Genomic DNA, 576,716 nt, shown 5'->3' on the forward strand with positions numbered 1-576,716 from the left:
CTCTGTGAAGAAGATTGCTATTTTAGGGGATACCTATAGAATCCGTTGTCATTATAATTTAAGTGGCACCACATTGGTTAAGAAATAATCAATGACATACAAAACGACGAGTTGCCATACACATAACAGCAACCACAAATTCAGCAGCATTTATTAAGCACATGTTATGTCCCCAACTTGTCCTCAGCAGAGAACTGGGGTGCTATGAGAGCGGAGTGCTATAAACCTTGTCAGATATAATCATGTGTACACTGATTTTGTTATAAGGGAGGGATCTTCAGAGGGAAGAGGATATATCAGAAAGCAATTATAATATTTTAGGCATCAGTAAAACTTAAAAATGTGTATGTTTATATAAATAAAATATAAATTGTATCAATAAACTACCCTCAGTAGGATTCGACAGAAATAGCATTGTAGTCAGGTAGAGCAACTACTGAAAGTAACTGGTTAGTACCAGTTTTCAAGAAAATTAATGTAAACCAAAACTCACATAAAAATTACACAAAATAACACACATTCTTTATCATTTGCCCACAGGGAGCTTATTATCTGGTAAAAGTCACAAAATACACACTCATGAAACAAGTAGAGCATAAGAAGACACATAATTCTATAGTGCAGAAAACTGGGGGAGGAAAGAAAGGTTTTATAGAACACAGAAATCATCATGTTTTGATATCACCGGGGAAAATTCACAGGAGTGTTGGATCTAGAGTTGAGTTTCCATGAATAGCTAGGATAAGTGTAGGTAGAGAAGAGTGAAGGAAAATAGCATGGCCAAAGGTATGGAGGCTAAAATGAGCATTATTTATTAGGAGTATCTCTGTTTGAGGGAGGTACCATACAAATGGTACAAAATGATGGGAGAAAAGGAGGAGGTTTGCATTAGGGAATGCATAGTAAGAGGGGAAAAAGTTGGATATGAAAAGTTATGCCAGACTCTTAATGACTCTAAATGCTGGTTTGAGGAGTTCAGCCACAGCTGAACTGATAATAGATAAGTGTATGTTGGTTTGGTGTGTTCATTTTTTTTTTGTTTGGCAGCCTGGCATTGCAGAGAGAAGGCCAGCTTGGAGCAAGGAAGACCTGGGCTCAAATCTCAAGCACAGACCAGACCACAGAAAGCCTTTCTTGATCTGCTCTGTTGCATGTTCTCTCCTCCATCTGAGATTAGTTGGCATATAGTTTACAGTTACTTATTTTTGTACATGGAGTTCCTAGCCTCTTTTTAGAATGTAAGCTCTCCCCACAGTGCCTGCAAGGCTCCCAGTAGCTACTTAAAAAATGCTTGTTAAATGGAATTGCATCTGTACAATGAAGAGAAAACAGGAGGACAAATAAGAGAAAACAACAAAAAATCCACCCAGATGGCTCAATAAAATCTACAATAACATATGCATGTTCATGCATAACAAGGAGTCAGCAGTATGTGGTCTGACAAAAGGGCCTGCCATACATAAGACTCTCAATTACTTTTTTTCTTGGCCAAGGAACTCAGAGATATAAGAGAAATACTTTATCACCTCACCTTCAAGTCTGAAAATCTCTGACTTTCATAAAGCACAGTTTAAGTGCCCCCTCTCCAATCCATCTTCCAAATCTAGTCACTTTCACTGGCTGTATCCTCTACACCTGGAACTCTCACTCTCCTCATGTCTACCTTCTGTTGTCCAATCAGTTCGGTTGAGTCTGACTTTCCATGACCCCATTTGGGGTTTGCTTAGCAAAGTACTAGAGTGGTTTCCATTTCCTTCTCCAGCTCTTTTTACAGATGAGGAAACTGAAGCAGAGTTAAGTGACTTGCACAGGGTCACACAACTAGTAAGTGTCTGAGGCTGGATTATACAATTCCGGTCTTCCTGACTTCTATTCACTGTGCCACATAGCTGCCCCTATCTACCTCCTAGCTTTCTTCAAATCTCAGTAAAAACTCACATTCTACAGAAGTCTTTTCTGATTCCCCATAGTTCTGGTGTTGTCCCTCCATTGATTATCTCCAATTTGTCACATATATCTTGTTTGAACATATCTATTTGCATATTCTCTCCTATCAGATCATGAGCTTCTTGAGAACAGGGACTTCCTTTTGTCTTTCTATCTCCAGTGCCTGGCACATAGTAAGTGCTTAATAAATGCTTGTTGACTGATTTCCTCCCTCACCTTGTTCAATCGTTAATGTTCTCTCCCTCCTGAAATTACTTTGTGAAATATATATGTGTGTGTGTATGTGTATATATTTATATGTATGTGTGTATGTATATTTTTATATATGTTATAGTGTGTGTCACATACGTACACATACACACACTTATCCGTGTACGTGTTATATTCTCCCCCATCCCAGTAGATTAAAAGTTCTTTGCGGGCCATAACTATTTTTTAAAATCTTTTTATCTCTAGACCCTCATGTAATTCCTTGCACATAGGAAGCACTTAATCAAATTTGTTGAAAAAGTAGCCTGTCCTCTTTTAGCCATAAATTGTAGACCTATTGCATTTATGTAAATATCTCAGTCAAGCATGAAGTTAACATTTTTCTCTAGGGATTATTCCTCCGAAACAACACACATCCCAATCAAGACACATTTGGACAAAAATAATCTTACTACATTTAGTCAGAAGACCAGGGCTTGAATTTCAGCTTGACTATTTACTACCCGTGTGACTTTGGGCAGGTCACCTCCAGTCTTGGGTCTCAGATTCCTTGATTGTAAAATGAACAATCAACAATATGATCTGTAAATTCCCTCTGAGCCCCAAAATGAACAGTCCTCGTGAAGAAAGTGATGGGGGGGAGAGGAGAGAGAGGGACATAGAGGAGAAAGGAGAGGGAGAGAGAGAGAGGAAGAGAGAGAGAGAGAGAGAGAGAGAGAGAGAGAGAGAGAGAGAGAGAGAGAGAGAGGGAGAGGGAGAGGGAGAGAGAGAGAGAGAGAATGAGAATGAATAAAAACAAGTCCCTGGAAAAAAATTACTTTTACCTAGAACTTACTTTTTAAAACAATGATTTTTTTCCAACAAAAACAGCCTATAGCCAAGGCCCAACATAGAATGTGATTTGACTGAATAACATCTAGTAGGGGTTGAGTTAAAGGAGAATTCATAGGACCTTATATTATCTGCAATTTATCAGATAAAAATTGGCAGAGTTGTATGTTTACTCCACTCCTTTTGGCTCTTCTCACTACTGTTCCACCATTTCTCACTTTGTCACAGAGTTGTGTACATGAACCACTTGTTCATTATACTTCTGGTAAAGAACAAAGACCATCTCCATTTTAAATGTTGCCTAGGCAGTTAGGTAGCCCAGTCGGTAAAGCACTAGGCCTGGAGTAAGCAAGACTTGAGTTTAAATCCCAACTCAGACACTTAACATCTGTGACCCTTGGCAAATCACTTAACCTCCACTTGCCTCAGTTTCCTCAGCTGTAAAGTGGGAGTAATAATAGCACCTACCTCCCCAGGTTGTTGTAAGGATCAAATGAGACAGTATCTATGAAGTGATTAGTATAGTGCCTGGCACACAGTAGGTGCTTAATAAATGCTTGTTCTCTTCCCTTCTTTTTCCTTTCCTCCATCCAAAATGGATAGCATGTATTAGATTTTACAAAGCATTTTCACATTTACATTATATCACTGGTGTTATAGGGGCAGGGACTGTCTTTTCCCTTTCGTATCTCTAGCACTTAGCACAGTGCCTGGCACATAGTAGGCCCTTAATAAATGTTTATTGATAGGCTTATTATGGCCAGGAGTCAATGAGGTGCAATGGAATGAGCCCTGGACTAAGGTACTTGGAGAGATGGCAGCAGTATATCATTTGCTCTCTTTGACAGATGAGGAAACAGAGAGGTATTAAGTTACTTTCACAAGGTTATATAGTGAGTCAATTACAAAATTAGAAGCAGATGCTATTTCAGGACACTTCCCATTGCACTCCACCAGTTTTCAGGATACCAGTCAACAGAAGTCATCCAACTCTTAAAGCATACCAAGGTCAATGTTGAGTCCAAGGATCTCAACATCCTGCTGCTGCTGGGTTATCATCTTCGGGCACCATGCCTGCACCTTATGTCGCTCCTCAGGAATCACATACCTCCTCAACAGGGCCTCCCAAGAATACTGGTGAGTTCTATCTAAATCAGATGAGCATACAGTAGGTCCAGAATGGCAATCTTGCTAAAGAACACGTGGTTAGAGATCATAAACTGACCAACTGTGGTTCCAAGAGCTGAGAGGAGGTTAGTGTGGGGCAATACTCAGAATGCTCAAAGCGGTCTGTGATCTCAGTGATTTAGATGTTCCCTCAAAAAATGCTAATAATTACAGAAACCCTATGATAGAGATACTATAGGTATTACTGTACCCATTCTGTGGATGAGAAACTGTGGCTCAGGTAGGCCAAGTAATTTACCTGTATCCACATAAAATACACATGCACAGACCACAGTTAATCTGGCACAGGGGATACATTTCAGCAAATCATGGGACAAGATGAGAGACAACTCCATGCCATAATAAGTAGGCAGAGGTCCATCCTTGGAATCATAAATGCTTAGGGTAGAGTCCTGCTTCTGACACATACTAGCTGTATGACCCACAGGCAGCTCACTACTACATCTCTCAAGCTTCTCAGGCAACTCAGTAAAGCCATAATTTGTAGTCAAATTGCTAATCTTCATGAATGGGAAAAAGTTTCTACACCAGCAAGTCCCCACATGGATAAATGATGAAAGGATGAAAAAAAAAAGGAGGTGGGGGAGAAATGAAGAAAGAAAAGACATATCCACAAAATAAAAATCCAGCTAATTCATTTTCTAAGTTGATTTTTTATCTTGACTCTTCAATAAGAAGCCTGGATTACTTCTTATGATCTGTAATAATATTTCCCTTCCAGATTAGCAGGTCTATCAAACAATTCATCATGTTCTTTGCACATCTAATGGCCCGGTAATACTACCATAATCCCAAATCCTTTATTACTTCTTTCTCAGCTAGAGTTTTAAATTGTTTCACTTCTTGTCAGAATATTTCAGTGTATTTTGCTCTCTCCTCCCTAAGTACATCACTTCTTGTCATCATTTAACAGAGCCAGGGATTATATTTACAAGGTATTACCACTCCCGTTAACTTTTCGTGGCCTTTCTGCATTACAACGCTCAGCCAATGACTTTCCACAGAGGCTCCCCTGCAGTAACCCAGCAAAGTCCCAAGGTCACCAAGCCTCACATCTTACTTACATACAATTTTTAAATCTGCAAGTACCTCCAGTTCTTACTACACAACCAGAGAGGATTCCAGAGCAACAATCAGCCCAGCGCTGAAGAAACAAACCATTCTTGCTGCACCCACCTCCCATTATAAGGTGACTTCATCCTAAGGAGGGATGATTTTTAAAAGTGACATGCCTGAAATGGTATTTGATTTTAGTTATATCATTTGAGGAAGATTTTTTAAGACTTCAGTAGCCCAGTAAAAAAAAAGCAGCTAGAATCCTGTATTGGGCAACTGGGTGGCACAGTAAATAGAAGGCTGGCCCTGGAATCAGGAAGATTTCTTCATTGAAAAACTGTCTGTTCATCTTTTCACCATTTATCAATTGGGAAATGATTCACATTATTATAAATTTGACAAAGTTCTCTATGCATTTGAGATATGAGACCTTTATGTGAGAAACTGTCTATAAAATGTTTTCCCAATTTTCTGCTTTATTTTGCTATTTCCCAATTACATTTTTAACATTATTAAATTTTTAAAATTTAATTTATGTTTTCATTACATTTTAAGTTCCAAACTGTCTCCCTTCCTCTCTCCCCAGCCCACGCTAGAAAAGGCCACCATTGGACACAGATATAGATACAGGAATAGGTATAGATATAGATATGCAAAATCATACCATGCATACTTCTACTTTATCAGTTTTTTTCTCCAGAGATGGGTAGCATCTTCCTTCACAGGTCCTTTGTAGTTAATTTCAGTATTTATAATATTCAGAATAATTTAGTCATTCACAGTCTTCAAACAATATTGTTATTACTGTACACCATATTCTCTTGGTTCTGTTCATTTCATTCTTCATTATTTCATGCAAGACTTTCCATCTTTTTCAAAACTCAGCCTGCTCATCATTTCTTATAGTACATTAGTATTCCATCACAGTTATCACAACTTGTTCAGCCATTCCCCAATTGATGGGCATCCCCTCAATTTCCAGTTCTTTGCCACCACAAAGAGTGCTGCTATAAATATCTTAGAACATATAGGTTCTTTTCCTTTTTCCCTAATCACCTTGGGAAACAGACCTATTAGTAGTATTGCTGGGTCAAAGGATATATGTAGTTTTATAACTCTTTGGACATAATTCCAGATTGTTTTTCAAAATGGTTCGATCAGTTCACAATTCCACTAACAGTGTATTAGTGTCCCAATTTTTCCACACCCCCTCCAACATTTGCATTTCCCCCTTCTATCATTTCAGCCAATCTGATAGGTATGAGATATCTTAAAGTTGTTTTAATTTGTGCTTCTGTAATCAACAATGATTTAGAGCATTTTCATATGACTATATATAGCTTTGATTTCTTCACTGAAAAACTGCCTGTTCATCTTTTGACTATTTACCAACTGGGAAATGATTCACAGTCTTATAATTTGACAACGTTCTCTATGAATTTGAGATATGAGACCTTTATCAGAGAAACTGTCTATAAAATGTTTTCCCAATTTTCTGCTTTCCTTTTAATCTTGGCTAAATTGTTTTTATTTATATAAAACCTTTTTAATTTAATATAATCAAAATTATCTATTTTATATATTACAATGCTTTCTATCTCTTATTTACTCATAAATAAATTCTTCTCCTATCCATAAGTCTGATAGATAATGTGTTCCATGTTCTAATTTTCTTGATATCTCCCTTTATATCTAGGTCATGTATCCATTTTGACCTTATCTTAGTGTATTCTTATCCCAAAAGCTTAAATCTTTACATATGTCAAACACAATGTTACTATAACCATTTATTACTGTATGCTATATATCTACACTATTCCACTGAATATTTCTTAGCCAGTAGTTGACAATTTTGAGAATTACTGCCTTATGATATACTTTAAGATCTGGTACTGCTAAACCTCCTTCCTTTACATTTTTTTTATTAATTCCTTTGATATTCTTGACCTTTTGTTCTCCCAAATGAATTCTGTCTTTTTTTTCTAGCTGAATAAAATAATTTTTTGGTATTTTAATTGGGATGGCATTGAATAGGTAGATTAGGTAAAATTGTCATTTTTATTATATTGGCTCTGCCCACCCGTAAACAATATTTCTCCAATTATTTAAATCTGACTTTATTTGTATAAAAAGTGTTTAATAATTACATTCATGTAGTTCCTGGGTTTGTCTGAGAGGTATATGCTCAGGTATCTCACGCTACCTATGGTTATTTTAAACGGTATATCTCTTACTTTCTTTTTCTTGTAGGGTTTTGTTGGAGCTAATAGAAATGCTGATGATTTATGTGGGTTAATTTTATATCCTGCTACTTTGCTAAAATTATCGATTGTTTTAACTAGTTTTTTAGTTGGATCTCTAGGATTTTCCAAGTATATCATCATATCGTCTGCAAAAAGGGACAGTTTTATTACCTTATCCAATTATATTTTAATCTGCTTCTGGCACACTAGAGAGTTTGCCTGATTCCAGGAGTTTTGAGGGCCCCATGAAAGCGGCTGGTGGAAAATTTGACATCTCTGGTGTAAACTTCAAAGCCCTATATTAATGCCATTTATTATTATTTTCATCCAAAGCCACAAGCACTTTTAAAGTGCCTATTACTATTACAAAGTACTGTGATACTTCTAGGGCTGTATCCCAAACAGATCATACAAATGGGGAAAGGACCTACATATACAAAAATATTTATAGCAGCTCTTTTTGTGGTGTCAAAAAATTGGAAATTGAGAGGATGCCCATCAATTGGGGAATGGCTGAACAAGTTGGGGGAAATGAATGTAACGGAATACTACTGTGCTCTAAGAAATGATGAGCTGGCAGACTTCAGAAAAACCTGGAAAGATTTGTATGATCTGATGCTGAGTGAAGTGAGCAGAACCAGATGAACATTGTACAGAGTAACAGCCATGTTTTATGCGATGACTAATATTGATAGACTTAGCCCTTCTCAGCAATGCAAGGATCTAAGACATCTCCAAAGGACTCATGATGGAAAATGCTGTCCACATCCAAAGAAAGAACTATGGATTTTAATGCAGATCGAAGTATACTATTTGCAATTTTTTTCCCTTCTGTTATGTTTCCTCTTTCTGGTGGTTCCTCCTATGGGTTTTAATTCTTACTTACAACATCACTAATGTAAAAATATGTTTAATAGGAATGTATATGTATAGCCTATATCAGATTGCATGCTGTCTTAGGGAGGGAGGGGGAGGAAAATTTAAAACTCAAAAGCTTATGGAAGTGATTGTTGATAAATCAAAATAAATTAATTAAAAAAAACAAAGTATTGTGCTAGGTATTGGGGATACAATTCCAAAATTGGAAAAACAATTCCTGCCCCCCAGGACTTTGTGGTCTTACAACATGGAACAGCATTGCTCAGGGTTTGCTACTGTCTGGCTATGTGACATTAGACAAGTAACTTAATTACATACACAATGTTACAAATCAACAACCTGAGAACAAAAGTGATGATCTGTCCATGTTTCATACTACTACTGGCCTATAACCTCCTGAAAGGCTGATGATGGCCTATACTGTTCCTAGTATAGAAGATATTTAACTAAGGTTTGCTGCCTTGTTGTAGTGTCCCTATGAACAGGTTGATTCGGGAAAGTCTTTTGGAAATATATACCAAAAGTTAATAAACCATGTGTGCCTTTCAACCCAGGGAAACCACTTCTAGGCCTATACTTCAAATAGATTTTTTAAAAAAACAGCCCATATACACAAAAAATATTAGTAGCAGTTCATTTTGCAGTAGCCAACACCCAGAAACTAAGGGGATTTCCGTCAATTGAGGAACGGCTGAACAAATTTTGGTATACACATAATGAAATAACTATTGTGCCGTAAGAAATGTTTCAGAGAAACCCAGGAAGGCTTACGAGCTGAAGAGTAATGTTAAGTAGAACCAGGAAAACAATCTACTTGCATTAACAACAATAATGTAAAGACAGACAACTCTGAAATACTTACCCACATCCTGAAAGAGAAGTGATGGACTCAAGATGTAAATTAAGCCATACATTTTTGGACATGGCTAATGTGGGGATTCATTTTGTTTGCCTAGGTACATTTGTGACAAGGGGTTTGTTTTCCTTTTTTTCCTCTCACTGAGAGTAGGGAGTAGAACGAGGGAAATGGGAGGAAGAGAAAATAAATGTTTTTCAAATAAATCAAAAAACATGTTTTTAAAGGAAGAATTTTTTTAAATAAATGGGTTGGACTAATATCATCTCCATGGTCTCTTCCTATTTTAAAATTCCACGAATTTACCTATCTGAGGTGACAGGATCTACAAGGGCAATCAATGATCTTCAGGGTGGGTGTTGGCCAGGGCTCTTGCACATAGAATGTCACAGATTCCGGTAATGGAATTTTATTTAGTTACTTTCAGATGCTACTGACAATCATACTGACAGGTAGAGAACATAGGCTGTCTTATTCTGTCTGCCTGCACTAGTGAGTTCTCAGGGCTGTCTTGACTGGCATTGTTTATGGAGAAGAGTCAGCATGCCAAAAAGGGAATCTGGCACCTATAAAGGCTCAAAGAGAAAACATTCAAAAGATAACTCACTCACACAACCAGTGATGTTCGCACATGGTACAAAACACTCAGTGTACAAGAAATAAATACACTGTCTTCCTTGAAGCAATATTTTAAAACTGAAAGCTATTTTGAAGACTACTACTAGGAACAAAACCCAGGCTCCCTGGGTGCAAATAAACACACCTGACAATAAAAGAGCAATAAAACTTTTGTCACTGGAGACACCGCTAAAGGCTTCTTGACAAAAGTCAGCTTAGAAAAGCGTGGGTCCACTATTATGGAAACATGCAGATCATGTTTAGCCAAGCACATTTTCTCATGGATGAACAAGAGGAAAAGTAGTGTTAAGAGTAGCCTGAATGGAGCCATGATAAATGTGACTCACCCCTAGGAAAATGATCTTCAATACCTCCTGTTATCAGGACTGTATGCCTAGACAGTTTCCCATAGATTCAAATGTTCTAGATTGCATTAAATTGCAATAGATTTGCATGAAAATGCAAGATTAAATTTGCATGTGCAAATTTGCGTTAAAATGTTAAATCAAAATTGTATATATTGCATTAAAATGCAATAGATTCACTTCAAATGCAACTTTAGTGCCTACTTACACTAGGGGAGACAGGTGGTACACAGAACTTTTTTCCATGGTTAGAGGGTAAAAGAATAGTGTCAGGCACCAAAGCAGACCAGAAACACAGGATGTAATCACAAAAATGAACACTGAAGGAATAATTTTGAATAGTGGAATTTGGCAAGAATCCACAGTCCCTTTCTTCCAGAGGAAGAATGTGGTCATGGTTTTGTTAGCTTTCACACTAATAATAGGCTAATATCCTGAACACATATCTCAGCAACCCAGGAATATAAAACATTTTATTTCTATTAATTCTAAATCACAACCAGCACAGAGGACAGCAGAGGCCTACATATGTTCAAGGTAAAGTTTGAAAATGGGACCCCTGGTAACTTTCTACCAAAGGCTTAGAGCCTTCCCTGAGAAACATGCAACTTGGCTAAAATTGACTAAAATAAAATAAATACCTCCTTGCCTTGGAGAGTGGAAATTCCTAGAACTAAAAACATGCACATTTATATAAGTAATAAAAAGCATACCTAACCACACAGAGACTGCAGAGAGAAATGAGAAGCCCAGGACAGAGTCATAAGGGCCACTCACAGTAACGGGGCATGATATTGAAGAAGACTGAGGAGCAGCAGTCAGAGAACCAAGAAAGAGTAGTGTTATGAACACCCAGAAAGAAAGCTATATCCAGAAGGGAAGGATGATTAATCAATCAATTATTAAACATTTACTACATGACTACTCTGTGTCAAAAACTGTGCCAAGCGCTGGAGATACAAATAAAATTTTAAAAAGGAGTCCCTGCCCTCAAGGAGCTTATAATTTAATAGAATGGCCATATAGCATCAAATCAATATAGTATCTTATATCTTACATATACATCAAATTAATATACTATCCCATAGTATCAAATATAATGGTCAGTAGTATCAAATACTGCTGGGAAGTCAAAGAAGAATAAGGATTGAGAAAAGGCCTTCAGATTTGGCAATTAAGAGATCACCTGTAATCAGGGGTAGAACAGTTTCAGTTGAATAATAAAGTCCAAAACCAGTAAGTGAGAGGAGGAAAGAATTAAAAAAGTATACTGTACTCCCTTCACTGCAGAAGTGGGGGGCTATGGGTATGCAATAATACATGTCAGATATATTCACTGTGTTGGTTGGTTGGTTTTGCTGAACTACTTTTTTTTTCTTTTTAAATCTTTTTAAAATCTTTATGACGGATGAATCACTGGGGAGGAGAAGGAACAGGATATAGTTACAAATGAATGTGCTATAAAATAAATGTGTATTAAGAAATAATGATACATTAATGTATTAATTTAATTAATTTGGTAAATAAAATTAATATGATATAAAAACAAAAAAAAAGATGAAGAAGGGGGAAGGAGAGAATTCAGAACTCAAAATAAAAGTGAATTTTAAAATGGGAATGAAAATTAATTTTTATAAGAAAGTGCATGGTTTAGAACAGTAGTATAGAGCATAGTTTCAAATAGAAATAGGACCATAAGCTGTACATAAGGATCCCTGTGCCAGGAGCTGTATTTGGCCAGTGTTTGATACCTCTGGTTTAGAATACACAGGCCTCTATGATAAACCATAAGCCCCAATGACAAACCATGACTCCAGATATAAACCAAGCTAGCCCCCTCCAGATAAGAAGGGTGTTTAGACCCAAGACATAGAATAACAAATACATTTCTGGACATTGCCAAGGTGTAGGGGTTTGGTTTTGTTTTTTTGCTTGACTGCTTGTTCATTCAGTGTTTCACTAAGTCTTACTTTTTTTCAATTAACAAAAACTGATTTTCTTTTCAAACCCTCCTCCATCCAGGGGAAAAAAAATCTTTTAACAAATGTGCTTAACCATGCAAAAATAAATTCCCATACTGGCCATGTACAAAACATAAGTCTCTTTCTGCACCCTGAGTCCATCACTTGTCTTGCAGGAAGTGGACAACATGTTTCATCAGTCCTATTGAGTCATAGATGGCCATTGTGTTCATCAGAGTCCTTACAGCTTTCAAAGTTGTTTGTTTTTAGCATTGTTGTTGTATAAATTATTCTCCTGGTTCTACTCGCTTCACTCTTCATCAGTGCATACAAATCGGGTTGTCTGAAACGATTTTTGCTGTTGTTCAGTTGTTTCAGTCGTGTCTGACTTTGTGACCCTATTTTGGGTTTTCTTGGCAAAGATACTACAGTGGTTTGGCATTTTCTTCTCCAGCTTATTTTACAGATGAGGAAACTGAGGCAAACAGGGTAAAGTGCCTTGACCAGAGTCACATAGCTACTAAGTGTCTACGGCCAGATTTGAATTCAGAAAGATGAGTCTTCCTGACTTGAGGCCTAGCACTCTATCCACTGTACCACCCTACTTTTGATCATTTCTTATAGCACAGTAATATTCCACTACATCCATACACCATAATTTGTTCAGCCATTTCTTAATTGATGGGTACCCCTTTTGTTTCCAGTTCTTTGGTACTATTTTTTAAAAACTGCTATGTTTTTGTATATATGATTCCTCTTTCTTTGATCATTTTGGGGCATAGGCCTAGCAGAAACATTGCTGGGTTAAAGAGTTAGTTTAGCACAGTTTAGTAATCTTTGGGGCATAGTTCCAAACATTTCCAGAAAGGCTGGACCAACTCACAGCTCCAGAAAGGGTATAACCATGCTTATTTGTTAAAGGCATAAAGTTTTTCTTTTCTTTAGTCAGGGAAGGGGAGGGGAGTGAAATCAGGAAAGCAGAGAGGAGGTAGAGAAAGTATTACCAAAAATAAAAAGAAGAAAATAAACAAAAAAGGGTCATTGAAGCATTTTTTAAATGTTCAAAAGAGGACAGAAAGAAATTCAGAGGAAAACACAGCTGAACAGTAACATGCTGAATTTAGCATATTTTTTTAAAGCCAAAGAGACATAATAGACACTCTTGGTTTCACTTAATATCACTTTCTGTTCTACTTTGGATATTTTTTGTTTTTGTTTTTTAATCACAATAACCAACCACAATTCCGGATGACTCATTATGAAATGTTTCCCACCTCCTGACAGAAAGGTGATAGATTCAGGGCAAAGACTGAAACATACAGTTTTGGACAATGTGAGAATTTGGGGGTTCTGACTACTTACGTATATTTGTTAAAAATGATTTTGTTTTTCTTTCTTTTTCCTTTTCAATGGGAGAAAGTAGGAATTGAAAAATTAACATTTAACAAAATTAACAATTAACAAAAACTAACAACAAAATTGAAAGTTTTTTTAGAAATGTTCTTACTAAACTGAATTCATTAAACTCAGAATAAAATTTTTTTTAAAAAAATGAAAAAGTAAGCTTGAGCATTCAGTTTAGAATGCATAATTATCACTTAATTCACTTACTCAAATTAAGGGTGGGCCTACAAGTTGCAACAGCAAAAAAAGGAATTGAGAAGGAGATCAGAATTCTAGCCCCTGTCCTGGCAGTCACTAGTTGTGTGACTAGTTTTACCTCTGCTTCCATAGGATCTGGTATTATGCCTGGCATATAGAAGCACTTTCATAAATGCTTGGTGATTGATCTTGAAGGAGACACTCAAAGTCTCTGGCCTCAATCCCCTCACATGTAGATGATGTCTAAAGTTCCTCAGGAAAGGGAGAGGATACGGAATGGTATATATGCTGTCACAGAAGATCTCTGTGTCCCTTAGCTTTGCTTAACTTTTTTCTCTGTTACAACTAAGAACTCATGGGGGGGGGGAGAATAAGGACAATATTATAAAAAGACTGGTATAAAACTGCATCCATAAAACTTCAAAAAGTAAAGTCCCTGATGGCTCTAAAATTCTGCACTTCTATGAGTCTACTTTATTCTACTCAATTCTAGTCAAATGCACCCATGAATTTATTAATGATTTATTAATTCATATTACACACTAAATTCATGAGTTCTCTGTCTCATCAATAAATTTATCAGTATTTCCCTTAAGGTAAAGGTGTATTTCATTTTCAAATGAGCTAATTACATGAAAATCAAATTTACCAAACAGATAAATTATTCACATCACAAAAGGATTCACCTCAGGTTTATTCTATGTACAGAAATTCACAAATGCGATTATTCAATTAACACATAACTTTTCAGAAACATGCTTACTATCTAAAATTATTTATATCTTAGTTCCCCCTGGTTCAATTATAGTGCTTCTATTTCAATCAAAGTAAATTAAAGAAATGCTACAAATATAGAGGCATATGCTGGTATAAATATACTTAACAATGATAAAACACAATGATAGAGGAAGAGTACAGGTGTTTCATGTTTCACTAATACTGTTTCCATGCCTAGAATTTCCAGAAGCACACTGATTTCCATTAGTGTGCTACTGTCCCCAGAAGCCAATGAAATATCCCAGAAATTTTAATATGTCAGCAAAACAGAAGCTGCAATAAAATTCTGTGTCAGGTAAAACTTAACCAAGAGACTATAAGAGAAAACGGACTACCCTCCCTTCTTTGCAGAGGTGGGGAAATAAGGGTGTGAAACATTGTATATACTATCAAATGTGTCTGGTGGTTAGTGTTGGTGGAATGCTTTTTTTCTTCTCTTTTAAAATCTTTCTTACAAGAGATGTCTTGGGGTATAAGGGAGAGAGAAGAGAGATATCATGGGAAAGCAAGGTGATGTAAGAAAAATTCAAAAAACTTTTCAAAGGCTCCAAGTGTCAAGGATGGAAAATGTCAGGCAGAAGAAACATTGTAATTACCAAAATGCAGCTGTCCTGTAATGTGTCAATGGCTATGTATGAATACGTTGGCATATAGCATTTGCATGTGCTTATTCATCAGAATGTACCTGGTGTAGGTGACCAGGGCCAACCAGAATATTTCTAATTTTAAAGACAATGAAAACCCCATTACTTGCGAACAGAAAAGCTTAGTGGCAACAAAGCCAAGCTGTCTCCCAATTTTCAGGACAGCAGTACTACAGGTTGTTTTCTTAGTATCAAGGACTTAGAGCTGCAAGGGGGTCATCCTAAGGGTTGAGTCCAACCCCCTCATTTTAATATAAGGAAACTGAGGCCCAGTGAAGTAAAATCACCTACTGAAAGTCAAATAGTAAGTGGCAAAGCTGGGATTTGAATCTAATACCCTTTCAACTGGACCAAGCCTGCCATCTTCCTTCAATGCACATATGGATTCTAACTAGCTTTCCACATTAGCTAATTATGTGACCTGAGCAAGTCACCACCTCTCTGAATCTCAATTTCTGCACTTGTTACAATGGAGTTAGACTACATAATCTCCAAAGTCTTTCTAAACCCTAAAACGTCATCTGGCAACACCAACTGGCAAGACGGGTGGGTGGTTCTAGAAAACAAGAGCAAATACTTGAATTAAGTGTCAGTATGTAGAGATACATGCATATCAGATGTCATTATTCTACACTAGTAAACAATTCATACTTATATATCACCTTAAGATCTACAAAGTACTGCCCTCACAAAAATACTATGAACTGGATATTGTAAATATTATTATACCCATTTGTCAGGTGAGGAAACTTCAGCTGTGTTGTGTATAAGGCGGCAGCTCATTAAGGGTACCACCATGCTCCTTTCTCAATGTGGTACTTTTCTTTTGTAACCAGATACTTGGATAACTGGACAATTGGAGAGCTTTGTAAGAAGACAGCTTCAGTAATAGAAGCTATGAAGCACTTCAAATGCCCATATAAGGATCTAATTGTGGTCTTTTCCCAGTGAATTTATTTACCAGCTCTGGAGACAGCTTTTGTATTCTGCTTTTGTATTCAAGATACCTGCTGTGTGTATATTTTTAAACCACACCTTTAGGGCAACAATTTTACTCTGAGCCTGGGTCTGAACAATACTAAAACTGACTGGAAAAAAATGTAGTCAACTTTTCTTTTTTCTCTTAAAAAAAACTGCTGTAGCGAATATTCTAAGAAATAAACATGGGAAAACATAAGAATTAATACAGAATACAGAAAGCAGAACTATAAATATATAATTCAATCCAATCCAAAAATCACTGATTAAGCACTTAACTAGAGACTGTTCTAGATGCTAGGGATACAAGACTACTATAATATAAACAAAAACAATATTAAAATGGAGGTGAGTTAAAAACAAGCACAATGGCCATGCATAGTGGCACACACTGATAATCCCTGTTATTGGGTAAGTTGAACCTGAAGGATCAGCCAATCAGGTTACCAAGTCTGGTACCAGTGCGGCGAGTAGTTGGGAGCAAGAAATAATCAGGCTGCTTAAGGAAAAATAAACCAGCCCAAGTTGGAAAGAGAGCAGGTTAAAACTTGTGTGTCAATGACTAATGTTGATAGACACAGCCCTTCTCAACAATTCAAGGATTTAAGACATCTCCAAAAGTCTCATGATGGAAAATGCTGTCCACATTCAGATAGACAACTATGGAGTTTGAATGCGGATTGAAGCATACTATTTGCTCTTTTTTTTTCTTCTATTTTGTTTTGTTTCCTCCTTCTTGTGGTTTCTCCTATTAGTTCTAATTCTTCCTTACAACATGACTAATGTAAAAATATGTTTAGTAGGAATGTATATGTAGAGCTTATGTCAGATTGCATGCCATCTCGAAGAGGGAGTTGGGGAGGGAAGGGGAGAAATATTTAAAACTGAAAAGCTGATGAAAATGATTGTTGATAACTCAAAATAAATTAATAAAAAAAATTTAATTAAAAAAAACTTATGTGTCATTGTGTGTCAATGGAATTGGGCCTGTGAGTGGCCAGTGAATATTCACCTTGGGTGAGATAGAGAAATCCAGGCCCATAAATAAATAGATAGATAGACTGACAGATGCAATGACCAATCTTTGGCTCAGGGAACAGATGATGGAAGACTCTTTTTCACTCTTAGTAGAGGGATGGGAGACTACCAATGCAGAATTTTGCATATCCTGTAGCAAAGTCTTTGTGTTGATCACTCTTTCCTGTTCCTGATTCTAAATCTTTCAACATAACCTCAGAAAACATAAATCAACTAAAATACATGAGAATTCAATAGATTAGTTTGTAACAGTGCCATGAGTGACAATCAATAAACAAGCATTTAATAAGCACCTACTATGTGCCAGGCACTGTGTGAGCCTCTCAAACATATAGAGTAAACATACACACACACACACACACACACACACACACACACAGACTAAAGCTGGAATTAGGTAAACTGTGTAAAGAGATATTTTTAAGAAATTCCAGAAGAAAAGCAGTCAAGTATGGAGGGATCACTTAACCTAGAGTCAGAAAGACCTGGGTTTGAATTCTGTCATGAAACAGGACATAGTTGTGCGACCATGGGCCAGGTAATCTAACAGTTATAGCCTCGGGGCACTATGTACCTAGTGGTACGGTGGATAGAACACCAACCCTGGGGTCAAGAAGACATCAATTCAAATCCAGCCTCAGACACTAGATGTGTGATCCTGGGCAAGTCACTTAACTTCAACTGCCTCCCCATCCCTCACCCCCCAGAAAGTTATAGCCTAGCATTCTCCCAGGGAAATAGAGGTCCATTGAGCATTACTTCCCTGACAAGACACAATGCTTCTTTCAGAATTATTATGTTTGGGGTCAGCTAGATGGCGCAGTGGATAAAACACCAGCCCTGAAGTCAAGAGGACCTGAGTTCAAATCCAGCCTCAGACCAAACACTTGACACTTATGAGCTGTGTGACCCTGGGCAAGTCACTTAACCCCAATTGCCTATTAAAAAAAAAGAATTATTATGTTTGACCCTTGTATACATATATTTAAATATGAGTCCTAAAATCTTTCTAGGACAAGGATAAAGGGAAGAAAATGGAAAATCTCATAAAAATGTTTTTCCTTTTTTAAGAAAATGTAAAATTAATTGGAGCTGGGAGTGGAAAAAGTCTTGAAAAATAAAACTTTGGAAGGATGCTAAAAGAGTAGCAATATGGTACATGGGACAGAACAGCCAGCCCCAGGTTCAGGATCTTTTAGGTCTACATTTCATACATACTGGTTGTGTTACCATGAGAAAGCCACTTAACTTCCAGGCAGCTGTCTAAGATTGTAACTTATATAGGAATTGCTGCCTTGCATCAGTGGAAGGAATTGACCTACAAACAAGGTTGTGTGCTATAAATATTTAATAATCAGATTCCCCTTCCCCCAAGGTACACACCCACTTTTAAGTGTAATCTGTATTATTAACATTTTCTCCACCACTTTTCACTCTAGATAATCAACCAAACAATAAACCAAGCTGTGATTTATAGGATTTGCCCACTTCCAATAAAAACTTAACAACCAGGTCTCCCAAGCCAGTACTAGCTTACTCCAGCACATCCCTATCATGTCCTCATGTAATTATAAGCACAACAACAAGCTCTACAACCTTGGACAAGTCACTTGACTTGAGTCTGTTTCTTTTCTTACACAGTGGTACAGTGGAAATAGCTGACATTTATATAACAGTTTAAAATTCACAAAGCACTTTTTGTGTACACCGTCTCATTTAATCTTCACAACTGCAGCATACTAGTAAGCATTTAACAACCTTCTCTCCAGAGTTTGTATGAACTGGCACACCCCTGCTCACAACCATCTGTAGGTATTATGGGTAATATTATTCCCATTTATAGATGAAGACTGATTCTCAGGGAGATGAAACTATCTGGCCATGGTGACACAACCATTGTCTGTCTGTCTGTCTCTGTCTCTCTCTCTCTCTTTCACACATATATACACACACACACACATATCATTGCAATCTGGATTTCCAGGGTTCTGCTGATTCCAAACGTCCCACACACCACACTACTTGTATAACTTATCTCAGTAGGGGGTGTTCTTAGGACAGTTCATTGTAAGCTGTGTGCTATAGAAATGTGGGGTGTTATCATTATCATTATTATTATTATAATTAATCCAGATAAGACAGTGCGTTTAGTAAATAAAGGATCATCCTCAAGTCAGGAAGACCTGAGATTTCATATTCCATTTCTGACACATACAGGTTACGTAACCATTTAGATGCGTCTTAACTTCTCAGTGCCCCAGATAACTCTCTCATACTATAACTTACAGAGGAATTGCTAACCACATTGGTAGAGAGAATTTCCATATCCTAAATCCCCTACATAGATGAAATCACATTACAATGAAAGATGTGTGTGCAAGTTATAATACAATCACTGATCGGACTGTGCCAAATTCCATGGGATTCAAAAACTTCACAGCCACATTAATATACGCTGAAAAAAATGAGCCTTAAAAATACTGACCCTATCCCAGGCATAGAGTGCCCAGCCTGGAGTCAGGAAGACTCCTCATTTTGAGTTCAAATCCAGATTCAGATACTTAACAGTTGTGTGACCCTGCACAAGTCACTTAACCTTGTTTGCCTCAGTTCCTTATCTGTAAAATAAGTTGGAGAAGGAACAGCAAAGCATACTAGCATCTCTGCCAAAAAAGAACCCAAATGGGGTCACAAAGAATCAGACAAGACTGAAATGACTGAACAATGACGTGGTCTTATCTGCTCAGGGAAGATATGATGAAAAGTTACCTTGCCCAGTAGTCTTCCAATATAACTTCACATAGTCACTAATATTTTGGTGGGAGATAAGACTGAAAATCTATCTTTCAGAGCACCTTGCCTAGGAAAATCCAGCTTTGAATTACAAAGTTAAGGAAAGAATTTAAATCATCTTAATCTTTTCAGGAAGAGGATGGATTTTTATGAAGCTATTTTCTATTTTCTTTTGGTCAGAGGCTCCTAAATAGGTAAGAAAGTTCAAAAGCCTTATCTAGACATTAGAGATTTTGTAGGATTAAAAGCTAAAAGGAACTTTAGAAATAATCTAGTTCAATCTCCCAATGTTACAGATAAGGAAAGAGGCCTGGAAAAAAGAATATATTTGCCTTAGGGCACACAGTAAATAGCAGAGCCAAGATTTGAACCCAGATCTTCTGACTCCAAATCCAGGGCTATATACTATATACCACCCTACTTGAATTATCTTGGTACTCCCTTATCTGCATAAATATCACATTCCCTCAATAGAAATCAAGCTCTTTCAAAACGAGTTTCATTTTTGTCTATCTCCAGTGCCCAGCCTCATGCCATATACACAGTAATAGGAGCCCAATCAATGCTTGTTAAATTGCATTACTGTTTTCCTGAGCCCTCTCTCTACTTCTGATTAATTAATAGCTTACGCATTAAACCACTGGTGTCAGTTTATTTGCTCCTTCTGAATACTAGGCAGTGGGGTAGAGTGATTCAGAGGATCTGAGTATGGATTCTGCCTCACACTTTTACTGACTTGCATGATCAGAGGCAAGTCCCTTAATCCCCAGGAGCTTCAGATTTCTTATCTATAAAATGGGGATAATCATAATACCTATCTCCCAGGGTTGTTGTTAGATCAAATTTTCATTTAATATCTGTAAAGTACTTTACCAACCAGAAAGTGTCATATAAATTGTCAGCATTATCATTAGGCAACAGATGACACCTAAGGTCTGCATTTCCCAATCTCCCTTATATGGACCATTTGTGCCCAACCTATGGTAGATTCTCCTATTGGTCTGATGAGCCACAGTCAGACTCTCTGTACATTGACTTCAACATAGTGAAGTCGTTTTGACCCTCTTTGAAAATGAAGGACAACCACCCTCAATCCCCCTTAATTCTAGTGCTTTCCCTCTGCTGATTAATTCTAAACTACCCTGGATATATCTTCTTTGTACATATATCTTCTTTGCATGTTGTCTCCCCATCAGACTGGGAGCTCCTTGAGAGCAGCACCTCACCTTTCTTTGTAATGTACAGTACCTGGCACATAATAGCTGCTTAATAAATGTTTACTGACTGACTAACTGATCCTATGAAGAGCAGAATGCTTCTAGCACCAGGTCTTCAACCAGACCTCAGGAAAAATTTCCAAGGGAAAGACTGCTTAATGACTTCAGAAATCTAGGACAACACCAGAGAACATATGAACTTTAAAGGGAGCAAGAGTAATCCCCTGCCCTGATATGTCCTTTAAATCAGAAGGATCACTCCATGCATTCCCCAATACCCTAGAATCCCAAAAACCCAAACCGCCCCAGTTTGCACAGCCTCTCACAAGCAAGCATCCCGCCCTTTTCCCAGGACTGAAAATATGAATTAAAACTCCAAAAGATGAATACGGACAAGAGCCTTCTAAGGAGGAAGATTTCTTTTAGGGCCATGGTTTGGCCTTCCCCAATCCCCCAGGAAATTAACTGTAATTCACTGCTGGAAGGATCAGAGCTGTGAAAGGTCTAAATCATATGCACTGTGGTGAAGAGAAAAGTGGATTAAATCAGACATTTGCCAGCCCCTGGAGGACCCAGGCAAGTCACATGGTGTGATGTTGCATTGTACACAAAACTGTACATATATTAAATTTTGTTTGTCTCAACAAAAAAGAAACAGAATCACCTGTAAAATGAGAATGGATTTAAAGTGCTTTGCAAACCTTAAAAGCAATCAATGTCAGCCACTATTCAGAGTTGGAGGACCTGAGCTTCCATGCACATCTACTGCTAACTTCTGGCCTGGCCTGGAGCATGCCACTGGACCTCGGTCCTCATTTGTTAAATGATGGGTTTGGAGCACATGACCTCTCAGGTCCCTTTCAGCTTTAAATTGGTGATATTATACTTCTGTGCTAAGCATTATTTTTTTTAATATAAATTTATGTATTTTTAGTTTTCAACATTTACCTCCACAAGCTTTTGAGTTCCAAGTTTTCACCCCATCTTGCCCCTCCCCCCACCCCAAGATGGCATGCATTCTGAATACCCCTTCCCCTAGTCTGCCCTCTCTTCTATCTCTCCCCCCTTCTGTTATCCCCTTCCCCTTCTATTTTCCTGTAGGGCAGGACAGACTTCTGTACCCCATTTCCTGTATTTCTTTTCTCCCAGTTGCATGTGAAAACATTTTTTTTAAACATGTGTTTTTAAAACTTTGGTTCCAAATTTTCTCCTTCCTCCCTCCCCCCCCCCTCATTGAAAAGGCAAGCAACTCAATATAGGTTATACATGTGCAGTTATGCAAAACACTTCCATAGTAGACATGTTGTAAAAACTAACTCTATTTCCCTTAATCCTATCCTGTCCCCTCATTTATTCTATTCTTTCTTTTGACCCTGTCCCTCCTCAGAAGTATTTACTTCTGATTACCCCCTTTCCCAATCTGCCCTCCTCTCTACCATCTCCCTGCTCTCTTGTTCCCTTCCCCCCCCATTTTCCTGTAGGGTAAGACAGATTTCCATACCCAATTGAGTGTGTATGTTATTCCCTCCTTAAGCCAAATCCTATGAGAATAAGATTCACTCATTCCTCTCACCTTCCCCTTTCCCCTCACTGCAAGAGCCTTTTCTTTTCTGTTTTTTGGGGAAATAATTTACCCCATTCTACCTCTCCATTTCTTCTTCTCCGAGTATAATCCTCTCTTATCCCTTAATTTTATTCTCCAGATATGATTCCTTACTCTTCAACTCACCCTGTGCCCTCTATCTATCTATCTATACATACATATAATTTTTTTCCTCAACTACCCTAATACTGACAAAGGTCTCATGAGTTATAAATATCTTTCCATGCAGGAATGTAAACAGTTCAATCTTAATAAGTCTCTTATGATTTCTCTTTCCTGTTTACCTCTTCATGTTCCACTTGAGTCTTGTATTTGAAAGTCAAATTTTCTATTCAGCTCTGGTCTTTTCATCAAGAATGCTTGAAAGTCCTCTATTTCACTGAATGACCATTTTTTCCCCTGAAGGATTATACTCAGTTTTGCTGGGTAGGTGATTCTTGGTTGTAATCCTATCTCCTTTGCCCTCCAGAATATTATATTCCATGCCCTGCGGTCCTTTAATGTAGAAGCTGCTAAATCTTGTGTTATCCTGATTGTGTTTCCACAGTACTTGAATTGTTTCTTTCTGGCTGCTTGCAATATTTTCTCCTTGACCTGGGAACTCTGGAATTTGGCTACAATATTCCTAGGAGTTTTCCTTTGGGGATCTCTTTCAGGAGGAGATCTGTGGATTCTTTCAATTTCTATTTTGCCCTCTGGTTCTAATATATCAGGGCAGTTTTCCTTGATAATTTCTTGAAAGATGATGTCTAGGCTCTTTTTTGATCATGGCTTTCAGATAGTCCAATAATTTTTAAATTCTCTCTCCTGGATCTATTTTCCAGGTCAGTTGTTTTTACAATGAGATATTTCACATTGTTTTAATTTTTCATTCTTTTGGATTTGTTTTACAGTGTCTTGATTTCTCATAAAGTCACTAGCTTCCAATTGCTCTATTCTAATTTTTAAGGAAGTATCTTCTTCAGTAATCTTTTGGACTTCCTTTTCCATTTGGCTATTTTTTCTCTTTAGGGCATTCTTCTCCTCATTGGCTTTTTGTCATTTGGGTTAGGCTATTTTTTTAAGGTGTTATTTTCTTCAGTATTTTTTTGAGTCTCCTCTAGCAAGCTGTTGACTTGTTTTTCATGATTTCCTTGCATCACTCTCATTTCTCTTCCCAGTTTTTCCTCTACTTCTCTTACTTGCTTTTCAAAATCCCTTTTGAGCTCTTCCAAGGCCTGGGACTGATTCATATTTTTCTTGGAGACTTTGGATGTAGGAGCTTTGATTTTGTTGTCTTCTTCTACTTGTATGTTTTGATCTTCTTTGTCATCAAAGTAAGATAATATAGTCTGACTCTTTTTGCACTGCTTGCTCATGATCCCAGCCAATTACTTGAGTTTTAAACTCTCTGTTAAGGTAAAAGTCTGCTTCCGATGTGGAGAATGTACTGTCCCAAGCTTCAGGGGTTTTATAGCTGTTTTCAGAGATACTTCTAGGGACCTGCAAATTTTCAGTTCTTGTAAGGTGGTATGATAAGGGGCAAGGTGTTTACTCCCTTCCTGGCCTGTGCTCTGGTCTATTAGTAACCACAAGCACTCCCTTCTGCCCTGGAACTGTGAGAAAGGTTTTCTCTCCACAGCCACTACAAGCTCCACCACACCAGTGCTCCTCCTCATCTCAGGACTGCCGCCCAGAACTGTGACCCAGATCCAACCAAGGGCAAAGCAAGAGATTCCTGCCTCAGCACTGGCAAATAGATTCCTGCAATCCCCCCTCTGATCAGCCACTTGATTCCCCCTCAGTCTGTGGGCCGGAAGCTCAGGACACAGCTACCACCCCCAGGCCCACGCTCTGCACTCTGGAACTGGCTCTGAGATCTAGCTCCTCTCTCACCACAGAAACAGACTTTTCCCACTGACCTTCTAAGTTGTCTTTGACATTCATGGGTTGAGAAGTGTGGAAACCACCACAGCTGCCCATGATTCAGTCCTCTGAGACCTGCTCCAGGTCAGCCGCAGCCTATGCCACCACGCCACACTGAGCTCCTCTCACCGCCTGGCGCAATATACCTTTCCTATCAATCATCCAGATTATCTTGGGCTTGAAATTTGCTTCACTCCGTCTTTTTGTGGGTTCTGCTGCTTTAGAATTTGTTTAGAGCCATTTTTTTATAAGTATTTGGAGGGGTCTGGGTGAGAGCTGAAGCAAGTTATTGCTTTCACTCTGCCATCTTGGCTCCGCCTCTCCTGTGTCAATATTATACTTCTAACTGGTCTCTTGAATCTGAAGCCACACAGGCTTCATAAATGAAAAGGACCTTTCAATACCTCCCTTATTTTACAGATGAGAAAATTAAGGGCTGGAGTCATTTTTCCAAGTGATTTTCAAGTAGTAGGAAGTGGCCTAGCTGGCCCAGACCAGCTGTGTTGTTATTCATTGCTGTTGTCCAGTGGTTTCAGATGCGTCCAACTCTTTGCGACCCCATTTGGGGTTTTCTTAGCAAAGATACTACAATGGTTTGCCATTTCCTTCACCAGTTCATTTTACAGATGGGGAAACCGGCAAACAGGGTGAAGTGACATGCCCAGGGTTACCCACCTAGTAGTGTCTGAAGCCACATTTGAACTCAGATCTTCCTAACTCCAGTCCTGGCACTTCATTCACTGCACCACCTAGCTCCCAGAGCAGTTGTAAGCCAATATTATACTTCTCATACCTCCAAAGTACACCTTTTCAGAGTCCTTTGGATTTTTATTTCAAACTCATGTATTCAGACCAAATTAGTCCAAAGATTTTGAAGAAGAGAGCAAAGGGTCCAGGAACAGATCTGTGATTTTACAGGTATAGGGAATTTCCAATTTGGAAATTCCCTCTGCAAAGAAGGGCAACTCCTCTGCAATGTATAATCTCAGAGAGTTGACTGCAGCACTAAGAGGTTCAATTACATAAGCATTTATCAAGTACCTGCTGTCTACTATGTGCCAGGCCCTGGGTTGGTTTTGGGAATAACAGCTTATGCTAATAGCTAGAGCTTTATAAATATAATCTCATTTGATTCTAGGAGGTAGGTGCTATTATTAGCTCCATTTCACAGAAGACTAAACTGAGGTAGACAGAGGTTAAGTGACTTGCCCAGGGTCACATAGCTAGCATGGGTCTAAGGCTGGATTTGAGCTCAGGTGTTTCCTTCCGACTCCAAGTCCAGCACTATCTCCCCTAAGCCACCTAGCTGCCTAGGCATACAAAAATCTAACAATAACAATAACAATAAAACAACAAAATGGCTCTTGCACTGAAGGAGCTGGGGGTGGAGGGGGGGGAAGGGAAAGATACAACATATATGCAGAAAAAGTAAATACAAAATATATGTCAAGTATATATAAAGTAAGGGGGGCTGTGGATGGAGAGCAACTGAGGGGAATGGGGAAAGGCTTCTGGTGGAAAGTGGCTTTTTTGAGCTGAGCTTGAAGGGAGCTAAGTGACTTACCCACATTCACATACAGACATACTCTGTTCCATTCACATACACGACTCTGTGTTAGACAGAGATAGAATTTTAACCCAAGTCTTCCTGCCTATAACACTGGTCCTCCACCCACTCTGCTGCCCTGCTACCTGAAGAACGAATGCACAAAACTGGACTATGGGCATACTCAGACTAACGTTCAGAATCATCCATAGCTTGGTACCCTTCAGAGCTAATCTTTTTTTCCTCCTAGGAACTCCCAGACAGAAACCATCCACTCTCCCATCACTTTGGATCCCAATTGTAATCCCCAATACATACACACACATACACACACACACACACACACACACACACACACACACACACATCAGGCTCATTATACTTTGGCTTGTGGTCTTCTTTCCTCCACCCTCCAACCTGAAATGCCCTTCCTCCACCTTGTCTTTATCTTAGCCATTTTCCAATTTCAGTCCAAGCACCTGTGTAGCTTCCCCTGATGAAGTCAGAACAAAATCAATTTCTGTAATTGTTTTCTGCACGACACAATTTCATATCATCCTATTTTCTAATTGTTTCACCTATGTATTGTTCTGTCACTTACTTGTAAATAAGCCCAGTATAAGCAAAGACTACCATCTCTCCCCTTTCCTCTTCTTCCTCCTCCTCCTTCTCCTCACAGAGAGAAATAATGCTGGGCGCACACAATACTAACCCTCTGGACCTCTATTACCTTTAGTTTCCTTCTCATTAAAAATGTGATACTAAGATCTTGTTGTATTTAAAAATTTTTTTTAATGACACAGCCCCTGCCCTCAAGCAGCTTAAAATCTCAAAGTATTAATTTTTTGAAATGTGGTACAAGTCAGCTCCTGGGGAATAAAAAAAAAGTTACCACCCTATTTCTCTAAAACTGTCAGTGACAGATTGAAGTCTAAGTGCTGACATTTCTCTTAAAGTCAAAGTAATGAATATTTAAGAATATTGCACAAGAACAATTCTCCATGAAGGAATATTTCAAAAGAGGGGAAAATGGTTTGTGCCTGTCATTTACCACAATCAGGGAAGGAGGCAATGCAGCAGAGCCTTTTTATAAGGAGGGTGTCAGCCTCTCTCACACACTAAGGCTGCGAAGAGACAGGCAGCTAGGTGGCTCAGTAGATGGAGCACTGGGCCTGGAGTCAGGAAGAACCGAGTTAAAATCTGGCCTCAGATACTTACTAGCTGTGTAACCCTGGGAAAGTCACTTAGCCTCCGATTTCCCCACTGAAGAAGGAAATGGCAAACCACTCCATGGACAGTATTGGTGTGCTATGGTCCAAGGAGTCATGATGAATCAGCAGCAACATCTGTATAAAGCCCAGCCAAAAAGATCTATTTTAAGTGGTGTAGTGAATAGAGTAATGGACCTGGAGTCAGGAAGACACATCTTGCTGAGTTCAAATCTGGCCTCAGACACATATTGGCTGCGTGACCCTGGGCAAGTCACTTAACCCTGTTTGCCTCCGTTTCCTCATCTGTAAAATGAGCTGGAGAAGGAAATGACAAAATCACTCCCATATCTCTGCCAAGAAACCCTAAATGGGGTGGCAAAAAGCAGGACACGACTGAAACAACTCAACGACAACAAATCAAACAGGGTAGAGAAGCAGATAAAGTCAGACTCTCTGAGCTAGTATTCCTAATTGGCCTTTCAAATATGGCTACAGCGGCAGCTAAGTGGCACAGTGGATAAAGCTCTGGCCTTGGAGTCAGGAGGACCTGAGTTCAAACCCGGACTCAGACACTTGACAATTGACACTTAAAACTTAACTAGCAGTGTGACCTTGGGCAAGTCACTTAACCCCAACTGCCTAGCAAAAAAAAAGGAAAAACAAACGTGGCTACAGCTCTAACAATACTGACAAAGAGGGAGGACCAGAAAGGTATGTGAGAACTCTGTGGCAGGACTAGGGCAGAACAGTGGAGGGAGGCCTAGATCAGTTTTTTTCCCTTTCTATTTTTTGTGTGTCCTGTACTCAGCTGGGGAAGTACTGTTTGTCAGGCTGTGCTACTACTACCTTCCTGAGGTGCTGGATACAGAAAACATGGAAAGGGATACAGGACAATGTCTGTGTTCCAGCATCAGCAACAGTTATCCTCCTTGGCACCACCTTCTGAGTCCTTCCTCCACCTCTTCAGGGTGTATAAAAGACTGAAGTCCCTGACACAATCAATAACTGACAAATCTACAGTTCTCCTGCTATTCAGAAGGGTCTTACCTTGAGCCCTAAGACGTAATAAGAACCCACTGACTGTGATAGTGAAAACAGACACTTGAGAAGAAATGACTAGACTTGAGTAGCTTAAGCAGAAGAGGAGTCAGTAGGGGTCAGGTGTGAAATTTTCCATGCTAGAAAGTTCCCAAACAGGAATACTACTTAATTTGGAAGCCAGTCAAGAACTATGGAAAGCTACACCTATTCAGCAGATTAGTTTGGCAACAGTTTGGCTATGAAGAGGGTAGACCAGGTGTAGACTTCAGCACAGGCTAAGTGTCCTGATGGGACATGCTAGAGCCTGCCTACTGAGTAAGTGCTTCCGTGACAAATGGAATCTAAAGGATAAAGGATAAACCCAGTCAAATAGAAAAAAATATATATTAGGGACAAAACAGTTGTGCTTGACTACATTTTTTAAAAAATCTGCACAAGCAGGGGCAGCTAGGTGGCGCAGTGGAGAGACCACTGGCCCTGAATTCAGCAGGACCTGAGTTCAAATCCAGCCTCAGAAACTTACTAGCTGTGTGACCCTGGGCAAGTCACTTAACCCCACTGCCTAACAAGAAAGAAAGAAAGAAAGAAAGAAAGAAAGAAAGAAAGAAAGAAAGAAAGAAAGAAAGAAAGAAAGAAAGAAAGAGAGAAAGAAAGAAAGACAAGAAAAAAGAAAGAAAAGAAAAAAATCTGCACAACAAAAAAATACAATTGAAATAAAAATACCAAAATTGGTAATTTTTATGGCAAACTGACAAAAACTTGACACCTACATTATGTCAGGAGCTGTTTGAAAGTCACAGTGGTGACTCCAAGTCCTTCATGAGTAAATGGTCAAAGGACAGAAACAGAATTTCCAAACATGGAAACACAAACAGCACACTCACAAAGAAGTGAGTGATTCAATTGATCAAAAAGTCTACTGAAACTCTTTCACATTCAAGTCCCTTTGCTAGCCTAATGGACATATAAAGTGGCTACCTTCCAGGAGCTTACATTCAAGCCAAGACTACTCCCTGTACTTTAGTCAAGCCTGTCCATTTCTTGTCAGATCAGATCAGACCAGACCAGAGTTCAAATCTAGCCTTATACTTACTAGCTGCATGACCTTAAGCAAGTAATTGATTTCTGTCTGCCTCAGTTTTCCTCAACTATAAATTGGGGGTGATAACAGCACCTACCTCCCAAGGTTGTTGTGAGGATTAAATGAAATAATATTTGTAAAGGGGCTTAGCATAAAGCCTGATACATAGCAGGTGCTTCATAAATGCCTGTTTCCTTCCCCTTCTCTGAAAGAAAAAGTCAACCCATAAGATAAAAAATACCAGGATGCACAAGGAATGTCTTGAATTTGTCTCAACAGACTAGCTCCATCCTCTCTAGGTCTCACTGTCATCCATGACAATGACCGTTTCTAAGGAAGTGGGGAGGGCAGTGAAGGGAAATGGAAAAGGTAAGCATGATTTCTCTGCATGGTGCTGATGGGAGAGAGCTCCTATAGGGGTCCAGTGGGAAATGGTCTGAGACCACCCAACCCAAAGGCCACAAGAAGAAGGTGGTTTTATCCTATAGATTCAGGGGTCCCAACCTTTCCTAATATAAAGGCTCCCTTGTTTTCTGGATCCCAACATGACAGTGGTTATACTATCTGAATTCCCTGATTGTGAAAACACAAAGACAAAAAGTTTTATGAATTCAGTAGCACTCAGATGAATCCCTACACTATCCAGTAGAAAGTTAATTTGACACCTCATAAAATTGGAGAGTAAACAATGCAGGGGACAAACTCTGTGAGGGAAAAGGTCATGTCATTATGAAAGGCCAGGGAAAAAATAATGTTTCCTGTTAAACACAAAGCATGTATAACATAAAACTGTCAACACAAAAGCCCATTATTCATACTGCATATTTTGCTGGAGCTTAAAAAAAGCAAAAGATCAAGATGATGATGCTTAGCCCACCCAAGGATTCTAGGACACCCTGCAATTCTCTAGCCCCCAGGTTGGCAACCAAGAACTAACAGGATGGAGTCAATGAAGGTTTTTAAACAATGACACAGTCAAAATAGCACTAAGGGAGATTGTAGTAGTGAAAAGAATGTTGGACTTGGAGTCAGGAGGACTGGGTTAAAATCCCACTTTACTGGCTCTGTAAGCATGGGTACATAGAACCTCAGTTTTCTCATCTGCAAAACACAGATAATTCCATTCAATAAGCATTTATTGAGCACAAAAAAAACTAAACAATTCCTACTTTTAAGGATGTTATATTCTACTGAGGAGGAGGGAAAGGGAATCAGCACGTGCACCAGTAAACAAAGAATATAAATGGAGTAAATATAAATTAGGTGGGAGAAGGTGAGGGATCAGAAAAGGCTTGCAGGAGACAGAACCTGAACTGTGCACTGGGAGATGGCCATGAAGGCATGAAGACAGGAGAGGATGACATGCTCTACCTAGGGAACAAGCAGGCCAGTTTGACTGGAACACAGAGTGCACGGGAAGGAGGGTATTATGCTGGAAAGCAGAAGGAAGCGAGCTTGAGAAAAGACAAGCTGAAGTGTCACCCTAGAGGTCACTGGAAGCTGTTCAATGAGCAATGAAGCCACTGGTCAGATCTGTGCCTTAGGAATATCCAGTGGCAGTGATTCTTGTACCACCTACCCTACAGAATTCCTAGGAGGAAAGGGCTTTGCCCATAAACTTTGAAATGTTTAAATATGAGTCATTACTATCTGGGAAGATTAATCTGGATTTAATACTGAAGGATGGGGAGAGGGGCAAAGGTAGAAGGAGGTGGCAAAGTTAAAGCACCAAACCCAGTTAAGAGTACATTGCAACAGTCCAGGTATGAGATAATAAGAGGTTAGGCCCCAGGGATGAGATAGTACCAGGAAGTACCATCAAATACTTACTACCTATAGAACACTACTGAAGGTGCTCTGCCATCAACACAAAGAGGTATAAGACAAAATCTCTCTTTCAGTGAGCCTTCAGTAGGGTCAAAGACCACCAGCATTGGGGCAGCTGGGTGGGGAAGTGGATAGAGCACCAACCCTGAAGTCAGGAGGACCTGAGTTCAAATCCAGCCTCAGACCAAACACCTGGTACTTACTAGCTGTGTGACCCTGGGCAAGTCACTTAACCCCAATTTCCTAAAAAACAAAAAAATAAAAGACCACCAGCATGGTACAATGGAAAGAGGACTGGATTGGAGTCAGAGGATCTGGATTCAAATCTCAGCTCTGACAGCTGTTATATTCCCCTCACAGGTAATGAATGGACAAGGCACTTCAGCCCTGGGGATCACATTTGTAAAGTAAAGAGGTTGGACTAGATTATCCTTAAGGTCCTTTTTAGACTTAAGTAAGTCCAAGACTGTAAACGCTATTACAAAGGAAGAATCAATAAGATTCAATGATTAGTTGAATACTGGAAGCGAGGGAGAGAAAGGAGTAGAAAGCTATTTTTTTAGCCTGAAGCTTGAGTTATTGAGAAGTAAAAGTCCTAGTTTTGAAAGGTAATATGCCCCGATGAGTTTTAAATATGTAAATCTGATGTGGTGGCAGGATAACCAAGCAGAACAGTGTGTCAATGGGCTGAAGAAGCAGGACCAGAACTCAGAAGAAGGTCAAAGAAGAAGATGCAGATCTGGAAAATCTCTGCATACAGGTTACAGGTGTAGTCTTCAGTTTGCTCCTGGCACGCCCATATTCCTGAAGCTAAGAGAAAAAATGAATGAGTCCAGCAAGAGGTGGAAGCTCAGCCAGCCCTATTCACTTGTGATTTATTGGAAAGGAATGACCACTCCTTAATGACAAACCAAGTCAGGAAGTCTTTAACCAGCAAGCCAGAGTCAGAATGACAAGGGCCATGACGTGAGAGTTACAAAATGAAGAAGGCTGTCATCAGGACAGGGCCAAACACCTCAATCAGTCTGTCTCAGCTCCCATAATTAGGGCAGTTTGCCATTTGGCTCTTACTCAGTATCACAATTTATATCAGCTTTTCAAATAGGAATACAGGCTCCTAAGAAGACACATGTGGTAGCTGGGTGTGTCACTGCACACAAGTAATCCCTGTTTCTAGGGAGGCTGAGGCAGATGGATCATTGGAGGTTTGGAATTCTGGGCCACAGTGGGCTAAGAAAATCAGGTACCCTCACTGTGTCCAACACCAATATGGTAAGCTCCCAAAAGGGGAATGGGGGACAAGCAGGCTGCCTAAGGAGAGACAGAGGAGCAAACTGGCCTGGGTTTGAAATGAAGCAGGTTAAAACTTCCATGTCAATCATCAATGTATTAGGTCACAGGTGGCTACCGCACTTCCAACCTGATCGAGATAAGGAGACAGAAAAGGAAGGAAGGAAGGAAGGAAGGAAGGAAGGAAGGAAGGAAGGAAGGAAGGAAGGAAGGAAGGAAGGAAGGAAGGAAGGAAGGAAGGAAGGAAGGAAGGAAGGAAGGAAGGAAGGAAGGAAGGAAGGAAGGAAGGAAGGAAGGAAAAAAGAAGGAAGGAAGGAAAAAAGAAGGAAGGAAGGAAGGAAGGAAGGAAGGAAGGAAGGAAGGAAGGAAGGAAGGAAGGAAGGAAGGAAGGAAGAAAATCACCTAGCAAAAGCTCAAGAGGGAGGAGGGGTAGAAAGAAGGAAATCAGTGAGGTGACCTAAGTTTAACTAAGTTGCCATCCAAATGATTAGAAACAAACATTACAAATGTAAACATACAATTCTTAAGTAAATAACAGTTAACAGTATTTCTGAAAGCAATTCAAGGTCAACTTGTGAATTTTTTGCAAGTATTTAACTGTTTAACTGACATAAATTGTTTAGGGAAAAACAATGGATATATCTGTGTTTATATATAAAGCTACCAGGGTATGTAGGTTTAACATACAAAAATTAAAATAGTCTATTTGTCTAAAAGGAGACACTGACACAAAATACTGTCAATCAGATCACAGCATCTAGAGCTGAAAGGGGCCTCAGAAGCTTCCTTGTCCAACCTCCTCACTCTCCAGACAAGGACACTGAGACCCAGACAGGTTAAATGACTTGCCCAAGGACAACCAAATAGTAAATTTTTGAACCCAAGTTCTCTGAGTCCAATGCCAGGGCTCTTCCATTGGTACCATGCTCCATTCATCAGACTATTTATTACTAGGTGCCTACAACCCACAGAGGTAGACTGGGAGATAATGCAAATCTCAATAAGGCAAGGAAAGTTCTTCCCATATACACCACCATTTAAAGACACCCAAGGAATTCTCATCATTTCCCACCCAGCTACTTTCCTGGACTTTGTGATCTTTAGAAATTGATCATTCTGCAAGATGAAATCAAGTCTCAAACTCTTACCTCTTCAGGTCATTTCCCACTTCATGCCCCCATGTCTGATAAACTCCTCTCCCCCTTTGCAGTCTTTCTGTGTTGTCTTCCCTCTTCGGATTGTGAGTTTCTCGAGAGTAGGGACAGTCTTGTGACTTTCTTTGCATCCCTAGTTAGTACAGTGAGTGGTGCACAGTAGGTGCTTAATAAATGTTCATTGCTTCTGACTCAGTCCCTTGTCTTCAATATGTTTATGGTCTCAGTGACAAAACCTCAGGTCGGTCCTCTCTGCGAACACAGAGGAATATACAATCTCATTTCTTTTTCATTTAAAAAAATTCCTAGGATAAACACTTTCTAAAAAATTTTAGAAAAGCTTTCATGGTGGAAAAAATCCATCAATTTAGGGTCAGATGACCTGGGTTCAAATCCTCTTCTACTACTAAGTGACGCCACTCGCCTTCAATTTCCTCATCTTTAAAGGAGCTGGTTGTAATAATTGACTTCTCATGTCCTTTCCAGTTCTAAATCTATGTATATATGGGCATGATGCTACATATGTACTGTTTGTTTCTAATGACATTTAGGTAAGGGTAGGTCCCCTTCACTGGCTCTCCCCTGCTTCTGTTCTGCTGTGTCCTTGCATGACTTCTCTAACGTTAATATGCGTGTGGATTTCCAGATGCAGTCACCTTGTTAGCTGGGTTTGGCACAAGCTTCCCTTTGAAGCTTCAAAGGGGCAGGAGGAAACTTGGAAAGCATTCTGAATTTTTTTTGGGGGGGTTTGCAAGGCAACTGGGGTTAAGTGACTTGCCCAGGGTCACACAGCTAGTAAGTGTCCAGTGTCTAAGCTACACATACTTGAACTCAGGTCCTCCTGACTCCAGGGCTGGTTCTTTATTCACTGTGCCACCTAGCTGCCTCAAGGGTTCTGATTTTTTAAAAAGGCACAAATGGAACTTATTTAGTAAGTATTTTTCACTGGAAGTTGATGAATTGTTTTTCTTTCCCAAAGTATTAGAGAATGAGTTGTTACAGAATAATATTTTAAAAAAATAATCAACAAAAGTGACACTGTCAATGTCACCCTCCAATCCTGCTTATCCCATTCCTCAGCCTGTAGGGAAGTGGCAAATGCATTCCATTAGGAGTCAGAGGAGCAAGGTTTGAATTCCAGTTCTGCTATTTACTATACCTGAGTGATCTTAAGTAAGGTACCTAATCTCTCTGGTTTCCCTGGCTTCCTTCAAGTCTCAGCTAAAATCTCACCTCATTCTAGAAGCTTTTTCCAGTCCCCCTTAATCCTACAGCCTGCCCTTCATTTTCTCTCCTCTTTTTCCTGTATATTTTTGTTTATATATATATGGAGAGAGAGAGAGAGAGAGAGAGAGAGAGAGAGAGAGAGAGAGAGAGAGAGAGAGAGAGAGAGAGAGAGTGTTGTTAGCATGTTGTCTCTGCCATTAGATTGTAAGCTCCTTGAGGGCAGGGACTATTTTTACCTTTTCTTTGTACCCTCAGTGCATAGCACAGTGCCTGGTACATACTAGATGCTTAATAAAGGTTCACTTGGGGCAGCTATGTGGTGCAGTAGGTAGAGCACCAGCCCTGGAGTCAGGAGGACCATAGTTCAAATCTGGATGTGACTCTGGACAAGTCACTTAACCCTAACTGCCTAAAATAAATACAGGTTAATTTGACTCTGAACTTCAATTTCCTTTTCTATTAAAAAAAAATGAAGAGAATGATCTAGATGATCTTTAAGGTCATCAAGCACAAAGTTTCAGAATGTGGAGCTTGGAAGTACTCTCAGAAGTCACCTAGTCCAACCCTTCCCTGAAGAGAAAATCCCTAGTATAACATTGTCAACAGATGGTGTACCAGCCTCATCCTGAAAGCTGATAACATTGATAACATCCTGATAATGTTGGGGATATGAAGTTCCAAAGCAGCCTGTTCTAGTTTGAAAATGCTCTAAACCATTAGGAAGATCTTTTTATGGCATCCAGGTTAGCTTTCTGAAACTTCTAACCAGTGCTCCTGGTTGCTATGAATAAACAGGTAATACCCCTACATTACAAATTGTTGTTGATTGTACTTTGTTTTCAAAGAGGACCAACGACATCACAGGTGATGTCTTGGTTTGTGCATGAATTGGATTTAAGTGAAACAGAGTTGCACAAAGTCGTCAGCCTCACTCTCTCTTCCAGAGTCATCAAAGCCCAATGGCAGGACATAAGTCAAGATGACTGGCAATGGCCCCGGATGTAGTGGATGGACTTGGTGTATTCAATGTCTGACCAAGCTCTAATTGTTTTCACTCACCCATTCCACCAGAGGAAGTCTTTACATGCTTGGAGCAGACACTCCCTTAACTCACTGATGGGTCTGAGGTCCCTTGGTTACCCTCAACCTGGTTTAGCCTGCCTGCCAAGACAGTTTTATTGGAGTGTGGGCATTGGGCATACTACAGCTTCTTGGAGCCACAGGTGAGAGTTACATTACATATAAAGAAACCAAGAATACCCTAGGGTTAAATTGTTTACAATGTCAAATAAATGTCCAACCTAGGAACCAGAAGTAGAAGATAAGATTCCTGACTTCTAGTAAAGCGATTCCTTAGCTCACAGGTTTAGTAATTATCAAGTTTCTCATTTCACAGGTGAAGAAACTGATAAGCACAGAGGCAAGATGACAAGTACTTAGGGCCAAGATTTCAACCCAAGTCCTGAGACTCCAAATCTAGCACTCCATTCACCGTGTCACTGTCTTATCACTGTTTTTGCAGAGCAGCCAGGTGGTGCAGTGGATAGAATGCCAGCTCTGAAGTCAGGAAAACTCATCTTCCTGAGTTCAAATCTGGCCTCATACACTTACTAGGTGTGTGACCCAGGGCAAATCATGTAATCCTTTTTGCCTCCGTTTCCTCATCTGTAAAATGAGCTGAAGGAAATGGCAAACCACTCCTATATCTCTGCCAAGAAAACCTCAAATGGGGTCATGAAAATTCAGACACAACTGAAACAACTGAACAGCAACACTATTTTTGCACAACTCTGAAGAAAAAACAATGACTAGGGTACAAGATTTAGACATAAAGGGTGATACTATAAACAAATAAGGAGAACAAGGAATAGTTTACTTGTCAGATCTATGGAGAATAGAAGAATACAAGGCCAAACAAGAGATAGAGAACATTATGAAATGCAAAATGGATAATTCTGATTACATTAAATTAAAAAGGTTTTATACAAGCAAAGCCAATGCAACCAAGATTAGAAGAGATGCAGAAAAATGGGAAACAATTTTACAGCCAGTGTCTCTGATAAAGTCCTCATTTCTAAAATACGTAGAGAACTGAGGCAAATTTATATGAATACAAGTCATTTCCCAACTGATAAATGGTCAAAGGACATAAGCAAGCAGTTTTCAGATGAAGAAATTAAAGCTATCTATAGCAATATGAAAACATGCTCTAAATCACTATTGATTAGAGAAATGAAAATTAAAACAACTCTGGGGTACCACCTCAGATCTATCCGATTGGCTAACATGACAAAACAGGAAAATGATAAATGCTAGAGAAGATGTGGGAAAATTGGAATACTAGTACATCATTGGTGGAGTCATGTACTGATCCAACCATTCTGGAGAGAAATTTGGAACTATGCCCAAAGGGCTATCAAATTGTGCATACCCTTGGATCCAGCAATACCACTACTATGTCTGTATCCCAAAGAAATCACAAGAGACTGAGCCAAGATGGCGGAGTGGGGGCAGTGACTTGCTTGAGCTCTCCTCCAAACCCCTGCAAATACTCATAGCAAATGGGGCTCTGAACAAATTCTGAAGCAGCGGAACCCATAAAGAGACATAGTGAAGCAGATTTCCAGCCCAGGATGACCTGGATGATTGATCAGAGGGGTGTATCGCACCAGGCTGGGAGTGCAGCGCAGCACGGTGTGAGCGCACAGGCCGCAGCGAACCAAGAGCAGGCCATGGAGGACTGAATCTCGGGCAGCTGTGGAGGTTTCCATAATGCTCGATCCACCAATGCCGGGGGACAACTTGGAGGGTCAGTGGAAAAAGCCTGTTTCTGTCGCTGCTGAGAGAGGAAGATGGGGTTTCAGCTCCACCCAAGAGCGTGGTGCTGGGGGGGCAGCTGTGTCCTGAGCTTCCGGCCCACAGACTGAGGGGGAATCAAGTGGGTGATCAGAGGGGGATTGCAGGGATCTCTTTGCCAGTGCTGAGGCAGGAATCTCTTGCTTTGCCCTTGTTGGATCTGGGTCACAGTTCTGGGCGGCAGTCTGATGAGGAGGAGCACTGGTGTGGTGGAGCTTGTAGTGGCTGTGGAGAGAAAACCTTTCACAGTTCAGGGCAGAAGGAGTGCTTGTGGTACTAATAGACCAGCACAGGCCAGGAAGGAGTAAACACCTTGCCCCTTATCATACCACCTTACAAGAACTGAAAATTTGCAGGTCCCTAGAAGTATCTCTGAAAACAGCTATAAAACCCCTGAAGCTTGGAACAGTACACTCTCCACATTGGAAGCAGACTCTTACCTTAACAAAGAGTTTAAAACTCAAGTAATTAGCCAGGATCACAAGCAAGCAGTGCAAAAAGAGTCAGACTATATTATCTTACTTTGGTGACAAAGAAGATCAAAATATACAACCAGAAGAAGACAACAAAGTCAAAGCTCCTACATCCAAAGCCTCCAAGAAAAATATGAATCAGTCCCAGGCCTTGGAAGAGCTCAAAAGGGATTTTGAGAAACAAGTAAGGGAAGTAGAGGAGGGACTGGGAAGAGAAATGAGAGTGATGCAAGAAAATCATGAAAAACAGGTCAACAGCTTGCTAAAGGAGACTCAAAAAAATACTGAAGAAAATAACACCTTAAAAAACAGCCTAACCCAAATGGCAAAAGAGGTCCAAAAAGCCAATGAGGAGAAAAATGCCCTAAAAAGAAAAATTGGCCAAATGGAAAAGGAAGTCCAAAAGATTACTGAAGAAAATACTTCCTTAAAAATTAGAATAGAGCAATTGGAAGATAGTGACTTTATGAGAAATCAACACAGTAAAACAAATCCAAAAGAATGAAAAATTAGAAAACAATGTGAAATATCTCATTGGAAAAACAACTGACCTGGAAAATAGATCCAGGAGAGAGAATTTAAAAATTATTGGACTATCTGAAAGCCATGATCAAAAAAAGAGCCTAGACATCATCTTTCAAGAAATTATCAAGGAAAACTGCCCTGATATATAGAACCAGAGGGCAAAATAGAAATTGAAAGAATCCACAGATCTCCTCCTGAAAGAGATCCCCAAAGGAAAACTCCTAGGAATATTAGCCAAATTCCAGAGTTCCCAGGTCAAGGAGAAAATATTACAAGCTGCCAGAAGGAAACAATTCAAGTACTGTGGAAACACAATCAGGATAACACAAGATTTAGCAGCTTCTACATTAAAGGACCACAGGGCATGGAATATAATATTCTGGAGGGCAAAGGAGATAGGATTACAACCAAGAATCACCTACCCAGCAAAACTGAGTATAATCCTTCAGGGGAAAAAATGGTCATTCAGTGAAATAGAGGACTTTCAAGCATTCTTGATGAAAAGACCAGAGCTGAATAGAAAATTTGACTTTCAAATACAGGACTCAGTGGAACATGAAGAGGTAAACAGGAAAGAGAAATCATAAGAGACTTATTAAGATTGAACTGTTTACATTCCTGCATGGAAAGATGATATTTATAACTCATGAGACCTTTGTCAGTATTAGGGTAGTTGGAAGGAAAAAATTATATGTATGTATATGTAGATAGATAGATAGATAGATAGAGGGCACAGGGTGAGTTGAAGATTAAGGGGTCATATCTGGAGAATAAAATTAAGGGATGAGAGAGGATTATACTCGGAGAAGAAGAAAGGGAGAGGTAGAATGGGGTAAATTATCTCACAAAAAAAAAAAAGAAAAGTCTCTTACAGTGGAGGGGAAATGGGGAAGGTGAGAGGGAATGAGTGAATCTTATTCTCATAGGATTTGGCTTAAGGAGGAATAACATACACATTCAATTGGGTATGGAAATCTGTCTTACCCTACAGGAAAATAGGGGGAGAAGGGGACAAGAGAGCAGGGGGATGATAGAGAGGAGGGCAGATTGGGAAAGGGGGTAATCAGAAGCAAATACTTCTGAGGAGGGACAGGGTCAAAAGAAAGAATAGAATAAATGAGAGGACAGGATAGGATTAAGGGAAATAGAGTTACTTTTTCACAACATGTCTACTATGGAAATGTTTTGCATAACTGCACATGCATAACCTATATTGAGTTGCTTGTCTTTTCAATGAGGGTTGGTGAGGAGGGAGGAAGGAAGAAAATTTGGAACCCAAAGTTTTAAAAACACATGTTTTAAAAAAAATGTTTTCACATGCTACTGGGAAATAAGAAATATAGGAAATGGGGTACAGAAGTCTGTCCTGCCCTACAGGAAAATAGAAGGGGAAGGGGATAACAGAAGGGGAAAGAGATGGAAGAGAGGACAGACTAGGGGAAGGGATATTCAGAATGCATGCCATCTTGGGGTGGGGGAGGGGCAAGATGGGATGAAAATTTGTAACTCAAAAACTTGTGGAAGTGAATGTTGAAAACTAAAAATAAACAAATTTATATTTTAAAAAAATCACAAAAAAGGGAAAAGGACCACGGGGACAAAAATATTTACAGCATCTCTTTTTGTGGTGGCAAAGAATTGGAAATTGAGGGGATGTCCATCAATTGAGGAATGGATGAACAAGTTGTGGCATATGAATGTAATGGAATACTATTGTGCTATAAGAAATGATGAGCAGGCAGATTTCAGAAAATCATGGAAAGATTTACATGAACTGATGCTGAGTGAAATGAGCAGAACTAAGAGAACATTATACAATATTAACAGCAACACTGTGTGATGACCAACTTTGATAGACGTAGTTCTTCTCTGCAGTGCAACGATCTAAGACAATTCCAAAAGACTCATGATGGAAAATGCTATCCACATCCAGAGCAAGAACTATGGAGTCAGAATGCTGACTGAAGCACACTATTTTCTCTCTCTTTTTTTTTCTTTCTCGTGGCTCTTTTTTTCCTTTTGTTCTGATTCTTCTTTCACATAACTAATGTGGAAATATGATTGCACATGTATGGCCTATATCAGATCATATGCCATCTTGGAGAGGGGGAGGGGGTGGGGAGGAAGAATTTAGAACTCAAAATCTTATAAAAGTGAATGTTGAAAACTAAAAATTAATTATTTTTTTAAAAGAAGAACAATGACTAGTAAGTTATTTGGGGGGTTGACTAGGACCAGTATATACACATGGATACATATGCATTAATGGCTTCTCCTGTATTCAGACACATTCAAAAGAAAACCAGACTGGAATCACTGGCTGCAAACTCTCACCTTACTCTGATACACGTAACAGAGGCCACAGGCATTGAAAGGTGGAACATGATGTCCTTCCTGAAATGCTTAATAATGGAGCTTGGTCTCAATGCAAATATCCAGGAAAGCTATTAACATCTTACCCCCAGCAATCTGTGAAATGTTTCTACTTAAATTAGCCTACGATAGGAATTTTAGCTAAAAATATTTACTTCCTCCTTACATGGGGGAGGGAAATGTGAAAGAGAGTGCCTAGAACACCTTTATGTGCAAACATTCCATTGACCTGTAATATCCTATTAAATGTAAATTCTAATGACTGTCAAAACAACTAGAACACATGCATGCATGCATGCATGCATACACACACACACACACACACACACACACATTCTTCTAGACCTTGTGTGGTCTCTGAATACCTTGATGATATGCCCTAGAATAAAGTTCTCAAAAAAAAAAATTTAAGCTGTGCTCCATAAAAGCTAATTAGTAGTTCACCCAACAACTGTGGAGTGTTTCTGCAGCTGTTACCAATTACTGCCTTCTCTTGGGAAAAACATGAAATGAAACTCAAAGAACCTCATATGAAAGCTGATCCCCGAAAACACCGCAGCATCTTTGGCCATAACGCTCTCTCCTGTCCAGCCACACGTTACATTTTCCCTTGAATTTCCCTCTATTGCACAAATTCAGAAGGAAAAATGTTATGTATAAAGACCCGGGTTAAAGATGAATACCGGGACCCTAGGCAAGTCACTGAACTTTTTAGCAGGCAAGGCAACACTCTAAGACTGTGGCTACACGCTGCAGAGAAGGGGCTGATTTACTTGGCAGAAGGAGTTTCCTCACCCCAGAGCTCCCTACACCACTGAAATCACAGCTCCAGGGTCTCTTCCCTCCCCCCCGACCAGCTCCCCCTGACAGCCCCTCTTTCCCTTCCTTCCTTCCTCCCTCTCTCTCTGCCAATCCCAAGTTCACTCTATGTACTGCTTTTTAGCATCACTAGTTTGTCTTTTCTCCTGAAGTCTCTCTCACTGTAATTACTTAATGTTTCATCATCTATTTACATAGATATGATTTAAAATACATATATAATCACATATATATAATTAAAAAGTAAGAGATTTGATTACAGAGACTAAATAGCCTTTGTGTTCTACTGCAGCTGCTTTTTGGGGGAATTGGAGATTTCAGTAGAAAAAGTAAACCAGGCAATGATGCTAAAAGCAGTGGAGAGAGTGAACATGGAATCAGTAAAACATGAGTTCAAATTCTGCCTGGGTAGGTCATTTAACCTCTCCCAGCCTCTTTCTTTATTTGTACAATGCATATAATAATAGTACCTACTTATATTCAACTCAATGAGATCAAATGAAACAATGTATATAATATATGTACTATATATTACACATATATACATACAAAGTGCTTTACAAACAATGCTAAAAGGATAGCTTATTGTTGTTGTTCATTCAGCCTGTTTTAACTTATATTAGAGAAGGCACTTAACCACAGAGAAGAAGGACAAGGGAACTGGAGGTGAGAAGGCATCCAGAAGAACATGCTAGCATCACAGGCAACAGGGAGACAAGATTAAAATTAAGTCTCCCAAGGGGCAGGATGCATCCATATCTCAGCCCACAAAAGAGCTTCCAGTTCTCAGGTAAGAGAATCTGCAGAACATGGCAATTCCAAAGAGGAAGGAGGACCTATCATGCCAGGCTCTTGACAGGAGGTGCTGAAGGGAAGTCTCTGCCTCAGAATCTGCCAAGTTTCTCACTTTGGTGATATAGGCAGGTAGGTGACAATCACCTAGGAGGCCAGGAGGGAAGGCAGGTAAGGTACCAAGCAGATGGAGGCAATGTGTCTAGAGCAGAGTCAACCTGTTTGGATGTCTACACCAAGCTTCAAGCCCAACTTCTACCTTACCCCCTGTGCCTGAGTATCAAGAATCCATTTTGATAAGTAAAACCAGGAAAACAATGATCACAACCATGTAAATGGGCAATAAACCAACAAATAAATGTATGGATAAATAACTAATTGAATAAATTAGTGGATAGATGGATGGATAAAGGAATAAATAAGAAATAAGTAAATGGTTGAAGTCCATACACTTGAAGTGACCAAATTTGGCCCAGAAGAAGAGATATGAGAATGTACCTCCCTCTCTCCTTGGCAGAGGTGGAGGACAATGGATGTGGAATACTGTATTACTATAGAACTTGACTGATGTATTGGTTAATTTTGTTCAATGGCTTTTCTTTCCTTTTTTTTCCTCTTAAATATAAGGAATGGTTCTCTGGGAGTAGGAAGAGGATAACCATATTAAGAAGTGAAGGAGACATAAATACAAAAAATAATTTTTAAATAAATGTTTCACAAAATAATCCATTTTGAGACCTTGTAAGCCCCAGACATATAAAAAAAAAGAGGATCTCTGCTCTAGCATGTATCTTGGCATGTCTTTCAGCAGTTTAAACCTAGGCACAACTACTGAGTTACCACCAGGAAAACCAACAATAAACCCTAACTTAGCCCATTTGGAACTTAAAGAATTGATAAAGCAGGGGATGAGTTCATTTTATAGAACCCAAAGTTCCAAACTTAACAGAAATTTCAGGCTAGGATACACAATGGGAATCTAACTAGACATTATAAACATTCAGACCAAAAAGATGAGAGTGAAGTTGTCAGGACTCTAGGGTGAGGAATACAGAGTGTGGAAACAGGACTTCAGGGTATTAGACAAAACAACAAACATGGAAGAAATTCATGGGTATACTGGGTTTAGAGATGGGGAATTAACACTTGCCTTGGCAAAGTGTCAAGTGGCCAAAAGGCAAACTCTTGGACTCAGTTACTCATCTGTAAAATGAGAGTTTTGGGTAACAACAACAATAACAAAAGATTAGATTACATTTAGCAGAAGTGCTCAAGATTACAATGCTATTTATGTCTAAGGGCCTCACAACAATCCTGTACAGTATTATTATCCCCATTTTACATCTGAGGAGACTTAGACTGAGAGAGGCTAGGGATTTGCCTGAGGTTACATTGCTAATAAGCGTCAGAGCACATCTTCCAATTCCAGTTCCTGATCTCTTTCCACTATACCTTGCAGCTTCCCATGTCTCCATCCCCTTCCAGATTTAACATTCTGTGGCTCTATGAATCTAAGGGCTGCAAAGTTGTGACCACAAAGTAGTAAGCAGATCATGGGCCAAACCTTGGAAATATATACCATCTTAACCCCTTTGTTGCTAAAAGTTTTCAAATCGTTGTTGTTGTGCAGTTGTTTTTCAGTCATGACCCCATTTGGGGTTTTCTTGGCAAAGATACTGGAGTGGCTTGCTATTTCCTTCTCCAGCTCATTTTACAGATGAGGAAACTGAGGTAAACAGGGTTAAATGACTCGCCCAGGGTGACACAACTAGTAAGTCTGTGCCACTTAACAGCCCTACAACCACAACTGCATGGAGTTAATAAGAAACAATGCTCATTGTTCAGTCAACTTTGTTGGAGCATCACTACTTCATGAAATAAGGGACCCCTCTATTTGAAGAAGTGTTTGTTAGTAACTCTTCAGCTATTCAAGTCATGTACAATAAGTCAGAATATGATGTGGAGAGTAAGTCTCTGAGAATTCATCCCTGCTGGAACAATTCATCCCTTTTGCCAATAATGCAATGTAGTGGGCCAATAAGTGAGTGGATAACAGGCAGTGACAGGACAAGCTCTCTCCTAAAGAGGACACTTCTAGCTGGTATTAGCTCAGACATACGGAGTTAGACAAAATCCCTGACACCCTAAGAACAGAACTATGGTGTGACTCATTAGTTTGGAATTCAAAGAACACTATCTTTCTAAGGTAATAGCAAGGGTAAGGGATTTAGAGGCAGAGTACTTGAATTCAAGTCCTGGTTCTATGTAACTAACAATGAGCAATGCTTCCGGGGCCTCAACCTCCTCATCTGTCAACTGAGCAGTTACTGATCCTATGACAAAAGTTCACTCACAATTGAAGGTTATATTACTTTCACTTATATTTGGTCACTAATATGACCAAATAGTCACACTGACCAGGAGGAAAAGGCATTTAGCCACTTGAAGAACTGGGATGGCCCATAGTCTGATGGCCCCTTTCATAAAGGTTCAAAGGGCCTTCAGAGGTAGTATTGTGCAATGAAAAGAATGTTCGGTTTGGAGGCAGAGAATCTGGGTTCGAATCTCACTTCTGCCAGTTGCAAATTTGACTTCGGGCAAATCAGCCAATAAGCATTTATTAAGCACTTAGTTTTCTCATCTATAAAATGAGAGGATTGCACTAAATTACCGCTAAGGTTTCTTCCAGCTCTCAATCTACGATCCTAGGTTCATTCTCCATCTGTCACTCACCGTATTTTTAGTGAAGCCTAGCCTAGCTTTTCATTCCCTTAAGATCTGTCCCTAAGGAAAGCAGAGTGCAATGACAATTAACAAGGATGAATACAATAATCTCTTCTACCCATAACAAGGATTAACTGCCATAAAAAAGGTAAGTTCTTTCAGTAATGAACTTTAAGTGAAAAAGAATTCTAGGTGAAAATAATAACAATAATGGTAATATCTGTTGACTACTCCCTGCATATTGGAAGATTAAGATGCACAGAATGAACATGTTGCCAGTTTCAGGGATCCAGCATCATTCTAGCTATGCTCTTTTTCAGGAACTAGCAATCGTGTTCAGAACAGCAGTGTCCAATGAATGAGGACATGCAGGTTACCCTAGCAAAGCAGGCATGGAGCATTATAGGAGGAAATCTTTTCTCTCTTTAATCAAAAAGGATAAAGGCGATTAAGCAGCAATTATTTTCAATGACCTACATAATTTCATCAGAGTTCCTGTGGCTATTAACAGAGAGCAGCTGACTTCCTAATGAGATGATCTGGGTAGCATAGCCCTTTTAAGGGTGACGCCAAAGAGCCTATCCAATCTACTGGAAAACAGTACTATTATACTGGCCTCCCCCCATGGCCCTTTCTCCTCCTTTGCTTAAGGATGCTTAACTCCCCCGGGAACTTTTTCCTATTCTCAAGGCATATCAGGCTGCTTCTCCTTGGGAGAGACAGTCTAGGAGTAAGGGAGAGGGCTGGGTTTATTCATCATGCATGTTGACATGATTCCAGGGGTCAAAGGAAAAAAAATCCTACCGCTGCCACCATCACCCACATCGGCAAACCACAAGCCTTCCAGCCAACTCAGCAGCAGTTTCCATGTCTCCACATCCTAAGCAGAAAGGGAACTGGGGCCACCCTTGCCAAGAAGAGGTTTGGGTGGACCTGCATCCAGTTTTACAAGGGCCTTTAAGAAGTTTGGCAACAGAGGTCTGTCAACTCAACTTGCACGTCCCTACTACACCCAGGAGGTGGCTTCAAACCTCAAAGACATCTCCTTTGTTTGTTTGGAAAGGGGGAGATGGTCCAGGATGGCTGAGGCGAGCCTGTGGGATTGCAAGGGGAATGTGACCACCCTAAACCCTTTTCTTCCTCGATGCTCAGGCTACCTCCTTACTAGCATTACAGACCAAGCAGTGGTCTCCCCGAGGGTGGGGAGAAAAGTAGGCTTTCACCTCCTTCAAAACAACACTCCTCCATCTCCCCTGGGCTGTAACCCAGTAACAGCCACCTCCTGGGGTTCCAGCCCCGGCTGCACGCCAGCCCCTTCCTGGTAAGGAGGAGCCAATTCTTACCCTTGATGCAATTCTTTTGGGGCGGGCAGGCGGACCGCCGCGATGCCAGCTATAGGGCGCAGCACAGGCACTTTCACTCTTCTCCCCCTTCAAAAAAACTCCGCAGTGTGGCAAAAGTATAGTAAAGGCGCAACATACCTGGGAATGGGAACGGGGAGAGGGGCAGTAGCCCCTCCTCCTCCAGCAGACGCCAGGAGCAGCAGGATCCCTTCCTGTCTGACACGTCCCGCACACTTTGGAAGAAGTAAGCCCTGAGCGTCCAGAGGCTTCAGAAAGTTTTGGCCAGGAGGAAAGCACAAGCGAGACTGGGCCCGCGAGCTGCTGGCTGACGCTCCGGGCTCAGCCGCTCCCAAAGCTGCCTGCCCCGCTACCGGAGCGAAGGAATCACCGGGAAGGGGCAAAAGCCAGCTGCTTCCTGCAGCCCCGCGGACAACCCGCTCTGCAAGCCCGGGACCCCGGCTCCTTGCGGGGGCACCGGGGAGGAGGGGCCACAACTCTCGGGAGGGCACCGGGGAGCTGGTAGGACTGCTAGAAGAAAGTTGGCTGCTGGAGGCACCCCAGAGGAACTTTCGGGAGGTGCGTCAAGCCAGCTGCGGGGCCGCGCCCACTCCACAGGCCCGGCCCTCGCCTCCACCCCCGGCTCCGGGCAAGAGCCTGAGAGGAGGGGCCGCAACCTGCCCAGCCGGCTTCGAGGTGTGCGCGCGCCCCGGCCCACCCTCCGGCCGCCGGCCCGCGTCCTTCTCAGCTCGTCTGGGGCCCCGCTTCCCGGTCTCCTCTGACCGTCCGATGCCTCGATGCGTCTCCCGCCACCGCCACCTGGACGCTCGGGACTCCAGGTAGCCGCTGCGCCTTCTCCGGCGCGGCGAGGGCGGACGGTTCCTAAGGTGAAGTAGGAGGAGCCGAGCGCAGAGGGAGGAACTTTCCTCCGAAACTTGGACTAGACCTGAATGGAAGACGCCCTAGCCTAGTGAGCCATGGAGTGAGGCGCTCCCGTTCTGCAAGATTGGTCTCACACACACGCACGCACACACACACACACACGCCCCTTAAGAGAGGCAGTGGGGAGCCGTAGTGGGCTTTGGCTGTGGACTCAGATACTGGGTTCGCAACTCCGCTCTGGCCCTGGTTACTTTTGTGAAGTTGGGTAAATCTTTTCACCTTTCTGTGCTAGCGTTGATATGGTGATTTATTTACGTTATTTCCTGTGATCTTCAAAATGGTGCCTGCCTAGCACACAGTAAGCGCTTAATAAATGCTTGTTGACTGGCTGACAAAAATGAGAGCGTTGGATCAAATGACCTTCAAGGCCCCTTTCAGCTCTGGAGGTATGAGCCCGGCATTTCCTCGTCCCCATCCCCAGGAAGTCAGCCAGCGGCCATCCTAAAGTGGGCACAGGACTTATTAGTGCCTGGCCCACAACAGTATCTTTTGTCTTTTTACTAACGCACAAAATCGAAGACCAGTGTTTAAATCCCGCGCGGCAAATACAGCCCAAGTGGAATCTCCCCGCCCCGCCCCCTTCCAACTTGCATGGGACAAGGTCATTGAAATGTGACTATTCCTAACTTTTCCTTGAAGTGGGAGAGAGTTGTCGAACAGGGAAATTTGCAATCCAGTACAATAAGCACCGCGGTTTTTAGCTTTTTTTTTAACTGTAGAGTTTTAAAACTTTTTTACTGCCTACCTTTCAAGAAAGTTCGTGTCGGTTGCTTTTGGCAGCAAGGGAACCAAAACACGAAAACTGAACGGAGGTTAGGTAACCGTTCCCTCCCCAAGAGGGAGGGTGTGCCTGGTTAGGCTGATCCATTTCACCCTACTCTAATTGGTTCTAGTGTCAATGAAGATATGCTAGGCTTGGAAAGCAGTGTCAGGTTCTGCCTCCTTTCTTGGCACGTCAGTCTTCTCAAATAAACTCCCTTTTCCCAACAGCCCCAGCCCAGCGTTTTGTCAGCTGCTCTAATTTCGCAGCTGTTCAAAGCTTTGCATTCAAGCGGTGCATCTCTTGGCAAGAACTGAGGTTGGAGTAAGGACCTCCTGCTTCTCCCAAGTACAGCAACCTGGTTCTTTCACCATCACCGAATAGATGGTTTAAGGCTGGAAGCAGTCTTAGAAATTGTCGAGTACAACCCCCCTCATTATACAGCTTAGAAAAATGAAGCTAAAAGTGATCGAGTGAGTTACCCCAGCTCACTTGGGCAGTAAATAGCAGAACTGAGTTTGAATGGGTTTCAAAGAGCACTCAGCTCAGGATTCAGAGAACGGGTGGTGGTGGTGATTAACAATCATATTAATAGTTTGTTCAGTCGTGTTCATGACCCAATTTGGGGTTTTCTTGGCAAAGATAATGAAATGGTTTGCCATTTCCTTCTCCAGTTCATTTTACAGATGAGGAAACTGAAGCAGAGTTAAGTGACTTGCACAGGGTCACAGAGGTAGTTAGTATCTTAGGCGGGGTTTGAATTCAAGGCATGGCACTCTGTCCATTTCTCTACCCAGCTGCCCTTAGACAGGCCTAAGTGACTCTATCCACTACCATACCTAGCTGCCCTGAGTTCAGATGCTACCTTTGATGCTTACTAGTAGGTGTGACCCTGGGTAAGTCATTAGCTTTGGGGGTAGCCTCAGTTTCCTCACCTGTAAAATGAAAGGAATGGTCTCTGAGGTTTCTTCCAGCTTTTCTATTGCCTTATCCTTTTATCTTGTGTTCCTTGCTTATGATCTTGACTTTAAAATCTGAGCTACAGGCAACTGAACCTCAGAACTTTGCTAAATACTGGGAACTGATGGCAGGACTCCAATTCAACATATCCAAAACAGAACTTGTTATCTTTCCACCAAAACCCTCCCTCTTTCTGAAGTTCCATGTTACTGTCAAGATTCTGTAATCACTCATGCTCCAAACCTGTTTATCATCATCATTCTTTCTGGCAGTCTCTCATTCTGTGGTCAAGTCTTGCCATTTCTACATTTATAAGGTCTCTCATATGTGATATGTCCCCTTTTCCCCCCTTACACAGCCACTACCCCAACACTGACCCTCATCACCTCTTACCCGAACAATTGCAAGAGACTTCTAGTTAGTCCCCTGTTTCAAGTCTCTCCCCACTACAATCCATCCCACAATGAGCTGCCAAAATGACTTTCCTAAAGCACAAGATTAAGCATATCAACATCACCCACCTTCCCCCCGACACTCAATAAACTATAGTGGCTCACTATTACCTCCAGGATCAAGTATAAAATCCTCCCGTGTCTTTTAAAACCATCCACAACCTGGTACCTTCCTACCTTTCCAGTCTTACAAATTGTTTCCCTCCATATACTCTGTGATGTATTACACTGACCTTTCTTTAGCTCCTCCCAAGTGAAGCTCCATATTCCTACTCCATAGCTTTCCACAAACTGTGCCCACGCCTCGCCATGCTCCCTGATCACCTTTACCTCTTGGCTTCCCTGACTTCCTTCAAGACAGCTCAAATCCCACCATTGGCCAGAGGCTTTTCACGGTCCTACACATTCCCTGTTAGTGCCTTCCCTCTTAGATCACCCTCCAGTATTTGTCTGCCCATCTGCATGCTCTCGAGCACACACACACACACACACACACACACACAGAGATAAATAGATATTGATTTTTTTTCTTCCTCATTAGAATACAAGATCAAAGATTAGTGTTTTTGCCTTTCTCTGTGTTGCTAATGCTTAGCACTGTGCCTGGCACATAATAAATGTTTGAAAATTACTTGTTTTTAGGGGGTGTCCATCAATTGAGGAATGCCTGAACAAGATGTGGTATATGATTGTGATGGAATACCATTGTGCTACAAGAAAAGATGAGCAGAATGCTTTCAGAAAAAAACCTGAGAAGTCTTACATGAACTGATGCAAAGTGAAGTGAGCAGAACCAGAACATTGTACACAGTAACAGCACTATTGTAATAATGATCAACTATGAAAGACAACTAGTCTTATCAATATACTGATCTAAGACAATGCCAAAGGACTGATGAAAAACGTTATCCACCTCCAGAGAGCGTTCTGAAGACCTCTAAGTACAAATTGAATTGTAATTTTTTACTTTTTAAATTTTTCTCACCTTTTTTATGATATAGCTAATATATGTATTATTGATATCATATTGCTTGTCTTCTCAATAGGTGAGGGAGGAGCTAGAGTGAAAAAGAGAATTTGGGACTCAATTTTTTAAAAAAGTTAAAAATAAATAAAAAATTTTAAGAGGAGGAATTAAAATTTTAATCAAAAATAAAATAATTTAAATAAATGAATGAATGAATAGAAATGCTTGCTGACTGAGTTGAGTCAGGTAGGTATCAAAGTGCATAGAGTACTGGGCCTGGAGTCAGGAAAACCTGAGTTCAAATTCAGCCTCAGATACCTACTAGCTCTGTGGTCCTGGGCAAGGCACTTTTTAACCTTTGTCTGCCTCAGTTTCCTCAGCTGTCATCTAGGGATAATGATAAAAGCACTTAGCACAATGTCTGACACTTAGTGTATGATGTATAAATGCTTAGTTCCTCTTCCCCAATACACACACCGATTGATTAAAACAAGTCCCCAGGAAGGAAGGGCAAGATTGCTGTTTCCCATACATTAATTAGAGTGGGAATCATGTAACAATGGACATTAATATAGTACTTTATAGTTTATAAATTACTTTATAATCTAATTTGAGCTCTGTGGAAGAGATACTGCAGCCACTATTATCCCCATTTTACATTTTATATCCCTATTTATAATGAAAGTGAAACTCAGGAAAGTTAAGAGACTTGCTAAGGGTTACACAGCTCATTATGTCATCAGAGTCCAGATTTAAAGCCAGCTCTTCCCGATTCCAAGTCCAAGAATCTTCCCACGGTGCCATCCTGCCGCCTCCTCTTCTGCAGTCCTGTCCTGCTTCATGCTTTGACCCATTTCTGAGTAATCTCCTGGAATGTGTCCTCATAATGTTAATTAAATCAAGTCCAATACAGAGTTTTGAGCTCTTTCTTCTTTGCTAAGGGGGTGAGGCTTCCCACCTCTTTGTGTGTGAAAGGGCCACTGGTTGACCTCAATTCAACCCTTGCTGGCCTTGATTGGGCCAAATATGAGCAGCAGCTCATTACCTAAAGCAAGTACCTCAATCCTTCCACTCCCAGCTCCCCCAATTTGTGGAGCCTGTACCACTGGATAAGCAGGCAAAAGAAATAGAGGTTAAGGTAGAAATAGCTGCAGGAAGGCCATGTTGCCTTTAGGGAGAAAAGTGCCTCATCCTGGCCCTGTTCCCACTATTGGAATTTATAGGGTCAAAGTATCACCTTTCAGTCACAGTGTACTGGCTATACCCAATGGGATAGTGGAAATGAAAGCTATCACACAAAAAGACAATGAGGGAACTGAAGAAAGTTGTCAGTTATCTCCACCTGGATTCAATTCAACAAATGTTTATTAACTCTCTTTCCTTTGTAGAGCCTATGACCTAGCCTGGCAGCCAGGGCCTTCCACAATCTGGTTCCAATGTATAGTTCTGGCCTTATCTCACACCATTCTCGTTCACACACCCTGCATTCCAGCCAAAACTGACTATTCATTATCTCCCCCCCCCCAATTCTTATCCTGTTTTGTATCATGGGATTATACCTACACAGGGATATTTGAAGTCATCCAGTCCAAGCCCCCAGTTACACAGATAAGTGTAAGAGAAACTAAGGGATTTATTTGCTCAAGGTCACACAACCCCCACATCCAATCAGTTGAAAAATCTTGCCAATTCTACCATATCTCTCTCTCTCTCTCTCTCTCTCTCTCTCTCTCTCTCTCTCTCTCTCTCATACACACACACACACACACACACACACACACACACACACACACATCTCTAATGCATCCCTTTTGCCTCTAGGATCAAATATAAAAGTTTCTGTTTGGCTTTAAAAAAAATTTTTTTGAGGTAATAGGGTTTGAGTGACTTGTCCAGGATCACATAGCAAGTAATTATCTGAGGCTAGATTTGAACTCAGGCCCTCCTGACTTCAGGGCCAATATTCTACCTACCCACTATGCTTAACTACCTGCTGCCACCTAGCTACCCTCTTCTGTTTGGCTTTTAAAGCACTTCATAACCTGGCCCATTCCTACCTTTCCAATCTTCTTACACCTTTCTCCCCTCCCCTCATAGTAACACTGACCTCACACAAAATGCTCTTACTCTGAATTTTCTCTGACTATGCCCCAAGCCTAGATTTCTCTCCCACCAGCTTCCCTGGCTTTCTTCAAGTCTCAACTAAAATCCAACCTTCTACCAGTCCCCTTTAAAGTTAGTGCCTTCCTTCCAGGAAGATGTCCAATTCATCCCCTGCATCTCCAGTTGGCACATTTTTGTTTTTATGCTGTATCTCCTGTTAGACTGTAAGCAATTTGAGGGCAAGCACAGTGTTCTGGAAATTCTTTGAATCCCCAGCACTTAGAAAGTGCCTGGCACATAGTAGCCATGTAGTAAATATTTCTTGACTTGGCAGGTACTAAATCCCAAAGAAGCTAAGTGATCTGCCCAGTGTCACATTAGTAACTATGTGACTGTGGAGAAGTCATCCTGATCTTTTTATTTTTTAAATCATAACAATGTCCAATTTTCTGCAAGCATTTAATCATCCTCTTTCAAATATCTTATGAATTTGAGAACTGCCTTGCTCGATGTTGCCTTCCAACATTCTTGTTGAAATCCTTTCTTGTCCTTCATCATCCAACTTAGGTGTCACCTCCTTGCAAAAGCCTTCCTAGATGCCCCCAGTCAGACGTGACCCTCTCCCTCCTCAGACTCTCCTTCTACTTAGTCTGGATTTCACCTTCATTCTTATTGTCTAGCTAGAAAGGCAGTTTGAAATAATAGCTAGAAGTCAGAAAAACCTAGATCCAAATCCAACCTCAGATACTTATTAGCAGTTATTTAAACTCAGTTTCCCCACCTGAAAAGTGGCAATAATAATATCTGTATTACCTATTTCTCAGGGTTGTTGTGAGACAGAAATAAGATAATAAAGTTCTTTACAAATCTTAAAATCCTACAGAAATGTCATTATAATTTTTCTTGTTTAATTATTTGTGTACAAGTCTCATCCCTTTGAGGGCAAGACTGTCTTATTTCATCTTTAATTTCACAGTGCCCAGCTCTGTACAAAGTAAATCTTTGTTTGATTGAATTGGAATGACAAGAAATTAAAACGTAAGGGTTAAAGCTCGGTGAAAGCCAGGAATGCAGACCTCTCTCTGGCTTGGCTGTTCTTCCTAAGATCTGTTTCCTATTGAGCACACACATTACAGCATCTGAACTGTTTTTCTTTTGGAAAGATGTTTGAAATGTTAAATGTTTATTAAAGAAGCATCATTACCAAAGTGTTTAAAGCTGTAAGGAAAACTAGAAATCTTCTATTCCAACCCCTTCATTTTACAGAAGTGAACAATTATGCTCAAAGAAAGGTAAATGACTTGCCCAAGGTTACCCAGATAACATCAGCATTGAGACTTGAATCCAGACCCCATGCTCTTTCCATTAAACCAAAATCTAGGAACAATTAACAGTTGGAATGAGAAGGAAGGAAGCACATGGCCAAATTTGGCATGAAATCTAAGACAAGGCTTATCACATACTATTTTTACCACACTTGGAAGATGCCTTTACATGCTATTTACAATAAAGTGCAGGAAAAAAAGTCGTTAATGTGGACCATCCTCATGTTGAAATTTATGTTAAGTACCTGAGAGACCTTCTGGGATGGCCTCCTTAAAGCTAAAAAGACCTGGATTATGTCCTGCCTCTGACATGTACTGGCTGTGTGACTCTGGACAGTCGCTAAACCTCTCTGTTCTCCAGGCAACTCTATAGAACTAAGATTTCAAGAGTTATTGATCTGCATTTATAGAGAGAGTTTCTGTATCAGTGATTCCTTACCACCGGCTTTTGTGGGTGTGGCAGACAAGTACTTTTATATTCTAATGCTCTCATTGAGAAAGTCAAGTCAACAAGCAATTATTAAGCACTTATCGAGTTCCAGGAACTATGCTAAATTCTGGAGATACACAAAGAAAGAAACAGTCCCATTCCTCAAAGAGCTCACATTTGTAATGAAAGCTGTCTCCAGCTGGTGCTTCCACTTCCTTTCCTCTCAATCTCTTCTAAACTCTCTGAAGTTTAGCTTCCAACCTCCTCATTTAGCTGATATTGCTCTCTTTAAAGTTATCAGTGATCTTTTAATCACCAAATCCAATGATCTTTTATTGATCCTTATCCTTCTTGATCTTTATGCAGCCTTTGACACTCTCCATCACCCTTTTCTCCTTGATATTCTCTCCTCCCTAGGTTTTCATGGACGCTGCCCTTTCCTGATTTTCTTCCTATTTGTCCAACCCCTCCTCTTTCTCCTTTGCTAGATACTCATATTCTAGGTCCTTGATTTATCTAGGTGGGTATCCCCCAAGGCTTTGTTCTAGGGTTCCCTCTATGTTTTTCCCTGTAGTCCAATTAACTCCTATCAGTTCAATTATCATCTCTATGGAGAGAACTCCCAGATCTATGGATCCATCCCTAACCTCTGTGCTGAGCTCCAGTCCTGTGTCACCAACCCTTTGAACATCTCGAACTGGATATCCCATAGACATCTGCTCAACACATCCACAACAGAATCTTTTCTTCCAAGTCCTTCCCTCTTCCAAACTTCCCTATGATGGCAGTGTCAAGGACACCAACATCCACCCAGTCACCCAGGCTCACAACCTTGGTGTCATCTTTCATTCCTCACTCACACCCACCTCACACATTCAATCTATTGCCAAGTCTTTTTGTCTCTACCTTCACAACTTTGTTAGCAAACACTCCCTTCCCTCTACTCATGTAATCAGCATCCTGGTTCAGGCTTCGTCAACAAACCTGAGCTGTTGCAATAGCCTTCTGGTTGGTTTCCCTGCCTCAGATCTCAAGCCTCACTGTAGTCCACCCTTCACTCAGTTGTCAAAATGATCTTCCTGAAAATCAATTCTGATCAAGTAACACTCCTCCCCCATTCAATAAACTCCAGTTGATCCTTATCATCTCCAAGATTAAAAACAAAATCCTGTTTAGCTTTTAAAGCTCTTCATAACCTGGCACCTTCCTACCTCTCCAGTCTTCTTATACTTTACTTCCTTCTACATACTCTGTGATTCAGGGATATTGGTCTTTTTGCTTCTCCTTGCACATAACGTCCATCTCCCAACTCCTTGTCTTTTTACTGGTCTTTCCCCATACTCTCCATCCTCCCCTTCCTTGTCTGTAGCACCCTGCTTCCTTTGCATCTCAACTAAAATCCCAACATTTCCAAGATTGTCCTGGTTCACCTCAATGGTAGTACCATCCCTCTAGGATTCCCTCCAGTTCACCCAGGATATATCTTGGATGAACATGTTTGTTTTCCTTTTGCCTACCCTATTAAACTGTGATCCCTTGAAAGCAGAGAATGTTTTTGCCTTTCTTTCTGACCTCTGCCCTTAGCACAATACTGATAGTATATGTTTAATAATTAATGCATGTTGACTAGGTGATTGGCCCATTTAGTAAAACATGCTATAACAGAGGCCTATTTTGAATTATATTTTGAATTTATTTTCCTTCTTTTATTTATTAAAGTCCTCTTATTAGTTGCTAAAAGGTTTGGAATATGTAAGTAACAAAGCCAAATTTCTTTATAACTATTCTACAATTTGGGCAGAATTTTCTCCTCCATTTTGTACTCTCTTTCAATTCTCTGTCAAAAATTTCATTAATAGAAGGATGCTGAGTCCTTCCCAGCTTATGACTCTCAAACAGAAATGGATTAAAATAGAATCTAGTTCAGAAACCCAGATATCTGGAGATTAGAAGGAGAAGAGTACCTATCTCCTCCTGACCTCCTTCTCCTCATTCACCTAGCTCACAAGACTAGGCTTCAGCATCCCTGTGAGGAAGTAGAGAAGGAGTACTATCCCAGTGTAATAGATGGGGAAGCTGAGGAAAGTAACTGGTTATCACATGAAGGAAGTTAGCTAAATTGGTAACATAACTGTCAATACCATATGTCACTTACTTACTAGAACTAGCCTGAGACCAGTTCTCAATGGCAGCCATCTCTCCTAGCTATCATGCCATACCATCTCATGCCACACCAGTTTCCTGTTCTTTCCCGATAACTTCAGATACAGGCAGACAAGTAGAGACCCTATACTGTGCTTCCTACTTCCCTAAGAATGCAAAGACAAGGCACCCCTCCCTTGTGCTCATCCCAGACAGGCTGACCTAGGGGAAATACACACAAACACACAACAGGATAGTTGGGGAAGTGATCCCAGAGGCTGAAGGAAGGGCTCCAGCTACCGGTTTATCTAAGAAAATAACATATGTAAAGCACTTTGTAAACCTTAAGGTGCTACACAAATGATAGCTATTTTTCTTTCATGCAATGCCTCTGACATTGGTTATCTTGATTAGTTTACTTTTGCCAGCACTGCTGAGAGGAGTTATGTGGAACATGAGCTAGATTTGAAGTCAGAGGACCTGGATTTGAATCCAAGCTCTTCCATTTCCTCTCTGTGTGACCATGAGCAAGTCCCTGGGCTTTGGTTTCCTTCTCTATACATAAAAGGGTTAGAGAACTTTATAGTCACTTGTAGGGCTGTCCATGATCCTTTGTGTTTTTCCAGAGTAGGAACTCAGTGTGATTTCATAGCCAGTATGCTCTTATAGGATCATGAGAACAAGGGGATTCCCCTCCTTCGGCCTCGGGGATCACTTCCTCAACTATCCTGTTGTATGAGTTTGTATGTATTTCCCCTAAATCAACCCATTAGGGATTAGCACAAGGGAGGTGGCACCTCGTCTTTGCATTTTTTAGGGAAGTGGAAAGCACTTGTCTGCATTTACCTGAAGTCATCAGGAAAGAACAGGAAACTGGTAGGGCATGAGATGGTCTGATAGCTAGGAGAGATGAGCTGCTGTTGAGAACTGGTCTCAAACTAGATCAGTTAGACTCTTTAATTCAACAATTGCATCTACTATGTACAAGTCAGGTTCTGAGGATGCAAAGATAAAATATGACACTAATTCTGCCTTCGAGGAGCTCATGTTCTTTTTAAATTATTTTTTAAAATTTCTTTTTATTCTGAACTTAACAAACACCAAATGCCCATTTGGGGCATTTCTATATACATCATAGAAGTGTGTACTGATAACTCTTCTGTCTTAAGTCTCAGTGAACTTTTAACACATTCCCATCACTCCCTTCATCTTACTTCAAATTGAGCCTACCCTTGAGGCAGTCAGGCTTGGGGTAGGGGGGCAGGTGGGGTAGCACAGTAGTGCTCTATCATGTATCAGGGTGATGTGCATGCCTCAGGGTGGCAGATGAAGCTATCCTGATTGACATTAAGCTGGGGGAGGAGGTAGAAGGGATGACTATACTATTGAACTATACTACAGAAAAGAAAAGCACATAAGACTCAAGCAGAACCTTGGAATACAGAAATCTGGAGTTTAAGGCCCTCTGCCCAACCCACAACGAAAACTTGACACAAACTCACTCTTCTGTGGCCACTGGGCATATCCCCTCTTCCTAATTGCCCAACCCTGCCATTTTCTACCACTCTATTTGATTCATGACCTAGTGCCTCCAATGCCTGTGACATCAAGGACAACAATAGTACGTCCCTTTCTCTTTTTTTAAAAATTTTTTTTGAGCATTTGGGGTTAAGTGACTTGCCCAAGGTCATATAGCTAGTAAGTATCAAGTGTTTGGTCTGAGGCTGGATTTGAACTCAGGTCCTCCTGACTTCAGGGCCAGTGCTGCGACACCTAGCTGCCCCAATGTGTCCCTTTCTCAATCAGACTCATGACCTTCATGTGCCCCAAGGAGCTGCCCTGAAGTGAAAGGGATTCCAATGTAAACATCTCACCTACCAACCAGGAGGAGTAAGGTGAGTTTGGCAGGAGTAGATGAACCAGGTCTGGAGACCATTGCTCTTCACTCCCTTTCCACTTCCTGCTATGAACACAAAGACCATGATGACACATGTTGCTGTGACCTTCCCAGTTATATCCTCCCCACCCAACCCCTCCCATATTTTTGTCTCTGGGCATTTTGTTTTAGGCCTTATACCTCCCTAGTGTAAGTTGAGTTGAGCCATAATAATTGACTTTTTATTTTCTGAATTTGTAACCCAGCTTCCACCCAAGGCCAGAGCTGTTTTTTTCATGCTTCTGCATATCTAGAGGGAGGTATAACTTCTGATTGGTAGAGAGAAAGCTGCATACCTACGTAAGGGACTTACTGTGTGGTTAAAGTCAGTTGAGGGGAAAAAAAGATTTTAACTAGCAGATTGCAACACTCCAAGCTGTAGACCTGTGGGGAAGGAGGCCCCCATCATATTCCTGATCTCCACTGCCCAAAATTCTAGAGAGAGAATCCCCCTAAGGGAGATCAGTCTCTCTTGGTTTGAGCTTAGATATTATCTCACAGAGCTCCTTGTCTTGGGTATTTCCTGGTTTAATAAAATCTGCTGAAATTGTCCTATTTCCATTTGCTGTTTTGCTTAAATAAAGAGGTTTGCTCACTATTTGCTATTTGTGATAGCTCTTGAGTAAATTTATTTGGTAGGACGAGGTTAAGCTTGTGAGTGTAAGCTCAAGTTTAGCCTTCCATTTAAATTCAATCAGCAAAGTGGCAGTGCCTCTTTTAGCTTGTTACTTCCTCCTATATGGATTTAATTGGGCTTTAAAAAGTAGTTTTGGGGGCAGCTAGGTGGCACAGTGGATAGAGCACTGGCCCTGGATTCAGGAGGACCTGAGTTCAAATCGAGCCTCAGACACATAACACTTACTAGCTGTGTGACCCTGGGCAAGTGTCTTAACCCCATTGCCTAGCCAAAAAACAAAAACAAAACAAAAAAAAGCCAAAAAAAAAAAGGTAGTTTCACATGAGTGGTAGGACCTGGGTCCAGACACAGGAAGACTGATGTTGTCAAAGGCAAAAATTGGAACCAGTTGTCCAATATAGTCCTGGTCAGAACCAGAAGATGCAGAATATCTTTAACAAAGCAATCTAGAGTCTAGACACAAAAGCAGGATTAGGGTTCGTGAGCTACAGGACTTCTAAAGTCAAAGTCCAAAGCCAAGGTTCAAAAAAATACCATAGCAGAGACCAAAAAGCAAGCTCAGTGAATTATGGAAGTTATAACTACTGAAGTAGAATTGAATGTTTGACCAGCAGATAGCACAGTCCCACTAGGTGGCACTAGCTTAAAAAGCAGATGCAGAATCAAGAGTAGGAAACCAGGGAAATCCTAGCCCCTTTGTACACACTGGATCGTAGGGGCTCAGAGATGGAAAGGGACTTAAAAGAAATCTAATGTTGGGGTTTCTGACTTTTTAAAAATGAACTTTAAAAAAGATATTTCAATAGCTATATTTCATTATAACTGGTTTCTTTTGAAGTTCTATGTATTTTATATTATGCATTTAAAAACAATGTTCTGAGAAGGGGTCCATTGGCTTCACCCAACTACCAAAGGGATCCATGATCCAAAAGAAGTTAAGAACTTTTGATCCAGTTCAGTCCTTTCATTTTACAGACGAGGAAACTGAGGCTCAAGGGGCATCTTATGTAAGACCACAGAAAAAGTAAATGGCAGAGCAAGAGTTCAAGTCCAGGACTTCTGGCTTCAGACCCAGTGCCCTTTCCACTACATGCTTGCACCACACAAGCAAAGCCTTATTATTATACTAGGTCATCAGACCTGTTTTTTAAAAAAAAAATTTTGCATCTTAGCCAACATCATGATCTATTTCATAACAGGTGTACGAACTGACATAGAGTGAAATGAGCAGAAACCAAAGGACAATTTATAAAATGACTGCCACATTATAAACAATAAGATCGCTAAAAGGAAGCTAAATTCTGAATAACTGGAAAATCAGTAATGACCTCAGAGAACAGATCATGAAACTTACTTTTGTCCTCTGAGAGGAGAGGTGGGTGACTAGCAGGACAAAACGTGATTACTGGCAGATGCTGTTGTTAACAGCTGGTAGAGGGAAAGGGGGAAGGGAACAAGAGTCTATGGGAGGGTTCAATTGTATTATGTATGCAATGTAAAAACAAAAGACTTTAATATAAACTCATTTTTAAAAAAATGTCATGTAGGGAGAAATCCAAAGCCAAGCCTTGCTAAACACCGGACAAATGGAGTTGCCTTGACTGTACATGGGGCATTAGACCATTGCCCAGACATTGATTGGTATTTCATTCAGTCAGTAAATATTGACCCTGGGCAAATCACTTAACCTCTGAGTGCTCCAGGAAACTACAAATTGCAGAAAAGTTCTGCAGGGTCTGACCACTGCTCAATAAACTCCACGGGCTCCCTATGACTTACAGGATCAAAAATAAACTCCTTTCTTTGGCTTTTAAAGTCCTCAAAACCTGGTCCCTTCCTATCTTTCCAGTCTTCTTACACTTCATTCTTTTCACATACTTCATGCTACAGTGGCACTGCTCTCTTTGCTGCTCCTTAAATAGGAGACTCCACCTCCAGGTATTTTCACTAGCTGTTCTCCAAGCCTGGAATTCTCTCCATCCTTCCTACCTCCTGCTTTACTTGTCTTCCTTCAAATTTCAGCTGAAATCTCACCTTCTGCAAGGAACTTTTCCTGGTTCTCTTTAATGCTAGTGCCTTACCTTTAAGTTATTCTGTACACATCTTGTTCTTATATAATTAATTGTCTACATGTTGTCACCCTCATTAGATTGTAAGCCCCTAGAGGACAAAGACTATTCTTGACTTTCTTTGTATCCCAGGGCTTGGCCCCCTGCTTGACACATAATAGGCAGTTAATAAATGCTTGTTGACTTGACTTGAGAAGGCTGCATTGATGGAGTAACTTTCTGACCCAGAAATCAGTGAAACAACAGTCCAGTCTCTATCCCTATCTAATTAATGTTTATTAAACATATACTATGAGGTAAAGATAATGAAAAATAAAAATAATAAATGTTGGGACTGTGGGAAAACAGGCATATTAATTAATGTATTATGAGTAAAACTTTAGAATGGGCACAAAATGGAAAGCAATTATCAATTATATACAAAAAGTTGACAGTGCATGTTTTTTTATCTCACTTTACCACTACTGTGTCTATATCCCAGGGAGCCTTTATGTACAAAAATATTTTAGTCCCTCAACCACTTTTGGTGTAGCAGCCTGGGAAGACAGCCTCTTTTCAAACCTTATACAATTTTGCTCCCCTGATGGACAGGATAGTGGGAGGAGAGAGAGAGAGAGAGAGAGAGAGAGAGAGAGAGAGAGAGAGAGAGAGAGAAGAGAGAGAGAGAGAGAGAGTCCTTTATGTACAAAAATATTTTTAGCAGCTCTTTCAGTGATGGCAAATAGCACAATCTAAGAGGATGTCCAACCATTAAGGAATGAATGGCTGAACAAATTATGGTATATGAATGTGATCGGGTACTATTGTGTTGTTAAGAAATGTGGAAATAGATCATTTCAAAAAGATTTTTGTGAACTGACATGGAGTGAGATGAGCAGAACCAGATCAATTTATATAGTAACAACAATATTATAAAAATGAACAATTTTGAGGACTTTTATAACTTGATGAAGAATGAAATGAGCAAGGGCAGCTAGGTGGCACAGTGGATAGAACATCAGCCCTGGAGTCAGGAGGACCTGAGTTCAAATCCAGCCTTAGATACATAACACTCACTAGCTGTGTGACTCTGGCCAAGTCACTTAACCCCAATTGCCACACACAGACACAGACACAGACAGACACACACACCCACACACACACACACACACACACACACACACACACACACACACACAAAGAATGAAATGAGCAGAACCAGGAGAATAATTTATATAATGACAACACTGTAAAAATCAAGAAACTTGAAAACTCAAAGAACCATGATAAATACAATGACCATTCATGAATCCAGAGGAATAATGATGAAACGTGCTATCCATGACAGAGAAGTGATAGATTCAGGGTATGGAATTAGACTTATATACTTTTGTATACAGACATTGAGGGAATTTGTTTTGCTAGACTAAGCATTTGTTATAATAAATTTATTTTTTCTTTTTTTCCAATGGGGTCAAGGGTAGAAGGGAAAGAAAATAGATTTATGTTCGTCAAAAAAGAGAGAGACGCAAAAAGTAATAGAGATATGAGATGCTACATGTACTTTTAGATAAGATCACAAATGTTGTGTTATTAGTTTTATTTTGCTAGGAGACTTCTCATGAAGTAAATGTATAATGTAAAAGCAAAACACATCCATGAAATTGGAAGTAAGCCCCCTCTCCAATATCTACTTTGTACAAAGGCACTATGCTTAAACTCACAAGTAATCTCGGTATTCATAGAATTATATAGCAAGAAGGGACCATTAGAGATCATCTAATACAGCCCTAATTCAAGAAATCCCACAATTAAGCATACATTGGAAATATCTTATTGTCAGGGGAAAATAACGATATTACTAGAAGCACTGTTTGTAATATTTTTTAAAAATTGGAGACAAACCAAGTGTCCAACTATTAGCGAATGGCTGAATACATTGGAGTATATAAATATGATTACACACACACATATAAAACACTGCATGAAACAATGACTGAAGAATTCAGAGAAGCATGGGAAAACCTGTTTGAACTGATGAAGAACAAAGAAAGCAATACTCAAAGAACAGTATACATACTACAACTATGGTAATAGAAACACTAACCAGAAAGAAAATTCAGGTTAAATTCAATGGCTAACACTGGTACTATTTCATTGAAATTAATATGCAAATCTTTTACTTGTTTTCAACAACTGTAGGATTACAATTAAAACTCATTTTGTGCTGGTTGGTATTGATTTTGTGGAGGCTTTTAAAAAAGTTTTACTGATGCTTTTGATTTTTTTATCCATCATTTCCTAATATTTCCCAAATAGAAACTTTCCTTACAAAGAAGAAAAATAGTTAAGCAAAACTCATAAACAAACTGACTTTGTCAGAGTGAACAGCATACTGATTATAGCTGCCCACCTTTCTACTGGGAAACAGAAAATGTTTTTCATTATTCTACATGACCAAAATGGATTATTTCACTTATTCAGAGTCGGACTGACTTTCAGTATTGTCTTCATTCATGTCAAGCATTCTTTTTCTTTTTCTTTTTTTTTTAGTGAGATGATTGGGGTTAAGTGACTTGCCCAGAGTCATATGTCAAGTATTCTTAACCCTTTTTTCTGTCATGGACCACATTGGCAGTCTGGTAAACTTATGGTCCCCGGAGTATAAGAATAAGGTTTGTTACTGTAAAATGATAGTAGACATAAATTTATCAACTTAGCATAACTGACTCCACTTTGTTTTAAGCTTCCATTTTCTGACTGGGTTGTTTTGAATAAGTTGTTTTCTGTAAGTTGTCAGTAATAAACATGCGTGTTCTTTTATTTCTTTTCTTCTCTTTTTTTTTGCAAGGCAATCAGGGTTAAGTGACTTGCCCAGGGTAACATAACCAGTAAGTGTCTGAGCCAGATTTGAACTCAGGTCCTCCTGACTCCAGGGCTGGTGCTCTATCTACTGCATCACTAGCTGCCCCACCATGTGTGTTCTCAAACAACTCATACACTTATGTGGATCCTCTGAATGTACAGACTATCAATAGAAGAATTGATAGAAATTGATAGAAAATTGATAGAAGAAAGACCTCAATGTTATCCATAGTTTATGCAATGAACTATCAATTAAATTATGTGGCAAACAAATTAAGAACCCACAAGAAACCCACTGAAAGTCCCAGTCTTGGCTTGCTCCTACATCAAAACTGGGACTGGCTCCTGCATTCCCTGCGTTTGAGACTTAAGAATTCATCCCCACATTGACTTGAGAGTTGTGTTGATTGATGGAGACTTTCCAGACAATCACCTTGGAAAGAGACACATGGCCTTCAACTGGGCAGGAAGAACCCTGTCATGAACACTGAAATGAAAGACGTTTACCAGGAATTCTAAGACTCAGTTTGGTGGTCTGTTTTTAAAGGGGGGTATTTGTATTGTTTGAATGTTTGACTAATAAAGTTTGATTCCATGCATCAAGAAGCACAAGTCTAATTAGTGTTTCCATCATACTAGTTAGCATATGGAATGATAAATCTGCTATAGGTGTGTACTATGGATAACAGATTCCCTTCTCAGAAAAATGTTTTTAAGTGGGTAAAATAAAATATACAAGATTACAAGGGAAAAGGAACCAATTATATTAAAATATAGTTATCAAAATTAAGAAAAAATGTTCACAGATGCCAATTGAAGAACTCCTGATTTGTGTCATTTATTATAGTCATGTATGTTGTTTTCTAGGTTCCCTATCATAAGAGTATTTTAAAGCACCAGATGGATTCAAATAAGCAGGGTTTCACGACACGCATCTTATAAAAATTAAGACACTGGCAGATATTATGACAGGGCAGCATCATGACAAAATCCACTAGACAAAGTCAGATGACTTGGATTCAAGTCCCGGCTCCAGGACTTACTAGCTATTAAAGATAATAAAGCTAATAAAGGAGAAGGTCATATAACTCCTCTGTACTTCAGTTTCCCTCATCTGTAAAACGGGGGAAATCCTATTGTAGGATTGGGTATCATACCATACTGTTATTCTGAAGAAAGTGTTTTGTAAAGTAGATGGCACTATAGGATAGCCCCTAATCACAATTTTCAAACATTTATGAAGGTACAATGTATGATAGTTAAGCTTTCACATAAAGAGAGATGAAGGACTTTTTCACATTTATCTACTCTCAGTTCGCCCATTTTCCCAAGCACTTCTACTCTGTCTAACAGAAATTCCCCATTATCTTTTCTATCTGTCACAAATTGCATTTCACTTCTGCTATGCTATTTAATGTTTTTGCTGCATTCTTTACCTCTCCCCATTCCACATTATGACATTGAGTTCTTGAATACTGAGAACATGTGCTGGAGACTTTAAGAGCTCTGAGTAGCTAGTAAGACATTATAATTAAGTTACTGTGTGGAACATTTGAAAGGAGAAAATTCACCAGAAAATTGTAGCTAGAGTTAACTTTCGATTATTCACACAATGGAATTGTGTGAATAATTGAAATCCCTAGGTTGTGCCAACAAAACCTCCTCTCCTATTTGATGACTCCTTATTTCTGACACCCCTCCCAATTACCCCCACTACACCCTCTTCTTATCTCCCTTAACCTCCATCTCTTTAGCAGAGAAGTTGAATTTCAACCCCCCCTTTCTTTTTTGCAATCAGGGTTAAGTGACTTGCCCAGGGTCACACAGCTAGTAAGTGTCGTGTGTCTGAGACTAGATTTGAATTCACGTCCTCCTGACTCCAAGGCCAGAGCTCTATCTACTACACCACCTACCTACTCCTAACCTTATCCCTTTTTTAAGATGTCATGGTATAATGGAAAGAACTTTAGGAGCTGAGAGACCTAGGTTCCCTTCCTGGTTCTGCTATTTAATAGCTGTATTGACCTGGGACATTAATCTTTTTGAGCCTCAGTCTTTCCAAAAATGAACATAATGAGTCTTGACTTATTTACCACACCCTATTGCTGTGAGGATAAAACAAGAATGTATATGAAGGTGGTTCAAAAATTATATATAAAAAGCTAAACAAGGGGGCAGCTAGGTGGCTTATTGGATAGAGCTCTGGCCTTGGAGTCAGGAGGACGTGAGTTCAAATCTAGTCTCAGACACACGACACTTACTAGCTGTGCGACCCTGGGCAAGTCACTTAACCCCGATTAGCTTCACCAAAAAGAAAAAAAAAAGCTAAACAAACCGAAGTTGTAATTTTTGTTTTTGTTTTTCCCAACCTAGAGTTTTGTAGAGATGTACTCAGTTTGCTGTGAAATGATGAAAAGTAAACTCTGGAGCGAGAGGACCTGGATTCAAATTCTACTTCTGATGATAAATACCTTTGTGACTTTGGGAAAGTGACTTAACCTACCTAGGCCTCATTTTCCTCATCTATAAAATTAGGGGCTTTGTGGCAGGAGCAAAATCCTAAAAACTCCAACCTCCCTTGTCCCCATGCAAGTTAGGTTAGTTTTTCCTTAAGAGGTATTGAAACATCCTTAAAAATTAATTGGTTCAAAGGACTAAAGGCTGACCCTGTTGACACCACTATCTGATCACCTGGGTACATAACAGCCACAAGGAGCCATCTCTGAAAGTTGGCTGGAGAAGAGGGGATCCTCATTCAGCAGATTAAGTTAACTTGTCTTGGATGCATATCCTCATTTAAAATCCTACCCAGTGAGTGAATTTAATTTTGCCAACTGTTCAATAATCGGAGAGTCTTATTTTGTTCCAATGTCAGTCCTAAATTACCTAGAAATGTGCCTGAGTAAAGCTCAGCCCAGAAAATAGTTGGACTAGATGGTGTCTGAAGTCAAATTCTAGCTCTAAAGCTATTACCCTATGATCCTATAAAAGTCCTCACCCATAAACTAGATAATCAGCCTCTGAAAAAAAATCATACAAATCTCCGACATTTTCCCCCTTTTTTTTTTCTTTTGGCTGGGGCACAGGTCTTGGCCTATTATCCAGAGACTGACTTCTCCTTGCCAGTTGCCATACCTCTAGACCCACTGGCTCCAGCCATGTTTCATTTCCCTCCCCACAGTTCTATCAGCTAATATGTCAGCTTATCTACACTCCCATCCTGACTGCTTGGGGGTAGGGGAGGGGTGTAGTTCTTTCCATTTATACGTTGTTGGGGTTTTTTTTATACTGCTGCTTACTTCTGTGAATTCTGCCTTAGTTTATATAGATCTGTCCGTGCTTCTCTCTATTCATCTCAGTAAGCATTTCTTACAGCATAGTAACAATCCGTTACAATAATGTATCACAATTTGTTTAGCCATTCCCCAATAGATTGGTCTATACTTTCTTTCTAATTCTTCGATATCAAAGTGCTGCTATAAAAAATTTTATCAAAGGCCTCCTTGGGGTATAAGCCCAGTAATGAAATCTCTGAGTCAAAGGGAATGAACATTTTAGTCACTTTATTTGCATAATTCTAAATTGTTTTGCATAAGGTTATATTGAGAGCAGTGAGGTGGTAGAGTGGATAGAATGCTAGGCCTGGAGTCAGGAAGATTCATCTTCCTGAATTCAAAATCCAGTCTCAGACACTTAATAGCTGAGTGACCTTGGGCAAGTCACTTAATGCTATTTGCCTCAGTTTCCTCAGCTGGAAAATTATCTGGAGAAAGAAGTGGCAAATCATTCCCATATCTTTGCCAAGAAAACTCAAATGGAGTCACAAAGAATCAGACCTCCCATCTCTAAAATTCAGTAATATGTGGGATTCCCAAACAACACATGATACCAGGTATGGCATGTAGAAATTATATGATTGAGCCATGATTAGAAATTTGTGTCTATGAATATAATGTGAGTGGGTGTTTATTGTGTATCGTATAAATGAATGCATTTGTGAGTGTGCTACGGAAACAGGCAAAAAACAGTTGTGTTATGATTCAAAGGCTCTTTTAAGTTTGCAAATGTCTAATGACTCCCTCTAAAGCTGTTATAAATTTAAGGGCAAGTGGAAGTAGGGTCATATTAAAATGCATTTTTTTCTTCCCTGTAAGCCGGGCCAATAAAAAAAGGAAACAAGTGGTAACATCTGCTATCATTCTACAGAGGATTCAATTGATTAGTGCGGGAGCCTCTCTAATTGATCAGGTCTATTATCTGTAACAGAGAGGATTATCTTCAATAGGAATTAATATAGAGAGGGTCTGGAGAACTGACGGAGTCATCTGTTTCCTTGAGAATTACTGTGGAAGTGTATTGTTGATTAGACTTCTTTCTCACATGTGACTCCATTACTCAAAAAGAAACATTCTGTGCCTCTTCTTTTCCTGCAAGATAAAAGCCAAAATTCTGTTTGTCACTCTACAGCCCCATCGTGCTCTGCTTAATTGACCTTATCTCCTAATACTCCCTACCATGAACTCTCTGCTTCAGCAAAGCCGGTCTCTTCCGAAAAGCCCCACAACATGTATGTGTGTGAAGGGGGGGGGGGATCAATTGTAATCCCCAAAACAGTTAATGAAATTAAAGGTGTCAGGTTTTAAATGCCCCATTTGCAGTCTATAGACCTTTACTGGTTCGTTTACTTAGGAAGAGGTCAGGAATTATGGTTAAAAGCTAGGAGAGATTGATCTTATTCTTATTAGTCAACAAACATTTATTTAAGCATTTACTACCTTCCAGGCACTGTGCTACATTTCAGGATGCCAAGAATCCAAAAATATGGTCCCTGCCCTCAAGTTGCTCACATTCCAACGGGACAGACATGTAACTAATTCTGTGTCTATAAGATATCTATGAGATAGGTGGAAAGTGATCTTGGAGGTAAGGTACTAACAGAAATGGGAGTGGGGGAGACCAAGAAAGGCCTCCTGCAAAGGTAGGATTTGAGCCGAGTCTCAAAGGGAGCCAGAGAATCTAAGAGGTGAAGGTGAGGAAGGAAAACATTACAAGCATGACCAGTGCAAAGAGTAGGAAGATAAAATGCTCAGCAAGTGAGGAGCAAGCCAATTGGGGCTGGTTCATTGAGAGTGAGGGAACAGTAAAATATAAGAAAACTATGAAGACAGGAGGGGGCCATGCTGTGAAGGGTTTTAAAATCCAAAGAGTGAATTTTGTATTTCATCTTGGAAGTAATAGGGAACCACCAGAGTTTATTGAACAGAGGGATGTCATATGTTCAGACCCTTACTTTTGGAGAATAACTTTGACAGCTAAATGGAAGATAAATTGGAGTTGGGAGAGACTTGAAAGAGACCAATTAGACATCTATTGCAATAGTCCAGAGTGATAAGGGCCTAAATTATGGTGTGAGAAGAAAGGGGATGTATAAGAAAGATGTTGTGAAGGTAGTATAATGCTTGACTGGCCTATAGGGCCTCAATACTTCACGGATGCAGTGTTCTGCCTGCTACCAACTCACATGACTCTCCCTAGGAACCAAGGTGGTAGAGGAAGAGTGGCCCCAGTTCCAGAGGTAGGTGTTCTTTGGTTCTCAATATATTCAGTAGGACCAGTATCTTCCAAGGTTCTCCCTCCCCTTCCTCCAACAGTGACTAGTTTTCCTTAAAAGGTGACAGAGCTATTCCTAGAACCAGAATGATCCCTGCCTCGCATGACACAGCTTCCTGGTTACTGAGGGGCATAAAAAAATTCCATCTACATGGAGTTGGGGCCCTTCTGATGTGGTGGATGTCTGAAGACATTCAAATCACCACACCCTGCCCTGCTGACCAGGTGCAATTCTATATGGAGACAAGGGGAACCAATTCCATGGAAGCCCACTGCTATTGTATCTGCATTGTATATCTTTGCTATAAAGCTAAGTAAACTTCCTTTTGTTAACTGTTCAATGATTTATGAGTGCCTCATTTTGTCTCAAAATTAGACCTCAGCTGGCAAGGTGTCATCATCAAACCTACCCCTAACACTTATTTTTTCAATACATATTCCTTTGTAAAAGCTAATTGATACTAATTAGTTATCTATGGAGATAGCAATAGATTAAATGATATTGGAGTAATAATTTCTGGCAATGATGTTAAGCAGAACATAGTGGATGAAGGCTTAAACCAATAGCATTAAAAGAACAATATTCTCTACATATTTGAGATATGAGACCTTTATCTGAGAAACTGTTCATAAGTCCCCCCCAATTTTCTCTTTTCCTTTTAATCTTGGCTACTTTGGTTTTATATGTACAAAATCTTTTTAATTTAATGTAATCAGAATTATCCATTTTACATCTCACAGTACTCTCTATCTCTTGTTTATTCATAAATTTTTCTCCTATCCATAAGTCTGATAGGTAATATGTTTCATGTTGTTCTAATTTTCTTATATCTCCCATTGTATCTAAGTTATGTATCCATTTTGACCTTGTTTTAGTAAGTGGTGTGAGATATTAGTCTACACCTGATTTCTGCCAGAATACTTTCCAGTTTTCCCAACAATTTATTTTTTACCAAGTAATGAATTCTTATCTGCAAAGTTTAAATCTTTACATTTGTCAAGCACAAGGTTACTATAATCATTTACTACTATATATTGTATGTCTACTCTGTTTCACTGATCCACCTTTCTATTTCTCAGCTACTACCAGATAGTTTTGATAATTACTACCTTATAATACAGTTTAAGATCTGTAAGCCTCCTTCCTTTGCATTTTTTCATTAATTCCCTTGATATTCTTGACCTTCTGTTCTTCCAAATGAATTTTATTGTTCTTCTAGCTCAATAAAATACATTTTTGGGTAATTTAGTTGGGATGGCATCAAATAATTTAAATCTTACTTTATCTTATGAAAGACTTTTTATAATTTGTATTCATGTAGTTCCTAGGTTTGTCTTTGCCAGTATACTCCCAGGTATTTTATACTGTCTACAATTATTTTAAGTGGGGTATCTCTTACTATCTTTTCTTGTGGGATTTTGTTAGTAATATATAGAAATGCTGATGATTTATGTGGGTTTATTTTATATTCTGCTACTTTGCTAAAATTAGTAATTGCTTCCACTACCTTTTTAGTTGACCCTCTGGGATTTTCTAAGCATATCTTCATGTTGTCTGCAAAAAGAGATGTTTTATTACCTCATTGTCCATTCTGATTCCTTCAATTTATTTTTCTTCTCCTATTGCTATTGTTAGCATTTCTAATACAATGTTGAATAATATTGGTGAAAATGGGCATCCTTGTTTCACTCCTGATCTTCCTGGAAAAGCTTCTAGCTTATCCCCATTAAAAATAATGCTTGCTGAATGTTTTAGATAGATACTTCTTATTACTTTAAGGAAAAATCCATTTCTACCTATGCTTCCGAGTGTTTTTAACAGGAATGAGTATTGTATCTTGTCAAAAGTTTTTTCACCAACTATTGATATAATCATGTTATTTTTATTACTTTTATTGATATAATTAATCACATTAATAGTTTCTCTATGTTAAACCATACCTGCATTCCTGGTATGAATCCCATTTGATCACAAAATATAATCTTTGTGATATATTGTTGTACTCTTCTAGCTAGAATTTTATTTAGGATTTTTGCATCCATATTCATTAATGATATGGGTTTAGTACTGATATTACTTCATTATCTATAAAGAGCATCATCTATGGTACCTTTTATCATAATGTAGTTTCCCTGTTTATCTATTTTAATTAAATTTATTTTAGCTTTAACTTTGTCCAAGGTCATGATTGCTACCCTTATTTTTTTTTGTAACTGAAACATAATAAATTCTAGTCCAACCCTTTATTTTTACTCTATGTGTGTCTCTCATTTTAAAATGTGTTTCTTGTAAACAAATATTGTCAGATTTTGGTTTTTAACCCATTCTGCTATGGAGCAATTATCTCATACAAAATGAGGCTAATGGAAGAGCTGTTACCATGGAGGGAAGGTGAAGGTAGAGGGCTGGTAGTGCTAGAACTCTTATTCTCCTCAGAACTGCATTAAAGATGGAATAACACATACATTTAAAAGAGTATAAAAGTCTTCTTAACTTACAAAGAAACAGGAGGGCAAAGGGAGAAGGAAGGGACTCTTAGAAGGGGGAGAGGATAAGGGAAGGATTCTTAGAAAGGGTATGGATGAGGGAAACAGTGGTTAGAAGTAAATTAGGTGTTTGAGGAGGGATAGGGTAAAAAGAGAGGGGGAGAAGGATAAACAGTGAGAAAAATAGGATGGAGGAAAATGCACAACTAGTAATTATAACTTTGAATGTGAATGGGATGAACTCACCCATAAAATGGAAATGGATAGCAGAAATGCGCATCTTATTTCTTGGCTAATAACTTTGTATTAGACTGTTAGAGTTGGACTCTAGTCCCAAAATGTGGAGAATAATATCTCAGGCTTCAGGTTTTTCATGCTGTTGTTTTCTGAGCTTTATCTGAGGGTCTGACCTCAGGTACTCCTCTCTACCCTCAAGCCACAACCAGTGCCCCCAGCAATGCTGTCACCGCAATACTCTCAATCTCTGCAGTCCCTCCTCCCAAGTCTACAAGTTTCAGCTCACCCCTCTGTCCCAGAACCAAAACCAGGCTCTCCACTCACCTTCTTGTGCCCATAGCCAGCAGAGTCCTGTCCCGGACTACACTCACCCATGTGTGCTCCCTCCTCCTTGCCCACAGCTACAGCCCAGACTGAGTCCAGTCATCATACTGGGCTCTGTGACCAGCATCGGCCAGTGGCCAGTGGAGGGCCCTGAAATCTTCCCTTACCATCTGACCCCCCACACTGTTTGTGAGGTGAAAGTTCCTGAAGCTGTGGCTGCCCCTGACCCAGATGCCCCCAGGGTGTGTTGTTAGTAGATTCAGAGGTATCTGCTCGAGGTATGTGTACTTCAGTCAGGCCAAATCACCACCTGCGGAGGTCAGGTCTTTCCTATCATCCTCTCAAGTTGTCTTAGGCTGGACAAGTGCATGAAATTACCTGGTTCTCCCAAATTTAAAATAAAACCTCAAAATGAACTTTGAGTGGCAGAAGTAATATATGCATATATATATGCACACATATATGTACACACACACACACACACACACACACACAGTACACATAAACTTTTTCTTTTTAAGGAGTTGCCATGGCCAAAAATTTTCTCACCATGAAGCCAACTTGGTGATGAGCCACTTTAAGCTTAGCTAAGCTGGTCTTCAGACAAATATGTAGTCCCATGACTTGGCCTGTGCTCAAAGCCTCTCCAGCTTGGTCAGAGCTGCCAGACTATGTATTGCCTCAAGATAGCCCCTGAGTACCACGGTGACCTCCACACTCTGACAAGTCATGCAGAGAGAATCTTAGGGGAGAGTATTAGCAATTTGGTGCCTTCACAGTACTCTGTTCTAAACTTAAAGGGAGCACAGTTCTTGATATTCCCATGGACCTCTTTCAGCCTCATGACAGCTTTGCTGCCATTTGCTTAAATTGGGAAACCAGGGCTAAACTACCTTCACAAAGCAGATTAGGCACACTTCCACCGTTCTCAGGATGGCAGGTGCTGCTGTCCCCCTCCAGCCAACCTTTTCTAAAAGTGCCTGGCAAACAGTCCTCATCTCCAGGAGGGGTTGTCTGACCCTACTGAGGACTGGCAAACCTATTTGCCATCTGGGTTCACTGAAAAGCCTCAGTGACTTTTTTTTTTACTCATTTAGGTTTTGGGAGACCCTCAAACATTTTTCAATGGCTGTAGTATGTGTGTTTCTGCCCAGGCCCCATTCTTCCTTTCTTTTTTTTTATAATAACATTTTATTTTTTCTCCAATCATATGCAAAGACAATTTTTAGCATTCAGTTTTACAAAATTTTAAGTCCAAATTTTTCTCCTTCCCTCTTTCTTCTCCTCTCTTCCTCAAATGGTAAGCAATTTGATATAGGTTATATATGTAACCATGTAATCATGTAAAACATGTACATATACATACATGTAATCATGTAAAACATATTTCCATATTAGTCATAATTGTGAAAGAAAAAACAGACCAAAAGAAAAAAACACGAAAAAAATTTAAAAAGTGAAAATAGTATGCTTCAATATACATTCAGAGTCCATCAGTTCTTTCTCTGGAGGTGGATAGCATTTTCCATTATGAGTCCTTTGTAATTGTCTTGGATCATCACATTGCTGAGAAGAACCAAGTCATTCATAATTAATCATCCCACAATGCTGCTGTGGCTGGGTACAATGTTTTCCTGGCTCTGCTCACTTCACTTTGCATCAGTTCATACAAGTCTTTCCAGGTTTTTCTGAAATCTGCCAGGCTCCATTCTTTCTTGCAGGTTCTATGTAGCAATTGCCACTGCCATCAATGGCTATTAAGTATTAAGAATTTCAGTGGAATGTAGTGGAGTGAGTACTGCATTTAGAATCAGAGGACCTGGATTCAAATCCTGATCCATAAAAATCTATCCACCATGGAGCTATCAAAATAATCTTTCCAAGATGCAGGTGTGAGTATGTCACTCTCCTGCTCGAGAAGTTTCAATGGCTCCCTATTGCATCTAGGATGCGATTTCAGACTCCTCTATTTGGTATTTAGAGCTTTTCGACATCTGGTTCCAGCCTACTTTTTCAGACTTATCTATGCCCCCCGTGTAGTGTATATTCTAGCTTAGCATCTTTTATTACTATTCTCCAGACTCAACATTCTGTCTTCTGCTTCTATGCTTTTGCTTGCCTGAAACATACTTCTTCCCACCCCACCCCACCCCTTAGCTGTTTTCCAGGCTTAGCTCAGCTGCCATCCCTACAGGAAGCCTTTCTCCATCTCTTATGAGTTGTCAACGCTCCCCTCCTTTTTCAAATTTTCTTTTTTATCTGTTTACATGTTTATCCGTTTACGTGTTACATGTTAAGTTCATTCTGTCTTTGTATCCCCTAGCTCCTAGCACGGTGGTTTATCTGAAGTAGATATTTATTAAAAGTTTGTTGAATTTAATTAAATTGAATTGATTTCAGGAGCTGGACTAGATCAGGGGTTCTCAACCTTTTTGGTCTCAGGATCCCTTTGTGCTCTTAAAAATTTGTGAGGACCTTCCAAGATCTTTTCCTATATATAGGTTATATCTATGGATATTTGCCATGTTAGATGTAAAAATGTCAGAATTATTGTGAAAATAGTTCTGACCTCATAGACCCCCAGGGATTCCCAGACTATACTTTGAGAACCACTGAACTAGATGGTATCTACAATCTTTTCTTTTTTCCAGTTCCAAATCTTGTGATCCCAGAGAACTGGATTAGGAAATGCCAATGTTCCTCCAGGCTCTGGTCTCTATAATCCTATTCAGATCTGGCTCCGTGGTTTTTTATATCTACTGAAAAACACGAAGGTATCCACTTCTGCACATTTCCAAGTTAAAAGAAAAAAAAAACAGGCTGAAGTTCTTTAAAAGGGTCAGCTCCTTTCTCTTCTTGGCTGAAATTGCATGGGAAATGGGATTCTTATCACCAGATGTTTCAAGTCATACATATGGTTATCAATGCTTCTCCCTAGTGTGAATCTGTAATATCAAAATCCTAAGAGCCTGGAGCAGTGGTGTAAATTCAAATAAAAGCAGGCCAAAAAAAAAAAGCAAAACAAAACAAATAAAAGCAGGCCACTAAACCATACAAAAGGCTCCCTAAGGACTGCATATTGACTAAGAAAACCACATATTAGAATTGTTGTTGTTGTTCAGTTGCTTTCAATTATATCTGACCTTTTGTAACCCCGTTTTGGGGTTTTCTTGGCAAAGATAGTGCAGTGGTTTGACATTTCCTTCTCCAGCTCATTTGACAGATGAGGAAACTGAGGCAGACAGGATTAAGTGACTGGCTCAGGGTCACACAGCTAGTAAGTATCTGAGACCATATTTGAACCTAGGAAGCTGACTCTTCCTGATGCCAGGCTCAGGACTATATCCACTGAGTCACCTAGCTATTCTATATTAGCATACACACACACACATATGTATACATACATACATACATATACACATACATATATAGCACATATCTATATACATACATATAGCATATATCTATATTAGTATATATGTTCTATTGTATTTTAATTTATTTTGTTAAGTATATCCCAATTATATCTTAAATCTGGTTGAGGCTCTAGGGAGTATTAGAACCCATGTGTTTTACCCTCTTGAGTCCCTTTAGGCTCTGCGCCTAAGGACTTAGAGCTGATTTATTCCAGTAATTTCAGAGATAAGAGGACTAAGAGGGCATTTTAACCCTGGTGTTCTGACTCTATCCAGAACACTTTCCACTCTGCCCCAAGACTGGCTTTTCAAGAGACAAGTGATGCTGAGAGTCCGGCGGAAAAGAGCATGAACTCTGGAATCTGACACGTTGGGTTCAAAATCCAAGCTCTCCTACTTACCACCTACAAGTCACTTCATTTCTGTGGGCCCTTGTTTCCTTATGTGTAAAATGGGAACATTGGACTAGGACTAGATGATCTCCTATGCCTCTTCCAGGACTTGCTTCCATGATGGTATGGTGACAGATCATATGTTTACATGGGTGGTTGAGACAAACTCAGCAAGAACTGATGTAATAAATTTCCCAGGGGTGGAAACACACTACACTTGTTTTTGCTTTCAGTACATTCTCTCAGTCATCTGTAAGATAAGGGAGTTGGGTTAGATGGCCCCTGAGGACCCTTCCAGCTTTCAATCTGTGATCCCGTGATCATTTATTCTCATAAGAAACATTAGCACCATTGTTCTACTGAAACCAAGGAGAAATGTTCTGATCATTACTTTCTTTTTTTAAAAAATCATTGATATCTTTTTTTATATCACTTTCATTTCCAAATACATCTCTCTCCCTCTTCTACCTAGAGAAGACATCCCCTATTTTTTAAAAAAAGGGAATAAAAAGAAGGGGGGAATCAATTTAGCAAAACCAACTAGCATACCAAGAGTCTAACAGTATTTTCAATGTTTTTTTTAATTAAAATTTTTATCAACAAAAATCCACCTTTGAGAAAGAAAAACAAACCCCCCATTACAAACATGTAGAGTCAAGCAAACTAAATTCCCCCATTTACCATCCAACCCTCCCCCCACTATATTCAGTCCTCCACTCTGCCAAGAAGAGCTTAACCACTATTTTCGATGGAGAAGACTGGGAAAAAATGACTTCACTGAGAACCTGTCAAGTATTCATTTTATTCCTCCTGCATCTGATAGCCAGCATTTACTGACTGCACTGAAGATCTGCCAGGGGTTTGATATAAAAGATCACCTTCTAACACTTCAGTTCTTCTCGCTTAATTTGATCGTCCTCCTTATGACAGCCTGCAGCCTGGCCCTTTTTAACCGAAGTGCCTTCATTTTCACCTGACAAGGTAGCACTTTAAAATTTTCCTTTTCATCATTAAAAAGAACAGAGGCTTTCTCACATGAAGTATTCCTCATTTTCAGCTTTAGGTCTTGGCAAACCACTACTGAGGTCAAGCTAATTAATACTGCAGCTGGACTGGAGCAGGTGGGTGACCTTTTCTGTTGGTTTGCATTTGGCAGTGACTGGGCCCTGAAGTGGCCAGATGAGGAAATGCACCTGTTGGAAAGATCCCCAGTGGATCTCTATTCAAGACCTTTTCAAAACAACTTTCAGAGACCATTTCTTAACATCATATTACATGCAAAGCACTCTCTGCAGAAGGTACTGAGAGTGGAGACAAGGACAGTGAAGACTCAGTCCCATCCTTCATCTTCATTCTTCAGTTTGTAGTATCTCCATCATTTCCCCTGCCCTGTGTCAAATGTATGATGCTCAACGTTTGTAAGAAGTAGGAGTTCAGTAAGGTGGAACAAAACTATTCCAGAAACATGTGATAAGAGCACAACCCTCTGAGAACACATGCCATGAAGTCCACCATCATTTAAAAAAAAAACCACCAAACACCCTATAATTACTTTGTCAGTCACAGAAGAATTGGGCTTGATATGTTTCAATGCACATTAGAACACATTCAATCCAAGCCCCAATGAGAGTGGCAGTTTTCACAGTTATGGTGCTGAGTGGGAGGCTTAGCTTTTGTCCTTACTGTTCATTAATTACTGTAATTTTATGCTGCTTTCCTTTTATTTCAAAAAAAAATCATAAACATCTAGAACTTGGGAGTACAGGATAGGGAAATAAAGCTTCCCCAACATTTAACATACACGTATAACAGGGAGGCAGCTTAGCATAATGATAACTTACATTTATTTAGCTCTTTGAGACTGGTCATGTGTTTTACATTCATTATCTCACTTAACCCTCACAATAACCCTGTGAGGCAAATATTACAGGTATTATCACCATCTTGCAGATGAGGAACCAAGGATTCTCTAGGAGTATAAGTGCCTTGCCCAGGCTCCCAAAGCTAAGGAGTGGCTGAGGCAGCATTTGAACCCCGGTCTTCCTAATTGCAAGCCAATCAACTATTCAGTCAACAAGTATTTATGAAGGCAACTACTATATGCTAGGCATTGTGCTAGAAATGCAAATGCAACAAATGAAATAATCTCTACTAGAAAGGAGCTTGTGTCCTTGTGTATATGTGCGTGTGTGTGTGTATGTACATAATCTGTACACACACACACACACATATATGTTCTTTCTCCTTCCCTAGATGATTTCCTAGGCCCCTTTCAGGACTTGCTTCCATGATTTCCCCTTGTTTCCCCTCTGGGGAGGGAGAAAAGATAGATTTTTGTTGTAAAAAAATAAAATTTAATGAAAAAAACATTGTATATACTGTCAGACTCTTGGTATGTTGGTTAGTTTTGCTAAACTGATATTTCCCCCTTTATTTTTATTCTGTTTTTTTAATAGAGGATGCCTCTCTAGGCAGGGGAGGGAGAAGGATATATACTCAAAGGATATAAGGGAGATAATGTCCCAAAAGTCTTAGTGCACTTTAATGCGTTGCTATTAAAGCTTAAAACTTCATTGAGACTTTGGGGACGCTGTGTATAAGTATGTGTAGAATAAATATAAAGTCCATTATGCTAACCTCTGTGCTGCAATCTGACATGGAGAGAGGGCCAGTTTTGAAATCAGGGAGAGCCGGGTTCAAATTTTGGGTCTCATGTATGGTAGCTGTGTGTCCTTAAGGAAGTCACTTAACATCTCACCACCTTGGCTATAGGTTACAGAGCTCCAATGAATTGGAGATCTGCATCATGAAAGGGAGTTTCTACACCAGAAGTCACCTATATTGATGAACTCATGGGTCTGGAACAAAACCAGAACCAAATCTAATAATGCACCCAGCATTATATTTATATGGCAGTAATAACAGGACTCACATTTATATATTAATTTCTTCTACTAAGTCCTATTATGATGCCCAATTAAGGTAAGGAAAACAGTGTGCTACAGTCTGACACTCTCTGAGTCTGAGAATCAGGGTTCAAATTCCACTTCTGTTATTCCCTACCTATGTGACCTTGGGTAAGTCACATAATAGTCATTGGCCTCATTTTCCTCACCTAGGGCAAGCTCTAACCTAAATTCCTTATCCCATATTTAGACTTTCCAGTTCTGGCCCTCAATAGAACAAAATCATTTTTTCTTATGCTTTATTTATTTGTTTTTTATATTGTCAAATGCTGAAATTTTTGTGTAGTATATGATTTTTATTTTGTATGTTTACGTGATTACTTGTTTCATGGATGGTTTTTAGTTACCTTTTTAATTTTTAGGAATTATTTTTTTTATTTTAATGTAAAAAACCTTTCCACCTACAACAACACTATGAGGTATGAATTTCATTATCCCCATTTTATGGATGAGGAAAATGAAGATCAGAGAGAATGAGGGACTTAGCTGCAGTCACACAGCTAGGAAATGTTAGAGTTTGGACCCAGAGGTCAGGTCTTTTGATTTTGAGCTCAGCGCTCAAAATTTTCAATTCACCAGAAGACTGCCTTTCCACTCTGATCCACAAACTGGAAAGTTTATCTTAGTATGGGTAAATGGCAGTGTAGACAAAATTAAAACCTTCAGTATTATTGTTACCTTGCAAAGTATTGCTCGTTGTCTCTTAATGCTTTTATTATGGCCATCTACCCAATTTGGATGATCAGTCTAAATCGTAGCCACTGTGTGTTACATATAGATAGAGCATAAGGTTAAAGGACAGAGAATGTCTATGGGAAGTAATTAGTCTTGACCATAGTGCCAGAAAACATGTCTTACTGCATTGAGGATCACTCTTTCCCACTCTCCAGCTTCAGCTGGCCACAAAATGATGGGATCAGGCTAGAGAGGTTCCAAGGGTCTTTCCAGCTCTGACATTCTGTATGTGATACAACCTTTGCCATGAACTTATTAAAATTTGAGACAGCAGCATTTGAATAAGAACCATCTTCTTCTTACACTTAGAAAAATGGATAATTTATCTAAGTGAAATATACTGAAAAGTAATTTTTCCAACAAGGCTTTATTTTGTGGACATTTTTGCTTTTTTAATTTTAAAGAAGTTTTTATTGTTATTTTCTGTCTTGTATATCACTAAAGTTGTTCCCCCCCGCCCCATCCCTACTTATTCCTCTCCCAGAGAGCCCTACCACAGACAAATAATATTTTTTAGAGGGGAAAAAATATCAGCACTACTAATCAATACATTTAAAAAGTCTAAATACATATGCAAAATATAACAACTGTGTACCTCTCACCTCCATAAAAGGGTAGGTTGGAGGTATCCTCTCATTTTTTTTATTCAAGTCCCACTTGATCTTCATAATTTTGTTATATTTACTTTAGATTGTTTGTGTATGATTGTTCTTTCCTTTTACATTGTTGTAGGTACTGTATATATTGTTTTCTTGGCCTTGGTTACTTCACTCTGCATCAGTTCATGTAGGTCTTTTCCATACTTCTCTGTATTCATCACACACATCATCTTTTTTCCCAATTGGAGGGCATCTACTTTGTTTCTAATTATTAGTTATCATAAAAAGTGTTGCTATAAATATTTTGAAGCATATGGGGACTGTCTTCTTATTGATAGCTTCCTTGGGCTATACATTTGGACTCAATAATGGAGTCTCTGGTTTGATGGGTATGGAAATTTTAGTCACTTTATTTGCATAATTCAAATTGCTTTTCAAAATGGTGGTACCATTTCATAGCTCTACCAACAATGGATTACTGTGCCTACACTTCCACAACCCTTCCAATGATGACTGTTGCCCCTTTTGGTCAGTTTTTGCCAATTTGCAAGATATAAGGTAAAACTTCAGGGTTGTTTTTATTTGCATTTCTCTTATTATTCACGATTTGGAGCATCTTTTCATGTGGTTGTAAATATTTTGCAACTCTTTTGAGAATGATGTGTTCATATCCTTTGACCATTTATCTGTTGGGGAATGGCTATTCTATACGGTGTGTGTGTGTGTGTGTGTGTGTGTGTGTGTGTGTGTGTGTGTGTGTATGTGTATGTACATTATATCTTGGATACCAAACCTTTATCAGAGAAGTTTGATACAAAGATTTCCCACTTCCCTTCTTATCCTAGATGCATTAATATTGCCTGTGCAGAAGCTTTTCAGTTTCAAGTCATCAAAGCTATCTTTTGTAATTGCCTCTATCATTTTGTTTGGTGAAGAATACATCTCCTAGGCATAAATGTGAAAGGTATATGATCCATTTCTCTTCTAATTTTTTTATAGTATGATCTTTAACGTTCAGATAGCATATTTATTTAGAATGCATCATAGAATATGGTGTAAGGTGTTGGTCTAAGCTTAATTTCTGCCAGACTGTTTTCCAGTTTTCCCAGCAGTTTTTTTTGATATAATTTATTTATTTTTAGTTTTCAATATTCACTTCCACAACTTTTTGAGTTCCAAATTTCTCACCCCTCCCTCCACCCCAAGATGGCATGCATTCTGAATACCCTTCCCCTGGTCTGCCTTCTCTTCTTCTATCTCTCCCCCTCCTTTCTCTTATCCCCTTCCCCTTCTATTTTCCTGTAGATCAGGATAGACTTCTGTACCCCATTTCCTGTATTTCTTATTTCCCAGTTGCATATGAAAACATTTTTTTTAAAACATGTGTTTTTAAAACTTTGGGTTCCAAATTTTCTCCCTTCCTCCCTCCCCACCCACCCTCATTGAAAAGGCAAGCAACTCAATATAGGTTATACATGTGCAGTTATGCAAAACACTTCCTTAGTAGACATGTTGTGAAAAACTAACTCTATTTCCCTTAATCCTATCCTGCCCTCCCATTTTTCTATTCTTTCTTTTGACCCTGTCCCTCCTCAGAAGTATTTGCTTCTGATTACCCTTTTCCCAATCTGCCCTCCTCTCTATCACCCCTGCTCTCTTGTCCCTTCTCCCCCTATTTTCCTGTAGGGTAAGACAGATTTCCATACCCAATTGAATGTGTATGTTATTCTCTCCTTAAGCCAAATCCTATGAGAATAAGATTCCGTCATTCCCTGTCACCTTCCCTGGTTTCCCCTCCACTGTGAGACTTTTCTTTTCTGGGTTTTTTTTTGTGAGATAATTTACCCCATTCTACCTCTCCCTTTCTTCTCCGAGTATCATCCTCTCTCAGCCCTTAATTTTATTCTCCAGATATGACCCCTTAATCTTCAACTCACCTGTGCCCTCTATCTATCTATATATACATACGTACAATTTTTTCCTTCAACTACCCTAATACTGACAAAGTTCTCATGAGTTACAAATATCATCTTTCCATGCAGGAATGTAAACAGTTCACTCTTAATAAGTCTCTTATGATTTCTCTTTCCTGTTTACCTCTTCATGTTCCACTGGAGTCCTGTATTTGAAAGTCAAATTTTCTGTTTAGCTCTGGTCTTTTCATCAGGAATGCTTCAAAGTCCTCTATTTCACTGAATGACCATTTTTTCCCCTGAAGGATTATACTCAGTTTTGATGGGTAGGTGATTCTTGGTTGTCATCCTATCTCCTTTGCCCTCGGAATATTATATTCCATGCCCTGCGGTCCTTTAATGTAGAAGCTGCTAAATCTTGTGTTATCCTGATTGTGTTTCCACAGTACTTGAACTGTTTCCTTCTGGCAGCTTGTAATATTTTCTCCTTGACCTGGGAACTCTGGAATTTGGCTACAATATTCCTAGGAGTTTTCCTTTGGGGATCTCTTTCAGGAGGAGATCTGTGGATTCTTTCAATTTCTATTTTGCCCTCTGGTTCTAAAAGATCAGGGCAGTTTTCCTTGATAATTTCTTGAAAGATGTCTAGGCTCTTTTTTGATCATGGCTTTCAGATAGTCCAATAATTTTTAAATTCTCTCTCCTGGATCTATTTTCCAGGTCAGTTGTTTTTCCAATGAGATATTTCACATTGTTTTCTAATTTTTCATTCTTTTGGATTTGTTTTGCAGTGTCTTGATTTCTCATAAAGTCACTGTCTTCCAATTGCTCTATTCTAATTTTTAAGGAAGTATTTTCTTCAGTAATCTTTTGGACTTCCTTTTCCATTTGGCCAATTTTTCTTTTTAGGGCATTTTTCTCCTCATTGGCTTTTTGGACCTCTTTTGCCATTTGGGTTAGGCTGTTTTTTAAGGTGTTATTTTCTTCAGTATTTTTTGGGTCTCCTTTAGCAAGCTGTTGACTTGTTTTTCATGATTTTCTTGCACCATTCTCATTTCTCTTCCCAGTTTTTCCTCTGCTTCCCTTACTTGCTTCTCAAAATCCCTTTTGAGCTCTTCCAAGGCCTGGGACTGATTCATATTTTTCTTGGAGGCTTTGGATGTAGGAGCTTTGACTTTGTTGTCTTCTTCTGGTTGTATATTTTGATCTTCTTTGTCACCAAAGTAAGATAATATAGTCTGACTCTTTTTGCGCTGCTTGCTCATGATCCCAGCCAATTACTTGAGTTTTAAACTCCTTGTTAAGGTAAGAGTCTGTGTAGCTGTTTTCAGAGATACTTGTAGGGACCTGTAAATTTTCAGTTCTTCCAATGTGGTATGATAAGGGGCGAGGTGTTTATTCCTTTCCTGGCCTGTGACCACAAGTATTCCTTTCTGTCCCATAACTGTGAGGAGGGGTTCCTCTGCACAGCCACTACAAGCTCCACCAGGCCAGCATTCCTCCTCACCCCAGCACTGCCGCCCAGAACTGTGACCCAGATCCACACACGGGCAAAGCAAGAGATTCCTGCCTCAGCACTGGCAAAGAGATCCCGGCAGTCCCTCTCTGATCAGCCACTGGACTCCCCCTCAGTCTGTGGGCTGGAAGCTTGGGAAGCAGCTGCCCCCCCAGGGCCAGGCTCTTGGGGAATGGAGCTGAAACCCCGCCTTCCTCTCTGATCACCGACAGAAACAGACTTTTCCCACTGACCTTCTAAGTTGTCTTTGGCATTCGTGGATTAGGAGTCTCGAAATCTCCACAGCTGCCCACGATTCAGGCCTCAGAGGCCTGCTCCAGGTTTGCTGTGGCCTGCGCCCACGCTGCACTGCGCTGCACTCCCAGCCCGGTGCGATACACCTTTCTGATCAATCATCCAGGTCGTCCTGGGCTGGAAATTTGTTTCACTCTGTCTTTTTGTGGGTTCTGCTGCTTCAGAATTTGTTTAGAGCCATTTTTTATGAGTATTTGGAGGGGTTTGGGGGACAGCTCAAGCAAGTCACTGCTTTCATTCTGCCATCTTGGCTCCGCCCCCCTCCCAGCAGTTTGTAATCAAATAAGGAGGGTTGTTTTTCCCAGATAATTTATATTTTCCATATTATCAAACACTTGGGTTGTTGAGTTCTATTATTTCTGAATCTCCCTTAGCTAGCCAGTTCCATTGATCTATTTCTCTATTGTTTTAAACAATAACACATGTTTTTGATGAGTGCTGCTACATATTATAGTTTGAGGTCTGGAAGTGCTTTGGGGATATTTCTGGTAGGTATTTCCTGATCACCAGTGTGACTGAACTCAGACAAGTCACTTGTACCTTAGTCAGAGGTATGCTGGAACCAGCTCCTATCAGCTCTTGAGAGCCAATTGTTAAACATCCAGTCTAAGTATTTAGATCTCAGAGACTAGAAAACGCGACAAATCAGGGTTTGATTTATTGTTTTGTTGGTTGTACAGATTTAACAAAGTAATGGAGAAAATGTTAGTAATGCAATAAAGCTTAAAAGTGTGATTGGGACTTTTTCTCTTTTTTCAGAGATCCAGTTGTTAAACATTTATCAGCAATACCCCTGGCCTCAGTGATCTCATTTGTAAAATGAAGGGACTGGAATTGGAATCTCAGAACATAAAAGATGAACATATTTCCCTCCTCTTAGTAGAAGTAACCTGCACTGTCATACTCAATTGCTTGTGGGTCCTATATTTAATTATTTTTGTTTGTTACCAGGCAGGGTTCATTGGAACCCTGGTTCAATGGAACGGAGGAAGGAGATTGTATATTGCAAATGACTGTAGTGGAAAAAAACAAAAGATATCAATAAACCTTTAAAATATTTTTTTTTCAAAATAACTAAAACGCAGGGCTAGGGGCAGCTAGGTGGCACAGTGGACAGAGCACTGGCCTTGGATTCAGGAAGACCTGAGTTCAAATGCAGCCTCAAACACACAACACTTACTGGCTGTGTGACCCTGTGCAAGTCACTTAACCCCATTGCCTATCCTAAAAACAAAAAACAAAACAAAACAAAACAAAAATTAAAAAAAAATAAAATGCAGGGCTAATGTGGAAAAAATTTGTTTTGTGTGACTATACATAATTGTCATAGATTTTGGTTTTCTTGCCTTCTCACTGGGTTGGGGAGAAGATAGGAGGAGGAAGAGAATTTGGAATCAAAAAAAGAATTAAAAACTCTATGTGCTTAAATACATAAATAAATGTTTTAAAAGGAAAAAAAGTAACTAAAGTGAGTAGGTTGGACCAGAGAATCTCTAAGGCATCTTCCAGCTTTGATTCTATGCTCCTATGGCACCATTTCCCTCCCATAAGTTATGTATTTTTTAGAAGATTGAATTGAATTCAGAAATTGTTAATTCAGAAATTATAGCATGAAATTGCACTACATGAGAAAAATCCTTGTGACTTAGGTAAGAATTGCCTATTAGTTTAGTTTAGTTTTACTTTGCTTTAAATACATACATACATATATATATATGTATATATATATATATATATATATAATATGTATACTTTATTCATATGAAAAAAAACATTTAATTTTTATTTTATTTATTTTTTTTTCAGCTAGGCAATGGGGTTAAGATACTTTCCCAGGGTCACACAGCTAGTAAGTGTTATGTGTCTGAGGCTGGATTTGAACTCAGGTCCTCCTGAACTAAGGGCCGGTGCTCTATCCATTGCCCAACCTAGTTACCCCAGATATTTAAAATCTTTACATCCTCTAAATTTCCCCATGCTGTTCCCTTCTTCCCCACTCCCAAACATGTCATATTTTTTAAAAAAATAAAGAAAAAGATAAAAAACCTATGTAAGTAAGTGTATCAATAAGCTGGATGGGGAGGGGGAATCTGACAATAAGAGAACAACAGGCATAATGCAAGGACTTCAGAGCAGGCCATACAAAAATCACTTGAATTGTCTGGAGATGTTTAACCTGGGGAAGAGAAGGCTGGGTAGGGACATGCTACAGTTTATCAATTTTAATCCTAGATGAGGTTGGACAAAGTCAGAGGATAGCAGGATTCTCATCTTCTCCAATACAGCATGAGATCATGACTAGGTTTTTTGGCTGCCATGTCTCCTCATTAGCTCATAATTGAACTTGCAGTCCACTAAAACCCCAGATCTTTTTCACATAAACATTTATCAACTCATACCACACCCATTCTGTACTTAAAGTCTAAACAGTGCTCTTTCTTGCTGCTCATCAAATATACAATACAATCTAATAATAGCCGTCCTAGGAAATCAACATTAAATTAATTGGTTAGTTTATTCATTCTTATATTTATATGATGTGCAAACTGTAGCCTTGTTGAAACCTTGCAGATTAGAATAAAGCAGAGACAGAGAGAGACCAAGAGAGACAGAGACAGAGAGACAAAGAGAGAGAGACAGAGAAAAAGACAGAGAGATAGAGAGAGAAAGACAGAGAGAGACAGAGAGAAAAAGAGATAGATTCAGATTCAGATTCCTGGAGGAGACAGAACAACCTTGACTTTTTTTTTCACTAGATTGCTAGAAATTTAGTATTGATCACCATCAATGAATCCGAATTAGACTCAGAATGTTCAAGCTGGAAGGTGCCTTGGAAATCATCTTGTCTAATCTTTTTATTTTACAGATGAGGAGAGTGACGGCCAATCTCATTTCTCAAGTCATTAGAAATGACTTACAACCACACTGACAGATAGTTTAGTGGCTTTACTGGGGCTAGTACCCAGATCTAATGGTGCCCAGTCTAGTGTACATTTCACAACATTGTGCTATTGTGTGTCGTACATTGTGCTTAATTTGCTGCCCCTACCCATATCACTACTCTGTCCATTATATGTTCAATTATCACATAACCAGCGATTTGACAATGTTTCTATGATCATATAGTCATGAATGAAAGATTTCAGATCTAGTAACAAGCCAGAAATGGCGAGCAGATTTTTTTGCATTTTTTCCAAATTTCAATTGATGTCTGTCTCAATATTCTTCCCTCTCACCTTAGAGAGCTTCGCTTCTCTCTCTCTCTCTCTCTCTCTCTCTCTCTCTCTCTCTCTTCTCTCTCTCTCTCTCTCTCAATTTTTCTTACAGAATGAGGAAACAGTGGGCTGATAATATGCACACCTATGCCTGGCCAGATGCATAGTACAGGGTAGCAGCAGCATTAGGTGTTCTGATGGTAGAAAGTCATCCTTGGCTCACCTCTACTCTCTTACTATTATTACGTTTCTTCATTTGACATCACCATGGTAGCAGTCTTTCTTAAGGTACTTCTTTCATATTCTTCCCTGTGGTATCTAGGTCTGGTGTAAGCTCTGTCATGCCTTCTCCCTGCCTTCCTACTCTTTGTCCATTAGATGAAATAAATACTTCAAAACTTACTTTGATGGATTTGTGATCTCATCCATCCATTCCATCCCAAAATGCAGATAGCAACTTGCCCAGGCCTCCTCATACTATGCAACTCATATCCATGTGTTCCAGTAAATCCTTCATGGGGGTCCACCCAACATGCCACAGGTCTTCCTTTAGCTCTCTTGACATTGTATGGATGCCAGTGTGTTGTTCATCTATTATTTCTTGATCTCCTTACATGACTGGTATATTTTTTACAATCTGACTAGCCATCATGTAACAAAATATGAAGGGGGGATACAAAAGCAATCTAAAACATGGTCTCTGCCCACCAGGAAATTGCTGCAGTCTAGATAGACAACATGCACATGTAAAAAGTTAGCCAACACATAGCAGCTCTTTTTGTGGTGGGGAATGGTTGAGCAAGTTGTGGTATATGAATGTAATAGAATACTATTGTGCTATAAGAAATGATGAAGAGGCTGACTTCAGAAAAATCTGGGAAGACTTGTGTGGTCTGATGCTGAGTGAAGTGAACAGAACCAGGAGAACGTTGTACACAGTAACAGCCACATTGTGCGATGACTAACACTGATAAACTTAACCCTTCCCAGAAATACAAGGGTCTAAGACATCCCCAGAGGCCTTGTGATGGAAAATGCTATCCACATCCAAAGAAAGAACTATGGAATTTGAATGTAGATTGAAGCATACTATTTGCTATTTTTTTTTCTTTTCTGTTGAGTATTGTTTCCTCTTTCTGGTGGTTCCTCCTGTTAGTTTTAATTCTTACTTACAAAATCACTAATGTGAAAATATGTTTAATAGGAATATGTATGTATAGCCTATATCAGATTGTGCCCCATCTTGGGGAGGCTGGTGGAGAGGAAGAGGGAGAAAAATTTTAAACTCAAAAACAGTGATTGTTGATAAATCAAAATCAATTAATTTAAAAAAAGTTAGCCAACAACTGAATACTGAGTAAGTGATATTAACCTGAAGTGCCTTTGTAAGCGTTAAGGAAAGAGGTAAGGTCACAGGGAGCTGGGGGTGCTTCAAAGAGAAGGTGGGGCTTAAACCAAATATTCAAAGATGGATAGGGCAAAGAAGTAGGGGAGGAGGGTCAAGATATTTCCTACTAGGGGATTGCTATGAATGAGTAGAAGTAATTCCCAGATTCTCCCTTTCCAACATACAGCCCAGAATGAGATTTCCTGAACACACACACTTTGAACATTTACTATGAAATATGAAAAGCATGCTAGATTTGGTGTCAGAAAAATTAGATTTTAATCTCAGCTCTGCCACTTATTAGTTATAAGACTTTAGGCAAAGAACTTAACCTCTACAGACCTTAATTTCCTCATCTGATAAGACTGGATTAGATAACATTTACTATCCCTACTAGTTCTAATCTATGAAACTTTATGTCTATGAATTTGTCTCTCCCAACTGTCATACTGGATTATGGTATCAATAAATACTGACAAAGATGGGGGGCAATGGAAAAAGACAGACATTTGGTTTCGTTCTAGTTGTTTTATTGTTATGGAAAGACAGAATAAAGTTATTTTATATGTGTACTGGCAGGAATTAAACCCACAGATTACAGTGGAATCTGGTAATATGTAGGTCTGAACAGTCCATGGCAAATCATAAAGAAGGACTGACTGGGGTATGGCACAGTAAAAAAAAAAATTCAAAAGTACAACACTAGGGTCTTAAGTTATACTTCACATTTACTGATTCTTTCAGAAGCCTGACATGTAGTTTATCTAGGTCTGATAACTTGAATCCTCTGTTTTCACCACAAAAAATCAATTTAGATTTAGGCAAAACTTTCCAACCAGTAGAGCAATCTAAAAATGGAATTTGAAATAGAGGTTCCCCATCATTGCATGAAAGAAAATTCTGTACTCTGTTTTAGACAAGCCTGTTAGAAACAATTGATATTCATTTAGGTTAAGCTAATTCTATACATCGACTTAAAGAGAGAGATTCAAAAGTAGGCAGTTTCCTTCATGGCTCTGAAAACCTTCCTAACATGGGCATTTTGAAATTACAATTTATAATTCTCAAATAATAGACAGAATTTCACAGTTAGGATTGAGTGAAGGTTAGAGTTTAGGTAACAGTTCAGTCAAGAGTTTGCTTCATCAAACAGAACAATAATCACTTAACTCACAGCACATTTTAGAGAATTGCTTTCCTAAAACAATCCAGTTCCCCATTGACCACTCTTTTTAAGCATTCTCCTTTCTACTGGTCAAACATAAATTCAAGAGATAGTTCCATTAAGTGAATTAATTGAGGATTTCTTCCTTCTCATAGTCTGTTCATTACCCTAATCACTTCAGGAAAGAGTCCTTTGTGGACTCATCAGGGAGGAGGGCTTTGTTGTTCAGTTGTTTTCAGTTTTCAGTCCTTCCTGACTCTTTATGACCCCATTTGAGGTTTCCTGGCGAAGATACTGGAGTGGTTTACCATTTCCTTCTCCAGCTCATGTTACAGATGAGGAAACTGAGGCCAACAAGGTTAAGTGATTTGCCAGGGTCACACCACTAGTAAGTGTCTGAGGCCAGATTTGAACTCAGGAAGATGAGTCTTCCTGACTCCAGATCCTGTATTCTATCCACTGTGCCACCTAGCTGCTCTTGAGGAAGGGGCCAAGGGTGGGTTAGAAACTGCGTAGGCCTTTGATAAGAATAATGAAAAAAAATTTCAGGTAGAACATTTTCCCTGAATTGATAGTTAGGAAAAAACCAATAAGGATTTTTCATTCACATTAATTTAGAGGCCTCAGGTAAGGATACTGAGAAACATGCTTTTCTAATATTTCTAAAAGAGAGATCAGGGAGCAAAAAGGTAGTTGCTCTCATCCTCCCCTAACAACCTCTGAAAACCCAGAAAATATCACCCTAGGAAAAAAAAAACCCTGGAACAGCTGAACTAGAAGAAAGACAGAAAACAGCAGTGCAGCAGCCCAGCAAACAGGTCTCCCAGTACATCAGCAAAAATAAGGGAAGCAGCACTACAAAGGGCCCCAGGCAGGTAAGCACCCCACAGCATTCATCTGAAAGGAGCTGAAGAAAGCAACTTAGAGTCTTCCTAAAGTCCCAGCCTTGCTGATTCCAACCTAACACCAGGTAAGCTGTCAGAACCCTACAGCCGAACCCGTCAACCAGGAGAAGATTCTGAAGCTCAGGTGGTAGAGCAGGCAAAGAGCAACACCTGGACCTCCGAGTGCCTCAGTGAGGGCAGGGGAACTGGTGGAAACCAGCTCAGAAAACCACCAGGTGCCTTGGCACTCTACCGCAAAGAGATTTCCCAGTGCATTAGCAGAAAGAGGGAGGCAGCACTGCAAGGGGCCCCAGGCAGATAAACACCCTGTAGCACACATCTTAAAGGAGCTGAAGAAAGCTAAAGGAAAGGAAAAGCAGGCAACCTAGAATTGCCTGAAAGTTCCAGCCTTGCTGATTCCAGCCCAACATGAGGTAAGCTGCCAAAACCCTACAGCCTCCAATTGCCAACATAAGAGGCCCCAGCACACAAAGCCAGTGACCAAGACCTAGGCTCCCAACACAAGAAGCTTGGGTCAGTGCCCTCTGTTCCCCAGCAGGAGAGTTCAATCTCTTTAAAGGCCAGGGAATAAAGAAACTATGAGTAAGAAGAAAAGTACCATAGATTCATATTATGAGAAGAGTGGAGATCAAGACGGAAATTCTGAAGAGCACAACATTGTCAACAAATCCACACCTGCAACATCAAAGGGGAACATGAATTGGTCTGAAGCCCAAAAAGCCTTCTTAGAAGATCTCAAGAAGGATTTTAAAAGTCTAATGAGAGAGGTAGAAGAGTCCTTCAAAAATACAATTGGCCAATTGGAAAAAAAGTACACTGAAGAAAACAAGTCCCTAAAAAACACAATTGGCAAACTGGAAAAAAAGTACACTGAGGAAAACAAATCCCTTAAAAATACAATTGGCCAATTGAAGAAGGAAGTACAAAAACTAACAGAAGAAAACAATCTGTTAAAAACTAGAATTGGAGAAATGGAAACTAATGACTCTATGAGTGAGCAAGAATCAGTCAAACAGAAACAAAAAAATGAAAAAATGGATGAAAACATGGAATACCTCATGGGTAAAATAGCCGACTTGGAAAATTGATCCAGGAGAGACAACTTAAAAATTATTGGACTCCCTGAAAATCATGATGAAAAAAAGAGCCTGGACAGTATTGTTCAGGAAATCATAAAGGAAAACTGCCCGGAATTCCTAGAACCAGAAGGTAAAATAACCAAAGAATACACCACTCACAACCTGAAGAGATCCCAAATTGACAAAGCCAAGGAATATAATAGCAAAATTCCAAAATTACCAGATGAAAGAGAAGGTGCTGCAAACACCCAGAAAGAAACCATTTAAATATCATGGAACCACAGTAAGGATTATACAAGACCTTGCAGCTTCTACATTAAAAAACCACAGGGTGTGGAACATGATATTCCTTAAGGCAAAGGAACTTGGATTGTGCCAAGGATCAACTACCCTGCAAAAAAATGAGCATGATTTTTCAAGGGAGGAGATGGATATTCAACAAAAGAGGGAACTTCTAAAACTTCCTCATAAAAAGACCAGAGCTCAACAAAAAATTTGATCTTCAAGTGTAAGATTCAAGAAAGACATAAAAAGGTAAATGGGACAGAAAGATACAAAATGTTGTTAATAAGGGTGGACTGTTTACATCCCTACAAGGGAAGATGACACTTGCAACTCTTGAGAATTGTGTTGTTGTTACACCATGTTAAAGGAGTATGCATAAAGGTGGTGGATATTAGTTGACTTTGATGTAATGATAAAAAAAAATCTAATCAAGAGGGTTAAATGGATCCAAGTAAGTGGATTAGTCTGATCTTAGAAAATGTACTGAGAAAGGAGGAGGCAGACAAGCGTAAATTACATTACAGGAAAAGACAGAAAATCCTATTACAGCAGAGGGAAAGATGGGAGGGGGTTGAGCATTGTTTGAACCTTGCTCTCATCAGATTTGGCTCAAGAAGGGAATAATATAATCAGTTAGGTATGGAAATCTAACTTACCTTATGGGCAGTAGGAAGGAAAAGGGGAAAGAAAAGAGAGGAGGGATGGAAGGGAGGGAAGAAGCAGTGGGGGTGAAGGGGAAGAGGGGGGAGGTGGATAATAGAAGGGAGGAGAGACTGAAGGAGGCAGGGGTCAAAAGCAAAGTACTAATGGGGGGAGGGAGAGAGGAGAAAGAAAAACATAAACAGTGGGAAAAAAGGATGGAGAAAAAGACACAGATAGTAATCATAACCATGAAAGTTGAATTGCTATCTTTTTTTTTCTCTTCTGTTGAGTTTTGTTTCCTCTTTCTGATGGTTCCTCCTATTGGTTTTAATTTTTACTTACAACTTCACTAATATGAAAATGTTTAATAGGAATGTAAATGCATAGCCTAGATCAGATTGTGCACCGTCTTGGGGAGGGTGGTGGGGAAGGAGGGGGAGAAAAGTTTTAAACTTGAAGTGATTGTTGATAAATCAAAATAAATTAATAAATTTTTTTTTTAAATAATTTAAATGCAAAAAAATAAAAATAAAAATAAAAGAGAGATCAGGGGTCCTCAGCCTGCTTCTACAACTGGAGAGCTTCAGATAAAGTCTGCGTGACCCTTTGTATGGTCCTGTAATCCCATGTGTGGCATGTCAGATGTGTTTAGGAAAGGGTCTTGGTCAGCTATGGGTTGGATTAGATGGCCTTACATACCCTTCCCAACTTTGAGGTCCTATGATTCTCCACATGGTCGGAGTTCCTGTTTAGAGACAGTTGAGTAGACCAGTTTGATTAGTTAAAATGGTTTATTTTTGGGAGATGCAGTAAATAATTCTGTAAAAGTGGACCAGATTAGACAGGGCCTTGAGTACCAAGCTAAAAAAGTTATATTGTATTCCAGACAATAGGGGACCACCTGAAGTTTTTTGATTCAGGGAAGGACCACTTAGCTATTGGCAGAAATGGGAAAGCCGCATTTTGGGAAACTCAATTTGGTGGCCTTGTGAATAATAGGTGACAAAAGAGACAGATTGCAAACAGAGGGACCAGTTAGAAGACCATTACATTGGCTCAGATTCTTATAATCTAGCCAATAGCTCACTAATGTTCAGACTTCTTAAGAGTCTAGCCAATATGGCTTATCTTTAATAAACCTTGTCTTTGGTTGGAAAAAAAAAAGAGCATCACATTAATCTACACATAATTTTAAAAAGGCTTGAAATAATGTAATGACAATGGGGATGGAAAAAATAACACCAATTGGAGAACCATTACCAAGAATAAACAAAAGTGATTCAATATTTGAGACAAAGGAAATCAGTGGAGTCAAAGATGAAACTGGACTACAATCTCCCACATGTGCCATATGGTCTCTAGCCTCTGTTTCTTTGACCTCCAACCCATACTTTAGAGTCAATTTCAAATACTACCTCTTCTATGAAGCCTTTCCTGATCCCCTCTGTTGGTAATAACATTCCTCTAGTGCCTCACAGAGTACTAAGTTTTGTACCTCTCTATTGCACTTATGCTGAATTGTTAGGCATTATAGTTACCTGAATTTGTGTCCTAACCCCCTTCTAAACCGTACATTCCATGAGGACCGGGAATGCATCTTAGCTTCACTTTATATCCCATATGGATCTGTCAGCAGAGGGAACTCCCATAGGTCTATGACTTAGTAAAGAAGTCCTTTGTTGCCTGAGGTACAAAGAGCTTAAGTGATTCGTCCAAGGACAAATTAAGTGACATAGCCAGTATCTATCAAAGGCAGGATTTGGACCCAGGTCTTCATAAGCCCAAGTCCAGACCATGGCTTATTGTCCCTAGTAGACCAGGCTTCCTCAACTGCATATAGGCCAGTTGAAACTTACTGAATATTTAGTCAACAAATAAGTAGGATCCTTATCTTATATCCTATATCTAATTTTAGTGTAGGATAGATAAAAAAATGGAGAAGCTGAATAGATTAGGAAGGGAAAAAGGAGCCACTCCATTCTTGTTAGCAGTATCTGTGATTTGCAAATTCTTGCACTGTGACCTTTTCTTCTGAGCCAATGCATTTATTTGGATTTAAATAAGCCTTTGCTTCAGAGAGTGCAATTTAGAGAGAGCCAGACTGCATTCCACCCTAATTGCATGCATCCATTTCCCCATTCTGAGGTGTCAGGTTTGTGGGCTGCATTAGCTACTTGTTTTCTACTAACAACTTCAAGACATTATACCTCATTTATAAAATGCTCACAGGATGCTGGGAAAGTCCCTCTGTCCCATATTCTGGTCAACCTTCATAGCAGTGTTATACTCCACAACAGTTTGCTGGCCTCACACTTTTTCTTGGGAGAACAAGGTGTTCCTCTTCTGAAGAAATCCTGTTGAGACAGTTCCTGTAATCAAATTAGGTGACATTTATCTAGGGCTTTTATCTTTACAAAGTGCTCTACATAGCATTTTGCTTTTCAGTATTACCTGAGAAAGGTAATACTCAGATTATTATCCTCATTATACAGATATGGGAACTGAGGGTCAGGGAAGCTAAGTGACATCCCATGGTTACACAAGGTAAGTAAAAGACAAGCCACAAGATGGTGGCTTAATGTGTTGCCCCTATACCGATATTAATGGAGCTGGGGATGTTTAGCTTGCAGAAAAGACTTAGGGGAGATATGATACCCACCTTTAAGTACTTGAATGACTATCATGTGGAGGAGTCTTGAGTTGTGTTGTGCTTGGCCTCCCAGAACAGAACTAGGTAAAAGTTGCAAACAGGCAAGTGTAAGCTTGATGCAAGGAAAAACTTTCTAACAATTAGAGCTCTTCAAAGGTGAACCGAGCTGCCTTGGGAGGGAGGTCTCAAATAGAGCCTGGAGGACCACTTGCTGGATATGCCATAAAGGTGTGGATTGGACCAGATCATCGTCAATATCCTTTTTAACTCTGAGATTTTGTAATTTTTTTGATTCTTGGTGTCTGGTTCTATGTCTTCTTGTGAACAGCTAGATTAGAAAGGGACGGGGCAGACTTAGCCCAGGACCAAGCTGGTAGTTCAGTCCAGGCTGGCTATGGAACATCTCTCTGTATATTCATCTAAACATCTATAATGGCATGCAGATTAATTGGGACAAAGTACCAAAATGTTTGAATATGGATTAAACTTGTCTAGGGAGACCCATATTTGGGTGGAAGGGTACCCCCAGAGGCTACATATATGAACATTTATGAGGCTGGGGAATAGACCTAGGATTTTACTAGTATTCAAAACTCAAAGGCGAGAAAACTTCCTCTACCAATGCAGTAATGTATAGTCTTAGAGAGCTGCCCAGAGCACTAAAAAGTTACAAAGTCAGTATATGTTATCCATGTGACTCGAACCCAAGTCTTTTCTGGCCTGACGGCTGGTTTTCTATCCACTACATCAGAGGTCTTGAACACAAAGCTTGAAACACTCTTGAGTACTGCTCAAACCACATTAAAATGTAATTGGAAAATGCATAGCAAAATATGTAAAAATACAGATAACGTTATGTTCTAAAAATATGCAGCCCATATGGATGAGTGGTTCTCGCTCCTGTTTGAGTTTGACACCAAACAGTTTCACATACATACATACATACATACAAACATATGTTTATCTATCAATGGAATAATGACTCCCATTTGTACCTTCTTCCTCCATTCTCTTCAAGGTGATATCAAATAAAAATGTATATAAAAACTTTTAGCTAATGATGGCCAATTAATGATCACTAATAATTAATAATTTATTTAACATGGGACACTAAAGTCCTATATTAATGTTGATTTGCAACCTATCTCTCCTTTCCAATATTTCTGGGGAAATGTTGTTTTATATTCTTATTGTTTTCTTCTTCATAGTTTTTAGAAAGCCCAACAATTTTTCAAACTGTACTCTTTGTTCTGCCCTTCACGTATCCTTCACACTGGGGTGTGTGTGTGTGTGTGCGTGTGTGTGTGTGTGTGTGTGTGTGTGTGTGCACATATCCCTTCAAGACTATACCACCTGCCCTAGAAGTCATAAGAAGGATGTGGACCTGCATAGAATTTTGGGCTTTGAAGGGTTTTGCTTATCTCCTGAGACAAGAAATATGGTGTAATTGTTACTAGCATGGGACTAAGATGAGAGCCTGTGAAAAGGGGAAAGAATATAGGGAGTTGTTAGAGATTGTGGCCTTCCCAGAGCCCCATAATGGTGGCAGAGACCCTGTCTCCTTTACCCTCCCCATGCTTTCTCTTGCCTTTTTTTTTTTTTGGCTAGGCAATGGGGTAAGTGACTTGCCCAGGGTCACACAGCTAGTAAGTGTTATGTGTCTGAGGTCATATTTGAACTCAGGCCCTCCTGAATCTAGGGCCAGCGCTCTATCCACTGCGCCACCTAGCTACCCCTCCCTTGCCTTTTTTAATAGCCCCACCCCAGTCCCAAACTATGTGATATAGTCAGTTCTGCTAGAAGCTTGTTTTGGAAACTCCAATTTGTTTCAACCCAATTGATATATTAGGGAATGATTTGAGCATAATGGGAATTTTGTGTTTACTTATTCAAAAAGGAGAGGGAGCAAACCAGATTAAAATGTAATTGGGAAATAGTTAACAAAATAAATAAAAATAAGTTAAACAGATAACATTACATTTTAAAACTAAGTCAATATGCAGCCCACAGGGATCCTTATGTATGAATTAGTGGTCCCCATTTCTATGTTTAATGCCAAACAGCTTCTCATAGAAAACTGCTCTACCTCACAGTAACTCACAAGATGCAAGCCTTCCAACATCTACTTCCACAAGCAAACTTCAGGTCTTCCAGATAAAGTGTCATATTTATGGAATACATTTTGGTGCAGTGGAAGCTGCGGGCTGAGGAGGGCTGGTTCCTGCCCCCCTTTTTCTTTCCCACTTCCCTTTCCTCTCTTTCCTCCTTTCCCTCTCTCTCTTCTCTCCCTCTTGTCCCTTCCCATTTTTCCTCTTTCCCTCCCTCTGTCCTTCCCCTTCTCTCTCCTCTTCCACCACAGTGAGGCCCCACAGTTGCCTCCCAGTGAGGCCAGACTCTAGCCCACGTCAGTTTTACTTTGCCCGCCCCTGTGCCCGGTGGGAACTATGGCACAAGGTGACCAGTAAGTAACCTGAGGCTACAGACAGCCACTATTTATGGTAGTATTTATGAAAATAATTTCTTAATATTTAAAATGTGTAAAACTGCACTGCTGTTTTTATTAGGTTCCTATCTTTTTTTAATGCCTGTACCCCACCCTCATTTTCCCCCCATTTCCCCCCTGATTTGTTTTCTTTCATTGTGGAATTTGACATCATGTAGTGAATTTCAGGGACACAGATATCGAGTTACAGCAGAACTGACTGAAGTTTCCTTCCTTGAGGAGATGAGAAAAAAGCCTCTGAACCCCAGAAGCTATACAGATCTGGGCCCTTTTTCCCCTTCCCCAGGCCCCTACAGTGGTGATTGTGGGAGAGATTTAGAAGTTAGGCTTCCACAGCAGAACACAGGAGTTCTGAGGAGGACTTCAACAACTAGTGGATAGTCCCTCAACCAATCAGAAAGTGCCCCAAACATTCTGCAAAACAGCTACTTCTTTAAGACAGAGTCCTAGAGGCTAAAGAGGTTGCGACTGGTCAAGGTCAAGGACTAAGCAGAGGCTTTTCTCCGAGGCACTTGTTTAACAAGCTTATTGAATATTAACTGACACAGCCCGAGGGTGGAGATAGTGGCCATTTTTTAACATGGGACTTATGACTGGGAAGAATGAACGTGACAAGGAGTAACATGGGATGGGAAGTTCAGGAAGAGTGTAACCCAAATGAGCGGGTCCAATTCCACATGGGCGCACTGCTGCTGTACTAGAGTGCAGTGCGCCCGCTTCTCGCAGGAAGCATAATAAAGGCTTTCCTTCACACACTCCTGCAGTGGACTTCTGTTTCAGATTTTCTGACAGAGGTGTCATACAACAATCAGCTTAAATGTCTCTCTTGCTTCATACCACTCCACCTCTGGCGCCGTCTTTCCTCTCTGACCTGCTACTTTTCTCGTAGACCGTACACCGTTTAGTACTTGATCTTTCCCTCCCTGTTTCATGTCTGTCTTCTATTCCCAACTAAATTGTGAAGTCCTAGAAGTATTGTATTTATTTTGGTGTATCGTACAGGCAGTTAGGTAGTGTTGTGGATAGGGCACCCGGCCTGGAGTCAGGAAGACTCATCTTCCTGAATTCAAATATGACCTCAGACACTTACTAGCTGTGTGACCCTAGGCGAGTCACTTAATCTTGTTTGCCTCAGTTTCCTCATCTGTAAAATGAGCTGAAAAAGGAATTAGCCAATCATTCCAGTATATCTGCCCAGAAAACCCCAAGTGGGGTCACAAAGAGTCAAATACAACTGAAACAACTCAACAACAGGAACATATCATAAGCACTCAGGAAATGCTGGTTGATTGATAGATTCATATATTGAAATATACCATATTATATATTCACTTTTTCCCCTTTAGGCTCATGGTCCTTTCACATCATAAGAGCACAGATCTGTTGAATATCAAAATTGATACTCTCATGCTCAGTTGAGCAATTCATCATTATTTCTTACATTGTTTAAGCTACTGATATTTTGCGGCAGGTCATACTGGTTCCTGGCCCTCAGTAATTCTTGCAGTAATGGAGACCAGTAAACCCTTACTGCTAGTCTTTCTCCAGCGATCATTTAGCCTAGCTCAGCTTAGCCACATAGGTGGTGTAGACTACTCTGGAATCAGGCAGATCCACGTTTGAATCTGACCTCATATATTTACTAGCTGGGTGATCTTGGTCAAGTTGCCTAACCTCTGCTTTCTCAGCTGTAAAAAGGTAGTAAGATGTCATTGGTCCTCTTTGACAACAAAGGACAAGCAACAAGGACAACCACAAAATTGTTGTGAGGATCAAATAAGATTACATTTGTAAAGTACCTGGAACACAGAAAGCATTTCACAAACGCTGGTTTCCTTTCTTCCATAGCCACTGGCCCTTCTATCCCTCACCCCCATCCCAAAGCTCCAAGGCAGCACAGCCTTAACTTGTCGAAATTGTGCCCAGGGCAAAGGGTCTCAGGACCACAGATGAAAGGAACCTTAACATTCACTTTGTCCAACATTCTCATTCTGCCTATGAAGAAACAAACGGCCAGAGAGGTACCAGAGAGCCCGGATTTTGGACCTATGTCCTCTGACACCAAGTCACACACCGTCCATTGCCCCACACTGCTTTTTGAATAGTGTCTCAAAGGACACTCTCACTTTTCACACAGGGTGCAATCATGTTGGGGGGCAACATCCATCTTCTGAAAGTCCTGGCTCTCACTGCTTTGAGGGTTGGAGAAAAGGTAATCCCTGGGAGAGAGGCCTGGACCCCACGATGGTGACCTGAGTAAGTTGCACTCCCACACTTCCAAAGGATGATTGCAGGGAGGAAGAATTCAATCTCATATTTAAGTACCCTAGGATAAAACCCCATCTGCCCCATGCTACTTATGGCTATGCCCAGCAGGGGGAGTGCCAGGCTAACAATTTCCCATTAACTGACCCTGGTCCAAGACACCAGGAAAACACTTGGCTGTATCTGTATGCTAAGAAGTGGTTTTCTTACAGGGACATAAGCCGTTCCTTACACAGTCACAATGCTATACCAAAAGACACGTTAGTACACTGATAAAGTTAATGGATCTATTTTTTTTAACCACAAAGTAACTAGAGTACGGAAGAGAATCAAGCCCCAAATACATGTTTTTAAGCTAAGAAAAAATTAATAAAAAGCATTAATAATGTAAACTAATCACCACAGCAGATTCTGGTAAAGGCCACAAAAGATTTCAAGAACTGATTGTAGGACTAGGATTTAAAGGAGTTGCATTTCCCCTTTTCTCCTCTTATCTATTAAATGAGGGTAGGTTGGGCTGTATAACTTCCAGCTCTAGTATTTAGGGGTCCTGTAATTTGTAGCTTTCTTCTTTTCTCTTCTCTTTCTTTTTCCTTACATCAATAGTGGACCAAAAGATCATTTAGTATGAAAGAGTTAAGGTCTCTTCTCAGCACCTCACTTAATACCGGGAACCACACAGGCTGGGGAGAATCCAGCTCATTGTAATGTCTCAGGAAGGGAATATTATAAATAGAGTCTTTGGGGCTGCATAATCTTGCATGTGTTTGAATAATTAAAACTTATAGGCCCTTCCCCCAAGGAGTCCTTTCTTCCTGACACACTGCACACTTTTGATGATGTGAAGCTAAAGTCCATTCACATACTTTGGGAAACAACCACTCTGACTGTGAACCTGCCAGCTCCTAACAAGAATGCCAGTGTAAAAAGCTCATCACTCTCGGCCTGGTTCCATAAAGTAATAGGGACACTTTTGTCCCAGGAGACAAGGCTCACAGATGGGTCTCTCCGAGGATGCAGAATTGGGCTATGCTCTTGGCAGATGAATTGGAAAGTTGGCTTCCTCATTATGAAACCTGACAGCATCCTGGTCATCTCCAGGCATTTCAAATCATACTCTTTCTTGGACTTTGCACACCCCAAATACACCCACATACAGGTAATATTTGTTTAAAACAAACAAACCATTGAGATCTCTAAAACACTTTTTCACTCTCTTGCTTTCCAAAGTCCTTCTTTAAAATGCAAGCCTATCTTCACATTATGTATAAACATACATTCTCAGCTTGAGAATGTGGTGTTGGATTTAAGTTCCTGATTGATTGGTTCTAGGTACCAACCCATTAAAACAAATACTGTCACTTTCTAGCTGGGTGACCTTGGGCAAGTCACTTACCCTGTATATCTTTATTGCCTCATCTGTAAAAAAAAAAAAAAAGAGCCGGGGAAGGAAATGGAAAACCATTCCAGCATCTTTGCCGACAAACCCCAAATGGGGTCACAAAGAGTCAGACACAGCTGAAACAACTCAACAACAACAATAACAACAACAACCATCACTTTAAAAAGTCAACTGAGCAAAGATTTATTTAGTGTCTGCTGTATTTGAGAAACAAAGTGATCTCTGCTCTTGAGAAGCCTATATTCTACTGCTGGGAAATAGCATTACATGAATAAAGAAATACAAAGAAAGTAATTGGCAGGGCTGCTACGTGGTGCAGTGGAAAGAGCTCCAGCCCTGGAGTCAGGAGGACCTGAGTTCAAATCTGGCCTCAGACACTTGACACTCACTACCTTTGTGACCCTGGGCAGGTCACTTAACCCCGATTGCCTTACCAAAAAAAAAAAAAAAAGGTAATTAGAGGAAAGAGCAAGAACCAAGAGTTAGGGATTTAAAGAAATGCTTCCCAGAGGCAGCTCCTTAGCTGGTCAGGCCTTAAGGAAGCTGAGGATTTTCAGAGGCAAAGTTGAGAAGGGATCACATTCTCTGCATGGGAGATAGTGCGTGCAAAGTCATAGACATGGAAGTTACAATACCAAGTTTAGAGTATGCTAACAGGTTAGATTGGGTGGAATGTAGAGTGACTGAGGGAAGCAATATGAATGTTTAAAAGATAGGTTATACTATGCCCAAAGGGCTATAAAATTGTGCATATACCACTTCTAGGTCTGTATCCCAAAGAAATCATACAAATGGGAAAAGGACGCACAGGTACAAAAATATTTATAGCAGCTCTCTTTGTGATGGCAAAGAATTGGAAATTGAGGAGATGCCTACCAATTGGGGAATGGCTAAACAAGCTGTGGTATACGAATGTAATGGAATACTATTGTGCTATACGAAATGATGAACAGGTGGACTTCAGAAAAACCTGGAAAGACTTACATGAATTGATGCTGAGTGAAATGAGCAGAACCAGGAGAACATTGTACACAATAACAGCCTCATTGTATAATGATTGACTTTGATAGACTTAGCTCTTCTTAGCAATGCAAGAATCTAAGACAACTCCAAGAGACTCAATGGAAAATGTTATCCACATCCAGAGAAAGAACTATGGAGTCTGAATGCAGATGGAAGAAGACTATTTGCTCTCCTTTTTTTTTTTTCGATGAGGCACGGGGTTAAGTGACTTGCCCAGGGTCATGTAGCTAGTAAATGTTGAGTGTCTGAGGCTGGATTTGAACTCAGGTCCTCCTGACTCCAAGGCTGGAACTCTATCCACTGAGCCACCTAGTTGCCCCTCTTTTGGTTTTTTGTTTTGTTTCTTCTTTCTCGTAATTACTTTCATTAGTTCTAATTCTTCTTTATACTATGACTAATGTGAAAATATGCTTAATATGAATCTATAAGTAGAGCCTATATCAGATTGCACACTGTCTTGGGGAGAGAGGAGAAGAGGCAGGGAGAAAAAATGTAAAACTCAAAATCTTATGGAAGTGAATGTTGAAAACTAAAAATAAATAAATAAATAAATAAATAGTTGAAAAAAAATAAAAGGTAAGTTGTAGCCATATTTTAGAGCTAGATTGTGGCCAGTCCAAGCAATAGTTTGTTCTTTATCCTCAAAATAATTGGGAGCCATTGAAGCTTTCTGAGAAGGGGTGACATGATCAGACCTGTTTCTTAAGTTAATTGGCAGCCATGTAGAAGTAGATTGGTAAGGGAAGAGACTAGAAGTAGAGAGCAATTAGGAGGCTATTATAATAGTCCAAATGACTGGTGATGAAGGTCTAAACTGCAGTAGTGTTGATGTGAATGGAAAGAAAAGGGATGGATGTGAGAGATGTCATAGAAGTAGCATCAGTAAGACTCAATAACTGACGGGAGACATGGATGAGAGAAGGGAAGGGACAAAGACGACTCCAAAATTTTGAACCTATGTGACTGCAACAATGATGGCGTCCTCAACAGAAATGGAATTTTGGAGAGCAGTAGGTATGGAGGGAGAAATAATGGTTTCTACTTTGGATATTTTGATTTGGAGATATATAACCTATATATATGACCATATAACCTATAGCTGCTCATGGTCTACTTATTTCAAATTAATAAAATGACAAAATTACCATAAAAAATGTAATTTCTAAACAAATCCTGGAAATTACTTGTCATGAGGTTTGGTCTTTATGCTTTAAGATTTTAAGACTTTCTGGGGCAGCTAGGTGGCTCAGTGGATAGAGTACCAGCCCTGAAGTCAGGAGGACTTGAGTTCAAATCTGGCTTCAGACCAAACGCTCATCATGTACTAGCTGTGTGACCCTGGCAAGTCACTTAACCCCAATTGCCTTAAAAAAAAAGATTTCAAGATTTTCAAGCCAAGGTAATAGGGCAGGAAGTCTCCCACACCCCAAAGAAAAACACTCCCTTGTAACAAATACATAGAATCAAGTAAAACAAATTATTATGTTAGCTGTGTCTGAAAATGTATGGCTCATTCCACACCTCTAGTCCATCAATTCTCTGCCAGGAAGCATGGCTCATCTGGAGTCTTGGTCTTCTGGAGTCATAATTTGTCATTCAATTCCCTTATCTTTTAACCCATAAAGAATATACAGTTTTTTATTCAATAGCAATTGGGCTTTTGCACTAAAGAGGTTAAAAAACAAATGTCTCAGGGGGGAAAAAAACCTAACCAACAACGGTTATTAATGGTGAAAAGGTACACTTTTTAAACACAACAATTTAACGGTTTTAGACCAGGAATAATTATACCATAATTGCAGGCTCATTTGAAGCAGAAGCAAGAGACAACTCATGCTTGGCAGAGTAGAACCCAATAACAAACCATAAATCAGAAAATGTTCAGAATTATGGGCAAGTCAAAATCAGCTGTGCATTTGCATGAAAAATTTTTATCTTGGTTTCTGTTCCAGGATTTTGCAAAAATCAATTTTTCTTTTCCATACTTGAGCACAAAAGATCTCCATGGAATATTTTTATAGCTTTTCAGTCAGGTTCTTTTTTGGATATGGGCCCTAATTGTTGAGGGAGTAGGAATAATTATCCAACTCTACAGAGATACTATAGAACCCAGCTACCTGGTATGGCTGGAGTTTTGCTGGTCAAGGCTGCCATGGAAAGTTTGACACCTTCAATACAGAAACAAAGACACTTTCAAAGCATTAAGACGGTCTGCCAAAGAAGTTGGCAGGTCTTTTTTTTTTCCTTCTAAAATTATTCTGCTAACGTTTTGTTGTAATTATCCCTTCTCCAACATGAATCTTGTCAGTCCAGCTCAAACTCTTTCAATGGCTCCCCATTGCCTGCTAAATAATGTTCAAACTTAAGACCCCACCCACCCAAAAAAAATCAGGTACTTCCTTGCTTCTCCCTTACAGAGTTCCCCTTCAGTAAATCCTTCGTTTCAATCAGATAGGATTATTCGCTCATTCCCATACAGAATTTTCTCCTATTTAAAGTATGATATAAAGAAAAATTTAGAACTCTGTCAATTCTGGTCTACTGTAAGCTACTAGTGAGGATACTGTTCTATTTGCTACAGGCTGGGATTATATATTGTCCTTCATGGCAATGAGTTCCCCAATCATCAAAGATAGAACTTGGAAACCCCAAAGGCCAGCTAAGAACAGCTCTCACACAAAGCAATATGAAGAGAACAAGCAACTATGTTCTTAGTTTTATTATCCACGGAAGGGCCATTTATGATTTCAGGTCTACAACAATAAACTTTATTACAATAAGTAAATTTTGTGTGGGGGCTGTCTTTCATTTCTCTGTTGTGGCTGCTGGAATATTGTCCCTCCTCTGCTCTGACTACTGACCTCCCTGGCTTCCTTTAAGTTCCAACTAAAATTCTACCTTTTACAGGAAGCCTTCTCCAACCCTTCTTAATTCTAGTGCCTTCTCTCTGTTAATAATTTCTTATTTAACCTGAATATAGCTTGTTTGCATATATTTGTCTGCATGTTGCCTCAACATTAGATTGCAAACTCCTTGAGGGCAGGAGCTGTCTTTTGTCTCTTTTTGTAACCCCAGTGCTTTGCACAAAGTCTGACATATTGTAGGTACTTAATAAATGTTTCACTGACTGATGATTATCACACAGTTGATATTTAATAAACATTTATTGAACATTTAAAATTTATTGAATTGAATTAGTGGAATGGAAGAAGTCAGCTAGATCTCCAGTGGATAGAGTGGCCAGAGCTACATTCAAAACTGGCTTCACATATTAACTACCTCTGTGACCATGGGCAAGTCACTTGACCACTGTCTACTTCAGTTTCCTTGTCTGTAAAATGGGGGAGTTGCTATGAGGATAAAACAAGATAATATCTGTAAATCAATTTTCAAACCTTAAAATGCTATAAAAACACTAGCCATTGATACTATAGAATCATCCACTTGGAAAGTTTTAGTGATAAAAGGAAGGGAAGATGGACAGAAGTCTGACTACCTTTCCTACCTCTATTAGGCCTCTGTGAAGCTTCAAACTGAATCATCAACATTCATAATTATTTACTATTTCACCATAGACTCTAATCAGAAATTTAAAACTTCTTATTGTTTAAGCAAAATCTTGTATCTTTTCAGGGGTAAGATAAAGTTTCAGCATCAAAAAAAGTAAACTTATTGAAATAGGTATTTCAAACCCCAAAATTTAACTCCATATGATGTCCCCATTGGCCTATGTGACTCTTTCTTGTTATACAAGATGGCTCAAGAGTTCCAACTTGCCATCAAATGTGCCCAGTTATGTCTGTTTCATATGATAGTTCACCTTCCTGAAAACAAAACAGTGGATTAAGTTTTCAATTTATTCTTAATAACACACTCTCATTTGCATAAACAAAAATGACTTTTGTACTCTGTCAAATTGCTTTGTGTTGTTCCTCTCCTAGGTGGTTAAAAGCCCCTAAAGGAAGGCTCTCATTCTTGGCAAGCTGCTTTTGCTTTGATTGATCCTATCTCTCCTTAATTACCAAAACTTTTATTCTATTACCCTCACTTGCTACTGTGCACATCCAAAACTCCAACCCTTTTCAGGAAGAAAAACAACATATGAGGTAACAGCAGTCAAAAGCAACAGTATTATTTGAGAAGACAAACAAATATTCATGGGAGGCAGCAAGCACTCACAGACCCCTACAACTTCGAGTTACCCTCTAGGCTATTAAGGAAGTATAAAGATCTGCTAAGAAACTGAGGCCAAGTGTGTTCATAAATTTGGAAAGAGCAGTCTCAGTTAAGTGATGAGATTGAAAGTCAGGTTGGAAAGTGTTGAGTGAGAGGAGAGGAAGTAAAGGAAATAAGACAGCTTTTTATTTTTTCTGGCACATTAGATGAGAAAGGAAAGAGATACATAGTATCATAGCCTGAGGGGATGGTCAGGTCTAGTGAAGTCTCTTTTTAAGAATGGTGGAGGCTTGGTTATGTCTGTAGCCAATAGGGAAGGAATCAGCAGGTAGGGAGAGGTTGAAGATGGGGATGGTAATTGAGGGGATGATCTGCCTAAGACAAGAAGGGATGGAACAAGGACAGGTGTCAAGGAACGGCCTTGGCAAGGAGAAAGGTCTCTTCTTTATCAGAGACTGAGGTAAAGAAGAAGAAAGTGGGGGGATATTGTCAAGTGGTTTTGAGATAGAGAATGATAGTCAAGGGCACTCATATGGAATAGGCAAGCTATTAAGTATCAGAAGAAGAATCTGAATTCAGCTCTTCCTAACTTTTTGTCCATCACTATGTAATATGTTATAATACCTTGGCTCCTCTCATCTAAGTATTCTGAAGAACTAGGGTATGACACCTCTACGCTTGCTTATGCTTCAATATCTTTTCCATGCCCCAGGTTACCTATGGGGCTCCAATCTCTGGGTAACTCCCTCATTTACACAATTACATGTTAGTGGAAATGACGTCAAAGAAGAGACTTTGCCAATGCACCTGAAGGACCATGGGACTTTTCCATATGACTTTCAGCTGAAACCTTCCACGTGCATTGTCTCTCCCATTAGAATGTGAACTCCTTGACAGCAGGTACTATTTAATCTTCTAGTTGTACCTCTAGTTCTTCACACATAGTGAGAGCTTCATAAACACTGTTCATTCATTTCTGTATGATCTCTCCCCTTTGGGTTTTGTGATACTTCTCTCTCCTGATTCTCTTCCCAACCGTCCGACCACTCCTCTGTTTCTTTTGTTGGACCTCACATCTGATAATTGCACATGTTCCTCAAGGCTCTGTCCTGGGCTCTCTTCTCTTCGGTGACTTCATCAGCTCCCATGGGTTTAAGGATCTTCTCCATGCAGATAACTACCATATTTAAGCATTTAGCCCCAGTCTCTTCTGCTGAACTTCAGTCTCCCATCATCAAATACCTATTGGACATTATAAACTGGCTGTCCCCAAGTCATCTAAAACTCAACACGTCCAAAATAGAACTCATCATCTTTTCCCTAAAATCCACCCCTTTTCTAAACTTCTCTATTTCTGTGAAAGGCATCCCCATTCGGTTTCCCAGGTTCATAACTTCAGCATTATCCTCAAATCCTAGTTCTCCTTTATCTTGCATTTCTAATCTGTTGCCAAATCTTGCTGTTTCTACCTCTGCCCCATCTCTCTCAGCTACCCCCTTCTCTCTATTCAGTTCAGACCTTCATCACCTCTCATATGAACTATTGCAATTGTTCTCCTCGACTCAAGTCTCTCCCCATTCTAATCCCTCCTACGTATAGCTGCTAAAGTTAGTCTCTACTAACCCAGTTCTGACCATGTCATTCCCCTACTCAGTAAATTCCAGCTGCCCCCAAATATCTCCAGGATAAAATATAAACTCTATTTGGCTTTTAAAACCCTTCACAAACCCGCCCCCCAACTTATCTTTCTAGCTTCATTATATATTTATTACTCCCCTTCCCACAGTCTCTGGTCCAACCAAACCGGTTTTCTTTTTGTTCCTTACATAAAACACTCCACCTCTGATCTCTGTACCTTGATGCCTAGCTTTTCCCCATGCCTAAAATCCACCCCTTTCTCACATTGAATAGAATACCTTTCTTCCTTTAAATTCAATCACCATCTTTTATATGAAGGCTTTCTTGTCTCCCCCTCCACAGCTAGTGCCCTCCTTCCCTAACTACCTTGTAATTATTTTGTGTTTATTCTATATTTATTTACACATGTGCATATTATTTCCCACGGTGGGATGTAAGCCCCTTGAGAGAAGGGATTAGTTCCTTCATTATTTCATTTTATCAGTAGAAATGTCATTAAAGAAGAGGCATTACCATCTGCTTTCCATATTACTTGTTGCTAAAACCTTCCATGTGTGTTGTCTCCCCATTAGAATGTGAGCTTCTTGAGAGCTTGTTCTGCTTTTCTATGTGTATCTCCAGTGCTATACATGTAGTAGGCACTTCATGCTTCATTCATTCATTCATTCATTCTTTGTTTTTGTCCCCTGAGAGCCTAAAAATATTCGTGGCACATAGTAGTTGCTTAATAAGTGCTTGTGGATTGATTGTTTAAAACTGTACAAATTTGGGCAAATTACTAAACTTCTCTGAGCCTCAGTTTCCTCATCTGTTAAGTAGAGATAATAAAATCTACATGATAATAATATCTTTCAAACAGAGTTGTTGGGAGGCTAATATACAAAAATGTACTTAAAGTGCTTTGTAAGCCTCAAGGAATTATGTCAATGTCAACTAATATTATTATTACAACACATGGACCTCTGGGTCCTAGTGCCCTCCTATGCAGTAATACAAATTGGGGGGCAATGATAAGGATACCCCAATCAAGTATGTATGTCTGGTAAATTAATGAGATCGCTGTATGAGTAAAATAATAATAGAGAGTATTTAAGGTTTGTGAAGTACTTTCATACGTTATCTGATCTTCACAAAACTCTTGTGAGGTAGGTACTATTATTATCACTGTTTTACAGATGAGGAAACTCAGTCCCAGAAAGACTAAGTGATATGTCCATACAACTCAGTAAGAATCTGAGGCAAGCTTTGAGTCTAGGTCTTGATTCCAATCCAACACCCTATCTATTGCACCTCCTACCCTCCTAAATAAAAGAGAATGCTTTGGGGGCACAAATTGATTCAGAGTTTGAGAAGGAAGTGAGACCACTGGGACTGTCAAAGGAGTGTAGATTTAGAGCTGAAAGGGACCTTAGAGGTCACTGAGTCTAATCGTTGCCTTTTACAGACAATGAGCCTGAGACACAGAAATTGGAAATGACTTTGACCAGGGTTACACTGCTAGTAAGTATCTGAGGTGGGATTTGGACCCAGGTCTTCCTGACTCCATTCCAGATCTCTATACTACAAACTATACCTGCCAGAGTGGTGACCTGCATATTTCTGACACAGAATAAAGGACTGGTGTGTCTAGGTAGATATAGTACTATATTTTTAAGATCCAGCGCAGCTAATTGGCACAGTACATATAGCATAGGACCCAGAGTCAGGAAGACTTGAGTTCAAATTCTCTCTCAGCTGTATGACCTTGGGCTAATAACTTTACATTTCTGGGCCTCAGTTTCTATATTATGGGCATAATAATAGCACTTACCTTACAGAGTTTTTGTGAAGATCGAAAGGGTTAACAAATAAAGTGCTTAGCAAACCTTAAAGAACTATATAGTTATCCCTTCCACAACATGACTTTCCCCCCCATAGTTTTGACACATCACAGAGCAGCATAAGAAATTAAATGGAAAGTTTTGGGGAATTTTGAAGAAGTCACAGATGACACAGAGCCAAATACTTAACCCAAATTTCACAACAAGGTACTGTAAATACCCCATAAAAGAAAATATTCAAACTTCTTCTCTGTTACACAAGGAGGGACAAAAAAATTCATGCAGATTTTCCAGATTGTGGGGAGCACCTTGCCCTTACCACTGTGATGTGGAAAGGATAACTGCAAATGCTAGCTAATATTATCATCTGGGGCATTTAGATGGAACAGTGGATGTAGTGCTGGGACTGGAGTCAGGAAGATTCATCTTTCTGAGTTCAAATCTGGCTTCAGACACTTATTAATTGTATGGCCCTGGGCAAGTCACTTAACCCTGTTTGCCTCAGTTTCCTCATCTGTAAAATGAGCTGGAGAAAGAAATGGCAAACCACTTCACTATTTCTGCCAAGAAAACCCCCAGTGGGGTCATGAAGAGTTGGAAATGACTGAACAACAACATTATCACCATTTTCATCATCATCATCATCATTATCATCACCACCACCATCGTCATTACCCTAATCCCTCTCATTAGATATCTTTATTATTCCCTTCCTAGGACACCCATCCTCATCTGACTCAGGGCTCTACAAAGAACCAGACTATTCAATGATTCAATATAGTCCTTTAAGAATAGATCATAAACAACTTTTCTAGCATCAGAGGCAATTTAATTTTTTTGTGATAATGTTCAGCACCTTCAGGCTCTCTTACTAAAAACAAAAACAAAAACTTGGTATATACCAACACAAGGCCTCAGAGTGATCTTATGATCTTGAACTCTTTCAACTTGGTCAAAACCCTATTTTCTAATATATTTTTCACCTTTTCCCCTGTGCCCAACTTCATGGTGAAGTCACCAAATACATGTTTCATGGTTCAAAGGAAAGAGCTGTTAGATTTATAGTCAGAAGATCTGGGTTCAAAATTTTGGCTCTGCCACTTACTTTCCTGTGTGATCTTGGCCAAGTTTCCCCGAGAGGGAAAGTTGTCTCTCTGTGACTCAGTTTTCTCAACTGTAGAATTAGGAGGTTGGACTAGAGGACCTCTAAGGTTTCTCCCAGATTTATGTTCAATCCTATGTTGACTTGGTTTGGAAGATCAATCCAAGATCTTTGCAGAATTTTTCTACTTCATGCCTTTGGCAGGCATTGGCACATAGGCTGCAATCATCTTTATATTTGTTCTAACACTAAAGTCATCAGATTCTGCATCCAAACAAAACAAGGCTAGTCTGTCCTCACTGCATCCTTCAACTCTCTCTTTCCCAATGAGCCATCTGAGAGAGAGATTGAGAGAGAGAGAGACATCAAGAAAGGAAAGAAGGAAGGGAGGAAAAGCAATTTAACAAAACTAGACAACACATAAAATGAGTCTGACAGTATATGAATGTTCCACACCCATAATGCCCCCACTTCTCCAGTGAAGGTTTTCTTATCTCTTCTGGTGTAAAATTGATCATTATAATTAAATTTTTCCATTTCATTTACAATTTTACTTTTAAATAAGTGTTTTATTCATGTGTGTGTATGTGTGTGTGTGTGTGTGTGTATGTAAACTTCCATTTTCTAATGACTTCTTTCTCCAACCCCATCCCCTATTCTTAACAGAACCCTATCTCAAAAAAAGGAAGTGCAGTCAAGGAAATCTAATCAACATGTCCACCACGCCTGACAATGTGTGCCTCATTCTGCATCCATAGTCCCCCTCACTCAACATGAAGTAGGGAGGCATGCTTCAATAGCAGGTCACTGAAGTCAGCTGCTGCAGTGACTAGTAGTGGATGTCCAATGTCTTTCAGAGTTGTCTTTCTCAGCATTTTTGTGAGCATCCACAGCAGCCCTTGAAGACTAGCTACTAAGTTAAGGAGAACTTTGGGCATGCATCTGTGGAGAGAGAATCCACACTAATGAAATTACAGATTCTCGAAGGTCTGGTGTATTCAAGAAGTTATGGGTTTCTAGGAGAGCCAATGGGCTACTGGGGAGCCATGAAAAACGAATTTCCCCTCAAATGTTTGCTTTTTTAAACTCCCCTCTCCCCTCCAACCTCACCTGCAACCAGGCAAACTCCAGAATGTGCAGCTCCCACAAGAGCCCATCAATGCTTCTTTAGGATTCAGAGCATCCCTCAGTCTGAGAACTGAATGATCTTTGCCACAATATAGAACAAGGGTGAGGGAAGAAGGGAAGAGATAATTAAATTTCTAACCTTGAGGAACAGTTGCTGGTCCCACAGAGGCTGGGGCACTGTATAACTCCTGGCTCAAGGAAGGGGTCCCTCTGCTCTGGACCCAGGGATGTGGTTGGGAAAAACTGCTAAAAGAACAAAAAAAAACTGCTAACCAACTCAATTCAGATTTTTTTTAATAAAAGTTAAGGCTGTAAGAGTTGAATATGGGTTCAATCCTCTAGTGAGAGGCATTGGAATCCCTTTTCTAGTTCTTTTTGGCTCATTAAACTCCCACCCCAGGGCCCAGAGAAAAATTTCCTTGTAGCTTAGGTTTGGTCATATCTAGGGTTCCTCCAAAAGGGGAGTTAGAAAGGTACTCAATATGAATCAGGTAGGTTTGGGAAAAATGTTTATTTCTTCCATACAATAATAAAAATAATAATAGCTGGCATGTATGCATAAAGCACTTCAAGGTTTATGAAGTTACCTCATTTGATCTTTACAACAACCCTGTAAGGCAGGTACTAGTATTATTCCCCATTTAACAGATGAGGAAACTGAGGCCCACAGAGGGTTAAGTGACTTGCCCAGGGTCACATAACCAGTAAGTGTCTGAGGCGGGACTTCTGACTCCAAGTCCAACATTCTATCCATTGAACCACCCGACTCATTAGATCATTTACATTTCACTTGGTTTATGCACTGTCCAATCAACTCCTGGTGTTGGGGGATGGTTACAAGAGACATTATAAAGGCACAATTTGAAACACTGTGGTATAGTTGGGGATGACGGTGAAACAGTAAAGCAAGCACTGATTTTATATGTAACTGTAAGAGAGAGGGAGAAGAACTGGACCTGTGATTTCATTGGCATAAACAGTTCCCAGGTGAGGAACCTCCCTCTATCAATGCAGGTGCGTACCTCCTCTACAACTTAGAAGCTTAGAGAGTTTCCTAGAGCAGTAACAAGTTAAGTGATTTGCCCAAGGTCACACAGCGAGTATCTGGTAAAGGCAGGAATGAGATCCAAGGTCTTCAAGGACTCAAGGTAAGCTCTCAATATATCATGCCACTTTTCCTTTCAAGAGAGAGGCTAGTTCAAAGTCATCATTCAGTCCAGACGGCAGATGCAGAGCTTTAGTAGAAGGGTTGATCCAGGTCAGCACCCTCTTAGCTCAAGTTCAATAGGGGTACAAAATGAGGCACTCATAACTCATTGAACAGTTAACAAAAGGAGGTTTACTTAGCCCTGGCATAAAAATGATGTTCAATAGGGATACAGTAGCACCTTGTTTACGGATATACTACATAGGGAATCACAGCTGGTCAGCAGGGCTAGATGTGGTGACTTGTGGTCTTAGGACACCTACCAAGTCTAAAGACCCTATGTGGGGGGGTCTTTTCATGCCCCTAGGTAACCGCGAAGCCTTGTCTCTATAGCCAGAGACTACTAGGAAATTATTTCAGTCAAAGGAGACATGGTTTTACTCAAGAGACAATCCTGTCCAGGCTTTGTTGCCTCTTAGGGAAAAATTAGCCTGACCCAGATAGGGGAAGGGAGGGAAGCCTGCTAGAGTTTGGTGCTATCACAAGAGTCACAAACAGCCAGAGGCTCTTGCAAGTAACCTCTGGCCACCCACCAAAAGAAAGTCACATGTGTAGAATATGGAATGGATTCTTAGTCATGCAATGACATTTTGACATTTTCAGCAATCATTTTCACCCACAAATGGCAAAACTTTTAAATGCTATTTCTGAATAGAGACCCATAAATATGCCATAGATTAGAGCTGAGAGGGACTTTTGAGGTCATCTAGTTCAATCCACTGATTTTATAGATGTTTCAAAGCTAGAAACTTCCATTCTATGCTCACCCTAATGCCTTCTCTGCCTATGCTATCAGAAGTTGGAAACCAATTAGATTCACATGCGTAAAATTCCTAGTTCTTGTTCATTGCTATGTGCCCTATTGGATGTGATTAGAACCAATATATTTGAACCAAGCAAGGAGTGAGGAAGTAAGAACCCGATTTAACCTGGGTGTTAAGGCCTCTGGCACAGTGGGTCTCAAAGGGTGTCCTGGAGCATCTTGCTAAGTGTCCTGTGAATTATATGGAACTCACCTTCGCAGTCTCATGTGCATGTGTGAGATTTCTGACTCCTAGAGTATGCAGATTCCTTATGCTGGTAAAGCATAACATTATGCCAAACAAAAACAGCTTGAGAACTGCCACTCTAGCAAGTCACTGATCCCCTTCCATTTGTCCATGATATTTAAGCTTGGCTTCCAGTAAAGTTCTACTTTGATGCCTGGTTGTCATGCAGAGATGGCCCTAAAAAGAACTGAAACTGAGGGGATGCCCATCCATTGGGGAATGGCTGAACAAGTTTATGACATATGAATGTGATGGAATACTATTGTACTGTAAGAAATGATGAAGAGGATGATTTCAGAGAAACCTGGGAAGACTTGTATGAACTGAGGCAGAGTGAAGTCAGTAGAACCAGGAGAACAATTTATCCGCTAACAACAATATTGTAGAGATAGTTAACTTTGAAAGACTTGGGAACTCTGATCAATACAATGGCCAACCAGGATTCCAAAGGAATTGATGAAACAAGTTGTCCATCTCCTGATAGAGAGGTGATGGACTAGTGGAGATCAAAACATGTCTGTGTGTGTGTGTGTGTATACACACACATACATACATATATACATGCACACATACATATACACATATGTGGACATCATCAATGCAGGAATTTCTTTTGCTTAACTATATATGTTTATAACATGGGTTTTATTTTTCTTGCTTTCTCAATAGAGGAGAAGTGAAGAGAAGGCAGCTCTTTGTTTGAAAAATAATTTTTAATCTATACCAACAAAATGTGTGCTCTGGAAGGACCTCTTCAGTGAGGATTGTTTTAAGTCTGGGCCCAGTAAGAACCAGGCTTTATATCTGTTAAGCATGGTCCAGCCAAGCTAAATTTGGAGAGGCCTGTCAGCACTGACTTGACTGATGATAGATGAATTTTTTTCTGCCAAAGGAATCCATGAAGACTTTGTATTAAGATTTGGGGTAGTGGCACTTGGTAAGGCAAAGGGAGTATCCCTGCCCCTGAAATCACAGATCTTGAAAGTATTAAAGTTTTTAGGAAGTTTTAAGAGCTGTAAGGACTGTGACAGTGGAACATTTCCTGTGGAATGCACAAATGAGACATGCCCTGAATGAGTTATTTCATTGTCTCACAAAGGTCAATGTGGGGGATTTTTTGCTGAGAGAGAGTTTCTGATAATTGGTATGAATGTCACACTTAAGGAAAGAAGGACGTTAAAATTCATATATTTAGCTTGGATGCATCAATCAATTCCCAATAAATACTGGGCCCCACCCCTTCCCCATATAGTGCTTTCCGACAGAAAAAGAATTAAACAAAACTTATTGGCAACACGTGTAACTTTCCATTTTTGTCAAAAAGGAATTTTTATCAGCCATTATGTCTTCTCTAATGGTAAAATCAGAAGAAAAGCATTAATTCAAAATCTTGCAGTCACTTAGCACCTTAATATTCCAAGAGAATGCTTCAGGAAATACAACTTATTTATTTTTTCTCTCTATTTATTTACTTATTTATTTTTTTAAATGTTCTATTAATGCCTCTTTTTTTTTTTGAAACATCACGATCATTTCTGGATCTGATACCTGTACTCATATTCCTAGCCCCAGAATCAAACCTATTCTAGAAACAGAAACAAAAGCAAAACAATAGCAAAGCAAAAATAACTGATACAGTAGCCTCATATGATAATGTGTGTGAATAACGATCATCCTCCATAGTCCATCACTTTTCTGACCAACCGACAGTGAGGTGTACTTCATTATTTGTTCTCCCAGACCAAGATTAGTTATTAAAATTACCCAGAGTCTGACTTCCTTTTAGCAATCTTTTCATTTATATTATTATAGTCATGGTGCACTTCGTTCTTCTGGTTTTATATACCAGATGAACAGCCTGTTCAGTCATTTCCCAACTGATGGGCACCCACTTTGTTTCTAGTTCTTTGCTATCACACAGAGAACAATGCAACTCAATTTTCTTACAGCCATGGGTTCACTGCAGAGTCTGCTTGTCCTCTTTCTCATATCCTTTGGTCTAAGAGTGTCTCTTAGGAGGGTGCATTTCCTTTTATCATCCCCATGATTTCTTCTTTAATTTTTAGAGATAGGGAATTAAAATGAAAGAGATTTCTTTTTATCTCTGTCTCATTCTCCCAGAGCATCATATGCTTTGAACAGGCCAAGTTAAAGACTGCTTGGAACTTGTCTCTGTTGAGAGAGAAAAAAGAAGTGTCAACTCTCTCCACAATCATTTTAAAACAACTTATATGTTACTATTCATTACTAGAACTCTGAGTACAATAAGACCCAGTTGCTTTGAGTCCAGTTCAGGAAGATCACCAATTACTATTTAATCTTAATCACCTAAATGACTTAAAAAAAAAACTAACAAAAAAGCCTTACTCCAAAACCCATCTTTTTTTTTTTTGATTCATAGAAGTAAAAAAAGAAATGGCCAAGTATGGAAGAAATCCAAAATCCTAGGCACTAATGGCAACAACTGGAAGCTACAAATGAGGAGGCCAGTCCTAGAAAAGAAAGAGATCCTCTATTACTACCGATTTCTCAAAGGAAAAAAAGATTTTCTGGAAGAACACTATCAAATCTTTCTTAGGGCTTAATCAGCAGAGTAGCTTGATTCATTGGCATTCATCATTTATGAAACTGGTTTTGTTTCTTCAGAAGTTTCCAGAAAGTAGAAAGTCTTCAGAACTCTAGGTTAAAAAAAAGGGATAGAAGCCTGCTCTGGAAATTGGAAGACATTCCCTTTCTTCTCAGTTTTACCTATGAGGGAAAAATTTAAAATAGAGAAAATATTTTCTTTTATAAAATTGTTGCTACTAACTAGTCAACAGAACAAATTATTTTTCTAATGTAAAGACCCACTAGTCCAGGTTGCTAAGGTGCCCTCTCCCACTGAGGGATCCAGCCATGGACTCAATGTGCAAAGTAGATCAGGTATGGGACAGCTATTTATTTTTGCCAATACAAAAGAAATCCTTAAAACATAATGTGACATTTATAAGCACAATGACAAAAGGCTTAAAACATTCAATAGTAACCTGTTACTTCTAGTATGCTCTTCCAGGAGTTTGATACCTAAAACATTAAAACTAGAAAGTTTTGGGGACTGTTGAACACCTTTTCATGTTTGAAACTTGTTCTACTAGAATCTATTAATTTCCTACTTTATGGTAGGTGTGGGGTGCATCATGTCAAAAACTAAAACAGTCTCTCCCCTCAAAGAGTTTACATTCTACAGGGCATGATACAATAGGACCATATTGTTGTTCAGTTGTGTCTGACTTTTTGTGACCCCATTTGGGGTTTTCTTGGCAAGACACTGGAGTGGTTTGCTATTTCTTTCTCCAGGTCATTTTACAGATGAGGAAACTGAGGCAAACAAGGTTAAGTAACTTGTCCAGGGACATACAGCTAGAAGTGTCTGAGGCCAGATTTGAACATAGGAAGATGAGTCTTCCTGACTTCAGGCCCAGGACTCCATCCACTGAGCCACCAAGCTGCTTGTAGACAAGTTCAAAACATGTACAAAGGAAATGAAAAGTAATTTGCAAGGAGTCAAAGAGCACAAACAAATAATTGCAGAGGGGATGAGGCTAGGTCTCTTACAGTGAGTGATATCTGCCCTTGAAAGCTATGGATTCCAAAAGATGGAGATGAGGAGAGTGTATTTCAGGCCTGAAGTATAGCTAATGCAAAGACATATCAGGAAGTGGATTGCTCTGTATACAGAACAAGAAATATGGCAGTTTGGCTAAAGCACAGAGTTCATGAGGGAGAATAATGGAAAAATAGTCTGGAAAGAAAGTTTGGAGCCAGATTGTGGAGGGTTTTAAAAGCCAAAACTCTGGGGTCACAGATGGATTTAAGGAAGTTGCCTTCGACTTTGGCAACAAGAGACACAAATGGTTCTAATACAAGGAGGGAGCTAATTTCGTTGACCTCCTTAATACTTTGCTCTGACATCGAAACTGAACAGCCCCAAACTCTGAACAAGCCCAGTCTCTAACCTTCATTTTTAAAAAATGTATGAAGTGGAGATAATAATTCTTATCCTTTCTCTGCTCCATAGAGGGGAGAGTAAGAAGAAATGTGATAGCATGAAGAAAAATGGCCATATTAAGAAACGCTTTTCTTAAAAGGGAAGGAAAACAAATTATGTACTTAATAAAGGGGGAAAAAAGATGGATTATGTTCATGACTCACATTTATAGGGTGCTTTAAGCTTTACAAATAACATATACCTTTAGTAGAAAAAAGAATTCTAGGAAATGAGAAAATATAGAGGAAGAGAGAGAAGAGGGAGACAATGATGATGGCACATGTGACTAGGTTGGTTTTTTAAATATATACATAGATACATACAAAAATACATATAAATGTATATGTCTATATATGTGAAGATATATGTGTGTATGTTATATATGTATGTATTAGCTTTCACAAAGGGCTGTTTATATCAAATACACAAAAAGAAATAGCCTGCCACAGAAGGAGAGAATCACCTGCCAGGGAAGGAGGGATCATCCTGGCCCCCAACATTCTTGGAACAATCATTTCATTGTACTCTCTTAGTTGCCTTACCTGAGCCTGCCTCCAAAAGAGTGTCCCACTTCCCCATACACCTCCCTCACTGCCTTCTTTCCAGCTTTCCAGCTGAGGCCAAACCCTCTTAGGGAAGATTATGACTACCTTTAATGATTAATAAACTCCCACTCTATTATACCCTCCCCATCCCAGTGGTTCTGAATCTCCAGCTTGTCACTATTCAAATCTATTCTCTGTCCCCTATTGACCATCCCCTTAATCCCATTCACCCCCTTCAACCCAGTTCCCTCTAAGGTCCCACTTTAAAGCTTCCCATGCTTTCCACTGTTTTCTTTGGAATACCTTCTCCATAGGTAACTAACTTGCTTTTATCTTAAAACCTTTTCCTTTCTCACTCCATCTTCTTGCACTTGTTGAGACCTGCCCCCCCCTCCGATGGCCGGCCTTTCCCAGCACTGGTTGTACTTTCACTCATAAATACTGTCCCCTCACTCTCCTTGCCGGCCACTCCCACCAACTCACTGGTTGAGTTGTGAGAGATGGAATACTCCTTGCTCCCCATTGCCACTTTCAGTCTCTCCCTCTACCACCATTTCCTCCTTTGAGGTTCGCTCAATCCATATTTGCCACCCAAAGGAGATTCTGATAACTGTTTTCTACCAAGTTCTAGGCCACTCTGCTTTCTTCAATGGGTTCAGTGTCTGGCTCACAGTCTTTCTCTCCTTCCCAACTCTTGCTCTCACACTAGGGGACTTCAACACATACATTGATACTCCCCAATTACCCAGTTCCTCAACGTTATTTATTTCCCATGATGTACTCCTGCAGCACACCTCAGCTACAGACATAGCTATACCCTTGATTTTGCCATTGTCCACAAGTCATGTACTTCCATGTTCACGAACTGTGAAATTCCCTCAGTTGATCACAATCGGTCATCTTTTCACCTCTTCTTCTGCCTTGCAACCTTTAATCCTGTTCTTCATCCTCACTGCATCCCCAATCCCTCCAATTCTTTCAGTGGCTATCCTCTCTTCCTTTCCTTATCTTGACCTTTTTATGAACTAGTTCAACTTTACATCATCCTCTTCTTTCAAGTCCCTTGACCCTTTATATTCTCACTAATCTTGTCTTGTTAAACCTTAGCCTTCAATTACTCCCACCATCTCTCATTTTCATTCCTTGTCACATGCTTGCATGAATGAAGCCAGAGAAAATCATGAAACCATGCAAATTTGTCTCTCATCATCTCAACTGATTGCTCATCTTGGCCAGACCTTTTTACATTCTCCTACTCAATCCACTATTGCACTCACCCCACAGTTTTTCCAAACCTCTTTTTCCCTCCTCAAATCTCTCTCCATTAAATTGTGAGTTCCAAAGTGGGCAGGAACTGACTTTTACTTTTCTTTGTATCCCCAAGCACTTAGCATAGTGCCCGGCACACAGTGAAGGGCTTAATAAACGCTTGTTGACTTGACTTTATTAACAAGCTCAGAAGTTGCAAACATTTCACCTTTAGACTTGGAGATATACTCACTGCTATATTACCTTCATCCCTGGGGAGGGAGTGGGCTCAGATTTAAAGTAATTTCTACAAAGAATTCACCAGGAGCCTTTGGCTTCTGCCAAATCCAGGGGTGGGCTCTATACCTCAAACTTCTTGCTCTTCTGACCTTTAAGAGCTCACAAAGTAGTAGCCATTGCTAATCTCATTTACCTAAAATAGGAAAATAAATGCAAAGAGGCAAAGAACAGAGGACTGTATCCATGGGCCATATGCTAAGGCTTCCCTTCATTGGGATGCTTATAGCATAGCTCTTTCTCTTCAAGTGCCACTGGGGAAGAAAAGCACCATAACCATTTTGCAAAAATGGACAATCTTACAAAAAATATGACTTAAAAGGACCAAGGGGAAAGTAATTTTCACCGTGTTCTCTGCCATGTTAAAGTCTCACCTTGTAGAGGAATGTCTCATTGAAGATTTATAACTTAACAGAAGAGGACAACTCCAGAACGCAAGAAAAAGAATGACTAAAGAAAATGATGAAATTGTTGGAGAGCAAGTCATAGATATGCTGGTTAAAAGAACCAATGTAGCTTTCAGAGACTGTGGCGGGGAGCCTGGCTGGAGCTGTGGCCAGGTGCTGACCTAACAGGACCTGGTCTTACATTATGTTCTCAATCCTTTCGAACTCCTCAGAAGAAAGGCATTCCACAAGTCGAAGAAGGGGTCAGAAATGGGCAGGACAGAGCTTCATAGCCACATTGACTGGATGTAAGGAGCGAAGAAAACACATGACTCAAAGGTGGCTCCAAGCTTTTGAGCTAGGGTGCTGCCCTACAAGTTTGTTTTTACATTATTATTATTATTATTATTATTAATTATTATTGTTGTTGTTGTTGTTTTAACAATATGTGTTAATAAATTCAATAATAATGTAGGAAGTTTTCATCTTGGTAAAAAAAAAATAAGGCCTAAGGATTTTCAGACATTGGATTGCCATTTTTCCCTTGAACATGGTTAGATAGTATACATTTTGGTGAATCTCATCAATTTGTCTACTCTCTCCTCTGATGCAGATTTGAATGTTTGTGTGACTTTTCAGTGTATCTAATTCTTTCATGTTTTCCCATAAATCTTCAGTAGACAATCTACCCAATGATAGTCTTTCTACTTTTTTTTTTAAGATGGGGAGAGGGAAGGGAACAGGTATTTATTAAACTTACTCTGTGCTAGACCCCACCTTAAGTGCTTTACAAATTTTATCTTATTTGATCTTCATAACAACCTGGGGATGAGGAAACTGAGCCAAGCAGGGGTTAAGTGACTTGTCTAAGGTCACACAGCTAGCAAGTGTCTGAAGCTGGATTTGAACTCGGGAAAATGAGTCCATCTACTAAACCACTGTGAGCCTATGATCTCTATTCTAGATAAACAGATAATATACAAACATGTTTGTATATTACCTATACATGTATTTGTAAATATGTGTTATACATACACACATAAAATTTTATATAAATATACAAATACATTGGTATATTATCTGTATATGCATTTATAAGTATTTGTAATTTATATAAATATATACTTATAAACACATATCTAGATATGTGTTTATGAGTATATATTAAATGTAAACTTACATAAATATACAAATACATTTCTATATCATCTATGTATTTGCAATATATGTTGTATATACACAAATACATTTGTATAGTATTTATACGTGACATAAATGTTATATGTACCCACAAATATAAATTTATATACATAAGTACATTTGTATATTATCTATATATGTATTTTTAAATGTTTTATATATACTTAAATATAACACATATAAAAATTTATATATACAAATACATTTGTATGTTATCCATATATTTGTATCTATATATGTATTTGTAAATATGTTATCTACACATGCATGTTATATATACGCAAATATAAATTTGTATAAATACACAAATATATTTGCATATTATCTACTTGTGTATTTGTAAATTTATAAATACATATTGTACATATACAAATATAAATTTATATAAACACACAAATACATTTGTGTATCTATCTACACATTTGTAAATACATGTATACATATGAATATAAATTTGTATATCTATTTGTCTATTACATACAAATAAAATATTTGTATAAATACATCTATATATTATTTTTAGATATATTTGTAAATATGTGATATATAACACAAATATGAATTTGTACAAGTATACAAATACAGCTATATATTATTTATGTGTATATTTGTAAATATGTATCATATTTTGAATTAACATACAAATACCTGTGCATATTATCTAAATGTGTTTGTAAATATGTTATATATACAAATATAAATCTTTATAAATATACGAAGACATTTGTATATTATTTAAATGTATATTTGTAAATATATGTCATGTACACATATATATATATATATATATATATATATATATATATTTATAATGTCTGTGTAAAACAAACATGCACAATACACTCAAATGGATTGGCGATCTCATCAATTCTGAGGTTCTCTTCAACAATGTACATGTGACCTATGCATTCCTGCCCGACCTTTCTGACTCTTATCCTTGGCCTCCCAAATGTCCTCCTCAAAGTGTCAGCCAATATGTTGGAAGTCTTCCTCACCTTCTCCTGATATGGGGGTCTCTGGTCACATGCCTGTCATCCCTTGCCCTTGCAATGGGACCAGCCTATACTTTCTTTCGTCTATACAAGTCTTGGGTGATATAGAATATAAGTAGATGTTTATATGAGTGTTAAATATGACCAGCAGCAAGGTATAGCAGATTAAGTGTTGGGCTTAGAAGTAGGACCGCCAGGATTCAAGTCCTGCTTCTAACACATATTAATTATGGCCAGGAATAAGTCACTTATTTATGACTAAAGGCAGTTATGTGTCACAGGGTATATAGCTCAGGGCCTGGAGTCAGGAAGGCCTGAGTTCAAATCTGGCCTCAGATACTTACTGGCTATGTGACCCTGGGCGAGTCATTTAACCTCTGTCTGCCTCTTTACAGTCTTCAACTGTAAAACGGGGATAATAATAGCACCTACCTCCCAGTGTTGTCATAAGGATCAAATGAGATCATATTTATAAAGCACTTAGTCAGCGCCTGGAACACAGTAGGTATTTAATAAATCATTGTTTCCTTCCTTCCTTCCTCATCCTATCAATGCCCTAGGCAACTCTCTAAAACTCCAAGTCACAGATGAGCTGCTCATCTGCATCTATGGAGGGACTTTTCTCACTGGGAGTTCCCTTAGTTCCTTGTGATTAAAATCACAGATCTGGACCACCTCCCCCCCAAAAAAAAAACCCATATATAAACTATAACACATGTTCGTACAGAGGTAGCATAGTAGAACAGAAGGTTAGGATCAGGGTCAGAAAGATCTTGCGTGCCTCAGACAACTTGTCAGGATTGATCTGCTAAGCCCTAGACCAGAAGTTCTCTATATCGCCAAAATCACTATACTTCGTATATGTCTGTATAATCTACCACAGAAACGTTTGCATCAAAATACAACCATTTGGCCAGAACGAGTTTTTCTTCATTGGATTGTGACTGCTGGCCCCTCCAGACTTATGGTTTGGCAGTGATAGTCCTCAGACTCCACAATATATTGTAGGTTCTCTCAGGGTTTCTAACTGTCAGGGCCTGGAAACTAATATGAATCCTATTTTGTTCAGTGTTCCAGGTCAACAGAAGCAATTCGTTTTCCACTCTCAGACACACAAACTTCTCAGAAAATGTAAATTAAGTTATTCTTACTGCAAAGATATAAACAAGTTTACATTTTATTCTTATTTACATTTTATAAATGTATTTTATTTACATTTTGTTCTTATGAAGTTAGTCTTCATCCAAAGATATAAGCAGCTGGGTGGCATAGCAGATAAAGTGCCAGGCCTAAAGTCAGGAAAATTCATCTTCCTGAGTTCAAATCCAGCTTCAGATACTTACTAGCTGTGTAACCTTGTGTAAGTCACTTAACCCAGTTTGCCTCATCTGTAAAATGAGCTGGAGAAGGAAATGACGAGCCACTCTAGTACCTTTGTCAAGAAAACTCCAAATGGAATAATGGAGAGTCAGACATGACTGAACAACAACCCTAATTCAAAGATATACAAGAGAGGAAAAAAGGGAGCATGAAGAACCTTTGACCGGCTTGAAGGGCAATAATACAGCCATTGTGTTATACCAAATTCTTTCAGTCTCCTTAAAAAGAAATTAATAGCTATTCAATCATAGAATCAGAGTTAGAAATTAACAGAAAAGCTGGCATCATCTGGAAAGTCTAAGACCTTACACAGATAGGGCTTCCTTCTACCTGTCTGAAAATTAACCCACATTTGCCTGATCTCCAATAATAACAATAATCATACCTGCCACTTGGGTGATATGTTACCAAACACTTTCACATACATTATCTCATTTAATCCTTGCCTTAATCCTGTTAGGTAAACAGCCAAGTATTATTGTTTTCCTCATTTTTCACAGATGAGCAACCTGAAAGGATCTATAATATGTGGTAAGTGGCAAGGACCAGACTAGAGCTCTGCTTTTTTGATTCCTAGTCCAACGTTATTCTCCACTTATAGTGATCTACCCTTTCATTAATTCAATTGATTCATTCATCCTATAAAAATTTTTTTGCAATTACTGAAACACAGTTGTAATAAACTATAAATAGCTACCATTATGGAAATGACAACAACCCTAAAAGGTATGTGATACAGATTAATTGTGAAGACTTGAAGAGACGATGAAACATACTTCCCTCCTTTCCACAGAACAGGGGTTCTTAACAATTTTTATGCTTTCACAGGCTGGCAAAGCCTAGGCATGCTTCCACAAAATAATATATTTAAAAGCATAAGACAAAAGACCTAGAATTATGAAAAAACCAATTATATTGAAATAAAGATATATATTTTTCCATGCCTAAATTCACAGATCCCCTGAAATTTATTCACAAACTCCCAAGGGTCCACCTGTGGATCTCAGGTTAAGAACCCCTGCTATCAAGGCAAGAGACAACCAAGCAGAATGCATGTGCCTCAGCCAGAGTCATTTTTTTGGTTGGCTTGGCTTAGCTTTAACTGTTCTTTGTAACAAAGGAAGGCAGGAGGTTGTATATCAAGAAATAACTGGCATAAAAAGCAAAAGGCATCAGTTTAAAAAAATGGAGAGCACTTTGCTGGATGTTGGGCAAGATATGACTTGAAGCTATGGCAAACAGAATTGCAAGTTTATCCAAATCCTCAGTCACCAGACTACTGATGTGGGAATGTTTTCCCAAGCTTTGTATATGAATAAATTTAGGTAGCCATTTTATAGGATATATGGAAACACTGACTTCTGATAATTTAAGCTCTATCATGATTTACAACAGCTTCAAATATCAAAGCCTATTTAGTGCTACTATGCTAAACAGAGAGACAGAGAAAAAAGGAGGAAGAGGAAAAAAGTAAGAGAAGTAAAATAGCAGAGCCCCAAGACCACACAAGTAGTAAGTTAATTGCAGGGCTAAGATGTGAACTCAGATCCTTTCTCCATTTCAAAAGCTATACATTAAGGGAAGAAATCATGAAGCACTGATGACTGGGTCCACTATACATTTTTGCTTTCTAATTTCAAGTGAGCCCTCATAGCAATCCCTTCACTTAATTCTTAGACCAAACCCCTGGTGTAAGTGTAAAAGAGCAGTTTGAATCCTGTTTCTACTACTTACTATCTGTTTGACCTAGGGCAGGTCACTTAAACTTCTGGCATCAGCCTTCTTATCTGTAATGATGACTATGATGACTGACATTTATATAGCAGTCAATCCCTTCTCTCTTTGCAAGACTTAACTTCCTTGTGTAATCAGAAGTAAATACTTCTGAGGAGGAACAGGGTCAAAAGAAAGAATAGAATAAATGGGAGGGCAGAATGGGATTAAGGGAAATAGAGTTAGTTTTTCACAACATGTCTACTATGGAAGTGTTTTACATAACTGCATATGTACAACCTATATTGAGTTGCTTGCCTTTTCAATGAGGGTGGGTGGGGAGGGAGGAAGAGAGAAAATTTGAAACCTAAAGTTTTAAAAGCATATGTTTAAAAAAAAAAGTTTTCACATGCTATCAGGAAATAAGAAATACAGGAAATGGGGTACAGAAGTCTATCCTGCCCTACAGGAAAATAGAAGGGGAAGGGGATAAGAGAAGGGGGGAGAGAAAGAAAAGAGGACAGACTAGGGGAACGGATATTCAGAATGCATGCCATCTTGGGGTGGGGGGAGGGTGAGATGGGGTGAAAATTTGAAACTCAAAAACTTGTGGAAATGAATGTTGAAAACTACAAATAAATAAATTTATATTAAAAAAAAATTTTTAAAAACCCATAGATTAGGTTAGTTTTCCCCTACAAGTTGACAAAACTCTCCTCAGAACTTGATTGGCCCAGAGGTCCAAAGGCCTCCTTTGACACAGTTTCCTTATGGCTTCTGGCTATAATGAAGCAGCTTCCAGGTCACCTAAGGGAATAAAAAGACCTATTCACAAGGATGTGGGGCCCTTCACACTTGGCTGACATCCCAAGGCTCAACATCCTTTTTGGTCTTTCTGGTTAAACTAATTTCCGTAGGGAGATAGGGGAACCAGTCTAACCCAGTTGAGCAAGGTATCTTAATTGAGTATCTTTTGTATGTTAGGGCTAAGCAAATCTCCTTTTGTTAACTGTTAAATGGCCTGCAAGTGTCTCTTTCCAACAATGAAGCCTTATTCAATCCTTAAGCCACATTAAAAAATCAATAAAAATCTATTTAAAATAAAATAAAGGGAAAAATTCAATTTCCAGAATCAATTTCATCTACCCAAGTAAAAGATCTGTTATGGCAAGAATGAAGACAAATATCTATATTTACAGAAATTTTAACATTGCAAATCAGAGAGAGCCTAGGTTCTTTGTCTTCCAAGTTAAGTAGCTGTGTGATCTTGAGCAAGTCACTTCTCCCCTGGGCCTCAATTTTTTCATCTGTAAAATGAGTAAAATGGCCTAAATAACCTCTCTCTAAGGTCAATTCCAACTCTAACATTCTTGTATTCTATGATTCTAAACATCTATTATGTGCCAAGCACCAAACTGAGGGGAAGGGGAAAGGGATGGGAATAACTCTCTATCTATCTATAGATCTCACCTACTATGTGTCAAGCACTGCATTAAGGGGTTTATAAATATTATCAACAACTCTGCATTGTGGATGCTGTTATTATCCTGATTTTACAGATGAGGAAACTGAGGAAGAGGTTGGGTGGCTTGCCCAGGGTCACATAGCTAGTGAGTGTTATGTGTCTGAGACCGGATTTGAACTCAGGTCCTCCTGACTCCAAGGCTGGAGCTCTATGACACCTAGCTGCCCCTAAGGCCACATTTGAACTTGGGTCTTCATGACTCCAGGCCCAGTGCTCTATCTACTGTGTCACTCAGGTGCCTCCAGCTAGATTCAGAATAAGAGTATGTTTGCTATTTTCAAGAACTAAAAATTTAGTTGAGAATTCAAGATAAACAGCAACTAATGTCAAATGAGTGGGATAGATTGTAAACGCTATAAGAATTAGAAGGAAGAAGAGTTATAGCCAGGCATGACAAATTTGAAAATGGATACCCTGATTTGCTTGAGTTCCCTACCCCCTATTACAGGTAAGAACTGTATGAGGACATGCCTTGACATACCAACAATCCTTTGCGGTGACTGAGCACAAACCTAGCTGGATGTGCAGAAAATCAGCAACTCTGAAGCCCATTTAGCTCATCCCAGCTTTGAAGTAGACCCTGCACCATTTGGTGGTTTATGGACCTTCAAGAGACATCTTTATCGCTAGAGACTCCCCTAATTGTTGGTTATGGGGCTCTAGGACACATCCTGTTTTACATCTCCTTATCTTACTGTTTGTGTTCAAGCCTTGAACTGTCAGGCTGATTTGTGTATCAAAGGGCTACATATCTGACACCTGGAATTCCTTACTTCTCCTCCTGGATCTCCCCTTTCTTGGGAATGGGGACTATTTCCTGCCTTTCTCCCCAAATTCCCTGCCTCCCTTCATTTGAAATATCTCTCTTTCTATCTATATCTATATATCTATATGTATATATATATATATATATATATATATATATATCTATATCTGTCTATCTATCTATCTATATACACATGCACATATATATCTCAGTCTTTCCAACTGGGCCTTGAACATGTCAGAACAGACATTGTTCCAGCTTGCAAGCTTATTCTCAGGCAATAAATGCATCTGTGTAAACTGTGAAAAAAAAAAAGACAACTTCCTTTACAGAAATGATTGAAGCCATCTGATATTAGTTCCTCCATTTTCCTTTTTCCTTACTTCTATATCACTGACCTCTAATGTATGTGAGAACTCTGACTCTGACCATTTTTACTTTTTCCCAGGTTCACTGTAGCTATTTTAAGTATCTAATAATCATATCCAAAGGTTCCACTTAGTACAATGCTTTCTATTGCAGGACCACGCATGAATCATCAATCCAACTTCAAAAGCATTTAAGACATAAAAGCAGTATAAATAATAAGAAATCAAGTATTAGAATTGTTTTGTCCCTAACCTCCACACACAAATGAGTGGAGCCCCTTACATATTGTAAGGAGAGGAAGTGGATAGAAGTCTCCCAAGGGAAAACTTATTTTGGGTTAAGGAATCTGTCCATGATCACATAGGGCAGGAGGGGGAAGGTATTGGGGCTAAGAGTAAGGAACTGTCATTCATTTTCCCATCTCCCCTTTATGCTCTCAGGGTAGATATGAATCTGTTGGAGTCTCTTCACTTGGTTCTGGGGTCACTAGAATTCTTCTAGACCCTGGGTTCAAGGATATCATGGTAGTATGGTTCTAACTACACCCTGAAGTTTGCCTATATGTTAACTGCAGTTCACAAACACCTCCAGGATGCCCTGGACATTGAAGAGTCTTCCCTCTATGCTGTTCCCCAGCTCTCAATTATTTTTCTTCCTGGGAATGGCTGAACAAGTTGTGGTATATGAATGTAATGGAATACTATTGTGCTATAAGAAATGATGAACAGCCTGACTTCAGAAAAACCTGGAAAGACTTGTATGGTCTGATGCTGAGTGAAGTGAACAGAACCAGGAGAATGTTGTACACAATAACAGCCACGTTGTGCGATGACTAATATTGATAGACTTAACCCTTCCCAGCAATACAAGGATATAAGACATCTCCAAAGGCCTTGTGATGGAAAATGCTATCCACATCCAAAGAAACAACTATAAAGTTTGAATGCAGATCAAAGCATACTATTTGCTTTTTTTTCCCTTCTGTTGAGTTTTGTTTCCTCTTTCTGGCAGTTCTTCCTATTGATTCTAATTCTTACTTACAACATCACTAATATGAAAACATGTTTAATAGGAATGTATATATATAGCTTATATCAGATTGTATGCCATCTTGGGGAGGGTGAGAAAAATTTTAAACTCAAAAGCATACGGAAGTGACTGTTGATAAATCAAAATAAATTAATTTTAAAAAATTATTTTTCTTCCTACAATGAATACTAATCGCCCTGTCTTACCACCAGAGAAGACCTTTATCAAGAACAACTACCCCTATTATATTTTATTTTTTGAATATTTTATTTTTCCCAATTACATGTAAAAACAATTTTGAACATCCTTTTCTCCTAAATTTTGAATTCCAATTCTTTCCCTCCCCCCTGTTCCCTCCTTCCTGATATGGTAAGCAAATTCATATAGGTTACACATGTGTAATCATGCAAAACTTTCATGCAAAATGTTCGTATTAGTCAGTAAAAGAAGACACAGACAAAAAAAACCGAATAAATAAAGAAAATGAAAAATAGTATGCTTTGATCTGCATTCAGACTCCATCAGTTTTTTTCTCTGGAGGTAGATAGCATTTTTCATCATGATTCCATTGGAATTACCTTGGATCATCACATTGCTGAGGACAGGTAAGTCATTCACAATTGATCATTGCACAATATTGCTGTTACTGTGCACAATGTTCTCCTGATTCTGTTCATTACACTTTGCATCAGTTCATGTAAGTCTTTCCAGGTTTTTCTGAGAGCATCCTGCTCACCATTTCTTATAACAAAATAATATTCCATAACAATCACAGACCACAACTTCTTTAGCCATGCCCCAATTGATAGAACATCCCTTCATTTTCCAATCCTTTGTCACCACAAAAAGAGTTGCGCATATATATATATATATATATATATATATATTTATATTTATATAAAGTAAGTCCTTTCCCCCTTCTAAAAAAATCTCTTTGGGAAACAGACCTTGTAATAGTCTTCCTGGATCAAAGGATATATTTTATAGCCCTTTGGGCATCCCTACTGTATTTTAGAACTCTCTTTGTCTTTACTCATCCTCTTCCTTTCCCTAGGTCTAAGTATGAGGTGGACATCTTCCTTTCCAATGTTAACTACTTTACCTTTATGTCTTTGGTCTCATCTGCTCCCCCTCACTGATCTTTAATCTCTCCCTCTCTATTGGCTTTTTTAACTCTCTGATTACAAATGGGTGCAAATCTCCCCTATCCCCCTATGTCTGACCCTGCTTAGTTTGATGTGCTGCATTCTACAACTTCAATATGTAGCTTATTCTTATTTCTTTTTCTTTTAACCTACCACTGCTAGTCCATGTTTAAAGTTTTTCCCATCTGAAAGATATCTTTAAATTTTATTTCCCTGTCCGAAAAAGAAACTTTATTAAAACAACAACAATAACAAAAACACACAAACACTTAACTATACACATGATATGACCAAATCATCTTAAAAGTATTCCTCTTAGTAGAAACTCTTTGTTTTTAACTCTTGGTATGGTCAGAATTTAGTATGACCACAGCTACTTAAAAGTTCTTTTGAGTTCTTGTGGCTATGATGGCTTTTTTGTGTTTTGTTTTGTTTTGTTTTTTTGGTTAGAAAATGGGGTTAAGTGACTTGTCCAGGGTCACACAGATAGTGAGTGTCCAGTGTCTGAGGCCAGATTTGAACTCAGGTCCTCCTGACTCCAGGGCCAGTGCTCCATCCACTGCGCCACGTAGCTGCCCCAAATTATTATTCTTTTTTTTCCATTTTTTTTTGAGGGGGTCTAGGCAATGGGCTTAAGCGATTTGCCTAGTGTCACACAGCTGGTAAATGTCAAGTGTCTGAGGCCAGATTTGAACTCCTGACTCCAGGGACAGTGCTCTATCCAATGTACCACCTAGCTGCCCCATGTGATGGCTTTTTTGAATGGGAGTTTGTTTCCATCCTGTTCCCAAGGATCACAATAATTTCTAAAAGGAAATGATAGTGAAGATTTCTGCCATATAATTATAGCTTTTTTTTTTCAAGCTTATGGTTTGCTATAGGATCTATCATCCTATATCCTATATCTCTCCTCTCCTTCATTATCATACCTTAAGGAGTTTATAACTCTTGATTCTCCTTCACCATTCACTCCTCAACATCCTAGCTACTTGTCTTCTCTTTCCATTACTACACTGAAACTATTTTTTTCTAGTCACCAATGACCCCCAATGAACAAAAATGTTTCTTCTTACTGACTTCTGTAACATTTGACACTGTTGATCCCGTGTTTCTGATACTCTTTCCTAGCTCAGATTCCAAGAAACTGATTACTCATTCTTGGTCCCCTTTCTAGATTCTTCTTTCTTCTGCTTTCTGAATGTAGACATTCCCCAAGGATGTCTTTCCTCCATTTTCTCCTTTTCTATCCCTAGAATCTCTCACTTGACCTTCATATCTGCTCTCTCCCATGGCTTCAGTTATTACTCCTATACAGATAACTCTTAAATTAATATTGTAAGATGTTACCTCTCCCCAGATCTCCAGATTCACATTTCCAGCTGTTTATTGAAGATCTCCTCATAGATGTCCCATTGCCAGCTCAAATACAAGTGCAAAGCAACTCTTTATTTCCCCCAACAAAACTGGATTCCCTAAATCCACATGATGTTCTAGGTACTGTGCTAGGTACTTGAGTCACAGACAAAACAAAAATCAGTCCCTGCTCTCAAGGGGTTTGTGTTCTACTAGAGAGATATACAAACATGTAAACAGATAAATGTATTTAGGATAATTGGAGGAGATAGTGAGCCCTAGGAACTAGGTGGATCAGGAAGGGCTTGCCATAGGAAATGGCCCATGAAGGAAGCTAGGGACTTGTATTCATAAATTACTCAACGAAGTTGGAGGAAATCCCACAATTGTCCTGACTGAGCATTTGTTACTGCTGTTGAGTTGTTTTAGTCAGGCCCTCCTCTTTGTGACTCTTTTTGGGGTTTTCTTGGCAAAGGGCAAATATACTGGAATGGTTTGCCGCTTCCTTCTCTAGCTCACTTTACAGATGAAGAAACAGAGGCAAACAGGGTTAAGTGACTTGCACCCAGTCACACAGCTAGTGCCTGAGGCCAGATTTGTACTCAGGTCTTCCTGACTCCAAGTTCACATAGCTGTCCAATTCAGTATACATTATGTAATTATATTATCCAATATCAACTAGGTCTTCACTGAAGTAAGGCAGTCCTTTTATTCTTCCTTAAATTTATTCCTAATCTCCTTCCCCCCCAGAATCTATTATGAACCTTTTCTTTCCTCTCATACCCCACAGTTCCTACTTCTTCTCTCTAGGTTGAAAACCTTGCCTTTCTGTCGAAATGTAACCTCAGTCCCAAAGCCCATTGGTATGGGACTGTTTCCTTATTGGTGGAGATGAATGACCTGGTCTGGGTGACAGGTGCAGAACTGGCCTGATCCGGAGAGTTTCAGCCTTCCTCATTCTCCTTTGGGACTCTCCAAGCTTCAATTTCTCTTCAGAACCCCTCAAGTTTCCGGTCTTTTTTGAGCATTGAGTCACTTCTGGCATTTCTGGCTTCCAGCCTTGAGAGAGAAGGTAGAAGAGGCCACTCTCACTTCAAGTTGCTGAAGAAAATGACTCTGGGAAGACAAGAGAAGGAACCAGCTGTCTCCATTATGTCCCTATTCCCTGCTAGCTACTCTAGAGACTGGGGAGTTTCCCCTTGAGTGAGATCAAGGACTCTCTTGGTTGAGCTAATTTATGTAGTTCCCAATGGGAGAGTTCCTTCACTCTGTATTGCCTGGTAAATATTCTATTTATACTTTCTTTGGTTTCTTTTTTGCTATAATTTGGATAAATGTGTTTCTTTCCTATTTGCTACATGTATTCATCATGTAATAGGTATTGATATTTTGCAATTTGGTATTAGTGAAATTTGGGTCCCTCTTCCCCCAATTATAATGACAGAGTGATCAGAAGTTAGCTTAAACTTAATTGATGGGGTATGGGCTCTGGAAGCCGACACCCCCCCTCCCCCTTCCATTAACTTTCCCACTTGGCCCTGGCATTCACCTGAGGCTATAATCCTTATAACTGTCCTAGCATCCTGGCTTTGACCCTGCCCCAATCTCCAATCCTGTTATCTCTAACCCAGCCCTGATTGTCTGCACCTAGTCATATCCTAGACCACCACTCCTTAATTCCATCTAGACCCCTTCCAGTGGTTCAGGCCCCTGGCATTCACCCGGGGCACCAGACCCTTCCTGGTCCTTCTCTGTTACCTCCCAGTCACCCAAGCTGTTGGTCACTCCTTGATCACATCCAGATCTTCCCATAGTCTTTCTGTCCATCTTGTCTCCATCAAAATGCTCAGATTCTTTAAGAGTCTGGCCATATTATATTCTCCTTACAAAGGCTCAGAGTCTTAAAATCTTGCCTGCCTGTTTTAATAAACCTTGTCTCTGACTGAAAGAAGATGAGTCAAATTCATTTGAGGCAGGCCCCACATCTTCTGCCCTTGAATTTTGGGGTTCTCAGCACCCCTAAACCTCAACATAATCACTTAGACTAATAATATTTAAGGGAACAGACAGATATAATTCTAGCCCAGGAGGCCCTCTCCTTCAAGAGAGTAAAATAGCTTTTGGCCCCAACTTTCTGCTTCCCTTCGTGGAAGGAATGAATTTCCTTGGGAAAGTTATGGGGAGAGGAGGCTAGAGCTGTCTATTTTGCCTCCCTTTAGGCCACACACTGATAGTCCTTGCCCCAGGTAGGTTTTTCTACACTAGGAGTTCTTTCCCTACAGGAAAAAAAAATTGGGATTGTTCCTCATCTATAAAACAAGAGGGTTGGACTACATGGTCCCTAAGGTCTGTTCTAGATCTCCTCCTCCCATTCTCTTCATCTCAAAATCCCTTGACATCCTCTCTCACTGTCTCCTTTTTCTGAGTCTCTTCTTTTTCTTTCTTTTTTTTGGGGGGCAATTGGGGTTAAGGGACTTGCCCAGGGTCACACAGCTAGGTAAGTGTCAAGTGTTTGGTCTGAGGCTGGATTTGAACTCAGGTCCTCCTGACTTCAGGGCTGGTGCTCTATGCACTGTGCCACTTAGCTGCCCAACTGAGTCTCTTAAAAAAAAAAGGGTAGTACTTCTCCTTGCCAAAGCTAATCCATCTACACATGCACTGGATCCCATCCTCCCCTGTCTTCTCCAGCAGACACTCTGACCTCCCTCCCAATCTTCAACTTCTCCCTAAGAGCTGATTCCTTCCATTCTACCTCCAAATATGCCCAACTTTCCCCAAGCATTAAAAAACCTTCACTAGATGCTACCATCCCCTCAAATTATAATCCTATATCTCCCCTCTTTTTCAGCCTACCTCCTTGAAAAAGTTTGTCTACACTCTCTCCTGTCACTTCTCAGTCTTGTGAAGTATGGTTTATAAACTCATCACTTAACTAAAACTGCTCCTCTCTAAAGTTTTCAATAATTTCTTAATTTCCAAACATGGTGGTCTTTTATTAGTTCTAACCCTTTTTGACCTATCAGCTGTGTTTGACACTGTTGACACTTTTTTCCTGGATACTCTCTCCTCTACCATTTTATGACAATATATTCTCCCATTTTATGTCCTACCTATCTGACTGCTCCTTCTGTCTTCTAAGTAGGTTCATCATCCACACAATGCCTCCTAATGAATGCCCTGAATCCTTTTCTCTCTCTCTCTCTTTCTCTCTTGGTAATTTTACCAACTCACATCAATTTAAATATCATTTATATGCAGATGACTCCCAGATCTATATATCCAGCCCCAGTCACTCTCCCAAGCTTCAGTCCCAGATCACCAATTGCCTATTGGACATTTCAAATTGGATGTTCCAGACACAGCTTGAACTCAGCATACGTCAAACTAAACTCACCACCTTTCCCCACTAAATCCTGCCTTCCCCTCAACTCAGCTATTTCTCTCAAAAGCATCACCATCCTTCCAAAGTCTCAGTTTTGTTATGCCACCATGTCCTGGACTTCTCACTCTCCCTCACCCCACATATCCAATTAGATGCCAAATCTACTTCAAAACACTTCTCACCATTTACTCAGTTACCACACTAATTCAGGCCCTTGTCACCTCTCACCTAGATTTTTGCAATAGCCTCTTAAACTGGCCATCTTGTCTTAAGTCTCTCTCTGCTCTAATCCTATTCACTGCTCTCAAAAGTAATTTTCCTTAAGTGTGACTTTGACCATGTGACTATACTACTCAATCGACTCCAGTAGATTCCTATTGCCTCTAGGATAAAAGAGAAACTTTCCTGTTTAGTTTTTTCATTTTTTCTCAATTGCAAGTAAACAAAAATTAATATTCGTTTTTTAAAATTCTGAGTTCCAAGTTATCTCCCTTTCTCCCTCTCTGATATAGATCATACATATGCAGTTATGCAAAATATTTCCATATTAGCCATGTTGCAAAAGAAAATGCAGACCAAAACAAACCAAGAATAACAAAGAAAGTAAAAAAAGTATGCTTCAATCTGCATTCAGGCTCTATCAGTTTTTCCTCTGGAAGGGGATAGCATTTTTCATCACCAGTCCTTAGGCATTGTCTTGGATCACTGCATTGCTGAAAATAGAAGCTAAAGACTCTAAGAGGTAAACAAAGTAGAAGTATGTTCCATAAATGGAGGGCAGCCTGTTGCAAAAGCAAGCAGGATAGAGATGGAGGGGAGAGAGACAGAGACAGACAGAGAGAGACAGGCAGACAAGCTGAGACAGAGTTCTCTAATCACATCTTTCTCCACAAGGAAAACTAACTATATCAATTTAGAAAAAAAAGATGGAGAAGATAAGGGGAGAACCATAGTCCAAAGACCCCCAACCATTATATTCTGTAAACTTTAAAGTGATACATAAATTTTAGTTATTATAATAAACTGTCCTCTCATTCTTTTTCAGAGATATACTCAGTTCACATGTATCTTCAAGCGAGTGACTGAAGGCAGCTTTAATTTTTGCTTTTTTACATCAGAGGAGATGAGAGATTGACTTAAGATCACAGATTTACAACTGTAGCTTAGAGGTCATCTGGGGAAATTGAGGATTGGACAAATACATAACTAAAAGAGGCAGAATGACTATAAGATCTCAAAAAACATTAGTGTTCTTTCCATTGCACCATGCAATTTCTCAGGTCCTTCAAGTATTATTTTTCTCCATGGCTTGTAAATTTTATTAGCACCTTTAAAACTATGGGGAAGAGTGGGGCTCTGCTGCTAGTATCAGGTAGGTTTTTCAAGGTTGTTTTTTTTTTTACCTTTTTCTTCCTAAGGGTTTAGTACTTGACATATCATTAGGGTGGGAAGGTAGGGTGTGAATACTGTTTGTTTAGCTGTAAGTTTGCCACACCTTTGGGTTTCCATCTTATGATTAAAACTAAACTAGCCTTGCTCACAACCCCTACCTGGTTTTCCTCCTTTATTAGGGTGACTTCATAATGCAATTATATCCCAGTCTGAGGTCGATTTAGGTGGATTTAAACAGGTAAGTGAGAGGAGAATGTAGGTTCCTAACCCTCTGATTACTGGGAGATCCCAGAATCACCTTCAGACCTAAGCAAAGGAAGATTCTGAATAGCAAATTTCAACTGGGTGAATCAGGCTGTATAGTTGCCCAAACGTTTAGCCTTAATCTCTGACTAAGCTGCTTTGTTGAAGGTAAGTGGGATCCACCCCTTGGCTGGAATTTGTGCACCGTATCTGAAAGTTAGGTATGGAAGACCAACTCTGCTAAGGAATCAGAACGCACTTTTCAGTTCTCTCCCAATTCCGTCCCTTTTTTTCTTGCTGGCTTAATACCAAGTTACCTAGTGGCTTTGCTGAATGGGATGGGCCATAATAAAGGTTTAATTTCTGGACCTGCCTTCAGTTCCACCAATTCAGAACTAACTGGGCAAATATGTTTCCTGGAGGAGTTATTTATTACCGGCAACTCAAAGAGGATTTACTGCCCTTTTTAAGGGAAACTAACAGCAATTATTGAAGGCATTAGCAATTTTGGCAGTTGAGTTTTCACTGACTCATTTCTCTGTCCAGTACTTTTTTTATACATCTGAGTTTCTCTCTCACTCCAATTCCTGGGTCCTGGAGTTAGGTAGGCACTGGAGATGAAGCTCTGCTCAGTTCATATGTGCCTCAGAATTTTCTCCTTTCAAAGAATAACAGAGATTCTCTAGCCTAGAGGTCCTTAACCTTTGTGTCATAGACCCCTCTGGTGAAGCCTAAAAACCCCTAACTCAGAACAATTTTAAATTCAGAAAATAAAATATACAAGATTACAAAGGAAACCAATATTTTGAAATAGCTATTGAAATTTTTTTTAAAGCAAGTTTTCAGGTCAGAAACCCCAAGTTAAGAATACTTTGATAGTACAATCTCCTTTCCCATTCCTAATTTACTATTGAAGAAACTGAATCCCAATTCAATTTAGTTCAACAATCATTTATCAAATATCTATTATATGTCAGGTACTATGCTAGCCTCTAGAGCTAAGATGAAAATGAAAACAGTCCCTGCAGTCAAAGAGCTTTTGGATTATTGAAAAAAACCAAATTTCCCAAGTGTCAGAGCTAGGTTTCAGACCCAGAGCTTTTGACACCAAGTCCCATGTTCTTTCCATTATATAGCATAATATAGTGGCGTGAACCTTCCATTTGGAGTCAGAAAGCCTAAGTTATTTAAAACTTGGTTCTGCTCTGTCCCACCCGTGACTTTGGGCAACTCATTTAACCTCTCTGAGTCTCGGTTTCTTCATTCATAAAGTGAGAGGAATTTGGATTAGTCATTCCAAAGATTTCTAGGTAGGAACTAGGTAGTTCAAAGATTTTAAGATGTCTTCAGGCTCTAGGATGATTTCAGAAGAACCTGGAAAGACTTACATGAACTGATACAAAGTGAAATGAGCGGAACCAGGAGAAGGTTGTACACAGTAACAGCAATATTGTATGATGAACAACTTCAAGTTGTTCAATAGCTATTCTGTGCAAAACAATGATCCAGGACAACGCCAAAGGACTCATGATGAAAAAAGCTATCCATCTCCAAAGAAAGAATTGATAGTGTCTGAATACAGAACAAAGAATGCTATTTTTCACTTTCTTCCTTTTTGGTTTGAGTTTTCTTCCACAAAATGACTAACATGGAAATGTTTTACATGATTGCACATGTATAACCTCTATCAGATTGCTTACCATCTCAGGGAGGGGGAGGGGAGGGAATGAGAGAGGGATAGAATTTGAAACTCAAAACTTAAAAAAAACCAACCAAATGTTAAAAATTATTTTTATATGCAATTGGGGAAAATTTTTTTTAAATAAAAAAGATTTCTTCCAACTCTAAGTCTATGATCCTTCAGCATCCAATGTCCTTCAGTGTTACTTGTTTTTCTATGGGCTCTAGGAGTCTTTACACATGGAAAGAAATCAGCATTTATTAAGTACCTACTAAGTGCCAGACACTATGCTGAGCACTTTACAAATATTTGATTCTAACAGCAATCCTAAAAACTAGGTGCTATTATTATCTCCATTTTACAGTTGAGGAAACTGAGGTGAGATGACTTTCCCAGAGTCACACAGCTAGTTTAGTGTCTGAGGCCAAATCTGAACTCAGGTCTTCCTGACCTGAGGCCCAGAGCTCCATCCACTGTACCACCAAACTGCCTTGGCTTTCAAGGACCTGAGCTTTCACTGGTTTAAGTGCTCTACCTACCTTCTACTAATGGTAAACAGTTATCCAGAGTTGCTGTGGAGAAAAAAAAAATCCGTCATCCTGCGGTCCATTATTTCTGAACTTAGCTGGATCATCTGAGGACAGTCAAGTCACCAGCATCTGTGTCAAAGGTTGGTGAGAGCTAACAGAACCTAGGTTCTGCTAGTATAACCTTCCCTTTGGAAGCCTAGGGTCACCTCCACAACAGGAGGCCTTAAGTGGAGATATACACAATCTATATTTGTATCAATTTATATATTTTGCCTTTGTACTCTGAGCACCTAAGATAGGGCAAGGCACATAGTAAATAGTTGCTTAATAAATACTTGTTGAATTTAATATAATATGTAGTACATTTTTCTAGAGTTGGGGGGGGCTGTTCCAGACCTGATTTCATTAGAGGGAAATTTTAGTAAGGCAGTCTACCAATGCAGCTCGGCCTCAGTTATGCAACTTCCAGTCTTAAAAATACTAAGGTAATTAAGTGACTGGCCCAGGTGCACACACCTAGTTTGTGTCAAAGGCTGAACTTGAACTCAGGCCTGTCTTGATTCTGAAGTCAGTGTTACATCCACTAGGCTATCCTTCCTTTCATGAGCCCCCAGGTGGACATTCAGTCAATAAGCATTTATTAAGCATATCCTAAGTGCCAAGCGCTGTCCTGAGCACTGGGGATACAAAGAAAGGCAAAAAAAACCTGTTCCTGCTCTCAAGGAGCTCGTTCTAAAGAGAAAGACAACATGCAAGCAACTATATACAAAACAAGACGTGGATCTGTGCACTGTACTCACCTGCCCCCCCCAAATACAGAGCTCATAATATCTAGGTTTCGTACAAAACTTAGGACTAATTTTAGCGCCCCGACACAGTCCTAAGCAGTCTCCAACACCCCCACCCCCACCCCACTCCCCGCCCTCGAACTCTGTCACTCTCTGTCTCTCCCTTCCTCCGGGAATGGCCGAGCAATGATAACACAACTAAGAAAGAAAGATAAGGTCGGGAAAGAGGACCAATAAAACTTCAGATAAAGTTTCCCCGGAAGTTCAGCAGCTCGGAGGTTTCTCATCTTTCGGGCTGACCAAATACCTCTCCTCCGCAGCCGCGCCCCGAGCCTAGCAGAGGCTGGCAGGTACCTCTTCCTCCCCCCCCCCTTGGTTTTAATGTCCAGCGTGCGGGTTTCCTGTTGACCCCGGAAAGTTGGGAAAAGGCAGAAAAAGCCAACGCCAACCCCCTCCTCGTCTGTGCCCCTCCCCCAAGTCCAGGCTCGTTCTTGGTTTTGTTTCGTCTGTCCCGACCAGTGGTCCGCTTATCCGGGGCGGGTGGCCTTGGGTCCCCAGCTGGCTAGTGGGGGCAGGCTGGCAGCAGCTAGTCCCTCCCCCAGGAGGGCGAGGCCGGGACAGACCCGCCTCATCCCGGGCTCCCAATCTGGAAGGCGGGGAAGAAGGAGGAAGAAGAGGGAAGGGGCTAAGCTAAGGAGTGAGGAGCAAGAAAGGAAAAGGGAGAAAGAGGCTGTCTTTGCGCGGAGGAGGGCGGAGGAAAGTCGGCCGGCTGCCCTTTTCTGGGCGCCTCCCGCTGCCCCCGCCTCCAGCCCTCTCTCCCTCCCCCTTTTTGCCCCACTGTCCTGGCAGGTGGAGTCTGCCAGAGGAGTTGCGGGTTCTCTTCCGTCTGCTCCGGGCACTGAATTCCCTCCGGCCCCGGCAGAGTCGTGGTGCGAGGGAACGAGTCAGGGCAGGGCTGGGCAGGCGGGGAGACAGTGCTCGTCCGATGGGGGCTCCCGGCTGGTAGAGTCTCTGGCCCTCTCACTACCTTCCTCCTGCTCCCAGTGTGTACCCCAGCTTAGCCCATGGCTGAAGCCCGACGGCTGGAAGAAGAAGAGGAAGAGCTGCGGGAACGCAGAGAGCTCGGAGCCTCCAGGAGAGTCCGGGGCCGAGCTCACTCCAGCCACTCTGCGGCAGGTAAGGGTAGGGGTTGGGGTGTGAGCTGGAGAAGAGAGGAAAGGAAGGAGGGTGAGTGAAGGCAGCTCCAGGTTGCCCCAGTTCGGGCGTGGACTCTGGTGCCGGTGCGTGCGTGCGAGCGCGCTGTGACCGGGTTCCTCAGCACCTCTGCCTATTCTGCCTGGCGTGCGCTCTTGGGCACTCGCGGCTGTGCGGCGGGGCTGGGGACTTTTAACTCTGGCCTGGGAGTGGCTGGAGGTGAGCTGGGGGAGGAGGAGGGAATATTCAGCTCCCCACCCCCTTTTTAAACAACAACAACAAAAACACTTACTATTTTTGTATCCGCGTTTAGCAGACATCAGCCCACCCATTTTCAGAGTCAGCCTTTAATAAGAAGTGATGGTTCTGGAGTTGAAAAATCTCCAATCCCATTTGCCCCCAAGGTAGCCAGGCTATCTTGATTCATCTTCTCCTCCCTCATCATTCTCATTCCCCTGTTTTTTCTTTCCCACCAGAGGGTTACTATTTAACTTAATTTTCCTGACCGGATCTGTAAAAATGCTGTTTCTTTCTCCTTGAGTGTATTGGAAGTTTAAAATTGGCTTGCTCCATTAAAAAAAAAATGGGCGAACATACATAGGGAAAAAAAGGGCCCAGTGTGGTTCAGTTGTCAACAACACAAAGTTTGGGGTCAGACAACTTGGCTTTCAATCACTCAGCTCTGTTTACTGTGTGAATGAACCTTGGCCATGTATTTATAACGCCGTAGACCTGAGAGGCATAAGTATAGAAGTAGATTTAGACCTGGGAAGGGACCTTTGAGATCCAGTAGTCCAGCCTCTTCATTTTGAATTTGAGGAAACCGAGGCCCAAAGGTTAAGTGACCCATCCAAGGTTGCATATTTGTTTCCTCGTGTGTAAGTCAAACTCAAATAAAAAGGGATTCCTGCAGGCCATATATTGACTTAGAAAAACACGAATTAACATTATCTATATCATGTTGTATTTTTATTAAACATTTTTCAATTATATTTGAATGTGGTTGGGGCTGCACTCTGTTGACACCTCTAGCTTTCAATGACCACAAAGGTCTCTTCCATTCCTAAATCGGAAGAGCTAGGACTCAAACCCTTGTCCTCTTTCTCCAAATCCAGGGCTCTTTTCACATCACCATACTGCTTCTGTTTTCTTCATCTACAAAATGAGGGAATTTTCTCTAAGGATACTTCTAGTTCTGTGTCATATATATTTTGTGGACTGGGAATTTTACAAAGGTCGGCTTTCAGGTCATGTATCTGGAGTACTGCATGGATCAAATACTTTAGCTTCTAAGTGGATGAGTGAATAAATCTGGATCCCCATCCCTTCCCCTAGCCCTAAGACTTTCCTTAATGATATGTAATACAGAGGAAATTCACCAGCTAGTGAATTTTACCAGGTAAGCTGAATTTATATAAAAACCAACCACCAACAACAAAATAAAACAGCCAGGGAAAAGTAAGGGAACAAAAGAGGGATAAGGAAGAGGAGCCAATGCAATAATACATCAAAGGCTTATATTGTAAGTGAGAAAGCAGAATGTAGTTAAACATTCCATGACCCAGGGAGCCAGCTTGGAGTCTTTTCATTCCTGTTGGCTGTGCAGAAAGAAAAAAAAATATATTGTGGACCTTTTCTAAGAGCTAAGAAAATAATAATATGGAGGGGGGGGGGAGTAGGAGAGGAGAATCTGCAGAAAAAGTAATGTGGCAAATGAAAGGGAAGATCTTGTAATCAGAGGGTGTTCTCCATCTATATAGCACCCCCTTAGAACTAAAAACTTGTTCAAATCAGACCTTTTTAAGACTTATGCCTATACAGATCATCACACCCTTTTCCTAAGTGCTGTAACTATGTTTGATTATTCATATTAATTTTTAAAAATAGTTGGTAGTTTAAGGTTATGTATAGTAAACAAGTGTGTGTAGAGAAGTAAGCAAATAGTTGTTTGTGTGTGGGGGGAGGTATTTCAGGGAACAATAATCCAATAAAAATGCTTAAGTCTTCAAGAATATGTTTCTCATCTGCATTATTGATCAAAACCATGGATAATTGAATTTTTATAACCTGCAAACTGCTTTGCTTTCTTGCAAGGAACTATATTCTGAATATCCTTGTTTGGGATAATTCTAAAAATGATTTTGTGTGTATATATGTGTGTATGTATATATATATATGTATATGATATATATAGAAACACATATACACAGATGCATATATACTCTGTGTCTGTGTGTTTGTTTAACCACCCACTAGCAACATGTGTAACTATTTCAGGGCTGTGGGCAGTATATTTTTTATCTTGTTTCTCCCAACTCCTTTAATTTCTGAAGGCTGCTGGATGTTTATCTTGGTTTGGCAAGTTTTTTGTTTGTTTTAAGAGATGTGTTACAATACTTGTCCTTTGTGAATTCAGAAATCTTGCTTTATAAAGTTTTAAAATCTTACTATGTTAGATATTATGAAGAGGAGAGGATCGAGATATTGCAGGATAGAAAGACGGATAAACGGGACCTCTTTGATTTTTATCCCTCTTATAATCACTAATTTGATATTAATTCCATCTCTTTAGTCCTCCCAACAAGAGGTCTTTATTCTCCTTTACACTTATGGCTAATGTGTTGCACAGACATTCTCGCATTCCTTACCAAGCCTGGATATTTGTTGATTATGTCTTAGAGTCCATATTCTCACAAAGAGGCAGTGCGAAGGATGTGGTGTGTGCTAAATTTGGGATTTAAATTTTTAATCATCTCTTCTCACCATTTCTCTCTCTGTAGCCTCCCCAACTATGCCCATCTTTTATACCTTCTTTTTTGAGCTATATCAGTTCAGAATACACAATTTAGCACCTTATATGCTACTCTAATTTCTCCCCAGTGAGATTATAAGCTCCTGGAAAGGCCAAGCTCTCTCTAGCAGAAATAGTGCTGTACAAATGGGCAGGGTGTTACTAAAGGCCCATAGGTCAGTCAGTCCCAATAGCTAACAAAGTAGATACCTATCATTTTGGGAATGGGTAAACAAGATATGGTCTGTGAATGTAATGGAATCTTACTGTGCTGTAAAACGGTGAATACAGAGAAGCATGGAAAGATTTATATGAACTGATATGAAGTGAAGTAGGAAGAACCATGAAAACAATATATATATATAATACATATATATGTGTGTATATATACATATATACACACACACACACACATTCACTACAATGATGTAAATTAAAACAACAGCAACAAAAAAATCATAACTGAATCCTGGGAAATTATATTGGCTAAGCTTGACCCTTAAGAAGAGATATGAGAAGGCACCTTCCTCTCTTTTACAAGGTGGGGGACCATAGGTATGGAGCATGGAATGTGTCAGACTTATTCAATATATGGCTTAGTTTTACTGAACTGTTTTCTCCCTCTTTTTTATTCTTTGGGGCTATATTGGGAAATACAGGTGAGGTAAAATGAAAAGATAACAGTAAAAAATTGTTTTTTAAAAATCCATTAATATCTTGGTGGAAGTGTGTAAAAACCACTGGTGTAATAAGTACAACTGCTCTGAGTTGTATCTCGTACAACTTAACATCAGTTAAACAATAAATATTAGTTAACTAATATTGCTGCTACACATATACATGCATGCATTGATGTTTACGTATTTTTTTAACCCAGTAATTTTAAGAATCCTTTTCTCCTAAATGTGGCCATAGAACCATAAGTAAGGTTTTTGTAATATTAGTGTTTGGCTTGCTTTTAAAAATCTAGATCCAAATGTTGCCTTGACAGCCTCCAGTTTTTCTCTGAAATGTGTTAAAAATCATACAATGACAGAACAATAAACATTTCGTGAATGCTTATTGAGCTGAATAATTTGCTAGGATTTTGATAAGTTACAAAATGTAGCTAAGGACCATAGACTGAGATATGGAAAGAACCATTTAGAATCCCTTATTTCCATCAAAACAAAGCTCAAATAATTTTTTTGTGAAGTCTTTTTGGTTCTCCCCAGTTGCTAGTGCCTTCCTGAATCCCAAATTACCTTGTATTTATTTTGTATCTACTTATTTATGTTGTTTCTCCCAATAGAATGTAAGCAGGAACTATTTCCTTTATGTCTTTGTATCCTTAGGACCTAGTGTGGTGCCTAGGTACTGAGCAGACACTTAATAATTGGTGATTGATTTGGTCCAACTCCTTCATTTTACAGATGAGGAAACTGAGGCTTAGGGAGGGTAAGTGAGGTGTCACGCTCATAGGAAGTGGCAAAGCTTAGATGTGGACCTGGGTTGTTCTTGTTCACTGCTCTAGGCTGGATGCTGTCCAGCTGCCTGAACCAGATTAAAATGTAATTGAGAAATATTTATCTAAATAAAAAGACAATAGAATATAGATGGTGTTAATATGTGGTTTTCTAAATCAATATGAAGCCACCAGGATCCTTATGTGTGGTTTAATGATTCTGGTTCTATTTGAGTTTGATATCAGTGGTTTAGAGCCTACATTGTAACACAATTAAAAATAAAAACAAATTTACAAACCCCAGGTTAAGAATAGAAGAGTAAGACAATAGTTAGAAGATTTTTCTTTTTGTCTGAAACTGTAAGTTCATCTGTGTTGGGAATTCCAGACGTAGAGGTTCTCTTCACCACTGAAGATAAAACTCTTCTGAAATTTATAGTCTTGAGTTGTTTTTGGACACTGAAAGAATTAAGTGAATAGTCCAAGGTCTCACAGCTAGACTGTGTCAGAAACAATACTGGAGGGGCAGTGGATAGAGCTCTGGCCTTGGAGTCAGGAAGACCTGAGTTCAACTCCAACCTCAGACAGTCACTTGACCTTGGGCAAGTCACTTAACCCCAATTGCCTCACCAAAAAGCAAAAAAAAAAAAAAGCAATACTGGAACCCAGGTCTTTCTGACTCCAAGACTGGGTCTCTATGTATTATACCATATACTACCTCTCCATCTGTAATTCTTCTACGTTTTGTGTGCGTGCATACTCACATGTGTACGTGTAGCGCATGCATTTAGTTGTATCTAATGTGTTTCTGGTAGTGCTGACCCCATTGTGCATCCCTTTAGGTCAAGGGTTTTTAACCTGGGGTCCATGAACTTGTTTTTTGAAATATTTTAAAAACTGCATTTCAATATGATTGGTTTCCTTTGCACTCCTATGTATTTTATTTTATGCATCTGAGAACATTATTCTGAGAAGGGGTTGATAGTTTCACCAGCCTGCCAAAGGGGTCTATGGCACAAAAAAGGCAAAGAACTCCTGATTTAGATCTTTCCCTATTTCCTTGTATGCTTCTATGATTTTTAAAATAAAGCATTCAAAGGTAGTGAGTTCTGAGGAGCCAGATGCTGTTTTCTGAGAACTGACCTTCCACTCAGTGGGAAAAGCTTGGAGGCTTAATTTTTAATTTTCTTCGTATTAAGATTTGCAAATAACAAATGCTCCTTTGAACCTCATGCTGGATTAATAATCTAGAACCAGTAGGACATACAAGCATGCTGCTATGCTATGGTTTAATTCAAATGTAAGTAGGTCACAGGTGTGATAGAGGGCCACGGTTCTCAAGCCTTCCTTCTCAGGGGTCATTTAAACACAGCTTTCATTGTGAGTGAGCATAAGAGCAGTAACTAGCCATTGAAAAGGGGTGCTGAGTGTGATGTCGTAGTACTTAGTGTGAGGCAAATGAAGAATTACCAGCTGCTGTCACTGTGCTACTAGAACTAAATCATTTCCTTCCTTCCTACCCTCTTGTCACAACATCTAGTAAGCCCCTGCTGTGTGCAAGACTCTGGACTAGGGTTTGGAGATATAAAGATGATATAAGATGCAATCTCAAGGAACTTTAAAGTCCAGCAGGGGAGATAATATGTCTAGGCTTTATGATTTCATTGGTGTGAACACACTTTACATAAGTGCAGATTACAATCAGTCTCATCCTCTCTTCCCTCTTGTAATTATTGTATATTTTATTTATCTGCTTAATGTATTTACCCTTCTGCTCTTCCCCATAGAAGGTAAGCTCTTCAGGGCAGTGAATATTTCGTGTTGTTTTTGTATCTCCAGCCTTGGGAATCAGAAAGACCTAGGTTCAAGTTCTGATTCTGACGCAGAGTAGCTGTGGGAGCCTGGACAATTCGCTTAAAGCAGGTAATGTCCCCAAGCAACTCTGTTAGACTGTAAATTAGTCTTCGTGAATTAAGGCAGCCAAAACAAATGTTATTAACCTCTTTGGAGTACCAAACTAGACTCATCACAGTCTGGCTTATTATTACTTCCCTTCATGTACTTGACATTCCAGCCATACTCTCCTATATGTGTTGAATTCAGCTTTGTGTTTCCCATTTCCCTACATTTATACAAGTTCTCTTGCTTGCCTAGAATATGCTTTCTCTTCACCTCAGGCTCTTAGAATATTTTTCTTTATTTGAGGCTCAGCTCATGTGCCATCTGCTGAAGAAAGCTTGAAGTGACTAGCCCAGGGTCACAGAGCTAGTGTGTATGTATGAGGCCAAACTGAAACTCAGGAAGATATGTGTAATGCTTTGCAAACCTCAAAATGTTACATATATGTTAATTATCATTAAAATCTTTTACATATGTATGTATGTATTGTCATTCAGTTGTTTTTTAGTCATGTCTGACTCTTCATGACCCTGTTTGGGGTTTTGTTGGCCAAGATACTCGAGTAGTTTGCCATTTCCTTCTCCAGCTCATTTTACAGATGAGGAAAACGAGGCAATCAGGGTTAAGTGACTTGCCCAGGATCACAGAGCTAGGAAGTATCTGAGGCCAGATTTGAACTCAGGAAGATGAATCTGTCTGGCACTCTATGCACTTCATCACCTAGTTGCCATTATGTGTATGTGTATGCATATGTGTATGTATTGTGTGTATGTATGTGTGTATATAGGTATATGTATGTATATGTATATGCAGCTAGGTGGCGCAGTGGATTGAGTACCCACCTGAAGTCAGGACGATTTGAGTTTCAATTTGGCCTCAGACACTTACTAGCTCTGTGACCCTGGGCAAGTCACTTAACCAGGTTTGCCTCAGTTTCCTCATCTGTAAAATGAACTGGAGAAGGAAATGGCAAACTACTACAGTATCTTTGCCAATAAAACTCTAAATGGGTCATGAAGAGTCAGACACAACTGAAATGACTCAACAACTGTGTGTGTATATGTGTGTGTGTGTGTATGTGTGTGTGTGTGTATTTTAAAAATATCCACTACTAATGGTTCAGGGTGGCATAAAGCTGATTTTTTTTAAAAGAACTTATAGAATAATAGAACTCTTTTGATTAAATTACAAAAAGAAACAAGCTTCAGAAGAGTGAGCTCGCTTTTATTTCTTGCAGACCTGCCTTTTTATTTCAGACTCATAGACCATGAATAAAGGACTCATCATCATCATTTTCCTCACCAGTCACAGTCCTGCTTGGGACCAGTGGAAGAGAACTATGGGAATGTTCTTCTGGGGTTGGTAGCTCCCCTTGTGGAGCTGAAGGGCCAAAGTATTCTACAGGAAAAGGTTAAGAATAAGGGTGTGAGAGTCTGAAAGGACTCCTTTCCTTCAGATTCCATGTCTCATCCCACCCCACACCCCTTAAGGGGGCTTGTGGTTATGGTGATGGTATTTTCCAAATAAAAAATTGGGACATGTCGTCTGACAATAGGTCCCCCACCTATTAATTATTAACTAATGAATAGAATAAAATATTTTAAATTGAAACTTTCCCCACATGATCAGTTTTACATGGAGGCCATGCCTATGGGAAACTTCATATTGGATAGTAGCATTAACTAAAATAAAGATGCTGTGAGGTGGTAGGTTTCCAGGCACTGAGTACCACAGCTCATGTTCTTGCCCCTCCCAAAGTGCAACAGCAAACAAATAACCTACAGGTTATTACTTCTACAGGCACTCCTACAGGTTATTACAGATCACTTCCTTTTCCTTAGGGCGATTTCACTGAAGTGCCTTGGTGTCAGTCACTGAGTCAGAGAGGGAGAAATAATTAATGCTTTAGAGGCAGCTTGGCATGATGGATATAGATTGTGTCTTAGAGCCAAGAAGACCTGGGTTCAAGTCTAGCCTCCGAATATATTGGTGGTGTGGACCCTGGGCACTTCTCATTGCTCTAGAAAGCTCTTTAAGAGTGTAGAAGAAGGTATCCACCTGCATAGGGAAGAAGGTATTTCCTCATCTTTCCTTTACCAATGAAATCACAGGTTCAATCCCTGTCCTTATTCTTAGGACATCACACAGCTGCAAAGTAAAATGCTATTTGAAATCGAGAACAAAGGTCTTTCTTTACCAGCCTTTTGATGACCAAACAATATAATATATTTAAAGTATTTGGTAAATCCCAGAGTGCTATATAAATGTTATCTGTTATTAGGAGGCATTACCCTGTTATGCAGGTGGAAATGTGGAGGGAGTATGCATTGTTGCCTAAGAAGAGAGAAAAAGGTTTGTAATAGTCACTGTGGGGCACATTATTCTTGAAGTGTCCCTTCTGACTGATTTGTCTAACAGAAGATGTAGGGTAAATCATATTAAAAAGCAGCAAAAATATTATTTAATGTAGAGGATGGTTCTCTGGGAGGGGAGGGAGAAGAGAGGGCACTGGAGGAAATCTTGATGATATTAATAAAACAACATCTATAAAAATTTATTTAAAAATAAAGAAAAAAAAGTAGTGAAATGTGATGTCAAGTACAATATAATATAATCTCTGATGTTTAAGCAAAATGCTTCCAAACAATAAGTATTTACTTATTTCGAAACCATGAAAGCCCTCTTGTATTGAAATGACAACTCTGGGTGTTACATCCTTTTTTTTTCTCTTCTTTTCCATACTCTCATTCCAATTCTGTTTGCTACTCAAATGGAAAGATCACTAGACATGGAATCAGGAAACCTGGCCTCTGTCACTAAGCAGCTGGTTGACCTGGGGACAAGCACTTCAACCTTCCTGACTCCCAGTTTCCTCCTCTGTAAAATGAACTCAGTCTAACTCGGATCTAGCTCCAGGTCCCTTTGGGCTCTGATATTCCCTGTTCCATATTCAGGTTTTTATCACTTCCTTTCCTTAGGACAATTTCACTGAATCTCTTAGGGGTCTGTCACTGAGTCAGGGAGGGGAAAAATACAAGTCTATCAAATGCTGCTACTTGTTACCAACTCTTGAAAAGTTTAATGGTGGAGAGATAGAGGAAGCTGAAACAAAGGATGACTAATTGTGTTTGGGGATTTTCCATGCATTTGATTTCCCTGTGCACACTCTCTTTTTGTCACTCACTTGAATAACTAGGAAGTTGATGATACTGAGCTTATAGAGTATGTTCCAGTGACTGCATGTGTCTTAACATTTTTAATAAATGGTCATCCTGAGAATAGAACATTGCTAGTTGACTTTGAATTTCTTATACCCAGGGCATCTCTTTCAATTAAGATTCTGTAATCTAGTCCAGTAAAAGCTGGACATAAAATATTTGGGACAGAAAGGTACCATGGTATAGTGGAAAGAACACTGTATTTGTAATCAGAAGACTTGTATTCAAAGGCCGCTTCTTCCACTTACTACTCATCTTGGGTGGGTCACAACCTCTTTCTGGGTCCTGGTTTTCTCACCTATAAAATAAGGGGTTTAGATTAGATCGCCTCTAAGGCCCCTCCTAGTTCTAAAACCTACAGTCCTCTGGCAATTTTTTTCTTATATATCTATGTAAAATTATTTAGCACTGTCAAAATTGGCTACTGAAATTTGTCATTTACTAACATACCATTCTGTAATTCTTTACAACCAAGGGCTTGTATAAGGAAAACATAATTAAGAAGCCTGACTTAATCTGTAAGCATTTATTAAACATCTACTGTGTGCTATATTTATGAGTCTATTGACCTTCATTTCTCCTTGAAAGAACAATAATTGCTGTTTATAGTGTTTTAAAGTTTTCAAAGCACTTGGACCAAATTATCTCATTTGAAATATCACAGTAATTCTGTGGAGTAGGTGCTACAGGTATTGTTAAGCCCATTTTACAGATTAAAAAAACTAAGACCCAAGAGGTTAAGATGACTTGACTACAGTCACAGAGTATTAATGCTGCCCCTAATGGCAGGATTTGAACCTTGGTTTTCCCAGGTTCTTTATCTTTCTTAATTAATAATTTAGCTACAAAAAAGTAAGAATATCAAAGTACTCAAATAATACTCAATACTCACATCCTAGACAGAGGAATGTTAAGTTGTTTTAATTTTTGTTTTTTATTATTAGATTTGGGTAGTTTCCTTCTTGCAAACATCTGCTGCCTCTGGTGTTGTAGAAAGAGTTTGGAGGAGAAAAGTCTGAAGGGATCATTCTTATCATCAAGCCTTTATTAATCACTTATGTGATGATAATTTTGATACCCCTACTCAAATTAATCAGTATTTATTCAGTTTACTGTGATTTGATGGGTATCAGTGATCATATTAGTGAATTAAGCTGAATAGGATTAAGTTTAAGTTGGTATCATAATGCTCGTTTTGGGGGTCTGTAGTTTTCAGTTCTTCCAAGGTGGCATCATCTAAGGAGAGGTGTGGTCACTGTTTCCCTGGCCTGTGCTCTGATCTGTAATCGACCATAAGCACTCTTTCCTACCCTGGAGTTGTGACCAGGGTTCTAGCTCCCCTGCAGCTGAATTCCTTAGCATACTAGTGCTCCTCCTCACCCTGGAACTATTACCCAGAACTGTATATGGGCAGTGCAGCCGAGCCTTGCACCCAGTGCCAGCAAAGGGCCCTCTGTAATCTCCTTCTAACCAGTTGTTTGACCCCCTCATCATCTGTGGGCTGGGAGCTCTGGAAGCAGCAGCCACCAATTCAGTCACACCCAAAGGCTGCTGCTACCTTGCCAGGGCAGCTTGCTCTGGACTGAATTGCACTCTTACCCCAGTGGGACAGACCTTTTCTTCCAGCCTTTTAAGTTGTCTTGGGCTGGAAAATTGTTTCACCCCGTCCTATGGTTAGTTCTGCACTCCAAAATTTGTTTTGAGGCGTTATTTTAAAGTTGTTTGGAGAGGGATTTGGGAGAGCTCAGAGGAGTCCCTGCCTTTACTCCCTCATCTTGGCTTCCTCTCATCTTTATTAATCACTTTCTAATGATTAACAAGCATCTAATGATTTCTAATGATTAACAGGCATTGTGCTAAACTCTTGTGATACAAAAATAAAAGGCAAAAACATAGTCCTTTCTTTTAAGAAGCTCACATTCTAATGGGGAGATAATATAGAAACCACCACATATGTACAAATGTACAAGACTTCCCAGAGGGAAGGTAGGAGCTATTGGAGGTAGGGAGTGGACATCAGGAAAGACTTTTTCCTTGAAGATGGACTGACTTGGAATTTGAAGTCAGTAAGTAGAGGTGAGGGTGGAGAACATTCCAGGCATTAAGGACAGCCAGTGAAAAGACACAAAAGTTAGAGATGGAATGCTGTGTTCTGTGACCAGCAAGGTAGCCAGTATCACTGGATCATAGAGTATATGGAGAAGTATAAAGTGACCAGAAATGTAGGAAAGGACCAGGTTGTGATGGCCTTTAAAAGCTAAAGGAAGCTTACTAGCTATGTGACCCTGGGCAAGTCACTTAACCCCAATTGCCTAAAAGAAAAACTAAAAAAAAAAAGCTAAAGGAAGGATTTTACTTTTGATCCTGCATATAGTAGAGAGCTATTGGAATTTATTGATGGGGGGTGGCCCCATCAGACCTGTGTTTTAGGAAAATCACTTTGACAGCTGGATGGCAGATGGATTGGAGTAGAAAGAGATAATCAGAAGGCTTTTACAATAGTATGTAAGTGAGAGGTGACCAGGACCTGTATTAGACTGTGAGTAGAGAAAAGAGAGATGGTGTAAAGGAAGAAACAAGACTTTTGGAAACAGGTTGGATGTGTGGTGTGAGGGTGAGAAGTTAAAGAGGAGGACACCAAGATTGTGATCTTGGGTGACTGGAAAGATAGTGGCATTTTCAACTGTAATAACCCATGAAATATAGGGAAAGTCCTTTGTTTTGCAGAGTAATCCCAAGGAAAAAGCCCTTAGGCATTTCAGTTCAGCAAACAATTCCATCAACCACAGTCCTTAGCCCAAGGCCATGTACTCTGAGTGCTCCTGTCTTGTCAAATGGAAAATTTCAAGTGATAACCTAACTTCTAAAAAAATAAAACTCCAAATGCACAAACTGGAAGAAGAAGAAAAAAAGAATGAGTGTTACTGATGAATTGTGGGTCCTGGAAATGAAGAGGCTAACCTGATTATAAGGTCAACAGGAGTTATCCCAGAGTTTTAATGGGAGTTAGAGGATCTGGGTTCACAAGTCTGCTTTTGATACAACCTAGGTGGTTGAATAGATAGAGTGCTGGACTTGGAGTTAGGAAAACCTGAAATCCTGCCTCAAATCTGACTATATGCCAAGATATGACCTTAGGTAAATCAACCTTTCACAGCCTCAGTTTTCTCATCTGTAAAATGGGGATAGGGATAGCAACTGGGCAGCTAAGTGGCACAGTGGAAAGAGCAATGGGCCTGGAATCTGGAAGACCTGCATTCAAGTCCGGTCTGAGACACTTACAATCTTTGTGACCCTGGGCAAATCACTTAACTCTGTTTGCCTCAGTTTCCTCATCTGTTAAATGAGCTAGAGAAGAAAATGACAAACCACTCCAGTATCTCTGCTAAGAAAACCCCCAGCAGGGTCACAAAGAGTCAGACCTGGCCAAACAACACCGGGCACTAAGGCTGCCCTTGGTACACTAAGTATTGTTGACTTCTTCTTTCTCCTTCTTCAGGAAGAAACACACCAAGGCATAATGGATAGGAAGCTGGTTTCAAAACCAGGAAGAACTAGGTTCATATGTGGCCTCTGACTCTGCAGATAGACTAGGCAAATCTCTCAATCTCTCAGTGTTCCAGAGAACTTTCTAAAGCTATAAGGTGCAGAGAAGGTGCCTACCTGCGTCGGTAGAGGGACTTTTTTCATCCAGGAATTTCTTAGGTCAATGAAATCATGGGTCTGGTGCTTATTCCTTCTTAATCTGCAAAAAATGAAGAGCTTAGACCAGGTGACATCTAAGGTCTTTTCCAACTTGAAGTCTTTAATGTTTTGATCCTTATAGTCTGTGTGGCCTTGGACAAGTCCCTTCACTTCAGTTTCTTCATCTATAAAAATAGAAGAGGGAGGGTGGATATTGGCCTCCCAAGGCACCTTCTGTTTTCCTGTGGCTGTAGTTCAGGCACACACTAATTATTCTCCTCTGGTTATCATAACAAGCTAATGTATTGTTGAATGTCATTATCATCTTTGCATCTGTCAGGCCAAGGAGCAAATGGAACTGTGGCATACTTCTTTGAGAGTCCTGGAGGCTTTTCATGATGGCCCTCCATACATGAAATTGCATTCATTGATCTACACTAGGGGGATAGGAGACTGCTCTCAAAATCCAAGCCCTTGCCTTTGAAGATTTTCCAGTGATTTAAATTTTTATGACCAAAATATTTTTATTATTTAAAATTCATTGACACAAAGTTCCTTTGATCAACCAACTGGAGTCCTTTCTTTTTATCTAGTCTGGTAATCTAGAATTTATAATACAGCTGGATGAATGCCTTCAAACTCTGAAGCCATGGATGCAGTTGTGACTGACTACTGAGCTACCTTTTAGCCTGAATTCAACTGGTTTCAAAAGTAGTAGTGTATGTTTTTTAAAGCAATAAACCCAAGGAATCACACTGTCTGATTTATTCCTTTTGGGGTAAACATCCTTTTTATTGATTTTTTTTTCTTCTCCACACTGTGTCATAAGATTGTTTTGATTTTTTACAATTTTATTGATGCCTTTTCCAACTACACCTCCCTTTCTTGCTTTTCTTCACCCCATTAAATTCTTTCTTATAACAAAGGAAAACAAACAAGCCAATCTGACCCACAAAGTGTCCAGGACACTTGATTCTCTCCCTGTAGTTCCTCAGCTGTCTAGGGACATGAAGAGAATAGGGTTTTGGTTTTCTTTTTAATTAATTTATTTATTTTTAGTTTTCAACAATCACTTCCAAAAGCTTTTGAGTTTTAAATTTTCTCCCCATTCCTCCCAGCCTCCCTCCCCAAGACGGCATGAAATCTGATATAAGCTCTACATGTATGTTCTGTCTCCTGGGACCAGATTGCCAAAGTGGATCTGAGTTTAGCTACCTTTGAGTGTTGTTTTAATTTATGTTATTATAAATAGTGGGTCTATTTTTCTCCTATTTCAGTTTACTTTATTACATGTTCATTAACGTATATAAGTCTTAGGGTGTTTTTCTAAATTCCTGATATTTGTCACTTCTTACAGTGAAATGAATAACACCATTCTCCCAGTCCCTCAGGCTCACAATCCTGGACTCCTCACTGTCTCTCATGCCCCATATCCAAGTTATAGACAAGGCCTGCCCATTTCACTTTTGCAATATCTCCCCAATATGCCCCCTTCTCTCTGACCCTGCTACCACTCCAGAGCAGGCCCCCATTACCTCATGCCTGGACTATTGCCATAGCCTGCTAGGGGGTCTGCCTGCCTCAAGTCTTCTCCGACTCCAATGTATTCTCCATTCAGTCACTGAAATGATTTTCCTAAAATACAGATCTGACCGAGTCAGCCTCCTACTCAATAAATTCCTCTGACTCCCTATTGCCTCTAGGATCTAATACAAAATGCTCTGTTTGGCATTCAAAGCCCTTCATCACCTAGCCACCCTTCTTTTATCTTATTCCCTGATATGTATTCTTTGCTGCAGTGACACTGGCTTCCTGACTGTTCAGCAAGCAAGACAATTCATCTTTCAGCTCTGGACATTTCCCCTGACTGTCCTCTGTGCCAGAAATACTCTCTCCCACTCTGACTGCTGACCTCCCTGGCTTCCTTTAAGTCTCAACTAAAATCCCACCTTCTACAGGAAGTCTTCCCTAACCCCTCTTAATTCCATTGCTTTCTTTCTTTTAATAATTTCCCATTTATCCTGAATATAGCTTGCTTTGTATATATTTGTTTGCATGTTGTCTTCCCCGTTAGATTGTAAGCTCCTTGAGGGCAGGGATTGTCTTTTGCCTCTTTTTATATCCCCAGTTGTTAGCACAGTGCCTGGCATATAGTAGGCGCTTAATAAATGTTTATTGAATGTATATTAAATTCATATACTATAAGTTGTTTAGCCATTCCCCTGTCATTGGCTACTCATTTTGCTTCTAATTGTTTAACACAATGAAAAAATGTCATTATGAATATTTTAATGTGTATGAGACTCTTCTTTGTAGTGTTTACTGATTTCTAAGGTGTAAATGGTCCTACAGAAAATTGAACAGTTGCCCTGTAAAGCCTATTAGAGCTGGCTCCAGCATACTCCTGATTGGAGGTATCTTCTCACGTCTCTTCTCTGGAGCATCTGTGTTCATTGTAATGTTGCAGCATTCATTTTTGATTGCTTTTTTGCAGTTCTTTTTTCCATTTACGTTGCAGTAGTCATTGTGAATGTTGTTTTCTTGGCTTTGCTTACTTCACTTTGCATCAGTTCATTAAGTTTTTCTATGCTTCTTGGTATTCATCACATATGTTGTCTTATAGCACAGTGATAATCTATTATATTCATGTACCACAATTTGTTTAGCCATTCCCCAAATCCAAGTCTTGCCTCCCTTTTACAGCCTTTTCAAATGCAACCATAACCCTATAACCTTCCTTGAATTTTTTACCACCCCATAAGTTGCTTATATGTACTTTTATATGTTCATCATGTAATATGTATATTATTGTTGTTGTTGAGTTGTTCAGTCAAGTCAGACTTTTTGTAACCTTATGTAGGATTTTCTTGGCAAAGATACAGGAGTGGTTTGCTGTTTCCTCTTCTACTGGCTTAAGGCAAACAGGTTAAGTGACTTGTCCAGGGTCCCACTGAGTGTATGCTAGTGAGTGTCTGAGGCCATATTTGAACTCTGATCTTCCTGATTCTAGGCCAACTGCTCTGAACACTGAGCCTCCTAGCTGCCTCCAATATGTGTAACATACTTGTATGTATATGTGTTGTATTCCCTGCCAGATAGAAGAAGCTCACTGAAGGCAGGGACTATATCTAATTTAAATTTGGAATTGCCACCAACTTATGGCACAAAATTCTATACATAGTAGGTTCTTAATGAAAATTTCTGGAAAAATTAAAATTATGTCAAATTATATCATAATTATAATTAAATTATATTAAAATTATTCAGCAGAAATTTTGTCTCTGAATGGATTGAGATTCTTCTGTCCTTTATGTTCTATAGTTAAGGGGAATGACATTAATATTTCTTGGATGACTCAGTTACTGATAGTGCCTAAGGGTCCTGATTCTGAACAAAGTACTACAGCTGGTGCTGGAATTGAGCTGAACCTATATTAAATCCAGAACATGCTTTGTGAGTGACTTTTTGGTCAAAATTCCTGATATTAATTAATATATGGAAAACATGACATAACCCTGTTGAAAACTGTATTATTGAAATTTGTTTCATGATATTTAGAGAAAAAAAGCTAGACCCTTTATAGTCCCCTGAAGCAGGGTACTTATTAATAGGTAGAGTATTTTTTAAAAGTGTTAAAAATTATGAAGATTTTATTATCCCATTCATTAGTTTATAGCTGTTAAGGAAGTATGTGGTATAGCACATAGAGTGCTGGACCTTAAGTCAACAGGACCTAAGTTCACCTGAGCCCAAGGTAATAGCTAAATGACCCTAGGCAAGTCATTTAATTTCTGTTTGCTTCAGCTCCTCAACTGTAAAGTGGGGATAATAATAGGACCTACCTCCCCAGGTAGTTGTGAAGATCAAATGAGATATTAGTAAAAGTGTTTTAGCCCAGTGTCTGACACATAGTGGGCTCTATATAAATGCTTATTCTCTCCCTCCCTCTCCTTGTAGTCAGTCATGGTTAGTGTATTTTTATTTTAGTCTTTGGAATTTAAAATGGCATAAGTAGAATCCTGGTATCAGACACTAAGTTATAGAACCTCAGTTCCAAGGACTCTGGATAGGAAGAAACCTCAGACATTGTTGGGTATGGTTGGGTTCAACCCATACCTGAATGGCTATCCTCTCTACCACATCCCTGGCCTGATTATCAGCAGTTCATACTTCTCTTGGGCTTTTTTACTTTCTCTTGCAATTATTCCATAAGTCTTGTCTTCTCTACTAGATTTCAGACTTCTGGAGGGCCAGAGTCCATATATTTTTGCTTTCTGTAGTCCTCACTGGGCCTTAGAAGAAGTTAGGTGCTTGTTGAAAGGGAAAGTGAGATGGGGAAAGAAGTATGCTTGGAATGGTCAGTAGGTAAGAGCTATACCTTGCCCACCAAATTCTTTAGGAAGAAGAAAGTTGCAATAAGCTTCAAGCTAGCTATCAGAAAAACCCTAGTTTGGAAAGAGACCAACACAGACTGAAGCATTCATGTGACCGGATTTTTTTTTCTATATTTTTTTCTGTTTCTGTCCTGGAAGAGAAAGGATGAAGTTCAGGGAAAGTCAGCTTTATGTTGAAGCTGAGCTGGGACAGACCATGAGGAGCAGCTCAAGTCAGAAGGGACAGAGGCCAACGGAGGCAGTAATGAAGCTTTGATTTACTGCCTCCCAGGGCCTCACAACTGAAGCAGTCTGCTTCCCTGGAAAACTCCATTGGAGAAAAGATGCTTTTCTGAAGTTTGAAGTACACCTTTTCCCCTTTCAGCCTCTCAGGCGATCCAGTTGGTCCCACCCATTAGATCTGGCGGCCAGCACACTATGACCAACTGCAGCTTGCTGTCTGCTTTTGGAGGGTCTTCAAGCTAAGAATGGTTTTTACATTTTAAATACAATAAAATTTTACTTCAAATTGTAAAAACCTTTCTTGGCTCAAAGGCCTCTATTAAAGCAGATTGCTGCTCATGGTCTGCCCACCCCTGTGCCAGATCAGCAGTTCACAAAGTGTGATCTGCAAATCCCCTGGGCTCCCCAGCTCTTTTCAGTGGGTCCTTAGTCAAAACTATTGTCATAATAATATGTTATTTGCCTATTAAAACACACCTCTCTGTTCCAACTTCATATCTGTGTAAGGCTTGATTTTCTTATATACCTCAACGAAAACAAAATCTCACACAGAGTGAATGCAGAAACATATATGAGAAATCACCTGACTTCCATAAACCACTCATTAAAGAGATTTACAAAAAAATGGGCCACTCTTCTCACTAAATCTTTTTTGTTTTGGAAAATACCATTTAAAAAAATAAAAAATGTTATTGTTTATGTTAACATATAATAGATTTATCATTCTTTTACATAGCTTAATAAGTATTTTTAAAATTTATCAAACTTAGTATCTGATATGGCAGATATCAATGGCTATAACCCACATAAACAAAAGCCTTTTAGGGTCTGCAATAATTTTCAAGAGTATAAAGGGGTCCAGAGACCAAAAAGTTTGAGAACTGCTGCTTTAGATGGCTATTAAAGGAACTTAATTATGATAGGCTTAGTCCTTTCAAGTCACAGAACTGTCCTCCCTTTCCTACTTCCCCTTTCTCCTCTCCAACATCTAGAGGTGTAAAGTTCATGTCTTTAAGAAGTGTGCTAAGCTGGCTGAAGGAAGCACCTTCAGTCTTCTTCAATGGCTGGTTTATCTCCTGAGGCCCTTCTCCTATAGCAAGGTCAGAGGCTTCCTGAGGCCTATGATAGTAGAAAGCAAATGAGAAAGAAAGGGAGGAAGGAGAAAGAGAGGGAGAGGAGAAAAGAGGGGAGAGGAAGGAAGAGGACAGGGAAAAGGAGAGGAGGGTAGAGAAGGGGAAAGGAGGGAAGAAGGGAAAAGAGAAAGGAGGGGAGAGGAGAGGGAAGGAAAGGAAAGGGACTAATTAGTGAGATCTGAATTTTATCTAGCAGCATGTACTAAGTTCATGCTATCAGAGGACCTCTAATTGATGCTGGCAGCAGAACAGTACCTGTAAAGCAGGAAGTGGTGCATACTTTCAGGTACATGTGGTGACTGGAGTCTGTGGACAAGGTCTAGTGTCATAGCTTAGACCTGTCCCTCTTTTAAAAAACAGAAGTGGGGGACGGGGCCACCAAGGCAGCATGGTCTGCTGCAATTACAGAGACAGAATCAGTTGACTCTAACTGCTTTTGCTTTATTATCTGATTCCATGCTTTCAATTTGTTCTCCCAGTTATTTATCTTCAAACTTGACCCCTCTTCTAAACTCCAGATCCAATTTCCAACTGCCTACTAGACATAGGATCATAGATCTTAGATTTAAAGCTGGGAAGGAACTTTAGAAATTAAGTAGTTCTTCATTTTATTGATGAAGGATTGAAAAGGTTAAATTAATTGACCAAGGTCATTCAGAGAGTAAAATCCAGAATCAGTATTTGAACCTAGTTCCAAATCCAGTGCATTTTCTAGTGAACCACACAGCCTCTGTTTCCACTTAGATGTTCCATTGGAAATTTAAACTCAGTGTACTGAACCTGTTCTTTCCCAGAAATCTACTTCTCCCTGACCCCTCTGTTCTTTTCATTGTTTGCCGAATGAATGAAAGATCTGGATTGGAGGGTGCTCCAACACTAGGTTTTGTTCAATTATAGTTAACTTATAGTGAATGCTACTGTGTGCAAAAACACCTCTATCCATCCCCTACTTTCTACCTCTTGCTTTGTGGACAGTACAGGAATACCTCAGAGATATTTGGTTTGGTTCCAGACCATGGCAATAAAGCAAATATCACAATAAAGCGAGTCACACAAAGTTTTTGGTTTCCTAGTGTATATAAAAGTTATGTTTATACTATACTGTAATCTATTAAGTATTCAATAGTATTATGTTTAAAAAAGTTTACATATCTTAATTTAAAAATTCTTTATTGCTAAAAAATGTTAGCTATCATCTGAGCCTTCAGTGAGTCATAATCTTCTTTTTGCTGGTGGAGGGTTTTGCTTCAATGTTGATGGCTGCTGACTGATTAGGATGGTGGTTGCTGAAGGTTGGCTGTCCAAATTCTTAAAATAAGAAAACAATGAAGTTTGCTGCATTGATTAACTCTTCATTTCACTTGAACACTTAGAGGCTATTGTAAGGTTATTAATTGGGCTAGTTTCAATGTTGTATGCCTGGGAATAGGAAGGCCTGGGGAAAGGGAGAGTGATGGTAACAGCTGGTCAATGGAGCAATCAGAACACACACAACATTCATCAATTAAGTTCACCATCTTATATGGGTGTGGTTTGTGGCACCACAACACAATTTCAATAGTAATTTCAAAGATCACTGATCACAGATCACCATAACAGATACTATAATAATGAAAAAGTTTGAAATATTGTGAGAATTACCAAAATGTGACACAGAGACGTGGTATGAACACATGTTGTTGGAAAAATGGTGCCAACACACTTGCTTGCTACAGGATTGCCACAAACCTTCAATTTGTAAAAAATGTATTATCTGTGAAGTACAGTAAAGCAAAGCATAGTAAAGTGAAAAATGCCTGTAATTGAATCAATTCTATCATGGCTACTGGGAAGAACAGGACTTCACTAGACCAAAAAAAGCCTCCACCCTAGATAATACTCACCTATATGTATTGTCTCCCCAATTAGAGTGTAAGCTCCATGAGGGCAGAGACTATATTGCTAGTGCTTTAGGCTGGTACCTGTCATATAGTAGGTATTTTTAAAATTGCTCATTCGTTCATTCATTTATATAAGTTAAGAAATAGAGAGGCAGATAAATGGAAGACAGAAGTTAAGTGACTTGCCCATGGTACCCAGCTATTAAGTGGCTGAGGCTGGATTTGAACTCAGATCTTCCTGGCTCCAGGCCCTGCATTCTTCTCATTATACCACCTAGCTGCCTCTGCATCATCCTCAATTCCTCATTCTCCCTCACCCCACATACTCAGTCAGTTACCAAATCTTATAGATTGAGCAGTTATGACTTCTCTTGTCTCCTCTTCAATTTTTTGGCCACTGTGCTGGTCAGCTCTCATCCCCTCTCCTGGACTATCACTATAGCCTCCTAATCAGCCTCCCTGTTTCCAGTCTCTTTTCTTTCCAGTCTATCCAGCTCAGAGGTTCCCCAATTTTTTTTGGTCTACTGCTCCCTTTAAAAAAAATTACTCAGTGCCCCCCTGGAAATTTACTTTCTTTAACCTTTTAATTTTTTTTTTGAAATTTGTGTCATTTCAAAAAAATACAATTTTTTTGAAAAAAATGACATATCTTAACTTTAACAATTTATTGTAAATTTGTGGGGGGGGTTCCTGCATTGAAATTTTGACAATGCAATATTGCCTCATGTAACTGTATAGTATCATATTTTAAACACGTCATTACATGCACATATTCCTGCTGATGCATGCTGGACTTCATGACATGCTTGCCTGCCAGCACTTGCTTGTTAAGACCTGTTGGCTGACTTGGCTACTGATTGGTTATAATTTGCATTTTGTGTTTTTATTTGGAAAATAATATAATCACTATGACTTTAACTCTGTTACATAACAGATGAAACATGTACCAACAGTTTTTCACAATTTTCTTATTTTCTTTCCTTATGCTTTGAGGTCCCCTTATTTTTATTCAGTGCCCCCCAATTGTACCAGAGGCTACTTCTGCCCCCTCCCCATTATTCAGCACTCCTCAGAGGGATGTATCACCACTTTGGGAATCTGTGATCCAGTTCATGACTTCCAAATGAATATTCCTAAGGCACAACTCTCACTTTGTTGCATCCCTGCTTAAAAAGCTCCAGGGGCTCCCAATGGTCCCTAGGATCAAATTCAAACTCCTGTGTTTGTCCTTTAAAGCCTTCACAACCTCGCTCAAATGGACCTTTTCAGGTTTATTCTGTATTATTCCCTTTCATACCACTCCAAGGTCCAGACAAACTGGCCTTGTTGCAGTTCATTCCTTATGACGTTCTTCTGCCTCCCATTTCCCAGACTTGGCATAGGCTGACTCCTCTGCCTGGAATGTACTCTCCTCTCCCCCCTCATCTCTCAGAATCCCTGCTTTTCTTCAAGGTTCAGCTCAAGCATGATTTTCTGCATGAGGCCTTTTCTGATCCCCTTCCAACTCCTAGTGCCTCTCCCATCCCCCAATTTCCTTGTATTTATTTTACATATATGTTTTTTTATCTTGCATATATATTTTTATTATATTTATATTTTTTGTGCATGTGTATATTGCATATACCTGTGTATATCTATCTATCTATCTATCTATCTGTCTATCTATCTATCTATCTATCTATCTATCTATCTATCTATATCTGTGTCTATGTTGTTTTCCTCTCAATAGAATGTAAGCATCTTGAGGGCAGGGATGTTTTCTTTTTTGTGTTTGCATATCTAGCATCTTGCACAGTGCCTGGTATATACATAATCACTTAATAAATGCTTATTGATCAATTGAAACAGAATACTAGGTCTATAAAATGGGCATAATTATATTTGTACTACCTGCCTCCTGGGAATGTTGTGAAGAATTCAACTTGAAATTGTACTTCATCCACAGACTGGAAGCTATGGGCATAGTGGGAATAGAGTTCATTTCCCTTGGTTCCCCATCCCATGGTGCTAGCAAATTCTTCTACAATTCTGGCAGCTTACCTCCCCCCCTTCTTCTCCTCACTCTACCGCAGTTCTAATTCCAGAACCTGACTCTCTTGGGCCCCTTTCAGTTTTCCTCCCATCCCTTAGTTTTGCCGTCTTTCCACACAGGACCAGCCTTACCTGACTGTGGATTATTCTTGATACCCGAGGAAGTCAGGAGAAGGAAAAGTGAGATGCAGGAGGGTTCTCATTACAGTAACATTGAATTTCTCTGACATTGCTTTGTAAGAAAGGGCTTGGAGAGAGTGAGTTTTCCTGCTAACTGAAGCTTTTTTTTTTCCAAAAAAGAAAATAAGGATTTATTATACAGGCGTGCTACACTTAAGCCACAAATAAAACAATCAGTCCAGAATAACAGAAGTCCCATGGCACAAAGTCAAGAGGCAGGTAGATGGAATTTGCATTAAATGATGGCATGTCCTTTTGTCAGGGAGGTCATCAGATGGTGGTAAGAGTCCTAGTCAGATGGTTGAGCTAGTAGAGTCCTTCGTAGGGTGGGGTGATGTCTCCCAAAGGTTTCTGCCTTCCTGAGAATGTCACCAAGGATCATTCCATCTCTGCTCCTGTGGCCTCTGTGGTCAGCACAGTCTGGTTATTTGGACCTCTGCCTCATCTTTCTCCTCTTGCATTTCAGCCTACACATTTGCTTCTTCCTTCACTTGGCTCTCATGGCACAATGGAAATCGACAAGATGGCGCTAAGAAGAAGAGCCTAACTGAAGCTTATTGATTTAAAGGTTCCCATTTTTCCTCCAGCCACTTTGATAAAATCATAGCTAAACTCTGTGTACATGCATGAGCCTTGCTAATTAGAGTTTTTCTCCACAAAACTGTACTGAGTTAAAGCTCAGGAGATGTTCAGGAGCTATTGACAATTCAGGTCCGTTGTGTTCTCGTGCGTGCTTTTAATAGTTTTTCTGCCTCCTTCCTCCTTTTCTCCTTCCTCAGCTGACAGTTTTCACCACTTGTTGCTTTCAGAGTGCCTTTCAGAGTTTAATCGTGTTCCCTCCTCTTCCATTTTGTTATGGTCTGGAAAAGCAGATAACTCATCTTGTTAGAAGAAGGTATAAGCAGCCGTGCCACAAAGTCATGAAACCTTGGAGACAAAAGCAATCTAGTTGTTTCCATGCTAAAGTCAATATGCTCATCCATTTGAGTTTCAGTTAACAGTCAGTATATGTGACAAGTTTATAGCTATGTGGGCAGTCAGATGGAACAGTGGATAGAGTAGCACTGGGGGCCTGGAATCAGGAAGCCCTGAGTTCAAATGTGACACTTACTAGTTGTGTGACCCCTAGGCAAGACTGTTAACTTCAGTTTGCCTTAGTCTCCTCATCTGGAAAATGAGAATAATAGTAGTAGTACCTACCTCCCTGGGTTCTTATGAAGATCAAATGAGATAATTGTAAAGCACTTTGCAAACCTTAAAGCATTATCTAAATTTTAGTTATTATGCTACTAGTGTAATGTCATATACTTATATTATCTCTCCACTCCATAGACTGGGCTCCCCCATCTGTAGCATGACTGAGTGGGAAGAGAGCAGCATTTAGAGTCAGAAGACTTAGGTTGAAATCCTGTCTCTGATACTTACTATCTGTGTGACCTTGGGCAAATCATTTAACCCTGTTTGCCTCAGTCTCCTCATCTGTAAAGTGGAGATAATAATAGTACCCGTCTGCCAGGGTTGATGATAAAATGAAATAGTAAATGTAAAGGGCTTTGCAAACTTTAAATTGCTAAATAAATGCTAGTTATTATGCTACTAGTATGTTGTTATATACTTACTATTTATCTTATTTATCATCTTATCATTATTACCCTGGGCAAGTCACTTAACTTCTGTCTGTCTCAGTCTCCCCATCTGTAAAATGAAGGGCCAGCTCTATACAGACAGCATCATCTCTCCTGGGGGTCCATCTTGTTCCCCTCTGCCCTGTGCAGCTCACCCAGAAAGCCCTGGCAGGAGGGGCAGCAGGAAGATGCAGATCATAAATCTCATGGTCTTCCCAGTGATGCAGGCCCCCAGAGAGGTTACTTCAGAGCAGAGAGAGCACAGGGGAATGCACAGAAGGAAGATGGAGTCTCTCTCCCTAAGCCTTTCTCCTGTTCCCCCTTCCCTTTCTTTTGCAGCACATTAATAGTTAAAGGGATCAGATTTCAGACATAAACTGGAGAATCTTGCACCTCCTGCTGTTCCAGGGGAGAGGTGAGTCTTCCTGATGCTTTCCTGAGGCATCTGTCTCCTGAGGGTGGGAACAGAGGTGAAGCTCACCCAGTCCCCAGCAAGAAACCAAGCGTGCTTAAGGAGCAGAGGTCCATCAGATGAAATTAGTGGCCTTGTCCATCTGGCTGGGGTTTCCTGATGATGCACAGAATAGAGAAACAGCCGAAGTCTCTATCTGTGCTCCCCAATCTGGTATCTGCCTCAGTGCCTTGTTCCATATCGCCCCTGCTGGATATTAATTCAATACGATTTTTATGTCAGTTTGAAAATCTATCCTGATCTTCTCAAATAGTCTCTTGCATATTGCTATATCACTGGATGCAGGGGATCAATTATTTCACTTCTTGTGTTCCTAGATGCAAGTAAGTTTTCCATTTTTGTAAGAGAAAATTATTCATATAATCTTCCCTAGGTCCCATTATACTGTATTAGACTTAGTCTTTTCTTTTATTTTCCTATTTAATAGTATTTTATTTTTTCCAATGGCATGTAAAGATAGTTTTCCACATTCACTTTTATAAGATTTTGAGTTCCAAAATTTTTTCCCCCATCCTCCCTTCCCTTCCCCCCTTCCCAAGATGGCAAGCAATCTGATACAGGCTATACATGGACAATTATGTTAGACATATTTCCACATTAGTCATGTTGTGAAAGAAGAATCAGAACAAAAGGGAAAAACACGAGAAAGGAAAAAAAAGAGAAAATAGTATGCTTCAACTTAATATTTCCTAAGAGAGAGAGAAAAAGACGCAAACACACACAAACAGTCAGGCAGGGAGCAGTGGAATGAGAAAGAAAGAAAGAAAGATGGCAGGAAGAAATAGCTATTTGCTTCCCACCAATGCAGAGCAACAGTTCTTGAATGAAAGTATTTTGAAAGGGACTCTGCCAAATGAGAGGTAAGCTTTTAGCTCTGGAGACAGGAGAGTCACTGGGGAGCTGTTTCTCCTGGGAACTCTTTGCCTCTGGAAAGGAGAGGAAAAAGAAAAGGAAAGTGCAAAGTGTGGAAATGGATCATAGAAAAGCTAAGCAGTTACTGGGCTGGTTCTTTATCTCTGCTGTGTCTCTTGCATTTTCCTCCTCTCTCCCTCTCTTCTCTACATCTCTTTTTCCCTGGATGGGATGCAAAGCAAGACCAGCAGAATCCATTCTGTATTCCTATTAGCTATAATTACACAGAAAGGAAGCTTGGTGTAACATAGCCATTTTCAAACTTTTTGATGTCAGGATCCCTTTATGCCCTTAAAAATCATTAAGCCTCCCCCCCACCCTGCTTTTATTAATATGAATTACATCTATTGATATTTACTATATTCAGAATTAAAATGCCTCAGCATTATTGTGAAAAGAGTTTTGACCTCATGGACCACATCACCTAAAAGGATCTTTAGGACACCTCTGGGATCCCTGGAATAGATTTTGAGAACTGCTGGTATAGTGAGAAAAATATTGGACCTGAAGTCAGTAGAGACTTTGGTTTAAATGATTCCTTGAACGCTTAATTCCACAATATAGCTATGGGTACTTCTGCCCCACTAATTCTGTATATGTATATTGTTGTTGTTATTCAGTCATTTCTGACTCTTCATGACCCCATTTGGGGTTTTCTTGACAAAGATACTGGAGTGGCTTGCCATGTCCTTCTCCAGCTCATTTTATAGATGAGGAAACTGAGGCAAATAGGGCTAGATGACTTGCCCAGGGTCACACATCTAGTAAGTGTCTGGGGCCAGATTTGAACGCAGGAAAATGAGTCTTCGTGACTCTAGGCCCAACATTCTATCTACTGTGCCACCTAACTGTGTCATATATGTATATACTTACATATATATATGTGTGTATGTATATGTATATTTCTGTAAAGTAGGAGTTCTTTATCTGTATTATGTGGATGGATTTCTGGGGATGTGTAAACATTTAAAGTGTATATATATATATATATATTGGCTGGGCAGTGGGGTTAAGTGACTTGCCCAGGGTCACATAACTAGCAAGTGTCAAGTGTCTGAGGTCATATTTGAACTCAGGTCCCTCCTGACTTCAGGGCTTAAAAAATATTTTGATAGATATATTTCAATATAATTGGTTTCCTTTGCAATTCTACGTATTTTGTTTTATGCATTTAAAAACATTATTCTGAGAAGGGTTTTGTCAGACTGCCGAAGAAGTCTCTGACACACAAAAAGGCTAAAAACTCTTGTTCTAAAGTCTGCTCTGGAACAGCATTTTGCAAAGCTCTGCCAGGAAAAACTTCACCATGTATGGTAAAACAATTAGTATATCCAGATGCCAAATTTAGATTTACACTTTAACTTTTAAAAAATTATAAACTTAATAATTATCAATAAAACAATCAAATAATAAGGACTAGAACCTTATTTTAAAATACAAACAACTTTTAGCTTTATAAGGTAGTGCCAAATGAATAAGGTAGTGCCAGCACTTAAACTTTTGTTCTCCAAACACTTCCAGGTCTGCCTGAAGTTATTCTATCTCTGGCTTTGTTTTCTTCCTTCCTAGTAGTAATAACTGACATTTCTAGAGGACTTTAACGTTTGCAAAGTACTTTACATATATTATCCCATTTGGTTCTCACAACAACCCTGGGGGGGGGTGCAATTATTATCCTCATTCTATAGATGAAGAAATTGGAAGAAATGGGAAATTAAGTAACTTGCCCATGGTTGGGTAAAAATGTGAGAGGTGGGATTCAAATCCACTTTCCTGAGTCTAGGTCCATCCCACGCCTCCTTTTTCATCATTATCAAGGATGTATAAAGTTCTGGTTTTGCTGATCTTGCTTTTTATCACTTTGCACAGATCTTTATTTCTTTGTGAGCTTCATATTTATGGTTTTTATGGCACCATAATATTCGACTATAGCTACTAACTTTTAAAGATATGCCTGGTTATTCATTTAACAAACAGAAAATTGCTAAAGTGTAGAGTTGAATGTACTGACAGTCACAATTATTCCTTTTTGTTGCTTTACTTAACTGTTTTCAGGGATTATGTATTGTGGAGGAGTCAACTGTTGTTGAGACAAAATTTATTAATGAGAATCTTTAAATTTCATTTATTTATCTATCTATCTATCTATCTATCTATCTATCTATCTATCTATCTATCTATTTATTTTGATTTATCAACAATCACTTCCATATGATTTTGAGTTTAAAATTTTTCTCCCCCTTCCTCCCCACCGCTTCGCCAAGATGGTACACAATCTGACATAGGCTATCTATCTATCTATCTATCTATCTATCTATCTATCTATCTATCTATACACACACACACACACACACACACACATACACACACACACAAATGAGAATTTGTTTTAAAGAAAAAAAGTAATGCTTGGTTTATAAATGCTTGTCTGAAGCAATGATCTCACTTTTACTTGAGACTAGACCTGAGTAGAACAAGGAAAAGCAGTCAAGCATGAAGAGTGAAGAATCCAGAAGACCTTTCAAAGAAAAAAATGACAGGGCTTGGTAACAGACTGAACAGAGAATAAGAAGGAAAAGAGAGTCAAAGATGGTTATACACAAGGCATACTTGTAATCAAGGAATATTGGCTTTGCTCACTCTGTGAAGCAGACAGTTTCTGAAAAGTTATTTGCAAAATTAATTTTTATTTTAAAAAATTCATTTGGCATATATGACTCCTAAGGTCCCTTCCTATCTATAATGTCATAAAATCTTTCTTTTTTTTTTCTTCTCTTTGATCATTTTAGAGTGTGTTCCTTAGAAAATAATTTGGGCTCTAAGAAAGGAAAACATTTCTAATTATTTGCTATCTTAAAGTTTCTTGAGCTCCGACTGATAGCATGAATTTTGCCTCTCTTCAAACTCTGGGGAAGTAAACATCTAGTAAATAGAAGAATAGCAATAACAACAATGAAAAAAACAGTAACAACAAACACCTACGTAGTACTTGAAAGTGTACAGTTGAGGGACAGTACTGAAAGGGATCATTGCACATTAACTCCAGATACCATGTGAAGGAAAACCTAACACACGGACTTAAATAAGGAATGAACGCCTCTTAAGCATGGTGCCTTGTGTTAGCTTCTCTTCTCATATTTAGATTATGTCAACAAGCATCTTGTGCAGTACTTGGGATAGTCTTTTCTATTTTTAGCCTTCATCTCAAATTTTTCATCCCTACTACATTTAAGAAAATAATCCATTTGTTTAAAAACACTTTGCAACTGAAGAAATACCCATCAATTGGGGAATGACTGAACAAGTTATGGTATGTGATTGTGATGGAATACTATTGTACTGTAAGATAGGATGAAGGGAAAGGTTTCAGAAAAATTTGGGAAGACTCCTATGAACTTTGGTAAAGTGAGCAGAACCAGGAGAACAATATACACAGTAACAGTACTATTGTAAAGATAATCAACTGTGACAGACCTTAATTCTGATCAGTACAATGATCCACAACAGTTTTAGAGGACTCATGATGAAAAGTGCTCTCCACTTCCAGATAGAGAAGTGATGGACTTTAGGATGAACTTTGAAGCATTTTTTTCTCTTTATTTTTCTTCCTCTTAGTTTTATTTTTTTAGAACATGGTAAATTTGAAAATGCATTTTGCCTGAGTTCGTATGTGTAACGGATACTATATTTCTTGTCTTCTCAATGAGTAGGGAAGAGAAGAGGGCATGGAGAGAGAGAATTCAGAATTAAAATAAAATAAAATTAGAAAAATAATAAAAATAAAACTATGTGACATCAGATTATTTGTTCCGACAGAGTACTTTTCAATTACGAAAAGAAAAGTAATCCACCAAAGTGTGTATTATTTAGAACATTAGATGGTTGAAGTTTAGAAAAAATAACAAACAACTATTTATTTTTCAAGACATGCATGTTAGTCACTACTTATCTCGGATCTTGTGCTCCCTATAGATAAATATTGGTTGATTCTTCCCCCCCCACCTTCTTTCTTCCCTTCTCCCTCCCGTTTTCCTCTCCCAGTTAATAATCTAGTGATCCAAATTTAGGAGAATGAAATTGGATGAAAGAAGTTAACAGAAGATTCAGACATGGCCCAAACTGGACTGACTTAAATCCATGCAATTCATTCTGAAGCTTGAGAAATCTCATTTCAGCCAGAGTTAATCTGCCGACTCTCTATCCTGCCACAATGAACTCCCTTCCCTATGTCCCTTTTCTTATAACATTCTTGAGGACTGGCTAATCTTTACAATGCAAGTGAAGTAAGGGAATTGGACTAGAGGACTCCTTTTCAATTCTAAATCCCAAGATCCTGAGAATTTCTCCTATATAAGATGCCATTCACTTTAGAAAGTGGTACTGATAAGATCATCTTGTTTTATCTGATGTGGATCTAGGGGTGAATAGGTAAGGACTCACTCTGTATATTGTGGTACAGTCCAGAGAATACTGGGATTTGGAATCAGAGAATCTGAATTGGAAAATCTGCCCATTTGACCCTGGAAAAGCCATTTAGCTTCACCATGGGTGAGTGAGGGGAGGGAAGGATAGGGAGAGAATTCAGAACTCAAAAACTTTTTTAAATGAATGATAAAGTTTTTAAAAAGGGTTTAGCACAAAAACTCACTTAACTTTTCTAGGTCTCAGTTTCCTCAACTCTAAAATGAAAATGTTGAACTAAATGATCTGTAAGGTTGCATTCCACTCCTCAGATTGTGATCCTGTGGACAGATATCTTTGCTTTTTTTTTTTTTAGTCCCAGAGAGGCCAGTAAACCCTCCTAAGAGTACTTTGATTTGAAAAGAGATAGATGGGATTCAAATGCCCCAGGTCTCATGTTTCCAAATCCAGCCTATCTCTGTAATTTCTCTATTTTAATTCTCACCCACCCTCTTCCCAATCAAAGCTTTAATTAATTTCTTAAAAGTTTTTAAGTATTGATCATATCAAATCACTAATTCACTCACAATCTTTTGGAAGCTTTGGGATCCAAGAAATGCTTTCAAAAGAGTTGATGTATCTAAAGAAAGATTTAAGTCCTATTCTTAAACTCTTTTACCAAGGATAACCAAGGCTTCAGGCTAAGTTTCTCTCTGCATTCCCTCTTCATCCCCATTTTGGTGATTTGTTTAAATTCCACCTTAAATAGGAGTTCTGCCTCCTACTGGCTTTTTGAGTTTACACAAATTACTTCTTTTTAAGACTATTGTTTCCTCATCTGTCAAATGAGAGGGCTGGGCTCTAGCATCTCTAAGGTCCCTTCTAGCCCTGACATTTACATTCTGAGATTTTCCTCCCTTCCCTGTGGTAAGAACTTCTTTGTGTCCATGTGTGTTCTAGGAGGACTAGCATCTCTAGAATGAGGGCTTGCTAAATCCTTTTCAGGGCTGCTCATCCATCTTTGGTGGCTACCTGGCCCTCAATTCTCACCTGAAGCTCCAAGAAGCTATTGATGAGATCTAGAGGTTAGGGGTGCTGGAATCCCAAAATCACAACATGCAGGTCCTGCTCAAAAGAATTCTTCCCAAGCCTTCTTTCAGCCAAACACAAGGTTTATTGAAGATCTGCCACATTAGCCAGACTCTTAAGGAATCTCTTGGCTAGACTGTAAAAATCTGAGCAGTGGCTAGATTTTAAGAATCTAAGCACCTTAATGGAGACAAGATGGACCTTATATAGGGAAAGAATATGTAAGGGATCTAGGAGTGGCCAAGTAGTCTATGAGGTAATAGAACTCCAGGGGTGGCCTATGCAGAATGGAGCCCAGATAGGATTAAGGGTGGGAAGCGGCCAGGGGACATTGGGAGGTCTAGGCTAGGTTAAGGCTAACAGATTGGGCATAGCCACAATGAAAGGCCAGTTGATGGGATTATAGCCTCAGGGGACCTCCAGAGATTTGGCCATGTGGGAAAGTCCAGGGTTTTCCCTTTTTGGGGTCTAGATTTCATCCACATCAGCTAGAGCATGTTCAGTGGCCTTACTCTGGTAAACAGATGGGCTAAACCAGGTTGAGAGTAGTATACAGGGCCTCAAACTCTTCAATAAGTTGGGCCGAGGTGGAAGGAATAAGCATGTCAAGATTTCCCCTGCTGAAATGGGCAAATAATAACAATTTGTTCTAACATCCATGAAGGCGGCAGAGCTGTGGAGTGCTTAAAGTTTGGTTGGGCATCAGACACCAAGGTCATCCACTGCATCCCGGACTGTCACCAGTTGCCCTGACTTTGGTCTCACCACTGGACTTTAATGACTGAAAGTGACAACTTTGTACAACTCTGCCTCTCTTAAAATCCAATTCATGTATGAGTTAAAGACATTGCTTCATGATGTCATTAATTTCTTCAGAAATGAAGAACATGGGGCAGCTAGATAGAATCCACTGGAGTCAGGAGGACCTGAGTTCAAATCTGGCCTCAGACACTTAACACTTAACTAGCTGTGTGACGTGGGCAAGTTAAAAAAAGAAAAAAGAAATGAAGGACAAACAACAGCATGTGACACCCCCCCACACACACCCATAACTGCCACCATCACACACCTAGACCAAACCAGACCCCTTACCTAGGCCTTCATTCTGGTTCTCCAGCCCTGGGCATAGCCATACCTGAAAGGGAATTAATCGGGAGTGAAGTGGTCCTAGAAAGTCCTTAAGAGGACATTGTATATGAGGGAGCAAGAAGACACAATGACAGACTTCAAGTACTTGATGGTGCTGAGACTGGATAGGCAGATTTAATTCAATATAAGTCAATCAGCTTCCTGAGTTCAAATCTGGCTTCAGACACTTCCTGGCTGTGTGACCTTGAGCAAGTCACTTCACCCTGGTTGTCTCAGTTTCCTCAAACCATTCCAGTATCTTTGCCAAGAAAACCCCAAATGGAGTCACTAAGAGCTAGACAAGACTGAAAACAACTGAACAGCAACAAATGTAGATATAGGTAATATCTGGATATCCCTCTATACATAGATATCTAGATCTATCTTCCTATCTGTATCTACCTAACTATCTAGTCAGTGAAAAAGCATTTATTAAGCACTTACTCATGTGCCTTGCCCTGTGCTAAGTGCAGGAGGATACCGAGAAAGACAAAAGACAGACCCCCAGTAGGATTCATCATCTAATACCTGCTAAGCATTGGAGATACAAATAAGAAAATGACAGTCCCTGCCGTCAAGGAGCTTACAGTCTAATGGAGGGAAGATAGTACACAAAAGGAGCCTGAAAAGCGGGGAGGGACTAATAGAGGTTACCCAGAGCTGGAGTATAAGGATGATGATGGTGGAGTCAAAACCAAGCAGAGCAGCTGTTGGCAGATGAAGAGATGGCTAGCATTTTGAGTTCTCTGTAAAGAAAGGTTAGGGGAGCAGTTTTTTGTACCAACTTCCAGCCCTCCAATCAGAGAGGCAGAAGCAACTAGGTATTGATGAGGTATGAGTAGCTAAGCCGAAGCAATCTGCAAGATGATGAGTTTCCTGGTGATGAGTTTATCCTAGTGGTGACATGAAGATGCTATTGGAGACCAAGCAGAAAAGGTGGCTGCAAGTTGGTTGCAACAACAATATGGAAACAACTATGTGCAAACATACTGGATAGATGGGGAATAATCAACAGAGGGAAGGTGCTAAAGTTAAGAGGGATCTGGAAAGGCTTCCTATAGAAGGTGGGATATCTATCTATATATCTCCAATCTAATAAACATTTATTAAGCACCTACAATGTTTCAGGCGCTGGTGCTGGTGGTATGATTAATAAAAGATAGACAGTATCCACATACAAAAGGAGGCAGGAGAGGGGATGGAGAGATAGGATACCAGGGGATATGTTGTTCCGTGAAGTTGAAACCAGGCAGGACAATAGATGCCAAATGGAGTGATCTGAGAGTCCAGTTTCTGCCCTCTATAAAGGAAGGCATTGGGAGGAGTTTGGTACTCCACCCTTCAAACTGAAGGGAGAGGAGGTGTAGCATGGTGGTGAGTTTTGAAATGATGAGTTTATCCTGGAAGGGGCATATTTTTGGGGAGAGTTGAAACTAGGCAGGGCATCTCTCTCCCTCTCCCTCCTCCATCCTCCCTCTTCCCTCTCCCTCTCCCCTCTCTCTTCCCTCCTCCTTCTTCCTTCTCCCTCCTCCCTCTTTCTCTTCCCATCTCCCTCTTCCCTCCTCCGTCTCCCTCTCCCTCCACACACAGGGGATGTCCCAAAAGTCTTAGTGGAGGTTTAAGCTTTAACAGCTTTAGAAGTACAAATGCTACAAGCTTACAAAAAAATTACATTTAAAAGGTTAATTAATTATTTAAGCTTTTAAAATACTGACATGTTTCTTATTAAAATTCAACAAAACCATTGTCTTGTGGTTATTGCTGTAGACATTTTTCAGACTTTATAAAAACTCTCATTTATAAAAACACTGCTGTGCAGATACCAAAAGGAATGCATTTGTAATCCTAGCCTTAAGAGCATCCAATGAACAAAGTTTTGACACGAGCCCATAAGAAAAAATAATGGAATGATTGATATCCAAGCAAGAGGACCTCCACTATGGTCCCACCAGTCTGAGAAAGTGTTATCCTGTTCAAACATAATGCACAATGACAGGGTGCCCTCATCCTGTTAAAATTAAAATGGAAAATTTAGCATTCAAAATTCATAAAACTAAAAAAGTATAAAAGAAATTTAAATAATTAAACTTTCAAAAAGTTTTTATAAGTGTGTATCATTTATACTTATGAAATCATTAAAGCTTAAAACTTCACTAAGGCTTTTGGGACACCCTGTGTATGTCAGATATTTTTACTTGTGCTGTTTAGTATTTCAGGTGTAAAAGTAATACATGTGGTTCCTTTTCCCATTTTTATGATCTCTTTGGGATACAGCCCTAGAAATGCTATTGATGGGTCAAAGGGTATGCATATTTTTATAGCCCTTTGGGCATAGTTACAAATTGCTCTCCAAAATGGTTGGATCATTTCGCAACTCCACCAACAATGCATTAGTGTTCGAATTTTTCCACATCTTCTCCAACATTTATCATTTTCCTGTTGTGTCATGTTGGCCAATCTGATAGATGTGATGTGGTACCTCAGAGTTGTTTTGATTTGCATTTCTCTAATCAATGGTGATTTAGAGAATTTTTCATATGACTATGGATGGCTTTAATTTCTTCATCTGAGAACTGCCTGTTCATATCCTTTGACCATTTATCAATTGGGGAATGACTTGCATTCTTATAAATTTGACTTAATTCTCTATATATTTGAGAAATGAGGCCTTTATCAGAGAGACTGGTTGTAAAAATTCTTTCCCAGTTTTCTACTTCCGTCCTCATCTTAGTTGCATTGGCTTTGTTTGCGCAAAAACTTTTCAATTTAATGTAATTAAAATTATCCATTTTGCATTTTGTAAAGTTCTCTATCTCCTGTTTAGTCAGAAATTCTTCTCTTTTCCATAGATCTAAAGGTAAACTATTCCTTGCTCTCCCAGTTTGCTTATAGTATCAGCTTTTATATCTAAGTTATGAACCCATTTTGACTTTATTTTGGTACATGGTGTGAGATTTTGGTCTATGCCTAGTTTCTGCATTACTCTTTTCCAGTTTTCCCAGCAGTTTTTGTCAAATAGTCTTATCCCAGAAGCTGGGGTAGATATCAGATAGTAGATTACTATAGTCATTGACTACTGTGTCTTGCATACCTAACCTATTTCACTGATCCACTGCTCTATTTCTTAGCCAGTACCAAGTAGTTTTGATGATTGCTGCTTTATAATACAATTTAAGATCTGGAATGGCTAGGTTACTTTTCCCTGCATTTCTTTTCATTAGTTTCCTTGCTATTCTGGACCTTTTGTTATTCCAAATTAATTGGTTTTTTCCAGCTCTATAAAATAATTTTTTGGTAGTTTGATTGGTATGGCACTGAATAAGTAAATTAGCTTAGATAGAACTGTCATTTTTATTGTATTGGCTCAGCCTAACCAAGAGCAATAATGGTTTTCCAATTATTTAGATCTGACTTTATCTGTGTGAAAATGTTTTGTAATTGTGTTCATATAATTCCTAAGTTTGTTTTGGTAGGTAGGACCCACATGTACAAAAATATTTATAGCAGCTGTTTTTGTGGTGGCAAAGAATTAGAAATTGAGGGGATGCCTATCAATTGGGGAATGGCTGAACAAGTTGTGGTATATGAATGTAATGGAATACTATTGTGCTATAAGAAATGATGAGCAGGAGGACTTCAGAAAAACCTGGAAAGAGTTATATGGACTGATGCTGAGTGAAGTGAGCAAAACCAGGAGAACATTGTACACAGTAATAGTCACATTGTGCAAGGACACAGTAATAGTCACATTGTGCAAGGACTAACACTGATAGACTTAGCCCTTCTCAGCAATGCAGGGGTCTAAGACATCTCCAAAGGTCTCATGATGGAAAATGCTATCCACATTCAAAGAAAGAACTATGGAGTTTGAATGCAGATCAAAGCATACTATTTGCTATTTTTTTCTTCTGTTTTGTTTTGTTTCTTCTTTCTGATGGTTCCTCCTATTGGTTCTAATGCTTCCTTACAACATGACTAATGTGAAAATATGTTTAATAGGAATGTATATGTAAAGCTTTTGTCAGATTGGGAGAGGGAGAAAAATTTAAAACTCAAAAGCTTATGGAAGTAATTGTTGATAAATCAAAATAAATTAATAAAAAAAATTTAAAAAGTAATACAGATGGGGAGGTAGGCACAGGGGAGAATGGCAAAAAAAAAAAGATGTTGGAAAATATGTTTTGAGATCAAGAAATGAAAGAGGCCAAATACTGGCTGTGTGACCCTGGGCAAATCACTTCTCTGTGAGCCTCAATTTCCTCATCTGTAAAATGAAGATAATGATAACACTTACCTCACAGGATTGTTGTGGAAATCTACTGAGATAATATTATATGTAAAGCAATTTACAAACCTAAATGTTAGTTATTATTATTACTTAATATTAATACCTAACATTATATAATTATATAATAATATGGTATTATGTATTGTTAGTTATTATCATCATCATCATTATTACTTAAGTATTCTGTATCATGAATACTTTCTTCAGGGTGAAAATAGAAAGGTACTAGATATGACAAAAAGCAAAGGATACAATAGAAAATGGATTAATTGTATCTTAGACAAGAAATAACTTGTTAAAATTGTAACGGTCATTTACAAATCAGCTTTTTGCATATAGGCAAACCAGTGACTGTTTAGACTAGCAAACATCATAGTAAATACCAAATTAGAAGAAAGGCTAAATTAAGGAGGTACCTTGAACAGTTACAGCAGTTCCAACTGGATGGGTTCAGACAAGCTATTGAATCCAAAAAATGTGACTTGGCAAAGTAAAGACATTGTCTCTTTTACCAATTCTTAGAGAATGTTGGCTGATATTTAAGAGTTCTCCATGATGAAAAGGATCAGTAAAGGCCAAAAGCTGCTTTGGCCTGGTCAGGTTGAAAGACAGGGCAGTTAAGGGAGACTGTGACTTATAGAGTAAGTTTATTTGTAAAACATTATGGAAGCAGCTAGGTGGCATAATTGGTAGAGCATTAGCCCTAGAGCCAAGAGGATCTGAGTTCAAATGTGCAGACACTTGACCCCGGGCAAGTCACTTAACCCCAACTGCCTCAAAAAACAAAAACAAACCCATTATGGAGGAGGATGAAGAAGACTGTAAGTAAAAGGAAGGGAAAAAAGGAGGGACTGAGGAAGGAAGGAAGAAAAAGTTGGAAAGAAAGAGAAGGGGGGAGAGAGGAAGGAAGGAAGAGAAAGAGAGGGAGGGAAGGAAGAGAAAGAAAGAGGAGAAGAGAAGGAAAGAAAGAAAAAAGAGGGAGGGAGAAGGGGAAAGAAAGAAAGAGAGACAGGCAGGAGGAGAGAGAGGAAGGAAGAGAAAGAAAGGAAGAGAAGGGGAGGGAAAGAAGGAAGGAAGAGAAGGGGGAAGGAGGAGAAAGGGAGAGAAAATAAGGAAGAAAAAAAGGAAGAAAAAGAGAAGAGGAGAAGGAAAGAAGAAAGGAAGGAAGAAAAGAACTTGGTATGGGATCCAGCTAAACCAGACTATCCTAAGAACATTTATAGATAAATGACTTGAGGTGAAACAAATATGCTAGTGTTTTTATTGCAATCTGTTTTCATCAGTGATGACAGAGACATCGCTGAGAAAATGAATTTTTCCATGTTCTTTAGATTTAGGCAGGGATAGTGACGCTGCAGCAATAGCAGTGTGATCACCACATCTAGACTGTTATTCTACAACCTCAGGGCACGTGGTATTTGAGGAGAATGACTGTGGCACTTTAGGAAGAAGTTTCAGAGGGAAACTGGACCTGACTGAGCACATACAGAAGAAATCTGTGAAAGAGGCAACACAGGTTTAAAGGCTCTTGGAAATAGTGCTCAAAATAATAGCAACTGACATGGAGCACTCCAAAATTTTGGAGAGTTCACATGCATTATCTCATTGGGACCTCCCAACAACACCATAAAGTAGTTCACTATAGGTATGTATGATTGTCAGCCTTATTTTATAGATGAGGAAACAGAAGCCCGGAGAGATGGAGACACTTGTCCACAGTCACACAGCTGGTAAGTAGGAGAGATAGGATTTGAATTCAGGCCTTCCTGACTTCAAACCTAGCAATATATGCCCATGGCCATATGGCCTCTCAAAAAGAAGAAAATTCTAAAAACTGAGGTCTCAGGATTTAGAGTCCTGGCTGAGCCACAGGGAGCAGTGGGTTTTTGGACAGGTTATTTCACTGCTCTGGGCCTCAGTTACCTCATCTGTAAAGTGAAGGGCTTGGTTTTTAATAATATCTCTAAAACCCTTTCCAGGTCTAAATCTATGATGCTGTGACCTCAGACAATAGGGCTTCTACCAAAAACAGGCGACTAAAAAAGCATCAACAGCTACCAGTGTATGGTCGGCCATCTTTATGCACACATAATTTGTACACACATTTAGGGTATCTTTGATGAAAACAGGAGAAAGACAGGCTGTCACAGATAATTTTCTACAGTAGTCTACACAATTTCCAATGGTATGGACAATATAAGATTCCACACTAGACATTTTTTGTTGTGTTTTTTTTAAAGCATACATTAAACAAAAATTCAGACTTGGAGGCAGAATTCCAACAAGGTGTTTCCCATGAATATCAAACATGATGACTGTGACTAAGGAAATAACTTTGCTAAATGAACTTCTGAGGCAGCAGCTAGGTGGTTCAGTGGATAGATAGAGTGCTGGGCCTGGAGAAAGGAAGACCTGAGTTCAAATGTGGCCTCAGACATTAACTAGGTTATGTGACCTTGAGCAAGTTACTTAACCTTGTTTGCCTCGGTTTCCTCATCTGTGAAATGCTTAAGCAAATATGCTTAATAAATGCCTTTTCACATTTTTTTTTGCTAGTTAATTTTATTGAAGTGATTTTTATTTCTTATAAAGGAAGGTTCCCAGGGAAGGCAAACTGCTGCAGTATTAACTCCTATTTGCCAAGGAGGCAGCTACGTGGCTCACTGGATACAGTGTTGGGCCTGAAGTCAGGAAGATCTGAGTTCAAATGCAGCCTCAGACACTTACTATGTATGTGACCATAGGCAAGTTATTTAACCTCTGTTTGCATTGACCTACTGGAGAAGGAAATGGCAAACCATTCCAGTATTTTTGCCATTTGACTCTATGGACCATGGGGTCACAAAGGGTTGGATGTAATGACTAACAACAACAAAGTAGCATGGATTTTCACAAGTCAGAAAATGCTGCCAATCAACTAATACCCCTGCTTTTTTTTTAAGTTGCTTGGTTGAGAAGCCTAGAAACCGAATGTCTAGCACTTTAAAAGGACTCAAGGCAGGTGAAGCGCATTACAGGGAAGTCAAAGAGTTGGACAGACTGAACAAAATGAACTTCTGAATATTGACATCAAGTGGATTGTAGGGCAAGGAAACATATATTCCCTCAAGGTGTTACCGCTATAGGAAATCCTGTCCCACCCATCCCTGTCAATGCAGATGACATTGTATCAAGATGGAGAAGAAGTAATTGGGTGTGGTAGGAAAGAGCACTAGATTTAAAGCTGGCCCATGTGGATTTGAATTCTGGCTCTGCTACTGACCTATATGCCTTTGGGCAAGTCACTTGACCTCTCCCAGTTTAGATTTCCTCCTTATCTGCAAAGTGAGGGATCTGGCCTGGAAGATCAGTCTCTAAGGTTTCTTCAAGCTCTAAATCCTAGATTCCATTTGGATCTACAGGAATTCACATTATTAAAAAAAATGGAATCATACTTAATAATACAGTTCCCTCTTCTGTCTGTCGAGAGATACTGCACCATTTGAAGTATTTGAAATTCAATTTAACATAGCTATAGAGAAGTGCCATAAAGTTTGGGCAATAAAAAGCTAAATTGTTCTCTAGAAGGAATCCGGTATCTCCTTCCTAAATCTTCAGGTTTCCATTTTAAAGTTGTGATAACTCTATTTTGTATTATCATCTGGAATTTGGGGGTATGCTTCTGACTGGCAATTGATTCTACTTGCATGGTGGGAATCTCACTTTTAATTAAGTCCGTTGCAACTCATCCCTCTCAGATCTGACCAGTGCCTCAAACCAGAGGCCATACCTTGGAGGTTTTAACTTTTTCACCCCCAAAACATCTGCTCTGTCCTCCCCTCACCCATTGGTGATTTCCTTTCTTGGTCTTCTTTTACAGGAAGCATTACCTTGGCTTCATTCCCCACTCCCATCTTCTCCACAGCTTCTCTTTCCTTACCCCACTCCCTCTACTTATGGATCCATGATCAAATTAATGCCACCACTGCTCCTGCAAGCCTATGGCCTGCTCACCAGCCCCACAACTTTATGGACCAAAGTGTCCCTACCTGGCCACAGTTCCTCTATGTACATTGTTTTGTCATTTTCAGTCACGTCAGACTCTTTCTGACCCCATCTGGGGTTTTCTTGGCAAAGATACTGAAGTGGTTTGCCGTTTCCTTCTCCAGCTCATTTTACAAATGAGGAACTGAGACAAACAGGGTTAGATTTTTTCCGGTTTCATATAACAGTATCAAAACATCAAGGGTGCTAACCAAACATTATTAGGCCCGTGCAGTTTTAAAACTAAACATTCTGTTAGAATAGAGTGGATGAGAGAGAGAAACAGTGTTGGAGATACAAAACCAAAACCAACCAAACAAAAAAACCAAATTAGAAGGTCCCTGCTCTCAAGTAGCTTACATTCTAATAGGGGAAGGTAAGATATAAAGAAGAGCTAGAAAAGGCTGGGATGGAAAGTTATCCTTAGGGGATATCCTTAGGATGTCCTGAGGGGGTGGGGGTGGGGAGTAGCTTGTTGGAAGCATCTAGAATAGTTGCGGTCAAAGAGTTTGCTGTAAAACTTGCCATAACTGCTGTGGTGACTGCAGACCACAGTGGTGTTTGTCAGGTGGTCAGTTGTTTTTGATATTCCCCTTGAGCTAGCAGTTTTTCAGCAGGTTATGTCTCTTCAAAGAATAACTTCTGAACAGCTTCAGCATCGTTAAAGGTCAGAGAACTCAGAAAGCTTATTTGTCTCCTTAGCAAGGTTCTATTTCTTCACTCTAGGAACTTGTTCTTGAAATTGGTGGTGAAGTAAATGTAGCACCAGATTGGAAGCTCCTTATCTCCCACCCCACTCACATGTGTTGGGAGGATAACTCTACTCAGGCCCACCATATTTCTAGGTACTATTCTTTTTTTTTTCTTTTTGGTGAAGCAGTTGGGGTTAAGTGACTTGCAAAATAACACCACTAGTAAGTGTCAAGTGTCTGAGGCTGGATTGAACTCAGGTCCTCCTGACTCCAAGGCCAGAGCTCTATCCACTGCGCCACCTAGCTGCCCCTCTTGCTACTTTTTTTTTTTTTGCTTTTTAGTTGAAGCAGTTGGGGTTAAGTGACTTGCCCAGGGTCACACAGCTAGTGTCAAGTGTCTGAAGTCACATTTGAACTCAGGTCCTCCTGACTTTAGGGCTGTTTCTCTATCCACTGCACCACTTAGCTGCCCCTAGCTACTATTTTGATGGAGGTGGCAGCAACAGAGCTGTCCCCACCAACTCTTACCCTAGGAGTTCATTTCACTCCTCATCCCAAGATATTTTTTAATTTTAAAAAAATATTTTTTATTTTTAAAATTTTCTTTTTAAATTTTGAGTTCTAAATTCTCTACCTCCCACCCCTATCCACTGAGAAGGCAAGCAATATGATAACAATTATATGTGTGAAATCATTAGCCATATTGCAAAAAAAAGAGCAAGCAATAAAAATAATAAAAGTGAGAAAATTATACGTCAGTTTACACTCAGAGTTCATTATTTCTCTCTCACAGGAGGTGAATAGCATTTCTTCATCGTGAGTCCTTTGGCTTGTCTTGGGTTATTGTATTAATCAGAGTAGCCCAAGCTTTCAACAGTTGATCATTGTTACAGTATTGCTGTTAATAGTGTGCAATGATTTCCCAGTTCTCACTTCCCTTTGCTTTGGTTCACATAGGTCTTGCCATCTTTTTCTTTCTTTCTTTTTTTTTAAGGCAATTGGGGTTAAGTGACTTGCCCAGGGTCACACAGCTAGTAAGTGTCAAGTGTTTGGTCTGAGGCTGGATTTGAACTCAGAGCCTCCTGACTTAAGGGCTGGTGCTCTATCCATTGTGCCACCTAGCTGCCATCTTTTTTTTGAAACCATCTCTTTTGTCATTTCTTATAACACAATCGTGCTCCACCGCAATCATATGCCACAACTTGTTCAGCCATTACTGAATTAATGAACATCCCTTCGATTTCCAATTCTTTTTTTTACTTTTTTAAAAAAATTAATTCATTTATTTTTAATTTTCAACATTCACTTCCACAAGATTTTGAGTTCCAAATTTTCTCCCCATCTCTCCCCTCCCCCAAGACGGCATGCATTCTTAATTCCCCTTCCCCCAATCTACCTTTCCTTCTGTCACCCCCTCCCCCTTCTCTTATCCCTTTTCCCTTCTATTTTCCTGTAGGGAAGGATAGATTTCTATACCCCATTGCCTGTATCTTATATCCCAGTTGCATTAAAAACAATTTTTAACATTCATTTTTAAAACTTTGGGTTCCATCGATTTCCAATTCTTTGCCACCTCAAAAAGTGCTGCTATAAATATTTTTTGTACATATAGGTCCTTTTCCTTCTTTAGTCTCTTTGGGGTATGGTGGTATTTCTTGGTCAAAGAGTGTGCACAGTTTTATAGCCCTTTGGGCATAGTTCCAAATTGTTCTCCAGAATTGTTGGACCATTTCACAACTACCAACGATGCATTAATGTCCCAGTTTCCCCATATCCCCTGACAGAAACAATCAGAGTTGTTTTAATTTGCATTTGTCTAATCAATAGTGATTTAGAGCATTTTTTCTTATGACTATAGATAGCTTTGATTTCTTCTTATGAAAACTGCCAGGCTGTTACTTCTCACTTAGTCCCTGCCTGCGTCTAGTGATGACTGGACTCGGACAGCTGGGCAGTCATCTGCTTTTGAATGTGTACGCCCGGGCTTATGGGGCCAGGCATCCAGTCAGTGCTTAATAAGTGTTTATTCATTCATTCATCCATTTCATTCTTGGGTGGATCCTATATGGAACCAGAGGAACATGAATAAGAAACATAGCCAGAGACTAATTTGTACCGGTAGAGGAAGTACCTGCTGTAATGAAACCGTATTTCCTTTGATGAGCATCATGACATGAACTTACACTGTTTGACTTGCAGAGGCAGAGGTTCAGTGAAAAGAAGATTGTTTGTTGAATTCAGGTTTCAAAAAACCCCCAAACCAACCCAGCATTTATTAAATGCCTAGTATGTGCTGGGCACTTTATGAATATTATCTGATTTGATCCTCACAATAACCCTGGGAGGTAGGTGCTATTATTTCCCTATTTTAGAGTTCATGAAACTGAGGCAGAGAGGGGTTAAGTGACTTGCCCAGGGTCACACAGCTAGTAAGCATTTGAGGTCAGATTTGAACTTGGATCTTCCTGACTCCAGGCCCAGCTCTTTATCCACTGCTTCACTGGGCTCTATCACTTAATCCCTTAACCTTTGCAAGTCTTAGTTCCTTTATCTATAAAATGGAGATTTTATATTAAATTTTATATTAAATGGAGTCTTTATATTACCTGAAGGTAGAATTCTAGGTTTTCAGCGGGCAGTACCCTTAGAGAATCTACTCCCATCTCCCAACATTCTGAGTTGTATGTACATACCTCCTTGTTGTTCCTGCAAAAAGACACTGTATCATTCTCTCCCTCCTCATCTCCTCTTCTGGCTTCCCTGGTTTCCTTCAAGTCCCAGCTAAAATCCAACTTGCTACAGGAAGCCTTTCCCAGTCTCTCTTACTTCTAGTGCCTTCCTTTTGTGGATTATTCCTTACATAATTTTTGTTGTCTTTCTAATTAGATTGTGAGCTCTTTGAGGGCAGGGGTTCATTCAAACCTTTCTTTGTATCCCTAGGGCTTAACACATTGCCTGGCACAATACTTATTAACTGACCCTGTCAGGAACCCATTTTACAAGTAAGGAAAATAGGACCCAGAATGAGAGGTTAAGTGACTTGTCAGAAATCTTAGGGAACACAAAGCAGCAGATCTGGGATTTGAACCCAGGCCCAACTCCCAAATCTAACACTCTTTCCACTCTACTAGTGCCTCTTGACTTACTCACATTTTGAAGAGATAACCATATGATGGTGGTTTGCGAGGTCTCTCTTGTCTGTTGTGTTTTCAAGAAGATGAAGGAATGGTTACTTGACAATTAGCTTTCCCTATAGAATTATGATTGTGCCATTGTGGTGTTTATCTGGAAATAACTACTTGTTTATTTAGCTTTTCTCTACATTTCCCATAGCCTAGTGTGGGGCATTCATTTTCAGTGATAAATCCACCTTTTATGCTGCATCATTCTTATCTAGGAAATTATCCTATATTTAATAACAGTGTTGTATCTTCTGTATTCAATTTGTGAGACAAAACTTCGTATGTAAAAATTAATTTATCTTATCTTCCCATGTCTGCCTGCAGGTTGGGGGCTTTATTGCTCTGACTGAGAAAACAGCCTTTTCTATTATTGAAGCTGTTACAACAGAGGCTCCATGCCCAGAATATTGTTGTTAATTTCCTTACAGGCTTTCTCCCAAGGGTCTAAAAAAAATCATAGATAGCAATTTAGGTGTTACACTTCTAAATTCATCTTTTCCTTTTGATTCCCTTGTTGTGTTTGTTATAAGCAGAGGTTTGACTTACTAATTAATAGAAACAAGCTCTTTCATTCCCTTTCATTATTTGTACTAAATTACATACCACAAACACAAAACAGGAGAGACGTCCACAGGGCCATCCAGAGCAATTATTTCTATTACTTCCCAGTTTGGCATGGATCTAGTGGATGATGCCAAGATGGGAGAATACATAAAAATCCTCTTTTAAATTAAAGGACCAGAGTTCCCTTTTTATAATAGCACTTTTTCTGGAATCTGACAATATTTCATTTAGATACCTTAAGAAATCAGACTAATTTGCTAAATTTACATGTTTTGAGATTTCAGCTTGACCTGAAATTGAGCATTTAGAAAAATGAAATAATCCAGCCATTTGGAATCTCTCAGAAAGGCAAACTATTACTCTTTTTAAAAACAATTTTAAATTAATTTATTTTTAGTTTTCAACATAAGATTTTGAATTCCAAGTTTTCTCTCCATCTCTCTCCTCCCTCCACCCCTAGATGGCATGTAATTTGATATAGGCTGTACATATACATTCATATTAAACCTATTTTCATGTTAGTTATGCTATATTACTTTTTCTTAAAGTTGCTTTTAATTATACTATTTCCTTGCTACTTCCCACAAATAAATAGAATCAAGCAGAACAAAAAACATACTGAAAGTGTCTGCCTCATTCCACACCCATAGTCTACTACTGCTCTGTTAAGAGGCAGGAGGGAGGCACACTTCACCAAACAGTCTTCTGAAATCATTATTAGACACTGAATTGATAGGTTTTGACCTCCTTGGGATACATTCCTAGTGGTGTTTTTTACTGAATCAAAAGGTAATACAGTTTAATTACTTTTTAAATATAATTCAAAATTCTTTTCCTGAGTGATAGCAGTCCATTAGTGTTCAAGGTTACTACTTCCAACAGCTAATTCCAGTTGAACAGAAAATCCCACTAAATCTAAGGTAAATGATAATGCTTTCTGGGACCTTCTGGCCAGATGAGAAGTCCAACCTCTTTACACTTCACCACTATACTAGTGAAGAGCCATGGTAGCCCCTGTGGGCTTAATAATGAGTTTGAAACTTCTGGACCTGGGGAGCAACTGATACCACAAAACCGTCAGCCCTCTTCTCATGGTCTGTTACCTCAGATCTGTTTCTAGACTTCATTTATTTGGCTTGATGACTGGCCTTCACCTGGCTGCTCTCACTTACCTCAGCCATGATTATCGTGTTTCCTCAAGGGTAAGAGATCTCCAGGAAACCTTACCTCAGACTCTATGAATTGTCCCTTCTACCCAGTGGTTGTTTGGAATTCAGTGCATGGGTTTCTGTCAGCTCATCATTATCTCGTGCACCTGGCAAATGGATTGTCTTGGGCTCCAATGTCTTTGGCTCACTCTGTAATCCCTATTATAAAAACATCCCCTAATCAATACTGAGGCTTTGTCGATATATTTAGATGGAGATGTATTTAGATTCATATTCATATTTAAATTGGACTTTGTAGACATACTTAGATTCAACATTTAAATTCCAGAAGGCAGAGATCCTGCCTCTCTATGGCAGCTATGACTTTACCCTAGAGGTGGAGTTTGGGATGCAGATCTGGTTGAGTGTCTGTGCTTATCAGTTAGACCAGACACTCAAGTCCTGCTGGAATTCCTCACCACTACAGAGCAGTCAGTGCTGCCTTATTTTGGACTTCTTCATCATACCCACAGGAACTTCATCAGCCTACATGACCAGGTCAACCACTCATACCTCATCAGTGCACTTCCTCCCCTGGGACCTCCATTCATTTAAGGAGAACCCCTAAGCCTAGGCCAGTCAACCCTTCATTTTCCACTTGGCTACACTCCTTGGGACTTCAGGATCAAATCAGCTTTGATACTCACACTTCATCATTTTTCTCTACCTATAGAGGGCATACCTATATCTATATGTACATATGCATATGTATAATTTCATTCAGCATTCATTTGGTAAGCTTTCAGTATGTTCCAATTACTGTGCCAGGCATTAGGGGTAGTTGATACAAGTATAACTAAGACAATCCCCACTCTCATGGAGCCTAGAGTCCAGTAGGGGGCAATAAAACACACAAAGAAAAAAGTGGACAATATCTATAATAGGGAATGAAGATGTGAGGCACAGAATGCTTGCTATATTAGGTCTGGGAAAAGAGAGGGCGTCTCCAACTGAAGGAATTAGGGAAAGCATTATTGAATAGCAAATGAGTTGGATCTCAAAAGACGTGAAAAATAATGGGGGAATGGAGAAGAGGATATCCCAAGGTAAAGGAATTTTTGAGCAAAGACATGAAAGTAGGAATGTTTTAGGCCTTGAAGGGTGGACAGGTTTTCAGGAGGCAGAGATAGAAAGAGGATATTTCTGGTCCAGAAAAGATACAGAAGTGAGAAAGTATTGGACCTTTATCTGTTCCATCATATCCATTCTCACTGCTGCCACGCCAGATTCATAGGGTTTAGAGCTAGCAGAGACATTAGAGAGAATCTCCTAAAATAATTTCATTTTACAAATGAATCAACTGAGGCTTTGAAGTAAGGGGAAATGTTTTGCCAAATATCTCACAGAGAGTGAGAAGCGGGGGTGGGATTTGAACCCATACCCTATAATTTAAAATCCAGTATTTTTACCCACTCTGCAATGCTTTATCCAATGAAGGTCCAGTGGAACAGAAAATGAAACATTCCTCCTTCCACACAATAGAGAGGTAGGGGACTATTAGGGGGAAAGGTTGCTTGTATTGTCAGAAATGGTCACTGTCTTGAGTATTTTGCCTTAACTGTTTTTCTTCGAATCTGCCTCCTCTAACTTCAAATACAGAACATTTTGTACTGCATCACACTGCCTACACAGGACAGAACCATTAGACCATATCCTGGTAATCCAAAAAATCAAAATTTTCCATGTGTGGGCTAACTCCATGTTTTACCAGTCATTTTGGAAGGCCTTTGAAAACATAGACTTCCATCTTTCTGTTCTATAATTCACTTCTCCATTCTTCTTAAACCCCAGATGCCTAGGAGAAATTTATGGTGCAAGAAATTCTTAGGGGTAGCTAGGTAGACTGGTAGTCAGGAAGATTTTCCTTCAAATCTAACCTCAGATACTTACTAGCTGTGTGACCTTAGGAAAGTCATTTAACCTCTATTTGCCTCAGTTTCCTCATTTGTAAAATGGAGATAATTAGCATCTACCTCCCAAGGTTGTTGTGAGGATCAAATGAGGTAATGATTGTAGAGCACTTAGCATAGTGCCTGGCACATAGTAAGCACTATATGCATGTTAGCTATTATTATTGGTATTATTTGATTTATAGTAGCAGTATTGACAGCAGTAACATCTGTTGGGACTCTTGCCTAGGAACCTGCATGTAACCTCCATGCCCTTAAGCTGTTATGGGCCTTTATATGACAGCACCCATGCAAGCCCTGTCCACTATGGTCCCAGAGGGTCCCTAAGATTTTTAGGGAGACCTGCGTAGGTGGAACGTTTTTACAAGGAGACATTGGCTCAGAGGCTATTGAGTGACCACAAGCTCTGTTAGCCTGTTTTCCTCAACTCCTCATGACTCTCCCCTTATTTACTTAACCTCCATTTGATTATGTGGTAGATGATTCCTGTCTTTATCCGATCCCAGATTTTTCTCCTCCTTCCCTCTGTCTGACCCACTTGATGAGAAACTCAGCTGCTCTCCAGGCCATGACCGAGCCAGCCCCAGCGCATGACAGAGCCTATAGCTAAAGGCTCTATCAGCACTATTTCTATTTAGCAATCGTATATTACTCATCTTCCTCTTTGATGTAGTTCCCAAGAGAGTTTCTGGGAATAGTCCCAAAACAAGCCTTTTTTTTGTGCATTACTAGAATGATGTTTCTCCAGGCATGACTTCTCCAGGCCCCACATTAAGGATTCCTCTACACTGGCAAATTCCACTTAACCCTTTGGCCTTATCCATATTCATATTTTAACTTCATGGCTAATAATAAGAACAGTAACAACAATAGCTAACATTTATATAATGCTTTAAAAGTTTCCAAAGCACTTTACATGTTATTTCACATGATCTTCACAATATCTCACCGGGATGTAAGACAGATGCTATCATTATCCTTATTTTATAGATGAGGAAGCTGAGACCCAGAGAGGTTAAATGATTTTTCCCAGGGGTTCATAGCTAGTAAGTATCCACGGCAAGTTTTGAACTCAGGTCTTCTTGACTCCAAGTCAATTCTGTCCACTGGGCCACCTGTCTGCTCTCAACATCTAAAATATACTTTATCTAAGTCAGACGAAATGGACATTGAACGCTTATTACTTGCCTACTTTCAAATTCTTTACCTTTCAATTTCCTTATCCCCTTTTAATTTTCTTTGCCTCCCAGGAAGGAAAAGTAGAAATAAACCCAAAAGCAAGTGAGAAGGTTGAGGTTATTCTGTAGAATAACCTCTGTAGAATATAGAATTCTATTCTATAGAATGTACTCTCTTTACATTATAAAGACTGGGTAGTATTTCATTGCTTCTGAAATTCCAAAGGAAGGCCTCCGTGTATAGCCTCATGACCAACTCCCTAGGGTAATCCCAACTATCCAGCTTAGAATTACTTGCACTGGCTTTTATGTATCTGAGAAGTACTGACATCATAAGCCGTTGCAGTGACTAAGAAAGAGGTGGTAGACACTAGACTTGGGAGTCAAGATCTTAGTTCAAGTCTTACCTCTGACACTATTTGTGTCATTTAATCTCTTTGAGCCTCAGTTTCTCTATCTGTAAAATGGGCATCCTGTGATTGTTGTAAGGTTCAAATGAGATAATGTGTGCATACCTTAAAGCACTAGATAAATGTCAATTATTATTTTTAAAGTGCTTTCCAGATCTGAGAAAGCAATATAAATGTTGGCTATTATTGAGTAAATGCTGCCTGATCTACCTCTGATCAAAGCTCTATGGCAAACAAAACAAAAACAAATAGTTCTTTCTTTGATTTCTGGTAATAACAACAACAACAACAAATTGATAGTAGCTTTGCTGCAGCCCAATCTAATTTTAAATTACCAGTGGTGAATGGGGAATAATTTATTTGCTTCAGAGACATATGATAAACACAGTTCACAGAACCCTAAAACTTTTGGACTGAAAAGGATAAACACAGTTCACAGAACCCTAAAACTTTTGGACTGAAAAGGAGAAACACAGTTCACAGAACCCTAGAACTTTTGGACTGAAAAGGATCTTTGGAATCACCTCATCTAATGCCTTTATCTAGAGGTAAGGAGTATGAGGCAAGCTGGGAAGTTCACATGTAGCAAATCAGAATTTTAGCTTCTCCATTGACTTTTATCTTGAAGGTGGACTTTTCACCTCCTTGGTTGACTCTATTTCCTCTTTCTTCTGATGGCTGGTCTAACTAACAGGGCATAATGGCACACATTCAGAGGACCTGGGTTTGAATCTTGACTCTTTTTTTCTCACTGTATGACTTGAGGCAAGTCACCATTCTGTATCTTAGTTTACTCATCTGAAGAAATGAGAGGGCCTAAAAAGACCATCTGAATCTCTGAGCTATAAATCCTTTATTTTTTTTTTGAGGCATTTGAGGTTAAGTGACTTGCCCAGGGTCATGCAGCTAATAAATATCTGAGACCAGATTTGATCTCAGTTCCTCCTGACTCCAGGGCTGGTCACTTAATTACTTCTCAAACTATAGTAAGTAAGAGAGACTAGTATTAGCATGGTATAATGGAAAGAATACTCAGTCTAGAGTCTGAGTCCCTGGGTGCAAATTCTTATTTTCTTGGTGACCCATGGCAGTTTGCTTTTTTTTTTTAACCTCTTTGGACCTCAAATTCCTCATCTGTGAAATAAGGAGGTTGGGCCCAGTGATCTCAGTGTAAACAATGGAGTTGAAAAGCTAAGTTGGGGATAAAGTGACTTTCAACCACACTTCCTATGATCCTGAGTTTAGACCATATGTAAGCCAGGTTGGGTGTGGATGGCTAATGGAAATCTTCATAGATGTTGATGACAGATCGTTTGACATATGAAAGGGTGGTGAACAGAAATGACACACAGATGGTCTTAGAATTGATTTCTAGCAGCTGGTTATTATCTCATGCAGTCTGTCTTCATATACCACTGGCAAAGGTTCCTCTTCCCACCCTGCCTCCTGGGCCCCAACCTTTTCACCTCTTCACCCTAAATACTGCGTAAGGGTTCAATGCTCTTGTCTTATCATCCAGGAAATGCTTGTAGAAGGAGGAGCAGCTTGATAGACTTGCTAGTCTTGGAGTGTGTTATAGTCAATTGCTGGAATTGAAAAGGGTTTTGGCAGAAGAACTAGAAAGTCATTCAGTCCTGGAAGGACTAGGGCCTTTTATTTGGTGTTTTTAAAGGAAGCTTTATAAGACTACCTGGCCTAACTGGAAACATCTAAGAGAGTGCCAGGCAGGAACAACAAGGCAGCTAGGTAGTGCGCTGAATACAGCGTTGGATTTGAAGGCAGTAGGACCTGAGTTCAAATCCAGTCTCAGACTCTTATTAACTGTGTAACCCTAGGTGAGTCACTTAACCTCTGTCTGCCTTAGTTTTCTCATCTATAAATGGGAGTAATAATAACACCTACCTCACAGGGTTGTTGTGAGGGGGGAAATGAGACAATATTTATAAAGCTTTATATTATTCTAAAGGCACTAAGGAGTCCAACTCATTCACCATTTATTCCCTCTTTTTCTAAAATTTATTTTATTTTTTGTTCTGAACTTTTTTTTTTGGCTAGGCAATGGGGTGAAGTGACTTACCCAGGGTCACACAGCTAGTAAGTGTTATGTGTCTAAGGCTGGATTTGAACTCAGGTCCTCCTAAATCCAGGGCCAGTGCTCTATTGCGCCACCTAGCTGCCCTTGTTCTGAATTTTAACACCAAAAAAAGATCCTTTCAATATACACAGCATAATAGAAAAAGAAGATTGTATATGAAGCTATGAATCTCCATGTTATACCACTTGCTTTTTTTAAAGTATATTATAAATTCCACATATTACTTTCAAAACTTCCCTGCTTATATTGCACAATGATCAACTGTGAATGACTTAGTTACTCTGTCATTGTATTGTATTCTATTAGGAATACATGGTATCAGCAATACAAAGATCCAAGACAATTCCAAAGGACTTGTCATGAAAAATGCTGTCTACCTCTCGAGAAAGAATGATGGAGTTTGAATGCATAGTGAAACATGTTTTCTAAATTTTCTTTATTTTTCTTGGTTGGGGGGGGCGTGTTTTCTTTTGCAACATGGCTAGTATGGAAATGTGTGTTACATGACTACATGTGATAATCTATATCAAACTGCTTGCCTTCTCAAGCAAAGGAGAGAGGAGGGAGGGAATTTGGAACACAAAATTTAAAATGAATGTTGAACATTGTTTTTCTATGTAATTGAAAAAATATTTTTAAAAGCTTCTCTGAGCTTCCTTCTGAATTTCCTTCTTTGCATTTTCTTTTCTTTTATTTTGGAGGCAGTTGGGGTTAAGTGATACAGCTAGTAAGTGTGTGAGGCTGGTTTTTAAACTCAGGTCCTCTTGACTCCAGGGCTGGTGCTGTATCCACAGTACCACCTAGCTGCCCCCTCTTCTTTGCATTTTAAAAAATGTTTCATTAGCTCTATTTTTATTTTTATTTTTGCATTAGATTGCGTCCCCCCATCTCTTCCCTCAAGTAAAAATCAGAAAAAGGGAAAAAAAATTTTAATTTAAATAATTTTAAAATTTAAATTAATTTTTAAAAAATTAATTTTATTAATTAATAAGTATAGTGAAGCAAAACAAAACTGTGGCTCCATCCAAATGCGCGCGCATGCACACACACACACACACACACACACACACACACACACACACCTCTTGTACTCATCATTTTTCTATTTCTCTGTCAGGAGGTAGATAAATATAAAAGACCATTGCAATCCTCTGGAAATTTAGTTGATTATTGTTCACATCCCTGCATAAATGGTTCTCTGGTTCTGTTTGCTTCATTGTGCATCAGATCATAATACTTAGAATTCTTTGAAATCATGTCTTTTCTAGTTTCTATTCTATAGCAACATAATATATCTTATTTTTTATAATATATGATATATTTTAATGATTTTTACATATTATGATATATCTTTTTTTATCTATTCTCCAATTAATAGGCATCCTCTTAGAGTTCTTTGCTTTTTTTGCCCCAATGTAACACTGCCTCTCCATTCAGAATCCAGAAATTTGTTTTACTTACAACTAGTTCCTCCCTCCCTGGTATTATCCTGCCTCTCAACTCCTCCTCTCTCTATTTGTTTTCCTATTGAGTTTGATGTAATTCTGCACCAAACCATTTGAATGTGTACGTGTGCTCAACCCTTCTTTTGTCCATTTCATATGAGTGAAAAACATCTTGTTCTCGATCTCCTCTTCCCTTCTGTATTTGTATACTCTTCAAACACACTTCTAACTAGTTCTACCTCCTTCCTCCTTTCTACTCCAGCATATTTCTTTTACCTACTTTTCTCTCTCCCCTCTTAAAACCCTCTGAACAGAACCAGTTCACTCCCAGATCCTCTGTTTTTTTCTTATTTAACTCCCTTAGTATTCTTTAAAGATATTAAGATTCTGAAGAGACACTTGTTTCTTTTCTTCCTGCTAGAATGTTTGCAGTATAGCATCATACAGCCACTTCCAATTGCTCAAATACATTTACTTTTCCAGGTTTCTCTTGATTCTTGAGCGCAGTTCAAAGTTCCTTCTCAATTATAGCCCTTTCATCAGAAATGGTTGAACGTCTTCCATTCCATTAAAGGTCCGTTTTCCCTGTTGCATTATAATCAAGTTTGTAAGATAAGTTATTTTTGGTCACAGGCCCACATCTCTTTTTGCCTTCTGAAATGTTGTATTCCAAGATCTCTCTTTGTTAGTAGAAGATGAAAAGTCTTGTGAGTGGATCTGAATGTGGATCCTTGGTACTTGAATTTTATTTTATTTTCAGTTCCATGTTCTCTCCTCTGCCCCAACCTCCTTCTCCCCACCCATTGAGAAGGCAAGAAATATAAAACCCACTGGAAATATATATGTATATGTATGTATGTATGTATGTATATACATATATATACATATATATGTATATATATATATATATGAAAAACAAATTTCTGTATAAGCTATATTCCAAAAAAGGGAAAAGAAAGAGAAGAAATATACTTCAATCTGTGCTTGAAGTCTGTAAGTTCTTTCTGTAAGTGGATAGTATGTTTCATCATGAGTCCTTTGAAATTGTGTTTGGTCAGTGTGTTGATCAGGTTTCATAAGTCTTTCAGGGCTAGTTATCTTTACAGTATTTCTGTCACAATATAAATTTCCTCCTGGTTCTGCTCACTTCACTTTTCATCAATTCATGTAAGGCTTCCAAGATTTTTCTGAAACCATCCCTTTTATCATTTCTCATAGCACAATAGTATTCCATCATATTCATATAACATAACTTGTTCAGCCATTCCCCAATTGATGGGTATCACCTCAGTTGCCAAATCTTTGCCACCACACACAAAAAAAACCTGTTAGAAATATTTTTGTACATATGAGCCCTTTTCCTCTTTCTTTGATCAATTTGGAGTACAAACATAGCAGCAGTAGATCATTGATACTTAAGCTGCTTCTTTGTGGGTGCTTACAAGTATTTTTTTTTCCTTCTGTATGGGAGCTCTAGATTTTGACAATGACATTCTTGGAAGTTTTTATTTTGAGGTTTCTTTCAAGAAGTGCTTGGTACCTTCTTTCTATCTTTACTTTACCCCTGGTTCTAATACATCTGGTAAGTTTCAGTTATCATTTCTTGAAATATGGCGTCCGGGCTTTTTTTTTTTAACTTATAATTTTCAGGAACTCCAATGATTCTTAAATCATCTTAATTTCACCTGCTTTGCAGTCAGTTTTTTATATCAGAGATTTCCTATTTTGTGTTTTAATCTTTTGATTTTGTTCTAATATTTCTTGCTGTCTCATAAGGATCATTAATTTCTGTTAGATCTGTTATAGTTTCAGGGAATCCATTACTTAGGTCCAGGTTAGCATTTTCTCTTCTAAGCTACTTAATTTCCTTCCAATTTTTTCCTCCAGAGCTTTTGTGTTTTTTTTAATCTCTTGTTTCACTTCTTCTGTATTGATGTTTTATTTGTGGAAAATCCTTTTTTTCCTTCACATCTCATCAGAGATTTACTTATTATAAAATTTCTCTCTCCTTCTTCTGGGAATCTCTAGATTGACAATAATTTTTTAAAATGGATTGGTGTCTTACTTGGTTTACTCATCACTCTAGCTTTAGCTCTTAAATTGGGGCTTTGTGCCAGAACCATACTTTCTTCCTCCACTGTGCTTTTGCATGAGCTGGTGAGCCCTGCTTGGTTCCCTGAGTTCCTGTGCTGACCTCTGCCTCCCTGGGTTAGGATTGCCACCTTCACCCAAGCATCTTTGAGGTTCACTGCACTGGACCTTTGGAGCACCTGGGTACCTTAGCTATCTTAATCTAATCAAGAGCTACTCTGGTGGCTGCCTCTCCCTGGGGCTTCCATCATCTCCTCCCACTCCCACCTGGGCTTTCTGATCACCCTGGGGCTTTCTCAAGGGAGCTCCCCCTCAACTCCTCCACCCCTTTCTGTTTCTAGGCAGGCTTGTGAGCTACACTTGTCTCTAGTTCATCTCGGGTTGCTCTGGGAGACCACTAGTTTGTTTGTACACTGGCTTTGCTAGCACCCTTTTCTCCTAATGCTTGTTGGCTTCTGGCTGACTTTTTGGGTGATTCTAGAGTGGAAAAAGGCATTTATTATAGTCTTGCATGGGATTTCTCTGTCATTATTTGGTCTTATGCAAATTTCATGTTTTTCCTGGAGTAGGGATTTGGGATTTGAGCAGCCTGTGTCTCTTAAGGCAGACATAGTCTCCTGATTCCTTCTTTCCATTGGTACTTGGACTGACACCTTTAAATTAGGGATCCTCGTCAAGCTGCTCACACTGGGGCTGGGATTAACACATTCTACATGAAACTGGGAAAGGGCAAGGAAAGACAGAGTCCTCAATGGCTTAGCAGGGGGCTGCGCCCAGGGCTTATATCAAGTGCTTACTGGGACTTCTGGGTCTATGTTTAAGGGAAGCTTAGGCAGTTTACTCACCTTGGGGATCATAAACAGATGCTCAGCTGGAAGGGCATGAATGGTCAAGTGTTTTATAGGAAGGGAGACTATCCTTCCTAAGTGGATTTGATTGGTTTCCTACCCTTGAGGTCATAGTCAGGGCAAATTAGTTAGAGAATCATCTAGAGAATTAGAAGATTCCAGCTTGCTGTATTAATTGATTGATTGCCTTCTCAGTGAGTGTGGGTTGGGGAGGGAGGATGAGAGAGAATTTGGAACTCAAAGTTTTAAAAACGATTGTTAAAAGTTGTTTTTACATGCAACTGGGAAATAAGATACACAGGCAATAGGATATAGAAATCTATCTTATCCTACAGGAAAATAAAAGGTGAAGGGCAGGGGAGGTGATAGAAGAGAGGGCAGATTAGGGGAAGCGGTAATCAGAATGCACGGTCTTGGAGTAGGAATAGGGAAGAGATGGGGAGAAAATTTGGGACTCAAAATCTTGTGGAAGCGAACATTGAAAACTAAAAATAAATAAATAAAATTTTTTTTAAAATTTAAGAAGAAGTTCTTTAAAAAAGAGAAATATTAATTGATTACTGTATGGGAGATTACTGTACAGGATATGCTTGATTACTGTCAGGGAGGGAAAGAAATCCCAGAGAAGGGGTAGAGCTGTAAATAGGAAGCATCAGGTAGGAGGGGTGATCACTAGGTAATAGCCTTTTGGATAAATGCTAGGCCATGAAAATTGTAGGTTTTTCTGAATCACAACAATTTGTGTTATATCTTTAAATTTCCTTTTCAAAGTGTATTTTCTGCATTTGACAAAATAAAGGGTTAGTGGTCATGCTTGGTATAAAACCAGCAAAGTCAGATTTTTCCTTGTGTTGGTTTTAGGATTCTGTTCAGATAGAATTATTCTCTTCTTCTTTGTTTTGAAATTCAGCCTTTTAGTTCTAAGACTCAACGACATTTTTACCATGAGTTGCAGGTCAAATCATTAGACTTGCTCCATAATCTGGTAACTCTGAAGTAAATGAGTATCTCGTACTCTCTTCTTTCTCTTGATCTCATTCTCTCTCTCTCTCTCTCTCTCTCTCTCTCTCTCTCTCTCTCTCACACACACACACACACACACACACACACACACACACACACACTTATACATATGTGTGTATGTCTCTGTCATCCGGAAATACATAAACACCTGTGAACTGAACTGCTTGCTGTGATAATTCATTCCTCAGTTGCTGAAATAATTCTTTTGGTTTTATGGTATATGTAGTATAAGTGAATTGGTGTGTGTTTGTGTATGTCTCTGTGTGTGTTGTTTTTCTCAAATTAGCAGTCAAAGCCTTTTTAGTTTTAGAGGCAGCGTGGCATAGTAAATAGAGTAGGGTCAAGAAGACCTGGTCTAAAATTCTACCACTGACACTTCATGTCATTGTATCTTGGTTTCCTCATTTTTCACATGAGATTAATGATACCCTCAGAACTTATATAACTGTAAGAATCAGATGGGATAATGTGTATAAAACAGTTTGCAACTTTAAAACACTCTACAAGTTAAATGAGATCCTAATAAAACCACAAACTCACATTATTTACAATTGAAAAGTAAGTTATGAACTTGAACAAAGTAATAACAAGGGTTTGTTTAATTCTGTGTTGCCTTCCGGGTTCTTTTTCCTTCTGTGTATTTGCTTTTGTTGTCCTGCTGGTATTATTATAATTTTTTAACGTAGTTGTCAATGGGCATATTATTTTTCTGAATTTCTGCATCACTTCACATAAGTCTTTGCATATTTCTTTGTGGTCTTCATAGTTATTATTTCTTACAGTGTAAGAGTATTCCATTATGTTGTCATATCACAATCTATTCAGCTACTGCCTTAGTTGTTGGATGTGTGGGTTGTTTTTAGTTTTTTTGCTATTATGAATGCAGCTGCTAGGAATAATTTTGTGTTGCTGGTTCTCTGCTCCCTCCTCCCCCATTTTCATAATATCCTTAGTCTTTTTAGGGGCCCATTGGGTCACGGGATATGCTCATTTTTAGACCTCATTATATTTTGCCATAGGATTTAGGGTTGAAAGGGATCTAGAAATCACGCGGTTCAACCCTCTCATTTTAAAATTGAGAAGCACTTGATCAACGTTACTTAGGTAATAAATAGCAGAAATTGTACTTGAAGCCATTGTGAGCATTAAAATCGCCCAGTCTGCAAGAAAAATCACTGAGGCAGAGCTGTGAACCAATGGCACTTTATTAAAGAGTCCATGGTTCCCACTAATGAAGTGGACCTCAGATCTTCCTCATGATTTGAGATGCCCTTAGTCCCCAGGACCTTGTTTTAATAGAATCTGACACTCAAATATGTAAAAGGGGTATGGCAAAATACAGAATCTCATTGGTTGATAGACCTTGCTCTTGGGAGCCAAAAATGACATATTAGGATGGGGGAGGGTCACAGATTGGGTGAAGCACAAGGCATCTCCACTGATCATGTGGTCATAAGATGGTCATCTGCTCATGTTGGACAAGAGAGAATGGTCTGTAGGTATAAAAATAAGTTTGAGGACTTTCCAAAGAATCTAGTCATCCCGCCCATGTTGAGTTTGGACATGGAATTTGAGTAAAACAGGATGGAACTGTCTTTGTCAGCATTCTTGTGGTTATGCAAGTAAGCCTCATAACTGGTAAACAAGTAATGAACATTAAGCTTTGAGGCTCACAATAAAGGCCTCCTATAAGAACCTATCTTGTCTAATTATCCTTATAAGATTTGTGCAAAATATCAAACTAATACTGATTTGAATAGAGTAGGGGTCCAAATGAATAATTTCTCACACCAAATCCACTCCGCTGTACTTTGTACCATACCACCCTGACTCATATATCTTATCCTCCTGTCTTTTTTTTAATTCAGAAGAATTAAGTTTTATGAGGATGTAAGGGATCATAGGTTCATTATTTTCCGAAAAGATTATATCTAGACTGCTAGGTGCCATAGTGGATAGAGTGCTGGACTTTGAGTTAGAAGATCATGTGTTCCAATCCTATCTCAGACACTTAACTGGGAGCCAGCATGACTCTGGGAAAGTCATTTAATCCCTCACAGCCACAGCCTTCTCATTTCTAAAACAGAGAAAATAATAGTGCCTGCCTTCTAGAGTGGTTATGAGGATGAAATGAGATAACATTGCAGCCTTAAAGTGCTATAAAAATTGTAGCTGTTGTTATTATTTCTGCTAACAGTGTAATAGCAAATGTCTTTATGTAGGCATGACAACACTAAGTTTTATTATTTTTTAGTTGTCTTTGTCAATTTACAAGGAATTACCAGCTTCACAAAAGCCCATACATGTGGGAGTTACCCTGGACTCTCAAAGGCTGAGCCAGTGGAGTACAACTGTATTAATTCCCATCAGGCTTTGGAGTACAGTCCAAGAAATGCACCGTTAAGTCTGTTGTCTAAGGACCAACTTCGCTAGTATTAGAGGTTACATTTGTTTGGTCTCATGGAGATTAATTTTTAAGACATAGTAACTCCAGAAAATATTCAGTAATTAAAGGGCATTGATCAGCATTGGAGAATCAAGTCATGATCCAGATGAAATCATGAATCTTTAAAGTACTGAGTAAAGTAGGATCACAGAATTACAAGAATTGGAAGTGACCTCAGTGGGCATCTAGGCCAACCCACACCCGAAAGAGAATTCTTTCGACAGGTGATCATACCACTTTTGCTTAAAGACTTCAGGAGGGGTGGTAGAAACCCACTACTTCATGAGGCTTCTTGTTCCTCTTTTGTGTAGCTTTGATTGTTAGAAAGTTGTTCCATATCTCAAGCCTAAATAGTTTTGTTTTTATTGATTTGTTTCTTCTAAATTGTTTTTTAAATGTTTTATTGATTCTTTTTGTTTTTGTATTACATTAATTCTGAATATATTCTCTTCACCTTTGTAACAAAAAACAGTTCAACAGAAACCATTGATAAATTAACCTGATAATGCAGGTAATATTCTACCGTATTTGTCCCATATTTACTCTATTAAAAGGAGGGAGATTTCTTTCATTATCTTTTCTTTGGGACCATTACAAGTAAAATTACTCTTCCACATAGAATCCTTCAAAGGCTTGAAGATAACTATCTTGTCACTCTAAGTCTTCTCTGAGAGTGGTTTTAATTTTCATTTCTCTGATCAGGAGTACTTAATTTTCTGAGTGATTATTAATTTGTGTTTTTTTCTTTGAGAAGTTCTTCTTTAACTCATGTAAAAATATATTTCTTTTAGAGTATGAAAAATATCTTAGAGAACAGCCTGGAGTGCCAAATCAGCTTTGAGATAGTGAGTCATTTGTACTGTAATCTGCTACTTTCTCAGTGATTACTGCTTATCTTTCTCTTTTTGGTGGGGGAGGCACAGAAATTACAATCCTTCAGTTTTTCTCAAGAGTTAGAATTTAGGAGTAAGAATATATGGTAGAAAAAAGAGAAGATAAGAGGAAGGAAAGTCAACAATAAGCCAACAAGCATTTATTAAGCCCTCACTGAGTCCTTTCCCTTAAAATGAATTTGGGAGGAACCATCCAAGCAGAGGAAGGGACCCCAGGGATAGAGAATACTTCCAGTGTGAGGAATACAGAGATTGACTGAACTTCCAGGCAGAAGAGGCTTCTGTGGTCTGGTAGAGAAAGTCCAGAGAATTTGGAGAGGACCCTAGAGAGGGAAGAATTCAAGACCTGGGACATAACCATATTTCACTGCATAATTATCACCACTGCATAATCTTCGCAACCTGTATATATTTTTTTTTTTGCCCAGTCCAAAAATTAGTGTATAACCTTTTGTCAAGTAATGGTCACATGGTGAAATTCTGTTCAGCAAGCCACTTAAAAGGTAAACAGAGCAGCAATATATTCACCAGTGACATGTGGATATGCATTTATCTCCTCTCACATTACAAGTGAAGGAGTATAGAATTCTCAGGGCATGTGCATTGTTAGTATTCGATTTTAATGTATATTCATGAGTATTCTGTGTATCCTAATCTTGCCCCAAAGACAGTCAATAATAAATGGTTTTTAAGTAACACTAGTACATTTTTAAAACTTCACATAATGGTTACACCTCACCCCTTTTTTGGCAAAAATTTGGCGTAAAACCTGTGATGATTATGCAGTGAAACACAGTAATCTCAAACAATACACAATATGGACTTGATATAAAAACATAGCACATAATGTTGCAGGTTTTCTGTGTGTCCACCACATGGTTTAATAAACAAACAGGACCTGTTGTTTTAAAAGACAAAGAACACTTGATTTGGGGGGAAATGGATAACTTCCTATGGTGGATCATTCATTATTATATCTTTTCTCTTTCTTCTGGCTTGGCCCTCTTCAGGGCTCATTAGCATCTGCTATCAGAAACGCAGGTAGGAACAATGGAGAAAGGAACTTGGCAAAGTCTATAGACACAAAGAGGTGGCCTTGCAGATAAGAAGAAGTGGCTTCATGCCAAGCCTCTGTCACGTGCTAACAATATGACCAAGGGCAAGTCCCTCAATTTTTCAGTACCATAGTCAACTATCTAGGGCTATAAATTTCATTTGAGTTGCTAAGCTACGTCAGAACCTTACACCTATGAAATCACAGGTGTAAACTCAAAAATAAAATAAAGAAAAAGGTGACATTCAGATTCATCTGTTTAAGATGTGCATTTCTGATGATGTACTGAATTGTTGAGATACTTTTCTGCGCACCAGGAATAGTCAATCAACAAGCATTTTTTCAGCACTTAATTATGTGCCAGGCTTTGTGCCAAGTACTGGGGATACAAAAAATGGTATTAAAAAAAGAAAGAAAGAAAGAAAGCAATGGTCCCTGTCCTCAAGGAGCTGGCATTGCATTGGAGGAGGCCTCTTTTCAATTAGCTATGTCTTTAAAATAGAATAGAATACTATTTAAAACAATCCTTTTTTCTTTTTTGAAAATTTATTGTTTCAACATATCAGTCATTTCCCAATAAATCCTCCTACCCCACCACCAACTATGAGGTATTCCCATTAAAAAAAAAATAACAGTTAAGCTAAGCCACCTAATAAAGCACTTATTATTGGCAGCTTATATAATGTTTGCCTGTCTCGGTTTACCATTCTTAACACTAAAGAAATTTGTTTTAACCTCAGGCATCTGGAACCATCATTGGACATTATATTTGACCTGAAATGTTGTTGTTTAGTCGCTCAGTCTTGTCCAACCCTTCGTGACCCCAAATACCGTAGCACACCAAGTGCTTTTATCCTCCACTATCTCCCAAAGTCTGTCCAAGTTCATGTTCCTTGTTTCCATGACACTATCTATCCACCTCATCTTCCGTCTCCTTTTCCTTTTGCCTTGAAGCTTTCCCAGCATTAGGGTCTTTTCCAGTGAGTCCTCTCTTCTCCTTATGTGGCCAAAGTATTGAAGTTTCATTGTTTTTTATTGTGGACTTCATTTATATTATTATATTATTATAGTCATTATCTCTTCCATTTATATGCATGTGTGTGTCTGTGTGTGTGTTTGTGTATATATATATATATATATATATACATACACACACATACACAGACACACACACATACACATACACATACACATACACATACACATACACATACACAGACAGACACACTGTAGGCTCTTGCCAAATTTTTCTGAATTCTTCATATTCATTGTTCCTTATGGTATGATAATAACTATTGCATTCACACACCACAGTTTGTTTGGCTATTTGTTCAGCCCCTATGGTGCCCTTCTGCTATTGGTGAATTTGTCTCAAAACCTCCAATTTGAGGAAGGGCCCAGACCAGCCTACCCTTCTTTCTTTGGAATTTTGACACTGTACCCCCTCTTAGGGATATCCTCCCTCCCACCTTTTTAGCTCCATTTTATGGGTCTTCTTCCATTAGAATAATATAAGCTCACTAAAGGCAGGGACTCTCTTTTTGTTTTTATTTATATACCCAATGCTTAGCACAGTGCCTGTCACATAATAAGCACTTAATAGATGTTTATTGACATGAATGTTCCCTAATCATCAAGGACATGCTTTGTCTCCAGTTTTCTGCTGATACAAGTAGTATTGCACTGAGTATTTTGGTTAGAAACAGGACCTTCCCCCCCCCCAATATTGGTATATATATGCACAATGATGACATCTCAGCTGTAATTTTTTTCTATATTTGCATTTAATTGTTTTTGTTTATTTTTAAACAGTGTATATGTTTTTTAAAAAGCAACAACAGTGTATATCTTGTTGCAGGATCATAATTATGTCTTTGCTATTGTAGTCTTGGAATTCTGAAATAACATTATAAATTTGCCTTATCTAAAAACCTGCCCAAGGTCATGCTTCCAGCCATTGCTGGCTTCATCTGCCTCAAGGTTGTGGTGAGGATGAAACAAGATAAAATATAGGAGAGTACTTTGAAAACTGGAAAATGCTACACCAAAGTGGATGGTGATTTTATCGTTAATTATCATTGTCACCTTTTTTGAACCTCACAACTTTTGTACAGATGACCTTTCTCCTTCCCCTGTCCCCCATCTATAACCTGGTCAAGGTGTAAATTGAGTGGGTTTGTGGTGTCAGTGGGCACAGACATTTTGTAACCTTTATTGTTCAATTCAAATGGTGAATTAGCATCCATTTCAATTTCCATTAACTTTAATTTTTTTTTTATTTAGTGGAAAAAGTGGCATGTCTGTGGGAGTAGGAAGTAGGAAGACACTTTTTAGTGTCTTGAATACCTCTGACCCTGGGCAAATTGCGGAGGAGTTGCTTTAGTGAAAAGGCCCCTTTCAGAGTCCTTCTTTACCCTCATTATACCTATTGCTCTCTATTTCAGCCACCTTTTCCCATACAAATTTATTAGTCCTGGTCTTAGGAATCATCATGCATTAACCCAGCTAAAATTCATAGCTCCCTTAGTAAGATATCACATGAATATGGAAATTTGGGATATCACAGGTACCCCACAGGTGCAGATGGATGAGGAAGAGTCTTTGGGTCAAGAAAGCCTTCCATTTCCATTCTCCATCCTCCTCCCCCTCCTTACAAAAGAAAAGAAAAATCACAAGGGCCCTGGCTTGAGACCCTGGTCAAAGAAATAGGATTTGCAACAGAAATTGACATAGTTGAGAATTGTGAATTAGAGCTAAATAGTGGTATGAGTGAGGCAGAAATTGATGCTGAAGTGAGGAAGATGGGGACAGAAGATAATTTGGAGCATTAAACCTGGACTTTCAAGGTTGAATTCAAATCCCACCAAATTCATGGAGTCTCACAGAACTTTCTCCAGCTCTTGCACAATGGTAGGATTTCAGGTCTTGCTCCCACTGTTCTTCCTCACCATTTTGCCAATGTAGGCATTTCCTCACTATTCTAGTGGTCTTTTCTAAGACTACTCCATACTCAGCTGAGGTTTTAAAGAGTCATTTATTCATTCAACAAGCATTTATGAAGCATCTACTATGTCTTAGGATTCAGCATTCTGGGGTCCTTCGCCCAAATTTCTTGATATTTAATGGATACTGTTGGAGCATGTGGACAACAGTTATTGTTCCCTCTTAGCACAAAACCAGCCACTGTCTTTTCCAGACATTTGACTTTCTAATCATACCCTTTATGCTGCTTTTCCTTTGCAACTCTTGGTTGGTAATGAGTTGTAGCAAATCCAGTGACCATCATATACTTCTTTATTGCCCTTTGAGTGACCCACAACTAACTCTTCAGAGATTGTGGCATTTTTTACTCATGGCCAATAGCATCACTGAAAAAATATGAGTAAAAATATGGGTCTTTGTTAACAGGGAAGAGCTTGGACTAAGTTTAAAATGGGAATACACAGAGTTCTGGGAAATGTCCTTTCACTAAAGGTGATAACAGTCAAGTCGGAGAGAAAAGAATTTACATCATAAGATAATTAACAAGACAAGGCAACAGATGCTGAGGGAGTCACAAATGGTGGAGCTGGTGAAAACTGGGAGAAGGGAGTGATCATCAAGGGCTGCGACAGCTGGGAGAGGTTTCATGGGATTCCATGAATTTGGTAGGATTTGAATTAAACCTTGAAGGGTCAGGCTCATTACCCTGTTTCCTTACTACCAGTTGGTTATTTTTACCAACAATAAATTACGCTCAGATAATTACAAACTCACTATTTGAAGGTATGTATCTTGTAATGTTATTATTAGCACTTGAGTCAAAAAAAAGCATTGGCTTTAGAGTTGAAGGATCTGGCTTCAGATTCAGCCTTTTATTACCTCTGTGACCTTGGGCAAGTCACTCAACTACCCTCGATCTCAGTTTTCTCTTTGGTAAAGTGAAGGAGGTCTTCTAGCTTTAGCTCAGTAGGCAATTGTAACCCAATGGATCTGGGGTTCTCTTGAGTATGGTACAAAGAAATTTGAGTTAGGAAACCTGGCTCTAACACTTAACACATGGTTGACCTTAGACAAGTCATTTAATCTCTCTGGGCCTCAGTCTCCTCATTTGTAAAATTAGAGTTTTGGACTGGATGGTGTCTGAGGTCCCTTTGAATTATACATCTATGATACTGTGATTCATGGAATCCTAGAGTTGGGAGGGAGTTCAGAGGTCATCTAGGCTAAACTCCTACACCAGGGGTGGGGAACCTGTTGCCTCGAGGCCACATGTGGCCCTCTGGGTCCTCAAATGTGGCCCTTTGACTGAATCCAAACTTCACAGAACAAATCCCCTTAATAAAAGGATTTGTTGTGTATAACTTTGGACTTAGTCAAAAGGCCACACCTAAGGACCTAGAAGACCACATGTGGCCTTGAGGCCACAGGTTCCCCACCCCTGTCCTACACCATGAAAGAATCCCTTCATAACATCTCCAGCAGACGTTCATCCACCTTCTTCTTGAATATCTGCAGTGATAGGAACTTCACCATTTTCAAAGGCAGCTCTTTCTGTATTTGAATTAACTCTGATTTTCAGGAGGTTCCTTCCTCATTTTGAACTGAAATCTGCCTCTTAATTCTCTCCTTACGGGTTGGGCAGAATAAATCTCATCTCTCTTAGAAGGGATGTACCATAATAGAGAGACATAGACCTCAAAGACCTGGATTCTAGTCGTACCCCTGCTCCTAACTGGCTGTATGATCTTAAGCAATTTACTTAACTTCTTTTTTTAAAAAATAATATTTTATTTTTCCAATTACATGTAAAGACAATTTTTAATGTTCTTTTTTTCATAACATTTTGAATTCCAAATTTTCTTCCATCCTCCCTCACCCCTCCCTAAGATGGAAAGCAATTTGATATAGGTTATATATGTGCACTCATGTAAAACATATTTCCATATCAGCCATGTTGAATTTACTTCTCTGGATGCCTGTTTCTTCATCTGTAAATGAAGAAGCTAGATCTTCTCTGTTGATTTCAGTCTAAATTCTTTTAGTCCCGTGAACAATCCACTTTACGGTTCTTTAATTTATAGAGAGGCTTGACCAGAAAAGTACTTGGTTCATCCATCCTGAACAACAATCTCTTTTCTAATGCCTTCTCACAGCATCCTCTTCATTGCATTTGGTCAGATCTGTTTTTGGTCAATGGGAGCCCAATGGCAGGAAATGGAAAACATAGGAAAATATGAAATGAGTCAGCTTTCTCCTTAGAGAAGAGAAGAGAAGAGCCCATCCAGGGGCAGGATGACAGGTAGCACCACTTAGTGATAAATGTTTCAGCATTTGCCCCATTCCATTTTCTTTACATAATTCTGGAGAGAAACAGGAAGGTTAATGTGAAGGAAATAGAATTTCAGTGGGAAAATTACAGTTATCAAATGTCATCAAGCAATCTCGTTTTACAGATGAGGAAACTGAGGTCATGAGACATTAAATGACTTGACTAAATCTACCCAGATAGTAAGTAACAAAGGCAGGTCTCAAATATATTGATCTTTTACCTCTAACACCAGGGCTTTTCCCAATATTCCCTGATGCCTCCATAGCTATAGGGAAATATTTACTTAAAAGGGATTAAAAAGATTTATACCCCCAAAAAATTAATAATTAGGAAGAAAACTAAGTTCTCTCTCTACTGGTGACAGATGAAACTTATATAATATATCTTGGTTAATTTCTTTCTTTAGTGACCTCAGTTCCTCTGCTACAAAATAGGGGTGTTGGAATAGAGAACTGCTAAGATTCCTTCCAACTCCAAATCTGTGATCTAATGAAATGTGAAACCTTTAGCTATGCTATGTGGAAAGCACTAGGCTAGGTATTGGGGATACAGCAATAAAAATAAAACTGCCCCCACACTTCAAAGTGTTGTATCCCTCAAAGGAATGTAATGACTATTAAATAGATTAATAAAACAAATATAAAATAAATACATTAATTGAATTAAAATAAATATAAATAAAAACAATAGATAAATAAGGAAATACAAAAGAACATGCAAAGTAAATTTAAAGTAATGAGGGGTGTGAGGATCCTGTATTTAAAAGTTCATTCTGAGCTTAAATAACTGGAATATATTTAAAACTAATGAAAGGTATGATTTTTGACAGTGCCAAGTTTCCATGCTTACTCAAAAAAGCATGGACAACAGAGCTGTAAACTTCCCCATAATGTGTTTCACCTGCCTGGAGTCTTTATAAAGTGCTAGTCATTCAGTTTCTAGGCTTCTCAACCAAGCAACTTAAAAAAACAGGCAGGAGTATTAGTTGGTGTCAGCATTTTGTGACTTGTGAAAATCCACATGCTACTTTGTAGTTGTTGTTGTTGAGTCATTTGGTCACGTCTGATGCTTTGTGACTCCATAGATCATACTGGCAAAAATACTGGAATGTAACATTTCCTTCTCCAGCGGATTAAGGCAAATAGAGTCACATGGCTAGTAAGTATCTGAGACTAGATTTGAACTCAGATGTTCCTGACTCTGGGCCTAGCACACTGTGTACTATGGTGCCCCCTCACTGCCTCCTAGGTAAACAGGGGTAAGTGACTTGCCCAGGGTGGCACAGATTGTAAGTGTCTGATGCTAGATTTCAGCTCAGGAAGAGGGGGGTCTTCCTGACTACAGGCCTGGCACTCTATCCACTGTGCCACTTAGCAGCTCTTCTAAATTTGGTCGAAGGATAGTAATTTTAAAAGGTCAAAGTCCTATTTAATTTCTTTCCCTTTCTAAGTCACCAGTACAGGCTTTCAAAGCATGACTATCTCATAATTACTTTATCATAGTACAATCGATTTTAATACCTTTATTTTACAAATGATTTACAAATTTACAAATTCTAAAATGATTTGCCCAGAGTCTTACAACTAATAAGTGGCAAAGTCAGAATTTGAACCCAACTCCTTTGACTTCAATTCCAGTACTATTTCTACTCTCTAATGGGTTTATTGTTCTGTTTATTCAGCTTCTCAGGTCAGAAGAAATCTTATTTGCCCTTGGCATTAACAATAGGTTTATTTGTTTGTTTATTCATTCATTTATTCTGTTATTTATTTCTCTAAGTATCTGTCTATCTATCTGTTTGTTTGTAGATTTCTTATTTCTCCCTAGCTGGACAAGCAGTTGTCACTCTTGGCTTGTCCAATCCTGATTGGCACAGAAGCTTTAACTTGCTCCATTTTTCCAACCTGGGAGGATTCTCATCTCTCTTGGCAGCCTGGTAGCCCTGAGCTCCTGAGAGTTCACCATGTTGCTGCTGAACTTGGTATAGGCATCTGATCAGTGTTAGCCCCACTGGAGCTCCAAACTCCTGAACCCAAGCAATCATTAGCTTTGGCATTCCTTAGTAGTCAGGATTAGAGGTCTGAGCTACCACACTAGCCCAGTGGGCCTCTTAAAAAGATGTTAAAACCAATTTGTCCACCCCTTAATGTTGAGCTAGATGAATAGTGTTTATACAAGAAAATCTCTTTAATTTGCTTCCACAACCTGATTTGTCAAGCCAGGATCTGAGACAGTTTTCTGTTACATGATCCAGACATGGGCACTGAACTTATGCAATGCTTGGAGTCCATGACATGAAACAATTCTAGTCCAGATAGATTAGATTCCAGAGCACTGAAAAAACTTGTACATGTGATTAATGAGCAACCTATAGGTTGGTAAGCTTCCCTCTGGTTCTGGGGAAATTCTAAAACAGGTTTAAACAAGAAGCTTGTGAACACAGAGAGGACAGAGGTAATTACTACTAGACCAGCATGGGTTCATTAAGAATGCCAGACTAATCTTACCTCCTTTTTTGACAGTTACCCTGTAGAAATAATAATAACAATAACAATAGTCCATATTTGTATAGCCCTTTAAGGTTTTCAAAGCACTTAAATACAATAGATCTCAATAGATCCTCATATGTGAGGTAGGTGCTATTACTATCCCCATTTCACAGATAAAGAAACTGAGTCTCAGAGAGGTTAAATGACTTGTCTATGTATTCCTTATTAATGTGTCTGAGGCAAGATTCAAACTTAGAACTTTTTTACACATTCTAGTTCACAGCTTTTCCACATTGCCTCTCTAGCCTTAATATACTTGGATTTTAGAAAAATCATAAAATCTGCCACCGTATCTTCATGGACAAGAAGGACAGTGATGTAGGTACAGCTGGGTAAATTTAGAATAGGTTGAGTCACTTGGGCCCAAAGAGTGTCAGTGCTATGCCAACATGCTTGGATGGAGAGCCCTGTTCTATGTGGACATTTTTATCAATGACTTGGATAGAGATATTAGATAGCTTGCTTTTCAAATTTATTGATAATCGAGATCCAGAAAGCTCATAGTGGAATTATTAGGCCTTGGGGAATGTTACACCCTGAGGAAATACTGTTTCCAAATCAGGATCCAAATGAGAGTGTAAAACAGAAGGCTGGGCTGGGTAAGAGCCCAGAATTGAGGAATGGCCAAGAGTCAAGGGGCCTGATATAGAAACTGGGGGCCAGAGCAGTGATTTCCACCCAGAGATATCTGCTGGGTATCAGGATGGAAGCTACAAGTGGTTTTGGCAAAAACGACCATCTGTTGCAATCTGGCTTCTGCAACCTTCACCCTTTCACTGGTTGCTAGATATCCTTTGCATTATACTGATATAGAGTCTAATGAGTTAATACCCTGGACTGCTCTTTGCCTACTCCATTTTGCTTTTGTGGAAATTGATACTTGGTAGCCTGGAATTATGATCTGGAGTAAGCATAAATTCCTACATTTAGATTTTTAAAAAATTAGCTGTGAAAGTACAAGATGAGGAAGATGAAGCTAGAAAATTCTATGTATGAAAAAGACCTGGAGCACAAATTAACCATGTTTAAAGTGTAGCAGCCAAAAAAGATAAACTAAGCTTGTATTAACAGTGTTATAATAGTAATGCATATTAATAATAGTGACATTGTCTAGATTCCAAGATATCAATAAAAATCAATTTTTAAAGAGATCAATGTGCTATTATCATATATTGATGTCACTAATATTATACAATATAATACATAATATAACAATACTACAATATTAATATAACTATTATCTTATCATTTTGTTATCGTTGTTGAGATTTCATTGGAGTGGAGAGATGGTCATAAAGATCTCTCTCTACCAGTGCAGATGGGTAACTACTCTCCAATTTATAGCCTTAGAAAACTGAGAGATTAAGCCTTGCCTAGGATCAAATAGCCAGGATGTGTAAGACCAGCTCCACTGTGCCTCTCACTACATATATGGATACTGAAAAATTGGAGCAAAGCCATAGGATGATGTGTGCTAGTAGAAGGATCATTGGAATCAGGAGTCCAGAGTTTAAATCCTCATTTGGACAGTTACTAGTTGTGTGACTATGAACAAGTCAAGCTCTCTGAACTGGTTTCCTCAAATATATAAGGAAACTATACGAACTCCAAAGGGTGGGGTGACATGACATAAGGCATAATAGCAATCATAAATAAATAAATATATTCCATAAATAAATATATCACATAAATAAATAAATAATCACAGAATCATAGAATTGGAAAGGACCTTAGAGGTCACATAGTCCAACCTGTATCTGAACAGGAATTCCCTGTACAACATTTCCTCAAGTGCTCCAGTGAAAGAGAACCTACCATCTTCCTGGTCAACTTATTCTATTTTTTGATGGCTCAGTTAAGAATTTTTCCCTTATATTCAGTTGAAGCCAGACTCTCTTCAGTTTCTCTCTTGCTTCTAGTTCTGGCCTCTGGGATAAAGCAGAACTGGCCTCATTCTTCAGATACTTAAAAGATCATTATTATTTCCTCAGAAGCCTTCAGTTCAACAGGCTAAACATCCCACTTCCTTCAGTTGATGAGCCTTGTAAGGCCTCATATTCAGTCCCTACACCATCCACAGAAATCACAGAATCTTAGAGGGACCTTAAAAGTCACTTCATCCAACCCATACCTCTTCAGGCATGTGGACTCCCAACCAGTAGTCATTCAGCCTTGGCTTAGAGAACTCTAGTGAGGTTTACCACTTGGTTTAGATGCTGTAATTTTACTGACAGATGCATGTAACTTTTCAGAGACATTCTTTCAAGGTAAGTGACCTCAGAGACTTATAGCCAAGATCCCATTGTATATCACTTATGTGCTATGAATAGGATGGGAAAGTGTCATGTAAAATCTGTATTAAACTTATTTTGCTTTACCTGGAGAGAAGAATTAGAACAGATGGGCAGAAGTTACAAGGAGAAAGATTTTCACTCATTTTATTTTATTTTATTTTTTGTTGCTGCTCAGTCATTTCAGTCATGCCTGACTCTTCGTGACCCCGTTTGGGGTTTTCTTGAGAAAGATACTGGAATGGTTCGCCTTTTTTTCTATAGCACATTTTACAGATGAGGAAACTGAGGCAAACAGGATTCAGTGACTTGCCTAGAATCACACAGCTAGTAAGTATCTGAGGCTGGATTTGAACTCAGTTCTTCCTGACTCCAGGCCCAGGTGCTCTATCCACTATACCACCTAGTTGTCCAAACTTTTATTAAGATCCTACCATGTGTCAGGAACTGTGCTAAGTGCTAGAGATACAAATAGGAAAAAGAAAGTCCCTGCCTTCAAGGAGCTCACAATTTAATGGGATAAGTAAACACTCAAAAGAAAACAAAAAGATGGGGAGGGGAAAGTACTCAAGCCTGGAGCATGATGGAGAAGTCTAGTGATTCCAACCCCAATGTCCTTTCCACTTCTAGCACCATGCTGTGTCCCAAAATTAAAGAACCTATGTTGAGTTTGAGACTCTGGTGGGACGTCAAGGTGGAGTCATCTAGTAGATAGAAGTTCTAGACTAGTTCTGTAGGGAGAGATTAGGATTGGAGATACAGACCAGGGAGCCAAGTTCATAAAGACTTTCATTATCATTGAATGGATGGGAATTCAAGAGATTACCAAAGTAGAGAGGAGGGCCAAAAACATAACTCTAGGGAACATCTCCACTTAGAATGGGGAAGGACAATGAGACATCAGGGAAGGAGATCCCAAATAACAATTGGAAAGGTCAGAGAGCAACCAAGAGAGAACAGTTTCAAAGCCAAGGAAAGGGATTGTATTCAGAATAAAAAGAGTGGTCAGGAGCCTCAAGTGCTTTGTAATATGAGGGAGGATGAGGACTAAGAGAGACCACTGGAAGTTATTACTTATGAATTATGACCACAAGAAGTTATTACTGTCCTTTAAGACAGAATAATTTCAGGAGTGATGACTATGTAAGGCAGTTGAAGGATTTGCCATTAGGGAAGTAAATTGTGAAGAAGCTGAGACAGTCTGTGTAATCTATGTTTTCCTGGAGTTGGAAGTAAAGGGGGAAAGAAACAAAGGTATCTTGAGGCCAAGGGAAAGGGCTTGTTTTTGTTTTTTAGGATACAGGAGACTTGAGCATGGTCAAAGGAGGAAGGAGAAGGAGCTGATGAGAGGGAGAGGCTGAAGGTGAAAAATCAAAAGTAATAAATGAAATTTATTTAATAGCAACAAGCATTTATTAAGCACCTAGTACGTGTCAGGCCCTGTGTTTAGTGTTGGGAATACAAAGAAATGCAAAAGACAGTCCTTGCTGTTAAGAAGCTTATGGTCTAATGGGAGAGACAACATGCAAACAACTATGTACTAATTGGATATATACAGAAAAAAAAATTGGAGATAATCAATAGAGGGAAGGAACTAGCATTAAGGAATATCAGGAAAGGCCTATAGAAGGCTGAATTTTAGCTGAAAATCAAAGGAAGCCAAGAAGCCAGGTCAGAGACAAAGTGGCAAAGACTTTCAGGTATGGGGCAGCCAGTGAAAATGCAGATGAAAAGTGTCTTGTGCCAGGAACAGTAGGGAGGCTAGTGTCACTGGATCACAGAGTACATGGAGAGGAGGAGTAAGGGGTGAGAAAACCAGAAGGATTGGAGGGGGGCAGGTTATGAAGGGATTTGAATGCCAGAGGATTGTATATTTGATCTTGGAGATGGTAGGGAATCAGTCATTAGAGTTTATTGAACAGTGGGGAGACGTGATCAGACCTGTGCTTTAAGAAGATCAGTCTGAAAGCTGAGTGGATGATGGACTGAAGTGGGGAGAAGCTTAAAATTTGCAAAGTGCTTTTCATACATCATGTCTCCTTGAGCCTTACAACAACCCTGAAAAATAGCTACCTCAGATATTATTATTCCCATTTGCAGTTGAGGCACTTGAGGGTTAGAGAGATTAAGTGATCTTCACATGGTCACACAGCTGTGAAATGTCAGGCACAGGGTTTGAACTCAGATCTTTTGGACTCTATACACTATACCACATTGCATCTCTCTATTGGATTAAAATACTAGAGCCAAACTAAAATCACTGTATTTTCTCATAATCATTTCTTATGCTGCTTTTGGGTGTTTATGTCCAGATTTTTTTTTCTGTGTTTGTTGGCAAGAAATCAGTACCTAAAATCTGCCTTCCAGGCTTGGTTTTGTTTCCCTTCGGCTCCTGGAATTAATCATGGCGACTCCATGTTTTAACAGAAATAGAGAGTTTTCACACAGCACCCAGCACTTCTTGGCACCCAGGTCCATCTTTGCCTTTTGCAGTGGGAAGAGGGAAAAAAAAGAAAAGAAAAAGAAAAGGATAGTGTTCCCAAACAGGGCTTTCTATAATCACTTAGTACAAGGGAGAAAGGGAGAGAACTGTGGATGTTCAGCAAGATGAAATCAAAACATGCGTTTCAGTTTTGTTTTCAATGGTCAGGGGTGGGGTATATTCTCCAATATATTTAATTAGCCAGCCCTTAGACCCAAATTGTTAAAACTTATATGGGGTCTGAGTATTATATAAGTACAGAGTTTGTGCATATGTTTGTGTGAATATGTATGTATATATTATATATATAATATATAATATATATATATATATATATATATATGTATTTGTGTGTGTGTGTGTGTGTGTGTGTGTAGGAATGTGGGTACATATGAATGGACTTTAGAGAAAATGTGACATTTATAGGTTACAAAATCAACCTCCTGGATTAAAAAAAAATAGCTCCACACAAGAATAAAGCCCCCATATGTTCTGAGAGTCGAAAGATACGGAAAGTCCAGAGATCCTGTTTTGCCAGAGAAAAGGAAAAGGAAAAGTGAACTCCATTACATTAACTTCCCGAATGACAGCATTCCAGTTGTTCAGCCTGGTCATAGCCCATCTGCCAATCAGAAGTGAGCCCTGGAGGGAAGCTCTCTGATGCTGTCTGTTGTTTACATGGACTGTGACTCTATTTCTCCTCCTCTCACTGGTGCCTTCATGTTCTCCGTGTACCACAAAGAAGATCCTGCCACGGCAGGAAACTAGGACCCTAGCAGCCAGCGACATCTCTCCCTGCTGAGTAGAAACTTCTTTCAGGTCATTATTAGCCACGGGTAAGAGCGTTGCCTGGGTAAATGCTAAGGGTGGATGAGAAGGGTTGTCTCTGTGAGTAAATAGAAGCATCAGGTGTCCGTGTGAAACCTTGCTAGTAAGCTGAGGGGAAAAAGTTGGTAAGGAACTTACTGCTTCGGGAGTGGCTGAGGTGTGGGCTGGATAGATGTTATGTATCTGATGGGTAAAAAAGCAGGTTCTGTTTCTTGAAGGGATGGGTAAAGCCTGACGTATTTCAAAGAGCTTTAGGAATATCAGATCAAATGCAAATGGGAAGCAAATTAGAACCAGCAACATATTGCCATCGTGTATTAGGTACAGAAATACACTGAACCAAGTAGTTCTTAGTTTTTTCATGAAGATTCCTAATTCCTAATCACACGTATGCCAAATCTTTGGCTAAGAAAAGATGTTTACTTAGGATTGGTATCACACTAAACTGAACTGAATAAACTCCATTCCTTTTTCTTATTTGCGTACTTCCAGCCTTATTCCCCACCTTGTCTCCAAATGGTAAAAAGGAGAGAAAAACCTGCCTGGACAGCTGTTTTATTGCTATGAAATTCAGGCTGTAACATAGGAACACTGTTGCTTATAATGGTTTTCTGGAGTTGTTGCTTTCAAAGGAGGTGGGTGGTAGGAAAGGACCTTTCAAAAAATTTTATTTTTTTGCTTTTCTAGATATTTATCTTGGTGGGCTAATTTTTAGTAGTCTCGAAAAGATAACTTGTGGGTTTTATGTAAAGTTTCCTTGAGCAACTTATTTGCATGTACTAGGATATTTCAGTTAATTATTTTTCTTGATTGATTAAGCTCTTTGGATTTAGATGCGGAAAGAATTTTAAAATCCATTTAGTCTAATCCTTTTGTTTTGAAAGGGAGAAAACCGAGGATCACGGAAGTTAAGAGATTCCTCACTTCAGTGTGTAGGCTGGAGCTGGCTTTTGACTCCAAATCTAGCTGTTTTTCCCTTCAGAAATGTTAAGCAGCCACTCTTTGTCTTCTTTGTGAAACTTATCTCCCTGGGATTAGCATTCAAATTTAAAGTCTAAAAATTTCTGGGTGCTAGGGAGTTAATGAAGGAGTTTAGCCAGCCTCTCTGCATTTGCAGATGTTAATTTAGCAGACTGCTACATTTTCCCCTCCCTACCCTTTTGGGGACTTCTGCCAGCCATGATTCATGGAATGATTTTTTTGGACTGAGTAATCTGTGGTTTTCTGGTTTCCTCACTTTTCCCCCCTTAGCTAAAGTCTTTTGTGGTTTTGGCAAGGGAGTTAAAACAGCTAAAGTTGAAAATAAATAAATCCACAGAATGCTGCTTTTTCTGAGCAGATGATTTTTAATAAGTAATAAACTTTATGAGCTATGTCATCATACCATCATCTCTTCAGCTAGACAAACCCTCTCAGCTCAGATAATGATTCCTGTAAAGGGCAGGACACAGCATTTGTTTTGAATTGCCTTTTTTTTTTAATAAAGAAACTTCAGCTATGTAGAATCACAGCTTATCGGGGAAAAAAAAATCTTCCTAAGGCACAGGCTTGACCATGCCACTTCTTTGCTCAAAAAATTTTTCAGTAGCTCCCTACTTCCTCTAGGGTAAAATATGAAGCTTAGCCTGGCTTTTCTTGAAAAATGAATATTTTAGGGCAGGTAGGTGGCACAGTTGGATAGAGTACCAGCCCCGGAGTCAGGAGGACCTGAGTTCAAATTCAGCCTCAGACACTTGACACTAGCTGTGTGACCCTGGGCAAGTCACTTAACCCAATTACCTTAAAAAAAAGTGAATGTTTTATTGATACCTTTTCTTTGGACATCACAATCATTTCAGAATATATCATCACCACCACCCAATGAGCCTGCCCTAGTTATAAAGAAAAATAGATAAGCAAAACCAACCCGTGTAGCAGTCTCATCTGACATATGCAACATTTGCAGGCATGGTTCCCCATCTTCCCATGGAAAAGAAAGAGATTTGGTCTGTCATTTCCGATCTTCTGCAGTCTAGTCCCAACCTACTTTTTTGGTCTTATTGCCCATTGTTAACCTATATGATCTGCATTCTAGCCAAACTGGATTACTTAGCTGGAATGAATTCCCCAAACTCAGCATCACATCTTTAATTTCTGTGCATTGATAGAATGTCAATTTCTTAAAGAGTAGGGATTGTTCCATTCTTTGTATTTGTATCCACAATGCCCTGCACGGGGCCTGGCACATTGGGGCTTAATAAGTGCTTGTTGATTGATTGATTGATCTAGGCTATCCTTCCACTCTCTATGCTAGGACTATTCTCCTTTTTCATTTCTATTTCTTTTCTTTTCTGTTTTTGGTGAGGCAGTCGGGGTTAAGTGACTTGCACAGGGTCACACATCTAGTAAGTGTTGAACTCACACCCTCCTAACTCCAAGGCCGGCGCTCCATCCACTGCGCCACCTAGCTGCCCCTTTCATCTCTATTTCTTAGACTCTTTATCTTCTTGATGAAGGTTTAATTTGGATGATGCCATCTCCTTCAAGATCCCTTCCATAATCACCCCGATTGTCAGGGTTATCACACACACACACACACACACACACACACACACACACACACACAAATTAATTTGCATTTATTTAACTGTATACCGTGTCTTTATTCTCCTGGTGAAGTCCAACCTTCAACAATTTTGTTTTTGTTTTTATATCTCCAGTGCCAATAAAATGTCTTGCACATAGTAGGCACTTCAAAAGTATGAATTAAATTGAATGGAGGGACGATATTTGAGAAATTAAAGTTTTCCTCTACTGCTAAGGAGAATTTTAACATGTAAATATCTTCTTTCTTTACAGATCGCAGTGAAAGAAATAAACCAGAACACCGCTCTTCAAGGTATGTAATTTTAAGAAATCTGTCTATTGCAGTGTCAAAACTTAAGAGTTTTCCTCAACTTTCTAGTTGTTTTCATTGTGTCAAAAGTGGTGGATGAAGGTAAGCTTGGTCATTCCTTGACTTCAAAGATCAGGAAGGGGGACTTGGATAGATTTTGATAGAATAGGCAGCCTAGGGGACACAGTAGATAGAACATTGGACTTGGAGTCAGGAAGACCTGAGTTTAGATCCTGCCTCAGACACTTACCTGCTCTGTGACCTTGGCCCATCACTTAACTTCTCCCAGTGTCAGTTTCCTTATTTGTTAGAAGGAGTTGATAACCTTCCCAGGGTGATAGTGAGGGTCAAATGACAAAACATATGTAAAGTGCTTTGCAAACTTTAAGGTGCTACATAAATATTAGCTGTTATTATTTTCACTTCAGGGTTCCATTTAGTGGTAATTGAATCTCCAAAAAGAGTCAGGTACTATACTGAAATTTGGGAAATTTGTTTTTAAGCTCCATCCTGTTAACTGGCTCTTTTGTAGCATATTTCTCCCCTCATTTCACTCAGAATCTCATTTCCCAATAGACTCTTCTATCTCTTAGGTCTGGTTAAATGCTTTTAGCCCAAGGTTTTGAAGGTTTATGCTGCTCCTGTCATCTTTTCTTCATACATCATCACTTTGTGTCCTGGGCATCTTTATTTTGGGAGTCTTATTTCTTTTTTCAGTCATATCCAACTCTTTATGACCCCATTTGGGGGTTTTCTTGGTGAAGATACTGGAGTGGTTTGCCATTTCCTTCCCCTGCTCATTTTACAGGTGAGGAAACTGAGGCAAACTAGGTTAAGTGACTTGCCCAGGGAATTTAAAATGAAACAGTAGGACATTTGACACTTTCCAGAAGAAATGGTGTTGATTTGATTATAGTTCTAATAGCAAAAGGTGGAAAAGTGAGGAAGGGGAAAGAAGGAAAGGAAATGAACATAGTTACAGGTTGGGAATTGAGAGCTGAATGGTTAAGTATTTGAGGTGGGATTTGAACTCATGAAGATGAGTCTTCCTGACTCCAGGCATGGCACTCTATCTACTGTGCTCTCTACCTGCCACTTGTAGGTTAAATCTGGTAGGAATTACCTTCTTTGAGGGCAGGGACTGTTTTCACTTTTATCTTTGTATTCTTAGTACCTAACAGAATTCCTGGCATAATTTTTTTTTCTCCAGACCTGTGGTTTCATCAGTGTAAGGATGAATTCATACAACTGTTCTCTAGGTTGTAGGATCAATTGACTAGGGTAAGGAGGTAAAATGATGTGGTCAGTATAACCCAACTAGTATATATGAGAATCAGGACTTGAACCCATGTCCACCTTACTGTCGAGGTAGGCTCTATCATTATACCATGCTTGTTGAATGAGTTGAATGTTTCATATCTTCCTCCTTATATTTCCTGTGGGTTGACTGACCTAGTAAGCTATCTAGGGCTTCTTAAACTTTTTCTACTAGTGACCCCTTTTCCAGATGGCAGCATTTGTTGGAGTTGTGTGGCCCGAGGACATGTGCAGGGCAAAGTGTGCATACTTTGTGTTCAGAACCAAGTTGGATGATGCAACATGGGCAAGCACTGCCAGACACACCTTGGATTCGTGACACATTCGATTTTTAATTAGTTTTTGGTCATTCAGAAACCTTTTACTGTTGCCAATTTTTTCGAGACCTCAAATGGGGTCATGACCCACAGTTTAAGAAGCACTGACCATGAATGCTGTGAAATTTTGCCCATCACCAGGACTCCAGAAAACACGGATGAATATTCACAGATTCACTGATGAATCAATGAATGCATGAAGAACTCATAGGATTAGAATCATAGCCACTTTTGATGTATAAATTATTTGGTTTACTACAGTACCATGATATAGTTCTGGAATTGTAGTGTTCAGAAATAGGGAGATGATAGCTTTTCTTTACACTAGCATTTATTAAGTGTCTACTATATGCCACGGCCACCAGGTGGTGCATTAGATAGAGCAGCACTGGGCCTGGAGTCAGGAAGACTCAACTTTCATGAGTTCAAATCCAGCCTCAGACACTTAATAACTGGGTGACCCTGGACAAGTCACTTAACTCTGTTTGCCTCAGTTTCCTCATCTGTAAAATGAGCTGAAGAAGGAAATGGCAAACCACGCCAGTGTCTCTGCCAAGAAAACCAAAACATAGGGTCACAAAGAGTCAGAAATGACTGGACAACAACAACAATAATAACTGAATTCCAAGAACCATGCCTACGCACCTTTACAAATATCTCATTTGATCCTTGAAACAACTCTGTGAAGTAGATGCTATTATGATTCCCATTTTACAGTAGAAGAAACTGAGTTGAAGTTAAGTGACTTGCCCAGGATTTTATAACTAGTCAGTGTTTGAGGTCAAATTTGAACTCAGGTCTTCCTGATCTCCACACTTTGTTATCTAACTGCCTATCCACTGGAGTTGTAGCAAAGTAGAATGAGTTGCTCCATTTTGGATTTGCTATTCCTATTGGAACACCTAGGTGGAAATATCTATTCAAGATGCAGGTTTAGAGAAGTGAAGTCCATTTGGATCTCTCAGGGTCTGAGCCACAAATTTAGGAGTTATTTAAACAGATAAGTGTTGATGTTTTAAGAATGAATGAGATTGCCAAGTGACTGAATGTAAAGAATCAAAGAGAAGGGGGCTAAGGCCTTTAGAGAAACACATACTTTAAGGGGTCACCTAGAGTTAATGAAAGAGACTGAAAAAGAGTGCTTAGAAGGGAGAACTAAGAGAGTGGTGAGTATCCATTAAGTGCTTTCATTGTACCTGGTACTTTGCTAAGCCTTGAGGTTACAAATACAAATATAAGACATTTCCTGCCCTCAGGGAGCTTACATTTTAATGGAGGAGATTGTACATCCTAAAGAATTGGGCCTGGGTAGGATATTTTGGTCTGAGAAATCTGTGGAATTTAAAATGGAACAGTAGGACATGTGACACTTTCCAGAAGAAATATTGTTGATTTGATTATAGCTGCAATAGCAAAAGGTGGAAAAGGGAGGAAGGGGAAAGAAGGAAAGGAAATGAACATAGTTACAGGTTGAGAGTTGAGAGCTGAATGGTTTAAGGTTCCAGGAAGTCCAAAAAGCCAAGGTGTTCTATCCTCCTTTCTGTCATTGTGCATCTCCTTGCTGGGCGATTAGGGGTAAAGTCAGCTGGTATAATTCAGATTGACACCTCTAGGTCACATCTGGACTATAAGGACATCATTACTTCTTCAGTTCTGTCATACACAAGCAAGCTACACCTGCAGTGATGATATAAATGGAGAAAGACCAAAGGCCCCATCACTCAAAAATTCTGTAGTGCTGGAACAAGGTCCAGAGGCTAGGGAGACAGGATGTGGTCAAGGGTGGTGTGACCCTCCACCTTATCTTTCTCCTGACACTCTCACACTGCATAATGGGATTACGCTGGACAGATTTTTGCCTTTGCACTCAGGGACAAGCCCAGACTAGCTTGTTGCTGCCTAGTCAGTAGAAGAAGAAGAAAATGTAAATGAAAAGTTTTTTAAATTATATTTTGTTTCTTTTCCTAGGGCAAGGGTAGAGCCAGAGATCAGGAGAGGTTGCTTCTGTTTTAGGCTAAGGCTAAGCAAGCCTATAGTTTCCTGGTGAGAAGTATAATAACCTCTAGACTACTTTGTGCCTTCCGTTTGGGACCAGTCAAGGACAAAAGAACACAATTTGAGTCAAATTTCAGAAAAGTTTTTGATTGATTTTTATTGATATCTTTTGTTATATCGCTTTGGTTTTCTCCTCTTCCTCTCCCAGAGAGCTATCTTTGATAACAATGGATTTTTTTAAGAAAAAAAAAGAGGAAGAAAACAAATTTAGCAATACTGATAAAAATCAGACATAATTTATAATGTCCCACACTTGGGGTCGGGGTGGGGTGGGAGAGTGGTATCTTCTCACATCTTCTTAAGGGCCAAACATTCTTGGTAACTTTGCAACATTCATTTTCCATTATTTGTGATAGTTGTTCTTTCCGTTTACATTGTTGCAGTTATTGTTTTCTTGGCTCTTCTTGGTTCACTTTTCATCAGTTCATTTCAGTTTTCAGAAAAGATTTAGTCAGATACACAAGGTGACTTTGATGGGGTAATGGGATGTGGACCCCTAAAAGGAAAAGACCCTGTCTGTGCCCTGAACTTTCCCACACATTGCTACTTAGATACTCAATCATCCTTTTAACTGCCCTTTCACTGTGGTTCTCTGACCACTTAACTCCTTTCATTGTCTGCACCTGGCCCACCCCAGGCTACTTGCCACTCCTTAATCCCGTCCAGATCTTCTCACAGTCTTTTTTCTGTATAAAAGTACCAATCTTTCCCCCATTAAATTGCCCAGACTCACTAGGACTCTTCCCCTCCCCCCTTTCCATTGGCAATATAATTCACTTAGAGTCTCACCCGATTCTTTTGGCATCACAATAAACTTGCTGCTTTGACTAGAAGCTTGAGTGGTAGAATTCTTTCGAGGCAGACTCACCCTGTGCCCTTACATTTTGGGGTTCCAAGCACCCCAAATCACGGCAGCTTCGAAAGTCCAATCTAGAAAACATTCTTTGGATTTTTTTAAAAGCTTATTGATAATGGTTTTATTTTGTTATTGCTTTATATTACTGTTATTGTTGCTTTAAAGGATCTTCTTGTATCTGGCTGGAGAAGATGGTACCAACTAATGTGGATACTTTAAAGAGTACTTTGAATATGTCCTGACTCATCTTCCACAAAAAATGTGGCAAGAGAGTAAGGAAGGAAGGTAAGTGGGAACAGGAGAGCTATTCTTGGCTGGGCCTGACTCAAGCCAAACCCCTGGTATTTCACTTCAATATTCGAATGAAAAAAGAAACTCATATATTTCAATATTTAACAAAAAGAAATTTACTTAGCTAGGGAGGGAAAGAATATTCAACAAGGATGTGCATCAAGAACCCCAGTTAATTCAGCTGAGCAAACCTTTTCTGTCTCTTGAATTGCATCATGGTCTGCCAACCAATCATCAGAGCACAAACAGAGACCCTTATGATTGTTTTGTACTTGCATAACCAGGAAATGATGTCAACAGATGGATCCATGAGTTCCCTAAGCCAATCCACTCTCAAGGACAGTTTCAATACCTTGTAAGGGAAAACTAGCCCAATTTGCATTGGGGAGTTAGAATATTTCACCTATTACAGGAGGGAGAGACAGAACTGAGAGAGCAGAGAGGAAAAAATGAAAATATAGAAAAGCAAGGGAAAATAAAAATAGGAAGAAGAGAGAGAAAAAAATACAAAGAGGAGAGAATAAAAAGAGAAGAGAGAGAACACAGGAAAGGGAAGAAAAAGATAAGAGAAAAAAGAGCAATGCAAGAAGAGATCAAAGAGACCTCTTTCTGTATCAGTTGGGTCAGATAATAAATTTCTCCCAAGTTCTCTGGCTATGATTTACGCTGAGGTAAGGTACTCAGCCTATTAAAAAATATTTCTAAAAAGATCTGTGCTTGGTAGCTTACACCTAGTTGGTGCTTAATAAATGATTCTTAGATTGGATGAATAATTATCTAAAAATAAACAGGATGGCTAAATTCCTGTATTAAAGAAGCCTTCCTCTTACTGTTAATTATTGCTGTTGTAAACTGTTGTGGCATCCCAACCTGCATTCTGTCCTAGAAAGAAGCCATAACTATACTGCTATAACTCACTTTCTCTATTTTGACGGTCTTCTGAGGTGTGTATTATAGTTGTAATTACTGAGCCCCTAGCAGTATGTTTCCCATTTACACAAAATCATGACTTTACACCATTAACTTTTTTTCACCATCAACTCCTAAACAGAAAATATTTATTAAATAAGGCAAATGCAAGAATAATCGTAAGATTTACTCAATTGAAGACCAAAAAATAAGGATAATCATAACATTTATTCAATAGAAGACCAGAGCAAGAATAATCATAAATCTAGGTCACATTCTTCTGCCAATACACACAATACCTTTTGGGGAGAGTAGTCAACAGATACCTAGCAAAGAGGCACATGAGTGGGAAAATGCAACTCTTGATTGCAGGCCTTGATATCCTAGTTCCCTTCAAGGAGCAGTCTATACCTCAGTGAGCCACTTCTCTGATAGCTGCACCTTTCCTGGTCCTCACCATGTTCCTGCTAGGCAAGGCCATTCCTCTTTTGCTTTCAAGCCTATGAAGCAATCACAAGCACTTTTCACTGACAACCAGCCCTCAACAAGATGAACAAAAAAAGTATTATGCCCTTTCAGTAACCAGCGGTTCCCTTAAGCTGAAGAACTGTCAATCTCCTCTTATCGATCACAGAGGATCCTGACAGTAAAGCTCAGTTCATAGTAAAACAGAGGCAAAGCTCATCTTCCCCTCCTATTTCTCCCTATCAAACCAGAGAAGTCAGTAGAGGGCAATGTAGATACCCCTGAGAGGTTTCCTTTATCTCATCTGCAGTGAGCACTACAGGGCAATAGCCCTAGTAGACCTGCACTCAGCCAACAGGATTCCCCTCTAAGCCAATGAGCTTCCAGCAGGTGTTCCAGTCTTTCCCCAGCCAACCATCAGAGCAATGAATAAGCAAGCAACCAAAGAATCAGTTGTCTCTGTTCAAAGCCTTCTCTGTCCATTATTCCTGGCTTCATATGACTCCTCTTGTGCTCAGTTCATTCTCTTGCTTCTCCAGCTATATCTCATCTTACAGCTTCTCCTCCTGTTGGTTTCTGTATCCTACTATTGGCTTAGATCGGATCCCCCAGTGGTCAGTGACTCATCATTCTTTATTTTATGAAGGAGGCAAAACTCAAGACATCTTTCTGTCCCTTTGGAACTCAACAGTCCTTACATAATCTTCCCATAGTGTCAAATAGTTGTTTCATTTATAATTTTGTGAGTTATAAGCTTCAAAATTCTAAAAACAATCACATGCAAATAAGATGATTTCAGTGGTGGAAGCCAATCATTATCTCATTTATTGATCTGCTCACAAACAGGTTCTCTATTTATTTGAGTGGCAATACTCTCTTTGGTCCTCAGAACATTCTGTCCCTTCTCAGCATTTTATCTGAGACACTGTTCCTTCACAGGTTGGTTTTATCAGTTTTGTTTACACAAGTGTTCTTTTTGGGGTTTTTTGCTTTTTGTCAAATAAACACACGAAACAGACAATACCTTGTATTATTTCCAAGTGAGGTAATAGTTTTAAAAAGCACTTAGTATAATGCCTAGCACACAGTAGGCACTATATAAATGCTTATTCCTTCCCTCTTCTACTTTTCTTTTATAAATTACTTTTCAATTGAGCATTTTTCCTTTCTTTCCCACATCCCCTCCACTGAAAAAGAAACAAAAAACAAATCCCTTGTTACAAATGTGTATAGTCAAGCAAAACAAATTCTCACATTGGCCACATCCAAAAATATGGGTCTCATTCTGCACCCTGAGCCCATCCCCTCTGTGTCGTGAAGTGGTCAGCATTCCTCATCATCAGTCCTCTGAAACTGTGATTGGTCTTTGCATTGATCAGAATTCTCAAGTGTTTCAAAAGTTATCTTTATGATGTTGTTGTTATTGTATAAATTCTCCCGGCTCTGTACTTTACACATTTTTCTAAAGATAACAAACAAGTATGGACACTTGAATAACATATGTATCTTTGTAGTTATTAATGTATATGTCTCCAGGTTGTTAGATAAGCACCATCGAGATCCTTCTTCACCCCAGATAGGGACAAGAATATTTTTTAGATGTATTTGTTGATTCACTGATATTATATCTCCTTAAAGGCAAGACATGTTTTCCTCCATTGATTCATTCATTTGTTCCAAAGCCTTTATACTTTATTAGGCTTAATTTGACTTTCTTTTGAAAAAATGAATGTTTTATAAAAAACTTGACACGGAATAGCAATGCAGCTAGCTAAACTCACTTAGTAATTATTGACATCTAAATTAATTTCAACATATAGAATGTCATAACTTTTTTGCCCATCATTTCCTTTAATTACTCTGTACTTAAAAGAATTGTTATTTTTTGTGTTTTTCATTGCCTAAATTTACCCTTGTATCTCTGTCCCTTGCCTCTTTCAGAGAGTCATCCTGTATAACAAAGAATTTATTTTTAAAAAGAAAAAAAAGGAGAAAGAGAAAAATCAACAAAACTGGTCATTATATTAAAAAAAACTGGTCAAATATGCAGTGTTTCACACTTATGGGCCCCTTTCCCTTCTACCTTTACAAAGGAGTAGGAAGAGATGTCTCTTCATATATCTCCTTTAGGACCAAACTTGTTCTTTGTAATTTTGCAGTGTCCGTTTTGTGATGGCTATTCTTTACATTTACATTTCTGTAGGCTCGTATACATTTTCTGGTCTTCTTTGTATTCATCATACTCCCCATTTCTGAAACACAGTAATATTGTATTACATTTGTATACCACAGTTGGTTTAGCCATTCTTCAGTCAATGGACATCTAATTTATTTCCTCTTCTTTGCTACCACAAAAAGTGGTGTTATAAATATTTGGGTGTATGTGGAGCCTTCTCTTCTGTATTCTTCATATACATACATATGTATGTATATGTATATATATATATATATGTGTATATGCACAGCTATATACACCTATATATAAATACGTATGTGTATAATATAATGTATGTCTTATATGCACACATACATACATATATACTATCTCTCTATATATGTAATATGTATGTGTGTGCATGCATAAAATCTGTTTTCTTTTCATGTGCTAGATTAGTCTCTAGAGTTCTGAGGAGTTCCTCTGGGAATCATGGAGGACAGGGCATCTCCACTCTCTTTCCTTCCACAAAGCGGTGTATGAGGCATCTTTTTCATAGCATTATACTAGTATCTATTCCCGCAGACAAAGAGACATAGAGACTTAATGAGCAGGATACATATTAACAGTCAGTTCGGTATGCCCAGCAGGCAAGCAGCACTCAGTAAATATTTATGTTGATAAAGTTCATGGAGGCTCTTGTGACTTCATTTGTGTTTTGGCTCCTTTCAAGTGCTACTCTGTTGACCCTAATAAAGACGTGGTAGATTTTTGTTTATAAAACCTTACTCTCATAGCATTCTACTCAAAAGGATGAGCTTGAAGTGGAAAAATATAAATTGTTTATGTTTTTGTCTGTTTGAAATATGTCTATTAAAATGCCACGTTCTGCTGGGCTTGGTTTACTATAATTCTGGAGCCTTTCCCCATCCATATGTTTTCAGTCCTCTGCCTCTATAAACTATAGCGGATATGTAATTACATTTTGGCATTATGTTTTCTGAGCATTAAGAGAAACATTACTGCTGCTCTGGCATCTATAACGCTGCAAATGAGGTAAAAAATTAAAATGTATATAGGCGTTTTCAAAGAATTGCCTTATAGCAGGAGCTATGAAAGGGTTATTAACATTTGATGGCCTCCTATGGAGGATATAAGTCGTATTGTCATGCAATGGTTTGAAGAAATGTGGCTTTATCACCTCCTCCTGTGTGGCAGGAACGACAAGGAAGCATTGATATGGTGGATCATTTGGGTAATTGAAAAGTTTGGGCAGCCATAGCCTATGATATCACAGCCTTCCCATTTAGGGGTTGCTTTGCAGTTGTTAATGATGTGCCTACTCGCAGGCACATAGTTAAACTTGGGGCAGAGATGCAAGTTCTTACTATTCTTTCTTCTGAAGACAGGGTGGAAGATCACTCTTATTTTCAACATATCAGAAAGTGCTAGTCCTTGGCCCCCTAACAAGCAGGTGAAACACGGATAGTAGGGGCTCCAGCCAATGGCAGTTTAAAAAAAATCACCCTCTGCCCCTTCTAATACTCTGGAATTCTAAAGGGAGATGTAACCAACTTGGCATGGAGAGAGTGAGCCAGTGAGTGCCATGTTACTCCCAGGAGCAACTGGTTTTTATTTGTTTCAATTTCATTCTTTCCCTCTCTTTGTGTAGAACTGTGTTTTCCCAACTTCCATTTACCAGGTTATAGGAATTGGTCTTCCATGAAAAATGGTTGGTGATGGCCGTATTTTCCCCTCCCCTTATAAAATATTAAAGATGAAATTATGTATGAAGCACAAATAATTATTTTGTGTGGCTATCTTTTCCAGTATGAAAATAAGCTGACTTTATTTTATTTGAGGCCAGAATTTTTCTAACCTACCCTCTTTACCCAGTGGGATATTCCATGCTCCTAGGCCATCCTAGTTTGATGGAACAAAACTATGGAACTCATCCATCAGTCAATCAATAAGTATTTATTAAATACCTTCTATGTACCTAGCACTGTGCTGGGCATTGCTGATAGAAGTACAAAGAATGAATTTGGGATGTTCCAAGTGTTCCACAGCCAAATTCATTTGAGAAATTCTGGCTTAAAGGTTCTATTCTGTTTCTATTTAGGAACAACTGCTTGTTGCTCTAGTTAAAGGACATTTTAAAGCACAGTCTAAGTCCCGGTTTAGTGAGATTAGATGCTTTTCATTCAACATTGAGCAAATATTTTAAGGACCTTTTGTGTACAAATAGCTATTCTGGGGATACAGAGATTTTAAAATGACACAAACTCTGCTTTCAAGAAACTTACATCCTTTTTTTCTTGAGCATTTACTTCTTTATTTTTTAGTTGATGCCTTTTATTTTTGCATTACGTTAATTTTCCAATATAACCCTTCTCAACACCTCTTCTCAGCAAACCATCTCACATAATAAATTTATATGTAAGGATTTAACATACACATATGTAAGAACAAGAACCATTTCCCAACAATTAAGTGCTCAAAGGATATGAACAAAGAGTTGTCAAATGAATTGCAAACTATTAGCTACTGTGTGAAAGATTGCTTCAGGTCACTAATAATAAGAGAAATGCAACTCAACAGCTCTGAGGTTTTACCTTATATCCAACAGTTTGACAAAGATGACTGGAAATGAAAATAATTATTGTTGGAGGTACTGCAAAAAGACTCCCAGTTGGTGCAGCTGTGAATTGAAGCAACTATTCTGGAAAACAACTCAGAATTATATTAGAAGTGACTAATATGTCCATACCCATACTCACAGATCCTACTGCTAGGCATATATCCCTAAGGAGGTAAGATTATAGGAAGAAATAGCAACATGTACTGTGATAGCAAGAGAACTAGAAAATGGAAACCGGGAGATCATTTAGAAGGCTACTGCAGATTATTAAAGAGAGTTTATGAGTTCCTAGAGAGATGGTAACAGATCATTTGTAGGTATCTGTGGAATCTTAGATCATCTTTAGATTATGGACTCACCCCAGCTAAGGAGCATTCTAGGAATCTCATCATAAGATCTCAGGCTGGAAGGAATGAGGATTCTTCAACCCCAATTCCTTCAATTTAGAGTAGAACAAACAGAAATCCAGCGAGCGACTTGCCGAAGGTCATACTGGGTAGTAAGTGGCAAAGCCAAAGTATGACTTGACCTTTTAATTTAGTTTACAAAACTTTTTTTTCAATGATAAGACACAAGATTCTCCAGAAGTGAGTATATTACCTGTGACAGTGTAGTGACAAAAGCACATTACAAGTTTCCTGGAAGAATACTCACCTGGACAAAACTCTCTTTTTCTTCTGAAGCAGTTATTCCATAGCATTGTGGCCTCCTATCATCATCTTGTTGCAGCTGTGTCATGAGCATGTTGAAACCATATGGCATGACAGATACAAAACTCATGCTCACAGAATCATAGCATCTCAGAGGTCATCTAGTCTTGTACCTAAACAGAAACTAATAGCATTCCCCAACCAGCATATTCTAGAAGACCCCCAGATAAGGAACCTATTAGCTACTAATGCAGCATACTTTACTTTTGGACAGCTCTAATTGTTAGGTGATTTTCCCTTACATGGAGCCAAAATCTGTATGTCTGAAACTCCATTCATTGCTCCTAATTTTGTCATATTGGGCCAAATGGAAAGGGCTTCATCTTTGAAAACAGTTCTCTTTTCCCCCTCCCACATCCCTGTAAGCCTTCTCTTCTCTCAGCTAAATATTCCTTCTCAGTTCTTTCTTTTCACCTTCAGGTATCATTATCTCCTGTTCTGTCCTTCTCCTACTCACTCTCCTTTGCACATGCTCCAGCTTATCAGTATTCTCCCTAAAGTATGGTGCCCAGAACTGAATGCAAGGCTCCAGGCATGCTCTGATGAGGGCAGAGCATGATGATACGACCACATCCCTCAATCTGAATACTATGCCTTTCTTGTTGTAATGGAAGATAAAATCCTTGGATTCAAACCCAGGTTTTCTGCCCTCAAGACCATTTTGCCTCTCCATTTCACCCCACAGCTGTGTAAATTTGCTGGAATGGATACGTCCAGAGAAGGAGGGCACTATCTAGGGCAATAGATTTTCTGTATCTACAACAAATTTGAAATTCTACACCATCTTTTCCTTCACACTCGATTTGCCTCTTGGCTGTTCATCCCCAAACTCCCATACACACATATCTTCAGGCCGTGCTCACTGTCTTTATTTGTTTCAAGCCTAGACACAAATTGGCTTGTCTTGTTGAGCTCACTATAATGTTATTTTACTCATTGTCCTTTTTTTATGGAACCAATTAACAACACTGGATGATTTCTATCAGAGCTGTTTTAACTGCTTTTGGATCTGAATCTCTCATTAAAACTTTTTCCAAAGGTTTATATAAAACCAAAAAATTGCTCTGACCCTCAGACTGCAATTTCTAGCATTGAGGTCTTCCTTATTGCTGTCCAATTAGTGACCTCTCTAGATAATGAGCCATAGAATCAACTTTGAATAAATGAACCTAATATTTGAGCTACTCATCACTTCTGATCTTGATCTACTTGTAGGGGAGCTGTCTAATGGTACTATATGACATCCTTCTCTTAGTAGAGAGATGGGGGTGTACAGGAATAGAATGTTGCATGAGCTGTCAGATATGACAGTTAATGGGTTCGGCTTGACTGATTTTTTTCTTTGTTACAAATGGAGGGTCCAGTGGGGTGTATTGGAAAATGGCTGTGATGTTTAAAAAAAAATGCATTGTTTTTTTAATTTGGGGAAGACTGGAAACAGCAAGAAAAAAACACATCACAATTCTGTGCACGGCAATAAATCCCTGGAATTCCATTGAAGGCCTGGGTGTCCAATAAAATGAATGCTCCTTGAGGGCAGGGAACTACTGCTTTTTGTTTGTCTTTGTATGCCCAGTACATAGCAGGGTGCTATTTAATTAACAGGAACTAAATAATTGCTTATTGAATTAGAGAAAAAAAAGATGCAGTGTGGACTACCTGGACATCCCCCACGTAATACTTGGCTGTGTGACTCTCAGTTTGGGGGCATGAGAACTTAGGAGCAGCACTGGCTAGGACTTTTTTTTTTTAAGCATAAAAGGGAAGAGTAGATTCCCCAAAGCCTTGGGTAGTAAATATAGTAGTATCATGTTTCTTATACTCAGTTGGGAAAACCTCTTTTTTCTTAGAAGAAATCTTGTACAGGTCAGTATTTCCCAAGTTCTATCTGATGTCGCTAACATATCAAAAAGTTCCATCCTTCCTTTATAGCCCAAAGGTCACCCATGTGCTCTGGTCTTAGACTAGAGGATCAGGGCAAAATAATAACTTCTAAAGCAGTGGTGTCACACTCAAGGTTCACTAAACCATGGGCTGCACATTGACTTAGTTTTAAAATGTAGTATCATCTTTGTTTTATTGTGTTTTTATTTTTAAGTATTAAGTATTTCTAAAGTATTTCCCAATTATATTTTGATCTAGTTCAGCCTTGGGTATGTTGTGGGCTTCTTGCTGCCTGCTGGTGGTGTTTGACACCTCTGCTCTAAAGAGTCTTCTTGTTCAAGTCATTTATTCACCACTAGTAGCAGCATGTGGTTCTCCACCTTGGTCAGAGCTAATGTGCTTATGGGCCAAAACACACATATGATTTCTCTAGCATAGGTCTTTTATGGTATGTATTGTAATAGTTTGCCTTGACTTTGATAAGCATATCTTGTGTGGCCCTGAGTCCTGCTCTCCTGATTGGTGCTTCCCTTGTCTGGACCACCATTTTATGAGTGCTCTTGGCTATGGTGCCTTCACACCCATTCTAGATTCCTTTACTTTTCTGGGTGTTTTCTTTCTCATTAGAATGTAAGCTCCCTGAGGGCAAGGAATATTGTGTTTGTTAGTCTTTATATCCCCTGCACGGTGCCTGGCACATAGTAAGTACCTTTTAAATGCTGTATCCATCTGTGTGTGTCTGACTATCTGTCTCTCTAGCTGTGCCTCTTTCTGTCTCTATCTCTCTGTCTCTGTCTCTCTGTCTTTCTCATTCTCTCTCCTCTCACGTATGCTCACCACTGTGCTTGATGAGATGTTGTATATGTAGACTCTAGCCACCACCAAGAGCTATAGCATGACTTGATCAGTTAGGGACATAGTTGTAGGAAACTGTTTTCGGTTACTTGCTATAGATGTGGTCTTCCACTGTTAGTCTTCGTTGTAGCTTTCTGGCCTTGTGTCATTCTTCAGCCACACATGAACTCCATGTTCCAGCCAGACTGGACTCCTTACCAGCTGTTGCTTGAATTCAGCCTTCTATCTCTTGCTTTAATGCAGTCATCCAATCCCACTCCCCAATCCTTAGAGTGCGTGTCTTTGTCTTTGCTACCTCTCAGCATCCATACATCCTCTTAAGGCTCAGCTCAGTCTACGTTTCCTCTATGCATGAGGCTTTCCCCCTCTCCTCCTTTGTTAGTATTCTCCACTTTTTCAAATTATGATGCGTTTACTTATCTCTGTACATCATATATCATCCATGGAGAATAAAGGTTCCTTGAAGGAAGTGGCTATTAAGTTGTTTGGAAGCTCAGTTTTATGATCTAGGATTTTGAGCTTCTGATCAAGGTGAAGTGGAAGAAGAAGCGCTAAATTTGGAGTTAAGACCTGGGTTCATATCCTGACTCTGCTACTTATGACCTGTGTTACCTTGAGTGAAACATTTAATGGCCCTCAGTTTATTTCTCTGTAAAATGGGGGAGAAGGTTTGAACTAGGTGGTCTCTAAGGAGCCTTCTATCTCTAAATCTATGACTCTAAGCAGCCTTGGTTAGTGTGCATCAAGGTCAGCAACTCTGGCTCTTGCCCTGACTTATGTGTTTCCCTAGGCCTCCATCTTTTGCTCAATGAGTTGATAATACAGTTCTAATAGTCCCTACTTCACAAGATAATTTGGGAATGGTTTGAAGGAGTAATAACAATAATCGAATTTAGAAATGGAAGTTACTTATGTTCACATCTCCATTGGCCTTAGGCTCGTCCCCTGTTGTAGTCCTGATTCTGAAATGTATTTCTAAGTTTGGGTGCCATGAATATATTAAGGAAATAGGACAGTGCAGCATTTAAAGCATTTATGTGTTAACCAAGTCTCTGCTGCAGAATCTATTCTGCAAGAACTGGGATTTATGTCTCCTCTCATGAGGACCGACACAGGGCTGCTGCCTTAGTGAGTAATGGAACCCTTTATTGCTTGTCTTCCACCAACAGCAAAAGGCCAGGGGGCAGGGGAAGCAGGAGAGAGAGAGAGAGGAGAGAGAGAGAGAGAGAGACAGAGAGAGAGAGAGAGAGACAGAGAGAGAGAGAGAGAGAGAGAGAACACCAGCCTCCTAAAACAACAAAAATTACAGCAAGCTCCATGAATTCTCAAACCCTTGTACACACTCTTCAACATGCTACGGTTTATAAATAAATCCTAGAAGTGATAAAATTCTTAAATCACTGTTCCTCGTGTCCTTCAACCCAGGCTCTTTTTCTTCCCCCTTGCTTTCCACCTCTTAGTGAATATTATTCACATTAGGATCAGAATCCCTTAGTAATTAATTCCCACTTATTTAAACTGGTCATAGATGAGTTTGTTTTTATTTCTGCATAAAATTCCAACTAAATGAAGAGTTGTTAAGATTGGGATGAACTAAGTATAATTCAGTTCCAAAGCCTGACCTATTTTTCCTCTGGGAGAGTCATTTTATTTATTTATTCATAAAAAATTTTCAGTCAAAATTGGCAACATAAATACAGGATTTCAGAGCTGATAAAGACCTCAGCAATTACGTAGTGATTATGGGCTAAGCCCATCATTTTGCAAATGATGAAATTGTTATGCCAGAGCCACCTGGGTTGTTAGTGGCCATGTGAATAATTTTCATTATTAGTTGGGTGGACTTTCTTCCTCTTCTGGCTCTTTTTATTTGTGCTCTTTTGCAAGCAAGCCTTGCTCCCAGTGCTTTGCAAGTGGTCATAATTCCATTTTGACAACAATAATAGGCATTCATAGATTGCATTTTAATTCTGATTGTTCCATACCTTTCTTCTCCCTTGACCCTCGGCTCAAAATTTTTCGATGTTATTGATTTTTTCTTGGCCTTAGTCCCCTATCTTATTCATCCCCTATTCATCACTATGAGTCATTTATCAAATCTTTCTTAGAAATGTCTCCCAAACCACTCCTGTCCTCTATACCTCCAACAAGATCCTCTGGTGTGATATTGATGGCAGCAGTAACAGTACTTTACATAAATATAGTGCTTTGCTGTTTCCAGAGCATGTTCATATTTGTACAACCTTTCATTCTCACAGCAATCCCGGAATGTTTTAGTATCTGAAGAACAGGTATTATTTACCACCAGTTTACATTTGAAGAAATTGAGGTATAGAGAGGCAAGCAGCTTGCTCAAGGTCACATGGTTAATAATAACCAGTAGGTCTTGGATTAATGATTAACAGCTCATTTTTCTTTAGAAGTTAAAATTTGCTGATCATTTTCCTAATTACCTACTGTGATGCAGGTTGTCTCCAGTCTCGTTGTCTCCATCTTATAGGTGAGGAAGTGACTTTGTCATCATTACCTAGCTATCAAGGATCAGCCCTGGAATTTGAACCTAGATCTTCTCATTTTAGGTCCAGCACTCAGAACTCAGACTTGATTAGTTCTGAGATACAGGAGAGGGAAATTCAACTATAATACTAAGTTTTCTGATATGAGCTGGTGAATGGTGTTGCCACTGTGTGAATGAATGAATAAATAGAAAAGCATTAATTAAGCCCTTAAATGTGCCAGACACTGTATTAAGTGAGGGGAATGCAAGTGTGAAGTAGCAAGACACAGTGCCTGCTCTCAGGGAGCTTACATTTTAATGAGGGGAAGACCACACATAAAGGGAAGCTAGAAAGGAGGGAGAGCAGCTAGGTGATGAAGTGGATAGAGCACTGGACCTGGAGTCAGTAGGACTCATCTTCCAGAGTTCAAATCTGGCCTCAGACACTTACTAGCTGTGTGACCTTGGGCAAGACACTTAACTCTGCCTCAGTTTCCTATCTGTAAAATGAGCTGAAGAAGGAAATGGCAAACCACTCCAGTATCTTTGCCAAGAAAACTTCAGAAACAAAGGAGGGAAGCATGGCCTAGAAATGGCTATAGTTCATCCAAGATAAAACAAAACTCATCTGTTAGAACCCAGGGTTCCAGAGGCAGGATCCAGGTGGTTCTGGGGGAGGGAAGGGAAGGAATATGGCTGGGGTGGAGGTGGCATGGTCTAAAAATTACCAAGAAGATAGAGACATGAGGAATTATCAATTGAGATAGAAAAGGAGTGTATGTTGGGGCAGGGGAGGAGGTGAGCGTAGCGAGGGGAATTGGTAGAGTAAGGAGAATCCAGAGAGCAATTTCTGAAGCCACAGAAGTCAGTACCTAATAGGATTGTGTAGTCAAGAGTGTCCGATGCTGCAGAGAGGTCAAGGAAGGTGAATCCTAGAAGAAAGACCATTGAGTTTGGCTATTAGGAGGTAATTGGTGACCTTTGATAGAGAAGTTTCAGTAGAGTTGTGAAAATAGGCTGGGAGAATTAAAGACCAAAGGTTATGATAAAGGCAAGATAGGTTTAGTATGAATGTGATAACAGTTCGAGAGAGGGAAGGACAGGAAGTTGTGCTCAGAGAATAGAATTTGAAAGTCTGGGATCTTGGAGTTAAGACTGTTCTAGGAGTTGATAAGGCAGTTAAGTAGCAAAGTAGATAGAGCAGTGGGCTTGGAATCAGGAAGACTCTTCTTCCTGAGTTCACATCTGGCCTCAGACACTTACTAGCTATGTGACCCTGGGCAAGTCATTTCACCCTGTTTGCCTCAGTTTCTTCATCTGTAAAATGAGCTGGAGAAGGAAATGGCAAACTGCTCCGGTATCTCTGCCAAGAAAATTCCAAATGGGACCACGAAGGGGCCCAGAAGGGGTCATGAAGAATTAGACACGCCTGAACAACAACAGAGGAGCTGATAAAAGTCCAAGGTTACACATAGCTGACATAGGCTAGAGAAGTATGAGAGTTGAAGTTGAGAAATTATATAAACAGGTCATTAAAAAGATTATGAGCAAGAATGTTGATGTGATTGAGGATGATAAAGGGTGGAAAAGAGAGGTGGAGGATATAAACCAGGTGTAAAAGTCATTGAGAAAGTTAGCTAAGTGACCTGGCAATAGAGAGATGCCGTCAACAGAGATGAGCCAACAGCAGCATAAATAAGTCATCTGGTCTTCAAAAAAGGAGTTTTGTCTTAGGGACAAAGGTAGAGAGATGGTCTGAAAGTGAAGGTAATTAATCCTTTACCTGTCCAATGCTGTAGGGCTAGACCAGATGGATCTCTTGAGTTCTCTTCCATCACTAATCTGTAATTCTGTGGTACTATTTCTGATTCTAAAGTTAGCAGAAGAGATGTTTTTGATGGGACCAAAGATTTTGAGCTGGAAGAAACCTTGGAGGTCAATTAGTCCAGTCTCCTCATTTTACAAATGAAGACATGGGGACCCAGAAAAGTCAACTAGCAGTCAAGTTACCAAGCACGTCTTCGGTGCCTGCTGTGTGCCAGGCCTTTGCCTAAGAAAAGTTGAGTATTTATCCGAGGTCACACAAGTGTTCGGTAGCCAAGCAGTGACTCAAGCCTAGGCCTTCCAATTCCAAATCCAGCATTGTCTCCACGATACCATACTGTCTGAGTACTTCCTACATCCTTGTCCCTTGCAGAGACAAAGTAACCATGCTCAGAACCAGCTTAGAGACAAAAGAAGATCATAATAGGGAAAAGAAAAAGGAATTGTCATAACTCCATAAAGTACATGGAGCAAATTTTATTCTGCTTCACCAGATGGAGTTGGGAAAAATAATGTGGGGAACATTATTCCATTGTGATCCTGGAAACTGGTGGGCAAATGGGTACCTTTGCTTTCAATTAAAATTCTACAGAGTTGCAAAAGTCAGTAATTATGACTGCATGTATTACGATCAAGACAATAAAGCTGGCTTTTTTTGTCCCTGTTTTCAAAAGCATGTAAAATCTTCACCTAAAATGAGTGAGGAGCTCATGTGAGTTCTGCTATTGCCTCAGGAATCCCCTTTCAATTCAATTTAATAAGCATTTGGGTCACCTGGTGTATGCCAGACCCTGTCTAAGATACTGGGACTGCAAAGACAAAAATTGAAGCATACCTTGCCCTTAGGTAGCTTATGTTCTGTTCTGTTCATTGTTCACTTTTGGTGGGTACGTCAGGTCCACTCTCTTCTGATTATGGTTCCCTTGTAATTGTCACTTACTTAGAAACTTTCCCCAGATCATTTCTGCCTCACTCAAGCAAAAATCATCGTTCCTGGTTAGATAATTTCTCAACCTCAACTCTCGTACTTTGTTTATTTCTTTAGGTTCAATTCAGCAAACATTTATTAAATGTCTAATGTTTAAGACAGAGTAGTGGGCACTAGAAATATGAAGCTGAAAAACAAGTTGTCATCAAGGAATTTATAATTTAATGGACAAAAATTAGACTTCTCCTGCTTGGATGTATCATTTCTCCAGTTTGACTGACTATGGCATTACTGGTGACACTGGTCATTTATTCGTTCCTTCGTTCAACAAATGTCGCGACCTTTTCACTTGGCTACAGAGCCTGCCTAGGACCTAGGGTTTCCCAATCATTTGAAGAATCAAGACCAGCTTCATCTTTCACTCTGAGCACATATTGATGAGGCGGGAGAAAGGATGGCAGCAACTGCTTTTATTTTTAGCAAAGCATTTGCTTATATAGTAAAATAACAAGAACTTTTTCACGAGTTACAATGATGTATAGCCCATGCTGTGCTCAAGGACAGTACATGCACAGTCTGTGCACTTACCTACTACCAATCACAAATACACTGTTAATGACTAATGAGTAACTAGGGAGGTTAGAGATGCATAGAACGGAGCACCGAACCAGACAATTTGCACATGGACCAGCACCTGAGAGGGGCCTCAGCCCTTCAGTGAGATCTCGTGAACTGTCTGTGGCCCTCTACATCCTTACAGATCCCTAACAAATAAACATTAATTTAGGGCCTACAGGGCAGGTGATGGGATTTGAACTCTAAGGAAGATACAAATTTTGGCACATAGGGTCAGTTCCAGTCTGAAGAAAGAGGAAAGAGCATTGAATTAGGAGTCAGAGAAATTGAGTTAAAATCTCAGCTGTGTTTGACTTTTGGCAACCTTATTTCAACTCTGGGTATATTCCATTTTTTAACATTTAAATTGGCAAGCTGTTCATGAATAGTTGGGGATATATTAAAGTGTTTACTGAGCTTTGGAGCTTTGGAGAGCTGTGTACTCCCTAATACTTTGTTATAATTCCCTTCATACTTTTTCCTTTCCAGAACACCCTTACATGACATCTAAGAAGTTCTTTTAGAACTGCATCTCACATTTGTTGAGACCTATAAATGATCTGTATTTAATTTTATAGAATTCTGTTAACAGATTTCAAGACAACTCTTACTAAGCCCTAGATGCCCGTTCTAATGCCTCTCCCTTATTGATGGGATAAAGTGCAGACTTCTTAGGCTGGCATTCAAAGCAATTTACAATCTGGCTTCTACTTAATTCTCCAAATTAGTCTCCGGCTAATCCTCTACATGAGTTCTTTGCTGTAGCCAAACTGGGATACTCACTCTTTCCCACAAATTCCTCATTCATTTCCCACTCTGAGCCCATGTTTGTAGTATCTTCCTCTCCCTCCCCCACCCAAGATCCCAACCCTTCCAAGCAGCCTTCCCTAACTCCTTCCTCTCTATTCCTGAAGCACTTACTGTCTGCACCCCACTCACTCACTGAGGGCTCAGTATGTGATAGAGATAGCCAGGTGGCTCTGTGGATAGTGCTGGGTTTGGGAGTCAGAAAAATAAGCCACTTAACCTCTGTCTCAGTTTCCTCATCTGCAAAATGGGGATAAATAACAGCACTCACCTCAGGGTTATTGTAAAGATAAAATGAGATGAATTTTGTAAAGCTCTTTGCCAACCTAAACTCTATAAAATGCTAGCTATTACTATTACTACTTTGTATTGTTATTCACATTTTGATGAGCATGTCTTGTTAGACAATACATGCCTCAAGGTCAGGGACCGTGTCTTTTACCTCTTTAGTTCATTAGCTTCTAACAGAGTTTCCTATATACACACACAAATAGGCATGCAGGAAACATTGGCTGACCATAATATTTTATTTTTCCTAATCCATAATCTTTTTTTATAGCAAATAAAGCTAATATTTTCATGAAAGCTGGGAATAATCCATTATTAATCCCACAAAGGCTTATATCCTGGGCCAGGCCCATGAAGACTTCCACAGACCCATACCTTTGTTTGTCCTCATGGCAAAGAGGATTTTCTTCATACTTCACTATAAATTTTACTGTCTTCTAATATCTAATGAGGCACTTCCTGACTTTCTTGGTTCCCTAGGTGCAAAAATTTGTCGCGTACATTCCTGATTAACTTTCTCCTTTCTTCTACTGACTATTACCATGCCTTGCACATAGCAGACATTTAAATAAATGCTTGTGCAATCAAATTGAATTGAATTAATTCCCAGCTCTATACCCACTCCATCTTTCCCTTCTCCCTTCAGAGAGGCAGCATGTCATACCGTATAGAGCACTGGATCTGGAATTAGGGAGCCCTGGGTTCAAAACCTTCTTCTGATACTTACTGATTATGTTCCTTAACCTCGATGAGTCTTAGTTTCCTTATCTGTAAAATGGGGGTAATGATACCAATGATACCTATCCCAAAAGAATATTATGAGGCACAAATATAAAATTGTGTATTTTAAATGGAATCTTTAAATTGTTTTGTAGCTGTCTTTATTCTCACCTCTGCTGCCACATAGTTCAGAACACCTATGCATTTTCTCAGACTTTAGTCATAGGGGGAAAAAATGTCGTCCTTTCCTAATTTGTGAGCAGTAAGGGGCCATGCAAAGTGTTGTGTGATATGAGGTCATGTGAAAGGTCCTGCATGGAACCCTGCACAGACACAGAAAGTTTTTAGAACCTAAAGCTTCAGTTCAGTATGAAAAACTACGATTCCCCAAAAGGCTAAATGTTTCTCTGGCACTGTCCAGAGACATCCACACCCCAGCCTAAATTTTCTCTGTGTGTCCCAAGAGACCAGCAGCACTGTGATGGGGTCAAGGCTTTAGAGATCCCTGAAGAAGATGAACAAGTACAAGAGGTTGGTCAAGAAGCTGGCTAAAAAAGTATGATGCATTTTTGGCCTCTGATTCCTTGATCAAGCAAATCCCTCGAATACTAGGTCCTGTGCTGGACAAAGCTGGCGAGTTTCCAACTCTGCTCACCCACAATGAGAATATATATGATGGCAAAAGTAGAAGAGGTGAGATCTACTGTCAAGTTCCAGATTAAGAAGGTGCTGTGTCTGTCAGGGTCTGTTGGCTACATGGAGATAAACAGAAGTTAAACTTGTCTGTTAACATCCACCTGGCTATCGATTTTTATTTTCTCAGCTAAAGAAAAACTGGAAAAAAAATAAAGAAAAACTAGTAAAATGTGAGGGCATTGTACAACTAAGAACACCATGGTCAAGCCCCGGCATCTGTATTGATTGGTGTTAATTCATAAATGGCGGAAGCTGCTAAGGAGTAAATAGATGTAGAAGATACTAATAAAAAAAAAGTTACGTGTGGAAACGTCAAGAATAGGATTGTGGATAAACAAAAATTTGTATAAAAGAGAACTACCTGCTATAGAAAAAATAGTGTATGAGCTCTCAAATCTTACTGAGCCCTTAATCCTCTGAGACAGTTCATATTCAGATCATAGCTTCATAGAGTTAGAACAAGAAGTGACAATCCTACTTATTTTACAGATGAGGAAACTGAGCCCATGAAAAGTGAAGTGATTTGTGGAAAGTCACAAATACACAGCTATTAAATTGCTGGGCTAGGGATCCAGACTCGAGTCAAGCTTGCTTTCCTCCATATCAGGCTGACCCACCTTGGGTGTTCTTGGGTCTCAAATGAATGGGTTTCTTCCAAACAGATCCTCGTTGAGAACATTTGTGAATAGACCACCTGGGAGTCCTGGACTAAGTTTATTCATCTAGTTGCAGTCCCCAAATTAGTCTCAGACAATCATAAAGCCTTCTGATGGTTGGTCAACTTTCATTGCTCTGCCCACAGTTATTTAACTACCTAAATAATGACTCTTTTTCTCCCAGAGTAAGAGGAAAATATATTACCAATGCACTTATCACTTAATTAAAAAAATAAAACCATTCAAGTTCACTCCAGAGTTCATAAAAGACACTCCATTTACTCCAGAGACTCCCTAGGCTTTTTCTTTGAAACTTCTTAATGTATAACAGTGGCTACCATTTATGTAGCACTTTGAGGCTGACAAAGCACTGTGTATGTGTATAAAACTATTATATGTAATTATTTTATGTATGTATATGTGTGTATATAGATAGATATATGTATGTATATATAATTTGACCCTCATAACAACCTTGTGAAGTAGATGCTATATTATCTCCTTTATACAGATAAGGAAACTGAGACTGGTAAGTGATTTGACCCAGGGAACACAGCTAATAAGTATCTGAGGTGAACATTGAACTTGAGTCTTCCTGACTCTTGAGCTGTCCAGCACTCCATCCATACTCCAAGTCACCTAGCTGCCTGTTCGTACTTAATTTCAGCTAGGATTTCATAGGAGGAGTTTTGGGAGAAGAACATTTGGTGTTTGTACCTTTGCTGATTTCTCTCCATCTTGGTCTTGAGATCTACCAGACACTCAGTTTCTAACTCCAAGTTCTCATTGGTTTTCTCACCTATTCCACCCATTCTTTTTTTCCTTTTTTTTTGGGGGGGGGCAATTGGGGTTAAGTGACTTGCCCAGGGTCACACAGCTAGTAAGTGTCAAGTGTTTGGTCTGAGGCCGGGTTTGAACTCAGGTCCTCCTGACTTCAGGGCTAGTGCCCTATCCACTGCGCCACCTAGCTGCCCTTATTCCACCCATTCTTTCTGGTGGTAGTTGGTGATAGTCCTACTGTGATCTCTTTCCTCTCTTTTATTCTCACCTTTTGTGATTTCCACTGACATTTATAGGATTTAGAGCTGGAAGAAATGTATGAGAGGTCACCTAGTTCTGCGGTTCTTAACATTAGGTGCATGAACTTGGACAGAAAAATTACATCTTTATTTTCATTAACCTCCAGCTGAAGTTTAGCATTTCCTTTGGTTATGAATTTTTTTTTAAATTATGCTGAGCAGTTCACAGGCTTTACCAGACTGCCAAAGAGGTCCACAATATAAAAAAAAAGGTTTAAGAATCCCTGATCTAGATTAATCTCTTTATTTTATAACTGACAAAAGTGAGCCCCAGGTAAATGAAGTGACTTGCCCAAAAGCACACATACAATATTAAGTGGCAGAGCAAGGATTTCTTTTTTCATTTAGTATTTTATTTTCCCCTAGTTATGTGTAAACACAATTTTTAGCATTCGTTTTTAAAACTTTGAATTTCAAATTCTCTCCCTTCCTTCCTCTCCACACCTCGTCCCCACTGAGAAGGCAAGCAATTCGATAAAGGTTATACATGTATAGTCATGTAAAACATTTCCATATTAGTCATGTTGTGAACAAACACATAGTCCCCCCAAAAATAAACCTCAAGAAAAATAAAGAAAGTTTTAAAAGTATGCTTCAATATGTAATCAGACACCATCAGTTCTTTCTCTGGGGATGGATAGCATTTTTCATCATTAAGTCCTTCAGAGTTGTTGGATCATTGTATTGCTGAAAGTAGCTAAATCATCCATCTGATCATCTTACAATATTGCTATTACTTTGTACATAGTACATCTTACTTTGCATCAGCTCATGTAAGTCTTTCCAGGTTTTTCTGAGAGCATCCTGCTCATCATTTCTTATAGTACAATAGTATTCCATCATAATCACTTAGCACAGTTTGTTCAGCCATTCCTCAATTGATGGGCATCCCCTCAATTTCCAATTCTTTGTCCCTAGAAAAGAGCTGCTACAAATATTTTTGTATATGTAAGTCCTTTTCTTTTTCTTTTTTCTCTCTTTTGGGATACAGACCTAGTATTGGTATGCATGGTTTTATAGCCCTTTGGGGATAGATCCAAATTGCTCTACAGAGTTGTTGAATCAGTTAACAACTTCACCAATAGTGCATTAATGTCACATTTTTCCCACGTCCCCTCCTTGTCATTTTCTTTTTCTGTCCTGTTAGCCAATCTAATAGGTATGAGGCAGTACCTCAGAATTGTTTTAATTTGCATTTTGCCAATCAGTAGTGAGTTACAACATCTTTTCATATGGCTATAGATATCTTTGATTCCTTCATCTGAAAATTGTTGATATCTTTTGATCATTTATCAATTGGGGAATGGCTCTTATTTTTATAAATTTGACTCAGTTCTCTATATGTTTGAAAAATGAGGACTTTATCAGAGAAACTTGCTTCAAATTTTTTTTCACAGTTACTATGGCTAACTATTTCCCTCCATCCTATTTTTCCCCCTATTTATTCTCTTCACTCTCTCCTTTCCCCTGTCCCTTCTCAAAAGTGTGTTGCTTCTGACTACCCCCCTCCCTCAATCTGCCTTCCTTTCTATCACCACCCTCTTCCCTTATGCCCTTCCTCTCCTACTTTCTTTTAGGGTAAGATAGATTTTGATACCCAATTGAGTGTGTATGTTATTCCCTCTTTGAGCCAATTTAACAGTCACTCACTCCTCTCACATCCCCCCTCTTCCCCTCCACTGTAAAAGCTTTTTCTTGCCTCTTTTATGTGGAATAGTTTACCCCATTCCACCTCTCCCTTTCCCTTTCTGCCAGTCCGTTCCTCTCTCACCCCTTAATTTTGTTTTTTTAAATATCATCCCTTCCTATTCAACTTACACCTGTGCCCTCTGTCTAAATATGCTGCTTTTAACTGCCCTAATAATGACAAAATTCTTGTGAGTTACAAGTATCATCTTCACATGTAGGAATGTAAAGATTTTAATCTTACTAAGTCCCTTTTGATTTCCCTTTCCTGTTTACCTTTTTATGCTTCTCTTAAATCTTGTATTTGAAAGTCAAATTTTCTATTCAGCACTGATCTTTTCATTAAGAATGCTTGAAAGTCCTCTGTTTCGTTAAATATCCCCCTTTTCCCCTGAAGAATTATACTCAGTTTTGCTAGGTAGGTGATTCTTGGTTGTAATCCTAGCTCCTTTGCCCTATGGAATATAATATTCCAAGCCCTCCAATCCTTTACTGTAGAAGCTGCTAAATTTTGTGTTATCTTTACTGTGGCTCCATGATACTTGAATTGTTTCTTTGTGGCTACTTGCAATATTTCTCCTTGACCTTGGAGTTTTAGAATTTGGCTGTAATACTCCTGGGAGTTTTCATTTTGGTATTTCTTTCGGGAGATGATAGGTGGATTTTCTCAATTTCTATTTTACCCTCTGGTTCTAGAATATCAGGGCAGTTTTCCTTGATAATTTCTTGAAAGATCATGTCTAGGCTCTTTTTTTTTACTCATGGTTTTCAGGTAGTCCAATAATTTTTAAATTATCTCTCCTGTATCTATTTTCCAGGTTAGTTATTTTTCCAGTGAGATATTTCACATTGTCTCCTATTTTTTTCAGGCTTTTGGTTTTGTTTTATTGTTTCTTGCTTTCTCATAAAGTCATTAGCTTTCATTTGCTCAATCTAATTTTTAAGGAATTATTTTCTTCAGTGAGCTTTTGCACCTCCTTTTCCATGTGGCAAATTCTACTTTTTAAGGAGATTTTTTCTTCAGTGAATTTTTGTACATCTTTTTCCATTTGGCCAATTTTTTTAAATAATTTATTTTTAGTTTTCAAGATTCACTTCCATAAGCTTTTCAGTTTTAAATTTTCTCCCCCTCCCTTTCCTCCTCCCTCCCCAAGACAGCTTACAATCTGATATAGACTCTACATATGCATTTTTGTTGAACATATTTTCACATTAGTCATATTGTAAAGAAGAATTAGAACCAATAGGAGGAACCACAAGACAGAAGAAACAAAACAAAACAGAAGAAAAAAAGTGCAAATAGTATGCTTCAATCTGCATTCTAACTCCAAAGATCTTTCTCTGTTTGTGGAGAGCATTTTCCATCATGAGACTTTTGGAGATGTCTTAGATCTTTGCATTGCTGAGAAGAGCTAAATCTATCAAAGTTAGTCATCTCACAATGTGGCTGTTACTGCGTACAATGTTCTCCTGATTCTGCTTACTTCACTCAGCATCAGTCCATACAAGTCTTTCCAGGTTTTTCTGAAGTCCACTTGCTCATCTTTCTTATAGCACGATAGTATTCCATTACATTCATATACCACAGCTTGTTCAGCTGTTCCCCAATTGATGGGCATCTCCTCAATTTCCAATTCTTTGCCACCACAGAAAAAGCTGCTATAAATCAAATTTTGTTTTTAAGGAGTTTTTTTCTTCATTGGCTTTTTGTACCTCTTTTACTATTTGGACTAGTCTGTTTTTTTTTTAAACTGTATTTTCTTCAGTATTTTTTTATGTCTCTTTTACCAAGTGGTTGACTCATTTTTTCATTATTTTCTTGCATCACTCTCATTTCTCTTTCCATTTTTTCCTCTACCTTTCTTGCTTGATTTTCAAAATCCTTTTTGAGCTATTTCATGGCTGAAACCAATTCACATTTTTCTTGGAGACTTTGGATGTAGGAGCTTTGACTTTGTTATCTTCTTCTGAGTGTGTGTTTTGATCTTCTTTGTCACCATAGTAACTTTCAATGGTCAGAATTTTTTCAGTCTTTTTTTTTTCATTTTCCCAGACTATTTCTTGACTTTTAACCCTTTGTTAAAGTAGGGCTCTGTTTCCAGGGTGGAGGGTGCATTGTCCCAAGCTTCAGGGGTTTTGTGCAGCTGTTTTCAGAGATGCTTCTAGGGACCTGTAAGTTTTCAGTTCTTCCAAAGTGTTATGATCTAAGAAGAACTGTGTTTACTGCTCTCCTGGCCTGTGCTCTGGCCTTTGAGCAACCACAAGAACTCTTTTATGCCCTGGAACTGTGAGGAGGGTCCTCCCTTCACTGTGACCTCAAGCTCTTGTGTGCTGGTGCTCTTCCTCATCCTAGGACTGCCACCCAGGACCCGAATCTGAGTATGGGCAAAGCAACAGAGTCCTTCCTCAGTGCTAGCAAAGAGATCCCTGAGATCTTCTGACCAGTTATTTGACCCCCTTACCATCTGTGTGCTGAGAGCTCCAGAAGCAGCCACTGCCTGCCAGTTCAGTGGCTTCCAAGGCCTGATCCTGGTTTGCTGAGTCTGAACCTGTGCTAGTGCAGTCTGCATGGCACTGGGCTCCACTCTCACCCCAGTGTGACAGACCTTTCCTGCTGACATTCTAAGCTGTCTTTGGCTGGAAAATTATTTCACCCCATCCTTTGGTGGGTGCTACTGATCCAGGAATTGTTTTATGGCATTATTTAAAGGGGTTTGTAGGGCTTGGGGGGAAAACTTGGTCGAGTCACTGCCTTTTCACTGCCATCTTGGGTCTGCCAGAGCAAGGATTTCAACCCAGTTCTCTAAACTACAAATCCAGTACTTTTCTCCCTGCACCAAACCAACCAGTACATTTGAGATTGTCTTCCTTTTTACTAGGGTGTGGCTAGAGAGGATTTGTCATATTTAGTATCAAGAAAGGGTGGAGCAGATCCAAAACACAGCAACAGGTCACATTTTTCTAACATCATCATTATCTAGCAGCAGCAGCAGCAGCCTCTGCCTTCTTCTTCCTCCTAGCCCTCTTTAACCAACCAAACTTGTAGACCCTCTGGGAAAGTGACCAGTGGCATAGTGTAAAATTCTTCTAAAATTATTCTGGCCTGGGTTTGGTGGTCAGAGCATTGAGTTGGACATCAGAACGTCTGACATTGATTCACCAAATTGGAGATGCCTGGAATGTCTCTCACCTTGCCCTAGGAGAGGGTATTGTATTTAGAGTTTTGAGGGAGTCACTGGAAAGCAATAAAAATGAAGGTCCCTAATGTTCCTGAAATGAAAGGCTGTTCTGTTTATAGCCACTGTCTCCACTGATTCTTGAGCAGAGAACCATTGGAGAGTCTCACTACGGGGCTTGGCATTAGCATAGCTCACACATTTTCAGGGTGAGATGCAGTGGCTACAAAAGGAATTAATAGGTCCTGGATCATACTATACTCGGAGTGATAGAGTCCAGCACCCTTAATTAAGACTCAACTGTCATGTTAAGCTAGTTCTAAAAATGCCTCTCCTGGCATAGCTAGGACCTCAGGAATGACCTGTTTGATCTCCCCTGGGAAGTTGTTGAAATTCAAGTGTGCACACAATGAGGATTGACATTTAATGTCTGCACTGTTGTTTAAGAAGGATTAATTCTGAATGTCCCATCTGCGCATGTGTTTTCATTAGGTGAGATCTTACTGACTTTTACATTTATCTCATGTAAGAGCACAGCCCGAGACAGTGTAGCCTCATGGATGGAGGGCTGGAGTGGGAGCCAGGAATTATTGGGTTCAGCTCTCACCTCTGACACATGCTTGCTGTGTTTAGTTATGTCTGATTCTTTGTGACCCAATTTGGGATTTTCTTGGTGAAGATACTGGAGCAATTTGCCATTTCTTCCTCCAGCCCATTTTGCAGAGGAGGAAATTGAGACCAAAACAGTTAGGTGAGTGGCCCAGGGTCATACAGCTAGAAAGTGCCCAAGGCCAGATTTGAACTCTGGGAGATGAGTCTTCCTGACTTCAGGCTCAGCCCTCTATCCACTGAACCATCTAGCTGCCTAGGTCTCTGGACCAAACCTCTCTGCGGAGCAACCCACTCTATCACACTCCTGCTTTGGGGGAGGGGATTTCTACACCAAAAAAATCACAAATCCTTAAGATATTGACATGAGAGGAACAATTCAGTTATTTTCAGTCGTGCTGGTTTTTCATGTGCCAGTGCCCTCCTTCTATTAATTATCTCCAGTTTATCCTGCATATAACCTGTTTGTACATGGCGTGTTGTCTCTTCCATTAGACTGTGAGCTCCTGAGGAGCAGGGGCCATCTTTTACATTTCTTTGTATCCCTAGTGTTTAGTATAGTACCTAGCACATGGCAGGCATTTAATAAATACTTATTAACTGACTGATCACTCAGGACCCCAGGAGACTAATGATGATGTCACCTCTTGTCAGAGAGATGATGGAATAGAGGGGTAGATTGAGACAGACGTTTTCAAACATGGCCAGTGTGTGATTTTGTTTTGTTTGTCTGTGCTTATTAATTACAAAAAAGTCTTTTATTTGTGGTGGGGGACAGTTTTGGAGGGGAGGTGGTGATAGTGATGCCAAAAAAGGAAGAAACTAAAGAAAATGTGAAAAGAACATTAGAAGTATATAGGAGGGGCAGTTGGGTGGCGCAGTGGCACTGAAGTCAGGAGGACCTGCGTTCAAATCTGGCCTCAGACTAAACACTTGACACTTACTAGCTGTGTGACCCTGGGCAAGTCACTTAACCCCAACTGCTTTAAAAAAAAGTATACAGGAGAGCAATGAGAAGCTCAGGAAGGGTCATAGACAAGCAGAGTAGTAGTGTTGGAACTATCGTGTTAAGTTTCATTTATACTTCAGAAAACAAGCTCTATGCATTAGAGATTCGTGGCTGCATATATAATCCTTTTCTTTCCTTTGTATATTAAAATGTTCATGTTTGGTGACTTTTTTTAGTTCATTATTTTTAAAAAACTTAAAATGCACCATCATCATTATTATTGTTATTATTATTATTATTATCATATAAATTAATATATTAGTTTCAGCATCCTTAGAGGCTTTTTTCCCCAGGACAGACAATGTCCTGGAATAGTTATCTGAGACATCCTCAGTTAGTAACACTATATCTTCAAGGTATGAATTGACATTAATGTCATTTTCATTCATACGTTGAATGACAATGTCTTCAAAATTATGCTGAGATATTCTGATATTCACAGTTGGTCCCTAGATCTCAAAAGGTAACCGTGACTAGTCAACTCTTTCTATGAACAATTTACTGAAAACGTCATTTAAAAAAATATTACATTAGTTCCAGCTACCAAATATATACCGTTGTCCAATCTAAAATCTGACTATTGCATCACTTTAAGCAGATGTAAAAGGAGGGCTGGAGTTGCTTGTGGAATGGGTGGGTACTATAATCATTTTGTGACCATTAGATATAGGTTTTTTTAGTTATATTTCACAAAGAAAAAACAAATCCACAGAGTAAGAATGTTTCCTCTGAGGGCTATCTAGTAATACCCACTACAATGTCTCCAATTAGAGATTATCCAGTCTCCACTGAAAGCCCTCTTTTAGAGACATCATTGCCTTCTATAGCAACCTGTTCCATTTTTGGTCAGCTCTGTTGGTAGGTTTTTCATTACATCCAGCAAAATTAATCTCTTTTCAGTTTCTGCCCATTGGTCATAGCTTGGTCCTCTGGGGCCAAGCAGAATTCCTCTTCCATGTGTCCTTTGGGTACTTGAGGATAGCTGTCATGTGCTGCCCTGTTTCCTTTTCTCCAAGCTAAAGACACCCACATTTGTGGACATAATTTGTCCTGTCCTGGTTATTTGAATTCATTGATGTCAGCTAGATCACTTCATATCTTCCTTACTTACTATCACTTTGCTTGTCTTGGAATCATTAAATTTGGAACTGGAATTTGGAGATCATACCAGTGACAACAGAACTTGAAATCTAAGCTCCTTAAGGTAAGGATGTTTCAATTTTATACTTGTATTCTCCACTGCCTAGCACAAATAGGTATTTTGGAAATGCTTATTGATTGATTAAAGACATATCCAAGGTCACATAGGTAAGATATTAAGATTATAGATTTAGGGTTGGGAAGGGAGCCATCTGGTTCAGCCCCTTCATTTTATACTTGATGAAACTAAGGTTCATAAAAGTTAAATGACTTATGCAGGGTCACAGAGGTAATAAGCATCAGAGGCAGTCTTTGGACTACTGTATTCCAGTGTTTAATCGTAGGTAGTAGTGCCATAGTCAAGATTCTAAGCTATGTTCTTTGGTTCCCAAACTAGTCCTCTTGGTTTCAGTGGCCTGTTAATCATTTTTTCCTCTTCTGTACTCTCTGTACTGAAGTTTATTCTTCTTTGTAGAGGAGAGAGGAGACAAAGAGTTTATTAGTTTATCCTTTCCTCCACGGAATCATTGTCCTAGAGGCTGGTCGAGTTTTAGAGCTTCCTTTTGCCTTCAATGGTGCTAAAAATAAAAGAGCCTTTTTGTTACATGTTATAGCATATTCACCATTAGCTTTCTGAGTTTTAATGCTCCTGACATTCTACATAGAGGACCTTGACACTTTTGCATTCATCTTCTGTTAACCTGCTTTTTCTTCTGCCTGATTCTCTCTGTTGGGAGAAATTCATTGGTAGTCAAATTATTGGTAGTGTTCCTAGAATTCCACTTAGGTTTTTTGAAAGAGCTGTCTGTTGATTCTGTAAAGCTCACTGGGCAGGAAGCCTATAAGCCATGGACCACCTACTTGTAAAAGGATTCACTTAAATGAGATTACTTTGGGGAAGTATATTCTTTAATATCTCACTGCATTAAGAAATGCCCTTCAGATATAAAAGTGCCTGGATTAATTCAGTTTGGGAGCTTTTGTATGTTTGTTTATTTGTTGCTAATTTGCTTTATTCAGAGGCAGGTAGGTGGAATGGTGTATAGAGTGCTCAACTTGGCATCAGAAGACCAGAGTTTTAATCTTTCCAAAGACACTTACTAGCTGTTTGACTTTGGGCCACTCACTTAGTCTCTCTTTGCCTCAGTTTCCTCACCTGTAAAACTGGGATAATAATAGCACCTACCTCCCAGGGTTCTTGTAAGGGTCATTGATATAATATATGAAAAACACTTTACAAAACTATGAAAAAAATGATGTTCAATTGTACTGTAATGGCCAAGCATGGTCCTGAAGAAGACATGAAGATGAGAATATACACTTCTTCCTTTCTTTGAAAAGGTGGGAGACTGTGGGTGTAGAATAGTACATATACTGTGAGACACTGATGATGATGATGATGATGATGTGTTAGTTTTACTGAACTGCTTTTCCCTTCTCTTTTCCTTTTTATTCTTTGTTACCAGGGATGGCCTGCTTTGGAGAGGAAAGGAGAGGGAAGGATATATTCAAAAATAAAAACAATATAAAAAATGAAAAATCAATTTTTAAAAATTAATTGAAGCCTCCTTTTAATATATAAATTTTGTAGGAGTTGGTTTTACAGAACTGTTTTCTTTGTAATAAGAGAAGATTCTGTGGATAGCAAGTCATTGGCAACCGACTAATGTGAAAAACAGAAGGCACTAATAAGATATCAAAATGCATATTTTAGTAGTTTTTGAAGGAAGTTAACAGTTACTAAGATATTTCCAATAAAAAATTTTAAAATGTCTTTTTGCACATCAAAGACCTAACCACTAATTTCTCAGCTTGTAACGATTTTTATATTTAAGCAACATTCAGTTTGGTTTTTTTGTTGTTGTATTCATTTACATCATTGTAGTCATTGTGTGTGTCATTTTCCTGATTCTGCTTACTTCACTTTACATCAGCTTATATGTCTCCCCGTGCTTCTCTGAATTCTTCATGTTTGTTTTTTTTTTCAGCCAGGAAAAGTTTATTAGTGATAAAACACTAAGGGCCAGGTGACGCCCGTAAGGACGAGTGGGCATGAGAGCTTCTCAGCCTTTTGAGCATGAGATTCTCAGCCCTGAATGAGGGGGGGGGGGGGGGGGGGGGGTACATCCTATATACTAAAGTGACTAGGGAAGGGTCTGGGAAAAGGGTCTGTGTGAGAATTCCCAGAAACCGGAATGTCTAAGAGATTGAATAGACAATGGGAATAGATAATGAAGGAACTGAAAGGTATCTGAATGAGATTAAAAGGTAAGCTAAAGCTTTCAAAGGGAGATGAGGGGCTGGGGCCTGTAGACAAAAGGGGAGCCAGATTCCCTTTGGGGGAAGGGGCAAAGACCTTGGCTTGGGCCACAACCCATCATTCCCCCCTCAAACAAATTTGACCCCAAATTCTTTTGGGGAAAGGGGCGAAGGTCTGGACTTCTGAAACTGCTTCCTGCTGGCAAGGGGCATAGAGCTGTCCCTGCCTCTCTGGGTCCTGTTTGAGGGGTCAAACTTCAAAAACCTGGCTGATGCCAGGTTCAGTGGGGCAGAATCCTCGGGTTGGTATACAGCCTGAGCAGTCATCTGGAAGCTGATGGCTCCAATCCTGGAAGAAAGGAATCTGGCAAGAATACTTAGTAAACATGGACCAAACAAACACAAAAATATGATCAGTAGTAGAATGAGAATAGGAACCAGTATAGAAAGAAGCCAGGACTCCCATGAAAAAAGATTTGGGAGCACTAAAGTTATTGTGAATTTCTTGCATCCAACTAGCTTTCTCCAAAATATGAGCAGTGCAGGAATTGTTATACGTGCAACAAAATGTGTTTGCTAAATCACTTCATGTTTGTTTTTTATAACACGGCAATATTCTATTACGCTCCTGTACTACAATTTGTTTAGCCATTTCCTAATCAATGGATATCTATTTTGTTTCCCCCCTTTTTTTCTACTGCAAGAAAAGCTGCTATGAATACTTTGATGTTGAAAAAATAATTTTTTACAAAAATCTGTGCCACTGTTTTAAATCTTACTGTCTTGATTCACAGAATAGATCTGACATTTTAATATCATCGGTCAATAAAAATATATCTCTTTGCACACTTATAAATTGTTTCATACTGTACTGAGGTACTTCTATCCTGTCAAGAATATGTTACTGTCATAATCAATTTCAGGTGCATAAAACATACTAGTTTTGCCTCATCCCTTTTCTTTTTTTTCTTTTTTTTCTTTGCAATAAAGGAGAGCAATTAAAACTATCACCCATCACTTTAGTTTTCTTTCAAATCCATAAACAATGGAGAAATGTGGAATAATTGCTTCATAATGTCTGTTTCCTTGATGTCTTTTGATTTTGATTGTACTTTTTTTTTAAATAAATGCATGACTAAAGAGTTTAAAAAGTAAAATATCATACATGATGTTTTTACATATAAGAATTTTTTATATAATGTGACATTGATTAAGTGAAGTGTGTTTGATTTTATTTGGAAGATATGTACAGAAGGTAAGGATGCTTCTGCTTAAATACGCACACACACACACACACACACACACACACACACACACACACACACAAACACAAACACGCTTCTCTTTGTCTTCTTCCAGGCACAAGTGTTTTTAAAATTGTTGTTCAATTGTGTCCAACTCTTCGTGACTCCGTGGATCATACCATACCAATACTGTCCATGGGTTTTTCTTGGCAAAGATACTAGAATGATTTGCCATTTCTTTCTCCAGCTCATTTTACAGGTGAGGAAACAGAGGCAAACAGAGTTAAGTGAACTTGCCCAGGGTCACCCAGCTAATAAATGTATGAGGCTGCATTTGAACTCAGGTCTTTCTGACTCCAGGCATCTTGCTCTATCTACTGTACCAGCTAGCTACCTAGTAAGCACTATGTAAATGTGTGAGCTGGTAAGAGAAGTAGTAATAGTGGGAGGAGGAAGAGGAAGAGGAGGAGTAGTAAATAGGCATTAAGTGTCTACTCTGTGTCAAGCAATGGGCTAGGTCTTGGGGATAAAAATAGAATAAATCAATCTGCATTCACAAGGAGTCCATGTTCCAGTAAGGCATAGATCTGATTTAAATATAGATGGCCAAACTATTTGAATCCATACTGTGCTTTGTTGATATCCTCCTCCTTTTCTATGTGTAATTGTAAGAATAATAGAAAGGGCAGCAATTTATGGGGTGGGGGGGAGGCAGATGGAATAGAATGATCCAGATTTCTACACTTCACCATCTCCCTGCCCCCCCCAAAAAAGTTCCTTCTCTAGTCCTTGGATCTCAGAAAACCTGTTTGCCTGAAAATGCATGTTTGCTGAATATTTTTTCTTATAGTTCTTAGTATCATAGGTCAAGCCATTATGGGGCATAGTATTTCTTCTGTTTATGCCTCACCTTCGAAAAATTATAGGAACCAGACCTCTATTGGGCCTGACCAACTCTGAGACCTTATGATCCTATGAAATCTCCAAAGAAATAAAGTCAACATGGAGCCACATTAAAAAAGCACCAGTTCAGCCATCTTTGTTTATACAGTGAGAAACTAAACCACCTAAGTGCAGTCCTCTTTGCTATAGGGGAGAAGAGGCCAGAATGATTCCAGCCAAGATTTCTACCTTCTGTGACTCCCAGGGCCCCTGAAGTTGGCACTGACCCTTTTCTGAGTTAAAGGAAAAAGCAAGTTGGGTAGTAGAATCACTGCCACCTTCATCATCCTCTTTCCAGAGTTCTAGAACCTCAGAGGCCATCTACTTTCTCATGTATCTTTTCAAGGCTGCCAACCTTTGCTAGAGAATAAAAAAATCCCAAGCTTGTGCTGTTTTTGGTCCATTGTATTTTCACACTATTGAATCTCAGCAGAGCTCTTGCTGCTGCTTAACAATCTTTTTATTTATTTAAAAATTTTTATCTTATTTCTATTGATGCCCTTTATTTTTATATCACATTCATTTATGGATGTATCTCTCCTCTCCTCTCCAGAAAGCCAGTCCTCATAAGAAGAATTAAAAAAGAGAGAAAAAGGTAGTCGAGAAAACTAACAAAAACATTGGCAATTTCTGACAGTACAAGAAATATTCTGTACCTATAGTGCACACATGCACACACACACACACATTGACACAAACACATCTCTTCTGTATCTCTTCTCTCAGGTCAAACTGGGTCATTGTGATTACCAAGTGGAAGTAAGAAAAAAAATTGTACAATGACTATAACTATCTAAATAGAAAGAATAAAATGCAAAACTGAACCTATATCATTGTTGAAGATTAGGGCTGCCGGGACCCCAATATCACAACAGGCAGGTCCTGTCCAAAAGAATTCAATCCAAGACTTCTTTCAGCCAAAGACAAGGTTTATTAGAACATCTGTCACGTTGGGCAGACTCTTAAGGCATCTGAACATTAGTGAGCTATTGGCTAGATTCTAAGAATATGAGCAGTGACTAGATTTTAAGAATCTGAGCATTTGGCTAGATTATAAGAATCTTAGCACCTTAATGGAGACAAGATGGATCTTATATACAGAAAGACTAGAGGAGGGGTCTAAGGAGGATCTGAATGGCAGTGGCCAGTAAGCTGGGGTGAACAGAACCCCTGGGACCTGGACAGTGGAACCTAGCTAGGATTAAGTGTGAAGACAATGGAGGGGAGATTGGGTATAGCCACACTGGGTAAAGGCCAGTTGATGGGATTATAACCTCAGGCCAATGCCAGAGATTTGGCCTTGTGGGAAAAACCCTTGTGGGTTTTTCCTTTCTGGGGCCCAGATCCCAACCCCATTAGACCTTAATGGAGAAGAGGTGAGGGGGTCTTACCCTTGAGCTGAGCCATGAAGGGAATTAGAGGCAGAGGTGTGAAGGGAGAACATTCAGTTTCTCCATGTAGAGTAGGGATTCTTAATCTTTTGTGTGTATGTGGACCCCTTTGGCAGTCAGGTGAAGCCTGTTGATCCCTTCTCAGAATAATGTTTTTAAATAATTTAAGAAGGTGTTAAATTTCAGTTAGAAGTTAATGAAAATGAAGATGTAATTTTTTTTCCCATTCAAGTTCACAGACTTATCGTGAAATCTAGCCACAGACTCCTCACTCCAGGTTCAGTACCCCTGATTTATATTAACTATCTTCTCGGGTTATTATATCAAATGAGGTGACATAAAGTGCATCATAATCATAGAGCATTATGTAAGTATAAACTAACAATGTTAATGATAATTGTTAAAGCCGGTGGCCTTTACTCAGACCTCTGTTCTCCTCGACCTCTGTGCTGCATTTGACACCAGTGAGAAACCCATCTCTCCTGATACTCCTTTGGTTCCCAAAGTAATTTTCCTCTTTTAAATTATTCTCCTACCAGTTGACTCCTCTTCCTCCTTTGTCATCTTCATGGTGTTCCTTCTTCCTTCTCATTAAACTTAAGCACTTCCTAAGGCTCTGTCCTTGGCCCTCTTTTTATCTTGATCCCATTTTTGGAAGGCAGTCTGGGTTAAGTGACTTGCTCAAGGTCACACAGCTAGTGCGTGTCTGAGGCTAGATTTGAACTCAGGTCCTCCTGACTCCAGGGCTGGTGCTCTGTCCACTGTGCCACCTAGCTGTCTCTTGATCCCTTTTCTAATGGCCTATCCTTTCCTATATTTTAGCCCTCAACTGTAGTTGCATTATATTCAAGTTTTTGTCTTCATCTCCCGTTCTCTGAATTCTGTTCCCCATTCCGAGAATGCTGTTCCTCCTCTCCTCTGCCTTCTAGTTTTCCTGACTGCCTTTCAGTCTCAGCTCACATCCCAGTTTCTCCAAGAGGACTTTCTTTCCTGGTCCCCCTCAATGTTAATGACTTCCCTCTGAGATTTTCTCCAATTTACCCTTGTAGGTATCTTGTAAGTACATAGTTATTTGCATGTTGTCTCCCCCATTAGAATGTGAGCTCCTTGAGGGCAGAGACTATGTTTTGCATTTCTTTGCATCCCCAACTCTTAGCACAGTGCGTGACATGCTGTCAAGATATAATAAATGCTTGCTGACATGTTAGCTTCCAGTCTCTTTCCACTTGTCCACTACATCTTGCCACCGAGATTTTTGATTAAAATGAAGCAGTGGAGGGATTAGAAGCAGAAGACATCTGCTTTTTTTTTCTTTTTTTCATCTTCTTTTCATCATTTAACCTCATCAATGCCCAATAGTGCTTTACGCAAGAAATGAGTGAATGAAGGAACAGAAAATAAAAGAAGGAAAGAAATCTTTGGGAATGCAAGCTGACCGTATTTTTTCTGACCAATAACTTGTACATTGAAATGCACAATGTATTTTTTAATTTTTTAAAATGGAAAACAGGAGACTCTTTTGTGTAGTAACAGGCTGCACATCTTAAGAAACTCTTTCTTGTACCTTTCCCACCACCCCTACCCCCACCCCCAGTCTTTCTTCCTTACTTAGCAAACAAAGATCTCTCTTTCTCTCATTTGACATATCTAGATGCTTGGGAGGCCTCTTTTTCCCAGAGTTTGGAGAGTGACTTAATCAGCATCTGCTTTCAATTCTTATTAATCACATGTAACTGAGTGGATTTCTCCATGGATTTTCCATGGGTCTTCCGTATTCTTGGTTCTTCTGCCAAGCTTTCCTTGCATCTTACTGAAGCCAAAGTCAGAAATGGTGCTAGGATGGGAGAAGAAGATGTTGCTTGGCTTCCATAGGGAAAAAAAAAACAACTTGGTCGTTTCATCTGAAGGGATGTCTTGTCACCCTTTGGGGGAGAGGGAAAAATTCTTTGCTTATGGTTTAAAAACTGCCAGGACAGGTTTTGGGGTACAGTGTAACTTTTTTTCTTTTTCGTAGGATTTCTGTTTACATTCTGCAAAAGTCAGTGTTACAATAGGGTGTAACTGAGTGAGTCAGCCCTTCCCTTGCAAGAATCAGTTTTTCAAAGACTCGTGATGGAAATGCTATCCACATCCAGAGAAAGAACTATGGAGTTTGAATGCAGATGGAAGCATATTATTTTCACTTTTCTTTTGTTTTTTGTTTTTTCTTTCTCATGGTTTTCCCCTTGTGTTTTGATTCTTCTTTCATAACATGACTAATATGGAAATATGTTTAACATGATTGTACATGTACAATCTATATCAGATTGCTTGCAGTCTTGGAGAGGAAGGGAGAAAAATCTGGAACTCAAAATCTTATAAAAATTATTGTTGAAAACTATTTTACATGTAATTGAAAAAAATAAAGTACTATTAAGTAGAAAAAGAAGAATCTTTTTTTCATAAGGAAGGGAATTCAGAAATATTTTATGAAGTGGACATATTTAGAAGGCTTTTGTAAATTAATTTCATTAATACTATGATGATTTATTCTTTAAGATTTTATTGATGTCTTTTGTTTTTTACTTATTACCCCCAATGACTCTTCCCTTTATACATACACACACACACACTTATGATTTGTTAGACACAAAAATTGTGGCTCATTTTTTTTTTGCCTTTTTGTTAAGGCAGTTGGGGTTAAGTAACTTGCCCAGAGTTACACAGCTAGTAACTGAGGCCATATTGGAACTCAAGTCCTCCTGACTCCAAGGCTGGAGCTCTATCCACTGCACCACTTAGCTGCCCCAATTGTGGCTCATTTTAAGAAAAGCAGAAAAACATACTTTGTAATATATGGATTTGGAAATGAGAGTTTGGGAGAGACAGAGAGAGAGTTGTCTCTTTATTAAAAATATAGTCATTAACTATCTGAAAGCCATGATCAAAAAAAGAGCCTAGACATCATCTTTCAAGAAATTATCAAGGAAAACTGCCCTGATATTTTAGAACCAGAGGGCAAAATAGAAATTGAAAGAATCCACAGATCTCCTCCTGAAAGAGATCCCCAAAGGAAAACTCCTAGGAATATTGTAGCCAAATTCCAGAGTTCCCAGGTCAAGGAGAAAATATTACAAGCTGCCAGAAAAACAATTCAAGGTACTGTGGAAACACAATCAGGATAACACAAGATTTAGCAACTTCTACATTAAAGGACCACAGGGCATGGAATATAATATTCCGGAGGGCAAAGGAGATAGGATTACAACCAAGAATCACCTACCCAGCAAAACTGAGTATAATCCTTCAGGGGAAAAAATGGCAATTCAGTGAAATAGAGGACTTTCAAGCATTCCTGATGAAAAGACCAGAGCTAAACAGAAAATTTGACTTTCAAATACAGGACTCCAGTGGAACATGAAGAGGTAAACAGGAAAGAGAAATCATAAGAGACTTATTAAGATTGAACTGTTTACATTCCTGCATGGAAAGATGATATTTGTAACTCATGAGAACTTTGTCAGTATTAGGGTAGTTGAAGGAAAAAATTGTATGTATGTATATATAGATAGATAGAGGGCACAGGGTGAGTTGAAGATTAAGGGTCATATCTGGAGAATAAAATTAAGGGATGAGAGAGGATGATACTCAGAGAAGAAAGGGAGAGGTAGAATGGGGTAAATTATCTCACAAAAAAAAAACAGAAAAGAAAAGTCTCTCACAGTGGAGGGGAAACAGGGGAAGGTGAGAGGGAATGAGGGAATCTTATTCTCATAGGATTTGGCTTAAGGAGAGAATAACATACACATTCAATTGGGTATGGAAATCTGTCTTACCCTACAGGAAAATAGGGGAGAAGAGAGAGGGGGGTGATAGAGAGGAGGGCAGATTGGGAAAAAGGGTAATCAGAAGCAAATACTTCTGAGGAGGGACAGGGTCAAAAGAAAGAATAGAATAAATGGGAGGGCAGGATAGGATTAAGGGAAATAGAGTTAGTTTTTCACAACATGTCTACTAAGGAAGTGTTTTGCATAACTGCACATGTACAACCTATAATGAGTTGCTTGCCTTTTCAATGAGGGTGGGTGGGGAGGGAGGAAGGGAGAAAATTTGGAACTCAAAGTTTTAAAAACACATGTTTAAAAAAATGTTTTCATATGCAACTGGGAAATAAGAAATACAGGAAATGGGGTACCGAAGTCTATCCTGCTCTACAAGAAGGGGAAGGGGATAAGAGAAGGGAGGGGGGAGAGATAGAAAAGAAGGCAGACCAGGGGAAGGGGTATTCAGAATGCATGCCATCTTGGGGTGGGGGGAGGGGTGAGAAATTTGGAACTCAAAAACTTGTGGAAGTGAATATTGAAAACTAAAAATAAATAAATTTATATATTAAAAAAAAGAACATAAAAAAGACAAAAATATATATAGTCATTAAAATTTTTTTAAAAATATAGTCATTGGGGCAGCTGGGTGGCACAATGGATAGAGTTCTGTTCTTAGAGTCAGGAGGACCTGAGTTCAAATCTGGCCTCAGACACTTGACACTTACTAGCTGTGTGACCCTGGGCAAGTCACTTAACCCCAATTGTCTCACCAAAAAGCAAATATATATAGTCAATACCTGGCTAAAGAAGAGAAGAGGCTGAACAATCAATTTCTGAATGCTGTGAGCAGACCAAGTATATGCATATGTGATTATTGGCCCTCCTATTTTGTTCCCTTAATTTGCAATACACAACTTTTTCAACTAAGATTTTAATTTATGCTTAATAAGTTTCAGAGTAAAATCCATAGAACTGCAGAATCATAGATGCCAGATTTGTTGTTCACTTGTTTCGGTTTCAGTTCAGTCTGACTCTTTGTGACTCCATCTGGGGTTTTCTTGGCAAAGATACTGGAGTGGTTTGCCATTTCCTTCTCCAGCTCATTTTATAGGTGAGGGAACTGAGGCAAACAGGGTTAAGTGACTTGCCCAGTGTCACATAGCTAGTAAATGTCTGAGGCTGGATTTGAACTCTGGTTCAATCTGCTATACCACCTAGCTGCCAGATAGTCCAACCTTTACTTGAATAGGAATCCCTTCTACAGCATCCCCCCAAAGTGGTCTTCTAGCCTCAGCCTGAAGACATCCAGGGTTTAGGAGCTCACCACCTATTGAAGAAACCCATTCCACTTATAGCTCTTATTAAGCATTTTCCCTTATATTAAGCCTTATTTGTCTCATTGTAACTGTCATTTCAGTGCTTTTAGTACTGGCTTCTGGCATCAAATAGAAAAGACTATTCGTGACAGCCCTTCAAATGCTTGTAGAAAACTATCATGGCTTCAGTTCTCCAGGCTAAATCCATTCCCAGTTCCTTCAGCTAATCATTATATTTTATGGTCCTAGCTGTAATTAACTGTTAAACACAAAGGCCAGTCCTACAAAGTTGTACATAGGTAAGAAGGAGATCAAGGAACCCTGATGCATGATAATGTGAAAAAAAAGTCTGGAAAGGTAGGCTGGATCTGATTTGAAGACATATTTGTCAACTTAGGATTTCCATATGAATCATAAATTTTTTTATCATTTGTTTCTTTGTGTGTGAAAATTAATGGGAAATTATCATTTCCCATACCTTTTCATCCTATGCAACTTTTGTCTATATCAGATAAGAATTACTACAGTCACTTCCTTCAAAAGGCATTACAAATATTCACTTGGTGTTATAAGGAGGGATATTCTGGCCGGGGGTGGGGGCAGTGGGAGGGAGGGGAATAGCTCCTTCCCTGGAGAGGCTGACAGTATAATTGGAAGGCAGTGCATACATTAAAAAGGTTGGAAAATATAAGGAAAAGCAAAATACTATAGCAACATTATCAATGGACTGTTATGATAAATCCCTCTTTTCAAGTCATCCCCTCATTCCTCATTGTAGCATGGAGATGATTCTAGCCTGGTATTATAGCAGGGCCAACTAGATTTGATATGTACTACTGAACTAGAAAGATTTCGAGCACAGACCTGGACACCATCTGTATGTCTATTTTCTGTTATCAGCCTAGGTAAATTCAGAGAATCTCATCATTAGAAGCTTGGTCATCAAGTGATGAATGTTTTTGGCCCCAGTAATTCATGAAAATTGTCTGCTAAGGTGGGAAAGGGTAATGTCTTTGACAAGTGAGGAAGTACCTGCACTGGTGAAATCACAGATCTTTTGAAGTTATGAAATAAATGATTAAAGCACTGTTGTTGAAAAGTACTATGTAAATGTATTCTTAATTATCAGTTACATGTAACACATGTCAGAGACTTCTTCCTAAAATAAAGTCTGGGTAACTTTTGTAAATCTCTTACCACTTCTCTTACTTCTCTCCCCTATCCCTCAAGTGAAACCTGGAAATATAAGTAATTGACACTTTCCTAAAGAGTAACCATGAGTTCTCCTTTCAAGCACTCAGGCTCACAAGGCTTCCAAAATAAAAAATGTGTTTTATCTACAGAATAAAGAACATATAAATGACTCATCTGAATCCATAGACAGCAAACTTTCTTTCCTTTTCTAATAGGCGTCTACCTTCCCATAGGGGCACTTTCAGTGATAGTGTTGATATATGAATAAACTTGTAGTATACCCTGGTCATAAGGTCTTACTGGAGGAAATGACTCAGTTCTCTAGAGAGTCAAGTAATGCTCCTCTCTGGTTGATCTCTACTTTTCCAAGTGACCTACAAAGTGCTCTTAACTTATAATACTTCCCTGGATAGACCTTCTCTTATAAGGGGGCTTATGGTTAGTTAGAAAGTCAAGCAATCCCACTCTTTCAGTCCTCTGCCTTCCCAGAGAGACTTATATCATCCTCCAGACTTTGTGCTTTTTCCTGCTTCTCATAAGGGAAGGAATTTAGGCATAGGTAGAGAGTCAAGAAATCATCTTCCAGTACCCGTACTTTCCTCAAAGACATGTGTCTTACAGTTCTCTCTTGCATGGGACCCCAGTAAGAGTCTGAGTTTCTGTACTGGGTCCTGTGCTCCTTAGTTGGCCTCTCCACTAATTGCTACTACATCACTCCACCATCTCATTAGTGTTCCATCACTCTGTTGCTACTATTTTCATTTGAGCTGGAGCCTTCCTGCTCTAAGTCTGGCAAAATGTTATTCAGTAGCTTATTCTTGCTTCTCTTTATAACATAATGTATTACTGAAGCCTAGCATTTAATATTGGGTGATAAGAATTTTATGTTTGATAGACTTAGAAGATAAAAAGCAGAGATACTTGTTTTATCCCAACACACTTTATTACTTTCTGTCACCTGTTTCAAGAAACCAGTCAGAGTTAGCCCCAAGACATGGTTAATAACAGTAAATTTAATGATATTTCTTAGAAGATAATAAATCTAGAGTTTTGGTTTTATGTGAAATAACTTTGTATGAGAATAACCAATACCATCAAAAAGAAAGTCAATCAGTCCCAACTTAGGAATGTTTGTTTTAGGAACATTCCTTGCAGAAAAATGGCCTTCTAAGCTTATAGACTTATCTTCCCAACTGGTTCAGTCATCCACATGCCTTTTCACTCCCTACAGTCACTGTGTCTCTACCGCCTGTGTTGGGTGCTACAGTTTTATTATGTATCAGCTACATTGTAGGTTCAGTAGATTTTTGTGGGCTAGCTTTACAACCTAATCATCATTAATAATATTTGCTCTAGATAAGTGTTTTAGCTCAGCTAGTTAACATAAACATTAAAAAATAGTCTAAGTATACTAATAAAAACCCGTTAAGCAATAACATCCCAAAGACTCATAGTATATATGGCATCGGGGCACTGCATTGAACTTTATGAGGGACATGGACACAAGTCTCCATAGGGTGAGAATGCCTGGATGAGTTACATGCCCTTCTCTTGGAGTATGTACCTTTATCCGTGAAATTATGCGTCATTTGTAGTGTTGATATATGCGAATATATGTAACTGTACATTTTAAAAATAGTTTACCATTTGTGAAGGAAAGCTTTGTGTTTTGGAGTTTTTTGTTTGTTTAGGGGTTAAGTGACTTGCCCAGGGTCACACAGCTAGTAAGTGTTCAGTGTTTGGTCTGAGGCCGGGTTTGAACTCAGGTCCTCCTGACTTCAGGGCCAGTGCTCTATACACTGTGCCACCTAGCTGCCTGGAGCTTTGTGTTTTAATCATAACAAATAGTAACAGAGGCTTCCTATTTAATCTGAGCCTTACTGCCCTTCAATGCTGTCTTCATTTGCATAATTAACAATAACATTCATTTAGTACTGCCATTTGTACAGCACTTTACAAACACTGTGCAATTTGATCCTCTCACCAGCCCTGTGAAGTAGGTTACTACTGTTAACCTCATTTTATAGATGAGTTCATGGAGGCTTAGACACATTAAGTAATTTGGCCAGCTAGCTAATAAGTGTTTGAGGTGGAATTCAAACCCACATCTTCCTGACTCCAAGTGTATCATTCTGTCCACTGCAGCCTGCTGCCTCTTCTGTAGAGAGAATGAATATTATTGGATTCTTCAAATAATAAGCATTTATTTAACATTAGATGGACCAGAAATTAACATAAAATTTTTTTACTTTGAAAGAAAAGATTTTTATCCTAGCAGGAGGGTCAGTTGATGAAAAAATATGGGCTTATGTGTCAGACAATATGCTAAATACCAAGATACAAAAAAAAGTAAAAACTTCACTGTGTAACATTTGAAAAAAAATAGGTCCCAATTCCCAAACATCTAAATTTTAAATGAAATTTTGAAGCCCAAACCCTTATTAGGTTGGGTTTTACCATTACTTGGTGTCCTCCCACTGCCCATAGGAGCCAGGAATGACAGCATATGGGGGATTAGAGCAGAGAGTTGATTTAATTCTTCTCTTTTTTTTTCTTTTTTGGCAATCGGGGTTAAGTGACTTGCCCAGGGTCACACAGATAGGGAGTATGATGTCAGAGAGCAGATTTAAAAGGCAATTCAGCACAATGGAGAGATGTAAAACTTTTTCACTTACAGTGAAAAAAAAAATAACTTCTATTGTTTAACCAAAACACTCTTTTGTGCAGGTTTAGTTTCTGCTCGGTTACTGTTAGAATTGTGTGGCCTTATTGTTCTTAGAAGGTAAACTTCGTTAAGTGCAGAACGTTCAGCTTCTCGGGTGACTCTGCATACAGTTGCCGGTGGATACAGCTTGAGAACACAATCAATGTATAAGGATAGGGCTGCACACTGTATCCATTCTATGTTGTGGACAAAAGAGGGCTGTATAGATAATGAAAACAAATGGACTTCATTTACTAGTTTGCCAAAGAATTCCTGTTCTTATTTGAAAGGCACAGAGTGGGAGAGTGTTTGCATCTATGCCTTTCAATGCATGATACTTTGAAAATTGTGTAAATATTGAAAAAAGCAGTTTTATTCGTATCAACAAAGCATGACCCATTCCTATTCTGAACTATAAAAGAAGTTTGGCTTCTTTAGGAGGGATTCAGGGTTACTCATTTTTTATTTACTAAAAATAAGTCACACCTAGCAACTTTCTGATCCTTATTCTTCTTCTTCATGTTTTCAAAGCATCTGGCAGAAAATTCAGCTATAAAGCTTCCATCAAAGCTATGAGGACTGGCCTTGTAGGGCTTTTATGTCTGGATGGAGAAGGTCAATGCCTAGCCTCTGCAGTTTCATTTGAGGACCATTTAGGAAGGCCGTTTTACTCAAAAATATCTCTGCTGAAATGACACTGTGACTGATTCATTGCTTTTAGCTAACAACCTACTCTTAATGCTGGGAAGGTTAAAAAGTTAGGCTTTGTGTGATTTGATTTTTGCTTTTCTCTTATGGTCAGTGGAGAGTGGTGCACTGAAGAAATGGGAATATTCAAGGAGTGCAGTGAGGACGGAAGGATATTGCTCAGATAGAGAATGGAAATGGTGGCAACCAAAGAGCGGTTCTGGACCCCTAAAAGACAAAGGAAGGCACCCTGAGGCATAAAGGGAAACCGAGTAGAAGACGGAAATTTGCTTTTCTCCACAATTTGGCCTAAGCCTGGCCCTGTCTCCCAATTTACTAAGTTGAGCTATTTTCCCCTCTTTACTTCCCTCCTAGAAGGATTTTCCAATGCCTGGTTTGATGATAGAGCCTCCTTCAGTGAACTTATGTTGTGTGAGTGTCTTTATCTGTCAACAATGACCACAAGCAATGTTTGCTCCTGCTCAGGAAGGGTGGCAGTAGTATCAGGGGAACTGTGGAAAGGGAGACATTTTACCATCTTGAGTAATGGACCCTCCCATAGCTTAGAGCAGTGACCTTGGTTGCAGTATTAAATCACTTTATTGTGAGGAAGGAAGGCCATTAATAAGATAATTGGATCTAGGCTCGGGATCCTCAGTGGTCAGGAAAAGGAGGAAATGGTAAATATAGAAGAGAAAATCTTCCACTTGACTAAGCCACCATAATTATTGATTATGACCATAGGATTCTAATGACTTTAGAGCATAATAGAACTCAGAAGCCATAAGTTCAACATCTTCATTTTTTATAAAAGGAAACTGAGGCCCAGAGAGGTAAAGTCACTTGTCCAATGTCATATAAATAGTAAGAGGTAGAGGCATGATTTGAACCCAGGCCCTCTGACTTTAAGTCCAGTGTTCTTTCCATTACATTACACCAGTCAGTAACTTTTTGCCCACAGCAGCTCTAAAAGACCACTTACCACATCATAGAGGGGTTTGCAGTTTTTGTTGGTTCTCAATTTGTATTAGAGGAAGGAGACACCCAAACTGATGAAACCAAAGAAACTTGAAGTATCAACAGTTTAATGTCATGGCCAAAAATGTCATGAGCCTTCTCATGATATTGAGGTTTTTTTAAGCATTTATACAGCATCCCAAAAATCTTAGTGCAGTCTTAAGCTACTTTTAAGCCAGCCATTTCAGCTTAAGACTGAACTGAGACTTTGGGGACACTCTATATACTACTTCACGATGGTGCATTGGAGTAAGTAGTTCAAATATTCTTACCCTTTTTTGACTGATGAGAAAATTGAGGCTCAGAGACCAAAGTCACACAGATAATTAAAAAAAAAGTGACACAGCTTATAAAACCTAGGCTGACCTCAGTCATTTAAAATCATACCTTGTGCTAAATTTGTTTTAGAAATGTGTCAGTTCATGAGCTCCAGTGATCATCTCCCTAAGGCTTGATATGGTAACTGCCAAATTAGAAGCCCCTCAAGATGGAAATTAATTCTGCCAGAGCTTGGATAGGTCTACACCAGGGGTGGGGAACCTGCAGCCTCGAGGCCACATGTGGCCCCAAGTTCCCCACCCCTGGTCTACACTGTATACCTATTGTCCCAGTCCAAGTCAAAAATTTTAGGAGGAGGAGACGAGGGAGGAAATGGAAGGTCCCTATTTTGGTTCTTCCTATAAATGGGAGAGAGAGAGGAATTTTAAGAACAACCAGCCAGGAAGGTAAAAGAGGGCTACAAACTTTGGTCCTGGGTATCTGAGAGGTAAGGATTAAAGAATAGGCAGTCAGACAAAAGTAGGGGGAACAAAGCAGGAATAAGGCCTGGTTTCCTGCATGTTTACTTGAAGGAGGCAGTGTAGTATATTGGAAATGTGTGCTAGATTTGGTATCAGAGGACCTGGGTTCAAGTCCTAGCTCTGTTACTTACTAGCTTTGTGACCCTGGGCAAATCACCTAACCTCTGGGTATCTGCTTTCTCATCTGTAAAATGAAGGGATTGGGTTAGCTGACCTCTACGGTCACTTCCAATTTCTAAAGCTGTGATCTCAGGACCTTTACAATGCTCAGAAGCAAATCATTTTTGTGCCTCTGTAGGTATTTTGCTGATATGGGGGACAATGAGTGTGGGACATTGCATATAATGTCAAATTTTTAAAAAATTTTAATTTTTTTAATGCACGAAATAAAACAAGCGTTTCCATAACATAGTAGAATAAAAAAAATGATTGCACATGAAACTGCAAATCTATTATGCAATTTTAAAAAGAAATAAAACCTTTCTAAATAAAGCCTGAGGCAGCTAGGTGATTCAGTGGATAGAATGATGAGCCTGGAATCAGGAAGACCTGAGTTCAAATCTGGTATCCGACCCTTACTAGCTGTATGATTTTGAGCAATGATGTTTGCCTCAGTTTCCTCATCTGTAAAAATGATCTGGCAAAGGAAATGGCAAACCACTCCAGTATCTGCCAAGAAAACCCCAAATGGGGTCACAAAGATTTACATACAACTGAAAACAACTGAACAACAAAAAATAAAGCCTGGAGACGGGCCATATGCTCTTTCTAAGAATCCTAGGGCAGAGAAAACAAGCCTAGTTTTTCACTATAGCAAACTAGAAATAATAGAACTAGGGTCTAGAAGGTGGCCAATGTTAACTGGAACCCCAAAAACAACAGTTGTGAGGCAAGCCCTGGGCTTTTTAGGGACAAAAAGAGTGGCATCGTGTAAGCCCATAAAACCACTGACTCCAGATGTGGTATTGATAAAGACTTCCGGCAGAAATAACCGCAGATCCCAATTTAGGACCACACTCTCAGAAACTAACACACTTTGGGAAATGGAACCCCCATCATTTATTCAACAAATTTCTATTTTGATCCTGGTGTCCTCATCACCAAAAACAGTATATTGAACTTGCCTAACAACTATTTGTTAAATTAGACTGCAATGGTTGGACTGAGGGGTGAACCTGAAAAGAACCCACAAATATGTAGATGTTCTCATCTATTGCTTCTTAGGGCAGTTTTGTTTTGTTTGTTTGTTTTTAAATCTCGCAGGGATCTCAAGTGTAGAGATTTTTCTCTTTTTTGCAAGATGAACACAAAGTAAATTATTGTTGTCTACTGTGCTAGCTGAGTTATGCTTGGTTATTTATCTCCTGTTTATTTAAGAAAAAAAGGTTTGAGGCCATTTTTTTCTCAAAGTATCAGTCACTGCATACAAGGGTTCTCCAAGGAATCTGTTTTTTGGGTTTTTTTTGAACCATGCTATTGAAAACAGTTATGATTTCAGATTCAGGTTCTTGATGTCTGAGACTTACTGCCACCTAAATCTCCTGCAGATTTAGAATATTTGGTTAGAGAAATTACCCAGCCTTAAAATGAATGTTGTTGGATGAAGTCTTCCTGAGTTTTTCACCTAAGAAGCAGCAGGCAGGATTTGTGCAGATTAACCTAAATATAAACCAATAAAAATATGAGTTCGGTTTGTCCTTATGCATGTCAACAAATTTTCAGGACTATATTTTTGCTAAAATATTGCCAAACACCATCCACTGAGCTGGTTTTGGAGAAAACAAGATAAAAACTATATGAACTAGCAGTTTTTAAAAAACTTCCAAGCAAATTAGGCTAAGGGCCGGGGTGGGGGGAGAGGATAATGTTTTCAAACATAAATTTCAGAGGGCTCTTTAGCTATATATAGGATCATAAGCCCGGAGTTGCAAGGGACCTCAGGCCATCTAATCTAACTCCCTCATTTTATAAATCACATTAAAAATAAGATAAGTTGGGTTTTTTAAATGAGGAAACTGAGGCTCAAGGGAATTAAATGACTTATCCAAAGTCACACAGATAGTATCATCAAAGCTAAGATCTGAAGCCTGATTTTCTGAGCTTCTAGTAAGGGCTGTTTCCATTGTACCAATCAGATTGACTCTTGAGTTAATCTATATGTTGATCAAGTATGAAAGGACAGATAGCTGAATGCCAAACATAAAAACAATGCAGTGATAATAAAGAGCCCTTAAAAATGTATGGTCTCTGCCTGATTTTTCATGTTTTTCTGATTCACTGATAGCAGCCACTATTCAATTCAACAAGCATTAATTAAGCACCTACTATGTGTAAGGCACTGTGCTAGATGCTGGGAATACAAAAGCAAAAGGGATTTATTGGAAATGTAAACAATTTTAAGGCCAAGTTTTGCAACACTGAAGATGTACAGCCACCATGCTTTCTAATTTCCACGGAGCTTTTGGACTCCAAATTCAGTCTTTTGTATGTTTCCTTTTTGTTTTATAGACAGGACAAGGAAGGTGGCTAAAGGCTTCCTAAAATGAGAGAATTCTAAAGTTGCAAAGACTTAGTTGTCATCTAGTCTGCTTTAATTGAAATCTCCATCTTCCTAATTTCCTCCTACTTGTCCTCATTGCACCCTCAGAGGCCATACAGGACAAATTTACTCCCTCTGCCACAAGAAAATCTTTGAAATGTTTAAGTACTGTGGTCATATACCCATCTTCTCTGGGCTCTTGGTTCCTTCCCTTTCTTTTCATATTACACGATTTCTAATTCTTCACATCCTGGTTGCTGATGGAGATGTTACAATTTGTCGATGCCCTTCATAAGCTATGGTGTCCAATATAATTTGGGACAATTGAAATGAATCAAATAGAAGCATAAAACCTATGCATTAGCATGCGGGAAGGAAACCAAGTGGAATGCTTCACTTCATATCCCACTGGTGTTCCATTAACCACTAATTTATGGTTTTCAGAGGCAGCATGATTTGTCTCTAAAGCTATGTTACAGTGGTTCATAATGCCAGGTAAATAGATCAGTGAATGCAATCTAGGGAAGAAAGAAGCAGCTCAGTGTGATACAATGGAAAGAGCTCCCTTTCTGTAGCAAGAGGACATAGGTTCATATCCAGCCATTCATTGCCTGTGTGACCTTGGGCAAGTCATTTATCTGTCTATACCTCAGTTTCCTTGTCTGTAAAATGAGGGTTACATCAAGTGGCGTCTGAGGTCACTTCCAGCCCTAGATTTATAATCTTATAAAGAATAAAAGCGGGGCAGTGAGGTGGTGTAGTGAGTAGAACTCTGGCCTTGGAGACAGGAAGACCAGAGTTCAAATCCAGCCTCAGATACTTACTAGCTGTGTGACCCTGGGCAAGTCACTTAACCCTGATCGCCTCACCAAAAAAAAAAAAAGGGAATAAAAGCTCTAGGAGCAAAAGAGGTACACACAAATTAGGAAATGATGTAATTGAGGAAGGATACTTCTTCCTAGTGCTAGAAGATGTCATCATCAAGGCCCTCCAGACCCTGAACTTGGCTTCATGTCCATAGCACAGAAGGACGTGGCCAACCCACTTGGTTTTATCCTGATGGAATCCTATAATGAAGCCACACAGAGGGTTTTAGTCTCCCGTCTCATTTGTGCATCTGTGAATTCATTGTTCCTTAAATATCTCGAGCCCTCTAGACTCTCTGAGATACAAATTCACCTGTGATCTAATAGGTATGGACTTAACTCTGGAGATGAAGATTGCAGCCCATTCTGTGTTTCTCTTGCCTCCTGGCTTTCCATAAGCTTGTCACAGGGACTGAACCCAATGGGTTATAGGGCCTCACTCGGTTTCCCTTGGCGTTATGAGAATACTAGCGAGCAGCCAGGCTGTACTGGTTAGTCATTATTCTGACTTTATGACTCAGCCACCATCTTTTTTGATCTTATGACAAATCAATCAATTATTTGTTAAAATTATTAAGATTACTAAGACAAAAATGAAATGGAACCCGACCTCAAGAAGCTTATCTTCTTTAGGGGAAGACGACATGAACACATGTAAATATACACAGAATAAGCATATACGACAAATACAGGCTTATAGCAAGACCTCATGTAGGAGATAATGTTTGAGCTGAGTTTTGAAGGACACTAGGGGTTCAGAGAGAGAGATGATGAGGAAGAGTACATTCTAGGCATAGGATGATGGCCTTTGCCAATTTATAAAGGGCCAGTTTGCCCAGACTGAAGAGTGCATGAGGGGAAGAGGGGCTGAAGCCAACTTGTGAGTGCTTGAAATACAAACCTGAAGACTTTGTATTTGAGTCTGGGGGTAATTAGGGAGCCATTGGGTTTTACTGAGCAGGAGAATGATGTGGTCAGATCTTGCTTTAGGAATTTTACTTTGGCTATTGGATGGGGGATGAATCAGAAGTAAGATTTTGAGGACTTCCTAGGTCTGGGTTATCTCTGTAGTTCCTGATTTGTTCTGTACGGCGCCTTCTCACCTCCACCATGCTCCTCTCCAATGCCCTCTGTGTGATATTCACTTTTAATCCTTCATAAACAGTGGTGTCCTACGACTTGGGACCATCTAATAACACTAGTAGAATATAGGTATTAAAAAGATGGCTGTTTGGATGTCATATGAGATAGAGAATTATTGCTGTCATTATTAGATAAATGTGAATTATTATTATATAATTATGATGATGATGATGACTGTTCTCATCATTGTTATTATTATCTGCAGGTAACTTACCTACTATGTCTGTGGTAGTGCTGAATGCTACAGATGAATTTGATAGAATAAATTCTTTTTTGTCAAAAGGATTACTAATATGCTTACCCAGTGTTTTCTTTTTCTTCCAGTCAAGGACCCTTGTCATCCATTAGAGCCGTAATCAAGAGAAGTAAGTTGTTTTATTTCCCCCTCTGTGTTTTGTACTGTTCTAATTTCAAATGATAACTTAGATTTCCAACAAGTGTTTCTGTTTTATAAGTGGTCTAAGTGACCCAACTGAGAAACAAAGAGTAATAAACCACCAGACAATAATGGCGGTGATTCTTTTTCTTTGTTTTAGACTCTCTCTTCCTTACAAATCAGTTCTTTGGAACAAGAACATTTTCTTGCCTGTACCAGTACTTAGTACTTGCCAGTACTAAGCTAGGGTCATGGTTTTTTTTTTTATTGTTGGATTCTAGGGTATTGATCTACCCTGTGGGACAGTGGGTACAAAGCTGACTGGGAAGTGGAGGACCAAGGTTTGAATGCATCTGTGACCTTGACCTTTTTGGATCTTAAGTTGCCTCATCTGTAAAATGAGGTGGTGGGGCTGGTTGGATTCCAAGGTCTCTTCTAACTCTAAATCCTTGATCCTACTTAATTCATTAATTAATAATAACTAACATTTATATAGCATTTACTGTACCTGGCACTGAGCTTAGTGCTTTACAAATATTATCTCATTTGATCTTCATAATAACCTCATGAGATAGATGCTATTATTATCTCCATTTTACATATGAGGAAACCAAAGCAGAGATTATGTGACTTTCCCGGGGTCACATAGCTAGGGACTATCTGAGGCTGGATTTGAACTCACATCTTCCTGACTTTGGGTCTGGTGCTCTATCTGTTGCACCACCTCACTGCCTCAGAAGTGTGCATGTGTGTGTGTGTGTGTGTGTGTGTGTGTGTAGGTGTATCATTTCTCTCTGCTTCTTACACTATAGTATCATTTTATATATGGAAGAGATATAGACTAATGATATTTTAGTGATTATTTTTAAAATGTCCCACCCTGTCCTTTGACACATTCTAGTTACCTATGTCTGTTCTTCTTTGGGAGTTATCATGATGCAATGGAAATATCATAGGACATGGAATTAGGAGACTGGGTTTGAATCCCAGCTTTACCACTTATTACCAGGGTGTGACCTTGAGCAAATCAGTTGCCTTCCATGGGGCAGATCCTCATGTCCAAAATGAGGAATTTGGAGTAGATGAATTCTAATGCCTCTTCAACCCTAAATATATGACCTTGGGATCTTTTGAAGCTACATTTACAACTACACACAGATGCATGAGATTTTTACTCTGAAATCATAAAAGAGGGCAATATGTTGTAATTGAAAAAAAAATGAGTTTAGAATCAGATTACCTAGGTTTAAATTTTAGCTAAATCTGTGATCTCAGGTAAAACTTTGCAGGTGGTTAGGTGGGGTAGTGGATAGAGCGTTAAATTTGGAGTCAGGAAGTTATGAATTCAAACTCTGCCTCAATGCCAGCTGTATGATCTGGGGCAGGTCCCTTAGCTTCTTTCTGCCTCAGTTTCCTCATCTGTGAAATGGATATCACAGTAGCACCTACCTCCCAGGTTTGTTGTGAAGATCAAATGAGATAACATTGTCAAGCACTTCGCAAACTCAAAAGCACTATATAAAATGCTAGCTAATATTAAGTCACTTGCCTGGGTCTAATGTTCCTCACCTGTAAAATGAAACGTTGGACTAGATTATTTCAAAAGCCCCTTCTAGCTTTCAGTCTTTGATCCTGTGATCCTATAATGACATTTGACAACAGCAAAGAGTTTTGCATAGCATTTTGAAGCATTAATTAAAGGTAGTAGAAATTTATGAACATAATTCCAAAGGGAGAGGGAAAAAGGCTTATTTGGAGGAGTTCTTAAAACCATTGGAACAGAGGCTTTTAATTCAGCAAAATAACAAATACTTATTAAGTAGCTGATCAAGTGGTACAAGACACTGAACTGGGACCTGGAGGGAAGAAAAGAAAGATCTGAGTCTGTGAACAGAAGGAACTGTTGGTTTGGGAGCTACCTCCTTAAAAATGTAGTTCTGATCTGGAACCTGTCTATGACTTAGTAGGTAAGTCCTAGAGAGTTACCTGATGGACACAGAAGTTAACTGACTTGCCCAGGATCACACAGAAAAGAAATGGTTGAGACTTGAATTTAAACTCAGGTCTTCCTGACTCCGAGTCCAATGGTCTAAACACTGCAGTAGGTGCAGGGGAAAAAGCAATGCATCAAAAGACTTGGGTTCAGAACCCTTCCCTCCTACTTCCTTCCTGTGTTACCTTTCACAAGTCTCTTTATCTCTCTGGTCCCCAGTTTCCTTACCTGTAAGGTCCCATGTGGCTCTAAATCCTACTAAAAGGTGGTTTCCATTGAATATTTTATTACCTAGCCAGCCTACATATCATTTCTAGCCATGGGCAAAAGAGACAGGAAAGAGATTCGGAATACACTTACATTTATTCCATTTAAACTGGCCTGCTAGCTGTTCCCAAACTTTGACATTCTATCTCTCATCTATTTGCATGAGCCAAGAACTCTTCTTCCCACCTGGATAGAATGTACTATCTCTTCATCTGTATCTCTTAGAATGCTTATCTTCCTTCAAGACTTCCTCAACTCAGGCTTCTCCTCTTCCATTGAAGGTTTTCTTTCCCATGCCCCATCTGGTAATGGTCTCTTCTTTTTCATATCACCTTGTTTTTACTTCTCTGGGTTCTTCTTGTATCATACCCTCTCCACCTTAAGGTAGTCTTCTTTAAGCCAGGGACTGTTTTTTGTTTTGTCTTTCTATTTCCAGCACCTAGCACAATGCTTTGCTCATGATAGACACAATAAATGTTTGTTGAGTTGAATTGAAATCCATTATATTAGCTTTGGCCCTTCATCTTAGCCAGCTGAGATCTTTCCCTTTTCTCATAGGGTTGTAAAGATAATGCTTCCTAAAACTCAGAGTTTTCTAAGAACATGAAGGATTACTGTTGTTATTATTATCATTATCGTTATTAATCAAAGGATTGTGATAAGCTTCTGTATGCAAAGCACAAGATGCCTATAGCTACTCAATACACCCAGATCTGTTAACTATTAGTCCTCTATAGAGATTGAGAAGGGCTGCTAGGTGGTGCGGTGCCGGGTCTGGAGTTAAGAAGATTTATCTTCCTGAGTTCAGATTCTGCTGGGTGACCCTGGACAAGTCACTTCACCCTGTTTGATTCAGTTTTCTCATCTGTAAAATGAGCTGGAGAAGGAAACGGCAAACCACTTTAGTAGTAGCTTTGCCAAGAAAACCCCAAATGGGGTCAACACGAGTTGGCCACAGCTGAAATAACTGAAAAACAACAACATATTTCAATGGATATTTGTCTGTTTAAACATATCATTCTAGAGGTAGAACTTAAAGGAACCTCAGAGACCATCTGGTCCAGCTCCTTCATTTTATAGGTCAGGAAACAGTTGCCCAGGGAGTTTAAGTGACTTGTCAAGGTCATACAGGTAATAAGCATCCGAGACAGGATTTGAAACCAGGATCTCTGACTCTAAAGACAGTGCAATTGTATTCCTGGGACTTTCTATGATAATTCAGTAGGCCCTTGGAACCTTGGTTAACTTTTCTCCTCTTGGGAAAAAACATTGGTTAAAAATCACAGATGTGCTTGGTGCTATTTCTTTTCAGAGCGTAGGCAGCCTGGTTCCCTCTTTTTCTGCCTTTCCCCTTCTGTAACCCCTTCTTTTTTTCCCTTAGCACTCATGAATAGTGCACAGAAAAAATGCCCCGTGGAAGAGGTATGTCTACAATGATAACATGATGTCTTTTAAAAGTGTTATTTGTACCTGGTGCCTGTGGAGAGATGATTGTGTTACACTTGGGGTGAGCTTTTCCATTAACAGAATTCCATTGTGAATCAAGTTTGCTGTTGAAAGAGTCAGCCTTACTCTACGCTTTTAAAAAATATAACTAAATGAACCCTGAAACTGGTCTAACTCTTTAACAGTGGGAAACAATCACACCAGTTCAAATTGTGAATCTGGGAAGAGCCTCTGGGTTGGAGGATTCAGGATTGACATTTTCAAACATTCGCAGTCTGTCCCACCAACCTGCCATGAATTCAGCTCTCTTCCTCCTGCTACCTGGGCTGATTCTGGCCCAAGCCCCAAGTATGTTTGCTGCACACTGCCTGTCTCAGGGCATACTTTTCTTATTTAAAGGAAGATTTGCTGGAGACAATCAGAAGCTACTAAGTGATCTTAAAAATGGAAAAGAGAGTAAACCCTCAGTGAGGTTCTTTCTGAGTATTATAGGAAGAAAGAGCATTGAAAAAGAGAGTGCTTTGGAGAGAAATATAGGCATCTCTTAGAAGGATTTGGGATGGGATACAAATTCCTTTTTGTTCATCATTTTTTATTATTAGGATGGTATAGTATTTGGATTTTCCTACCTGTGAAAACCTACAGAGCGTATGCCTCAATCAAGATGAACTTCATGTGACAAATCTAAAATATTCTCATTAAGAATAGATTTGATTTACTGCCCCCCCCAAATGAAGAGTTAGACCACGTTATCATCTTTTGTGTTTGAGACTGGGGAGAGGGGAGGGAGACTGTAAATAGCTGAGAATTTCCATTTAGTGATAGTTGCTGAATATGTAAAGATGTCTTAATTATACATTTAGCAAACTGATTTGAATCATTTTGGGTTTAATCATTTACTTTTTAACCACCTCATTTTAAAATAATAATAACAATTTTAAGGCTGTGAAATTTCAAAGAGTGAGTAAATAACAACTCATTGATTTATCACACTTATTCTATTTATAGTGGAGTTGTAAAGAAATTCCTGAAGTTTATTCTTTCTTATTCAACCCCAAAATGCCTTTATCTGACATCATAAAAATTACTTTGGTTTATTTTTGTATGTAAAAATTATATTTTTTTAACATCAGGAGCAAACTAATCATTATTCTTTCAGTGGGTCACTCAGTGGTGATTCAGAGATTTACGGAATATTATTTTGTGACTTCATTGTAAGTTGTACCTTTTTTTTCCCTCTGTAGCTTCTAGGACTTCCATTCATGGTGATCCACACCGAGATAGGAGGTACATAAAAGTTACATATCCTTTGAAAATAATGTGTATATTTATTATGTAGTTTTAAAAAAAGTAAACAGGGTAAAAGGGAAATTCATATTTTCATATTGAACCCTCCTTTCGGGTTGTGCTGTGTACATGGAAATGGTTTTTTGTCTTTTTGTATTAAAGTTCAAAATTTTGTATTAAAGTTCAAAAATTTTAAATGATATATCTTGTTAATAATTGAAATTAAAATTTGCATTTAGTTAGCATTGGCATCTTTCACAAGGAAGATATTACTGTATTCATTCATTCATTCCACAGAGTGCCTATTTTGTGCACCATGGTAGATACATGGTCCTTGCCCTCATGGCGTTTAAATCTAGCAAACCACCTAATCGGTACAATCTCTCCTTTAGTCTGTGATGGTGATTAGAGATCATGGGATCATGGATTTAGAGTTGATAGGGAAATAGAGGCGATTGAATCCAGCATCATGTTTTTCATGTAAGGAAACTGAGGCTCAGAGACACATAAGTGACTTGTTCAGTATCATACAACTAGTAAGTGGTTAAGGGAAGACCGGAGCCCACATCTTCGTGACTCTGAGTATAGCACTCTGTCCATTATGCCAGTTTGGGAGGATGATGATGACAATTTTACATGAATGAAAAGGGCCAAGGAAGATCTTAAAGCTGGCATAAGGAAAAAAATCAACTAGGTATAGTATTTAAGCTGTTTACAGGACTGTTTTTGTTCATGACCGTGACTCCCTGCTTCACAGGGGTCATTCACCACTCATACAACAAAGGTTTGTTAAAGTACATGTTATGATTGGGTCACAAAGAACCAAAACAGTACCACCCTCAAAAATGGCATGTGCACGGACGCCTCTCCATGTTGCCTTCATTATTGTCTCATTTTGTATGTTGTTCATACATACTTTTGCCTCTGTTTTCTTCACTCTGCATCCTTTCATGTCAATCTCCTATTGTTTATTTGAATTTTTCCCATTCATCCTTACTTTACTCGTGTCCTCGTCACATTTCATGGGGCAGCTAGGTGGCACCATACTGCATAGAGCATTGGACCTGGAGTCAGGAAGACCTGAGTTCAGATATGACTTCAGTTCAGTTCAGATGAACCCCTGGGCAAGTCACATAACCCTGTTTGCCTCAGTTTCCTCATCTGTAAAATGAGCTGGAGAGGAAATGACTAACCGCTCTAGTATCTTTGCCAAGAAAACCCCAAATGAGCCAGACGTGACTGAACAACTGAACAACACATTTCAAAGGACCACGACAGCAGTCCCTAGGCTAGTGCTTTGCACATAGATGTGGTCAATAAATATTTGGTCTTTTGGCTCACAGACTCAAAGACTCAAAGATCCTTTGAGTTTTCAGGCACTTGGGAATTCATCTGGTTCAGTTCTGTTTTTAAACAGTTGAGGTAACAGATCCAGAGAAAAATAAATGACTTACTCAAAGACACGTAGCTAGTTAATGTTAGAACAGAAATTTGAACCTGGTTTTTGTACTCCTGATCCCAGTTTTAAATTGAATTAAATCACTGTTCTCTGGATAACTTTTATTTCCTCAAAAGAACACCTGAAGTGAATTGCTAAGTTAAGGTAACCCAGTATTAAATGTCAGGAAGAACTTAATCAATATTCTTAAAATTAAAATACCAGTTTGATCAAAGGTCAGAGTCTATTAAAAGTATTATGGAGCCTACGTGTGTGTGTGTGTGTGCGTGCGCGCACGTGTGCGCACGTGCACTGTTTTGAACAGTGTTTAATTTGGTTAAATTTAATTCCATAAATATTTATTAAGCCTATAATATGTGCCAAAGTAAACCAGCAAAACCCTGGAAAAACCCCATGCTTTTCTAGAGCCTTTCCAGAAAACCAGTCCTTGCAGCAGTCGAAGTGCTTTCTGATGATCAGTCTAACCAGTTATGGCCACTAGGTAATGGATTCTATGGCTGTTGCAACACAGACAAAGAAAAAATTTAATACAGCATTTAGTCCTGTGCATTCACTTCCACTTCTGCAGTGACATTGGAAAAGTGTTGGAAAAGTGGTAGAGGGTGCACTGAAACGCTTTTAAAACTTTCAAACTTTATTTATTTATTTTTTTGGCTAGGCAATGGGGTTAAGTGACTTGCCCAGGGTTACAATTATGTGTCTGAGGTCGGATTTGAACTCAGGATCTCCTGAATCCAGGGCCGGTGTTCTATCCACTGCACCGCCTAGCTGCCCCCGAAACACTTTTTAGAAGGCATGTAAACACTAAAGGTAGTGTCATGGACTGGAGAGAGAACGGATCTTGGCTCCAGGATGACCACAGTTAAAATCCCACCTCTTACAGTTATGGCTGAAGGTTTGCAGGAAGCTGGATTATTTGAGCTTCGACTTCACCCTTGCCAATCAACTCCTTTTATGGAAAAACTAAGCTGACTCATATTGGGGGGGTACCAAGGGATATCTGGCTGGTATTGGTCCTGTCGCAATGTGATAAGGACACTGGCCCATCCTTTCCTACTTAGTGTGCCTTGATGCCGTTGAGGGAGACACTAGCTGGATCTGGATGGTCCATCGGATTGATCTAGTGAGGCATTCGTGATGTCTGTCTATGCCCCGAGTGCAAAAGGCATGATAACAGTTCTGTGGATAAAGCTAATCTTTGGATTTAAACCTGCAAAATCCTAACATGGCTTTTGTCTGCTAGGCGCCCTGAAATCACCATTGTGGCTGCTGAGCCCCTCAGACCAGCTTCTTGGTTCCCAGGAGCCTCACCGGCATTAGGATTCCCACCTTCTCCTGCTCCAAGTCCATGGAGAACAAGTGAGCTTATTCCTTCTGAGGTCAGTTTGCATTTTCTTTTAAAAAGAGTTTTGTTTTGTTTTTTAAATGAAACTGAATGCTGTGACCAAATTGAAAGAGCAAGTCTGGCCCCAGAGAAGAAATGAAAAAATATACCTCCTTCCCTTCTTTGTAGAGGTGGGGGACTATGGGCATGAAACACTAGATACACTATCAGAGTTACTGGTAAATGTGTTGGTTAGTTTTTGCTGAACTGTTTTTTCTTTTCTTTTTTATTCATTGTTACAAAGGGATGGCTTCCTGGGTATGGGGGGGGGATATGTTTGAAAATAATGATGATAGAAAAATAAGTTATCAATAAAAAAATTTTTAAGTAAAGTTTTAAAGCTTTTTAAAAGTAAAGTTAAAGATAAAAAAGAGAATCAGAGTACTGATTGAGTTAAGGTTTGCCTGTAAATGTACAGGCATGAAGGGATTAAACTATTTTGAGCTGAATTCTTTATTTCACAGCTTCCACCATCTTATGAGCAAGTGATAAAAGAAATCAACCAAGTCCAAGTCGGTACTGGGAGTAATAGTAATGCTCCCACGACGCCAAGGCAGACCATCACATCTGCAACTCAGACAGACTTTCCAGAGGAGATAGGCAATTGCCTGTCTGGAAGTAACGCAAATAAGCCACCTGCCCCTAAATCCAATCCTACTCTAGGTAAGTAGGTAGAATTTTCTTTGGGGGGGGGGGGGTCTGAAGCTGTGATTTTGTTAGTGTAGAAGACTCCAGTATAGAAATTCCCTCCACCAATACAGATCACAAACTTATCTCTAATTTACAAGCTTAGAAGTTTGCTTGGGGCAAGAGAGGTTAAGTGACTTGTCCCAGGTCACACACACACCATATGTGTTGGTGACAGCATTTGAACCAATATCTTCCTTACCAAAAAGTGTGCCCTCTATCCATAAGTCTTAAGAAAACTGAAATTTAGAGCCCGATTTCATTGAATCTTATTTCCCAACCAGTATAATCCTGGCTTGCATTCTTCATTTGGCCATGCGTTGGTGGCGTTCATAAGTCTCTAAAGACATGACAATGCTGTCTCAGCCTGCTGCCCACACGTTGGTTCATATGGCCAAGATACACTGCCATTATTGCTTTCTAACCTGATTTCCCCCTCGAGAATGTATTACATTTTAGCCCCTGAATGGGATTCTGATCAATTCAGTGGAGGGAAGTATGATCTTCATCCTGGATTTCTTTAAAAAAAAAAACCAAACATTTCATTAGTGTAGCAGAGGTGATTGGTATTTACCTTGAAAAGTAAAAGAAAAACAGCATCATGACATTTTAGAACCAAGAATGGTGTTCACACATACACACACACACACAAAATTGGAGGTGTATCACCTGCAGGGAAATGATTTATGTGATAAGTTTAAGTAGAGTGGGGGGATTTAATGATTTTTTTTAATGTAAATAGCTATCTCTTTATAATCAGGAAGCTGCGCATGAATGTTGTGGGTTTTTGCCAATGATCCTAAAATTACTTTTTGCTAATTAAGAAAATTAGAACCTGATGGTATTCCACGTCTATTAAGCAAAAAAACTGCTTGCCTTCTATTAAAAGCCGATAATGTGCTTTGAAATACTAATGTTATAACTTCCTTTTGGTTTGGTATCTTCTTTTTAGCAGTTCAGCCTCCTCCCAAGCCTTTCCAGCCATCTTCTCCATCCTCAACCAGTAATCTTTTGAACGATGTGGCTCCTTTAATTGTCTTTGATGCCGTTGAGGAACAGGCTTGCCGAGACAACCCCAATGTTGGGGCATGTCCAGTGCCCAGGCCGAGATCAAAACTCAATCTCAAACCTATAGTCAGAGACACTCCAAGCAACATAAAAGACCATCAGGAAACTAGTCAACCAGCTGTAAAACGGGGAGCATCACCGAGTCAGTCCCTGTCCTTGTTAGATGGGAGCAACTTAGAAAGTCAAGCAGTAATAAACAGTATGAGCACAGAAAGAAACCAAGCTAGTATTGTTTCACGGATCAAAGCTTTTGAATCCCAACCAAATGCTGAAACCTCAGGATTATCTAAGAAACCAGAAATTGCTCCCCGGACATTACCCCCGAGGCCTGCTGTTCCTGTGGGAAAACCTACTTTGGCTCCAAAGCCATCCATTAATAGAGCTTCCGGAGAGTGGGACTCATCGACCGAAAACAAACTCAAGACTGCCTCCAAGGAAGGGCCCTCTCCACACTTGCACCCTCAAGAAGTGGGAGGCATCCCAGTAACCAAACCTGAATTGCCAAAGAAACCAAAGCCTGGCCTTGTACAGAGTATCAATAATGGCCCAGTGGACATTCTAGGAAGTAAGTTATCAGTAGAGATCCCGGAGAAGGAGAAGAGAATTCCAACTCCGGCACCACGGCCTTTACCACCGAAGAAATTACCATCTTTAGAAGACCCTGCCTTTCCTGCCCCTCCATTGAAACCAGTCACTGCTTCTCCTAGGCTGTCTGTGGCAGCACAAGCCAGAGCTTTCAGGTCCCTGGGAGAAGGGCCAACAGCAAGCACACTTACCCCTGCCTCTCAGTGCCTACAGGTGGTAGAAGCTGACCTCATCAGTTTTGATGATGATGTTCTGCCTGCTCCATCAGTTAACCTGGCTGAAGAACACCTGGGTTCAGAGATGGACCTGGGTAAGTGGGGGAGGAACAGGACATCAATGTGGGGTGTTTTCATGGGGCTCTTTGCATTTTAGATTTTGAGAATTTTGAGTTATTATCACAGAGGGAGAGGGAAAGAGATCAGAAAGGGAGAGGAGGGAGAGAAAGAATTGATTGATGAAACAAAATAAAGACATGACAGGAAAGGTGGTTGAGGGGAGGGATGAAGACATGGGGAAGGTGCTAAATTCTGTTTTAGACATGAGCCTGAGATGATGGAAAGAAATGATGAAAGAGGTGCATTTCAAGTGAATTGAATTAATTTGACAGCCTGGACTAGACTTAATACATTTAAGTCCAAATTGCCAAAATTATATCTGTATGTATGTGGGGGGGCATTATTTGGTTGGGTGTTTTGGGGCAGAGGGGAGAATCTAGGTCTGTAATTTCATCAGTGCCCTACTCGCTCCCTAATATAGATCAGCAATCGCTCTGTGACTTTTAGTTTTAGCTTAGTGTCCACTTACTTAACATGCCACGCTGGGGTAGGTACATAATTTGTTTGTAGGTGAAGATATGAATATGCGTGTGTATATGTATAATGTATGTGTGTGTGTGTATGTGTGTGTGTGTATGCATACACATGCTGGTATGTGTTAGAGGCAGCAGATATACACAGGTCTGGAGGAAGGTAACATAGTATAGTGGAGAGGACACCAACCTTGGAATCAGGAAGACTTGGGTTTTAGTTCTGACTCTTACATGTAACAATTATTAGGATCTTTGGCAGGTCACTTAATTACATAATACCCCAGACAGTTCTTTGAGGCTGTAAATTACAGATGAGCTGCTGATCTGTTTTGATGAATGAAGCTTCCATGTTGGAAGTTCCCTAGACAGGTAAAATCATAGGTAGAGACTTTTTAAAAAGTTTTTGAAGGAAAAGCTACAAAATGAGGCATTTGACCCCTAAAACATATTCTTGTGCAAAAGAAATCTACCTATGTCCAAAAGGAGGTTTACCTTTTTATTACATGTTATTCAAATTGTTCAGATTAGGCAAACCAGTGCATTCATCTGTTCTCCTTTACACAGAGAATGCAAAGCTTGTTCACATTCAGTTCCATTAAATTCATCAAGTATTGAGAGCTAGGGAAACAAAAGACAAAAAGTGAAACCTGTCTTTAACTGTAGCTTACGTTCTAGTGGAGGAAACAGTCTGCACACAGATGAGTATACAGTGCAATAGTAATAACAAGGAGCTGACATTTATAGAGTGCCTTAACATTTGAAAAATGCTTTAGATAATTCACTCATTTATTTCTCACAATGACCCTGTGAAATAGGTTCTCTCACTAAACTGAGGCTTTGAGAAATTAAGTGACTTCTGTAAGGTTACATGGCTATATGTGTCTGTGGTAGTATTAGAAACAAGGTCTTGGTCGTTCAGTCATTTCAGTTGTGTGTGATTCTTTGTGACCTCATTTTGGGGATTTTCTTGGCAAGGATACTAGAGTGGTTTGCCATGTACTTCTCCAGCTCATTTGACAGATGAGGAAACTGAGGCAAACAGGATTACATGACTTGCCCAGGATCACACAGCTAGTAAGTGTCTGAGTTCAGGTTTGAATTCATGAAGCTGAGTCTTCCTGATTCCAAGCCCAGCGCTCTATCCACTGTGCCACCTCACTACTCATGATACAAGGTCTTCTTGACTTCAAATTCAGGGCTCTATCCACCATGCCGCCTGCCTCCACATGTATAGTTTATGTGTGTATGTGTATGTTAGTGTATTGTTTATTCATATATTAATTATCTACGTATTCATAAATTTCTTTATCAACACATATAGATTCAATATGAAGCGACTTCATTGGGAGGAGAGTGTTAACAACTGGGGATTTGGAGAGTTCTTGTGTAGAGAGTGGCGCCTTCACTATCCATCAATTCCCCTGGTTTGAATGATTATTTTTATACTGACAATTTTCAAATCTATTTATCCAGCCCAAACCTCTCTCCTGACCCTCCAGCCTCATGTCTCTAAGTGCCTGTCAGACATCTCAAATTTGATCTCCTGTAGATATCTTAAATCTGACATGTCTAAAACTGAACTCAATTATATTCTCCCCTAAACCCTTCCCATTCCAAGCCTCCCTATTACTGTCCAGGGTACCCCCACTCTTCCAGTTTCACAACCTCTATGTCATCCTTGACTCCACACTCTCACTCCCCACATCCAATCTGTCGCCAAGGCCTGTAGATTTTATCTTCATAGCATCTCTCTCACATAGGCTCCCTTCTCTCCTCTGACCGCCGTCACTACAGTACAGGCCTCATCATCTCATGCCCAGACTACCACAATAACCTGCTGGTTGGTCTGTCTACCTCATGTCTCTCCCCATTCTACTCCATCAATAGCTGTCACTCCATTCAACTGTCAAATTAATCTTCCTAAAGCACAGATCTGACCAGGTAAACCCTTTATTCAGTAGACTCTACTTCAGGATCAAATATGAAATCCTCTTTTTGACATTCAAAGCCCTTCTTTCCAATCTTCTTACACTCTGCTCTTCCCCCCACCCCATGTTCTTTGATCCATGATACTGGTCTCCTTGCTCTTCCTCAAACAAGGCATTCCATCTCCGTTGTTACTTCCTTATGCTTGGACTACTCTCTCTCCTCCTCACCACCTCATGGCCTGACTTTTTTTTTTGGGGGGGGGACTAGGCAATGCGGTTAAGTGACTTGCCCAGGGTCACACAGCTAGTAAGTGTTATGTGTCTGAGGCCGGATTTGAACTCAGGTCCTCCTGACTCCAGGGCTGGTGCTCTATCCACTGCACCACTTAGCTGCCCCTCATGGCCTGACTTTTTAAAGTTCCTGCTAAAATCCTATCTTCTACAAGAAGCCTTTCTTGGTCTCCCTTTATACTAGTGCCTTGATTATAAGTTATCTATAATTTGTTATTAATTTATTCTAGATTATCTATAATTTATCATGTATATCTTGTGCTCATACATAATTGTTTGCATATTGTCTGTGTCATTAGACTGTTAATTCCCTGAGAGCAAGGACTATCCTTTATCTTTCTTTGTACTGCTAGTACAAAGCATAGTGCCTGGCACATAGTAGGCACTTAATCAATGTTTATTAATTGATCAAAAAGTCACATGCACAAAATTTGGTTAGGTTAAATATCGGAGACCTAATCTTTTTTTTAATGATGTATTGATGATTATTTTTATCATAACAAATAAGTACATTAAAATAAAACAAACCAAGGAATTGGTCATGTCATAAAACGTATGTCTCATTCTACACCTCAGTCTACCTCCTCTCTGCCAAGAGATTAATTGTCACCAATAATCTTCCCTGAATAGTCTAAGATTTTTTAAGGTAAAAGGCAGATGATATGGATTTTGAGCCTAGAGAAAGAATAATTACATTACACAGAGGCAGAAGATGTCATCCTTTATGTATGATAAGGAGGAAATTGTGACAGTCTAAGATGTTTTAATCACATTTATCTGTGATTTATTAAACAAAATGCTGCTATGGGGAGCCCTGATAAGCTTCTTTTTCCTACTGTTTATATGTTGACTTTTTTGAAGGAAGTCTCCAAAGGGTGTTATTTTGAGGCCACGTAAGCCTAATGGTATACTCAAACACCTGCTATCAGTCTTTTATAAATAACAACATTTATCCAAGACAGCACAGGCTTCCTGATTTCACAACCACATTCTCCATGTTGTAGTTGTTCATTATTTTTGTACCAGCCGCCAAATATTTATTAAATCTCCACTGTACACATGACATTGTAACTAATTACATTAGAATATAAAAAGACACAATCCTTGCCCTGGGAAAATAGCTCAGCACTAAAGACAACACCAGGAAAACAAATGTCCCCGTGGAAACAACAGTACTTAAGAAAATACATTGTGATGATTTATTTTCTTTGGGATTCTTTTTGGATGGTTCAAGTTCCGTCTGGGGCAGGAGGACACAATGGTATTAGAGAGCCTGAGTCCCAGTATTTAGAGATAAAATCTAGTCCAGTGCCTTTATTTTACAGATGAGAAAACTGAAGCCCAGAGAGAAAATGTGAAATGCCCAGGATCACACAAGTTATTTTGTTAGTGATACAGGTTAGGTTAGATCAGATCTTTCACAGTCTTTGAAGGAGCCCAGGGAAGAAAGTTGTCCTTTTTGGTGGAGCATGCTGATTCAGCAGGGGAAGAAGAAAGAGGAGATGAGGACTTCTATAATTTTGGAGGCTTTCTTTAGTATTATCATTGTTGTTCAGTCATTTCAGTTGTGTCTGACTCCATTTCCTTCTCCAGATCATTTGACAGATAAGGAACTGAGGCAAATAGGGTTAAGTGACTTGCTCAGGGTCACACAGCTAGTAAATGTCTGAGGCCAGATTTGAACTCAGGAAGACTGATCTTCCAGACTCCAGGCCTAGTGCTCTATCCATTGCACTGCCTAGCCACTTCAGTGCCCTAACCAACTCTCTTATGACTTTAAATTTCAGAATAGCTACTAATCTGCATAAATAGAAGGATATTCTACACTGAGAAATCCTTACATTGATTAAATTACTGGTCTGGCCCTATATGAAATTAAAATAAAAATGAAATAATCTTCCCACAGAAAACTAAATAGTAGGCTTTGGTCATGCAAGGGGTTGAGAGGTGACCTGAAGCCCATTCTTGTCTCTAGTACCTTCCTTCCTCATCACTTGACCACAGTAATTTCTCCCATTCCTGAGGACGTACTGACTCCACAGTTGCTTCTTCAAGAAATCCCAATACAGCTTTCATCCAAATAATTCCAGTATTTATAGAGGAAGATGTGACTGTCACCATCTACCCATAATATATTTTAGCCTGCTCATTCTTTAACTTCAAATCTTTGTGTTATATGAAAGGAATCTATGCCCGACTTAGTTCTGCAAAATGAATTACTTAGAACATAGAAGGAAATGTGCCTCTGTTTCTATCAGTTCTTGAAACTATGGATCAGTATGGTAGATGGTGTATGGCTTGAAATCCAACTTTGGTGAAATGGTGAAGTGCTGAACTTGAAGTCATAAGATCTGAATTTGAATCTGGTCACTGCTACATTTTCCCTATGTGATTCTAGACAAGTAACATAACTTTTCTGGGCCTCAGTTTCCTCATCTGTAAAATAAGAGGGGCAAACTAGATAACCTCTAATATCCTGTCTAGTTTCAGATTCATGATCCTATGATTAATTTTTATATCTTCACAGCTATAGCCTGTGGTAATGCAATACTTCTAAAAAAAAATGAGCTGGGGAAGAAGGGAAAAAAAAAGATTTCCCAGAAATAAAAAAGAGATTTGGAGACTGCATTGTTTTTCACTGAAATTTCTTGCTGAGGGAAAAAATGGTGATGGATTATCCTTTGAAAATGGCTGAAATTAATCCAAGAGATAATTGGAGATAAATTTCCTTTAGAAAATATATTTCATCGAATCTGCCTCTGTCACTACACATTGAAAGGTCTTTGAAAAGACAAAATGAAATCTAGTATATGTTGAAGGCTGTAGCTGGCTTTAGTTATGACTAAAAAAAAAAATGCCTTTTCTCTTCTCCCGTGCACTCACTGCCTTTAAGCAGGAATAGTATACACTATGCCAGTCTTTGAAGTCTTTGTTTTCTGTCTGAGTCAACGCCCTTTAGGACTGCTTCCATTTCATGTGTCTCCTGATGATTATATCTTCCTGTTTACTTAATCAGAATTATGTTATCTGCCTGTGTTTTTGTAGTACAATCTACAAATATGCATGCCTCTACATATAATTGTCGTCGTTGAGGCGTTTCAGTTATGTCCAACTCTCTGTGACCTCATTTGGGCTTTTCTTGGCAAAGATACTGGAATAGTTTTCCATTTTCTTCTCCGGTTCATTTTTACAGATGAGGAAACTGAGGCAAACGGGGTTAAGTGACTTGCCCAGGCTCACATATCTAGTAAGTGAGCCCAGATTTGAACTCATGAAGATGAGTCTTCCTGATTCCAAGCCCAGTGCTCTATGTACTGTGCCACTTAGCTGCCTTCTTACAGTAACCAAATATACACAGCAATCTAGAGATAACTCAGGGGAGTTGTTGATAGAAGAGCTGTGCCTCAAATAAGAGACTTGAATTTTCCCATATTCTTTCCTTTAAGGACTTGGACTAGAAGGCCAGGTAGGACATTCATGGAATTAACAAACATTTTAGTGTCTATTCTGCAAAGAAATGCAGAATTTAGAGAACACATCACCTTCATGGAAATTACTGTCTAGTAAGCCACAAACACAAATAATTATAGCAGGTGATAAATGCATTAGATAAGTAACAGATTAGCAAGCTCTGGTGGATAGAAGGCTAGCCTCAGAATCAGAAGACCTGAGTTCAAATGCTGACTCTGACACATACTAGATGGGTGACCCTGGACAGGTGACATCCTTAGTGTTCTCAAACTACTCTTTAAGACTGTAAATTGTAGAACAGATGCTAATATACATTGGGAGAGGGAAACAACTCACCGGGAGCTCCTTATACCAGTGAAATAACACTTTGATTCCAATAAAGTATTGTATAGGTGTGAATTAACACTGTGTGAGGTTGAAGGGAAGAAAATCTTTATCAACAGCTGGGATCGGGGAAGGTAATGACATTTAATCTGGCCCTTGAAAAATTGATAGGAAGTCAACAGGTAAAGAAGATGAAGGAGGGGCAGCTAGGTGGCGCAGTGGATTGAGCACCACCCTTGGAGTCAGGAGGACCTGAGTTCAAATGCGGCCTCAGACACATAACACTTACTAGCTGTGTGACCTTGGGCGTCACTTAACCCCAATAGCCTCGTCAAAAAAAAAAAAGAAGAAGAAGATGAAGGAGGAATTTTGGGCTTTGGGAACAGCCATAGCAAAAGCATGGAGATAAGAGGGCTGAGGCATTTTAGGCCAGTTTGGCTAGAGAAGATATACAAATGGCAATAGGCAAATGGGGTGTAAAGCTAACTTGTAGGGCCAATCTATATGTAAAGGACTAAGCAGGCTAGTTCACTCATTCACCATCTACCGACTGGGCGCTCAGTGGAATGGATTGGAAGGAGAGCACAGGCAGGAATAATTTATTAGGCAGCTATCTTTAATCTTAGTAGTAAACCTTAGTAATCAAAGTGATGGCAACCTGTACTAGGAGAAAAGTGGTGACAATAGAGAAGATGGGGTGATTGTGGGAAATGTTACAGAATTAGAATCGACAGGACTTGGTATTCGACTGAGGGGAGAGTCAAGATTTCAAACCTAGGAGAGTGGGTGAATGGTTCCCCTGACAGAAATAGGTAAGTAGAAGTAGGAATAGGTTAAGATGATCAGCTGTTTGAGACATGGTGTTTGAAGAGCTAGTGGAACATCTAGGGAGAAATACCCAATAGAGCGTTTGATATATGGGTCTGGAAAATAGGGAGGTGGATCAGTAGAATAGGTTAAATATGCAAGACACAGTAGTCAATGACTATAGTAATCTATTATTTGATAAACCCAAAGACCCCAGCTTCTGGGAGAAGAACCCACTCTTTGAAAAAAACTGCTGGGAAAACTGGACAAGAGTATGGCAGAAACTAGGCATAGACCCAAATCTCACACCACATACCAAAATAAAGTCAAAATGGGTTCAGGACTTAGATATAAAGGCTGATACCATAAGTAAACCGGGAGAACAAGGAATAGTTTACCTATCAGATCTATGGAGAACAGGAGAATTCATGACCAAACAGGAGACAGAGAACATTATGAAAAGCAAAATGGATACTTTTGATTACATTAAATTGAAAAGGTTTTGCACAAACAAAGCCAATGCAACTAAGATTAGAAGGAAGGTAGAACACTGGGAAAGAATTTTTACAACCAGTCTTTCTGATATATGGGTCTGGAGCCCAAAGAGAATCCAGGCCTAGAAACAGAATTTGGAAGCTATTTGGATAGTGGTGTTAGTTGAAACCAGAGGAGAGAATGAGGATGCCATTTGGAGAGAACCAGGAACATATCTTAGGTTCATAGGATTATAGATTTAGAGCTAAAAAGGGATCTTGGAGATTATCTAGTCAAGTCCAAAAGCATTTGTTAGGCACCTACTGTGTGCCTGTCTGACCCCTTCCTTTTACAGATGAGGAAACTGAGTCCCAGAAAGGTTAAGGGACTTGGCAGGGTAACACAGGAAGAAAGTAGCGAAGCCAGAATCTGAACTCAGGTCCTGTGACACCCAATCCAGCTCCCTTCACACCCCTTCACACACCCTGCGTCACGTTCTTCTTTTACTTGAATTAGATTTTTATGTTTGAGCTGCTAAGTGGGTGTTTTATTGTGTCATTAGACCCTGAATAAGTACCTAATTAGGAAGATGAGAGAAAATGCAATGAGCTCGCAAAGTGATGAGCTCAATGTTTCTATGTCCATATTATGCTGCTTGTAGAATGTGTCCCTTTCCTTTATGAGACAAGATGACTAGGTTCAGACTAATCAAAGAATTTGTGACTTGGTCACCTTGGAGAATTGCTGGTATGGGAACTGCCCAGGCAAATGAGTCAGTTACTTCCTAGATAAGTCTAGGAAATTGCCCTTCCCAAAATCACATAGCTAGTATGTATCAGAAGCAGCATTTGAACCCAGGTCTTCTTGATTCCAAGCCCAGACCTTTCTCTATTCAGTTTCCACAGAGAAAACCTAGACTGCGCTACCAACCCCAGTGGACTGTGTAGCTATGGATGCCACTGGTCCCAAGGGATCAAGGCATGTTACATCTCAAACTGAGAGGGACTTGAGAAGTCAAGGGTTATCAGTTGAGAGTATAGATGAATAAGGACGTGTTTATCACCAATAAAAGAAACAATTTAACACCCGTGATTTTTTTTAATTGGTCAGTAGTACTATGTACACAAGGACCATTTTTCTTATAGATGGAATGAAGTGTTAAAACTTTGCTAGTCATCCATGGATTCAATAAGCATCTAGTGTGTGTGACATACTTGCTAGGTGCTGTATATTTAAAGACAAAACAAAAAGTGTCTTTTGTCCTTAAGGAGCTTACGATGTGCTAGATGCTGGATGAGGCAAGGGAGGACATGAACTCAGAAGCATCTTTCCTTCCTTTCTTTCCTCCTCTATCCTAAATAGAGAAGAGTTAATGAGTTACTCCTAAAGTGATATGGTCTTATTATTCTCAGAAGAAGAGACATGAGGAAAAATTAAAGCCATGAAAACATAGCCAAGATTAGAATATTATTAAAGAAAACCTCATAAAACGGACAATTTAGTATTGGATTCATTTTTTTGTCTGTGGAATGCCTTCCAGGTTAATGTAATGAAGTTGAGAAATATTAGCCGTTTCCTTTCACACCTTTACTAGTCATACAAAGTTGTCAGAACATAAGCATGCATCTTCTGTCATCCACATAGCACAAACCAGCATAATAGGTTAGCAGCCAATTTCTGCCATTAAATAGATCGAAAGGGAGAGAGGGGTGGCACAAACAAAATTAGGGAGGGCGGAACTAATTATGAGATGACAAGAATATCATGAAGACAGATAATGGGGGGAAAACTAGCTTTATCAGCAAAACTTGGCTTAAACTCAGTCATGATGAATAGTTTGGATCTAGGGAGGAAGACAAGCTTGGGTTCAGATTGCAGCTGACATGTTCATGTGAAAGGAAGTGGAAAAGAGTCAAGTCAATAAGCATTTATTAAGTGCTTACTATGTCTAGTAACACATAGTAAGTGCTTAATAAATGCTTATTGCTAAGTGGTGGAGATACAAAGAAAAGAAAAAAAACGCCATCACAGTTCTCATGAGGCTCACATTCTAATGGAGAGAAAACATCGGAATAACTATGTACATATAAGATATACAGAGTAGATGAAATGTGATCGCGGAGAGAAGGCACAAAGAGAATAAACATTTTCAGTAGATGTGGTAAGAAAGGCCAGGGGCTCTCACAGGCTCACATCTAAGACTCTCCTGGAGACCCTTTATAAATTTTTTTCTGGAAGGAAGAATCAGACAATCTGAGTTAAAAACAACTGCAAGGGAACTCTGTGCATGAATACTAGTAGCATGTTAGTAGATTTTGTTCCTTATACAGTTTTGGGGGGGGGGGTTTGGTTTTGGTTTTGGTTTTTTTAGGTAATTGGGGTTAAGTGACTTGCCCAGGGTCACACAGCTAGTAAATGTCAAGTGTTTGGTCTGAGGCCAGATTTGAACTCAGGTCCTCCTGACTTCAGGGCCGGTGCTCTATCCACTGCACCACCTAGCTGCCCGTACAGTTTGTTTTTTAAAATATGCTTCATTGCTGACTTTTGTTTTCACATCACAGTATTTCTGGACATGCTCTTTCTAATTAATGACCCTTCCCTTTTAAAATGAAAAAATAATCAAAACCAACTAATACAATGTCCAGGTCTAACAATATAAACAACCTTCTGTACCTATAAACCCTTACCTCTCTGTGAAAGGCAGGAATTGCATTTCATAATCTGTTCTCTGGGGGTTAGATTGATCGTTACAATTACTCAGTTTCCCTTTTGTGGTCAGTGTTCTTTTTGCTTGTATTGTTATTGTCATTGTTCTGTATACTTCACTCTGCATCAATTCGTACAAATCTTCTCATGTTTCTTTAAATGCCTCATATTTATTTGTTATAGAACAGTTTTACTCCATTGTTTGTTCTCCCATTACCCACTTGATGGACCCTCATTTTGTTTCTAGTTTTGTTTTGGTTTTTTTGGCTGCTGCAAAAAGTGCTGCTATGAATATTTTAGTACTGTTTTGGACCTCTTTAGGGTGTATACCCCGTAGGGACATCTCTGGATCAAAGGCAATAGATATTTTACTGACTTCTCAATTCCATATTGTTTCCTGCAGCTCCTCTACCAGTGTATTAGTGGGTCTGTCTTCCCACATAACCTCCAACATTTACAATTTCTACTTTTCATCATCTTTACTAATTTGATAGGTGTTAGTTGAACCTCAGAGGTGTTTAAATTTGCATTTCTCTTATTGGTGATTTGGAACAATCTTTCAGATAGTTGATATTATATAGTATTTATACTTTTTTTTAATATCAGGTACTCAAACAAATTCTCAGAAATGTTGGCAGAACACTTTACCTCAAAACTTTCCTAAAATAAATTATAATTGCTATAATTAGGAGTTTTTGTTTTAAGAACATGGCATAGAATCAGTCTCAAAGTTAGAAGGGACCTTAAAAGTCTTCCATACCTAGGTGGCACAGTGGTTAGAATCAGGAACACCTGACTTCAGGTCCTGTCTCAGACATTTGCTAGCTATATAATCATAGGCAAGTTGCTTAATTGCTCTGTCTCAGTTTCCACATCTGTAAAATGGGGATAATAATATCACCTACCTCAGGGATGTTGTAAAGATCAAATGAGATAACATGCGAAGTGCTTTGAAAACCTTAAAGTGATATTATATAAAAGCTATTATTATTATTATTATTAGCTGTAATTATCCATTTCAGATGATCTACAAGATACCTTTCATAAAATTATGGGTATAGAGCTGGAAAGGACTCTTTAGAGTCGTCTATTTCAATCCCATTGTTTTGCAAGTGAGGAAACTGAGGTGGAGGATGAAATGCTATGGTCATACAGGTAGTAATTAGCAGAGTTGAGGGTCACACTGAGTCATTCTTCTCCAGTATACTGTACCCATTTTTCTCTCTTGAAACTGAAGTGATGGCATGTGGCATTATTGTGAAGTTGAATTTTTTTTATTAATTTATTTTGATTTATCAACAATCACTTCTATAAGCTTTTGAGTTTAAAATTTTTCTCCCCTCCCTTCCCCACCTCCCTCCCTAAGACAGCTTGCAATCTGATACAGACTATACATATACATTCCTATTAAACATATTTTCACATTAGTGATGTTGTAAGTAAGTGGTAATGGAGCCAGCAGCTCCCTCTAGCCTGAGCACGTCACAAAGCTTTCCCTCTCCTCTCCTTGGCCCCACCCAAGCTTTCTCTGCTCTTACCAGGCTAGAGCCTCTGTACGAACCGATCCCTGGACGGGCAAGTGTCATCATCTCAAACTCTGCTGGAAGACTGCCAGTCAGGATGGATCCATTATTTCCCAAGCCAACCCATTCCACTTTGAGATAGCTCAATAATTAGGAAATTTTTCCTTCCATCGAGCCTAAATCTGCCCCTCTGCAGTCTCCACCCATTGCTCCTAGCTCTGTCCTATGGAGCCAAGCAGGACTAAAAAGTCTAATGCCTTTTCCACAGAACAGCCTTTCAAATAAAGACAGCTATCATGTCCTCCCCCCACCTTCTACCTTGGTCTTCTCTTTTTTAAGCTAATATGTATTCTAATGAAGGAGAAAATATCCAAATAACTAAATATATACAGAGTAGATGGAAAGTAATCTCAGAAAAAAAGCATAAGGAGAATAAACATTTTCAACAAATGTGAAAAGAAATTCAATTCAATTTAATTCATCAAGCATTTATTGTGTTCCAGGCACTAGAGAAAGGTCTGAGCTTGGAGTCCAGAAGCCCTGGGTTCAAATGCTGCTTCTGATATATACTAGCTGTGTGTGATTTTGGAATGGGCAAAAAGTCCCTTCCCTCAAGGAACTTACATTAAACATGGAGGGTGGGGGATGACAAAATGTTTATAGATAGATGAGTACTATATGTATGCAAAGTAAAGCTAGAAGTGAGAAGAATGCTACCACCTGGAGAGATCAAAAAAGGCTTTCTGTCTAACAGCACTTGAGTGGAGGTAGGCATTCCTAGAGGCAGAGCTGGGCTGTGGAATATTAAGCCTCCAGACACCTTGCCTGCTTGTTCACTAGTTCTTATATGAAAAAAAAATCCTGTCTCACGCAAAGAGGTTTGAGATGAACTTTATACAGAGCACTCAGAGCAGGATCTGTGTACCATAAGCATCACGAAAAAATACCAGGGGTACATAGCCTTCCCTACCAAATGAGTATTATTTTCTCCTCCCAGTAATTCTGAGTTTCTGGCCTTGATTGCAGGCTGAGGGGTACCATGCAGACAGGGAAACAGATGTAGCAATCACTTTGCTCAGTGAGCACAGCTGGGGTAGATAATTAAACAGGCCCACTCCCGCCAGGAGGCCCGCAGTGGTGCAACACTGAGACTCATTTGCCTGGCTGGACTTAGATGGGAAATTCATATTAAACATGCTCATTCCTAAAAGATATGTCACATAATAACTGTGCATGGCCTCAGTGCAAATTATTAGAGACCAGCTAAGGGCCCACATGGTAATAAGGTAGGTAACTAAAAACTAACAGGTTTTTAGTTATAAAATCAAGATACTTCTGCCACTACAGTTAGAGTCTTCCAATTTGGGAAAAACAATAGTAAAACCTGCATCCTCACATAATTGCTGAAAGTTTTACCAGCCTTACACACAGAGATTTGAAATCACACTTAACGTGTATATGTATGGGTACCTGTCTAGAAATCCCTATTGCCTTATCGTGGTGGCCTGAATTCCCATATTACTCCTTTGGGTCAATCCTTTGGTTTAGTGGTATCAAGGGCAGCTGTTAAAATGCAAATACTTTCCCAAAGACAGAGTACATGGAGCCATTATCAGTCTTAACATCTTAGCTTGATTTAGTTGCTCCAATCCCAGCTGAGAACATGGCCCTGAAGGAATGGGATGTTGGACAGCTAAGAGTTGAGGGAGGAAGAAGTAGAAGATGAAAGAGATTGAAAATGGGGGCTGCCTACCCTGGTAGGGCTCTGTGCCAGAGACTCTTAGGCAGCATGACGTGATGCAAAAATGGGAAGGCAGAAAGTGTCAAAACAGGGGTAATCAAAGAGAGCTGAAAACAAATTGCATTTATTTTACAATAATGTATAAGATGAAATCTGCTGAGGAGGAAAGATCACCTGTCTTCTCTAATGAAGAGGAGTAATAATTTATATAGTGCCTGAGATGTGCCAGGCACTATGCTAAATACTTAACACATCTCTCTTTTTGATCCTCTTTTGATCCAGGGAGGTAATTGCCATTATTAGTCCTATTTTATAGATGAAGAAACTGAGGCAAACAGACATTAAGTGACTTGCCCAGGGTCATGCAGCTACTGTCTGCAGTCACACTTGAACTCAGGTCTTCTTAATACCAGGCCTAATGCTCTGTGCACTCTGGCGCCACCTAGTTTCTCCAATATATATATCTTTTTGGAAAGGGACCATGTTATTGTTGAGTCTGCTCAGTTGTGGCTGACTCTTCGTGAGCCCATTTTAGGGTTTTCTTGGCAAAGATACCGAGTGTTATTAGCAAGTGGGAAGAACTACTCAGAATGCAAATATGAGATGACTTCAGACTTTATCTAAATCTAATAAACAAAACAAAATAAAATAAACACCTTAATAGATTAGGTAGGATTCAGGCCTTCAGGAACTAAGGTGGTAGAAACAATAATAAAGCGTGTTTTTATTGCATTTTAAGGTTTACTTTCTTTCATGTGTGGTACACACTGCAAGTATTATGACTGTGTTAAAAGAAGAAGAATTTGAGGCCTAGGATCACAATGTGACACAACTTGTAATTATTAAAAGCCAGCATTTGAACTGTTTTCCTCTGACTTAAAATCCAGGGTTCTTTCCAGTATGTCACATCATCTTTCAACTTTATATAGCCAGTGGTAAGCTATAGGTGCCATTATATTATGCTATTATGAGTCCTCTTTCAGAGTCATGGTATTAGATTCTTTTAACTTGGTTGGATGTATCTGGCCATTCTGCAAATGCCCAATATAGTCTTTATCTGTAAAATGAGAGGATTAGGCTAAGTGATCTCTTAGACCTCTTCCAGCTCTAAGACTATGTGATTATAGTGTTTGAATTGTCGTAACCCAGACTGACTGTTCCTATGGATGGGAACCTATGCCAGGCATATCAAGCTTGAACCATAGCCCAGCCAGGAAGTTTCCTGTGAAGTCAGCAGGGGCAAGGCACACAAAGTGTATCCTATGATTTTTCCTGGTCAGGGTCAAAGAACTTCAGGGGTCACAATGAAATCGTAGCAATGTTGGTAGAGTGGTGAAGAGGGCTCTGTTTCTCCAAGGACTACCAAGCATCCCTTGTCACCCACACTGGACAAGTGGGCATCCCCTCTGGCACTGACACAAATACACTGTATTTTTTTAAAGCACAGATGATTCACGGTTATTTAGTAGCATTTAAGGTAACTTAAGAAGATAAGAAAATCAGATTGAGATTGTGTGGCCCAAGGAATTCTGAACAATTATAAGCACTACTGGAGTTGTTTGTCCTTCTTTTTCGAAGAGGGCTGTGACACCAGGGAGGTGATGCCATGACATGCAAGTGAATTGGATTTAAGTGAGGCAGGGCTATGCAAAGTCACCAGCCTTAATCTTTCCTTTGGAGCCATCTGGGTCCAATGGCAAGATAGATCAGGATGACTGGAAATGGCCCCCTGAAGTTGGGGAAAGCTGGGTAGAAGGGATTTATGGATTTGCTGCTGACCATTGGAAAGTCCTTCTACTCATCCATGGTGCTTGCTAATGTCACCCAACTAAAGATTCAGCTGAAGGTGTTTATTAAATAGAAGCTCATAACAAAAAATTGAGTCCAAACAAGTTTTGTTGTATTTTGCTTTGGTATTTTAATTTGTTTTTGGTGGAATAAAAGCAGTATCTCACCTTGTGGTCAGAATAGGCAGAGAATTACAGTACATATTCATTTTGCTTGTTGTCAATGATAATTCCTTAGTCATTTATCGGCCCTTTTTTGTGTTGGTATCCTCGCTTTGGGACTCCTTCACGCCCTCCCATCCCATCAATTGCCAGGTCTTGTGGATTCTATCTCCACAAGACTGTCTGACTGTCCCCTTCTCTACATTTATACAACCACCATCTTAAATGAAGCCCTCATCATCTCACACCTAAACTATTGCAAAACTCCCCTTATTGATCTCCCTGCTTCAAGTCTCTTCTCTTCTCTGGTCCATCCTCAAATGAGATTCTAAAGTCATATCCGAAAAAGCACAAGACTCACCAGAAAGTTCCAGTGGATTCTTGTTGCCACTATGATGAAGTACAGAAGTCTCTGGTTGACATTTATAGCCCATCACAGTCTGTCTCCAACCTACTGTTTGAAGGTTTTTCGCCTATTCTTCTCTTTCATGTATTCTATTCTGTATATTCAGGTATTCCAGCCCACTAACTGTTCTCCATATGTGATATTCCATCTCCTTTCTACATCTTTGTGCAAACTATATCCCGTGCCTGGAATGACCTCCCTCTTCATGGAATCTATGCGTTTCTTCAAAACTTAGCTCAGGTGCCTCGTCCTACATGAGAGTTTTCCTAATCCCTTCCCCAAGCTCCTTGTGCCTCCTCCAAATTACTTTGTATTTACTTTGAATATAAAGGATGTCCTTGGTGCAAAGGACTTGCACCAAGTCCTTTGTCTTGGTGCAGTTTATTACAGTGGTCAGCATTTTAATAAACATTTATTGATCAATTAGTCCCAGAGTATTTTCTCAATCCTGTTTTCCCTCATCAGCAAAGTTAGATTGGTTCTAGGACTGGATGCCAAGCCTTAAGCAAGTCACTTAATGTCTCTGAGCCTCAGTTTCCTTATTTGTAAAATGAAGGATTGTGGATTATTAGATGAATTTCAAGGCCACTTCCTAGCTCCAGCATTTCATGATGCTTAAACGTCCATTGAAGGTATGTCACAAGCCTTGCTATGTGACTCAGTGCTGGAAGAGCTCTTAAAGACTACCTAATCTGTCCCTTTCATTTTACAGAGAAGGAAACCCACAGAAGTTTGATGATGGGCTCCGGGTGATACAGACTGCATATAGCCCACCTAGAGTTCAAACTCAGATCACCTGACTCTAAATCCATTGTTCTTTCCACTGCACGACACTGCCTTCCCTTCTCATCTTGTATTAATTAACATCTGTTTACATTTATTTTGTAGATGTCTAGGTACCTGATGTGTACTTTTTCAAATTATTTTCTATTTTTCAATTCTTTATAAATCATTTGAGTTGGGAGTAGTAGACTAAAGTAAAAGAGGAGAATGAGTGGGAAGGGGACGCTAAGGAGGTATTGCATCTGCCAAGTATGACTATTTGCAATGTTATGTCCTAGCCCTGTTCTATACTAGAAAATCTTTCCATTCTCTTTTACTAAGATTCTAGGAATTCCTAAGCCTTGTTATTGAGTGAGAGTATCTGCTTGGAGTACAGAGTAATGTTTTCAGAGTCACTTACCACTGGGTTCCAGAGGGGCACTTGCTAATTGACTGAATCGCCCTGGAAGGCATCTGGTACATGATTCAAGCTCTCACAATCTTGGATCTTTCCTCTCATCGTGGAGACAAAAAAAATTGTATGAATTATTTACAGTGCACTGAGTTATTTCCTTTCATGAGCTCCAACTTTGTTTTTTGTCCATGCAAACTGAGATTGTGTTTATCCATGAATAGCTTTCCCTGGGGCATGAAAAATATAACTCTTTAATTATGAATGAGGTTTTTGTTTGAGGCCTGTGTTAACTAAAACATGCAAAATAAATTGTGTTTTTCATTAGATCCCTTTCAGTTCCCCATAAAAGCCGAATTGCCAAAGGAACGAGTTGTCCAACCAGCACCCACGCGAAAGCCCACTGTGATCCGGATCCCAGCCAAGCCAGGGAAATGTAAGCTCTTCACCATCTTCTTTTGCTTTGCTCCTCTTCCATTCTTCTGAAGGGAATTTGCAGCAAGAAGTGAGGCTGTCACACTCATTTATTACCTGCCCCTCATTTTGTCAGCAATCAAAATATAAAATAATTATTTTTTTCCTTTTTTTTTTAAAGTAGGAAGTAGCTCTTAAAATTAGAGAGTATTCATGCCTTAGGAAGGGGTTGGACTAGATTACTTCTGAGAGGCTACAGTGGTCTCAGTTTCTTCATCTGTAAAACACAGAAGTTGGATTAGATGCCTCTAAGAACTCTTCCACCTCTTACTCCTGTGATATTCCTATGAGGTCCCTAACAATTCTATTATTTTTTCTATAGCTTTATAGTTTTTTTTCTTAAAAAAAGCTGTTATAAGAGTATCGTAAACATGTACTCAATTTTATAAAAATCAGGACCTGTGAGTTCATCAGTGTAGGGAACTCCTAGTATGGAAATTCCCTTCTTTGGATCACAACTTGACTGCAGTTTATAGCTTTACCTCCCTGAGGTCCTGAGAGATTAAGTGATATGCCCAAGGTCACATAGCCATTATATGTCTGAGACAGGACTTGAACCCAGGTCTGTCTGACTCCAGGGCCAGCAACTATTATTCTACTTGTCTCAGTGTGCAGCATCAACCCAGTGAACTAAAAAATATTTCACAGCTGATTATACAGTTTGTTAATTTAATAAGTCCACAGCTTTGCCTTCCTTTTCCCAGTCTTTTGACTATTTTATTTCTTGGTAAATCCAATCTACACTGAAACATTTGTTTGGAAAGGAGAGAAAGACTGTGAAAAGAAAAATAAGCTTATTCTTGTTGCTTTTCTGGCATCTGATAAATATCTCAGTAAAAGGGAGAAATATTGAAATTAATGAATGAAAAAGTTCATGATCAAGACCTAGTCATAGATACCATAAGGAACAATAGAATTAAGAACTTTAAAGTACATTAATATAAAAGCCTGCATTTTAAAGTACATTAATATAAAAGCTATGCGGCAAATTCTTTCCTTTCCTTGATTTTTTTGTTATCATAACTGATAAATCTCCTATGGACTCTAAGTTTTAATAACAGTGAAAGAGAGAGGTTTTGACACATTCCCCCATCTTAATCGAACAACATACGTGCTTAGGTTTTTAAAATATATGTCTATATCCTGGTATCCCTTTATCAGATGTGAGCTCCTTTTTAAATGGGTCAATCAAGAAACAGTAGATTGGTTCCATAATAGTGAAAGAAAGTTTATCAGTTTTTCAATGAAGTGACTGATTTGTGTTTCAATCATGTCCAACTCTTCATGACCCCATTTAGGGTTTTCTTGGCAGAAATACTAGAGTGGTTTGCCATTTCCTTCTCCAACTCATTTTACAGATGAGGAAACTGAGACAGGGTTAAGTGACTTGCCAGGGTCATACAGCTAGAAAGTATGAGGCTGGATTTGAACTTATGAAGATAAGTCTTCCTGATTCCAAGCCCAGTGGATAGACTGCTAGGTCTGGAGTGCTTATGACCATGGTGGGATGATAATAAAATGTTTGTGTCCTAGGGTATACATTAGATATTCTTGAAGTGGTGATGACCCCAACCCATCTCAACCATCTCCAGCCTCTACTTAAAGCAGTAACACCTCCACCTCTTTTCTCTGGGATCTCATCAGCCAATCTATACCTACCATCCCCTCTTCATATCCCTGGTGCCTCTTTACCTTTGAAGCCTCCTGAATTCCCTATCACCTTCTTAGAGCTTTGGCTTACTTAATGCTCTCATGACTAGAATTTCCCCTTGTCTCCAGAGTTAAAGTTGGCAGGGCTTTCTTCTGACTCCCCCAAATCACCCCTTTAATTTAGTTTTTGTTTTAATTTTTCAAGAAAAAGCACTATTCAAAATGAAGGTGTGGGTGGTAATCTGTTGATGCTTTGTTATTAGAAGATGAGGGACCAGGAGAAGAGGAAGATTTAGGGAACAGGCCATTTTGAGGGAACCAAATGTTTGAAAGCCCTCTTGTTATGTTTGGAACTCTTAATCACGCCCTTGGGCTGATGGGGCAGAAGAAATGCTCAAGTGTCTCACTTAGGAAGGTCTCTTCATCCTGATCTTACACATAACAGCAGACTACCCTCTCCCCCTAGTCAGTGGGAAGTTATCATGAACAGCTATAACCATCAAGACACCCAGAGAGAGGATGGACATAGCTTTCCTGGCCACCTCCCCAAGGGTTGTTTTACTAGAAGACACACACAGAAAAACACTATATGTCAGGGTAATCTCGAGGCTTCCAAACATACCCTTCCCCAACCTTGGAGATTTACTGGAGACTGACTCCCTTTTCATAAGCAACTTAAACTACCATGAGGCTCCACTGTAGCAGCCAGTCTGTTCATACCAGTGGTGGACTGAATTCTTCCAGCTCCTTAGATCTCCCACTACATGCCTTCCTGTTACACCTAAAAAGACAGCACAGAACAACCAATGCCCTGGTGTACTTCTATGTGGTCATGCTGAACCATCTCTTTGTTTTTCTCTTTAAATCACTCCCTCTAGCTTTGGTGCTGATATTTATAGGTGGGATGTAGCCCAGGGGAGCCATTGATAATGCCCTTTTGTATTTCTTTTTTATGATAAGCTTGAGGTTTTGTTTGTTTTATCTTGATACTAGTATTCTAGAGATTTATAGACAAAATGTGATTTAGTTGATGACATATGATATGACCCTCAAACATGGGTTTCCCTAGGGGGAGTGGGGAGATGCGTGGGGGGCATGAACAGACCAGTTCATTGTCAGTCAAGAACTGAGCAAAAAAGATGGGCCAGTCACATGACAAGAATAAGTGCTAATGGATGGAGAGTGATATATTGCCATCTGTGCAGTGACAAAAGATCTGGAGGAAGCCTCTTAGCATGTTGGAAAAGCCCCTGGGGATCATTTATGGGAAGATGCGGGCAAGAGTTGCACAGGATGGGCAGGCAATCTACTTCCTTGGACCACATTGTTGAGGTCCCAGCTCAGTTGAAATATCAAAGGAGAGAAACATCCACAGCTTCTGTCTGCCTAAGGATCTTTAAAAAGGTTGCTTTTGGATCCTGAATTTTCCCTCATGTAAAATGGTAATAAGGGCCCTGAATCGTTTCAAAGAACATTTTCAGGATGGACTAATAAAAATAATAATAACAACAATAATAATAACAAGAGCAAAAATAACAATAGCCAAAAGCATCAGAGCACTCATGGCCATGTGCCCTGAACCTTCTCCAAGATGTTCTGAGAAAGGGCTGATGATAATAATAATAATAATAATAATAATAATAATAATAATAATAATCTCAATAACAGAAAGCACCAGAGTACTCATGGCCACATGCACTCTGTGATGCAGATTAAAATAGAACAGAATAGAACCTTAACACCCCCCACTCCCAGTTTTCAGACTATCATTTCTAGTCATATAAACAGCTAGTCCTTAGCACTTCTTTTTCTATGGTTATAAAGTCCATCTCCTAAAGTCTCTGGACTCAAGGGTGAGAAAGGAATGAAGTTCTCAAATGACACAAATGGACAGAGCTTGGCAGGGCCAAGGAGAGAAAAGGAAAATCTTTACAATGCTTTGAGGCCAGTGATGGGAGCAGGCACAATAATCCGGAAGACAGAAACAAACCTTGCCAATCAGCAAGCTGTCACCTTTGTACTCTCTTGCTTTTTTTATGTTTCTTTGCAATAATGCTACAGTCTAGATGTCTGTCATCCTTTCTGTTTAAGGAGTATAGTACAGGAGAAAGAGCAGTAGATTTGGAGTCCTGGGACCTGGGTTCAAATCTCCCCTTGCCTCGTTAAGACCTGGGTGACCTCGGGCAAGTGATTTTGCTTTTCTACATTTCCTCATCTATTAAATAAGGTGATTGGACTAGATAAGCCTTCCCCCTCTAAATCTGTCATCCTGCAAACACCAAGGTGAAGAGTGATTTAGTTTTGGCATGAGGACAGCTATAATGATAGTGAGTCGTCTAGCTGGCCTAGTATTACTGTGGTTTAATTTACTGAGCAATGCTACTTCTCAGCCTAGGAAGCACCTGGTCTTCTTCATAGTCATTGACCTTGGTATTATCTTCCTTTGGGAGAGCAGGAGAAGAAATGCCTTTCTGTCTATGGGCCAGACAGGAAGCATCAGTATATTGTCCACCTGTTTTAGATTTCTTCATATGAAATGAAAGCAAGGAATAATCCTTTGAAGAAAAGGAAAACTGTCTTTTCAACCCTCCTCTATTTCTTAACTGTTTCTTTCTATATTCTCCAGTGTATATTCTCTCAGGGCATGGTGGTGACCCTGGGTTCTGGAATGGTCATGACAGTTGAGTATGAGCTCTGACAAGTTCTACTAAGCTGTACAGGCTTCCAATATGGACCTGGTGGCCCACTGTGTGTCTCATTCAAAATTCAGCCTGGCTACATTTGGAAACCCAGGACAAGTTGACAGCAGAACATGTTGAAGAATTATAGGATTATATACTTAGAGCTAAACGTTAGAAACCACCTGATCCAACCTCCTAATTTTATATATGAGGAAACTAAGGCCCAGAGTGTTAAAAGAACTTGCCTGAAGTCACAAGTAGAAGAAGTGGGATTTGAATTCCAGTCCTTTAGCTCCAGATTCCTGGCTTTTTCCACTATACCACATCCTACTTTATCTGCCAAATCATGAAAGGGATTGCAACATGCTTCATGAAGTTGGGTGTTGACATTGCTGTTTGTTCAGTGCATTGATGTGAATAATTAGGCTTGGAAACTTCAAGGTATTTATATTAGAGAATAAATGTCCAACTGGGGAAAGGGTGTCAAATATATGTTCAACATAGTGTTCTTGAATGTTAATTGTTGTAGACAATATACTTTTGACATATTTTATGTTTAACTCCCTTTGTATGTGTTACCTCCCATCCCCATCTTCATTACAATGTAAGTTTCTTGCGATCAGGGGCTATCTAATTTTTATCATTGCGTCCTCAGGACCTAGCATAGTGTTTTGTGTATGGCATGTGCCTAATATATACTTATTGAATTGAATTTCACATGCTTTCCCCTCTTACGTGCCCAAGTCTGGACTTTGTGTATCTTCTTAGGATAGCCGTTTCCTCAGGAAAAAGCCCTGTAATAGTATTCACGGGGTTTTTTGAATGTCACAAAGACCCAGAATAATTTTGATGGAATAAAATATTGATGTTTTTCCAGTATTGCAAGATGACCCACAGAGCCCTCCACCTCTACCTGCTGAAAAGCCTATTGGAAACACTTCTGGCACAGCTATTGGAAAACTCAGTAGCATCGAAAGAACCAGATGCTTGGTAAGTAATCTTTGTAGTTATCTTTTTTTGGGGGGGGGTGAGGCAGTTGGGGTTAAGTGACTTGCCCAGGGTCACACAGCTGAGTATTATGTATCTGAGGCCGGATTTGAACTCAGGTCCTCCTGACTCCAAGGCTGGTACTCTATCCACTGCACCACCTAGCTGCCCCTATCTTTGCAGTTATCTTAATATGAATGCTGAGGTGTGACTTGATTCTAAATACTTAATTTATTGTTAGATTTACACCTTGATTATTTTAGCACTAGCACAAACAACACTGTCCTCAGGATATCAGAAGGATGAAGGGTCTGAAGGATATAACAAAAGTCAAATCCTGTTGCAATAAATAAAATTACAATAAAAATTTCATATTTTTAAAATAAACCTTTATTGATGTCTTTTGTTTATTTACATCACCAAAATTTCCCACAGTATCCCTCTCCTGCCATTCCATACAACAAGTTGCATTTTTAAGGAAAACAAAAAGAAAGAAAAAGAAGTAAAACTGATTAGTACATCAAAAATAAGTCTATCTTTCTCTCTCTCGTTTTGGCCTCTTTCTGTCAGTGGAGGGCCTGTTAGCGCAGGCTGAAGTGTAAAGATGGCTAAGTCTAAGAACCATACTACTCAGAACCAATCATGAAAATGGCATAGAAATGGCATCAAAAAACCTAGTAGGTCACAGAGACACGAGTCTCTGAAAGGGGTTGACCCTCAAGTTCCTGAGAAACATGCACTTTGCCAAGAAACACAACAAGAAGGGGCTGAAGAAGATGCAGGCCAACAATGCCAAAGCCATCAAGGCCCTGAGCACCGATGCCTCCAAGGCCAAGCTCCTCAGGCCCAAGATCCCAAAGTGCCTGGTGTGGTAGCCAAACAATGGCCACTAAGGGTCCAGGGCCAGCCTGACTCTAAGGTTACCAGAACCACTGACCCCAAGGCTGCCAAGTACGCTGACCCCCAAGGCTACCAAGCCTATTGACCCCAGGGTCACCAAGTCTGATGCCAAAGTCAATAAGTCTGATCCCAAGGCTACCAGATCTGGCCCTAAGGCCAGCAAATCTAACACCAAAGTCACCAAGACAGATCCTAAGGCCACAAAGCCCGGTGATTCCAAGGCTGCTAAGCCTGGTGAGTCCAAACCCAAAGATTCTGGGGCTAAAGCTGCTAGTCCCAAGCCTTCAAAATAGATGCTTCAGGACAGAAGGACTTGTTTAAACCCTGAACCACCATTTTTTCCCAGTCAGGGCATGATTATTCACTATTTTGTACAAATAAGGAAAATGTTGAGTCATAAGAAAAAAAAAATAAGTCTACAAATGTATGCAATATCCCATCCATACCCATGGTCCTTTCACCTCCACAAAGTCGTAGGGATGGATATGTCTTCTTGTGTATCTTCTTTGGAGACCTGCTTGTTCTTCTTATTTTTCTTATTCAGAAAAAGAACAAGAACATTTTATTTCATTTTATATACAACATAACCAAACATGTGTACAACAGCAGAATTTGACTTGCTTTTTGATGTCCATTATAACAAGGTTTGGCTTGTACAGACTTAATGAAATTGACTTTTCAGTACCACTGCTGATACACATGACAATCAGGAGGCTTTTGACATTTAAGTTTTCTAATTCATTGACTTGAAATTTGAGGGAAATGAATATGGTTCATGTAGTGATTTTCTTACCCAAATAGAAAAAAAAATAGTTACTTATAGGTTTTATTAGCCCCTTATTATGGATAAGGACACTGAGGCTGAGAGAGGTTAAGTGATTGCCCCGTGGCCAGGCAACTAGTAAATATCAGAGGTGAGATTTAAACCTAATCTTCCCAACTCCAACATTAGCATTCTCTCCCTCATACCTTGCAGCTTACACAAAAATTAGTCCAAACTCACCCATCTGGGGCAGTAACTGATTCGTTGTATTGATTGTAACTACCCTGAATTAAGTGAGAAGAATGTGCTTCAGAATTGTACTGAAAACCCGCACCTCAGTTTTTAGAAGAGTGTGTGAGAGCTTCCACGCGTCCCTGCTAGGTCATTGATATTCTTTGAGTGGCCAGATTTTTAAATGAGATTTTCAAATCCCACAGCAGTATTTATCAGAGGGCAGAAATGGCCAGAAGAGTGTTCACAAGGCATGGATTATTTCTGGGACATCAAAGAGTTTATGAGCTGCTGGTTTGCTTCACTACATTAACTGAGTCCATTAGTGAAGCCAAGTTTTAAGACAGGCTTAATTCACTTTTTAAAAGGGAAATTTTAAAAATTGAAACATGCTTACATGATTGAAGCTAATGGGAATTCACTATTTGATATTTAAAAGAAAGATGCAAATATTCAATAGGAACTTCAAAACACAGAAGTAAATTTTGCTTTGTTTTTAAGTTGATAAAAGGGAAATAATCCAAGAGTTCAGTAACACAGGTTCCCAGACGGTATTTAAACACACAGTACAGTTGAGCTTCTATTTGGACCAGCGTTACTTTTCCTTATGATGGCTTGGAGTTTACCTACTTGAAGATGCAATGATTGCTCTCTTACCTAAGTGTCTCTTGTAGTGATGATTGTCCCAAAAGACTGAATGGGAAATGGGAAATGAAATGCGATTAGTAAATCAATGAAAAAGAAATATGTATTCTCAACTTTTAGGGGTTTTCAGAATTAGATGGAGGTAGTTGGGGAATCCAAAGAGTGAACCCTCTATTTGACCTCCTCACATGCAGAGCTAAGGCTTTATACAGATGCTTATTCTTTTTCCCCCTTTAGGCTTACATTTCTAAGAAAATCGATTCCAAAGTAAGGTTAACATGAAAAAAGCTACAGTGGGCTAGCTTTGAGTTTCTATAAGAGTCCATTCAATAGACAACTTGAAAATATTTTCCATGTAATGCAGTTATGATAATGGATGCCTTCTATGATAATGTGGTCTAACAATTTGTTTTTTTCCTCTGGGAAAACTTTCTTATTGGATTCTACATTTCCAGTTTCTCTCTACTTCAGTTTGCTCAGAAGCCATACTACCACTGTCTCATCTTTCATACCAGCCGCATCTTTTTCTTTGTATAAGAAGTCTATCCTTCCTTCCCTTATCCGTCCTCTCCCACTCCTTTCCTTTCAGCCCAGCCTTTGCCCTGACCAGGCATCCTTTTCTTCCACCCTTTTTGCACCTTTAATTCTATTTCCTACTTAAGTGCCTTCTTTCATTCCTTCTCTTCTCCCTGGAATAGCCTTTTATCAATCCACCCACCCATGTTCTTGGTTTTGGGTCCAAGAAGTCTATTTTGACACAGCCTCTTAAATTATTCAATGAGTAACATTGGGAGTTAGGGGGTTCTAATGTATAGAGAGCACATATCTGTCTCCTCAAAGCAAAACCATCTTTTATGATCATTTGAATATCTTAGATGTTCAGACATGATCCATTTGTATTTTTTTAGATCCATGGGGTTCATAACAATGTAGTAGTCTAAAGATATTATGGTCTCTGCCTCAAGGAACTTTCAATCTAGTTTTTAAACATTTAGGCTGGTGTGAAATTGAGCTATAAATCAATCAGCAAGCATTTAGTAAGCTCCTATTAAAGTCAGAAATTATGCTAAGCCTTCAAGGTACTTACATTCTAATGAGAGAGACAGACATATACATATATAAATAAAGGAAGAATATATGAGATGAAATTCAAGATAATTTGGGGAGGAAGGGCACCAGCAACCAGGAGAATTAGGAAAGGCTTCAGTGATGGATTGGTGATCATTCCCAGACTGACTGTGCTGTACTCTGGACATCTTCCTGCCTTACCAACATCTCTCTTTCCCTTCCATCCACATCCTCCTTTCCCCAGAATTTCAAACTCTTGCTTTGGGAACAGTAATCAAATCAATGCCACCATTCCTGGAACTCTACTTAGCATCTTGTGACTTCCTGGACTAAAATACTCTTCCCTAGCCATCACTCTCTTATATGTTACCTTCCCTATTTAGAATGTAAGCCATTTAAGGGCAGAAACTGTCTTGATTTTTGCACAGCTACGTCCCAATTAGTATGAATAATGAATCCCCTAAAGTAGTCACATTATTTGAATTTGCACTGTGTATTTCCATTCAGATAGAACCATTTCAGGGGATTCATTATTTGAACTAATTGAGAGCTCCCTGTATTTTGTATCCCCAGAACTTAGCCATTCTCTGGCACATAATAAGTGTTTAATGAATGCCAAATTCTTTTTCATTCATTCATGTAGGAGGTAGTACATGAACTGAGTTTAATAGGAAATCAGAGATTCCAAAAGGCAGAGGTGAGGAGAGAGAGTATTTCTAGGCATGGAGCATAGCCAATGCAGCAGAGGTGATTTAAGTGAAAATGGGTCCAGTGTTTAATGATTTTAACCCTTTCTACATGGTTAAAGACTTTAAAACCTCAGCTGTGTTTACCTTTATGATCCACCCTAAAGCTTTTAAGCAAAAATCTTCTCTTCGTGGAAGTTAATGTTCTAAATTAAGAAATGCCCTAACAGTGATAACTCATGCCTAAAATGCATTCTCCAATACTTGTAGGATTCTGAGCCCTCACTTCAAATGGGAAGTTCTTCCAAAGGACCAGTGCTGCCCCCAAGGTAAGTTCAGGAACCCCATGGTTACTTGCCCAATGGCTGCTTCTTTTTTAAAATAAAACTACTTTTTATTAGGAACTTAATAGTCACCAATAATCAAAATAGTTCACTATGCAAAGGAGAACCAAAAAGATTGCAAATGAAACCAGGAGCTCTTGTTATGTACAGTTAGTTTTTTTAAAGTCTATTAAATTGAATAAGGTAGTAACAAAATTGCCCAATTTAAGAACCTTTCTGAATGTCTTTTTGCTTTCTTCTATTTTTAATGTCTTATTAATTTTCTTTTTTTCCATCTCTAGAACTACCCACTAGCTTAAACCCCCTCTCCCCCAACCAAGTTCTTCCTTACAGCAAATAAGCATAGTCAAGCAAAAAAGACCAATACACTGATCATGTCTAAAAACCGTGTGTCTCTGCACCTCTAGTTCACCACCTCTTTGCCAAGAGGCAGAGGAAGCATGCTTCATCATCATTCTTCTGACATTAAATTGATGAGTTCATAAATCTTTCACATTTGTTTTTCTTTACATTACTGTTTATCATGCAAATTTTTCTCCTAGTTCTTCTCGTTTCTGTCAATGTCAATTCATCCAAATGTTCTCAAGTATCTACAAATCCTTGATATTCATTATTTCTTACAGCATAACGTTATTCCATATACCATACAATTTGTTTAGCTGTTCCCCAGTGGAGACCCATAGATGGATACTCACTTTATTTCCAGTTCTTTGATACAACATAAAGCACTGCTGTCAATATATTTTGCACATATGGCCCCTTCACTCCATCTTTGACCTCTTTGGAGTATGTCATTACTAGCAATAGCACTGCTGGGTTAAAGGGTATAGACAGTTTAATGACTTTGGAAATATAGTTCCAAATTATTTGCCAAAACAGTTGGATCATCAAAGGCAAATTCAGCTCAAAAACTGATAAATATCTTCTTATCAATGAGCTTTGGTCTCCAATCTTATTATAGAGTTATTTGGAAACTCATTTCTTTCTGCAATTTGAATCTTGGAATTTCTTCACTGAAATAAAAGACAAACGAGCTCTTGAGTAGTTATAATGGGAGACCTTCTCACTGATCATCTTTCCAGCAATGTCTCAGGGGGGTTGAATGGAAGAGAAGCCTATTAAAGATAATCCATGGTATCAAAAATGTTTAAATAGCAAATGCCACAATAATAAAAAAGTGATCATGCAAGATCTCATTTCTGTTGAAAGAGCCAAGGAAAGCCTTTCGTACTAATAGGATCATCTGTGTTCAGTTTCTAGAACCATCTTGTTTTTAATTAATCTAAATTAGGGATTTAATGACACTCTTATACTGTAAAAAACAAAACACTTATTCTAAACTCTAGCACAGATGCCTTATATCTTATTATAGATTTTCCATCTTGGACTTTGGGGAAAAAATGCTTAGTTTCCTGAAATAGTCTCAGTGTGTTTAAGAGCAAATGAGGCCTTAGAGAGCTCATGATAGTAAATGCTAGTTTGTCTTGAACTAATGAATCTCTAGTGCCAGATAAGAGGAAGCTGGAACATCATGGCATTTCTCTAATACAGTAATGTATAATGCTGCCTTCGTTAGCATAAAAATTGCATATCCTGCATGTTTGAGAGTGTCTCATGTGCACTGACTTTGTGGCTATGTGTGTGCCTTGTGAAAATAAGTTCCAAAATCTAGTAGAGAACAAAAGCTGATTCTTAATTTTGACATTGGTGTTCAGACCCACAGATGGAAAAGTCATCCCAGCTCGACCTCCTCCACCAAAGGGGGTCCCCGGGAGGCCACCTCCACCCAAACTCTCTGGATCCAAGGCGTCATCTCAGAAACAAGTTTTTTGTCACTCTTCATCAGATGTGGATCTCCAGAATAAACAAAGTGCCTTAAAAATGGGTCTCACACGGGCCAAGAGCCAGATCTTACTGAAACAAGAACCGATGTTGCCTCCTCGACCCAAACCAGGCCACCCCCTCTACAGGAAATACATGGTAAATTACTCTTATCTCTTACTTTAGATCAGAAATCACTTAGTTAAGGAGTTTTCTCAGAAACAGATGCAGGGTACAATATTTCTTAGGAAAATAGGCTGAGCAATTAGAGAAGTGCTCTCGTGTTCTCGTAGATAAAGGATGACTTATTATTTAAATCAGAGTTTAGCTCTTATTAGAACGGTAAAGGAGGAAATGTTAGGAGTGGGAGACCACAAACTGCCATTACTCATGATCAGACAGAAACAATGAGGAATCTGACCCAGTAGATCATGGAAGTATCCTGCCTCCATTATATGTGTGACCTTGGGCCAGTCACATAAACTCTCTGGGCCTCAGTTTCTTCATCTGTAAAGTGAGAAGGTCGGACCAGAAGTTCAGAGGTCTCTAACATCCCTTTCTACCTTAAATCTATGGTCCTAAAACCATAGTAGCATAGGACTGTGGTTAACTGTTATTTGTGGATCCTGTAAGTAAATTCTGAGGTAAAATTGACAACTTTTAAAAAAAGAAATTTAACTGACTCAGTTGAAAGCATTTTCTCATTAAGAAGAGGAATGCTCTTGTGCTCCCCTTTTTTTCTACCCCTTCAAAAGTCTAACATTAATGGCCTATTTTATTTTGGTGTTTTCATCATTTAACACATTTTAGAATCTGAGCTTTTGTTCCTGTTAATAAGCTTAAAACTTTGTCTCAGTTTCACTGTCAGTCAAGCACTTATTTTATGGTATGCATAAAGATACAAAGAAAAGCAAAAATCATGTTTTCCCTCAAGAAGCTTACATTCAGAAAGGGAAACAAACATGACAATAACTGGATACATAAAAATATTGATAAAAAAAAAATTAGCCTAATATTTTTAAGTGCCTGGAATGTTCCAGCTGGGTGCGGGAGAGATCTATGTACTAAGAATGAAACAATTCCTATTCACAAGAAATTCAGTTTCTAATGAGAGTCAAAAAATAAATATGTAAATATGTATAGCACAAATAAAAAGTGAATAAATACAGATAAATTCAAAGTAGTTAAATACAAGATAGTTTGGTAGGAAGGGCACTAGCAGTTGGGGTAATCAGGAAAGATGTCATACAGAAGATTGTGATTCAGCTGCCTTATGTCTTAAAGGAAGAGAGGGAACTTACAGGTAAGGAGAGAGAGCATTCATGTTTACGGGGGCTAGAAATATAGGTGGAGACCAAGTTGTGAAGGGCTTTAAAAGCTAACAGAGGAGAATCTTAAGAGCCTGGGAAAGGCCTCCTTCATCAAGAGACATTTGAGCCAAGTTTTGAAGGAAGCCAGGAAAACTAAGAGAGAAGGTGAAGAGGGAGTATATTTCAGGTATAAGTGACATCGAATGCAAAGGCATAGATACGTGAATTGGTGTTTTTGCAAGAAACAAATACAGTTATCCCTTCCTTACCGATACCTGCATGATCTGGAAAATCTGCATAAAATTGTGTGCCATCTGCTTTTGCATTCTTTTTGCAAACTTTAACTTTTTACTTATTTTAACTTTAAAAAGAAATCATGTATATTTATAGCATTAAAAGATAAAATATATTGTTATTATACAATACTATACATATATTTTATGCATTTCTGAGTTTCTAAACTTTTTCTGTGTTGTCTGTTGGCTTTCATGTGTCATCTGGGGCTTCCACAAAACCCCCAAAAAATTCTCATTTAATTTCTTATGCTGACCCACAATATATTGAAACTGCAATAGAGAAAGTTACAATACAGAAGGGATAAATGTAGTCTCTCAGAATGGGATCCTAGCGTGAGTAAAAGTGAATGAAGTATTAGAAGGCAGGAAAGAGGAACGAGTCGGGTTGTGGAGAGGATGAAATTGTTTTAGCCCAGCAATTCTTAAGCTTTTTAGTCTCTGGACCTCTTTTGCACTCTTGAATATTGATGAAGCCCCCAAAGAGCTTTTGTTTATGTGGGCTGTAACTATTGCTGTTTGCTGCATTACAAATTAAACTGATACATTCTAATATATTAATTCATTTTAATGTAACAATAATAAACTCATTACGCTTCAACAATTTTATGAAAAATAAGTTTATTTCTCCAAAAAAAAAGACTTGTGAGAAGAGTGACAATGTTTTATGTATTTTTGCAAATCTTTTTCATATCTAGCTTAATAGAAGACAGCTGAACTCTCATACCTGCTTCTGTATTCAGCCTGTTGAAATATATGAAGCTTTTGTTTGTAGTATATGAAGAAAGTCCAGCTTCACATAGATATGTGGTTAGAAAAGGCAGGAGTATTTTAGTCAAATAACATCTTACTATTATTATGAAAATAGTTTTGACCTCAAGGATCTTCCAAAGGATCTGAGGGATACCCAGCGATCCAAAGACCACACTTTGAGAAATGCTGTTCTAGGGTCTATCTCTTCCCTGCTCAGAATGGGTTGCACTGGGTTAGTCTGGGATAAAGATCAGCTTCATGAATGGTGTCATTGTTTTTACTTCCACAGTAGCCATATGACCATTGATAAAAGCATTAACAGACAACTGTGTTTTTGGCTTTAAACCTTTAACATTAAATTTGACAATTGTTGTCACTTCCAGCCTCTTGGTGGGAGTTTTTTCCTCTTAGTAAAGTGAGCAGAAATTTTATTTTGAGGGCTAGTGATAGTGATGTGACATACTTACATGTCACTATAAAGTTATAAGGTTAGTGTTTCTCAATATTTTAAGGAGCAGCAATTTCCTCAGGGTTGGCACTCCCTCCCTTCCTTGCTAGACAGTCTTCATGGGTTGTTGTTGTTGTAGTAGTTATAGTGGTAGTTGTTGTTCAGTCGTTTTCAGTCATGTCTGACTCTTCGAGACACCATTTGGGGTTTTCTTGTCAGAGATACTGGAGTGGTTTGCCATTTCCTTCTCCAGCTCATTTTATAGAAGAGGAATTGAGGCAGACTGGGTTAAGTGACTTGCCTACGGTCACACAGCTGGGAAGTGTCTGAGGCCAGAGTTGGACTCAGGAAGATGAGTCTTCCCACTGTAGGCCCAATGCTCTACCCACTTCACCACCTAGCTGTTCATTATGGGCCAGAAAATTCAATCAATAGTAGTTCTTTCCAAATTTAGCTAGGCTAGTCCTGTGACTACAGACACACAATTCATTCTAAACTTTTCAGCTTGGTAGGACCTATCCTGCTAAGGATTTGTTCCTCTGGCATAGGCTTCAAGACCCAGGGTCACTTTCACACTGCAAGGGGAACTTAAGTAGGATGCAGGTGTTTCTATATCTTTTTAATAGATGTGGAAACTTAGGTTCACTGAGGTTAAGTAATTTGTCCAAGGTTGCTGAGTCAAAAATCTGTTCCTGAAAAGAGATTTTCTATTCTAAAGTAGCTTTCTTTCCATTCTGTCATACTGTTCAAAACTGGTAATAGATTTAATTGTTGCTCTTACCAGTGCACGATTTTTTACATAGGTAAGTTTTGTTGGGTTTTTTTAGTGAAAATAATGCTTCTTACTTGTCACAAGGTCCCTACTTTTTCTAGCCTTTGTCACCTGATCTAAGCTGGAAGAGCCCTTTTCTTATTCAAAGAAACAGGTGTGGGTCATAAATAAAGTGACCGTATTTTCAGTACCAAAAATGGACAAAGGAGATTGTTTTTGCAAAGGCTTGGCAAAGGGATACTTTATTTTCTTGAAATCAGGACAGTCTCAGAAAAATATGAACTGTTATGGTTACCATACCCATTTACCAAACTAGAGAAAGAAGGATTCATTTATAATGTTAATTCTGTGTTTTGGACAATTAAGAGAAATTTATGAGTGCAGAATGGTGCTAACACTATTCATTAACAATTATGGAGATATTTTACCCAGGAACCTAAGCAAAAATCTAGGCCAATTAAGGGGATCTTGATGATGGAAAACTGACTCAGTTTTTTTTACCTATACAGAAAATAACTGTGTTTGGCTATCACTTCACCAGACCCAGAGTTATGATAGTGCCACACCCATGTCTTCTGTACTCATTGTGCTAGCTTCCTGGGTTTCTCTCTGGGTTTCCTGTAGTTTAAAATTAGCTTGTCTCCTCCTGAGAATCTCTTCCTGAAATTCCAACAAGTTACATCTGAGGTTCTCTAATTTACTACTGTTGCCACATAATTTAAACATATTATTGGGAACCAGACCAAGGAACTGGACTATTCAGACAGACCATGGCCAGAGCAAGGAGTTGACAGAGGGAGCATTTAAAATCAGGCTAGTCACAGATCAGGGCAGGTGGAGAGCATAGGTAATAATAGAGGACAGACAGAAGCATGAATCAGAACAGGTGTTTAGCATCAGGAAGAGTCAGAATTGAGGGAACATGGCTTGAGACAGTAGGTCTAGAGAGAGAGAGAGGGTCCATTGTATCAGAGAGCACTTCAAGTAAAAGCAGTCCAGAACCTTGGATAGCTCTGAGGGTGGGGACAGCCGTTCTGAAAGTGTCTGAATTTAGATTGAATTCTTTTATTCTCATAATTCCCAATGTATTTGATTCCACTCTGTACATGAAATTCTCCAGTTCCAGTCAATTCATTTCAATAAACATTTATTAAGTACTCACTACATACAAAGACATTTTGCTAGGATTGGCAAAGACAAAAAATTAAAACTATTCCCTTCCTTTAAGGAGTTTACATTTGACTGGTTATTGAAGACTTTTCACCATATATACAGGGTCAGTCCTTACAGAATTGGGAAATCATCCTCATACCTTTAGGAGTTTTCCATATTAGTTCCATATCCATAGGAAAAAAAATATATGTTAAGTACCTCCTATATACTTAACCCTGTGCTAGGCACTGAAGAAGATGCAAAGATGAAAAAGACACAGTTCCTGCCTGTGGTGAGAAGCCCAGGAGATGAGAGGACCACATCATCTGGCCTCTTCAAGGGTCTGAGGTATCACTATATCCATGATAATTCCATCAGGCTACCTAAAAGGATATTTGTCTTGCTGTTCATTCAGTGACTCATTCTGTGGGAGGTCCTGGTCAGCTCTAGGCAGAGGACCTGCTACTCGTAGAGGGGCAAAGTACGTCACTTGAATCATAACCAAAAAGCCAAGTGTTCAGTGTTCTAACTAAGGAAGCTAAAGAGAGAATTCATCTAGAGGAAGCTATATTTTGAGCATACACAATGAATCCCAAAAGATTCTGCAGTTTATATAGAGCTTATTTGAACATGAGTAATCCTTTTATTGGCTTCTATTTAAGCTGCCTGTGCCTCATGGAGTTGCCAGTGAAGACACTGTCTCCCAAACCCCTGGAGAGCTCTCCTGTAAGGTACAGTGATGTTCTTACCTTTTACCAGTTAATGTCAAAAATTCACTGGCTTCTATCACTGCTTTTACATGTAATGCTTTAGGCTCTGAAGATTAAAACTTGAGAGAGAGGGGAGTAATAATGTTTTATTCACTAATAATTGCATCTGAGAGTATGTTATACCTTACAGCGTGGAGAGGTGCTGGTGCTGCTGAATCAAACTGAAGACAGTTACTTGCAGTGCCAAAAGGGAGAAGAAATGGGCAGAGTTCACCTGTCAAAGATAAAGATTATCACCCCACTTCATGAGCATCTTAAAAGCAGATCAAAAGTAAGAAATTAATTTAGTACAACACCGTACATTACATGTGGCAGTTACATTTGACAGAACTCTTAATTGTGTCTCAGCTTCCATTTTTATTATCACATTTATATAATAGAAGAATAAATTATAGTAGTATTTTATTCCATTTTAAGAGTAAATCACTTAACAAGAGGCTTGCGATAGCCATCCTCATCACCTTGGTTGCATAGATTGACTGTGGTTTATATTAGACACATTTCATATTTCAGTGACTTACAGCAATCCCAAAATCGAGTCACTAATTTGCAATTGTAAAAATTGGTTTTTTGAAATAATGCAAATTTACTTAGCAAAATGACAGCAATTTGATGCAGTCAAAACAGATAATGATGAAAATAGCCAAATTCACCTTCTTCCCTTCAGAGATTAAAACTTTGAATGACCATAATAGCAGTGATTTTAGCTCCAGAAATAATGTAACTGAGTCCCACCCCTAAAGCAGCCAATCCTGGTTGGTACCTGACAAATCAGGGAACCCTAGACAGTAGCATCATGTTAATGAAGGCCATTTGTAAGCAGCGCAAATGTCCTTGAGATGTCTGCTAAATGTCTAGTTAAGAAGCTGTTTCTTAAGCTTGCTAATTAAATAAATATCTGTTCCAACTGAGAGGAAGGATCCAAGCAAATCTGAACTAACCATTTCAATTACAGGGGACATGGTTAGTGACAAAGTAGTCTCATCTGAAAGCAGTGATGTTTAATTTCTTTTTATTCTGGAAATAATGCTAAGATATTGCAACATGTATTATTTCACAGAGGTTTGAATGCTGAGTCCCCTTGGAATGTGGGAAGCATTCAGAGGAAACTGAAAAGCAGTGCTTTGGCTCTTTAGCGCTGGCTGGCACGTTTCCCTAGGTCGGCTATCATAGAAGCTGCTTGAGGGCAGGAACTAGTCAATCTTGTCTTTGTACCCCAGTACCTAGCACAGTACCTTACTATTATAATCATTTTCACAAAATGCTTTTTGGGGCCAGCTAGGTGGTACAGTGGATAGAGCACTGGCTGTGGAGTCAGGAGGACATGAGTTCAAATCCAGCCTCAGACACTTCCAACCTGTGTGACCCTGGGCAAATCATTTAACCCTGTTTGCCTCAGTTTCTTCATCTGTAAAATGAGCTAGAGGAGGCAATGGCAAATGACTCGAGTTGGACACAACTGAAAACAACTCAACAACATAATGAAGGGGTTGGATATGGATGGCCTCTGAGGTTCCTTATTGCCCTAGATCCAGGATCCTATGATCACAAATTACAAAGAAGTCGCTGATCTGAACTGATGGAGGGAATTTCCATGTTGGGAGGTCTTAATACTAATGCTATAATACACCTGGACCCTCACTTGAGGGGGAAGAATATAACATACATCTTAAAAAAAAAATCAAAACAGCCCCAGTAAACCAAGTACAGGCAAAAGTGGTTGCCTTTCATTCCAGCTTTGTGGTCTCCTGCATGTTAATATAGTTCCAATGCTGGGCACATATTAGGTGCTTAATAAATACTTATTGAATAGATTTCTTCAGAGGAATCTTGAAAACAAAGTGTAGTTTTGAAGCAAATTACTGTTAGAAGACCAAAAGCTCCAAAATTTATTGAAAATAGAAGAAATTTATCTTTGGTCCTGTAACTTTTGTGTTTTGACATACAATCATTTGGTCATAACATCTGTTGTTCTGCTCTCAGAGCACAAATGAGTATAACAGTGGAAATGATACTGCCAAAAGCTGTATTTTATGAGAAGAAAAATGAGCCAGAAATATCAAAAGAGAAATGGAGGATTTTTTTTCACAGCCCTCCAAATTTTATCGAACTTCAATTTTGCCTGACTTGTCTTGCACTGTAGACACAAGCTGTGGTGGTGTCCAGAGATTACTATAAAAGTGGTGGTGATGGTCCACAATAACTCCACTCATCCAGCATCCTTGGGCAATTCAGTCTTCTGCATTAAGGGATTTTCCAAATGGTGGAAGTTTTCCTGATTTAAGTGCCTACAGTGTTGGGGGGGGGGTTTGTAGCACTGGTTGCCCAAAACTTCAGGGCTTTGTTTTACTTTTGTCTCATCAGATTTAGAGCTACAAGAGACCTCAGAAAGCATGTAATTTAAGCACTTCATTTTACAGATGAGGAAAATGAGACACAGGGTTGGAACTTGACTTGCCCAGGGTCATACAGGTAGTAAGTAGCAAAGTGAAGATTGGAATCCAGGTCTTCTAACTCCATATCTAGTGGGGCTTTCCACTGTGCCTCACTTCCTTTCTCCTGCTACTCTTCCTACTTCCTCCCTCCCTTAGATGTCACTTCTTAATGGCGACAGTATCCTATAGCCCCACTCCAAAATTTTTAATCTGTTGCTTTCCTGTAACCCAGGAATAGTTAAGGATTGCCCAGCATCCTTATTTTTACACATAATTCCAAGTCAGTAAACTCTAGGTAAGGGTCTCGGTATTATTATTAAATTAGGATTAAGGCTTTTTATCTTCATCTACTCATTCAGGGACCAGCCCTTGTAGGTCAATCAGCTAGTCTCTAAAGGACTAGGCTGATAGATGAGATTGCCCAAATCCTCCAGGATCATGCTCCTCCATTTTGGGCAGGACCCCACCCAACTAGGAGACCTTCCTCCTGTTTGAGTGTAAACAGAATCAAATCTAGATGAATCCCAGCCCTGAAGCATTATACCTATCTCCTTGCACACCTGCATTAGAATTTAGGATGACTCAGCTCTTGAAGGAGAAAACCAATCAGAATGGTCTGAGTAGGGATGGATTCCTCTGTCCAGATTGCTGGAGGTGGCTAAGTGTCATGATCAATCCACGTTCTCAGCAGGAAGAGCTGAAGACTTTTAGCCCACTTCCCTTCCCCTCATTAATTGTTCACCAATCAGGGCTGATTTCTCCTGTCAAGGACATTCCCTTTCAAAATAAAATATTTAAGACATGTCTCCTTTAGGTGTCTTTGGTTATGGAGAGAAACCACTGACCATCAGTTTATTGGTTATTAGCTAGCCTAATTAATAAACTGATTATTAATTACCCAGGAACTCTCTCAGGATTTTCATCTATCACAGACAAAAGATATATAAGTTGTATTTTCTTGGGAGGTAAAGGAGGGACAAAAGGTTTTGAGTGTGAGGTATTTCCTAGAATGGCAAATCCAAATGAAGCTACTTTATCATGAGAGAGCACATGAAGGCTATAGCTTTCACCGTGGTGGGTAGAAGGAGGGTAGGCTGCCCTGTAAACAGGAAGCAGGGCATGGAAAGGGCACTGGGGGAATACCACAAATCAATGAAAGGTCATGTGATACACTAGAAAATGTCCTAGATTTGGAGTTTGAGGACCTCAGGTTGAATACCAGCTCTAATTAGTGGCTATGTGGTCTTGGATAAGTAGCTTCCCCTCTCTGGCCTTTAACCTCCTAACCCAATGAAGGGGAGGTGGAAATAGAACTAGATTATTTCTAATGTTTCTTTCAGTTCTAAATCCTTTGATTCAGTGTCACTTAATTCACAGTTTTACTATTGTTTCACTCTTGACAGAAGACTTTAATAAATTTTTTGTGATGGTTATAGTAGACAATTGTCAGTAGTCTAAAGAAAAATATATTTCATTTCCAACTACAACTTTTTTTTTACTACTAATAAGCAGTGAGGGTTTTGGTTTCCCTCAATCCACTTGCTTGGAATCAACCAATTAGTTTCTGAAAGCACCTTGGGTACCCTATTTCCTTCTCCCATATAATCCTTGGCATTGACTTAACCATCCCAATTATATAGGAAAGCCAAAGCCAGACAGCTGGGGCACAGCATTTGCTGCTAATCAGAAACAGTATTGAATTAACCCATAGCAAATTAACTGTAATTGACGGTTATGCCTGTTGTGAGTTTGTAGCAAATCATGAGCTTCTTTCCTCATCGTGAAAGTTAAGAGTGGAATTCTCAGGGATTTTTACTATTCCTACCAAATGGAGGTACCAGGTCTGAAGCCCGCAAGATCATTACCAATCTAAGCCCTGGTTACAAGCTTCAAATAGAAAAAGTGACAGATGCACCATTGTGGAAGGGAATAAAGGACTGCAGACGATGATATTGAGTGATCTCTCTCTCTCTCTCTCCCTCTCCCTTCTGTTCTTCCCTTCTTCCCCTTTCTCTTGCTGTCTTGTCTTTCTAATATCTCTTATTCCCCTTTCTCTTTCTCAGACAAAATTCCCAAAAGTGAATGTGCTAATAAGTGAGAGTTTACCCTCCCTTTGGCAAGGACGTTCCTAACCTGATAAGATTCCCTTGCTTAACTCAGCTATTTGGCTTATATTATGTATTGATAATATGTGTGTCATTACAATTCTAGCAAGGAAAGAAATAAGATCTCAAAGTAAATAATAAATGGGAACTTCATTTATGATTCCATTGTTTTTTCCCTTGCAAGGATACAACCAATATACAGAAGTCTGTCGACAGCAATGTCCCTCATGCACTTGTGCTACATGATTTTCCAGCAGGTAAGGACAAAAGTCAGAGGCACTGTGGTTGAGTGGATAGAATGCTAGGCTTGGAATTGGGAAGACATGGGTTCAAATCTTCTTTCTGACACTTACTTGCTGTATAATCCTAGACAGGTCACTTAAGCTCCCTCCTTCACTTGGACTTAGCAGTTGAGTCATAGCTGGGTTGTAGTCTGCTTTAGGGAAGGGCATTCCCACGCTTGTAGTCTTCACATTGACAAAATCACAAATCCCTAAAGTATGGAAACTGTGATTAAAAAAAAAAACTATGTTCCAGAACATATGTTTTTAAACTATTAGCCTCTTGGTCATAGATAAAGGAATATTCATCTTGACCTACTTTCTCTGAACATATAGAACTCTGGGATTGGAAGAGACCCTAAGAGGTCAAACTATGATGAAAAGTTATGGTCCGGGACATTTATTGCTCAAACTGTTCACCTTTTTGGTTGTAAATTAAGGAAGATTCATTTTTACCTACTTTCTATTACTATACAGAACTCTGGGCCTGGAAGGGACCCTAAGAGGTCACCTAGTCCATCCTATTTTCCTCCAAGCAGAATTACATTCAAACTGTCCCCCAAAGTGGACACAATTTTTTGTGAACAATGAATGTGATCTGCCAGTGGGACACCAGTTACTAATTGTAACAAAATTGTACTCATAAGTATTGTATTGACCTGGGTTCAATTTTTGCATCATAAAACTTTCTAGCAGTGTGACTGTGGGCAAGTTACTTAACTATTTAAAGCCCTTCACAATCTGACTCTAAGCTACTTTTCCAGGCTTATTATATATTATTACCACCCTTTACCTACTCTCTGTTCAAGTAAAAGTGGTCTACTTTCTGCTGCACATACATTTCCTATCTTCTGTCTCCATGTCTTTGACCAGGCTATCCCCCAGTCATGGAATGCTCTTCCTCCTCACCTCTGCCTCTTCGAATCTCTAGTTTCCATCATGGCTTTTTTTGATTTCCCCTAGCTGCTAGTCCCATACTCCCAGCCCCCAACCCTATATTACTGCATGTGTACTTATTATATATTTTGTGTTTGTTTATATGTGCACATGTTTTTTCACCCAACTGAAGTTAAGTTCTTCGAGGGCAGAGACTGTTCCACTTTAGTCTTTATATCACCACCACCAAGTACAGTGCCTGGCACATAGTCACTGCTTAATAAATGATGGTTGCTTAATCGAATTATTGATTGACCTCTGTAAAGATGCTGTGCTGATTATGGCACTTAGGGTGGCAGACCCTCCTAGAGGATCCTGAGATACTAAAGAAATTTAGGCAGTCCACAGCAGCATGGGTTATATGTATAGATTTATTAGGGTTTATTAATTGGGGGCGTGGGGGGCTGGGAAGCCAGTCCTGGGCAACAACAGGACAACATATGGTAGATCCCTGCGCCCCTCTAAGGCCAGGTCACATATTATATAGAAACAGAACAAAGAAGGCAGAGTGCCAGGGATGGCCCAGGATCACTGGCAGGTTTTCCCATGAGATGGTTAGAGCTTCTTTCACTGTTTACGTTTACTCAGGGTAGCTTACATTAATTGTGGAGTCAGAGGTCGTGTTCTCATACTCTGGCTACCATCTTACACCTCTCTGAGCCTGTTCCTTCAACTGCAAAAGGGAATAGCATAATATGTGTGGTATTTGCCACCCAGGATTGTTGTAAGGCTCAAATGAGATGAATGGAAAGTACTTTACAAACCTTAAAGCACTATATAAATGTCAGGTGGTGGTGGTGGTGGTGGTATTAGAGAGGCATGTGACATGATGGATAGGGAGCCAACCTCAAAGTCAAGGGTTCAAGTCCCACCTCTGACAAAGAGCGGTCTATGACCGCTTAACTTAAACTCTCAATAAGTCAGACAACTCACTGAAACTGTAAGTTGCAAAACGATTGCTGATACGCAGTATTTGAAGGAGTTTCCTATACAATTAAATCAAAAGTACAAAGCCTTGCAAAATTATGCTTTCAGATTTAATAAATGGAATCCTGATGGCTAAGAAAGTTGAGGATTTGTACAGATATATCCCTTCAGATTCCTCTGTAAGATCAAAGTCCAAAGGATTTTAAAGGAAGCTTTTGGAAATTTTGTTTCAGTGCTTTAAAAACCTAATGCTGCCACGTTGTAATTTACAAATACGATAAGCTCCTGATTATCTTCTTTGTAGAAACTCGACTTTGTTTTAGTGTGGCTTAAGTCTGCTTGTTGAAAAGCTATGTTAATCTGATTTCTTTAATTATTCCAGATTAATATTTACCAATGAAATGCTTTAAAAAGTAAATGGATGATTGACATTTTACCACTGTAAAACGCTTTTAATTTTTCAGTAGTGCTATTTGTCTGGAGTCAGGAAGACCTGAATTCAAATGTAGCCGCAGACACTTGCTAGCTGTGTGATCCTGGGCAAGTCACAGAACCTCCATTTGCCTCAGTTTCCTTATCTATAAAATGGGGGTAATACTAGCACCTACCTCCCAGGGTTGATGTGAAGATCAAATGGGACAATAATTTTAAGCATTTAGCACAGTGCCTGGCACATAGTAAGCACTAATTAAATGTTAGCTATTATATTTATTATTTTCACATTAAAAAATATATGATCAGGAAAAAGCAAAAAGAAGGTACTGGTCACATAGAGAAGGAGAAATAACCCGTAGCCCCTACAATGTGAGAATTTAAGGAAGGCTTCTGTACATTAGGTGGACCCCTTGTGGTGGGTTTCTAGGAGGCAATGGACAAGAGTAATAAGTATAGGTATGGATGGGCTGCAATTTGCAGGAAATACCCACATCAGTAAGATCATAGACCCCTGGGAGTGTTCTAGAGACAATGATTAGGGGGACTCAGGAGTACCTGGATTCAAAAGCTATCCCTGTGACTTTTTAGCTAGATGACTCTGGACACCTCTGTGTGCCTTGGGCAACTTCCTAGGTATTAATAATCTATTAAGTTATAGATGGATTTAGGTAATTTGTTATCTGCATTGGTGGAAGGTGTTCTCACTCATTGGACTTCTTCCACAATGAAATTACTGTTCCGATGTTTCAATACCATGGGTGGAAAGTACAAGCATGGAATAATAAATATTTCACCTTATTGTAAGTATCAGTACACTATGAACCTATCTGAATTTATCTTGGAGGGGGGGCTTATTTTTAGATGTACTGAAAAAGTACTGAGTTTTGGTTTTGTTTTTGGAAAAAAAAAACTTAATTGGATGTGAAAGTTAAGTTGGTGCACCAAATCAACACGATATGCAACCCAAATGGACAAAATTAAATGTTGCTCTGTGGTAGCTGTCTTTTTATTAATTGCATTTGCAACTGGGATAATTTGCTGCCCATAATTGTAATTTTCTTTTACAGAACAAGCTGATGACTTGAACCTCACTTCTGGAGAGACTGTTTATCTTCTGGAAAAAATAGATAGTGATTGGTACCGAGGAAAATGTAGAAACCAGACCGGCATATTTCCTGCTAATTATGTCAAAGTAATTGTAAGTGGTCCATTTCCATTTTAATTGGTCTAATGTTTAGCTAAGGAGGAATGGGGGTGTCACTTGGCTGGCAGATTAAATTCAAAGGCTGAAAAAAAAAGACCAGGGCACAGGGCTCTAAGGTTCTGGTTTCATTTCTTCCATTGGCTTATTTGGGATCTTTCAATAATTATTTGTTTCAACTTATTCAGCTAGAGAGAGAGAGTGATTGCTGCCCAATGCAGCATAATGTCTAAAATCCTCAGAAAGGGTAAAAAAAAATATTCCAGCCTAAATAGTGAACAACTTTCGCTTGACTAGTGTGATTAGCCACTTTAGGGTATGTGTTCATTTTTTTTTTAAATAAATGTTTTACTGATTTTTTTTTTAATGTGGTGATAGGGCAGCTAGGTGGAGCAGTGGATAGAGCACCGGCCCTAGAGTCAGGGAGTTCAAATTCAGCCTCAGACACTTGACACTACCCGTGTGACCCTGGGCAAGTCACTTAACCCCAACTGCCTCGCCAAAAATAAAAAAATAAATAAATGGGAAATGTAATATATTATATACGTAATACAATAAATAAATAAATGGATGAATGAATGAATGAATAAATACATAATATAATAAATAAAAATTAAATAAATAAATAAATAAAATGTAGTGGTAAGCCCTAGATTCACTCTCCCTCTAGCTTCACTCTATTACCCCTTAAGGATTCTAGGGGTACCCCTGAGGGGTCTCTTCTCTAATGCTATTGCCTCAAACCTCCATTCCAGTGTGGTCACTGCTAATCGCCCATGACAGACTCCCTAGTTCCACATAGCCAATAAACATCAATTAGCTTTTACCAATGGAAATTTACTTGAAAGACATAGCAAGAAAAGATTTGTAAATATTTCCACCTAATACCAGGGTTGGGGGAGGCAGAGGGGGGCGGTACACAATTCCCTATGCTACCTTGGTGCCTGGGGAGAATAGGCTTATACTACTTAGCTTTTACACAGCAATGGACCCACCAAGTCCAGGTCCAAAAGCAGCACAGTCCCTGGGTGAGTTTGAGTCTCAGCTGACACTGGCCCGGGTCGCAGAAGTTCATCCTCACTACACAGGGACTTGACCTTTCAAAGCCTACAGTGTCATTGCTCTCTCTAATCTCCTTAACCGAAAACAGGAAAAATATCCGCAAAGAGCAGATGCCCACATTTCTGGGGATACCTCTCCCCTCACAGCATGAAGTCTTCTCTCACCAGAACTCAGCCATGCAGGAAAGAGTCAGAGCTGGAGGGCAGGCCTGGGCCTCTTGACTGTAAACAAAAAATCTAGTCCCAGCTCCATTGTCAATCAAAGAGGCTCCCCTTCGCCATGCGGTTATCAGATTGGAACCCGTTACAGAAAGTCTAACATCAGCCGAGCTTTCTGTGCATTTTCGTAAGGGCTAGGCTCATTGTCCAGTCCTCCCGATAAATTACCATGGCCATGTAATGGTCTTTCCCATGTCTCTTTCCCCTTGTAACAAAGAAGTATGGCAAGACGAAGTAAGCCAACACATTGGCCATGTTGGACAGATGAGTATGCCTCTCTAGCTCATTTTCTCTCTGCTGAGAAAAAGAAAACATGTTAGGTTATTATCCCTCAGAAACCAGACGGGCACTACAGTGATCAGAGTTTCAGGTGTACCTGTTATTTTTTTCACTATATTGAATTAAATGATAATCAGTTATCCAGAAAGAATATTCCTTCAGAAGACTTTCCCTTTCCCAAAGTCCTTTTCTTTTGCACTTCTTTGCAATGTTTAGTTTTGTGTTCTTTACTCACTCCCTCTCCCCCACCCCAATAAATAAATGAATACATTTCTGCAGGTGGGTGAGATCATTATTGATTTGTTCAGTGAGATATTATTCTGCTTACTGGGAGATTCTCATACAATAATTGCAAATTGGATAAACAAGATTATCTTTAACCATTGTAATTTTATTAAATACCACAACCTGCCTTGTGAAGGAAGCCAAAAAGGGGAACTATTAGGGAACTGTTAGTGATAAGATCAGGAATGTTGTGATGTCTGGGATAAAGCCAGACTACTTTTATTTATTTTCTCCTTATGCTTTCTTTTTAAAAAGAAATTGACACATTTTGTTTTGACACAGCAAACACCACTTTCCCACAGATATCCGAACATCTCCCCCATAGATTACTACACACACACACACACACACACACAGAGCAGTCTCTGAAAACAATTATGGAAAGCCGCCTGATGGCATGATTATGACTGCTGGCACGTGTCAGGCAGCCTTTAGGATCTCTATGATAACAGGAGCATGATTCATCCCTGGATAAAACTTACTGATATTGGGAAATGCCAATAAAATCATATAACAAACAGTTTTGATCATTAACAGCCTCTCTGGGAAAAGGAAAAAGTATTTTCTATTACTTCTGCATGTCAGAGGGAGATGGGGAATGGAGCCTCAATGTTTCAAATATAAATTAATTTAAATCCCTTGGATAATTGAAAACATGGTTATTGAAAATTGAACATTATACATTGAACCAGGCTCCCTTGGAGAAACCTGGCTACATTCTTTGAATTAATATTAATGATAAAAGTATGATGAAGGTGTTTAATACAGGGCTTTGCACACAGTGGGTGCTTAATAAATGTTTATTATATGGTTGGATTGAATTATTAAAATTAGCCCATAGAATCATAGAATTACTGAAATGGAAGGAAGGCTAGATGTCCTATACTGTCACCCCCATATTATAGATGAACCCCAAACAAGTGACATAACTTGCTCAAATTCACAGTTATCTTTAGCCTGACTCTGTCTTCTGCCCAGCATAGTATCACTTTGAAGAAGAACGTCCTCACTACACTGAAATCAAGCAGGCTGAACAATCAACACCTTACATATTCGTAGGGCCTTTAGGAAGGAAGTCTGGAAATAAGCATTTATTAAACGGCTACTGCATGCCAGGCGCTGTCCTAAGTGCTTTATAAATAAAGCAACAACCCTAGGAGTTAGTTGTTATTATTATCCCCATTTTATAGATGAAGAAACTGAGTCAGGTTGAGTGACTTGCCCAAGGTCACACAGCTAGTAAGTATCTGAAATAGGATTTGAACTCAGGTCTTCCTGACTCCAGGTCCAGCGCCCTACCCACTATACCACCTAGCTGCCCAGGTGCCTTTATATTTAAAAAATACTTTCCTCAAAACCACTCTGTCAGAAAAGTGGTATATGTATTTTTGTCCCCATTATATAGATGAAGAAACTGAAGTGACATGACTCACCCAACTTCACATAATAAGGTATAGAAACACTATACTGGGGTCTGCTAAGGCCAGGTCCAGACCTCTTTCCACTATGCCCTGTGGCCTCTAGTGGTGACACAGTGGTAACAGGTAGCACTTTGCAACATTCCTGTGAGGTATCTGTTCCAAATATTACTATCCCCATGTCAGATGTTGAAACTGATATTCAGGGAAGTTAAGGGACTTTCCTGTAGTTAATAGAGGCAGAAGTTGGGCCCAAGTCTCCTCTAAGTCCAGCACCCTGTAAGCTACACCAGGCTAATCCCAGGTTTTCCAACAATTTTTTTCTATGGCTAGACAATAGGGTTAAGTGACTTGCCCAGGGTCACACAGCTAAGTAAGTGTCAAGTGTCTGAAGTCACATTTGAACTCAGGTCCTCCTGAATCTAGGGCTGGTGCTGTATCCATTGTGCCATCTAGCTGCCCACCAGTGAAATTTTCTCAAGGATTCCTTTGTTCATTATTACCTGTAGCTCTTCAACAGAGAGATAGCCTCTCCTTTTTAAGGTCAGCCTACAAAACAGGACAATAATTATGCCTGTATAGCACATTCTGGGCAGCTCTCATTTAAAATAAATACATTTTACATACTTTTAGAATTCTGTAATGAATCAGGTAAGGCATTAACTTCACAGAACAAATCCCCTTAATAAAAGGATTTGTTCTGTAAAACTTGGACTGAGTCAAAAGGCCACACCCAAGGATCTAGAAAGACACATATGGCCTCAAGGCCACAGGTTCCACACCTTTGGTGGGCCTAAACCATTTTTGGGCAGTGGTACATTGTGCCACTAGCTGGCTAACTGTAATATTGCAACCTCACTCTAGTAGACAATATTTTGTTGTTGTTGTTGACTTGTTTCAGTCATATCTGACTCTTCATGAGCGCATTTGGAGTTTTCTTGGCAAAGATACTGGAGTGGTTTGCCAGCTGATTTTATGGATGAGAAAACTGAGGCAGATAGAGTTAAGTGACTTAGCCAGGGTCACACAGCTAGGAAGTGTCTGAGGTCAGATTTGAACCCAGGAAAGTGAGTCTTTAAGACTTCAGCCCTGAAGGGTAGCTAGGTGGTACAGTGGATAGAGCCCTGGCCTTGGAGTCAGGAGGACCTGAGTTCAAATCTGGCCTCAGACGCTTGACATTTACTAGCTGTGTAACCCCAGCGGCCTTACTAAAAAGCAAAAAAAAAAAAAAAAGACTTTAGGCCTGGTATTCTCTCCACTGTGACTCCAAGCTGCCCTAGTAAATAATATAAATACCCTTAAAAATAAGAAGGGGGAAAAATCTTACAAACTTGTAGATGTGGAGTCAGAGAATTCCCCAAGTCTGGGGAGTGGGCTGGGAAGACCAACAGCTCACTAATGGTAGTGGAAAGAGTGCTGGCCTTAGAATCAGAAGACCTAAATTCATATCGTGGCCACTTCCCAGCTATGGGAGCAGAGGTCATTCGGTTCCTCCCTCTCTGTCAAATAGGAACACTATTCCTCTTCCTGTCTGTTTCACAGTGTAATTGTATAAAAATTGCTTTGGTAACCCAAAAATGCTGTAGAAAAATGCTACAAATTATCTCAGTAAATAGCATTATTACCCCACTGCCTTGCGCAGAATCCCCTGCAGCTGGTGACCTTCCTCCCCAAGCATTTTTTAACTAAAATCATTGTTTATATTCAGATACACCTCTAATTGCAAAATGATCATCAGAGGAAGATGGGGATAATATTGTGGAAAATTACTTTTCAGCGAATTTTAATTGATGCTTTTGTTGCACTGAGCAAATGATACTTGTATTTTTTAAATAAAATGGGGGAATCCACAAGCTGGGTTTTTGCTGTTGTTGTTTGTTTTGTTTTTTGGTCACGTAAGCAAAGCCATCTGAGCAGTCTGTGCAAGGCACAGGGTCCAAAAGCTGAAGAGAACCATTAAGGGACACACCCAGAGATCACAGCAAACTCTTAAGCCACTGCAGTAGTGACCACTGATAAGGATTCTTCAGAGGCCTCTAAGCTTCTGTAACTGGAACATTACTCTGATGTAGCACATCCACTATTACCTAAGTCTTCATTATTACCTAAGGAAACTAAAGACAGAAAAACTAGCATCCTTTTATTAAGCCTCTTTTTTTTTTTGCATTTGAGGTTAAGTGACTTGCCCAGGGTCACACAGCTAGTAAGTGTCAAGTGTTTGGTCTGAGGCCATTTGAACTCAGGTCCTCCTGACTTCAGGGCCAGTGCTCTATGCACTGTACCACCTAGCTGCCCCTTAAGCTTCTTACAGGCTAATTATACTTATACCTGTTCAATTCAATTGATTTTGTTTTCGGGAGGCAATTGGGGTTATAAGTGAACTGCCCAGGGTCATATAGCTATAGCAGGTATCTGAGGCCACATTTGTTTTGGATTTAGTTTGGGTGTTTTTTTTTTCCTGAGGCCACATTTGAACTCTTGTCCTCCTGACTCCAGGGCCAGTGCTCTATCCACTGTGTTACCTCACTGTCCCTATTCAATTTAATTGAACAAACATTTATTGAGAACCTACTTTGTGCAATTCCACTGTGTCCTGTGCCACATTTACAAAGTCAAAAATGAAATAGTCCCTGTCCTCAGGAAGCTTACGTTATTTTGGGAAGTATGCAGAGAACAATAGAAATTATGTAGAGAGGCAAAATAAAGAAAACCTTACTGCTTCCTTTTTCTATGCCCTTTATCATAAATAGTACCCAAATGGTCCCTGCATTGTAGATCACAGTTTGGGCAGCCCAAAATTTCTAGCCGAGCCACTGATTAGTCAGTGTCAGTCCATCCATAAATTGAAACTGACTTCAGAGTCTCAGAAAGAAAAAAGTCATAGATCCAACTTCTTTTTTTTTTTTTTGGTTTTTGGCTTTGTTTTTGGTTTTTTTTTTTGCATAAGACAGTCATTTGGGAATTTGTGTCATCAACCTTTGCATTAAATGGTACCCAGGGAAGAAAATAGGGATACAGTAAACTCTGAGCATCCCAGAGATGAGATGGTTTTACTATGTTTTTACATGTTCTTAAATCACTAAGTGAACAAAGCCCTAACTGATTATCCTCTAAGCCACTGTATTATAAGCCAAGACAACTTTTCAAACTTCATGGAATCATGAAGTGACAAGGAACCTCAGTAGTCATGCAGGTGAATTCACATCCAGTTAGGAATCTCTCCTACAGTTTCTGTAACAGGTGGTCATCAAGCCCCTGCCTCTAACCTTCCAGGGAGGAGAAAGTCATTACTGCCTGAGGTCCATTCCTTTTTTGGAATTAGCTCTTATTGGTTGGCTTTTCAACCCTAAATCTGTTTCTCTCTAAGGTGTAGACATTACTCCGAGTTCTGCTTTCTTGAGCCTACCAGAACAAGTCCAAACTCTCTTCCAAGTGACAGCCTTTTAAATACTTGAAAACGTTATACTAGCACCTCCCACTTTCCACGTCTCCTCTACAGGGTGAGCATCCTTATTTCATTCACTCAGTCCTTAGGTGCTGTGATCTAGTGCCATCTTGGTTGCTCTCCTGTGGATGTTCTCACCAGTCTTTTTTGAAACTGTGGCACCTATAAGTGAAACGCAAATCATTCTAGATAAGGTCCGAGCAGATGTGTTTGCTGTAGAACCTGGCAAAAGTGTCACTTGATACTGCCATCAGGACAAAAGGGAAACCTTTAAAACAACTAGATGCAAAGTAGAATAGATAGATAACAAATATAAACTCATTCTTCACTGATCAGGGAACTATTGTCCAGTCTGACCAAACATTTGTTACCAGACAAAAATGACTAGGGATCTGGAAAATCAAAGGGTCCTCTGGGGCCGTACACTTGACTGTTCTCAACAAAACAAAGGTTTACAGCAATAAGTAATTTTCTGCAACTAGTAACATTTTGATAGTGCTAAGTTGTTGGATTTTGGGTTTGGATTTTGGGTTTGGGGGGGTTTTTTTGGTCATTTTCCCTGATAGAAATTATCATTTAGTAAAAAGCCAGAAATAGCTGATTTTGTTTGAACACAATAAATCTATTAATACCAACTACCCATTCCTATCCTCCCCTAAAAAATAACGCTTATGACAACACCCCACAGGCAGTTCTTATGTAGAATAGGATTAAAAACACAGAATCTGCTTGAAAAGAAGAGTTTTCTAAGCTCTTAGCTTCAGCATGTAAACATTTCCATGGCCAAAACCTGGAGATGTATGACTTGTTCTCTTGATTTTGTCTTTGCCAGATTGATGTTCCTGAAGGAGGTAATGGGAAAAAAGAATCCATTTCATCCCACTGTGTTACGTGAGTTATGTAATTACTTCTTAGAGAAGGGGAAAGCTAGGAGAGGACACCAAGTTATTAAGCTCGGGCCTCTTCAAACGATCATTTGAATAGTCAATGTGAATTTTAATTATGAGGGAAACTTGCTTAAATATCTCAGTGTATTAAAATTGTAACAGACACAACAAATGTGAATGAATTCTGATATTTGTCCTATAACTAGGAAGGACAGAACAGGTCTACTTGGTCATTCAGTGCTGGGCCTGTATGGTTTCATTTATCATCTTGATTTTGACGTGTTGGAATAATTGAGTTTTAGAGTTGGCAAACTGAAGATAGCGCATCTTGGAGGTCATTATATAGATGAAACAACTGTAGTCCAAAGTTTCAGTAACTTGGCCAAGGGTATGAAGCTGGATCATGGAATCATGGATATAGAAACTGGAAGAGTTTCTACTTTGAAACTTTATTAAAAAAAAAAAGAAAAGAAAAAGAAAGAAACTTTATTGGTGCCTTTTTTAAATACTAGAATCTTTTCCCAGTATGTTCTCACCCCTGCCACTAAATCCTTCCCTTGTAACAAAGAAAAAGCTAAGCAAAACCCATACTATGGTAGCCACATCTGATAGTGTACCCACTTCAGCTTACAGATGAGGGAACTCAGATCCAGGGAAGTTAAGAAAAGGCATATTCACTAGATTTTGAAAAGGTCTGAGGCATGCTAATTGCTACCTTTATGACCTTGGGTTAATCACCTCACCTCTCTACACCCTCAGTTTCTTTACCTGTAAAATGTGGGTGTTGCTAGATCATAGGACCATAGAATTTAGAAGTGGAGATAACCTTAGAAGTATTCCAATCCAATCTCCTATTACATTTAAGGAAACTGAGGCTCAGGGAGATTGTGATAATCTCTAAGGTTCTTTCTTCCTCTAAATCCTGTGATACCATTACCTCATAGAAAACTTTAAAACTTATGAGAAGTGTGACTCCTACAAAAATGTCTGGACTTTTTGTGTATGAGTGTGTTGAAAGTAATTCATTTTTCTAAGTACAAGTTAAAACCATATGGGAAAATCCTTTAACATTAGGGATGGTTTCTTTTCTTGGTGTCATTGGACCTTCTTTGTGAATTTATATGTCCTCTTCTGATATTTTATAGTCTAGTAAAATAAGTGGAATTCACTGTTGAAGGCTGTAAACCTCACTTTGAATAGTTCAGGAGATGTTCCCTGAGGGTATAAGAAAATAAATGCAGAGGTTGCCACAAATAATGAACATTCTGACACCAAATACTTGGGTGTGCTTTCAGATTTGTTTGGGCTATGGATGGGGAGGGGGTTGTAAGTAGTATTTACTGTGGCTGCAGGTTGAACTTAAAGCTGTGTTCCCTGGCAGTTGACCCATGACCTAACTAAATAAGGATTTGATTGGAGCTATGTCCAACCTCTTTCTCTTGCTTCAGGCAGTCTCTTTGCCTGGGCCATGTTGTAATTGAAACTTCCTTTCTAATGCCAGTGTTGTGTAAGTATAGGCTTTGGATATTAAGTTATACTGACCCTAAGGAAAATGGGGACTTTTTTGTCTTCATTCTCATTATCTTTTGAGTCAAGATTGTACCTCATTTAGAGATAAATAAATAAAGCTCATTCCATTTCTTGGAAAGCAAACATTTGAAAAGGATAAAACTGAGATTGTTCCATTGTGGGATTTAGGATCCAAGGTGTGGTGGGGATTCTTGCATGTCTTCTTCATGATGACTGGACCTTTCATTTTACCTCTCATACTCTACCACTGACACTACATTAGTCCTTGTCTTCTCACCGTTAGTAGAACCTGTATTCAGTGCCTTTAGGGTGGCCATGGCCTTATTGGCCTCCTCTGCCTTTCGTCCCAAAGATACCAAGAAGGCATACTGGTGGTACATCATAATAAACATTGGATTTGAAACCAGAGAATTGGAGTTCAAATCCCTGTTCTTCTAATTAGACCTTATAGAACCTGTTAAATGAGGAGGTCAGACTAGATGACCTCCATGTTCTCTTCCAGGCATAAATCTTGATTCTGTAGTATACTGTATAGGATAAAAGATTATGTGGGTAAATGGCAGATATGTCCATGGGGATGACTACATGCATTAATTATCTCCCATACTTTGTGACCATGGGCATATCATTTATTCTAATGAGTGAATGTGAACTGAAATGGCAGACCCTCAGAAGAGGTGGCTTATTCTTCAGGCATTTTTATAGGTTCTGTTTCTTGTTGAAGACAATGCACATCATAGTGGACAGAGAGTAGAGAGGCCAGTCTTGGAGTCAGGAAATCATGGGTTCAAGCCTTTATTTTGACCTGTACTATCTATGTGACCATAGTCTAATCACTTAACTTCTTAAGGCCCCGGACCACTCTCTAAAACTTTAAGTTAGTGATGAGTTTCTGATCTCACTGGAGGGAATTTCCTTCACCGGTGCAATAACAAACCTGGGAAAATGTATTATATTATATTTTATTATGATTTTATTACATTTTAAAATTATATTTTGCCTAGCATAGTCCCTTGAACGTAGCAGCCCCTGAAAGAATACATGTTGAAAAAATTGTTTTATTGAAGCATTTTGAGTCAGATTCACTTTAAATTTACATTTAGACTCTTTTACTTTGTTCAGAGGCCCCAGATGCGTGGCTCGGTTTGAGTACATAGGAGACCAGAAGGATGAGTTAAGTTTCTCAGAAGGAGAGACAATTCTCCTTAAAGAATACATCAATGATGAATGGGCCCGAGGAGAACGGAATGGCAAAATGGGGATTTTCCCACTGAACTTTGTTGAAATCATTGAGGATCTCTCTGACCAGAGCACCAACATAGCTGCAGTTTCAAGTGAGTATCAAAAAATGTGTTGTGTTGAGTAAGAGTGAGCAAGTGCATGCAAAGAATGACAAAATATGAAAAGCCAAAAATGAGGATCTTTCTTGAGTTCTCATGAAGAAGAAAAAGGAATAATGGGGTTCCAAGTGAATTAAAGAAGATTTTTTTTTTTGGCTAGACAGTGGGTTTAAGTGACTTGCCCAGGATCACACAGCTAATAAGTGTTATGTGTCTGAGGCCGTATTTGAACTCAGGTCCTCTTGAGTCCAGGGTTTGTGCTCTATCCTCTGCGCCACTTAGCTGCCCCTGAAAGATTTTTAAAGCATCTTTTTCTATGATATATTAATCATGTTACAAAAGAAAGTTTATTGTCAAAAGAAACGAGTGAATGACAAAAAAGAAGGGCTGGTGATGTGTGTGCTAAGAGTGAGAAATAACTGATGAACAGTCCGTGTACTCATTTGGTATCTTTGTAATGTTGAGAAATCAGGAAAGGTTTGTAGAACATTAGGTGGTGAACTTAGGAGAGGCCATGGACAAGAGTTGTATGTAGAATGGAAGCAGGCATGGATACATTACAGTCTGCGTCACTGGAGGGAATAGCACATTGATGAAATCTATTTGTGTGTGATGGTATACACACACACATATATAAACATATATGTGTGTGCATATGCATACATATGTGTGTGTCTGTATTGTATATATCCAGACATATATTAAAGGCAGCATTCCATACTGGATCAAGGGGCAGCCTTGGAGACAGGAAGACCTAGGCTCAAATCCTGCCCCCAATACATATTATCAAGGTGACCCTTGGCAAGTGACTTAGCCTTTCAGTCAGTAGTCCCATCCATTTCCCACCCCTGACCCGCCCTAGGTAACTCTCTTAAGAGTAAGTTACAGGCTTTCTGTGATGGCAAAGAATTGGAAATTGAGGGGATGCCCATCAGTTGGGGAATGGCTGAATAAGTTGTGGTATACGAATGTAATGGAATACTATTGTTCTAAAAGAAATGATGAGGGGGGCAGAGCCAAGATGGCGGCACGAAAGCAGTGACTTGCTTGAGCTCTCCCTCAAACTCCTCCAAATATCCATAAAAAAAATGGTTCTAAACAAATTCTAAAGCAGCAGAACACACAAAAAGACAGAGCAAAACAAATTTCCAGCACAAGACAGCCTGGATGATTGATTGGAAAGGCTTATCGCGCCAGGCTGGGAGCACAGCCCAGCACAACGTGGGGCGCACAGGCCGCAGGGAACCTGGAGCAGGCCTCAGAGGACTGAATCACGGGCAGCTGTGGCAGTTTCCAGACTCCTCAATCCACTAACGCCAAAGACAACTGAGGAGGTCAGTGGGAAAAGTCTTTTTGCGGTGAGAGAAGAGCTAGGTCAGAGCCAGTTGCAGGGTGAGAGAGCAGAGCGCAGAGCGCAGGTGCCTGGCTGGTGCCTGTGTCCTGAGCTTCCGGCCCACAGACTGAGGGGGAATCAAGCGGCTGATCAGAGGGGGACTGCAGGAATCTGTTTGCTGTTGCTGAGGCAGGAATCTCTTGCTTTGCCCAAGTTTGGATCTGGGTCACAGTTCTGGGTGGCGGTCCTGGTATGAGGAGGAGCGCTGGCACGGTAGAGCTTGCAGTGGCCAGTGGAGAGGAAACCCTCCTCACAATTCCAAGAGAGAAAAGACTGCTTGTGGCCGGTCACTCAAAGACCAGAGCTCAGGCCAGGAAAAGAGTAAACACCTTGACCCTTATCATACCACCTTGGAAGAACTGAAAATTTACAGGTCCCTACAAGTATCTCTGAAAACAGCAACACAAACCCCCAAAGCTTGGGACAGTAAATTCTCCACTTTGGAAGCAGACTTTTACCTTAATAAAGAGTTTAAAACTCAAGTAATTGGCCGGGATCATGAGCAAACCTCACAAAAAGAGTCAGACTATATTATCTTACTTTGGTGACAAAGAAGATCAAAACATACAACCAGAAGAAGACAACAAAGTCAAAGCTCCCACATCCAAAGCCTCCAAGAAAAAATATGAATCAGGCCCAGGCCTTGGAAGAGCTCAAAAGGGATTTTGAGAAGCAAGTAAGAGAAGTAGAGGAAAAACTGGGAAGAGAAATGAGAGTGATGCAAGAAAATCATGAAAAACAAGTCAACAGCTTGCTAAAGGAGACCCAAAAAATACTGAAGAAAATAACACCTTAAAAAATAGCCTAACCCAAATGGCAAAAGAGGTCCAAAAAGCCAATGAGGAGAAGAATGCCCTAAAAAGCAAAATTGGCCAAATGGAAAAGGAAGTCCAAAAGCTTACTGAAGAAAATACTTCCTTAAAAATTAGAATAGAGCAATTGGAAGATAGTGACTTTATGAGAAATCAAGACACAGTAGAACAAATCCAAAAGAATGAAAAATTAGAAAACAATGTGAAATATCTCATTGGAAAAACAACTGACCTGGAAAATAGATCCAGGAGAGAGAATTTAAAAATTATTGGACTATCTGAAAGCCATGATCAAAAAAAGAGCCTAGACATCATCTTTCAAGAAATTATCAAGGAAAACTGCCCTGATATTTTAGAACCAGAGGGCAAAATAGAAATTGAAAGAATCCACCAATCTCCCCTGAAAGAGATCCCCAAAGGAAAACTCCTAGGAATATTGTAGCCAAATTCCAGAGTTCCCAGGTCAAGGAGAAAATATTGCAAGCAGCCAGAAAGAAACAATTCAAGTATGGTGGAAACACAATCAGGATAACACAAGATTTAGCAGCTTCTACATTAAGGGACAGAGGGCATGGAATATAATATTCCGGGGAAAGGAGATAGGATTACAACCAAGAATCACCTACCCAGCAAAACTGAGTATAATCCTTCAGGGGAAAAAATGGTCATTCAGTGAAATAGAGGACTTTCAAGCATTCTTGATGAAAAGACCAGAGCTGAATAGAAAATTTGACTTTCAAATACAAGACTCAAGTGGAACATGAAGAGGTAAACAGGAAAGAGAAATCATAAGAGACTTATTAAGGCTGAACTGTTTACATTCCTGCATGGAAAGATGGTATTTATAACTCATGAGACCTTTGTCAGTATTAGGGTGGTGGAAGGGGAAAAATTATATGATGGATGATAGATAGATAGATAGATAGATAGATAGATAGATAGATAGATAGATAGATAGATAGATGGCACAGGGTGAGTTGAAGATGAAGGGGTGATATCTGGAGAATAAAATTAAGGGGTGAGAGAGGATTATACTAGGAGAAGGAGAAAGGGAGAGGTAGAATGGGGTACATTATCTTGCACAAAACAGACAAGAAAAGGTTCTTACAGTGGAGGGGAAACAGGGGAAGGTGAGAGGAAATGAGGGAATCTTATTCTCATAGGATTTGGCTTAAGGAGGGAATAACATACACACTATATTGGGTATGGAAATCTGTCTTACCCTACAGGAAAATAGGAGGAAGGGGACAAGAGAGCAGGGGATGATAGAGAGAAGGGCAGACTGGGAAAGGGGTAATCGGAAGCAAATACTTCTGAGGAGGACAGGGTCAAAAGAAAGAATAGAATAAATGGGGGGCAGGATAGGATTAAGGGAAACAGTTTTTCACAATACGTCTACTATGGAAGTGTTTGGCATAACTGCACATGTATGGCTTGTATTGACTTGCTTGCCTTTTCAATGAGAGTGGGGGGGTGGGAGGAAGGGAGAAAATTTGGAACCCAAAGTTTTAAAAACACATGTTTAAAAAAAATGTTTCCACATGCAACTGGGAAATAAGAAATACAGGAAATGAGGTACAGAAATCTATCCTGCCCTACAGGAAAATAGAAGGGGAAGGGGATAAGAGAAGGGCAGGGAGAGATAGAAGGGACAGCAGACTAGGGGAAGGGGTATTCAGAATGCATGCCATCTTGGGGTGGGGGGAGGGGCAAGTTGGGGTGAAAATATGGAATTCAAAATCTTGTGAAAGTAAGTGTTGAAAACTAAAAATAAATAAATTTATATATAAAAGGGGAAAAAAAAGAAATGATGAGCAAACAGACTTCAGAAAAACCTAGAAAGACTTGTATGGACTGATGCTGAGTGAAGTGAGCAGAAGCAGGAGAACGTTGTACACAGTAACAGCCACGTTGTGTGATGACTAACGTTAATGGACTTAACCCTTGTAAGCAATACAAAGATCTAAGACATCTCTAAAAGTCTCATGATGGAAAATGCTATTCACATCCAGAGAAAGAGCTATGGCATTTGAATGCAGATTGAAGTATACTATTTGCTCTTTTTTTTCCTTCTGTTTTGTTTCTTCTTTCTTGTGGTTCCTCCCATTGGTTCTAATTCTTCTTTACAACATGACTAATGTGAAAATGTTTAATAGGAATGTATATGTAGAACCTATATCAGAATGCACACCATCTTGGGGAGGAAGGGGGAGAAAATTTTTAATTCAAAAGCTTATGGAAGTGAATGTTGAAAACTAAAAATAAATTAATTAATTTAAAAAAAGAGTAAGTTACAGGGGAGTTCCTTATCTGATGATCAGTGAAGGGAGTTTCCTACACTGACACAATCACCAGTCTACACTGCCAACACCCACCCCACCTAAAAGAACAGAACAGTGGAATTGAAGTATACAGACCCTGGGTTCAAGTCTGGGTTTGGACACTTACTAGTCATGTGACCTTGGACAGGTCACTTAGCTTCTCTAACCATCAGTTTCTTCTTAATCCTCATAGTATTATTTTGAAGAAAATATTTTGTGAACTATAAAGAACTAAATAAATATGTTAATGTCATTTCTTTCAAAGAACATTATTGTATAGGTCTTTAGAAATTGTGCCCAAAACTATGTCCAAAAGGCTGTAAAACTGCATACCTTTTGATCCAGTAAAACCACTGCTACGTCTTTACCCCAAAGACATCCAGAAAAAGGCGGGGGAGAAGGACCTATTTGTACAAAATTATCTATAGCAGCTCTTTCTGTGGTGGGTAAGAATTGGAAATCAAAGGGATGCCCAACTAGGGAATGACTAAACAAACTGTGGTATATGATTGTGATAGAATGTTATTGTGCTATATGAAATGACAAGCAAGGTGATTTCAGAAAAAACTTGGAAAGACTTGCATGAACAGATGCACTTCTAATGCAAAGTGAAGTGAACAGAACCAAGAGACTGTTAAGTACATTGACAGCAATATTGTTCAATGGAAAACTGAATGATTTAGCTCTTCTCAGCAATGCAGTAATCCAAGACAATCCCAAAAGACTGATGATGAAACATACTACCCACTTCCAGAGAAAGAATACAGACTGATGCATGCTATTTTTTACCTTCTTTCATTCTTTTTCTTTTATTCTAGTCTTGTACAAAATGATTAATATAAAAATGTTTTACATGATTGCAAATGTATAATCTATATCTGACTTCTTACTGTCTCAGGGAGGGGGGATAAGAGGGAGCAAAGGATAGAATTTGGAACTCAAAACTAAAAAAAAAAGCTTAAAAATTGTTTTAACATGTAATTGGGGGAGAATAAAATGTATATTAAAAAAAAAAGAAATTGTACCAAAGGATAAATGGCAAACTAAATAGTTATTTAAATTTATATGGAATTAAAAAAATTTTTTTTGTTTTAATATAGGTAAAAGAACTCCACTGAATACGAAGAGAAGTGCTTCTGGTTCACACTTACAGGTAGGATGCCTGGGTTGGGTCACTATACAAACATAAAACCTAAGGTTTAGGAATGTTCATAATGAACTGAAAAATTCACTCCATGAATTACATAGAAAGGTGAACAAAAATGAAATGGTATGGGGCAATAGGTGGTGTAGTGGATAGTGCACCGGCCCTGAAGTCAGGAGGATCTGAGTTCAAATCTGACCTTAGACCAAACGCTTGACACTTACTAGCTGTGTGACCCCAAGTCATTTAACCCCAATTGCCCCAAATGAAATGGTTAATTTTTAACCATTGTACTTGATAGACTAAATTAGTAAATATGGTAGAATGAATTTTTTAAAAATGGACACTGCTTACTAATTTGACTTTAACTGTGTTTAAACTGAATACTAACAGCAGGTGATTTATTGTTTTGTTTGACATGTTTTGGAAAGCTTGGCCTGACAGAACTATTATGTTAGTCAAAATTTCACTGGCAATTGGGCAGGGCCTTCTATTGCTTTCATTCCTGTTTTCTCTCACTCTCATCCTGTCATGGGGCATGGAAGCTACAGATCCTTCTTAGCGATTACATGTGTTCTTTAGAACAAAAGAGATGGGTCCCATGAGTGAAAGGTCACAGCTGCTCTCAGTTGCAGGTGAGTTCCTTTTTCAGTCATCAAATCTCAGAGTTAGGAGGGAGATCAGGAGCCATACAGTCCAACCCAGGACTGGAACAAAAATGCTCTCCAACACTGCCTCTCAAGTAGTCATGCAGCCTTCTGCCCGAACACTTCTAGTGAGAAGGAACCTGTTCCCTTCCAAGGCTGCCCATTTGATTTGGGGGTGGTTATGACATTTTTCCTGATGGCACACCTCAATTTGCCACTTTCACCAATTGCTTCTACTTCTACTGTCTGGCACAAAGTCTTTTTTAACAAGTTCATTTCCAGCACCACTGATCCCAGTCACATATTTGGGGCAAGAGGATTGTTATTAGAACAAGTGCTCTCCAAGTCATTTTACTTTCCCTGTTGCCTGATCATCCTCACAAAACCACTTACAGTTTAATTCAACAAATATTTATCAAGTGCTTACTATGTAATAGCCCTATACTAGGCTGTGGGAGAAATAGAGAGTTTAGATAAATACCTGCCATCTTTTAGAAATGGAGAAAAATGTGGCTAATGTTACCTAGCCACTTTAAGCAAATTTAGAGGTAGTTGTAGTAAGGTCTTATGACCACAGACCACACATAAAACTATGCCTTCCACATATTTTTTAGACATAGCCAATACAGGAATTTGTTTTGCTTAGTGGTAATAATAATAACAATAACAGCAATAGCTAATGTACCAAACACTGTGCTAAGTGCTTTACAATGATTATCTCATTTGATCCTCACAACAACCATGGGAGGTAGGTGCTGTTTTTGTGGATGAGGAAACTAAATCAAACACAGGTAAAGCTTCAAAGTGTCTGAAGCCCAATTTGAACTCGGGTCTTCTTGATTCCAGTCCTGGTGCTTTATCCACTGGGCCACCTAGCCAATTCATATTTGTTGCAAGGGTTTGGGTGGTGGGGAGAGAAGGTAGATTTTGATTAAAAGAAAAAATACATTTTAATTTAAAAAATTTAAAAACCATGTCTCCACCTATAGAAAGCTGAATGCAACAAATTGGGGGGGGGAACATATCATAGAACTCGGGCTTTCATTGTTCTTCTGATATCAAAATCTCTATCCTGATACAAGCCCATCCCTTTGCTTCACCCAGTCCCCTCCTTTGGAATATTTAAGCCTGGGATTGGCTCTGCTTCCAGTGAAGGCTCTCCTTTTGTCATCTTTGACCCCCTTGCTCATTGCCCCCTCCCAGTAGTGACTGACTTGGGCTTATTAGGTGATACTTTGCTCTACCCACTCCTTCCTACATAGGAACCTTTTATTTACGGCCTTTCCTTGCTCCATAACCAGAAAGGCATTCTTGTGCACTGTGGAACATTTTCAGCCCCAGCCCAAAATACAGTTGATATAGTCTCTTCCCTCATGAAACTTACAGTCTAGGAAAGGTATAGGATATATACACAAGTAACTGTGATACTAAGTGTCATATGATCTCTCTGGGGGTAAAAAATTATTACCAGCTAAGGCAGTCAGGGAAAGTTTCCTATAAGAAGTAGTATTTGAGTTGAGCTTTGAAGGAGAGGTAAGAGTAATTGAACAGGTACTGAGAGTCCCAAAATATGAGAGAGTATGAGAAAAGGCACCCTAGTGACAGGAAAGGTATGTTGTCTGGGAGCCAGCATGTAAGTAATCCAGTATGCCTGGAGGCCAGAATAGGAGTTAAGTATATAAAAGACTTGAAAGCCAAGCTAAGTAACATAAAATTTACTCAATAAAGACTGAAGAAGCACTGGTGAGTTTTGTCTGGAGGACTAGTGTATATAAGGAACATAAGACAAAGAAAAGTAATTTGGGGTGGAGAAAGAATAGAGGTAGGAAGACCTACTGGGAGACTATTCTATTTCAGTGGTGCAGGCTGATTGTGATGAGGGCTTATATGATAGCAGAGAGGAGACCAGTAGTAGAGATGTGGGGAGTGAGAATGAGAACTGGCAAGATTTGTTAACAAATTGGATATGGCAGGGGGTGGGGAGTCAAAGATAACCCCAAGATTGTGAATGTGGGAGAAAAGTAAATGGTGATGCCACTGATAGAAATAGTTAAGTCAGTGATCCAAGACAATTCCAAAAGATTCATAATGGAAAATGCTGTCCACATCCAGAGAAAGAACTATGGAGTCTAAATGCAGATCAAAGCCTACTATTTTCACTTTTTTGTTTTTTCTTTCTTGTGATTTTTCCCTTTTGTTCTGCTTCTTCTTTCACAACTTGACTAATGTGGAAATATGTTTAACATAATTATACATGAAATACCTATATCAGATTGCTTGCTGTCTTAGGGAGGGGAGAGAAGAGGGAAGGAGGGAGAAATTTGGAACTCAAAATTTTACAAACGTGAATGTTGAAAACTATCTTTACATGTAATGGGGAAAAAAAAATACAGTTTAAAAAAAATAAGTAAATAAAAGACTAACATAAATATTGTTAAGGAACTTGGGGGAAAAAAAGAAATAGTTAAGTTGGAATGAAAAGCAGGTTTAGAGAAAAAGATAATCCTTAAAGTGGAGATACCTGTAGCATGTACCTTGCAGGATTGTTATGAGTCAAAGCGAAGATAAAGAAGTAATATAACAAAAGCATATTCAAACCTTACAGCTATGTATAACTGTTAGCTCTTATTAAAAGCACATATAGGGGCAGCTAGGTGGCAAAGTAGATAGAGCTCCAGCCTTGGAGTCAGGAGGACCTGAGTTCAAATACAGCCTCAGACACTTGACACTATCTGTGTGAGCATGGCAAGTCACTTAATCATGATTGTGTCACCAAAAAGCAAAAAAAATAAGGGCACATATAAACTCTATCATGACATAAACCATTGTGTTATTTAAAAAAATCTTTAGGCTTTGAAATTTCATAGCCCCTTCACTTTCCTTCCACCAAGCTAAATGCCCTCTGTGAGGGTAGAGATTATTTCATTTTTGTCTTTGTATCACTAATACCTAGTATAATGTCTGGCACAATTAGACATTTTAATTAATACTTGTTAAATTTTATTCCAATGGATATGTTTGCTTTTTAGCTTTGTGGAAACCGGCTTAGAATTAGATTTTACATTTCCTGCCACCCAACTTCTACTTTATTTTCTTTGACAGAAGGATCATTGTTCTGGAGAATGGTGTGAAGCCCTCCATGATTTTACTGCAGAGACTAATGAAGACTTGCCCTTTAAAAAGGGAGACCGTATCTTAATCACTGAGCACCTGGACTCTGATTGGTACAGGGGCCGATTGAACAGCACTGAAGGAATCTTCCCAGCAGTCTTTGTTCAGCCTTGCCTTGGTATGATGCTTCCCTGAGAGAGACAGAGATTTTTAGTCTCTAGTAATTTTCATGTCTACTTTTAACATCAATGAAGGGATGCTTTACTGCAAAGAGAGGCAGAGGACTTCAAAACTCCAAGCAAGTCCTTTTCCTATCACTACACTGAACTTCTAAAAAGTTGTTTCTCTACCTATCATATTTAAATTAATAAAGTGAGCTTTGCATATTTTGTGTTTAAACCAATTTAAATGTTTATTTTTTTTGAGTGGAGGCATCATATTTAAAATTCCTACCTTCCTAAATGGTTTATTCCTTCTACTGATTTAGATTTTATGTAAATTTTCCACTATTAGGAGAAACTCCTTCCTCTAATCCCCTTTGCAAGTGGAAAAACTTTATGGTTACTTAGAAACAATAAATCCCATGGGGATGGAGTATTTACCAAGATGGGTGTTGTAATAGTATTACACTTGTGCCCAATAGCTTCTAAATCTGTGTATTTATTGGTCAGGTTCCATAGCTGAGGCAAAGTTGATATCTGCTTCAGGACGGAAGAAAGAAAAGGCGAAGGCTTTATATGATTTCCACGGAGAGAACGAAGATGAGCTTTCCTTCAAGGTCAGCTTTCTGCAATTCTTTCAACAGCTATAAAATCTGAAATGTCTTCTTAGCCTTGAAGAATGGATTGGGTGGAATGGGCTTAAGCTCACAAATCTTGGTCTCTGAGTTTCTAGAAGCAATTATGTTCATAGTTAAAAATTTAGAGGGTGGTAATAATTTGCAAAAGCACTTAAAGCAGTTGATTTTGGCTTATCATACATGTGATCCAAATGCTCAGACCTTGGCCTTGTAATTTTTGTTCTGGAAAATACCAAAATATTTGTAGTTAGAACTAATAAAGGATAAGCCTTCTGCATCTATGCTGGAGGGGCTTCCACTAACATGGTATCAAAAGTGGCACATGGATCTGGGCCATCAGGTTTCTATTGAATCTTTCATGCAGTAAACTTTTAGCCAAAAAGACTAATCACTGAATACATATATTTGGCTGCATTTACCCTGAAAGTAGTGCCAAGCAACCTGTACTCTCTAGTATTTTGCTATTATCATCAAGTTGGCATAGCACATGAGGAATATAAAAATGAAAGAGTATCCGGAAGGAAATTCTTTAAAGTAAATAAAAACTTAGCCAATCAATAAGCATTTATTAAGCACCTACTGTGTGCCAGGACGTGGGTTGTGTCCCAGGGATACAAAGACATAAAGTCCCTGCTCTCAGAGATCTTACATTCTCTATTGTTTTGCCATACATGCAAGTGTGTTTAAAATAAGCCTGTGCAAAATGTATGGCAAATAGAGGGTAATTTGGTGGGGAGGAATCTCAACAAATGAAAGGATCAGGAAAGGGAACCTTTGAACTGAATTTTAAAGGAAACTAGTCAAGGTGAATGATATGGCTACTTTTGTGTTGGTGTTAGCTCCTACACAGACAAGTCTCCATGGGGTGCTGGGATCTGCAAATACCCTGTCTGTCATTCCCACTCTCTCCACTTATCTTCAGTCTCTCCCTGTGTACTGGCTGCTTCCCTACTGGCGTGCTCTTCTTCCTCTATACTACTTCACTTGATGATCTTATCCGCTTCCATGGATCCAATTATCATCTATGTGCCAGTGATTTTGTAATCTACTTATATACCCCTAACCTCTGACCTCTCCAATTCTAAGTGCCTATTAGGTGTCTTGAACTAGACGTCTTGTACCTCTCTTAAATTGAACACATCCAAAACTGAGTTCGTTGTCTGTCTCTCCCATAACACCTTCCCTTCTTCCAAACTTCTCCAACCCAGACTGGCAGGCTCAAAACCCAAGTCTCATCCTCAACTCCTCATTATCTCTTAGCACTCATGTTCAATCTGTTGCCAGGATCTGTTGATTTCACCTTTGCAACCTCTCTCAAATATACCTCCTTCTCTCCTCTCATACTGCCACCACTCTGGTACAGGCCCTGATCTCCTGCCTGGACTACTGCAGTAGCCTACTGGTTGGTCTGCCTAACCCTCCAGTCCATCCTTTACTCAGCTACCAAAGTGATTTTCCTAAAGTGTATGTTCAACCATGTCAACCCTTTTCTCTATAAATTCTATTGTCTCCGTGCCTCCTATGTGATCAAATATAAAAGCCTCTGTTTGACATTCAAATCCCTTGACAAACCTAGCCTCCCTCACTTTTCTAGTCTTCTAACTTACACACACACACACACACACACACACACACACACACACACACTCCATAATCTTTTGGGCTAAAATAAACAGAATTGCTGGCTATACTATTTTATGGTATGGCAAAAAGGAAAACAGACATAAATAATTATTTACAATATAGCATGTATGAGAAAGATCACCATCAAACATCACCTTTACATCACTAAAACTGAAGAGTTCTCAATTTTTTAAACTTAGTCCCACCATTAAATTCTCAGGATAATAAAGTCTTCTTTAAAAGTATATTCTTGTTTCTTTGTAAGATACAACTTGAAACAGTTCTCCAAGAAAGGAAGTTTTCTTCATCCTCCCTCTCTCTGTACTTCATTCAGACTTCCCATAAAATGAGTGATAGTTACAGAATGAATGATAGTTACATTACTTCTTTAACTATATTCCAGTAACAGTTATCTATCCATGGGAAAATCTATTGAAGCTCCTGTTATAGTTATAATCCATGGACCTGAAGGAGCTTAACCCTTTTTATCCTGAATTATTTCATAATTAATTTTCCCAGCTGGGCTTATATGTTCCAAACAGGCACTAAGAGTTAATGGCAGTTGGCAACCAATAGTTTTTCTCCCCATTGTCTACAAAAGAAAACCAAAGTCCTAACTCAAGCAGCTTTTTCTAAGAAGTACCACCAGAACCAGAAATAAAGTCCATTCATCCTTATTCTTTTCAAGGATTTTAAAAAATCAGATAGCTACATCAGCACCAAAAGCACCTGAATGTTGTATCGCCTTAGAGTTGGAATCCAAGAAATGTTTAGAAACTATAGAGTAGGAACCAAAAGTATATTATGTAATGTCACTAACCCTCTGTGAGACTTTGGGCAAGTCATTTAATCTCTGTAGGGCATAGCCTCCCTATCTTTTAAGGTAAGACATTCAACTAGATGGTATCTAAGATCTTTAATTTCTATGATTCTAGCTTCAAAAATTCTTCCTTTTGTCTTTTGAAGGCTAAAGTAAAGGAGAATTAGAATAGATAGCAAAATAATGAACATAAAGCCAATCTCTACAACAGGTGGAAATTACAAAGAAAGAGATTTAGGCTTTATGTGAGAAAAAAACCTCTTCATTCTTAGAGCTCCCAAAGGCAAAACGCTTGAGAGGTAGTAGCATGCCCATCACTGGTGTTTTACAAGCAGAAACCGATGTCATGATCATTATAGATGGGATTCGTGTTCAGGTACAAGTTAAACTAGGTGGTCTCTAAGAGCCTTGCAAATTCTGAAAGTCTGTGATTCAATAATGTTGATCTAGGAAAAAAATATTTTAGGGTCTTGTGTGCGAGAGATGGTTTAGAACATGGAAGAATAGAAACTTAAGAGAACTATGATACATGGTGGCAAATGAAAGTACAGAGTCTATAGTTCCTTGGGAGTGAAACTGAAGATTGAAAAATGTTTCTTCTTTTTTTTAATGATGAGAGCTAATACAACAAGAGCCCTTTGAAGGCAAGATTAGTTTTGAGAGGATTTTTATTCGTGGGGAGGAGCATAACAATGAATAAAAGTGGGGAAAAACTGAACAGAACGGAAATACATAAATGCAAGAACTTAAGAAAAGAGAACATCAAAGCAAATGGCATCATTAGATGCCATATCACTGTTGTGTTTTGTCATCAGTTTTTCTAAGTATACTAAGATTATTGTTTTGCATAAAGAAAGGAGAGCTGATTCTTAAGAACTCTCCAGATAGTCCTGTTTTCTATGGTTAGGCTCAACAGAAGCTGGTCACCATTTAAAAACCATCTCTTCCTGCAGGCTGGTGATATAATAACAGAGCTGGAATCTGTAGATGAAGACTGGATGAGTGGAGAACGAGCAGGAAAATCTGGAATTTTCCCCAAAAACTACATTCAGGTTCTATAAGCATCCTAAGGGTGAACCTTGTCTGTGCAATGGAAAGAAGCATGTGACTCAGCCAGCACAAAATATTCCTTGCCTTTGGTATCACTTGAACTATTACTTTGACTATCAAATATATGTTTTTGCACTATTTTTTTTACTGTAAGCAAAACATGTAACATGGTACCCTAGAATTTCCTGAAAGTGGAAAAGTTCTGGGTTTTGTTTTACATTTTCATTCATGATAGACGCATGTACATATTAAACCCACATACTGTGGATGATCTAAAAGAACCCAACCAGAATTAGCAGGATCATTTCTAGTTTCCAGCAGGGAAAAATGACAGAGTGGGAAGGGCTTTCAAGCAAGCCACTGCTTGCATAGTTGGAACGTTAACAGTACAAACAAATTAACTTTGCTTATTAATTTTTTTCCTTTAAAAAGACGTTTATGCTTTCTACATATCTTAACTATCATGATATGTTTGGTAACAAACAACGTTTTTGATATTCAAATGTAATAATATTAGCTTGGGTACATATCCTTTATTTCAAGTGCAAGTCCCTGTTTTATGATGGATAGGCTCATGAAAATCTTCCCAGCACAGAGTATAATAATGCCCTGTAATGGCTCCATTCAAAGTTTGCAGTCTCGAACAGGGACTAAGAGGGAAGAAGGAAAGAATGGTACATTTTAATTCTTGTAACTTTCTTGCCTGGTGAAACCTCCAAACCAGCCTTGAAATATGCCTCACTAAAGCTCCCAACACTTACCTGCCTGCCATAGTTCTTTCTGCCTCCTCAACATACGCTTTACTTTATATTAGGGCTATCACCTACCAGAGTTCCTGCATCTGAGAACGCTCCTGTGACAATTACTGGTATCCAGAGAAAAATTCATTTTCTTCGAATTACCTCAGTAATACATAAGCTGTGGCTGCTTCTATTGCTGCATTATGAATTATATGCAAAAGTCTTAGACTGCAGAGCAACTGTCAAAACAGCAAGCAGATCCCCAAAGCAAATTTCTTCACATAGGTGACATAAATTAGCCCTGTAGTTAATTTCACCCTGGTACTTTTTTGTTTATCTTTTCCCTGCTTAGTCTTTTACAGAGATTAAAATAAGTAAGGCTATTGTCCTGCTAGCAGTCATGATGGATTCCAAACACTTGGTCAAAATGTTTGATTTATAAGACCAAATGAATTATAATTTATGAGCCTGAACCAGGGAAGTTGAAGACAATCTCCCAAACACATTGGCAGAAGAGAAATATGTTTAGAAATATAAAACTTAACATAGTATGTTGGAAATTTGGCTGGAAAAAAATTTATATAAATCTGATGCACTGTGCCAAGTACTTTTCAGCTCTTATTATAGCCTTCCCTCAACCAAAAAAATAAAAAATAAAAATAAAAAATCAGTCAGTCAGTCAATAGTTCATTATGTGCCCAATACTGTCTGTGAAATCTTCAACTTACTAATAGTTTAGAAGTCATTTTTTATGGTTGTTCCTTGTGCTTTGTGGTGGGGACTGTCCAACAGAGTTCTGGTAGGTAGGGTGTTAGGTGTGGGAATGGGAGCTGTGGTGAAGATTTAAAAGACCCAGAGTTAAGCGGCTCTAGGGACTGGATCATCTGCTGGTTGGATTTACCACTTGGTATGTTTTACCAACAAAACCACTTTTGCCTGGAATATCTTTCTTTTTAAGTATTTTTAAATTAAAATTCTCTGTAATTTGTGTGAAAACCCAACTTGGGGGCAAAATCTCTTTTAAAATTTGGGCTTTTAGAAGGGATTAAACAAGAAAATTTAATCTAATTGAAGTAGTAGTAATCTTAGCTGAAAAAAGCATCCTGTAAGTCTCTTTGCTCAAATAACAATTTTTTAAAAATCTATGAATACTTTGAATTTGTAAATAACTTTTTTTTCAAGTTAGTTCACAAAGTTTCCTGGAAAACAATGAAGCTGCCCATATTATCAGATGCCAGATGCAGGGATAGAGCTGCCATACGTTGTCACCCATTCTATCCATGGGAAACCAAAATGTTTTTTGTGGGTACCACTACTATGTGGTGTGGCCTTTTAATTTAAGGCAAAATTCACCTAGGTTCAAGATGATTGCTGTATGATGAAGCCAGTAATGTTCACAGGCTCCAAGTCCATGCTAAAACCACAGATTTTATCAGGCAACTCAAAGATTTGGGAGTAAATTTAGAAGGAAGCCTGCTTCCTGATACAGTGTGTTTCCAATCCATGCCTCCCTTCAGAATTTCTTTTCTTTAATGGGTGAAAAGCAGCTCAGTGAAAAAATGTCTGCAGCCAAGGTTATTAAATATTACATTTAGGGAAATGTTTACAGAGTTGAATTATGTGATGATAAAAAGACTTTTCTGTACAATGCGTGTCATACTGAGCTCTGGTTAAAAAGCTATGTTTTAAAGGGGAGTTTGAGAGATATTAAGATTATTTTACACAGTATGATTTACTTTCTCTTTTGACTTCAAAGTGCACTTTCCCCTCTAAGAATTAGAAGCCACCATAAAAGATATCCCATTTTATATGGCCCAGTGGGACAGGGTCATGCCTATTGTGCCTTTGTCATGACAGGTGAACAGGTCCTTCACTTTAGCTCTGTGGAAGAAAGGCAGTGAGTCTGAAAAATCAGTAGCCAAAAATTATGGCTAAAAAAACCTGAAACCAAACTCCCAAGAGGCACTAAAAGCCAGAGACAGAACAGTGCTATTAATGTCTTAATTGACTTTGACATAAAGCTCTTTCTTAAGTTAAGATGAGCTGATCTTAAGCAAATGTCGCTGAAGAGATCAAGTTTTGAATATGCTCACTTCGGTGAATATTAACACACTTTGTGTCTTCTGTCAAATGAAGAGGTGCCGTATCAATCACATTGCAACAGCATGCTTAATAAAAACTAGTTGTCCAACTAAGTTTGTCAAAACTTCTAAAAAGAAGTCAGAGATGCTAACTCCTATTTTTCCACTTGTATTTATTTGGAAAAAAGGGTTGGGAAATTCGCTAATTCAGTGCAGTATTGCCATCTAGAGATCATTTGGGAGATTGCAACATAATCAGGGCCTTTTAAGCACCCTGAAATTCTCCTTGATGCCAAGTAACAAATAGAATTTATCTATTTTATTGGGTTATTAAGATTGACATTTTCTTTGCAACATTTGTAATCAACCAGAGTTTAACAGAGAACAACTCAAGGACCTTGAATTATCTCATTCAAGTAAGAAAGAAGACAAGTTCCAACTCAGGTCCTTAATCTCATTCTAGACAATTTATATTAGTGTTCGCAGTTACCTAGAAATTCAAATATATACTCTAATGCATTATGATAATATAGACAGGTTCTCCTGAAAGAATTAGGTTATTTGGGTATCTGGAAAAATCAGCCATTTTAAAGACATCTGAAGAAGCCTCACGTAACCACAAAGCATCACAAAAGCAACACAAAAGAATGTGTCTTAACATTTTGTAAATTCATAGTTTAACTCAGGCACTGTGGTATTGGTGTAAATTAAATATGCATGTAGCCAATCACTGTCTGTCTGGATCATACATTCTGAATTTTTTAAGGAATCCTAATTGGGCAGAAAGCATTGCTTGCAGCTATATCTTCAAGTACTGCCCTTTAGGGAGTATTTCTACTGGCATATTATTGAAAGAAATTTCACATTTCAGAATAACATTCCAGTTAAATGTTGAGTTTTAATAAAGAAATTAGCCAGGATTTCCATTCTTCTTTCCCTGAAGGGAAAGAAGCTATGATGAGCCCTTTTGGTAGGAAACTATTAACAAACCTACAAAACTAGCACACTGGATCCATGAAGGAAATGAACCATATTTACCTGTCATTTTTTATTGTACTGATACTGATAAGCTTTCCAACTTATAATTCCTTATGTGATGTTTTATAAAAATCATCCACATACTTAGATTTGCCTATTTACCATCCCACCCATGGCTCATTCCTTAAAAGTGCTATGTACATTAAGTGTTGGAAACCAGTTCCTAGTAATTCTTTTGTAAAAGAGTATTCAGGGCATGAGAAATCTCAGTGAGCCATCTTGTCTCTGGACATTGACTAGTAGGTAAAATGTCCAGTGATCAGGAATTGAGTATATTCTCTTCCTTGCACCAACATTCAACTTCTTTCTATCAAAGTAAAATAATCCATTTCTTACTTATCTTTAGCTTAATGATTAATGATCTTGATTCTGAAAGAAAAAAAGGGAAGAATCTCCCTTTGGGAAGCAATGGCAACAATTTTTGGTAATTTATTGTCTTTGATGACATTATATTAGAGAACCGTATAGCAGTAAGTGGTTAACCAGATCTTGTCTACAAGTTGTGTTCTTTATAACGTATTACCTATCACATAATGTGTTGGTGAAAAATACTAGCATTTATAAAGTGAAGATACTCTTACCTTTACTTTAAGATGAAAAATGGGTGGTTAAGTGCAGGAATAGAATGGGAAGGGCAACATTGCCTTCCACTTTTCTCTAATAGCTTTAAAGATCTTTAATACCAACAATGCTTTTATCATAATTGCTTTACAGGTAATCATTCTCATATAAAAGAAACATTTCCCCATTGTTTGTAATTTGCTAGTTGAGCCTATTTCTATCAGAATTCATGTTTTCTTCTTGATTTTTTAGAATGGATTTTGTTACTATTCATTTTCAAATTTCCAACATTTCCCTGTATTTGTGCCATGCTTACTTTCAAAGTCAGGTGCTTTTTCTCTTCCAGAATTGGTATTTGATAGCCAACACAGAATTATTGAACTCCCAAGTACTAAAAATCCTTAATAGGGTAGTGGGTTAATTCTATCATCTATAATCTTTTTTCCTCAGATCCATAATTACTAAAACTCAAAATCCTGATTGCTCTTAATGTGTTGAAGATTTTAACTTATTTCACCTATGCAGCAGCGTCAGACTCAGAAAGAACCTCACCCCATTTTTAGAAATACACATTGTATTTTTATTTTGTTAAGCATTTCCCAGTAACATTTAAATGTAGTTTGGGCTATGGCAAACCACTCCAGTATCTTTGCCAAGAAAACCCCATAAGAAGTCATGAAAAGCCAGAAACAAACAAAAAATGGAAGAACAAAACGTTAATGTTTCTCTAGATGTCTGCCTCTTTTCTGTTGCAAAAATCAAAGAAATCTGCTCCCTATCAAAGGTGAGAAAAAAGGCTACCAAAGATTGAGGCATTAGGTTTTAAATGAACAAAACAGACTGCCAGTACTGTGTCCTATCCAAAACACAACCAACTTCTTGCCACTAGGGTTATAAGGATTAAACAGATTTGGAAACAAGCTGACAACTAAGCTTATGTCTTTGCTCAAACCTATAGCATTTTATATTTTTGTACCTACTTCATTTATAAAATGAGATTAGTCTGTCCCAAACCTGCCATTCCTGCTGAACCCAAGCAAGGTCATATCTTGCATGACAATCCCAATGGTTTTATAACAAATTTATTTACAGAGCAATCATACAATTTCACTGGATGATATCAAGCCATTTACGAGAAACCTTTCCAAGCAGCAAATATTACTGCCACTTTGATTTATAAACCTTTATAAAAAAAACCCCAAACCATCACAATAATAAGTTTTTATTTTTCAATCTTTAAAAGTTCTTAGACAGATTCTTGAACTGGTGGTTCATAGCCATCAGCCCTTTCTACTTTTGTGCCTGTTTCATCTCCTGAAGGTTTTCCAGAGCCACCACCTTCACCATGCAGTTCCATTAGCTTTCCCACTAAAAAGAAAAATAAAAGCACATCAACTATTAGGAACAGATGATTTATTTTCAGAACCAAACAGGTATGGAGAGCAATCAAGAATCTCAGGTCCAGATTTGGGAATGTCAGCAAATGAATATAAGCACGGAACATCATTTGGGACCATCATTCATTCCCTACGTCTTAATATTGCAATTAAGAAATTCACTACTTCAGTTCTACTTACATTCAAATTTGGGCTTCTTGAGCATCTTGACTTTTCGGACAAATACATCATGGAGAGGGTAAATGGACTGGCAAGCCTTTTCTATGTCTTTTCCAATGCTGTCTGGAATTCTAAAAAGAAATCCTAACATTAAAGTCCATTTCACTAATGATTTAGAAACATTTCTAAAATCTCCATGCTGCATGAGAATATCAGAACAGTGTATTATCATTAGATATCAATTGGGACCGAAACCCTTTTCATCATTTATTCCCATGAGAAGCAGCAGTCTAAAGTCTTAATCTTTTATGGAAGCTTGCACAAAGATAGAGACAAGAACCATACATGCCAAGAAAGCTAGATTGTGATCTTTTTTTATTAGAGAAAATAGATACAAGTTCTACAAAGCAACAAAAAAAAAGATGAAAAGAAACAGTTGTATGCTCTTTTAAACCCTGCCAATTGATTTAGAACACAGGGAAGAAAAGGCAGTTCCCGCTCCACAATGAATGTTTAATGAGGTTAAAAGTATCCATTTAAGAGCAAAAGAAACAACATGGATTGTTAACTGGTTAGTGTCTAGAGAACTGAAGAAAAAAAACAACAAAAAGCTTTTGACTGATTATTTTCTTGAGTAAATTATGCATTTTATACTTTCACTCCAGTGCTCATGAGGCTCAAATTAACTATTTCTATGAAGGCAAAAACCTGGATACTTACAGTTTATTGACAACTTCTTTCAAGTCATTTGTCTGCACCTCTCGGGTCATGATTTCCATCATTTTCTTACGAATTTGACGGACCTGTTGGTGCTGGGCATAAGAGGTCTTACGGATCTGGTTGTTGCGCTTTTTGGTAAAACCAACACAAAAGAGGCGGAGCAAGTAACCATCGGTAGTTTTGACGTCAACGTGGGCTTCGATCATGGTCTAGACAATTCGAAGATATTTTCATTTCAATGGCAGGAAAAGCGATCATTTTAATCACTTCCTATTTACAAAATTCTAAAACCTCCAACATCAAGTTGAGACATGATACCGCTCTTTAAATCACTCCACATTTCATTTTAAGAACAATATCTGAGCTATCCAAAGCTCTCTAGATATAAATTTTGGGTAGCCAACTTTCCTGTATAGCTAGAAGACAAAACCTGAACAACTTTTTTGGATGGGAATTTGTATAATTTTCCCATTTTCTTAAAAAGCAGAGTGAACTGAAATTTAACCTTTACTGATAATTCATGGTTATAATGAATATAATAATAAAACTATGATCTCAGAAACTAGGAATCTATATAGAATTCTATTTGTACCTATGCTAAATATTATTGGGATGAGTTCTTGTCTATCTTTTGCCCATGCTGGACACCTTCAAAGAACTTTGAAGCTACACTTCTTATAACTGTGAATAAAACAATCTGAATCTGCAAAAAGAGGGGGGAGATCCAAAAAAAAAGACACAAGAATGCATCAATCAGTCGTCACTTGTATGTATAGATAGATAGATAGATAGATAGATAGATAGATAGATAGATAGATAGATAGATAGATAGATAGATAGATTTTATGGCTTCTCTTTTAGTTGCCCAGGTACCTCTTTCTTTCTTTTTGGCTAGGCAATGGGGTTACGTGATTTGTCCAGGGTTACACAGCTAGTAAATGCTATGTGTTTGAGGCCAAATTTGAACTCGGGTCCTCTAGACTCCAGGGCCAGTGTTTTATCCATTGTGCCACCTAGCTGGTGTCCCCGTCTCAGGTACCTTTTAAAAATGTATTTCCTAATGTTCTCTGGAGTTCCAATATATCAAGTGTGATTATAATGATTATTTTCCATTTTTATCACTACTTAAAAACTCACTATCCTCTCTCAAATTCAATTATCCTTTAAAAACTGGAACATGTTAAATTTGGCAATTAAATGAAAACAGGATCTCTTTCTGTTCTAAGTAGGCTTTTTAAGATTCTCAGTCCATTAAGCTTTTATCACTATTAAATCCAAGCTAAAAAGCTTTTTTAACAGTGAGAGAAATTCTGGAAAATACGAATAACTAAGAGAAATTCTGGAAAATACGAATAACTAACTAGTATGAAGTTATTTTCAAACACATTATACCATAATGAAAATTAATTACGTTGAAAGTGAAGGCGAAAATTGAATGTACAATCCCCTTTTAGGATCTGCAAGATAAATTCTCTACCAAACATGCAATCACTAAAAGAAAAAAGCCTGAAACTTCCCAGAAAACTTATCTACTTTAAAGGAGAATGTCAGAAAAAATGCAACGGTATAATCACTACACATCATTTGGGCCCGAAACATTTTTGTCATCATTCATTCCCCACAGCCATCATTTAAAAAATCTTGATATGTTAGTGCTTCTTCCTGACATGCATAAGGTAAAAGATTTGAGTAAATGGTCCAAAACTACCTTTATATCTAGATTGCTACTTAGAGAAACACCAGAATACCACCGCATACTCCTATAAGTCTTTAGTTTCATATCTCATCAGATGCAACAACTCTATTAGCATTCCCATTCGATTAAAGAGTAAACAGGCTCAGAGGTTTTGCCAATGGTCCCAAGACTAAGCAGCAGAGAACTGAGATGAAGCCTCAAGTCTTCTGATTCCAATGCCATTTATATTACACTATGTCTCCTTCCTAGTATTACCTGTGATACTAACAAATAAATACTAGTCTTTATTTAAGGGCCAGTTAGGAAAATAACTTGTTTATCCTAGAAACTAAAATGCCTATGTTATTAAACAAACTATGGTTCTACAGGATATCCTCTATACTAAATAAGTTTCTATCAATGATCTCTTTAACCACACTGGCCAACACCCACCACACACAAAAAGTTGGTCCAGATCCCAGCTCTAGATGTTTTACACACACTGCCTACACACATTTAATTGAAAAAAAGAACTTAGGGGCAACTAGGTGGCGCAGTGGATAGAGCACTGGCCCTGAAGTCAGAGGGACCTCAGTTCAAATCCAGACTCAGACTAAACACTTGACACTTACTAGCTGTGTGACCCTGGGCAAGTCACTTAACCCCAACTGCCTTAAAGAAAACCAAACACTTAACTGTCCTAAGTGACCTGCCCCTATAATCTTTCATTGTGAACTAAAGTGCTGCAAGGAATGCTGTAACGATCTAGTCATGCAGAATACAATGCTTACCTGCCACTTTTTGACCATGGAGCACATCTTGTCCCTGGTAAGGTCCATTCCATGGAAATTAGTCAAACAATTTTTACCCTGAACATCTTCAGTAATTAACTTGAATTTACGAAAAGCAACCTCATCATTCTGCAGATCAGCAAGACTCACTTCAAAAACTCGACCCTTGAGACCATCAGAGGCAATTTCTATAAAACAAAATCAGGTTTCTTATTGCTATTAGGAGCTAAAACAGCAACATCAAACCTTCACAAAAAAGAGCTGTCATAAAGTTAACATTAAAGTTAGCATCATTCAGGCAATAAGGTAAAAACAATTTAAAAACCCTAGAACAGTTAATGAAGCATCTGGGGCACTAATCCACTTCAGAGTTATTGTGAAGAAAGCATTGTATTAACCTCAATAGGGTTTATGATTATTACATGTCTTCAGCTGTATTCAACGGCATTAAAAGATCTTGCTACTCTTATCATAGCTATCAATTGTTTTCCCCAAACTTTACTCCTGACATCACCACCTCGATTCCATCACTTCTCAGTAACCAGCATCCAGTGGGAAAAATGGTTTGCAATATGAACTATTCCAAGCCACACACACAACCAGATATTTACTTGTTCCTTGGGTCCTTGTAACCAGTGTCTTGCCAATATTTCGAATGTTGAACATAGCTGGTGCTTTTACATCATACCAATCCTTCTTTGAAAATGGATCAACCCTTAATGAATAGGGGGGGAAAAAAACAGAAGTTAGCTACTTGTTATTTGTACTGGTATACTAGAAAGAAAACTGGTCTTAAAAAGATTCTGATCTAGGCCCTCATACAAAATGAGACCACTGGAAATTTACTTTTCAGTGCCCTGGCCAACAGTGAGAAAAGCTGCAACAGCAGAGTTCTCACACGGAGTTATACACTAAGGAAATTCATAAACATGGCCACTGAGCACTCAATCAAGGTGTGCCATAACAAAACTTGAACAGATTAGTCTTCTTAGGCAGTTACATAACATAGCTGATAAGAGTACTAGACTGGGGGGTTCAATTCAGGCCTCTGACCCTTAACAAATGCAGCAAATTCACTTAGGGCCTCAGTTTCCTCATCTTTCAAAATTTGGGTGATCACAATAGCACCTACCCGCCCCCCAAAGTTGTTGTGAGGATCAACTTGGAAAATATTTGTTAAGCGCTTTGCAAACTTTAAAGGGCTAGAAGAATGCTTTCTATTACTTAGGAGATCACCGTGACATATAGGGTTTTTAACTAGCAACCACCAGGCTGACGTGTGCATAGGCAGGGTAGCCTCAAATAATTATTCTTCACAGGTTTTGCAACTAAAGTACAAATGCAGTTTCAAGCACGATTTCTCCATGGCACAGAATTCAACCTGAACGCACACTTTTCTTCACTGTCTCAGGACATAATTACGAAAGAGAACCACTGAAACAGACGCTTCCCCCCGCCTCTCCCCCGGCCCTGCGGGGCACATAACCAGGCCGGCGTGAGGCTCCGGGGGAATCGAGGCAGTCACCCGGGAAGCGGAAAGAGAAGATCGGCCCCTCGTGGGGTCGGGCCTGGGCGAGACGGTGGAGCCGCAAAGCTGAGGGGACTGGCGTGTGGGCTAGAGGCTCCCCGCTCCGTGCGTACCGGAGCCGGCGACTTTCTCCCCAGCTACCCGGACTCGTGGCTGCGGCCCCCGCCGGCCCCATGCCCTGGCCCTACCCCGGCGCTGGTCGGCCTGGGCCGAGCCCAATCCACCCGTCATCCCGGCCATCCCGCCCGGACCGCGGCTGGTGGCCCATCCGCCCGCCTCGGGGGACCCCCACCGCGGGACCCCCGGCTCCAGCCACCACTTACACTTTCTTCTTGGCTCCTTTTTTGCCGCCTTTGGTGAGGCGCTTGTTCTTGCCCACCGCCATGACCCCGCTCTGAAAGCCAAAAGGCCGAAAACGCAGCTCGCGCGAGACTTTAGGAAGCTGGGGCGGGGCTCCTCTCCGGCGTTTCCTCCGGCGTGCGCGCCACGCGTTTTTTTCCCCCTGACCCAAACCTTCGCGAGATCTGGGAGAGAGTAGACGGTTCCACAAGCGCGGCTTCAGCGCCGCCTGGCGCTCGGAGGCTGCACAAGCCTCAGGGCTGCCGGAAGGAGCCACGGAAACGGAAGTGGTTCCAGAGGTCGTGATGACGCCGACGGGAATGGGAACGCCAGAGTTTGGCACTGAGGCGTGGACAAGGACGCTGTGGAGTTGTGGGTACTTCCGAGGTCGTTTGGTCCAGCCCCCCTCTTTTTATAAATGAGGTTCCAGAGAGGCGGAGAGGTTTTCCAAAAGTCTTGTAGGCAGTTAGGGGCAGAGCTGGAACTCCAACCTGGCTTTGCTGTTGTGGGTTTGCTCCCCCATGCCCCACAACCTCGTAGCCGCTCGCCCGCACTATTGCAAAAGAAACCTCTGGTATCCCTGACTCCAGCCTCCACTCGAATCCAGCCGACAAACAGCCGCCAAATTAAAATGAATAAAGTACGGGTCTTACTGCTCTGCCCAGGAGTCTCCACTGGCTCCCTATTGCCTCTCCAGGACCTCTTAACCTGGGCTGCGTGACCTTGGTTTTTATATGTACTCTTTAACTACTTAAGTGAAACTAGCTTCCTTTGTAATCCTGTGGGGTTTTTTGTTTGTTTGTTTGGCTAGGCAATGGGGCTAAGTGACTTGTCCAGGGTCACACAACTAGTAAGTGTTACGTGTCTGAGGCTGGATTTGAACTGGGGTCCTCCAGAATCCAGGGCAGGTATTCTATCCACTGCGCCACCTATCTGTCCCTTATCCTATGTTTTTTATTTTGTACATTCAAAAATAGGATGAAAAAGGTTAAGAATCCCTACTCTGGCCTTCCTCAGTTTCCCCCCAATCTGTCTATCCAGGTGATTAGACATTCTACCTCATTCATTCAATCCAGTCTGCCTATTTGCTGTTTCTTGTGTAAATATACGGGGATCGTCACATTTAGACTACTAATAGTTCTATTTATAAAGAGCTTTAAGGATTTCAAAATGCTTTATGTACCTTCTCCTTTGATCATCGCAACAGCCCTACATAATGTACATCTATAGATTCATCATCTACATTTTATAAATCAAGAAACAGGCCAAACTTCCTTAAATTGCTTTCAAAGCTAGAAGGTGGGAAAGTAAAGTTGGTTTATTTGTTTTTAAATCAAGACAGCAATTTGTAATTGCTCTAGAGCTGGAAGGGACTCGAGAAGCCATCTAGTCTAACCCTGTCTTTTTACTGGGGCCCAGAAAGTTAAGTAACTTGCCCAAGGTCATATGGCAATCCCCAAGGCAAGATTGGAACCCAGGGCTACGGACCCAGGCATCATGGTCTTTATGTTATGTGCTTTCTTCACAACACAGCTCAGTTACACTTGCTTCAAGCCTTTCTTGAGTCACCTGCCCTCACCCCCTCCTGATTCTTAGTGCCTTGGCTTCTGGAATGACTTTGTAATCGCTCATATGTACTTTGCATACTTCTCTGTGTATATGTTTCTTCGTATGGAATATAATTCCCAGCATAGTGTTGTTAGGTGCTCAAAAAAATGCTTGATGACTTGAATCTGGGAAAGGAGAAGAAAAATTATAATGGGTGAAAAAATTAACACTGAAGTAAAAGTCACCTGTTTCACTACTGGCCAACACTAACCCTGAATAGAATATTAGTGTTACCTTTCTCAGATAACACTTGCATTTTAACAAGGGCCCTCTGACAGCAGCGAAGTACCTCCAACCTCTAGAATTTCAGACAGCAGTGATGTAGCTAATAAGGTATCTATTTTTAGGTATGGAAGAGGATTGACTTTAGAAGCCTGTTTTGCTTACCTTCAGACAAACTCCTGATGAAAACAATTCTGTTTATGCAGTTCTAATGGTAAGCAACTTCAGAACATACTTGAAGGCTATGCCCAGTTGTTTCAAATTAAAAAAAATTAATGATAAGAAATCGTGGGTTTTCAACCCATTTTATTTTAATGGTAGTAGACATTGTGAGCTTCAGATTCAATTTCCTACTTAAAGAAGCAGCAGTTATTTTTCTAGTAGTAAAGCTGAATTGAACTAAGCCACCCACATTTTATTCATAGTAAGAATAGCACACATTTATGAAATATACTTAAGAATGCAATTTGTAATAAAGAAACAGCATCAAATCTAAGGGGAAATTGGCCTCATTAGTATCGTATTCTAATCAACTAAGCTACCCAGACCATAATGATACAATTTTCATATATATGTTTTCTTCCAGTGTAATCTTCAAGTGCTTATAGGATGATCTGGCTTACCTGGATCTTGTGCTAATCTTCCTACAAATTGATTATTCTCTTCATGTTTCTCCCTGTTGTAAACATAAGGCAATACTTTTCATGATCTTCTGTCATATTCTCTAGTATTTTTTAAATGGCAAGAGAAAAACAAATGTTTGATAGTCAAGTGGTTCCTAGCCTGTTTTGTTCTTCTTTTTTTGTGATTGCTTTATTTTTTGTAGGACAGGATGATAGTCCCTGAGGTCTCTTCCTTAATCCATTTCCCAATTTTCAGCATCAGTGGCTTATTTCATTTTGTCAGGTTGGATCTATTTTAATTGCATATATTGTTTCATCTTTATCCTTCTAACTTAATGTTAATTTGACTGTGTGAGTATGCAAGTAAATCTGCTGATGTTGAATATGTGAGTATGTATAGAGTATAGTATAGTGAAAAGAGCACTGGAATTAAGATTCAGCATGCCTGGTTTCTGCCACTTTATTACATAGAAGTGAAAACTGAGGCCACAGGTAGTGACTTATTCATTCTCAATCAATAGATGGCTTGAAACAGGACTTGAACCTAGGTCTTCTGACTTGTGTTCTTTTCACTGTCTAAACCTGTTTTCTCTTCAGTAATAATTCTCCTCCTGTTTACCTCATAGAGCTATTGTGAAAAGTAAATGAAATGTGTAGGAAGCACATTTAAAATGAAAGTTCTCCCTGAACATAAAGTATTGTATTCTTTTATGACACTTACTTGTTTAATGATGGAACAACTGCATTGTATACTCCTTGTAAATTTGTTACAGCATAAAATCCTCTTCATTTATCTTTAATTTGTCAGTAAGTGGAATCATAGAATATTAGAGTTGGAAAGAACCTCAGAGATCATCTACTCATCGATAAGATTCTAGAGTTTAGATCTGGAAGGAACCTCAAAGATCATTCAAGTCCCTCATTTTATAGATAAGAAAATAAAGTCCAAAAAGCTTAAATCTTAAATGGGTTAGACAAGATCACATCTCTAGTAAGTGAAAGAGCTAGGACAAGAACCCAGTTAATTAGCTACTATGTGGTATTGTGGTCTCCTTAATCATAATAAACAAATATAATTTACTATTTCATGTAATACCATCACCTATTTGGTTAAATAATTGTCCATAGTAAGACACTTGTTTCACCGATCTAAAATTAGCCAAGTTTAGCAGACCAAGCCCCTTGTACAGTATATCCAATCCAGTCTAATTCAACAAGCATTTATTAAGTGCCTACTGAAAGGCATTGTGGTAGATAGTAGGGATACAAAAAACAAAATGAAGTATCTCAAGGAGATAATATTCTACAATACATAAACAGATAAGCCTATACCACAATAAGTTGAGGAATGGAGATGGAGCAGTAACAGACTAATGGTTCAAAAATGGTATTCTGTAGAAGATGGCACATTCCAAAGCCTGAGAAAAATTATTTTGTTGCTCCAAAATTGCATGGCTTCTTTCATCTGCCAGTTTCATTCTAACTCGTAAGAGAATATTTTCATTCTAAAAGGATAGTGTTTCAAGCTTGGGATATCATAAACCTGATGTTAGCAAAGACTGCCATGTTCTTTGTCTAATTCCTTTTTTTCCCATGAGTGAGAGAGCCACACGGGAGCATTTAATGAGGCCAGGTGCATCTAGTTTACTCATTAAGATACTCAGGCACCTAAAGGATTTGTCAAGGACCATTATTCCCATCCTGCTTTTGTTTTGCACTAAAAGTTTCCTTATGAGGCTTAGATTTAGATCTATGTTTGCTTAGGTAATTTTTTCCTTTTCAATACATGTTTTATTGTTGCTTATTTTTAAATAATACAAGTATCAGTTTTCTAATTATACAGGATGGAAGGCATTGTTCTTAAGTTTTGTTTCAGAGTTTAGATGTTACTAGTAGATAATCTATTAGCATCAGATTTTTTTACATAAAATTTACAATTTTTGAGAAAATAATGCATCTTGAAACATCAATTTTTAAGGGTATATTCCTTAAACTTTGCTAAATGGTAACAATTTAAGTGAAAGTTTAATGGATTTTTACTTATAAGGAAAGTAAGTAGTAGTAAGGGGTTAGAAAGCAAATGGTGAATTTAAGATTCCTGAGTACCAAAAAAAAAAGAAACTAACTTTATGACAGACATTTTCTCTTTAGATACTTAGCTTCTCTCTTTAACTTCCCATATATAAAGTGAGAATGGTAATAGAACAATAGGAGTGTTCAGAGTTCTTCAAGATAAAATTACTATAATATATTCTAGGGCCTATCCTAGATCACCTGCAGGCCTCAGCTTCTGCAGAACTCTGCCCTTATTAAGCCCTCCAGACATATTAAAAGGATGGAAAACTTAATCATCCTCCAAGACGGTATTTCAGAGTTTGAGATTCAAGACAAATAACATGCAAATAACACATTTTATACGAAAATACTTTGAAAAGGATAAAGTATTATGCCAGTGTTAGAAACTATTTTTATTGCCTTTTCCTACTCAACCATTCAGTCTCTTCTGTTGCTTTAGAACAGCTTCTTCTGTTCCTTATGTCTTGCTGCTAAAACTCCTGGAGGTGCGCCTGCCAATCCATGCGTACTGTCTACCTCAGACTCCTGGGGATGGTGTGACTAAGCAGAAAGCAAGATTGATTTTGGAGTTGGGCCAGGAAGCCAAACAAGGAAGTTGACAAATTGGGCTGGTACTACATCTAATCCTGGCAGCAGTGGTATAACTAGGATAGTATAAATGATATAAAAGTTCAACTCAGAAAGGGTTTCATAGGGGCAAAATGAAGAAATGCTAGGATTACCCTCCTAATCCAGAAGCCAGAAGGTATGTTTTTATATTGAAAGGCACCTGCTCCTTGGCTTCCTTACTTCTACATATTCACAATCATACATTTTTTTCTGAGCCAGAATTTTGAGCTTTAAAGGACCTCTTAGAGATCAAGTGATACAATCTCTTCATTTTACAGGTGCAGATACTAAGGCTCAAAGAATTCAAGTGACTTCTCCAAGGTTGCACAACTAGTTAATGGCAGAGCTGAGAATCAGGCTTCCGCATTCAGCTATGAATTTCCAACAGTTCATAGTAATAACATATTTACATTAAATGTTCTTTTGTTTTAAGCTGGCTAGTCAGAAACTTTATGCATCTTTCAGTTTGTTGAGTTGAAGAACTGGGAAGAAATAGGAAGTTTTTAGAGGGCTTGAAGATTCAGGGAAAGAGAAGAAAGGAGGACTGTGGAGAATCTAAGGTGTGCTGATTAAGGATGTAGATATAGTCCAGGCCATCTGAGTGCTCAGAATAAACAAACAGCTAAGAAATTCCTATGGACAGAGTTCTTTTTCACACACAGACAAAATGTAATGTTTCTAGTACCCAAAATTAAATACCCCCATTCTAGAAATCCAATGATCTGAAAAAACAACCTGAGCCTAGGGGCTGAAATAGTTTGGACAGTGCTTGAAAGTATCTAAACAAGGTGACTGTTGATGAGAAGGTAATATGTAACAAAGAGAACTTAAGAAGCTGTATTAATATTTCATTCTTGGGCTACTTAAAATAATGTGCTCTATGCCTGTCTTATAGCACATAATTCTTTCCATGTTGCATAACAATTATTTATGTTTAGGCTCTATCTTCCTGGTATATAATATAAACCCCTTGAGGAAAGGAACCACATCTTAATTATTTCTGTATCAAATACTTTTCTTTATCTGTATAAGACCTCCCACATAATAGTCCTTAGACCCTTACTACTGTGTGACCCTGAGCATTTAAGCTCTCTCAGACTCAGTTTCCTCACCTGTAAAATGCAGAAAATAATACCACCTACTTCACAGGGTTGTTATGAGGATTAAATGAGATAATGTACATAAAACTCTTTGTAAACCTAAATATATAATCATAGCTATTAATATTACTATTAGACAATATATTTTTGTTAAATTGAATGTAAAATGTGTTGTACTCTTCACACTGGTAAAAAAATAAAATAAAATAGGTATGTACTACAATAGGATGCACACAGTGATTTCAGGGGCATAATTTTTTTTTTTAATGAAACCCTTGTCCAACTTTTAAGCTCAATGACAAGACAAAAGCTCAGCTCAACTCTTATAAACCTACAGTAGAATAAGCAGCACTCAAGTTTCTTTGTTTTTGTTGTTGTTAAAAAGAACGTACAAGTGATACAGAATCATTTATTGACTAGAATTAATTTTAACTAAGTGAACAAGTCACTGATGGTCATTCACTACAGCTTTGTTATACAGAACCTTTCTTTGTAAATTTTTTCCTATACACATTTAATGCTGGTGCATTCATTCAGCAAGTATTTATTGAACCCCTGCTACTTGTATGACACCTTAAGAGCCCTTGCTTACTTTCTCTAAGTGTGTGCTCTTTTAGTAAAGCAAGTCTCCAAGTGATTTTTCATCAAAAGTCTCACTTTGTTTGATAACTTTAAAATGTAGCATAGATTGAGTTCCTTCTCTCTCTGGTGAGGTAAAAACCGATTGTTTGCTATTCTTATCTCCTGGTCTTCCTGATTCCCTTCCCAGCCACTCTTAAAATGAGAAGTGGTTTAGATCTCTAATCACACTAAGCATGTAAGTAGGGTGAGCTTTATTTTCCAGATAGAAGCTTTTATTCTGTACCCAAGTATTGGGAGATCTGGACTTCATCCGGCTCTGTCCTTTTTTGAGGTCCATTGACCATCACTGTACAAGGGATGCCAGATACAAATACACCACGGTTTTGTAGAGGGACAACATAAGGTTTCTAGTTCTGTTTTGTTTTCATTTTTCTTCCTAATAATGTCCAGAATTTTGTGGACTTTTTTGGTTGCAGTAATAACATATAGTAGATCCATGTGTTTACAGAATGTTCTGCCATGATTTCCAAAACCCTGTCTTTGATGCCCTGGCAATATAATATGGAGAAAAGAGTCAGAAGACCTGAGTTCAAATTCTTTCTCTGCTACTTGTATGACTTTGAGTAAATCCCTTCGACTCTCTGGGTCTCATTTTCCTCATTTCTAATATGAGGGGAAGACCTCTAAGGTCTTTCTATCTCTAAATATCTAGTCCTATAATCATTCATTTAACAAACTTATTCAGCAACCATTGTGTATGAAAAACTGCTAGGCATTGTGGGGAATCCAAAGATAAGTGCAGTGTGAAACATGCTAGGTGGTGCAGTGGATAGACTTGGAGTCAGGAGGACCTGAGTTCAAATCTGGCCTCAGACACTTGATACTTTTTAGCTGTGGGACCATGCATAAGTCATTTAACCCTAACTGTCTCACTAAAAAGCAACAAAAAAAAATGCATGTAAGTAACTGTAGCACAAGTTACGGCCATATCTGAAAATCAATGTCTAATTTTCATAAATTATAGTCTTAATAATAGTTTTCATAAATTAGTCACTTCCCAAATTCTTTCACTTACCTTACTCATATTGAAGTTCTTTCTTTTTTATCAATGGGATATTTATTAATTTGAAAATGTATATAGCTAAAATGTAAAGCAACTATTATTTACAAAGGAATAATTCTAAAATTTTTCAAGTAAATTCAAGGAAAGCAAAGATACTTCTTTTGCCACTATTATTTGACATAGTTCTACAAATTCTAGCCATCATGATATGACCAAAAAAAAAAAGGCACAAGTACTGGAAAAGATGAGACAAAATCATTCCTATTTGCTGATGACATAACACCTCAGAGAATTAGTAAAGAAATTAATTGAGAGGATAATTTCATTAAGGACAAAGGGCAAAAAATGCCCTCAAATCAACAGTCCTTCTATGTAGCAATAACAAAAATCAAGAGGAAATGGTAGAAAGAAAATTCTTCAAAATACCTCTAAATACATGAAACACCTAGGAGCCGATCTACCAAGACACACTCCAGACTGATAGTAATAAAATTAAAAATACTTTTAACAGAGGTAAAAGACAAAGAACAAGAATACAATATAATACTTAGACCATACAAATATAATGAGCACACCAAATTTAGTGCCTTACTATTAAAATGGACAAAGTAATAATTCATTTGGAGGGACAAAAGGTCCAATAACCCAAGGTAAATAATGGTAATAGGAATGAGAGGGAATAGTACTGCTAAACCCTAAAATATATTATGAAACAGTAAAAATTTTTGATGTCATTTAAAAAATTGGAAAGTAAATTAGCATACCAGGTTATGTATCAGAATACACATACACGCACACACACACGTATATATATCAGAAACAAACTTATTTGTCCCAGTGTTTAATAAACCCAAGAACACATCTTGATTTTGGAAGGATTCCTTATTTGATAAGACTGGTAGGAAAATGAAATCAGTCTGGCAGAAAATGAGCCCAGACCAGCAATTTACACCATATACTACAGTAAGTTCCAAATGGGTATATAACCTAAACACAAATGGATACATCATTTAAAAAAAAAAAGGACTGTAGAAATGGATACTCTTCCTCATTTTGAGTAGGTTGAGGATTCTTATCCAAACAAGAAATAGCTGCAACAATTAAAGAGAAAGTAGACACATAAAATTTAAAAGGTTGGCCTAAGCAACATCTATGTAGCTAGGGTATGAAGGAAATTTGTCAATTGGGCAAAAAAAAAAAAACAGACCCTCAAATATCAGATAAAAATATGATGGGCTTCCCCAGGTGATGCCAGGTTTCCCTACCCTGGAAGTTGTAGTTCTTTAGAATACAACTTCCTTGTGAGTAGTAATTGTTTCATTCTTTGTGGCCACAAAAGGGCATAACCAATACTAATAGATGGAAATTACAGATAAACTGAAAGGAGGAAAAACTTTTCAGTCAAGTGAACAAACATTTTTTTCAGGCTTACCAGGCATTGTAATAGGTACTAGAGATACAAAGAAATGGATAGATAGATAGATAGATAGATAGATAGATAGATAGATAGATATAGATATAGATATAGATATAGATATGTATGTATACATATATATATAGATATATAGATATATATAGATATATATTCTTTCCTCAAATTGTTCAGATTCTTATGGGGTCATGGAGAGACAGCAAGCAAATACCTATATCTGAGCAAGATATATACGGGGTAAATTAAGAGAAGGAAGAGTCTAGCCTTCAGGGAGGACTGGGAAAGGGTTCCTGAGAAAGTGAAGATTTTAGCTGAGACCTGAAGAAAGCCAGGAGGTGGCAGTAGGGAGGGATACATTATAGAGGAGGGACAGCCAGTGAAAATGCAGTCAGGAGATGGAGTATCTTGTGCAAAGAACAGCAAGGAGGTTAGAATGAGTCATAGAATAGAAGAGAGTAAGATTTAAGAAGACTAGAAAGCTAGGAAGGGGCTGGGTTGTGAAGGTCTTTAAAGACCAGAGGATTTTACATTTGATCCTGAAAGCAGTTGGGAGCCATTGGAGTTTACTTATTAGAGGAGTAACACAGTCTGACATGCACTTTAGAAAAATTACTCTGATAACTGAGTGGAGGATGGATTAGATCAGAAAGAGACTTGAAGCAAGGAGGCATACCGGAATGTTATTACAATAATTGGGGAATAAAATGATGAGGATCTGTGCTAGGGTGGTGACAGTGTCCGAGGAGAGGAAGAGGGAGTACATACGAGATGTCAGAGATATTAAGAAGTGAAATGACTAGACTTGGCAACCAGCCTTATGGAGGGTAAGAGAGTCAGGAGTTCAGGATGACCAGTAAGTTGTGAGGCTGGGTGACCAAGGCCGTACTGGTGCCCTTAACCATAATAGGCAAATTTGGAAGAGGGGCATATGTGGGTGGAGAGACGAGTTCAGTCTGGAACATGTTGAGTTAAAACATATCTATAGAATGGCTTTACAAGGAAAGGTCCATAGCTGGCTATGAATGGCAAAGAGAAAATGAGAACAGAATGTTGGTATCTTTTTTTTTCTAGCACTTAATATATTGCCTAGCATATAGCAGGCACTTATTAAATGATTGCTAACTTGACCATGGAGCTAGTTTGGCACTTAACCTGGGTTAAGTGAAGCTGATTGGTCCATTTCCCAACTTCTCTTCCCCCATCCCCAACTCTCATTGCATATCCTTGCTGTGTTAGAGCAAAGTAAACTTTCTGTTAGCTGCTCAATGATTTTCTAGTACCTCATTTCATCCCAACATTGAATCTGAACTGCAAGTGCTGTCTGTAGGGCGAGCCATGTTGATCATCCCCAGCAGCCATGACCAAGAAGAAGAGAGGAGGCATTTCTCAAGTGGAGTCAAACAGCAAAGGAGTTCAACAAAAATATTCATGTAAGAGATCTGCTTTCTAGTAATCCAGAAAGGTTTCCTTGATCAATGCTAGTGAACCAGATCTCTCAGGGGGCAGGAGGCTTATGTCCTGGAACTTGAAAAGCCATCTTGACTCCCATCACCCTGCTGCCCTAGTATATCCTGCATATATTCTAGGATAGGTGAAACTATGGGTGTTTCTCCCACTTTGGATTCCATTTTTTGAAGGGAAAAGTTATTATGAAAGCATATTTTAAAAAACTTTCAGTTTCTCTAGAAATATTCAGAAATAATACTTCTCTAGTGTACCAAGGGCAATCTTCTCTGTCCATCCCCAAAAGAGAAAGCAATGATACTGATTGTAAAGAGGAAACAATTTTCATTCCTTGAAGAGAGTGGCCCAAGAAGGAAAAGAGTAGTGACTGTTGTTTAGGAATGTTTACACTAAACTTCAGGACATTATGACTCTTCTGTGTCCAAGATTCTTATACTTATTACCTCAGGTTGAGATAGTGCCTGAGGGCATGGGGAGGTCCAATTTGCACTTTATCTCTCTAGGCTAGAATAAATTAAATAATATTGTTTCTAGCAAGGTATCTTAAATGCATGCTACAGTAGTAATATTTTCTTTGATGGAAAGAAGATTTGCTTCAGGAGAAATGACAAGTACATTGTCTTTGGTATCATCCAAGCTTTCTTCCTGATATCCTCTCTCACCTCTCTCATTCTGACTCACAGTGTTTATTACCCTTATTTTAGCTAAAGCCCACTACTTCCTGTCCCCAACTTAGGGCTTGCCCCAACCTCCAATAGTATTATTCCCTTGCATCCAAACACTATCTAAACTTCCATTTTCTTAATGTAAAGATTTGCTGGGTATGAGAAGAAAAGCATTTTGATTAAACAGAGTCACACTCAGGTATGAATGACTCACGGCTTCCCCAAGCACTTAAAGGGATATTGGCATTTTACTTAAGAGCAGCCTCAGTTCCACCAAGCTTTTGTCCAACCCTTAGTCTTTACTATCCCTGAATCTCTATTCTCCCTGTAGATGAGCATCAGCGGATGATATTGGCCCCATGTCTCTACTTTCAAATCTATTCCTCAAATTAAAGCACAGAATTCCTTTTAGGACCTAAACCAAAAAGTTGTGTGTCTGGCCCAGGTCCTACCAACTAGAGAATTTAACTCTTGTTGAGCTATGAGGAATCGGAGAAGCTGGGCTGTACATTTAGCTAAGCTTTCTCAAACCACTAACAAAATGCTGTTCCTGTATTCTCTGGCTTCCATAGTAAACAATGCCTGGAACATAGTAGGCGCTTAAAAAATGCTTGCTGCCAACTAAATAGATTGATAGATAAACCATTTAATAAGTGTTTACTGTGTGCTGGGCATTATGCTTAAAGCTGGGAATGCAAATAGGTCTGTTATTGCAGGATATTTTCATTGTTGTTCCATCGTTTTCAGTCTTGTCCAACTCTTTGTGACCCCATTTGGGGTTTTCTTAACAAAGATACTGGAGTAGTCTGCCATTTCCTTCCCCCACTCATTTTCCATATGAGGAAACTGAGGCAAACAGAGTGATTTGCCCAGGGTCACACAGCTAGTAAGTGTCTGAGGCCAGATTTGAATTCAGGTCTTCCCAACTCCAGGTCCAGCCACTCTATCCACTGTACCATCTAGCTGCCAACAGGACATATGCACTCCTAAAACACACCCAGGTGGCACAATGGATAGAGTACTGGGCCTGAAGTCAGAAAGACATGAGTTCAAATACAGCCTCAGACTCTAGCTATGTGACACTTGTCTTCTCAGCTATGAAATGGGGATAATACACTTACCTCACAGGGTTGTTCAAGGATCAAATGAGGTAATATTTGTAAAGTGTTTGGCACTGTGCCAAGCACATAGGAGGCACTTAAGAAATGCTGATTCTCTCCCTCCCTAAAAATCAGCAGACTAAAAAATTACACAGTAAAAACCACAGGGCTTATGGGGGAAAAAAAGGAGTTAGGAACCTAATAAAAATAATAACACCATTTTTTATATGTCAATGGTTAAGAAATGCATAAAAAGGATGATCAATAGTGGCAGCATCTATAGCCTTGGGCTGTTGCTCAGCAGGAGAACTGGGTCCCATAGGGTCCAAGCTGGCAAAGTTGGCCAACAGCTACAGGTCAGAGGTCAGCCTACACGGACCACAACTCTGGGAAAAGAGTAGGGCTGAGCCATGACAGAAGCTAGGGGTAAGGAGTAAGTGCATGACTTAGACTGGCCTTCTCGCCCACAGCACCTGCTATACCAGAAGACATACAACAAATATGGCTAAATACGACACTTTACCTTGAAGAAGACCCTGAAATTTGCTTGTGAGTTATTGTGAAGTGGTAGAAGGAAGGTTATGTGAAATCAGAAGGAAAGCTGATAACTCCAGATGTGGATGGGTATACTCTTTGTACTCTTGTCTTTTCTGCAGCTTCCCACAGCTTTCCGTGTTCTTGCTGTTTCTCATGGATGAAATTCTGCAGAAACAAATCAAAATTAGTGTTATACTCAAATTGTCCCCTAGTGTATCAGTTGAGTTAGAGCACATTAGCAGTTTCTAAACATGCTTTATAGCTTTATAGAACTGACTGTACAAGCAAAAAGAAAGGAGCTGGAAAAGAGAATAGGGGAGGGGTTGGGGGGGGGCAACCAATCTGTGAAAGGTAAAGTCCTGAGAGTCTGAAGCATGGGTAGCTTGGGCATTTCCTCAAATGAAGATTCTGAGGAGGAACTCACCAATCTAAGGAAGAGGATGTAGTATTGGAGGGATCTTCTAAGATAAGAAGGCGGCTGGAGAATGATTGAGATGCCTGGAGAGTTAGGAGTAGAGCCAGAAGAGAATCCAAGAAGTAACAATATTGTTCATGTAGGAAGTTTGTCTGCTCAAGATCACCAAAAGACCTATCACTTGGCTGCCACTGGGTAACCTTTTCCATTGATGGAATATTAAGTTCAGTAGATGAATGGCTTAGGCTGAATTTCTAGGAAACATCGCCATTTCGATCTTTTGTTCTTACTTTTTTAAATTAAATTTTATTTTGTTCAGTCAGCAAAAATTCAAAACTGTGCCCCCCCCCTCCACATACATCTCTCGATTGAGAAGGATAGAATGTATTCTTTCCTGGCTCCTGAACAACACCAGCCCTGAGCACAGACCACAGAGACACCTGGAGGTACAGAGACATGCCACACAAGCTCCCGCCAGCCTTCTGTGGAAGTAATCAACAATACCAAGAAGAATGGGAGGGGAAAACCCAGGCCACCACAGCAACTTTCTGAGAGCCCTCCCTGCCTGCTTACTACTCTACTGTCTCCCCAAGTGCCACTGTGGTTCTCCGGAGAGATAGATGGGCTGGTCAGACCAGAGAACACAAATGCTGATGAAAACTGGCCCAAATATCTGCATTTTCCCTCAAGTAGGTATTTTCAGTCATTTTTTCAGTCACATCTGACTCTTCATGACCCCATTTGGGGTTTTCTTGGAAAAGATCCTGTTCTGGTTGCCATTTCCTTCTCCATTTCATTTTTCCAGATGAGGAAACTGAGGCAAACAGGGTGAAGTGACTTGCTCAGGGTCACACAGCTAGTAATGTCTGAGGCCAGATTTGAACTCAGGAAGATGAGTCTTCCTCTTTCCAAACCCAATGCTCTATCCACTGTGCTACCTAACTGCTCCCAAGTAGGTATGGAGAAGCCCTAATGTTCACCCCCACTATGTAGCCCCAGCTTTGTGCCTCCTTTCTCACACACTTTAACAGTCTCAATGCAGAAGTCCAAGATGGCTCCTGACCTTGAATCCCTGCTTAATAAAACACCAGGAACAAATAGAAGTGTATTAAAAACCTCCTTGAAAAATATTAAGAAAGGGGCAGCTAGATGGTAGAGTAGATAGAGTTCTAGCCTTGGAGTCAGGAGACAGTTCAAATCCAGCATCAGACACTTGACACTTACTAGCTGTGTGGGCATGTCACTTAACCCCAATTGCCTCACCCAAAACAAAGAAAAATATTAAGAACCCTTTCCAAACTTTTCTATATTGGTAGGTAGGAAAAAACCCAACTAAAATCTTTCTCAGGGAAATGAATTCATTTGATCACCAAACTTAAATTATTGAGATAGGATCTTTGCCCCTCCCCACTCATTTGATTTGATTATTGTCGTTTCCCACCTATTGAATGTGTCTTCTTTTGATTTCAATGTTCTGATGTTGATCACAGGGAGTAAACCTATTTTACTTATCTAAGGGAGTAGGCCTAGAAAGAACTGAGCAGTAACTAGTCTAGAATGTTAACTTCAAAGTATATTTCAAAATAGGATCTTTCCCTTGCTCAAGATTCCTATAAATATTACCTCAAATCAACTTGATGTAGAAGGATGTCCAAGTCCTTAATGTGGAGAATTATTCCCGTTTGGATATTTTTCTCTCTGGGATAGAAATGCATGTAGTTAGAATATTGTTGAATTAAATAAAAATTGTTTCTGGCAGAATACAGTATTAATATGTTTTTCTTTGACAGGCAGAAATGATAAGATTGGTGATATGATGTTTCCCCTTTCACCCTGAATTATGCTTCTGGGAACCTGGGCTCTGATAAGTGGGGCCTTTGCTTTCTCCTCCAGAGGCAAGCCTCCACCTCACTTCCCAGGCATTTCTAGTCTCTGATATCCACTGTATGTCACTCCCCTCCCCCTTTTATATGTTATCTTCTCCCATTAGAATATAAACTCACTGAGGTCAGGGTCTCTCTTGCCTGCTTGCATTTATATGCATAGCACTTACGACAGTGCCTGGTGCATAGTAAATTTTGTTAATAAATACTTTTTTATTCATTCATTCAAAAGTTTTCTCTAAAAGGTCACTGGAAACACCTAGCTGAAGCTTGAGAAGAATAAAATTAAAATTTCAGACCTCTATTTGATCAGTGTTACCATTTAAAATTTTAACTTAATCCATTTAGTAAATGCATTTTAAACTATAATGTGAGTGTGTTTTCCTTTGAATCATATGAAGCTGAGAAGGGGATATGAATCTTAATGAAGTAGAGGCAATTGAATCAATTTTGCTCAATTTACACACTATTGAATGAGCTCTAATGGCAGCTTGAACCTATAGTCCTTGATACTGGGGAGGTTGGGGATGGTGAATTGCTCTAGTTGGAGAGTTCTGAGCTGCAGTACGGCTAAAGTTGATTAGGGTGCCTGCACTAAGCCCAGCACCAATATGGTGAGCCCCCAGGAGTATAGCGGGAGGGTTTGGGGTGGCATGAAGTTGCCAAGAAGGGCAAGATGTCTTGTGTCAGAAACAGAGTCAAGTCAAAGCTTCCAGGCTGCTCAGCGGTGGGATTGGCCAATGGCCAACTACACTTCCAGCCTTGTCAAGATGAGGAGACAAGAAAGGGAAAGGGAAAGAAAGAGGGGAGGAAGAAAGGGAGAAGAGAAGAGAGGAAGGAGAACCCAAGCAAGTACTAGGAGGCTAGGAACACCTCCCAGTGTACTCACAGAGATCCAAAGAGATGGTCTAAGTATCTGTGTGTAGGATGCTGTTGGGGAGTTCCTCAACCCAGACGTCCTAAGAGTAATTCCTCCCTCTTTTGTCCCTATGACTGGAGGTTGAGAAGAAGGCAAGGCTCGAGATTTTAATTAGTATCAGCTGAAGGGCAGTTACCTGGTGGATGGCAAGGGCCAGAACAAAGGGAGATATACACAAAAATAAGGGTTTTGCACAGCCTTTCAGAGACTACTTGTGGTAAAGGCTCTTGTCAGGTGATAGCCACTTTCCTTATTGGGGAGGTTGAGTAATTGGTACAGGATGTTAGGTAATTCAGGGGAGGAGTGTTAATCATGGGAGTCCCAAGAGTTGCCAAAGAATTCCAGTGGGATGTTTTCTCTGTAATCAAATACCCTGGTGAGACAGGATATCTCTAAGATAGTAGAGAACTCTTTCAAGTTTATCTCCTTGCCATTATGGGGGAGAATAGACTACAGTCTCAGGGTCAGTCTCCATTCCAACAACTCTGCAATGCTGTTTCCCTGATCTCATAGGTCACTTTTCTTTTTTTTTATTATTATTATCTTTTTATTAATTTATTTTGATTTATCAACAAATCACTTCCATATGCTTTTGGGTTAAAATTTTTCTCCCCCTTCCTCCTCACCACCCTCCCCAAGATGGCACACAATCTGATATAGGCTATACATATACATTCCTATTAAATATATTTTCACATTAGTGATGTTGTAAGTAAGAATTAGAACCAATAGGAGGAACCACCAGAAAGAGGAAACAAAACTCAACAGAAGAAAAAATAGCAAATAGTATGCTTCAATCTGCATTCAAATTTCATAGTTCTTTCTTTGGATGTGGATAGCATTTTCCATCACAAGGCCTTTGGAGATGTCTTAGATCTTTGTATTGCTGGGAAGGGTTAAGTTTATCAATATTAGTCATCGCACAATGTGGCTGTTATTGTGTACAACATTCTCTTGGCTCTGCTCACTTCACTCAGCATCAGACCATATAAGTCTTTCCAGGTTTTTCTGAAGTCAGCCTGTTCATCATTTCTTATAGCACAATAGTATCCCATTCCATTCATATATCACAACTTTCTCAGCCATTCCCCAATGGATGGCCATCCTCTCAATTTCCAATTCTTTGCCACCACAAAAAGAGAGGCCACTTTTCTAGAAAGCAGAAATTTGCACCCAACTCACAGGACACAGCCCGTCCATTTCTACAATGCCTATGCTCTTACCTCACACTCAGTCTGTGGTCACCTGGTGCTTTATGCAGAGATTGCAATCATTAAGTAGTCTATCCCCATCCACGGGAGATCAGTGGGCATGGTCTCTTTGCCTTTCTACCTCCAGTGCCCACATAAAGGCAAATACTTCTACATAGAAGAAAACTCCCCTGTACCTATATATTTACAGATCACTTACCTAAATTGAGCATTTTCTGAGTCCCTCTACATTCTCAAAGGAAAAAGATAGCACCAAAGAGGCTCAAGGTATGAGCCTGAGACCAGGAACATTAAGGGTGAATGCATATCATTCTGTTTCCCTTGTCACAGTCCAATCCGCTGGCAAGTCCTACCCGTTCCATATCTACAATATCACATCTCTTATTCTCATCCCTGTTCTAGGTTGGGCCCAGCTCAGGCCAGGACCCAGGTAGTTGGCTAATGGAACAAAAGGAAGCAATCATGGGTCATTCAATAGTTTACCAGTTAACAAAAGGAGATTTAATTAGTTATAGGTGAAAGATATTCCAAAAGGATAGGCATTGAGAGTGCAGCAAGACTCCCACTGGGATTCACCAGCCAAGCATCTGAGAGACCCTCCCAGCCGTCCGTCCGTCGGTCTGCTTGTTTTGTACTCAGGAAATGAGGAAACGAAGACAGAAGTCGGAGTTCTCTATCCCCTGAGTCAACCAAATATTGAGGAATGTCTCAATTCCTTTTAAGAGAAAACTAGCCTAAGGAGAGGAGTTAAGATATTGCTCCTCATACAATCAATCCCCTTCTTCTATTTACACTGCTAATTACTTTGCTTCAAGCCCTCACCACTCTGCTATTGAAACTCTTCTTTCTTCCCCCGTTCTACTGAGTTACTATCTTTTCTATGAAGTCTTTCCGGTTCTCTCTGCCTGACCCTCAAGTGTTCTCTCCTTCTTCAGATTTCACTCAGGGAACTGTGTCTGTATCTATCCTTTGACAATATTACATTTTGCATGATACAAAGTGTCCCAAAAGTGTTAGTGCAGTTTAAGCCGCTCATCTCCCAGTTAAATACAAGGTCCTTGTGGGTAGGGAATGTTTTATCTTTGTCTTTATATGTCCAGCATCTACATAGTGCCTTGCACAAAGTAGATACTTAATAAAATGGATTTTCAAATTTAATTGATTTAAGTTCCTTGAGGGTAGGAACTGAATAATTTTTCATTTTTGTGTCCCCAGGATGTAGCACAGTTTCTTTCACATAATAAAACCTTAATAAATGTTGAATCAAATGTAATTGAACTAAACTGAATGAAATTGAATTGAACAGTAGGGCGAGTTAAATTGTATTAAATTGTAGGATGCCACTGCTGCTCATCTGTGACAGTTGTCCTTTCATCCTTTTTTTTTCCAGTTAGAATAAAAAATGTCAAAGGAGAGCCTCTTCCTGTCCATCATGTAGAACAGGCATAGAGACTATAGTCACCTCTACAAATCCAGATCAACACCTTCTCTGCCCCTTGTACTCTTAGAGAGTTGCTGAAAGTACTTAGAGCTTGCCTTGAATTACCTAGCCAGTCAGAAGCTGAGATAGCAAGTGTAAACTGAGAGCTACCCCTTCCCTTTGAGAGCAGTGAGGGAAGTAGAGGTCATTTTGGACCTGGACTCACATCCCCTTGTCTGGATATGGTCTGAATTGCGGCCCACCTTTGCAGAAAGTAGGAGGTGGGCCATGTGTGTATCATCGGCACACCTGGAGAGTAAGGGAAAAAAGGGGGAAGCAGGGTCAAAGACTACAGAGACCGGGCAAGCTCTCCTGCTGTCTCCAAGAGGGATTTGGAACCAAAATTGCATCTATCTGTCACCCCACAAATATCTTTAGGGATATGTTTCCTCTCTCTCTCTCAAGGGAGGAGGGTAACCTATAGCTTACATTTACTATCTTTTTTTTTGGGGGGGTGAGGCAATTGGGGTTAAGTGACTTGCCCAGGGTCACACAGCCACATTTGCTATCTTAACCCTTTCCCACCAAATACTGTTTATACAAAAGCCCACCACAAATAGCTAGTAAACTTCTTTATCAAAGAAAACTGTGAACAAAATTAAATATTTATTAAATGCATGCTATATGCCAGGCACTATGTTAAGTTGTTTAGATATAAAGAAAGGCAAATATAGTCTTCTGACCTCAAGGAGTTCACAATTTAATGGGTGGGAAGAAAACACATGAAAAGAAGCTGAAAAACGGGAGTGGTGGTGAGGGTGTCCCATTTCCCCCATCTCCAACGCCTTCATACCAGGTATGATGAAATCCAGAAGAGTACAACCAAAAGAGAAATGACGAGATAATTGTCCTAAGCAACCTCCTTACGTGGAAGATCTGGGAGCTCACCACTGTTCACCCTCCACCCTTCCAACCTCTACCCTCTCCAATCTGGGAGGGAAAGAAGGGGCCCAGGATACTAAGGAGGTGTGTGAGTTTCAGGGTTGATGTGATCTTGTAGGACAATGAGATTCCAGAGAGCACAGATGAAGTCCAGAGGAGTGCAGGGCACTTAGAAAAGTTCTATGGATTAGAATATGCCAAAGAATACACAAGAGTAAATGAACCGTTCAAGTGGGAGTAAGATAAAGTCCCTGCTCAAACCAGGAGAAAGAGAATAATCTCACTAAGGGGAATCTGGAAGTCAAAGGACATAATGTGGGGTTGCTCCCCTGCAAAGATCCTAGTAGCCATTCAAAAGTTAGTACCTTTCCTATCTCTTGGCCCATGTCTCTTAAGGACCTCTATCTCAGTGCCTGATCAACTGAATTGGTGTCCTTCTTTACTCTGGCAACATTAGTGCTTATCATTCTCTCAGCCATCAGGGGTCACATCCCCATATTCATCACATTACAGGGCTATCCTTCATAGAAACTGTCCCAGGTTTGGATAGAAGCAGAGTTATGTAGACAGATATAAGTTTTTATTGGATTGCCTTTGTTCGTAGCACATAGACTGACTCAAATATCTTAGAAGTGATCCTAAGTTTTTTCCAGGTGAGGGTGAAACATTAGCCATAATTGGATTGGATGAAGTTTTATTGGCTTCCACTGGATTGCAGGTTCCTGAAAGATAGGAATTGGGTCTTTTTATGTATCCAGACAGCATAGATTGGGACAAACAACTCAGGTCAAGTCTGTGACAGACCCTTTGATCTTCTGTTGTTTATTCTGTGTACCCACCTAGCTTTTTGCTTGGATTTAGTACCTCTGAAATACCCTCTCCACACTTGCATGTCAATGACCTCAGCTGTTATTAATCTTAAATTAGGGCCTAGTCTTCTCAATCCTTATACTAACCATTACAGACCTTGGATCATTCTTATCTTGTTAGTGCTATGTGACTCAATAAGTATCTGCAGAGTCACAGGAGATTTTGGAGGAACCTTAGGAGTCACCTGGTCCAACATAAAACTGAGCCGGAATCCCTCTACAACCATCCCAACAAGGCTTCTCTGAAAGTGCTCCAGTAAAGGAGAGATATCTACTGCCTTCTAATACAATTCATTACAGTTTTGGATAGATCCTTGAATTGAAGAATTTAACATTTAAATTAAAAGATTATCAGATTGGTGATAGGTATTAATGTTTTAATTTATCTCAGATATTTTTTCTTTTTGTCCTACAGATGTGGCAGCATTCTACATATGCTCACTGCAAGTAATATGCTACCACAGCTATATAACAAAGGGAATAGTGTCTCTAGGTGAGAGAAATTAGAGCTTTGACATGTATCATCTATTTAATATAATCCTTCTGATGATGACATTGATATATGGAGGTGGATCACCTAATGTTTACTTAACTTTCACAATACACAAAACATTATACTTCTGTAGCAGGCATGCAGAGTTTTTCCTCTCCCTTCACCAGCCCTCAGGCCAAAGGATATTAATTGGAATAGAGCAAATATTACGTTTCCCAGAATGCTGTGAGCTAGAATCACAAAGAGGAATGCATAGAACATGAATGCCGATTAGAGGAAAATGAAGACTACTGGAAAAAGGAAGGCAAAGTACCCAAACAATTGCCCTAAAAAGGCTCCTGGAGGAATGGTAAATACAAGCAATGGTTGTCTCTACTCCAAATGCAAGTAGCCCCTCAGCAAGACTGAGCTGGCGTAAAGACAGCAGTGGTGCATGGAGTTCCAGCATTATGCTAAATTCCTAGACCAAGTGGGACTAAACTACAAATGGAAGCTGGTGACAGGAAGGACCAGGACTGAGAGAATGAATGAAACTGGAGTCAAGAAGAAGTGAGTTTAAATCCAGCCTCACACACTTACAAGCTGTGTGACCATGGGCAAATCACAACCTCTGTTTGCCTCCATTTCCTCATTCTTCTGTAAAATGGGAATAATAGTACCTACCTCACAGGGTGGTCATGAAAATCAAATAAGACATTTGTAGAGTGCTTAATTTAGTACCTGGCACATGGTGGGCTCTGTTTAAATGCTAGCTGCTGTTTTATTTATTTGGGTTTTGTTTGCTTATCTATCTATCTATCTATCTATCTATCTATCTATCTATCTATCTATCTAGGGATGCCGATTGCTATGACCAAAAAAAGCTCCAACTCTATCCATGTTAGGAGGACCTCTCTATCGTTATTGGGAATTTGTTCCTTACTACTAGACTCCAGTTCAAGCGTCATTTAGGTCCGTATGTGTTTGGGGTTTTTTTTTTTTGGTAATAAATGTTGACGTTTGAAATGTTTCTGGATTGCCTTTGTTCGTAGTACATAGACCGACCCATATATATTCTAGAAGTGACCCTAACTTTAGATATTCTCAGACTTTTTCTAGGTGAGGGTGAAACATGAGCCATAAAAATGGTATCATTGATAGTTCTCAACAATTGAATGAACCCTGTATCTCTGTCCAAAATCAACTCACAGTATACAATTGTATTCAAAGACTCCATCTGCACTCCCTGGAAGCTTTTATTTTCAATGTTTTAAGACAAAATATTAAGTGTCACTTGGGATTAAAGGATTTTAAAGCCAGAAGGGATTGTGGAGAGCTCTAATACAACTCCATCTTACAGATGAAGAAATTCAGGACCAAATAATTTTCATTTTAAATTCAACAAAATAAAGACAAAACATGTGACTGAAGAATAAACTCTAAGCGATTTATTTCTTGCTTAAATAAATGCATATATACATATGATCTCTAACAATAATAATACCTTATTTATCTCTTTTGTTCTTTGTGCCATGATATTTGTTATTTTTTATATAACTATAACATGCATGTAATTCTGATACTTTCTTAACTCTGCTTCATTTCATATTTCTTTTCTTTTTTTTGTGTTATAATTTTTATGTAAGTTACATTCCATTATATCAATGTACCACAATTTATTCAGCTGTTCCTCAATCTTTGGACATGTAGGCTACATACAGTTCTTTGCTATTACAAATTAAGAGGCTGAGTAATTTTATATAGATAAATCTTTTCTCCCTGCACTCACCCCAGCATGGTATGGTGGCTAGAGTACTGGACTTAGAATCAAGAAGGCCAGGACTTAAAGCCTGCTCCAGACGCTCAATAGCTGTGTGACCCTGGGAGAAAGGTGTGACTTAGGAGAAAGAAAGAGAAGGAAACAAGCATTTATATAGTGCCTACTATTTGTCAGGCACTATGCTAAATATTTTTTACAGGTATTATCTCATTTGATCTCCTCATCCCTGAGAGATAGTACTATTATTATCTCCATTTTACATTTGAGGAAACTGAGGCACAGGAAGGCTAAGTGACTTGCCCAGGGTCACCCAGGTAGTAAATGTCTGAGGTCACTGCTGGATATAGGGTGAAGGGTGAAACCTCAGGGTTATTTAGTTTTGCATGTCTTATTATTTTAGTAATTTAGAGCACTCCTTAATATGAATGTTAATAGTTTGCAATACTTTTGAAAACTGTTCAGATCCTTTGGCCTCTCATCTATTGGGGAATGGCTTTTGGTCTATATATCCTCTATACCAAACTATTATCTGAGAAATTTGACACACATCTATTTTTTTCTTGTTGATTCCTTCCCTTCCTATCCTGGATATATTCATTTTATTTGTCCAGAAGATTCATTGAAGTACTAAAGTAAGTCTGTCATATGTCAGATCCAGAGAAACAAGTGACTTACCCAAGGTCACACAGCTCTTAGTCTCATAGAGCTAGAGCTGAGAGGGCTCCTTCCTTTTGATATAGATGAGGAAATGGAAGCCCAAGGAAGATAAATGACTTACCCAAGGTCACCTAAGTCATAAGCATCAGAGGTCATATTTGAATACAGGCACCCCAACTCCAGAGTCAATGTTCTTGTACTACTCTAGTAGGCATTAGCATAGAGTTGGATTTTTTTTTTAACTTTTCAGATATGCAAAAAACTCTTGCTATTAGTATCTCTTTTGTTTCAAAGTGAGATTTCTTCCAGGATGATGAATGTTGGCCATGCTTTCTTGAGACAGTTCATAAGTCCTCCATAAACTCTGTGGTTTGGGACAATCTGAGAGCATCTGGGGGGTTGAATTTCTCATGATATAGAGCTTTCAATGTGAGTCATGAATGGCTCTGTACAAAGTATATGTGATTGCTCTGAAAAACATGATCACACCCACGGGGTAAAATAGGCATTCAATCAGTCTCTTTTATGTGTGTGTGTGTGTGTGTGTGTGTGTGTGTGTGTATGCATATATATATGTATATGTATATGTATATGTGTGTGTGTATGTATATATATATATATATATATATATATATATATGTAAAGAGCAATGTCAGGTACTGGGAGAGCCTCTATAAATCTAGTAAAAATGTGATCAATGGGATTCTGGATGAAATAAACCTTAATTTAACATATCTTCATTTTAGCAAACATTTATTGGGCACCCTTTATGTCCAGTGTACTGTGGTAGGTGAGGTGTATAAAAATGAAAAATGGCTAGTTCACAAGATTATAGACTTAGATCAGGAAAGGACCTTGGAGGTCATCTAGTCCAAACCCTTCATTTCATAGATAGGGCAGCTGAGGCCCAGAGAGGTGCCCTAAGTCACATCATAGCAGAACCAGTCATGTGACTCTAAATCCAGTTCTTGCCCTTAAGTAATGTATAGTTTAATCAAGGATAAGACACATATAGAAATAATGCCACATGACACTATAGACAGAATGCTGCATTTGGAGTCAGAAGATCTAAGTAAGTTCAAATGCTGCTTCTGGGTTCTACTACTTCATGACTTATGCACAAAACTCACATCACTTCTCTTTCCATTTTTGTTGGTTAGTAAGCAAGTACTTATTAAGTGCTTCCTAATTGCCAGGCACTGAGCTAAGGGCTGGAGATGCAAAGAAAGGTCAAAATAGACCCTACCCTCACATTGTGATGGAGGAGACAACATAGAATGGATGAGGCACATACAAGACATAGAAGAAATAGAAGGAGATAATCTCTGAAGAGACCACACTAGTCCATAGAAGGAAACTTGCAGGAAAGCCTCTTGCAGAAAATGGGCTGAGACCACATGTAACGGATGTTTTAAAAATGTGTATTGAAATGAAAATGGGTCCCTTCCACCTCTAAATCTTGGTTAAAATATGATAAAAAAAAAACATAGGAAAGGTGATGCAGAGGGAGGAGAAATCAGAGTAAGATTAAAAGATTATTTCTGGAGCTAAGGTCAGGGAAGACAATGTCAGAAGAAATAACTGACCCTCGCCTTGAAAGAAGGGAAGAATTTCCAAAAGGCAGACGTGGGAGTGGGGAGGGAGTGGTCCCTTCCAGGACAAGAGTCTGCTCAAATATATGGAGGTGAGAGAAGGCCTGACAAGTTATAGATTGCTAAAGCTGAAAGGAATATTAGAGAGCATTTAGTTTTCGTTTTACCAACAGGAAAACTAAGACCCACAGAGGCGATCTAACTTGGCAAAGTTCACACAAGCAGTTAGTAGCAAAACTAAGATAAAAAAATAGACCTATTAACTCCTCATCTAATGCCTTTTCATGGTACTGTGCTGCCTTTGAAATCAGGTAGTTGTTAATAGTCTGATTTGACTGGAATATAATGTGAAAAAATAAATATTATGAAATAAAGTTGGAGAATTAGGTGGGAGGCAAATTATGAAGGGTCTTGACTGCCAGGCTAAGGAGCTTAGAGGAAGGGAAATGGAAATAAGCATTTATGTTGTGAGCTCTTGTAGGGCAGGGACTGTCTTTAACCTCTTGTATCCCTAGTGCTTAGCACAGTGCCTGGCACATAATAGGCACTATTTATTGGCAGAATGCTTTACATAGTACCTACTATATTCAGGCACTGTGCCAGGCACTCTTTTTTAAAAACATTATCTTACTTGACTTTGATCCTCTGTGCAACAGGAAGACACTGAAAATTTTTGAGCAGGGAAGTGATATAATCAGACAGACCTATGCAATGAGAAAATTCCTTTGGCAAACCTGAGAAGGATGAATTAGAGTTTGGTAAGGCTGTATGCAGGAAAACTATTTGGAAGGTAACAAGGCCTAAATTAGGATTGCAACAGTCAATCTGTATGGGTTTGAGAGAAATTGTGGATCTAAAATCAACTGGACTTGGCAACTAATTAGAAGGGAGAAAAGCAGAAATTTCCAAAATTTTGAGGCTAAGTGACTGGAAGTGTGTTACCATCATCGAAGACAGAGAAATTAAGAGAAAAGATAGATTTTGAAAAGGAAGAAAATGAGTGTAACTTTTAACATGTTGAATCTGAGGTGCTTAGAAGGACATCCAGAAGGAGATATCTAGCAATCATATGTGTGTAGAGCCAGGCACCGGCTTGTTGTGTTGACAGAGCTTAGGTGAGTATTCCCATTGGCTCTTTCCATGAACGGAGGGAGAAAAGCTAACAGGGAGTGCTCTGTGTGTACCATCACACAAGGCCCCTGTTCCATGCATGCCTATGCCAGCAAGTATTTGGGATGTCAGTAACAGAGCTCAGGTAAGAGGTTGGCAAGAAATTCAAATTTGAAAGCATCTACTAGGTGATCATTGAGACCATGGAAAAGGATTAAAAATTTCAAGTGAGAAACTACTTTAAAGAAGAAATTTATGAGTATCAAATACATTGGAGAAATGTCTTAACACAGGTGACTATAATGACAACTTTCTTAGAATTTTTATATTAACAGCTTTTAAACATTTATTTATTTATTTAAACAGCTATTAAACATTAGCTGTTTTTGGAATTTCAGATACAGGTTTGGATTTGGTTGTTGATTATTGCATTCCTTTTTAAACTGACAGAGATATTGAAGACAGGAAAGAAGAAATTTAAAATTTCCAGAAAGTTTTAAAAAAGAAACTTTTTGTTAATTAAAATATTATTTGCAATACTTCCATATATAAAAAGTGAGCAATTTTCTTTTTAATATGGGTATCTGTCACTTTTAGCCTACCTAATTAATTTCAATTCCTTTCTAATGTTACTCAGGCAAGTTTATGGATAAGCACAGATTTTTCTCTTGATTAAGTCTCTTATAAAACAGCCACTTGTGCTCTGCTTTATGTCCTTTAACACACATAAAAGGAAAGTCTTATTACACCACTAAACCTAAGCTTTCTATATTGTACCATACGAAATTTTATTTCTTGCCTGTCAAAATAAAATCACTTTCCTTTTGGATTAATTGCCAGAATTAACTAATTCAATTGTACTCATTATTAAAAATCTCAGTGTCTTTATAATAGCCTATTAATGTGACATATTAACTTTTTAGAATAATGATTGCTTTTAAATACTTCATATCATATAATTATAATAAATGATCTCCAAGGTTGCTTCCTCCTTTAAAATTCTATGAAATATTTCTTTACAACATTCAGTTATGTACTGGTGGCTGGTGCTTAAACTTCATCAAAACATAAAGCAGTTTTCAGAATTGCTAATTAGGCATTTTATATTCCACCTTGGTTCTATATTATCTCATCATTTCTCTGAACTTCACGCTTGGCTGCTTCAGCAGTCATTTGCTCCTTTATCTGCTGGCTAAATGCTACAATGGTCATCACTTCTCATAGGACACAGGACCTCCAGATCCTTTGAACTCAAAAGGCTGCTTGCAATCCTGGATACATTTCACCTTGAGGTTGACGCTCAGTCACTTATCAGGAAAGGAAACACAAAACAGAAAAGACCAGCAGAAGCCCACGTGAAAGTTCACCTGTTTGAGTCTAGGGTCAGGTGGAGAGATGAGGGAACAGCAGTGTCCACCTCCAACCCCCAGTTCAAGCAGATAACAGCACTAATTGCCATATGGGAAAGTTACTGCCAAGAGATGAATTGAAAGCTCTTCTTTTAACAGATGATGCACCCTACCACCCCTCTTCTCCCCACAACGGGGAGGATCAAGAGATCATTCTGGACTTAGCACGTCATTCTAAAACAAAAGTCCTTTCAGTGCTAGACCGCCACATGACTGGAAGCAGTCATTTGGTCATCCCTAAGAGTCTCAAAAAGGTATCACTGCGTCCATAGAATCTTTAATCTTTAGGTTTTAAGACAAATCTATTTTATGTAGTGTAAATGTCTGTTTGGGTCATATTTTGTTTAGTTTTAACTGGGCCTGGGACTTCATTGGTATGGGAAGTTCCATTGAGATACTTTCTCTGCCAATGAAGATATGAAACTTAATGTTTTGTAGAATTGCCTGGGGTATTGTGAAGTTTAGTGATTTGCCCAAGGCCATGAAGGCAAGCCTTAAAAACTTAGGTCTTTTTGATTCAAGATCAGTATATTGGTTGGTTTTGCTGATCTTTCCCCCCCCCAGCATTAGACGCCCTTTGGCTGAGCCCACAGAGACTGGGGCCCTTGCCTCTCCCCATCCTGTATCCAGGCATATACTTCGGATGAGACTTAAGCCTTAGAAGCTTGACCTCTGTCAAAAGGTGGTCTCCATTTTCTCATACTCATTGGCTCATTAAGCACTACAACCAAGCTCTCTAGGGGACAATTTTAATTATAGAAAATTATATTCTGATGTGTCTAGGTCTCCCCAAAGGAGGAGTGACAAGTACTCAAAGTGCAATAGGAACCAGTTATGGAACAGGGAATTTATTCCTGCACACAAAGGAATGCTAAGCATAAAAGAATCACAGAATGCATTATAACAGAATGACCAGAACAGAACATAGTCACAATTTATAGCCACTTTTACCATCTTCTGGGAAGCTAATATGTAAACTTTTTCAAAATATAAAACAGTTTGCAGAACTACTAATTAGGCATTTCACCTTTCATCTCACTTGGGCACTTGCAACTTTCTTACAACTCTCTTACTGCTCTTACAACTTACAACTCTTCTACTAAAACAGCAGGCTTGTACCAGTTCTCTTGTCAGTGGCCAACCTCTCCAAAACAGAGGCTTTCTTACACTTTTTGAATTCATATAAACACCTGCAGAACAAGATACTCATTCAATTAAGGAAAGGACACACACAAAGTGAAGGCAGCCAGAGATACCATCCTAGGGAGGACATTTGATTATGGATGCATACAAATCAAGGGGGACAACAATAGGGACAATTGCCCTTTCCCCCACAGGGCTCTCAGGATGCACGTTGAAATAGTTCACACACTTCTTGGCCAGAAAGGAAGATAGAAGGGTAGGGGCTGGTAGCTTACTTTTGCACATCTACTGAGTCATCAGCTCTTCCAGTTCAGCAGCCAATTAGGGGACTTTGCCATCACAAAGAGCCAGCCCTTTGAGATGATAATCTGAATCTTATTTGACTGGAAACAACCCTCCTACTCCCCAGCCCCAAGCCTCAACAGGTAACCTAGAACCAGGAATGGTGACTGAGCATGCTCCATAGGGAGAGAGGGGACTTTCCTCCTACATTTTAAAATCTTTGTTACAAGTGATAGCTGACTGCTTAAGGCAGAGAAAGTAATATATTTCAAAATGAATATAACGTAAAACAAAATACATCAGTAAAACTCTTTTTTAATTTAACAAGATATCTATAAAGCATTGCTTCCTGATCAATTTGATAAGCTTATAATGGATATTTTTATAAGCTTACAGAGTTTTTTGGGGAGACTTTAGAAAGCATCTCCCGATTGGATTGTGTGGACATGTCTATTAGTTGGGAAGACTAAATATGTCTAACCAAATCTCAGTTACTTGGGCTGCACCCAAGATGTTAGTTTGAAGCCTCTTTCACTTCTCTTGTGGAAGATGAGTTTCACTGATAGGAGCTGCCCCCAACATGAAGTGAGGTGTGGCTAGGCAGTAGTTCACCTGAAAGAATATATGGGAGTTTTAGTAGCATGTCATCTTAGTATAAGTTATTGGTGTGGTAGAGTTGCCAAAAAAAATTACTATAATCACTTTTGAAGAGGTGATAGTCCTACTATATTCTGGTCATACCTCAAGTTTTGTTTTTGGATCTGAGTGCTAATTTTTAATAACATCATTGATAAGCTGAAGAACATCTAGAGGAGGGAAGCCAATATGGTAAAGAGCCCCACAATCAGGTTGTCTGAGAATCAGTTTAGCTTTGGAAGAGAAGAGTTGGAAATAGAGTGGGAGTAAATGATAGCGGTGTTCCAGTTGTATAGCTATCATGGCCAAGAGAGATTGGACTTGTTCTTCTTGGCCCTGGAGGGCAGAACTAGGGCTAGTGGGTGGAAGTTACAAAACAAAGACTTGATATAATGAAAAACTTTCCAGCAATCAGAACTACTGAAAAGTAGAACGTACTGACTTTGGACCTAGTGGTTCCACTTCACTAGAGGTGTGACAGGACAAAACTCTACCCACTCCCTTCCTCCCCCCAACTCACAACAGGGATTAGTTTTCCCTCAGGACAGCAGAGACAAAGCTGTCCTGAGACCTGATTGGATTCTACCTCCCCTGATACAGATTCTTGGTCTCCTAAGACCATAAAAGTCCTGAATGGAGTTCAGGCTCCTCTGACTTGGTGGATATCTAAAGACTAAGTAAGGTTAACTCTATCCAGCAGCAGCTCTTCTTACTCTTCATCAATCAGCAATGACCTTGACACCATAGCACCCATGTCAAAGGGACCCACAGTTGGCAATGATCTTGGCACCACTTACTCCTGTGTGGGAGTCTTTAACACAGGAAAGTGAATATCATTGTTAAACATCAAGGAATCAGGGAATCTGTGTTGCCTTCACCAACACAGAACATTTAGGGAGTGATGCAAAGAATCAAGTTGCAATGAACCTCATCGACACAATCTTTGATGCCAAATATTTGATTGGTTGCAGACTAGATAATACAGTTGTACAGTCACACATGAAGCATTGGCCTCTTGTGATGAATGACTCAGGCAGGCCTAAGATCTAAGTGGAGTACGGAGGGGAAAACAAAAGCTTCTATCCAGAACTCTCTTCTATGGTCTTGACCAATATGAAAGAAATTGTCATAGCTTACCTTGGGAAGACTGTTACAAATGCTGTGGTCACAACACCAGTCTACCTCAATGATCCCCAACATTAGACCATCATAGATGCTGGAACCATCAATGATCTCAGCGTGTGCCAGATCATCAGTGAGCCAACTGCTGCTGCTATTGCTTATAGCACGGACCAAAAGGTTGGTGAGGAGAGAAATGTGTTGACCTTTGATGTTGGAGGTGGAATTTTTAATGTCTCCATTCTTACCATTGCAGATGGCATCTTTCAAGTCAAGTCCACAGCTGGGGACACCTACTTGGGTGGGGAGAACTTTGACAATTCCACAATCAGCTATTTCATTGCTTAATACAAGCAAAAGCACAAGAAGGACTTCAGTAAAAACAAGAGGGCTATCTGCCAAAGTGCCATATACCACTTTTGGTATTTGGTGAAATACCAAAGCCTATCCTCTCTTCTAGTAACCCAGGCCAGTATTGAGACTGACTCCTGTGAAGTCTGTACATCGATTACGCATGCACTTTGCAAAGGGATGAATGATGACTTTTTGTGGCACACTAGACTCCATGGAAAAGGCCCTAAGTGATGCCAAACTAGACAAGTCATAGATTCATGACATCATCTTGGTGGGTTGGTGACACATATCTCTAAGATCAAGAAACTTCCATGAAGTGGCAAACTTGAGCGGCAAGGAACTGAGCAAGGACATCAATCCTGTCTTGGCTGTTGCTTATGGGCCGGGTTGTCATCTTGTTCAGGGAATACATCTGGGAATGTTCAGGGTTTGCTGCTTTTGGACATCATTCCGTGTTTCCTTGGTATCGAAACTGCTAGTGGAGTTATGGCAATTCTGAGCAAATGCAATACCACCGTTCCTACCAAGCAGACATTTACCACCTACTCAGAAAACCAGCCTGGTGTGCTAATTGAGGTTTATGAAGGTGAGGACAAAATGATGAAGGGTAGCAACCTGCTTGGCAAGTTTGAGCTCATAGGATTTTCCCCTGTCCCTAAGGGTGTTCCTCAGATTGAGTAACCTTTGCAATTTATATAAGTGGCATCCTTAGTGTATCTACTGTGGAGAAGAACACAGGCAAAGAGAATGAGATCACCATCACCAATGACAAAGGTAGCTAAGAATTATAAGATAAATATGAGAGAGACAAGGTTTCTTCCAAGAACTCACCTGAAATCTTGTGCTTTTGACATGAAGGCTACAGTGGAGGATGAGAAATTCCAAGACAAAACTGGTGATGAAGACAAAAAAGAAGATCCTTGACAAATGTAACAAAATAATCAGCTGACTGGATGAGAACTAAACTACTAAGAAGGAAGATTTTTTTTTTGTTTTATTTTTTAGGCAATTGGGGTTAAGTGACTTGCCCAGGGTCACACAGCTAGTAAATGTCAAGTGTTTGGTCTGAGGTCGGATTTGAACTCAGGTCCTCCTGACTTCTGAGCCGGTGCTCTATCCACTGCATCACCTCCCACTGAGAAGGAAGAATTGTGAGCATTGACAAAAAGAACTGGAGCAGGTCTACAATGCAATCTTTACTAAGCTATACCAGAGTGCAGGAGACACTTGGTGGATTCCCAAGTGGTGAAGCAGCCTCATCCAGAGGTGCTTCTCCTGAACTTCTCATTGAAGAGGTTGACTAAACACACCAAAAGAAAGAGCATTCCGCACAGCTTTTCAAAAATTGAAGGACTCATTTGTAGCCAAAGCAGTTGTAATTCAAAAGTAACATTTCAACTACTGTGTAAACATGAGTATTCTGAATACTTGAATGTATGCAGAGGGAGAGAAGTGAACGTTGTACTTTATCAGAACTATAAACAAGTGGAAATTTAATTCTTGTCCTGAAGAATAAAATCTATTTAAAAATGGCATCATAAAAGAAAAAGTACTGAGTCACTGTACCCTGCCCTGCTTACCAGGCACATTTCCATATGGAGACTGGAGGAGGGAGGTGGGGTGAGGGGAGAGTCTATAGAAGATAAGTGCTTCTGTATCCTTATTGTATATCCTTGTTATGACCTCCTTTTATTAACTTTTCAATGACTTACAAGTGCCTCATTTCATCCTGAAATTGACCCTGAACTAACTAGGTGATGTCATCAGGCCCTTCCCTAACAAGAGTTTCCCAGAAGGGCTGCATGGCAACTTCTCAAGTATTTAGTAGAAGGAACTAAGTTCAGGTTTGGATTGCACTAGATGGCCTTTTTTGGTATCTTCTCTAACTAGAGATTCTATGAATAATTTTAGAAGACCTAGGTTCTAATTAAATTTGGTACTGTTTAAGTTTTGTCACTGTGAATTATTATTATTATTATTTTTTAGTGAGGCAATCGGAGTTAATTGACTTGCCCAGGGTCACACAGCTAGTGTCAAGTGTCTGAGGATGGATTTGAACTCAGGTCCTCCTGACTCCAGTGCCAGTGCTCTAGCCATTGCATCACCTTGCTGCCCCTGCCATTAATTATTATTGAAAGTGATCACCTTAAAGATTAATGGTCCAGTTAGTGGACCAGGACTCAGCTGCTAGTCCCCTCTTCCACTCCTCCCCCCTTTAAAAGTTAAAATATCCGGGAAAAGTGAAAAAGGAGCGAATAAATTAATAAAATTGTAAAACTATAGAGCTGGTCAGAACTGCCGGGATCATATTTGCTCAACTGTCTCATGATACAGCTGAAGAAAACAAAGTACACTCTCCATGTACATTTACCACCATGCCTCAGCTGCCTTCTCCCTCTGCCCCTTCTTCCATTGGTGTGCTCTTCCCATAACCTCCATTTTGAGGAAGGACTCAAACTAGCTATCTTTCAAAGCCCGGACTTTGTTATCATGCCCCCATAAGGTTGCCCCACACACCCCTACTTTTCATATTCCTTTTATGTACTATTCCCCAATAGACTATAAGCTCCTTGAGGGCAGGGGCAGTCTTTTTGCTTTTATTTGTATCCCCAGCACTTAGCACAGTGCCTGGCATATAGTTAAGTGCTTATTAATTACTTTTAGACTTGACTTGACATTTAATGATGTGCTCAAGATCACAAAATTAGTCAGTTGCTGAGCTTGTCTTAAGTTTGATGATTTCCCAGTCCAAAGCTTTTTCTACCACATTATGATGTTTTCCCCCTTTCTATTTCACCTTTTCCATGACCACCATTATGATATTTGTTGTAGAATAGGACACATTAGATGATTTAGCCTATAGAAGTTCAAGATGGGGGAGGGGTCTTTATCTCAGCTCCCACTCTCACTGATAAGTCAGGTTCCCAGATTGAGATAACATCCTTAGGGTTCACGCTTCTTGTTGTTGTTTGTCGTTGGCAGAAAAGACCATGACCTCAGGGACATGATGCCATGACTTGCAAGTGAATTGGATTTAAGTGAGGGAGGGCTGTGCAAAGCCGTCAGCCTCATTTTCTCCTTTGGTGCTATCTGGGTCAAGTGGCAAGATATAGATCAGAATGACTGGTGATGGCCCTGGATGCAGTTGGTAGCCATTTCTATGATAATGAATAGGTTAGACCCACCATTAATGGACAGTATATAACCACTGAGTAATTCTGTTAATTTTTTTTCTAAAGATATTTACTAGTTGTAGAGCAGGAAATAATTCCTTTTAATTGAAGTGCTCCACATAGTACCAGCGCGGACAGTGGGTACTCACAATAAACAAGGACCTGCCTAAATTGCTTTGAGACCAATCTTAGAACATTGTACTGAATTACTAAATTATACTTTAGAATGTACATAAAAGAAGTGCCTTCTCCCACACCCCTAGAACAATCACTGAATGCTTTCCCACAGAGCAGAATTTGCATAAATAAAAAAACACATTATAGTTCTGGCTCATTTAGACTTACAATTGTCTTTCATTGATTGGGAAAATCTATATGGATATAAAGAGACTGTTCAGAAATAAATGTACAACCTTTGCACAAGTAAGAGATTCAGGATTAGTATATGATGGACAAATAATTTCAATGGAAATTATTAAAGGATAAGCAAGGATTGTTTTTTCCCCCATAGGACTTCATCAGGGATGCAATGGTACTTTTGATAATCTAGAATAGAGAAGTATTATAAACTGAGAAAAGCATTTCATTTTAGTGTTGGAATAATTGATTTTTTTCATACTTATAGTGAATGAATGCTAGAGAAAGAAAATATCATGAGTATTTTCCAGATATAAGGTCAATTGCTATCTTAGTAAATGATGAATCAGGCAATCTCTAAGGACAAGTATAAATGAATATTTGCCTAAGGTAGTAAGTCTAAGGGAGCAAAAAATTATAATTTGCTAAACTATATATTTAGTCAGGTCAGAATAAAATGTGTATTTTGTGAACCTTAGTTTCCTTGGCCTGACCTAAGGCATGAGTCATTACTTAAAAATTAAAGAAACCAAAATTCAAAACAGTTGTATTAAAATAGTACTACATTTATCACCACATTTAGGATTAAGGGATAAAAAACTCCTAAATGCTACATTGGTTAAGTAAGAATTTTTTTTAAACAAAAATATTTGACTTTGTGTTTTTAAAAGAGCAAATGATACCTGCTATTAATGAAATATTGGCAGTACTGTGTCTTCTGAATTATTGCTCTTTTTCTAATCATCCTGTTTGGTAGCTGGCTGCTGCTGTTGTGGTCACATCGATTTTGACCAATAAAACATTGCTCATTTTGTATCATTATCAGAGAACATGCTGTTGGCCATACAGGAAATGTTTATATGCTATCTGAGCATGTTCCGGCATGCCTGTATGAGAAGGAAACTGCATTCAGTTTTCTGTCTAGTGGAGTAACATAATGACAATCAGGTTTTATTAACATAGATGAAGTGCTTTGTAAAGCTTAAAGGGCTACATAAAAGCTAACTATTACTTATTTCTGCATATGCTGGATTAGAGAGGCTTTTTAATTTTCTCTTTTATTATAACAATCTTCGACAAACAGAAACATTTCAATATATAAAGAACGAGAAAGAGAATTGTTTAGAAAACTTTAGTTTAAAGCAGGAGTTCTTAATCTAGAGTCTATGGACTTGTTTTTAAAAATATTTTGACAACTATTTCAATATGATTAATTTTCTTCATGATATTGTGTATTCTATTTTGTGAATTTAAATACATTATTCTGAGCAAAGACTTCACCAGATTGTCAAAAGAGTCTATAGCACATAAAAGGTTAAGAAATCCTGGTTTAAAGCAAGAGGTACTGGTTAAAATGCAAATAACACTGGGAGAAATAATTTAAACCATTATTAGCTCATTAACGTTTTGGTACAATTTTAGAAACCAGGACTGTAAGCTGAGATACTTGGGGCTACAGGTCACATTTGGAAATACCTCCTGGGATGGAAGCCTCATGGCACCCATGTCCTCCAGTGACTTACTGTTGTATTGTTGTTCATTCTTCATTTTTGAAGAGGGCCAATGGCATTATAAGTAATGTCTTGACTTGTGTATGAATTGGATTTAAGTGAGGCACAGTTGCCTCACTCTCTCTTCCTAAGTCATTTAAGTCCAGTGGCAGGACAAATATCAAGACAACCTGTGATGGCCCAGGATGCAGCATATGACCTTGGTGTCTTAGCTGTGTGGCTCATAGCAGTCCACAGCACCTGCTTCAGCTGCCTTCATAGCTATTGGAACAAATTAGTCTTGTCTGCCCAGTCAGCTAGAGAGAATCTTCACATGCTTGAGATAGACAACTCCCTAACTCACCAGTAGGTTTCAGACCTGTCAGTTACTCTCAACCTGGTTTAGCCCATCTGCTGAGACAGCTGCACACGCTACAGCTTCTTGGAGCCACAGGTGAGAATTGGGTGAAGGTGGGCACCAAAGGAGGATGAGCAGCCCTGAAAAAGGGCTTGGCAAGCCTTCACACCAGGGGTGCCAGTCCTTCCTGAATACCCCATATACCCCAACTTACTTTTTTATATGACCTATAAATATACATTCAAATATAGTACAGCAATAATTTTTTTCCTTATTCTGAACTTGACCAATAAATATAAACAGTAAAAGAGAGGATTCTATATGAAACTACAAATCTCTATTATGTAGAGCTTGGTTTTTTTAAGTATACAAAAGATCAGGGCAGCTAGATGGTTCAGTGGATAGACCTCTGGCCTTGGAGTCAGGTGGACCTGAGTTCAAATGTAGCCTCAGACACTTGACATTTACTAGCTGTGTGACCCTGGGCAAGTCACTTAACCCCGATTGCCTCACCAAAAAAAAAGTATATAAAAAATCCATCATATTAGCTTCAAAGTTTTTATTTCCATTCTCTTCTGTATATTGAAAAAAAACACAACCGTTTCAATGGTCTTTTTTTTGCATCATTATTACTAACTTCCCTCATTATCCTCAAATCCTGCTACATTCACCCCTCCTTCCTTTAACAGAAATGCATAATCAAACAAAGCAAGTCCACACATGAACCCATGATCAGAAATATTGTTTCATTTTGCATCTCTGGTCTATTGTCTCTATAAAGAGTTGGGAAGTCTAATTCATATGGCTAGGTTTTAAAAGTTTTGAATGTAAATGAAATTTTTGTGGTAGCAAAACACTGAAAACTATGGATTCCTATCTACTGGGAAATAGCTGAATAAATTGTGATTTATTAATACAATGAAATATTATTGTAGAGAGAAAAAAAGAAATGTTATAAGAGATGTATTCAGAAAAACATGGAAAGACTTACATGAAGTGATACAGAGAACCAAAAAAAATTTACATCTTGAATATACTAATGTAAATGAAAACAACAATAAAAGATAGGTGGATTTGGATGACTTGCAATGAATAATCTCAGTTTGAGAGAATAGAGGACATAATATACATATCCCTCACTAAAGAGGTGGAGGATTCCGGCTAAGGAACATTTGTAAGTACATAAACTGCCAGACTTGTTTGTATTTATTTATCTATTTATTTATTTATTTTTTACTTGCTTGCTTTCTTGAATTGGCTTAAGTATTTTGTTTTTGTTTTGGCGAAAAGGGCAATGGAAAACACTAGCTTGGTCCAAGGCAGTGCGATGTAGGAGCGTTCTTCCCTTCCACCGACGGGCCCCTTTCAGCTCTGGACCCAGGAATACAGGTTCTGGAAGAGCCTAACCATCTAAAAGCAAGGTCAGGTTCTTTTTCTCTCATTCTTTGGCTTTCTATATCCAAAGCCTTAAGGGAGATTACTTGATTTGGCTCATGGGAATCAAAGTTACTCAGTGTACAGCATGAATGAAGTGCAAGAGAGCTGTTAATTCCCTTTACCCAAAAGCAATAAATAACACACACACAAAACTGAACAACTTAAACAGCCAGCAGCAGTAGCACATTGTTGTTATTCAGTTGTGTCCAACTCTTCATGACCCCATACGCCATAGAATGTCAATGTTGTCTATGGGTTTTTTCTTGGCAAAGACAATGGAGTGATTTGTCATTTTCCTTTTCCATTGGATTAAGGCAAGCAGAGGTTAAGTGACTCACCCAGGTCGCAGAGCTAGTGACAGGCCAGATATGAACTCAGGTCTTCCTGACTCCAGGCCCAGGGCTCTATCCACTGAGCCATCTAGCTGCCTCCAAGCGGTGACATAACTCCTATTATAGTCTTCTGATCAAATTCTTAAAACATCAAAGACACTATGCAGTTTGTGCGACTTTTGAATAGTTTTCCATTTCCTCTCAGCTCTATGCCATGCAAACAATATCTTCCAAGTCCATGACTTCTGGACAGCCAGGCTAGGGCCTAGGTTCATTCTCCTGTTGATGATCATCCTCTCCTCTAAGAAGCAATGTAATCGAAGCAGGGGATATCAGCTGCCTGCACCTATTGAGAAATCCAGAAACTATGAAGGTTGCCTCCAATGTTGGACACATTCAGGATCTCTGCTCAGGCACCTACAATCAGGCAAAGATGCACGAAACAGAAAAGGCAGTCAAGGCCCCAGTGCTCAAGCTTAGCTCACCTACTGAGCCCTCGCTTCAGCTGCCACATGGAAGTAGTAACCAAGACGCCAGGATGGAGAAAACCACTCCTCTAGGAGTCCCAGAATAATATCCCCTCTTGGAAACTCGAAGGAAAAGAGGGACGTGGGCAAGTACTCCCTTTTTAAGGTCCACTGAGTCAGCAGCTCTTGCTGCTTATTTGTCCTGCCCTCTTCTAGGGGACTTCCACATAAATATTGATCCTCCCTCCAACACTGTAACCTCACAGTTGCTCAACTTGCCTATTTCACCGGACCTACCCTTCCACCCCACCTCAGTCACACACAAACATCTTCATACACTTGATCTTGGTGTCACCCACAAATGTACCACATCCGTGTTCATGAGCTCTGAAATTCCTTTATCTGATCACAGTCTTCTGTTGCTTCACCTCTATCTCTGTCTTCCAATACCAAACCCTGATTTTTGTCCACGCCTTCACCTCTAATCTCTTAACCTCCTAGTTTTCTCCCAGGCAATCACTCCTGCACTGGCTACACTCACTTTTCCTCATCTTAACCTCTTTATGAACCAGTTCAACTGTACCCTGGTCTCATCTCTTGAATCCTTTTGCCCCCTTATTACATCACTGATCTTGCCTGCTAAGCCTCAGCCTTGGATGACTCCTGACATTCACTGCCTTTACTCCTATACACATGTTGCTAGAGAATGAAGCTGGAGGAAATCATGAAATCATGCTGAATGGATCTGCTACAAATTCATGACACGTAAGCTCAACTGAGTCTTCATTGTGGTGAGGCAATACTTTCACACCTTAATTGACTCACAGCCCTACGTCACAGTAGCTTTTCAAAACCTTTTTCGAAACCTCAAACCTCCCACAATTCTCCTTCCCTCACCCTCTCAGAAGAGAAACTTGCTTCATTTTACCGAAGAAAAAAAATGTAGGTCATTTGCTGAGAGGTCCCTCTTCTTTCTTCCTCCTCATCTTATATCCACTAGATGCCTTTTGCCACCTTCTCCTTCACCCCTTCTCACATGAAGATGTGGTCCTTCTCTTTGCCAAGATAAACCTCTCTACTTCCTCCTTGCCTCAGGATTATGGACTAACAGAGGTAAAGTCACCTCCCCACCCCTACCCCCTACAAACTGAATGGGATTCGTAATAATGGGCAGTCCCAATTTCTATGGATCTTTTCTTCTTGCAACTGCACCGGCTTCCTTTGAGCTGCCAGTTCTCTTCTATTCATGGAAGCTCTCCTCATGTCACTTCATTTTGTGGTTGACATCAGTTATGGCGTCAGCACCTCTCTGTATAATCACCGGTCACAGGCTGCTATCTCAGAAAGAGTGGCAACAGGAAGAGAGGAAATGAAGAGAGAATACCACAAAGTACATATGACACCCATTTATTCTCTCATCGTTTCTATCTCCTTGAAAATCAGAGATCACAAGACCCTAGATGATGGGGGGAGGCATCATCAGAAATGGCTTCCACAATCTCTCTCTGTGTGTCTCTGTATAGTTCTGTCTCTGTCTCCCTTCCGCACCTTCCTCCTCCTTCTTTCCAGGCAAACAATTCAAGGAAATAAATGAGGCAAAGAGATGGACAAGCCACATATACACCAGCCCCTTCTGGCACTCTGATATTGTCTCCCAGATGTTACAAATTCATTATCTTCTACATGCTTCACCTACCCCCTGCAGCGGTATGTCCAAAGGGAGTCTCTCCAAAGCTGCGCACAAAAGCACCCCTTTATTTCCTGGTACAATAGCACCTGAAAAAAAACAAAGTGGGCTGCTAGCCATTATTATAATGTACAATCCTGGATCAAAGATTTTCCCCACCAGCCCATTTTTACCTTTTTAAAAACTTCGCTAAATAAACACATAAATAAATACTTCTCTTCAAGGTTCTTACCAAGTGTCATCTCCTTCATGGAGTTTCCTCTGATTCCTGATGACTAGAAGCAATATCTCCCTAATGCTTCTCTTTAAAATTTCCTGTGTACTTAATCATGTTCTAATTGATGAGATAAATATCTACCAGGGTATGCGCACGCACACACACACACACACACACACACACACACACACACACACAGAGCCCTTCACGTAAGGCTATTTCCTTCCCTGAAAAGCAAATACACTGGCCTTGATTGTCCTAAGGGGCTAAGGTTGAAGCCATATTGCAGTTGACAGGCAGGTTCCTGTCAACTTACAATCACCACCCATCTTGCCAGAGGATTTTCCTCTAGAAATGAAGTAGGATAGTTAATCCAATCTTAAGTGCTGTCTTCTCACTGACTATCATTTCTATGCTGTTGTTAAATAAGCCTGTTTCCTCTTGGATTAATTAGGAATGTCTCATTTTGTCTCAGAATCAATCCCAAACTGCCAGGACACCAGCCTGTGTCAGGCCTGGTCCACAACATGGCATCACAGTTATTTATAGATACATGTCTCTTCTATAAGCTGTGTGAAGTCAGGAATTGTTTTTGTTTTTTACTTTTACATACCCAATGCCAGGCATAGTATTTAACACATAGGTATTTAATAAATGTTTGCTGAATTTAATTCAGAGGCTTCTCCATGTCTTATTCTTCCTATGTGCTGACCTCCAGTAGTCCATAAACATTCTACTTTGGCATCTCATTAAAATGTGTAGCACTTACCTACCCCACTTACCTGTTATATGTCCTTTTCCTTCAAGGGCATATTTTTACTAGTTGACATGGGTAGTAATGAATTAACTAGATCAAATATAGCTGTTGTACTAACTGGTTAATATGTTACCCCATTCCAAATAACAACATACCTTAACACAGGGTGGTATGGTAGAAAGAACACTGACCTGAGAATTAAGACCTTGGCTTTGCCACTCATTAGCCATGTGACTTATACAAGCCATTTAACCTCTGCATCTTATTTGTGCACTAGATATTTCAAATGATCTTCTAGTTCTAGCATTATGACATTACCTACAATGCTCATGGGAATTAAGTTCTACCTTACACTCACCCAATTGGCAAATTTACCAAAAAAGAAAAATGACAAATGTTGGAGGGGCTGAGAGAAAACAGGCACATTGATGCACTATTGATGGAGGTATTAAATGGCTTGTTCAAGATCCTACAATATCAAGTACCAGGAGGTTCTTGGACCGCTACACCATGGTTTTGGTGTTGATTTTGGTGAACCTTTCAGAGTCTCTTGAATGTGTATTTTTTCTCCCTCCCTCTTTTCCTTCCTTTTTTCCCTTCCTCTCTTCTTCTTTCCTCCATTTATTCCCTTCCTTCCTTCCTTCTTCTTCCTTCCTTCCTTCCTTCCTTCCTTCCTTCCTTCCTTCCTTCCTTCCTTCCTTCCTTCCTTCCTTCCTGCCTGACACAACGAATTTTTCTCCTTATACATGAGAGCCCCTCTTCTGAATTTCATTCCATAGAATTTTATCCCTCCATCCAGATCCTTGTTGTTGCCAACTTGCAGGTTGCTGTCTCACTGTCATTGAGTTCATACCTGCTTCACAGCTTCCCCACATCAACTACTGCCCTTCTCCTCAGTGATTTACGTATTCATAATGATAATCCTTTTAAAATCCTGGCCTTTGAATCAATACTCATGTTTACACTTTAATGTTTACCACCAGCCAAAACTGTTCCACCTTAAAGATCAAGAAAAATCACATAATTGAATTAGCTGATTCTACTCTAAATTCATGTTATCTAACCTCATCTGGGCCCTCATTATTGCATATCAACCCTTTTATTCACCACTGTATATCAATTCTACAGTCGCCATTCCAAACTTTTTTCTTTCCCTAAAGCTTCAGTGCCATGCTGGAGTCTCTCTCAGCAGATGTTAACATCAATTTTTACTGAGAAAATGAAGATCATTTTCCTAAGACCCTTCATCTCCCCTTCTTTACACCTCCAAATTCCAATATATCTTCACTCATTCTCTAACTCTAAATTTGTTCTAATTTTCCAAGATTAGGTAGTCCTTTCCCTTGCCAAGGCTAACCCATTTATTTGTGCCCTTGATCCCACTCCCTTCCATAGTACTTTGCCTCCATTCCTATATACCCCTCATCTTCATTCTCTCTTATCTACTAGATCATTCCCTACTGCCCACAGACATGCTTGGGTCTCCCTATGCCTTAATAATCTTTTCCTTGGAATAGTCAACATTCAAGGGATTACAGAAAGAAGGGCACATAAATGTTTCGTTTTTAGAGCTATGAACTGGTACAACCATTCTCAAAGGCAATCTGAAATTATGCAAAAAAAAGTGGCTAAATGTCCATACTCAAATGATTCAGGAAGTCAATGATAAAAAGAAAGGCCTCATATACCAAAGTATTTCTAGCAGGCCTTTTTGAGGTAGCAAGGAACATATATACTATTGATTGGGGAATGGTAGAAATTGTGGTACCAGAATGTAATGGAATATCACTATATTGTTGGGAATGATAAAAATGTTAAGTACAGAGATGCATATAAATGTATATAAACTGATGTAAGATAAAGTAAACAGAATGAGGAAAACAATGTAAATGCAAAGAATAAGGAAAAAAAATCAAAACTAAATACTGAGGAATGATAAGGACCAAGCATGGCTACAAGGAAGAAATTTAAGAAGATACCTTCCTCTACTCCTTTGCAGAAATGGGGTACCACGGCTGTCAGATATTGCAAAGGATTTCAGACTTTTTTTTCTTTCTTCCTTTTTTTAATACATTATTTTAAGGGATGTCTCTCTGGGATGGGGGGGAAAGAGAATTACATTGGGAAATGGACATAATATAAAAACAAAACTTTTCAAAAATTATTTTAAAAAAAATCCTTCCCCTGATTCTTCTGTCCCTTCAAGCTATCATCAAAACCATCTCTCCTTTTTTTACTGCTCAACTTCTATGAAGAGTAATTTATACCCCCTGCCTCCATTGCTTTAGCATTCAGTCTTTAACCCTTTGCAATTTAATTTCTGCCTCTAATATTCTATTAAAATTGTTCTCTGGGGGGCAGCTAGGTGGTGCAGTGGATAGATCACTGGCCCTGAAGTCAGGAGGACCTGAGTTCCAATCCGGCCTCAGACCAAACACTTGACACTTACTAGCCGTGTGACCCTGGGCAAGTCACTTAACCCCAATTACCTGAAAAAAAAATTGTTCTCTGCATTATCACCAATGACCCTCTACTTGCTAAATACATGGGACTTTTTTTTTTTATCAACACTCATGCTTCTTGACCTTTCTGTGGCATTTGACTCTGTCAACCAACTCCTCTTCCTAGATACCCTATCCTCCCTTGGATTTGATGTCCCTGTTTTCTCCTGGTTCTACTACCTACACGATTGCCCCTTCTTGGTCTCTTTCTCTGGTACATCATCATCTCTTTCACCTGCAGCTAAGTATGGAGGTCCCCCAAGACTTTATTCAGGACCATCTTCTATTCTCTCTCTATCCTCTTTTAGATTTCATCTGCTCCTATGGGTTCATGTGTCCCAAAGGACTCCCATATTTTAAAATCTACCCTTAATCTCCCCTAGGAGTCATCCGCTGTCCCTCATCTCTAACTGTCGGCTGGACATCTCCACCAGTACATGCGGCTAGTCCCAAACAAATCTTGAATGGATCATCTTCCTCCTATGAGTATCTCATCCCTCCTCCAAATGCTCCTATTTTTGTTAAGGGCACTGCCATTCCCAGAGTCATCAGGTTTAAACTTTGGAATCACTTTTAACTCTTTGTTCTTCCTTACTACCCTTATCAAATCAGTTGTCAGGTGTTGCCAGTGCTGCCTCCTCGGTATCTTTTTTTTAAAGTTTTATTGTATTTTTTTTTTGGCTAGGCAATGGGGTTAAGTGACTTGCCCAGGGTCACACAGCTAGTAAATGTTATGTGTCTGAGGTCGGATTTGAACTCAGGTACTCCTGAATTCAGGGCCGGTGCTCTATCCACTGCGCCACCTAGCTGCCCCTGTATTTTGTTTTTACATTACATACATTTATAAATTATTCCCACTTTATGAGAAGTCTCTTGTAACAAAGCAAATCACTTAAATAAAACTAGTAATATAGCAAGTGACCTCCATACTTCGTATCTGTAGGATTCCCTACTTCTCTATTTTAAAAATTAATAGAAATCTATTTTCTCTTCTTCCTACCTCCACCCTACTGGAAAAAACAAAAAGAAAAACAAATTTTCTTGTAAAGAATATGCACAGTGAAGCAAAACAAATTCCTGAAATGGACACGTACAAATATACGTATACATATATGTGTATAGGTACATACACATATATACATATAATGCTGCACCCCAAATTTGTTACATCTCAATAATAACATTTTTCATTATCAGTTCTCTATAATTATGAGTGGTTATTGCACAGATTGTACTTGTTACAGCTTTCATATTTGTTTTTACAGTGTTATTGTATCCTCAATATTTTATATCAGCCTCTTTACTTGCATTCACACAGCAACTAATCTAGTTTAGGCTCTTATATCTCTTGGTTGGTCTAAATCACAGATCTGACCCTGTCATTTCACTATTCAAAACTGTCACTACTGCTTTATTAGCTAAATAATAAATACAAACTCCTTTCTCCGTTTTTAAGCCTCCATAAACTAGCTACAACCTTCCTCCCTGCCTTCATAAATGAGCAGCTCTTCTTCCAGCAAATGGAAGTAGAGCCCTTTGATGTCAAGTAGTTTAAAATGAGACTTGATTATTTTCTCTTACCCATTTCAATTCTGCCATTTGGCAGCAAATGTTTCTTCACATTAGTGACTATATGGTAATCCTCCATCTACAATAAGAAGTGGAAGAGGAAAACCATACAAGAATCTTGATATATTAAAAGAGAATTCATTTATTTATTTTTAGGCAATTGGGGTTAAGTGACTTGCCCAGAGTCACATAGCCAGTAATTGTTAAGTGTTTGGTCTGAGGTCGGATTTGAACTCAGGTCCTCCTGATGTCAGGGCCAGCGCTCTATCCACTGAGCCACCTAGCTGTCCCTAAAAGAGAATTTATTAAAGGATAGTCATGGTATAGAAGCATGTTTTACATGATTGCATATGTATAGCCTATATCAGATTGCTTGCCATCTTGGGGAGAGGGAAAGGAGGAAGGGAGAAAAATTTGTAACTCAAAATCTTTTTTAAAAAATGAATACTGTCACTAGTCTAAAAATATGTTTAATAAGAATGTATATATATAGCCTATATCAGATTGGGTGCCGTCTTGGGGAGGGTGGTGGGGAGGAAGGAGGAGAAAAATTTTAAACTCAAAAGCATATGGAAGTGATTGTTGATAAATCAAAATAAATTAATAAAAAAATAAAAATAAAAAACAAATAAATGTTGATTATAAGAAAAAAAAATGAATGTTGATGTGGCTAGGTGGAGCAGTGGATGGAGCATGGCCCTGGAGTCAGGAGGACCTGAGTTCAAATCCGGCCTTAGACATATAACACTTATTAGCTGTGTGACCTTGGGCAAGTCACTTCACCCCATTGCCTCATTACCCCCCTCCCCCCAAAAAAAGAATGTTGAAAACTGTCTTTATATGTAATTGGAAAAAATAAAATGCTATTAAATTAAAAAAAGAAAAAAGATATTTATGGGATGAAACTAGAAGTGGAATGCTGTAGGCTTCCAAATCTGCACGTAGGTTGGGGCAATGTTATGGCAATGTTATGGTTGGGGTAACATGGCAGCTCTAAAGATAGTTTCCCAGCTTTCCCTTTTTCCATAAGAAAGCCCCTCAGTGCATGTTAGAGATCTTCTTTCCTTTTGGAATGGTGACTGGTAGAAAGGAAGGTGTTATCTGTTACCTTCTCTTCCAAATCAATATTTTGGGATCTTTGAGTATAGTAATTGGTTGAGAATGATGAGAATATGGAAGAGGAATGTTTCCTGATTTACTGAAAGTTAGCTAACCAGAGGGACAGAGAAGATCTTATCTACAATGCTATGGAATTGTCTGTCTCGTATACTATCTGACAAATGCCAGGAAGATGACCTTGAATTATTCTTATAAGAAGAATCAGAGACATTATGGAGGTGCTTATGGCTTTTAGTTTTGCCCTATTTGGAATTCTATGTGTGAAATACTAATTCAGATTCTATAAAAGAGTGGAAACAAAATTCTGATATACAAAGAACCTAGTAGGAATAAAGGCCTAACTTATTAATGTAGATATGCATAAATGTATTCATATATATACTATAACAAACAATATTGATTCATTTACATTCCTGAGAATGAAGGATAGCACTCACAGTTTCCAAATTCTAAGAAACAAACCATATCTATAATACTAGTAATAATAATAATAAAATGGGGGGTAGAAATACAGAGACCATACATTAAGAAAAATCTTATAGAAGTTAATATTTTGTTGACCTTTCCATACCTTTTTTCACATTAGGCACATTCATGCACTCTCTCTCTGAGCAAGACTGGACTTCTAGCCATACCCTGACCTCAACATGCCATCCTCTACTTCTGTGAATTCACATTGGCCATCCTCCATGTTTGGAATGTACTCCTTTCTCATCTCTGCCTTGCAGAATCCTTATCTTTTTTCTTTTTTTTTTTATTAACTAATTTATTTTTAGTTTTCAACAATCACTTCCATGAGTTTTTGAGTTTTAAATTTTTCTTCCCCACCTCCCTCCCCAAGACAGCTTGTAATCTGATATAGGCTCTACATATACATTCATATTAAACACATTTTCATATTAGTCATGTTGTAAAGAAGAATTGAGAACCAATGGGAAGAACCACAAGAAAGAAGAAAGAAAACAAAACAACAACAATAAAAAAAGAGCAAAGAGTATGCTTCCATGTGCATTCAGACTCCCTAGTTCTTCCTCTGGATGTGGAGAGCATTTTCCACCATGAGACCTTTGGAGATGTCGTAGATCCTTGCCTTGCTGAGAAGAGCCCAGTCTACCAGAGTTAGTCATCACGCAGTGTGACTGTTACTGTGTACTTATCTTCTTTCAAGGCGAACTTTAGGTGCTACGTGATCATTTTTCCTTGGGGTTATCGATCCTGTGCCGGCTGTGAAATCCAGCCTGGACTGACTCAGGTCATCATGGTCCCTTACCAGATGCCATGAACTATGGAGTCACCTAATGAAGCCCAAAGAGAATAAGGCAAAAGAAGAGATGCATGAAGCTGACAAGACTTTTTTTTTTGTTGCTTTTAGGCAATTGGGGTTAAGTGACTTGCCCAGGATCACACAGCTAGTACATGTCAAGGGTTTAGTCTGAATCCGGATTTGAACTCAAGTCCTCCTGACTTCAGGGCCAGTGCTCTATCCACTGTGCCACCTAGCTGCTTGCAACTGATAGGCCTTTTTAAAATGCTTTCACAACCAAAGATACTCCTTTTCAGCACATAGGGGTCAAGAACAAGTTACCAAATTTCTGCACGTGCTCTGCATTCTCTACAACGCACCTCCCTTACAAGTCATCATGATTCTCCTGGATGTAGGCTCTACACACAGAGGGATGCCATTCCAACTGCTCTGCATTTGCCCCAGATGCCTATTACGTTTGTATTATACTTATCTGTGCACACGTTGGACAGCTCCATTAGAACACGTGTTCCTTATGGACAAGGACTTTTTCCTTTATGATTCTGTATCCTCAGTGCACAGTGTAGTGTCTTGCACATAGGAGATGCTTAATAAATGTTTGTTGAATTGACCAGCATTTGTCAAAATTCAACCAATTTCTCCCCCTTTAGAAGTAATTTTTGGATTTGAAGCTTGAAATGCCAAATCAAGTTTTCACTGGTTACGTTGTATCCATATCTTTAAGTCTGTATACTCATTTTTCTTTCTTCGCCTCAGCTATGCTACATTTTTATTTTAATAATGAATAAACAGATGTACCAAATGCCTGTTTTTCTGTCGTGCTTTTACATGAAAACCTCTAATCAAAAAAAATTAAAGTTGTTAATTTCAGAAAGCTGTAATTGTGTGATCAGTAAGGAACAGTAACTAAGCACAACCACAGAGATAACTGCCACTAGAAGACATGCATCTAAATATACAACATAGTATAGGAGTCAGTGATTATACTGAGCAGACTAAGTTCCACTGAACCTTCTAAGCGAAGGAATTTGTACATTTTGCTTGTGGTTTTTAAGCATTTTTTGGTGGGGGGGAAGCACCTAGATCAGAAATTTCTGTGGCGTTATTATAGCACCAAAGGACTTTTTTTATTTGAAAGATCCAATTTTTCAGAATGCTAATATATTGTTGGTGGAGTTGTGAAATGATCCAACCATTTTGGAGAACAATTTGGAACTATGCCCAAAGGGCTACAAAAATGTGCCTACCCTTTGATCCAGCAATAGCACTTCTAGGGCTATATCCCAAAGAGATCAAACAAATGGGAAAAGGACCCACATGTACAAAAAGATTCATAGCAGCTCTTTCTGTGGTGGCAAAGAATTGTAAATTGAGAGGATGCCCATCAATTGGGGAATGGCTGAACAAGTTGTGGTATATAAATGTAATGGAATACTATTGTGCTATAAGAAATGATGAACAGGCTGACTTGAGAAAAACCTGGAAAGACTTATATGGTCTGATGCTGAGTGAAGTGAGCAGAACCAAGAGGACTTTGTACACAATAACAGCCACGTTATGAGATGACTAATATTGTTAAACTGAACCCTTTTCAGCATTACGAGGATCTAAGACATCTCCAGAGGTCTCGGGATGGAAAATGCTGTCCACATCCAAAGAAAGAACTATGGAAGTTGAATCGCCATCACTTATTTTTACCTTCTGTTGAGTTTTGTTTCATCTTTCTGATGGTTCCTCCTACTGGTTTTAATTTTTACTTACAACTTCACTGATGTGAAAATATGTTTAATGGGTATGTAAATGTAAAGCCTATATCAGATGGTGTGCCGTCTTGGGGAGGGTGGGGGGAGGAAGGGGGAGAAAAATTTTCAACTCAAAAGCATGTGGAAAAAAATTTTTAAAAAAAGAATTAAAAAAGAGGGGAAAAAATTAAAAAAAGATCCGATTTTTCTAGACATGTGACAAATTATGTCTCTCTTGTTTTACATGGTATTCTCCATCTTCCCTTCCAAACCCCTCTGCCCCCAAAAAATTTCACCAAAAAATTCCTAAATCACTTCTAGAAAATTTCAATGTAGTAAATTCTCAATGTTTTTCCTTTCTTCCTTCCATCATTTGAAATGTTTTTCCACTCAAGCTCTGTAACCTCAGACATACTATTTAACCTTCCCAGGCTACAGTTACCTCATCTGTGACACAATGACTTCTAAGGTCCTTTGCATCTCTGAGTTCTATGACCTTATCATACTAAATGCAGGGTGGGTAAAAGGAGACAGAAAAAAATTACATGAATCTTACTACTGAAGCATGGTTAGTGATGATCAGTGTCTATAACTTAGAATAGAGGACTTGTTATGCCTTACCAGCAGGAAATTCCAAAAGTAATAAAAGAGATCAACTGTCTAATAGATTTGAGAAATGGAGAATATGGATTATAACTACAAGAAGCTATGGAGGTTCCCTACACAACATCATTTGGTATAACCTTTACACTACTTCTTTAAATTGCTTGTGCTTTTGCTTCATTGATGGCACAACTTTTTTGGTTTTATTTATAGAAACCAAATGTGTATCAGGAACTTAGCACCTGGATGCTTGATGGGAGGCACACTGGTATGACGGACTTGGGAGTTATGCGATGTAGATTTGAGTAACAGCTGCTCACAGCTAGTGTGATTGTGGGCATGTTGCTTTGAACTTTAATTTTCTCTTTTGTAAAATGGAAATAATAATACCTATGATTTCTACCTAGTATGTACAGAACCAGCCTTGAAGTTAAGAAGACCTTCAAGTCATCTTCTGAGCCCTCCTGGATGAGTGAAACTGGTCAAATTACTTAACCTTCCCAGGGCCTCAAGGAGCTATCTAAGACTGAGTTGTAAAACATTCACGGATCTCTGATGGTGGAGTGGATTTCCTCAACAGCAATTCTCTCTACCAGTAAATGCACAGATATGGACGTATACAGGATGTCCCAAAAATCTTAGCACAGTTTAAAACTATCACAGCTTAAAACTGCAATAAGACTTTAGAGACACTGTGTGTGTGTTTGTGTATGCGTGTTTGTGTACGCATGCACATGTGTGGTGCATGTAAATGTAATAGGGGTTTTATAAGGGAAAATTTTATTGAAACTTTTAAGCTATTATTATTACTACTTTATAAAGCAAGACAATTTACACTAGGGAGCAGATTACATTGCCAGTCTTCACAGGCTTACTTCTAATAAAAGGTTAAAAATAAGACAGAAGTTTTTTTGAAATCTATCAAAAGTACTAACCAACTACTGATTAGAATTTTAAAACTAATGTTTTAAATCTTTGACATTGGGTAATTGGCTCTTGATATTGTAGTTATCATAGGTTTTGAGCAGTAAAATTCTGTCAACTTTTGTTTCTTTTTAATAGCTCATTCAGGAAATATTTCTATGCTACAAGCATGGACATATCCTGTGGAATACTGTAAAATGAACATAATTTTGCTCCCCTACTCTAGTGAATCATAGAATGTAAGAACTGAAAGAGACCTTAGAAATCATCAGTCTAGCCCAGGGACATCCAGTTTTGTTTTGTTTTAGCAGTAGACAATCAGCAGTTTGTTAAATAATCTAAGCCTACTGGTGTGGTCTGGCAGCAATCACGTTGAACTACTAGTGGTTAGCTCTTATTAGCCTAATAGTTCAGACTATTAATAGTTAATATTAAATGGTCTAATAGTTAACTAAGTACAGAGTTATGTGGGAGATAAGTGGCCATGATGTGTTAGAGGAGGGATATTAGACAAAGATCATCAGACTTCAACCTTTGTTAGCCAGCCTCACCTTTGCTTTTTGCATAGAACAGAAGAGCATGATGGGATAGACATGGAGTTAAAAATAACTTTTAGACCACGGTGTAATGTAGCTCTTTTTTTCTATTTGAGGAAGTAGTCCCCTTAGACATTTGGCTATAAAAGCTAAGAACTAAAATAGTTTTCTGACCATGTTGGATGAGAATTTTTTTTTAGATGAGAATTTTATTGAGAGACTCTGGGGAGACATTAGAGAAAAAAGAGTTTAGAAGTGTCAACACATTCAGAAAAGAGAAATAACCAGAAAATTTCTAAGAAGAATTCAAAGAGTAGATTACTCTTAACCTTGATTTCTTCTACTTCCTGGTGAAGCTAGCTTGAAAGGAAGAACTTGATCATTGGCTAAGAAGGTTAACTGAGAAGAGGCAAAGAGAGCATCATGGTTGTTGGTGGTTGTTGTCCTTCGTTCTCAAAGAGGACCAAAACGGCATCACGATGTCAAGTTTTATGTGTCCAGCTGAGACTGATCTGACCGATACAAGCTAGGAATGCTCTACCATAGCTTGGACACAAATAGTCTGTGGGAACATTTGGGGTGGCTTCTCTAAATTTGTGCATCCTGCATTTCCTTTGAGCTGTTTCAATTCTGTTTTGCTCACAGAGCACACACCTTCTCTGATGTGGGCACACCCTGCTGAACCATCCTGTGTCAGTGTCTTCCACGTCACACAATCAATTCCAAAGTTCTTCAGAGAAACCTTGAGAGTGTCCTGGTATTGTTTCTTCAGACCACCATGTGAATGTTTGCCCTGTGTGTGTTCTCCATAAAATAGTCTTTTTGGCAAGCATATGTTTTGCATTTGAAGAACGTGGCCAACCCATTGGAGTTGTGATCTCTGGGACCTCAGTGTCTGGTATCTTATCCTGCCAGGTGATCTTCAGAATCTCCTAAGACAATTCAAATGGAAGTAATTCAGTTTCCTGGCATGGCACAGGTCCAGGTTTCACAGGTATACCACAATGAGGTCAGCACAATGTCTCTGTAGACCTTCAGTTTGGTAGTCAGTCTAATACCTGTTCACTCCCATTTTCCTTTGGAGCCTCCCAAACAACCTCATTATCAATGTGTACATCCCTGAAAAGGACACTACCAAGGTAACTGAACTCATCCACAGCATTCAAAACTTCTCTATTTGCTGTAACCAATGGTTTCGCATATGGATGGTGTGGTGGTGGCTGATGGAGCACCTGTGTTTGCTTGGTGTTAATTGTTAGGCCAAAATTAGCACAAGCAGCAGAGAATTGAACCATACTTTGTTGCATCTCAGCTTCAGAGGCTCTATCGAGTGCACAATCATCTGCAAACAGAAAATCATACACCAACACTCACTCCACTTTGGTCTTTCAACTTGAAGAATTTACCATTGATGCCGTGTTCATCTTCATTGTGAAAGCATTTAACAAGAGCTGGCTAAAGAAACCTATAACACTTCTCTTTAGGGGAGGATTATGAGCTTCTTGAGGGTAGGGACTAGCTTTTTCTTCTTTTTCCATCTCTAGTGCTTAGCAAAGAGCCTGATGCATGGTAGGTACTTAATAAATGTTTATTGATAATGATGATGAGAAGCTTACTAGTCACCGCATCTCCATGAGATGGAGGACAAGATGGCAGTTGACACTGAAGATAACATTTCAACTACAGAGTAGGAGACTGAAATAACAAACTTAAAAAGTTATAACTCTTCCTATATGGGAGAAGATTATTAACCACAGCACTCCTTAGTGGATGGTAGAAATGGCTAAAAGAGCTGGGTCACAGCTGTAGCTCTCCCTTTGAGGGAGATGCTTATTAACTGCAGCACTCCCAGTAAAGGCCAAAGAGATATTAAGTGACCCTGAAGATAAGTGGATAGCTGAGGACCTGCTAGGGCAGAGACATGAAATCTAATGGGACACAGAAAAAAATACTCAGAGGAGCACTCTACTCTATTACCTAGAGCAGAAAAGATACTACCTACAAGACAGCAGGTCCAAAAGACAGGTGCCTGATGGCATCACCAGGAACCACCATTACTATTGTAGTTGCTCTTCTATGCGTACATCGTGGTCACACATGATTCTTGTACTTGCATGCCCTTGATACCCCCAGGACACATTCATGATTTCTTTATAAAAGTGCTTTTCTTTACATTTTACTGCAAAACATCTCTATAGTCTCTTCAAGCAGCTTTTTTAGCCTTGTTCTTGAAAGAGGCAATGATAGCACTGTTTTTGAAGTGTGGAGAAATTTCCCACCAATGTTCCATAGGTTAAGAAAGGGCTCAATTTTAAAATTTGCTTTCTGTTGATGTTCCAAACAAAATTATTTTGGTTTTTTTTCTGCAACTTACTTGTTATACTGTGAATTGGAGAATCAGAGGTGATGGGCTAAATGCAGAACAGAAGTCAACTCATGAACATTATATGAAGACAATGTCATTAGAACACTAGAGCAGAATGTTTATTTAATATTCTTCCAGATACTTTTTTTTAATTAAAGAGGTCACATGAGCAGCTTCACAGAGCTAGTGATTAAATTAAGCACATTTTCACAAGTTCTCAGTTTCAGTATTTCCAGGCACTCTAGTTTCATTGTCTAAGGTGGTAATCAGTTACGCATTTAGGAGAACACATTAACTCAAGAATACCACTGAACATATAATAATATTAGGGCTTATACTGAACACACTAATGTTGGGGGATGGGAGCAGAGCACAAACAGAAAAGCTGTAGGCAAACTTTTGATTCAGTAGCCTCATCTAAAGTCAGCCTGTATGATTTCTTATGACATTGATTAAAACTTGGCTCACTATATTTTGTTCTGTTTTGGTTTTGTAACTAAATTTTTGCTGACGCCTTTTGTTTTTACATCATAATCACTTCAGTATATATCTGACACTGCCAAATGAGCCCTCCCTTGTAACAAAGAAATACAGTTCAGTAGAATGAAACACAATGATCTCAGCTGACCCCGTATGCAACATTCCCTATCCATAGTCTTTCCCTCCCCAAAGTAGGGAGGTGCTTTCTCATGTCTTCTCCAGGGGAAAGATTTGTCCTTACCTTTATTTAATATTTGACTACATTTTTAAAAAAATGTTGTTTTGAGCATAGCAATGAGAAAATCCTAGATAATCTATGTTTTTGGCATAGGGGCAGAAAGGTCCTATACTTTAAAAAAAATGAACAAACAATCAAAAAACAACCAAAAAACAACTAATGAAGCTTTGGGAGTGAATGGTCAGGAGGCTATAAGGAGAAGGAAGGGACATTAGAAACTCCTCTTTCCTTCCAAGGCCAATAGGAGCTCTTCTCCGTTCACTACCCACCCAATCCAAGACTCAGGGGTAGGTAAAGCAGGTAGTGACCTGCAGCCCAACCCAGAGAAAACACAATGAGGAAGCAACATTTTAATTATATTTGTAAAATATGTGATCATGTAAGATAGGCGGTATCTGTATGAGTTACCTAAATATATAGATATGACTCCTGGATGGCATGGACAGATATGATCTGATCTTAGCCCACCTGTGCAGAAAGGAGCAGAGCTGAGACTCTCCAGCATGCTAGCTAGGCAGCCTTAGGAACACCTTAGGCTGAATGTTCTTTTCCCTATCATTGAGAAGGATATTGGGCTAGAATTATATCTGCCTGTCCTCAGATTTCTCTGGCTAGGAGTACAGTGTTTATGGGTTTGAGTGGGATTGAGACCACTTACCCAAATAAAAATTCAGAGGTTTCTCTCAGTAGAAACAGAAGTTTTATTCTAGCAAGTCTAGCGTGAGAATTGGGCATCACCTACCCAGGGTGGACTGGAGTAGGGAGGCAGGATACAAGCAGCAAGCAAGCAGTTACATACCCTTAGACAAAAAAATTCTAAGAAAACCCCACCCTCCCACCTTTTAACCTGAATCTCTTTATCCCCATTGGTTGAGGTAAGAGACCTTACATTCTACCCAGAGACTCAGAGATACATTTTACCCAAAACAAGCTTGGGAGCTAGAAGATTGCCTTATGTGGCAAAGATAAGACTGGGGTGATGGTTACAAAACAAGGGAGGGGGCGGGCAACAGGTGTATGATCCGATCACATGATTTACAGGAAAACAAAACTTAGGCCCAGCTAATGCTAAAGCCTTAACTAAATTTTGGGGCATAGCTTCCATTTCATATGAGAAACTTTTACTCATGCCACACAGGTTCAATAAGAAAGCCACTTCCCTGATAACTCTTTCTTTAAAAATTTTTTTAGGTTATACATGTGCAATCATGTTATACATATTTCTGCATTAATCATGTTGTGAAAGAAGATTCCTGATCACTCTTAAGGGAGAAGGTATTCCTTTGACATCTTAGCTCCTTCCTACTAAATGCTGGTTACACACAAGGTCATCACAAATAACAATGTGTAAACCCATTTTATCCAAGCAAAATAGCCAATAGAAATTGGAGAAGTTTAACAGATTAGAATATACAGACGATATAAAAGGGTGAATGACTTCTTTATTTGGGAGTGACATGAGACCTCAGCTTAAAACAAAAAAGAGAGTCCAATCTTATCCAAGGAAGTCCATTCTAGCAGTCCTTAGACAGGCAAGCTAGAAATGAGAAGATGGCTGTCTTATATGTCTACTGCTTCTCTTACCTCCTCTCTCCCCTAAAGAGGCTTTGGCACCATCTCTGCAAAACTGTTATGCAGCCTTTCAGCTTTCTCTTCACCATACTGGAGTCATGTGCCCTTTCACATAGACTATAACAGGCAAAATGCCCCAGACCGGGTTGGAAACTTAGTTGCACATTTAAGAAATGAATTCATTTTAAATGCCAGAAAATGTCAATCTTCAAAGTATTCATTTGGTGATAAGTCAAATTGCATGAGTTACGCTGAAGAGCTAAGCTTCTGAATAACTTAATAGACTGTTGTTTGTCCTCTGTTTTTGAAGAGGACCAATGACATCATGGGCAATGTCTTGACTTGCTTGTGAATTGGATTTAAGTGAGGCAGAGCTGTGCAAAGTCATCAGCCTCACTCTCCCTTTCAAAGTCATCACAGTCCAGTGGCAGGACAAAAGGATCTAGTGGATAATCTTGGTGTCTTTGATGCCTGACCAAGCTCTAAGCGCTTCACAGTGCCTGCTTCAGCCACCTTCCTGGCCTTTGGAATTGATTGCTCTCACCAATCCATTCTGCTGGGGGAAGTTTTCACCTGCTTGGGGTAGCCATCCTTGTAATTCACCAATAAGTTTGAGGCCTGTCAGTTACCCTCCACCTGGTTTAGCTCACCTGCGAAGATGGTTTTGCTGGGGTGTATGGCTGCCACACATGTTACAGCTTCTTGGAGGCACAGGTGAGAGCTGAGTGACAGAGGGGTGAGCAGTCATGAAAAAGGCTCAGCAAAACTTCACACCAGAGGCAAAGACTAGAACAAATAGGAATGGTGAAATTTTCAAATGGGGGAAAGATTTTGCTTTTGGCACCCGGATGCCTTGTCCTGGTTCTGCTACTAACAAAATCGAATGGGAAATCCAGTCCAGATTTGATCCTTACTTAAAATATATTAGAATTTACTCATAAAACAAAATGAATAGCAAATTAAAAATTTGAATTTAACAATATGTTGCTTTCAGGAAACATAAAAATGAGAGATGTACACAAAGATAAAATAAAGAGCAGGAGTAGAATTTATTATGTAAAAAAAATCAGGGATAGTAATCATGATCTCAGATAAAGTTAAAGTTAAAATAGATTTAATCAAAAGTGAAAAATAGAGAAATTGCAGTATGTGGCAGCAACATTACTCAGTATAGCTTAGACCACTTAAAATACCCAGACAGTATAAAACAGCTGAGCATATATCTGCCAAAACAGACACAGGAATCAAATGAACTTAAATATAAAACACTTTTTATACAAATAAGCTCAGATCTAAATAATTGAAGTAATATTTATTGTCCATGGGTAAGTAAAGCCAATATAATTTTTAAAATGACAATTTTACCTAACTAATCTATTTATTCAGTGTCATCCCAATTAAATTACTAAAACAATTATTTTACTGAGTTAGAAAAAAATAATAACAAAGTTCATTTAGAAGAAGGTCAGGAACTTCAAAGAAACTAGAGGAAAAAATATAATGGAAGCAGATTCAGTAATATCGGACCTTAAACCATATTATAAGGTGAGAGCATTGTTAAAGTGTAAAATGCATAATTTTTATTATTTTAAATTAAAATTTTCTTGTATAAACAAAACCTATACAGCCAAGAATAGAAGGAATGCAGAAAACTGGGAGAAAACTTTTATAGATGATCTCTCAGATAGAATGGGATTGGATTGGAATATTGCTGTAGTATAGGAAATGGAAAAACATGGAAAAAGACGGACTTATGAAAGAAGATGCTGTCTACTTTCAGAGAAATGACAGGTAGAAAGAAGCATAGTACAATCTTACGTATATGTGTATGAAGTGTATATGTGTATGTATGCACGTTTTTATAAATATCCATGTATATTTTGTATATATGTGTGTATATGTGTATATATATGTCTGCTCTTAATTGTAGCCTTCTTTGCGGGGGGAGGGAAGGAAGAGGAAAAAAACCAAAAAAGTGCACAGCAGAGAACAAAAGAAAACCTACAAGGAAGCAAAGAAAAGCTGGACAGCTTTAAAAACAGGAATTATATATATACATATATATTTGCATATATATTTATATACATTTTAACCTATTATATAGGTTTTCTTGAAATGGAAATTTATTGCTTTATATCGAATCCTTTCTTATGTTCTACTGTGTACATGGTAATTTTTTTTTCTTATGTTGTACTTAAGTTTAAAATAAATTTAAAAACTTAAAAAAACATATATTTCCACTTCCATGACTACACCATCCTACCTGCAATTCCATGTCCATGGGATCATTTCCATGGCTTGAATTCCTGGTCCCATGAGGATCACCTCCAGTGCCTGAAAGTGACTGAACAGGATAAACAATACAGAACAGAAACAGACAAGAAGTACCCAGGTACTTCTTGGAGCTGAGGTCAAAGTAGGAGGGCAGGGGAAATCCTTTCCTTTTCACTAGCTTAGTTCATGGCAGCCATGCTGTGGATGAACTACTGTATTTTACTGCATAATTATTGCAGGTTTAATGAAAGGAGTGGTATGCAACCATGGCATGAAGCTTTTAAAAAAGTGCTGGTATTACTTGTCTTCCAGTTTCCGCCAGTCTCACACCAGCTGTCTTTCCACAGCTGTTCCATGGTGTTCAGTGAACATATTCACTTTCAGGTTGAAGTTTACAGAACAGTTTTTATATTTACCCATAATCAGAAAGAAATGCTTGGCATGCTAAATGTATCGCCAGCAGATGAGTTGTACAGTTTAGCTAGCATGGGAAGATGCAAGTCTTACTGATGCGGTTTAGAGGTTAGGGGTGCTGGGACCCCAAAATCACAACTCACGGGTCCTGTTCGAAAGAATTCGACCCAAGCCTTCTTTAAGCCAAAGACAAGGTTATTAGAACATTGTTATATTGGGCAGACTTAAGGAGTCTGAACATGGGTAAGCAGTGGCTAGATTATAAGAATCTAAGCAGTAGCTAGATTTTCAGAATTTAAGCATCTTAATGGAGACAAGGTGGACCCTTATATACAGAAAGACTGTGGGAGGGACCTAGGAGTGGCCAGTATGCTGGAGTGAACAGAACTCCTGGGACCTGGACCTCGTGGTCAAGGGAGAATGGAGCCTAGCTAGAATTAAGGGTGAGAAATGGCCAAGGGCCATAGGGAGGTAACACAATGGAGGGGAGATTGGCAATGAAATGAAAGGCCAGTTGATGGGATTATAGCCTCAGGTGAACTCTAGAGATTTGGCCATGTGGGCTGGGGCCCAGATCCCAACCCCATCATTACTTTATCACCTGATTTACTCAAGGCAGCTTTGCCTGCCCACCCACTTCTCTTGGGTCTGCAACTCTTCATTGAATTGAGAATAATACCGTTAGCACTGCAGCGCTCTAAACAAACCATGCAAGTTGGCTTTCGGAAATATACTGGCAATGCATGTGCCCTGAAAACTCTAGGCTCCTAGGTTTCCATGCCTGAGAGATAAATGTATCTCTATAAGCCACCAGTGAATACATTGCTGCTCAGTGTACCTTTTAAGTGGCGTGAGGAACAGAATTATACCATATGATGATAATGAGATGAAAGGTTATAAATCAAATTTTGGACTGGAAAAAACAGGGCATGACAATTATGCAGTGGTGGCGATTATGTGGTGGAATACAGCATGATCCCAGCCATTTAGATGCAGCAAATAAGAGTGGCTGAAAAGAGTGACTGGCTCAGTGTCACCAGTTTTAAAGATGCAGCCAGCTAATTCAAGAACACCACCCAAACCCACATTGTAGGTGACGCAGAGGCCTTCGTGTTAGAAAGTCTGGATATGTTCCAGAGTCTCCTCAAGGGCGCCTCCATGTTAGGTGAACTGGGCATGCCCAGATAAAGCTGGATCAGCTTGCATAGATTTGTAGTAGGTCCAATTAGCATATTACCAGGAAATTTAGAGAGTTTCACAATAACCTCCAAGGGCTCACTTTATCTTCTGACTAGCCCCACCCATGGCCTCTGGCCACAGCAGAAGTATTGATGCTGGCCACAATAGGTTTCCTCCTCGACTAGATTGTAGGGTTAAAACTGAAAGGAACAACAGAAGCTGTGTAGTTCCAAACTACCATTTTATAAAGAAAACTGATTCCTTGAGAAAGTGAGTGATCTGTTCAAGGTCACATAGGAGGGGCCTGGCCGTGACTCTAAATCCCCTGATTTCAGATTCAACAGTGGGGGATAGGCTTGCTTGTTAAGACTTGTCAGGGGACTTGATCACTGGTCTATTATAACTTGCATTTTGTGTATTTATTTGGAAAATAATGTAATCACTGCAACTTTAACTGTTATACTGTAATGCAGAACATTATTTTACCATTTGGGTAGTAGAACCCTTTAGGCCATAGAAAACTCCAAATTCCTTAGCAAGACCCTTATCTGGCTGCTCAGGCCACAGCCCTCAGATCATATCTCTGGAAGCCTCCATTGTGAGAAAGTTTGCAGAGCATTATCATGTCTACACAGAGGGAGAAGGGTGTCCTTGACCAGCCCCCCCCCAAAAAAAAACCTCTTCCTCTTACAAGACTTCAAAGATCCATCCCCCTCCCTGTCCTGTATACTCCCTATATAAACCCTAGCTCAACCCCTGATGGGGGCTGCTTGATTTGGATGTGAATATCCCTGGCAGCCGCGCGCTAATAAAGTCCACAATTTAAAATTAGCTTGGGTCATCAACTCGCTCATTTCTCGGTATAACAATACGATAGATGAAACATACACAAACGGTTCTTCAAGATTTTCTTTTCTTCTCTTCTTTCCTTATGCATTTTTATTCAACACTCCCCAGTTGCATCTGAGGCTACTCCGCCCCACCCCATCAGTCCAGCACCCCCAGGGGGTGGTATTGCCCACTTTGGGAACCTCTGCTTAGATCTTTGGGTTGGCTTTTCTTGGGGCCACAGCCCAGGTGAGCCTCACCCAGGTCAGACCCCCATACTCTTGACTTACATACCAACATTGCTAATTATGACTCTGCCTACTTGAAAACTGTTCTATCTTTGTAGGTTAGACAGTTCCCCCTGAAATATGATTACGCTTACTTAATTAGTTACTTAGTTACACTTTGTTCAGAAAACCTCTTTTTTCCTCTTTTTTTTTGATTAATGTTAACTCCAACTTAACCCAAAATCATCACAAATTTACAATTTAATTATTATAATACTTTAAGTGAACCTAATTCAGATTAGGGTCACTAGAGTCAGCACCATGCAGAAATACCTACCAACTAAATATCATATGACTTTTTAAAAAATTTAAAAGAATATTTTAAAAAATATATCTTTAAAGACTAGCAAAGCTTGTTAGTTCACTTGTTATGCTTGTCTCATAGCTTTGTCAACATAGACTCAGAAATGAATCCTTGTTCTATTAATAATTAAGAATATAATCTAGGGGGGAAGCAGTATTGGGATGGATTAGTCCTCCAAAATACAGTGATTCTTTAGGCTACTATATTCATGTTCAGCATGAAATTATTTTTCTCAGGAATAACTAACTGACCCCTCAAGTAAAGCCTTAATCTATTTGGAAGATGTGGAGAGAATAGTGAAAGAAGAAAATATATTCACAGCTCACAGTTTTAGAATAAAAAAGAGAGAGTATTGAAATGAATGTGCCCTATGTTGTAGATGAGGGCTCAGCAGATTTATTTCCTCTCTTTGTAGATTCTACATTGCTCTCCTAACTAACTATTCTCTTGCAGTAAATTGTAGGCCTTGGAGGTGTTACATTTTCTGAGTTTCTACTTCTATGACTCAGGGAAACTGGTCAGAGCTGCTAAGAGTTGGTTTCCATACTACATTCTGCACCCCTCCCCCAACTTTTGATAAGTAATAGCAACAAAAAAAACCCTATGTTGCCAGTTTTAACCAGTTGACTATTCTGTTCTATCAAAAGAAGATAGATTAAGTAAAAGGATAGCAATACTCTAATCTTAACATATAAGTCAAATAGTTTCTGTTAAGTGTTTCTTCCTATAGTTGCTGATCACAAAGCTCTTCCATTTATCCAATTCAAAACTCAGTCAAGTTAGGGCCTGTTAGTGCGTTCTATCCAAGAAGTAAACAAGTTGATAGCTCAGATCAGTATTGTATTATTTTTAAAACAAAAATCGTCTCTGGTGAGAGTCCCCTGCTTTGTGCTTTTCTGTATCTGTCTCAGTTATTAATCTCAAAAAACCTGCACTCTAAATCAGTAACTGGGACAGAGTTGGGTTAGAGGTAGCTCCTACAGATGGAAAGAGCCCCATGTTAAATTTTCAGTTGAGCATTTATATCTGAGCAAATGCTACAAAGCAAGGCTTGATTCACTGTTTTGTTGATTATCTAGACTGAAGAAAGTGATAAAGAAAGAGCTAATGGAGCAGATTTAATTTAAAAATGTGTTCTAACCCAAGTGTCCTCAAAGATACCAATTAGGGCCATGACATTCTTAGGACAAATTGTATTCATTTCTGTCTTAAAACTAAATTATTATGACTACAACAACATAAACTGAAACAACAATAACAACAAATTAGAATGCTATGAGATTATAACAACCAAATTTTGTTTCAAAGAAGAAATGAGAAAATATACCTCCCTCCCTTCTTTATAAAGGTGGAGCCTATGGGTGGGGAACATTGAGTATATTGTCAGACCTGGTAGGTATGTTGGTTAGTTTTTGTCAAACTGCTTTGGTTAGTTTTTGTCAAACTGCTTTTTAAATTCTTCTTCTTCTTCTTCTTCTTCTTCTCTTCTTCTCTTCTTCTTCTTCTTCTTCTTCTTCTTCTTCTTCTTCTTCTTCTTCTCCTTCTTCTCCTTCTTCTCCTTCTTCTTCTTCTTCTTCTTCTTCTTCTTCTCCTTCTCCTCCTTCTCCTCCTCCTCCCCTTCTTCTTCTTCTTCTCCTTCTTCTTCTTCTTCTCCTTCTTCTCCTTCTTCTTCTTCTTCTTCTTCTTCTTCTTCTCCTCCTCCTCCTCTTCCTCCTCCTCCTTCTTCTTCTTGTTCTTCTTCTTGTTCTTCTTCTCCTCCTCCTCCTCTTTCTTCTCTTTCTCCTTCTTCTTCTCCTCCTTCTCCTTCTCCTCCTTCTCCTCCTCCTCTTCCTCCTCCTCCTCCTGCTTCTTGTTGTTCTTCTTGTTCTTGTTCTTGTTCTTCTCCTCCTCCTCCTCTTTCTTCTCCTTCTCCTTCTCCTTCTCCTTCTCCTTCTCCTTCTCCTCCTCCTCCTTCTTCTCTTTCTCCTTCCTCTTCTTCTCCTTCTTCTCCTTCCTCTTCTTCTCCTTCTCCTTCCTTTTCTTCTCCTTCTCTTTCTCCTCCTCTTCTTCCTCCTCCTCTTTCTTCTTCTCCTTCTTTGTCTTCTTTTAACAAGTGTATGAGTCTAGGCTAAGAAGGTGAAGGGATACATATGGAAATAAAGGTGATGTATGAACAAAAGACATAAATGCAGTACTTTTAGAAGTAGGGAAATATGAAATAAAGAAATTATGGCTGGGAATCATTGGAGCTGTTGAAACCAGGTTTCACTTTGAGGTTATGATAAATTTTCTCCTTTAGGAAGCTGATAAGCGAACATAGTTGCTGGCCTACTAAATGGTTGCATAGGATGCATTTGTCTCCAATCTTAGTCAGGCTGCATGGTTAATGATTCATAGCTATCCATGAGGGTGGGGTCCCAGATGTTTGTCCTCACCCACATTAGATAGTGGAATTACTAACAAATGTCATTACACAACTTTCCAGCAGTTGTCCTCGAACAAAAGATTGAGTTGAGCCTGTGTTCCCATAATAAATACAGTGAAGGAAAACACAGAAATGGGAAGGGGATTGGCCAAAAGAACAACTAGTAAATCAATCAAAGCCTTGTTTGTAGTTGTATTGAGAGGGGGAATTATACGTTTAGCATCTCTGCTAGCTGAGGCCAGAGGGACTGGAGACCTTCACCTATTGATTTGACCTTGGATTGTTGATTTGTGGTTGTCTCTCTTCCATAGAGGAACTTTGCTTCTAGGGCTTTAAATCTACCCTTACATTGGATTTCTATAAAGAATTATAGAATGATTATAGAGGCTAGGTTTCCTGTGTCATTGGGACACTGGTAACAGGGCTGCTCATTAGGTATTCGAAATTTCACATCTGCTGAAGACAGCCAGGTGAATAGCAAACTCGCTTTTTCTTCCACTTTGGTTTCTCTGGACTCTTCTTTCCCTATCAGCAGGTCTTTTTGCATCCTTGCTTCCATCCCAACTGTTGATGTGGCCTTACTCCAAAGCTCATAGAATCTGAGGGGAATAAGGGATCTTAGAGATCAACCCCCTCATTGTATTGTTTTATTTTAATTTTTTATTGTTATGAACTTGTCAAACATGAACATTTCCACATGAAAAGAACAGGAGTAGAAATATAAAACCACAAACTTGTATTATGTCTAGATTTTTAAAATGTATACATCAAATTCAAAATGTTAGTTACAAAGCTATCTTGCTTATCTGCTTCCCTATGAAAATCCTTCCGTTCTCTTCTGTGTATTTAAAATAAATTTTCACTATGTTCTTTTCCTGGCATCACTATCATTAGTCCTTCTCTCTTGCTATTACCCATTCTCCCAAAAAAGCTCTCCCTTGTAACAAGTAAGCATGGTCAAAAAAACCCCAAACCTACATATTGACTGTGTCTGAAAATATGTATCCCATTTTGCAATTATAGGTGAGCCCCTCTCTGTTAAGAGGTGGGAAGTGTGTTATCCCAAGGAATTCTGGAGTCAGAGTGGGTCATTGCAATGATCAGAATCCTTGAGCCTTTCAAAGCTGCTTTTCTTTACAGTGTTGTAGTCTCTGTATAATTTGTTGAGTTTAAGATGTCTGCAGTTCAAGATGTCCAAGAGGCATTTGGAGATGCAAAGTCTAGGAGAGAGGTTAGGGCTGGACAAGTAGAAATGAGAACCATCATGGGAGCTAATGAGATCACCACGTGAAATAGTACAGAGAAAGAAGAGAAGAGGTACCAGGGTAGAGCCCTGGGGGACACTCACCATGAGTAATGCCTTCTTATCTCCTCTGGCATGGCTGCCAGCCTGGTGCAGGCCCTCATCACCTCATGCCTGGACAACAATCTACTGGTGGGTCTCACTGCCTCAAGTCCTTAACCCCGCACCCCCCCCCCCAATTCACTCCATTTTCCTTCAGCTGCCAAAGTAATCTTCCTAAACGATAGGTCTGATGATGTCACTGCCCCAGCCTCCTTTAAAAAAAATCTAGTGGCTCCTTATCACCTCCAGGATCAAATAAAAAATCCTCCGTTTTAAAGTCCTTCATAACCTGGCTCCTTCCTACATGTTCACTCTTCTTCAGTCTTACTCCCCTGTACAAACTCTGTGATGCAATGACATCGCCTTCCTTGTTGTTCTTTGCAGAAGACACTCCATCTCCTGACTTTCGGCATTTTCACTGGCTATCACTCCATGCCTAGAATTTCTTTCCCCTCAGGTCTGTCTCCTGGCTTCACTTGCTTCCTTCTGGTACCAGCTAAAATCCCACCTTCTCCAAGAAGTCTTTTTTCCAAATCCTGTTACTGCTAGTGCCTTCTCTCTGAGATTATTTTCAATTTATCTTGTCTATATCTTGTTTGTATATTGCTGGTTTAATTAATTAATTAAATTTAATTTAAAACATTAATATATTTAGTATTTATATCATTAATAAATAATAAATATTTAAGTTTTTATTAATTAAATTAATTTTATTCAATTAATGCTCTTCCATTAGACTGTAAGTGCCTTTATACCTTTTTGTTTGTTTGTTTTGTTTTTTGCTTTCCTTTGCATCCTCAGCACTTAGCATAGTGCCTGGCACATAGTGGGTCTTTAATGAATGCTTATTGACTTGATTTGATAAGAACATTTTATACAAAGACTAAAACACTGTAAACATATCACCTTCTCTGAACTTACAACTCACCTTATGATGGTACTAACAGGTTGGGTGCCTAGAGGGGCAATTGTTTCCTAGAGTCATAGGGGGGACCCTATGGCTAATTATTTTTAACTGTCTAGCTCCTCAGTCCCCCCAGTGGTGTGCTTTCCCTTAACGGTCAGTTAGCAGCCTCAATTGACTTCTAGAAAAGGCATTTACTCAAATATCATAGAAAGAACAACAGATATAAAACATTTCCCTCCAAAATGTGGAATGCACTGTCCAATAAAATTATAGAGTCCAGAATAGGGATAGTGGGTGTGGACTTAAAGTATAATGGTGGTGAGGTACATATGTAGGGAGTACCTGTGGCCAAACCACCTCACAACTCTAGAACAGGAGGGCTTTGATGTCCTTTCTTTCTCTGAAGAGTTCTCATGAAGGTCTTTGAGGGGCAAGGCATTGGTGCTGGTGACAAATAAGTGGCTCCACTTCCAGGTTGGGCTGCCTCATCTCGGGGCCCAGCATGGCACTCAACAATTGGCTTCACTATACTTACTGAAGTCTAAAGGGGGGTACAACTTTACATAAAGAAAAACAACTTTGATAAACTTAAGAGCTCTTATTGGTGCAATGACAAATTATGACTCTAGATGACTGGTAATAAAGGATTCATCCTACCTCTTGACAAAGACCTAATGGTTTAGAGGTACAAAATGAGGTACATTTTTGTGCAAATGAGGAATATGTGGATCTGTTTCGCATGACTATTCTAACTTGCTACAAGGAAAGTTTGTTGTGGGGGAGAATGGGAAAATTGGTGGGGAGAGTAGTTTAGTGATAGAGATGTCAAAGAGAGGAAGGAAGGAAGGGAAAAAAGAAGGAATGAAGGAAGGAAGTTAGGGAGGAAGGAAGAAAGAAAGGAAGGAGGAGAAGAAGAATGGAAGGAAAGAATAAACATGAAACTTTTTTTTAATGTACAGAAAAGAACCAAAAGAAGTTCAAAGGGAAATACAGGTAAGTGGGACAGCTTTTAGAACTAATAAATGGAATTTATCATATAATTTTGAAAAACACCCAGGCTCTGTGTAATTAAACTTGAAGTTTCATATACATTTTTTCCTATTATTTGTACATGTCAATGGTCGTGTTTGTCAGTGTTCAGGATAACAAAACATTTTTAAATAAAAAAAGAAATGCTAGGTTACCTGTTCTTTATTTGATTTTTTAAGTTTCAGACTCTCTAAGGATTATGGCTCATCTATTCTCCCTCCAGAGCATTTTAAATTTAGGTATTACTCTAAGCTATATATTTTGAGAGTGTCCATGGGTCCAAATTTCTAGGTGGATTCAGCACTAAAAAGTAGGTAGTAGTGATAACAACAGAAGGGAATTAAGGGGAATGATATAGTGGCTACTCCATTTTGGGGGTAGTCAAGAGGTTAAACAGGCCTAAACCAGCAAGGTAGGTCTGAGCAAGAACTGGTTTGGGTGTAAAGATGTAAGTTTTGATACAGACTCTGTGGCTTACAGGAAGCTATGAGAAACATTTGTCCAATTGCCCTTCCTCCCTCCAACGTGCCTCCCTCCCACCGCTCCACCTTGGTAGTGAATATTTCAATATTTTATGGATTTTGGCTAACTATCTGGCACTAAGTCAGAATCATTCAGTCACAGAGGAGGGGTGTTTGTTGTGCAAAGAATAAGAAAGAGTCCTTGGTCAAAGATGATAGCAAGAGGAACTTAAAAGATGCTGCTGAAAGGTTTAGGGAAATAGCTCCAGAGGCAGGTGAGTGAATTGTAAAGAAAACAAAAAACCCTGCAAGCTTTAATGTGCACAGATGGATTTGAGGCTGGCTCCTTGTTGTAGCAGGAATCTATGGGCAGGGGGCTTTTTGAGTTGAGATAGGAGGAGGATATGGGAGGAGCTGGATGAGAAGACACCTGAATGCAAGGATGGGTTAGAGAAGAATACTCCTTCCATGGGCTGGCTAACATCCAGCAAAATACTACATCATTGAAGGCAGGAACTGATTCATTTTTGTCTTGGTATCTCCAGCTTCATAGTTGAAACTAGAAAATTGAACTGAATTGAATAGTGGCGCCCATTGCTATGACCAATTTGGGTCTTACACAATGTGGCAGGGCCACAATGGCTGCAGTAGGCATTGCTGCAATGTCAGTTGTAGATCACAGGCTCTAAACATAGTTTCTGCTACTTATAACAAGTTGGATGTTTATCTGGTGGAAAAAAATGCATTATCTGTTTGTACTTAAAAGTATCAGTAGCCAATCTTCCATACTTGCACAGGGCTAGAGCTATACTTAAGGTAGATTGATTGCCATTTTGACCAAATATGGAAAATATAAATGGTACCAACAGGAACATTCTGGAGGCACTTCCTTTTCTGCCCACCTTTTTTCCACAGTGGACATTTTCTATGCCTTTTAGAGAGTACTTCTAGGTGATCTGACATCACAACCATGACCACAATGCCACTGCTACCCTTTGCCCCAATTTCTGTGCAGAAATTGTTAGTTTTACTGCACAAAGACTAATGTTTTAAGGCAAATTTATGTGATTAGGTAATACATGTGAGCCCAGAGTTTCAGAGCCATGCATTAATTAAGCTCTTTCGGGTAGCTGATTATTAACAGTAACCTGAGGATTCTTTACTGTTCTGGTTCTACAAGCTTAGCCATCAGAGTGTGCTGCCAGGCCTCTCTCCCGAGTCAGACACTGATCCATGCCAAAGGTCTGCTACAGTGATTAATAACTTGTTTTTAAAAGAATTTGTTTCCTGTCATCAGTCATATATTGCCAGATGCCCTAGTAAATAGGAGGCACAGGCAGAATGGAAGGATCCTTGTGGGGCTGAAGCAAACTGCAGGGAAAAACTGGAAGTGAGGAAGGACATGTTTCTGCTACTTCTGAAAAGATCTAAACAGCTCCTAACTGATTCACTCACATTGGACAATTCAACTTAAAAGCAATTTGCTAAAAACCTTCTTAAAGTTTGAAGGATAGCTAGTCATGTCACTATTTTTTGTTGAGTTAGAAGACCTCTTCTCTCAATAACTTGTTAAAAAGGTAGAAACACCCATATACTTTAAAGGTATATTATTCAGAATAACAGAATGGCCTGGCATGCTACAGGAATTGGTATTTAAGAGGATTTGTGAACTAAGTGTTTAAAAAAAACAAAACCAAAAAACTTTATCTACAGTTTCTCAAAGTTTTGAGACAAAGGTTTCAAGCCCGCACCCATTGTGATGGATAACATTAAAGCTCTCATTATTCCATAAGGTTTTGGAGTATGTGTGTATATTACAACACACACATATATACATAGATGTGTATATACACATACACATACACATCTATGTGTATATATATTATTGTACTATATACACATATGTATATGCTACAATATATTTGAGTTACAAAGTTTACATGAATGGACTAGGCACTTTGAAGAGGGGTTTTGGAGACCACAATGAAAAGAAAGATGATTGCTTATTTCAGAGTTTTACCTAAGGGCCAGCCATACTCAATAGGTTTGGCTTTCATAATAAGCTTGAATTCTAATAAGTAGGGTAAGATATCAGATGAATAGCCATTTTACTTATCCCATTAAAAAAAAGTTATTGGTATCTTTTGTTTTTTACATCACAAAATTTTTTCCCTGTATCCCTCCCTTTCTTCTTCATAAAGGGTCATCTCATATAATGATCTTTTTTTTTTGTAAATAGTATTTTTTTTGCCAATTATGCATAAAGATAGTTTTCACATTCATTTTTAAAGGATTTTGAGTTCCAATTTTTTCCCTCCCTTTCTTCCCTCCTCCCTCCCCAAGACAGCAAACAATTTGATATAGGTTATACATGTGCAATCACGGAAACATATTTCCACATTAGTCATGCTGTAAAAGAAGAAACAGAACAAAAGGGAAAAACTACAAAAACAAAAAGCAAAAAAATTGAAAATAATATGCTTCAATCTATATTCAGACTCCATAGTTCTTTCTCTGGATGTGTATAGCATTTTCTGTCATGAGTCTTTTGGAATTATCTTGGATCATTGTATTGTTGAGAACAGCTAAGTCAATCAAAGCTGATCAGCATACAGTGTTATTGTTACTGTGTACAATGTTCTCCTGGTTCTTCTCACTTCACTCAGCATCAATTCATGTTAGTCTTTCTAGGTTTTTCTGAAATCTGCCTGGTCATCATTTCTTATAGCACAATAGTGTTCCATGACATTCATATACCACAGCTTGTTCATCCATTCCCCAATTCAGGGGCTTTCCCTCCATTTCCAATTCTTTGCCACCACAAAAAGATCTGGATAAATATTTTTGTACATGTAGATCCTTTTGTCTTTAACCATCTTTTTTTAAGGAAGAAAAGAGAATGAAATAGAGGAAGTAGAGGGAAAAAATCAGGAAAATTGATCAATACATTGAAAAAGTCTGAAAATATATGCAATTTATCACAACTATGGACTTCCCACATCTGTAAAAAAGTGAGGTGATTGGGAGGATGCGTCTTCTCATTTCTATTCTTTGGAGGCATGTTTGTTATTTGTAATACCGCAGCATTGACTTCTGATTGTTTTGTAGTAGTTCTCTCAATTTACCTTGTTGTAATCATTGTGTATATTGTTTTCTTGGCTCTGCTTAATTCACTCTGCATCAGATCATGTAAATCTTTCCATCCTTTTCATATTAGTAATTTCTTACAGCAGTAAGAATATTACACAGTAATATTCCATTCTGTTCATATGCCACAAAATGCTTAGCCATTCCCAAGTCTACATTGTTTTATCCTATTCTTTTCAAGGCATATAGTCAGATTTGTTCAGGCCTTCACTAGATTTCTATTCTTATATCTCATCATGTCATGGATGCAAACTTCAGCTCATGAAGGCTATTCACGTGGTAGGTCTTTACTGGTAGCACTGGTGGGTTCTTTCATGATGGAAAAACTTTGAGTATTCATCCTATAACAGATTGCATACATGTTATGTCAGGACCACCCTCACTAAGTTTGAGGAGGCTCATCAACAGGGCAGCCTTAGTTTGATTAATTTCTTGCAACTTTGGAAATACTATATCAAGATGTAGGGTCTTATTATCTATGTCAATTGTGGGACAATAAAATGGCAATAAATTCACAGATCCTCACAATATCAAGGTACTTCTCAATCTCCAAATTTCCTCTTTAAAAAAGTCACTAAATATCTATGATTCTATCTGACTAAATCCCTAAAAAGGGGCAGCTAGGTGGCACAGTGGATAGAATTCCAGCCTTGGAGTCAGGAGGACCCGAGTTCAAATCTGGCTTCAGGCATGACACTTACTAGCTGTGTGACCCTGGTCAAGTCACTTAACCCCAATTGCCTCACTAAAAATAAAAGCCCCCCCTCAAAAAAAATCCCTAAGGCTCCTGTGAAACAGGTTTGCTATCATTATCAGTTTTTTCTTTTATAGTATTGTAGCATTAACATCAGTAGACATTTTCAAATTTGACAGAAAGAAGCAGATTGATACAGCGGAAAGAACATTGCATTTAGAATAAAGGAATCTGTGTTTCAAATCTTGGGTCTCCTATCCACTACCAGTATGACCTTGGGCAAGTCATTAAGCCATCTGGGCCTCATTTTCTTTATTTGTAAAAATTAGGAGGAGGAGTTAGACTAGATGGACATTGAAATTTCCTTTTCAATTCTAAATCTTACTACCTAACAAATCCTAATCAGGATTTAAGTATGTCTTTCTGCCATATGTCTTTTTTCATTCATCAGTGGTACTTTGGAGACTATTTTAATTTGTGAATTTAGAAGTACTTAGTGGTAGTATTTAATTGTGCTAAAATTATATCTTGTTCTGGTCCCTCTCTTTCTCCCCCTCCTCTAGTTAGTATAGTAAGTAAGTTTATAAGTAGCCAGTATAAAGTAAAAATAGCAGAAAGTCAGATTGTGAAAAGGGAACTTAGAAGTCACTTATAGACAGTCCCACAGATCAAAGGAACATGATAGTTTGTTGTAAACTGTTTCATGAGTAAACTAAAAATCACATCCTGAGACTATCTGCTAAATCAGAGGAAGCCAGCTAGGTTGTCTATAATGGCCTTTCGGTTCAGTTAAGTCTCATGATCTGTATGCCTCAGACAGGCACCGTTCATCCATATAAAGACCAGCAGAACTAAGGGAATTAAAATAGCAAGTGGTAGTAATTATTGAGTGAACAATGCTGACCCCATCTTGTGACTCAATTCTGGAGCTAACTCAGTTCCCTTCCTATTGAATTATGGGTCTAGTTCAAACTCTGCCTTGTGAGAAAACTTTATTCAATTGTAGGAGTTATGAGAAAATTTTATTGCATTGTTTGAACCAACCCCTGCATGGTTGGGAAGCTGGACTACCTCTACCTGTTGCTTATAGACTCTTAACTAAAGACCTAGGTTATGTTGAGCAGAAATCCAATCAGATCTGAAGACTGATGCAAGGAGTTTTCTCACAATTATACATCTCAAGCAACCCATATGTCTTATCTGAAAACTGTCCTTATACTGGTCTATCAGTTATCATTTCTATGTTCCTTTGATTGAATACAGACATTTGGGGTAAATGGGACACCTTTCTTACTGATTTCAGAGAATGTACCTACCCACACTCCGCCTCCCAACTTAGAAAGTCCTCAATCTTTTTTCCAATTAGAGATCAGATTACCTAATTCTGACTCCTGCTAGGTTCTAGGTGTTGGAATATAAAGAAAAACGACACAATTATTGTAGCCAAGAAGCTCAAATTTTTCTGAGTTCTTCTGGTAGAAACCTGGCTGGAAAGGCACCATTCCTGTCCCTCTCATCTGTATAGAGGTCTGTGCACTCACAAAACAATTCTTTTTCCGTAGATCTCAGAATTTTACCTCAGAGAAGCCTACCATTCTTGATGCGATGATTTCACAGGCAGAGTTCAGGTCTCAAGAAACAGACACATTTACTAAGCATCAGCTGTCTGGACAAAGGATTTCTGTCCTCAAGGAGTTTATACACAGTCCATTAGGGATGACAGATGGTGCAGTGGGAAAAGTAATAGATTTGGAGTAAGAGGATCTGGGTTCAAATTCTGGCTTTGCTACTAACTATATGCGAGCCCTTAGGCAAGTCACATAACCTTTTAGGGATTCAATTTCTCATCTGTAAAATGAGGGGGTTGGATCAACTTGAGGGTTCCTTCTAACTCTATATCTGTGCTGCTATGAACATGTGGGAAAAAAACCCCTATAGGATACTAAAAGATTATATAGTCAAATCCTATATTTCTTGATAGATGAGCTTACACCATAGGTTTTTAATACTTTTAATACAAGAATTCAGAGGAGGGAAAGATTAGTTTGTGTTAAAGTAATCAGGAAAATCTTTGTGGAAAACCATTTTTCTTTGTCAGAAGGGCTGGTGGTGACATAACTTGAAATGACTATAATTTGAAAGGCACTTTCGATATCCATGCTGCTTTTCCTTTGGCCATCCTTCTCAGCCTCCTCTTACCAGAAGTTGGGCTCTCTCCCTAGGACCCTAGGCTTTGACAGGTGAACTTTTGCCTTATCTTTCCTAGAATCTACACCACCATATACTTTCTCTCATCTCCAAACTACTGTTTCCACTCCAACCACTCTTGCCTAGAAGCTGGATGCTGTCCCTAGAATCCTGGATTTTGATGAGCTCTTATCTCGTTCATAACCCAGAGCACCACTTCTTGGTAATTTCCAAATTGTGCCAATGTGTGTGTGTGTGTGTGTATGTATATGTATATGTATATATATGCATACACACACACATATATACAATGACATATATAACAATAATGGATAAACAAATAAGAGACAAGATGGTACAAAGTGTGGTGATTAGGAAAGAAAAAAATATACATATATACATTTTTTTTTCCCTTTTCAAGTTTGTGTGTTGTCTTCCACCATTAAAATATAAGCTCCTTGGGACAGGTAGGTTGCACAATGGTTAGAGCACTGGCTTTGGAGTCAGGAGAATCTGAGTTTAAATCCAGCCTCAGACACTTACTAGCTAAGTGACCCTGGGCAAGTCACTTAACTCTGATTGCCTTACACACACATACACACACACAAGTTTAAAAATAATAAATTTTTTAAAAGAAATATAAGATCCTTGAGGGCAAGGACTGTCTTGCTTGTTTATATTTGTATAAACTAGCAATTAGTATAGTCCCTGGCATATCATTAGTATTTAACACATTTATTTTTCATTCATTCAATATAATTTTCTATTTTAAAGGAAATATGTAGGATTTCATAAGCAATATTCCATAGTAGACCATTTCTTTACAGTCACAAAAGTGACTGGAAGATGTAGAAAATAGAAGATCCCCCTGTGCTTTTTGTTTGTTTGTGTTCAAAATTATAGAAGATTCCTCAAAAGACATAGCAAATGTAATCTTGTTCAACAACTATGTAATCATTAATATCAGATGAATGATAAAATGGGGATATGTATTTGCCACTGTTATGAAGTAGATACAGTAAGAAAGTCCAAACAGAAGAGGATTTTGCTATAGAAAGTGTGTAAACAACAGTTTTATCTATGCATATTTGTAGATATGGCAGAATTGGACATGACTGAGTCAATTGGTCCAATATACCACTGCATAAGTAGATAACATCACGGTTCGTTTGGGCCCAGAAAGATTAGTTCTGTTACCTGGGGGATATTTTAACATCTTCTAACAACAAATCTGATTGATGAAATTTCTTGGTGCCATGGTCATATAAAACAGACAGAGTCACTGTATATAATAACTACTGTATATAATAACATGGAAAACCTCAAGGGTTCATTTATGGGTGAACAAATGAGAGACAGGTGGTACAAAATGTGGTGATTGGGAAAGAAAAGTAATTATTGATGAAATGATCATGGGATACTACTTCAATAAGAAAGCATCTCACTTTTAATACCTTCCTGTTCCAAGAAATCCCCACCCCTGCCCCCACATACAATTTGGCCTATTAATGTAACTATTGTGGAGTTGGTACAAATTCCTGAGCCAAGTCAAGGCTTCCAAAGAACTGTGGGATGGTTTCACATCCTCTAGCCTGGGCTGCACATGTGACATACAAAGCTCCATGTTTTACCAGGACCACATTGCACCAACTTATTTGAGGTTGTGTTGATATCCCAAATGTGTTTCAGATCAAAGAAATACTCAAGCACAAGCAAGTACTTCCATGGCTTCTGTTTCTGATGTACATGGGACAAGATGGAGAAAACAAGCATTTAGATCATATGGTATTTTATGGAGATTACTACTGTCTAATTTACTGCAAAGGCACACTAGTCATGATACATGAAATGATAATGTACTACATATGTGCATGATGAGAAAGGATAGAAATATATAGAGGATTAATGTAGTACTTGGCCAACCAGCATTTTTTTCACAACAATATGTAGTAGTGCAACCTGCTATCCATAATAATAAAGGTCCATTCCTTTAAAATCAGACACGATAGCTACACTAAAAAGGATATGTAAGTTAAGCATGAGCTGATATAGAGAAACTTTTTCATTTTAGAATGTTAAATGAAAAATTTTTTGTGTGTAGACTTGTGAAATGCTTTTCATTTTAATCTACATTATAGTATTCCTTTCACTAAAGTCCTATTCTTATGTGTCAATATGGCCAGATGTACCAATGAGAACAAGCTATCTAGCTAGCAGCTCCAACCAAAGTAGAAAGACTAAGTATGGCCCTGGTGAAAGATAGTAAGTCCTGTTGGAGGACTAGACTAGTTAACTTTGTTCTTTTTTTTCCCTCCCTTTTTTGGTTAGGCAATGGGGTTAAGTGATTTGCCCAGGGTCACACAGCTAGTAAGTGTTATGTGTCTGAGGCTAGATTTGAACTCAGGTCCTCCTGAATCCAGGGCTGGTGCTCTATCCACTGTGCCACCTAGCTGCCCCTAGCCTAGTTAACTTTGAAGAAGCTCATCACCAATGCTGGTAATCACAGGATGAATTATTTTTGGGAATAGCCAACTCTTGAAAGCTATTTCCCAAGCTGGAGAAAGGCTTGTAAAGTACATCTGGGGCCCTGTTATCTTCACTAATCCAATCTGTTAAGTATTTAAATTCCTACTACATGAAAAGCATTATTATTAGCTGCTGGGAATACAAAGGTAAAATGAAAAACAGTACCACCACCACCCCCTTATGGAGCTTACAACCTACTGATGAAAATGTAGATCTTTGAACTCACGAGATATGAGAATATTCACATTGCAACAGCAGTAACAAATGGTCATCCAGCCCCTGCTTAAAAACATCCAAGGAGAGGGAACCCAAAGTCTCTGTGCAGCCTTTTGGACAGCTCTACTAGGAAGATTTTTCTGACATCAAGTCCAACTGGTCTCTTTGAAACTTAATTGCTCTTGGTTTTGCTTTCTAGTGCTAAATGGAACAAGTGTAGTCCCTCTTCCCCACAGTACCCTTCAAATGCTTGAAGACAGCCATTCTTCCTTGCCCCTTACCTTTCAGTCTTTTCCTCCTCCAAGGCTGAACATGCCTAGTTCTTTCCATTGACCCTTGTAAAGTCATGGACAAAAGACCTTTCACCATCCTGGTTGCCCTTCTCTGTGTATTCTGCAGTTTATCAATTCTGTTCTTAAATCATGGTGCCTAGAACTGAACACAATGCTCCAGATGAGATCTGATTAGGACAGAGTACACTGCCACTATCACCTTCCTATTCCTGGAAACTGTCTTCCCCTTCATACAGCTCAAGACAGAATTAGGTTTTTGGCCACATCGCCCTGCTGACTCATACTGAGCTTACAGTCTACTAAAACCCCTAGCTTTCCCCTTCCACAAAATTGCTGTCTGTCCATGCCTCCCCCACCCCAATTTAGATACTTGTAAAGTTGATTTTTTGGTGTCCATGTGCAACCCTTTACATTTATTCCTACTGAATTTCATTTGATTACTTTTAACCTAAATTTGCACACCAACCAGGCCTATATCCAATTCACTGATATAAATGTTAAACTGCACAGCGCTAAACGCAGATCCCTGGGGAACTCCTCTGGAGTCCACTTTATGATATTCTAAGCTCTTGAACATGATCTCTTTTGATCCTCCCAACAACCTTGTGTGGTAGTTGCTACAGGTATAATTATCCCCAGTTTACAGATAAGAAAATTGAGATTAAGAAGTTGTGTCAAAGGCAAGGGTATGTGCACATCAATAGTTTGACTTTATTTCAGGATGAAATTGATTCCTGTTTCCTAATATCTCTATTAGTTAATATGTACGTGCATAGGTTCCTGTTCTGATGCTATGTATTTTTCCCCCCTTTGGAAGTGATTACAGTGCTTCTTGATGGTGGGTAAAATGATAAAAACACAATATCCTGGTCAATGTAGAAATTTGTTTTACTTGACTATCCATGTTTGTAACAGGTGTTTTGGTTTTCTTTTGTTCTCAATGGGGGGTTGGGGTGGGAGGAAGAGAAGGCAAATTTTTGCTGATTTAGAAATACGTAACTACCCCTCCCCATAATGTTTTTAATTTTGCAAAGCGGCTGATAAAATGCATGCTACAATTAAGATGGTAATTTAAAAATTCTTGAAATGGTCTGTTAGAGTTAAACTGTATTTTATGTTTTGTAGGATTTAGAACTGGAAAAGATCTTACAGATTACCCAGTGCAGTAGTGTCAAACTCAAATAGAAATTGACCCCTGCTGGTGCATATTGATTAGAAAACCATAAATTAACATTATGTTGCATTGTATTTTTATTTTGCTAAACTTTCCCAAATATGTTCTAATCTGGCTCCTGGAAGGACTGGGAAGATTTGTAGGCAGTGAATTTTATACCTCTGATCTAGTCGATCCCTTATTTTACAGAAAACTAAAGTCCAAAAAGATGATGGATCATAGGACTTAGAGATGAAAAAATGATTTTAGAGATCATATACTCTGGCCCCTTCATTTTAGAGATGAGAAAACTGAGGTCTATAGGGGAAGTAACTTGCCTAATGTTACTCAGGGTATATGTAGCAGAGCCAAAATCTGAACCCCACATTCTCTGCTTCCAAATCCATTGCCTTATGGTTTGGGCTGAACATTTTTTTTATGTGGAACAACTATGTTAAGAAAAAAGCAGGATGTGAAAGTAGCTACTGACTGCTAATAAGACCTTCGTCTCCAAAATTTCTTAAGCAGAAAATAATGGAAATAAAAATTTTAATAAAGGATAAAACTGCTTCCCATATTAATATATAATGTACACTGATTTATCCTCTCCCAGAACTGTTTGCTTTGCTTTATTGGGCAGAACTAGCACCCAGAGTTCAGAGTGAAGAGCTTAAATATCATTCCAAACCCTGCATTTAAAAAAATTAAATTGTTGTCATTTTTCACTCTTCGTGACCCCATTTGGGGTTTTCTTGGCAAAGATACTGGAATAGTTTGCCATTTCCCTCTCCAACTCATTTAACAGATGAGGAAACTAAGGCAAATAGGATTAAGCGACTTCCTTAGGGTCCCACAGCTAGTGTTTGAGGTCAGATTTGAACTGAGGAAGATGGGTATTAAGAAGTCAGTACTATTAATCTAACTTCAATAAGACATCATCTATTTATGGTTGTATAGTCAGGAACGGACTACAAGAACTGAGCACAAGAAGTCAGTACATCATCTATGCTAGAAAAAGAGAAATCACATTTTTGTATTAACAGTTAATTGGCTTGTCTACTCGTGTAACAAGCAGAGAAGTCATATAGGAAAATATGTACATATAATTTTGAACAGGATGATATGAACATTCTGTACTTTGACACACATGGCCCTGATATGGAGAACTGGTCATACACAGAATATAGCAAAGGAGAAGTGGGGTGGGGGAAGAGAGGGCGAGGTGGGTTGGCAGTGGTGTCACTATACAGAAATTCACCTGAAATATTGTATAGTTTTGTGCCGTATAGCTAAGTAACCTGTTAGAGTAAGAGTTGCTATTTTGATAGTGCTTTAGTTAGAGAGTAGTTCTAATGGATTTTGTCTTCTGTTTTTCCTCATCCTTCTCTCTCTCTCTCTCTCCCAACGTTGCTCTGAAGCTAAAGGGATTAAGGCAATTATCTGATTATCTTTGCAAAAAAAAAAACCACCAAAAAAACCCACACCTGACTCCTTGTCTTAGGATCATTCATATAATTGTCCAAATCCTCACTTTTGTTGATGGAGTGGCAAATCTTTGAGATACAGGACACAGCATTCATTGATTTTGTACCTAGAATGCTGAAGGCTTTTCATCATAGACATCTTCTATCTCACGGGAAGATAGTAAATAGGCATGAATTTGAGTTAAATTACCTTCCCAAATCTGACCAAACAAAATCCTATAGTGAAATCCCTTTAAGCAGTTTTCTAGAAAGCACAACATACAGCTAGGTGATGCAGTGGATAGATCGTCAGGCCTGAAGTCAAGAAAACTTACCTTTCCAAGTTCAGATATGGTCTCAGACCTACTAGCTGTGGCCTCCTGGAAGTCACTGAACCCTGTTTCCCTCAGTTTCCTCATATGGAAAATGAACTGGAGGAGGACATGGCAAACCACTCCAGTATGTTTGCCGAGAAAACCCCAAATGGGATCATAAAGGTCACTGAACAATGATACCAATTTAAAATTTCAAAATAAAAAAAAATTACAGATCTTTAACACCAGTAGAACATCGGTATTAAAAAGACGGATCTTTGTTTCCAAGGGACGTTTAGGGTAAAACTCACTCTGCAATTTCTAGAAGGCAATCTTTCTTGCTCTCTTCCTCCTGTTTATTTCTATATCCACTTCATGAAATAAGGGCAGTACTACAATTGTGGTTAATACCTGGCACAATGCATTGAACACTATTGAATTGTGAGTGTCAAACATTTGAAAATTGATACTACTAAGGCAATTCTAACAGGTATGTATGGTCCGTTTGCATTTTAAGCAATATATAAAACTTTTGGGTTTCAATTTTTAAGTAATGCAACATGTTTTTGCCTGTAATTTCTTTGCTCTTCGATATTTGAAAAAGGATTTCGGATTTCTTTTATTACAGTTCAAAATGAAGAGGGATTTAAGAGTATGATTTACTAGTTCCAGCAGTTTGTCCTCCTTCACACTTTTAATGAGAACTTATAAAATGAAAGGAAGTCGTTTCCAACCTCTTTTTCTTCGTCTTCCAAAACAAGTACAAACTTTTTTTCGGGACAGGAATTAAAGGCCCAGCACACGCGATTTGGATCAGCTGCCGCTGGAATGCCGGCCACCAACTGCCCTCCTTAGAATGCAGGAGAGGTTTGGTGAGGCGGCTGCAGCTGCCAGCCTGGGAATCCCTCCCCGTCCCTCGCCCGCCGGGTCAGCTCTCCCCCACCCCACAAGTCGTGGCAGCTGCACAGAAGCATCTCCGCTGAGGAGGATCCAGCTCTCTTCCTGCCTTCCTCCAGCGAGGTGGGCGGGCAGCAGCTGCTGGAGGCGGGCAGGTCCCCTTAACGGGGACGACAGCTTTGCTCCTGCGGGTGCTGCAGCCCCCCCCCCCCCAGCTCGAGGTCTCGGACACAGGTATCCTCCGCCTCCGTGGACGGCACTTTGGCACCAGGGAGGGTCCTTCTGCCTGCTGTAGCCCGGCAGGTAGGAGGAACCATCGCCTGCACACCTTGCCCACGTAGGGCACCCACGTTTGGCAAAGACGGCCTCGCCCGAGAGAGCCGAACTGGGCCCCCTGGCTCCAGCCGGTCCCTCTGGGCCGTCCAGTGCCGCCACTGCCTGTGCTCCCGGTCCCTGAGGGCGCGCGCTGCGCCGGGAGCCAAGGACACACCTGGCATCCACCTGAGCGCGGTGTCCCCTCCCTCTCCCGTCTGCGCGCGCGCGCCGTGGCGCGCGGATCTCCACTCAGCCAGCCGGCCCGGCCTCGTTCTCGGCGTTCCCCTCCTTCCTCCTCGCTTGGCAGCCCCCACTCTCTCCCTCCTCCCCCACAGCGCTCCACCTCGTGCAGTTTCACCTCCTCTCCTCCCCCTCTCCGCGCGCCCGGCGGCCGCGCACGCGCACGCCGGGCCAGGGGCTCCGGCGGCGCGCTGTCATGGCGGCCGATGGCAGCTCCCTTCAGAGTAGTAGGCACTTCAGCCCGAGCCGTCTCGGTGGGAGCCGTAGCCGCCTGGGCGCCGGGACTGGGGCGATCGCCGGAAGCAGCCGCTCCGGCAGCGGCCGCGTTCTCCTGGGCTGAGCGCGCGCGGAGCGGGGCGGGCCCCGGAAGCGATGGAGTTCTGGGGTACCGCCGCCGGCTGCCAGCGAGCGAACTAGGGAAACTTGGGAGGGAGCCTACGACCGGGTGCACTGACTGGGCCACCTCCGGCCAGTGCCCTCGCTGCACCCCCGGCCGCGGGCCGCCCCCAGCCCCCGGCTCGCTGCTCCCCGCCGAGGTGTGTGAGGGGTGCTGCTCCCCCCTTTAGCGCATCCAGCCCCTCCCCCCACCCTGCACCTGTACCTGCCCCTCCCCACCTTGCTCCCTGCTGGGGCGGGGAGGGGAGTTTGCTAGAAGTCTGTTCTGCCTGGGTGAGGGCGAACTTCTTTCCCCTGCTGACTCCCTGCTTCTCCCCCTCCCCTTCCCCTTCCTCTGTTTCTCCTGCACCTGCGGAGGACAGGTTACCTGGCTGAGCTGCCCCAGACCGGTAGGGGCGGGTTAGCCAGAGAATCTGCCGTCGTCCCCCGCTCCCCCCGCTCCGGGGCGCCTCTAATTTAACCCGGCTCAAGTGTGCTGTGGGTGGGGTTGGAGGTGGATCCCGTCGGGGGAACTTTAATTGGCCAGTAAGAATTAAGACCGCAGAAGTCCCAGCTCATCCTGTGTTTTGCTCTCCCCATAGGGTTCTGTTTTGTTGTCCGAAAGCCTCTGGGAGAGGTTTCCCGCACTGATAACGTCCGGGAAGAAGTGGGCCACGCTCCAGGACTTCTCCACGCCGTAGATTGTGGCCGTCGGACCGCGGGACGAGTGCGGGCTTCGGGAGGAGGCCCTGTTTCTTGCACTTTGTGCGCGCTCGTGCGTGTGCCTCTCTCTGTGTACTGTTGTGCCAGGGTGGCTTAGGAAGTGTGATTATAGAAGGAGACTAGCAATGGCTAGTGAAGATAACCAGGCCCCGTCCCCGCCACCAACAGGTGATGAAGGAGGAGGTGGAGGGAAAGGAGAAGAAGCCATCATTGACGGTGGTGCGTTGTCGTTAAAACCAGGAATCCCTATCAGGGGCATCAGAATGAAGTTTGCAGTGCTCACTGGCTTGGTGGAAGTTGGAGAAGTAACCAATAGGGATATTGTAGAAACTGTATTTAACTTGGTAAGTAGAAACTTTAGGGTAAAAGCATTCTCTCTCGGAGGCTGGTGGGGAGAACGGAGGTTAAATCCTGAGCCATGTGCGTAACTCACTCTTGATGCTTTCCTTGAAAAAGGCCTTCTATTCCCTGGTTTAAAACTTTTTAAAGCTCTTTTAACCTGAAGGTGAAAAGAACTTCACCCCATGATCCTTTTCCCGTTGTGATTAAGATTTCAGGCGACTTAGTTGAGGTATTGCAGATTTAGTTTTCCAGAATTTTGAGTGACTGAGCAGTTTACTTCCACAGTAACAAGAAACAGTTGCTTTTTCTTTTTTTTATTTCTACTGGTATCCACAAAAGGAAATAAACTAGGTAAAGAGTTGCCTGCCTAGTCAGTAGGAAAGTGCATAGGCATACATAATGTGTGAAGATGTAACTTTTTTGGGGAAGTTGGGGAAAGAGGATGTCAATGAGTAAAGGCTTGGTATGGTTTTTTTGCGGGGAGGAGGGTATGTACGCAATTCTATTCAGCACTTACACGGTTTTAAATCAGTTTCTAGGCTCTGTCTAATCAGAGAATCTAGAAGATTTTAGATGATAAAAACAAGTGACCATACTTTCTGGTTCTATGTCTAAATCATAAAGATAGGGTAAAGTTATTTTTTGTATTTTTAAAAGAAGATATCTAAAAGATTTGTTGCTTCAACTGGTGTCTATGAAGGATTAATTTACTGGCAAAGACTTTTGAATAGGAATCATGACCAGTCTTTTGTTATAGCTCCTTCCACTTGCTTGACATGGGATGCTGGGCAAGGAACACAGCCTATCTGGGTCCTTGCTTACTCGTCTGTTAAAATGAAGGAGTTGGTCAGATGGCCTCTAATGTTCTTCTGACTCTGAATCTATGATCCCATGATCCTGAGTATCTGGGAAAATTAGTTTAGATTTTTATCCTTAAATAAGAGTTTTACTTTTGGCAAAAAATGTATTTTGGCCACTTTTCAATTTTATATTATTAACTTTTATTAAGCAATTCATAATCATTTATTTTTCTTTTTTAAAATTCTTATTTTAAATACCAAATGATCATTTCCATATCCAAGTTGACTAGATAAATGGGATAGTATATGAAATTGCAAATCATTATTTACTTATTGAAGTGTACACTTAGCCTTAAAGTATATACATAGTGTTTTCAATATGTAGCTTTGAAAGCTGTCCTGATTATGTTTCCTTTTGGCCTTCCTTCTGTCTTCTCCTGTGCATTTTTTATAAATGCTTCAATAACCTTCTTTTCTTTTTCTTTTCTTTTTGGGAGGGAATCCCCCCTGCTAGTCCCAATCTCCTCCTATTCCCCTTCCTAAATAGGAAAAAAAAGGGAACAAAACTTTTGTAACAAATGTGCCTGGTCAGGCAAAACAAATGACTGTGTTGGCCATGTCTGGGAATGTATGTCTTGAATCAATCACTTATTTATCAGGAGGTGAGCAGTAAGCTTCATCATTGGTTCTTTGGAGTTGTGGTTGAACATTGCATTGATTAGAGTTATTAAATTTAAATTGAGGAGATTGGCTCTTTGAAAATTAGATAGGTTATATATAAAACCAGAAAAGTAGTAAGAAATGCGATATAAATTTATTTTTTTCTGTTTCTTCTCAGCAAAACATTGGTGTCATCAGAAATTACGAGCTACATTACTGCTTTATGAAGGACTTTGTTTTAAAATAAATATTAAATATTTTTCTAGAAAGGGTGTTAGGAAATATTCTCAATTTCATATCAAATCTCAATTTCATTTCTCAATTTCGTATCAAACTCAGAATGTTCCAAGCTAAACTTTCCTCAGCCCTTCCTTTTTTCAAATTTCCCTATTTCTGTCAGAGACACAATATCCATTCTTACAGGTTCACAACCTTGGAAATATCCTCAACTCTTCACCCCAGGCATCTTATCTAATCCATTGCCACATCTTGCTCCCCGCCCCTTCCTAACCAGTACATCTTTTTATCCAACCCTGGCCCTCCATTGACAGAGCTGCTACTGGTCCTCATCTCTATATTATTGCAACAGCCTCCTAATTGATCTTTCTACCTCAAGCTTCCCACTATTCTTTCTTCAGCTGTGCTATCAAAGTAATTTTCCTTAAGTGAAAAGCTGACCACATGATTCTCCTATGCTAGGAAGTTTGTTTAGTCATGTTTCAGTCATTCAGTTGTTCAATCTTTGTTCAATTCTGTGTGACCCCTTTTGGGGTTTTCTTGGCAAAAATACTGGCGGTTTACCATTTCCTTTTCCAGCTCATTTTATAGTTGAAGAACTGAGGCAAACAGTGTAAGGTGACTTGCCGAAGGTCACAAAACTAGAAAGTGTCTGAGGCCGGTTTTGAATCTGGGTATTCCTGACTCCAGGGCTTGAACTCTATCCATTGTGTCACCTAGCTGCCTCAAAAGGACCTGCGTTCAAATATGGCCTCTGACATTAGAACTGTGACCAAGGTCAAGTCATTTATTTTCTGTTTACCTCAGTTTCCTCAACTGTAAAATGAGGATAATAATAATATATTACATCTAAATCTCAGAAGTGTTGTGAGGATGAAATGAGATAGTATTTGTAAAGGGCTTAGTATAATGCCTGTCATGTAGTAGGTGCTATATAAATGTTTATCCCCTTCCCTTCCCTGTTATTGGCTTCCTGTTGCCTTTAGGAAAAAATATAGACTCCTCTGTTTGGCTTTTAAACTTTACACATCCTGCCCCCAGTCTATCTCTTTAATGTTCCTGGACATTACTCTCCCTCTCACACTCAATGATATAAAAACAAATACAACAAAATACCAAAGACAAATATAATAAAATAAAATTTAAAAAAACATTCTTTGTCTTGCTCTATTTGCTCCTTCCCTTACTGGTGATTTTTGAAAAGAAGGTGGTCAACAATAAATGAACAGTTACTATATCTCTTTTTTCTTTTGAAGAACTTCTTTTCGCATATGATTTCTCAAGGCTAATATTTTCATTGCTCTATGGTTAGGGGAGACCAAGGTACAACAAATTAATTATAGAACATTCGAAATGAGGGAGAACCCCACAATTTAAAATCACTGGTTTCTATGTGTATGTTATGTCTTTCCATATATAAAATTCTCTGAGAGCAGGAATTGTACCTAATAAATGCCTTTTGATTTATTCAAGTCAAAACTGTGTAAATCTTGTCAAGAAGATTATTCTCGTCATAAATTTTAAAATAATTTGTGATGCTAAAGAGGATAAATGGCAAACTGGTATATTAGCACCTTTGCTTTTTCTATTTATTTTCTCCTAGAAGACCCAGCTATTTTGGGTTTAAAAACAGAAATCTGTTGATAATGATCCCTGAATTAATGTGAAGTAGCTTTGTTACTTTAGTGTAAGGTGCATTTTAACTCCCCTCTTTTCTAGAATATGTTGTATGTGGGTGGAGGACCAAATATGAGTCACTTGAATTTTATCATTAAAAAAAATGCAAACCTTGTTGTAAGTTTGCTGATAAATTCAATCTACTTTTCATAGAATTTTGGCACTAGAAGTTTTCTCAAGGTCATTCAGTGAGTCACAGCTAGTGATTTATAAACTGAAAGATGCCTGTATCCTTATTTCCCAGGATTAGTCTGGTAGAAAAACAAGAATATGTGATGGCCTACCTTCTTCATTTGTGAGCTACCCTACCTAATTTAGGGCAAGGGAAAGGGACTGAAAAATATCAGTGAGTAGGCCTTTTCTTTTCTTTTATCTTTGTGGCTCTTCCCCAGAAGCCCTTGTTCCACACAATTTGTTGAAGGTCTTATTGAATTTTATAGTCTTCCACACTGAAAAGCTTAAGAAGGTGACATTGTCCATAATTCTAATTTTTTTCCCATAGTGCACAAAATTCCAAGTTATATTTGTATGCCCTACTTTTAAATAAAAGCATTATTAAAAAGATTATATAACAATTACCTTCTTACCCAGGTTTGGGTTCTTTTCTAATTTTTTCTTCATTTTTATTTTTTGTAGATTCAATTTGATTTAAATGTAACACCTATTGAAATGTAACATCATTTCAAAGGCATGGTTAACTGGTAACATAAATTATATCTGTTGTGGTTTCTTCTTTTTTGGCTAGGCAGTGGGGTGAAGTGACTTGCCCAGGATCACATAGCTAGTAAGTGTCAAGTGTCTGAGGCTGGATTTGAGCTCAGGTGCTCCTGACTCTAAGGCGGGTGCTTTATCCGCTGTGCCACCTAACTGTCTCTGTTGTAGTTTTTTTATGTCCTGTCTTCCGTGCAGGAAACTCCACGTATCTGGATTACCCTTGGTTGAGGAAAGACCATCTGTGACATGTGCATCTTTGTACTTCTTAATATCTAGCATAGTGTTAGGGAACACATAACAACAGTAACAACTGACATATGGTCTTTTCATGTTTGCAAAGCACTTTATATATCTTGTGTAATTTTATCCTAATAATCTTGTTTATGAATGCTGATGTTCCTGTTTTGTAGATGAGTTAACTGAGGTTCAGAGGGTGCGACTTACCTTTGATCATAAAGTTGAAAGCTCCTCTCAATATTTAATAAGAGTTTGAAAGGGAATTGAACAATTTAGATTTGTTTTTTAAATTCAATTTTCTGACTTTGAGTGCAAAAAACTAATTGTGCTGAAGTTGAATTAGAGAGCAGCATAAATCTCATTGGGATTAAGAAGAGAGACAATGTGGAAAGACTACTGGACTTGGGTTGATATACCTGTGTTTTAATCTTGACTCTGCCACCAATTAGTTGTGTGACTTTTGGCAAGTCATTCAACTTCTCTGGGCTTTAGTTCCTAATTGGCAAAATGAAGGGGATTTGGAGTACGGGATCTCAGAGGTCCTTCCTCTCTGAAATTCTGTGAATATAATAGCTTACAAATATACACTTTAGGTTTTTAGAGCACATTCCTCACAAGTATATATGAGGTAAACTATCTTGCTTTTAAAGATGAGGAACCTGTGGTTCAAATGAGTTTAAGTGACTTGCCCATTGCTACACAATCAGTTTGAGCCAGAGAGCCAACTAAACTCTGGTCTCTTGGCTCCAAGCCAAGCATCCTTTCTCCTCATTTACAGGAGTGTGGGGAACCTTCAGCCTCGAGGCCACTTGTTCTCCTCTAGGTCCTCCAGTGTGTCCCTTTGATAGAATTCAAACTTCATAGAAAAAGGATTTGTTCTTTGAAGTTTGGATTCAGAGGGACATACTTGAGGACCTAGAGGGCCACATATGACCTTGAGGCCACAGATTCCCCACTTCTGTACTAATACGTGTGGCCTTTAAATCATTTTGCAGTTGTGACAACGATGATAAATTTCATAGCTAAGGTGGAGCCATAACATTCCCATATTACCAGATGTCTGTTGGACCTTTCTACCTGTACATCTTGTGGGCATCTGAAAATCAACATGTCCAATATGGAATGCATTATACTTTGCTGTCTCTGTTGAGGACACCGCTGTCTTTCTAGTCATTGGGTTTGCAACTCATTATCGTTTTTTACTTTTCCCTTTCCTTCATTCTCCATATTCAGTCATTTGCCAGATTTTGTTGATTCTGCCTTCATAGTATCTCTTGTATTTGTTTATTTTACTTACGTAGCCACCACTCTAGCTTAAATCCTTAACACCTGTAGCTTAGACTCTTTCCTAATTTGATTTTCCAGCTTCTAATTTCCTCTCTTTGATCTGGTTGTGGGTTGTTGTCCTTTATGCTTGAAGAGGACCAAAAGGACATCACTCTGTTGGGGTCAAAGTACAGTGTGTTAGACTGTACCTGATTAGACCAATATGAGTTTGGAAGGCTCTACCACAGATTGGGCACAAAAAATCTGTATGAACATTTGTAGTGAAGATGTCTTTAAATTTGCACATCTCACGTTTCTTTTGAACCACTGCAGTTCTATTGCACTCATAGAGCACAACAACTTTTTTGATGCAGGCATGCCATTCTGGGCTGTCCTTGTCTAGTGTCTCTCATTTCTTGCAATTGATTCCAAAGTTCTTTTGAGACATCTGAAGAGGGTCCTTGTACTGCTTCTTTTGACCTACATGTGAGCACTTGCTTTGTGTGAGTTCTGTGTAAAATATTCTTTTTAAGCAAACATATGTTTGGCATTCAGTGTGGCCAGCCCATTGGAGTTGTGCTCTCTGTAGTAGAGTTTAAATGCTTGGCAGTTCAAGATTCTGAAGATTACCTGGCAAGATTAGGTACTGGGCACTGAGGTCCTTTCTCAAGCTGGATTGCTAAGCATGCTCTTTCATCTGTCTTCTACATAGCTGCCAAATCAATATTCCTAAAACATGCATCTCACCATGGCTCTCTCCTACTCAAATAATCTTCAGTAGCTCCTTATCACTTCTAGAAGGGAATACAGAGTTCTCACCCTGAATTACTTGTTCTAGTAAAACTTGTTTAGTAGCTTTTCACTATATGATAGTCCACCTCCCACCCTTCCACCTTTGTCTCCCGTGTGTATGGAATACACTCCTTCCTTAGCTTCATGGTTTAATAATTGTTTTTTCAAAGTTCAGCTCAAGTGCCACTTGTTACATAAGTCTTTTCCTTGTTCCCCCAGTTACTTGTGCTTTCTGCCTCTTGAAATTACTTTGTATTTATTTGTTTATGTGTTGTATTTTAACCCCTCCTCCCTCACCCTCAGTAGAATGTAAGCTTTTTGAGGTCAGGGATTGTATTTTGCTTCTTTTTGTATTCGCAGTGGTTGGCATAGTGCCTGGCACATAGTATGTGCTTAATAAATGTTTATTGATTGATTGAGGGCAGGGATGGTTTCATTTTTTTTTGTATCAGTAGTGTTTAATAAATGTATGGATTGAATTCAGTAAATAAATTTGTCATAAGATTTTAAAGATAGTCATACTTTTAACTGATTAAAAAAAAACCCAACTTAATACATAGCCCTTTTATTGGAAGTGATAATCCAATTTTCTGATAACAAAAGCTTCTTCAGTAAGTATAGAAATAATGTCTTCCTTTGAATTAATTTATTCTAATCAGTCAGTCAGTCGGTAAACATTTATTAATGTGCCAGGCACTGTGGTAAGTGCTGAGGATAAAACAAAAAAAGAGGCAAAAGACAGTCTGTGCCCTGAAAGAGCTTATGATCTAATGAGGGAATACATATACAACATGTATATTAAATATACGCAAAGCAAGCTATATACAAGATAAATAGAATATAATTAATGGAGAGAAGGCACTGGAATTAAGAGGAGTTCGGGGAAGGCTTCCTCTAGAAGGTGGGGTTTTAGTTGAGGCTTAGATGAAGCCAGGGAAGTCAGTAGTTGGGAGTGCACAAGAGACAGCATTTCAGGCATGGGGGATAGCCAGAAAAAATGGCTGGAGTTGAGAGATGGAGTGTCTTGTTCGTGAAATGACCAGAGTCCCATGTCACTGAATCAAAGAATACAAGTCAGGGAATAAGATGTAAGAAGAACAGAAAGGCAGGAAGGGACTAGGTTATAAAGGGTCATACAGAATATTTTATATTCATTCCTGTAGACAGTAAGAAGCCACTGGAATTTATTGAGTAGGGGGTTGACATGATCAAACCTTCACTTCAGGAAAACCACTTTAGTGGCTCAATGGAGAATAGATTGGAGTAGGGGAGAGACTTGAAGCAGGCAGACCCGGTAATCCAGGGGTAAGGTGATGAAGGCCTGAACTAGAGTGGTAGCAATGTCCGAGGAGAGAAAAGGATCTGTTTGAGAGATGTTGCAAAGGTACAATAGACAGGCCTTGGGCGGGGGGGGGGGGGGGGGGGGGGGGGGGGGGGGGGGGGGGAGATAATGAGGAATGCAGGATGGCTCCTTGGTTGTGAGTCTGAAGGACTGGGAGGAGGATGTTCTCCTTTACATAAACAGGAAAGGTAGGAGGTGGGCAGGGTTTAGGGGGAAGGATAATGAGTTCTGTTTTAGACATAATGAGTTTAAGGTGTCAAGGGGGCATCCAGTTAGAAACGTCTGAAAGGCAATTGGAGATGCAAGATTGAAGGTCAGCAGAGAGATAGGGGCAGGAAAGGTTGATTTGAGAATCATCGGCATAGAGATGCTAATTAAATCCGTGGGAGCTGATGAGATCATAAAGTGACTTAGTATAGATGGAGAAGAGAAGAGGGTCTCTGACAAAACCTTGAGGGACCGCTGCAATTTGAAAGGGTGTTCTGGAGGAAGATCCAGCAAAGGGAACAGAAGGAGTAGTTAAATAGGTAGGAGGAAATCTGGGAGAGAATGGTGCCCTGAAAACCTAGAGGAAAAAGTATTAAAGAGGAGAAAGTAATCAACAGTGTCAAAGGCCAAGAGGTCAAGAACAATGAGGAGTAAGCAAAGGCCATTGGATTTGGCAACTAAGATTATTAGTAACTTTAGAGAGAACAGTTTTGGTGGAATGATAAGGTTGGAAGCCTAAGGGGTTAAGAAGAAAATGAGAGAAAGTGGAGGCACTTATTATAGATGGTCTTTTGGAGGAGTTTAGCTAAAAAGGGCAGAAATCATTTGAGAATTGAAAAAGCAGGAAAATTTCTATAGGTTTTTCAGTCAAATGGAAAGAGAAATATAAACTGAGTTAACTGTATAATAATATTTTAGTTTTCATGTTGATGTGAGTTAAAAATTTGGACACTTTTAAAAATGAACTCTTCCCTGCATTTCATGCATGTACATTTGTACTTTTAACTATTTTAGTTTTGGACTTTGAAGAAAACTAGCCTGTTTGTTTTGTTATGCTATGCAAAACAGTCAATTTTTTGTAATGTTTACTAACATTGTGAATAAGTTATATTGTTTCTTAAATGTGTCAAATAAGAGATTTGCTATATGGTATAATTTTACTATTTCACCCTTCATCTTCAAAGCATTTCTTCATGACATGAAACATGTGAAAAAAATTTTCAGCAACAAAACTTTGCATTTTCTTGTTGCCTATTTTATTATTTGCTTTAATGGTAATGTTACCCATAAGAGGAAAACCTTTCAAATCTTTTGAACTATTATCTCTTATGCTCCACTGCCTCCATTTTTTTTCCTTCCATAAGATTCTCTGACACTTTTTCTTGTTGTTGGTAGGTACACTCAAGAACCATGAGACACTGGCAAAATTTTCTCTAATTTTTATTGTCTGTCTGATATTACATTTATTGTTAGACTCTTCTTCCTCCTTGATTAGATTTATTGTCGCCAGTCCCCTGTGTTCTTTTACTTTCTTGCTTTTTGTACTTTCATAGAGAGGTAAGAGCTTAAGGCTGTATAAAAAATTATGATGTAACAAAAGTGTTGTTACCTTTTATTTCTCTGTGTGACTATTACTAAACATGTTATTTGGAGATAGAAATCAAGCTTGAGAACTAAAACTAAACACTTTTTGCTTATTGAGATCTTTGTAGTTAACACTATTCTCATGGGGGATAATAGTTTTATTTAATGTTTCATAATGGTTTATTTCATGTATAGAAGAGTTTCTGGGAATCTTGTAAGATTGTGCCCTTCATATGGCTTCATTTTGTACTTCATTGGTTCTGTGATATTATTGGTACGTGTACTTCCTCAGTTTTCTACTAGTACATGGTGTGCAAATCATAACTCTTTGTTGTCTTTTCAGTATGTGAGGCTCTTGTTTGTGCCTTTCCATGCTATGGTTTTTTTTTTTATCATACTTTTCTAAAAGGATATGTGGATTTTTTTTGCCCTTAGTAGTATTTTATTTTTTTCCAATTACATGTAAAGATAATTTTCAACATTCATTTTTGTAAGATTTTGAGTTCCAAGTTTTTCTCTCTCCCTTCCCTCCCCTCTCTCCAAGGTAGTAAGCAATCTCATTTGGGTTATATACATGAAAGAAGAAACAAGACAAAAAGGAAAAACCATGAGAAAGAAAAAACAAAAAACAAATGGGGAAAAAAAATCCGCATTCAGACTCCATAGGTCTTTCTCTGGATGTGAACAGCATTTTCCGTCACAAGTCTTTTAGAATTGTCTTGGATCATTGTATTTCTGAGAAGAGCCAAGTGTATCATAGTTGATCACTGCACTTGTTGCTGTTACTGTATACAGTGTTCTCTTGGTTCTGCTCACTGCACTCAGCATCAATTCATGTAAGTCTTTCCGGGTTTTTCTGAAATCTACTTGCTCATCATTTCTTGTAGCACAATAGTATTCTATTACATACCACAACTTGTTCAGCCATTCAGCAATTGATGGGCTTCCCCGTAATTTCTAATTCTTTGCCACCACAAAAAGAGCTGCTATAAATCTTTTTGTATATGTGGGTCCTTTTCCTTTTTTTTTTTGGTTGGTGAGGCAGTGAGGTTAAGTGACTTGCCCAGAGTTCACACAGCCAGTGAGTGTTATGTGTCTGAGGCTGGATTTGAACTCAGGTCTTCCTGACTCCAGGGCTGGTGCTCTATCCATTTCGCCATCTAGCCACCCCTACCTCCTTTTTAAAAATAAGTGCAAACTGAGAGGGATTACATGATACATTACTGGAGAAAGAACTGTTGTTTAAAAAAGACAGTTCATTAAGGTCTTATAAAAATGATTACGAAAATTATTACTTGTTAGGATCAAACAAATTTCAATGAAAGTAATTTAGAATATACTTAAAGGTTGAACAAAAGCCATATAAACTCAAGCAAAAACAAAAACTAGAGAATTTTGTGTTCTAGGTTGAGTCTGTGTGAGTGGGATATTTTGTCATTTAAAAATTTTGATTTTTTTTTAAAAAGACAATTCAGCAAAATTAACACATGTACTAAATCTGACAGTCTGTGCCATGTTTGCACCTATGGTCCTCCAGTTCTTCAAAGAAGAAGGGGGTGCATTTCCTTATCTCTAATTCAGGATCAAGCTTGGCCATCTAATTACATTATAATTCTTTTTTGTTGTTGTTCTTTCCATTTATATTGTTTTGTTTTCCCAGTTTTTATTTTACTCTCCATCAATTTGTGAAAATCTTCCAATGTTTCTATAGTCTTCATATTTGTTATTATGGTGAAGGAAATATTCCATTCTTTCATTGTGTGATAATTTGACTGTTCTCTGGGTGTTCTTTTTGACAATAGAGGGAAGTTTTCATCGAACAAATAGAAAATATTATTACAACTACAATGTGATTATATAAAATTTTTTTTGCGTAACAGAAAATAATGCTTTTAAAATTGATTGCAAAGAAAGACTGGAAAAAATATTTGCAATAAATATTTCTTCAGACTTGATGTGACATCTAGAATCTTTAAGAAACCTAGAAGATGATCTTCTCTCCATGTTACTAACATTGAGGCTGTCTATGTAGGCCCTTAATTCTCCTTTTCCATACATCAAAATCTCTCTCTCTCTCTTTATGTATCAGTCATACTTTCATTCAGCCTCAGATCAAGTGGTGGCTTTCTTCCTATATCCTTGATACCATTCCATCTGTCCCTTCCAAGACCATGATCCTTTCTTTCATCTGAAGTTTTCATTAGTGTGCTATAAGAGCTCTGACTGGAGTCAAAGGACATAGGTTCAAATCCACTTCTGACAGTTTGACCCTGGGCAAAAATTAGTTCCTGAACCCCAGTTTTCTCATCTATAAAACAAGGGGTTGGGCTGGCTAGCCAATGACAACTCTTCTTGCCCTAGTTTTATGATCTTATGACTCCCTGTCTTTACTGTTGCCTTCTTCTGTACATGCTCAGTTCTCCCCTATTTTCAGTTCTAAAAAGTTTTCAGACTCCATTAGCTACTTTTGTAACTGCTGAAAGGTATGTGGGATAATCAATATTTTTTTCTTTTCTTTTCTTTTTTTTTTGTTTGATGAGGCAGTGAGGTTAAGTGACTTGCCCAGGGCCACACAGCTATAGTGTCAAGCGTCTGAGGCCGAATTTGAACTCAACTCCTCCTGACTCCGGGGCTGATGCTCTGTTCACTGTGCCAATAATCAGTATTTCTTTTCAACACCTTCACATCTAATCATTTTCTAAGATCTATAGAGTATTTAAAAAAAATTTTAATGAACAAAAATCTGTTCCCCACTGGGGGAAAAAAAAGAGAAATAAAACTCTTGTAACAAAGTATAATCAAGCAAAACAAATTCCTATGGTGGCTACGATCAAAAAATATATGTCTCATCTTGCACCCTAAATCTGTTTCTTCTCTGTCAGTAGACGAGTTCATCATCTGTCCTCCTTACACTTGCCTGGAAGGATTGTTGTGAGGATCAAATGAGATGATATTTGTAAACAGCTCTCAGCATAGTGCTTGGAGGCGCTATATAAATGCTTATTCCCTTCTGTGCCCTCTCAAATCATGGTTGAACGTTCCATTGATCATAGTTTTTACATCTTTCAAAGTTGTTTATCTTTGTGGTATCATTTTTTAGTATCAGTTGTTTTGCTTACTTTACCCTGTATCAGTTCTATTGTAATCGCGGCTCTAAAGCCAGCATCCTCTTAGTTTGGATGTGACCTTGGGACGAAAGGAGCCACTGGCAAAATCACTGAATATTTAACAAAAGTGAAGGCGTACGTGTCTCTAACACAGCAAACGTAGGTACCAAGGGTACAGTGGCACTTTGCTTCTGTGGATGTGGTTCCCTCTTTTCCCTCTGAACACGTGGGAGGACCTCTAGGTCCTCAAGTTTAGCCCTTTGACTGAATCCAAACTTCACAGTACAAATCCCCTTAGTAAAAGGGTTTGTTCTGTAACATGGACTCAGTCAAAAGGCCGCACCCAAGGACCTAGAAGGCCACATGTGGCCTTGAGACTACAGGTTTTCCACCCCTGGTATAGTGACTTGGTGGTCTCAGGCACCCATCAAGTGCGAGAGGCTTCAACTTCATTGGACCTTTTATGCCCCTGGACCAGGAAACTGGGGCCAATCAGGTGGCATGGTGGGAAGGAAGCTGTGTCAGGAAAGCACTGGTTCATACAGATCTTCCCAGATCTCTCTGAAACCACTCCTTTCATCATTTCTTATGCAAAAACAAAATTCCATTCCATTCATATTCCACAGTTTGTTCAGCTTTACCAAACTGATGAGTACCCTCTTAGTTTCCATTTCTTTGCCACCATAAAAAGGAGTTGCTCAAACAGTTTTATACATATGGTCAAAGGGTATACACTGTAGATTCCATCTTCACAGTAATTCTTTAAAATCTTTTATTTCCTATACATTCCCACTGCCATTACCTATTTTAGGCTGTTTTTACTTATCACCTGCACTATTGTAAGCAGGATTCTAATCAGTTTTCAGATTTCCATTCCCTTCTTTGCTCTAATCTGTCCTGCTGAACTTCTGCTTTAACCCTTCTAATGCACAAGTCTGATGGCCACTTCCCTGCTAATAAATCTGTGCTCCCTATGGACTATTGAATAAGGACCAGATCTTTTAGTTTGACACTCAAAAACTTCCCCAGTCTGGTTCTAATCTACTTTTCCAATTTTACCTCCCATTATTTTCCTTTTCATGCTCTATGCCAACCTACTTGGGTTGTCATTCCCTTAGTATAGCTTGGTCTTTGCTTCCTCATTGCCTTTACTCACTTTGTTCCCCATTTCTATGCCTAGTAATCTTTCCAGTGTCTCTGCCAATTGAAATCATATCAATTCTTCCACTTTCACCTTCTCTGTGTACCCTTTCCAGTTAGTAGTTAGCATATTTACGTATTCTGTTTTTCCTGCTAGTTTGTTAGCTCCTTGAAAGCAGGAGCTAGAGCAGGATTACCCAATAGAAACACTAGGCATACCCCACGGGAACTCTTAGGTCAGTGTAAACAAGGAATTAATCAGCTGATTACATTAGCTAGCTTGCCTATCATATATTGACCTGTCTTTTCTGATACAGAACCCTAGCTACAAACTGATATATAAAGCTAGGCGGAGATCTGAAATTCCCAATTGATCAAATCCTGTTTATTTTTAAAAACATTCGCTCTAAGACTATTGGTTAATTACTCTGTGAGTGACCATGACTCTGTTTTTGGTATTTCTTTTGAGATAACTTGTTGATACCCCCTATGAAGTCAGCTACTTTGACAGTGTTTCTGCCTTAACCTTCTGTGGCTTTTGATACTTAGCTATAGGCACTCTAGGTTCTGACAGAGATCTTAAGCTTCTTTTGTAGTATGTATTTTTAAAAAGCTCAACTTTTTCATGATTGAAATTTATGTAGAAAGGATAAATGGTTTTTATGCATCTAAATAATGATATATAGCATTTTATGTGTACCAACCATAATTCAGTGTTATAAATTGTCAGATGATATTTTATATACTAATTTCTCTTATAGACTAATGAAGTAATTCTTTTTTTTTTTTTTTTGGTTAGGCAATGGGGTTAAGTGACTTGCCTAGGGTCACACAGCTAGTAAGTGTTATGTGTCTGAGGCCGGATTTGAACTCAGGTCCTCCTGAATCCAGGGCCAGTGCTCTATCCACTGCGCCACCTAGCTGCCCCTATAATGAAGTAATTCTTGAGACATTTTTCTTTTGCTCATTGTATTTTTAAAGTTATGTGAGAGCATCAGTCTTGTTTTAAGGGAGATACCTCATTTGTCAAGATTTTTATTTTTTATTGTCAACCTTTTCAGATTTCTATGATTTTTAAATTATCATAGATTCAATCTACAGTCAATAGAGTAGGATAATAGATTTAAAGCTGGAAGAAACCTTAGATATAAAATCTAATACACTCATTTTACAGATCAAGAAACTGTAAGGCCAGAGAGATTAAGTGATTTACCTAGGGTCACAAGGCTAGTAAAGTATCTAAAATAGGATTTGAATCCATATTTTCCTCATTTCAAGTCCAGTACTCTATCTACTACGCTATACTGACTTCTAACATGTTTTTGTACTTTGTGAATCATTTTTCTTTTATAGTTTTATAAGTGCTCATGTTTTTAAGAGGGCATTATTAATGGTTCATTTCAGTCCTGAAATTTTAAAAACAACAAATAGAGTAACAAAACAATAAACCTTTTTTTCCCCATTTTAAAAGTCATAATGATGTTATAGTAGTTTATAATATTTAAAAGAAAAAAATCTCTGAAAGTTTTGCTGCCCCATATAATCTTAAATTAGGCCATTTTTTTTTTGCATTTGCTCCAGGGCCTTGCATAGTGCTTTACATATAATATACTATTAATAAATATGTTGAATGTGTTTACCATAGTATATTAATTTTGGCTTGGCCTTTTTTTTTTCCATGACCAATGTTTATCATTGTGAACACTGGTGACTACCGTAATACAGTATGACCTCAGGAACTTTTGAGATATCTAAATCACTATTTTTTTTTTCCTGGCTAGGCAATGGGGTTAAGTGACTTGCCTAGGGTCACACAGCTGTTAAGTGTTATGTGTCTGAGGCTCGATTTGAATTCAGGTCCTCCTGACTCCAGGGCCAGTGCTCTATCCACTATGCCACCTAGCTGCCCCCTTTTGAGATACCTGAAGTGACTTGTCCCTATGCTAAATGGCCCTAGAAGCAGCTTGGTGTAATGGAAATAAAATTAGATTTGGAGGTAGGGGAGAACAGTTTTGAGTCCCACCACTTACACATTCAGCTGTGTGACCTTAGGCAAAGCTTTTAATCTCTGAGCCTTAGTTTAGTTTCCTCATCTCTAAAATGGGGGTTATTAATATCTGAATCTTTACCTCCCAGTTATTTTTAGGAGTAAATGGGATAATGAGTGTAAAGCACTTTACAACTTCAAAACACTGTCTAAGTCTCAGCTACTATTATTCTTTGCATTCTTGTTTGAGTTTTGTTTATTCCTTATCTTCCCTTTCAGCTGTTTCTTTTTCCTGTTGGTGTGTGTCTGTCTCCTCATATCTCCCTTTCTGCCCACCCCCACCCCCAACAAAATCCAACAACACAATGTATAAACACGTTCAAATATAGTCTCCTTTGCTACTTTTGGTCAACTGTGCTCTCTTTATTTCTGTCTTGTCTTTTTCTTTCTTTCTCTGTCTCTGCAATATTTGAGGGGATATCATGAAGTAGAGAGATATGAGTTGTATTGCTTGGTCCCAGAGGGCAGAACTGTGACCATTGGATGGAAGTTTGTAGAGAGACAATTTTTTTCTTCAATATAAGGAAAAGCTTTCTGACAATTAGATCTATCAGGAAATAGAATGGGAAACGTTGGGAGATGTTCGATTTCTCCTCACTGGATTTCCTCAAGTGTAGGCTAGATGAAAATCTATTAGAGATGCTGTCGAAGGAATTCTTGCTCAGGTATTGTCAGATTCTGTACTCTCCAAGGTCCCTTATAACTCTGAGATTCATTGATTTTTCTGATACAGTGAAGGCAATATTTTGTCTTTATATTCCCCCTTCATTATCAAATGAGACAATATTTTAAAAAAGCATTTAGTACAGCTTCTGGCATAATAGTAGGAACTGTATGAATACTTTCCCCCTTTCCCTTCTTTTTTCTCCCTTTTTCTTTTTCTTTCTCTCAGGAGGTAGAAAAGATATTTCATCTAGTTTTCCAACCTTTATTTTTTTGTTTAGTTACTGAATTGGGCTTCCTTTTTTATATTTATTGTTGTAATCATGTATATGTGATTCTCCTGGTTCTGCTTATTTTCCTCTGTATCAGTTTATATAAATCTTCCCCGTTTCTCTGAATTCCTTGTATTTATAATTTCTTACTGAATGACAATATTCCATCAAATTCATGGGAGTTTATTTAGGCATTCCTTAGTTGATAGACACTTTATTATTTCCAATTCTTTGCTAGCACAAATGTGCTGCTATGAATATTTTGATATATTTTGGGCATTTTATCCATTTTTTTTTACTTTCATGGGGCATATGCCTAGGAGTGGTATTAAAATCATAGATTTAAAACTGTGAACAGTTTATTTATTTGTCTCAAAATTCTGAGCTCCACTTATATGTTCGTTAATATGCCCGTTTTCCCATAGCTGCTCCAAAGTTGTTTTCTTTTTTGGTGATCTTTGCCGATTTTTTGGGTGTGAAGTAAAAACTAGTTGTGTTAATTTGTCTTTCTCTTATTAGTGATGCATATGGTCATCTAAAGTTGTAATTCTTTTGAAAGCTTTTCAAATCCTTTCATATTTTTATGCCACTTGAGTGCAACTGATTGTTCGTTCACGAGATATTTAAGTGCTTACCACATATAGAAAAGTGTGCTTGGTATTGGGTGAGTTACAGTGTTTAGATTAGTCATGCTCTGTATACTCATGAGGGTTATAGGTTGTTTTTTTGGTGGGGGTGGTTAAAACACATTGGTAATATACTACATCCTACTTTTTCCCACCCTGTCTTTTAAATGTACAATAATTAAAAAAAAAAGGTTGTTTACATGGTTGGAATGAATCTTAATCAATAGACAGCCCAAGTACTTAATTTGCTTCCTCGTAATGTCAGGAAAATTCACCCTTCATACATTGGGTGATCTCTGTGTGCCAAACTGAGGGGAGGACATTGGCAAGGATCACAATTGGATGGGTAGGTATAGATGAGTTGAGATCTTCATCTTTTGATAGAATATTCACTTTGATGAGATCACAGGGCTATTTGAATCTGTCTTTCAGTTGCCCATTGCTTATAAATTTTGTTTTTTTATGAGATTGTGGTCTTCCATGATTTAGCCATAGAATATTTCTTAGGGAAATTGTGTATTCAAGAAATGTGCCTTTGTAGCAGAAAGTATCCTAATTAGAATCATTGAAAGCACTGTTAAGTTTCCTAAGGAGATTCTAGCTTTATTTTTCTTTTTTTTTCCCTGCTCAATCCTGAAGCCAATTACTTGTCCTTCTTTTGTGCTGTTCCGAGATATTCATTTGTGTATATCTGATGTGTGTGTGTGTGTGTGTGTGTGTGTGTGTGTGTGTGTGTGTGTGTGTCATATATCAAGGTACTACCTTAGTAAGATGGCCATTTAAATGGCATGTATAGTCTGAACAATATGTGTTTTTCATCTATTTCGGGGTTTTTTCCTTTTCGTTTGGGTAATCACACTCTTGCATTATTGTGAATTCCTCTGAGGAGGTTTTGGACTTGATGCAGTTAGTATAATGTTGAGTGTTTGGAGGACCTCACTGTTAAGAAGAAATTGTTCTTTTATTTGCAACTAATTCAGGACATCTTTGCTATTGGTGAACAACTTGGCAAACATACTTCTTATTTAGCAGTGCCTGATCTCAATATTTAGTAGATCACTGAACAAAGATATCTCTTGTTATGCCTGTTGTGAAGTTTTATCTGAAGTTAATGTATGTCTGAATGAGGGCTTGTCTGAGATTTTTTTTAAGGGTGCATTTTGGTAAATACATTTTGAATATAGAAAGTGTGAGAATTAGTAAGTACTACTTGTTTGCTATAAAAATCTGATACTCTTTATTTTTTTCCATACTTTTAAGGTAGAGTATCTAATTTACTTAAAAATAGTGAAAGAACAATTAAAAACACTTAATCTACTTCAAATATAGCTTCAGCAAGCAAAATGACTATGAAAGAAAAACAGTCCCTAATTTTTCAATATTTGGGCAGTGCTGTCATAGCAGAAATCAATTTTGAAGCAAATTTTCTTGGAACATTTAGATATGCATTTTTTTAAAATACTTTCACTCATAAGGAATAGTAATGTCATTTGGCCTAATCTATTCAAAGAATTGTTCTGTACTTAAATATGTATTACATCTCTTATTTTCATATATATATATATATATATAAATATTTTGTATGGGCCTTTCATGAACTAAATTGTGCATCTTCAGAAGCAGAAATTGGCCTTACGTGTTTTTATGTCTCCCATAGTGCCTCATAGAAAGTAAGTGTCCAAAACAAATACTTTTTTCCCCCTTCAGGGCTTATCTATTATCCTACTTCCTAACTATTCCAAATATTCCTTAATCTCTTTTCAGCAAACAACTACAACTGCCTTCCTGTAATATATAGTATAATTATATGCTTTGTTGTATTGTTCACTCTTGTTTCAGGTGTTTTGATCCTTAGGTAGTGTGTAAAACCCACAAGTTCAGGGACTTGTTTTTATTGCATTGCCCATAACTGATCATTTAGTACTTGTTGACTGAATGGTTTGGGTTTGATCTGGATGAGGACAGCACCAAGTAAGAGGTTGCCTCAGAACCTTAAAGGTTCAGCAGTGATAAATGCTAATGTTTCTTAATGAAACCACAGAAACTGACCTGACTGATCATACATATAAAGTCTGTCTTCTGCTTATTTTTTCTTAAGCAAGCCTACTTTAACAAATCACAGTTCATGTTTGATAATGGGAGGTTTCGTGTATGGAGGTGGTTAGTCTTCACAAGGAAATGATTTTTGGGAACTTGAGAATAGTAGAATAATGATGTATGTGGAATGGGTGAAAGGAAATGAAATTCTAGCCCTTGCCTACTTAATTTTTCCTTTGATTCTTGCCCTTTTCATAGGCTGTTTACTCTCATTTAGATGGCAAGCCAATAAATACTAGAATACTCTATGCCAACAGTTGATAGAGTCAACTTTTGCCAAATTTTAGTGATTTCATCTTTTGTTGATGCTTTAAAAAATAATTTACTCAGCTATGAACTCTTGAAACATCATAGTAGTGAGTCTTTTATTCAAATAATTACTCTTTAGTCAGATTGCTTATCAGTAATTTAATAGGATCCAAAGTTGGTGATATCTCTAAAGATGGCTAGTGACTTCACAGTTTGAATTTTTTTTCTTTGAGGTCACAACTCCTTGGATTTATCCTGTTTGGAGATTTTTAAAAGTAACAAGAAACTTAGGTTTATTAGCAAAATAGTCAGAAACTAGTCAAGACCTGAATCTCAGTACTATCCTGTGGTTTAGATAAAATTAAAAAATTTTGTTATTAGCGACCATGACTGTTTAAACTTTCAGGGGCAGCTAGGTGGTGTAGTGGATAGAGCACTAGACCTGGAGTCAAGAGGACCTGAATTCAAATCTGGCATCAGACACGTGATACTGTGTGACCCTGGGCAAGTCACTTAACCCCAATTGCCTCAAAAAAAAAAAGAAAAATAATCTTTCAGATCAGACGGTTTATGTATAGATTCTCTTTTTTTGTTCCAATTAGAAATAAACCTAGATGTTAACCAATTTGTGACAGTGTGTATGTATTACATTAATATTAATATAAATTGAATATACTGATTTGTTATAGGGGTTTTTTTAATTGGGAGAATTTGGGGGAAGAGAAAGGTTAGCAATGATGTTGTCAAAAAAAGAAACAAAGAAGGGTAATTGAATCTTTTAAAAGAAAATGGCCAAAAGAGAGCAGAAGGTGAAAAAGAAACAGCCAACTAGATGACTTTGAAAGTAAATGTTCAATATATTTTATACTTTTTTATGTTGTAAATAATTGCACATGTATCTATGAACTTCTGTTTTTTACCAACTGTTAATCCTACTCTGAAATATCTGTGTGTGTGTACTGACTTTAACATAACTTTAACTTGTGTTTTCATGATCCTTTTTGACCTTCTTTGGCTCAAAATCACTCAGAATCACTGAGAATATATTATATACTTTTCAAAAAGAAAGCTGTTTGTAATAAAGATTTGCAGATTCATATACAGTCATATTTTTTGTTCTACTTTGTATATGGAAATGCTGATTTTTTTCTTTTGTTCTTTACATTTGGTATTCTTTCTCATCTAACATTGCAGTAAATTGATAATGGGTAAATTTTTAAACAATCTAATTATTATTAAAGACTTCTGATTAAATCCTCAGAAAGATATCATAGTGTTGTTGTTTTTAAAACATCATAGACTTTGAGGAAAGTCCTTGAAAGCCTTAGTGCCCTGAGTGTTAATCTGCTACTGGCATGGGCCATGTTTTTATTCATGTTTGCATTTGTTCCAGTGCCTACCATAGTGCCTTGCACATAGCATTTGGTCAATAAATATTTAAATCTTAGTTTGGCCTTTTTTTCATAATCTATGTTCATCATTGTGAATGTTGGTGGTTTTTCTATAGTACATCACCTTAGGAGCTACATCCCTATTAAATGGCCCCAGAAGCAGCCTGATACAATGGAAAGAACATAGATTTGGAGGTGAAAAAGTTTTGAGTCCCACCTCTAACACTTCCAGCAGTGTGATTAAGGCAAAGCACTTAACCTCTGAGGTTCAGTTTCCTCATCTGTCAAATGGAGAAAAATAATGAAAAAATAGTCAATCAACTGGCATATATTAAGTGCGTACTATGTGCCAGGCACTGAGCTAAATGCTAGGATAAAAAAAATAAAAAGACAAAAAAACCCAGTTCTTGCTGTCAAGGATCTTACAGTCTAACAGAAGAAAAAACATGCAAACAATAATGTACAAACAAGCTACATACAAGAGTAGTTGGAGATAATCTTAGGGGAAAGGCACTGAGATTATGGGGGGGCCCAGGAGAGATTTCTTGTAGAAGGTGCAGTTCTGGCTTGGACTTGAAGAAAGTCAGGGAGGATGGGAGATAGAGTTGAGGAAAGGGTTACAGGCACAGCCAGTGAAAGTGCCTGGAGATGTTCTATGTAAGGAACAACAAAGAGGGCAGTGTCACTGAACTGCAGAGTATGTAGAGGAGAATAAGGTTAAAGAAGCCTGGAAAGACTGGGGCAGGTTATAAAAGGCTTTGAATGCCAGAGGATTTTATATTTGATCCTGGAAGTATTCATTCAGTAAACATTTATTAAACACCTACTTTGTGCTGGGCTGTTCAGGGAAGACTAGCACCTCAGGTAGGAGGGCTTCCCAAGCCTTCTTCAGGGTTGCTCATCCACTTTTGGTGTCTGCCTGTCACCAGACCCTCACCTGTGACTGCAAGAAGCCGTAGCATGCACAGTGGCCACACCCTGGTAAACCATCTTGGCAAATGGGCTAAACCAGATTGAGGGTAACTGACTGGCCTCAAACCCATCAGTGAGTTAATGGGTTGTCTACAATAAATATCTGAAGACTTCCCGGGTAGTTCAGGCGGATGTGAATAATTTATTCCAACAGACCATGAAGGTGGCTGAAGCAGGTGCTGTGAAATAACTCAGAGCTTGGTTAGATACCAAAGACACCAGGTCTTCCACTGCATCCTGGGCCATTGCCAGTCATTGACTTTTGTCCTGCTTATGACAAATAGTGTTTTTTAAAGACCAAAAAAAAAATTACCATTACTTATCAAATATATTGAAAACACCTGAAAATAAGTGTAATGTATAACACTTTTGGACCTCCTGCCTCTGTAAAGGGGTAGATTTGGGTAACTTTTCATATTACTTCATTCAAATCATGCTTGTTTTTTATAGCTGCAATATTTACTTTTGATTTATTTTTGTGGTTCTTTCCATTTATGTTGTTGTAGTTATTGCATATGTTGTTTTTTTGGTTCTGTTTATGTAAGTCTTTCCACTTGCCCTTAGTTTTCATTATATTTGTTCTAATAGCATATTTATATTCTATTATGTTTGTGTACCACAGTTTACCTGTTCTCCAACTGATGAGCATCTATTTTGTTTCCATTTCTTTGCTGCCACAAAAATTGTTGTTATACGTATTTTGATGTGTGTGTGGACTTTAGTTTTGTGAAAGAAGTCCTTTATTCATAAATATTACCCCTTCTAAAACCACTTTTGCCACTGTTTTCTGACATCAAACCTAAATGAGGAAACAAATTCAGAGAGGTTGACTGTTTTGCCCATGATCACGCTCACATAGCTCAGTTAGGGTCATAGATGGAATTTGAACATATGCCTTACTGACTGTACCATGAAACATTGCTTCTGTCATAATTACATATCCAAGTTGGGACCTAAGATGGACATAAGATGGGGAAGTGAGGGTGGAGACTGGGGGTGATCAGAACATTCACATGGATCCCTCCCTTTTGTTTGTGGGCTAAATCCTGCACTTTCTTCCGGAGGCATATGCTGTTGACAAAAATATTGTGAATAATAATGTACCTGACATATGGTTCTTTAAGATTTGCAGAGAACTTTACATACTTACCTCATTTGTGCCATTGCTTTCAGTTGAAAGAATGCTACCTTGTCTGTGTGAGGATATATACATTTCTTTCTTAGTGCCGAAGGATCTGGGAAAAGGTAGGCTGTCTTGATATAGATACTGAGTCAGATCACAAACCCAAGAATCAGATGAGAACAGTTACATTAAATAAGAAAGAGAAATACAAATAGCTAAAGAATTTGAATAGGGTGTGGGTTGGGTAGAAGTGCAAATGTAAGCCAAATTAAGTGCATCCTTTACCATTAATCAGATCCACTGTGGTACAATGAAAAGAGAAGTGGATTTAAAAACAAAGTGATTTGGGCAAGTATCTTAATTTCACTGTGCCTCATTTTTCTTATCTGGAAAATGGAGAAGTTGGACTAGATGGGTCTTTCCAGTTCTAAAGGTATGATCTTTATATTCTCAAATTCACTTCCAGATTTTTGACATTAATTAACCAATATATGAAACTCATTGAAGTTGCTTTTGCTAGTACATGGAAAGAAATGAGAACAGGGATCTCAGGTTCTGTTGCGTGGGAATTCCAAGTTTCATTGTGAAATGTTTTTCATACAAACTATGTTATGTATTAAATTAGGTTCTACAACACTAGTGGTACAGTATTATAATTACTTTAGATTGTGAATCTGATGGGCAATTCTGGAAATTTAATAACTATGTATGACATTGTTTCAGTGGGAAAATATATTCCAATTTCCCAATAACCAACTCATAAATGAACTTTTAGAATATAGCTCTAAGTAGGAGTCAGCAGAACAGTATTAGTTTTTCTGTTACTTTTATTATCTCACTTATTTTTTTTTAAAGGCAAACATAGTAATTACTTATAAAAAGTAAAAAAAAAACTACAGGAGGGGTTTAATATAACTCCATACTCTTTGACTCAGCATTGCCACTACTGTGTTTATACCCTAAAGTGATCAAAGAAAGAGGGAAAGGACCTATATGTACAAAAATATGTATAGTAGTTCTTTTAGTGCTGGCAAAGAATTGGAAACTGGAGGTATGTCCATCTATTGAGAGATGGTGGAACAAGTTATGTTATATAAATATGATAAATACGATTATGGTATAAGAAATGATGGAGACAATTTCAGAGAGTAATGCTAAATTTTATATGATCTGATACAGAATGAAGTGAATAGAACCAGAATAATTTGTATAATAACAACAGTATTGTAAAAACAAACAACTTTGAAAGACTTAGGAACTCTGATCAATGCAATGACTTAGCCTTGATTTCAGAGGACTCATGATGAAACAAACACCTTGAAGGGTGATGGGAGTGAGAGAGCATATTGAGGCATATAATTTTTTTGGTCATGGACAATTCTAGAATTTATTTTAACTTACTGTATATTTTTTTTAAATTCAGTTTTATATTTAGTTTGGAATCCTTTCTCTCACCTCTCCCTTCTCCACCCATTGAGAAAACAAGAAAAATAAAGCTTGTTACAAATATATACATATTTATTACAAAGACTTTTTTCCTTTTTTTTTTATGCAGTGGGATGATGAGAGGGAGAGAATGTATTTTTTGCTAGTTAAAAAAATAATAAAAAAATCTCACAGTGATTGTACTGACTCATAGCTCTCTTGACAGTTTGCTAGTGTCCCTTTTCATAACCCTGCCATCATTGACTATTCTCACTTTTTATCATCTTTGTCAATTTGTTGGGTTTGAGGTCAAATCTTAAGGTTGTTTTGATTTGCATTTTTCTTGTTATTAGTGATTCGGAACATTCTTTCATATAGTTGTTAATAGTTTGCAGTTCTTCTCTTGAGAACTGTTTCTTCATATCTTTTTTCCTGGAACACTCTCCGTCTTCATCTCTTACGTCTTAGCTACCCTGGCTTCCTCCTAGTCTTAGCTAAATTCCTACCTTCTGTAAGAAACCTTTCCTGGTCCTCTTTAATCTTAATGCCTTCCCTCTGAGACTATTCTCAATTTATCCTCTATCTATATTGTTTGTACATAGTTGTTTGCTTATTGATTCCCTCATTAGACTTTGAGGGCAAGGACTGTTTCTTGCCTTTCTTTGTATTCCTAGCATTTAGTGCGGGTTCTGGAACTTGATAGTGTTGTCATTTTTATTGTACCGACTTGGGCTAGCCCACAGCATCAAATATTCAATAGTAGAAGAGGATCAACCCACACTGAAGATCTTTTGTGGGATTCTTAACTCTTCCCAGTGCCTCAAATCTAAGTTTTCCTTGTGATTATCCACTCATACTTTGTTTATAAGGGGAAAAAAATCCAACTTTATATCAGTTATAAACCCAGCCATCCTTATTTAGTTTCCCCTTGTCTCTGGACTCTTGTTTGATTTACTGCTTTGTCAGTTTTAAGCGCTGAAGTTCTGAAAATAATCACAATCAAATGAGCTGAGGGGCCGTGATACCCTGCAGCTTCCATTATTTCTCAGCTCTCAAATAGTGTCTTTCAATACATTCATCTCTGTGCAGTCCTCTCTCAGGTTCTTTTAAATCTGACTCATCTTGACATTTTGTATGAACTCTGTTGCCTCAAACAGTAGTAGTAGCAGCAGCAGTAGCAGTAGCAGTAGCAGTAGCAGTAGCAGTAGCAGTAGCAGTAGCAGTAGCAGTAGCAGTAGCAGTAGTAGTAGTAGTAGTAGTAGTAGTAGTAGTAGTAGTAGTAGCTGGCATTAATATAGCTCCCAAGTGCCAGGCACTATGCTAAGCATTTATAAATACTATCTCATTTTAGAGACAGCTGGGTGGTGCAGTGGATAGAGCACTGGCCTTGGAGTTAAGAGTACCTGAGTTCAGATCTGGCCTCGGACCAAACACATGACACTTACTAGCTGTGTGACGCTGGGCAAGTCACTTAACCCCAATTGCCTAAAAAATAAAACAATAAAAAATAATATCTCATTTGATCCTCACAACAACCCTTTAGTAATTGCTATTATTATTATTCCCTTTTACAGTTGAAGAGTCTGAGGCAGCAGGTTATATGACTTACCCAGCATCACACAGCTAATAAGTATCTCAATTTTGCACTCACACCTTCCTGAATTCAGGAATAGCATGGATTCTATCAGTTTTTTTGTTAACAAAAGTTTTTGTTTCATCTGTATTAACATCCAAACTGTTCATGTACAAAAGGGATAGTACTTTACTTATAGCCTTCACAAGTTTATTTCATCTTTTTTTCTTTACAAAAAAAGTTATTTCTCTGCCCCATTCAGCAAACTGCTCACATATGAAAGGAGAAGTACCTTACACATGTATATTTCAAAGATTTATAGGATCATAGATTTAAAGCTACAAAGGAATATTAAAGAGCATTTGAGTTCAACCATTTCATTTTACAGATGAAGAACCTGAAGCTCAGAGTGACTTGTCCATGATTATGCATTTAGGCAATGCCTGAGGCAGGATTTGAATTAGATCTTGACTCTAAGTCCAGTGCTCCATCTAATAATGCAGTACTTTTTGCAGTATAATAGTTAAGATTCATCAAATTTCCTGTGTCAGCTTTCTGGAAAAGAGGCATTTTCCTTGTATAAACTGGGTAAAAGTATATCTCTTTTCCTTCACACTGCGAATTGAATATGGTGGCAATGTGGCTAAGGACAGAACCCAATGTATGATGCAGTGTTCCATCTTGATAGGATAAACTTATTCTCCTCTCCTCTTGGGTAGGAGTGGGATAAAGACTATTCAAGGTCTATGTCTTTATATATGGATTGATTTGATTTGTTTTTTGGCTTTCATGTTTAAGAAAGCTGTCTGATAATCTAATTTAGTATGAGGTAATAGGTACTGATGTAAAGTTTTGGTGAAGGTATTATAGTCTAGGTGAGAGATTTTTATGTGGTCTTTCATGAAGCAATAACCTGAAAGGTCTAGTATACTTACTCCTAATATTTTGGTTACTCCTTATTGAATCTTTGACTTGCTTTTTTACCTATGGTTTGGAGATTTGAGGCTGAACCTGAATTTCTGTTTATGGCTCACATGTAACACTAGCTGTGTTCACATTAAAAACTGAGCCTTGGCTTCAGGCCTAATTTTTCCTTAATGTTAGTGAATCTATTTTTTCCCCTAACGGGGCTATTCGAATAGAGATACTGATGCAGTCATTTTAATTTCAGATCTTTCTATCCCATTTTATTCCTGGGAATCTCTGATCATTGGGATTGTTGCTAAATTCCCGCATTAATTATCTTCTAGATATCATAGTAAAAAGGATAGTGTGTGTACTGGCTGAGAAATATCTTTTCTGAAGAAATATGGAAACCTGCTTCTAGAGCAAGTTTTTCAAGTCTACTTGAATGAAGCTGGTCAGATTTTGATTCCAGTGAGTATATTTGCATCACTGGCATCATTCTTTTCAGATCATTTGGAGTATAATTTTGGTTAAACTTTATGTTTGTTAAAAGTTAGACATTTCCGTGAAGTTTTACTTCTTTTAACTCATGGCAAAGAGAATTTATGACTTCCAGTAATATCTTCTTATTAGGCTTTGTATATGGTCATCCTTGTGGTCTTAAATTTCCCAGCTAGCTCAAATGAAAGGCTGCTGTAAATTATGAGCAATTAAAAATCTTCATTTTTAGTGACAAGAAAAGTAAAATTGTACTCTTTTTCTTATCTTGTTGCCCCTTTGCAGGCTTACGTGATGGAATGGAGTAATTGATTTGGTGATTGTATTATGGCTTTTACAATAATTTCCTTTTTCTCTTTTCTTGCTCTTAGATCATGGGTTTTTATTTATTTATTTTTTTAGGTAAATGACTTGCCCAGGGTCACACAGCTAGTAAATGTCAAGTGTTTGGTCTGAGGCCGAATTTGAACTCAGCTCCTCCTTACTTCAGGGCTGGTGCTCTATCTACTTCACCACCTAGCTGCCCCCAGATCATGGGATTTTAAACTCATGAACATGGGCCTTAAATGATCTGAGGCCCAGAGAGATAAAGTGACTTGCCCAAGTCAAAGTAGAAGTAGTGAAATGAGCAGGATTTAATTTGGGTTTTCTGGCTCCAGGCTCATTTGCCTTTTTCATTACTGTCTTCTGGTTTTGTTTTGTTTTGTTTTGTGGAGTCTAATTGACCTTATCTTGCCGAGACTGGAAGTTCTGGAGCTTCTCCTGGGCTGGGTCCCATTACTAATCGGCATCTGTGTGTTGACCTATTCTATATAGTTCTTGCTTGGGCTAGATTTCCTTTCTTAGTTAACCTGGTATCCCTCCTCTCCCCCATACTGATGCTAGATTTAGTGAGGGTGCCCAAGTAGCTTAGGCCACTGAACTTCAGAACTCCCAAACTCAGTATTATAGATTATGGCTGTGTTCCACAATGCCCAGCCATTCTCCTTATCAATGCTCACTGGATATTGCTTCAGACAATACCTCAACTTCAGGATATGTCTCAGTTACCTACTGGTAATGTTGTGGTATAAAGGTTAGGGAACATAGAGTTCTTTAGCTCGTTGTTTTTCATTTACTCAACAAATAATCCCTTCTTTGGTATAAAATTCTAAGACAACTAAAAAAATGAATTATGATATATAGTGAGTGGTTGGTTAGGTATCCCCCTGCCAATTGAGTCCCCCAAAACTACTGTAGTACACTCTAAGGGATCCCTCCAACACTCAGTCCCAGGTTGGGTTCTTTGATGAGCAGCTGTCCTAGGTTTCTGATACTCTGTAGATTTGCACTTTGGAAACTATACTTTATGGTCCCTGACCAATGTGTGATTATCTTTATTCTAGTCCAGGGGCTTTTTTTTTTTGTCTCTCTTGTGGACTGTTTTGGCAGACTGGTGAACTCTGTTGAACCCTTCTTGGAATAATGTTTTTAAATGTGTAAAATAAAATACAGAGGATTACAAAGGCATTTCTGCTAGGTGGCCTGCTCCGCTGGGTGTCATTGGCGTGACCACTTAGGATGGTTTTGTTCTCAACAGTCTCCAACTTTAGACTCTTCTGTGATACATTTTCAGAAGTAACTAGAATTTATACCCTAGAATCAGCAGCTACCCTCTCTCACAATTTTGCTGCCTTAGATTCTCAGCTCTGAGGCCTGTCTTCCGTAGTGTAGGAGGATCTTGACCACATGGGCCAGATTCTTTCTCTTCTCAAAGACTGTTCAATTCAATGCCATTGGACTTTTTGCTACCCTGGATGCTACTGTGTGTTTCTATTGTAAGATGCCTATTACAGATTGCAGGGGGTGGACTTGGGGTGTGTGGGGGGAGATAGAGGTGAGAGAAATCCCTTCTGCCCCTTGCTGCAATTTCTAAGAGGTGCTGGGAAAAAGGTGGAGTAAACCCAAGTTGAGTTATTTCTCCTTAGCTGATTATTTTCTAATTATGCACCTTGATTCTTCTGCATTTAACCTCTCATTAAGATTGCTTCCTTCTAGTGGCTAGGTTCTTGTCTCCATCATTCTTCCGCTGAGTTTTCCTAGACTTTTCATATGCAGATATATCAGTCAAAGCTGGAAACAAGCTTCAAAGACTGGCTACTCAAAGTATGAAGGGAGTGAACCTGAACCTTTAAATGCCCCTGGCATACTGTAATTTCAACAAGTGGATGGGGGTGAGGAATTTGATGAGGGGGTCCCCTCTCCGACTACAGGTAGAAATGTAGTCCAATTTTCTGAATCCCAAATTAGGATATACGATCTCACTGAGGATTTTTGACCATCATAAAACTAGTTTGAAATCTTGACTGTTGTATTGTTAACATCTCTGCTCAAAAGTTGCTGCTAGGAAAGTACTCCCAAGGATCTGTGATTAGACCCATGCTATTTAACATTTTTACAGTAATTTAGATGAAGGCACAGGTATTATATATATATATATATAGATATATATCTATATATCTATATCTATATCTATATCTATATATCTATATAGATATATATCTATATAGATCTATATAGATATAGATATAGATATAGATATAGATATATATATATATATATATATCAAATGACACAAAACTGGGAGAGTTTGCAAATAAAAATGAGAAGTTAGCTCTGAAAAGAATCTGGCAGACTAGAATGTTGGATGAAATCTAATAAGATGAATCTTTGGATCTGAATCTTACCATTACCCATAAGTGTTCCACTTGCTTAATTAGAAACTGGAATTCCTGTATCTTACTACAGTGTAACTTAACATCTCATCTCTCCATCAGCTTCAGCTTTCCAAAATTTCTTCTTCTTTATTATAACCTCTGCTCTCAGTACTGTGTGGGACAGCGACCCCAACCCAAATTAAACTCAGAGACTTCTCAAGGTGGAAAGCAAAGGTTACCTTTATTACGATCTCCAGAGATGGCTGTCTGCTCCTTCAATACACGTGGAGAGAGAGACCCCTGTAACAGGGGCTGCCTTATAAAAGCAATTCTCCGCCCACCAGGCAAAGTCTCCCCCACTACACAAAGTCTCCACCCACCACTATGCCTTACCCCCTTAACTGGGGGTGGGCTTACATTCTAACTGGAAGGTGGGGCTTACATTCTAGGCACGAAATTCAAAGCCAAGGACAAACGACTCAGGTTGGGGGTGGGGCAGGGCTTAATTGTTTCTGTTAAGTGCTTAAAAACAGGGTCTGAGTTGGGGAGGATTTTGAAAGTAGTAATCAAGAATTATTTGACCCTTTGAGGAGCCTTCACTTCTGAGAGTTCATTTCTCACACTACCTTCTGAACTCATTACCTTAATTACACTGAGAAGTCTTCCCTGGGACATCCCATTCAGTTCTTTTTTCAGACCATTAGCACTGCGTTGACTTCACTTTCTTCCCCTTACAGTTTTGATACTGTTGTTAGCTATTTCAAATCTACACTGTCCTTGACTCTTGAATCCCTTACCTCCTTGTCCTTTTGCTACTCATCTCATAAAAGTTCACCCTTGAATTATTCCCATTATATGTCTCCTCTCCTCCTATTTATGTGCCGTTGAAAGGAGCTAGAAGTCACTAAACCATGTTGACTGGATACATTATATAGTCAAGTTTTTCAACTTCAGCTGTGCCTGCAGCAAGACAGTCATTCTGTTCTTTCCAAATTGATTATTTATATCACTCCCCACAAAAGCTATTCCAAACCTTCTTTTTCCTCCTCAGTTTGCCTCCACCTTTGCTAAGAAAATTCAGGCCATTTGATATAAGCACATTCTTTTTTTTCCCCTTTCTCATCTCAAAATCCCTTCACAGCATTCCTAAGCTCACTTTGCCCCAAGTCTCTTGAAAGTGAGGTGGTCCTTCTTGCCAAGGCTAGCCTCTGTGCTTGCCCTTGATCCTAACCTCTTTTTGTCTTCTGCAGCAGATTGTAATCTTAGTCATCCCCCATCTCTCTCAAATCTTCAACCTCTTCCTACGTGTTGGTTCCCTCTCCCTTGAATTCTTTTTTTTTTTTATTAATTTATTTGGGTTTATCAACAATCACTTCCATGTGCTTTTGAGTTGAAAATTTTTCTCCCCCTTCCTCCCCTCCACCCTCTCCAAGATGGCTCACAATCTGATATAGGCTTTACATTTACATACCCATTAAAGATATTTTCACATTAGTGAAGTTGTAAGTAAAAATTAAAACCAGTATTACTGGAGGAACCATCAGAAAGATGAAACAAAACTCAACAGAAGGTAAAAATAAGGGATAGCGATTCGACTTCCATAGTTCTTTCTTTGGATGTGGACAGCATTTTCCATCCCTAGGCCTCTGGAGATATTTTAGATCCTGTAATGCTGAGAAGGGTTCGGTTTAACATTCTTAGTCATTGCATAACGTGGCTGCTATTGTGTACAAAGTCCTCTTGGTTCTGCTCACTTCACTCAACATCAGACCATATAAATCTTTCCAGGTTTTTCTGAAGTCAGCCTGTTCATCATTTCTTATAGCACAATAGTGTTCCATTACATTCATATACCACAACTTGCTCAGCCATTCCCCAATTGATGGGCATCCTCTCAATTTCCAATTCTTTGCCACCACAGAAAGAGCTGCTATGAATCTTTTTGTACATGTGGGTCCTTTTCCCATTTGTTTGATCTCTTTGGGATATAGCCCTAGAAGTGCTATTGCTGGATCAAAGGGTAGGCACATTTTTGTAGCCCTTTGGACATAGTTCCAAATTGTTCTCCAAAATGGTTGGATCATTTCACAACTGCACCAACAATGTATTAGTGTTCCAGTTTTCCCACATCTTCTCCAACATTTATCATTTTCCTGTTTTGTCATGTTGGCCATGGTGTGATGTGGTACCTCAGAGTTGTTCTGATTTGCATTTCTCTAATCAATAACAATTTAGAGCATTTTTTCATATGACTATAGATGGCTTTAATTTCTTCATCTGAGAACTGTCTGTTCATATCCTTTGACCATTTATCAATTGGGGAATGGCTTGTGTTCTTATAAATTTGTCTTAATTCTCTATATATTTTAGAAATGAGGCCTTTATCAGAGAGACTGGTTGTTAAAATTATTTCCCAATTTTCTACCTTCCTTCTAATCTTAGTTGCATTGGCTTTGTGCAAAAACTTTTCAATTTAATGTAATCAAAATTATCCATTTTGCTTTTCATAATGTTCTCTATCTCCTGTTTGGTCATGAATTCTTCTGTTCTCCATAGATCTGATAGGTAAACTATTCCTTGTTCTCCCAGTTTACTTATGGTATCAGCCTTTATATCTAAGTCCTGAACCCATTTTGACTTTATTTTGGTATATGGTGTGAGATTTGGGTCTATGCCTAGTTTCTGCCATACTCTTTTCCAGTTTTCCCAGCAGTTTTTTTCAAAGAGTGGGTTCTTATCCCAGAAGCTGGGGTCTTTGGGTTTATCAAATAATAGATTATTACTATAGTCATTGACTACTGTGTCTTGCATATTTAACCTATTCCACTGATCCACCTCCCTATTTCTTAGCCAGTACCAAGCAGTTTTGATGATTGCTGCTTTATAATACAATTTAAGATCTGGAATTGCTAGGCCACCTTCCCCTGCATTTCTTTTCATTAGTTCCTTTGATATTCTGGACCTTTTGTTTTTCCAAATGAATCTTGTTATTATTTTTTCTAACTCTATAAAATAATTTTTTGGTAGTTTGATTGGTATGGCACTGAATAAGTAAATTAGCTTAGTAGGATTGTCATTTTTATTATATTAGCTCGGCCTACCCATGAGCAACTGATGTTTTTCCAATTATTTAGATCTGATTTTATTTGTGTGAAAAGTGTTTTGTAATTGTGTTCATAGAGTTCCTGGGTTTGTTTCGGGAGGTAGACTCCTAAATATTTTATAATGTCTACAGTAAGTTTAAATGGGATTTTCTCTTTCTATCTCTTGCTGTTGGGCTTTGTTGGTATATATATAGAAATATGCTTGATTTTATGTGGGTTTATTTTATAGCCTGCAACTTTGCTAAAGTTGTTTATCATTTCAAGTAGTTTTTTACTTGATTCTCTAGGATTCTGTAAGTATATCATCATGTCATCTGCAGAGTGATAGCTTTGTTTCTTCTTTGCCTATTCTAATGCCTTCAATTTCTTTTTCTTCTCTTATTGCTAAAGCTAAGTTTCCAGTACAATATTGAATAACAGTGGTGATAATGGACATCCTTGTTTCACCCCCGATCTTATTGGAAATGCTTCTAGCCTGTCCCCATTACATATAATGCTTGCTGAAGGTTTTAGATATATGCTATTTATTATTTTAAGGAAGACTCCATTTATACCTATGCTTTCTAGTGTTTTTAATAGGAATGGGTGTTGTATTTTATCAAAAGCTTTTTCTGCATCTATTGAGATGATCATGTGGTTTCTGTTGGTTTTGTTGTTGATATGCTCAATGATGCTGATAGTTTTCCTAATATTGAACCAACCCTGCATTCCTGGTATAAATCCTACCTGGTCATAGTGTATTATTCTTGTGATAAGTTGCTGCAATCTACTTGCTAGTATTTTGTTTAAAATTTTTGCATCTATATTCATTAGAGAAATTGGTCTATAATTTTCTTTCTCTATTTTGACTCTTCCTGGTTTAGGTATCAACACCATATTTGTATCATAAAAAGAATTTGGTAAGACTCCTTCACCTTTTTCCCAAATAGTCTATATAGTATTGGAATTAATTGTTCTTTAAATGTTTGATAGAATTCGCATGTAAATCCATCTGGCCCTGGAGATTTTTTCCTAGGGAGTTCATCAATGGCTTGTTCAATTTCTTTTTCTGAGATGGGGTTATTTAAGTATTTTACTTCCTCTTCGGTTAATCTGGGCAATTTATATTTTTGTAAATATGTATCCATTTCACTAAGATTGTCAAATTTGTTGGCATATAGTTGGGCAAAATAATTCCTAATTGTTGTTTTAATTTCCTCTTCCTTGGTGGTAGCTTTGCCCTTTTCATTCTTGATACTAGTAATTTGGTTTTCTTCTTTCTTTTTTTAAATTAAATTAACCAAAGGTTTATCTATTTTATTGGTTTTTTCATAAAACCAGCTCTTAGTTTTATTTATTAGTTCAATAGTTTTCTTAATTTCAATTTTATTAATTTTTCCTTTTGGTTTTCAATATTTCTAATTTGGTGGTTAGTTGAGGATTTTTAATTTGTTCTTTTTCTAGTTTTTTTAGTTGTATGCCCAATTCATTAATCTCCTCTTTTTCTATTTTATTTATGTGAGCATTTAGAGATATACCCCTTGAATTCTTAAAAGCCTTCACTAGACTTTGTCATCTCTTCAAGCTATTTTCCTCTATCTCTCCTCCCTTTCACAGTCAAATTCCTTGAAAATACTCTTTCCAAAATGTTTAAAGGGTTCAGAGAAACCTGGGAAGACTGTTATGAACTGATACTGAGAGAATTGAGCAGAACCGGGAGAATAATTTATGTAATAACAACCTTGTAAAGGAAAATAACTATGAAAGCTTTGATAAATGAGATAACCAATCACATCTCCAGAGTACCAGTGAAGATGCTGCCAGCCTTTCAACAGAGGTGATTGATACAAGATGCAAAATGAAGCATGTATTTTGGACATGGCCAATGTGGGAATTTGTTTTGCTTGACTATGAATATTTGTTTAAAGAGTTTTGTTTTTATTTTTTTGTTTTCTAATTTAGAGGAGAAATAGGAAAGTAATAGTGTTAGGGTTTCCCCATCTCTCCCCCAACCCTGAAAAAAAAAAAACCTAACAAAAGCCAACCAGAGAAGAGATTAAAAGAAGTCCAGAAGGTGTCATAGATATGCAGGACAGCTTTGAAAATTACATGTTGAGGTAAAAAGAAAAACAGGCTCTAATAATATAGATTCACAGTTTCTTGTGCAGTTCTACTTCTGCTTGACAATGTTTATGGAAATGCCATTTTATTTAGGTTCAGAATGAAAAAATAAAATGAAAATGAAAATTAAAAAAAAGCTATTTTGTCACTGCTTTCAGCTTCCTCTCCTCATACTCCTTAATCCTTTGAGTTCTGGCTTCTGACCTGATAACTCAATTGAAACTACTCTCTCCAAAGTTGCCAGTGATCTCTTAATTGCCAAATCTGCTGATCTTGTCTCAGTTCTCATTCTTCTTGATTTATCTGTTTTTTCCCCCTCTGCTCCTGACCCTTCACCTCCTGTCTTGCTTATCTGTCATCGCTTATGGCCTTCCTTTTGTTCTCTAGTTTGTTTTGTTTTTGGTGGGAGGGGAGGGATGGAGGATGAAGTAACCATAACCTTAGTCTTCTACCTCCTCCCAAAACTGGAAAAAAAGAAAAATGAAAACAAGTCTTAAATATGCATAGTCAAGCAAAAGAAATTGGTTCTGTCCAAAATGTATGCCTCATTTTGTATCTTGAATCCATCATCTCTGATGAGAGGCTGGCAGCATCTTCGCTGGTACTCTGGGGATGTGATTGATTATTTCATTTCCACACCTTTGCATTGGATATCCCTCATGGTTGGAATGCATTCTGCCTCATTGAATCTCCCTGTTACTAGGGAGATACTACATATCAAGCTATATAGCTCAAGTAGAATGTTCCACATGAAACCTATCCTTAGCACCCCAGATGGTAAGATCCTTTCTCCCAACCTCTGTTGTGTTTAGTTCCATTATGTTTATTTGTATCCTCTTTATATTTATTATGTAGCTACTTATACATGAAAACTCCTTGGGAGTAGTTTTTTTTTCCATTCATTGTATTTGGATTTTTAGTTCTTTGTGAAGTGCTTGGCCCATAGAAGGCACTTAATAAATGCTTGTTGATTGATAAGGATAAATTTAAAATCATATTTGGGTTAAAAAATTAACTGAATGGTCCTTGTTGAGGGGGAGTTTGGAAGTGGAATTAGGGAATGAGGAATAGTCTGACTCCCCTATCACAACCAGTGAGTCAAGAGGTATTGGTGAATGTGCAATTAGAACTGGAAAGGGTGGCTAAGAATGTCATGTTACCAGAAGCAAGCAAGGCAGGTTTCATTCAGTATAAGAAGATGGAGGGAGTGAGAAAGAAAAAAAGTTAAGATGAGAATAAGTCATGACATGCAAATTCATGAAACATTTCATATTTAGGCAGTTATCAAGGGAAGAAATTCATATTTGGTATAGCCATATGAAAAAATGCCCCAAATCACTAATTATTAGAGAAATGTAAATTAAAGCAATTCCGAGGTTCCGCCTTATGCCTATCAGACTGGCAAAGTTGACAAAAAAGAAAAAAGATAAATGTTGGAGGGGCTGCAGAGAAACAGGTGCCTTGATGCACTGTTGATAGATCTATGAATTCTACTAAACAGTGCTTGCCTTTTGACTTACTGGTAGGCCTCTTCTCCAAAGAGATCAAAGAAAGACGAAAATGTTGTATCTCTGCAGACATATTTTTAACAGCTCTTTTTGTGGTGGTCAAAAAAACTGGAAACTAAGAAGATGTGCATCAGTTTGGAAATGGCTAAACAAATTTTGAAAATATGATTATGATAGAATATAAGATAATTTCAAATGAATAGGAAATAGATGATTAACATCTTGTATGAAATGATGCAATGAATTGAGTATAATTTATACAATCAGTATCATAAAAATGAAGAATTTTGAACATTCATAAACTGATGAGTGAAATGAGCAGACCCAGGAGAATAATTTATGCAATAACAACAAAGCTATAAAGAGAACTTTGAGAGCTATGAGGACCCTGAGCAATGCACTCATCATCCATAATTCCAGAGGACTGATGATGAAGCATTCTATCTATCTCCTGAGAGAGATGATATATTCAGGGCATAGAATGAGACACGTTTTTGAACATGGCCAATGAGAGAATTTGTTACTTAATTATGTATATTTATAGTTTTTTTTCTTTTCCCAACGGAGTTGGGCAGGGGTAGGATGGGATCGAGGAAAAAATAGATTTCTATTAATTAAAAAAAATTTAATTTACAAGAGATGAAAGCAAATTTTGTTATCTTGGGAGAGGTATTCCAGAGAGCACTGTGGAAGGGATGGGTAGATTTTAAGTGGGACTTGATGGGGAGGTTTGAGGTGGATTGGACTGGGCAGTGGGAGATGAGATATGGGGCTTATGCAATGATAGTTGGGGTTTCAGAGTCACTGGGAGAGGAAGAGTATGATGATGTGGGAGAATGCTAAGGCCCAGAAGCAAAAACAGGAGACACAGGCTGGGGCCAGGGTGGATCAAGAGGTGAAACAATGCTCCCTGGGAGGTCTTAGAAGGAAATGCAGAGGCTGAGGGTTCAGGGCCAGTTGGGAAGTCACAGAGGCAAAGGGATGGATGAGAAAGAGGATAGACTTAAGTCAGGAAGACAGTAAAGAGGATGGGATGAGGATCCAAACAAGTATAGTTGCAGTGGGAATTGAAAAGAAGGGATGAATTTGGAAGACATTGCCACAGTAAAGATCAATTAGTGTTAATTTCTGATTGGCTATGAAGAAGAGGGAATAATCAAGGATAACTTTATGGGGAATTTAAGGGAAGGGGCAGATTTTGGAGAGCCGGTGAGCTCCACCTTTTACATATTGAGCTTGAGGTGCTGACAAAGGCATTCAGGTAGAGCTCTCTAGCCAGCAGTTGGAAATATGGAACTGGAGCTCTGGGGAATAGTTCTTTTGTTTCCTGATACTAGAGCTGCCAACTGTCCTTGGCAATGTGCACTTGTTGGTGCTGAATAATGTATGTGTTTAGTGCTTGTGAAATAAGGCAGGCAAACGATCTCTGTTTTAGTTTTACTGATGAGGATTTGTATCACTTAAAAATGAGTAGCGTTTATTTTATCCACAGGTTGTCTTTTTAATAATCATTGAAAAGCTTGGTAGGAAAAAGAACTTTAAGAGAATATTTTAAGATGTATGAGTTTGGGAAATGAGAGAGGAGAGAAAATAGTTCAGGGCTTGTGCGCAGCATTAAGGGAGGAAACCAGAGAAGGAAAAGCAAACCAGGAAAATAGGCTTGTCACATGCCAGGGCAGAACAGAGCAAGAAATAGCAACGAGAATGTGAGGAATGGAATCAAGAACCAGAACAAAATTAGTGTTGAGTCTAGTCAAGAACTTGAAAGAGAATACAAAGTTGGAAGGATATGAGGATGGAAGAATGTGCTTTTTAGGTGAACTGGTATGAAAAGAATTTGCTTGTCATTTGGGTCCCTACTAGTTCCTGAAATGACAGTCATGTTTTAGTTTTAGGGCTTTTCATACTTCCCTCATCATCCCTTGCAAGTCCCTGGGAGTATCTCTTTCCAATTTCTATGTCTTACAAAAAAATCTCTGACTTAATGCTTTTACCAAATAAAATCCTGGCTGGCTGTGACGGCACATGCCTGTAATCCTGCTCCTGGAGGAACTGAGGCTAGTGAATCATTTGGGGTCAGGAGTCAGAGCTGTAGCAGGACCAAAGCTGATGGGTATCCATATTAAGGCTGGCACCAGTATGGTGAGCTCTTGCGGGGGGAGGTTGGGGACCACCAAGCTGCCTAAGGAGGAATGAACCAGCTCAGGTTGGAAACAGAGCGGGTCAAAGTTTCAGTGCTGATTAGCAAAGGGATCAGGCCCATGAATGTCTGCTGCATTTCCAGTGTAGGTGAGGTAGGGAGACCCAGTATGTGACTCCTTACTCCCCCCCCCATCCCACATCTGTGGCTGGCTAGTTTTCCTCTCTAAATAACGCTCAGCTTCTGTGCAATCACTCAGGTTAAGGGGCATTGACTATGGGAAATTTATTTACACAACAGAAACAATAACATGGTTTATACCAAATTCCATAGATTATGAAGATGATTCTGCCACTTTCATTATATGGGAAAAACTTGGTGATGCAACTGAGGCTACTTTTCTTCTTTAGAACTATACAGTTCACATAACTGACTCATAGCACCTTTGAAGTGACAGGTGCACGTATGTTTTCTCTGCTGTATTGGTAAAGGTATTGTCTCCTGTGAAGGATTTGTATCTTGTCTCAGTACACTTGCTTCTCTCCTTTCTTTCTCTGCATATTCTCCCTGTCATGTTGTTGTCTTTGAGACTCCATCTTTTTGGCCCCTTTCTCGTCTTAAAGTTCTGTCTCCCTGTGTACTAATTTCTTAGTGCATGTGCTGCCTGTGGAAGCCTGAAGGTGATGTATTTACTTCTTCTCCTGTCAGCATGATGCTGTCTGGTTTCTCTCCAGTTCCCATGGCCCAAGTTTTCATTTATATATATGGAAGCATTGATGGAAGGAAGGACTTCTCTATGTGCCTGATACATTTCGTCTTTAGTTGAAATTTGCATTCTCTGCAAATTATACTGGGGTGTTCTCTTGCCCCGCCCCCAAAAATATGTTTCACTAAACAGGAATTCACATACTACTTTCCTGGCATCTTATGATAGCCTGGTCAGTGACTGTACACAGTCACTGTACAATACAGGTACTTGTACTTTGTCACAGTGCTATGTTGATGAATCTGTTATCTTATTAATTTGGGTAATATCTTGTACAATACTGACCATAACCAATCAATTCCTTCTTCTTTAATTATTATCCATGTTCTCTTGCAAATCTACACAGTGTTTTGGGGCCCTCCTGAAGCTATGTTGATTTTGCATGAGTAGCAATGAAGTATGTAAGCTGTCCATTGGGTATTCTTTCCTCTCCGTACATGATCAGTTTGCCATGAAGTAATTTATTATTTTAGGTGATGATTTAGATTTTCATTTAGGGTCTTATATTAGTATTTTAAAGTTCACAAAAATATTTACATTCTTATAATTCATAGAACTGTAGAGCATACGAAATGGAAGGGACCTGAAATATCATCTGCTCTTATGGATAAGGAAGCTTGAGTCCAGAGAAGTGAAATGCCTCTCTGAAGGTCACACAGCTAGATCAAGGCCTAAACCTAAGGGTTTTGACTTGAAGCACTATGCTGATCTTAATTTGCCAAGAATCAGTGGAAGTAAAGCTTTAGAGTTTTTCCAAAAGTGAAGTAGTGGGGTTTATTAGTATTGAGTTCTGACCACACTTAGCCCTTTAAATAATATTGCCATTTCAGAAATCTAGAATTATTGTAGAATATTCTTGGCAAATAAGGTTTCTGGCTGTTTGAGAATTGACTATTGAGTGTGAAAATATTTAAGAGTTATTGATAGGCATATTTGTAAAATGTTCTGTTTCCTGCCCTAATAAACTAAATATACTGATCATGACTCAATCTTTTTGTGATAACTTAAGTAATCATTATTAGCATAAATTATTTTTATGTTTTAATGCATTAGTGCTGTCAGGGACTATGTGTGTGTTTGTATATCTGCATGCATGTGTACATATATAGGTTACATATGCACTTTTTTTGGTATCACATCCACTTTAATACTTAAGCACTTCTAACAAACATAGTAAAGTGCAGATCTCATTAGAGACAGGTAAAGTTTGGTTGCTAAATGGTAATTCTGTTAAGGCAGGAACGAGAAACATTTTTGCTATGCTGGGAGGTGTGGCACACACTTATGTGGCCCCCAGCTGTTGCAGCTAAGTAGTATAATCCACCATATTGGTTATTTTTTCTCTCTTTTGGACTTCAGATGGACATAACCCAAGGCTATGTCCTAGTCTGATGTCTTTGTTTTTGTCTTTGTCTCTTTCTCTCTCTTCAATTTAGCACCATTAATTTCCTTTTGGGAATTTTGAACTAGATGTCCTGTATTTATGTCTCATACATAACTAATAAGCTCTCCTCTTCCCTCCTGAAATTCTCTGCCTTTTTTACTTTGTTTCCTCAAATCCTTCCATTATCCTTCTATTTGCTTTTGTGTGTAACCTCATTCTCAATCAGTTGGCAAGTTCTTGTCATTCTGTTTCCACAGAATCCATCATATCCATATCTTATGTCATCCCGTGACCACTACTGTAGTCCAGCCCTTATTACCTGTGAAATAAATTACTCTTTGGTCTCTCTGACTAATTTATTCCCTCTTGAATTAATTCTCCTTGTTACCAAAGTGATATTTCTAAGATGCAGGTCTGACTATATCATTTCCTGGCTCAAGAAGTTCTAGAGGTTCCCTGTGGCTCCTTGGATCAAATACAAACTCTTCTTTTTGGCACTTAAGGCTCTTCACAACCTGTCTTCCTAGATTGATTATGATTACTCTCTTTCACATGCACGAAGATCTAAGCAAATCGGCCTTCTTAAATGTTTCTGACTTGGCATCCTATCAAAGGCCCTTGTATCTTTGCACAAATTGTCTTATGTACCTATAGTTCTCCTTTACCTGTGTCACTTAGAGTCCCTTGCTTCAGTGATCAGTGTAAGTGCTTCCTGAGTTCTTTCATGATCTCCCTTGCCCTTACCTTTCTCACTCCTGAAATTGCCTCATATTCATTTCTTGTATATACTTGTAGATGTTGTTTCCCCTGGACAGGGACTGTCTCTTTTTGCATCCCTACTACCTAGCTCAGTGCCTTACACATAATGAGTTCTTTATTTTTTTTAAAAATAAATTTTCATTGGTATTTTCTATTTTTTTACCTCATCGTAGTTATTCTAAGTATACCCTTTCCTTTTCCCCCTCCCAGAAGGCCATCTCAGATGATAAATAGTATTTTTTAGAAAGGAAAAAAATCAGCACAGCTAGTCAATACATTGAAAAGGTACAAAGATATATGCAATGTGTAACACTTGTGGACCTCCTGCCTTCATGAAGGGGTAGGTTGAGGGATGTCTTCTCATATTTCTTCATTTGAGTTTCATTTTATCTCTATAATTTTGTTACATTTATTTTTAATTTTTTTTTGTGCATAGTTCTTTCCCATTACATTGTTGTAGTTACTATGTGGATTGTTTTCTTGGCTCTGCCTACATCATTCTGCATCAGTTCATTGAGATTTTGCCATGCTTCTCTGTATTCGTTACACACGTCATTTCTTATAGCACATCAATGTTTCATTAATTTCATGTTCCACAGTTTGTGTAGTCATTCCCCAGTTGATGGGTACCTACTTTGTTTCTAATTCTTAGATACTACAAAAAGTGCTGCATAAGTATTTTGTAGTATATGATGACTTTCTTCTTATCAATAACTTCCTTGGGGGAGTCTGGTAAGTCTGGTAATAGAGTCTCTAGGATGTGGATGTGGACATTTTAATCACTTTATTTTGTGTAATTCCAGATTGCTTTCCAAAATCATTATATGGTTTCACAGCTCCACCAACAATGTATTAGTGTATATATTCTCCCCAAAACCCTTCAACATTGACTGTTGGCACTTTTTATCATTTCTGCCAATTTTCAGGGAGTGAGGTGAAAACTCAGGGTTGTTTTGATGTATATTTTTCTCATGATTAGTGATTTGAAGCATTCTTTCTTGTCTGCTTTCAGTTTCAGTGCTTGCTTCTTTCTCTGTTCTTTTAATCATCATTCATTTTCCTTTTCTGCTTTTGCCTCTCTTCCCTTTTCTCTCTGACCTCCAACTTGAGTAAATCGGTAACTATTAAAGGCTTTCTGTGTACCAGGTCTGAGAATACAAGTAGAAAGAAACAGTCTGTATTTTCAAGGAGTTTACGTTCTTGCTTTTTCTTGCTACTTTTCTTACCATTCTTGTCTTTGAAGATTTCTGGTGGTTAGCTTTAATAATTATTACTATCTAAAGTTTTTTTCCCTTTTGAATTTGCACGTAGCAACTTTGGAATAAGTATTTCTTTGGTCATTGATCGATTTAGAATATGACTTTGGTAGTTTTTGTGTTGTCAGTTATTTTATGTTCTTTTCAGTGTCATTGAGTATGTTTGGGAATTTTTTGCAATCTCCTTTGGTTTCTGAATTTGGAGTTGGAAGTTGTGAGTTTGATTCCTATTTATGCTACTAATAGTTGTGGAAGTTTGTGGAAGTCAATTTACTTTTTTGTTGCCTTATTTGTTGTGAAATGTGAATAATAATATTTGAATTATCTATGTCATATTATTGTCAAATGATGAAAACATCCTCCAGATGCTTCATAAATAGGAGATGATGACAGTTATTTAATTCTTCTGTAAAATAAATCTCTACCATGGCATTATTGAAATATGCCATGTATAGTATTTTTAGTAAAATAAAAAAACAATAATGATGATCTGTTTCTTCCAAGAACTTAATATGCATTCATTTTACTTTTCTAATGCACTAATAATAATAATGAATGGCTAACATTTTAATAATACTTTAATGTTTTTGCTGAATGTTTTTATTTTTTATATTTAATATCATGTGATCCTTACTCTATAACCTCCTTACTCTATAACCCTTGATTGTAAGTGCTGTTATTATCCCCATTTTTCAGTTGAGAAGCTGAAGCCTAGGGTCAAACAGCTAGGAAGAGTCTAGTAAGGATGTATTCAGATTTAGGTCTGTGTGATTTCAGGTCTGTTTTATCTATTATCCCACTTATCTGCCATATGCATTTGGAACATAGAAGAGTAGTTGGCTTCCAAATTTTTTTGTCTATAAAATGAGGAAATTGCACTAGATGGTTTCTAAGGTCTTTTCCAGCTCTAAAATTTGGAGACTATATTTCTGACAGTTCTTCATGGTTAATAGCACCACATGCCCGAATGTGCTAGTTAAGTGAGTTGTCGTTATAGTTTATAACATTGTTATAATTCAGTTCTTTTGAAAGGAACTTTTAAAGTTCATCTCTATGGGATTTTGTAGCACAATAATTTTTTCAAAGATATAAGTTTAAAAAAAGTAAGATAGCATTTTGATTCTTAGAGCTAGCTATATGTGGGAGAAACTAAAAAATAATTGAGAAAATATTCTTTGTTATGTTTGTTATCCTTGTTATATTATATCATCTCTATGAGGGTGGAGGAGGAAGAATACTGAGAGAAATTTAGGTAATGTAAAAACCAAAGATGTCAGTAAAATTTTATTTTTAAAAATAATGGAGAACTTAGTTTTTTCCTCTATTTTTGTCTTAATTTCTTTAATTAGTATATGTTATACTTAAATCTGTATTGAAAACTTGTTGAATCTTATCTATATCTCAATATTGAGAGGAAAAAAAATTAAACATTTCTTGCCTTGTCACATTTTTGTTCCCAACATCCTTAAAAAGATACTTGGAGGGGTTGGGTGAAGTGGGAGGGTGAGGGGAAAAGATAAGGTAATAGGGACAGGGTAAAAAGAGAGGCTGAGAAAGAAAATAGTGAGCAAAAATGGAGGGAAATTCACAAATAGTAATTATAACTTTGAATGTGAATGGGATGTTTATAGCAGCTCTCTGTGGTGGCAAAGAATTGGAAATTGCAGGAATCCCCATCAATTGGGTAATGGCTGAACAAGTTGTAGTGTGTAGTTGTGGTGGAATACTGCTATGCTATAAGAAATGATGAGCTCAATGATCTTAGAAGTGCATGGAAAGACTTGCATGAAATGATGAAGAGCAATGTGAGCAGAACCAGGAAAACATTATATTCAGTAATAGCAATATTGTTTTAAAAGTCATTCTGACTATTACAAATATACAAATTAAAAATAAAGGACATATGAAGAAAGATACTATCTGCATCCAGAGAAAAAACTGATAATCAGAAGTATATATATATACATATGTATTCTTAATTGTGTGTAATGGTAGCTATCTCAGGGAGGGGGTGAAGAAAAAAAGAAATTTACATGATAACTTTGTATATTTAGAGGGAGTAAATAGCAAGTTGTTATATGATAGATTTACAGTTTCAGGTGCAATCACCTTTTTATGTATTGTGTTATGAAAATGCTTGTTTTGTTCTGAGAATTGAAAATAAAATACATTTTACAAAACATACTTGTTAAACCATTAACTTATAGGTCAGACAATGTAATCTGAACTAACACTTTAGCTAGAACTGAAGTGCTTCTTATAGTTGGATATTAATATTGGCTGAAATTTCAGATATTCAGTATTTGCTGTGATTGGCAACAGCTTTAGCATCATCAGTGTATTCCATATGGTTGCTTTTAGGGGGGTATATTATTATATTTTATGGAAAGCAAGTAAATATCTCTTTTGTTTAAAAATGCAGGTTTACTTCTGTTGTCAGTTATTACCTTTAAAAATGTACACAAAGCTAAAAGACGTGTGTGTAAAATTCTAAAAAAAATTTTTTTAGCATTTCCTTTTTGGATGAAATATATTGGTCATAGAATCACAGGTTGTATCCTTTGTCCACTCCCTGCACTCATTTTGTAGATGAAAAACAAGCTCTATGGCGAGAAAGTGACTTACCCAAAATCACAGAATGACAAATGTGACATAAAGAAGGGCCAATTTGTAGTCTTTGAAAATTAGTAAAGTAGTCCAAATGCTTGGTCTGTTTAGATATTAGCATTCTGACTTTTTTGTTACATCACTTTGGTTTGGTTTAGACTATTAACGGTACAGCATTTCTTATTTTGTGTTTATGCATGGACTATCTCTGTCTCTGTATCCTCACATAGAAAATTTTGAATGTACTTGCGTATTCATTTGAGTAATTCATAATTTTTACGTTTTGATTTTTGAATAATGATTTTTACTAACATAACTATATTGAGTTTTGTACAAAACCTGCTTCATGTATGCTACCACAAATGCCCATGAGATGGTGCTCATCAGTTTTGTTTTTTATAGTACTGCATGTTTTGCTAGCAATTTGTAAGATCTCTGTAGTTTATTGTGCTATAAACTATAAACTTCTAATTATTCTCTGAGTAGTTAAAGGGTGAAGGCTCTATTTTGTCAGTGTAATGTAAATCAGTTTCTTGTCCACCTCAGTCTAATCACATTCACGTATTTCTGCCTGTGGTTTATTTTGGGCAAGAGAGAGGCCAAATTGGTATAATATTGATTTGTTGAAACACTTCAGATGAATTCTTATTAAATGTATCTGATATAGTTTATGATATTTAATTTTGCTTTTAACTGTTTGGTCTTTTATAGCAAGTGTCTTTCTCTACCCCACTTAGAGGTGTTAGAAAAAAAAAGGACTATTTTCACATACTTTGGAGGTGTTTTTGTTTGTGTCTCAGATTATAGTGCTTTATTTTTGTTTTTGGATTTCAAAGAATGTTATGTGGTTGTATTTTCTTATGATAATGTTCTTTTGAAGTAAGAAGTTAGAGATTTCAATACATGTTATGAAATGTAGCGTGGTGTTGGTGAACTAGTCTTGGCTTCTAATCTCATCTTTGCTGCTAACTAGTTGCAGTACTAGTTGCTGAATTTTCCACGTCTCTGTTTCCTTGTCTGGATAGATTTGCCTTGATGTCCAAGTTAACTGCTGCTCAAGTTTTTTTTTTATTCTATGAATCTGGGATAAGGATTGAAGGTTATGTCTAATTCCCTTTTCATCTATCAGATGGATCGTGTGTATAATTTAGTACCATCTTACCAGATTTTCATTGTATTGTATCGGGGAGGTGAATGATAGAAGAAAATGAAAACAGAATTACTCAGAGACAACACTAATAGCCTAAAAAGCCCAGGCTTTTGGTATAGCTTTGTTGGAGGTTGGAATGGGAGGGTAGTGGTGTGACTGGATATGACTTGGGGGTGACTTTTAGTCTTCTTTTGCCAAAATGTTAGTCTTCTGCCCTAAATGCTTTATCAGTTATTAAAAGAAAGCCTGTAAAATGGGAAATATCTAATCTGTTGTAGGTCTTGAGGCCTTTTGGCTTTATCTTTGTTTTCCTTGAACTTTTACTTGACCTTTTGACCATAATTTATATCCCATTTTCACTTCAATCTTCTGTTTTCCCACGGAAGTATTGTTCTTGGTAGCCTGTGTTTAGGACTTGAGTTTATATCCTGGGTTAGCTTGGTCAGATCACTTAAGAAAGATATATAGATAGATAAAGCATATATTAAGTGCTTAGTTTGTGTCAAGCACTATCTTCTTATACCTTACTCCCTAAAATGTTTTTTTTTTTTTGATCCAGTGATATTGGCCTTCTGGCTGTTTCATAAATAAGACATGCTGTCTCTCAGCTCTGGGCGTTCTCTCTGGCTGTCTCTCAAGCCTGGAATGTTTTCCTTCCTGTTTTCTGACTAAGTCCCGACTAGAGTCTCACCTTCTATAGAAAGCCTTCCTTAACCTTTCTTAACTCCAGTATCTTTCCTCTGTTAATTATTTCTTATTTATCCTGTATGTAGATTGCTTTTATATATCAATATATTTTAATTTTATATATTTTATCTTTATATATTATTTTATATATTTTCATATATGCAAGTATATGTTTGTTTGCTTGTTATCTCCCTCCATTAGATTATAACCTCCTTGAGGGCAAGTGCTATCTTTTGCTTGGCACATAGTAAGTGCTTAATATGTGTTTATTGATTCCTTAATTGATTAAAATAGTAGTTTAAATTTCTAAAGATTAAAACTGCATTAAGACTTTTGGGACATCCTATAGCAGCAAGTGAGACAATCTTAGCATTCAAGGAACTAACATTTTGAGGAAGGAAGACAGCACATAAAAAAGAGCTGGAGACATGATGAAAAGATGGATTGGAAATGGTATGGAGGAGATCAAGGACTCGGCAAGATGAGAGAAAAGCTCACCTATCAGAATAGGGGACACAGGGACAGAGTCCAAGTTTAAGATGGGATGAACATGAAAGGAGAATGGAGCTGTAGTGACTAGGCAGCTGGGAAATTAACCTTTCTATGGCTCATTTTTTTCGCCAGTGCAATGAGGAGTTAGACTAGATGATCTCTAAGTTACTTTCCAACTCTAAACCTATTATTTTAAGAGTAAATAAACTACCACGTGATGATTCCCAGTTCTTACAGGGGCTACTGAAACACTTTATCAGATTCTCTTGTTTCCTAATAGGTGATCACTGTGAATAAAGCTGTCAGCTACAACTCCTGTGCATTTCTTCTGCCAGAGATTTGTAGAACAAATAGCTGGTTTCCCTGCTCTGTTTCATAGTCCAGCTATAGCATGGATTGAATGTTGGACTTGGGAGTCAGGAAGATCTGGGTTCAAATTTTTGTGAAGACATCATATCTCTGCATTCTGGTCAAGTCATTTAACTTCTCTGTACCACATTTTTCTCACCTATAAAATGAGGATAAAATAGTACCTACTTCACAGGTGTATTGTGAGAAGTGAATTAGATAGTCTCTGTAATGGGGTTAGTTATAATTGTCATCTCATCATCAATGATAGTCAACAAAAGTGAAATTTACATCATGAAAGAATTTTCAATTACGTTTCAATAAAAAGATTTTTTTTGAAGCACTTGGAATTTCCCTCCATTCTCCTTGCTGGGAAAACCAGTGTTCAGTTTCCTCTGTCATCTTGCTGTTTTAATCTGATTGCTATATGAAAGGAATTTACTGGTTTGGATCCTCATTTTTGGAATTTTGATGTTATGCTAACTAGAAATGCATTCAAAAGTTTGGCACTCATTTGGCAGTCAGCAGCTAGAAAGATGACTCTATTAAATGATTAGCAATTAAAGAAAAAAAAATCCTGCACTTTTTTTTTCAATTTTGAGATCCTCTATCTATTAACACATTCCTGATCCTATACTTTCTTCTTGTTCTTTGTACTTGAAGAGGACCAAAATGACATTTGGCTGATCAGACTAATATGAGCTCGGAAGGCTGTAGGACAGGGTGGGCACAAATAGTCTGAACATTTGGCATGGAATAAATGTATTTCTTTTGTAATCTTATGTTAGTGTCTGAGCCTGATTTTTAATTGAGTTTTTTTGACCCCTGGCCTGGTGATCCATCCACTGTCCCATCTAGGTAGCAGCTTGGTGGTGCAGTGGATAGAATGCTGGGCCAGGAGTCAGGAAGACTTATCTTCCTGAGTTCAAATTTGGTTTCAGACACTTACTAGCTGTGTGATGCTGGGCAAGTCACTTCACCTTGTTTGCCTCAGTTTCTTCATCTGTAAAATGAGCTGTAGAAGGAAGTGGCAAACCACTCTAGTATCTACAATCTCTAATATTATTTTAACTACTTTTTTAGAATTATGAGGCTCACTGAAATACCTATTCCATTCCCAGAACATTTTCTTTTATTGGTTTTGTTTTGCTAGTCCAGTTTTATAACTTTATTTCCCCTTTTTATTCCCCTTTTACACCATCCCTTCAATAGTATGAAGAAAATTAATGAAGGTTTATTATGAAAGATGCTTTCCATTTTTATTGACAGATAGTAATTTCCGCAATTCCACCCATCTCCAGTCTGGCAGATCAGCAAAACTGATGTCCAGTACATATATTTAGCAGATTATTTGCTATAGAATATGAAGTCTTGTTACAATGTCTTAAATCATTATATCTCTGCTAGTGTGTCTACCTGATTTAACAATGGTAATCTATACATTGGCATTTTCCCAGAATGGATCATTTAATTTTATGAATTTTTAGTACTTCAGATTTTAATGCTCAGATTTTTTTTTACACTATTGCCAAGATTCTTGAAGTACACCTGTTGTCTCATTTACTTCTGGCTTGAGTTTTGTTAAAAAGTTTCTCGACATGCCTAAACTGTTATGTCTGTCTCAAGTACCATTAAACTTGCAGTCTTACTATGGCACCTTGAGTCTCGGATTATCATTCCTTTTTATCTCTGTGGTGATGGTATGATCTAAAATTAAAAAAAAATGATTCCTTTTGATTATCCATTTCAGAAAGAATTGCTTGTTTTTTTAAGTGTACTTTGAAATCATCATTATAATATTTTATAATAATATGATTTTACCTAGTATTTTGTGGAAGTTTCTATTTTGAGAGCTATTTGGTTGATAAGGAAATGGTATGCTTGCTTACTCCCTTTGTTAACTTATTTAAACTTCAGTTTGCCAATCTGTAAAATGGGGGGGTTGGAATTGATGTGTGAGCTAAATTCTCCTAGGGACAGGAGAATGTACCACCTTAAATAGCTAAGTCTGAAGGGAGATAAAAACTCTGAAAGGAAGCAAGTCCTACTGGTAACTGAAATGGCAGGTCTCGGCTGTGTAGCCAGTCAACTAGGAAGCCACTTTCTCAGAAGTGGATGATCTTGAGACTGAGCTAAGATCTTAAGGAGTTTACTTACCTTTGTTCCTTTTTTTAAAGTTTTAAAAATTTTTTATTTTTTTTAGGATAGGCAGTGGCGTTAAGTGACTTGCCCAGGGTCACATAGCTAGTGTTATGTGTCTGAGGCTGGATTTGAACTCAGGTCCTCCTGAATCCAAGGCTAGTGCTCCATCCACTGTGCCACCTAGCTGCCCCTACCTTTCTTCTTTAGAGAGCTTTTCCCATTGATGTTCTACCTGGCCTTATTGCTTTTACCAGATTTGAGTTGTGTTGAATTAGGGAAGGGGACTGATAGAAGGAAATGAAAACAGAATGATTACTCAGAGACACATAAAACAGTCCTGGCTTTTGATATAATCTTGTTGGAGGTTGGAATGTGAAGGTGGTGATGTGACTAGATATGACCTCAGGATGACTTTTAGAGTCTCCTTTTGCCAGATTATTAGTCTTCTAGTCCAAATACATTATCATTTATTAAAAGAAAACCTATAAAATGGGGGAAATGTTCCCTGAACTCTTATTTTCATAATACCAATAATATTGAATCCTTGACTGTTTAGGAGGAAAGCCCCCTTTACATTGTTTGGTTCCCATTACCTCTGTTTCTGTCCACTTTTACCCTAACCTCACAGTGTCCCACTCTGCCTGCCCCTCTCATGTTGCCTTTTGGAACTCTTATAATGAATGAAATTCTCTTCATTTTGGATTTCTTTCTCTCGTGTTCCTTCTCATAGTCATTGAGATCTGGCTTACCCAAATGATGCTACATTGCCAGCTATCCTTTCTGGTATGGCTTTTCTTGTCTCCATCTTTCTTTTACCCTGTCCACTCCTCCTACCTACCTTTAAGCTGTTATCCTTGATCATCTCCCTTTCTCAGCCAAAGCTCCTTGAGAAAGCCATTTATACTTAGTGTTTTCATTTCCTTTCATTCTCTGCATTTTCCAACCATTTCCAACCTCTACTGAACTGAAACTGTCCTCTTCAAAGTCACCTATGGTCTCTCAGTTGTCAAAACTAATGGCCTTTAAAAAATAATATTTTATTTTTTCACATTAAATGTAAAAGCAATTTATAGCATTCGGTTTTTAAAAAGTTTTTGAGTTCCAAATTCTATATTTCCCTACCTCTTCTCCCCCTCCCTGAGATGGCAAACAATCTGATATAGGTTATACTTGATGTATCATGTAAAACATTTCTATATTAGTCATTTTGTGGAAGAAAATTCAAACCAAGAAAAGAAATTAAAGAAGGAAAGAAAATAAAAAATAGTATGCTTTGGTTTATATTCAGATGCCATCTGTTCTTTTTCTGGAGGTGGATAGCATTTTTCATCTTGAGTCTCTTGGGATTGTCTTGGATCATTGTATTGCTAAGAATAGCTAAGTCATTCACAGTTGGCCATTGTACAGTATTGCTGTTACTGTGTATAATGTTCTCCTAGTTCTGCTAACTTCACACTGTAGCAGTTCATGTAAAAGTCTTTCCAGGTTTTTCTGAAAACATCCTGCTTGTCATTTCTTATAATACAACAGTACTCCATCACAATTATATACCACAGCTTGTTCAGACATTCCCCAATTGATGGGCATCCCCTTAATTTCCAATTCTTTGCCTCCACAGAAAGAGCTGCTACAAATATTTTTGTACATATGGGTCCTTTTCCTTTTTTTTTTTTTAAAATCTCTTTGGGATACAGACCTAGCAGTGTTATTGCTGGATTAAAGGGTATGCACACTTTTGTAGCCCTTTGGATATAGTTCCAAATTGCTCTCTAGAATGGTTGGATCAGTTCACTACTCCACTAACAGTACATTGGTGTCCCTGTTTTCCTACATCTCCTCTAGCATTTGTCATTTCCTTAGCCAATCTGCTGGGTATGAGGTGAGAGTTTTTTAAATTTATATTTCTCTAATCAATAGTATTCTCTAATTAACAAGCATTTGTTAAACACATAACATATATCCAGTGAGATCTTAGCTGAAACTTGAAGGAACCTGGGAAAGATAGGAGCAAAGATAAGGAGGGAGAACATTCCAGGCATGGAGCCAGTGAAAAGGCACAGAATTGGATATGGATTGTGTATGTGGAACAGCAAGTAGGCTAGTGTTTTGGATTGTAGTATAAATAAAGGAGAATAATGTGTAAGAAGACTGAGAGATAGGAAGGGACCAGATTATAAAGGGCTTTAAAAGCCAACCGGCATTTTATGTTTCATCCAAGAAGTCATAAGGAGCCAGTGGAGTTGATTGATTACTGTGGTGACATGGTCAGACCTGTGCTAACTTTAGAGGAATTACTTTGGCAACTGAGTGGAGAAGGGACTGAAGTGAGGAGAGATCAGGCAGGGAGATCAAAATAGAAGGCTAATTCAATAGTTCAGGTATGAGATGATGAGGACCTGCAACCAAGTGGTGGCAGTGTCAGAGGAGAGAAGGGGGCATATCAGAGAAATGGAATTTCTAAGGTGGAATTGATAGGACTTGGTAACAGATTGGATATGGAGGAGGGTGAAGAATCAAGGATAAGCCTGGGTGACTGGGATAATCGAAGTATCCTTAGCAGTAATAGGGAAGTTTGGAAGAAGGGAGAGTTTTGGGGAAAGATATGGAGGTCACTTTTGGGCATTTTGAATTTAAAATGTATGTGGGATATCCATTTAAAGATTTCTGATAGGCAGTTGGAGATGCAAGACTGGATATCAAGAGTGATGTCAGGGGTGGATAAATGGATCTGAGAATCATCAGAGAGATGATAATTGAATCTATGGGAGTTGATGAAATCACCAAGTGAAATAGTATAGAGTGAGAAGAGGTGAGGGACTAGAATATAGTCCTAGGAGACATCTACCATTAGCACATTATCTTCCCAGACTAGATCCAGAAAAAGAGACTGAGAATGAAAAGTCAAACAGGTCGGAGAGCCAGGAGAGAGCAGTGTTACAGAAAGCTACAGAGAAGAGAATATCAAGGAAAAAAAGTGGTCAGTAGTGTCAAAAGCTAGAGAGAGGTCAAGAAGGATGAGGATTGAGAAAAAGCCATTAGATTTGGTACTTAAGAGATCATTGGTAACTTTTGAGAGAGCAGTTTCAGTTAAATGATGAGATGAGAAGCCCCACTACAGACAGTTAAGAAGAGAGTGAGAAAAAAAGAAGTGGAAGTCCCAATTATAGATGACTTTTTCAAAGAGTTTAGCCATGAAAGGAAAGAAAGATGTGTGATGATAGTGTGACTGAGTGGATCAAGTGAGAGTTTTTTTAAGGATAGGGGAGTCATGGGCATTTAGTAGATAGGTAATTAACCAGTAGATAGGAAAGAATTGGGGTGATAGAGAAGGCATTATATTGGAGAAGTTTGAATGGAATGGGATCATGTGTGCATGTAGAGTTTACCTTGGCCAGGACAAGAGCCACGCACCTCTGTATTTGAAGCAAGGATGAAGAACTAGTTAGTGGGGAAAGGCATCTGAGTGACATGTGATGAAGAAGAGAGAAGAGACATCTTGGTGAATGGCCTTAATTATGGGACAAAGTTCTTATCCCAGAGGGGGAGGGACAGGGAGCTGTGGGAAGTTTGAGGAAGGATAAAAAGGTTTGGAAAAGCCTTTTCTTCCTAGCTACATTTGTTCCGATAGGCTAGAGTAGGATCAGTGCTGCAGAGCTCTGAGAGTTGACTTTAAATTATTCTTATTTTACTTACTACTTTTGTGACCTTAACCTGTTTGTGCCTTAGTTTCTTAATTTTTTAAATGGAAGGAGACAGGGTTGGATTTGATTATCTCTTGGGTCTGTTCTAGCTCTAAACCTGTAGTACTGTGATGGTAGATTTTCCTGGGGAAATTCGACTCCTAAATAGATAAGCTTGAAGTTTTCTAAGAGGGGGAAGGTGGGGATGTTATTGATCCTGCTGGACTGGAGGACAACCCTCCAACTTCCACTAGTTGTTGTTTACTTCATTCCTAAATATATAAGATCAGTACTCATAGGATATTTTGGTCTTAGTCTTAGCATACTCCCAAAGTTGAATCCATAAAATAACCATATTTGCAAACTGACCCTGGACATGGCTTGACTATGCATATTTGTTATAAGGGTTTTTTTTCTTTTTTTTCCCCTTTTATTTCTTTTGTTTTTTTCTTTTCCCTGTGGTGGGGGGAAGATATGGGGACACACTGAGGAATGTATGAGAGGGAGGGAAAATGGATTTTTATGAAATAAGAAAAATTAAATTAAAAAATAAAATAACCACATAGCTTTGCTCTAGAGCAAGGATTCTTAACCTGGGGTCTGTGAACATATTTTGAAAATTATTTTAGTAACTCCTCATTCTCATTCACCTATTCCAGTCTATTGCCAGATCTTGTTTCTACCTTTAAAACATAAAACCCCTTTCTCTACTCACTCAGCCACAAACCCTAATTCAAATCCTTTTCACTTCTTGTTTGTGGACCACTATAATTGCTTTCTAATTGGACTCTTTTCCTCAAGAGTTTCCCTTTTCCAATCTATCCTCTGCTCAGCTGCCAAGGTGATTTTTCTGAAGCAGAAGTTTGATGATCTTTCTGCTTTGTTCATTAAATCCCACTGCCCCCTATTACTTTCATGTTTGAATGTAAAATCCCTTCTTTGGTATTTAGAGTCTCATAACCTGGCTCTTCCCTACGTTTCTGGTCTTCATAGACTTTACTCCCCTTACTGCATTTCACTTTCAGCCACACTGGCCTACTTGGAGTTCCATGAACATAACACTGCCATGTCTTTACACTGGCTATTTCCATACCTGGACAGCTTTTCCCTCGTGCCTCCACCTCTTGGTTTTCTTGACTTCCTCCAAGACTTAGCTCAAATCTAACCCTCAGTAGGAGGCTGTTCTTGGTCCTCAAGCTACTGGCTCCTTTCCTCCTTTCCTTCTGTCTACTCTGTGTATATCTTTTGTATACTTAATTATTTACATGTTGTGTTCCCCATTCAAGTGTATATTACTTGTGAGAGAATGTTTTTGCCTTTCTTCGTATCTCTGGAGCTTAAAACACTGTGCCTGGTATATTATAGATACTTAAATGTTGAGTGACTGATATATTGAGTTGGAAATAGATACAGGATGTCCAATAGGCAGACTGATATGGGACTGGAGTAGAGGAGACTAGGGAAGTATGTATAGATATAAGTCATCAGCATGGAGATGGCAATTGGCTCCATAGGAGCTGATGGAATCACCAAGTGAGAGGATATATAAAAAGGAATGAAAAGGGTCTTAGGGTAGAGTATTAGGAAAAACCCATGAATAAGGGGTATAACTTGGTAAATGTATGTAAAAAGGAATATTCACTTTATTTTTTATCAGATATAATGTAGTTGGTAGGAGTATAAAAATGATTTCAATTTAGTCAGTTGATATTTCACTGGAGTTCTGGGGCAAGTCTGTCCATATGCTCTACAGTAGGTTTTTTTCTCTATAGGGTGAATTCAGACTGGTTTATCTTTATTTTATGACCTTCCTTATTTTCCTTTTTTCCTTTATTCTCCCCTATCCCTTTGTAAGAATGAATACTGAACACTGACAGTTTTTTCTTTAAAGTCTCAAGGAAACTTTAAAAGTATTTAATTAATTAACCATGTAGAAATGTCACTAAAACACTACTTTTCTCTGTAATTTTTCTTTTATGATTATACTCCCAAAGCAGGCAGCCCTGGCAATGCCAAACACCTTCAAGAAAGACACCTAAATGAAATACTCTGATTGTTGACTTTCTGTAATTAGTCTTTAAAATTTTATTAATTTTTTTAAACATTGCTGTCACTTTGCAAGGACTGCTCCCTCCCCACCTCTAATAGACTCCTTTCTTATAATGAAGAAATGCAGTTGAGCAAAAGTAATTTAACACATTTTCCACAAAGTATTCTGCCTCATTCTGTACCTGTAGGCCACCAGTTTTCATCTTTTTCTTCTTCTTCTTCTTTTTTTTTAAGGCAGTTGGGGTTAAGTGACTTGTCCAGGGTCACACAGCTAGTAAGTGTCAAGTGTTTGGTCTGAGGCTGAATTTGAATTCAGGGCCGGTGGGAGGCACTGTTCTAATCGCAATTCTTTAGCACCGTTTTCTTTTTCATGATTGTGGCCATTGTCTACATTGTTCTAATAGTTCTGTTTACTTTGCATCATACAATGATTTAATGATCACAAAATCTGGACCTGAAAAAGACTTAAAAACCGTACATGGATATGAATAACCTCCATAATACACCTGGAATACTTCTAGTGAGAAGGAACTCACTTCTTCCCAAGGCTGTACATTATACTTATAGATAGCTATAATTATTAGGAAATCTTTCCTAATGGAGCCTAAATTAATCTCAGTCTCTTTCTCCCTCTCCTTCTCTCTCACATTATTATTCATTATTTCCACTTGGGAAATAATGGAGGACTAAGCAGAATGAATTGAATCCCTCATGCACGTGATAGGCTTTCAGATTCTTGAAGACAGGTGTCATGTCCCCTAAGTTGACCTAAATTCTTCATATTCATTGTTTCTTATGGCACAGTAGTGTCACTTTACATTCATAGTTCAACAGTTCAGCTGTTTCTTTAATGGGCACCTATCCCTTCTGCTCCCTACCTATCCCATACAGTTATTTATTATCACAAAAAATACTACATTTGCTATTTTTGTATAGATGAGATTTTTACCTCATCCTTTGAACTTGTTGGCCTTGACTTAGGGTATATGGAAGTAGTGGTATTATTCATTCAGAGTATGTATAGCTTAATGACTTTTATATAATTACAGGTTGTTTTCTAGAGTGGTTAGTCCATCTCACAACTCCACCAACAGTGCATTAGTGTTCCTGTCTTCCTACATACAGTCCCTCCAACATTTGCCATTTTTCTCTTTTTTCATCTTTGTTAATCTGTTGGATGTGAAATGAAACCTTACTTTTCTTTTAATTTGCATTTCTCTTAGTAGTGATTTGTGAATTTTTTTATATAGTTCATACTGTTTCAAAGGTGCTTGAGAAATTCGTGTTGACTTCTTTTGCAAATGGCCTATTCATATATTTTTACTACTTATCCATTGGGAAATGGTTCTTGTTTTTATATATATCAATTTCCTATGTATTGTGCCACTCAGACCTTCATCAGACCTTCATCAGCATATTTGCTATGCAAACGTCTTTCAGTTAATAGTTTCCCTTCTTATCCCATATCCATTGATTTTCTTTGTGTAAAAGTTTTAATTTTATGCCATTTGGAGGTGTCTTATTGTCTTTTATACTCACTTCTATCCTTTGTTACAAACTCTCCTATAATTTGTTGTTACTGCTTTGGCCTATACATATAAATAGTTAACTTTTGAATAAATCAGATTACTTAGAATACATTTTAGGTGTTGTGTGTGTGTATTTCTTTTAAATATTGTACTGTGAGAAATAACTCATGAATCTTGGTTTTATATGTTAAACTGATGTTAGACAAGATACTACTGTTGTATGAAGGACTTTATACCATACATCTCCATTTATTTATCACAAATTGGTCTTGAGGTGATGTGCATTTTAAAAATTAGTAATTTTATATTATGATATTTCTTTGAAATGAATTTTATTGCCTTCAGATTATAAAGCATCACATTCAACAAAATGATTGCTACTACTTTGGTTATATGATAACTACCATCGAGAAGAAGTGATATATAATGTTTAATTCAGTGTGTGTGTGTTCTGTAATTTTAAGCAGGTCTGTAAAGTTGTGATAAAGCCCTAATAGTGAGGTGATTAGAATATGTTATGTGTGGTATTTAATTATTTCTTTTACATGCTTTCATGTATAGTTTCAGGGTAACTTGAATGGACTTCCCTTTGACTGTCACCTGATGAAAGATTTCTGATTTTTGAAAAATATGTCACTGGTATAAATCACTAGTTTGGCTAGATTGCACTAGCAAGCTATTAAAGAAGATGGCAATATTTACTGTAGATAAATGCAAATTTAAAAAGGTTCTGCATACCATGGTTTAAATGATTTATTAGCTTTCAGTACACACATATGAATCTGATATGATGTAATGTGTTTAGAAATGTTCATTTCTGATGTTTCAGATTTTCACATTGTTCTATATTGCAAACATTAGATCTTATTCAAAAGACTATGCATTAAATGTACTCAGTTTTGTCCCTAGGAAAATATCACAATCTTGGTATTTACATGAAGGGCAAGAGGCTAAACATACAGGCATTTTCTTTTTTGGTGAGGGATAAACTAAGCATGTATGTATTCATTAGACTTGAAATGTAAGTATATAATCTTCCTTATTTTCTTTACGAGTTTTCAAATAATGATATTTTGTTATAGTACTGTCTACTATATTAGTTGTGGGAAACGCATGACTCAAGGGCTGCATCTGGCTAATGAAAATTTTCTAAAAGTATAGGACTACAGTGTTAAACCTTTCACATCTTCCCTTCATCACAGGTTCTGAACACCAGAAGCAGAATTAGAGCACATGTCCTCTTTCTGGTATACTATTATGTATTATCTTTTCATCATGGTTAATTGTTAAATAAGTTGATGATTAAATGGATTCTTATTAGATGGGTACTATTTGTAGGTTTCTGTAATTAGCCCAGTATTAAGTGCTTTCTCTGTGCCAAATTTTAGGCATAAAAAGTTAAACATGAAATAGTCCCTGCCCTCAAGGAGCTTGTACTCAATTGAGTGAGACAGCATATACATATATCAGTATATACAAAGCAAACACAAAGGTTTTTTTGGGGGGGGGTGGTGGTAGGAAAGACGCTAGCTAGCAGATGGGTGATGAGGAAAAACCTTACACAATAAGCAATATGAATTAAAAGACCTGAAGGTGAGGAGGCAACTATGAGACACAGAAATGAGATATGGTGAGGCAGCATAGATAGAGTGGATATAGTGGATAGAGCACCGGCCCTGAAGTCGGTAGGACCTGAGTTCAATCAAATCCGGCCTCAGACCAAACTCTTGACACTTAGTAGCTGTGTGTCCCCAATTGCCGAAAAATAAAAAAGAAATTAAAAAAAAAATGAGATGGAATGTTATGCATAAGAATCAGTAAAAAGGCCAGTTTGGCTATGAAGGGGAATAACAATGGTTACACTTGAAAGGTAGGTTCGAACCAAATTGGGAGAGACTTAATAAGGAATTTTTATTTGATTCTAAAGGTAATAAGAGGCCATGGACGTTTAAACGAGGGAGTGACATTAGAATTATGTTTTAGTAATTTTGCTTTGCTCCCTTATGGCAAATAGATTTGAGTGGGGAGAGTGATGAGAAGGTTATTTTAATAGTCCAGGTAAAAGGTGATGAAGGGAAGATGTGAAAGATGTTTTGGAGGTAGACTTTTTTGATTTTTATTTATCTTTAAAAGTTTACTTTAATTTTTGAAATTGAAAGTATATTTTTCTCCCAATTTCCTCTTCCACTGGAAAAAGGGGAAAAAAAACCTTTGTAACAGATATGCATAATTAAAGAAAACAAATTCTGTGTTCTGTATGTCCTAAATATATGTGTGTGTGTGTGTGTGTGTGTCTGTGTGTCTCCCCCCACCCAAGTCTGTTATCTCTCTGTCAGGAAGTTCAGTAGTGTACTTCATTATTGATTCTTTGGAATCCTGGCTGATCATTGTGTTGATCAAAATTCTTAAGGTTTTCAGTTATTTGCCGTTACAGTATTGTTGGTATTGTAGAAATTGTTCTGTTTCTGCTCACTTCAGTCTGTATCAATTCATACAAGTCTTTCTAGGTTTCTTTAATGCCATCCCTTATGGTATCATAGTGTTCCATTACATTCATATACCATAATTCATTCAGCCATTCCCCAATTGATAGTTACCGCCTCAGTTTTCAGGATTTTATTGCCACCACAGAAAAGAGCTGTTAAGTTGTTCAAAGTTGTTTGTCTTTACAATATTGTCATTGTGTAAATTGTACTCCTTCTGATACAATCTGAATCAGGTCATGCAAGTCCTCCTAGGTTTTTCTGAAACCATCCTCTTCATCACTTATTACAGTACTTTTATTTATATACTGAATTTTTTTTTTACCATTGTCTAATGGCCACCACCTTCGTGTCTAATTCTTTGCTACTGTAAAAAGAACTATGAATACTTTTGTACCTTCCTTTTAGAGTTTGTTTTCCTTAGGCATCCCATCCTTTAATCTATTTCCCTGCTAATTTTCCCTCCCCCAATTGTATTTCTATACTCAATTCTGTGTGTGTGTGTGTGTGTGTGTGTGTGTGTGTGTGTGTGTGTGTGTGTGTTTCCTCTACTTGGGCCAGTTCAGATGAGTGAGGTTCAAGTGTCAGCTTATCCCTCCTTCCTCCTTGTTTGTATAGACTACTACTTTTGTACCCCAATTATATGAGATAATTTCCCCTAGTTTTCTTCTTCCTTTCTTCCCTTAGTATATTTCTCTTTCCCTCCCTTTCCATTCTTCTTTTAAGATCATCAAAACATAACAAAACCGCTTCCAGGCTTTCTGTCTAATTATACTCCTTTTATGATCCCTGATACTGATAGGGTTCAGAGGGGACATGTATCCTCTTCCCCTTTACTAGAATGTAAGCAGTTTATCCTTGTTTAGTCCCTTATGGTTGATTGTTCATCTTTACTTTTTTATGTTTCTCTTGGCTCTTATGTGTACAACTTAAAGCTTCTTTGAAGCTATGATCTTTTCATTAAGAATGTTTATTCCTTAAAAATCAATTTCCCTCCTGTAGAGGGCTTGCACTGATAAGTCTGAGGATTTAGGCCATGCCGGGTTTTACCTGTTGCATGTCCTCTGTCCGAGGGCTGCCTAAGTCAGATACGTAGGCTCTCCAACCCCCCTTTGTGCTCTTTTGCGCTCTCTCACGCTCTCTGTCTCTGTCTCTCTCTGTCTCTCTGTCTCTCTGTCTCTCTGTCTCTCTCTCTCTCTCTCTCTCTCTCTCTGTCTCTCACAGAAGGACCTTGAAGATAACCTGGAGGCAAGGAAACTGTTCAGGGGGGGACTCCCCCCTAGTTACTGTTCCTATGAGAAAAATAATTGTTGATACTTTTGCCTTTGCTACCCTGGGTTCAGTTTGCCACGAATGAGGTATAAAAACCCTAACCCTCAGATCAATAAACAGAACCGGTTCTCTACCTGTTACCCACCTGGCCCACATGCCTTTCTCTCTCTCATACTCGACCAGAAAATAAACACTGCCGGGGACGCAGGCGTCTGCAACAAATATATCACACAGCCATTTTTCATAGTAGGTCAGGGTCATATGTTAGGTAGCTAGAACTTACTTTTCTGCATTCTGTCCTCATGCTAGTGTTGATAACCAAGACTTACTCCTATACCATTACTACCTCGGTGTTCCCCAGCCCACCAGACAGAAGTTTTCTTCCATGGGACTTTCAGTGGGGGAATATTACCAAATTTCTGCCTCTCTTGATGATTCTGATGGAGGGCTGCCTCCTTGTTTTGCAGGGCTTTAGAAATATTTTCTATCTCCTTTATTCATGAATTCATGATTACAACCAAATTAGCTAAGGTTTCTTCTGAGTAAATACATATTCTCTATAGTTTTGTAGCAACATTTTCACTGCTCACATGAAAGAAAGCAAGGAAGCTCTCAACAATACCACCCCTTGGACTTCCAAACCCTTTCCGGAAAGATTTGTCAGAACCCTCCTAGAAGAAAAGAGATGTGTCAATGGAAGGAACTTGAGCTGTTTCTCTGGAGTGTATGGATTACTCTGAGAGGATAAGGATCTCAAGGTTCAGACATCTCATTTGGGAAAGTTATAAGGGAAGGCAGGAGAAGTTCAAGTGAAATTATTTTCAAAAATATTCTGTCCTTATTAGATGTCTTCCTGGAGGTTGGTTCCAAGACATCTCTGGACAGTCTTTACTAGAGTGGCATTGATTCAGCATGGATGTGGCTTCTGGGAAATGGAATACCTAGCTTTGGTAGTCAGGGTATGATCATGAAGTTATTTCTTAGCAGGGACAAACCCCTTGCCGTGAGATGGGGTAAGATGGCTAAGATGCTAGATGCAGGCATATTGAAGGCCATGTTGGTTGAATGGGCTCTCTGATTAGCATAATAAGGGCAGTTGTCCAAGAGTGGCTGCCTTATCACCTCACACAACATGACATCATGCCCCTTCATGTTGACACTGGCAATGGACCTACTTTGTAACCTCTTTTGTTCTCTTATAAGCTTCAATGTGGTTGCTTAGTTCAATACAGAGCATATGATGTCTCTGATGGATTCTGATTTGTCCCATGAATAAATCTGTGTAGTATTAGGTATCAGCATAATCCAAAGGAGAAAATCCTGATTATCCAGTACTGTTTTCTTTTGGCCTCAGACCAATTGGGCAGGCCACATCCTGCCCATTAGGAATCATTATACAAGTAGATCTTATCCGAACTATACCTCATGTTTCTCTTGTTCACCAGCCATGAAGCCTACAACTCATAATGTTAAAGGTCCTTGCCAGGACCCTCATTCCTTTCTAACTAATTTATGGCTGCTGAAGTAGAATTGAACATATGTCTCCAGTAGCGTATAGTAAGGTGCCATCAGTGAACCAGACAAAATGTTGATCCTCTGGCACTAGATAGGGACTTACTAATTATCAGGGTATCAAAGGAAGCGGTATCAGGGATTGAATGAGAGGCCTCGGCTTCTTGTTGAATCATGACCTCTTTGTAAGGGACATTAACACTCAAGGGACCCGGGTGAGCATGATTTCAATATACCATTTCTGTTTAGCAACAGAAACTTCTTTTGCCCAACACAGAGGAATCATGTTGCATAACAACTCATAATAGGTAATTCTGGATGAAGGATGATTTTATGACCAGGGTCATCTGCTCATTAGCAACTAGGCCCCAGTAATAGTTCAGTAACTGCTTTTTTCTTCACCCTCTTTCCCTGATAGCTCCACTTAGTCTGGTCTTTATGAAGAGATCTTAAAAAAAACTGGGCCCAAGGGATCTCAGGTGCCCAGGGAGAGTGACTGCTGGACACCCTCTTTTAATTCTTCTTGGACTTTTACCTCTTTGGAGCTTCACTTAAAAAAAAAGTCAGATTTGCAAGAGACTGTAAATGGGCACTGCCAGAATACCTAGGAGAGGAATGTTGGATCTCTAAAACCTGGAGAGTCTAGTGAGCTCTTGGGCTTTCTTTTTTGATTGTAGGGAAGCAAATATGAATAGATTTTTCTGGAATGTGTTGGGAATCATTTTGGTTTTCTTGATCTATTTTATTCCTAAAACTTGACTGAGCAAACTGGATCTTAGGTTTTCTTAGGGTCGATTTCCCACCCCTTCTCCTTTACATGGCCCACTGTTTCATACAGGGTCCACTGTAGCCTTGTCTGACTCTGTCAACATTGTATTATCAGTGTAATTGTGTACATTATTGTCCTCAGGAAGGGAAACTTCTTTCAAGTCTCTGCCCATCAGTTATGTTGCAGCATGAAAGAAAAAGTTCAGATAATCCTGGGGAAGGACATGAAAGTATATTAGACCTCTTCCTAGGTGAACTTGTGACTAGTTTCAGGAATAGGGATAAAAGCCTTTGATGAGTTGAATAACTCTACTCACTTTATGCCTGGGTTACCTGGTCTACCACATAGATGAGGTCAGTAAAACAGGTACAGCAAAGAGGCATGACAAGTTTATTCATCTTCCTGTACTCTGATGTAAGCAAGCAGATGCCATCTGCCTTCAACAGCCATAGAGAGTTGTTGTATTGAGATAATATGATAAATAATTTGTCTTTTTTATTGTCTGTCACTATAGGAGAATATCTTTTACTCACTGGGGGACCTGGTATTGTTTGGTGTTGGCTACATAGGATAAGTTTCCATTTGGCCCTCTCTATATTAACATGTAGAGAATTCTGAAGGGTTATATAGTGATGCCCAGTAACTCATAATACCTCTTTCCCTGTGAAAACTGGGGTGCTCCAGTGGGCCTATTCTGGGTTTCCTGATGTAATAATAATCTAGCTGATTATATTCAGCAGCCCCTTATATCCTTTAAATTTTTAAAAATTAAAAATTTTTTTTTTTATTCTTTGGCTAGGCAGTGGGGTTGAGTGACTTGCCCAGGGTCACACAGCTAGTAATTGTGTCTGAGTAAATGTGTCTGAGACCAGATTTGAACTCAGGTCCTCCTGAATCCAGGGCCGGTGCTGTATCCACTGTGCCACCTAGCTGCCCCTAAAATTTTTTAAAAATTATTTTAAACTCAAAGACATCTTATATCTAAATGGGGCAGGGGCCTAAGGATTGGGTCTGCTACCCCTGTGTTGAATTTCATGGTACAATTTTACTAGCACCCTCATGGGTGATACTCCTTTCTTATCAACTCCATATTTCAGTAGCCATACCCAAAGCTCCCTCTCAGAGAGGATGTCATTGTGATAATAATTATTTACTCTGACCAATTAATTTTTTTCACTTAGCAAGCATTTATTTTTTCTCCCTTTCACTTTGCCCACTCTCCCACTAGGGAAAAAACAAAGAAGAAAAACAAAATCCTTGCTACAAATGTACATAATTGAGTCCTGCGCCTGTAGTCAGGAACACCTAAGTTCAAATCCAGCTTTGGGCACGTCCTAGCTTTTTGACTGTGGGCAAATCACTTAAGTTGTGTTTGTCCCAGTTTCCTTGTCTATAACATGAGGATAATAATAGTACCTACCTCCCAGGATCAAATGAGATAATTGTTAAGTTCTTAGCACAGTGGCTGGCATGTAGTCAATGCTATATAAATAATGCTATTATTAAGCAAAGCAAATTCTCATATTGACTGTGTCTGCAAATGTGTGTCTCCTGCATATTTACTTCATTACTTCTCTGTCAGAAGATGGCTAGTATACTTTATTATTGGTCCTCTGGAATCATGATTGGTCATTGCATTGATCAGAGTTAAGTTTTTCAAAATTTCAAAAAATTTTACAATGTTGTTATAAATCATTATTTTATTTTATGCTATATGACTTCATAAAAGTCTAGGTTCATTTGAAATTATCCTTTCATGTTTCTTATGGCACAATAGTATTTCATTATGTTCATATACCACAATTTGTAGAGCCATTCCCCAGTTTATAGGTACAATCTTGGTTTCCAGTTCTTTGCCACCTTAAAAAAAGAACTTATATAAATATTTTGTACATATAGGATATTTTCTTTTTATTTGATCTCTTTATGCCACTCAGATTTCACCAGCTGATTTGCCTGCAGCATTGTATGGTGAGGAGATCCATAGCTAAAGCCTGACTCCATTTGGCCAGGGCTCCAGGGGGCTGTACTTGTTCCCTTACACAGGGTTTTCATAGGTTGTGGCCAGTGGGGTGCTGCCGTGGTCCAGTATATCGAATTAATTTCCTTTAGGAACTTGATTCGCTCCTTTGCAGCACTGCCTCCCTACCCCAACACACACACACACACACACACACACACACACACACACACACAACACACACACACACACTCTCTCTCTCTCTCTCTCTCTCTCTCTCTCTCTCTCTCTCTCTCTCTCTCTCTCTCTCTCTCTCTCTCTCTCTCTCTCTCTCTCTGACATTGTTGTTACACACCACTGAAATGAATGAACTTCAGCCTTTTGTCATGTGGCCCTAATCTCAATGGGAAGCAGTAAAACCTCTGGATTGTAGGCTATGTCTGTTTCCTGTGGGTGGCCTATTGTTTCTTGCCTGAAGCCTGTTCTGTCTGCATCACCCCTTTCTCTTGTGCTGTTTACCAGCTCCAGCAGCTGTCCCTCTGTACACAGAGGTCTTCCTAAAGCTGATGAATGTACTGAGCCAGCTGATGTGCATTTTGTTTTTTATGCAGGTGATTCATATTGTCCGTGATGGTTATTGTTATTATTAAATCAGTTGTCAACAGGAAATGAATGGTAGACCTGATGCCATCATTACCTTCCTGGAAGCCCCCCTTTGTCACCCATTGAACTAGTCACCCAGCATCATTAAATGCCTTCCCTCTTCCATTTAGAGGATTCTCCATACACCACCAGAAAGGCCCTTTTTACAGGGTGCCACGTTTTTATTGCCTATTCCCCACCTCACCCATGATGTGTCATGATACCTTCTTGTTCTTGCTGCTGACCGTGACATTTCTCATGTAGTAGGCCTGACTGAGGCTGTTTCCTTGATAGTTTAGATCTGATATTTGAACTAACCAAAACTCGGAATTGAAGAAAAGGAGGTTTACTGTACTCAGCAAGGATATAGCATTTTGCTCATGTACAGCCCCATGCTTTCCATAAAAATGAATCTGGTCATCAGGGCAAGAACTCATAGGCCCTGCAATATGAAGCTTATAACTTCACTTGGGACTGTGTTTTTGGTGCCCTTATGTGGCCAGGAAGTCACATGGGGCCTGGGGCTACCAGAAAGCTGTGTCAACTGCAGTGAGGCTTGAGTCATACCATTCTGGGCCATGGAAGTTATGGAGACATCTTCCTTCCTGTTTAGGGAAAGAACTAACAACTTCCATGTAAAATGCCTTTGAGAGACCAGTATTACAGAATCTTGTAATATTGAAATGGAAGACATGTGAGAAGTTAATTCAATTCTAGAACATGAATTCAGCAAAGGATACTGCAAGAGTTTAGCTGGCTGGTTGGTTGTTGTCCTTAGTAGAGTTAAGTTACAGTGTGTCTAACTGTGGCTGATCAGACCTACATGAGCTTAGAATGTTCTACCACAGGTTGGGCACAAATAGTTCATGTGAACGTTTGGGGGTGGATACTCTAAATTTGCATATCTTGCATTTCTCTTGAGCTGCTTCAATTTTGCTTTGCTTATAGAGCACACACTGTCTCTGATGAGGGCACACTGTGCGGAATGGTCTTGTGCTGGTATCTTCCACACAATCAATTCCATAGTTTTTTTTTTTCCCAGGTGAGGCAGTTGAGGTTAAGTGCCTTGCCTAGGATCACACAGCTAGTAAGAGTGTCAAGTGTTTGAGGGCACATTCGAACTTAGGTCCTCCTGACTCCAAGGCTGGAGCTCTATTCACTGTGTCACCTAGCTGCCCCCCCCACCTTTTTTTTTTTAATTTCTGTAGTTCTTAAGAGAGACCTTGAGAGTGTCCTTATATCGCTTCTTCTGACCACTGTGGTCAGAAAAGATATAGCTAGACAGATAGGGGAAACACCAGGACAGAGTACTGTTGTGAAAACTCAGGGAAGAAAGAATATACAGGAGAGGGTCATAGTGTAAATTGCTACAGTGAAGAAGAGTAAAGACTGAATAAAGGCCAGAGGACTTTGAAATTAAGAGAGTTGATAGTCATGCTCAGCTTTGCTCTGAGTGAAACTACATCTGGAGTATACTGTGTAGTTCTGGGTATTATGCTGTAGGAAGACTTTGATAAGTTGGAGACTGTCCAGAGAAGGGGTACCTGGATGATGAAGGGCGTCAAGATTGTTACATATCAGAATTAGTTGAAAGTATTGAGACTCTTTAGAATAGATAAGATTTAAGAAGAGTTTTGCTGTCTTCAAGTATTTGGATTTTTGTCATTTGTAAGAATGATTACTATAGTTGGTTTTGCCCTGAGCATGGAGCCAAGGAGTGGCAGATGGGTGACATTGCAGAAGGGCAGATTTAAATTTACTCTAATAAAAACTTCTTAACAATTAGAGATGTCCCAAAGTGAGTGCGTTGATTTGGGAGGCATTAGCTTCCCCCTTAATGGAAGTTTTTAGTTAAAGGTTGTTTTGACTAATTTGTTGTGAGAGAGGCATCAAGGTTTAGTTGATAGAATGCTGGGCTTAGAGTAAGGTTGACTTGGTTTCAAATATCCCTTTAGGCACTTATTAGCTTTATGACCACAGAACTCTCTCATCTTCAGTTTCCATATTTATAAAAATCAAGAAAATAATACTTGTAGTATCTACCTCATGGTACTGTAAGATTCAGATGTCATGTTATGGAAGTTACAAATCTTTAAGTTTTATATAAATATTATTTGTTCTGGAAGGAATTCTTATTCAAGTGAAAGCTGGATTTGGCTGTTGGAGGTCCTTTTCCAACCAGAATGCTGAAATTTGTCCCTCCAGGGAAGATGTTGAACCTGATCTATGTACACAATTTAATAGATGCAAATTCTAAGCTATAACAGTGAAGTATTGCTGTCATCATTTTAAAGAGATGCCAGCCTTCTTTTAGAGAGTGGTGCTTTTGTCTCTTTTGTCCTTTCAGCCTTGTCAGACTTCACAGAAACAAACACCTATCTGTAGAAGATGAAGGTAGCTGCTTTGTTGAAGAGCCTCATAATTGATTGTTGCCCATAAATGAAAGCAGGTGAGGGAGTTTGAAGACAGATTGGTCAACAGATGTGAAAATGTCAGTCTTCACTTTGGAGGAAGCCACTTATTTTTTTAAGAAAAATTTGTTATTCCTACATTTGCTTCAGTTGTAAAAGGCCTACTTTGATTCTTCATCACAGTGTGGAGGTGACTCTGGGTTTTTGAAGGGTATGCCATGATGCATGCTTTGGAGTTTCTGCTGTAGTAGTATGACTTCCCTTATGGTTCTGGCAGTAGCCTGTGTTTATTTTCTGAGGACAATCCTAGCTAAGCACAGAGAGGCTCATTATCACATCTTTCCTGCTTTCTAACTTTATGACTCTAGGCAAGCCATTTGATCTACCTGGGCCTAGTTTTCCTTATCAGTAAATAAAAGGAGTGGTGATGTTTTTGACTTGATTACCAAGATCCTTTCAATCTATAAATTTCTGATTTTTTGATAAATTGATCAGCTACTTCATGGCAAATGTTTTGGCCATGGCCATCCATGACAAAAATACAAAATTGGGCTCAGTTCTGTGTTGTCCCTTTATGCTAATAAAAGTATTATCCCAGAGATATATAAATTAATAAGTATTTATTTAACACTGACTATGTCCCAGGTACTAACTATGCTTGGTACTAAAGGATACAAATAAAAAGAATGATACAATCGCTGTTCCCAATGAGTTTACATTCTCATGAGGGAGACAAGTACATATATAGAAATATATAGAATACTATATATCTATATACATATAAATAGATACACATACACAAATATTTAAGACTGAGAACTGTTACCCAGTAAATAAACAATCAGTTATGAGCAGTTACGAAGTTTTCAACAGAAGAATTATTGATTATTGATTGATTATTGAAATTCTATAATCAAATGAAAGGATGCCCAGATCACTAATAATAAGAGAAATGCAGATTATGGTAAAAAAAAAATTCTGAGACTTAACATCATACCTAGGAAATTGGAAAAAAAATAATGAGATGGAAATAGTGTTGCAGGTTCTGTGGGAAAATAAGGACACATATTTTGGTGTTCCTATGAACTACGAATGTGCTCCCTTCCCTTTCTTCAGTGATGGTGGCACAGTGGTTAGAAAAGAGAACAGGTATTTCCTAGGAGTCACACTGTTTTGAGTCAATCTATTAGCATTAACTTAGCTGTTGGTACTGGAAATTTGAGATTCTTGTCCAGTGGTCAGCAAGTATACATACTTCTGGAGGAACTAAGTATCATCAGTCTTGACACTCTTGCTCTAAATGAAATGAGATGACCAAAAGAAGTTTCAGTTAAATGTAAGTCTGACTTCACTGGGCTTCCCTGCTTCCTTTATATCCTAACTAAAACCTCACCTTCTACAGGAAGCCTTCCTCAACCCCTCAGTTCTGTTGAGGGAACTCTGTTAGTTATTTCCCATTTATTCTGTGTGTAGGCTGGTTTGTACATATTTGTTTGCTTGTTGTCACCTCCATTAGATTGTGAGCTTTTTGAGGGCAGGGACCGTCTTTTGCCTTTCTGTGTATCCTAGTGCTTAGCACAATGCCTGGCACAAGTAGGTGTTTAACAGATGTTTATTGACTGATTAACTGTTCCTGTTTTCTAATGGCACAAAGCCAGAGTATTGCAGAATTTCATAAATGAGATACATAATAATTTAAGAGTTCAGTCCTGCTGTCGGGTTTAGTGACTTGCCCGGGGTCACACAGCTAGTGAGTGTTATGTGTCTGAGGCCGAATTTGTACTCAGGTCCTCCTGACTTCAGAGCATCCACTGTGCCACCTAGTTGCCCTTAAGGAAGCTGATTGTTAATGCTTTGATTATATTGGTAGTTGGATTCTGTGTCAGTACATATACCTCATATAGAACCTACAAATGGGCAGTGAGATGGTCTCAAAAGTGAAGAGTGAGCTAGTCATAACATGTTGCTTCTAACTGAAGCAAAAGCCCACCTTTATTTATTCTTTTTTTAACAGCAGTATTTTTATGGTGCTACTGTATGGATATAAGGTGCAGAAAATCCCAATCCCAGGGGAAGAATTAAAGTTGAAGGTGGTCACCTAAAGGGTAATGGAAGGGTGCTTGGTGAGTATAGGTAGACCTCAGCACATTACAAATGAGAAGATAAGGAGTTGTTCAGGATGAGCAGCGTAAAGGATTTCACTAGACTACCACTAAAAAAAAAATGGATGAGAGATCTAGCATATGGACAGTATTTGGAAGGACTCCACGTTTTGGAGAATTTATGGGAGGTTATGGACAAAAGTTGCACAGGAATGGATTAGCTGCAAGCTATGTCACTGGTGGGAAGTATCCGTATCGATAAGATTACAAGTGGATTTAAGTATCCAAGATGGAAAAGATAAATGCACTTGAAAAAGTTCTTAGGCAGAAATGGGCTTAAAGTATAGATAACCCTCCTCAAAAATAGATATATTTATAAAAATTGAAGAATCAGTTTTGGACCTAAAAGGGCCCTTATATATAGTGATAATATAGTCCACTACCCTCATTTTAAAGGGTGGTAAATATGATCTGTAGAGATTAGGCTACTTGCTCAAGTTCTCATAGCCAATTATCTTTACGTCCTCTGAATTAATTCCAGCACTCCTATTCTGTCATATTCTTTACCTCAAATCAGGGAGAATCTAGTAAGCACACTCTCAAGGGGCCAAAGAAAAATAAAATAATATATATTTTGAGTTTTAGAATATGATTTAATTTCTGGTTGTCATTTCCCAGTTTGAGGTTTCTATCTGAAGAGGAAATAATTTCTCTTCATTACTGATGTTTACGAAATTAAAGCACAGAGCATATCTTTAATGAATTAGTTCTGGCTTGATTTATTTTGTGAATATTAATTTGAAGAGAAAAATAACTTCCCATTTTAAGTTTCTAATGTAAAATTTTTGATTATGTATTGGAAGTTTTTGAATAAGCTTTTAAAAAATTTCTATAGTCTTGGACATTAAACTATAACTTGTAGAAAGATAACATTAAGCTACTCTGTAGGTTGCTATAAAGATTGTTTATGAAGTTCAGGCTCAGAGCTAAAATACGCTGAATTGGATGGTTTGAAAAATGTATCATATGGCATAGGAGACCAAATCATGGTAAAGTGCAGAGAAAGACTATACATCAGTTTCCAGGCTACATTATTCAAAAAAATACAACCATAAAAAAGGTAATAAGATTACATTTTCACATTTCATGGCTAGTAAGGTACATTAGACTGCTCAGATATTCATAACTTACTGTGACATTTGGGAAGATTACATTTTGTAGTGCACAGCCATTACTACAGCTCAGATAATAACTAGCCAATGCTTGAGCCTGGATTATGATCCTTGTCATTGGGAACAAATTTGTGTTTTGAAGGTTGATCAGTTTCAAATAACTATTAGAAAGGGTTAACATGACATACTGTAGACTCTGTGCATGCTTTTATGTATGATAAGTATGCATACATATAGTATATCAAATATGCCATACATTTGTGTGTACCAATATCCTCCATCAATTTTCTTCTTGAAAGGCACATTTTAAAATACTTTAAGCAATGGAGAAATGTTTAAAATATCTGCCTTGACACTCTTCTAGGAATATAAACTTAATTTGAAAACTGGTAAAATACACATACACACACACACACACACACGTACACACACACACACATATATGTGTGTGTGTGTGTGCGTGTGTGTGTATATATATATATATATATATATATATATATATATATATATATATAGAGAGAGAGAGAGAGAGAGAGAGAGAGAGAGAGAGAGAGAGAGAGAGAGAGTAAGTTAGTAGGGAACATTAATTCTTTTGCTTCTTAGATGGATGATTACTGATGAAAGTACTGATGAAAGTCCTAAATGAAGGATTGCTGTTAGTCATGTTAAGGTGAAGGTAAGGTCTCTGAAGTTAGTTGCAACCAGAATAGTTTTATATGATGGATTTATTATATATTATATTATCATACATATATTATATAATATATTATTGGATTTATTATATATTTTGAAGACCTTTTTGAAATTGTTAGAACCCTCTTTAGATTTTGCTTTTGTCAGCAAAATATACTTGTTGTGGAATAATAATTGCCTTTAAATTTAGATTTGCTGAGTAACCGATGTAATTGAAAGCCATTGTTTTTGGGGGAAGTTTCAGAATATGATTGGTTCATAGGCAGCGATGTGGAGAAGGTTATTTATTGTCTGTCTTTTTGAAGAAATGTCACTGTTGAATTTCTCTTGACCTATTCTAGACTTTTAAAAAATTCCTTTCAGCTCTATTTTCACCTCCCACAATTTTAAAAACAGAGCAATATTATATAATTTTTTTTTGTTGTTGTTGTTAGCTTGTCAGTCTCTTTACAGATACTTCCCACAGTTAGACCTCAGTAAATCCTCCTGTTTGAGAATACTTTTGCCCTCTTGAAATTTTAATTTGCCTCAGTCTCTTTTGCCTCATTTCCTTTACTCTACTCTAAAGGTGCTTTAAATGAGATATTTAGGTAATGTAAAATAAATTAGTGCCCTACTTTTTAGATGTTATAATTAAAACAAAGGTTACCTACAATAAGAACTAATATACTTTGTATGTTTTTAAAAAATTGTCCAATTACTAGTAACAATGTAATGAAATGTAGCAGCTCAGTAGTTGAGTTGAACTTTATTTTTTTTGTGCGTATGATTTAAAGAGACCAATGCTTAACATACTTGTAAACATTTTCATGTTAGACGTTCCTGATAGCATGCTTAATGTTCTGAAATCTAAGCAAGCATGCAATTTTGCTTGGGAAGTAAAGAGGAAGAAATATTTAATGTGCATTAGAAAACTATTGAGAAGAGAATGATCAGCAGTGTCAGAGGTTGCAGAGAGATCAAGAAAGATGAGGACTGAGGAAAAAGGTCATTAGATTTAGCAATTAAGAGATCATTAATAATTTTAAAGACACAGTTTCACTTGAATAATGAGATTGGAAGCCAGACTGCAGAGAATTTGTAGGAGAATGAGATGAGAGACCGTTTTTGTATACATTGAGCTAAAAAAAGAGAAGAAAGGTAGAGGGCCATAGCTTGAGGTTTTGGAAGGGTCTAGTGAAGAGATTTCTTTTTAAATGAATTAGGGAGATCTTGATACACTTAAAGGCACTTGAAAAAGAACCAGTTCAAAGAGAGAGGTTGAAGATGAAAGAGGGAAAGGGAGAGGAAAAGAGAAGGAAATAGCACATGGGGGGGGGAGAGAGAGAGAGAGAGAGAGAGAGAGAGAGAGAGAGAGAGAGAGAAGAGAGAGAGAGAGAAGAGAGAGAGAGAGAAGAGAGAGAGAGAGAGAAAGGATATGATTGAGGTTGCAATCTGCTAGGGTGCTTATAAAGCTTTGACCACCTCCTTGATTTGCCTTTTGTGATTATAGTTTGTACTTGAAAATATTCCTATGTTTTTCTTCAGTAGCTTTTTATTTTCAAATTAAAAAAAGTTTGTTCTTTATTTAAAAAGTTCTCTTAACTGTTTGCTGCAGTTACTATCTAGTTCTCTTTTTCTGAAGATTTCTGATAGGTAATGAGATAGAGGCAAATGAATATACTCATTCACTGGTAAGGTAAAGGGAATTAATACACATACATTTGCATGTGTGTGTGTGTATGCGTGTACATAGTAAGTGACTTTTGTTTCTCTCCCTTTTTGAAAGCTGGTTGGTGGACAGTTTGATTTGGAAATGAACTTTATCATCCAAGAAGGGGAAAGTATTATTTGCATGGTGAATCTTTTGGACAAATGTGACGTTACTTGCCAAGCAGAAATATGGAGCATGTTTACTGCCATTCTGAAAAAGAGTATAAGAAATCTTCAGGCATGCACCGAAGTGGGTCTTGTTGAACAAGTGCTCAGGAGAATTGACAAAGTTGACAACATGATTGCAGGTATGACTTTCTGTGCTCGCAGAATATTTTTAAGAAAAAACTAAAATAGATATTTAAAATGTTTTTTTCTACTCCTTTTTATGTTTAATTGCTTGATAAATAAATTCATTACAATTGGTAAGTATATCTTATTTATTGTGAGACATAGGTATATGATGATGTAAAAATTATACTCTTCTTCTGTCCCTAGATCTTTTAGTTGATATGTTAGGAGTACTGGCTACCTATAATTTGACTGTACGGGAGCTAAAGCTGTTCTTCAGTAAACTTCAAGGAGAAAAAGGCCATTGGGTAAAGTATTTAATCTTTATTTTTTAAATTGTTACTTCATATTTTTGAAACTTGTATTTCTTTTAAGTGCCAATTTTGAAAATACTGGGGACAAACACCTTGAGCAAATGTCTTCAGATAGTTTTTATGCATTTGGATTCCCATTTCTTCTATGCTTTTCTGTTCCATTCATCTCTTTTACACCTCTGATATTAGACTGGTACAGCAAGGAGAAAGGTGGCATCATAATAAAGACTCTGACCCTATCTGATCTTTCTTCAACCCTCCTGGTGATGGAATGAAACCAGGTATTGGATAAAATTTCATAGTTGAACTCATTGCTAGAATTAAGGAAGGAAGATGGATTCAGATGGTGTTCTTTCATTGAGTTTCATCGTGCTACTTTAGTAATGCTACACCCCTTTCCTCTTTCTCTACCCCTGTTTTGAAAGAAAAATGAATGAAAGAGTGCATGTGAGTTGTAGTTTAGAGGAATGTATGCCTCTCCGAAGTTGAATTTAAGGTTAAACAAGATTAGAAACAAACCCATTCCTTCTTCATTCTATTATTGTCAAGCATCATTGACAATCCAACCATTTATTGATTGATTGTGTGTGTATTTTCCCTACGGTTATATTAGTGCTTTGTTGGATAGTTGAGTAAGTGACTTAAGAGAAAGTGTATAGTTCCCTGGGATTTTTATTTACTAGCCTTAAGATTGGGACCATTGCTCTTTCAAAACTTTTCTTAGAGGGTGATGTGAGGGGCCATGACCTTAACTCAAGTGGACAGATTAGTAAGGTTAGCCATATATACCACTGTGTCCCTTTGTTTGCAGTAACAAACTCAATGTCTTTAAGTGTCTGTATGTGTCCATGCCTTCTTTCTGAAATTGCCTTCCATTTGCACTACATGTATCTTTTATGTACACACTTGTTTGCAATTCTCTCCCGTTAGAATGGTTGTTCCTTGAGGGCAAGAACTTTGTATCCCCAGCATTAACACAGTGCTGGAGCACTGTATTAATAAGCACACATTGTAAATGCGTAATAAATGTTTGTTGACGGACTGTGTGAAAGATGTTATCTTCTTACAATTCTTGTATGAGAAATGCTTATCATTTTATTAGGATTTTTTAAAGTCATATTGGCTAATTTTAGGAGACTATCAGATGTAATTGTTAAAGTTACTTGTTACTTCTTTAAAGAAACAAATTATAGAAGAAACATTTTAAATATTTATTTATTCCAAGTGTATAAATCACTACATACTGTTCTTTCCTTATCTGTGTAATTCTTTGAATTTGATCTTGCCATAAGGAAATACTGTGTCTTAAAGGAAATGGAGTGGTGGTGATTGCAAGTATCCTATTTTAATGGGAAAGTGAGATTTAAAAGCTGCCTTAATACTTAAGAATATAGTCTTTACTCAGATTTTCACTTTCTTTGCCTTTTTATCTAAAGGGTCATTGAACTGGTCCTAACATCATAACAATTACTTGCTTATTTCTAAAAAAGAAATGAATCTATGATTTTACCTGTAACTTGAACCAATTAAATCAAACTTTTTACCTTTCAAAGGGGAGATTGTTATAACATACATCTGTCTTGTTTGCATTTTGGTGGAAAGATTGAGTACATTTCAGATGGGATCATGTATTTAGGGAGGGGAGGTCATTAGAGTTCATGTAGTCTAGGGCAGACCCTTCATTTTTCAGATGAAGAACTGAGTCCCTGAGAAGTTAAATGACTTGCCATAACACAGCTGTTAAGTGGCAGAGCTGTGATTCTAATCCGGTCCTTTCCAAATTAAGCCCTCTTTCCACTGCACCATATCATCTATAGGCCATGATCCACCTTGGATGGAAAGTAAGCTTTTAGAAAATGTTATTGTATGGATTGTATGGATTGAAATTTATTATTTTGTTTTGCTTGAGGGCAGGGATTATTTTGCTTTGTATTTTAAATGAGATATTGTATGTAAAATGCTTTCCAAAACTTTAGAGGGCTATATAAATTTTAGAGATTTTTATTATTTGTAGCTATAGCCCTTTGTATATAGTAAACAGTTAAAGTCTTCTTCCTTCCTTCCTTCCTTCATTTAGCATCTGACCACTAGCCTGACTGTTTTAAGCATAAAGCTTTGGGGGAAAACGTTTGACTTATGTGAAAATTATTTTTAATTTTATTTCTTTGGTGTAAAAACTGTTAGTCTGACATGGATATGGGCCCTGGAGAAACTTTGGGTATTAATTATATTTACATAGAATACTAATGACTGCTATAAACTCTTCCACATTGGTCATTTGAGATGTCTCTATTGTGATGAATGCTCATCTGTTGGATAATACATTGCTTTAAAAGCATTGGAAAAAGCTCCAAAAAACACATTTTGGCCTACTTCAATTAGAACATTGTTGTTCTCATGTATATTTAAAAGACATAGGTTAAATTCTTTATTTTATGTTGAGTAAAATCTTAATTATTTTAATAGCCTCCTCATGCTGGGAAGTTGCTGTCTGTGTTAAAACACATGCCTCAGAAATATGGTCCTGATGCCTTTTTCAACTTTCCAGGGAAAAGTGCTGCAGTAAGTTGCTCTTAATTATGAAATAGATATGTGGCCCATTTTTGTTAACATTTTAAGTTATGTTAAAAAATAATTCATATTATTTTACTTTACATTTTTTCCTTTGTCCTTTCTCTGCAGGTCCCAACCTTTTTCAATTTTAGATCCTTTATTCTGTGTTTACTATTTTCCCTCTGATATTACCAACATTTTCATCTTTTGTAGAGAGTTAGACTAATTATTTGGAACACACTGGACTTATTTTCTTAATGCTGGCTTACTATGTTTTCCAAAGAAGTATCACCTAAGTAGTCTTGAATTATACTATTAAAAATGAAATGTCAAAAATTGGCTTAGGTGAAGTTTTTACAGAGTACTAGAAGAGAATGAAAAAGATGTTTTAAAAATTGTAATAGCAGGAGGCAGCTAAATAGCATAGTGGATAGAGTACCAAGCCTTGGAGTCAAGAGGACCTGAGTTCATATCTGGCCTCAGACACTTACTAGCTGTGTGACCCTGGGCAACTCACTTAACTCCAATTGCCTAAAAATTAAAAAAAAATTGTAATAGCAGTACAATTGATGAGGTCACAATATTGTGACTAGTGCAATGGATCCCTCAGAACCCCATGGTTCAGAACAATAATTCCTTTAATAAAAATATATCTAAAACCCTCGGGTGAAAGTGATAACCAGAGCAGTAAGAAGTGGTACAGGAAGGTAAAAGAAAACAAAAGATCCAGATAAAGAGATTAAAAACAGTTAACAAAGAAGTACCCAGGTGTCTCAGAAACTTTTCGTCCCTCTTCCTCCCTTCCTGCTTCCCTGACCCCCCTGGACAAAATTAATTCAGATTGCCCAAATCTGCCACTTTGTTTTTTGCCTCACAACTGCTCATACTGTTGGGGGAATGTGGGAGTTGGACTTAAGTCATCCTTAGTACCACCAGGTTCTTGGTCTACAACAACTAGGAATTGTTACTTAATGTTTATTAGGCTGCCCTCCCAACCCCATCCCAGTACATTTGCTATTTACATTTTGTTCAAAAATTTTTTTTGGAGTTTTTCATTCTCTTCTATTTCTGAGCATAATCTTTTATCTCTAAAAGAAGTTAATTTTTCTTTTGATTCCCACTTGGATATAACTAAATGATAGCTTCCAAAAGATAGGTATGTTTTTAAAATTGATACTTAAATTGTTAAATGTTATATAGACCTTTTTATTTCCCATAATCTTTCATTTGTTGACATATGGAACACCATACAAATAATTGTTAGTGATTTTAACATCATCAACTATGCTTGTTGATATTTTGAAAGTGGTTTTGTTAGTCTTTCAGATATTTTCAGAAAACTTGGAGTAGTAGGTATTTTAAAGCTAGTTGGTGATGATTTTTAGCATATTATCTTTATATATGCTTCTCAGGGTAGAGGCAAGTGTAAATGAGTAGAGAGCCTACCTTCAGGATAGGGGTTCAAGTCCTACTGCTGACGTATAGTGTCTGTGTGATTCCGGGTAAATCATTTAATATTTTAGTGCCCTAGGCTTCTCTTTAAAGCTGTACTTTATTGAATATTGGCTGATCTGCCCAGGAGCTTCCTATACCTGTGAAATCACATATCTGGATCAATGCTCCTCTAGCTCTCCTATCCCCCATTCAGGTAAAATTATGTGTTGTGACAAATAATAAGCTAAGTATCTAAATATAATTTCACAAGTGCAGTAACACTAAATACCCACTAATGGGCAGGGCATGGTACTAGTACTTGCAATGAATACAAAAAATAGCCTCTGCCCCCCAGGACCTTATAATCTTTTGAGACATACAGTATCTAAAACAAATTAGTAAAAACAATTTTGGGAAGTAGTAAGGATTGAAAGAACTAGGAGGATCTAGAAAGACTCCCCTCATAAGAGGTGGCAGTCAAGATGTTTCTTGAAGGAATCCAAGGATTCTTTGAGACTAACCTGAGTAGGGAGTTTGTTTTAAGAATGGGAAACAAGGCAGTGTTTCATAGCAGAGAGAGAGCTGGCATTAGTGCCAGGAATAGCTGGATTCAAGTCCTATTTATGATGAATACTGTTGTGTGACACTGGGTAAGTCATGTAAATATATTCAGTACTCTAGGCCAGAGTTGTCGAACTCACCACCTGCAAAACTCAGCTATCTTTTTGTTCAGTTATTTCAGTCATTCCAACTCTTTGTGACCCCATTTGGAGTTCGCTTTAAAAAATACAAGGATAGCTTGCCATTTCCTTCTGCTCTTTTTTCATCTCAGGAAACTGAGATTAAATGAGTTGCCCAGGATAACACAGCTAGTAAGCATCTGAGGCTGGATTTGAACTCAAGAAGATTAGTCTTCCTGATTTCAGGCCTGATGCTTTACCACTGTGCCCCCTAGCTGCCCCAACTATCTTTAGATGCATTTCAGTGTAGTATCTTGTACAAAAATACTTAAGAGATGGTTTAATTGAATACTAGGTTATTGCTCTTTGAGTAATTCAAACCTTCTTTTCTAGGCTATTGCATTACCTCCTATAGCCAAGTGGCCGTACCAGAATGGATTTACCTTTCATACCTGGCTTAGAATGGATCCTGTAAATAACATCAATGTGGATAAGGATAAACCTTATTTGTATTGGTATGTATTTTTAATTTGGCCAGGGTTTGCTTTGGAAATTTATAACAAAATCTTAAAGAAAAAATAAAAACTTATTTTTCTCCTGTAGTTTCAGAACAAACAAAGGACTTGGCTATTCTGCTCACTTTGTTGGAGGTTGTTTGATTATAACTGCAATAAAATCCAAAGGAAAAGGATTTCAGCACTGTGTGAAATTTGATTTCAAGCCACAGAAGGTATTCAGTAAATTATTTTAGTGTTTCATAATTATGACAGCATATTTGTTTTGTCATATTTTTGTAAGTAATTATGTTGCTAGCATAAATAATGGTTTTGAGCTTGAAGATGAAATGAGTCATATCCATATTTCTGCTGAGAGGGAACAAAATTGAAGTGCAACAGTTAACTACTAAACTTTTGCTTTTGAGAACACTATAAAAATGACAGTTTACACTTCTGAAAAAAACCTTTGCCCACTGGCCAGAAAAAAAAATACTTGTGGAAGTTACAATAATAATAGAATTACAAAAGTACTCTAACAGTATAGCTTCAAATTTGGAAAACTATCTCATGTGGCAGTTTTGATTCATCTGTTTAAAGTTTAAAAACACATTTCAAGCTTTGTGGAGCATGTAGGACATTTAGCTTTCTTCTGTCGAAAATGGAGACTTTCTTGCTATCAGTTAAAAAACAACAACCTTATAGACGCCAAGTGGATGTGATGTTTATGTGATACCTTTTTTCAGCGTATAAATATTTTCGGTTGAGACACCATCTTAAATATAACTGTATTATCCATTATCCTGACTTGTAATAGTGCTTCAATATTTGTGTAGTAACAGAAAACAACATTGTTATTAAAATTAGCAATGTCACGTTAGCATTTTGTCTAAGGCTTTGTGTTACCGTTCTCTTATACGCTAACAGCTACAACAAGTTGCTTTTCTAAATCTTTTCGTATGAAACCTTTGAATTTGAAAGCCTCCTGGATCTTGTTTAATTTCAGAAGAGGATACACTTACGTCAGAGAACTGTTTCTACTTTCTGCCTTTTGTCATAGGATTTAGAGCTTGAAGGAAACTTAGTGATCAGTTTCTCCAAAATACTCATTTCAGTTTTAAGCTCTGAGGTATACTGGTAATTTTAGATAGCTGTGGTTTGAACCTATCTCTTCTATGACCAATGTAAGGCCTTTTCTACTACATCATGTTGTTTTCCACAAATATCTTTTTATTATCTCCAAATTCTTTCACTAGGTGGCCACCAGTTGGTATCAGTCTAACTTAATTTTAAACAAGATTTGTGATTTTTTTAGTGATTTCTATTTCTCTTTGTTCAGTGGTACATGGTAACTATAGTACACATTTATAACCGCTGGAAGAACAGTGAGCTTCGATGTTATGTGAATGGAGAACTGGCTTCCTATGGAGAGATAACATGGTTCGTCAATACCAGTGATGTGAGTAGTTTAAAAAATTTAAAAATAATAATAGAAAATTTTGAAGTAGATGTATAAACCCTTTTAAGATCATCTGATAGAGTAAAATGAGCAGTTTTAAATTTTATGTATCCTTTTTTCAGAGTGATTTAAAAAATTATTACCCTAGTTCATGTTACTTTTTAATTGATAAAGGAGAAATATGTTGTGGATAGAATAAGTTGCCACAAAGTCAAGTGTTAATGTCATAACCTTCTTTTGTGGTTGGTATGTACTTTTAGAGAATGTAATACCTTGTTCATCAATTTATCAAATGACAACACTTCCTAGAGCCATAAAACTTAAGTATTTATCTGTCTAGGCTTATCTTTAGGCTGAACCAGGGACTTTTATTTATTTATTTTTTTCTGTTATAGACATCTTTGGCAGTCTGGCAAAGCCTGTGGATCATTTTTCAGAATAATGTTTTTAAATGCATAAAATACAATACGTTTAGGGTATACAAGTGAAACTAGTTATATTAAAATAAAGATGCAATTTTTTTCCATCCAAATTTTATGGACCCCTTGAAAATTATACACAAGACTAAGTATGGATTATAATAGATATTTTCAGTTATTTGAAGGACTGTCACACAGAGAGGGGATTAGACTTATCCTGCTTAGCCCCCAGAGTTTAGAAGTAGGCGCATTAGATGGAAATTGTGAAGAAAGATATGTAAAAAAAAAATTTGGAAAGAACATTCTTAGAATTAGGCAGACTCAAATGTGGAACTGGCTGCCTTAGGAGAGTAATGGGATCTCTCTCTGAGACTTCAAGCAAAGTCTGGATAATCACTTAAGAGCTATGCTGTGGAGAGGTTACTTTTTTAGGGACACATATGGCCCCTGAGGTTTCATGTCCTGTGATTTGTTGAAAAGATATGAATCTGTAGTAATAAGAGAAAAATGTTAGTTACATTTATTGCATTTACTTCTGTAAAATTTATCAGGACTAATGCCTGAAACTAAATTTTAAAAGCAGTTAATCAACCAGCATTTATTAAGTGACTGATATCCATTTGTCCCTATAGTAGGCACCAGAGATAACCCCTTCCCCCAAACCTAAACCAAAACGAAACAAAAAAAATCCCAGCCCCTGACTTCCAGCATCTTCCTATTAACCTTACCAGTAAACATAACTTTTCACTTTCATTATGATTAATTTAAACTTCTGTTGTATTTTTTCCATAGACATTTGACAAGTGCTTCTTAGGGTCTTCAGAAACAGCAGATGCCAATAGAGTGTTTTGTGGGCAAATGACTGCTGTTTACCTCTTCAGTGAAGCTCTCAATGCTGCTCAGATTTTTGCTGTTTATCAACTAGGGTTGGGATACAAGGTACTTCGATATTTCAGACTAATCAATCTAACATATTTGAACTTTAAAGCAATTTGTTTTTGTTGGAAATGTGAATATTTTAGATCTTGAATAATGTCATTGGTAGTCTTGAGTAACCTAGGTCATGATAAAATACTGCTTGGGAAGTAATGAATTACATTGGACTGATTACTCTTGGTCTTTTATTTGGCTTTGTGCTGTGAAATATGCAGTGCACAAACATTTCCTTAAACCCGTTTTCCCACAAATTAAGGTAAAGTTCATTTTTCCTGAAATAGCTGGCACTTCTTAAAGTAAGTTAAAGTTTTAAGGTAAACTAGGTTACTTTTATAGGTAATAATGTCTTGAAAAGAACTTGCTTACCTAAAATGAGTGAATACTCTGTATTTAGGGTATTAAGATGTTGACTTACTTGTTTTCAGTATCTCAGTGGACATGTGACCTTCTCTATGTGGATACACCCTCTATCCCTTATCATTCTGTGGGATTCCTGGTAGTAGTTTTTAAATATTTTAAATTTAAGATGTATGCCTTGCTGGAACAATTACAAAGGGAAAATTTTCATTTCATTTAGTCATTGTTCAGAATATGAAGGACATTGAGTTATCTCTCTAATCACCTTTTAGAACTATTAAAAATTTTCCAGTTTCTCCAACCGTATCCCTAGAAATTACATTGAAGCAACGAAGTGTAGTGGAAAGTACCCACAGTATTATTTAGATTGAAATCCTAGTTTTCAACTTATTGGTATTACCCTATGCAGTTTCACTGATCTTCTGGACTTCAGTTTCTTCATCTGTAAATTTAGAGGTTGGGCAGATATTGCTAAGATCTCTTTCTGTGATGAGCGGTGATAAGATCCTGTAATAAGATAATCCTGAAGATATCCTTCATCATCCCCCAATACACATGAGAATTATTGTCAGTATTGGCAGATAAACGATAACTCAGAATCGAAATAAGCGTTGCTTCTTGTCTTGTCCTTTGGCATCAATTTTGCATGTTAGTTATCATGGAAAACTGTTAGACATGACAGCGCAAATGGAAAATTTAGAATTTTGATAGGAATTATTTCAGGTTGTATAGCAAGGATTATGGGGTCTAGGAGTAGCTGTGGTCACCCTTCAGTCTACTACTTGACTTAATCCATATTTAATTATAACTTAAGTACTATGTTAACATACAGCTAGATTTATATATCTCCTCATTAAAAAGGAAACCTTCTAAAAATCTACCAATTAATCAACTAAGTTCCTAGCTTCATCCCTTTATTTATTTAATAAACTGGCAAAAAAAAAACATTTCCCAGAAGTAATTATTATTATTACTCCATGTATTTGCTTGTACCTCTGTGTAGCACCTAGCATACTCCCTGTAACATAAAGGTTTAGTATGTTCATCTCTCTCTCCCTCTCTCTCTCTCTCTCTCTCTCTCTCTCTCTCTCTCACTCAAATCCCTTTAATCTCCTATCTTTAAATAGGTATTAAAGATACTGAATTTATAATTTATCAACAGTGAAATAAATCATAAAAAAGATGGATCATTATTTATAATACTGATCACAACCATAGTCACCTCAAACCCTAGCTGTAATTGCAAACAATTTCTCTTTGATTCTGGAAGCACCATCCCATGCCATTTAGTTCATTCAGGATAATAAATTAAGTCTTCTTGAAGACTTCAAAAAAATCCTTTTCATCTTTGTAAAGATAAAGATTTCAATAATTTTGTGAACAAAGAAGTCCTCTTCATTTTCTTTCTCTCTACCTTTTTCAGTCTTTTTCTAGTTACAGTAGGAAAAATCAAGCTCTTTATATTGTAATCAAATTGTTACTTCAAAATTCTATAGCATCTCATAGCAGGGGTGGGTGGGGAAAGAAACTAGCCTGTATTAGGCACTTACTGTGTGCCAGGTACTTTACAAATACTGTCTCATTTGATCCTCGCAACAACTCTGTGATGTAGATGTTATTATGATTCCCATTTACAGTTGAGGAAACTGAGACAGACAGTGGTCAAGTGACCTAGTGAGTGTCACATAGCTAATAGATATCTGAGGTTAGATTTGAACTCAGATATTCCTGACTCCAGGTTTACCACTGTGTCACTTAACTGTCTTATTCTTTATGAAAGGAACTATTGAAGCTGATGTTACTCTAGTGCAGAATTTCCTAATTTGGGCCTACTGCCCCCTTTTAAAAAAATTAATCATTACCCACCTGGAAATCTACTTTCTTTAATCCTTTAATTTTTTGAAAAATTTATGTCATTTCAAAAAAAAATACAATTTTAAAAAAATGAAATGTATTAAATTTAATAATTTATTATGAATTTATGGGGTTTTTTTCTGCATTGACATTTTGATGATACAGTGTTGCATCTTGTAACCTTGTAGTATTGTATTGTAAACAAATAATTACACACACATATTCTTGCCGATGCATTCTGGACTTCTGAACAGTGCTCTAACGACCCTCCTGCCAACACTTGCCTGTTATGACCTGTTGGTAGACTTGACAACTGATCCATTATAACTTGCATTTTGTGTGTTTATTTGGAAAATAATGTAATCACTATGACTTTTAACTCTTGTTACACAACAGATGAAACATATACAAACAGTTTTTCAAAATTTCTTCTCTTCTTTCCTTATGTTTCCACTGCCTCCTTATTTTTATTCAATGCCCAATTGTACCCAAAGCTACTACCTCCCCCCCCCGCATTGTTCCAGCATCCCCCACCCCAGGGGGCGATATTGCTCACTTTGGAAACCTCTTCCTAGTGAGTAGAAGATCCATACTCCCTTCCTGTAAACTCTGACCACCTTATTATAGCTAGTGACTAAACATGTCGCAGATTTTAACAATTCTTTTAAGATAAAATACAAAGGAATAAGTGTGCTTCACGATTCTGTGTTGATTTGTGGTATTCTTTACAGAAGAATTCCTCATATTGCAATCTATTCTGGACTGGACTTCACTCAGGACAGCTTCCTGGTAGTTTAGGTTTGATATTGGAACAAAATGAGACACTTGTAGATCATTACATAGTTAATAAAAGGAGATTTGTTTAGCTTTGGTGAAAGAAGGGTATTACAGAGAAAAGACATTAAAGACATCCTGAGTTGATTGAGTTAAAAGAAGCTCTTTTGCCTGACTTGTCATTGCCAGACATCAGAAGGTGCCTGGACCTCTCTGTGGGCATTTTGTATACAGATCACCAGGAAGTGTGAGCCTTTAGTTTCCCGAGCTGATCAAGTCTCAAGGATGGTTTTAATACCTTTTAAGGAAAAACTAGCCTAACTTGTGTTAGACTATTGTGTGTTAGGGGTTAGGATATTGTTCCCACCACACAATCTATAGGACTTCTAATTGAATATTCTTTCACAAAATTAGTAGAAAAATCTGAAACTGATGAGGTCAATCCTCCTAGTTACTTACTTTAAAATAATTTCTCTTACCATATCCTTTGTTTCTGGATAAATTTATTGTCTTATGTTTGTGTAGAGATATATTACTTAGTAAATTTTTAAGATGTTATTGAAATTGTAAACATCTATTCAAATTGACCTTGGCAAGTATCATATTAAAGTAGCACTTTTTAGAACAGCTTTAAAGAGCACTTAATTCTGAAGCTTGAAATGTTGGAAGGTCTTAGTTGAAGAAATATGGTAATGGCAGTCGTTTCTGAGAGTTTATTATATCTGGTTCTCATGATGGTTTTTAACTTAAAATGTCTTTAGAAATAGTTATATTCCTATTTATCTTGACTGAGTAAATTTTTTGTTAGCTGAAATAGTAAAACAAATGCTGATTTCATTTAATGATCAAGCTTATCTTTAGAGGAGAAGGTGAATTAGATTTATTTTTAAATGTCTTATTGATGCATTTTATGCCACAGTCACTTTACAATAACCCTTTCATAAAACTCGAATTAATTTCTAAAACAAAAACACTCCTCTTGCCCCCATTCTGTGTTCCTGCCAAATTTTTTTTACATGTAAGAGTGAATCAGAGTATTTTTTTTTGTAAATTAAAAAAAATTTTTTTCAGAGTATTTCTAAAGACATAAAAGTACAAAGACAGTGCTTATGTGTCTTGCCTTTTCTTCTTAAGTTGGGCATATAGATCTCGGTTAAGGATTACATTTCTTATTTCTTTTTCCTCTCTTAATTATTTTTTAAATTTACCTCATATTCATACCCTCTGTTTACATATATTCTTTCTAGCTATGCTATTAGTGGTACAATTTTTAAGAATTACAAGTATCATCTTCTCATGTAGGGATGTAAACAGTTCAACTCCATTGAATTCCTTATGTTTTGTTTTCCTCTTTTCCCTTTTTAGGCCTCTTTTGGGTTTTAGTATTGGAGATTAATTTTTTTTTTTGTTTCTCATCTTCTCCTTATGCAAATCCTTCTATTTCATTGAATGACCATTTTTACCCTTGGAGTATTATGCTTAATTTCTCCAGGGAGGTGATTCTTGGTTCTAGTCCTAGCTGAGGGGTTGGGAAGAACCTGTGGTCAAGGGCAGATGTGGCCCTTGAGGTCCTCAAGGGCAGGCCTTTTCCCCAATTCACACTTCACAGAACAAATCTCCTTAATAAAAGGATTTGTTATGTAAAACTTGGACTCCCTCAAAAGGCTGCACTCAAGTACCTAAGGGGCCACAAGTTCCCCACCCCTGTACTTATTCTCCTTTGTCTTCCAGAATATCATGTTGCATGACCTCCAGTCGGTTAATGTTGCAGCTGCCAAGTCATATGTAATCCTGATTGTGGTTTCCTGATATTCAAATTGTTTCTTTCTGTCCACATGCAATATTTTTACCTAGACCTGATAGTTCTGTAATTTGGCTGTAATGTTCCTTGGAGTTTTTATTTTGGGATCTCTTTCCTGAGATGATCAGTGGATTCTTTCAATGCCTGTTTTGCCCTCTGGCTCCAGGACATCAGGGCAGTTTTCCTTGATAATTTCTTGAAAGATGCTGTGCTGATCCTCCTTTTGATTATGATTTTCAGGTATCCAATGATTCTGACATTGCCTCTCCTGGATCTATTTTCCAGGTCAGTTGCTTTTCCAGTGAGGTATTTTACATTTTTATTTTCATTCTTTTGAATTTGTTTGATTGATTCTTGATGTCTCATAGAGTCATTCGTTTCCACTTATCCAATTCTAACTTTTAAAGAGTTGTTTCCCTCAGTTAGCTTTTATACTTTGTTTTCCATTTGGCCAGTTCTACTTTCTAGGGAGTTAATTTCTTCCTTGGATTTTTGTACTGCCTTTTCCATTTGGCCAGTTCTACTTTCTAAGCAGTTGTTTTCTTTTTTGAAGCTATTGACTTTATTTTTTTAAATAATTCTCTTGCATCACTCTCATTTCCCAATTTTTCTTCTACCTCTCTTATTTGATTCTTAAGCTCTTTTTTGAGCTCTTCAGTGAATTCTTTCTGGGCTTGAGACCACTTCCCATTTTTCTTTGGGGTTTTGCCCGTAGGTGTTTCAACATTGTTATCTTCTTCTGAGTTTGTGTCACCATAATAACTTTCTATGATCAAATTCTTTTTCTGTTGTTTTTTTTGCTCATTTTTTTTCACCTTTTTCCTGTCTTTTAAATTTGAACTCTGCTGCTGGAGTGGAAGGGGACTGTCTCAGGCTTCTTGTGCCAGGGACCACAGGCCCTGGCTGTTTACCTAGTGTTACACTGATGTTGTCCTGAGGCCCATGGGTGACCCTTGTGTCTTATGCTATGCTGTGCAGCTGGGGTGGGAGGTGGCTGGCGCTGCTGGAGGCTGTGGGGGTCTGGCAGCTTACCTAGTTCTGAGCTAGGGCCCTAGTGTTGATGTCTGGCATATGCTCAAGGATGGGGTGTTTTTGCATTTCTCTGGGGCTCCCTGAAGCACATATGGAGGTCTGGCCCTGGAGGCTGCCTCTTTGTCCTGGGCTACACTGAAGCGTGTAGCTGCTGGAGAATGCCTGTTTGCTTAGGCACCCAGTGGGTTGGCATCTATTTGTTTGCCTGGGTCTGTGCTGAAGCATGAGGAGGTCTGGCTGCTGGACAATGCCTGTTTTCCCAGGCTATACTGAAGCAGGTGGAGGTTCTCAAAGCTGGAGTCTGTTGGTTCCCTTGGCTACGCTGAGGCACATTGGAGGGGTGTCTGGTGCTGGCATTTGCCTGTTCCACCACACTGGGGCTCAGGATCTCTCTCTGGTATGCTGAAGTGGGGTTTGCTACTGGCTTACTGGGATGCTTCCTGTCCTGGACTGTGCTCTCCTTTTTCACAGTGAGAGAGACCTTTCTTTCTGATCTTCCAAGTCTCTTGGGCTAAAAAATTATTTTACTCCGTCTTTTTGTTGGTTCTGCTATTCTAGGATATGTTTTGGGGCATCATTTTATGATTATTTGGAGGTGAATATGGGAGACTTACTGCGTTTTACTGCTTACCCTGCCATCTTGGCTCCCAGAAATGATCAGGAGAGCTCAGGTTATTTAAAATAGAAATTAAAGGAAATGTTTTTGAAATGCATTTTCTAAGCTCCTACAGAGTTTTTCTTTCTCTTAGAAATCACTGCTAGTTCATAAATACTAAGATATAAGCTTCTAAGAAGTAAGAATTAAGTTTCCTGTTTGAGTAATTCAGAATAGCAGCATATTAAGGAAATGATATTAGTGGTTAAAAAAAACCCTACCTTTGTAACTATTTTATCTCATCTTTCTTTAAACATTTTGCTTTTCTAATAATCTCTAGGAGGAACCTTTTTTTTGTGAAGTTGAAATAAGCTGATAAACCTTTTAAATAAAAATTATTTTGACGTTCTAGATACCCTTTTCATGTTTTAAAATATAAAACGCTGTAGAATTAGGACATGAAGGGAACCAAAAATGTTATTCTTCTTGGTATTTTAAGTAGTTTCAGTTAAAAGATTTTCAAAAATTGTTGTGGATTTTTTTTGGTTAGTCTTGAAAATATTTACGTTATATATTTTGTTATACAAGGGTTTGTTTATGAATGGTGCTAAACATGAAATCTTTTGTACCTTAGGTTTAATGTTATTGATTTGCATTGCATTACCTCTTTAAAATATAGAATTAGTCTTATTACAACTTTTTGTGCCAGTCAGTGGCTAGCAGAGTGTTCTGCAAATAATTGATGCTTAACAGTTAATGTTTATTGAATTAAATTCAATCATTTTAGAAATTATTACTGTAGAACAGCTAGCAGAGACTGTCATTATTGTTAGAATACTTCATCAGTTATGTATTTCTTTAATGGTATAATTCTGTTGGCTTATTATTGACTCATTCTTTACAACATACTGTCTTAAAGTGTCTTTAATATTATTTCTTAGGGTACTTTTAAATTCAAAGCGGAAAGTGACCTCTTCCTTGCTGAACATCACAAACTTTTGCTTTATGATGGCAAACTTTCCAGTGCTATTGCATTCACGTATAATCCGCGGGCTACTGATGCCCAGCTGTGTCTTGAATCATCACCCAAGGATAACCCTTCTATATTTGTTCATTCACCTCATGCTCTCATGCTCCAGGTATGATGCACTTTTGACAATAGTTTTGGATGGGCAGTGTTTAGATAATATCACATATTTATATTGTTGTTTAGTCATTCAGTTATGTCCATTTCTTCATGACCTCCATGGATTGTACTGTCCGTGGGATTTTCTTGGCAAAGATACTGGAGAAGTTTCCTTCTTCAGTGGATTGAGACAAACAGAGGTTAAGTAACTTGACTAGGGTCACACAACTAGTAAGTGTCTGAGGCCAGATTTGAACATAGGTCTTACTGACTCTAGGCCCAGCATTCTGTCCACCGAGCCACCTAGCTGCCCCTAATATTTATATTTTTATTTATTAAATATAATATAATAAAGCATTTCTGCCATTCAAATTGTGCTTTCATTTTAATTACAATAAAAGTAATTGGGTACTAATTTTGTGTACATTATGCTTTATCAGGATGTGAAGGCAGTTTTGACACATTCTATACAAAGTGCTATGCATTCAATTGGAGGAGTGCAGGTGCTTTTTCCTCTCTTTGCCCAGCTCGACTACAGGCAGTATTCATCTGACCAGGTTGACACATCTGTTTGGTGAGTATTCTTAATGTATTTTTTAGCTGCAAATCAAACATTAAGATTAAAAATTAAATTCTTTTCTTTTTAAAGAATTTCCTTTAAGCATTAAATTCTTTTCCTTTTCATCAGGGCTGGAATTAATTTGCCTTTCCTAGTTTTTAAATGGAACCACAGCAACTATAGAACACGACAGTATAGCAATTGTGGAATAAAGCTTGAGGAGGATGTTTTTTAATTAAATTCTAAGAAAACCGGCAAAAAACTACTCTTTTCCTGCATACCCTAATGAAAAAAAAAACTATAACCTTTGTAAAAATATACATAGTCAAGCAAAGCAAATGTTTTGGCCACGTCTCCAAAATGTCTCATCCCTTTACTCTGATTATTTCCCCTCTCAGGAAGTGACTAGTATGCTTCATCATTGGTCCTTTGGAATATAGTTGATCTTTGTGGTGATCAGAATTCTTTCGGAGTTGTAGTAATGTTATTCTTTTTATGTTGTTTGTTTTTAAAAAAATTTTATTTTCACTTCCAAATTCTCTTCCTCCCTTCACTCCTTCCCAACCCATTGAGAAGGCAAGAAATAAAAGTCATTATACATATGAAGTAAGGCAAAACATATTTCCATATTAGCCTTGTGAAAAAAAATCAAGAAAAATAATGTGAAAAAATATGCTTCAGTCTTTACTCAGAGTTCAATCAGTTCTCACTCCAGTAATGGATGGCATTCTTTATCATGAGTCCTTTGGGATTGTTGTAGATCATTGTATTGATCAGAACATCTAAATCTTTCACAGTTGATCATCCTCACTTTATTACTGTTACTGTGTACAATGTTTTCCCAGTTCTGTTCAGGTTCATATAAGTCTTCCCAGGTTATTCTGAAACAATCCTCTTTGTCATTTCTTATAGCACAGTAGTATTCCATCATAATTATGTGCCTCAACTTATTTAGCCATTCTCTAATTGATGGATATCCCCTCAGTTTCCAGTTTTTTACCACCAAAAAAAAGAGTTGCTATCAATATTTTTGTACATATGCATCCTTTATCTTTTTCTTTGATCTCTTTGGGGTACAGATCTAGTAGTGTTATTGCTGGATTATTAAAGGATATGCATAGTTTTATATCTCTTTGGGCATAGTTCCACATTATTCTCCAGATTGTTTGGACCAGTTTACAATTCCACCAATAGTGTATTTTATTACTATGTTTCCACATCTCCAGCATTTGTCATTTTCTTTTTCTGTCTTGTTAGTTAATATGATGCGTGTGAGGTTGTTTTAATTTTTATTTCTCTAATTATTCGTGATTTAGAATATTTAGTAACTTTGGTGTTTTCCTTCTGAAAGCTGCCTGTTCATTTCTTTTGACTATCAATTTGGGAATGGGAATATCTTTATAAATTGGGTCAATTCTCTGTATATTTTAGAAATAAGACTATTATCAGAGAAACTTGCTGTAAAATGTTTTCTTCAGTTTCTTGCTTTCCTTCCAATTTTTGTTGCATCGGTTTTGTTGGTGCAGAAACTTTAATTTCATGTAATCAGAATTGTCCATTTTACCTCCTGTCATTATCCCTGTCTCTTGTTTGCTCATAATTTCTTCCCTTACCTATAGATATGACAAGTAATTTTTTTCTATGCTCCCATAATTTGCTTATGATATTACCCTTTATGTCTAAATCATGTACCCATTTTGATTTTATCTTGGCATACATTGTGAGATGCTGGTCTGTGCTTAGTTTCTGCCAGACTGCTTCCCAGTCTTCCCAGAGGTTTTTGTCAAATAGTGAGTTCTTGCCCCAGTAGCTTGAATCATTGAAGTCTTTTTTTTCCCCTTTTTGGTGAGGCAATTCGGGTTAAGTGACTTGCCCAGGGTCACACAACTAGTAAGTGCCAAGTGTCTGAGGCTGGATTTGAACTCAGGTCCTCCTGATTCCAAGGCCAGTGCTCTATCCACTGCGCCACCTAGCTGCCCCTAGGTTTATCAAACATTTGATTACTATGGTCATTTATTTCTGTATATCGGATACCTAATTTTTTCCTTCATCAATTGCTTGGTTGATAAGAAATATCCAGTACCAAGTTGTTTTATTTAAGGTCTGCTACTGCTAGGCTGCCTTCTTTCACTTTTTTTTCATTGATTCCCTTGATATTCTTGACCTTTTTTTTTCAGATGAATTTTATTATTATTTTTCTAACTCTATCAAATAATTCTTTGGTCGGTTGATTAATATGGCACTAAACAAATAAACTAATATAGGTAGTATTGTCCTTTTTATTATGTCTGTTCAGCCTACCCATGAGCAATTAATATTTCTCCAGTTGCTTAGTTCTCTATTTGTGTGAAAAGTGTTTTGTAATTGTATTCATATAGTTCCTATGTGTGTCTTGGCAGGTAAACGCCCAAGGTTTTTATGCTGTCTGCAGTTATTTTAAATGGAATTTCTCTTCCTCCTGGGTTTTGTTGTTAATATATAGAAAAGCTAACAGTATCATTCTTAAGTATTTGTAGAAAAAAAGTGAAAGAAGTAATTATTTACACATGAAAAAGTTAAGATAACGGTGAAATTTAAATTGACCGTTAGTTGATGGTAGGAGCAAAATCATTTCTGCATTTGAAAGTAACTTTGGCTTGCACTCTTACAAAATGGTTTTGGTTTGGGGTGAGTTACCATAATGGTGGAACTACTCATAACATTTTATAGTAAGAGATCATGTCTTAAATTTTTTTTGTTTGCTGCAGAACATCTGTTATGGCATTTTCAATGTTAAAGGTGCTCAATAAATACTCATTTACTACTGCTTATTAGTATTTAAATGAATCAAATTTGACTCACTGATGGAATGATTACATACCAACCCTGGCATTAAAACATGATAACGTAATAATTGAACTAAAGATGTAGAATGAGTCAGTGTACTAGGCTACCATCTTGCATTAATTACACTTTTTCCACTTTATGTTTTGATGGCCTCGCTTTCAGTCATTGATTCTTTTTTTTTTTCCCAGCCAGAGACAAGGTTTGTTAGAACATCTGCCACATTGGCCAGACTCTTAAGGAATCTGAATGTTAGTGAGCTATTGGATAGTTTTTAAGACTGAGTTTAGATAGGATCAAGGGTGAGAAATGACAAATAATAGACAGTGGAGGGTAGGCTAGGTTCAGGGTAACAGAATTGGGAGATTGGGCATAGGCTATAATGAAAAGCCAGTTGATAGGATTATAGCCTCAGGTGAATTCCTGAGATTTGGCCCTGTGGGAAAGTACAGGTTTTTCCCTTTTTGGGGTCCAGATCCTATTCTCATCATTCCACCCTCAAACAAATGGGACCCAAATTCTTTTGGGATAAGAGGCGAAGGTTTTGGCTTCTGAAACTTCTTCCTGCTGGCAGGGGGTGTACAGCTATCCCTGCCTCAAGGGGTTCCCAAAAAGGAGGTTGACTGGAACTGAATACAAGCTGCATCCAAGGAACAGTGGGGGACATTGGCTAGTAACTGTTGTTTGCTGCCAACTGTAGGTGAATGGCCTTAGTCTGAAAGACACAAATCTGACAGAAAAGACTGCAAGGCCAAGGTATAGGGAGAAGTAAAAGTGTAAGAGCTCTATTAATATCATTTACATTTGACCTGTAGGGTTATCTGATCTTGTTACTTTTTCTAAAGCTTAAGTAACACTTCTGCAGGTAGAAGTTTTCCACCTTGGGTTTAGTAGTTACACAAATGAATTTGCCTGAGGCTGACTTTCACTTCAATTAATACTCAAATTCTCCTCCCCAAATCAAACTTGAAGATGTTTGTGATTTAATTTCAGTTGTTTGGGAGTATTGGATGGCTACATATTCAGGTCAAAACAGCAAGATCTGACATACTTGCCTTGCTCTTTTACTGACCACTTGCTCTGATTATAGAAATTTGCTATAAAAGGATAAAGCAGGGAGTAGATTTAGGGCCCAAATATTTTAGGATAAAACATCCTTAGTTCTGCTTGAATTCAGATAATTCACAGTTTTCCAACCATGCAGTATCAAATCCACCTTGTAGCTAGACTCAGGAACAGCCAGGTGGGTAACATTCCTTTTCAAAGGAACATAATGGGCAAACTAAGCCAGGAGGATCCCATCTTTGACTGAAGCTAAAATTACCCTCTCAGCTTTTCCCGATGCTGACTTGCCACAAGTATCACATTCTCTCTTAGTAGCTTGTGGCATTTTTCTCAGAGATGGTGGATTATGGATTACTGATGGATTATTATGATCCATCAGACAACTCAAAATACTTTACACAGAGAATCAATATCTCATCATTAACAGTTAAAACTACAACTTTAAAAGAGTATGCTTACCCAAGTTCAGAGGCTAGCTTCTTTACCTTGAACAAGATGTGCTGAACCTGGGTGATGCTTTCAGGCAAAGGTTGCCCTAGGGCCCAAGGCCATTGCTAGGGGGGCCCACGCTGTAACTGCTGCCGCTCCCCCCTCCTTCCTTTTGCCAGCTCAGGGAGGGCGAATTCAAAGGTGAGGGGGAGAAGGGTAAACCTCTCTTCTATGAGAGGGGTTAACAAAGATACCCTCTTGACTCAAGGGAAGGGAGTGAGAGAAGAGAGTGACCAGGGTTGTTAGGAGGTGTTTCAAAACTCCTTAATGATCGATCACAAAACCACCAGATCCTGCTAAGATGTTTTTAGCTGTTCTAACTTTCCCTGGTAGCCTCCATGATGGAGGATTTAGGGGTGCAGAGAGAATGGAGTAAGTAAGCCTCAGGGAACCAAAAAGCACCTGCAGTTTTTCCAGTTCCCTAGTGCCAAGAGAATTGACAGAATTGGGCATATGCTTCCTGATAGGGTGTCCATCCTTGTCCTCTGTGCTGTGGAAGGTGTACCCATGTCCATGGCCTCAAACTGAACTAGTGGACTTAGAGCCTGAGAGCTTCAGGCCAAGTTCGAGACAGCCTCATAACTGTCTGCTTGAAAAGCACCTCCAAGCCTTCCTAGATGCTTGGAGAGCAACTGCAACTGCAGAGCAAGAAAGAAAGGTGGGTGAGGCTTATATATCTTTCAGTCTTGGCTAGAGAAGAACTTGGAGTTAGGCAGTTTCCCTGTAGAGGCCACCAAAATGTTGAGGTTTAAGGATTTAGGGATGCTGGGATCCCAAAATCACAACACACAGGTCCTGTCTGAATGAATTCGACCTAAACCTTCTTTCAGCCAAAGAAAGGTTTATTAGAACATCCACTATATTGGCCAGACCCTTAAGGAATCTGAATGTTAGTGAGCTATTGGCTAGATTTTAAGAATTTGAGCAGTCATTGATTCTTGTGGAATGTCCAGTGTTAGTGGACATAGGCCACTGATTTAAAGTTGTATTTCAGAAATGGCTGCTAAATGTCAAATAAGTTTTTGAATTCTGGCCTGGCAAGTATAATTAGGAGGTATATGATTTGGAAACATACCTGATATTTAAGGGTGTCAGATAATTGGTGTCTTAAACAACTAAGGTTTTTCTTTATAAACATTGGCTTTGACAAGATTTAGTTAAAAAATAGGGTAGGTTTATTACAAATAGAGGTAGATTCTTAACAGAGGTAGAATTGCAGGAACTATTTGAAGTACTTGGTGCACCAAGAAGAGGTTTCTTGTCATTGGGAACAGCTTGGGAGAGGGAATGTGTGGGAGTGGGAGAATTAAAATAAACAATAATGGTAATGAATTAATGGTTTTACCTGCATGTAGTATATGTAATATGTTAAGTTGAAGTAAGACAAAAAAAAAAACCAAAAATATGTGCTGCTCTATGAACTGAGAGTTTTCTCTTTTTACTTTAGAAGTTAATTTTTGTGTGTGTGTGACTCCAGACTTGTGTGTGGAATTCCTGGTGTGGAGTTTCCCTCCTGCTGATGTAGGTCAGCATCTCGGTAATGTGGTTTTAGTTAGAGGTTAAATGATTTACTCAGAATCATAAAGCTAATATGTGTAGGAAGCAGGACTTAAATCCAAGTATTTCTGGCTCCAAGTCACCCCTCTATCCATTATATTACATGTCATTTATTTCTGAAAATATACTTCCTCTGAAAAAGTCACCCTAAGCATTAGTGAGTTGATAATCTTCTCTCTATCCTCTCTACTCCCATTGTACTAAAATTTAATAGAGGGCTCTGTGACTTCCATATTCCTAATAATATTGGAAATTTCTTCAGAAATTTTATTTCAAGTTTTTTTTTCCCCACTTTTACAGCTCCACCCTATTGGCTTTTATCATGGAGTTGTTGAAAAACTCCATTGCCATGCAAGAACAGATGCTTTCCTCTAAGGGCTTCCTGGTCATAGGATATAGCCTTGAAAAGGTAAAACACAATTTGCTTAAAAGTTTTTATTTGTTTAAAGGCCATAGACTTTTCCCCCCAACTTTATTTATATATCAATTCATTTCATTCATTCATTCATTCATTCATTCATTCATTCATTCATTCATTTATTTAGAGTTATCAACAGTCACTTCCATAAGCTTTTGAGTTTTAAATTTTTCTCCTCCTCTCTCCCTCCCCCCTCCCCCCTCCCCAATAGATTTTTTTTGTTGACTACCTTTTTAACTGCACCTTTTTAGCAGGAGTCTTCCTTGTTGATATAGTTTATTTGGGGTTGTCATATTTTGTTTCTGGCATCTCATACATCACAGAGAGAAATGTGACTATTGATGAATGATTGGTGGGAAATTCCATTGTATCTCTGATGTGTGGGATAACTTATAGGATAGAATTTTTTTTTTTCAGTAGGCCTGTGTTTTACCTATTCTTAGTTGACTGATTAAAATAAAACTAGAATTTTTTTTTTCCTTCACAGTCTTCCAAATGCCATGTCAATAGAGCTGTACTTGAACTTTGTTTGGCATTTTCAAAATACCTGAGTAGTCTGCATAATGGGGTACCACTTCTCAAACAATTGTGTGATCACATCCTTCTCAATCCTGCAATATGGATTCATACCCCAGCTAAGGTAAAATATGTCTTGTTGATTTAAATGTATTGTCCCTTTTACTTTTCCACTTTATGCTTAAAATTATAAATCTGTACAGAGAGGGAGATTTTAGTTGTAGATTAAAGACTATTGAGTATATTTGGGTGAGCATAGACTTGTAAAAGAAAAAATTATTAACTATTGGACTTTTTTGTGTTTATGTAGGAGTACGAAATGACATTTTAGTTAGAAGATGGAATACTACTTTGTTTTATATACAACTTGAAAAAAGATTCTGCTTAATGAGAGAATGTTAATTTAAAATACAATCAATTGTATTTACTGATGTTAGACAATTCCATATTTTAGATTGCGGTGGAGTTTGAGACATTTTATTGATGCCTCTTAAAAAAAATCAGTGATTTCCCAATATGTCCTTATTCCCCATTAAGCCATCTTTTTTTTTAACTAAGATAACATTTAAGGAAAACCAGCAGGGGAAAAAAATAGCATCTGACAGCATGTGACATATTTTGTACCCATAGTCTTCTTCTTCTCTATTGAGGGGCAGGAAGTAGGTCCTCCAGTATCAGGATTAGTCATTGTAGCTAATCTGAATTTAGGTACCTTTTAGTGTTTTGTTTTTATTGTAATTATTGCACATATTGTTCTGGTTCTGATTTCTTTACTCTGCATCTGTTCTTAAAATTATTCTTATATTCTTCCAAATTCTTAACATTCGTAATTTCTTATGGCATGTTAATATTCTAATAAATTAACATATCACAATTTGTTCAAACTGATTGATAGGCATTTACTTTGTTTCCAGTTTTCTATTACAACAAAAGGGATAGGGGAAGGAATAAACATAAAGCTATTATATAAACTTATTATATTAGCTGTTACATATTTTATTTTATTAGCCATTACATATTATATAAAATATATATTACAAAAAGCATTTACATAGCTACTTATATATCTATGTCCTAGGCACTGTGCTAAGTACTTTTTTACCCCCACAAATATTGTCTTATTTGATCTGCATAACAATTTTGGGAGGTAGGTACTGTCATCACCCCCATTTTTACAGTTGAGGAAATTGAGGCAGAAAAGGGTTAAATGATTTTTCCAGGGTAACAAAGTCACTAAATGTCTGAGGCCAAATTGGATCTTAGGTTTTCCTGACTCCAGTCCCAGTGCTCTATCTACTGTATCACCAGGTATCTCTGAAAACATTGTGCCACAGATATTTTGATTTATTTTGGCCTTACCTTTTGTCTTGAAACTTCTTGGGGAATATACCTAGTAGTAGGATTGCTGGGTCAAAGGGTGTGAGTAGTTCATACTCAAAAGTAAGTCACTTTTCTTCCAGAATTTCAAAATGTTTTCCATAGCAGGGGTAACAACTTAAAGTGTAAGTATTGTCTTCCATATTCTAACATTAGCTATTTCTGTCTTAACTTATTTGCCAGTTTGTTGGGTCTGAAGTGAAATTTCAGTTTTAAAATATAATATTGGATCTAGACTCAGGAAGACCTGAGTTAAAATCCTGTTTCTGACACTAGTTCCGGGACATTGTGCTAGTTTCTTCATCTGTGAAAGAGATAATAACGGTACTTACCTCTTAAGTTGTGAGGATCAAATAAGGTATTTGTAAATCACTTTCTAAACAATAAAGCACTATGTAAAAGCTGTCTATTATTATTTTAAATGCTTCATGCTGTTGACAATTTGTATTTCTTTTGAAAAGTCTTCATATGTATTGACCACTTATTTATTGGGGATGAATTATTAATATCAATTCCCTGTATTTCTTGGATATTATCCTTAGAGATGCTTGATACAGAAAACTGACAACTTCCCATATTTCAGCTATATTGAATTTGATTTCACAAAAGCCTTTTTATCTTATGAAATTGATAATCTATTTTATCTTTTATGGTTTTCTTTCCTTGTTTAAGGATTCTCTCTCACCTTTTCTTTCTTTCTCCCTCACCTCTCTCCCAAATTTGTTGCTATGTTTTGCCAATTTTACCTTTGCTATATTTCTTTTTTTTCCTTCTTTTTCTTTTTTAGTGAGGCAATTGAGGTTAAATGACTTGCGCAGTCACACAGCTAGGAAGTATTATGTGTCTGAGGTTGAATTTGAACTCAGGTCCTACTGACTTCAGGGCCGGTACTCTATCTACTGTACCACCTAGCTGCCCCTTTTGCTACATTTCTTGATGGCCAGTTATGTGGCACAGTTGATAGAACGGCAAGCCTGGAGTCAGGAAGACCTGAGTTCAGATCTGGCTTCAGATACTTATTAGCTTTGTGACCCCAGGCAAGTCACTTAACCCTTTTTGCCTCAGTTTTCTCATCTGTAAAATGAGCTAGAGAAGGAAATGTCAAATCACTCTAGTGTCTTTGCCAAGAAAACAGAGTCAGAGATAATTGAAATTACTCAACAACATCATCTCTTGAATATATCCCCTTGTATCTTCTGATACTATCACCACTCAGGTACAGGCTTCATCACCTTCCCCCTAGATTATTGTAATAGCCTCCTGGTGAATCTACTTCTCTCAATTCTTTCCCCACTCCTATCTGTCCTCCATTCAACAACCAAGGTGAGTTTCCCAAAGTGTAGTTTGGACTGTGCCATGTCCCTACTCAGTAAACCAGTAGCTCTCTATCATCTCCAACATCAAATAGAACATTCTGTTTGGCATTCACAGTACTTCATAACCTACTTCCCATCACTTTACTCCTCTTAACATTTTTCTCCCTACATGCATGTGCTCCTAGATCCAGTGATACCAGCCTCCTGCCTGTTCCACAAACTGGACCTTCTCTTTCTCCTCCAGGCCTTTTCTCTGGATGACCCCCATGCCTGAAATACTCCTCTCTTCTGTTCAACCGGCTGTCTTCCTTCAAATTTAACTATAGAGCTGTGGGATTCATGGAGGCCAAGTTAAAAAAACCCCTTTACAGTATCTTTCCCTTTTATAATAATATTAATGAAGAGTAGAAAATAGTTATAGTTACCATGGAAAATATAGCTTTGAAATTCTTAACTTTGTCTAGGGTCAAACTTTGGCTATTTAAAAGGGAATTACATATACTTTTAAAATTTTCATGGTAATTACCTGTGATGTGTGATGAAGATGATAGGTCAGATATAAAGGTGTTTAAACTATGTTGTCTGTATCTACCTGCCGACACTTGTGAGTTTACACATGTGAATATGTATTGTGCATTTGCATTGCACATTCACGTTAATCTTAAAATGTATTCAATTTGTAGAAATCTTTTTGGTTGGTGATATCTCAGTAAAGGAGTAGAACTGATTAGGACCTGACCTCTAAAATATCTGACATTTACTCCTTTCTTATGTTACTTCTTATTCTGGAAACATATAGGGTATATTTATTCTTTTTGTTAGACCAAAATAATACTTTAGCTCTGCAGACTTATTTGCCTTTTTAGAGGTTCAGTGTGTCTTATTTTAAACTAGTTTTTTCAGATGTGAACAAGAGAAGCAGCTGCTGTTTGACTACCATTTGGAAACAATCAAAGCAGGCGTAGTATCTTTTTATCTTCTGATTTAAATTTGACCTTTTTCTTTGCCATGACCTCTGACATATTTCCATTCCAGAATGGTCTTAAGTAACTTTTAAAAACCCTTTAACTTAGTGGTTTGCTTTTATTACTAATCAGTATAATTGCAGAGCTATTTGTCCTTGTTCTCATAATTAAAATAGCTTACTACATACTGGGTTTAAAAGCATGCTAATTTTTTCTGTTAGTTTCAGTAGAATATTGTCCTTGCTTTTCTAACCATTGCCATCCCACTTTACTTACTTCTTTCTTACTAGTTGCTTTTGCTTAACCATTTTCCTTTTTAGGAATTGTAACTGATACTGAGGTAGCTTTCATATCTCATGTTGTCATCCTCAGTAACCTCACTGCTGTGCTACAGAAACAGTGAAGTATCCATTTGCTTTCAGTTTCTTATTAAGCTAATTATTAACAAGAATTAATTTAATCAGAGGTTAGTTCTGATCAATGTCACATTTTGGACAGCACTTTCAACATAAAAATTTTATGTGTTTTTTTGGACTGTATGGAGAATATATCTTTTGGACTCTTTAGCCAGGACACGGTACCAGTCTACCCGTGGTGGGGTATGGGGAGAGGAGCAAATATCTATTAAACACCTGTTATTTGCCAGGCACTGTGCCAGGTGCTTTTGAAATATTATTTCATTTGATCCATAAGAACTGTATAGCCTACAGGCATGATATCTGATGTTCTGTCTATACCTCACTTGTCTCTCTCTGAGCTGACTCGGGCTAGCAGATTTGGATATTTTCTTAGTATAGGAGATAGCCGTGTCTTCTTGTCCTTCAGCTCAAAATATTTGTTACAGTCCCAAAGGTAACCTTGTTGGTTGTACATTCCTGCCATTTGCTGCTTGGCTCCTAAGCCCTCACCCTTGTACTATCCATTTACAAAAAATCAGTTACCATTAACTCCTGAGCATAACTTCTGACCTCGTCATTCAAAGTTGCCGATGATCTATTGCTTTTAGCAGCCAAACTGTTCACATATGAAATTAAGCAGTACCTTATAACTCAGTGACCTTTTCTTACACATAATTAAAGCAGAGACTAGTTAAAATGATAGTCACTTTGAATAAAGAGAAGTTTATTCAAAATTAGGAAAGGTTTAATTTTTGACATTGCTTTTGACCTCTAGTTATTAAATCCTTTGCTTCCCTCCCTCCTTCCCTCCCCCTGTCCTTTATACTCTGCCTTAGATTTGTCCTCCCTTTCCTGTTCCTTTTCTGCTGTCTTAATTGAAATCTTCATCATCTCACCTTAATTATTGTAGTAGTCTTCACACTAGATCCAGTGGTTTCAATTTCAGTTGTGTGATGCCACTGGTTTAATCTTTGTAAAATACAGTATTTAGCATGTGACTGACTCCTTTGAGATACACCTTGCCTCGTTGGGTGTTTAAGGCCATCCATATAGTGATTTTAGCTTCTGTTTCTGCCCTCATCTCTTGCTACTTTACTGTATAATCTTGTGTACCAGCCATACTTGTTCATTTAATTTTTTGAATACATTGAGTACATTTATATGTTAATATTTTTCTTTTAATCTATTTGTCTACTATGCCCTCACCTTTCCTGTCTATCTAAATTTTTGCCACATGTTTTGAGACCCATTCAGATCCTACCCCCTTCATGAAATCTTTCCAGACTATTCAAATTTTTAATTCTTTTTTCTTCTCAACTCATTGTATTTGTCTTTCTCTTTCAGTTGCTACTTATTGTATTACCTTGTTACCTCTCATTTTTTAACTTGTCATGTGTAAATCAGTGCTACTAAAGCTTCTTTTCTCCCCATCTAAACCCTTGAATACAGGACAGTGGCTTTTATTTTATTTCATTGTGCTTTCATACGGGTACCAAATAATTTCTGAATAAAATGAATTAGAAAAATATAATTAGGTATTATATTTTTTCTAATTCATTTTATTCAGAAATTTATTTATTTGTCATGCCAATATCAAATACCATGGTTCTTCTGCTTCACTGAACATTTGAACTAGTTTTATCCATTTAATATAGCAGCAGTGATAATATAGGTGTGACTTAGTAACATGGCAGGTTATAGAGTGTGTGTGTGTGTGTGTCGTAAGCTGGAACTTTGTTGCTTTAATAAAGCTCCAAATTTTAGTCAAAATCGCAGTCATAGATGTTTGTCAGATTTAATAGTTACTGCTCTCCATCTGGATAAGGGTGCTTGTCAGCTATACTAGTCTTGTCAGATATGGCAAGAAGTGGATGTAGCATGAAGTTTCCAAAGAATAAGGATGCTGCTGTTTGTAGAAGTATAAGGAGACCAAGTAGGTTCTTATTTCTTGTTAGCATGACTAATTTAAACCAGCATTTGAAGGTAGAACTTCTGAACCCATACTTTAAATTAAGCAAAATTTGAATTGGAGAAAACTATTTCTACTTTTTCTTCCCATCCTTTTACCTAATTTATTAATGTTAATTTATTACATTTTTGCTTTGTTTATAAGTTCTCAAATTTAAAATATTCACTCAAGTCATGAAATGTAGGTTGGAGAACTAGAGATTAGTTAATTGTATTACTTTCTAATATTGGGAGAAGTGACTTCTTGCTAAAACTTTTCTTGTATGTGACTTCCATGCTTATGAAACATTATTGGACTTTAATGGCAAGTATCCTAATATGTACTGTACATTCCCACCTTCATACTTTGCTCACATTTTTCTTTTGCTTAGATTCTCTAGCTTTGCTTCCCTCTTTTATCCTACTGTATCTGTCCTTTGAGCCCAGATCAAGTTATGATCCCTTTATACAAAATATAGTAACTACCTGTTATAATGGCTCTATTGCATTTAGGAGAAATGTTGTCATACTAATAGGCTCCACTTGGTGGTAGTGTAAGATTTTTTTCCTTAAGTTACTGAGACTGATATTTTCTTCCTAATCCAAAAAAGAATCTAAAGTTTTATACAGGAAAGCATAGCATCTATAATATGTAGGGTAGATTGCAGTTGTGAAAACTGTCAATTCACTCGCCCTAGGGCAAGAGCCAGTTGCCAAATCTAAGTTTATATGAAGCTATTTCCATTGCATAGTACTTGATTGTTTCACGGGTTTGGGAAGTTTCCTGTGTTTTTTTCCAGAGCATCTGATACTGACTGCTGAAAAAGAAGCAGTGACCTCTGTGTATGTGTGTGTTTAAAAGTTTTTTTTTTGTTTTTTTGAGTGGTACATGACTACTAAGCCAAGTATTTAATTATTTGAGAAAGAATATAAGTACAAACAGTGTTGGCATCAGGTAGTGTTATCAGCGGGGAGGGTAATGGAAGAATTTAATTTTGCATTGTTTTGACTGATTTCAGTGGGCTTTTTTAGGTTCAGTTGACACTGTACACTTATTTGTCCACGGAATTCATTGGCACAGTCAACATATATAATGCAATTCGGAGAGTTGGGACAGTGCTTCTCATAATGCATACATTGAAATACTATTACTGGACAATGAATCCTCAGGATCGTAGTGGCATTACTCCAAAAGGCCTAGGTATGTTAATACCTAACAAAATTCATGATTTCTCATTTCTCTTTCTCATTTTTTTCAGACTACAGTAATTATCTTCTGAATGTTTTGTATTTGTATTTTTTTCACTTTTGGATAACATTTTACTCTAATACTTTTAATAATTTTATTATTATTATTATTTTTAACAGTTCTTACTTTATGGTCTTAAAGCAATGAGCTTGTATAATGGTAAAGAAGGGACTTTTGTAGGCCTAGATGGATAGTTATGTGGATACTAAAACCCATTTACTTGATTATTTGTTGTTCATGTGTGTTTTTTTGTTTTGGGGTGTGTGTGTGAGTGAGAGAGAGAGAGAAAGAGAGAGAGGGGAAAAGGGAGGGAAAGAGAGAAAGATTTAAATGATTTATCTAAACCCAGAAATAGTATGTTAGGCACAGTGGCCAGTTACCACCAGTTGTTCTACTGGTAAAATCCTTTTTTTACCCCATGAAGATCCTCATATTTTAGAAGATATACATTATTGCTATTCTTTTATGTAACGAATATTAGCTCTTTCCAGGGATAATGTAGGCTTTTTTTTTTCAAAAGAATAGGCCACATTCTGTTGAGGAGAACCATTTTAATAGATGGTGGCAATAATCTTAATTTCTGTGAATCAGAGAAACAATAAGTTGAATTTTTATGGCACATCTTTTTTCTTTTATTTTACAAAAACACTTATTCACATGCCAAGGCTATCAGATAGAAATGACAATTGGCATCTAAGACACTGAGAGACTGTTGACTTTATCTGACATGTTATGATTTCATGGCACAGCTCAGATTTATGACTAATGGTCTAGTACTTTAAGAAAAAAGACTTTTGGATTGGCCTTGAGGAGACCTGGGTTTTAATCCCATTTCTGTCACTGAGTAGTTATATGGCCTTGGGCTAAATCAATTTTCTTTTCGTCTTACTTTCCTTATTTATAAAATGAGGGGCTTATATCATGTCTTCAGTATAGTGCTCTATAGTTCTAAAGTCCTATTCTAGTTATTATGTAGGGCCATTCAGAAGTGGAATTTCCTTTACCTCCCCCCTGCCTCCATTCCTGCCCCATTATTGACAGTATCTTAGAGATGTCAGGATTACCATTTTTTAGATATGTTGTAGAGGAAATTCTATTCATGTGTGAGCTGGACTTCATAGTCTCTGAGGTCTTGTCTGACTCTGGAATTCAGTGATTTTTATCTTCTGTGAATGACTTTGAGGAACAATTTTCTAGGTTCTCCCACTCCACTTCAAATTTACTCCTGCTCAAGGTCATGGTGTTTTTTTTTTTCTTCCTGGTGGTCTAAGAACCAGCTATAAATGGTGACAGGTGGTATGGAGGGAGAGATGATGTGTGGCAAGCAGGTACCTCATTTAAGAGTTTAGAACAATGGGTTTTTAGTTTCAGAAGCTTTCTAGTTGGGATTTATGTGGTTGAGACATGTAAATTGATTTAATGTTATCCATGTGTGACTTAGGGGGAATGTAGATAGAGGGAAGGAAGTCAAAATTATTAAGCATTTTGGTTTGCTTCTTCACAAGATGACAGTCTGTAATAAGAGGTTTCTTTGTTGGTCAAAGTTAAAGGAAGAAAAAAATTGTTTTATATAATTAGTTAATAATATTGTACAAATACTGATTATCAGAATTGTAGATTTTTACTTGTGTTAGCTCTTTCCTTCACATATTCCTTTGGAACTCTTGAATATCCAAAAAATCCTTTTATGAAATTGCTATCCTGATAATTAAGCATTGGGTCTGAAAGTCTTTGGGGAGTATTTTAGAATTAAATGATTACCTTCAATTTGAACTGGAGACATTCATTTGCAAGTTAAGTGATTGTGACCCTTAGAAAGTTGAAATTAGAAAAGTGAATTTCTAGCAAGATGAATTTTGTCTGTATAAGTGAATGAAAATGAATTTGGTAATAAAAAATAGATAAGTTTTGTGTCTCTATAATAGTAAGTGCATTTTTTGCTTTAAAAGATGGACCTCGGCCTAATCAGAAGGAAATTCTTTCCCTCCGGGCATTATTATTGATGTTCATTAAGCAATTAGTGATGAAGGTGAGTAAACCTTTGTTTTGTTGCTTTATCATATACTTTCCTTGTCTCTGATAGTTTGCAGTTTCCTATAGAGCCCAGTATTGTCCTAATGATTCCTTTCTTTATCACTTCAATGAATAAAAAAGAAAAAACAGGCCTTTTAAGATTTTTCATTTATTTTCTTTTATATTTTGATATATCTAGACCCAAAGTACCACCAAAATGTTCATAAGGTAGAAAACTCTGTTCCTATTTTCAGGGTGAAATCATAATAGGTTTCTCTAATGCCTGCTTGGAATTCTTCTTATATTTAAAATTGATCTTCTTATGTGGTTGTCATATTAAAGGAGCATCTCTACAAGGTGGATCAGTCTTGGAAAGAAGTAAATTTTTCTCAGTAGTCTGTAATATAGGTTTAAATAAAATTTGTGTCTTAAAAGTATGATCATAATTTCCATAATTCTGATATCGAAACATGTTTGATGTTAACATTACAGTTACCTTTTTCTTTTGCTAGGAAGCAATGTTTATTGAGGACAGGGCACTGGGGGATGGGTCAAGAAACTCAGTTTGTAAGCTTGGTTTTATTATTTACTTCCTATGTGACCTGAAATGACCCATTTAAAGTTAATGTGTTTTTTCTTCTTCATTGAGAAAATGAGGATAGTAAGATATCTGTTCGGCCTATCTCAAAGGATGAATGTGGGTATCAGGTGATATAATTTAAATCTCATTGGTTAAAAAAAAGTATGGGAAAGAGTTTTCTAACATGTGGTATAAATATAAAATTGTATTATTAATAGCAATAGAATAGTTAACTTACATTCTTTGAGAACATAATACTTTTCCAGATAGTATAATTTTAGTTTGAAAATATAAGCTAATTTTCCATGTATGTTGCAAATCCAAATAGCTTTTATCTTTTCTCAGTCTTGTTCTACCTCTATAGTCTCTATTCCTGATTCTCTTCTCACTTTTATTTTTGTATGTATACAAAAGGTGCAGCATATAAACATAAAAATGAATATTGAGACTACTATTCTTATTTACAATTTGGTCATCATAGTTTCCTGTTTAGGGCTCTGTAGATATATACATGCACTTGTGTGTGTTTTTCTCCATAAATTTATGACATATGTATGTGAGAGTGTGTGTGTTTATCCATGATGTACACATTATTGTTTGTTGTATGAACCCACATACGTATTTATCCATGCATTTAACATTGTCAAAGATCTATAGTCTGTAAGTATATACAAGTATATAACATTACCATATATCAATTTTATTATTTTTATGAGGCTAACTCATAGTTTTACATTGTATAACTTTTTGTTATATGTGTTATATTTTAAGTAAAATTAACCATTTTATGTCATTTCCTTCTTTTATTTTTAAGGCAAATGCCCAGATCTCAAAATCTTTCTATGTATTCTGTTTCAATTAAAATTTTCCTGTGATTTCAAATAGAGAATGTAATTGTTTTATATTTTAAGGATTCTGGCGTAAAAGAAGATGAACTACAGGCCATTCTCAATTATCTACTTACTATGCATGAGGTAACATTTGAGTTTTAAAATTATATTTTATATTGGAATTGTCTAAATTTTACTTTTGAAGCAAAGTAATACTTTCCCTGATGTTTTACATAATATTATTATTATTTGTTATGCTTGAGGAATAAATATTTTTAATTAGTAATAAAGGCTTATAAAAAAAGATTTTTTAGGAATATTCTCTTTTACCACAAGATGGCTCTGCAGTGAGAAAGTAATGAGTGATAAAAGCCTTTCATATTTGGATTTAGATATCCTGAAATTGATTTGAAGAACAGGTCCGAATTATGTTGTTAACGTACATTTTTGCCTTTTAAGAGACCAAAACAATGAGTGAAAAACAGATAATATGGGTAAAAATGGATGGATTACATATTTATGATTTCTTTCTCTTTATTTTACATCTTTAGAATATCACCTGTTAAGTTAAACAATTGATTTGTAGTAGAATTTAAAATATTAGACAGTGTAAAGGAATTCTGGAACTAAGTTATTTTTATACCTTAGTATCAGGAAAAGTAATTTATACCAGATGTAAGTAACAGCCATGACAAAGCAAATGGGAAAATAAAACTAATTGTATGAATGTCTATAATGAGATGGTTAAATAGCTAAAAACTAGAAACAGATTAAATATTATATAAAACATTACCGCATTTGTCTTTGATCTAGTTTGTATACTTATATTCTGTTACACTGTTGATCTTGTGGCGTATTAAACATTTGGTTATGACAAGTGGTAGACTATCTGGCAGGCATTGTTGATGAGATGAAATCTGAAGTATTTTAGAGCCTGGGGAAAGGAGCAAGTTTATTTTTTTTTTTTACTGGAACATGTTTATTAGATTTTTGAATGCTGATACACCTTGAAGTGTTGAGGTGATTTCTTTTTCTTTGTTTAGGTATTCTGTTTTTCTCTCTGGTTTTGTGTGGGTATCTTTAGGGTTGCCTGACTTCCAACACATATTACTATATGTGCAATATTTTTGGGGCTAAATGATCGTTTGAATTACCAGTAATATTGTTCTTCCTTACTTCAGAGACTTCAGTATTGCCACCATCCACTTCGCCTGTTTTAAGTATTGGGACTCAGATATTCTAGTACTCTCAATATTCTTAAATTATACTAATTTAAGAAATGGTTAAATTATTAGAATCCAAAGAATGATCTATAAAACTTACATATGTTTATAATGCTCATATGGCCCAACTTTTTTTTTTAATATAACTTTGTTTATTTTTAGTTTTCAACATTCACTTCCACAAGTTTTTGAGTTCCAAATTTTCACCCCATCTCCCCCCTCCCCCCACCCCAAGATGTCATGCATTCTGAATATCCCTTCCCCTAGTCTGTCCTCTCTTCTGTCTCTTTCCCCTTCTCTTATCCCCTTCCCTTTCTATTTTCCTGTAGGGCAGGACAGACTTCTGTACCCCATTTCCTATATTTCTTATTTCCCAGTAGCATGTGAAAACATTTTTTTTAAAACATGTTTTTAAAACTTTAAGTTTCAAATGGCCCAACTTTTTCTGTTATTATTTATCAGCTATAAACATCCTTGCTTGTTAGTATTAGTATGAAAGAGACCCTCTGGTTGTTTATGCTTAGAAAATATTCACAGTGATCTAAGTAGTGATATTGCTAGAAATTTTGGGCCTTAGGAAAATTTTAGAAAATTTTATGTACCTTTATAATGTACTTTTATAATGAATACTATAATGAATATAAAATAATGTGTAAAGGGGATTATAGAGGGCCTCCCTTTCAGTTAGGGAATACTTGGACAGTACTCATAACAAAATAACCAAGAAGAAAGCAGCTCTTAAGTAATATTTCCCATTTTTAAACTCTAGCATGTTGTTCAATACTTTCGTACTTTGTTTTTGTATTTTTGACCTTTATGTTCCACTAAATATTTATATTAGTAAGTTAATCTTTCATATATAGGCTATTTGATTCCTTTTCTTTTATGTTTTCAAACCAATCTTAATTTGCCCCCCTCCCCCATCTTTGTTGAGAATTGTGAAGTATACTGGTTAAAATTAATTGATTTTTTTTTAATTTCTAAAATAAAATCAAAATAGGATGACAATCTAATGGATGTACTACAGCTGTTAGTTGCACTAATGTCAGAACATCCTAGCTCTATGATCCCAGCTTTTGACCAGAGGAATGGATTACGGTAAGAACTTACAAGTATATTTCAAAGCTGAATGATTATTTCTACAGTATATTAAGGCAGCTAAGTGCTAAGATAATATTTGATCTTACTTCATGATTTGAGTTAAAAAGTAAAATTGTTATAGTTATATGTGACAAACTCATGGGATATGTATTTAACCTGTTGTATCTTGAAAGCTACCATTTACTTTTCTTAAATCATGAATCTCAAAGCAGGATATTGTTTAATTATTTATTCATTTGATTCTGTTAATATTAATAAGTTGTGTTTTCTCATCACATAGCTTAAAGAAATGGAATTAATTAAAATTTCTATGTATATTGGTAGTAGTAGGATGAAGGTAAATTTTGCCGTAGGTACAATTTTATTATAGGAAATAACTGTTAGGAGAATCCTTTTATAAAACTATTTCCATGTTCTAAAGGCTAGCCCATAGTAATTGTCCTTTGTTGGTATGGTTGTATGAAATTTACAATTGATTTCATGCAATAAAAATGCTATATGAGATAGCAAATACTTTTTCATATACATATTGATAAAAAAAAAGCATTTCATCTTTTAAAAAAAAATCTCATTGTGTCCTGTTTGTGATACAAGTAAAGGGGATATTAGAACTGAAAAAAAAACCTGGATGCTTTACATATTTATAGTCATTCTGTCAATTAATAATTTCCCTTTTTCTTCAGTGGTTCTCAGCCCTGAAATCTTAGTCATCCTTCAATAAGAAACTCACCTAAACTCACAAATTACATAACAAAACATTTTAGGATTAATAAAAAGATTGTGAAATTTGGATGTGAAAAGGGATGAGAATTCTGTAGGCTTGCTGGCTCCTGCTGTGCTTTGTGTGAACCTCTTGATTTCCCTGTGTGTGATATTAATTTTTAATTTTTCAAATATTGCTGTACTCCAGGTCTTCTCCAAACACCAATACTGGTAGAATCTTGGGATCAAAGAAATGGACCTTTCTTTCCATTGGTAGCTTGGAATCATTATAGGAGCTTTTTAGGTATTGCTGAAGTAGTTTAAGCATATGAGTTCAAATTGCCTTTTCTTCCTTAGAAATCTGATGTCTACTTTACAGATACTTTAATCAACCTCTCCCATTAGTGTATATGTAAAATTCATCACAGAACATTATTAATGTGCTAAATATAAATTCTTACCTGCTAATTAATACATTAAAAAAAAAACACCACACAATCATAATATGAAAGGGACCTGAGAGGCAACAGAGGTTGCCTAAACAATATAATCCTTTCTCAAATAGACCCAATGTGCTGGGCCATACACCCATTATTTGACAGTCTCAGTAGAGTGAAGGAGGATCTAAGAACTGTCAAGGCACCTCACTTTTGGAGAGAACTATTAGGAAGTTTTTCCTTATATAAAACTGAAATCTACTTCTTTGCAATTTTCATATCTTTTTCCTAGCTCTGTCCTCTTCAATAGAGTAGAATAAGTCTTATCTCTTTAAAATGTTATAGCCCTTTAGATAGTTGAAGACCTCTGTCATGGCCCCTCTCAGGCTTTTCTTCAGTTACTTCAACCAGTTCTCATGTAACCTTTCCTTTTCCTGGTTGCTTTCCTTTGGATGTCATCCAGCTTCTTATCCCTCCTAAAACGAGACGTCTGCAATTGAACACAGTACGCCAAATGTAGTTTCACTAGAACTGGTTGCAGTGGGTCTGTCGCCTCCCTAACCTTCCATCTTGATCATCTTCAGTTTATTCTGTATATAGTTTGTACGTAGTTATTTGCATGTTGTCCCTTCTGTTAGATTTTTAACTCCTTGAGAATCAGAACTTTTTGCCTTTGTAGTACAGTGCTTAGCATATAGTAGGCACTTAAATGTTTATTGGCTGACTAGAGGACAGAGACTAATAGTAAAGGTGTAAAGAACAGTAGAAAGGTGAGAAGTGAACATGTTTTGAAGGGCTTTAAAAAGGGAAACAGAATTTTATATTTTATCTTGGAGGCAATAGGCAGAAACTGGAGTTGATTGAATGGGTAAGGTGTGTGTGTGTGTGTGTGTGTATGAGAGAGAGAGAGAGAGAGAGAGAGAGAGAGAGAGAGAGAGAGAGAGAGAGAGAGAGAGAGAGAGACAGACAGACAGACAGACAGACAGAAAGACATAGTTGGACTTGTACTTTAGGAAGATCAATTTGACATCTTGAGTGAAAGATGAATTTGAGTGAAGGGAGGCTTGAGGCAGGAAGACCAATCAGCAGGTTGTCTTAGCATAGGCTTGAGATAACAAAGGCTGTACCAGGGAGGTGGTAGTGTTTAGTGTTAGAAGGGAGTCTATGTGAGAGATATTATGAAGGTATTAATGGCAGAATTTGACAAGTGATTGGATATTGGGAGGTGAGAGGGAGGAGTCCATGGTGTTACCTAGGTTTGGAGTGTGCATCACTGAAAGGATGGCGGTATCCTTGACTGTACAAAGAAATTAAGAAGAGGGGGAGAGTCTTGGGGGAGAGATAATGAATTCAGATTCAAAATGGCTATTTGATCTTTGACCAAATGGCTTCTGTGTTTGTCAGGTCATGTATGTGTGTGTCTATATGTATGTATGTATATATCGTAGTTAACAAATGTTATATATTTTATGTATTAAATATGTTATATATTTTACTATATTTATATATAAAATTACCTCATATTTTTGACTATTAATCATGACCAGATTGTCAATAACTCTTAATTAGTGGTATGTGGATTGTTTTTTTTCAAACCTTGTCTTTTAACTTTATTGGGTAAATTGAAATTAACTGTTATTTGTGAATGCTATTTCCCAACTGGATTTTTACTAGTCTTTTATTTATTCATTTTTATTCATTCATTCATTTATTCATTCATTCATTTATTTATAGTCATACAGGATCCTTTCCTTAAATAAGAATAAAATATTTATTTAAAATAAGGGCTAACTCTAAAGAAGGATGATGGGCTCACCTAATATATATATATATAATTTTTTTGGGGTACACATTTATTAGATATACTTATTTCTGAATTCTTTAGATATTACAAAATGTTTTGGTTAAGTAAAAGTATTTGATATAAATTATAAATTAATTGTTGTAGGTCATATTACCATTTTCTAAAATTGTAATTAATGCCAATAATATAGTATTTGAAAATCACCAGAGAAATGTGCACTGCTACTAATATAAGAATATTTATTGCTACCAAGAGTTCTTAAGTGTACTTTGTTCATAAGTTTTATTTAAGGAATTGGCTTTAGAGCACATGTAGTCCATTCTCTTCATTTTACTGATAAGAAAACATCCGTACTTGATTCAACCACAGCACAAATGAATTCTCTCTGAAGTAGGAATTTTTTTTTGGTTGACATGTATAACATTTAACAAATTGTGTGTACTTTCTTTTGTTTTGCTGTCAACATTTTTATTTATATTTTTTATAGTATTTTTTATTTACAAAAAAATTTTTATTCATAGTAAATGCTTAGTTTTTCCCGTTGGTTGCTTCATTAAATAATTGAGGAAAGTATTGTTGCTAATGTATTATGGAGAACATAAGAAATAACATCACTGAGATTGAAATGAATAACCATTTTCAAATACTTTATTTTAGATAGATACTCAAATTTAGTTGGCCAAGATAGTATGTTAGATTTTTTTTTCATGTGAATATTTAAACTAAGTCTAGACATTTTTTTAAATTTTATTTTTTGGTGAGGTAATGGGAGTTAAGTGACTTGTCCAGAGTCACATAGCTAGTGATTATTATGTGTCTGAGTCTGTATTTGAACTCAGATCCTCCTGACTCCAAGGCCAGTGCTCTATCCACTGTACCACCATGCTCCCCCCCTGCATTAAAAAAAACTTTACATTCTGTTGTGTCCCAGTGGTTTTTTGAAAAATAATTTAAAAATTCTTAATGCCCCTTAAACTTAGAAAATTTGAATTTATGAAACTCAGAAATGCCAAAATTCCTTGGTTTAGAATTTTTTGTTGTGGTGAGTACAGTTATTAGTGTAGAAGAATTGTTTTCTTATTCATTAATTATGAAGAGTCTCCTTTGTCCTGTCTTGAAAACACAACCAACTAAACACTGTAATTTGATTTGTTATCACAAAAAAGAGCTTCTTTTAAAAAATCAGTAAGTGACATTTCAAATTTTTTTTAATGCTTTTCATATCACATCTTTATATAAAGAAAAATGTGTTACTTGTTTCCTTGAGTTGAATTTTGGTTCTATGTTGAATTTATATACTAAAACTAAATAGACTATGACCTTGGTTATGCCCAGTTGCTAAAGGCTGTTAGGATTTTAGGCCACTACCATTGTTGGGTAACTCAAAATAATGTATCTGTGCTAATATAATTAATTTCTTAATGAATACCTCTAACCTTAACCGTATATCTACTTGAAAGTTTTTTTTCAGTTTTCTTAGTGTTTTTCAGTTCTCATTTGTTATTATTTATATGGAAAAGTTGAGTGTTCCTTGCTAATTAACTTTTGCCATGCTGAGGGTACCCTATGGGGTGTCTCAGTGGTTCAGTGGACAGAGTATCTGTTCTGGAGTCAGGAAGACCTGAGTTCAGATTTGGCTTCAGGCACTCCCTAGTGATTCTGGGCAAGTCATTCAACTGCTCTTAGCCATAGTTTCTTCATCTGTGAAATGGGGATAATAGTAGCTCCTAGTTCCCAGCATTCTTGTGAGGATCAAATGAATGAATATATGTAAAGCACTCACTCAGCACAGTACCGGGCACATAATAAGCACTATTTACCTGTTAGCTTTTGTCATCATCATCATCATCTTTGATCAGTCTGTTTTCAGTCTCCTTCCAAATTATCCCTCTCTTGGCACTCTTTGATCCAGCAACGTTGGCCTTCTTGCTGCCCTTCAAACTCGACATTCTCTCTCTTGTCTCTTTGCCTGTGTACTAGCTGTCCTTCATTCCTGGAACACTGCGCCTCGTAGTTTCCCTGGTTTTCAAGATTCATCCCAAATCCCATCTTCTTCAGGAGGCCTTTCCTGGCCTCCCTAGCTGTTAGTGTCTTCTTCCAAATTGCCTTACATTTGCTGTGTATATAGCTTGTAGGTACATAGTTATTTACATGTACACTCCTTGGTAGCATCTGCTATTGTTGTCTGTCTTTGTTTCTCCAACACTTAGCATATTACTAAATGCTTGTTATTATACTTACAGCTTCTTTAAAATATTAGAGAACTCAGATAGTAGATTATGATAGAACATCATTATCATTATCATCAAGTTAGCATTAATATAGTGCTTACTATGTGTGAGGCACAGTGCTAACACTAAAGTTATCTCATTGATCCTCTCAAGAACCTGGGGAGGTAGTGTGATTATCATCCTCAGTTTACAGATGAGGAAACTGAGACAAACAATGGTAAAATGACTTGCCCAGGGTTACACAGCTAGTAATGTCTGAGGCCAAATTTGAATTCACATCTTTCTGACTTAAGGCATGGTGTTTTATCCACTGTGCCACCTGTCTGCTCTTCGATCATAGATAATTCCATAATAGAGGGAAAAAAATGTCTCTCTGTATTGGATCTCTAATTTAATTTCCTGTCATGAATTTGGAAATTGTCATGTTAAAAGAGTAATAGTATTTGGTTTAGTTTGTACTCTCATTCTTGTCAAAAATTTTAAAAAATTAGTAGACTTTATTTGTCCTTTCTCCATTGAAGCAGCTATAGTTCAGTTATCATGATAGCAAACAGATTGTCAAATTTGACACCTATGAACTATGAATGTATTTTATCTGCCATGGTGATATTGCTTGTTTATCATGTCACTTTGATTTTAAATTGATCCTGCAGCTTAATGAATGTATTTATTAAAAATTTCTTATATCTCCATTTAAAAAATTAACCCAAGGCATTTTGTTTTTAATTTTCTCCTGCACAGAGTGATCTACAAACTTTTGGCATCCACAAGTGAAGGGATCAGAGTACAGGCTCTCAAAGCATTGGGTTACTTTTTGAAACATCTGCCCCCAAAGTGAGTATAGATTAGTTCTAAAAAGGATTTTTATGTTAATTTTTATAAATTTATTAATGTTACCTTAAAATTATTACTGTCTCCGTTTTATGATTTTTTTACTAAATAATTTTCTTTCTTTCCATTGCTCTATCTGAAAAAAATCTTGTAACAGATAAGCATATTAAAGCAAAAGAAATTCTACAGTAACCATCTCTAAATATTTGTGTCTCATTCTGCATATTAGTCCATCCCCTCTCTGTCATGGGCCGGATAGCATTCATTATTAGTTCTGAAATCATGGGTCATCATTACATTGATCAGAATTGTAAAGTCTTTTACTGTTGCTGTTTTTATAATATTGATGTTTTAGTGTGAATTGTTCTGGTTCTGCTTACTTCATTCTGAATCAGTCTGTACAATTTTAAACAAATTTTTCTGAAACCACCTCTTCCTTCATTTCTTTCCTTTTCAAAAATTTATTATTTGTTTATTTTTAGTATTATTTCATTTTTAAATTTTGAGTTCCCAATTCTTTCCCTTCCTCCCACACCTGCCATACCCATTGAGAAGGCACATTATACACTATACATGTGAAATCATACAAAACGTATTTCCATATTAGCTATATTACAAAGGAAGCAAAGAGAGAAAATTATACATCATTTTGCACTCATAGTTCATCACTTCTCTCTCTGAAGGTGGATAGCATTTTTTTCATCCTTTGGAATTGTCTTGAATCATTGTATTGATCAGAGTAGCTAAGTCTTTCATAGTTGATCATTGTTACAACATTGCTGTTACTATGCAAAATGGTCTCCTGGTTCTTCTCACTTCCTTTTGCATCAGTTCATATAGGTCTTGCCATGGTTTTTTTTTTTTAAACCACTCCCCATGTCATTTCTTATAGCATAATAATACTCCATAACAATCATATACACAACTTATTCAGCTGTTCCCTGATTGATAAGGATCCCCATAATTTCCTATTCTTTATCACTACAAAAAGAGCTGTAATACATATTTTCACATATATAGATCCTTTTTATTTAATCTTTTTAGGATACAGATCTAATAGCGGTATTGCTAGGTCAAAGGGTATGCATGATTTTATAGCTTCTTTGGGCATAATTCCAAATTGTTCTTCAAAATGATGAGACAGTGGTCTAATCCCTGGAGTTCTCAACTCCACTAACAATTTATTAGTGTAACTATTTTTCCTCTTCCCTTCTAGCATTTGTCATTCCTGATAGTTGCGTGCTATTTTCATTGGCATTTAACTAATTATTGAATTATTAATAATTAAAATTAATTTGATCTCAGAGTTGTTTTAGTTTGCATTCCTCTAGTTTAGTCAATAGTGATTTAGAGCATTTTTTTTAACTGATTATAGATAACTTTGATTTCTTCATCTGAAACCTGCCTGTTTATGTTCTTTCACCATTTATCAGTTGGGGAACGGCTCTTATTTTTATAAATTTGACTCAATGCCCTATATATTTGAGAAATGAGGCCTTTATCACAGAAACTTTCTGTAAAATTTTTGATGTTTCTTATTGTCTGTGGTACCTTTTAGCAAAATGTAATTTCCCTAATTCTTTCTTTTAATAAAATTTCTTTTTTGCTTTTGTTTTATCTGAGCTCATGATCACTACCTCTGCCTTTTTTTTAAACTTCAGCTGCAGCATAACTCCATCTCTTTATTTTAACTCTTATGTGTCTTTTTGTTTCAAGTGTATCTCTTGTAAATTACATATTGTTGGATTCTGGTTTTTAATCCATCCTTTTATCCATTTCTTTTTTTATAAGTAAGCTTATCCCATTCATATTTACATTTATGATTATAAGCTGTGTATTTCTTTTCATCCCATTTCCTTCTGTTTATCCTTCTCTCTCTCCTTTTATCTTGTCCCTCCTCAAAAGTGTGTTTTGCTTCTGACCACTGCCTCCCTTAATCCACCCTTTCTTTTATCATCCTTACCCTCTCACTCCCAATTTCTTATCCTCTTCCTCTTTTATTTTCTTCGTGTGTGTGTGTGTGTGTGTGTGTGTGTGTGTGTGTGTGTGTGTGTATACACACTTATCTAGAGATAGATAGATGTACTTTCCTCTTTGAACCTATTTTGATGAGAAAGAGGTTCAAGTATTGCCTGCCATATCCCTCCCCCCATTTTCCCCTCCATTATATGTGCACCTCCTGTATGTGAGAAAATTTCCTCCATTCTCCCTCTCACTTCCCCATTCTCCCAGTGCATTTCTTTTTCTCACACTTTTTTTTTTGGGGTGGTGGGGAGAGAGATCATCCCAACATAATTGATTTGCGCTCAAGCCCTCTGTCTTTGTAGACTACTTTTAATGGTTCTACTACAGATAAAGTTCTTAGGAGTTACATGTATCATCCTTCCATATAGGAATATAAATGGTTCAACTTTACTAAATCGCTTATGATTACTCTTTCATGTTTACCTTTTCATGCTTCTGTTGAGTCTTCTGTTTGAATCTTAAATTTTCATCAGGAATACTTGAAAATCCTCTGTTTCATTAAAGGTCTATTTTACCCCCCTGAATGATTATACTTAGTTTTGCTGGGTAGGTGATTCTTGGTTGTAGTCCTAACTCCTTTGCCTTCCAGAACATCATATTCAAAGCTCTCTGCTCCTTTAATGTAGAAGTTGCTATATCTTAATTAGTGAACTGAGAAATTCAAAGTTAACATGCCTCTGCCTTAAATAGAAACTATACTTCTAGCCCAGGCAAAATAGAGTCTCCCCCCTCAAAAAAAGTTGTAGTCATATTACAATATAAAGCATTATAACATTAACATAAAACCATTTTAATAATAAGGATGAGGGAACACACACACACACACACACACACACACATTGTTATTCAGTCATGTCTATCCCTTTGTGACCCCATTTGGGGTTTTTTTGGCAAAGATACTGCAGTGGTTCTCCATTTCCTTCTCCAACTCATTTTAAAGATGAGGAATCTGAAGCAAACAGGATTTTGTGACTTGCTCAGGGTCACACAACTAGTAAGTTGCTGAAGTTTGATTTGAACTCAGGTTTCCCTGATTTTAGGCTCTGCACTTTATCCATTGTGCCACCTAGCTGCCCATCTATATCTATATCTATATCTATATCTATATCTATATCTATATCTATCTATATCTATATCTATATCTACATCTATATCTATATCTATATCTATATCTATATCTATCTATGTATATGTACCTGTATATGTATGTATGTATGTATGTATGTATGTACATGTGTGTGAATGTAAGTGTGTATGCATGTATTATGTTTATACAATACACCCACATTTTCTTCTTTCTTTGATCTTCTTTGGTGTAAGCCCTGTAAATGATTTTGCTTGGGCAAAAGATAGGCACAGTTAAATAACTTTTTAAACATGGTTTAAATTCCTTTCCAGAATGGCTAGACCAGTTCATAACTCTAGCAACAGTGCATCATTGTACTTCTTTTCCTACAGCCTCTCCAACATTTGTCATTTTCCCTTTTTGTTGTCAACTTTACCATTCTCATTGGTGTAGCCAATTATTTTGATGATTACTCTTTTGTAATATAGTTTGACATCTGGCACTGCTAGGCCCCCTTGGTTCTTATTTTTTCTTTTCATTATTTCCTGTGAGATTTTTGACCTTTTTATCCCTCCAGATCATTTTCATAATTGTTTTTTCCTAGTTTTACAAAGTAATCCTTTGTTAGTTTAATTGGTATAGAATTCAATTAATCAAATTATCCTAGGTTGTATAGTTATTTTTTATATTGGTGTGGTCTATGCATGAGTAATTAGTTTTTCTCTAATAATTCAGTTGTCTTTATTTCAATAATACTTCATATGTGGATTTTGATAGATGCCTAAGTCTTTATGCATTCTGTAATTATTTCAAATGAATTTCTATTTTTATTTTTTCCTGTTTAGTTTTGTTGGTAATATATAGAAATGCTAATGACATATGTGGATTTATTTTATGTATTCCAATCTCACAGAAATTAGTATTTTAGTTGTTTTTTAGTTGACTGTTTAGTATTATTGTCTTATCTCAAAAATGATAATTTTATTCTTTTCCTGTGCTTATTTTTTCAGTTTCTTTTACTTGTCTTATTGCTGTAGGTAACATTTCTAGCACTATGTTAAACAATAATGGTAATTCACCAAATTGTTTGGTTCCTATGGCGTAACAGATTTTGGTTCAACTCTTTATTGTTAATTTTTGTGTATTTTTATGTTTGAAATATGTTTCTTGTACGCCATGTATTGTTATAAGACGTACTGTTGTTTAATTTATTCTGCTGTCTTTCTCTGTTTAATATAAGCGAATTCATCCTGTTTATATTCACAGTTATCTGCGTTTTCCTAGATATTATTCTCTGGTACTTTTTCTTTACTCTTCACTTTTTTTTTCTATTAAAGTTTCTTACTCTTTTATTTTATCTTTGAAGCTTTTCTTCAAAATCCCACCCTCCTAAACTGATTTTTTTTGCTTATTTTAATCCATTTCTCTACCCTCTTTTTTATTCTTTCTTTTCCCCTCTTCCTGTTTTCTCTTGCTTCCCTGTTGAGTTCAATATATTTCTACACCAAACTCTTTGTGTGTATTTGTGTTTGTACTTTTTGCTTCTGTTTTTGTTCTTAGCACTTATCATAGTGCTTGATATACAGTAAGAGCTTAATAAATACTTGTTGACTTGATATGTTTGTGTTTTCCACCTTCTTTTCACCAGTTGAGAAGAAATTAATGTTCAAGTGATTCCTGTTTTCATGTTTACCTAGACTTCTACTTGTGTTCCCTGATTATATTAGACCATAAGTTCCATCAGCATTCCTCCCCCATTTTATTCCCTGCATATCCTTTTCCCCCTTTCCTTTTTTTCTTATCAGTGCATCAACACCTAATAAAAATCACTTTCAGTCTTATTTGACTCCCATGATGATGCATGACATTATAGTTTAAAGTATATCCATGCTCATAAGGGATGCTTGCCCCCTCCCCATTAGAAAGCACAGGCTTCATTCTTATGAAGTGTTTTCTGATTGCTCACCTGTATTTACCTTTTTATGCTTCTTTTCATTCCTGTGTTTGTATTTCAGAGTTTTTATTTAGCTCTGGCATTTTCTTTAGGAATGCACAGAAATCCTCAGTTTCAATAAAAACTCACTTTCCCTCTATAGGGTTATATTCAGTTTTCCTGGGTAAATTATTTTTGGTTGTAAGCCTATGCCTTTTGCCTTTTACAATTTCATATCTCTGCTCTTTTATAATCACACCTGTCAAATCTTACATGAGCCTGACCATAATTCCTGTACACAAACTCTTTCTAGATGCTTATGGTATTTTTTCTTTGATCTTAAAACTCTTGATTTTGGCGATGACATACCTGGAAGTTTTCATTTTGATGTTTCTTTTTGGAGATGACTGGTAAATTCTGTTTTAATTTTGCTCTCTGGTTTAAGAATTCTGGGCTGGTTTCTTCTATGATTTCTTGAAATACAATGTCTAGTCTCCTTTTTTGGTCATGGCTTTCATGTAGTCTAATGATTCTTAGATTTTCTGTCCTTTGTCTATTTTCTAGATCAGTTGTTTTTGATATGAGGTACCTTAAGCTATTTAATATGTTTTCAGTCTTTTGAATTTGATTTAATACTTTTTCTTGGCTAATAGAATTGTTAATTCGTATTTGATCCATGCTAATTTTCAAGGAGTATGTGTAAGGTTTTATGCTTTCTGTGCCAAGCTGTTGATTCTCTTTCCAATTTTTTTCTTCCATACCTCTTATTTTTTTCCAGTTATTTCCAATTATTTTGCATTATTTCTTCTAGGAATTCTAATTGGTCTTATGGGTAAGCTGTATTTTCCTTTGAGACTTTGCTAAATGAATGTTTTGGAGTTATTCTTTGGAGTTTATGTCTTGGATATTGCTGGAATCATAATAGCTTTTTGATCTTAAAAAGTTACCTGTTTTTGGCATTTCAGTGTCTTGGCTGAGGTACTGCTCCTCACTTAGGGGTTGCATCTTAGATTTCCTTTCTACTTAGATTTAGGATTAGACGAAACACCCTGAAGTTAGCCCTTGGGCCTGAGTTTAAGATTCCCTCCTCCAAGGTCCAGGATTAGAATGATAGAACTGTGACCTCTGGACCTTATAGATGAGTTATATAATGGTGGAGGAGCCGGGTTGCACTGTTTCCTCCTATTCAGCAAGGTTGGCTTGTCCCTTCCCCTTTATTATTAAAACATTTTATGTTAATATTATGCTTTATACTATAACATGACTCTCCCTGACATATACATGTGTACATGTATGTATATATGCAAACATACAAACACATACATACAAACTATCCATAATTAGGAAACTGGGGAAGTCAAAACTGACATGCATCTCTCCTCAAGTGGCAGCTGTACTTCTAGCCCAAGTGAAATCGAGATTCCATAATTTTGCCTGGGCTAAAAGTACAATTGCCACTCAGGGTAGATACGTATGAGCTTTGGCTTGTTCAGTTTCCTAATTAGGGCCAGTTCTCCCCTAATTAGGCAGCCTTATGGGGACCCCACACCATTCCCCTTACCCACCTTCGATCTGATCATACTGGAGTCAGACCAACAATTGGCTTAGCTCTCTGCTTCTCAGAACTCCCTAGATCAAGTTTTCAACCTGCCTCAGCTTCCCCAAGGAATTTTCAGGAATTCAGGAATGCCCCACCACTCTTGGTAGCTACATAGTTTTAATCTACCTTCGATAGCAACTTATGACTTTACAGTTATTATTATTATTACATAGCCATAATGTGTTCACTGTAAGAATTGAGGAGATAAGCTGTATTGTACAAATGATGCATTTGGTTTGTCATAGATTATACCTGTTGAGCTAGAAGGCGTCTTAGGCCAACCCCTTCATTTTCAAAAAGAGGAAACTAGGGATCTGAGAGGTTCAGTGAGTGCCCAAGATCACAGACTGTAATTAAAGCTAGAATTCATTTTCAGGGCTTGTGACACTGTCCCCTATGCCATGGAGACCTTTCTGTTAGAGGGCTTAAAAGTTCAGTATGGGGATGTTACAATAAGAATAGCTCATTTATGTAGCACCTGAAAGCCTACAGAGAGAGATATTTCCACTACACATAACCATAGTAACAAAATAATACCTATTGTCATCCAAATAGAATGCAATTAGGAAATTGCCATGTTGTCTCGACTACTTTTGTTTTAGAATGTAATCTTCACAGGGCTTAGCACAGCGATGTACGGTCACTAGTAAATGACAGATTTGATCTGTGCTGTGGAGAATTTTAAATGAAGTCCTTACTGTTCTAAATCTACATCATTTATAAATTTGCCTCGGTAATTATGGAGTAGTTGAATTTAACCAAGTTTCTATTTATGAGTTCATCAGCTTTGTATTCCTCCTTTTGAGTTTATGTCTTGGACATTCTAGGGATCATAACAACTGATAATGAGAAGAGTGAATTAGTGGGTTTTTCATTTTAACTTGAAAAAACTTTCAGGCCTAATTCTTTTTATATTCATACCTTTCATTTGTATCAATATTAGACATGCAGTGATTTCTCTATTTCTAATTGTAGAAGAAAAGCTGAAGTCATGCTTGGACATGGATTGTTCTCATTGCTGGCTGAAAGGCTGATGCTTCAAACAAGTGTTATCACCATAACCACATACAATGTTCTTTTTGAGGTATGAACACAGAATTCATTCTAAATTTCTTAGAAGATGTTAGTATGGAGTGGTTTGAATATTTTATGCAATTTCATGTTGACATAAAATCACCAACAAAATTGGAATGAAAAAATTAGAAATTAACACATATAAAAGAGATTCAGACAAACCTGTTAAAAATGTCATCTATTGTGTAATGATGGGTGTATGTTATTTAATTATTTAATTTTTTAAATTGAAGATATTTCTGCCTTTTGTTGTATTCATCAGGATTCTAACTTGATGTCCAAGCAAAATTAATTTAAACTGTTTTTGGATTCTCTGAGTATTTAAATAATATTAAAAGGTTTTTAAAAAAATAGTGAGAACTATTTGATAACTTACACAAAATGTTTTCCAGTACTGTAAATACTTAACAGCCTTACATTTTATGACATTCTTGAAAATTTAATAAGTTAAATTATAATATTGGAATTTCCTTATGCTAACATACTGCTATTTTCTCACTGTTTTAGATTTTGATAGAACAGATTTGCACTCAGGTAATACACAAACAGCATCCTGATCCAGATTCATCAGTGAAGATACAAAACCCTCGTAAGCATTTTGTGCATATTTCAAATAATTAGAATGAGTTTTTCCTTTTTTTTGATTTCATCCCTGTGGCAACTATCTTCATTGATATTGATTAGCATCTCTTCTATTACTTAAGAGTTTAGCATGGTACTTGAGGCCCCAAGGGGTTAAGTGACTTCACAGTAGTCACACAGTTTGTAAATATCAGAGGCTGGGCTTGAACCCAGGTTGGCTTGACTCTCACTGGGCTTTTATCTCCTATGCTAGGCTGCCTTTTACTTTTTCGAAAAAATCAATGTATATAGTATCAATAGATAAGATTGAATTTTATTCAAAATTGATTTTTTGAATGATAGTTTCAGTATATGAATTATATGAAGAGAAAACTTATATCCTTTAATTGTTAACATTCATGTTTAGTTTTGTATATAACTTGACATCGATCTCAAATTCTATGCAAAGTTTATAACACTTTTTAAGAGTTTTGTGTGCAGATTTTTGATTTATTATGTGGTAGATGTCCAACAAAATTCTAGTTGCATTTTTAGATATATTGGGCTAAATTCTGTGTATTATGTAAATACTTTCACTTTAAATTATTGTCAAAGGAAGAATGCCAAATTTGGAATGGAAAAGTATCTGCCCTCTTCTTTGTTTAAGAGACTCTTGATTGGCTATTTACGATTCTTAGGCAGTTAGACAAAATACAGGTTTTCCTTCCTGTATTTTATATGGTATTTTACATGTAATTAGTTTGGTACTGCCATTAAATTATATCACTAGTTTCTTTAAGGTGAATTTCAGTATAATATTAAATAATTTATATAGCTCTGAAGTTTTATTCTCCTAGTCATAAGGTAAAGGTAATATTATCTTTGAATTGAGAGGAAAGGAAAGGGGGGAAAAACTCTGAAATTATTTGAATGTGTGCATTCATTTTATGAATTAAGGAATGATACAAAAAAATCCTGTTTTGAAACTTAAAAAAGCATGTTATCTTCCTTAAGCTTTAGAAGACTGCAACTTGAAAAAAAACTAGAACACATAATAAAGAAAAAATTACAATATGTAAATATTTGGGAGGCTACATTACAAATACCGCAGATCTATTACTCTAAATTTCTTTTCTTTTATGAAACATCTCATTATTATTTTATAGTCTCTCAAACATTTCGTAAGAAGGTGACTTCTTAGTATAATTTTGGATTTACAAGAGGGTAAAAAACTTTGACTTTTGGAAAAATCAATATGTTTCTACTTAATTTGAAACTTATAATTTCTCTTGGGTATGTTAATACATTTTTCTAAACTGAGGTCAGAAAATGTTATCAACATAACACAATGGGTTTTATAGTATCATAGTAGAATTGAGTGTGTGTGTATGTGCGAGTTTAAATGGGTGGATAGATTTTAATTTCCTTTGGGATTTTGTTTCAAACTTTTTCAGTTATAAGAGAAACTTGACAGGTTTTTAAAACTTATAATGATAATGAAAAGAATATGTTAGTAGGAATCAGAGAATTTTATACTGGGTGAAGGTAAAATAAATGCTTTTTGTCTCTCTTGATTGCTTGAATGCTGATACAGGCAAATTGGCCCTAGTTTTAATGTTTATTTTAGAGTCTAATTCATCCATCCATATTATCTAAAAGTTCCAGAACTTAATCCTGTAAGGGTCATATAAATTCAAAAGTTTACTTTAGATTTAATTAATGTTTATATGTAACATAGGTTTTGGGAATCATAAAAATGTTTATTATCACTTAAATTCAAATGGGCCTTATATAATTTTAGTTCAGATTTTCAAAGCTTTGCTTGTATTCCTGAAAGTTCAGGGAAGAAAAATTGGATAATTTGTTATAATTGGTCCTAGCTTTTATTTTATTTTATTTTATTTTTTAGGCTGGGCAGTGGGGTTAAGTGACTTGCTCAGGGTCACACAGCTAGTAAGTGTTATGTGTCTGAGGTCAGATTTGAACTGAGATCCTCCTGAATCCAGGGCCGGTGCTCTATGCACTGCACCACCTAGCTGCCCCTATGGTCCTAGCTTTTAAAAGAAGTAAATAGTCATATGTAAGATTGTGATTAGTATAATTTATTTCAGGGAAACACAATTAATATGAAACAGCAAACAAAATAGTTCTTCTTCCCTTGTTTTTTTTTTTTGGTTGAAGTTTTGGTTTTTACTTATTTATAAACTGTCTTGCAGAGGTACTAAAAGTAATTGCGACTCTGCTGCGAAATTCTCCCCAGTGTCCAGAGAGCATGGAGGTTCGAAGAGCCTTTCTTTCTGACATGATTAAACTTTTTAATAACAGCAGAGAAAACCGAAGGTAAGCAGAAATAAACAGTATGCTTACAGTAGTAAAATGAATTTCAGTAACTTTCTGTGAGACTAATCTAGCAAGAAAAATGGCTTATTAAAATAATAGTGAATATGTTTCATTAATGGTTTTCAAAGCATATCGGAAGCTACTAAATGAGAGTATTTAATGCTAAACTAGTAGTTGTTTTGGATGTATGTGCACTGAAGGTCCTTTATTTTGGAATCATCTTAATTTTTTATGATTTTATTTAAAGTGAACAGTAATTCAGTGTATTCTTACAATTTTCAGGAGCTTGCTGCAGTGCTCTGTGTGGCAGGAATGGATGCTTTCACTTTGCTATTTTAATCCCAAGAATTCAGAGGAGCAGAAGATAACAGAAATGGTATATGCTATTTTCAGAATTCTGCTTTACCATGCCGTCAAATATGAGTGGGGTGGCTGGCGTGTATGGGTGGATACCTTGTCAATCACACATTCAAAGGTGAGTTTCTTTTGTAGAAACTATTTCTTAGTATTTTAAATGTCTATCATCTAAAGTTTTACTGTACTTTTGATAAAAGAAATTTAAGATATAAGGGGAAACCTTATCTCTTATAAGGATCTACTTTCTGTGAAATGTTTACGTACAGCAGTCATTAAGTCTGTTTTCCTAATGATGTTAAATTGATGTATTAGACCAGGTCAGTTTAAAATTCAAATAACATGTGTTTGACTCTGGTTTTGTTAAAATAAAAAAGAATTAATCTCATATAGTCCCAATTTGAAGAATGCTTGCCTTTCATCTGTCTTAATAATGGAATAGCATTTCACAGGAGTACAGGAAATATCTTTTCTCTTCTTTGACTTCTAATTTCCATTCTTTTTTTTTGTGTCATGAAGCTTTTGAACACAAGGTGGCATACCTCATCTATTCAAAGAATAAAAAGAAACTCTTCTAGTTAAAGCCTAGTGGTAGAACATGCATTGCCTCAGGCTGTTTTTGTAGTATCGCAGGATCCTAGATTTAGAGGTAGAAAGGACCTTGGAGATCATCCACTTCAAATGAGAGGTCATTTTATTAACTGAGACCTAGAGAAGAAAGATGACTTGCCTAAGGTGCTACTGGTATTAAGTAGTAGAAAAAGGATTTGAAGGTAGTTCCTCTGAATCTGATTGCAGGGTGCTTTTCACTGAATCACACTCCATTCTTTGCTTATTTTGTGGTTAGAGACAAAAACTGGAGTGGATAGATGAGAAATATCATTAAATTAAGGAAAATACTAGTGTTATGTCCTCTTCAAGTTTAGACAAGGTTAGAAGATTGCATGTTTATAATTTTTAAGCTTCATACTATCTTTTTTACATTTTTGCTTCTAGTAAAAGGAATATGTCATAAATGATAGATCTTCTAAATTTTATTAGTTTATTTACTGATATTAGTCTGGAGTTCCCTGCCATCCCAGTTCCCCTAGTCATTTAGGAAATGGGTTTCCTAACTAGGAAGTATTCCTTCAGCATACATGGTAACTGTTAATCCTTCTCTTTCTTCTTGCATTGGAAAGAAGTAAGCTAGTTTATAAGGACAGTCCAAATGAGAAGAGTCTCCTTCATAAATGTAGTGCTATATCTGAGGGGAGCTGGTATAGTTTTATTTCATTGAATAAAAAGTGATCTTTTGTATTCTTTTTTTCCAATCTACTTAAAAGCTAGAACAGAAT

General features: G+C 38.4%; 5 protein-coding genes, 3 long non-coding RNA genes, 2 other non-coding genes and 1 pseudogene across 15 annotated transcripts in view; 5 read left to right on the forward strand and 6 right to left on the reverse strand.

The window, feature by feature from the left end:
* FHIP1A (FHF complex subunit HOOK interacting protein 1A) overlaps positions 1–47,688 on the reverse strand; it is a 420,438-nt gene extending 372,750 nt beyond the window's left edge. For 3 of the 4 annotated variants that reach the window (XR_013483927.1, XM_020994122.2, XM_020994119.2), the window contains exon 1: positions 47,132–47,688. The gene's annotated coding sequence lies outside the window, so the exon portion shown is untranslated. Of the gene's footprint in view, positions 1–33,855; positions 34,114–47,131 lie in introns of all 4 variants that reach the window. The other variant, XM_020994120.2, reaches the window with a different exon arrangement.
* Positions 42,882–51,966, forward strand: LOC144455446 (uncharacterized). The gene is made up of 3 exons (XM_078148852.1): positions 42,882–42,924; positions 47,250–47,829; positions 50,747–51,966. The coding sequence occupies exons 1-3, from the start codon at positions 42,882–42,884 to the stop codon at positions 50,874–50,876; spliced, it is 753 nt and encodes a 250-aa protein (XP_078004978.1). The 3' UTR covers positions 50,877–51,966.
* A 64,518-nt stretch (positions 51,967–116,484) lies between these two features.
* LOC110213691 (uncharacterized) lies at positions 116,485–141,756 on the reverse strand. Its single transcript, XR_002326079.2, has 3 exons — positions 140,900–141,756; positions 134,563–134,778; positions 116,485–117,859 (listed from the first exon to the last, which is right to left on the reverse strand). It is a non-coding gene; the product is annotated as an uncharacterized LOC110213691 (long non-coding RNA).
* Positions 141,757–142,643: 887 nt separating this feature from the next.
* SH3D19 (SH3 domain containing 19) lies at positions 142,644–357,105 on the forward strand. Its single transcript, XM_020994097.2, has 21 exons — positions 142,644–142,854; positions 221,025–221,064; positions 275,476–275,516; positions 280,478–280,520; positions 283,223–283,358; positions 283,828–284,026; positions 285,003–286,013; positions 303,634–303,741; positions 308,988–309,100; positions 313,661–313,719; positions 315,450–315,714; positions 320,946–321,014; positions 321,184–321,324; positions 325,778–325,850; positions 329,240–329,370; positions 336,913–336,971; positions 339,620–339,831; positions 345,464–345,516; positions 349,257–349,443; positions 349,937–350,043; positions 353,461–357,105. Exons 1-21 carry the CDS (start codon positions 142,743–142,745, stop codon positions 353,566–353,568), a joined length of 3,267 nt encoding a protein of 1,088 aa, XP_020849756.1. The 5' UTR covers positions 142,644–142,742; the 3' UTR covers positions 353,569–357,105.
* On the forward strand, positions 241,411–244,116 carry LOC110213664 (large ribosomal subunit protein uL1 pseudogene; annotated as a pseudogene).
* Positions 357,106–359,183: 2,078 nt separating the features above from the next.
* RPS3A (ribosomal protein S3A) lies at positions 359,184–364,679 on the reverse strand. Its single transcript, XM_020994103.2, has 6 exons — positions 364,571–364,679; positions 363,331–363,434; positions 362,720–362,907; positions 360,254–360,462; positions 359,555–359,664; positions 359,184–359,345 (listed from the first exon to the last, which is right to left on the reverse strand). Exons 1-6 carry the CDS (start codon positions 364,630–364,632, stop codon positions 359,224–359,226), a joined length of 795 nt encoding a protein of 264 aa, XP_020849762.1. The 5' UTR covers positions 364,633–364,679; the 3' UTR covers positions 359,184–359,223.
* LOC144455579 (small nucleolar RNA SNORD73) lies at positions 359,742–359,805 on the reverse strand. The gene has a single exon (XR_013484291.1). It is a non-coding gene; the product is annotated as a small nucleolar RNA SNORD73 (small nucleolar RNA).
* Positions 361,797–361,869, reverse strand: LOC144455578 (small nucleolar RNA SNORD73). Its single transcript, XR_013484290.1, has one exon. It is a non-coding gene; the product is annotated as a small nucleolar RNA SNORD73 (small nucleolar RNA).
* A 98-nt stretch (positions 364,680–364,777) lies between the features above and the next one.
* On the forward strand, positions 364,778–370,156 carry LOC110213692 (uncharacterized). The gene is made up of 3 exons (XR_002326081.2): positions 364,778–364,958; positions 366,542–366,630; positions 370,003–370,156. It is a non-coding gene; the product is annotated as an uncharacterized LOC110213692 (long non-coding RNA).
* A 32,114-nt stretch (positions 370,157–402,270) lies between these two features.
* LOC144455214 (uncharacterized) lies at positions 402,271–405,527 on the reverse strand. The gene is made up of 2 exons (XR_013483930.1): positions 405,414–405,527; positions 402,271–405,270 (listed from the first exon to the last, which is right to left on the reverse strand). It is a non-coding gene; the product is annotated as an uncharacterized LOC144455214 (long non-coding RNA).
* A 40,603-nt stretch (positions 405,528–446,130) lies between these two features.
* The window catches only part of LRBA (LPS responsive beige-like anchor protein), a 760,465-nt gene continuing 629,879 nt past the window's right edge, over positions 446,131–576,716 (forward strand). For 2 of the 3 annotated variants that reach the window (XM_020994027.2, XM_020994028.2), the window contains exons 1-22: positions 446,131–446,481; positions 446,923–447,387; positions 521,953–522,184; positions 522,375–522,475; positions 524,948–525,043; positions 527,542–527,663; positions 527,752–527,878; positions 528,982–529,101; positions 530,313–530,459; positions 537,811–538,008; positions 538,436–538,569; positions 544,789–544,897; positions 545,394–545,546; positions 552,458–552,626; positions 554,624–554,703; positions 556,179–556,241; positions 558,321–558,418; positions 564,337–564,429; positions 572,026–572,134; positions 572,632–572,713; positions 574,902–575,025; positions 575,308–575,500. In XM_020994027.2, the coding sequence (XP_020849686.1) occupies positions 447,169–447,387; positions 521,953–522,184; positions 522,375–522,475; positions 524,948–525,043; positions 527,542–527,663; positions 527,752–527,878; positions 528,982–529,101; positions 530,313–530,459; positions 537,811–538,008; positions 538,436–538,569; positions 544,789–544,897; positions 545,394–545,546; positions 552,458–552,626; positions 554,624–554,703; positions 556,179–556,241; positions 558,321–558,418; positions 564,337–564,429; positions 572,026–572,134; positions 572,632–572,713; positions 574,902–575,025; positions 575,308–575,500 (2,769 nt within the window). In that variant the 5' untranslated portion in view covers positions 446,131–446,481; positions 446,923–447,168. The remainder of the gene's footprint in view (positions 446,482–446,922; positions 447,388–521,952; positions 522,185–522,374; positions 522,476–524,947; positions 525,044–527,541; positions 527,664–527,751; positions 527,879–528,981; positions 529,102–530,312; positions 530,460–537,810; positions 538,009–538,435; positions 538,570–544,788; positions 544,898–545,393; positions 545,547–552,457; positions 552,627–554,623; positions 554,704–556,178; positions 556,242–558,320; positions 558,419–564,336; positions 564,430–572,025; positions 572,135–572,631; positions 572,714–574,901; positions 575,026–575,307; positions 575,501–576,716) is intronic. The other variant, XM_078148462.1, reaches the window with a different exon arrangement.

Source organism: Phascolarctos cinereus, unplaced genomic scaffold, assembly GCF_003287225.1.
Source record: "Phascolarctos cinereus isolate Bilbo 61053 unplaced genomic scaffold, phaCin_HiC Scaffold_9;HRSCAF=440, whole genome shotgun sequence".
NCBI classification, from domain to species: domain Eukaryota; kingdom Metazoa; phylum Chordata; class Mammalia; order Diprotodontia; family Phascolarctidae; genus Phascolarctos; species Phascolarctos cinereus.

What these genes read in the sequence shown, in the direction of transcription:
- RPS3A (XM_020994103.2), bottom strand. Translation starts at nt 364,632, where the DNA reads ATGGCGGTGGGCAAGAACAAGCGCCTCACCAAAGGCGGCAAAAAAGGA. An exon ending in AAAGAAGTTGTCAATAAACT is followed by an intron (nt 359,665 to 360,253) that starts GTAAGTATCCAG and finishes ATTTCTTTTTAG; the next exon opens with AATTCCAGACAGCATTGGAA. An exon ending in CAAGAAGCCCAAATTTGAAT is followed by an intron (nt 359,346 to 359,554) that starts GTAAGTAGAACT and finishes TTTTCTTTTTAG; the next exon opens with TGGGAAAGCTAATGGAACTG.
- SH3D19 (XM_020994097.2), top strand. Translation starts at nt 142,743, where the DNA reads ATGGCTGAAGCCCGACGGCTGGAAGAAGAAGAGGAAGAGCTGCGGGAA. An exon ending in GATCCACACCGAGATAGGAG is followed by an intron (nt 280,521 to 283,222) that starts GTACATAAAAGT and finishes TTTGTCTGCTAG; the next exon opens with GCGCCCTGAAATCACCATTG. An exon ending in GGGTTCAGAGATGGACCTGG is followed by an intron (nt 286,014 to 303,633) that starts GTAAGTGGGGGA and finishes GTTTTTCATTAG; the next exon opens with ATCCCTTTCAGTTCCCCATA.
- LOC144455446 (XM_078148852.1), top strand. Translation starts at nt 42,882, where the DNA reads ATGCATCCATATCTCAGCCCACAAAAGAGCTTCCAGTTCTCAG. An exon ending in AAAGAGCTTCCAGTTCTCAG is followed by an intron (nt 42,925 to 47,249) that starts GTAAGAGAATCT and finishes GTAAGCCCTGAG; the next exon opens with CGTCCAGAGGCTTCAGAAAG. An exon ending in CTGGACGCTCGGGACTCCAG is followed by an intron (nt 47,830 to 50,746) that starts GTAGCCGCTGCG and finishes ACTTGTTTTTAG; the next exon opens with GGGGTGTCCATCAATTGAGG.